This window comes from Myotis yumanensis, unplaced genomic scaffold (genome assembly GCF_028538775.1).
Source record: "Myotis yumanensis isolate MYYU_CA2020_CCGP unplaced genomic scaffold, mMyoYum1.0.hap1 SCAF_3, whole genome shotgun sequence".
NCBI lineage: Eukaryota > Metazoa > Chordata > Mammalia > Chiroptera > Vespertilionidae > Myotis > Myotis yumanensis.
Genome location: NW_027223754.1, coordinates 186880243 through 187364967, shown reverse-complemented (window position 1 = coordinate 187364967; position 484725 = coordinate 186880243). Strand labels below are relative to the sequence as shown.

Here is a 484725-nt window from a genome sequence, read left to right as displayed (position 1 = left end):
AAACCCAGGGAAGCAAAGAGGTTCCCCCTACCCAGCCCCTCACCCCATGACCCACACTCACCTTGTTCCCTCCCAGCCCAGGAATATCTGGCAATGCCAGACCATGTGGGCTACAAAAGGACTAAGCTTTAATATGAAGCAGAAACTCTAGACACTAGCCTTTGTCTTGGCCTTTCTGAAAACATGGTTAGACTTTTTCTATGGAGGGATGGAGGAAGATGGGAAATTGAAAACCCAGGAGGGAAACTTTGATTTGTATCACAAATAAATCATCTTGCCTCACCATAATCTCTCTTGCATGAGTCTATGAAATGTTTTCCTTGCCACACTGTGGAAGAACCTAATTTCCACCGACAACAGTTATAGCCCATTTCTTAACCAGAACATGATGCTCTGCTTGGAATGCAGAAGAAGAAATATTAATTTGACTCTTCATACATTTTTGAATTCTTCATGTTGTTTGGGATATGGTACTGTGGACAAAAAAACGAGGTGCGGTAATAAATCTAGTTGAAAGTAACCTCACAGGATGATCTGATCATAAATTTCTAACTGGGCAGGTCATGGTGGGTAATCATGCCCCAGGCATATAATTCTTTAGTAAAAGATTTATCTTTGCCTTAAACAAGCTCTGTTCATTGTGTCTGTGCATCTAGGTTAACACATCTCTGAAATTCCTCTTTTTCAGATCCCTTGGAAGCAGTAACCACCCTCAAGAGAGCACATAATCTTATTATCTCCACTATAATCCAATCCCCACCTTGCTTTCTCCCACCTTCATGTAATCTTCCTTATGTTGCCTCCTTAACATCCAATGCATAAAAAAATTGCAAACTGTAATTCTGGGAAGCATTTTTCTCAGTCTGTTGAGACCTTGCTTCCAGGCCTGTCTTCTCTTTGGTTCAAATAAACTCTTGTAAAAACATTCTACAGTTTGGATATTCTTATATCAACAATACATGTTATATACACTCTTTAATTTATTTATATGTGCAATCATGCCAGACAAACATTTTAAAGACCATTTCTTTTAAATATATTTGAACAGTAAAAAATGTCAGTATACAATATGCTTATTCTACTTTTGCATAGAAATGGATGTCTCAGCTTAAATGTCAATTTTTCCAAAACCAAATAAAAGAGCCATTCATTATAGTTTAGTGTTTAGATATAAGAGTTGATTCTGGTTGTTTTCCTGAGCAGGATACAAGGGTGATTTCTTTCCCAGGTCCTTGTCCAGATGAGTTCGAAGAATGAAGCCACGGACAAAAGGTGGTAGATGAAAAGGGTGGAAATTTATTTGAAACAAATACAGACTCCCACGTAGCAAGGGAGTCCCAAGGTGGTAACCCACTGAGCTAAGGCTTATAAAGGCTGTAGTTCTTTGTTTCTTCATACTGCCTTCTAATTGGTCACTCTTTTGCAGAATATCAGCTTCAAAGCCCAAACCCCATGTGGTGCCCCTCTCATTCTCTTCCCCTTCAGTGGTAGAATTCTCTGTCTCTTGTGAAAATCTGTTTTCCTCTTTCTCCCATTTGTTGGCATTTCTCTATCCTCTGTGAAATTTTGTTTCCTTTTTCTCCCCATACTCTGTGGCTTTTCCCTATCTTCTGTGAATGGATGTCTTCCTCTCCCCTTATCCTGTGGCACCTTTCTATTCTCTGAATGTATGCCTTCTGGCAGCACCAAGCCCTCACCTATGCAGTCCTCCCTCATGGACCCTGTTTATTCCTAAAACTCCCTAAAACTGCCAATTTTATCCCTAAAACTCCTTTCAGAGTGAAAATGAATTTTAGCTGCTTTACTAATGTTTTTTTTGTTTGGTTGATTTATTATTTGGTTGTTTTTATTTTAATTTCATTTTTGTCTTTTTGTTTAATTTCTTCTTGTCCTACAAAACTTTAAAACTGAAATGTGCTCCCAGAAGCCTTCTGTTGGTTAGACTTTTTTTATTGATCAAATAAAATAAAAGCAATCTACACTAATAAAAGAGAAACATGGTAATTGGCGTACGACCGCTACCCTTCCCATTGGCTAATCAGCGTATCCTTATGCAAATTAACTGTCAGCCAAGATGGCGGCTGGCAGCCATGCACTGAAGTGAGCAGGGAGGCTTGCTTCCTCCAGGGACTGCAGACTCCAACGTTCCCCACCTCACTTGCTGGCCTCTCAACTGCAACTCTAAGCAACTATTACTATGTTGCAAATAAGAAGCTAAACAAAACTGGCTTTCAGTCAGCCCCGGACCACAACATTGTATCCATGTTTTCAGCAGCGAGGCCTCAGAGCTAAAGCTGGCCCAGAATAAAAAAAAAAAAAGAAGAAAACAAGGAGCGGTTGGGAGCTTTTAGTCAACTGCCAACGGGAAAACAGCCCTCAGCCCCGCGGCCAGCCTGGCCAGGCACCCCAGTGGGGACCCCCACCCTGATCCAGGACACCCTTCAGGGCAAACCAGCCAGCCCCTACCCGTGCAGCAGGCCTCTATCCTATATAGTAAAAGGGTAATATGCCTCCCAGCACCAGGATCAGCAGAGCAGCGAGGCTCCCAGCACCGGGATCAGTGTGACAGGGTGCAGCGCACCAACCCCCTGATCGGCCCTGCTCTGTGTGTGACAGGGTGCGGTGCCCCAACCCCCCGCACCCACGGGCCCTGCTCTGTGTGTGACAGGGTAGAACCATAACCTCTCCATCGGCCCTGCCCTGAGTGTGACAGTGGCGGTGCCCCAACCCCCTGATTGGCCCTGCGCTGTGGGTAATAGAGGGTGGCGCCCCAACCCCCCTACACGGGCCTTGCTCTGTGTGTGACAGGGTAGAGCCATAATGTCCCCATTGGCCCTGCCCTGAGTGTGACAGGGTGCAGCGCCCCAACCCCTTGATCTGCCCTGCTCTGTGTGTGACAGGGGGCAGTGCCCCAACTCCCCTATCGGCCCTACTCTGTGAGTGACAGCGGGGAGCTCCTCAACCCCCTGATTGGCCCTGCTCTGTGAGTGACAGGGGGCAGCGCCCCAACCCCCTGATCGGCCCTGCTCTGTGCGTGACAGGGGGTGGCGCCGCAACCTCCCCATCGACCCTGCCTTGAGTGTGACAGGGGGCGGTGCCCCAACCCCCCAATCGCCCCTACCCTGAGCGTGACTGAGGGTGGCATTGCAACCTCCCGATCCGCCCTGCTCTGTGCATGAAGGGGCGGCGCCCCAACTCCCCAATCGGCCCTGCTCTGAGCCTGACCAGGGGCTGCACTTAGGGATTGGGCCTGCCCTCTGCCACCCGGGAGCAGGCCTAAGCCAGCAGGTCGTTATTTCCTGAGGGGTCCCAGACTGTGAGAGGGCACAGGCTGGGCTGAGGGACCCCCCCACCCCCGAGTGCACAAATTTTTGTGCACCGGGCCTCTAGTCCTATATAATAAAAGCCTAGGTGGCATTATGCGATGCCCTTGCACGACATCATCACAAGATGGCTACCACAAGATGACTGCCCTCACGTCATCACAAGATGGCCACCACAATATGGCTGCCCTCACATTGTCACAAAGATGGCTGCTACAAGATGGCCATCACAAGATGGCTGCCACAAGATGGTCACCACAAGATGGCTGGCAGGGGAGGGCAGTTGTGGGCGATCAGGTCAGCAGGGGAGGTCAGTTGGGTGCGACCAGGCTGGCAGGAGAAGGCAGTTGGGGGCGAGATCAGGCCAGCAGGGGAGGGCAGTTGGGGGCAATCAGGCAGAAGCAGTTAGGGGCAATCAGGCAGGCAGGCAAGCAGTTAGGAGCCAGCAGTCCCGGATTGTGAGAGGGATATCCAACTGCCGGTTTAGGCCCGATCCCACACCAGCAGTCGGACATCCCCCAAGGGGTCCCAGATTGGAGAGGGTACAGGCCGGGCTGAGGGACACCCCCTCCTGTACACGAATTTTGTGCACCAGGCCTCTAGTTTACATATATTAAAAGATCGTTTCATTATATTTGGGTTCACCCTATATACCAACATTGACTAATGTAGTTATGTTTGTCAAGGAATAATATAAAAGTTTGCAAAAGCAAACTTCAAGGTAGAGAAGGATCTAGATGGCAACTCCCCCTTTTACTCTTTAGAGTGATGTGATGCTATTTTTTTTCATCTCTGTCTTCATTAGCTATTCTAGGAACTTAAATGGGCCCCTCTATTTTATGTGTCTCCCTTCCTAAATTTTCTCCAAAACTTAAACACTATGTCGGTACAGATGATGCCTACATCTACATAACACTATAAGAACTCTGAAGTTGCCAGGCCCCAGAGGGTGAGAACAACACAATACTTTGCAAGGAGCTCCACACCCTAGCTAGAAGGCTAAACCACCTGGGGCAGTCAAGCTGGGGGGCTGTGAAACCAGCACTACCAGCATTTGCCCATCACCTGCCTTCCATAAAGGAAGGCAGCGGATCTATGGAAGCTTCCAGCAGCCAATAGTATGGGTTACAGGTTTCTTTGGAGGAAATTGTCAGTGTGTGATAGATTATTCCCTTGTTTTCCACTCAGCTATTAGGGTCGGGGACACTTCCCTGTCATTTTAAACCATTTGAGCCACGGTCTGTAAGAACCATTTAGTGTTTAGCTAAACAACTTCAGAAAAACACAAGGGCTAGTATTATACTCTCTTGAAGGACACATAAAGAGCTCTAGAGACTGCGAGAAGAAAAGGTTGTGGTAGGGTGAGTTGTTTTGCAGGAATCATAAGACCAACTGCATTTAGAGACCACATGGAGAAAAGACTGCGGGCTCCTCTGCATAACAGGAGAAGGCTCCTTAAATGTCATGGCAAGATGACCGTGAGAGCAGATAGCTTGTGAAGTCCACATCTGACACCTAGAAAACATACATCAGAGTAAAGAGGTATGCTTTCCAGGTGTCAAATGTAGACTTCATGAGCTGTCTTAAAACAGGTCCTTCTCAGGAGGACTTCCTGCTGTGACTGAGGTGACCTCTTTAGGAAATGGCTCAGAGTACACCAGCTGTTCACTTCCGCCTACCCAGAGAGCACCGATGATACATTTCAATCATACCAATTATATTTCCTTTGTTTCCAAGCCCTTTAGAATCCGTCAGAGACACAGAACAATCATAAGTTACTGGGAGAGTTGAGGGCAGTCCCCACTCAACAGAGGCTCAGAGTCCAAATATGGGACAGATGGGGGAGAGCAGAGATATCAAATTGGATGACTAGAACCTTAATAGTTTGAAAACTATAGATAATTTTTATGTTGCCTGATACTGATCTGAAAAAAAAAAACCATGAGACTTCCCCATTCAGGAGGAGGAAAAGACCAATTCAACAGAAAGCAGTTAAACGACACAGGCTGAGGAAAGTATAAAGCTGCTTTCTACTGTTATCCAAGTGAATGCAGATCTTCCCAAATAATGGTTACTGTTTTATGATGTACTGGAGATAAAGATGCCTGAACTCTAGAATTCAGTATCTAGCTGGACACATGACATCTACATTCGATGTGTTGTAGGCATCTCCATCTGAGCAGGTCTAAGCCTTGACTACAGCACCTCAGCACTGATCAGATTCTTCCTCCAGCCTTTCTCACCTCTTTACAAGGTATCATCATCCAATCCCTCTCCCAAGCCAGACAACCAAGAGGGATCCCTCCCTTCCACCATGCCCATCTAATACTTCAGCAAGTCCTGCTGATTCTATCTGCAAAATACACAACAAATCCATTCTCATATCCCCATAACTATTTTTATAACTCTTGTTCAGGACACAATCATCTTTCACCCAGACTATATGGAAATAATGCCTTAACTTGCCCCTCCACATCCATGGTGGCCCTTTCTCAGCTGTTCATCATAGCAGCCACAGCAATTAATTATGTAACCATTTTATGAAGGTGTCTCAACTCCTATTGTCTAAATATAGAGCAGGTCTTTCTTTAGTTGCTGAGCCACTCTTTCCTGTTAGGTAGCATCTTCCTGGGCAATATCTCAGCCTGATTCCCCGCTTTCAGTCCCTTTATATCACTTTATCTCATTTCAGCTTCTAAGACTGAGTCCTGTTCATTTGAATACTCTCATCCCATCCCCAGTGCAGCTCTTCTCCCCACCTCATCAACCCACGTGGCAGGTTTGGTTCACGTGGCGCTGAGTGGAGAGCCTCTTGACTTCCTCCACTCTTTCCTCTCTGGATCTGAGGTAAAGCGAAGAGACAAGGGGGACAGAGTGCTTACTTCTCTGACTACCTCTGCAGCCACAGACCTCTCCTTGTTTGCTTGGTAACCGATGTCCTATTGTCTGTGAGCTGCAGGGGCCAGGTGGCAGCTCTCTCCTGGGCACTGGCAGTCCCTGTCACATTCAGCCATGTCTGCCAGCTGTCACCTGCTGCAGCAGCCCCACATAGTACTCGTCTGGCACACACGCCTCTTGTGCCACACCCAAGCCCTGACAAGCCTACAATCCCATCCTTTCTCCAAACCTCTAGTGCCTCTACAGGGAGCTATGAGATCCAAGTTCCTCCCATCTCAGAAACTGAAACCTATGGGGGTGTGTGGAGGCTCTCATGTGCTCTTCCCTCTAATTCATCATACCCTTATTTCCCAGCACAGGGCAAACACTGGCGAAGCTCCCATTTAACCATGTCCGCATTGCCAGGCTCTCCTTGCACCTGCTTCCCAGCCCCTAATACATTCTGATGCTTGTACAGGAAGGATGAAGACAAGAATATGGAGGTTATACAATACCCACCTTGCCAGGTGCCAAGGGTTTTTGAAATCAGTTCTGACCCCAGTCTTCCTAGGAGTTACTAGACTAGTATGCAAACTAATGCCTTTTCGACAGAAGCCAGTTTATTTAAGTTTCTATCACTTAGAAACCAGAAAATAGTGTCCCTACTACATTTAATGTGCAGGGATCTAAATAAATGCAAACGGAGAGCCCAGGGCCAAGTATAAGAGCAAACTTAGCAGGGGCGCTTTCTATTCTCATAGGTGGCTTTGTGGGTGCCCCACTTATTATATTTGGCTTGTTTTAGTGAGTGTTTGACTAGCACAGTGCTACTAAGAGCATGGTCAATGAGAGAATAAGTACAGACACTGATAGTAAGCATTTAGAATTGAGAGCAATTTGACATGTAATCAGTGAATTCTTCTTGCTTAAAAAGAAAGAGGCTTGCTTTGTGTTTTCTTTATATTTATTCATTTTTATTGTTTTCTCAAAAGTAGGCAGTGGTGAGGGAAAGAGAGAAGGGAGGACATGGCGGGGGGGACAGACAGGGAGGGGAAGGTGGAAGCAGGGAGAGGGGAAGAGGAGAGGAAGAGTGTAAGAATTATATATATTATGTATTCTCTTTAAACTGCCTGAAATTTATTATATGAACTGGTGGAGGATAAAATAAGCACATAAACCCTCAGCTCCACCACTTTGATTCTCTTAGCTGGTGATTTGCTCTCCCGCCCACTGATGTTCTCTTTCCCGTGCCATCCAGCTCTATGCACCTACTCTTTCCCCACCTACCTGGCCAATTTCCTCATCACCGTTCTGCCAACCACTACTGCTTTCAATTGTGTTGCTTGAAATACTATTTAAACTAAAATGAACATATATTATGGTTCCTAAATGACAACGCTCTCATGTCCCAGAATGAATCATGATCTTCCATACCATTTTCATGCACTATTGACCTGTGCCTACATTTCTTTATAGTTGATAATAAAATTGCATTCCCACTTTTTCATGTCGAACACTTCACAGGTTATATAAGACCCCTTTCCTTTAAAAATTGTTCAAAAAAGATTAGTGAATTAGCTTGCATTACAAAAAAGCAATCACTAAGAGCAACAAGGAAAAAATGTTCATAGAATGGTGTTACACATTTTTCTGAGCGCAATCTGTTAGGAATTCTCTTTCTCATTCAAAAATAAAGATAAGTAAATTGAAATCAGTCGGGTTTATCTCAGTGTGAATGGAGTGGTCTAATACTTACTGACAAGGAAATGCTTTATTAAGGATAAACTAAAGGATTGCCTTTCAACCACATTTGACTTTTAGTCAGTGTTAGTTTGGAGTTTGTTTTCCCTTCCCCATGGAGGAAGTATATTAATTTATCTGTCAACAAGATAATAAAACAAGACTCAGAAACATTTGGGTCCTTATATTTGTATTTCTTGTCCACTTTGTTAAAGATTTGATTGAAATCAAAGTATAGAAAATAGAGAATGTATTTGGAATTTTACAAATTAAGAATTTATTTTTATTCTCTTACTAGAGGCCCGGTGCACAAAATTCGTGCAGGGGAGGGGGGTGTCCCTCAGCCCAGCCTGCACCCTCTCACAATCCAGGACTGCTGGCTCCCAACTGCTCGCCTGCCTGCCTGCCTTATTGCCCCTAACCGCTTCTGCCTGCCAGCCTGATCACCCCCTAACCACTCCCCTGCCAGCCCGATTGCCCCTAACTGCCCTCCCCTGCAGGCCATCTTGTGTCCACATGGGGGCGACCATCTTGTGTGTAGGAGTGATGGCCAATTTGCATATTACCTCTTTATTAGATAGGATTCAGTTTAGTGTACAGAGATATAGCACAGTAAAACTATGAATACTTAATATAGTTGAAAGATTCTAGAAATCAGGGAAGATAGAGACAGCAGTGCAAAAGGGAGGATATGAGCAAAGAGAGATTGTGTGTGTGTGTGTGTGTGTGTGTGTGTAGTAGAAGACAGAGGAGGAGAGAGAGAAGTGAGAGGAGGAAGAGGAAGTCTACAGAGAGAGACAGCTCACAATTTTCCCCAAAAGATTTAGAGATGTTGAAACATTCTTTATTTCCTCATCCTCTAATTTCACATTTTTCATTTTCTCCTCTTCCTCCTTGCCCGCCACTGGACACAAAAACTCCCTGTGACTTTCCATTCCCTCCCTTGTGCTCACATTCTATCTCCTGGGAATCCTTCCTTTTCTTATCCCATGCCTCACAACCTCAAGGAAAAAAAAGAATAAGAATAGGAAGAAGAAGAAAAAAATAAGGAGGAGGAGGAGGAAGAGGAGGAGGAGGAGGAGGAGAAAAAAACTTAAAAATAAGCTATAGTAAAGGTTACTGTGAGGGGATTAACAAAATCACAACAGGCTTTGAGTCAAATATTATTTCTTAGAGAGCCCAGAACTGGCCTATAGGGTATTCCTTTCACCTCAAAATCTTACCAAACATTTCTAGAACGTCTAATATATTGGACTCATGCCATGTTCTTCCTCTCTCTACCTTGTGCCATTTGATCCTGCCCTGCTTACAAGTTAGTAGTTTGTAATTGAACCAGTGGAAACCGTATAAGGCCAGTCAATTTTGTGCTTTATAAAAGCCTAGGCTCGCCCTTACCGGTTTGGCTCAGTGGATAGAGCATTGGCCTGCGGACTGAAGGGTCCCAGGTTCAATTCCAGTCAAGGGCATGTACCTTGGTTGTGGGCACATCCCCAGGGGGTGTGCAGGAGGCACCTGATTGGTGTTTCTCTCTCATTGATGTTTCTAACACTCTATCCCTCTCCTTTCCTCTCTGTAAAAAAATCAATAAAATATATTTTTAAAAATAAATACAATAAAAGCCTAGGCTCATTAAAGATATTGTTATGTGCTTTCAGAATGTGGAGCGAAGGAGAAGTTTCTTTGCAAGAAGAAAGCAAGGGGGGTGAGAGCAAACCCAGAGTCTCCCCAAGGTGGAAAGAGGATAGAGCACAGCAAGCAAAAGGAACTGGGGACCCATTGCTTTTGGTGTGTCTTAGGCCCTGGAGCTTTGCACCTAATTAGACCCCATGCTGCACCCTGTAAAGGAGCACCAGGGCTCTGGACTTCCAGCAATGGGCAGCTGAACAGCAACCAGTGCGGATCTCATACTGGAAGTGCCTTCTTAAATATTTGCTGTGTATGAAGCCCAGGACCTTTGCACACCCTGAAGGACTGTTCAGGGTTTAATGAGAGAGATTGGTGGCATGGGAGCTTAGAGCAGATTTAAATTAATTTCAGGAAAAGAGGAAACGTGACACTGCCTACACATGGAACTCATACACACTCTAGCAGTACTGTGACTAGAAAGAGCTACATATAACAGGGAAGTACATATTTACACAATGTATGTATATACTTATGTATGGAATATGGAATCAATATAAACGTTCCATCTGTGGATTGCACATGGACATTAGGAACCCTTTCAAGCACATGCGTCTCCCTTTAAGTGTCATGAATATCACTCCTGGGACAGGAATTCTTCCTGAAATTGCATGCTGGACTTCTGATACCCACTCTCCTAGCTCTCCAACTACTTAGAAGCTGAGGAGAGCTTTTTGATGTCAGCTCTCTGATCCCATTCAGAGTGCAAGTCCCTTGAAATGTTTCTGCCTTGGTGCTCTGGGTAGACTACAAGTCTGTGTGACATTGTGAGCTCCACCTCACATCTCAGCACCTGGGGACCTCTAGGTTCATAGCCGGCCCTTAGCATGTATTGCTCTCCAATTCTTTACTCTCCTTATTTAGGTGTGTGTGTGTGTGTGTGTGTGTGTGTGTGTGTGTGTGTGTCTATTAGGAAATAATTCCATTCATTTTTCCATAGCATTATTGTTTATCATTTTTAAACATTTTCCTTGTGTTACTGACCCCATTGTTCCAGGAGACTATTGCTTCCTCTCCATGTGCTGGAGGACAGCAACACATAAACTTAGCCAGCAATTCCACTTGGCGGCTTGATAAACTCTCATAAATGCCTTGTTTGCAGCACACGAACATAAATGCATATTTACACGCCATATGCATCTCTGGAAAATATCCCTTCCATATCGGAGGGCCATTAATTTGGACTTAACTAGTTTCCTGTAAAAATAAATTGCATGGGGCCAAGGAAGAATATTATGTGTTTGAATAACTTCCTCTGCCGGCTATAAACATTAAATTAAATTTATATGCTAGTTATGACAATAATGGGCCTTTGGATGATCCTACACCACAAACATCAACTGAAATGAGGTCCCCAGTTGTCACTGAGAAAATCAAAAGGATCTTAGTTTGAGGAGTAAATATGTGATTATGGTGATTATGTGTGAATGGTGATTATATTCTTCAATAAAGAAAACATGCTGGGATTTACAGCTCTCCTCTGAGAATCAATCAGTGAATTAACACATATTGAACACCCACAGGGTTCCTGGAGCTGAACAAACAAACAACTTCAACAACCTGAAAAACATCAGCTAGTGGACTGAGATGTACGGCGAATCCAGCTGAGTGTGGCCCCAAGCAGAACTATTAAGCAGGCGGAATGTATTCTCACCGTGGATAGCACCTGCATTGTGCCTTCTAAGAGAGTTTGGACCAGAGGTCGGATTCTGTTTTCAGCTCTGTCACCTTCTAGCTGCATAATAATATCCAAGACACTTCACCTTCCTGAGGTTTAATTCTATAATTATGAAGTGGAAAATACAGAGTTTCAAAGGAAAAAAAAGAAGTGAGAAATTGCTTTGAAGATTATTAAACACTCTACACATAGAATATTCTCTGCTTCATTTTTTTTCTCAAGACTTCCCCAAGGCATTGTTTTCTTCCAAGTCCTCTCTCAATGACGTCCATGCTGCTAGATCAAAACCATGGCCAGCCCTCAGGATGCAAAACCAACCAGCAGCACTACTCCATCTTCCTTGAAACACTTTCTTCATTTGGCTTCCAGAACACACATTGTTATTTCTCTCCCTAAATCTCGGGCCATATTTTCTCTGGTGGGTCTTCTCCGTCTCCCTAATTTTTATCCTTAGAGCAACCATGGCTTGAGTTCTTAGACCTTTTCTCTTCTCTACATCTGTTTTCTTCTTCCTACACTCGTCTAGTGTCCTGACTTGTAGTGTTATCTCCATTCTGATTATTCCCACAGCAGTCCAGACCTCCCTTGCAGACGCTAGACTTTTATATTCTACTTAGAGCTCCACTGGGATATCTTATAAAGCTAAAAAAATAATATGTTCAACACCTAATTGCTCATCTTTTTCCTTACACCTTCTCCACCCACAAACTTCCCTATCTCAGTTAATTGCAACTCCATCTTTCCATTTGCACTAGATGAAATTCTAGTCATGCTTGACTTCTCTCCTTAGGCCCTATTGCCAATTCGTCTGTCCCATATCCCACAGCAAGTCCTGTTGGCACTGCCTTCAAAACCTATCTACTGACAACCACATCAATCATCATCACTCTGGTATAAACCACCATCCTCTCTCTCCTTAAATTATTTTCCTAGCCTTCTAGCCATTCCTTCTGACCCTGCACAGCTTATCTCAATAAAGCACTCAGAACAATCCCTTAAAAGGTACTGCAGATCATGTCACTCCTTTGTCAAAACTCTCCAATGTCTTTTCATCTAAATAGGGTAAAATCCAAAGCCCTTACAGTAAACTTTAAGATTTTGCAGGATCTATTACACACACACACACACCCCCTTGGGATACAGCAATACCAAAACATACAAGCATGTATTTCTTCAAAGCACAAACATTCTAATGCGTCGATAACTGCTTTTAAAAAAGTAATTACCAAACATATTAAATGACAGGTTATATTTAAAAAACCAAACATATTAAGTGACAGGTCATATTTTTTAAAAAAACATGGAAGAAGAAATTGGGAGTAAGGCAGTTTGCAATTTACAAAGAGTTAGGGAATGTCTCACTGAGAAAGTGAAATTTGAGTAAGTACTTGAAATAGCTGAAGAAGTGAGTCATGTCTATATTGGGAAATAGTACCCAGAGCAGTGAGAACAATGCGTGGCAGAAAATAGACAGTAATGCATTTTTAAATAGATTTTAAATGAATGAATGAATAAATGAGTTTTGTTATTACTGAACCTGTCTATAAAATTAGCCCTAATCATTTTCCATTTTAGAGAAGAAAAAGCATGTTAAGAGAAATGATTCCTACTGTAGATGACTACACTGACTGGAAAGTAGACTTTGATTACTGGTGCCTAGACTTACTTATTAAACTGAATTCAGCTAGCATGTCAGTTTGGAGGACTTGGACAAAGGGAAAATTCATACATATTTGTGAGCTCTTTTCCATGGCCCTCTGTTGGGAGATCATGAGGAAGATTTGAGGGCAGAGAGGAAATTGGAGCAAACTCCGCTTCGTAGTGATCGAGCAGTCATTGAGCAGGTGCCTGGTTGGTTGCTGCTGGAATCAAGCACAAAGCATCACCCACGACTCTGGGGTCCTCTGTCTCATGAAGCAAATCTAAGCCTCTGGGCTGGTAGAAAACCCTTTCATTCCTGGCATGGGAAGAGATCCTTGCATTCTTAAGCCATTGCTTTAATATTGCAAGGTTTACATAATGCAAAGGCTCTATTTCTAGGAATCTTCAATGCCAATTTTTTTCATGCATGTTACTTTGCTCTTTGGAGCTCTATGGATAATTTTTTTAAATTTTGGTGTTAAATTTTCCTCTTAAAGTAGCAAGAAATCAGATAAAAATTTGTCAGGGAACCACCAGAGGAGGAGAGAGTCACAGCCATCAGATGAGACAATCAATTTCTCTTCAAGCCACCCAGTTTTCAAAACTTTGTTACAACAGCTCTGCCAAACAAATATCCCTTCCATATCTGAGGGCCATTATTGTGGTCAATAAACCTAGGAAACGGTGATCAAACCAGTAGTTAGCAAAATTAAAATAATAATGATCTATTTCTACACACCAGCTACATCGGCAATAGTACAATACCACCAGTTATGATGAGAATGCAGAGCAATAGAAGTTATCATCAATATTGCTGACAACCACTTTCAAACAGTTTGGAACAAGTTGATATCATCCCATTAAGGTTCACTCCTTAATCCAGCGATTTCTCTCTTAGGTATATAATAACACAGGAGTTAATCAGTGCACGTAATGATGTCTAGGCACCAGGATACATACAGAAGAATCTATACTAATAAAAGAGTAATATGCTAATTAGACTAGATGTCTTCCGGATGACCATTCACATGTCCTAACTGACAAAGCTGGGCCCGGGCGAAGCCACCTGCCGGCGGTCCTGGGCACCAGTGCCTGCAGCTGGCTGTGACCAGGGAGACAGAGAAGCCACTGGCCCCATGGTTCCGGGCCACAGCCAGCCAGAGAAACTGCCTGCACAGCGGTCCCGTGCCAGCACCTGTGGCCTGGGCGAAGCCGGCCTGGGTCCCGGGTGCCTGTGGTCAGCCAGAGAGAGGGAAGCCTAGGTCCTGGCTGCCTGCGGCCGGCTGGAGGAGGGAATTCTGGGTCCTGGGTGAGGGGCCGAGGCAGAGGTGGTTAGGGGTGATCAGGCCAGCAGGGGAGCAGTTAGGGGCAATCAGGCAGGCAGTCAGGTAAGCAGTTAGGAGCCAGTGATCCTGGATTGCAAGAGGGATCAGGCCTAAACCAGCAGTCGGACATCCCCTGAGGGGTCCCATATTGGGGAGGGTGCAGGCCGGGCTGAGGGACACGCCCCCCATGCACAAATTTCTTGCACCAGGCCACTAGTGTGTAATAAGAAGCAAAATGAGAAACAAAGTAGATGTACATAAAGTAAATAGAACAATCGGGGTATATTCATACAATGGAACACCCTGCAACAATAAAAAGAAATAAACTAAAGCCACATAAAAGAACATGGGGGACTATTCCAAACATCATTCTAAAAATCTCATAGCCATGGTCCTCCAGGTGCTTGATTCCTAATTACTTATTAAACTGAGTGTAAAAATTATGTGTTTTATTCTACTTAGTTACATTTCGCAATAAAACATCTTTTTTTTTTTCATTTGGGGGAAGTTTCACTCCATGGCTTCATTCTTTAGTCAGAAATGAGTCACTTGCCCACCCCAAACTGAGTCTGAGAGCGTAAAAATACAATGACTATGAGATTCAGTTTAAGGAGAAAGAAGAAAGCAGGTAAGGAGTTTGCAGTGTCTGGTGCACATGTGCTGGTCATCATTTGAAATGCTGGAGCGTGATTATAGTTTGAAAGGTATGTGTACAAATGAAAGCCAAGTATTTCATCTGGTGGTCAACGAAAAAAAAAGGTCTGTCTCAAAACCTGAAGTAGACATTTACTATGTTGAGCTTCCTGAGAATTATTATGTCAATGATTAACTTGATTCTGAAAGATTTTCAGAAGAAAATGTGCCTACTTTAAAACGAATCCCTGGAAGACAGATGGAGACTATCCCGCTTTGTGGACTTAGTTTATTCCCCAACTTGGCCTAGTGCCCTGGGGGACAGCAGCCCTGAAGCATTTTCAGCCTCTGCTGAAATCCTGATACAATGGGCGTGTCTGCTGCCAGATTTGTCATTAAATTTTCATCCCTTGCCCACCCTTTCTCTAAATCCCAGAGGTTTTTGGTGATTCAACTTCAGTGGGTTGTCAAGGCCAACACTTACCCACAATACCCTGCTCCCTAATATCATCTGAGGGTGGCTTCGGGGAAGTGGAGAGAGACAAAGGGGAAGTTGGCTACCTGGGGCTGCTTGGAGAACTTTGCCTTCTTGGATATTTTCTTTGGAGTGTGGTAGAGAAGTAGAGATGCTGGAAGCTGTATCTTTTCATTGTGAAGCAGCAAGCATGAGGACCAAAGCAAGCAAACCACAGATTGTGGAGCAGAAACTTAGACCAAACCCCGATCCCTATCAACACTGCAGCATTAGCTCGGGACTGCCTACCTCTGGGCTCCTGGCATCACAAACCACCAATTGTATTAGAACTCCAAAATCATTTTTCACTCTGTCTATAGGGAGATAAACAGAAACCATTGTTGTAGGGCACCGTCTAGATTCTAGAACCTATGTCTTATAAATCACTGACCAACAGTCATTTGAAATTTGACTTAAAATCAGTAACATACCTGGATGAAAGATGATAACTTCAAAAGTAACTGAAATAAACTCTTAGTGGACAATGAGGGCATTGACTGATTCTAATCTCTGACAGTGTCTGATACTTTGGGTTCAGAAAAAATTCTCTGATACTTTTGGTCATGTGGGCAAGTAGACAACATGAAGATAAAAGCAGAAGTGAAGTGAAAGAGAAATTTGTGTGACTGTCACGATATTCCATAACCAACTGCTAAGACTTGATGTTTGGCACAATTTTGATCAAAGGCTCAAACCTGCATATCTTGACTCTAGTGTCAAATGTCAGGAACTTGATTTGAGACAAAGGTACTTTACTTACTTCAGGATAAGAGGAAGTTCCAGCCTTACCTGGTTTGCCTCAGTGGATAGTGTCGGCCTGCAGACTGAAGAGTCCCGAGTTCGATTCTGGTCAAGGGCACGTACTGGTTACAGGCCCCTCCCCAGCCTGGGCCCTGGTGGGGGTGCATGCAGTAGGCAACCAGTCAATCTGTTTCTCTCACATTGATGTTTCTCTCTGTCTTTTCCTCTCTCTTCCACTCTTTCTAAAAAATCAATGGAAAAATATCCTCGGGTGAGGTTTCTAAAAAAAAAAAAAAAAAAAAAGGAGGAAGTTCCAGGTTGGTGTTAATGAAATTATTACAAAGTAGGAGTGAGTGAGAGGCATAAATTCTGAAAGAGAAAAGAGATGTAACACCAGCCCAAGGAAGAAGTTCTGAATTCCATCAGCACACCTTGTGCCTCATATGTGATAGGAGATATCACATAATAATTACAGAAAAGGGCCAAAACCGGTTTGGCTCAGTGGATAGAGCATTGGCCTGCGGACTGAAAGGTCCCGGGTTCGATTCCGGTCAAGGGCATGTACCTGGGTTGCGGGCACATCCCCCGTGGGAGATGTGCAGGAGGCAGCTGGTCGATATTTCTCTCCCATCGATGTTTCTAGCTATCTATCTCTCTCCCTTCCTCTCTGTAAAAAAAAAAAAAAAAAATCAATAAAATATATTTAAAAAAAAAATAATTTCAGAAAAGGATTGTAAGCCCAAGGACTTGGAAATACCCTTTGAATGTAAGGGATCCATTACTTTGGGGGGAAGGCACTGGATTGCAACCATATAAATTTAAATAACAATAGTTAATTTCAGAGAAGATGACAAAATTTTAGAAAGTTTGTACTCACATGAGGGCACTGTCTAGATTCTAGAACCTATGTCTTATAAATCACTGACCAACAGTCATTTGAAATTTGACTGGTTTCTGTTTATCTCCCTGTAGACAGTCAAAAATGTGATCATGCAAAAGAGCCCACAGCAACATCGCTGGCTCAGCCAAATTAACAGGGAGTCACAATGCCCCGTGTGTGTGGTCTGGGTCTCAAGCTATTTGAAATGCTTAGAAGAATTTGCGCTACTATATTAGTAAGTCTGTTTTATTTTATTTATAAGTTCAGTGCTTAGTAAGATGATGTTAGATCTATATTTGGGTATTTCTAATAAAATCTGTACGCTTAGGCAATTAAACATTTGAGATAATTCAGTGTATTAAAATTGTCGTTGTAGCATGTCCAAAGCATTTTGATTAAATATTTAATGATGTTAGATGTTTGAAAAAGAATTTGATCTAAAAGCACTTTTTCCCAAATTCCTACATATTAAAAGTAAACTAAGATCTACAAGATAAATAAAGTCTTAAGAAAATTTAATTTTCAAATGCTAAGTTTAATAAAAGAAATACTGACTAAAACCCAAGTATTAGACTTTCTGTTCTTGCACAAAGTCCCCACCTCCATTACGCCAGTATTTTTCTTCCTCTAGCTCAGGCTAACTTGGGCCAAGTCCCACAGAACAAAGGAATCCTGTTCTAAGTAGATAGGCACAAATCTTTGAAACAATGTCTATGCCAATGCCTGCATTTGTAGTGCCACCTAGTGTTAAAGAAGGATAACAACATTTTCATAAGTCAAGCAAGGGTGGGGACACGAAACCCATTTTAATGACACTATTATCAATCTTTAAGTGCTTTAGGCGTGAAACTTATGGAAATAATGGTGATGAAAGTCTTTTTATCCCCTGAAGTTTTATGTTTCCTTTTTTTCAATATTCCCAGAGCACATTCATTCATATTACTGAATGTCTTATCTTTGGGGAGTTAGGAAAATTTCTGTCTTCAAAAAGCTTGTGTTCTAGTGGCATGCTTATTTCTGTCATTGTATTTATCATGGTTGGTTCATATTGGAATCATATATATATATGTCCACTTCTCCTACTGCCTGTGAGCTTTGACTCCTCCAAAGTGTATCATTACTAAAAGGCTTTGCAGAGTCAGTGTTCAAAATGCATAGGAAATGAGATGTGAAAAAAAAAGGTTAAGTATAATTTATGAATCAATTAATGTTATAGTTTTAATGAGCTGCTTTTCTCTTTGGGTTTTTGATCAACAATTACTGTTTGTCTAGTCTACGCTGGAAATCACCCTGTTGTATACTTTCTGCCTAGATTAAGATAAAGACATTTTTCTACTTTTGTATGAGAATGAACTATCATTCTGTGCTTATAAAAGAGAATTTTTAAGTCTTTAATTTTAAAAACTAATTTGTTGTTAATTCAACTTTTCTACTGCATTGTCTTCCTTAATTGATCAAATGTAATGCACCAGGTGAGAAAAAAAGCATTCAGGTGCTATGTTTATCAAACCTCATGTCCTACTTTTCAGAAATGTGATTGAAGGATCTCAGGTAAAACTAATCAAAAGAAAGTATAGTGTTTTGGGTTTTTTTTAAGGATAATTAACACTGTGTGGCCTGGGGTAGAAATAAAGAGACAGATTTTTTTACTCAATTTTTTTTAGCTCAAGAGTCCTGATATCATACCTTCTATTTTAAAGAATCTCACTTGCCAGTCTTAAAAGTATGAAAAATCTCAACTAGATCCACAGTAAAGAAGCTGGTCTGTGTAATTTTTGTGTATTTGCAGCTCATGCAAGTATAATGCAAAAAACACTTTATGCTGTTTTGACTCCCCAAATAATGCCTGCATCCTAACCCCTGGAATCTGTGGATATGTTATATTACATGGCAAAGGGGAAATAAGATTGTTTCTCAATTGATCTTATTTACCCGGGTGGGCCCAATGCAATCATAAGTGTCCTTAATAGAGGAAGAGAGAATTGGAAGAGAGAACCAGAGAAGTGGCAGCCTGAGAAAGACTCAGCGTGCATTTGCTGGCTTTGGAAATGGAGGAAGAGGGCTGGGAGAGAGGGTAGCCTCTAAACACTAGAAAACACAGGAAAACAGATTTCCCCAAGAGCCTTAAGAAAGGAATGCAGCCCTGCTAACACCTTGTTGTTAGCCAGTGAGACTCTGTCGGACTTGTAATGAAAACTGCAAGATAATAAATCTGTACTACCACTAGGTCTGTGGTAATTTGTTATAGCAGCAGTACAAAACTAGTACATACCTGGACCCTCCCACCATAGAATGATGTACACTTTGTTATAAGTATATTCTTTTGGATGGTAATATTTCTGTGCTGGTGTTTTAGACTGCAGTAGTCAAATAAGGAATCCGGATACTGCTATCAAATACAGACATTTGATAGCAATATCTGGAGGAGCCCTTAATGTGGGATTTGGTAGCATAAAAATAGGCATGTATTGAGAATGAGAAAGATCAAACATATACACATACTAGTATAACTTAAGTCTCTTAGTGCTGTAAGCTTCATTTCCTTTAAAGTGCTTCATTAATAAAAGGCTTTGCATAGAGTATTTTAAAAAATGCATGTACAATCAAATAGGTGTGTAAAAAAATGTTGAGCATAATCTAGTGAGGTTTTGAAATAAATTGTTCACCCCTGATATCAGAAATGAGTAAAAATATAATGTACCAGAGAGAAGATCTCCGTTAGTTGTTTACCAATCTGTGTTTGTTTTTTGTTTAGTTTTGTTTTTTGCCTTTGCATTCTAGCGGTACTGAATTTTCTCCAGGTTTCCTGTGGTTCTCATCTGGTCTGTGTTGCAATACCATTTTCTTGTGCCAGACCCTTTGTCACAATTTGTAAAAGATTCTCAGTATGTAAAATTTTAATTGCTTCAGACTTTATCATCAACAGTTTTATAGACTTTGCTCTGGAAAATGCGAACCTCTTGCTTTGCCTGTTACCTCAGAAAGGCTTTGCCTTCATCTCTCTCGGTGCTTTAGCTCTGTTCTGACTTCTGATCTTTGTGCTTGAGTTCTGTGTCCATGTGCGCTCGTGATGAAGTTGGGAGAAACAAGTTGAATCCTTCAATGTAATGTCAGGTCATGAGCATAAGCTTGACTTCTGTTTTCTCATGCCTGGGAACTTTCTGAAGTCCCCCCAAGTGTGCAGGGTCTTAAACTATCCCTTTATATGCAAAGCCTCTTCCTGTAATTCACCATTTGAAATATTTCCCTAGGTTATAGTTAATAAATAAGATATTATACTCATTAGTATTAATATGGGTGCTGTGGATGGAGAAGGAAAGGTTTTCAGACTTGTCAATGGTCCTATGCATTGAAAGAAGTTGGATATTAAGTTCTTCCATGCTGCTCACCAGCTCTTGAGTAGGAAAAGGTATGGAGATTTCGCTCTCTAGTAGGAGCTGTGACTTCTCTGGCAGGAGGAAGAAAGATGATAATGACAACAGTCTATGACCCTCTAAAATAGTCCCATGTGTTTGCCTTCACTGAGCTTAACATAGATTAACTGTCTCTCCTCTGCCTCTATCATATTTTATGTAATCAGTTTCTTTACTCCAGAAAAGTGACTCTAAATTAATAATTTTGAGTGGAACATTGGATTCAAGATGGCAGTGGATGCTGTCTCCTGAAGCAGTGCTTTCCAAACTTTTATGCACATACAGATGACAAAATGCATAGTCTGCTTCACTAGGCCATGGGTGGGTCTTAAGAGTCTGCCTTCATCTGGAGATAAATGGTCAGCAACCTTCAGCCTGCAGGCCAATGGCAGCCCAGGTTTCCTATGGTTGTCATTTGGCCTGTGTTGCAATACCATTTTGACCTATGGCTGCTATCAAGCTATAACGGCACAGAGGAGTAGCTGGGCCAAACCCATATGGCCTGCAAAGCCCTAAATATTTACTGTCTGGCCTTTAATAGAAAAAGATGTCCAATCCCTATCCTGGAGCATGGGCTGTCAACCTTATCTGCATGTTACAATCACCAGAGGAGTTTTTAAAAATCCGAATACCTGACCCACACTCCAGGTCAGTTCAGAATTTCAGGGGTAGGACCAGGCATCATTTTAGAAAAATTATATTTGAAAAAAATCTCAAGAAAGTTGAGAAATACTGTTCTAGCACAAGGGTTTTCAAATATCGGTGAGCACAAGAATCACCTGACCTGACTTAAAAATGCAGAGTCCAGGGCCACATTCCCAGAGAGTAGGGTCCAACAGGTCTGCCCTGGGGCCTGGGGATCCACATAGACACACCAGTGCTCCTGACACAGGGACCCCAGGACCTCACTTCAGAAGTGACAAAGTATATCTTTCCAATGTCATAGACTCTCTTTCTTGAAAGCTCTGCGCCAACTCAGGTGTTTACGGAATTATGAGTCATGAGAGTGAGTCATTATAATGAAGTACAACCAGTCCCAACTTGACTTCCTACCAAGAGCACAAGATAGGTTTCCCTGGCAACCTGATTGTGCCTAACCTCTGAGCGTCATTACTGCTATAAACTGCCAAAGAAAATGTCCACAAGTTTCCCCAGAACAGCTCCCAATCTCCGTGATTGCGTTTAAGAGTTGGCTTTTATAAGTGTGGGAAAGAGACGTGAATAGCCGGTACTGAATAATTCGAATCCCCTTTTGATCCCTCTAATCAGGTTTTGGGTTGTTTGAAAGATTAGCTGGATAAACAGCTCATTTTCACTCAAGCATAATACTTAAAAGGTATTAACAACCCAATTTCTAGAATATCAGCAAAGCGGACCAAATCTCTAATCAAATGATAGCAAATGGACACGAGACCCACTGGATTTCCAGGGAACCTGGTGACCATGCACTGCTCACTAGCAGGGATCAAATCAATGGTCCCTGCGCTCCCTCCATGTTCTACATTTGCAGGGGGTGGCAGTGGCTTTTCAAAGCCGCAGGGAGGTTCCCGTAAACCCGGCTCTCACATCCGCTGAGACCCAAGAGATCCAAGAGCGTTGTTTTATAGAGTTTTCTGCAGTCTTGCTGAAGAATCACCATCTAAGCACTCCTTTATCTTTCGTTTACCTCATGTCTGCTGTAGATTTGTTAGGATCTTGGGTGGTGTTTGTGTTTAGAAATGTTTCAGTTGAAAGTGCAACCAGACAAAAGGAAGGAAAACACATTTGAGAAATTGATTGTTTCCTTTTGTTTCCTGAGATTCAAAGAAAACAAAATACATCACATGCATCTGGGTCGGGGAATGCTACTGTACACCTTCGGGCAAGTACACGGAGTAAGGATCTAGTCTTCCACAGATCAAATATATTTTTGGAAAAGTAAAGTATTTTTTACTTTTTTCAAAATAGTTGCTGAGCCTCAAAGGAAGAAAATAGGCTATTATACTCTGTGTTATGGTAAAGAATGATTAGAAAGCAGGCAATTTACTAGTATGTCAACTTGCTGTTCCCTGCTTTAGAATTTAGGAAATTAACAGATGTCATGTCTCGGTTGGCCACAAGATGGCAGGATTTCAGCACGTTTCCGCAGGAGGATGGCATCCTCTCCCTATCAGAGTTAATGGGTGGTAGCGATTTCTGCCTGATTCTCTCAAGAGCTTTCACACTCTCATCCATGAACTACAAATATGGTTCATGAACTTATATGTTATAGTTTTAAAATATCAAGAGTCAGCCATGCACATAAAATAGTTGGCATCCACAAATACAAAGGGCCCTAGTTTCATTGTCTCTCTCAACTCTCTCATTGGATGAGGTCTGGGGAACCACCTGGATGCTGTGTCCCTTGCTAAGGCTTCCTCAGAATGAGCAAGCAATGCTGCCGCTGTGGACACAACTTTTGCGGCTTCACAGGACAAGTGGGGAGAAGGGAAGGGAGGCAAACTTTGACAGTAACAATGAAGGAAAAGGTGGGAGAGGGGACAGTGCTTGCACTTAGGGTGCATGAAGGGTGGACAAAGAAGTGGGCCCATTCTCCCACCTTTATTCACTCACTTATCCTTCTACTTATTCCCAACTTTGATTTTCCAGACAGTGTGATATTCCCTACAACAAGGCCTGGCTCTACCCTTAAAGAGTTAGTCCATTAGACTATCTCTAGTAATGCAGAGAGAAAGAAAATCTCCATTTGACAACTGGATTAAAACAAGACAAAACGAACTACAGAACAAATGGGAAAGAAACTGGCCGCATGGCAAGCAGGAATAGAGGGGGCAGCAGGCAGGGATTAACAAGGAAGAAAAGGGAACTAAAATGAAGGATTGGGAAATGGAGTCACCCTGGGGAGCTGGGAGTTTAGCATTTGTAATCCAATTGGGAGCCAGTGTGAGAACACTGACACTGGACTAAACAAAAACAAAATAAAAAACAATCACCACCACAACAAAGCACTTGGGTTTTGATGGTTACTCCAGGATTGACTAGCTGTGTAACCTTGAGCAATCAGTCAAATCTTTAAAACCCCAATGTTCTCATCTGTACAATGGAACCTGCAATGACTAACTCAGGAAGTAAGACTGTTAACACTCCGGTGTGGGGTGAATTTCCCGCCAAAATATAAGATGGCGCGGGCAATTATTTAGGTTTCCCGCGCAAAATCAGGGATTTTTATGATACCTATTACCCCAATGGGTATGAAACGGTTCGCATACGCAGGTAGGTATCTTTGTGAACGGCAAACAAACAAATATTTGGTAATACGCAGTTACAATCGGCCCGAGTTTACACGTTTCCCACACTCCACCGCAAATCTATATGAACCGAGTTAAGACGGCTCCCGCGGAGTACGCGCAATTCACGCGAGCCGACTTAACTCGTTTCCCCCACTCCAAGTGTTAAAAGTGTGCCCGGCCGGTGTGTCTCAGGGGCTGAGTGTTGACCTATGAACCAGGAGGTCACGGTTTAATTCCTGGTTAGGGCACATGCCCGGGTGGCAGGCTTGATCCCCAGTAGGGGGCATGCAGGAGGGAGCTGATCAATGATTCTCTCTCATCGTTGATACTTCTATCTCTCTCTCCCTTCCTCTCTGAAATCAATAAAAATATATATTAGAAAAGAATATGAAAGGTGAAGCATCAAGGAGTGTGCCTGGCATTCAGCTGTTTCTTGCAGAGCATCAGGTGCTTTACTTCTGTCAAATGCTTTATAAATATCAGCAGGAAATAAGGAGGGCAAGGGACCCCCATGCTGGGCACACACAACAGACACTTTTTTCCTCAGGCCCTAGCTCTTCCTCAGGACTATAGTGAGAGTAACAGGGACATCCCGGGCTCAGCGATCCTAAGAAAGACAGAAACATTCCATGGAAATAGGCTGTTTGCTTGTTTTACCAACATAACATAAATGCATTCTGCTTGTGATAAGCAGAGAGTTTAATCCACAGTCTCATCCCTTTTTCCAACAGTAATCACATGATACTCTTAGGTGTGTTCTTTCCCACTTTTGGGCCGTGTGTGTGTGTGTGTGTGTGTGTATCCCCATATATCTGTGAATATAACTCAGATACTGACTGTCTCCAAGTTAAGACCCCTTCTCTTCACCTTTCCAACCTGGGAGCTAAATGCAACCTTTTTCAATACTCTACACAATAATTCAACATTATGATCAGAATTCATCGGCTAAGATATTAGAGGCCTTCAGCTGCTAAGAATAGAGGTACTAGTCAATAATGAAAACTATATTACTTATATAGCTAATAATAAAATTTGCTAATATTTGATCAGCATTCTTCTATATACTCAGAACTATTTCTAGCCATTTGTATGCATATTAGCAACAACTACTATGAAGTAGGCTATTCCCATTTTATAGATCATCATTCGGAGGCATGGGAAAGGAAGTAAATTGCTCAAGGTGACACAGCCAATGTGTTGTTGCCAAAATACAATGAGTCTGGCTCCAGAGTCAGTGCTGTTAGTCACTAAACTATGTAACATGTGTCCGACAGGAAGTACTCTGTGCTGGCTTGGTTGTCAGGAACCCAACTCAGCTGTCATTGACCCCAGGAGCCACATGTTCTCACTCCCAGCAGAGCTCCGGCTGATCCCGGCGGGCACGGAGCTCCTGTGCTGCTCCTATTAGGCAGCTGGGCCAAAAGGGGATACGGCGCATCCATTAAGAGCAAAGTGAGGCTAAGTGAAATATGTCAGGCAGAGAAAGACAAACACCACATGATTTCACTTACATGTGGCATCTAAAAAACAAAATAAATGAACAAACAAAACAAAACAAAAACAACAAATAGATACATAAAACAAACTGATGATCACCAGATGCAAGGGGGGTTGGTGGGATGGGTGAAAAGGTGAAGGGATTAAGAAGTACAAATTGCCAGTTATATAGTCATGGGAATAAAAAGCACAGCATAGGGACTATAGTCAATAATATTGTAGTAACTATGTATGGTGCCAAGTGGGTACTAGACCTATAGGCGGGGGTGGGGGGGGCTCTCTTTATAAGTTATATGAATGTCTAATCACTATATTGTACATCTGAAACTAATATAATGTTGTATGACAACTGTAATTTAAAAAAATGTTTAAGTGAAAATAAAGAACAAAGCGAAGCAGTCTACTGAGCAAGGCATGGCATGGAGGGAAAACTGGGAGGAAAAAGAAGCTAAAAGGAGGAGAATGAATGAGTGCAGAGGATTATTGCCAGGAACCTGGCCCAGCTGAGAGCCTCTGAGGTGAGCATGCCAAACCTTGCAGCTCTGAGCTTAGCGCCCAGAATAGCTGCAAGGAGGCACGCTGCCAGCGAGTCACTTATTACAGCCAGAGCTTGGAGCACTTCATCAGATGCATCCGGTTTGCGCTCATGAGCTATGAGGTGGAAATAGGCGGTCAATTGCAATGAATTGGCATGCCCTGAAGTGGGCCAGCCATTGCCGGAAGCCTGATCTCTTGAAAGTTGAAACCTAATCTTTCTTTCCTCGAAGGGGCTGTCACACATCTAATTGGTTCTGCACATTTTATCCCTATATAACAGACTCTCAAACGAAGAGGATCTATTTCTTTCTTGGGATGACTCAACTGAAGTTCAGAGTATAAGCTAGCAGGACCACATCTAGAGAGCACTCAGGCTGGGTGCCCATCGGACAAGCCAGTGCCCTACTTATGGCATGTTACAACATGCCTGGTCATCCGATGCCAGCACACCAGGGAGGCTGGCACAGGAAACATGGCACCAGTATGGGGAGGGTCAAGGTGACCCTGAGAATTCAGGAGCTTCCTTTTGTAATGATGTGTTGTCATGTTACCAGTTGGCTTCAAGATCTATCTGGACTGCAATTTATCAATTGGTTATGTCAATGAACTCTGGGCATTTATTGTTGCCTTGAGTACTTTTTTCTCCTAAGATTGACTGGCAGAGGCTCCCAGTGTCCCCTGCAGATTCCTCTTACCAGGCCTGGGAGCCTAACACCCAATTCCTGTGACTGTTGACTTCTTCTCCAGAAGACAGCCACCTCACCAGGAGAGACCTGGGATGTTACCATGTTCCCCAAGTGACCTATGACAGACTGGGGTGGGGTTGTAACATCTCAGTCTCCTTGCCTCTGGGCAAGACAACTCTTATGTTGTATCTACACACCAATATTCCCTGTGGGATCAGCCTGAAGTTAAGATTCTCCAAAACCATGGTTTTGCCTAGCTTCTCCTCCCACCCTATCCTGTTCCTCTTTCTCTCCTATAGGTTTTTCCTGAAAGCATCCATCAGTAAGTCACCTGTACAAAAACCCCTGCCTCAGGATCTGTGTCTTGGAACTCAGCCTAAAACATCATGTAAGATCTTTGTCAACAAAGACTACAAGTTATACACATGACACTGTAATATTTCTCAAAGCTCAGCTATTCACATACCACCTGTATTATTTTGCCATATTTGCATATTACTCATGCAACTCTTTACCTAACAGTTGTTTTTAAGTAGTTTTCAAACTAACTCTTTAAAAAAAAAACACTGACCTTGTCCTCTAAAAATATTTCTGAAGCTATGAGATTAAAGTGCTAATGAAGCCCTAACCAGTTTGGCTCACTGGATAGAGCGTCGGCCTGTGGACTGAAGGGTCCCAGGTTCGATTCCGGTCAAAGGCATGTACCTTGGTTGCGGGCACATCCCCAGTGGGGGGTGTGCAGGAGGCAGCTGATCGATGTTTCTCTCTCATCGATGTTTCTAACTCTCTGTCCCTCTCCCTTCCTCTCTGTAAAAAAAAAATATATATATATATATATATATATATATATATATATATATATTTTAAAGTGCGAATGAAAATGTTAATACACAGGCAAGTATATGTAGTCATCTAAATATCATCCCTTCAACCACCATGTGTGACATGCACGTAGACCACATCTTTAACAACATGATAACATGAAACGTGTGCTCCTCTCTGATTTGAAAACCCTGTGTTTATTGCTTTATAGTACCACTGCAGAGCTGTGTCCATGTTGGATGTGGAATAAATTCCTGTTGATTTTTAAAATTCAATAAACATCTTTTATTTCCTCCTAGCCTCTGATCTTGCCAATAGTCCTATGGGAGATTTTCATGACATGAAGTAAAAAGAGGAAAGGAATATCAATTTTTTAAAAGCAGAAAGAATTTTAAAATCCTTTGATGCTTCCATTCTACCTTTCATGTTTGGGTTTTCCTGGATCCCTCTGACAACATGCTCTTGTCGCATAGGAACATCTAGCATCATAGGATTAAAGTTTAGTGCAGGGAAAGGAGAGCTGCCAGAAACTCCTACTGCTAGGATGATTGTCTGACATCATGAAGTGCAGATGCTTTTCTCGGAGGAGGAGGAGGACGCATCGGTGACCATCTGCTCAAGTGACTGAGCAGCGCAATGCAGACTCTTGAGATGGTCACCCTTTTCCTCTGAGCTGTGGCCATGCAGTCAGAGTGTGTGCTTGCATCCCAATCCTCACAGGTGGAGGCTGATGTTAAGACAGTCATGTACCCTGGGCCACTTTATCACAGGTGTGGGGGCCAAAGTCATACAGACAACACAGGGCCTGCCAGGGTGGCTCTTCCTCCTGACTTCTCCCATCGTGACTGAATTGACTTAGTTTTTTTTGTGTTTTTTTTTTGAGATAAACAAAGTATTCCAATGTGGAAGGTGATAAGCCAATTCTCAACAAAATACTTCAGGGTCGGAATTTTGCATCTTATCTCCAGCATAATGGTCTTTCTATACCATTCATCCTTCACACATTCCTTCTGAAACAATCTAGTACTGAGGAGATGGAAGCCCGAGGTCCATTATATCTTGAAAAGCAAGCTTTGTACAATAGCAAATATTGCCAAAATCATACATGTTAAACCTAATGGAGTAAGTTTAAAATTAGAGACTGAGAAAAAGTAGCACCTGTTGGCTAAGAGAAAGAGTGCAGGCTGGGTAAACAAGTTGTCACTTAACTGGATCTTCAAATTCTTCCAAAAATAAAAAATACAACTATTTTAGTATACTACTTGATGTTTTTCTCCATCAGTGTATGTATCATTGAATGATAAAGTCTGCTCACAGCCAAACATGAGTTCCATCAATATATCAGTTAATCTTTGGTTGTGGGTTTTCCTAGTGCAAGAAAGTATATCATTTTGGTTATATCCTGACTTTTCATCTGGAAGTGGCAAGGAGTGTTCTTTTATAAGGGATTTGTTTTTATTTCCCAGTAGTTTCATAAGTTTAAACAGTTCAGTATGATCACAGTATCTGTTCATTTCCAGAAATGTCCTCAGTATTAAAGGTTCAGTCCAAGGTAGATTTCTTTTTTTTTTTTCTTGCAGGCTCCTAATTGTATTAGTGACTTGAATGGTTCCTCTTTGCTTCCATCACTCAATAGCTATGACCTTGGGAATCCAATTTTCTCCTTTCTTGTATCCAGGTAAGCACCACAGCCTAAAGCCAACCCAGTCCTCTCTGGGTTGTAGGATAAAATACAAAAAAAATTAATTGTATATTTAAAATTTTATGCTTTTATGCTAGATTAGATCTTTGTTATTGAATTTATTGGGGTGGCATTGGTTAATAAAATTGTACAGGTTTCAGGGGTACAATTCTATAATACCTCATCTGTATATTGTATTGTGTGTTCACCACCCCAAATCAATACTTCCATCACCATTTATCCCTCCTCTACATTTTTCTACTTTCCCTCATGCCTCCTTCCCTCTGGCAATCACCACTGTCTATAACCAGGAGATTGTCTTTGCTTAATCCCTTTACCCTTCTCACCAGCACCCAACCCCTTTGCTAACTAGTCCTATATGGGTAGATACAGGTGTCCTAATTAGCTCTGTGAGTAAGACAGGCCTGTGTCACACGTGGTCACTGAGGCATTCTGGGGGAAGGGTGTGAGTTCTAAGTGCAGAGGAGATGACAGTGACGGTGTCATGGCAGAGACTGCATGCCATCCATAAAAAAGAACTTGGCCTAAACATAACACCAATAATTCATAGGCAAACATCAAAAACTGGCAGACAGTTCTGTTCCTAGTTAGAGCTCTTTATTAAATGCATCAAGGGGTAGAAACAATGAGGATTTAATCAGATATGGCACAAAGGAAGCTAAAATCATTCAAAATTATCCAGGCTATTTGAATCTCATGTTAGGTATGTTTTCTGCCTTGAAATGTTAGCTAATGATAATGTGAAACCATCACAATTAGTATGACATTTGGAATTTAAGCATCCAGAAAAAATGCAGGCAAACCTTTACAATTTTTTCCACTGATGTTTTGAGCCCCAGGAAACGTAGTTCACTGATCTTTTCAGTGATAACAAGTGACTCTCGATAATATGCTATCCATAACACATGTTTCCCAAAATACACAGACTTAATCAGTTCCTTCAAGGTAAAGGTGAGATTTTAACAAAGAGTGAGCACCTACCTGCTTTTAGAAAGAACTTGTCATGCAGAGCACATTTTGGGAACTGCTATTGGCTAATGTTTGTATCATTATGCAATTTTGTTGCTGAAAATGATGTGTGTCATCTATAAAAACTCTCATACCTGCACACTTAAAAATTTGACCACAGACTTATTTAAGCTCTTCCGAACATTTCCAAATAAATAGTTTTGATGGGTTTTGAATCACTTTTTAAAATAAAAAATGCAAAATATCGCCCTAACTGGTTTGGCTCAGTGGATAGAGCGTCGGCCTGCAGACTCAAGGGTCCCAGGTTCGATTCCAGTCAAGGGCATGTACCTTGGCTGCGGGCACATCCCCAGTAGGGGGCGTGCAGGAGGCAGCTGATCGATGTTTCTCTCATCGATGTTTCTAACTCTCTATCCCTCTCCCTTCCTCTCTGAAAAAAATCAATAACATATTAGAAAAAAATATATAAAATGCAAAATATTTCCACTTATTGTCAGGAACAATGGTTGGCATCTGGGAAGATAGATGTACGCTAGTTACATTTCAAAAAAAAGACTTGTGTAGTTGGTGGATGAAGTAGAAAAATCAGTATCATAATATAATAAACATGGACAACTATGCACTTCACTTACTTAGATCTATATATATTTGAAGGTATCTTTTTCAAGAAGTGACAGCCATTCAAATCTGTTTTCAAAGTCAAATGAATTTAGGGTCTTTCACTTCTGCCAAAGATTAAGTAATAGTAACCACATTTACCCTCCAGCCTGAAATTATCTTTTAAAAAATAGGTACAATAAATCAAACAATGGTTTTCAGAGCACTGGAATTCAGGCGTAAAGAGCAGTGATTCATGACAAATGGGAAATGAGAAAAGCCCGTAACTGTTCCAGCAGGCTGCCTTCAGTTTCCTGTCAGCAGCTCAAGGAGGAAGGCCAGGTGGAGCCCAGAGAACTCCTGAGTTGAGGGCAGAAGCTGAGCTGAGAGCGTGGGAAGTTGGAAGTTGCTAGCATTTGCAGGACTGAGCACCAGAAGAAAGGAGCTCTGCAAAACAAGAGAACCCCGGGTATCTGCAGAGGATAGGTCCTCAAGTGGTCAGCAGAACATTACAGTGCATTCATGTGAGGAAAATACCCAACCAGTGGAAAAAACACCTGAAAAGACTAGAAAGAACAATAGTTAATGCTCACACGAGTGGGAGGTGGCCAGCAAGGCTCCCCAAAGCCCTTGTAAATTCCTAAGTGATAAGAGCACTAGGACCATTTTTTGTTCTCTGGAAGTGGAGATGGCGGGGTGGGGGGGGAGGACTTGCCTGTCTGGCTGGTGCAGAAGATAGATTCTGGGATAATGACTGTGAATTACTGCAAACTTAATCAGGAGGTGATGCTAATCACAACTGTGCTTAGAACATCGTATCTTTATTAGAGAAACTGAGCACAGCTTTTGGCTCCTAGTATGCAGCTATTCTGAATGTGGAAATATCTTTTCTGTCTGTAGGGCTTTTACCCAATAACCATTTGTAAACTTAAAAAAAAAAATGCTATTAAATGCTCTGATATCCTATCCAACCAGGATACCTTTATGGACTGGAAAACGCAGCAATAGACTCTTCCTACAGTTCAGGGGTGTTTCATGTATCCCATCACCCAGAAAAACCAAGCAGTAGGATTGTCTGATGAGTACTCATATGGCACCAGCTGGCATACTGCTCCTTAGATGTTGGCATGCTGTCTAGTGGAATATGGTATATGTCTTCAACCAAGCAATACATAATATATGGAACTATTTACACAAATCTATCAGGAATGGAGGTTATGCAGAGTCCCAACAAGTTAGCTGGCCCTTCACCAGGAGCAGCTGCTGGCCCTGCCCCACCACAGAGCGCCCGACTTGCCAACCACGTGACGTCAAAGCTGAATCCCTCAATGGCACCATCATCCATGCTCTGGCCATGCTACCTGGTGTCAGGTTGATTACACTGGAACCCTCCCTGTCAGGGCCAGCCTGACAGGTTGAACCGGGCTGAGGTAGGGAGGTGGGAATTGAGAAAAGAAAGACAGGAGAGCGGGATCGGAAGGACTACAGGTCAATCGAGGAACTGCAGCAAGTTTATTAACCACGCACTGCCTTTTATACACAAAACACTGAATAGGAGGTCTGTCAAGAGGAATGTATTCTTTGTTCCTCTTAATCTCTAAGGGAGGGACAGAGCAGAAGGACAAATTCTCGGTACAGCAAATCTCAGTAAATAGTTACAGACTTCTTGGTAAGCCATGAAAGGCTGTTCTCATTCTACAAAGGTTGCTCTCATTCTACTGATAACCGCCATCCAAACAAATCTGGGAAAACTGTGTGGGTAAGGGTCCCAGCCTTGCTAGCCCCTTCAGGTGCAAGGACCATGTCAGCTTACACCCGGTCTCCAACACCTCCAAACCTGGGGGTCAGGGTCAGTACTTTGTCTTCTGGGAGTGGTTGCCTTTTCTCCAATCCAAATGTTCTCCATCATTATTTTCTCTTTATATCATTTCCAGCTTATTCTTTATTCTCTGCAGGACGTGCGTTTTCTGTCATGCTGAGGTGAAGCAGGAAGGAATGTGCTTGACTCCCTATGGTGGAAAGGGTTGCCTGCTCATTGGAGATCAAGCTGAAAATTGATCCACTTCAGTTGTATCCTGTGTATTCTGTGTGTCATGTCGTGTGTATTCTCATTATCTAGCTCCTAGCAATGGTATTCAAACAAATAGGCATCAATATTGTAAATAAAAATTACAGTAAAGATATGACAGATTAAAGTGTAGGTTATTTTTTTCTGGAATTTTATATTTTATGGCAGTTAACTTCAAATTTTGTAATTTGCTGTGATTTCTTTTTCTCATTCTAAATATATATTTACTTTCATACATAATTTTATACTTTCAAATATATATTTACTTTCACACATAATTTTGTATTTTCTATTTTAAATTCTTTTTTGTTAAAAAAAGGTCCCCCAAATCTTATAAGCTTTGGGGCCTTGGATCTACCTCTGGGCTCTGAGCTTGCTTAGTGTCAGTAGACAGGGTCATTTCTTCGTCATCAACACACACTGCCAGGCCATCACCATATAAAGGGCCCAGGATGGTCAGTCAGTTCTTTTGTTAAGATGACTTGGGAATTTGATTTAGTTGCTTCTAGAGCAGTGGTTCCCAACCTTTTTTGGGCCATGACCCACCTAAGCATCTCTAAAATCCTGATGCACCCTCCCCCGCCCCCCCCCCCCCCCCCCGTGACATATAATTCTTATTATTCAAAAGATGAACTCCTGTTCACATGGAGGAAGCCTAACAGGCCATTAACTTAATCTAAACAAGCTTCCAAAGAACATGTCATTCATGAAAGAGAAAAATAAAAGAACATAAGGACAGCTGAAGTACTAAGGAAGAAATCACTAAGAAATTGTTAAAAAAAAATAATATGAAGTGATATGAAAAAAATAGCAAATAAATTTTCAAAACATATAATAGAGAAGTGAAATGCATAAATGTGTCACAACATATATTTATACTAGAGGCCCAGTGCACAAAAATTTGTGCACTCGGGGGTAGGGGGTCCCTCAGCCTGGCCTGTGCCCTCTCGAAGTCTGGGACGCCTCGCTGGCTTAGGCCTGCTCCCCAGGGGATTGGGCCTAATATGGCAATCAGACATCCCTCTGGCAGCCTGGCAGCCCTTGGGGGATGCCCACTTGCCATCAGGGAGCAGATCTAAGCTGCAAACATCCATAGTGCTGCTGAGGAGGCAGGAGAGGCTCCCACCACCACCACTGTACTGGCAGCCATCAGCCTGGCTTGTGGCTGAGCAGAACTCCCCATGTGGGAGCGCCCTGACCACCAGCGGGCAACTCCTGCATTGAGTGTCTGACCCCTGGTGCTCAGTGTGTGTCATAGTGACCAGTCATTCCCAGTCATTCTGCTGTTAGGGTCAGTTTGCATATTACCCTTTTACTATATAGGATAGAGGCCTGGTGCACGTGTGGGGGCCGGCTGGTTTGCCCTGAAAGGTGTCCCGGATCAGGGTGGGGGTCCCACTTGGGTGCCTGGCCAGCCTGGATGAGGGGCTGATGGCTGTTTGCAGCTAGTCGCACCTCTTTAGGGTGGGGGTCCCCACTGGGGTGCCTGGCCAGTCTGGGTGAGGGGCTGAGGGCCGTTTTCAGGCTGGCGGGTGACTGAAGCTCCCAACCTCTCCTTTTTTTCTTTTATTCTTTTATTCTGGGATTTATTTACCTTCTATGGCTGTCACTGGAGCTGAGAGCCGGCTTTAGCTCTGAGGCCTGCTCCAGCTTGAGGCCTCAGCTGCTGAAAGCAGGAATCTAGGGTTTGTTTGGGTTCTATAATTGCAAAATTGTTTTGATCCTGCTCGCTCCAGCTCTGATGGCTGAAAGCAGGTATCTGGGTTTTGTTTAGCTTCTATAATTGCAACATTGTTTCTTAGAGTGCAGCTCAGAGGCCAGCAGCAGCAGGCAGGAAACCTTGGCTTCCTCCATCACTGGAGCAAGCAAGCCTCCTGTTCACTTCAGCTGCCTGGCTGCCAGCTGCCATCTTGGTTGGCAGTTCATTTGCATATCGCCCTGATTAGCCAATGGGAAGCATGTCGGAGGTACGGTTAATTACCATGTTTGTCTATTATTAGATAGGATACTGTATATGAGGCCCCTAGAACCATAAGCAATGCAAAAAATGCACTGTTAATAACTCATTATTGAATTGCCCCCATTAAAAATCGAATTGCCCCCCTGTGGGACGTGTGCCCCATGCTGGAAACCACTGTTCTAAGGGATCAGAAATAAAATTGCTCAGATCCGAACTTCCAGGACTTGCAACGTCCCCAAGCGCTGAGGTATGATTCATCACCCACAAATAAAATTGAGTCTATTTCAATATCCTGACTAGAACAACACAGAAGGATTTTTAAATATTTATTTATTTTTGAAGAAAACTTGGCTGCCTTACACTTGTTTCTCAACTGCAAACATGCTTTTAGTTCTCAGCACCAATTTTCTGAAATCTTTTGTTAATTATTTGGTAACATTTCACATAAAATAAGGAGACACCAAAGCACTTGCAATTCTCTCCAATATGATTTGAGGGTAGATATAAATGAATAACTTTCTCTTTGTGTGGGAATAAATTATCGTGCTCTGAGATTTAAAATATCAGAAAGGATGAGTACCAAAAAAATGCCCTAGAGTAAAAATGTGTGCTTGCTTGAATAAGAAATAATATAAAAGGTGTTTTATTCTGTATGTCTTGGAGTCAAATCGTGTATAGATTGTGTGTGTGTGTGTGTGTGTGTGTGTGTGTAAAAGAAAATGACCAAGAAACGTTTCTTGTTTTCCTACCATCACCATTTCTGTTAACCATGAGAGGTTTAATGGAGACATCTTCTTGGATCCATTATTCTGATACAGATGTCATTAACTTCTCTCAGACATATTTTTAATTGCTGTTAGTTTTTACTGAAATTCATAATCCTGAGGGAAAGTTAAACTCACTGAAGGATCTTTTTGGCTTTATTGCAGAATACTAAGCAGCATAAATGGCTGATACTGACATAATTAATAATACTGCATGCAAAGAAATATATTCCAAGGGACTGGCAAAGAATTAAATTATTACATATTATGCAGAATAACATATATTTTCTAAGTTATTGCCACTCCAGTGCCATATTCTGCAGCAATAGTTTTTTTTTTCAAAACGTGGACAGAGAATAGCTTATTTAGAATTCAAAAATTCAGTCACCATTATACTTGTATTTTGTCATAACTGCTGAAGTACAATTAACCAACTAAGATCATGGCATTTTCTTAGTACTGTGGAGCTAGTCTGAGGAATTTTTTCTTTTTTTAAAAAAAATATGTTTTCACTGATTTCAGAAAGGAAGGAAGAGAGACAGATAGAAACATCAATGATAAGAGAGAATCATTGATTGGCTGCTTCTTGCATGCCCCCTACTGGGGATCAAGCCCACAACCCAGGCATGTGTCCTTGACCATGGGACCCTTCAATATGCAGGCTGATGCTCTATCCACTGAGTCAAACTGGCTAGGCCTGAGGAACATTTTTCTACAAATGTTTATTCTGATAAAATATATATGACTAAGCTTTTAAAATCTCTTTCAAATGCATTAATTCTGTTTCCACTTATATCCCCAATATTTCCATGTGGTTAGTAATTCATCCATTCATTTGAAAATTAATCTATAATCTTACCAATATTTTATAATTGGTGGCCTTTCTGCATATTACTATTTAGTGTGAAATTTTTATATACTATAAAGCGAATGGGTTCATTAAACATATTCTCAATATAAATTCTTTTCCAGCATTGTGAAAGTATGAAAGAATAAATGTGAAAACTTCCTTCTTTATCCATTCTGTGAATTATAATGCTTTCCATATGGGTTGCTTTTGTGGGGGTCAAAAAATAATTTTCCTCCTGTCTTTCTAAATTATTTTTCCTAAGCTGAAAATCAAATTAAACTGAGGCAGATTAACAGAACAAAGTGTCCAAAATTAATGATGGATGTACATGTGGGGGATATATATATATATATATATATATATATATAACCAGAACAACCAGAGACCAGAACACCAGGCCCCTCGCCCAGGCTGGCCCGCCCCCCAGGGAGCCGTTAGGGGTCCCCCTAGGCCAGTGGTGGGCAAACTGCGGCTCAGCAAACCGAGCTCACGAGCCACATGCGGCTCTTTGGCCCCTTGAGTGTGGCTCTTCCACAAAATACCGACTTCTGTGCATGGGCCACGAAGTTTCAATCACACTGTACGTGCGCGCCCGCACGTGGTATTTTGTGGAAGAGCCACACTCAAGGGGCCAAAGAGCCGCATGTGGCTTGCCAGCCGCAGTTTGCCAAGCCGCAGTTTGAGGACCACTGCCTAGGCAATGCGATAGGGTGCGAGTTTGATGGGGAAAGTGGAAGAAATAGAGAGGAAGGACTTAAGGGTCTGCGGGGTTGGGGTGGTCGGCTGGAGGAGGTCTGGAGTGCGCTGGGGAAGGAAGAGGAAGATCCGATTGGAAAACAGCTCAGCACAGTACCTTTCTCATTGCGAACCAGGACGGAGCCAGCCGGGAATGAATGGGCGGTTGTCTCATGAGTGCGCTTGGGACCGACATGTTCATGGCAGCAGCAGTTCTCCCGAAACTTCACTGATTCCAAATAGGAAACAGCTATCAACCTCAAAGAGCAGAAAAATCCTCTCCAACTAGAGGTCCTGGACTCCCAATGCGACTGAAGGAAACACCACTGAAGGAGGAGCTAGAGAAACGGGAAGTATGCGACCAGAGGATTGTGGGATTGAGGAGGATGCCTGGGAGCCTAGAGGATTGTGGGATTGAGGAGGACACCTGGGCGACCAGAGGATTGTGGGATGGAGGAGGACGCCTGGGCGACCAGAGGATTGTGGGATTGAGGAGGAAGCCTGGGTGCCTAGAGGATTGTGGGATTGTGGAGGATGCCTGGGCGCCTACTGCTAGAATGTGAGCCTGTTATTGCGCATGTACATAGTCAGCCCTATAGTCCTCAGTCTCACAGTATTTGGATCTGACTCCTGGCGGGAAATTATTTCTATTGAGGTTTGCTATTCCCTTGCAGCCAGGAAGATCAGAATTAAAGGTTTGGTTTGAAGCGGAGGGCAAGAGCCCCCAGTAGGACCAGCTCTAGGAGGAGCACACACGCACCTCCCAGGAACTGCTGAAAAAGCGCACCACAATCAAAGCCTTCAATGAAACCATCAAGATCTTCAAAGAGCAGGGTCAGACTCAAGAGAAGTGCAGAAAGGAGTATCGGGAGCACTTTCAGGGTGAGAGCAATGAGAAGAGATGCAGAGGATCCTGCTGAGCTCAGAACGGCTCAAGTCTCACATCGCCAAGATCCAAGAGAGCCGCACGAAGCTGGAACAGGAGCTGCGGACACAGGCCTTGGACAACCGGGAGACCCATAAGCGCATGAACAGCCTGAAGCCAGACTTCATGCATCTGCGCAAGATCCGAGACCAGTACCTGGTATGGCTCACCCAGAAAGGTGCCCTGCAGAAGAAAATCAAGTGGTTGGGAATCAAAAATGAGACTGAAGACCAGTACACACTGATGGAGGATGAGGATGACCTCACCCAATGCTTCCTCATCCGTGAGAGCAGCCAGCGGGGCTGCTATGCCTGCTCTGTGGTAGTGGACGGCGGTACCCAGCACTGTGTCATCTACTGCCCAGCCACTGGTTTGGGTTTTGCGGAGCCCTACAAACTGAACGGGTCTCTGAAGGAGCTGGTGCTGCATTACCAGCACACCTCCCTCGTGCAACACAACGATGCACTTACCATCACACTGGCACATCCCGTGCGAGCCCCCCGCCGACCCCCTCCTACAGCCGGCTGACTCATACAGAGCAGGACTCCATATTCTGTCTGTCTGTCTCTCTTCTTTGTGAATCTTTCTCTGTCTCAATCTCTCTCTTGCTTTCTCTGAGTCTCTCTCTTCCTCTCACTCTTTCTATCCCCATCTCTGTCCTCTCTGTCTCTCTTAGTCTCTGTACCTCTAAGTCTCTGTTAGAGGAACATACCTCTTCCACCCCATGCCCCCTGTCCCCATGGGCACTGCCCTCCCCTGGCTCTGGCTGCCCCCACCAGTTCCTACAGTTCCCTCAAGATCCCCCTGCCTGGACCTGCCATGTTTTCAAAGGCCCCTGGGGTGCTCAGCCCCAGCCTGGTGCCTTGATTTTTAAGCCATAGACCTCGGGTCAGGGCAGGAAGAAGGCAGGAAGGAACTTTGCTGGGCCACTTTCAAGAACCTCAGCTGTGACATTTGGGCCTGGGCCCGGGTGGGTCTTGCCCCACAGACCCAACTTCCCCTCCAAACCCTGAAGTGAAACCCGCACTGGTTACCTCCACATGGAGCTGCTGCCCAGAGCCCTCCTCCCCCAAAAGCAAAATTATTAAAAATAACCTCAAGAGCTGGGTCCTCTCTGACCCAGGCTTCCCAGGAACCGAGGCTGCTGCAGGTACTGCTGGGCCAGCCCAGAGGCACCGCTGCCCACAGCACCTCCACTCGATGCAGTTTCTAGGCTTCTCCTTGATCATGTTCTGATTTTGTTTCCTTGACTGTAAACCCATTTTCTCCTCTTTTGGGACAAGAACCGCGGTTTTCTGTGCTGCCATGGGGCCCCTTCCTGCCTGCTCAGCTAGGCTGGCAGGTGGGTTTTGTATGGTACATTGATACTGATGTGGATATAAAACATTGAACTCAAAAAAAGGAAAATGGGATAGTGATGAATAAGAAACTTTGGAGACAGTGAAGGGCAGTTTGTCCAGACTGTTGAGAACTAAGAATTAGAGTTTAATTGGGATATAAATCCTGCTAATAGCACCTGATGCCTGAAGTCTGAGCACTCTACTTTTAGGTTTTCAAGTTCAAGTTTTTGGAGACAGCCTATTAAAACATTCCTGGTTGGAAAGTGTTTGTATAGAAGCCCACAAGAATTAAGTATTTGCTGTGTTTACCATGCTTAGCTCTCTGTAAGGAATATGGAATAATGTTAAACGCCTCATGTTCTCAAGAAGCTTGACGTTTAAAATAAAAAATAAAGAAGAAATATAATTATTAAAAATAAAGAAAATAAGCTTGAGTTTTAGGGGTGAAATCAGGTAACCAGGCGAGCGGTTAGCAGCCAGTGGGCCCAGATTTCAAGAGGGATATCCGACTGCCGGTTTAGGCCTGATCCCAGCAGTCAGACATCCCCTGAAAGGTCCTGGATTGTGAGAGGGTGCAGGCAGAGTGGAGGGACCACCCCCCCCTGCATGAATTTCATGCATCGGGCCTCTAGTAAGAATATAAGACCCAAGGGTGCACATTGGGTGGTTGAGCTTTATATGTCATTCTGAACTAAGAAGGGGTTGTGGTTTGGGATTTCAAAAGGCAGGAAGGCGATTCATATGCAAATGAAAAAGCAAATATTTGGTAAATAAAAGCTTGTTGGGTCATCTTTAACAATGGGACATAGTGAGGACTTTGAACATATAGACCTTGCTAGGTTCCACTCTGTCAAATGCTAGTTTATAATAAACTGTAGTTGTCTGATGAATCTTCCTGGCACAGGTCCTCCATTTAAATTCCTTTTAGGCGGGTAAAGGGGGAGAGTCAACGGTTCTTTCTGAGTTTTTAAAAATAACCAGGTTAACCTGACCAGCAGGCTCAGTGGTTGAGCATAGACCTATGAACCAGGAGGTCACAGTTCGATTTCAGCCAGAGCACATGCCTGGGTTGTGGGCTCAATCCCCAGTAGGGGGTGTGCAGAAGGCAGCTGATCAATTATTCTCTCTCATCATTGATGTTTCTATCTCTCTCTCCCTCTCCCTTTGTCTCTGAAATCAATAAAAATATATTTAAAAAACAAAACAAAACAGGTTAAAATAGTCAATATCCCAAAGAGGCATATTTTCCATGTCAAACTCTGCTCTCCTTCTCCCTCTGTAATCCTATATAATCTACACTAATAAACGAGAAACATGGTAATTAGCGTATGACCGCTACCCTTCCCATTGGCTAATCAGCATATCCTTATGCAAATTAACTGTCAGCCAAGATGGCGGCCGGCAGCCATGCACTGAAGCAAACAGGGAGGCTTGCTTGCTCCAGTGACTGCGGACTCCAACGTTCCCCACCTAACTTGCCGGCCTCTCAGCTGGAACTCTAAGCAACTATGTTGCAAATATAGAAGCTAAACAAAACCCCAGAAACCGGCTTTTAGTCAGCTGGGCTTCAGCCAGCCGGACCGCAACATTGTATCAATATTTTCAGCAGTGAGGCCTCAGAGCTAAAGCTGGCCCAGAATAAAAAAAAAAAAGAAAAGAAAAAAAGGAGCGGTTGGGAGCTTCAGTCACCTGCCAGCCTGAAAATGGCCCTCAGCCCCTCAGCCAGCCTGGCCAGGCACCCCAGTGGGGACCCCCACCCTGATCCAGGACACCCTTCAGGGCAAACCAGCCGGCCCCCACCCGTGCACCAGGCCTCTATTCTATATAGTAAAAGGGTAATATGCCTCCCGGCACCGGGATCAGCGGAGCTGCGAGGCCTCCTGGCACCGGGATCAGCGTGACAGGGGGCAGCGCCCAAACCCCCTGATCGCCCTGCGGCTCTGTGTGTGACAGGGTAGAGCCATAACCTCTCCATTGGCCCTGCCCTGAGTGTGACAGTGGAGGCGTCCCAACCCCCTGATCGGCCCTGCTCTGTGGGTGATAGAGGGTGGCGCCCCAACCCCCCTCCACGGGCCTTGCTCTATGTGTGACTGGGGAGAGCCATACCCTCCCCATTGGCTCTGCCCTGAGTGTGACAGGGTGCAGCGCCCCAACCCCCTGATCCGCCCTGCTCTGTGTGCGACAGGGAGCGATGCCCCAACTCCCCTATCGACCCTGCTCTGTGCGTGACAGGGGGGAGCTCCCCAACCCCCTGATCGACCTGCTCTGTGTGTGACAGGGGGCAGCGCCCCAATCCCCTGATCGACCTGCTCTGTGCGTGACAGGGGGGAGCTCCTCAACCCCCTGATTGGCCCTGCTCTGTGCATGACAGGGGGGAGCTCCCCAACCCCCTGATCGACCTGCTCTGTGTGTGACAGGGGGCAGCGCCCCAATCCCCTGATCGACCTGCTCTGTGTGTGATAGGGGGTGGCGCTGCAACCTCTCCATCGACCCTGCCTTGAGTGTGACAGGGGGCGGTGCCCCAACCCCCCAATCGGCCCTACCCTGAGTGTGACTGAGGGTGGCATTGCAACCTCCCGATCCGCCCTGCTCTGTGCATGACGGAGTGGCGCCCCAACTCCTCAATCGGTCCTGCTCTGAGCCTGACCAGGGGCTGCACCTAGGGATTGGGCGTGCCCTCTGCCACCCGGGAGCAGGCCTAAGCCAGCAGGTCGTTATCTCCCAATGGGTCCCAGACTGCGAGAGGGCACAGGCCGGGCTGGGGGACCCCCCCCTGAGTTCACAAATTTTTGTGCACTGGGCCTCTAGTCCTGTATAATAAAAGCCTAATATGCAAATTGACTGAATGGCTGGTCGCTATGACACGCACTGACCACCAGGGGGCAGATGCTCAATGCAGGAGCTGCCCCCAGACTGCAGGCTCCAGGCCAGCCAAGGCGGGTGCCAGCAGGGGCCCCCTGATTGACCCACTGGCCACCCCAGAGATTGGCCCTGATCGCCGGCCAGGTCTAAAGACCCTACCCATGCACGAATTTCGTGCACCGGGCCGCTAGTCTATTATAAGCAACACTGCTGAAACCATTTCTTTCTATCTACCTTGTGGAGGGTCTTTAGGATAGATACATAGATGTAAATTAGCTGAGGCCAAGAGCATGAATAGTTCATATTTTGACTAATTCCTTGAAATGAGCCCCTACATTTATTCTACACCCAGTATTTTGTGGGGTTTTTTTACATCCTTAGAAACACTAGATGATATAATTTAAATTAATGAAATGTATAATATATATCCAATACATACATTATAATTGGCATTTTCCTGATTACTGAAGAGGTTGACCATATTATCATTTTTTGTTTATTTTGTTTTTGTGGGTTATAGCTTAGTATTTATCAAATTAGAAATTTAAACAGGTTGAATTATAAAATACTCACTTGTTAATTCATTTAAAAACATTAAATCTAATACATGTTAATGTAAATAACATGTTTAGAAAAAATAATGGTTTTAAAACAAAAAATAGTGAAAATGTGGCATTGTTTCATATTTTTGCATAACATTTTTATGTTTGATTTAATATAAATTGCCTGAATTAGTATTACTATTTCTTCATTTTATCTGTTGAAACATTTTTTTGGTTAAAATATATGAAGAAAATTCAGCCCCATACAGTTATGTTCTTAGATAAGGGAGGAATCATTAATACCCTTTTTACTTACTTTTATTTTTTCCATCATCATTTATCCCCTCTATGCCCGCTTCACCTCCCCACTCCCCACTCCAATCACCACACTGTTGTCTATGCCCATGAGTTTCCTCTCTCTTGTTTTTTCTTTTTTGCTCAATCTCTCCACCCCTCCAGTACCTTCTCCCCTCACCCCCAACCTCACTGAGCTGTCTGCCTGCTCTCTATCTATAGTATGAGTCGGTCTCTATTTTTCTTGGTTCAGTTTGTTCATTAAAATCCACATATGAGTAAAATCATATGTTAATTCTTTCTCTGACTGGCTTATTTCGCTTAATATAATGTTCTCTAGGTCCACGCATGCTTTCGCAAAGGGTAAATTCTTCCTTTACCCTTTTTTATCCACTCATCTGCTGATGGACACTTGGGTTGCTTCCAAATAATCGTAAATTTTTCTTTGCTAATATACCAAAACTTGACAAGCTATAGTATTTTAAAGGTTAGTGATAATGTGGAAGCTGAAACTGTATAAATGTACTTTCATACTCTATGGCATTAACTGTATGGACCCATCCTGTATTTTTTATTAATTCTTACTCTTGCATGCTTTTGTAATATTTTCCATTGGTTATTTAGAACATATTGGTTCTTGTGGATCTTCCAAATATGAAATATATCTTTATATAACAGAAAAAGTTAACATCTTTTAATATTATCACTAATATCACCAGAGATCTTTAAATATTAAAAAGCTGTCCAGCTCATAGAGGCAAAATTCCATTATTTTGGGTAGTGGTGGAACTTGAAAAGCTTATTCCAGTTTTCCCTTATTTATACTTTTAATGGCAATAGGATCTATAGTGATATTCCTATTTTATTACTAATATTGGTTAATTTTCTTCTCTTCCAGGTATCTGTGTTTATGTAAACCTGATTCTTGGCTCTCTGTTCTGTTCCACTAGTCCAGTGGTTCTCAACCTTCTGGCCCTTTAAATACAGTTCCTCATGTTGTGACCCAGCCATAAAATTATTTTCGTTGCTACTTCATAACTGTAATGTTGCTACTGTTATGAATCGTAATGTAAATATCTGATATGCAGGATGGCCTTAGATGACCCCTGTGAAAGGGTCATTTGACCGCCAAAGGGGTCTCGACCCACAGGTTGAGAACCGCTGCACTAGTCTATTTGTTTATATCTGTTCCAATCACATACTTTCTTAACTCTTGTAGCCTTGCAAGTATTTTATAATATCTGCTAAGAATTGTCCTCTACTTTTTCTTCCTTCCACTTTCTCTTTTTTCTCTTTCTTTTTTCTTTTTATTATTCCCCCTTTCTCCTCTTTTCTTCTTCTTACAGTAGTTTGCCAATAGTTGGTTATATGATTCTTTTATTTTATTTTATTGATTTTTTACAGAGAGGATGGGAAAGGGATAGAGAGTTAGAAACATCAATGAGCGAGAAACATCAATCAGCTGCTTTCTGCATACCCCCCACTGGGGATGTGCCCGCAACCAAGGTACATGCCCTTGACTGGAATCGAACCTAGGACCCTTCAGTCCACAGGCTGACGCTCTATCCACTGAGCCAAACCGGTCAGAACTGGTTATATGATTCTCCATAAAAATTTAGATATGATTTTCAAGTTACACACACACACTCCAAAAGAAGACAATAGCAGAAGAGATGACCAAGAGAAATGAATACATATGTCCACAGGGATTTGTACAATAATATTCAAAAGCATCTTTCTTCATAGACAGCCAAACACTGAAAATAACCCAAATGTCCATCAACAACAGAATAAATATATATGTCAAGGTAGATTCATAAAATGAAATTTACTAGTACTACTAAGTACTACAAAAGAACAAACTACTGTTATACACAGCAATATAGGTGAAACTTAAAAACATTATTTGGAAAAAAGTAGTCACTTATAGGATGAGAGAAATCAAAACAGTGGTTGCCACTAAGGAGGCAGGTGAGGTATTTAAATGCAAAAGCACAAAGGGGAAATGACTAGGGTGTTGGAGATTTTTCCATATATTGACTAGAATGGTGGTTACCTGAGTGTTAAAACCCACAAAATTGTATCCTCAAGATCTGAGCAATTTGTTCATTGTAAATTGCTCATTAATCAAAAGTGCAATCCACTTCTATATAAATTCATGGGTTCAGAAATCATAATGAAAACTACAAATTATTTTGAACTTGGTAATATCACAACTTGTGAGACAGCTGAATTAGAGGAAAACTTATAATGTAGAAAAATACTAGAAAATTAAATATTGCATTTGTTTTCAAATAAGTTAGTTCTTTATTTTTTCCAACAAAATGTGGGATTCATGAACTATAGTTTATTTTTAATTTTCAATGTCTTTGTCTTTATTCATTTTATCTTATTTTATTTTACAAAGGTATGCTCTTTTATTAGTCACTTCAAAAAACCACCTGGCATCCTAAGTTACGCTATTATTATATGACTTTTATATATAACTAGAGGCCCAGTGCACAAAATTCGTGCACTCATGGGGGTAGTCCCTCATTCCGGCCTGCGTCTTCTCACAGTCCAGGAGCCTCCTGATTGATTGCCCTGCCGGCCGGTGACCTGCACCTCCCTCTGCGGGGCAACCATGGGGTGATGGCGGGGCCCCCAATCAATTGCATCGCACCTGCCTTGGCTGGCCTGGGCCAGTGGGTGTCATAGCATGGTTGTCCAGATGGTCGTTCCACTGTTCACTGTTCAGTCAATTTGCATATTATGCTTTTATTATATAGATTTTAGGAGCTTTTTGTTTTATGTTTGCTTCTCTGTTGCTGTCTTCTTTCAACTTTCCTTGGTTTTGTTTTATTTTATGTTTGATAAACTTTGAAGTTACTCATTTATTTTTAAGTGTGTGCAACACCTGAATACAGACCAGTAAATTTCAGGGCATTTATTATCTTCCACACTTGAGAGGGTAGATGTAACTTTCATGAACAATTCATGGAAAGTTTGATGTGTAGTTATTGATCTCTCAGCATTCCTAAGTATGTCTTTCTCACCAAGTGCAAGTAATGACATTTAAAAATGCTTGTTTCTGGGCTTCAAGCGTGGATCTGCAGTCTCTGAGGCAGAAATTTTCTATATTAATAATTTCTAAACTCCATTGCCAGAAGCATGAGGCTTCTAACTACTTCTTATCAGCTTCGGGGCTTTCTCAGCGCCTGGCATATGCTTGAGGTTTTCTGTGAGTAGGCAAATGTTCCTCATGTTGATTTGGATCTTTACTTTTACTCTCTGCTCCAGTTCCATTTTGTGACTCAGTAAACAGGAGGTAATTTCACGCTTTATGAAAACTTGGAGTGATTGTGGATATTTTGCTTTTAAGAAATGGAAATGCAGATTGTTTAGTAGCTGCTGTTATTGATATTATGCCACACTGTAATTTAGTCAACCTTGGCATTTTAAAGTGCCAAGGCTAAAGGGAAGATTAAGAAGGGCCATGCATTACCAAAGCAAATGAGTCACTTTCACTGAGTCTTTGTCAATACAGCCACCTAATTTGTGAGGCCCAGGGAGTCTAGGAATTGTCTGGAAATAAATTTTCTGAAGCTCCTTTTAAACATTTTTATTATTTTGAGAGAGAGAGAAAGAGGAGAGAGAGAGAGAGAGAGAGAGACTGATCATTTTACTGTTCCTCTTATGTACCCATTCATTGGTTGATTCTTGTTGATTCTTGTTTTTTGTTTTGTTTTGTTTTTTAATACAATGGGATATTTTCCCATTGGATTTAGAGAGAGTGGAAGAGAGAGGGAAAGACAGGGAGAAACATTAATGTGAGAGAAACAAATAGATTGGTTGCCTCCTGCACAAGCTCCGACCAGGGCCTGGGCCTGGTGGGTAGCCTGCAACCGAGGTACATGCCCTTGACCAGAATCAAATTTGGGGCCTTTTGGTCTGCAGGCCGAGGCTCTATCCACTGAATCAAACTGGCTGGGGCTGTTGATTCTTGTATGTGCCCTGATCGGGGACTGAACCCACAACTTTGGCATATTGGGACAAGGCTCTAACCAACTGAGCTACCTGGCCAGGGCTGAAGCTCTTTTTTAAATGTTTACCTCACCTTGCAGTTATCATCTGAAAAATGACAATAAGTAACACTGAGGGTTTATATTTAAGTAAATGAAAATGACAAGGACTCTTAATATCCAGGATAGGCCAGTGTATCTAGTTTAGGATTGAAAGCCCAGTAGTAGTTGATATAAATCATGAAGATCTACAAGAATTAGTAGCTCCAAGAGTAAAGCAGTGAGATTCCCAGGACATCTTTCAGATTGTCAAGGTCATTGCCAAAGGACCCCATGACTCAAATATTTAATTGACTTCTTCTTTTTTTTTTTTTTTTGATGGTCTAATTGTTCTATCCGTTATTTATTTATTTATTTTTTTTGTTTTCTTTTTTTTTAAATTAAATCTTTATTGTTCAGATTATTACATTTGTTCCTCTTTTTTCCCCCCATAACTCCCCTCCTTCCAGCTCCCACCCCACCCTCCACCCTCACTCCCCACCCACTGTGTTCATCCATAGGTGCATGATTTTTGTCTAGTCACTTCCCGCATCTCCCACACCCCTTTTCCCCCCAAGAATAGTCAGTCTATTCCCTTTCTATGTCCCTGATTCTATTATAATCACCAGTTCATTCTGTACATCAGGTTATTTATTCACTTGATTCTTAGATTCATTTGTTGATAGATGCATGTTTGTTGTTCATAATTTGTATCTTTACCTTTTTCTTCTTCTTCCTCTTCTTAAAGGATACCTTTCAGCATTTCATATAATACTGGTTTGGCGGTGATGAACTCCTTTAGTTTTTCCTTATCTGTGAAGCTCTTTATCTGACCTTCAATTCTGAATGATAGCTTTGCTGGATAAAGTAATCTTGGTTGTAGGTTCTTGGTATTCAGCACTTTGAATATTTCTTGCCATTCCCTTCTGGCCTGCAAAGTTTCTGTTGAGAAATCAGCTGACAGTCGTATGGGTATTCCCTTGTAGGTAATTGAGCCTCTTTCTCTTGCTGCTTTTAAGATTTTCTCTTTGTCTTTTGCTCTTGGCATTTTAATGATGATGTGTCTTGGTGTGGTCCTCTTTGGATTCCTTTTGTTTGGGGTTCTCTGCGCTTCTTGGACCTGTAAGTCCATTTCTTTCTCCAGGTGGGGGAAGTTTTCTGCCATTATTTCTTGAAATAGGTTTTCAATATCTTGCTGTCTCTCATCTTCTGGCACTCCAATAATTCTGATATTAGACCGCTTAAAGCTGTCCCAGAGGCTCCTTACACTATCTTCACACTTTCGGATTCTTTTTTCATTTTGCTTTTCCAATTGGGTGTTTTTTGTCGAATCTTTTGTTTGATTATTGTGCTCCTCTGGTCTGCTATTGGGTATAATATTCTTTATTTCAGTCCGTGTATGCTTACTTTCTAATTTCTTTATCGTAGCATCGAGGGTCTCATTAGTTTTCATGAGGTTCTGCACAAATTTATGGCAAGCCCTCAAAATTGCGATTCTTAGCTCCATATCCTCCATTTCTGTCATGTTTTTTTGTCTCCGCATCTTTTATGCTTTCTTGGTGCACCCCCTTGTGGTCTCTGTGCGCAGTCTTGTTCTAGCCAAGCCTTAATTGTTGTAGTTAACACTAGAGGGGTTTGACCACCAGGCCGACTGGCTATAGGAATCAGCTGTATGGAAAACGTCTGCCTTCTGGGGAGGCGCTAATCCAGCCTTTGCCTGAGGCAATCGGCAAATGGCTGTGCGCAGGGTTTGGGCAGGGCGGGCTCAACAGGGCGGGCGGAGGGAGCAGTTATGGCCACGCTCAGTCCCGTTCCCAGAGGCTCTGCTTCTCAGAACCCCGGCAGCCACTGCAAACTTCGGAGAGAAAGCTGCCCTCAGGTTCCAACTGATGCCGGATAATCCCGCTTCTCCCGTTTGAGTCTGGGTCCCTAGAGACTCGCCCGGATCTGGAGCCCAGAGTCTGAGACTCACTCCCGACAGAAAACGACAACCGCGCCCTCAGCCACCAGCCCGCTTTGCGCGCGCACCTCGGTACCTTTGTATTTTCCACACTGCGCCGCCTCTGAGCCTCGATTTGCTGTTCTCTTTCCTTCTAGTTGTAGAGTCTCTCTTCAGCCAGCCTTCCTGTGGTTCTGGGTGATGTCCGTTCAGTCTTTTAGTTGTATTTTTGAAATGGTTGTTTGCGGCAGCGGTCTCCGGTGTTTACCTACGCCGCCATCTTGGTCTCCTCTCTCTAATTGACTTCTTTTTTAAAATAAATCTTTATTGTTGGAAGTATTACATATGTCCCCCTTCCCATTTCCCTCTCCCACTCCTCTCCCCTCTAAGCCTTCATCACCCTATTGTCTGTGACTATGGATTATGCATATATGCGTATGAGTTCATTGGTTGATCTCTTCCCCCTTCCACCAGCCCCTGCCTTCCCTCTGAGGTTTGACAGTTTGTTCGATGTTGCTATGTATCTGGGTCTATTTTTGTTCATCAATTTATGTTGTTCATTAGATTCCACATATGAGTGAGATCATGTGGTACTTATCTTTCTCTGACTTAATTGACTTCTTAAACTCAAAGTAGCTTATTTGACTTTATAAAATCTTCACATGTACTAATAGTGAAAAAGTTTAAAATCACTTTTTCTAACCAAGTTTCTGAACATTAAATTTTGCTAACATTGAATTGGTTAAAAAACAGAGTAGAGGCATGTATATTTGATTTTTGCATATCTATTTCCAACTCTCTAAAAATAATTTTAACACTTGCTTTCTGCTAAAAAGTCCAAATAAGAGTTTTTTAAAAAAGAATACAGAATATAAAAATAATAAAACTAACAATAGCCAGAGGACCCAGCCAGAAATACTTGATATGTAGTAGACACTTAATACTTTCTGAATAAAATAACAAATGAATGAGTGAGAGATTTTTGTCTAATTAAGGATTAGGTAAATATAAAATAAATATTAAGTCAAATGAGACTGAAAACACTATTGATAAAATGTTGAATAAAGCATACATACAAATAAGAAGTTTCATTTTGATATTTATCTATATGTACATATTCAGATTGCTCCATTAAGTCAGATTATGACATTTACTTTGTAAACTGATTATACTATCATATAGCTATTAAAGAGAAGCTCTCCACAGATTTATGTACAAGCAGACAATTTGTCTTCATCCTGATAGAGGGGAAGAAGGAGGATTTTCTCTTTATCTGTTTCTAGAGAGCCTATTGCTGTTTTCTGTGAAGCCAGAAGATGAAAATCAGAGTAATTCTCAGTCCTTAGATATTTTTATCTTTTGTATCTACACTCTCCATTGGTGAGCTAAGACAGTTTCAATTTTAAATACCATTTTATGCACTGAAGATACCTAAATGTATTACTCCAATCCTTAGTGGAATAACCTTATTTCCAGAATGATTTGTTTAATTTCTATTCAATAGCTCTACTTAAGTGTATAGTAAAAATTCAAAATTAACATGTCTAAAATTGAGCACTGATTCACCCCTCAAAACCTGCACCACCTTTAGTCTTTCTTTTTTTCCAAATAATGGCAAGATCATTCTTCCTGTCTAGGCCAAAAATCTGTGTGTCATCTTGATTCCTCTGTTACTCATTTGTCAAATTCATATCTAATTCATGAGCAAATCTTGTTTTCCTTCCTAAAAAAACCTACCTAGACTCTCAGATTTCTCAGCACCTCCGTTGCACATTTTTTCTTGCCTGTTTTATCCAGTATTCTTCCGATGGTCTTTTGTACAATGGTCTTCTAACCTTACTTCCAAGAGTAACATTGCCTCCTCTGCTCAAGACTCTACACTGGTTCCCTATCTCTCAAATTAAAAGCCAAAGTCTTTACAATGATCTCCATTATCCTACATAGTCTTCTTCCAATACCCCCATCTCGTACTGCCCATACTACCAATGTCCCCTACATGTTCCATTCCAAACACATTGTTCTTCTTGCTGTTACTTAAATATCAGGGTCATCACTGCTTCCTAGGTTTTGTTCCCTTTGCTTAAACCCATGTCTGGATTCTAAGCACTAGAACATAATCTGACACAAAAGAAGTGTACAATAGATATCTGTCAAATAATTTAATGAGTTATAATTCAAGATTCATGTTAATTGAATTTGTTTTATCAAAAGGACAGATTTTTAAATTGTTCAAATAGTACCAGAAAAAGTAAGAACATGCTCAAAGATTAATGAGGTCCTTTAAAAAATGACTCAGAAGCAACACTAAAGAGTCTTATATACTAGTACTCTAAATGGCAGCAATTAAACACTAATAACACCAAATGCTGGCAAAGATGTGGAGTAACAGGAACACTTATTCATTGCAGGAGGAATGCAGAGTGGTATAACCACTTGGAAGACAGTTTCTCATAAAGGTAAAATACTTTTACCCTATGATTCAGCAATTGGGTTGATAGTTATGTTCACACAAGGACCCTCACATGAATGTTTAGAGCAGCTTTATTTCTCTCACTGTGACTATTAGACAAGTGCTAGGCTGGGCTTGGGAGCCGAGAGATGAGGGTAATCTACCGTTGAACGTCATGGAGTTCAGGGAGACCACGTATGTAGAAGTGAAGCAAACCAAGCGGATAAACAAAATGAGTGACAGTGTTGGTGCCAGCATGCGACTGGAGTACTGTCTAGGGTGGCTCTTGGGTGATAGCAAGTAGTTAAGGACTCAAACTCTGAGCATGTTCAGATCTTCACAGATCTTGATGTTCTCCTGCATTCATTTGCTTTCTTTCTCAATCCAGCTATCATTTCAATTCTGCTTTTACTAGAACCTTTAATCCCTTGATCTTTTCGTTTTTATATTCCACTTTACTAAAGAATGTACTCAGACCAGTTTTTCTAAAGGATTCAGTTCTGATCGTATCACTCCACTGTTTCAAACAGTTTAGTAGCCCCTGTTCCCTTACCTTGGCCTTTGATGACAATCTCCTGGTCTAAATATACTTTTCAATTTTAAGATCATGGCCTAAAGAGGATTGCAAATGTGCAGGAATCAAGGCTCCTTCCATCTTATGGTTCTTCACTTCTCTAGCTCCTTAGAGTTCTCTCTATTCAGGATGAGAAAAAGAGAGTGAGGATTATATATCAAGGTTTTTATGGACCAGGCCTGGAAGTACCCATCACTTTTATCACAATTCCTGGGCCATGACTCAGACTTATCTCAACACTTAACTGCAAGAGAAACGGAAATGGAGTATACCTGTGTGCTGCCAGGAAGAAGAGACAGATGTGGCTATTAATGAGCAAAGGACTTTGTGCATGTCAATCTTATTACTCCAACTTCTCTAACTGTACTCTTATTTTAGAGCATACCCTGGGCTTTCCAGCTTCCAGGATTTTTACATAAGTAAGTTCTCTGTCCTTCCCTGATTGCTTTTAGCATTTGTTTCTATCTTTGTTTCTACTTACTATATTTTATCTTGTTTGTAGTTCTTTTAGTATACCATCTTTTCAACTAGGTTGCAAGCTCCAGGAGGTCAACATCTGTATCTTATCTTAGCTGTGCCCAGCATGGCAAGAATGGAAAAATATGTGGCTGGTGAGTGACTCAATGAACAATCCATGTAAATATCTCAGCTAAAAGGAGACAAAAGGGGAGTTAAGCAATTTCATGAGCTTAATTCTGAGATTTTGTCACAAGATAATATGGGAGAGGCAATCACATAATCAGAAAGCTGAAATTTGTCTTAAAATACTGTTACTGTTAAGCACCTTTAAACACTCTTAAAATGCTGAAACTCATGTATATAAACATAAAGCAATATTGTCTTTTAAAAAACCAAGTTTTTAAAAGATTGGGTGTTTTTTGTCCATACTTAATTCTTACCTGGAATTATTATTTTAATTTTTTAAATTGAAAAACAGTAAAATTTGTCCTTTATATGGTAAAATTTGATGAGTTTGGGCAAATGTATATGTCACATAATGAACAAACAAGTCAAGATTTAGTACATTTCCATCACTCTGAAAGTCCCTTTATGGCCAATGCTTCCATCTTTCCAGTCCTTGACAACTGTTAATCTACTTTTCTCCCCTATAGTTGTGTCATTTCTGAAATGACACATAAATAGCATCTTACAGTGGGTTGCTTTTTGAATCTGACTTCTCTTCACTTAGCATAATGTATTTGAGATTCATTCATGTTGTTGCATGTATCAGATCACTTATTTTCTTTCCTGAATAATATTCTATTGGTTTTATATACCATGGTTTGTTCTTCCATTCAAAAGTTGAAGGGTTACTTAATTTTGAGTAAAATTATCATCCTAATAAAAATAATTTTCTCTTTCGTGTTTCTCTTCTGATCATTCACCAATCTTAGAGGCTGCACAAGGTTTCCCAGGATAATTCTTGTGCAGATATGGGTAACTTTTTGCCCATTAAAGAAAGTAGGAGTGTACTTGGAATAGAGTTTGATTTCCCATCTTGAAAAAATAAAACCAAAACATTAATATAAATATTTCATATTTTGATATTTGATAGTATAATTATCATTGAAAATTATACTACACTACTTATTTAACCAATGCTTTCTGAGGACCTACTTTATTCCTGGAAATGACTTAAGTGCTCTGGATAAAATGGCAATCAAGTACTCGACATAATTCCTATGCTCGTAGAATTAACAATCTAATGAATGAGATACTAAGCAAATAGTGATAAAAATAACATATCAATATTAAAAATACTAGATGGGCTTTGAAACCTTAAACTATGGGGTTAGAATGAGAAAGTAAAATTTGAGCAGAAATCAGATGAAAGAGAGGAGAGGAGCATTTCAGGCAGAGAGGACAACATGTATCTCAGTGTTAGGAGGAAACATGTTATGCATGAGTTTTAGAAATTCAGAGAGCAAAGGAGATGGAGGTGTGGCAAGAGACTTGAAAAGCAGATAAGGGATAGTTGACCTTGTGGGCCATGCTGAGGATTTTATCACCATCCTAGAAATGTTTGGAAGCCATTGGTTGTATTTATGTAAAAGAGTCAGAGTGATCAGATTTGAGTTTCAATAACTGGTTCCAACAGGCTGCAAATGGAAATACTTCCCTATCATGCTTCAGGGAGAAGTAGAAGAGGCCATAAAGGCTACGGGTAGACTCCTGCAATTAGGAAGGTTACAAACAGTTCAACAAAAAGTCATGGTAATTTTGAACTAGGATGAAGGTGGTTGGGATAGAGAGAAGTGAATTGATATAAGAAATATTTTTGAGGTAAAATGAAGGAATTTGAATCAAATTTGAAATGGTGCCATTGGGGGTGGGGAGAAGGAGACTGCAAGTATGCCTCAGTTTGGCGTTGGTACATTTATGGAGATAGGGAATTATGGGGGAATTTTTATGAGATCAGTTGTAGACCTTTAAAGTTCAACCTGTTTTAAACGTTGAAGAGGAGAGTCAACTGTGCCGTTAGTTTTATGGGTCTGCATGGGTCAAAGAGTAATATCTACACTATACAATGTACCTAGAAACATACAGCTTCCCAATTGTGCATTTTCTTCATGTCCCTTCATAAAGTGGATGTTCTTCTCTAGGACACTGAAATCTCTCCCAAAAACATTCGTGTTTTCTTAAACAATTTTACTCTAGATTGTTCTGCTAAGACAGTTAACACCAATCTATCATTGGTATCCTCTTGCCCTCTTCAGACTATACACTTCCTCACTCCCTCTCTCATAGAGTAGAGAATATTATTAACTTTGTAATTTTTAGCATGAAAATTGATTTAGTGTGATTGATTTGAAGTGAAATTGTCACTGCAAAGTTATTATGCCTACTCAAAGAATCCTTAGCTGTTAAGGCCATGCAGTACGGTTTCTCCAGTACCTGAAATCACCATGACGTGAAATCACCATGAAAATTTTTCCATAATTATGCATTTGCAACCATTTTTTGTTTTGTTAATCCTCACCTGAGGATATTTTTTCCATTGATTTTTAGAGAGAGTAGAAGGGAGGGAAGGGAAGAAAGAGATAGAGAGAAACATCGATAGGAGAGAGACACATTGATTGTTTGCATTCCACATGTACCCTGATGGGGGCTGGGGATCTACTGGGGCAGGGAATCCATCGGGGCCAAGGATCAAACCTGCAGCCCATGTGTGTGTCCCTGATCAAGGGAACTGAATCCGCAACTCATTGGTGCACAGGCCTATGCCCTAATCACTGAGAAACACCGGACAGGTCAGCGGCCACTTTTTAAGTGACGCATATGTAGCCTCTGTTTGTCACACATGATAGATAGTAAGTGTTGCATTACATCTTTAATTTGAAGGGAAGTAAAGAAGAAAAGGGAGGATCAGCAGGCACCATTTTCACTGAGCAAACAATCTTTCTTGCTTTATTGACATATTATATACAAGTTCTAGTCATGCTTTTTTTTTTCCAGGCTAAAGTGAACCCTCTCATGCAGGATGTGGATGCTTTAAATTACAATTAGTCAAGAAACCTAGTTATGAAGAACAGCTAGGTGAGTAGATGATAACAATGTCTATAATGGTTCAGAAAAAAATATTATAAAAGTCCATTAGCCAATGCATCACATATAAACAAGCTTTGAAATAAAACTGCATGATGTAGGGGTGTTTAATATATTTTTCAAAAATTAGGAAAAGCAAAGGACATGTGAACAATACACAGTAATCCTAGTATACAACTGACTGCTAGAGGGAATAGTAACTAAAAATGCCACGCTGCCTCCCTATTTTAGGATCGTTCATTCATTCCATAGCCTGCAGTTTGTGCCCACTGATAAGTATCTGCTCAGGCTTGCCTATTCTTTTAAGCAGATGATTTTCGTCATAAAACTATGCCCTGTGTTACAGTATTTTTATTTGATTTTCCTTAAGACTATGTAAGAGTCAAGTTAAAAAAAGTTAGATCCCTCAATAGGCATTATTTAGGACGAAATAAAAGAGGCAATGGGAAAAGAGTATCCATGTAAAAGCAAATATGACCTTCTGTAGGAAATGTCACTGTTTCTCAAGTGTGACAAGAATAATATATCTTGGCAGTTGAAACATGCTATTCACCTGAGGCCTGTCAATCATCCTGATTTTGAAAGACAGGATTTATGAATTGTCAACACGTCTTTTAGGCGAGAACCCAGTGTTCATCAAGAGCAAAACTAAAGCAAATGTTCAAATAAATGGAAAGTCGAAACACTGCCTGGTCATTCAATTATAAGAACATATTACACATAATCTAGAGTTCATATGTGATCATAATTGTAGCATGTGAGGTATGGGTGACAAACTACATGGCTATTACTGTGCTTTTCAAGTGGAACATGGTGTGGAGATCGATGGCTTGTGTTTTCCCTGTGATCCATATAAAGCAAAGCATTTGTCATTGGGCAACCCCCATAAATGCAACTCTCTAATACTGCAAGCGCTGACAGCCTTGTAGGCGATTTCAGCAGGGAAGCCAGGACTAAACATACTGAACTACATTAGAGTTGGTCCCTGGAGGACAGAATTCAGCCTCATTGGCAAGGGCACTGGAAGAATTCCATTTGACTCCTCATTAAACCTCTCCTAGGGATTGAAGCTCCCGCTCCGTGGCTGCTACTGCTCCTCTTTCTACAGGAGAGCTAGCGTGAACTACACAGGCATATTCATTTTCAGATATTTAGGCAAAGGTTGCATTTGCCTAACAAAAATAAAGCCTCCTACAGATTTAAAAAAAGGATCTTCCAGCCTCTTGATCATTAAAAACCTTATTATTATTTCCAGAGGAAATAGCTTTATTTCAGCTTGTGAGGATTCATGTTAAATGCCTGTCTTAGGACATACACAATAAAAGGTTCTGCTTTTCTGCATTTATCTGTTCTCTGAGAAACAGCATTCGGAGGAAAGTACACTGAGTGGCCAGATTATTATGACCACCCCATTAGTACTTCATTGACACTTCCAAAAATACTGAATATTGAAAACTTCCTAAGCAAATACTCTCAAGGTTTTATTATTATTATTATTATTTGCATAACTAATTCACTTCATTGTACTGTTGGGGTGGTCATAATGATCTGGCCACTCAGTATAGTTGGTGATAACCTCAGCCTTCTTTACCTACCAGAATTGTTGGGATAATGAAATCAGAACAAACATTTTGAAGCAGTTGGTGAAGCACACATTACTACATGCACTATCTGCTGCCAATGCCCGTTCTTATTGATTTGGAATCTTTAAAATAGCATAGCACGGTTTAGCATACTCTGGAAGTACTGCATTGGAAATGCTGATGATACAGCATTCGCATTCCTCTGGGAGTCCCTCCTAGGAAGATTCACAAGACTGTTTCTGTTTTAAGTGCAATAAAAACAAACGAAACTATTTTGTCTAGCAAGAGCTGTGTAAAATACCTTACGTTGGAGAGAAAAATTTCTGTGGTTATGAAATAATACCTACAGTCTTTGGCCATCTAATCACAGTGGTACTTAATGGAGTATTAATAATGCAAATTAATGAAGAATGCTTTACTGTTTACTGTTAATGTTTCCCCAAAGTGGTCCATATGTACATGTGTACAAAGGCATAAGAAGCTAAGCAAATTCTGAAAGAAGTGATGAAGAAAAAATAGAAAGACAACATAGCAAAATATAATCATATACAAATATGCATCACGGTGTAAGTTCTTTTTGCATTTACAAGATAAATGGTATCCAAGGGTGGCCCTTGAAATTTACAAGAACTCCTGATTCCAAATGGAAAATGTGTATAATTGTGTATCCTCCTTGGTGAGTGTGGGATGGAGAGTAGGAGAGTGTTGAAATGGGATAGGGAGAATGGAAGAGAGAAGGGTTGTATTCTCTCTCTCTCTCTTTCTCTCTCTCTCTCTCTCTCACACACACACACACACACACACCATGCACTCACTCCATAGCTAGTCACAACCACCACTCCCTTTCAGGAGTTACTACTGGTCCTTTATAACCACGACTGAGAGCAGATGTGGGGAGGTTGAGAGGGGCCTGGGATCTGGTCACGAGTTGGTCCAGAGAAGTCAGGAAACCGCACACAACTCCCACGTCTCAGACTGTGGAAGGGGTTGGGGCGGAGCCTGGCGAGGGGCTGTCCAGCGATAAGAGGCAGCGGGCGGACCCTGGTGGGAGGGCTGGGAGGCTGCTGTCACTTTACGAATCCGCAGCCCAGAGAATATTGCTGCTGCCAGAGAGCCTGGCGAGCCGGGACAGGGTCCCCGCCTCTCGCTCGCCACGCGGACCCGCGCCTCCTCTGGCAGCGGCGGCGGCGGTGGCGGCAGAGCCTCACCCACTCCCATCCCCACCCTCTCCATCCTTCGCTGCTAAAGAACAGCCCCGCCTGGCACGTTCCTGGAGGACCCCAGGTGCAATACGGGAAAGAGAGCCGCCGCGGGGAGACCGGAAAGGCAGCATGCGCCCTCCGGGAGCTGCCTCGGCGCCCAAGGTCTGAGGCTGCAGCCCCAGTTCGCCATTGTGAGTCGCCACCGGGGCTCCCGCCGGAACCACCGACCCTCTGGGTCCCCGTCCGCGCCGCGATGGGGCACCTGCCCGCGAGCACCCGCGGCGGCCGCCGCCTCCTGCCTCTGCTCGGGCTCTTTGTGCTGCTCAAGGTAGGGAGCCCCGCACCCCGCCCGCGGTCCAGCCGGCGCCCGAGCTCGGCTCCCGGCTCTGCCACCACGGACCTGGGCGCCCCGGGACGCGAGGGCCGCGCGGCTGGGAGCGCGGGCTGTGCAGCGGGGCGCACGCTTTGTTGTCCTGGCGGGTGCGCGTGCCCCACGCTCTTAGGGGACGTGGAGGCAGAAGGGGGAAGTTTGCTCCCTCCAGCTTTCAACCTCTGTGCTCTTTTACCCGCCTCAGAGGTGGGCTTGTTGGTAATGCTTCCTCCGGCAACATGAGGCCACTTTCCCTTCCTCTGGCCGCTACGTGCTGCGCCCCGATGCTGCCTAACCTTCCCGCCTCCCCCAGCGGAGTGCGAGCCTGCTTTGTCTTAATTTACCTTTTGCCGGGATTACACCGGGGGCGGGCGCTGAGCTCCCCGGCTGCCCGAGGGCTGCTGGGGGTGGGTCGGGAGAATGGTTTTCTTTGGAAAAGGAGTGCCAGCTTGAGCCTGGAGAGGACTCCTCGCTCCCGGAGAAAACCCTCTACAAAGTCTCCAGACTTTACCCACTGTATGTACAGAGGATGATACCTCTACATTCCAACGGCAGAAAAATCGGTATAATTTACTTTCTCGTGTCTTCTTTGGAATATCCTACTCCAGGGTTATACTTTGAGGAAAAGAAGAGGGCTGCTTAAAAAAAATAAAATAAAAAATTCGAGTTTGACAACTATACTGAACATAAAAATTTAGACATTTTAGCTAGATGTTTTCTTGGAAAGCGGTGTGAAGTTATGAGGTAATTGTCTACCACTTGTGTCTTCGGTAGGGCTACTTCAGTGTTGTCCTGAGTCGTTCCTGTCCATTCTCCCCAAAGCAAACTCTGTCTGCTGGCCACCGGGAGCTATTCTTTCAGCACCACAGGCTATCTTCCTCAGAAATGGATGAGACATTGATGGATGCAAATGTTTTCTTATCAAAGCGTTACTTCTTGCTGACATGCGCCATTGATTATGAATGCTTGACAAGGAGACTGCGGAGCAGGACCAATGGGTTGAAAACAGTGTCACTTCTAAATATTCCATATTTTCATTTATCTTAATGGAAAAATAGTTTCAGGGAGAAACAGCAACAGAGTGCATAGAGAAGATTCTAAATTATACTTACTACGTTTTTACATTGTTCTTAAGTTTAAATAATAATTTTACTTAGAGTCTGGTTAATAATAAGCTCACTAATATGTTTTCACTCCAGGGGAAACTCTATGAGCACACACCACACTGTATTAGAGTTAAGTTTCCTATTAATTTTTCTGTCAAATTCTGTCATGCCTCTTCGTATATGCAACACTTGTCAGGCATCCAACGTGAGAAATGGAGTCACCACACATTTTACTAGACACACACAACACCTGGTCCAAATCCAACCTTTGGCACAGCTGCAGGTTTTTATTTGAATTCTTTGCAATGGGGGAGAACTCCAGAAATGGGAGAGGGCATAGGGTGCTGCAATTAAAATGTAAAATATGTTCTAATAAAAACTTGATATATTGGAGTGAGGAAATGGTCAATGACACATAATGGCACTCTCAGTGACCGGGATAGAGGTTCGCCTTGTGCCACACAGTAGCTGTACTTCTGCACGTTTGCAGATTGATGGCAGTTATGGTAAATGTCATCACATAGTAAATACACTGATAGAGCTTGTCATTTAAGCAAATGTTGTAATGGGACAAACAATTTTGTAAAGCTCTGCCCTTTATTTTATGTAAATGCAGTGCTTTATGTCACCTGAATACAAAGTACACCAGAGGAAGGATACCTCTGTGCCAGTCAGTCTGACATACACTGAATGCACACTCTGTGCCATTCAGCCTGATATATACTGAATATACACTATGTGCCAGACGGTCTTCCAGGCATTTCACATTTGCTATTTCATTTAATCCTATTTTGTTACATTTGACAAGAGATGTTCAAAGTGGCAAGTTTGGCACCTAGGGTTATGCATTTACATTTGGGGAATAGTATATTACATGGTAAATATGGTACATAGTATAATTTCTTTACAATTTGGAGAAACTTTTGCATTTAAGGTCCTGAATGCATGTCAGTAAAATAAGTTTAATATGCCAGTGGTGACAGGAACATGAAGAAAAATGCGATTATTAAAAACCATGTTGTCAATTGAATCTCAATGATAAGATCTAAAAAGGTCTATGTGTGGTAAGAAACAAACCATCCCCCCACCCCACCCCCAAATCTCTGTAGATCTCATATGTCAATAAGTCTTTCACTACTCCATTTGAAGTATCCTCATATAAAAATGAAAATCTCTAAAAACCACAGAGAAACTCAAGTATGAGGCTTGTGATAGTTTTATCTGTTTCGCAAATTAAGTGGTAGGAAAGTCTGAACATTTGAATCGGCTATAACCAGTTTCATTGAGGTAGTCCAAGCATGCCTGGCCATCATGTCTTTGTCCATCATTCCTTATCCATGGCTTAGTGATGCACACATTTAGTCAGGCATCTCATATCATCTAAACCAGTGGTTCTCAATCTTCCTAATGCCACGACCCTTTAATACAGTTCCTCATGTTGTGGTGACTCCCAATTTCATTGTTACAAATTGAACATAATTAAAGCATAGTGATTAATCACAAAAACAATATGTAATTTATATGTGTTTTCCGATGGTCTTAGGCAACCCCTGTGAAAGGGTTGCAACCCACAGGTTGAGAGCCGCTGAACCAACCACTGTATATTATAACATGAATATCTGCATAATCGGTGTTGCATAAGCACAATGTTGTTTATAAAAATATTAAATTTATGTCAATATTGATGGTATATATAAAAATAAAAAGCAAAAGACTTTGCTTATCAAATATACTGGGAGCCTACCAATCTTAAAATCTTCTACCCACATACAAATGCAAATGGAGTATTTATCTGCTGAGTCTTCCTCTTATGCATCTTCCCATAATTCCCCTTGAAGACAATGTAACTTCTGTCATCTATCATATCTTTACTAAACCTCTCTCTGACAATTGTTTCCTATATCAGTTCACTCTATATTGGGATTTTGTCAAGTAAGATGCAAATGGTAGACTATGACATCATAGGAATGTAAATTCTGCCTTCCCTGAAATGATGCTCATTAGTAGTCAACTGGAAAGTTTCCCTAAACTCATGGGCTTGGCATGAATCCTTCTTTCTTTCTTAACCTCCTCTCTATATTTCTTTCCATTTCTGTTCTTACCTGACTTATAGCCAAAGAACATCAAATTTGAAAAGAAGACCTTAATTATATTCTCTGAAAGAGGTTTATGTTTAGCATTATGATGCTGGCCATAGTACTCCTATTCAGGAGAAATATCCACCTCCCAAGGTCTGTCTGCCTTTCTTCACTTCCATATGACCTCCTCTCTCCTTTTCTTTTTCTCCCTTACACCACAACTCTCTCTCTCTCTCTTTCTCTCTCTCTCTCTCTCTTTCACACACACACACACACACACACACACACACACACACACTTTCACATTCCTCATCGAAGGTTCATCTGCAATACTAGAGGCCTGGTGCACAAAATTCGTGCACTGGAGGGAGGGTCCCTCAGCCTGGACTGTGCCCTCTCGCAGTCCAATATCCCTTGGGAGATGTCCGGGACCCCTCTCTCCTCACCACCCTCATGCTCACTGCTTCTTACCGCTGGGCTCGCTGTTCCTTAGCGCTGCCATGGAGGCAGGAGAGGCTCCTGCTACCGCTGCTGTGTTTGCCAGCTGTGAGCCCAGCTTCTGGTTGAGCAGCGCTCCCTCTGTGGGATCACACTGACCACTAGGGGGCAACTCCCGTGTTGAGTGTCTGCCCCCTGGTGGTCAGTACGTGTCATAGTGACCGGTCGTTTTGCTGAAATGGTCACTTAGGCTTTTATTATATAGACTAGAGGCCCAGTGCACAAAATTTGTACACTGGGGGGGTGTCCCTCAGCCCAGCCTGCACCTCTCCAATATGGGACCCCTCAGGGGATGTCTGACTGCCGGTGTGGGATTGGGCCTAAACCGGCAGTTGGACATCACTCTCACAATCCAGGACTGCTGGCTCCCAACCGCTCACCTGCCTGCCTGCCTGATCAGCCCCTAACTGCTTCTGCCTGCCAGCCTGATCACCCCCTAACAACTCCCCTGCCAGCCTGATTGATGCCTAACTCCTCCCCTGTGAGCCCAATTGCCCCCAACTGCCCTTCTCTGCCAGCCTGGTCACCCCCAATTGCCCTCTCCTACAGGCCTGGTCTCCCCCAACTACCCTCCCCTATCAGCCTGGTCACCCCTAACTGCCCTCCCCTGCAAGTTTGGTCCCCCCCCAACTGCCCTCTCCTGCCGGCCTGATCACCCACAACTGCTCTCCCCTGCCAGCCATCTTGTGGCAGCCATCTTGTGACCACATGGGGGCGGCCATCTTGTGTGAGGGTGTGATGGTCAATTTGCATATTACTTGTTTATTGTATAGGATTGGTAGATGAACCACAATCTTTTCATCTTTCCAGAGCAGCCTAGACCATCCTCATAGGAACAAACTTTGCCCCTCTGACACTGATTCCTTTGATAAATGTTGCTTCCAACGTTTTAGAGAAACCCTCTACATGTGACATCCCCAATAAGTTGGAGAAGATTCATTGGGCTGGGCTTCCATAAGAGATTGGTGGTAATAGTTTTCACTGTGCACATCCACTTGCTTTTGTTCTTTGTTGTGTGAAAGATTATTATTTTATGGAAGAATAGAACATTCACTCTATACCTCAGCCTCATTTTGGTCAATAAAAATATACATCTATATACATAGGTAATTAAAAGCAACATATGAATTACACCTATTTTAAATGTAGCACTATATCTAGCATCTAAATATACAACTAAAGTTATTTAAACTTATAAGCACATTGACTCTTGAGTATTATAAGTATAATTTGAACTTGAGTCTTGAGGGTGTGCAAAGGATCTTTGGTGTTAAATACAGTTGTTGTGTCTAAACCATTGTGATTGATAGCTGTGTGCCAAAATAGAAGGCTTAGCAGCAACTTAACAGCAATGACCATGTACCAGTATATACTGGTTTTCATTTTCTTTCTAAGTTAATACCTTTAGGTACATACTTCCAGTGGTGTTGCATTTTCAGAAGCATAGCCCCAATGCAATGATGAGCTTTACTGGAAAGCACTTAATGTATTCACTTAATTACTCCAAATATGTTGTGAATATTTTTGAAATAAAGAAATTTCCTTTGTAAGTTTTTATCTTCTACTGTACTTAATATGTGATATTAGGCAATAACAGAGGCTTAATGAAGAGGATTCGAATTTTGACAGTCAGTTTCTGACCTGCAACTTCAGGCAATACTCATATATGCAGGTAATATTCTTGCTTCCTCTTCTATTTTATCCCTCTTTTATGACTACTACCAACCAACTGGCAAAGATTTCTGCATTACTTTAGTAGAGATCCCTTTAATTTTTTTGCCTGAACTTTACCCTTAAGAGATCAGGCCTGTTTTACACCCTGGTCTTAGTTATCTGTATGGGTGGTGTTTAATCCAAGGGCATAGCCTTAAAGAATTCATCTATGGTGGCCTTAGAGACCCACTGTACCACCTCTTTCAGCTTAAATAAATGTGAGAGACTTCTTTGCACACTTGGGTCATTGATTTGAGGTTACTGCAGCAAAAGTAGAAATTAGTAAGAGGGTGAATGTGGGGGGATGAGGTGGGACGCAGAACACAAAGCTCTTGTCCTCTTCTTTCCTGGTGCTTTTGGCTCTAGCAGGTTCCATATTATTCCAGCAGAGGGAAAAGGGGGAAATGGCAGTGAGCTAGGATGGGGGCTTGAGGAGCACCAACATTTAACAAGAAATCTATAAAGATGAAGAAGAAACAGCCTGAGAGGTACAGAGGGAAGGCAGAATCAAGGAAACCCAGAATTCAAGTGGGAGCAACCTCAGACACAACAGAAGGGTCCTATAAACTAAGGTCTGGAAAGTATTGTTGGGTTGGGAACTAGGTAGACTGTTGGGCTCTGTGAAGCTTGGGAGCAGTAGCATGCTCCTGGGAGTGGAAGAGTAAGCTGGTTGCTTATTTGTTAAGAGCATAAGCAGCAGGTTGGAGAGACCCGATTTCATCTCAGCTCCCGGCTGTGCCACTTACCAGCAGCAGGATGTGGGTAAGAGTTATTTCAACTCTCAGGGGCCCCTTTGACAATCTGTTACATATTTATCTCAGAGGATTATTGTCAGGAATACATGATATAATAACCATAAAGTACTTTAAACAGTGTCTAGAATACAGTAAGCACTCAGTAAGTGTTACATACAAAAATAAAAAGAGGAAAAAGAAATAGGACAGTAAAAATTGCCAATGCAAAATCAATAAATAGAACAATAAAAATGTGTATAGAGCATCATCTTCCAAAGTGTGCAATGTCAGCAGGTGTTATTGAAAACAAACACTTCTGTAATGGCATGAATCAGGGCAATAATCTGTTTAACTCTGTTTAAACTAGTATTATTTTATTATTATTCTCATACCAGGATTTCTCAGAATGTTTAGTATGTTAATATGCATTTTGTCTTCCAAAAGAGATCTATGATGTATGTATAGCATTTCCCAAGTTTGACTGTAGCATCATTTTTCTAAAAGTGATTCATGGATATAGTGAATATACTCTAAGAAGCAGTGCCTATACTTATACACCAAGTATATTTTTTATTTATCTCTCTCTTTTTAAAAATGAGAAATATAACCTGATGGTAAGGAAAACATAGCAGCAAGATGAATTATAATTTAAATTTCAGAATCAGAAGAAGTTGCATGGAGGAGAGCAACTATTCCCAACTTTCTTATCAAAGACTAATATTCAGGAAACTCCCTTAGAAGAAAAAATGCACATATCCTCCTTATTTTATGGATTGTGCTACTTGTTTTGATCATTTTACATACTAGTACAGAACATTTCTTTGGATTTGACTATTAAAGAGATGAAAAATTCATTTTAACACTATTTTCCAATATTGTCCTATCTAATAAAGAGGGAATATGCAAATTGACCCTCATATCATCACAAAGATGGCAGTGCCTGTCACCACAAGATGGTGGCGCCCAGTCCCTTCAATCCTGCCGGAGCCCCCCAGTCTTTTCAGCCATGCTGGGGGTGGGGGAGGGCAGCAGGCACATGGTGTGGCCAGCCCCGCCCTCAGTCCCCCAGCCAACCAGGGCTGCTGGAGGCTCAGGTAACCAGGACCTGCCGAGGCTTGCACTGCTGGCAGTGGCAGCAGCAGAGGTGTGATAGGGGCGTCGCCTTCCCCTGATCACCGGGTTGCCTCCCGCCCCTGAGGGCTCCCAGACTGTGAGGGGGGCAGGCCAGGCTGAGGGACCCCTCTCCAGTGCATGAATTTTCATGCACTGGGCCTCTAGTCTTAATATATAACAAGAGAACAATATATTTTGTTCAGTATAATTATTTCATTGAATCATAAAACTGTACTTTTAAAAAATCATCTAGTTCAAAACTTAAGCTGGTAGTTAGACCTTGTCTGTAATATTACTGCCAATTGGTCTTACATGGTGAAATTACTAACAGTTGAGAGGTGGCTGCTCCATTTGTGGACAACTGTTCTGCTATTCGATTTGGTCTTGACACAAACCATCTGGTTGTAGCTTTCACACTTTACTTGTATCTCCATTTCATGTTAGGAGATACTATGCTGTGACAGTTCCTGCTTTCTTAAATGTTAAGAATAACTGCTTTGCCAACAGGCCAGACAGGTTATAAAGATCAAATGTGAATAGGTTGTCATCTCACTGTCCTGTCTTCAAATTTCCAGCACAACACTTTTGGCTGTTTGCACCAGCCCACATTTTCTGCCCATTACCCTTTCTTCTCTTTCTTGGCTATAATAGCTACTTGAGGATAAGACAGTCCCATTCTACCCAAGGTATTACATTATTTTATGCTAATCTATAGCCATAGTCTGCTACTGTACTGGTAAAATGAGGGAGTTTGGTTTAGTTGTCATTTTTTTCTGTGACTTTAATTTTGTGTTTATTGATAAATCCACATGTGCTTTACAACCAAAAATAGGGGGGAAATTGTGATCAGATTATTTATAAACTCATATACATGGCTAAAATGAAGTCCCTTCCTCCATGAATTTATGATAAGGAGAAGTGCATCTGGATAATATAAAAATAACATTAATAATTTATGATTAATAAATTATTTTTCTTAAGTGTAATAATCTTTTAAAATATCAATCAAAATTTCCAGAAATCTTTAAATTTAAAAATCTATAAATTTCTCTTTCTGTCTCTGAGTTGATGCATCAGAGTTAAGCTCGTTGTCATACATCATCCTTTCTCTCAGATAAACTAGGAATTTCCTTTTTAAGTCAAGTTGGTGATCCATAAACTAGACATTCTAGTAATATTACCTTGATAGTGTGCTGAAAACTAAAGTATAATCATAAACATGGGAGTGTTCTTGCCAAATGCCACAAAGTGTAAGCATATATTGTATATGTACAGTGCCAACACTATTAGCATAAGAAATACCTCATTATTGGATGTACTTAAAATTCTTAGATTTTATCTAGAAAGAAAAATTGGCTTCTAAAATTTTTGAATGTTAAGTTGATTAAGGTGAATAATAAAATGCCAAGGGAATTATATATTGTCTGTAATGTATTATTCAACAGTAAGCCATTTGGTCCGCCCTTAATGGGTTAGTATGAAGTGCACCAATGCAATATAGTTATTCATATATATATATATATATATATATATATATATATATGATTTAGCTGAGTTTATTTTGCATCATCATAGGGAATTTCTTTTACAATATTCCCTAAGTTATACTTTTTAATTAGTCTCTCAGAAATGACTATAGGCCTCACTGAAACTAGTTAGATATTTTGGATTTGTAATATGGAAATTCTGGTATTGTCAAAACTGCTAAAATGATGGCAAGGACTTAGATTTAAATACCATGCACTTTATTCTAAAAGTTTAGGTAATAAGTTGTTTCTTTTTAATTAGCTAAAACTGTTGAATCTGCTAAAAATCAGCCACTCTTTATAAGTGTTCCAGGCTGCTTTCTTTAATTCACTTTTTTGTATTCAGTTGATCTTAGAACAACATGGGGGTTGGGGCACTGACCCCCTGTACTGTCAAAAATCCATGTATAACTTTGACTACCCAATAACTTTATTAATTTCCCTCCATCTGTTGATTGGAAGACTTGTTGATACATAAATATTTAATTAACACATATTTTTATATTATATGTTTTATATACTGGGTTCTTGTAATAAAGAAGATAAGCAAAAGAAAATGTTAAGAATTGTAAGGAAGAGAAACTTGAATTTATTTTTAAAATTTGCTTATAAGTGGACCCACTCAGTTCAAACCCATGTTCACAGGCCAACTGTATTTGCAACTGTAAAGAAAAGATAGCTGTCTTTAAAGTCCATTTTCATCTGATTGCTGCAACATCTTTTTATTTTATTTTTTGAAGATTAATTGAGAACCTAATGAGATCTTTTTATTGAAATTCCTGTTGCTATGCTGAGGCTTTCAATTAGTGTTTTTACTATGTGGTTTCTTGTGGTAGTGAAGTAGGGAGTTCTTAAACTGACATCCTTGTATCAATCAGACATGCATCATCATACAGAGGAGTTTAATGAAAATTTATTGAGAATTAGAAAACCAATACATATTCACTGTGGAACATGTATAAAATACAGCAGGCAGAAGAAGAAGAAAGTATAAATGCCTATACATTTCATTCCAAAATAGCTACCATCTGGGGATTTATCATTACAATTTTTCCTATGTCTGTGTATCAGAGTGTATATGTAAAAAGCGGGAGGGGGGGGGGGGGAACCAGTAGCAAACTGCCTTACTATTTTAACTTGCTCTTTTCACTTAAATATATTATGATAATTTTTTCAAGACATGGACATTTTTAGTCTTCTGCAATTTAGGACATTAAGCCATAGGTCTGTGGGTAAAATGAATCCAATTCCTAATTGTATTTGCCTCAGTTAAGACATGGATGATCATATATATTGATAATAATTATGAAGTATTGGGGATTATAACCTATATGTGTGCCTTTCATTAGTGTGATGGTTAATTACAGAGAAAATCTTCAGATGCTTTATTGACAGGCATTTGTTTCCTATTTATCCGCAGCTAAATTCTATGTAAAAAGAAACTTAAGAATAAAGGATTTCAAGGCAGGAAGATAGAGGATTGAATTCTGGCTATGCTCCTTGCTAGCTGCGTGGCATTAGGCACTGTACTGATCTTTTCAAAGAAGGCACAAATGACAGTGGCTGCCCAGGTCACCATTTCTCCAATGGTAAAGTCTACCATCTTCTCCACTGCCTGCTATCCTTTGAGGAAATATCCTCTTTTTGATTCATATAGTTTGTAAAAGGGATACCATCCTCCTACTTGACCTCAATGCCCTGGACAGAGTGGTTAGTCAAAGGATGAACTGTGACCCAAGCTAAGCCCATTTGGGTCCTGCATCTCACTGATCACTGTCTTTGAGATTGGCATGTGATCTAAGCCAATTTTTCCTTAAGGAATTTAAGATCTTTAGGAATTTATCCTTGTAATTGTTTTCAAATTGGCAATGGTGGGGCAGTCCTCTCTTCCAGTGGCACTAAGACATGAGTTTGGAAGCTGTCCCCAGTCATAAATATGATTCACAAGAAAAAAACCTTTTTTCTACCAGAAAAAGAGGAGGTAGGAACAATAGAGACTTACATTGCAAGAAGGCTGTCGCATTTCTCAGACCCCAGAGGGTCACTTCACAGGTACTTGGACTACAAAACAGCCATCTACCAAAATTCAATTCAATTCATCATAGCTGAGAAGGCATATTAGCAATCCTTGGAATCTTTAAGTAATCTGAATCAGAGTGATTATATAATTTATCAAACCAGCCAGGGCACTTCCAAGAGTGAGAGATCATTATGCCAGCCAACAAACAACAATCGATCTATTCTGAAAAAAACAGGGCAGATGGTTACTCTTTCTTGAATATACTAACACACATGTTTGATGCAGTATGCTGTCACTAGCTCTTCATCCATCTCACCCATCTCTGAGAACCTCTGCCTCAAACAAGATGAATTAGCCATATAGAATGAATTGTAATTATCTTCATCAAAACTAAAGCCTGTGCAGGAATGTTCATATCAGCTTTGTTTGTACCAGCCAAACACTGAAAATAACCAAAATGCCCTTCAATAAGTGAATGGGTAAACAAACTGACACTTTCATACCATGTAATACTACTCAGCAATGAAAATGAATGAACTATTGACATCCACAGCAACTTGAGTGAACTTCAGGAAAATTATGCTGAGTGAAAAAAGCCAATCTCAAGAGATTGATTACTGTATGGTTTCATTTAAGAAACATCCTTGAAACAACAAATTAATGGAGATGGAGAACAAATTCATGGTTGCTAAGGATTAGAAATTGGGTGGGGGAGATGAGGAGGTATGCATGGTGATAAAGGGTAGCATGAAGTAGCTTTGTGACAATGGAACAGTTGTGTATCTTGATCATGGGGGTAGTTACATGAAGTTATATATGTGATAGAGGTATATAGAACTACACACAAAGGAGCACATAGATAACTAGTGAAATCTGAGTAAGTTCTATGGATTGTACCCATGTCAATTTTGTAGCTAGGATATCTCCTGGTTTGGGGTATTTTCTTCTTTTGATATGCAATATGTCACCATTGGGGAGGCAGGGTGAAGGGTGCATGGAACTTCCTATAAATGTGTAATTACCTCAAAAATGTTTAAAAACTTCTTTTGAGTGCCTGACCCTCTGCTAAGTATTCTGACTGATTGACAGATATAGCTTCTTTCTTGAGGACTGTCTAAAAGGCAATAATTACTCCTGCAGGGAAAGTAAAGCTATCTAACAAATGTGGAAAATACACAAGAACCTCAATAAAACACCATTAGCTGCAAACTCAAATGCATTATGAGGAAGGTTACATATTGAACTATAGTCTTAATGAGATTTATCTACTGAGTTCTGGAAATGACTAAATATTAAGGCATTGCCATTTATATTTCCCATAACACCAATGTTAAAGACAACATTTTAATGACTTTTCAGAGAATCAGTTAAAAATGAAGTCATGGAAATTACCATTGTGGGAGGTAAGGACAAAATACTATATTGATTGATGAAATAATGTCATTTTTCCATTCCTTTAGCAATTATTAAGTAACATCTGGGAATAATATAAATAAATTAGAATGAAATATAAAGTTTAAGACAAGCTCAATGACTTGAGTAAAACAGGAGATATAAGTGGAAGATATATGAAGGTGAATAGATGTTTAAATATTCCAACCAGTCAATCATCGAACATGTATTAAACTGGACATGTAAGGAAGGCACTGCATTCATCATTTTTAAGAGAATAAGACAAAGTATGCCATCAGAAAGTCTGTAGTATAGGGGAAAATATAAGCATGAGGCAAGTTAAAGGACAATATATGATCCTACATAATAAAGAGGGAATATGCTAATTTGTCCATTACAGTGTCCAAGTAACGACCAATTTGCATATTGACAGACCAGCAAGTGAGTGAGCAGCAGGGGGACTTGCGTGAGGCTCGCCGGAGTCCTCTTTTTCTCCTGGGTGCATGCGCCCCATGGGAGAGCACTCTGCCTGGGGACACCACCAACCCCCCACTGAAGGGGTGACACCCGCACAGCAGAAGGCCGGTTCTCGGGGCGTGGTTGGCAGAAGGGGCCGGGCATGACAACAGAGAGTGCACAGGCACACCACAGGAAAGCCACCATGGCTTCCTCCAGCCGTCCATTCATTCATCTTCCCAGTCCGACCCAGATGGGAGCTCACATCCTGGGCGGAATGCCCCTGAGGACAAGCCGGGCCCAACTGTGCCTGCGAATTCTGGAAGGGAGCAGATGGAGAGCCGCTCGAGGCATGGGAGTGGGCATGCCGGCACTCAACGCTCAACAGGAGAAAAGCCTGGCATGTGCATGAAAGCACACGTGCGCCCGCACATGATGCAGCAGTCCCCGGTCCCCAGTCCCCACGATGGACGCAGGCCCTGGCGGGCTGGACCCTCCCCCAACTCAGAGTGGGGAGGCACGGGCAACAGTAGGCAAGACACAGCTGCGTGGTTGCTCAGCCCCTCAAAGCCAGTGGGAGAGGGGCCCGAGTGCCCAGACAGAGGCAGCCACAGGTCCCAGAGAGGAAAGCAGTCAGTAGTAAGGAGGAAAAGCATAGAATTTTTAATTAGCCTGTAAAAAGAGTAAAAGAGTGAGGGAGGAGGGGGGAAGATGAGGAAGAAGGGAAGGAGGGAGGGAAGAACTTTATAAAGGAGTCAGTAGAGAGCAGAGTTAAAGAAGGAAAGAGGATGTATGAGTGAACTGTGGGAGCTATAATGAAAATCAAGTATAGTTGTGTACTGGGGACAGATTTTAAAAGTAGGAGTCAGAAAAGAAAAAAGATAAATGATAGTGAATAATTAGGCACATAGATAGATATTAAAACAGTGGAAGAAGTAGAGAAGAGTGTGTGGGAAAGGTAGGATGAGAGAGAAAGAGGGAGGGAAGAAAAGTTTTAAATGGGAGCTGGTAGAGCTTAAAAGGAGAATGGAAAGAAGGAAGAAATGGGAGAGGGAGCAAAGCAGGTCTGAAGGAGGAAGTGAAGACAAAAATTAAGGTGGGAAGGAAGGAAAGGGGAGGGAGGGCAGGAGTAAAGACAAAGGAAAGAAGGAATGTGGGGAGGGAGGGTAGGAGAAAGATGGAAAGAAGGGTGATGAACAGAAGTAGGAAATAAGGAGGAAAGAAAAATTTATAAATGATGAGTCAGTAGGAAAAAGTGTTACATAAAGGAGAGAGAAAAATTGTGTGAGAGGGAGAAGTCAATAAGGAAGTCAAATACAATTGTGTGTGAAGGGGATAAGATTTTTTTAAAAAGTTAATAGGGGTGACCAGGCCAGCAGGGGAGGGCAGTTAGGAGGATCAGGCTGGCAGGCAGAGTAGTTAGGGCAGGCAGGCAGGTGAGCAGTTAGGAGCCAGAGGTCCCAGATTGCGAGAGGGATGTCCAACTGTCAGTTTAGGCACGATCCCGCAGGGGCTCCCGCATTGGAGAGGATACAGGTTGGGCTGAGGCACCCTCCCTCCTGCACAAATTTCATGCACTGTGCCTCTAGTTTAATAATATCAGAGAAGACTGAAGTAGTAATATTTTAATTTGCGAATGAATGAGACAGGCAACTATAGTCAGCTAACTGCTCTTACATCATAAGGGAGAGCACTTATGCTTGAAGAAGCACTGTTTTTATGAAGGAAGACACATTTCTATCTGAATCTTGTCTGGTGGAGTTCAGATGGATGGACTAGGTTAAGAAAAACATTTCAGACTAGAGAAATAGAAGATTAGAAGTAAGAATGTGACAAACTGTAAGTCATGTTTAAGAGGCTTGAGTAAAACTGAGAGGATGGGCTTGGGTCCTGAGGAGGATGCCTGGTTGGAAGTGAGATGGAAAAGGTTGCTTTGCCCAGACATGAGCTTCTATTCATAACCTCCTCTTTAACAGTGCGGCAAAGGCAAGCATTCAAATGAGCTTTAGCTCAGCAGTGGTGTGCAGGAAAAAAAATTATCACACCTCACTTTAGCTTTAATTGCTTTTATAATTCTGAATTTGCTGCTAAATGCAAATGCTTAATTCTAAGTATGTGTGCTCTGTCTTAATTAGATAAAATAATCCTTTGTTGCTTGGGTAGTTTAGTAAATTAGTCCCTAGATTTCAACTCCCCTGGATCATGTTGTTTATGCATGAATCTCTATGCACTCTTAGAGAGAAATGAAAAAATAAATGAATATTTTTCAGAGACAAGTTGTAACTGTCAGTGTTCTTTCAAATTTATATCTGCTGCATGTAACTAAAAAGTTGTCATGTCTATTACAGTAATTATAATTTACATATATATGCCTCATCCTTGTATAATTTCTTCTACAGTTTTACACTTTATTTAAAAATACAAGTAAAAATGACTGTTTTGCTAGCCAAAACTTAAGAGAAGATCTAAACTGGTCTTTATATACATAAATATCCTACCAACTCAGTAATCAAGGTTCTACCAATAGTGCCATATTTTTATATAAGACTAGAGGCCCAGTGCATGAAATTTTTGCATGGGTAGGGTCCCTAGGCCTGGCCGTTAATCAGGGCCAATCTGTGGGGCGATCGGGGGGGCCCCCACTGACACCCACCTTGGCTGACCTGGGGCCTGCGGGCTGGGGAGAGCTCCTGCATTGAGCATCTTCTTCCTGGTGGTCAGTGCACATCATAGCGACCAATCGTTCTGCCAGTCATTCTGCCAGTCTTTCTGCCATTCGGTCAATTTGCATATTAGGCTTTTATTATATAAGATATGTCCCAAAGGAAACAAACCGTACAGTTATCTTAGGCAGAAATGAGAAGAGAATTCTTCCAAACTTTGCTGCCTTACTGGAGATGATGGTGAGGACACTACCATTGACTGTGTGCCTGCTGTTTATCGGGGACTGTCTCAGAGACTTTACACACATGAACTTACTTTGTTCTTATCTACTCCTGTGTATCATCATCATCATTTCAAAACAGAGGAAACTGAGTTTCAGAGGAGCCCTGAAGGAGTTAGGAATGAAACTCTGGTTGTTTGACACAGCATCTATTTCCCCATTCCCTACCTCACAATGTTTGCCTCTTCCTCTTCCTCTGGAAACATCCTGCCCCACAGCAGACTGAATCAGTTTCTAACTCCTTGGTGGGGACTGTCATTTGGACAGAAACACAGTACAGGTTACTCCTGGGGACAGTTAGTTCTTGCTTGTCCAAAATCTTTCTTGCAGTTTCTCTTTTCTGTCAATCTGTCAGTCATACAGTCCCAGATCCAAGCCTCCTGACTGTCACAAGATTCCTATAAATTCACAAGTGTCAGGCTTATACCTTTGGTCCTCACCTTCTTCAGTTTAATGGACCTGGGGCGGTAGCACTTTGTTAGATAAGTGCACAGAGCTGAGTGTAATGTCACGTCCTAACATGGATAAACTGTATGTCAATTTTCATATGTCCAGTGCTTTTATAGTCAATGACATAAGTACCCAGGAAGATTTTGCCCTGGCTTCAGAAGCCTGAATGAGATTCCGTGGCTTGCTGGCTTTAGGGGACTTTTGCATTTCAGACATGCCTTTCCCTCCATGAAAGATACCACCTGGACAGAAAACAATTTTAACACTAATGTCTTCCTTTTGATTGCATTAGATTTGCAAATTTAAACAGATTAATGGTAGTGTTCTGTGTTCCTCTCAGCTCTTCTGTTTAATACTCTTATCTGACAAAGTGTAAATAGAAGACATAATGAATTACTCACGACTTGCATGTCAAGTTGCATAAAAAATTACATCCTCAAGAGGCCCATTATTACATATCTGACTGTTCTGTGAAATTAGTTTTGCAAAGAAAAAGCATACCTGAAGATAACAGTTGTATTTGTTTTCCTTTTTTAATTTAATTTATTGGAGTATTTGCAAAAAGATGCGAAAGAACAACATTAACTGTTAACACAATTTTAAGGAGCTTATATCATTTGCTTGAGGGAATGTTATTTTTCTTTTTTTTTTTTCCTGTTTGTTCATGAGATACTACACTCTGTAGAGATGCTTCTGCAGAAGGAAGGCCTCAGAATGTGACTATTATCTCTTTAAGACATGTCTTGCTGAGAAAGTTATTAACAAAGCACACTATGCCATACCATCTCCCCCATAAACTGTCTCAACCTTGAGCTGGGAAGTGTACTACTATGACTGAAAAAAACAAGGAATGACTGTTCAGCCATTTCTTCTGTCTGATAGTCTAGAGTTGATCTGAATGAAATGAGGTCTCTGCTTTCACCGGAGAGCTCAGCATTTCATATTTAGCTCTCAATCTTTTTCATGGTAATTTTTGAAGAAACAGACAGCTCATGACTAAATGTGCTGTACTATTATTAAAGGTGTGCTGCCTTTGTAGGTTTCTATCACTTTGAAGCAAGCTGACAGCTGGAAAGAATTTTTGAATGAGCATATTTTCTAAGTTTTAAATAGATATTTTATAAAATGTATTATGTGCCTCAGGTTAGAGAAAACCAAGTACCTGATGGAAAAAAAAAATGATGTTAGAGTTATCAATGAAATGAGACAGCCTAGAGGAAAGACTACCTGCCCACAGTGGCTTAGGCACTTCACCTCCCTAGAAAAATGAGAATCATAATCACTTCTGCCTCACGGGAATACTGTGCCGTCTAAACGAGATAATCTGTGAAAGCTCTCTGTAAACTGTAAAGCACAATTTAAATACATGACACGACCTTATTCAAAATGATTACATTCCTTTGTTTCATTTGCTTTGGTATAGAGGTGGTTTCTTTCTCCACATTTACCTGTATCTGTCCCTGTGTGTAGTGTCACAGAGGGCTTTGATTAATACTGAAGTACATACTCTATATTTAAAAACAGTAAAGTCTGACCTATCACAGCTTGCTTATGGGACTAGAATGATTTAATATATAATATTTATAAGATATTGACATCTAATGACAAAATATTTTCAGCTCAGCTCCACCTCTGGCCTACCAATCAGATCATTCCCATAAAAAATAAAGTTCACCCAATTTCATGAATATAATTCTGTCAGGCATTATATTCATACAGTATTTATGTCTATGATCACTTAAGTTATTTCATAAGTTATTTTCAACCATAATTCATTTATTTTTTCAATGAACATTTATGGAACAATTATGTACCACTGTGCTGATCATTCACTGTTTTCTTGAGTTTCACTCATCTGTGGGTACAAATGTGTACATATTTACAGTAATAACTCCAATTATAGAGCAACTGACCCCATCTGTACACTAGGCATCAACCTTATTCCCATAGACCTCCTTCCACAGAAGTATTATAAAACTTAGAGATATGCAAATAAATCAATGAAAATAATAGCAATTTCTTTCTCCCAACTCAATAACTTAAGATTAATAAAACACCTATTAAAAGAGGTGAAAACATGTTCAGTGAAATAAACCAGAGAAAGACAAGTTTCACATGATCTCACTTATATGTAGAATTTAATGAAGAAAATAAACCGTTGAACAAAACAGATCCAGAGACATTGACATAGGAATTGGAGGGAAAAGGGGTGGGATTAACCAAATAACTTATATGCATATATGCATAGCCCATAGACAGACAATAGTGCAGGGAAGGCCTGGGAAGGGGACAGCTGTAATGCTGTCAACAATGAAGATTTTTTTTTAAAAAGAGGTAAAAGCAAATTGGTATATAATATTGAAATGATTCCATATTATAATTAAAACTTTTATATGTAGTCTTTTAGATCATATAAAATGTATATAATATTTCCTTAACAATGTTTCCAAAATACTATATAAAAAATGGGGTTTAAGTTTGTGATTTCATAGTTCTTTTCATATGCTGATCTCAGTTCAGTATCAAGTCTCTCTCTTTCACAAACCATCTGGGAGACTGACAAGTTGCATCTCACCAGATGGCCTCCCATACCAACCTCTCACTTCCATGGCACCATACCTCCATGATAAATCCTGGAATGCTTTGCTACAATGTTTCTATTTAGGAAGAATGCCACTGCTCATTGCATGAAGATTAATCGTTGCCCACTTCATCCCCCAAGATTGAAATCGGATATGGTTGCCATTGGGTGCTAAACTCTTTTGGAGCACAGAGAAATTAAGCAAATTCCAGCTGTGCATACCCACCAGCCTCCTATCATCCCATCTTTCTATAATTTCTCTTCTTACTCTATCCTTCCTCTCCACTCTTGGTCTATAGTTTTATTATTTACACTTTATATAGAGAAAGTCCTTTCTTCCTCTCTTTTTACTAGTACTCACATATAATCATTGGGGAATACACATTAACACATCAGAAAAGAACTACACAGGTTTGAATTCTGTGTGGGAGATAATATCTTCCTGACTCTAATATGCAGCTTGATTATATCTTGTAACAAGAAATGTAATTGCCTGTGTCAATTATTTTCTAGAATAACCACATATTTAAAAGTGATTGCCTGTGAAGAGGCTCTTAAGTCCCTTCTGCCTTCCATCTTTATAAATATTCTGGAGGCACTAGAGAAGTCACAAAGGACAGGGGCATGGAAAGGACTCTTAATTTTTTTTTTTTTTCAGTTTAGAGAGCAAATCTGACCTGAATATCTTCTCCTATTCCTTTTCCCTTCTTCTCCCCTCTGAACCCCTCTCATACATTTTACAAATTATCCCAGCCATTTTTGTATTTAAGAATAAAGTATGCATTCATAAATATGACAGGTCTCATTTCTCCAGGGCCTTGAGCATCTTTCTTTGAACATACTGGATTGTAGCTTCTAGATTTTTGCTTTCTTTTGTCTCTCTTGACTTTCAGGCTTTAGTGCCTCCATATTCTCTGGTAAACATATAAAGCTCCCATATCCTCAAACCCCTATTTTGACTATCAAACCTAGGTACCTGTTATGTTGTTCTTCTCATTCAACAGTAATTTACTGTCATAAATGTGCCACCGCCATAAGAACAAGCCGTAGCACATGGAGCTTTGCCTCCAGAAATTCTATTTCTAATTTCCTTTTTACTTAAGTTTTCAAAATGCTATTTGTGTGCTATTTTATTTCTCCCATTAACTCCCCAACTTGGATAGGATAACAGTGTGCCTGCCTCATTGTTATATGTGGAGGCTTACTTCTCATTCTCTCAGATGCGAAGCCACAGGAAGTTGTCCACCGTTTGGCGGAGGCAGAAGGAGTTTGAGAGCACAACCTCTGCTCAACCCAGTCTGGTGTTGATCACAGACAAGCCTAATGCTTCTAGTGACTTTGTAGACTAGAAGGACATTAGCCAGTCTTTCCCAACAATCCTGCATGTTCTAATTTTTTGTATAAAAAAGAGAAACGTGATGATCAATGAAAGAGTAATCTCTTGATATAGAAAGAACAGATTCGTTCAGGCATAGGGATGGGGAATGGCCAACTAATTAATTTAGTCAAAGGATAAAGGAATGGAGTGAGATAAAACCTGTCATCTCATTTTCCTGTTTAAAACACGTCACTGGCTTTCCTTGGTTCTTTGGATAAAATTCTTCATTGGCTGAAAAGTCTTTCTTGATTTGGTTTTTGACCACTTCTTTAGTATCATTTCTTCCCCATTCTTCACGTTTTGTGCTCTGGTCATTCTGAACTTTCCTTAGTGCCTCAAACTTGACACTCATTCTCACCACCCTCCAGTCCTTTGTATATGCCATTCTCTATGCCTCAAAAATTCCTTACTCCTATACTCTTGCCTAACATAACAAGTGTATAATCATCCTCCAGGTCTCACCTAAGATGATTTTGTATCTACAAATGCATTCCTTACTTTCTCTCCTTCCAAACAGGCAGAAATGCATACATTTTCCCCTTCTTCCTAGAGCTTCTTCCCATTCCATTCCTATACATCCATCTGGAAAAGTCATATTTATTCTTTAAGGCACCTAAAATATGCCAGGACCATAATAGGCAGAATAATGGTCCCCCAAAGATGCCTGCACTCTAACCTAGGAATAAGTTACCTTATATGACAATTGAGACTGTGCAGATGTTATTAAGATTAAAGAATTTACGAGAGCAACAATATCCTGGAATTTCCAGTGGGGTTCAACCTAATCACACGAGTCCTTAAAACTAGGAGAAGAAGGTAGAAGAACAATCAATCAGGACACAGTCAGAGAGACTTTGCCATTGCTGGTTTTGAAGGTGAAGGAATGGGCACAAGCCAAGATACTCAAGCAGACTCTAGAATCCAAGAATAGTCCTCAGCTGACAGCCAGCAAAGACATGCAATCCTCAATCCTATAACTGCAGAGAACTGAACTCTGCCAACAACCTGAATGAGTAAAGAGATTCTCTCCTAAAGTCTCCAGAAAGAAAACCCTGCCAACACCTGGTTTTAGCCCAGTGAGATACACACCAGATTTCTGACCTATAAAATTGCAAGGCAATACATGTGTATTATTTTAAATTTGTTATGGCAGCAATGGAAAACTAATACAGCATTGGAATACACTCTTGGGAGATAACAATAATTAAAACATACTTTAATTACAGTATTCCTTCAAAGCATATTTGAAGGCCACAGAATAGTCTGGTCAGGAGAACAACTTTATGGGCAAATACTGTAATGTCAATGCAGTGCAATTAAATCTATAATATAAATATATATGTTTCATACTTCAAAAAACCATGAAGGAATTAAGGAAAGAATCAAATAACTCTATTTGGAGTGAGATCAGAGAATGTTTCAGAGAAGAGGCAATTTTAAGATGACAAATGCTAGCTTTCCAATTGGGTGGCTGGATAAATGGGCAGTGCACCAGTTGGTAAAATGTTGGGCTAAGAAGTGGTGCTGTTGGAGATGAAGCAAATAGATGAGTAAGTGACACAAGGACTTATTTATTGCACAAAATATTTTTGGGTGAATAATGTGAAAGGGTTTGCAGTTTAGAAAGTTTACTCTAGCCACCATATGTAGCCTAAAGAATAAAGAAGAGGCAGGACTTTATTTGAGGAGACCGCTACAATATTCTTAGTAAGAAAGGAAGAAGTCTCTGCTTCAGAATAGATATCATTGCCTAGAAATGTGTTATGTGTCAGCAACAATACCAATGCTTTACACATCTAATCTAATTTAATTCCTATTAATCATCTCTGTGAAGTAGATGTCCTCTCCATTTCACAGATTTAAAAAACAAAGCTTAGACACATGTGCCCTCCAAAAACATGTGCCCACTCCCCAAGGAGGTAACAAAAATGTGACTGAAACCAGGAGTTAGTGGGATTAAAACCTGCGCTGGAATCCATCTGCATGGGAGGAGGGTAGAATGGAGAAATTCAATAGGTAAAATCAACGGGGCTCAGACTGATTAGATGTGGTAACAAGGAAAAGAGAGAAGCTAAGGCCTATGATCAGTGTTCTGACTTGGATTATTAGATTAAAGCTGTTAGATAATGAGGCCACAGTAGAAATTTTCTGGATCAGGGACAGGGTAAGATAAAAGTTACATTTTAGATAAATTCAAAGTATGAATGGGCTATCCAAGTAGAGATGTCCAGAAGCCAGTGCGTCTGAAGTTCAGAACGAGGCCATGGATTGAAGATGAAAGCTACTCATACGTAACTTTCCTCAACTAGGACATTGTTTATAAAAATCTAGGAGAAATCTCTTATTTCTAGGGCATAGTGTATGAGCTTATTCTTAACTCTGATCTAAAAAATATTCTCATCTGAGGCTAGAAGATGTCCTAGCTTAACATCAGTATGCTGAATTCCAGACTGGGGCTGCTGGTTGAAAGGCAGATGACCTCAGGGTCTCAGACTGGACCCATGTGTCCTGCCTGCTGGGGCCAGAGCCCTGTTCCCATGGAAGACTCTCTGTGCCATGCAGCTCTGATGCATTGGCAGCCAACATGAATTTAAGCACTTTGCTTCAGATAACTTGCCACCCCTTAGTGAACATACCGACTTCCCATCCCAACCCCCAGTTAGCTGCCTATCAGTCAACTAGCAGATTGACAGCTCAGCCAAGGAAACAGTGAAGCCTGGTTTTACAAAGAACTGTCAAACCTGGCTTGAGTTTGCTAGTGGAAAACGAGAGACTTTTAAGGTGAATACTGCTTCTTATCCCTGATCAAAATCTTTTAAATGAAATAGTTGCCATCAAATATTCTGGTATCAAATTTCTTGAAACTGCCCAGTTACTTTATTAGAGGGAGAAGCAGCCACGAACTGCAAAAGACTACCTCTGTTGTACCAGACACACAAGAAGAGATTTTCACCATTGCAGAGCTATTTATACACAGCCAGCTTCTGTCCTCAGTTAACATACACACACAACTCCCATTGATTTCAATGGAAACTCCAGGCATGTGGCTGAGAACAGAACTTGGCCCGCTCAGCCACGAGGCTTGGCACTCTTTTGCTCACTCTGACAACTTCAAACGTGGGTCCATTAGCATATGAGCTTTCAGAGAAGAATTCTTGATTCCTTCCCTTCCCTACCTTCCCCACACACATTTTTTCTTATTATTGTAGCCGTGTCATACAAAATGGAAACCTGAGAATGGGTTCCTTGCATAGAATAAACGTTGGGAGGGACTTGAAGAAACTGAGACTTTCCAAGTTTCGGGATTCAGAAACTTGACAAAATAGTTTCATGAAAGTGCTGTAGTCCCCAGGCTACAGGCTGAGAGTCTGGCTTCACAACCACCCTGGAAATATAAATAAATAAATAAATAAATAAATAAATAAATAAATAAATAATCTTTGAACCCATAAAATTCTCAAGTCCAACATTTAGATTGCAAAAGACACATTTCAGTAAATATTTGAAGCCTGTCATGAATATGTACCTTCAATACTGTCATATAGGAATTGTTCCTTCTCTAGTCCAGGTGACCTGGGGCTGCTCTCACCAACACTCCTGCCTCTGTGATAAGGTTACATCATGTCAGGCCAGGCAATTGAGGTATCCAATCCCTTAGACGCAAAAAAACTGATCCAGAGGTGGGCATAGGAACCAAGGAAAGATAATCAGTGCATGCCATTTCAAAGATTACAGGGGAAACAGAGGCACCTGAGATCAGACAATGAAAAAATACAGAACTTTTCCCTCTTTGGGAACAGTTTTCTACCACTTAGAGAGAACTTGACAACAAATACTGAAGCCAACAGAGAGGAAAGTCAGGATATTAAAGTGAAGACATTGTTTAATGATATCCTGTAAGTCCCTGGATCCCGTCATGCCTTATTGGATTTTCCCAATATGAAAGAAAATCCATCCCTTGTATTCGTAAGCTGGTTTGAATTGAGTCTCTATAACTTAAAACCTATAGAGATTTTACAAAATCTCTTTTTCCATCCCGTGCAAACATTTGTATTCTACCAGTTCTATACATTCTGAAACTTTTCTAAAAAATACTGGTAACCTCAGGGGGAACATGTCACCTACACGTTACTGTGCATGAGCCGCACACTGAGAGAGAAGGAAAGCATGCCGTTGTCTCCACCTCTTTGTTCCATAGGGAAAAGGAAGCCAGGAGGTCGCTCTCCATGGATATGCTTTGAGGAACCATCTCATTGTCTTGGCTCTTGGCTCCTGCCCAGTGAGCACCCTGATGGGGTGTGAGCGCAGCAGGTAGCCCTGGTAATGGATCTGGCACCATGGAGAGTGTATTACAGGGCTCACTCTGCTAGACCAGCTACCATCATCACATCAGTTCGCCCCAAATTATTTGAGTGCCATTGTTAGAGAGAGTTAGGAACTGTTCATTTGTAGCTACTATTTTCAGAGAAGGGAACACAATGGGTGGAAGGTCGGGGGTGGGATTTTCAGAAATGTCAAAACCCAGAGGGACGCTGTGCTGCTCAGACCAACCTAACGATAGAGGAAATGTGATTCAGCCTTCATACACAAGAGCGGGAAGAAGCACTTACAAAAACAGGTTTAGTTACCTTCATTCAGCAAACAATAGATACACGTTAATAGTTTCTCTGGGAGGTAGATTCCATCAGTCACCCAGAAAATACATTGTTAGGAATAAATTTCTATTATCTACTTCCTGAGAAATGTGATGGTTGAAGAAATTGTTTGCTTTCAGCATGGCCTGACTTCCGTCATCATTATCAACATGCTTTTTCTAACATGTAATAACTAATTTTCCAGATATTCACCTTAATGTGTTACACACCATTGACTGACTCCCAGCAACTGTATGAGTGAATGATGTCCACATGTCCTTCCTCAGCAGCCCTGCTCAGCTCCTGTAGACTCATGCCTGTGGCTTATTCTACACAGCCTCCCTCTTTTTCTGCTGCCTTCTATTTTTTCCAGCATTATTGTCTTTTCCAAAGAAACCTGCCTTTTCATGATGTGCCTAAAATAGGACAGCTTCAGTTTAGCACTTCTATTTATATGCAGATTACAGTATCTATTAGACCTAGAACACTCTCTCACTACACACACACACACACACCATAAAGCTAAAAACTGTTAAAGTTTAACTAGTTTTACTCATCTAAGAGAATTGCAAGCATTGAGTTATTATAGTAGTAAAAAGAAAGCTCATTTTCTTCCATTTTAAAGTGTGATTTATTTATTACTACTATTAACAATAAGGGGGCCAGTTAAAGAGGACTTGCTATAAGCACCTTACATACATAGTCTTACGGAATACTCACAATATCCCTATGAGACAAGTAAATTGACCTCCATTTTGCAAACGGGAAAAACAAGCTTCAGAGATATGAAGTGCCCAAGAAAAGAGGATGAACCCCAAAGCCCGTTCTCATGACCACTGAGTAAATTTCAGTACATTCTTGTATATATTTTTTAAATATACTTTTATTGATTCCAGAGAGGAAAGGAGAGGGTGAGAGATGGAAACATCAATGATGATAGAGAATCATTGATCAGCTGCCTCCTGCATGTCCCACACTGGGGATTGAGCCTGCAACCTGGGCATGTGCCCTGACCCCGAATGGAACCGTGACCTCCTGGTTCATAGGTTAACACTCAACCACCAAGCCACACCAGCCAGGCAATTGTTGTATATTTTAATGGAAATTTATTAAAGGATATCTAAAGACCAAAATTCTCTAAGCATGGCCATTTCTCTGCTCTATACATTTCCCCCCAATGCACTTTCCTTTAGTCTAAGTTGATCGTCTCAATTTTAATATTTTTTTTAAAATTCTCAGTAGTAAAGAAATTTAGGAGAAGGAGGATGAAGGGAGAGAGATAGGAAGAGAGAAGCACACAGATGAATATGGATTTAGAAATGAAGCAACTCTGAATCATGTTGGAGGCATTTCTCTCTGCCTCCTTCCAGCGCTGTCATTGGAGAGGGGCCTCTCTTAGGTTTGGTTGAGTATCTGTCCCACAGTTCTCACTGCTTTACTCCCAACTCCCTTTTCCTACTATGAACTGAAGACAGTGACCAAAAAGCATCTTTCTCATTATTAGTCACAGGTCCCTTTGGGTTTGAAGTAATAAATTATAACTATCCTCTCCCTCTTCCCCTGATTTCCATGTTTACCTCACGGTCTTAGGCAAATAACTCAGCTGCCAATCTCCCTTCTCTGCCCAGGAAGAGCCCAGTTCTTGCCAGGCAATTTTAGTTCCCACAAGAAAACACTTTCAGGGGAGGGGGCTGGAGGGCTGAGTAAAAAAAGTGCAGAAATTAAGAAATAGAAACTGACCTCAGCTGGTATGGCTCCTTTGGTTGGGCGTTGTCCATTGCCACAAGAGTTAGCTGGTTTAATCCCCAGTCACAGCACATGCCCGGGTTGCAGGCTCGATCCCCAGTAGGTGGCATGCAGGAGGCAGCCGATGGAGGTTCTGCTCTCACATCGATGTTCCTTTCTGTCTCCCTCTCCCTTCCTCTTTCTCTCTCTCTAAAAAAGTACATATTAGGAGTTACAGAATAGTCATGGGGATGTAAAGGACAGCATAAGGAATATAGTCAAATCCTATATAATAAAGAGCTAATATGCTAATTAGACCAAACAGCAGAACAGCCATCTAGACGACCTTCCGGACAACCGTCCAGATGACCTTCTGGATGAAGCCGGGGCTGCGAGGACCGGCCAAGGCTGTGAGGGGTTGTGAAGGCCTGCGAGGGATTGCACGGGCTGGCTGAGGCTGCAAGGGGCTGTGAGGGCTGAGCCCCTTGCACAGATTTTGTGCATCGGGCCTCTAGTACTGTAATAACTATGTATGGTGTCAGATGGGTACAAGATTCATTGGGGTGATCACTTCCTAAGTATATGAATGTCTAATATGGGTTGTGCACCTGAAACAAATATAATATTGTGCCTCAACTGTTAATTTAAAAAAAATTAAAAATCAATTTAAAAAAGAAGATCAAAGGAAAGAAAACAAAACTCTTCCCATGTGGACATATATAGCCAGATGGGCAGGGCTCTTCCTGAGAAGCAAACTGCCCTCACATACAGGACTAGGATATAGGAACATATGTTATCTCTAATTTATTGCAAAGATAAAACTAAATCATAGTCTCATCTTTCTCCTCATCTGAAATTAAAAAAAAAAAATGCTTGAAGCATGGCTCAGTGATTGAGCATCGACCTATGAACCAGAAGGCCATGGTTCGATTTCCGGTCGGGGCACTTGCCTGGGTTGAGGGCTCGATCCCCTGGTTGGGGGTGTGCAGGAGGCAGATGATCAATGATTCTCTCTCATCATTGATGTTTCTATCTCTTCCACTCTCTTCCTCTCTGAAATCAATAAAAAATATATATATTTTTAAAAATGCTTGAAATCTTGACCCACGGGTGAAATTTTTGGTCAGACCTTTTTCAACTGATAATCATATACCTTGATTAAAATTACCAGATGAGCCCTAGCCAGTTTAGCTTAGTGGATAGAGCATCGGCCTGTGAACTAGAGGGTGCCGGGATAGATTCCAGTCAAGGGCACATGCCTGGGTTTCAGGCTCGATCCCCAGTAGGGGATGTGCAGGAGGGAGCCCATCAATGATTCTCTCTCATCATTGATGTTTCTATCTCTCTCTCTCTCCCCCTCACCCTTCCTCTCTGAAATCAATAAAAATATATTTTAAAAATAAATAAATAAATAAATAAAATAAAATTACCAGGTGATTTAATATTTTTTTAGGCTGAAGTGTTAGGATTAAAACTCTTTATAAGTATAAACTGAAATTTTTCATGGCTATTTATAATATACAAAAGAAAAATAACCAAAAAAGGACTTTGATTCATTTGAGGAGGTAGCTGGTATTTGCTAGCAGAGGAGAAATGCCATATAATTAACTGTGTCAAAATGTTTTCTTTGTTCACAGTTAATCTAACTGCAGCTGCTAGGAGGCAGGAGGCATAAATATGACTGTGTACTTTTAATTACAGAAAATGACAGGCGTAAGTTGTGACTGGAGCCTTGCCTGATATTGTTACAGGCGAAAATGTGGCTCAGAGGCTCTTTGAATTAATAAATAGCCTTTTGTTTTCTTGGTCTCAACATTTTATTGACGTTAATAGCTAAAATAAAAGTAAAATTCATAATTTTCAACAGCCAAATAAAATTTAAATATACTCAGTGTAACACTTATAGAGAAATTGTGGCACACAATAACCCTCTAGTATTGAACTTTACATGAAATAATATTTCATTCATGTGTCTTTGTCTTGGAGAAAGAAATGCTGCACATATGTAAGTTTTCTAGACACACCTTTAAGAATTAAATACTTTCCCCCCATTTTCGTCTCCATTCTATGCAAAGAGATCGCTCCCAATTTAAATTGTTATCCTAAGTGCTCTATGAATACTGAAGAAAAAATATTGCCTATCTGCTGACTTTTCTGTTTTTAGTGCTGTGTAGATATGCTCACAAGTAGAAAGAGGGGTGCCCCTGGCCTGGACTTTGTTCCCCTCTAAGTGCCATGAAGGTAAGACTCACTAGAAATGAAGCAGCAGCTCCTTCATGGGACATGGTTCTCTTCTTCCCCTTGCTCTCCTACCTTTAACAGCTGAATGTTGTCGCAGAATGTTCCCTAGGCTTTACATCAAACAAAAGGTTTAATCTTCTTTGTAACCTGAGCAAGGTGCTTAAAACCTCTCTGAAAATCAGTTCTGCCTTCTGTAAGGATGGACTAGGACAATCCATGTTTAAATCCTGAATGTACTGGTTGCTCCAAAATGATATATTTTGTATGTCTTTCCTCTATGATTGTTTTTTAATCATCTCTTTTCTTTTATTCGTATAGATCTCTTCTGTGCAGTGTTAGACAGGTAGGGGGTATGGTTTTGGTTACAGAGGTTCCAGGAGCCATGGTCAAGGCTGGGGCTAAGAGCTGCTTCCAGCTTCCTTGTTGCTTTCATTCCACTGTTGGTACCTCTACGCAGTCAGTGTGGGGGCGCCGTCACCTTGGTGACAGCAGCTCTGCACAGCGCATGTGGTGTGAACACTGGCCTACTGCAGAGTATAAACAGGTCCTGCTGGCTCAGTAATTCACTGTAAGCAGACAGGCTACTGTCTTTGTTCTCTTGGCAGCTCTGCTGCTGAAATACATCAAGGATAGAACACGTTAGTGGAAATTGTGCCTCTCCATATCTAATTACTGTGTGCCAATGTATTCTGTTAGTCAACAGCTGATGGCTCTGGGTGATTGTTTCAGATTGTGCTCAAGGGAGTCGTACTCATCCTGCCTTCCCCCCTCGGAATGGTGTGCGCAGTAACTTCACTGATTCACTTCAATACGCTGAAAGGTTTAAACAGAATGGAAATGAGCATTAAGAAAATATTATCAAATCAGCAGATGTTCATTGTGGATTGACTCTGTATAAGGGGAAATGGACCTAAACAAGACCCACACATTAAATTAAATTGGCTAGTAGATATTGGGCATTTTATATGTTCCAAGGACTATGCTCAGAATATCACATGTATTTTTTCATTTAGAACTCATAACACTAAACATTGGGTCTCATTTACAGTTGAAAAACTGAGATTCAGATTCCTTAAGGGTCATAGGCCAAATCATAGAGCTAGCAAATGTCTGAGCTAGTGTTTGAGTCCAGATGTCTGATTATAAAGTTCATGCCATAGGCACTCTACCTGTTGTTCATTGTTTTTACTGTTGTTCTTTTTAAATCTACTGCAGCATTCTAAACTATGCTTTTAAGGATAATAAAATTTTAAAAATAAACCATGCTTTTAAAGGTTATAAAAAAGGGGGAAAAGGAACTGACATCAAAATTTTATTTAAGGCGATCTATCCATTCTTGAGTCTAACTTACTTGATCTTGGTGAAGACAATTATTCAATCATCCCTGCTCTTACCTACTCCCCCAAGTCTCCAAACATTCCAGACAGGACTTCAACCATGACCTGGCTTCCTTCCTGCTAGACACAGTCAACTCTGCTCAGTCAGGTTGGAGTCTTAGAGAATCTCTAATCCAGTTTGCAAGTTGCATACATGAAAGAAACTCAACATTAAACAAAGTATTTAGGTTCCCGCGGTGATTAAAGCAAAGACAGAATAAGCAGGTTTCCCATCTGTTGTCCTAACATGCTTTCTGCCTCACTTTATGGCCTGTATCTTTAACCTGTTAGTTTAGAATGTGGATAGAAGTGATTGGTGGCAGGTAGAAATCCTAGGCCAACATGGAAAGTTTGTCCTTGCCAGAACTTCTGCTCAGTTTTAATTACATCTGCTAAAGATTGTATGCCTCTCCCAAAAGGCCCCTGGAATTTTTACATCACTTTCATTCATTTACTCCTTCCTGATATATTTTGTGTAGTGAGACCAAAATGATCATGTACAGTTTACATATTTGTGCACTCAAAGTTGAATGTTAGGTGCACCCAGAATTTGTTCTAATTCTGCAATATAAAACCTCAGTTGAAACTGGGCTATACTCCAAAGTAAGTTTGATACAAGTAAGATGCAAAAACATCATGTATTTCCCAGAATATCCAACCTGCTAGTTCTAAAAGAAAGAGATCACTGGAGATCATTATCTTAGAGACCACTAGAAGTAAATTGTATTTTAATGGATAGATTCGGGTAGGAGAGGCATAATTAACTTGTATGTATATATAAAAGCCTAATATGCAAATTGTCCCCTTGGAAGTTCGACCAGGAGTTCGATCACCCATTATGATGTGTGCTGACCACCAGGGGGCGGTGTGGAATGAAGGAAGGCCCTGGCTGGCAGCCGGCAGCTGGGGAAGGGAGGCCCTGGCTGGCAGCCAGGCCTAGGGACCATACCCGTGAACTAATTTTGTGCACCGGGCCTCTAGTTTATAATTATATGGATTCTCATTCACATATAAACATAGATCTTTTCACTTATATCCAGGCATTCTTTCCGGCCCTTCATTATTTTTTGATCAATTTTCAATGCCTTTGTTGGATTTATTCTCAGATATCAAAAAATGTGCTTGTTGTTGTGAATGATTTCCTAACTTGTTTTTGTTGACTTACTGAAATAGAGGTGATTTTTTAAAATGTTGATCCTGTGTCCAGCATCACTGCAGAACGCTCTTCTTAGCTCAAAGAGTTTGACTTTCTACCTCCTAACCTCATCTTGTTTAGCCGATCCCCCAGCTTTGCTTCAACACACTGACCTTAAATAGTTCTTAGAATTCTCCAAGCATTTTCCTTACTCAGAGTCTTGGTTCTTCCTGCTTCATGTGCTTCAAATGTTCTTCAGCTCAGCTCTGTGACCTTGACCTTTTAAGATTCCATTTAAAAATCAACATATTCAACCCTACTAGGTTTGGCTCAGTGGATAGAGTGCCAGACTGCAAACTGAAGGGTCCCGGGTTCCATTCCAGTTCATGCCCAGGTTGTGGGCTCAATCCCCAGTAGGAGCCTTGCAGGAGGCAGCCAATCAATGATTCTCTCTCATCATTGATGTTTTTATCTCTCTCTCCCTCTCTCCCTTCCTCTCTGAAATCAATAGGAATATATTTTTTTTAAAATCAACATTTCAAAGAGGTTGTTCCTGACCAGACAGTCAAAAGTGGGCCTTCCATTTCTTTTGCTTTTCTAAAATCACCAGCATCAGGTTTATATCCTTCATAGAATGTATCACAAGCTGGAATTATTTTATTTACTTATGCATTTTCACTAAAACATGAGTTTCCTCTGGGAAGGAACTTCTCAGTGTGGCTCACTATTGTCTCCTCTGTGCCTGAGCTAGTGTCTGACAAATCGTAGGTGTTCAGAAAATGATGACAGGAAGAGTGGTCTGAGGCTAAAGATCTCTGGTTATAGCATAGAAGATACACTTTCAAAGCATAGATTGATTCATTTTGTATCCATTGTCCAAGAACACAGATATTATGTAATCAAAATGAATCTCCATAACAAAGAAAAATTGCAAAATTTTCTGTTCCTAGTACTGTCTCAAGGTACTATGCAGAAACAATCCAAAATCAACATGTTATTAACCTCCAAAATATAAAGTTTATCAGTTAATTATTCATATACATATACTTTAACCTACAACATATAGTTACATGTTAAAAACATATGCCAGCACAAGAGAATATATTATAAATATTCAGTAAACAGATTAGGAATCACTTGCTTCAGAAACTCAAAACAGGAAAAGAAACGGGTCTGTTTGGTCAAGTCAAGGTGTATTTACAAAGTGTTCTGTCAGTGAACCTTGTATTTGCAGTAGAAAAAGAAGTTATTCTGATTTGTCAAATAGATGAATCAAATATCCAGCAGGGTATCTGGTTTTGTTAAAAAGCACAAGTGACTGAATGAATGAGTTTTAAATTTGTTTTGTGGATGTTTAAAAGAATCCTTTGAATTTTGTCACCAGGTAGGTGTTAGGCTGTGTTATAATATACTGTAGAGCCACTAGTTTTCAAGATGAAATCAAACTCCTGTCTAGAGAATAACTCCCCCTTCATTATCCCTATATTCATGCCAAGGTCTTCTGGACCAGAATAACCCATAAGCACAAACTATTCCATGGACCCCATTCATGGTCATTTCTATGTTTGTCATGTTTGTTACTATTACTGGAACAAACTGCTATTGTATCCCATTCTCCACGTGTCTGAAGCATCCTTGATTATCACTGAGGACTCCAGATTCACCAGAAACTGTGAAAGCCACCAGCAACGACTGAGGAAACAATGCAAAGTGAAATAACCCTGATTGGACAGTAAATAAGGACTTGAGTTTTGAGTCCATATGCATTATTCTTGGCCATATGCATCAGAGCTAGATGCCAGGGTTTGTACAATAGTGCCATACTTATTTTATTTTATAAATGCAATATAATTTCGATATTAAAAGTTAATCTACTCTTAAATGCTTCTAAATATATTTTCCAAATATGTTCTTACATTTATCCTGAACAGGTTAGGCCTTTAGAGAGAAAAGAGCAAATAGGAAAGACTTGTTTCTTACAGAGCATTTTCTCAAGTTAATGTATCATATTATCACATGCCCTTTCTTCTATGATATAGAAGTTTATGATATATAGTTTATGAAGTCTTGGAGTTCACTAGGAATTAAACTGGAGACTAGAAACTATGAACAAAATAGGAACCAATACACCAAAAGGAATGACCCCTACTGTAAAAGTGACTTAAACTATAATATAAATTCTAGTTCCAAAAAGTGAATTATGACATATATGTTCAACAAGTATTAATAAATTATATGAAACTTTTAAAAATGTCAATCTGAGTTAAGTATTCTGATTATTATAGACTAAAAACACAGAGCTTTCTAATTCCAAATTGCAAAAATGAAACCTATATACCAAAATGTTTTCAGTTGAAACATTTTAAAACATTATATATTTTTATTATTACTTGAACTTTTTTAAAAGTTAATTATTCAACCTAAGCTTGAAATACCTTGCAAAATGTCATGGGAATGAAACATATAAGAAGGAATAGGCTACAAATTCAAGATGGCAGAAATTTAATTTCTGTGCTGACTTCGAGTCTGTCGAGGGAGGAAATTTGGCAATCTCTTAGCAAAATAAACTAGGACTTAGTTTCTGTATGGAATGAAGTTTGAAATTAATATGGAATGAAAGTAAATATTTAGAAGATTAATTCCTTGAGCTCCTTCAATATCTTACTTTTGCAAGACTTTGCAAGTATCTTCTCCAGGGACAAAAGAAAGTAATTACCTCTCCCACACATGGTGTTTAATCATGCTCTATTTTTCGAAGAACAGCTGTGCAACACTGGCTGGGCAACAAATTAAACACACCTCCTTCAACTTTCCTAGATTTAAAGAGATAATGACTATGTTGGGTGATAGGATCTGAATTCAAAAAGATTTTAATTGGTCAGAGCTATAGGCTGAAAAGGGGATGAAAGTGATCATGGATAAATGTAAAAGCTTAGACTTGGGTCCAAGAAACCGAATCTTGGACCGAGGGTGGAAAAGATTTGACTTAACAGCAACAGAATATGAGAGTGAATTGAAGCCCACAAAATTTAGAAGCTTTATTTGACAAGCAGTTAAATATGAGTCAGTGATCTGATCTGACTGACAAAAAACACCAGTGTGACTCATACTACACAAGCAAAAGCAATCATATCCAAGACCTAACTTAGGCCGACACACAAAAAATAATTGCAAAGGACTTAAGGCTCTTTGCAAACAAATGCCATCCCTGTTAAAGTTCATTTAAAAAGCGATCAGAGACTCTGACTTACATAATGTTCACTTTGCTAAAACTCCAAGAATTCCTCTTATGACTGAAATTGTAAACTAGTAGACACGTGGTGCATCAGAAGATTATGCATATTAAAATATTAGCATATACATCATACATAAATCAGTAAAACAAGGTTGGGATAAAATGAGCTTACATTGGAGAACTATCTGCTTAGCTTATGCCACCCTTGTTAAATCCACATTACGTTCATAATTCTGGCAAACACTGACAAGCAGATCATCATACAATACAGAGGGGAAATTTAATCTACATAAGAATCACAAGAGGATCCAGGATATGACCTATAGGACACTTTTGAGGTTTTACTCCAGAACATAAGATTGCAATAGGACACATGTGCCAGGAAATAGGATACACCTCAAAGCATATGTGCCTTTATGAATATTCGTTATTATAGAATTGGTACATTTCCCAGGTGGAAAAAGTGTTTTCTTGGCTTCCCTTTCTACAAATAAATCACTGTAGTAAAAACTCTCAAAGGAGTGACAGGTGGGTTTTCTGGAAATATTTACCATAATTGATTCCTGTGGGTTCCTAAATGCTTTCGTCCAAAACCTCATTCATCATCTTACTGTCTATTTCATTGTAATTACAGGGTTTTCTATTACTATATCATGACAGGTCAAAGCAGTGCTGTCTCAAAGGAGCCCTTGTGTTAGAAGGAGAAAAACACATCCACGCACCACCCAGCAATGCAGGTTCATGACTGTAATTAAATTTACAGGGGAGTCCTCCTTGTTTGACAAGGAAGGAAGTGGGATGGTTTTCAGGACTTATTAAGTCTTAGCAACAATGCTGGATACCTGCCCCAAAACTTTCTCTGAATTTTTGTAGTGTTTATAGACATTTGGCTGAATAATGAAAAGACTGAATGATTTTGTTCAATGGATTTGCTGAGCCATACACTTGAACCCTTGGATCACTGGTCCCATTCATTGAAAAATATGAACATGCTCTTTGAAGAAACAGATATACCAAAATTTGCTATTCTAATATGAAGTCATTGCAGTTAGAGACTTCCGGCCTGGGATCCAAAAATAATGCCATTTTTAATGGGTTGATTGCTAAATCTCTTGACTTTTGCATTTCGACTTATTCTTTTTCCTTTCTCCTTCTGAATTGGACTCATTTCCTTTTCACAGTTAAGCTTTGTCCCTGCTCTGCATCAATTCTCCAACTTTGACCATTTGTTTCTATCTTTGCCAAGAATTCTGAATCTTTGTCTTCTCCTTCGTCCATCGCCATACCCTCCAGCCAAATCTGGCCAACCCACATGATCATACAACTTATGTGGGTTTCAAACAAAAGTATAGAAAAAATTGTCTTCAAAAGTAAGAACAAGTCTGTCTTTCGAATCTTATCATTTGAAATATGTTTAGGTCTTTGGAATTCAAAAATGTTCTTATTGCCACATGGTTTTTCTTTTGCTTAAGGGGGATATGGTTTTAAAATAAGTGGAAAAGCAATACTTTACCTTAGGTGAACGGAAATGCATAGAAGTTGTGTTTTATCTAAATAATAGATTTTCATTAAAGGAAAAGGCAGTTTAAGGAAAATTTATTAAACTAAACTAGACACTACCAAAAAAGCTTCAAGTAGCTGAGCAAATACCTAAATGGTGAGATTCACTTCACCCTCACTTTCATCTGATGAGCCGAGTTCCAGTAGCAGGAGGCCCCCACGCCAGCTCCCCTTGCTGCCTAGGACTCCCCATTCTCTCAAGTTTCTGTGGCTCCCACAGAAAGTGGGAAGCCCTCCTATGGAAAATGGCAAGCTCTGAGCTTGCTACCAAATCCTGCTTTTGGCTATTGGCTATGTCATGCTGGGACCGCTGATGTTTGTCCTTTTGGCAAAGGAAAGATGCGGTAGACCAATTCCAGCATGCCATAATTTCAAGAGTTTCATCAAAAGGTTGATGAGACTTGGGGACTCAACAGGGTTGAGTCACAGATGTAGTCACCTGTTGGGAATGGCTAAAGGCATTTCCCCAAACCTGAATAGTAAACTGATTGTGGCTGCCAGACAGCTAAAAGGCATCTTAATCTACATGTTATTGCCTCCTACTGGCCAAACACCTGAACAGCCGTAGGCTATTCCCCAAACTGACAATGCTTCTGTACCTTTTGAAACCTTACCCTCTGAAGTGTATTATCTTCACCTTGCCTTAGGACAAATTGTGTTAATAAAAGCAAGGTTCCTAGACAAGGAGGGAGTCTTCAGTTCCTTTAGCTGAAGGTCCTCTGACCCCCAATGCCTTTCAAAATTATATCTCGTCTCCGGACTCTTTATTAGTCTCTGGATTCCTATGTCATCTATGCACAGCCCCTTTTCCAGATTCCTGAACCCTTCTTGATGCTGGGACATGAGCACTGGCATAGAAAGGGAGAGATTTCAGTACAGAGCCTGAGTTTGAGACAAAGTTCAGAGAAGGGCAAGGAAGCAGGGTTCCCAGAGTAAGATTTAAGAGGAATTAGACTTCTGCTTTTAAATTTGTTGCTAATAAATGTCTTTTAAGGGAGTTGGACTTTGCAAAATGTCTCATAAAAGACATTTTGTTCACCAAATTCTCCTCAAAAATCCTTCTGTGTGTCAAGTATGTGTGGTAGGCTATATATATTGTTAGGTGGCCCAGGAAAGCGGCGGCGAGGAAAAGAAAGAGAATCGAGTGAATCAGAAAGAAAAAGGAGAAGTTTATTTGCGTTCTCGGGCGAGACCCACCGGCCCAAAAGGTGGGGCCAGTGAATTTCTCGACTTCAGGGAGGGAGGGACATCTCTTTATTCAGGTGTTTGGTGAGGGCGGGGGCCTGAACTGAGGAAGTGCCCGCAGCAGGGATCATCACACATTCAACTGAGGGAGTCTCGGCCGCAGGGGGTGGGCGGCACATTCAGGAATGGGTCAGTATCTGTGTGGGGATCTCTGTGAACTTCAAGGAGAAGCAGGTATCTGTGTCTGGCACGTTGACCTGTGAGAGATTCCAGATCTGTGAGAAATTCCAGAGGAAGTCCATTGTCTCATCCCATGTCCGCATGTATCCGATCCCGGGCTCCCTCCGACCTAACATATATATTGATATTGATATTGATATTGATATATATTCCTAATGAATCACCCATTCAGATGTGCTGAGGATGTTTTCTGCCTTTTTAGCATTTCGGGATGCAATTGAGAACTTGAGATGCTTGATTGATATAAATCTTGGAGCCTAAGGAGAATAAGCTAGGAAGCTCTTCACCCTTTGCTGTCTATAGCAGAGGCCATTGGTACAGAAGTATAACTTTCTAGTTCCAAAATGCCATTAATCAGAATCAATGTCAATTATGGAACTAATGAAGAGATTCTTACTGATTATGAAACCCAGCCCCTTTGGTTTGACCACAGTGGCTATCTGGTCATACAATTTGATAGTTTCTTGATGGTCTTAAGAGAGGAAGTAAAGAGTAACTTCTCTAGAGAGAGAAAGCTAAAGTCCATTTAGGTTAGATACCTTGCCCAAGATGACAGAGGTATAAAGTGGCAGGATATGATTAGCAAGAAAGAAGCAGGCGATGGGGGGAAAAATAACAACAACAAAACTTCTCTGATTAAAACCACAATGAATTGGTGGGATTTTATTTTTCTTTAAGGGGAAGAACAGTGCAATTACACAAATTAGAATGTAGCCAAAAGAGTAAAGCCAAGTACTTGAAAGTGAACAACTATGCAAGAACTTGGCTTGTGTTCATTAGTAAACTGCTGGCATGTGGGATGGGCATGAGAAGGATCCATAGGACTCTCCCTACTGGCTTGTGAATTGAACCTGCCATGAAAGGTAAGCCTGATATTGATGTTAAAATATGATGAGAATACTCAGTTTTCCTTTATCATTTAGCCTGAGAAATAAACTGATTGCCTTACCAGTACCAAGAGTTTTCACAGGAAGCATTGCAGAGAATGTTGTGTTGGATTCAGACTAAAACTGGTGCAAACGGACCATCTATATTTGTCAGTCGATTAATTAGAGTTGGTGCTGAGTCAGTTAATGACATGACGGTAACAAGGGCAGATTACAGTGTGAGTTCATAGGATAGGTAGTAATTAGTGTCTCCAGATGTTTTCACATGGAATCTTGTTAAAATACATGGAAAATTTAAAGTAGAATTAATTACGGTGCCTATGAGAAGCTGTTACCATATTGGGATCCATAGCTAAAATGCTAAGTGAAGTGGGCAAAGGGGTTTGGTAGAAACAAACGTAATTATGGAATCACACAGTTGAACACAGGCTTTGCTGCCTTGGACTGTTAATGCTACCATAGGGATGGCAAACAGTCCTGTGAGAGACACACAATAGAAGAGGAGGAGAAAGTAATTTGGGTGCTAAGACTGGCATCACAACTGAGGCCCCTGAGAATGAATCTTCATCATTGGTTTTATATTATTTTATATGAAAGATATTTTGGAGAAAAATATCTTAGGAATGATGGAAATTGAGAGGTTTCTAAAGCTCCCCAGTGTCATTTTAAATCTATTCTCAATTTCAGCTTTACTTTTCATCTTTCCCCCCCCACCACTCTGCTGCTTCTTGAGTGTAACGTATTATCAAACTCTTCTAGCTTTTTATTCGGGACAATGTTGATCTGTCAAAAGTTGAGGAAACAGGAATGCTGAAATGATATAGGTAAAGTAGTATTTATTTAAATATAATTATCATTTGTGCTCACTTCAGCAGCACATATACTAAAATATAATTATTAAACACCTATTATGCGAAATCATTTTCTATAACATAGTGACTGACATTTAATCAGCACTCAAGTAAATGTTGATTTTATTCTTCTTGTTTACTACCAAAGATAAATCTGCTCAGAGGAAAAGATGCTAGAAAACAGAAGAACAATGATTACAAACAAATTTAGTATAAAGTTCTAAGAGAGAAATTCTTAATGTGCATTCCAGAGTAATCTTAGAGACTAACTATGTAATTTTGTACTGAAATGTATATATTGGGGGTGAGAGCCCATACTATACATCATATTTTTTCAAAGATTCTACCACTCCCAAAATGCAAAGAACAATTGATTGAAGAAAAGGCATGAGTATTCCGAATAAGTCTGATTATTGGTACAAACATTTGTTATCACCTCCAAAATTAATTTGATCTTTAGCCTTCTCCAGTAAAAAAATGTTACTACCTCTAGGAAAAAGTCCAAACTCCTTAAGATGTTGTTGAAAACAGTGGGGGAGAGCACTAACCTTACCCCACAGAATTCCTAATTTCCCACACATGCACACTTGTTCCAGACCCCCACGCCTTTTCTCATGCTCTTCTTGTGTCTACAGGCTGTTCTCACCCACCTGGTGACACCTCCTCCTCCTCTTCAAATGCCTCGGCATCCTCAGCATAGTTCAATGCTTGTTCCTAAATGCTCCCTAATACTTCATTCATGTCTATGCCAGCCTCTCCCATGTGACCATAAATTCACTTTGGGCAGGGGTCATGGGATCTGAGTATGCCAGGATCTAGAACATAACCGGGTACTATACATCTCTGCTGAATGAATGAATGAATGAATGAACTAACAAACAAACGAATAAAAGGTCAATAATGCAAATTATTTAAATAAGGGAAATAGGGCTGGAATACTAATGTTTTACTGAGTGAAAAACCAGAAAAATCTTAAGCAGTGATTTCCAAATTCAAATTGTATCTACCTGGTGATGCAATCTCAGAAGAACAGTTTCTGTATTACTGTTGTTATGCCAGAATTCAAGGTTTTTTTCTGATTCTTCCAGAGCCTACAGCTGTTCATCTACAGGGCTGATAATTCCCTTGCCCTCACAGTTTGACTTATGTGAATTATGACACTGTAAGGAAAGCAAAAGAGATCCACTTAGCTGCAAACAGTGCTCATTACAGAACAACCTCTAGCCAGGCCAGTGGAGAAGGCCTTGGGGAGTGCTAGATGAGAGAGGGAATTTTTTCCTTGCAAGCACAGATTATTTTTCAAATAATAAAAAATAACCTTTTCACAGCACATAGCTGTGAAAAGCTATGTGCAGGTTTGTCCTCTTAGTGGAAGTATGATCAGTTTCCATCATGTGAGAAACAACATGTGGATTACCCAAGAAAGTTTCAATGTTTAAATCAAATTCAAGGAAAAATTACATGAATTTAAGAATAAACATTACACATACATTTTGTACAGTTCTTTTGGATAATACAGAAGATATATCCATCCAACAATCCCCATTTATATTGTAAAATTCTGTATTTTAATTAAGATATTGAGACTTTTTTCTCCCCATACTTTAAACTGCTAAGAAATTATAAGATTTGAAAGACCTTTGGGGACAACCAGAGTCCTGTCATTAGCAAATGCCAAAATAATAATAATAATAATACACCTAAAATGATAAAGTACTAGTGTCTGGGCTGAATAACTTTTTAATTGGAAATAGTTCATGTTTAGTATTCAAAATTAAGTGGTGACTAATAGCTACATCATGTGCTTTCTTACATAGGATAGATAACAACATGTCTAATTTTAATGTAATTCAGTGAAAATTTTACCATTACTCTAAAATGCTATCTGATTACTTTCAGAGGAGTTAAAAAAAATTTTAGTAGTGAGCATATCATCAAGTGTTAACAGTAAAGGTCCTTAAATAATTTTTTTCTCTGAAATTGTTGCTATAAATGGCTAGAAGGTCTTCATATTTAATAAGCATGTATTATATCCTTTTAAAAGCAATTCAAAAGAGGAATTTGTTCTTTTCTTCTCCCTAGAAAAACTTCTACTCTTGTTTGACCTCCTTTCTGGCTCTCACTGACTGATCATAGAAAAAGGCCTATTTTTTTCTGACTTCTTAAAGAAAGATCTATTTTGACAGTTATTTTTTTCCCTCCAGGGAATCTTTAAATAGCAAGGTAACAAGAATCTCAGAGTGAATGGTACAGTGAATGTGGAAATGAAGAATGACATTCAGAACAACTTTTTCTCTAGTTTCACATTCAGGGAGCTCAGTTTATTAATGAAGAGATTTAGTCTAACCATGTTCCCCGAATATTGCTGTCACATTTAGTAAATTGCTGTTAGAGTGTCGATTTAATATGATAAGTTCATGCTCTCACACAGCTTTGGCTATCATTCAATTCCATCCTTTCACCTTAAATCCAGGCTTGCAATGCCCAATGCTTTCTAGATGAATTCCATATTCAATTTCACAATTTGAGATTAAGCTGTTAATTTCTCCAGTCCAACAAGTAGTTCTCCTCACAACATTGCCCATTTTCCATTGACACAGCCAGTTGGTTATCCAGGCTCAAGAAATTGATAATAGGACTCAGCTTCCCCTTCACTTCATGTTTCTAAAGAGCCTCCAAATAAAGGTTTCCTCCTAAAACTTTTTCAAGTTGTATTTTAATCTTGGTCTCTGGCACCCATTTTTCATGCTGTATCATAAAACTGAGATAACTTAGTGTGAAAAACCATGGAAATACGTATCAGATAATGTGTAAACCCTAGGATGATGACAATGTTAGTAGTGGCTCTAGAGGCCGAGAAAGCAAATCCATATGCAGAGAAGGTGTCCATTCATAAAAGATGAATTTCTGCGCCCTCTAGGGAGATTGAGTCTGATAAAATCAACCAACCACCAAGTGGCTGACTGGCCTCCTCGAAGGATGGTGTCATAATGTGAACTCAGTGTTGTTCTCTGTTCCTGACTAGATGGCAGTAGCTAGATAAACTTTAGAGAAAGGGAGCCCTGTGATTGAGCCCACATAACTATACCCCTGCCACTGTGGTCATTGTTCATTGAGGTTGCTAAAGAAAGAGGCTAGCTGATATCCATAGGACAAGTCTTCCTATCTACTTGGTTATTGAGTTGCTTCTTCTCAGGGAAATGTTCCCTGACGGATATTAACATGAAACACAAACAAATACACACACATTGTGTCCACTTCCATAGATCCAATCGCGTGCATCTTCCTAAGATTTTATTGTCGCTTATCTTATAATTGTCTTTCTTCTGAGTCCTGAACAACTAGCTAAACCATTCGTTCTGTCCAGAAACCCAAGACTCAGACCACTTATCCTTATGGAAAGTGAACTTCCAAATGTTATCGTTGAAGATTTACTACCATCATCATGTCTTTTAGAGCCATCCCTAAGTGAGCCTAGAGTGTGCCAATTATTCAGTAAAGTTAACATGAACAAATGACACCAACTTATCTATGACTCAGGCCTCAGTTGTTGTCTCCTTTGTCATTTAGCTATAGGGAACCCCATGATGCTAAAGCTATGAGTTGTGGAAGCAGGATTGGTACCACACAGCTGATTTAGGCATTACGAAACTATGTAATTTACTTGTGTCATCTGAAACTTCTCAGGCCCAGTCCTGAATGATACATTTACAATAAATCACTTACTTCTCTTTTGGCCCACACTTGTGACTCAGTGGATTAGATAATATACAGCTTTATTCCAATAGTAAATTGGTGTTCCAAGATTGGGCATTAGCCCTCTACTAGGTTCCAGTATCACACAGGAATTACGTTTTCCAAATGTTGCTTACAGAAGGCATGGCTTTGCTCTATCTAGTACCATACGGGGTTTTGCTGTGAGTCTCCTATTGAGGTTTTACCTTTATTAGGCTGCCTAGAATGCTGGCCACTTCCTGCTAATCATGTCAAATTACCATTTATTTCACCAGTATTAGGAACCAACATGATGTGTTGCAGAACATAAAAAACAATCGAAGTCTCTGCAGACTATATAGTGACAGAGAGCAGGAGATTTAACGTAGCTCTGAGGCAAGACAATGAATGTATATTGCTGTCTTTCCCATGTAAAACTGATCTTGTTTTGATTTCTTTTACCCAGGGGGACTGAGGAGAACACTTTCACCAAAGCAATAGTATCCACTTATCAAGCACAAAAGGCTGAGTTAATCTGCTCCCCAAAACATACCAGCTCCAACATGTGGTAATTAGGCTTAGAATTTGATTAAATTTTGATAGTTCACTGTCATATGCCACGATCCATCTGGCTTATTCAAGGCCCAGAAAAATCAATTAATTAGCATTATAAGGGGAATATCCTTATTGTTTTTTTAATATTTAATATTTTTTTATTGGTTTCAGAGAAGAAGGGAGAGGGAGAGAGAGATAGAAACATCAATGATGAGAGAGAATCATTGACTGGTCACTTCCTGCACACTCCACACTGGGGATCGAGCCTGCAACCCATGCAAGTACCCTGACTGGGAATTGAACTGTGACCTCCTGGTCATAGGTTGATGCTTAACCACTGAGCCATGCTAGGCAGGCTGCAACTCTAAAGTTTTAAATGATGGTGCTAATGTCTGAAATTCATTTTGACATGAAGTTCAATGTCTGATTGCTATCTTTGCTGGAGGTGATGAGGGGTATGCAGTTTCAAGGGGTTTTACATGGCCTTTCTTACCACACTTGCTGGTGCTCCCTAATGAGGTAGCCAATGTGAGGGTTCTTCCAACCACAGAGTGTCACCACCCTAATTATACATTCAGGAGCCTGTGGAAATAATGACAGCATTTGACCAGGTCCACTTGAGATGGACTTGAACCCCAAGTCTACTTATCACCTGCAGAAGATACCACAGGAGTGGAAGAAATCACACATAACAGAACAGATAAGGACTATGATAACACTTAATATTTAAGAGGGACACAGAGGGAAAACATGCAGTAAAAGAGACATGGAAACAGAGATGAAAATGGAGAATAAAGTGAGAGTAAGAGCCAACAAACTAGGGAAGAAAATATTTTAAAGAGAGAGGTCATCAGTGCAAAATACTGCCCAGTATAACAGTGAAATTAAGAATGAAATAAGGCCAATAGATATAAAAAACAGGAAGACTATATCCCTTTGCTTAAGCAATTGAAGCAGACAAGGAGGTGGCTGTTATTTAGGATTGGGACAGGTCTGAAAGAACTTTAGTCAGATGACAGAGAAAAATTAAAAGATATAAAAGGGTGATAGAAGATTCTTCTTTCCCTAAAAACCTTTGTTCTTCCAATTCTAATGTAAATAATAAAAAATCTTTCCATAGTCCCTTTGGAATTGAATCTTTAGTCTCTTATATTGGCTAGTTTTATGACCAACATCTTAATTTTATTTTCTTATTGCTTGTAGCTTAGTGCAGTAAGATTTGCAAGACTAGTAAATGTTAGACTGCAGCATGAGAGAAGGAAGGCATATTTCCACAATTATCTTGCCTAAATTGAAGCTGTCCAAATTTGAATTACTAGTGCTTTTTAAGAGATAACAACCCATTTCCCTTTATTGTCTCTTAATATATGACAGCATTACAGAATTAAAGATCACACACTGATGATGAAAGCCATTGTATTGGAAAATGGGATATTCTGGTGCGCCTGAAAAGATTGATTAAGCAATGAACCAAGACAAGTGTATGGTTCTTTCAAAGTAATCAGGCCTTTGGGACTACTTAAGGTTATAAACAAAAGCAGGTGTCTAATTCCTCATGAGTCCTTTTACCATTGAGAACACAGACACCAATGTGTGTATGTGTGTGTGTATGTGTGTAGTATACCATTTCCAGAAGGTCCTGTATTCTACAGAAGTTATTTTCTTTTATTTCTCTTTATGAGTAGGGTGCCACGTTGGATGTGTTCTTATAGAAATGTATTAAATATGTGATGTGAGGTATACAAATGTGTGTGCCAATATACACAAAAATATACAGGTTCATATATTTAAAAGTATACATTTTGGTGTATACCTTTGTATGTTTGCAAGTGCAAATTAAGGTTTAAACATAGGTGCTGGACTTTTGGAATCACACTTGACTCTTCAATTGTGATTTTAAAAATCCCTTAAAAATGTGAGAAAATAATTCAATTAGGCATGTATAATTAATTTTGAGAAAAACAAAGATATCCTTAGCAATAGTATAGCCTTAAATGTTACTGAATAACTCTATTTTTAATTGGAGTTATTGCAAAGAAATTGCTTTGAGTCAGCACTCTTTATATAGCTAAAATCTAACTGTAAAAAATTGGATTCAAAATATGATTCTTAACATGATGTGATGATAACGTGTGATTAGGAAAAAATCAAAAGGAAACTTTATTGAACAAAGAATATGAAAATAGAAATTCATAGTGCCAGAGCTGATATCTACGTGCTCATTTCCTGTTACGTTTTTCATATGAGATAGGCTCACTCTTTGACATTGTATGGACCTTTATGATTCTGTAGAGGAAGAAAATAAAATGGAAGTCAAGGAAGCCTTTTTTTAAAAAAAATATATTTCATTGATTTTTTTTCAGAGAGGAAGGGAGAAGGATAGAGAGTTAGAAACATCGATGAGAGAGAAACACCGATCAGCTGCCTCCTGCACACTCCCTACTGGGTATGTGCCCGCAACCAAGGTACATGCCCCTGGCCAGAACCAAACCCGGGACCCTTGAGTCCGCAGGCCGACGCTCCATCCACTGAGCCAAACCAGCCAGGGCAAGGAAGCCTTTTTATTAGATCATTTACTCCTCTTGCCATAGCCCTTTCCTTTGAGCATTTACCATAAAACAGACCTAATCTTTTGCCTACCCATAAGAAGTCTAACAAAAGAAAATGGAATTGCAGGAGGACCACACACAACGTAGATAGAGTGTTTTTAGAAACTACTCTGCCAGGAAGTGGCTGAGCTCTATGAATGATGTAATTAAGGTGATCTTGGAGAATTTCACTATTTTTGGATATCCATATCCAGGAGTTTGGCAAAACATGAGTTAGTTATTGGATATATATTTTTTTATTTATAAAATATCACTAAGACCATATCGCATTTGTCCTCAATAAGAAGGTACTGAAATAATATAATACTTTAGTCATTGGTTTACCATCAAAATTTCTAACTCAAAAAATACATTTCTTCTTAATTAGATTTGCTACCCTTAGCCACCAAGATTGAAGCAACTGATAATATTTATATGTCTAACAACTGTGTTTCGTTTGTACAAAAGAAGAACAGAAATAGGCTTTCATTAAGCAACAACTATGTGCCAATCTCTGTGAAATATGCTTCCACATGTGTTGTTTACTCCTTGCAACAACACTAAGAGATTAGTATCATTATCCCCATAGTATAGACAGTACAATGAAAAAGTTAGGTTCTAAGTCCGATCTTTATGATTTAAAAGCCCACCTTGGGCTCGCAGAGAGAATGAAGACTTACTTCAGTGAGATTGTTTTGAATTGGCCTCAGTTATCCAGCCAGTGTTCTTCAAAACAGCCACACGTCATTGAACTTGGATTTCCCAAACTCACTTCACCTGTGAGAACATGAATATGCGTAACCTTCAGTGCAGTCCATTGAGAAGACCAAATGGGCCACAGGGGATAGGGTTTGTGGCTTTGGTCTCAGTTTATTAATCCATTAACCAACATTTACCGAGCAAATAGGTGCAATCTACTATTTTAGGAACTAGGAACAAAACAGAAAAGGTTCTAGCCCTCAAGGATATTATATTCTATTGGTTTCTGTGGGGGGAAGTGGGGGAAAGATACAGATAATATACAAGAAATATCTGAATACTAATTGACCAATATAAGCAAACACATACCTACTTGAAAACTAAAATCCTTTTGAAGGAAGTTGGAAATATGCATTGTTTTGGCAATGCACTACCTCCCCTGACCCTAAACCCTGCTTTTAGTTACCCTGAAGAATTAAGTAAAAGGAATAAACCCCAAATCAAAACAAATAGCCACAAAACAGGCAGCATGGGAGCAAGGCAAGAATTAACTGATGCTCCCAATGCAGTTCTGCTCCCATCTTTAATGTGAAGATAAATATAAGAGAGTAAGGAGAAATTTTAAGTGATCACAATGGTACCGGTGTAAGTGGGATGGTGAGCCCTTTAAATACTAACAATATCATTAGCAGCGCATTAAATACAGTGCTTATTGTACTGGCGAAATTGGTTGGTCATAGAAGCATAGCATTGTTCAAGTGCTCAGAAATAGTCGCTTAATAACCCCCTTTTTCGCACACTGTTTTTAGATAATGGTTCTTGGGCACCCTGAAACCAAGGCTTCTCCCATATGCAGTTTTACTTTCTTTTTTGTTCTTTGATCCTCTGGGTACAGTGGAAAAAACTGACAGAGATATGCTCCAATTCCAGGTCTTCTATTTATATGCTAGCTATAGCTATATTTCTTCAGAAAAATGACTCTCTGAATCTTGGTTTCTTAGAAACTTCATCTTTGTTCTAAGAACAATAGAGGGTGGTGAGAATTACATTTAATTTAAATTGCCTGTCATATAGTTAGGCATTTAGTAAATTTAGTTAAAACCTTGGAATATCTGTTGTTTCAACACTATTAACTAATCTACACTAATAAAAGAGAAAGATGCAAATTGGCCATTCCTTCGTGATGCCCACCAGCTAATCAGGAGTGAGTATGCAAATTAACCCAACAAAGAGGGCGACTCAATTTGCATATGCAGGCACCGAGTGGCCGGGGGCGGGACACTTGCGTCATCGCCATGGTGACGATGCAGGTGTTCTGCACTGCCCCGGCCGCTCCGGGCCTCCTGGCAGCATGGGAAGGTGGAAAAGCGGCTCCGGGCCTGAACAAAGGCAGAAAGGCAGCTCTGGGCTGGAGCAAAGGTGGTGCAGGCAACCAGGGGAAGGAAGACCCATTCTTGCACGAATCTTCGTGCATCGGGCCTCTAGTCCTTTATAATCACTTTATTTTACTAGTAACTACGTTTCTGATTGAAAGTGAGTCCTTAATAAATACCTGTGGATTGGATGTTCATATTTTATATTTCAAATATTTTCAATATAGTGCACTTAAGGAAAGAACTATGTACAACTTAGTAATCACCATGTTTAGGCATATCAAATGATCTCACCACTAGTGTGTTAATTCAGGAAGGAAACCTAGTCTTCTCAAGGTTTTCTTTTTTTCTTTAGCATTTGGCTCAAACCCAGAAAAGCTTTCTAACCATTAGAGATGCCCCACAACGGAATAGATTGGCTGGCTCAGAGGTAAGCTCCAAATTTCTACAAATGCTAACACAGAGGCATCCATCAGGAACATGGTAGAGATTTCTAAATTAGTTGAAAATTGCTCAAGATGATTCCCCAGGTCTCTTCTCACTCAATGATCTCATAATTCTAAACAGCATATAGTGCTTTATTTAGAAGCAAGTAAGAAAAAGGAGCCTTTGATTTCCCATTGCAAGTTTCACAGGCATACTTCAAACATTAAATAAAGTATATATATTTCCTTATAGGTAATAATAATACCTAACAATCCATATATATTTAAAAGGCTAACTGACCAATTATATGTCCATCCAACCATCCGACTGACTTACCGGCTGGTACATATGACACGCACTGGCAATTTAAAAATAAAGGTTGACTCGCGCACGTGCGATATATGTAAAGCTTCCACTGGCGCCAATCGCACCCATGTGTTTTGATCTGTCATTGTCGATTGTGAATGTGGTTGTTTCTGTTGACATTCTGAAGCTGAAAGAAAGTGGCATCATTGACAGAATATGTCTGAAGACCAACTATTGGCACAATGTACTGTTTGTATTCCTATTTTACACATGAGGAAACTAAGTCACAGTCATTTCTCCTTCTTGGCAGAGACATTCCCATGTCAGTGGCTCTGCACATGCCAGCACGTTTGTGTGGGACATGCTCCCCTTTCCCACTCTACCACCCCTTATCTAGCTAATTCCTGCTTCTCAAAGTCACTGTCTCTACTCCCCTTAGGTGAACTGGGCACCTTGTATCACTACAGTCTACGATCACACTCTCTACATTTCCAATATGGAAAGTATCAATACTTTAATTAGCTCATTCAATTTCTTCTTCAGTTATTCAACAGGTATTTATAGATCAGCATCAACTCTGCACTGAATAGTTTTTGCTCTAAGATACAGCCATAAAAAAAATGTACAATGATATCTGCCTTCCTGCAATTTCCATTTTAGCGGTGGAGGGCTAAGAGCCTTCAAGAAAATATAAGCACTGTGTGTGCAGTGACTATTTCTGTCTTGTTCATAGAGGCATCCCCTGAACATAGCACAATGTGCCAGATATACTAGTAGTTTGTATCAGTTTGAATAGCCTGGGTAACGATGGAAACAAATGACCCTAAAATTTTAGTGGCTCAAAGCAATACAGGTTTATTTTTGGATCATTCGATATGACTGAATCTCTTCCCATCTTCCAATCACAATCATTCAGGGACATAGCTCAGTAGAACAGCCATCCTCTCAAATATTGCCAGTTATTATGCCAGAGAGAAAGGGAGAGAAAACTCTCCAGAGTATTAACCAGGAGTTAAATATTCCAACCCAGAAGTACATGAAACACTTTCACTTACAATTTACTGGCCAAAATTAATCACCTGGCTATATATACCATAAGGAGCCAAAAGGAACCATAATTATTTGGCAGATGTCACTACTGACAATGACAGTGAGAATTTAATATTTAAGGAAATGATGACTGAATCACAATGAAGAGCAACTGTGACATGAATAAAAGCCATGTCTCTTAGTCTACGTGAATTTGTCTGTGGAATATACAGGGTGGAGCAAAAGTAGGTTTATAGTTGTGAGTACATAAAACACAGAGTTTATTCGTGTATTATTACTTATTGTATTATTTTCTATAGAACAATTATAAACCTACTTTGCTCCCCCCTGTATGTGTTTGTATGACATGAAAAGTATATATAGATTAAGCTAATGAAAAAATGAGTTTGCATTGCTTCAGCGTACATCATCTTCTCATAGTTTAATTTATCAACCAGGGATGACAAAATTGGTATGCACAAAATATAAAGTAGATATCTACAGGCAAATAACTGAGAATTCACTAAGCATTCAAAATTATTTCTTTAAATGAACTATAAAACGTTTCATAGGTCAGATTTCACTAGACTGGTTCAATGGCTGTTCTTTTTGCATTGCTTTGCAAATCAGACTTAGACATATTCTGCAGGGTTGACTGAAAAGCAAAATCTATTGCATGTTTGCTCTCCTTGCCAACAATAATTATGTATTTTTTCTGAATATTCAATTTCCTATATTTAATTAAAAATTAATTAAAATGTGTTAGGGTATAAATTATATCTTATTATTTCATTGAATCCTAATTATGGGTCATGCTTCTTAAACACAGAAATGGCCTCACATTTTCTTTCAATGTGAAGTGGAAGAATTGTCAAGATTATGTTGATGCCCAGATGGGGGTTTTGTATTTGTTTGACTGAATTCTGTCTTTAATTTGGGGCATGAAAGGAGCTTTGGGAACTTAAATTAAAAGGTTTAGCCACAACAATGAGAAAACGCAATAGGAATTCCTCATTGGGGTATAAGATTCTTGTGAAATTTGCCTCTACTTATTGGGATTTTCAGCTACAGAATTCTGAGCCCCTCTCTGAAGAAACTGCCCACAAGACTATGCCTGAGAGCAGTGCTTCCCATCTAAAGCCTTTGGACATACTCTTGGGGGAATGAGAGTTTTCTATGTAAATCGCTGAATTTACAAAGACATTTAAATATCATGTTCCCATTTGATAACAATTCAAATGCATATAAATAAATATATACAGATATATAAAAATATTCTAGACCAGTGGTTCTCAACCTTCCTAATGCCGCGACCCTTTAATACAGTTCCTCATGTTGTGGTGACCCCAACCATAAAATTATTTTCATTGCTACTTCATAACTAATTTGCTACTGTTATGAATCGTAATGTAAATATCTGATATGCAGAATGTATTTTCAGGGGTCGCGACCCACAGGTTGAGAACCGCTGTTAGACAATCAAGATGCTAAATATTGACATTTCCTCTATGTCTGATTTTTAAAAAATGTTATTGTAGTAAGAACACAAGATGAGATCTATCTTCTTACAATATGTTACTGTTGACTATAGGTGCAAGGTTCCATAGCAGACCTCTAGAGCTTATTCATTTCATGTAACTGAAACTTGATGCCTGTTGGTTAAAATGCCCCATTTACCCTCCTTATAGGGCCTGGTAACTACCATTTCAGTGTTTCATTTTCTGAATCTATTTTAGATGTATCATATAAGTGGAATCATGTAGTACTTGCCTTTCCATGTCTGGCTTATTTCACTTAGCATATTGTGCTCAAAATGTTTTTGCATATTTCAGAATTTCCTTTTTTATGGCTAAATAGTATTCCATAGCATGTATATGACACATTTTCTTGTTTTATTCATTTGTTGATGGACATGTCCTATCTTGGCTATTGTGAATAGTGTTGCAGTGAATATGGGAGTGCTAACCTTTCTTAGAGATCCGGATGTCTGTTATTTCATTATCACCAACCAAATAGTTATTCTAACTATTGATATATAGGATGAAAGAAAGTAGTTATAATAGTGGATTCAAACCAAGGGAAACATAAATGGTAAGCTAAGTGAAGAATAGTTTCAAAAATCACTAAAATAATAAGATTGATGTTAATATATGTAACTAAAAAGAGCCTACACTGGCATACTCAGTACTAAGTACATGCATCAAATGCAATGTAGTGTCTGCAAAGATTATCTACCACATAAAATTAATATTGAAAATTTATATTTTATCAGTTTTATAGTTTTATTTATATTTTGATTGCTAAATGTTATATTACATTCTATAGGTAGAAAAAATGTCTAATAATTTAGAATCCATGAGGAGAGAAGAAAATCAACAGTACTCTTTTTGGTGAAAAAAAATTGGTAAACCATTATCCAAGATGATCTTTATTCTCATTTAACTAAACTGCACTTTAAAAAAAAAGGATTGCCTTGGCTAGTGTGGCTCAGTTGGTTGGAGTGTCGTCCTATTCCCTTATGTCGAAGGGTACCAGGTTTGATTCCCAGTCGGGGCACATAAGCAGGTTGCAGGTTCCATACCTGGTTGGGGTGCATGCGAGAGGCAAAAGATCATAGATGCTTCTCTCTCTCTCTCTCATCAGTAGATATATCCTCAGGTGATGATAAAGAAAAAAAAATAAAGGATTCTAAAGTGACTGTTTCTCATTTTTAATTTATTGAAAGTCAATTAATTATCACTATTTTAAATCATATATCCTGAACCAACCACAAGCTTTTTCTTTCATACTAGAAGATAAGTTAATAATGAACTGCTCCATTTCATCAAGATTGATGGAACTGTATATATAGTTTTACCAGTAGAGCAGAACCGAAGGAGCAAGACATGAGGTACAGTGAAAAAGTGCAAGAGATATGAATATGATACTGACAATTGTAGGATCAAGTGCAAATTCCACATATTTCTTGCTGGGACTGATCAGCAGACCCTGAGCAATGGATGAATGGATTGGATGAATGGATTACTCTGTTTCTATGAAAGAGGGGCTAAGGGACTGCTTGGCAGGAGGCACCAAAACAGCCCTGTTCACCTGCCTCCTTAGGCTTTTATTGTAACAACAGCTTGACCTAAAATTAACTTCTAGATACAATCAGCAGGGTAAGTATCCTTGAGAAAGCACATGCTTCTACAAGGTCAGGTTTAAAGACTAAACATAGAGATTCCAGCAAATCACCCAGGGGCTCGGACTTGTTTGGAAAAGTCAAGGCAGGGGCTGCCACCTTCGCCAAGGAACCCCTAAGAGAATCCTCCTTACAGACTTTCCAGCCAAGTCCCGTGCTTCCCTACAATTTCTGTATAGTTGCTAAAGGAAACGTCATTTGATATTAATATATTTAATTTTTATTGTATAATTTAATTATTTTATTTTAATCTCTAGCACAGTTGGGTTGTCTTTTGCTTACCATACCATAAACAATTTGTGACAGTGTTGGGACCAGAATTCAGGGGTCCCCTGATCCTTTGTAGTACTCTTGTAAACATAACTCACTGTTTATAACTCAGAGGATGGTTTGATTTATAATTATCAGAATTATGTACACAATCAATCTTCTGGCCACCGGGTATGCAGTCATTACACATGGATGTTGTGAAAATAAATTGCACAACACATGTTAAGGATACTTCAGGGAAATGGCTTCTGTAAGCCCGGAAGAGCCATGAAACTTCAAATAAAATTTTGTGTTTCTGGAACAACCAAGTCAATCTCGAACACAGAAACTTTAGTACAAGAGCATGCTTTGATCATCATCAATTTTTCTTGTAGTTTTACATCCAATATTCACCTTGAAATACTGTCATTTTAAAAAGTGATTTAGATGCTGATTTTTAATCTTCTTTTGGCATTATACCCTCTTTGCTCACTTTCTGATTAGGCTATTTTATATGCTTTTTTCTTTAGTGAACCTCCTTGGTTAAACAAAGATAATAATGACATAGTCTTAGGTTAAGTTTACTTATGACTTTCTCCTCAAGGCTTTGAAATCAGGTCACAGAAAAAAATAAATGTTATCAATTCAAAGTGTCCTGATGTAATTGTGCTCATAGAGAGTGTACAGAAGGCCACATAAATGATGAGTCTGAGAAAGGATCATTAGAATATTCTGTTCACTTTCTGACTCTCTGCTTACAGGATAAGAACTTTAAAAATCACAGTATGAGAACAATTTTGCATCAACATAAAGTGATATAGTACAATATTTCACTTTCCTTATTTGTTTTCCTAGTCACCAAAGTGGTATAGATTTAGAGATTACATGATATTATCCTGATGAAAATAGAAGCTAAAACAAAGATGTGGAAAAACTCAGCAGCTTGGATACGTAACGTAGTTTACAGCCACTGTTATTTATGCTTTTAATTCAGTCACAGTCTGAGTGATTTTCAGGAGCTTTGGGAGCATAGGAATAAGAATGCCACTGTTTCTCTACATTTACCTTAAGATAAGCTTCATCTCTCAGTTAATGTAAAGTTATATTCTAACCTCCAATCTAGTGCTATTTTTGGACTCAGCATTATTTAGAAAAATCTAAGGACAAATGTTAGTCTAGACCAGTGATGGCGAACCTATGACATGCGTGTCAGAGGTGACACTGAACTCATTTTTTTGGTTGATTTTTCTTTGTTAAATGGCATTTAAATATATAAAATAAATATCAAAATTATAAGTCTTTGTTTTACTATGGTTGCAAATATCAAAAAATTTCTATATGTGACACGGCACCAGAGTTAAGTTAGGGTTTTTCAAAATGCTGACACGCCGAGCTCAAAATGTTCACCATCACTGGTCTAGACCCTAGGATACTCTCTATTCATAATCCAATGTATTTACAGTCTCATGGAAACTCACTTTGTACATAAACGCAAAGTTACTAGTTTCTTTTCCCAATTCGGTTGATCACCCAATCTGATTGATTGAATCCCTAAAAGTTAGTATAGTATCTAATCCAGAAGCACTCCAAAATATTAGTCTTTGGGCAATACTGGACCCCGGGAGAGGCACCAAAAAAGCAGACGATGCATTCTTTTCCCTTCCTTTCAATAAGAATGAAGGGAAAATACAAACTAAAAGGGAAAACACGTAGGTGACCCTTTCTTCAAATTTTTCTTTGATCTTTGTGTTTGAGGCTTGAAACAATCTATTTATTTATCAGCCTCATCCACTGTGCCCTCCTAGCAATTTCAAAGTTGAGTGCTTCTACAAGATAAGAACATTAAATGATGAGAGAGAGTAGGCACTGATGGGATGGGATGAGGCATTTGATAAAAAGGATGAATTTAATCTTTTTAAAATCTAGGACTCTAGCTCAAGATTATTTTCTTAAGTATTCTCTTTTATCATTCTTTAATTTTACTCTCTAAGATTGAGACATTATTATCTCCAAGAAAGAATACTTATTTTATATGAACCATATATATTTCCCTCCTTTGGATATGCCTGGATGCTTCTCTCTGGTGGGGTGGGGGGCGGGATTTTTACTGATGTTAGTGATTACAGGTCTCTGCTAGAATCATTGCTATTCTCCTTTCATTATCCCAGATTAGAAAAGGAGAGATAAATGTGGTCATTTTTACTTTTATACTCTATGGAAGTCTGCATTGTCAAGTAACCCCCCTCAAATAAGATCAATGACGTGATGTGTTTGATAAAATGGCCAAGTATTGGAGAGTGGATAAGTCATGGGAGGTTCCACCCTTTCTTTATGTTATCTTGAGAAAGTGCTTTAACCTTGATGGAAGTCAAATTTGCTATGTAGATTGTTTCTTCACAAACATGATCTCTGAGGTGTGAAAATAAAAGAGAATGCACCTTATTTTCCATTTTATAAGTGATAAAGCACACTGTAATTTCTCTTAGCCCCAGGTTTTTGTTGTTGTTGTTATTACCTGCAAAATGGCAATATTAATATCAATCTCCTTGGGTGGTTAAGAGCATTAGATACTTATAAAGAACTAAGTTTCCAATAAATGGTACTTGCTATTATTATGAATATCTTGCCTCCTTTTGCTTCAAGGTTAAATGTAAGTCCTGGTTCCCTTTAGAAAATCTTTTCTGAAAACTCAACCCTTTGTGATGTTTACCCATTCTAAATGAATGCTTACCACTTCTCGCTATTTGTCATATGTCTTTTGACCTGTGCTACTTTGTATTTATATTTTTCTTTTTATATGTTTGTCTACTCTCCCCAGCTAGATTCTAAAACTCAATAGATAAATAACTCCACCTTGTCTTTCTAGGACTTACCTACCTAACAGAGTGCCCTGTGACTAGAAGATTCTCAATAAAGTTGAGGATAATACAATTACATTTACATTTCCTGACTTTTTTTTTTGAATAAATGGGATTTATGTATTAAGCTCCTGAAATTATTATTTAAAAAATAATACTTAATAATAATAAGTTAGGTGAATCTAAGTCAAACTCTCATAGAATCCATCGAAGAAAAAAAAGAACCTGGTCGAAGTCAGCCAGTCAGTATCACAACTGTGTCAAAACACTTAGCTGATTGCAAAGTCTGGCCTGGTCTTTCTCTGCCAATTTACTTTCCCTAAGATGTTCCAGTTTTGAGAGGCCTGACAACAAAGGGCTCAGAGGTATTGTCAGTTGACATAGATTCATGCTGTGCTATGGGTTTATGCCGGAGGTTTCCCTGGCACTTAGAATTAAGAAACAGCACAAGCCAAGAGAGTATTTGCTTTCATTTGTCAATGCAACATCAATACTTCTTATAAATAGTAGACAAGAGTGTAAAAGTAATGATTATTATAGTGACAACCACGGGAATCAAATAGCTTATGAAAGGTTGTTCCTCTCCCTCTCACTCTCAGATTAGGGACCACCAGATTCAGCAAGTTTAGGAAAATATAGAAGAGAGAGCCTCATGGTAATGCCTGTGTGGTTAAGGTACACCAGAGTGACCAGTTAAAGGATAATGAAAAAAGAGAGATGACAGATAGAAAGAAGGGGAAAGAAGATGTACCCCATAAGAATATAATATGTTTGCATAAAAATGGCACAATTTGACACAAGAAGTATCAAATCAATAAACACATGTAATGAGCATACATAAGAAAAACAGTTCCCTAAATATGAGATCATTGGCCTTTATTTGATATAGAGGCCCAGTGCACAAAATTTGTGCATGGGTAGGGTCCCTAGTGGCTGCCGGCTGTCAGCCAGGGCTTTCCTTCGTTCTGTGCCACCCCCTGGTGGTTAGCGCATGTTATAGCAAGCAATCAAACTCCTGATCGGTCAAACTCCCAAGGGGACACTTTGCATATTATGCTTTTATGTATATAGATGAGAGCAAGTGTTAATCAGAATTGTCACAAAATGGTTAAACTCCCTAACCATTTTTTTTCACAGATGTATAATTATATCAATAGACTTTTTATTGAACACATTACCATTGTAAATCAGTGTGTCTGGAGGAAAGAAAAAAGTGTGCAAAGATAGATAGTCCTGAATTTGAATCAAGTTTCTCTCACTCATTTTCTTAATGTGTAGCCATGGCAAATTATTCTGAGTCTCAGTACCCTAATGTAATAATCAAGATTTTTTTTCTTACTGATGGCTGAGAGCATTTTTAAATAAATGTGCAGTGTTTGACATTCCATATGGTGGCTCCTGTTGCATTGTATTTGTATAGAAGTTTTGGACTTAAAGAATGATAATCAAATTTAGCTTTTTGATAATTATGTGAGGGGCAGCAAAGACTATCTGCTGGGATTGTGAGCTGGGCTAGTGCTTCGAGGGAAAACTAGAGAGCTGGAAGAACTATAAAGGAGATCTGCTCTGGGGGGTTGTGGGGAGGGTGGATCCAGAAAGGAGAAGGAAGGAAGAAGGCCCAGCTATTGGATACAATGAATGCAAAGGCCTTGCTGATGGGATATGGCTGGGCGACAAGAGGTTGTTGGTTTCAGAAGTGGGCTGTGGCCTGGGTGAGTGGTACCTGGGAGATGATTGGGGCGGGGCCTTGGGGCCAAAGGGGCGGGACTGTGGGACGTTGTGATTAAGCCAAGTTTCTCAGTCTCCAAGAGCATCCTCTTTAGGAGGACATTTTGCACCAAGCAAAGACAGGACTGTGAACTTGCCTTTTTATCACAGCCTCTGAAGTGTAAGGACCACCTTCCTTGAGGATGAAGCCTGGAGGGGTGGAGTATCCCTGAGCCCAGGTCACCCCCCTCCATATACCCTCCAGTTTGAGGTATGTTTGATGGCCCCTAAGAACAAAGGTGCATGGATTCTGAGCGGCATAGGTTGGGGGAAAGCTTTTAATTATACATCTAAAATTTGGAAAAATAGCAATGGTCTGCATTGGAAACAATATATATAGTACCTGAAGACTGTCTTTGAAGAAGGAACTAAGTAGCTAGGTTACATCTTGGGAGGAGGGGTAAGGATAATGCTAATGGTTTTGAAATTGTTAACAAGGTTTATAAATAACATTGCATTATGAGAGATTCTCTAAGGTAATTATTCTTGCTTAGTTTGATTTTAATGTAAACAGCAGGTATCAGTATCTATTCATTAATTAAACTGGGATAATAATAATATCAACATAATAATATGCATTATTTATTATGTATCATTTGCTTTCCATAAATATTCAAGGTATTTTCATGACCCAAACATACAAAAGTGATTCTGTGTAAATCACTCCTTTGTAACTTGTAAAGACACGTTTTTTTTTTTTTATTCTTTCTATAAAGAGAAAAAAACTGAGAATGGAAGAAGCAAAACCATGCTAGAAAAACCAAGTAGAAGTTCAGTATGATCTTATATATTCTATGTAATTTAAGTTGCATATACTTCTGGTAAAAAATGGATTTCTTTAATATTTTCCAGATATAAATGCAAAGATAAATTATCCTATGTAAATAGTGGTAGTCTGTAAATGAGGTTCAACCTGCCTATCATCATCATTAAAGGAAAGTCCTGCAAATTATAAAAATATTATTGCATCTGGATAGAAATGTAAGCATGTGACAGAGAATATTGTAGTCGGGGGTTGGAATATAGGATCATTCAAGGTGAGGAAGCCACAGGTTCCTTATTGAAATAGTGGTTTATTATTGACTTCCACATCTCATAAGCTCTTCATATTTGATGATAGAATTGGAAAGATAGCAGTTTAAAGCCAGGCACACAGAAGTTATGTGTCCCTGACAGCTGAGTTTCTAAGCTGACATCAGGATGCTATGCAATTGACTTCCTAAAGGAATTGCATGGACACTTATGCAATATTTTTGGTAATGAGAAAATGTTAGCTCACTAAATTAAAGTCTGAGGAAGTAAACTTCTATGAGAAATGTGAAGTTGATTATTATTTAAAATGATATTTGATCTGTATCTTAAAGATAATTAATGCCCTTTAGGTCATTCAGTTATTAAGAAATTAGTTTAAAAAGGAAAGACGATGTTGGTCATTCAGAATAAATCTTTACTTCCAGAGTCAAAGCAATTATTCAGGTTTTTAATCCCACCTCCTTTTAATTGGCATATTCAGATAAGTATACATGATCCAAGTTAACTATTTGCCTACTTTTTTGGATATTTGCTTCCATTGTCTATGCATAAAGCATAAAGCTATGTTTCATGTAAAAATGAAATAGAGTTACTTGCAGTTTTTTTTTCCCTAGTGACCGAATCAAGTTTGCTTCAGAGAAAGCAGTCCTATTTTTTCATCTTTCCTTGCTCCTCCTGGGCATATATATGTCTTACCCTTGGAAAGGTAACAGAAAAAGTGTGAATGTCTTTGAGGAAGCTGAAAGCAAAGTATCGAGGCTCTAGGACCTCAATGTAATCAACAGTGACTATATCGATACTCAATGTTTTAATACAACCCATACCATTCCCACGTCTGAACATGAGACTTCAGCATAGTCAACCCTGACCTAAGAGCTTGGTGGGTACATTTAGAATTGAAGAGTTTAAGATGGAGAGTCTGAAGGACAATACTGATTACTACTATGATGTTTAAATTAGCCAGTCAGAGTACAACCTACTTGGAAAATGATTTCATATTATGACATTTTAAAAAAACATCTTAATCTTCACATAGTCTATGATTTACCACAAAGACTCAGAACGTTATTTTGGGTCATTTTATTTAATTTAACCTAGCCCTACCACAATTTGTGGGGAAATAAGTTAGATTGGCCAAGCAGTTTGCTTCAATAAAACTAAAAACAATTTAAATAGTTATCACGGAATGAGAAAAGAGAGGGCCATCGAGCCTCTGAGAGGGGCAGTTGGATGCTTTGCCAAGACCATTGACTACCATCTTTATTGTTTTCCCTCCCAGAACCCTAGTCAGATCCGCCTGTCAGCAAAATTGCTATGTTTTTAGGGCCAGTCACATATGGTGAAAACCATGAATCTTTAATCTGGAAATACCAGATTTTCTAATGAAAATAGCATTTGAAAAATGCTTTACAATATTTTAAAGCACTGAGTGTTATTATTTCTTGCCCTAAGGGATACTGTTCCTTTTGAAAAGCCAATCTTTAGAAATCGGACTTTTTTTTTCAGTGTTTTAGAGGTCCTTAAACCAATGTACAATGTCAGCTACAACATTTTACACATATTTCAAGACAAATAAGACTTTTTTATAAACAGTTCTATAACCTGGCTGTTTAAGTGCTATAAAATGAAATGTTTCGCTGTCAGAAAGGGTATCATGGGGTCATTGGATAAGTCACCAAGAATGTTTTTTTCTGTTCGTTAAAGCATTAGTTTAGCTGCTGATCGTTGCGGGATAAAGAAAACCTTTAATTATCATGCCTGTCACTTTTTTTTTCATCCTATTTATAACTGGTTGAGTCATTATAAGAAAATGACAATAAGCAACCCAAAGTAATTGTTTTGGATAATGTTTTATTCTGTATCTTCTTGTAAATGAACATTTGATGGTCTTTACATTCTCCTGAAAGATTTAAGCTTTCAAGTGCTAGCCATTAATTACTGGAAATAGTATTACATTTTATAAAACACCTCTAGTACTTATAGAAATAACAGGCCTATAGACAAATGTCCTTGATGCAATTAATCAACTAATGATTGCGTGTGATTTTTATAGTGGATGACTATCTGCTTTGGATAAGAATATACTAATAGATTCTTAAATCCCAGTCTTTTTGAGACTTAAAAATTGTTTCATTTTAAATGATTATTTTAGGTGGCAAAAATATTTCATTTGAGTAAAGGGTCCAACAGCTAAATTAATAAAATTAAAACAACTGACAGGGTCAAGTAACATGTTAAAAAATAAAGTTTAAGCATCAACATGCTAAATATTTTCATTTATCTAATAAGTATGAAATGTAAATTGCAAAATAATTAGAAGGGGGACAATTGACCTTCACCCCATCTGCCTTTGTACAGATATTTATTTAGTTCACTATTTATGATCAGGCTCGTCTGATCATAAGGATCTCCTTGGTCCCTTGATAAAATACTGGTACCCAGAAGTAACTGAACACTTTGTGACATACATTTGGGGAATGTTGATGTTCTGTTTGCATTATAGGTGTACCCCCCCAACTTAAATTCCATATGAAGAGATTTAGAAATCTTGTTAAAATGCAGATGTAGATTCATTTATCACAATGACACCGAGGCTGCTGTTTTGCAGGCCTCAGAGTAGCAAAGCACTGGGAGTCTGCACAGGGTCCCATCCGGCAGGCCTTCAGTCAGGGCTCACTCTCAATCAGAAAAGCTAGGTCCCGGTGCAGAAAACAGCTCCTTTCTTTCCCCCTTTATTCTCCTTCGCCCTAACTCAGTCCTACACAGAGATTTTATTTTACCCTGATAAACTGAGCACGTGTGTTTGTTCTGTTGGAGGTGTGCCATTTCGGTTGAGTATCCTGAGTCCTAATGGTCTGATTCATCCTTTTGGCAGTATTTACTTTAGATTTTAATTTATTTAGCTGCTTCAGTCACACTTGTAAATTACCTTTCAGGCTTCTCTTCCTCACAATCGCTTTGGCCAGAGACTCACATTTTATTTAAAAAAAAAAAAAGCACAAAAGAAAGGAGGAAATGGATGTTATTTTTTTTTCCCCCCTTGGAAAGGAAATTTAGTCTTCTAATGCAGTCATTTAGAAAATGACTGAATGTGTACTTGTTTTTGTATGCTAAATTAGCCTAAATCTACCTAATTATTTTTTAAGCCTATAATGTTACCATGGAGAGTATGAGGCCAATACTGCCCATTAATTTCTTCAAGAATAAGCTCAAAAGCTAATTCCACCAAGATGGTGTGAAAACTAGCAAGCATTTTGGGTGAGACGTCTTAACAAGAAAAATGGCGAAGAGCTGGTGGAGCTAAGATGGAAAGGCTAAGACAGAGACAGCTGCTCTGTACACTTCACAAAAAAACACTCTGATTTTCTCCGATTTTTGGAAAATCCCTAAATTGTTTTCTTTGCCAACACATCTAACTGCCCCAAGACAAAATGCCCTCTATGTCCTCTTTGCATTCTCCCAGGTAACCAATAGCTTTCTCAAGAAAAAGTAAGCAACATTTGCTTTCACATCATCCCCAGCTTTTCCTTCTCTCTCTACTTGCTCTTATATAAATCAGGGTTTTAATTGGGTGAAATGAATTTATTATACACTCTATTGATTATATAAGTCATGTAATATGTTATGAATTAACTATATATGTCTATTATTTTTTGAAAAAAAGGAATAGGTGTTTAGTTCGAAGACTATCTAAATATAATTATGGTAGCCAGCCTCTAATATTAAAAGGCTATTGTGAAGGTGAGAGCAAATGTCTCCTTTTTTACTACAGAAAATCACAATTATATCAACAGGTAACAATCCCAAGGAAAAAAATCTCTACCATGCTAAAGAGTTTTTTGTATAATCAGAATTTCAACAAAAGTCTCCTATTTAAATTCATGGCTTGTATAAGTCAGATATGGGACAGGTAATACTTCTCATATATTTTAATTTTTTTTTTAAATCCTCACTCGAGGATCATTTTCCTTTGATTTTTAGAGAGAGTGGAAGAGAGAAGGAAAGACTGAGAGAAATATCGATGTGAGAGAAACACATCGATTGGTTGCCTCCTGCATGTGCCCTGACCAGGGTCCAGGCCAGGAAGGAGCCTCCAACCTAGTTACGTGTCCTTAACCAGAATAGAACCCAGGACCCTTTGCTCCTCAGGCTGATGCTCTATCGACCGAGCCAACCTGGCTAGGGCACTTCTCATATATTTTAATCTCCTACTTTATTTGTCTGTCAGTCCCATAGCAGTGGACCACTTGAGGCCAGGGACTGTTTCTTATTCATATTTGTATCTCCTGCACATACACAGTGCTAGCTCATATTCAGTGAACAAATTTGATTGAGTGGTACTAGAAGGCACAGACTTATGACTCTGAAACCTTTCCCAGTGCCATGTCCTTGTCACGATGTTGAACGAATGAATGAATCATGAGTCTCAAGCTTACTTAACATTTCTCACATGCCATGATTTATGATCAAGCTAAGTCATGGCTCCTCTCTGTTAATCCAATTTCCCAGGATTTTTATTGCTAGCCCTCTACTAGGAGATGAGTAGTTTATATACTGGGAATGCTTTACACTTCCTTTTTTTTTTTTTTGCAGCTAATGTGTTCTTATCCATGACTCATTTGAGTTTTGCAGATTTTTCTCTAAGTTTATAAACAATAACACTTGAGCTCCCTGGCTTTCTCTTCATTACCTTTGTGAATTTGCCCTTGTGTCACTGGTTGGTCAGAGCCAAATAGTAATATAAAATCAATATTGTGTATGAGGAGATGTGGAGAAGTGGCTGGAAGTATAAATTTTACATTAAGTTCCTGTCTATACACGCTTATACTGATTGGGCATAATTATAAGATTCTCTGATTCTTATTCACCTCAGCCCTATGTGTGCCTTCCTGAGAGCCACAGGACTCCCCTGCTTTGAGGAACTATCAGGACAACTTTCTGGGAAAGGCCAGGGCTTCAGTCCTACACAGTCAACCAAATGCAAACCTATCCAGCACCAGTAAAAGGAATGAATAATGCCTGTGTAGGTATAAGATATCAAGAAAGAAGGGAGTGGCCTGGCCGACGTGGCTCAGTGATTGAGCATCTGCCTATGAACGAGGAGGTCATGGTTCGATTCCTAGTCAGGGCACATGCCCAGGTCGCAGGCTCGATCCCCAGTGTGGGACGTGCAGGAGGCAGCCGATCAATGATTCTTTCTCATCATGGATGTTTCTTTCTCTCTCTCCCTCCCCCTTCCTCTCTGAAATCAATTATATATGTGTGAATTATCTGCATTTATTTACACATTTTTAATAATCCTGAATAGAATCATCTTGAATACAACCATTAGATAAAGAATCTTTAATTCATATCTTCATGAAAACAGCCAAGGAGCATACTGAGAATGACTGAACCCAATCAGCTGTAATGATGTATGCAATGAACTGTAAACAACACAAACACTAAGCCTCCCTATTCAGTGTGGCTCCTGTCCAGCAGCATTGGAATTGCCTGGAAGCTTGTTAAAAATGTACAAACTAGGGCTTGCCCTAGACTTACTAAATCAGGGTTGCATTCTTAACAAGGCCCCCAGGAGATGTGTAGGCATATTATACTTGAGAAACTACTCTAACAAGTACATAGTACGTATTGATCACACTCGAGTTCCTTTTCACAAAGAAACAGATAGAGTCTTAACCAGTGTGATTAAAGGGATGTAATTGGAGGACAGGAACACTGGTCTGCCCCACATTCCCTTTTGTGTCTGTGCTGCTCCCAAAGTCTACTCTAAATGGGGATTCTTCGGCCTTTCACACTAAGGTTTAGACTTTCCTTAAGTATGCACTCAAATTACAGCCTTTGTGAATTGAGTCTACGGCTGGTAGCTCTCAACCAGGTAGGACTATAGTGCAGAGCAATGTAATGCAAAATGAGATGAGAAGCTTGGCTGCCCATCTGCAAATTGTTTCCTACTAGTCTGCAGCATAAGGACCTTGGTATCATGTGCATGGGGGGGCATAAGGAGCTTGTGCCAGAATGACTTGCATCACGAAGCACACTCTTAATTTTAACTGCTTAATAAGACTCTCAATGATAGCAGCAGTGTGTTGGTTTTCATTCAGGTACGAGCCCACAGACATCCTCATGGACAAGAACTTTAAGTAGCTCAGGCAAAGAGATTAAATGCGGACGGCCTCTCTACTTGTAACGTGAACGTACTGAGTCATTCCAAGCTCTTCATGTTATAACATCCATTGTATTTACTGCCAGATTCCTAGAATCTAGCACAGAGATGGGCTTCATTATGTGTCTGTTGAGTGTACCAAGTGCCTAGATCAACTCCTGCTGTCCTTTTCTTTTTTCTGGCTTGGATCATGAGCTTCCTGAAGTCAACGTGTGGTTGGTCATGCTGACAGGGTCTTCAGCAGAAGCGATTGTAGGGACCAATCACAAAAGTATCAAATATTGCTATAACAATGTAGAAATATTGTGATACCTCGGAAAGCTTCAAGAGTAAAATCTTGCATGTCAGATAACGCATTTTCTACAATGTAAAATTTAGAACGTTACTGATGCATATTAAATCAGTTAGATTTTCAAGCTAGAGTAAATGGATCAAAATAGATGCAATCTTGAAAGGACAAAGGTGAATTTGAATCATAGAACAAATAGGCACAGATTAGCTGTAATTTTTAGCAGGTATTCATGTGCTTCTTGAGAAAAACCTCCTTTCCATTTATGCATGCCAACAAGTTCATTTATCATCTTAAGATGCTTCAGTAGTGATAAGAAAGGGACTAAGTGATGTGATCTAATTTTTCAGACTCAGGAGTTTTAGAGAACGGTCAATGTAGTACTGGAGTGGTCCATTAAAAATAGCATCTCTAAACTGTCAGAAAAGAGTACATACCAGAGGATGAAGCAATTCAGTAGCTTACCCCCTTTTTCAAGATCCCCTGGAATAAATATTGTCATTACACATGAGCAATGTAGCCAAATATTTAACCAAAGCTAAAGAAAATAATTTTTCTAACAGTTCAGGTGAATTTCATCCCATCCATGTCACAGGATAAAAAGTGGTGACCTCAAAGTTTGACCTATGGGAATATTTTCTTATAATTAATAAACTATGGTATAAAGTTACTTGGTGCATCACATTGATATAATGCCCTTTGAGAGCATATCATTTAAGTAGCACTGTGTTCATGAGAGAGAAAGGGTGCAGGAAAAAGAGAAAGATAATGTGGTTTGTTTCGTTTGTGTCTTCAGAGAAAAGAGAAATAATCCAATATTGAGCAGAATTTATTCAGATTAATAAATGTGCATTCCAGCATCCATTCAATAAACCAAGTCAGTTACTCATTGAACATTGCCCTCTCGGAGTCACACTCTTCAGGGCTCCTTAGCTGATTTTTAAAAATTTAAGTCTGATATTGTCACTTTCCTCCTTATAACCTGGCTCTTTCATAATTTTTAGAACAGTTTTTTTTATCAACATTTGGAACAAGCTCCAATTGTCTACCATGCCCTGAGAACCACCAGATCCCAGGTACGCCTGATTATCTAACCTTCCTCAACTCTTGTACCAGCCAACTCACACCTCCTCCTCCTCATCTGCAACAAACGTCTGAATCAACCAGGTGCACCTGCTTAGGATTCTCCCACTCTGCCTGGAATGGGAACACATCCTTTTCATTCTGGAAGATAGCCTTTCCTTTATAAAAACTTGGCTCAGGCATCATTTCCTTCTTTCCCATTTTAGCTCATTTCAGGACCAATCCACACCACCAAGGAAAGGATCCTAACACTTAAATCCTCATATTTTTTACAGGGATTAATTGAATACTGTATGTAAAGTATTTAGCACAGGGTCTAAAAATAGTAAATGACTGTCATTATACAATATGCTATAATGATTACCCTTTGCTGAGAGACAATATAACACAGTGGTTAAACAACTAAATTGTAGGGTCAGACCCCCCCTACTTACCGAAACACTTTGTCAGTTTTCTTGAATGTAAAGTGGGTACAATAATAGTTCCTACCTCACAAGGTAGTTGTGAAAATTGAATGAGTTTGTACAGTAAAAATACTTAGTATCTGCCACATGGTAAGCATTCAATAAATGTTAACAATAACATAACATTATAGAAACAATAACATAATGTATTGATTACCCAGTTTTAGCAGTTACCAAATGTTGTTATTATTGTCTCACTTAGCTATCCCTCTTTCATCTAGATATTGTTACTAGAGTATTATAAAGCAAATTCCAGACATCACATCAGTTTACCTTTAAACACTTTCTCTAAAAATGATGAGTTCTGCAATAGAACCACAATACCGGTTCCACCCCTATCTTGCATCATTGTACTAGTATCTCTGGTATTTTATTGAACTTATTCATATCCCTGCATCTCCTAGGCTCTGAAAGCTGTGGCTCTGTTTGATTCATCCTAGCTGCTAGCTCGCTGGCTAGAACATTATCGCTCCCTATACTAAAAGTATTTTTTAAAAAGAGAGAGAAGAAAGAAAAGAGGCTCACCTAATGAAGTTATACAGTGGACATTAAAAGATACAATATGATACAATTCGTGCCTGAATGGCACTAAGGTCTCAAATACTGTGGTCCTAGAGCAGTGATGGCGAACCTATGACACTCATTTTTTTGGTTGATTTTTCTTTGTCAAATGGCATTTAAACATATAAAATAAATATCAAAATATAAGTCTTTGTTTTACTATGGTGGCAAATATCAAAAAATTTCTATATGTGACACAGCACCAGAGTTAAGTTAGGGTTTTTCAAAATGCTGACACGCCGAGCTCAAAAGGTTCGCCATCACTGCCCTAGAGAGATGACTGAGAGACCTAGAAATGGCAAGGCTTAATTTGCCAACAGGTTGTTATTTCATTGCCTGGGCCAGGTAGGGAAGAAAGAAGCAAAAATAAAAGAGTGTGTCATTCTGTATCACAGGGGTGTCAGAGTGTTTACTTTAGAGTCTGTATCTACCAATAATTTATTATATTATTTATGATATTATTTACTGGAGGACTGCAATGTTTAAAGCCTTGTAATATCGTAATATCTAGTATGAAGTTCAAACATCACATTGCTTAGGGTCAAAATCTAGCTTGGGGGGAACCAAGAGGGCAGCGTAGGCAAATGCCTGTACTCGGCGCCTCCCACAACCACATCAAAATTACAACTAAAATACAGAACAACCATCATCCAGAACCACTGGAAAGCTGGCTGAATGGAAGTGCTACAACTAGAGAAGTAAAGAGGAAAGCACACTGAGACTGGCAGCAGGTGTGGAGGTGCAGAAAGGGCTGGTCTGACACCACGTGTGCCGCTTTTTAATTGGGAGGGAGATTGCCTCTGTGGAAGCCGCCTGAAGGAGCAAGGGGTCCCAGCCCCACACCAGACGCCCAGCCCAGCGTCTCAGAGCTGGGAAAAGAAGTCCCTACAGGCAGTAAGAACTATGGGCTGTAAACACCAGTGCAGACTGGGGCTGAGTGACACACAGGCTGCTGGAGACCCAGCTTCTCCTCTTAAAAGGATGGCACCATGAACTGAACTTACAAGCTCCCACTTCCTCTGAGCTCCAGTGCCAGGTGAGGCTCTGGGGGACCCAGGCACATACGAGGAGGAACTGGAATGTCTGGCATCAGGGCAGGAACTTACAGGCAGCTTTCTTCCAGATGGAGGTGCTCGCAGTGGTCATTGTTCCCATTCTGGGATCTCCCCAGTTGCAGGGCTGACTGGCAGCCAATTCTATTTGCTCCACCCTAGTGATTCTCTGAGACCCCGCCCCACCCAATTTACAATCTGATCTAAGCTGTGTGCGGCAGCTTTTGCATATGAATGGCCTGTCCTTTCTCAGGCTAAAACCTGTCAAACAAGCTGCAACTGGGTCAGGGAGCCTCAACCCTATCAATAAAAGGCCTGAGACCCTGCACCAGCACCTGCCTTGCTTCACAGCTGGGCACTTCCAAACCCCATACAAAGAGGAGGAATCTATAGATCTCTCTGTAGCTCCTGCTGTATCACCCGAGGCAGTGGCTGACTTTGCACCTCCCTGGTGACCCAAGAGCCAGTGTACCCAGTGGTCAGTGTCAGACCAAAACAGATTGCAACTCTTCGCATCCATAAGTGACACACTCAAGGGGCAGACTCAGTGAGCACCAAAGCCCCACTGAAGCAAGTCCTGCTCCATAAGGGTGTCTCCTGCACAGCATCTTTCCCACTATAATCACAGCTGGTCCCCATAGTCAATTGGCCTTGTTACTCAAGTATCTTCTAGAAATCTCCAAGAGACTTTCAGGGATCTTAGTGAGAATGCAAAAAAAAAAAAAAAGGAAAAAGACCAGTCAGAAATTAAGCATACACTGACTGAAATAAAGAATAATATACAGGGATTCAACAGTAGATTAGAGGATCCTGAGTATCAAATCAATGACTTTAAATATGAGGAAGCAAAAAAACATCCAACCAGAAGAGCAAAAAGAAAAAAGAATCAAAAAATATGAAGACAGTGTAAAAAGCCTCTGGGACAAGTTCAAGTATACCAACATTCAAATTATGGGGGTGCTAGAAGAAGAGAGAGAGCAAGATATTGAAAACCTATTTGAAGAAATGACCTTATAACTGTGCCTTTGAACTCTATGTCTAGTAGTTTGCTTTCTTCCATTTCTTTCATTTGTAACATGTTTCTTTGTCTCTGCATTTTGGCTGCTTCCCTGTGTTTGTTTCTATGTATTGGGTAGCTGCTAAGTCTCCTTGAGTGGCCTTGTGTAGTAGGTGCCCTAAAGGGCCCAGTGGCTCAGTCTCCCCAATCACCTGAGGTGAACACTCTAGGTGCACCCTTTTGTGGGCTGTGTACACAGTCTTGTGGTTTCTGCTTCTGCATTGAGCATCTGCCCCCTGGTGGCCAGTGTGTGTAACAGCTACCGGGCAGTTGGATGGTTGGTCGTTGCTTAGGCTTTTATAGATATAGATATTTCTTATTGATTTCAGAGAGGAGGGAGGGAGAGAGAGAGAGAGAGAGAGAGAGAAACCTCAATGATGAGAGAGAGTCATTGATCAGTTGCCTCCTGCACACCCCACACTGGGGGGTCAAGCCCACAACCCAGGCATGTGCCCTGTCCGGAAATTGAACTGTGACCTCTTGGTTCATAAGCAGATGCTCAACCACTGAGCCATGCTGGCCAGTCAGACTATTGGTTATCTTTTAAATGTATGCTTTGCAAAGTGTTAATATGAAGGAAGTAAAATGAAAAAACATGAATTAGCTTGTAACCTGAAATCTTTTTCATTTTTAATTATCTTTTTTTTCTTTTAGAAATGTAAACTGAGGTCGGTTATATTTAAACCAATATTAGACAAGCCTATGGGGAAAAAATAGCTAGAAATTACTGAGCACTTTTAAATACTTTTGGAAAATTAGATATTAATCAACATTCTATCTATAAACCTGATTTTAGTACTTGCTTAAGATGAATGCAAACGTTTTGATTCATTCAGACCTATCATATAATTTGGGGGACTTAAAGGGTTCTTTTGGTTTGTTTTCCAGGTGTGCATGACATCTCTGGGTTATTTAGTTTTAGAGTTGCTTCTTTGCTTTTAGCATCACCCTGGAAAAGGCGAGTACAAGACAGTCCTTGGGTTACGTCGGACTCGACGTATGTCATTTCGTGGTTACATTGCCATCTCCCATTTATTTATAAAAAAAAAAGTTCCATCTTTTCGATGTATGTACATATGTGCTTTATGTTTTTTATTATTTATTTACTGCAAGTAAAGGTCAGGAATAGTTATCTTTCTCTTAAATTTTTTATTGTTTCACTTCATTACTGCTGTGTATGTGCTCCATGTGAGTGACATAAGCTGCTTATGTAGGTGGGTTCCGACTTACGGCGAAAATCGCATTACGTCGTGCTGTAGGAACGGATCTCTGACGTAACCCGAGGACCTACTGTAACAGGATAATCATAAGTTCTCTCACATTTATTGCTTCTGCCTATCAATATTCTAATTACTTCTCGAACATTCTTAGATGACTCAAAGTCAATGCCATGAATACTGATGATAGGAGATGAGGCCAGGGAGAGAACTTATTGTAGTTCCATCTGTCTTTCTGCTTTTACTTTTCTTCCAGCTAAGAATTTAAGGGCATAAGTTAAGAGAAAAGTCTGGTCATAATGGGGAATTCATTAACCTTTTAAGATATGACAGGCTAATGAGCCATGCAGTCTACAAGGGCACGCACCTGTGACCTGCAGGACAGCGTTTCCAATTATCAGCATTTTCTTGACACTTTAAGTTGTAACTAAATATTCTCAAATAAGTATTGCAAGAATATGAAATGTAGCATATTTATTATCTTTTCAGGGAAATATCTTATTTATATAGAGCACTTTCTACTTTACATCTTGCATTTATAGAACATCAAAATTCACACACTTGAAAAGGTAGTTTCTTTCTTGAGGCTTTCCCACTAGAGTATGAAGATGGAAATTTTTAAAAAATGACATTGATTGATGGTGAAAATGTCTCATTTTAAAAAAATATTTAACATTCCATGTTATAGTACTATGTCTTAAGTAGGAATATATCTGTTAAGAACAGTGGAATCAATTTGTAAGTATTCATGAAAAATAATAAGGATGCACTTTATTTTTTTTTATATATATTTTATTGATTTCTTACAGAGAAGAAGGGAGAGATATAGAGAGTCAGAAACACTGATGAGAGAGAAACATTGACCAGCTGCCTCCTGCACACTCCCTACTGGGGATGTGCCCGCAACCAAGGTACACAACCAAGGTACATGCCCTTGACCGGAATCAAACCTGGGACCCTTCAGTCCACAGGCCGTCGCTCTGTCCACTGAGCCAAACCAGTCAGGGCAGGATGCACTTTAAATGAATATTTATTCATCATTTACAAAGATTTAGTAACTACTGTGTGTTGTTCCAAGAAGAAATAAACTCTGGGAAATAAAACACCTTTGATCCTTAAGGAGCATGCAGTTTCTGGGGAGACATGTATACCGAATAAAACAAGTCTGAAGATGGTGATCAACCCATCTATAATAATAAAAGCGTAATATGCTAATTAGACCAGATAGCCGAATGACCATCCGGACGACCTTCCAGACAAAGCCAGGGCCCAGGCAGCTGCCATGGCTGCGAGGGCTGAGCCCCTTGCACGAATTTCGTGCATCAGGCCTCTAGTAGTTGTTATATAAGGAAAAAATAATGGGTGCATGAGAGGGAACTTGATTTCTTCTGAGAAGCTAAGGAAAATATCCCAGAAGAGAAAACATCTGAGCTGAGGATTGAAAGATACCAGTACAGAGAATATTCCCAGATGAAGAAACAGGAGAGCATTGTGGCCAGAAGAAACATCGACAGATGTTAAGAAGGTGTGTCTTTAGGAAATAGCTGTGGAGTATTTAAGGAGTGCTTGCCAGACCAAGACTGCTCAAGTGTAACGGTGAAGTGAGCTGCACGCCCCCCGCCCCCCCGATTCTGGCCATTTGATGCAGATGTGTGCCACCTCACAGACCACCCGTCTCACCTGGAAGGCTACCTAGGTCTCTCTTCTTTAGGCACCAGGTAGTCTTTTCCTGAAGCTGTAATCATTTCACTGCTGTGTGTTTCCCAATGACCAGAGGCTACGGTAAGATTGTATTAGCCACTATTTCTTTCACTGAGTTGAATTAATAACTTTATTTTAAAATAGATTTTCATATATACATGGGTGTCTTTATAAATCCTTGGTTCCATTTCAGTGTTTAACTTGTTCCTTCTTTCACAAATACCACATTGTTCTAACGACTGTACCTTTATAGCACTGATGCTGATAAATGACAGTGTCATCTTTTTTCAAAATATTTGTCACTTTTATGCATTTACTCCTCCCAAGAAATATATAGAGTCAGCTTCTTAAGTTCTATAAAGTTTATTTTTTTAAAATATTTTCTTTCTATTGACTTTTTTACAGAGAGGAAGGGAGAGGGATAGAGAGTTAGAAACATCAATGAGAGAGAAACATTGATCAGCTGCCTCCTGCACACCCCACACCTGGGATGTGCCCACAACCAAGGTATATGCCCTTGATCGAAATCGAACCTGGGACCCTTTAGTCCACGGGCTAACACTCTATCCACTGAGCCAAACCAGTTAGGGCTATGAAGTTTCTTTTGAGGAAGCTGCATTTTGACTGTCCATGCAATGAACTTATAAATTAATTTGATGAAAACTGATGACATGAAAATGATTATCTCTTCCATACTAGAATATAGTGTGTTTTTCCTTTACCAAAGTCTTTATAATATTTCACTCCATTTTTAATTTTCTTTTTAAATGACATGCACAATATATGCTTATTCCTAAATTTTTTCATTGCTTTTTAACCTTTAATGAGATCTCAAATTCCATTAAATTTTCTAATTGGATCCTGCTGATACACAGAAAAACTATTAGTGTTTGCACGTCTTATTTATAATTGCTGTATTAAACTCTCGTATTAGTTTTGTAGATTTAAAATTAGTTATCTTGGAATTTTTTTATAGACAATCATACCAAGAAAATTGTTAGCTTTATCTCTTTCTTTGCAATATTTATACTTTTTAATTACAGTGTCTCATTTTATATGCATGTATGTATAATGCAAACTAATGGTGATAATAGTCTTAATTTTCTAATTCCTGGTTTTAATTGAAATGCTTCCAATGTTTCATCATTTAGAATTGTCTAAAACAGAAGTTTGATTTTTATTGTAGAGTAATTTATTTCACCCACAAATTTATATGACACTTGGGCTAGTACTGAACTTTAGGTCTCCAATCCTTTGTCTGAACTCTCTAGCATCTTTCCAAACACAGCCTCCCATGTTTCAGAAGAGAAGTCTAATGCCAATCTGAGTCATTCCATTGTGGTAGGTTGATAGGGTTCTCCACTCTTTTCCTTGTTAATTTCTAGAGTTGTCTTTATCCTTGGAGTTCAAATATTTTATCTAAATGTATATGGATTTGGAGTTAAGGTTGTTGTTAGACAATACATCAAACTCCCAGTTAAATTTAAATTCAGATAAACAATGAATATAAAACTGTCTTAAATGTATGTATTTTTATTTGCAAATCCGACGGTCTTTATTGGGTATTTATAGTTGTTGTTGTTGTTAGTACTATTACTACTGTTTGGCACTTTGTGGGCTGTTTTGAACTAAAGTCCTTTTTCAGCTTAGTGAAAATTTTTTTAGTATTTCTTTGACACTTTGTACTGGGTCAGAAAACTGATCTTAAAATTTTTGTGTCTCTTGAACATAGTGCTAACTTTATCCCACAGAAAAGGTATTCTTAATTTGGTTGTGTGCCTTAGGTTTTAAAATGCTTATGTGGTAGAATAGTACAAAAACTGTGGGTTTCATTCTCCTTTATTCTCTAACCTTGCTTTCTGGAAAAACAGATATTGGAAATTCTGAATCTGGTCTGTATTTCTCATAAATTTTCTATTAAATTTATATGATTTCTGGGCCTGCTGGCCTTCCTTTGTTATGCAAGTGGGAGGAGGCAGAAAAACTGAACCCCTTACTGCAAATGATTATTACTACAGGTGGTTCTATTGCACGGGTGCTTGAGAATTATAATACAATGGTCCTTAGCACTTTCACTCTGTTCAGCATTGTCTGCAAAAGTCAGGGAAAGGCAAATGGATCATGCATGGTTTTACTTTCCATCTTTGGGAATAGAATGTCTTCTTATTTTGTATTCAACTTAGAAAAGAATTAGTGATCAAGTTGAAAATATAGAACCTTACTTATATAATTCAGTTTCTTACAAAAGGATTATATATGAAAACTAGAGGCCCAGTGCATGAAATTTGTACATGGGGTGGGGGTGGGGTGGTAGTGGGGTATCCCACTCAGCCCAGCCTGCATCCTCTCCAATCCAGGACCCCTCGGGGGATGTCCAACTGCCAGTTTAGGCCCGATCCTGGGTATTGGGTCTTAACTGGCAGTCAGACATCCCTCTCACAATCCGGGACTGCTGGCTCCTAACTGCTCACCTGCCTGCCTGCCTGATTGCCCCTAACTGCCCTCCCTGCCAGCCTGATCACCCCTAACTGCCCCCCCTGCCAACCTTGTCATCCCCAACTGTCCCCACCACCAGCCTGGTCGCCCCCAACTGTCCCCCCTGCTGGTCTTGTCACCCCACGCAGCCTGCTGTTCGGTTGTCCGTCCAATTGTTTTGGTCATGACGGCCCCTGGCTTTTTATATATTAGGATAGACCCAATGTACTAATGAGAGTGTACATGAACTTTCAAATAGCCTTCCATCAAGATGTTGGATTATCCCAACTTTTTAAACTAGATGGTACAATTTACCTGCTCTGAAGATTAATATATATAACATATATAATATAAATATATTATATATATGTTTTAACTTAAATTTTATTTATTTAATGCAATTCCTTACCTTTCTCATTTTTGTCTCTTTTTTCAAAGCACAATTTTCAAATCTGAAATACATTCTGAGTATTTCTTTCAAGCTAAAATGCTTTGTGGTATCAAAAACAAGAAAGCCTTCATCTTCCTACTTGCTATCATTAGGGTATGATCCATTTGTTGATGGTTCAAGAGGAAACTTCAGCCATCACTCTATATTCTAAACAGCTAAGTAGAGGAAGGGGATAGGGAAATACAATGGCTACACGCTGCTTTTCTTTTAAGGAAACTTCTCAATGTCTAAACACAGTATACCCTCTGGGGGGCTGGTGTAACTCAGTCAGTTGGTCATCGTCCCATGCACCAGTAGGTTATCAGGGCACATGCCTGGGGTGTGAGCTAGATCCCCAGTAGGAGGCATGCAGGAAACAGCTGATCAATGTTTCACTCTCACATCGATTTTTTAAAAATATTAATAAATAGACCCTGGCTAGGTATATCAGATGGTTAGAGCATCATCCCTATATGCCAAGGTTGCAGGTTCCATCCTCGGTCAGGACACTTACAAGAATCAATCAATGAATGCATAAATAAGTGGAACAAAAAAATCAGTGTTTCTCTCTCCTGCTCGCTCTAAAAGATCAATAACATATCTGCTTATATAGCATGGAATGGAATTTAGTCACATGCCACGCCTTGCTGCAAAGAAAGGTGGGAAATGTAGTCCTTATTCCAAGTTATGAATAGGGATAAACTATTCCAAAGAAGGACTAGAGTGGAAAGATCACTTAGAGAAAAAAGTGGTCCTTGACTAAAAAAGACATGGATATTTCCCTCAGGGACACTGCCTGGACTGTAAGACACAGCCATCACAATGTTAGACTCTAAAAATTGAAACTGGGGTCCAATAACACTTTGCCTTTTGTCTCCAAAAGAATGGAGCTGGGTTTGAAAGAGGAGCTCAGTAGCTGTCACCCTCATCATCCGACTTAGTTATTTCTCTGACATTGAAAGATTTTGCCTTCAAAAATTTTACCTTTTGGAAAGCCATACCACTCAATTATTTCTCTCCATTCAAAATATCATGAAGTACTTCATTTTTCTCTCACTTCAATTTTTCAAAGATTTTAAGAAGCTACATCAAATTACCTGCTTTTATAATTAAAATAGTTAAGTGATGAATAACGTAATTGCCAAGCTAAGAGATACCTATAGTTATTTTAAGAGGCAATTATAATGTTAATGGTTCTAATAATTGTTATAGTTCAATGAAATAGGTTTTCTATGGATGTGACTATAAAAGCAAATGAAAACAAGAGATTCATGGTTTTTCAAAGGGTGATTTCTCATATATTTGGCTTCTTATTTTAGAAAAATATTAAGATTAAAAAAAATTTTGTGCAGCGTTTTGAAATCTTAACCAAAAGGACAAGATAGTATTTCAGTAACTGTTTGCTACTCTTGCTTAATCATTTCTTTGAAACCTGCTTTCTCAGCTTAGAGGAGCATTCTAGTCTCTCTCCATATTCCCGCTGCAGATTACCACACAGTAATCTCAGCTAATCTTCTGTGGTCACTCGAGCATCATTAGTTCATTTATATTAGTATTCATTGTGGTCTTGAGCTCAGCAACTTCTTTTCACTTTTCAAGACCAAATGCTGTCCTGTATGTTACATTTCAAAATCCTGCAATCCTCTCCTCCCTTCGCTAAATATGTACTTGGTCTCTGAATCCCAGGGCAGCCACTGAATTCCGTGTGTGCCCGTATCCCAGGTCCTTCTTTTTACCCAGCATGCAAAATGATTGCTTATTTGAAAGCGAATAGTCCAGCAAAATGTCCTTCACAGAATTATCTCTATCACTTCTTTCACAAATCCTACCAAATATTAGAACAACTGCTAGACCACTTTCAACAACTTAAAAATTATTGCTTTACAATGTAAAATTCAGTGGAGACCCAGATGAGAAACCTTATGTTCAAATGCATTAAATTCTCATTTCACATCACATTTCAAAATAAATGTAGGTCTTTATTCAGCATTTTGGTTTTGATTCACAAACAAAAAGGTAACACTAAAAATAAATTAATTTTGGTGGCATGCAACATATAAATAAAGATAAAGAAACTGGGCAAGTAAGTGCTTTATTTTCTCTCAGGGTGAATAGTAAAGTAGAAAAGGAGAAAACTTAATGCTTTTGTCTGGGGTCTGAAAATACATTTGAGCATCAAGCATTTTCTACAGACGTATAGAAAATATCACACATCTATACATGGGAATTTTTTCCAGTTTTTGTAGGTGCTATTATGATGAGTAAAACATTTAATTTATAGTAGTCTTTTGACAAGCTGACGAAACTGAGTTGATTTCTCTTAACAATTTTTAAAATTTCAACCAAGTAGATGTCAAAAAATATTTTGAAATTTAAAAGAGCTATTGAATGTGTGCAAACATAAAGCTAAAGGGATGTCCAGGGTTATCACTAATTATCATGGTGAAAATGTGAAACAGCCTAAGTAAATAAAAATAAGAATTTGATTAAATAAATTACCACATATCTATAATTATGTCCTTTTACATGTTAAGAACCACAGCCAGTCAATTTCAAAAGAACAGGAATTCTGCAAAGAAGCATTAGCAGCTGTGTTGTAGGACACAAGCCTAGCTCTCATCCTCTCTTCTTAAGGGTCTCTTTCTATAAAGTTCCCAAAGATGCCAAAGTCACTAGTTTCTCTCTAACTTTACTTCCATAAGCCGAGACACTCTGTTCAGCCTTTCAGTCACTGTTATAAATGGAGCATCTCCCATAACCATAACAGTAGACAGGGAGCTCCTATGGGGTACTAGGCCTTCCCAACTATCAAAGGATAAGAGTAATTGTAATGATCAAACATATGACAGATTTTTCAAAAGTATGTGAAAAATGCCATTCAAATAATGACTCGTAATAGAAAGTCAGATGAATCATGGCTTTATATAATTTGGGATAGTTTTACAAAATGCAATTTTCATCTATACTGAAAATTAAAGCGATGAAAACCTATAAGAATCTTTGCATAACTGAACTGACATGACATATGGGTCATGCAGCCTCACTTGATTAGTATTCTGTCATCCTTTCAAAAAGAACGTATTTATTAAGTCAATCTCAATGCAGCTTTGCACCGCATGGGATATAAATCTGTTGATCTTTTGGAATTTTGGCTAAGGTTGACTGTAGTTCCTTAGTAAGTGAATTAGCAAGCATCTATTTTTCTTCTTGGCAACCTCTCTGTAAAATGCCTCTGTAACTCTATCAAATTTTCTTTTCCCAATAGTTCCCACTTCTCCATCACCACTTTGTCTTCTCTCTCCTGACCCAGAGTTTTTGAGAAAGATTGGTCTGTAGTAACCAGGTATCCACGGTTAGAAGAAATAGCCATGCCCTCCATGGAGAGCACAGCATGTGTCCCCAATATTCCCCCAACTTTTAGTTGCCGTATCACTGAAAGCATTCCTGTCAGCTGGCCATTGGCTCAGGCTGTGATTTCTGGGCCCAGATGTTCTAGTCATATTATATAGATTTCTTTTTCTTTTTAAACTATCTGTGCTAAAGGAACAACTCCCAATCTATGTGCACCAATACTTTCATCAAAAACAAATGTATAACTGTATACATTTATTTTTGCATACATTTATTTTTTATGAAAATATTGGTCCACAGGCAGGAACTGGGTAGAGGAGCGTAATGGGAAGAAAAAGGGAGGACATCTGTAATACTCTCAACAATAAAGATTTTAAAAAGAAACAAAGAGCCATTAAAAAAGCCTTTTGAAATGAAAAAAGAATAAATGTATGAAAAATTAAATTAAGTTAGAGCAGACATATAAAATACAGGTCCCAATTTGTTTATGATAATCACATGACAGCAGACACAGCCTACTATGACAAATTGTTATAAACAATTTCAATGCTTACCTTTAATTGGTGTGCTTACTTTGTCACAGATGATTAATAAACAGTTTCAGACTGGCATTGTTCCACGGACTACTCTCTGAGTGATAATGACTGAGGAGCATGGGACTGCTTATCTCATTGTGGGCTCTGTAAGAGGCAAACACTCTGAAGTTTCAAGTATACAAAAGTGGAATACTGTAGAGTCATTTTAAATGAATATTAGCAGAGAATATTTAAGCATGTGCAGAGATCTTTCTTTCCCATAGACTAATTCAGAAAAACAGAGACATGTCAAAGTTAGACAGAAGTATGACCCCATTTTTATTAATGAACAATAACATAGTGAGTCAGGAAGTGTAAAAACAGTTACTTCCAGATGACGAATTTATGATGGATATTTTTTCCTTTGTTGTTAATATTTTCTTATCTATATATCCTTATTTTTGTACCATGATCATGTATTTCTTTTATTAAAATATTAGAGCTCATAAAATGGGTTATTATTTTTAAATTGATCATTTATCAATATTTTCATATTTTAATTCAAGGTGTATCACTGTACCTCTATATGCTTTGATAACTGACTACATTAGAACCTCCATAAATGAAGTACAGAGCCTTAGAACATGACAAAATGTAGGTACCTAACAAGCATTTATTGTCTAGAAATGGAAGGGTTATTTGGTTTTTATTTTCAAAGTATTTAGTTTAAAGACGAATTTTCTTAAATATCAGCAATTTCATCTGGCTTACCCTAACATTGAATGGAGTTATATCTAAGTAATGTGCCATTTTTTCCTTTTATAACTAATAATCCTATGCCCATAAATTCTTTAATTAATTAATTAATTAATCCTTGTCTCCCTAGGGCAGGCCTTTGGCATGTCTAGGAAAAAAACTCAGCCAAATGTCAAAATAGGGAGGACAGAAACAGCTCAACTGAAATGTATCAACCAAATCCAATTTAGATGAATTTATTTCTTCGAGGACAGAGAGCACTTATGAAATTGATATTTGTAAAGTAGAAAGTGTAGGATATTAATAAAAAGTACTAAATGCATCGGTTTTTTAAATGGCAAAGTACTTAGCGCTCTAGTACCTTTTTAATATGGTATTAATCTGTTTAGAACAAGGCAAAATAGCCATGCACTTCCTCAGTAGATTACCCTAGTGTTCTTTCATTTGAAAAGGGATTAATAATCCCAAGCCTTTCCTTTAAAGTTTTGGATTTGTATTTAAGATTATATGTTTTCTGTTGAGGTTAAAATTTCACTAATACACCTCACCTCTCTAATTAAAATCTCCAGGTCAGGGTGAAGGGAATTATTAGTAGAAACAGAATTTAAAAAATACACCTTTCAAAACCAATTAGTCCTTTGTCCCACCCACCAAAGAGATGGGGATGGGAGGAGAGATACTCAAGCAGGAGCTGCCAGCAGTCCTTCCTTCCTCTCCCTTTTCCTGGGGTCCAAAGCCAAAGTAGGAAAAGACCCATCTCACTGCACCAGTGGTGAGTGTTTAAGGAAAGCACTCTCCTATGTAAGCAAGCTCGGAGCGAGCAGTCCAAGTTGCTTTTCCCCCTTTCTTTTTCTTATCATCAGAGACAAAACCCAGAAAGTAATCCCTACATTACTCAAGGACCCTACTCATGCTTGGGATAATTACCACACCTCATTTGCTACCCCCTTCCCTGCATGTTGGCACACAATGAGGGGCCCAACCTCCAGTGACTCCTTTCATATTTGCTTCTTGCAACCTACATGCAGCAAGTGAGTCATCAGGCCCCCAGCAGAGGAAAGAATAAGGTTTTAGGGATCCAGCCCAATGGATCGAAAGTTACACCACACACAAAAATAAACTCAAAATGGATTAAAGATGAGCTAAAAGACAGGAAATTATAAAAATCTTAGAAGAATCCACAGGCAGCAAAATATCAGACATATGCCTTAGCAATATCTTTACCATGCCTCATTTGCAACCTCTAATGTAAACTAAGGAGAAAATAAAAAATGGGACTACATAAAAATAAAAAGCTCCTGCACAGCAAAAGAAACCATAAACAAAACAAGAAAACCCACTCCATGGGAGAACATATTTGCCAATGTTATATCCGATAAGGGTCTAATCTCCAAAATTTACAGGGGACTCATACATCTTAACAAAAGGGAGATAAACAATCCAATTAAAAAATGGGCAAAGGACCTAAATAGACACTTTTCGAAAGTGGACATAAAAAAGGTCAAGACACATACGAAAACATGCTGAAAGTCACTAATCATCTGAGAGATACAAATAAAAATGACAATGAGGTACCATCTCATACCTGTCAGAATGGCTATCATCAACAAATCAACAAATGACAAGTGCTGGCGAGGATGTGGAGAAAAAGGAACCCTCATGCACTGCTGGTGGGAATGCAGACTGGTGCAGCCACTGTGGAGTTTCCTCAAAAAATTAAAAATGGAACTCCCATTTGACCCAGTGATCCCACTTCTAGGAATATATCCCAAGAAACCAGAAACACCAATCAGAAAGGATATATGCATCCCTATGTTCATAGCAGCACAATTTATAATAGTCAAGATTTGTAAACAGTCTAAGTGCCCTTCAGCAGATGAGTGGATTAAAAAGTTGGGGTACATCTACACAATGGAATACTATACTGCTGTAAAAAAGAAGGAACTCTTACCATTTGCAATAGCATGGATGGAACTGGAGAACATTATGCTAAGTGAAATAAGTCAGTCAGAGAAAGATAGATATCACGTGATCTCACTCATTTGTGGAATATAATGAACAACATAAAGTGATGAACAAAAATAGATCCAGAGACATAGAAGCATCGGACAGACCATCAAACTTCAGAGGGAAGGCTGGGTGGGGGCGGAGGGGGAAGTGACAAGAGATCAACCAAAGGACTTGTATGCATGCATATAAGCATAACCCCTGGACACAGACAGTAGCGGGGTGAGGGCATGTGCTGTGGGGTGGGAACTTCTGGGAAGAGGTCAATGGGGGAAAAAGGAGACTCATGTAGTACTCTAAACAATAAAGAAAAATTTTTAAAGTTGGTTCTTACCACACAAATGAAATAGGATAACAATAAATGTCCATCCTCTTCTCTTTGTGAATGGGTTGCAAGAAAAAAAGGCTGTAAAGAGTATAAACGTCATAAAATAATGAGTATTAATTTCCAAAATTGTGGTTAAATTAAACAAACAAAATCACAGCAGGAATTTATTGCTCAATCCCAGCCCATTTGCAGAGAATAAAAAGGCAATGCAATGTGAATGAAGCTCGGGGGGAATTTGTCACCTTAGCTTTGAATGCTCCTGCATTGATGATGAACTATTTTACCACCAGCCTTCACTGATCTGACTTGGTCTCCACCGAGAAAGATGGAGGTTTGGGTAAGCAAGGCAGCACTGACACAAAATTAGCTCTAGGAATAAGTAGACCCAATGAAGGAAGTATTAAACTTAAAGACAACTAACCAGTTCTTAGTGAAATTCCTGATGGATGCATTTAAAAGTTGATTCTGGACTTTGTCACAAAACTATGCCTTGTAATTATTATTTTACACACACACACACACACACACACAAAAGCTCTTGAAAGCAAAGTTTTTGAGAGCTAAATTTGCCACCTACGTAAGTGGGTTGCATCTTATTGTCTTCAAACAAAAGGGACAGTTTTAGATACATTGGACTGATGGTTCTTTTGAAACTAATGGTTCACTATCTTACATCAGGTTCATTTCAAAAGGATTTCCATTTATGAGGGAGAAATTGTGGATTTTGTGTCAGGCTTCTCAGGGAATATTTATTTTATTTCAAAGTACAATTCCAATTGAGCTGCCTCCCAGAGTCAAGTGAATATTGTTTCTGTTGTCATTGAGACAAAGAAATATTCCGTTTTCAAAAATTCCAAATTGTGTTTAGTTGTGGTGACTATAACAGAGTCACAAACCTGCAGCAGTATTATAGCAACGTAGAACTACTCTGAAACATATGATCTGTATCTCATTTGTTTAGCCTGTGAGATATTGAAATGCCAAACATTACGTACATATGCCCTTCCCAGCTCAGCACATCCTAACGTAACTTGTTTACAGCATATGTTAAAAAGGATGGTTGTTGTTTTTTAATACTAGGAGTTTTCTTTATGAGATCTTATTTAAAAGAATCCATCTGGGGCTATGGTTTTGCCTATTCTATCCTACCTTGCCTAGCAGAAAGCACTGATGTTGAAGGAAGGCTAGTTAGGATGGAGAATTGGCCTTGTTTGCCTGCCCTTGTATACAGACTCACACAGTAGGTTCTCACCCAACCCCTGTTGAATGGTTTCCTATTAGCAATTTTCAAATTCTTAGCCTGGTATTCAAGACTCTTCTTCATTTCCTCTAATCTAGCCTTTTGCGTTGTCTCTCATTGCTTCTTCTCACGTGCCATGTGATATCACTGAATAAAACCTGAACTTACCCGAATGGGTCCTATACTTAATACTGTCTGCCTCTAGTGAGCTTGCCTCACTATTTTCACCAGCCCAGAGGATCAAACTAAATTACTTCCAGGATCCTTTCTAATTTTAAATTTAATGTCTACAATTCAAGAAAATACCACTTCCTATATGAAACATTCTTTGATTCCTCCAGCTGAATATAATTTCTCTTGTTTAGTTCCCTTCTCTTATTGTTCATGTCATGGTACATATTTGTGTCCATGTCTTATGTTCCCTGCTATATTTGCAACTTCTCTGAGCAATGTTGCATCTTTTTTTTACCTTGTGTCTCCTACAACCCCATGACAGTCCCTGCATTCAGAACACTCCCTCTGATTATTGCATTGCAGTGAATTACTAAGCAACACCCTAGACCAGGGGTGGGGAACCTTTTTACTGTCAAGGGCCATTTGGGTATTTATATATATTCATGGACCATACAAAATTATCAACTTAAAAATTAGCCTGCTAGATTTGGTCAAACAATTAACTCACCCCTAATGCCTAGACCCGTGGTCGGCAAACCGCGGCTCGCGAGCCACATGCAGCTCTTTGGCCCCTTGAGTGTGGCTCTTCCACAAAATACCACATGAGGGTGCGCACGTACAGTGCGATTGAAACTTCATGGCCCATGCGCAGAAGTCGGTATTTTGTGGAAGAGCCACACTCAAGGGGCCAAAGAGCCGCATGTGGCTCGCGAACCGCGGTTTGCCGACCACGGGCCTAGACCAAATGATTTCGTAGGCTGGCAGGCAGGACAATCCCCACCCCTGCCCTAGACAATGTAGAACTTTTATGCAGTAGCTTATTTACCAGACTTTCCTCTCTATGGTGTTGGAAACCCTCAGACAGAAGTAGCTCAGAGAAACAACTCTTTCCTTGTCCTAATTCAGATCCCACCCTGCTTTGCCACCTCAGCCCTTTTCCTGTGTTGATGGTAAGGATGTGACTGGTGCTCAGAAACCTCGCTGTTACACAAATTTTAAGGCTTCCTGTCAATAATTGTTCTCTGAAGTTTTTAAAGTGCAAGCTTTCTGCCTCTGCTACACGGAGTTTATTAACTACTGCTGCTCTTTCTAGATCTAAATATGATTCACACAGCACACAACCCCAGAAATGGACAGGCGCAACCCTCTTTTCTGACTCCTTAATACACCGTTTCCATGTGAAAACAGTCACCTTGAACTGCTTGATGTGGAAGTGGCTTCATGAATTATCCAAGCCTGGGGGGAGAAAAATGATATTTAGATCCAAGGTTTGAAAGAGTCACACACATAACTTTCAAACACACATTCCTCTAATTCTTTTGAACACCTATGTAACAATTTCCATGCATATTATTTTATCACTATCTCTGAATAATTCTAAACATAAATTTTAAAAAATTGAAGCATAAAATTAAGTAAAACTAAGGCTAAACGTGGTGAGTGGTTAACCAGGTCATAAAGGCAGGCACCGAACTCAAAGTCTAGTGGCCGTAGGGTGACACCAGGGTGTCAAGATTTGTCACCTGCGGTGGCGCAAGACTAATGCTTCTCTGAGTCTCATCGATGTGCTTCTCCCATGGGGACGCCATCCTCTGCTGACGCTGGCTTCCCAGGGGCTTATCAGAACCTTATCGTGTTCTCTCGGCCACCTGTTTTCACTCTGCAACTCCTCCCAGTTAAAGGAACTGACTTGCTCAGGCCCAGCTTAGCTTTCATGTCTCAGGGCCTTGCAGTCTTCATTCCTGCACCTGTGAGTGAAAACTGCAAAGGAAGGCCTTGCTCCTCAGAGTGAGTTCTGTGGCCCAGGGTGTTAGCCTCCACCAGGGGCTATTAGAAATGCAGAACCTCAGGCCGCAGCCCAGACCTCCTGAATTCATATGCCTTTTAAGTTTAAAAAGCCCAAATCTAAAGCACTGTAAGAATTTAAGGTACTCCTCTTACAATATAGTAAACTGTATTATATATATTTGTGACTAAATGCAGTAAAATTAAAACACACACACACACCTCTTCATCTCTTGCTTTTAATTTCTTCATTTGTTATAAAAAAAAAAATGTCAGTATGAAGGCAGTTTTCATTGCCTCTTGAAAAGTAACTGACCCTTCATCTAAGTGCCTCTGCAGCGTGCACAGAAAGCCCACCTAAGTGAGTCCTATTTCTTACGACAGAAGGGAAATCATTGATTTGGCAAGTTTGGGAAGGCAAACCATTGTAATGAAAATATCACTGGAGTGGGTTCAAGAAGACCTGCATAAAACAAGTCTTTCTCTGACCAGCCAGACACCCCTAGGCAGGCCTTTTCCACCTCTGGGACTTGGGTTTCCTTATCTGTGTTAAGAAGTTTGGATAGCAATTTCCAAGGCTCCTTCCCACTGTGATCACTGTTGGGATCTACTGATACTTACTTAATGCTCTCTCATTGTCTTCCTCATCTCTTTCACCCCTGGGAAATCCTGAACTCTTGCCTCCATTATTGCTAGGCCTCCTAATTGATTATCTGCTTCGTTTTGCCCTCCCCAAATCAGGGCTCCATCCTACCACTAGTTCTTTTGTTCTCAAAAGAAAGTATAATCATGGCCATCATGCTTAGAACACTGTAGCTGCACCAAGGTAGCACTCAAACACCTGGACGTGACCTTCAAGGTCCTCCCTGGTCCTCGAAGGAGCTGTGCTGCCCCCTGCCCCTGAACCCACTCCTGCTCCCCATGACACTTGCCTGAAATGTCCCCCACACACAGCCTCTTCCCCAGCTGAGTCCGGTTAATCTTTTAAGCATCAACTTCACCATCTCCAGGTAAAGGTGTTCTTACCACTGGAGTGCTCTGTGCTTCTTGTCATATTTGATGCTTCTCCATGTTAGTGCTCATTTAGAATCAACCTCCCTGAGAGCTGAAACAGGCTCCCTGCTCACAATCATGCTCTGGTACCTGACACCAAGTAAGCGTTACAAATTTTAGTGGAATACTTTGTAAGTTTTGATTGTCTAACCACTATGCTACCTAAAACTAATACACAATAATATTGAGTGTAAAGAGTAATTGAAAAACACTTTAAAATAAAGACCAAATTGTTGTTTGAATGACTCCTATTTAAATTCCTACTCTACAGGCTCCTAGTTATTGCTAAAATGATAATAATAAGCTCTAAATATTGTTTTCAGGCTTAGGCATAAGTAATCTAAAATGCCTAGAACAAACCCTGGGATATATTAGGCATATAATATATGCTAGCTATCACTATTGATATCATTCTTTTCTCTAATTATAGCAGTTTGTATGGGCTTAATTATAATTACCTGAGAAATGAAAATCGCTTTCCCACTCTGAATGCTGAAGGGAATTCACAAAGGAGCAGACACATTAATCAGCTAAACAAATGTATCAGGTTAATGGTGTTTCTTATTCCAATGAAACAGAGAATCATATTGTTATGTACTAAATGTATATAATTAATCATATTTGCTATAAATTATGTAGCAATAGATTTGGAAAATACTGTATTGAATTATCATAAAGTATTATTGAATTCTTCCAGTAAATGTCCCACCATCTGCTTCCTCGAAGCTTAAGCTAATGGAAAAGGCTTGGGAGAAATTGTCTTTTTGAAGAAAACAGATCCTAGATACTTATGACCTAAAAGGAAATCTGGCACACACCTCTTAATATTCTTAGAAATTACTCATAGGTGCAGCATTTATTAAGTTACAGTTCTTTAAAGTTATGAATTGAAAGGGGTCCAGAAGTTCAGTCTTGAATCTCCACAGCACCCTCTTAGCCAAGTGGGTGAAAGGCCTCTACATGAGCAGTTAGATGATCAAACCTCTATTAGTTCCCATAGTAACATATGATTTATTAATGGTTTATCTATGAGTCTTTAAGAATGTATCCTCAGCAAGTCAGAAACAAATTACAACATTGTCATAAGAGAAAAAAAGGCAGGTGGACTGTGGATAAGAAAACAATTGAGATATTATTAAAAATTTAACCTGACATTTTCCTCCATCCGGTATTAAATAATAGGTAGAGCGATGAACAACAAAGATACAAAATGTCAGTCTTATTCTGTCATGTTTTATCCTTCACTGTAACTCTTATTCCCAATTTATGACTTTTCTCCCACTCATTCTTTCTTTACATTCCTTTAGTCTTTCTTCTTCATTGAATTCCTTCTCTCTACCTAGTTACCTCCTTGCCTTTCCCTAATCTCTCTCTTTGTTTGGCCAAGTGTTCTTTTATTTTTGTTTTTATTTTTTTATTTTTTATTTTTTTATTTTTATAAATCTTTATTGTTCAGATTATTACATTTGTTCCTCTTTTTTTCCCCCCATAACTCCCCTCCTTCCAGCTCCCACCCCACCCTCCACCTCACTCCCCACCCACTGAGTTCATCCATAGGTGCATGATTTTTGTCCAGTCATTTCCTGCATCTCCCACACCCCTTTTCCCCCAAGAATAGTCAGTCCATTCCCTTTATATGTCCCTGATTCATTATAGTCACCAGTTCATTCTGTACATCAGGTTATTTATTCACTTGATTCTTAGATTCATTTGTTGATAGATGCATATTTGTTGTTCATAATTTGTATCTTTACCTTTTTCTTCTTCTTCCTCTTCTTAAAGGATACCTTTCAGCATTTCATATAATACTGGTTTGGCAGTGATGAACTCCTTTAGTTTTTCCTTATCTGTGAAGCTCTTTATCTGACCTTCAATTCTGAATGATAGCTTTGCTGGATAAAGTAATCTTGGTTGTAGGTTCTTGGTATTCAGCACTTTGAATATTTCTTGCCATTCCCTTCTGGCCTGCAAAGTTTCTGTTGAGAAATCAGCTGACAGTCGTATGGGTATTCCCTTGTAGGTAATTGAGCCTCTTTCTCTTGCTGCTTTTAAGATTTTCTCTTTGTCTTTTGCTCTTGGCATTTTAATGATGATGTGTCTTGGTGTGGTCCTCTTTGGATTCCTTTTGTTTGGGGTTCTCTGCGCTTCTTGGACCTGTAAGTCCATTTCTTTCTCCAGGTGGGGGAAGTTTTCTGCCATTATTTCTTGAAATAGGTTTTCAATATCTTGCTGTCTCTCATCTTCTGGCACTCCAATGACTCTGATATTAGACCGCTTAAAGCTGTCCCAGAGGCTCCTTACACTATCTTCACACTTTCGGATTCTTTTTTCATTTTGCTTTTCCAATTGGGTGTTTTTTGTCGAATCTTTGGTTTGATTCTTGTGCTCCTCTGGTCTGCTATTGGGTATAATATTCTTTATTTCAGTCCGTGTATGCTTACTTTCTAATTTCTTTATCGTAGCATCGAGGGTCTCATTAGTTTTCGTGAGGCTCTGCACAAATTTATGGCAAGCCCTCAAAATTGCGATTCTTAGCTCCATATCCTCCATTTCTGTCATGTTTTTTTGTCTCCGCATCTTTTATGCTTTCTTGGTGCACCCCCTTGTGGTCTCTGTGCGCAGTCTTGTTCTAGCCAAGCCTTAATTGTTGTAGTTAACACTAGAGGGATTTGACCACCAGGCCGACTGGCTGTGGAAATCAGCTGTGGGAAAACTTCAGTCCTCAGGGGAGGCGCTAGTCCAGCCCTTGCCTGAGGCGATCGGCAAATGGCTGTGCGCAGGGTTTGGGCGGGGCGGGCTCAACAGGGTGGGGGGAGGGAGCAGCTATGGCCGCTCTCAGTCCGTCCCCAGGGGCTCTGCCTCTCTGTCCCCACAACCGTTGCAAACCTCGGAGGGGCCGTAGCCAGACAGTCCCGCTTCTCCCGTTTGAGTCTGGGTCCCTAGAGACTCGCCCGGATCTGTAGCCCAGAGTCTGAGACTCGCTCCTGATTGAAAACGACAATCGCGCCCTCAGCCGCCAGCCCGCTTTGCGCGCGCACCCTCACCACCGCACCGCCGTACCTTTAAATTTTCCACACTGCGCCTCCGCTGAGCGTCGGAATGCTGTTGTTTTTGCTTCTAGTTGAAGAGACTCTCCTCAGCCAGCCTTCCCGTGGTTCTGGTTGATGTTCGCTCCGACTTTTAGTTGTATTTTTGAAGTGGTTGTCCACGGCAGCAGTCTCCGGTGTTTACCTATGCCGCCATCTTCGATTCCTCCCTTTTATTTTTATAATACAGTGATATGACTTTGCCCTAATAATCCAGGAACTGAGCTATCATAATATATACTCTGACACATAAGAATAGGCTGGACGCTGCCTAGCCAGTGTGACTAAGTGATTGAGCATCAACCCATGAACCAGGAGGTCACAGTTCAATTCCTGGTCAGGGCACATGCTCAGGTTGTGGGCTCAATCCCCAGTAGGGGGCTTGCAGGAGGCAGCTAATAAATGATACCCTCTCATCACTGAAGTTTCTATCTCTCTCTCCCTCCCCTTTCTTTCTGAAATATATATATATATATATAGAATAGGCTTGATGCACACAGTCAGAATATGTAGTGAAAGGCTAAATAAATGTAAAGTAGGTGGATGGATTTACGTTTACAAATATTTATTATATTCCCAATAGAAAGTATCGTGTTAGAGCTTATGATAGACAATAAATGAGATCTGGTTCTTTGTCCTTAGGGGGTTAAGATCTACCAGGAAATCTACATACAAAACTAACTAAACAAAGCACAAAGGAGACTATGAGAAGCAATACAATGAGACAGGGGGAAAGAGGTATAGAAGAAGGGAGAAGGGGAGTCCTATTCAGGGAGGAGGAAATGGAAATAGAGTAGATAGCAAGTTGATAATTAATGTTGATTATAAGTATTGTATTTCAGGGTAGTCAAGATAGGAAAAGCATGTTTCAGAACTTAAAGCACATTGACATTGATTTTAAAGTCATAAGAATCCCACACTCCGTTACTGGCAAAGCACTGCATGCTAATTAATTAAGTCTTTATTATGACTTGAATAAAAGCTTTATAAATAAAGATCATTCAATGCCAACAGTGTCGATTATTGCAAATCGTCATAAAGTACCTGTTTCAGGCCAGCAAGAACAGCTGCTGCCTTTAAGAACAGAAACTTTAAAATAACAGGCAAAGGTGTGAAAAGAGATTTAAACATTTATGTAAAGAATCCTATGGAAAATTTTCACCACTACCGTTAGAGTCTATACCATCAAGATTTTCTAATGGTAAGAACCACTTCTTAAATTTATTTCAATGATGCAAACATTTCTATTGTTTCACCTTTTAAAATATATCTTGCACAGGGCAATTGGCAAATGTTTAATGATGAAATGCCAATGAACAGTAAGTGCAGTATGTCAAGTAAAAGTAGTGATACTTCCTCACCGAATGCCACAGCCTGATTTCTATAAATGCCACCCTTTCCCAAAGAATGGCATCCTTTCACTCGGTGCAGTAAATTGCATTCTGTCCTTTTACAGCTGTTCCCAAAGACAGAGATATTTTTGAGCTTCATTTATAAAACATAAATATCAGATTGTTGTTCCAGCCTTCTTGTAATTCAAAATGGCATCAGTGCTGGCTGAACACATTACTCAAGCTGTGGAAAGTAAGCAGTGGTGACAACTTAAAGTTAACACTGAGAAATGGAGATGCATATGCAAAATGTTAACTTCCAACGGTGTAAGTCGATGTTATAAATACTTAATGTGAGGCAAGCAGGAGCTTCGTAAGAGTGAAGAGCTATTTAAAATTATTTCCACCTCTTAGTTTAAGAGCAATGTGCCTGTTGCTAGATTTGTATGATCCCACGTGCAGTGATGTGTCCTGGGAGAGATTTAGACAGAGGGCTGTGGGGCTACAGGAAACTGGTTCTTTCTGTGGTCATACAGGCTTCTCAGAGGAGGTGGCATTTGATAGAGATGCAGTGACAGGCAGAATTGGATATCTGAAATGGGGGAGGAGATATTTCAGGCAGAAGGAATACTTGAATAGAAGCACAGAGCAGGGAAGCACTGGGGCATATGGGGTGGGCAGTTTGGTTTGTGGGGTTCATGGAGTTCCTGACAGAGAAGTAGTGGCAGATAAGTGGGGATGGTTATTGGGGACAGAGTGAGGAGGGGTTTGAGTGTCAAGCTAAAGAATCTGTTTTTTATTTGGCATAAATAAAATAACCTCAGGGACTTCCTCTCCCCGACCCAGTACATTCACATGATCAGAACTGTGTTTTCATTGGGCACTTAGAATGCACCCAGCTGTGCTAGGTAGTTTACAAAAAATATCCAATATAGTTGGAAATGTATTAACCTCATTTTACAGATGAGAAAACTATCTCAGAGATGCTAATAACTTGCCTATGTGTGTTCTATAATCTAATAAGCAAAAAAATGTACCCTAAATTTTATGCTCCTTACTCTTTATAATCCCATTTTCATAATTTTATTGCTTTACCAAGATCCTGTAACCTCATAATTATGTTACTCTTCATAATTCATTATTTCAAAGCAGGGAGAAATAGAAGAGTTAGACTAGTTTAGAAATCATTTTAATAAGACAATGAAAAATAATATTTCTAATTCAGTTACATTTCTAATAGTTCAGGTAACAGTAAATCAGATCTACCACTATTCCTGAAGGCTGCACATTAAAATATTGCATGATTATTATTTTAGAGATTTGTTATGATGTTGAGAGTTCATACACAAATGAAATCAAATTTATTTTATTGTCTATTAGGTTTCCTATGATATTCAGAAAGCTTTGCAATTGCAGCTAAACAAGAGCTTCCTTAGCCAAATTGTTAAATGCAATTTCCACTTTTTTAAAACCATCAAAATTAAGCGTAATATGTGCAAGGCATAACATAAGTCATGTATCTTAATTTCATTTTTTTCATTTGTCTCATAACACCCTTGTGAGGTAGGCATTCTTTTTGATTTTATAGATGAGGAAGCTAAGGTCCAGAGAGGGCTCTAAGTGGTAGTCTGTATGGGATGGAATTCTATTTGCTGTAAGTCACTGTTCTTTCCATTATACCAGAATGTCCTGTAACTCCTCATGTGATAAAGATGAGTGATCTTAAAGTGACCTTCATGCCTCGTGGTTGCAAAAGAATAAATACTCTGAAGCCCAGTTCATGGTAGTTTTAGAGCAGAGTAGCATCAGTGTGAATGCACAAACTTTGGAATCTGAGAATTATGGATTTAACTCACTAGAGTTAAAATTAAAAGCTACTTAAAAGCTATGTGACCTTAGGTGTGTGACTTAATCTTTCTGAGACTCAATTACTAAAATGAAAATGCAAGCAATAATAATAATATCTATTTTAGAGGGTTTTTAATAAGATTGATTGAAGCAATGACAAAAAGTTTTTAACACGAAATAGATGTTTAATACAAGTAAATGATATTGATAATAGCAATTGTATTACCACACTATGGTATCTCCTCATTTCCCAGGGCGCCAGCTAACCATCTCTGAGTCAGTCTCTTTCAAATACTAGGTCCAGACCTCCCTTCTGAATTCTGGATGCATATATCTCATCACCTTACTTAGCTTCTACACTTGGATATCTCACAAGCATCTCATACTCATTACATATCAAACTGAACAAACTAATTACACACATCACCCCTATTCCTATCCTGTTAATATCTGCTCACCTGCCACCTTTTCTATATATGATCAAGAGGATGATGAGGAGGTGGAGGAGGAGAATGGTAAGAGTGTATGTACAAAATCAACACCACAACCAATCAAATCTCAATTCACTGAGTTCTGAGGATTATCCCCTGTAAATTTCTCCTGATACCTGGTCCTAGCCACCATCATTTCTCTCTTAGCATACTTCAATCACACCTACTTCTGCCTCTCATAACCAAATAGCATCTTGATTTTCCTGCTCCCTTGAGACCTAAATAAAATTGGCTTTAAATCCCTTTCCATCTCTAATGGAAGTTCAAATACCCTTGGGGTTTTTGTCAACTTGGAGAGGTTTTCACGCTCACAATTTCCTCTTCCCTCAGGCTCCAAATCTCACAAATATAGCTCCTGTGCCTTAACACATGGATATGAATCTCAGCAGCTTCAGCAAAGTTCACACGTGATCCACTCACATAGAGCATTTGTGAGTGTAGCAAACACTAGTGCAGACTGGGATTTAAGGAGGTGGAGGAGTGTTTGCTATTCAAAATGCACTTCCAATGGAACATTAGGCATTTCCAGTTTTAAATGCTCTTTGACCTCCTCACCATCTGGATATTTCCATTAGCTGACTGTTCCTTCTCTATCCCGACATCACACCATTTTGCTGGCTCTTCTCTCCATGTTTTTTCTAGCCTCTTCCCTCTTCTCTCTCCCCCCTACTTTCTGGAATAAAGCCATTTTTCTCTGTAACATGAATACTAATTTGTAACTAATTTGGTTGTGTGTGTTTTTGTTTGCCTTGATCCCTCTGCTCACACCGTCAGTGCTCATTTCTATTCTAAGTGGTTCGTTATCATGCATTTTTTCATCAAAAGTTCTCCCCCCGTAGGAATTTGGGAGCCAACAGTTAACATAATAATTATTTCTTCTATTAAAGAATGCAAATCTGATCATTTTACTCCCCTGCTTAATAGCCTGTAAGTGACTTCCCATCGCCATTAACAATAAGCCTCAACTTTTTTAGAAGGCTCTACAAAGCATCCCATGATCTCATCTCCACTATTGGCCATTCTGAGGTTATTCTGGTTTCTCAAATGCATTATGCTTTCTCCAGCCCCCAGGTCTTCATATACATTGTTCCTCAGAGATCCTATTCTTTCTCCAACTCATCACCAGGCCAGCTCTTACTGTCGCCAATAGGCTACCTGTGTAGTCTCTTTCTTCCTCTAGGTTAGATCCTCCTGCTAGACCTGCTTTTATCATCATTCACTTCTTAACAATGCCTTTTTTCACTCATTATTATTTAATCATTTATCATGGTGGATTTCCTCTCTGTTCTTGTAGACTACCCACATTACTGGGACAGGGACCAAATTTCTTTTCTTAACCATTATATCCTTAGCATCAGGCACACAGTAGGCACTCAATTTTTGAGAACTTCTTGAAGGTCAACATTGAGCAAAGCCTGTACGTAAAATATTGCACTTCATCTCCCTTAACATCTGGGCTTTCATTTATCTGGCGTGGAGGGATGAGCCTCCTAGAAAAACCATCAAATTCCAGTGATGGTGAAGGATACAAGAAGCTGTTTGCTTTAGAGTTCTGACAGTGTTGTTGTTGACGATGTTAACAGCTCAACGAGGGGAGTGAAAGCTCAGTGCTTACAAAAGGTCACAAGGGACACACCTCAATGTGCTGTGAACTGCGTGGTTGGTAAGAGACTGCACTCTCTGTCAGCTCTCATCAGGATTTTTAATTAACTGGTGTCACAGTCAGAGAGACACTTCGTGCCTGTGGGGAAATTTGACTGAACTCATCCATTCTCAAATAAATGATTAGCACCATCATCTTCCACAGTATCTTTCAAGAAGTGGGACAGCTACATTTTTACAAGCATCTTTCCGAAGTAAAACTATAAATACTGCAAAACTATAAATACTACAAAGGATAGAAAAGAGGGACGGAGAATTTTTTTTTTAAATCAGGCAAAATTATGTTTGTCAGTGCTTCATTTTATGAAAATAGCACTTGTTCCACAGGCAGAATTAACCTGTCGGGAACCCCTATTTTTCATAACACATTAAGCCAGAAAAATGTTGCATGTTTTTGGAATTTGCCAGACCATTGAACTGTGGAGAACAAATGTATTTTGTGCCTTCCTGGAGGGTGGGTCCTCCTCCTCCCAAGTCAATCATCAGCCAGGCACAGCTTCACAGGTCCCTGAACTTCTCAGCACAGTAGGTCCCAGAAGTTGTTCCCATGGTAACCTTTAGTCAAACAGGTTAGCTCAGGCATACCGCACAGGCATGACATATACAGGCATAACAGCAAAAGAAATGCCTGCTGCTCTTGTTCAGAATGCCACAAAAAGGGCGGGTAATACTGATTACTGAATAAACTAATGGTTATTGAATGATATATGAATCATGGCATTCGTGACCTAAAAAGATACAATTTCTAGTATTTATATGTCCCCCCAAAAATAAATGAAAAACCATAGGTCATAAATTTGCTAACAACAGTTAGCTATTCTTTTTGGAGGATCTACTAGATACCACATATTGCTCTAGGAAATATACACAGATAATCTTGTTTGTTCCCCCACAAAAACCTCACCATAATAGGTTTTAGTATTTCCATAATTTATCTCAAGTAAGTGAGGCTCAGGGAATTAAAATCAGAGACTATCTGGGGAATTTGAACCCAGGTTCGACTATCTCCAAAATGTCTTTCTAGCTCCAAATTTATATTTTTCCTGATATCTCATTTTCTGAGCATCTATCAACCATATGCTAGAGAAATCAGTCATGGTTTGTGCTGAGGGAGCTCACCATCAATTAAGTACAGATATGAAAGGTATCATGTGGGAAATCAGTTTGGCTCCAGGATCTTACAGTCTGGGGACTGCAGAGTAATAGAGTCATAACATGTATAGTTGAAGAATTGCCTTGAGTGCCAGCTCCCCCATGTTATAATAGAGAAGCCTTGAGAAACCCATTTAATTTCTTTGTACCTTGGTGTTTTCATCTGTGAAGTGAGATAATAACTTAATAGGATGTTTTGAGGATCAAATGAGAAAAATGTATTTGAACGTGCTTTATGAAATATAAAATGTTACATACAGTTAATATTATCATCCCATATGTCACAATATCTTGGCACATTTTTTCCTCACAACAGTTTCTTTTCAATTAAAAATGCCAGGTTAAAGTCTTTCCTCAAGCATATTTTGTTTAATCTTCAGAATTAAGAGTTCTGCAGAGCTTCCACCCCAAATCCATATTGGAAATCTAACATAATTACTGAATTAATACAAATGCATATATATATATATATATATATATATATATAGTAACTAGAAGCCCAATAAACGAAATGCATGCAAGAATAGGCCTTCCTTTCCCCGATTGCCAGTACCAGCTTCCCTCTGGCACCCAAGACCTGGGCTTCCCGCGCAGCCCTGGCTTTGTCCGGAAGGTCATCTGGTCTAATTAGCATATTATGCTTTTATTCTTATAAACTAGAGGCCCAGTGCATGAAAATTCATGCACTCAGGGCGGCGGGGGGGGGGGGGGGGGGGGGGTGTCTCAGCCCAGCCTGCAGGGCTCTCACAATCTGGGACCCCTCAGGTAGGGTCCAGTTCCATCGTACTATGGCTCTGGTTCCCCGGAGCCTGCAGGCGGGGGAGGGACCAAGATTCCCAGATCACAGCATGGCTCTGGTTCCCCAGAGCCTGTGGGCAGGGGAAGAAACCAAAAGGCCAGTTCGATGGCAGCATGGCTCTGGTTCCCTGGAGCCTGCAGGCCAGGGGTAGGGATCAAGAAGCCAGTCCAGTGGCAGCATGGCTCCATTCCCACAGCTCCCTGCCACCACCGCACCGCAGGCGGCCAGGGCCCACAGCTCCCTCCCGCAACTGCACCATGACCCAGGACAGACTCCCACGGCGGGCCATCAGGACCCAGGATTGACTCCCACCATGGGCAGCCAGGACCCGGGACTGACTCCCATCATGCCAGTGGGACCCAGGACTGACTTCTGCCGCGCCGGCCAGGACACTAGCTTGGTGTTCGGTTGTCCATCAGACATTTAGGTCATGATGGACCCTAGCTCTTTATATATTAGGATATGTATCTTCACACACATATAGCAACTTGATAAGGAAACATACTTTGTATTTACTCTAAATTAATGCTGCATGAATAACAGAATTTAGTTATCATTCTGCACTCTGGCTGGACAGAACAAAAGAGTAGGAGCTGAAAGTCTTAAAATGAGCTATTTGATCAAGGAAATGACAATGCAAAAAATTCAAAGGTTATAATGTAACAGCCTATGGGCTGAGGCTTGCCCGTAAATGTGTTTTTTCTTTTGCCAATATAGCTTTATTTTGTTGTAACTAAGCTTTTTAATGAGGCTTTTAGCCTATGCAGCTACCTCCCATTTGCTAACTATTCCATCATTCAATCCTCTCAAACTTGACTGCTTCTCACATTTACATCACCTGCCAGACATGTGAGTTTGGACCCTTTACCAAACGAGAGGCATAAGAGATGAAGGCTCTGCATTATGAAACTGTTGAGACAGAAATGAATGTATCTGAGCACATCAAACATGAAAGGCAGAGCTGGCGTGAACGTGGACTCAGGCAAAGGGAGAGAACTGACACACTCTCCCTGAAAACATACACTTAGGACACGTATGAAGGAGTCTGGCATTACACTGCAGATTGTAAACATGTTTATTTAGCAAGCATTTATCAACGGCCTGGTGTATGAGGTACCCAGCAGTTCCTGGCAGCACATAATAACACCACATAAGTTAATGGTCTTTATTATATCGTCACCCTTATCATCATCCTTATTATTATTGATCAGATACAATTCTAGAAAGGACAAAAGCGCATTAGACATGTCTTTCTCTTTACTTCCAAACAGAATTGCATCCCCAGTGTCCTGCAAAGTTCCTGATACACAGCTGTTGCTCAAAACATATCTGAAGAACAATTGCATATAAAACGGAAGATTCAGGGAGCCATTTTTAGCCTTCGAGATCCGCATCCAAATTCTGCTCTGACAATCTTTGAAAGAGGCTGCGAATAATTCTAAGGAAGTGCCAGGAGGAGCCAGGAGGAGAAAAACGAATATCTTGCTGCAAAAGGTTTCCTGGGAGAGAGACAGGAGGTTAAGTGGGTGAATTACATAACATCTGCAGAGGATCATGGCTATCTGTAGTGCTATGTAAGCACCGGACATCGTTAATATTACCATTTTAAAAAATTGAGCATCCCATTACATCTTATGTGGTAACCTTAGCACAACAGAATTTTCTAAGTGTTCTTTCTGAAATGCCCTCTAATAAGTCTAATCATTGATTGGGTTGCCAGCTGGAGCACTGGTAAGGTTCTAGAGCAGTGGTTCTCTACCTTCCTAATGCCGCAACCCTTTAATACAGTTCCTCATGTTGTGGTGACCCCCAACCATAAAATTATTTTCGTTGCTACTTCATAACTGTAATTTTGCTACTGTTATGAATCAAAATGTAAATATCTGATATGCAGGATGTATTTAGGTGACCTCTGTGAAAGGGTCTTTCAACCCCCAAAGGGGTCGCGACCCACAGGTTGAGAACCGCTGTTCTAGAGGCACATCATGCGGGCAGGTTTGGTGCACCCAGCACTTGCTCAGGCAGTCATCATATCTCACCTGAACTGTTCCAAGGCCTCCTTACTGTCTCCTGGCCTTCGATGGGCCCAGCCCGCCAATTCCTAGCTCTACTGGTCCATACTCCTAATTATATTGTTCTTTCTAAACTGTGATCTAGCTAATTATGTCACTTTCCTGCTTTGAAACAATTCATGATTTCTTTTGGCCTAAACAATATCCAAATTCCTTAATTAGGCACATCATGGAGGGGGCTATCAACCCTTTCCTCTGAGCATCCCACCACTATCCAACCACTCCAGCGGACTGTGGGATCTCTTCCCCCTTCTCCAGATTACTTTCCTGATCTTTGTTCCCCTGGGAAACTCCTGAGTATTTTTCAAGCATTACTTCCACTCAGAAGCCTTCCCTCAGACCCATCTGCAGAAGCAGAATTAATTGCTTCCTTCACTTTATGTCTACAGCACTGAAAAATTCTCTTGTACTGACCAGCATCTTTGGCTGTGAGTTTGAAAGTTCAGCCTCAAAAACTTAAACCATAAACCAAGATTTATTCACTCATGTCCCCACACTGCACAGTGGTTGGGCCTTAGGATGATGGAGACCAGGACCTCTCCCTCCAGCAGCTGATCTTCATGGGACAGAAATAATAGATACTGGTGTCTCCAGCTTGGCATCCATATATACTTGAAACTAGAGGAGAAAGCTCCTTCCCACTAATTAGCACTTAGCTAATGTTGGTTCCTTGTTGAATTAACGAATGGATAGCTCTCCAATGTTGTGTGAATAAAATATCCAGTGGACATAATTAAGAATTTTGTAGTGTTTTGAAGTTAGAACAATAAAAGTGTATACAACCTCTATAATTAAAGTGAGTGATTTGAGACTTAACTAAAACAATCACCTTTGAAATACAACTAATACGTATTGAGTTCATACTGTTACCATTTTTATAAAAGCCATTTAATCTTTATAAAAATCCCATGAGTTATAGGAATTACCACTCTTTCATGAATTAAGATGAAGTTAGAAGGTCCTTGGGCTTCCCCAAGCACTCACAGGTAATAAGTAATTGCAGAAAAGAAATAGACACTCAGGCTCTCTGATACCAAGTTTACTGCTGTGCTCTTAAGCCCATTGTTTAACCTCTCTGAATAAAACGGGGAGAGTAACATTTATGTCTGAAGACTATTATAAGGAATAAAATTAAAAAACACACATAAAATTTCCAGTGCAAAGCCTGGTCCAGATTGGGTTATCGATATATATTTAAAAAGCCTAATATGCAAAGTGTCCCCTCGGGAGTTCAACCAACGGGAAGTTCAATCACTCCCTATGATGTGCTCTGACCACCAGGGGTGGCGCGGAACGAAGAAAGGACCCAGCCAGCAGCCAGCAGCTGGCAGCTGGAGAAGGCCCTGGCTGGCAGCCGGCAGCTGCTAGGGACCCTACCTGTGCATGAATTTCATGCACTGGTCCTCTAGTCATTACATTTGTCAGGGATGTTGGAGGACTTCCTGGGATTTCTGACTGGTATGTATCTGTGGCCTGTCCTCTTCCTTGTCCCAAACCCTAAGGACTCATCCTACATTTTTCTCCTCTTAAGTGCTGCCCACTCTGTCTCAGTAGGTTCTGTAGCCTCCAGGCTATGGAACAGGTAGCAAGTTCCTGGCTCCTCCTCCTTCACTGCAGCCAAGCACCCAGGCCCTTCTCACTGCCTCAAACAGTTCAGGAAAGAGTCATACGAATGACATGTGGATCCCAGACCTTGTCCTGACATTAATTTGCACCACTGTCCTCTCAAGTGTGAAATGAGGGTGTTGGACCGGAGAAATTTCTATATTAAAGTTTGTTATGCAAAGGAAATTTTAGTGGAACTATTTTCACTGTAGAGTCCAAGCAATAACACTATTACCCAGTCTCAGGGGAAAAAAAGTTTTAAATATTTTTTTAGTTCAACAAATAAATCAGTGTTGGCCTTGCCTAATTTTGTCAGATCCATTTCTGTTACTTTTAACTCTTCCTTCTTGCTTTACATCTCGTCAGGGATTACATGCCTGCAGCATATATTCAGAATTTTCTCCTAAATAAAGATTCTAGAAAAAGCTGGAGCAAAGGGGCCAGAGAAGAATAGCATGATGACATTTCTTTTAGGCCCACTGCCTAGATCGCACTTGGCCTGCTGCCTTCTTCTCATTAGTGCCGCTGGCTGAATCTGATTAGCCCACCTGATTTATTTTTAGCAACCTGGGAGCCAGGGGCCAATGCTGATTTTCACGGCTGATAACAATCATCTCCAAGCTCTCCTTTGATTTGGGAAGATTGGCTCCTTTCCATGGAAGATTCACTATCTACAAAGCATCAGGACACGTTAGGCATATATTTCTTAAACACTTTACAAAATGGAATCTATTCTTTCTATCACCATAAAACTTTCAGATCTTGGCTGTTAAAATATGGAGTGAAAAGTTCTTAATAAATATGAATACGATGCTTGTAAACTTATTGTTTTCTGAGCTAATCAACTCCTATAATAAATGATGAATAAAGGCCAGACTTCAGTGTTCTTGTATATTCAGTGCTTGGTTTAGCCTCTCAGTCCACCAGGCCACTGGCCATCTAACCACCCATCACTTAACGACCAGAAGAAATAATTGTCATTAGGCAATTTTGTTGCTAGCCAAATATCAGAGTGCCCTCCTACGGTTTTCAATGGTCTAGCCTATTGCACTCCTAGCCTATGTGGTATAACCTATTGCTCCTGGGCTACACGCCTGTACAGCATGTTACTGTACAAAACAATACCAGAGTAAATCAGGCACAGTGTATGAGGCTGCTGTGTTACACAGCATACTGTTCTATAGCAAACGTTTTTATAAGTAGAAAGAGTACACCCTACCCCAGCCGGAATGGCTCAGTGGTTGAGCATCAACCTATGAACCAGGAGGTCACGGTTTGATTCCCAGTCAGGGCACATGCCCAGGTTTCGAGCCTGATCCCCAGTGTGGCATGTGTAGGAGGCAGCCGATCAGTGATTCTCTCTCATCATTGATGTTTCCATCTCTCTCCTCCTCTCCCTTCCTCTCTAAAATCAATTTTAAAAAAGTTAAAATAAAGGAAGAGTACACCCTAAAATAATGATAAAATGTAGACTATAGTATATACATAAATCAGCAACATAGTTGTTAATTATCATGATTAAGTATTATGTACTGTACATAATTGTGTGTGCTGTACTTTTATGCAGTAGTAGGTGTGTTTATACCACTACTGCATAAAAGTAATATGTTGAGTCCTTACAATGTTACAAAGGCTACCACGACACAACTACAACCTACACTAGACAATAGTTTTTCAACTCCATTATAATCTTACTAGAGGCCCGATGCACAAAATTCGTGCAAGAGTAGGTCTTCCTTCCCCCAGCTGCCATCACCAGCTTCCCTCTGGCACCCGGGACCTGGGCTTCCCTCACAGCCCGGCTTTGTCCAGAAGGTCATCCGGAAGGATGTCAGGAAGGATGTCCTGTCTAATTAGCATATTACTTTTTTATTATTATAGATGGGACCACCATCAGATACTTGGTCTGTTGTTGACCAAAACATCATCGTGCAGTGCATGACTGTATAGAACGGGCTACATTTATATTTGGCCCCAAAATATTCTTGGCTTGCAAACTGGTCAGGAACCTCCCAGGTGTGATGGGAAACCAGCCCTATTCAGGGAGGGCAGGGAGAGATGGAAGAAAGGCAGACTACCTAGGTTGGTGAGTGACAGGTTTCAAAAGCAAGGGTCTTATCTTTAAGAAGCTTGTCTTAGGCCGCACAAGATGAGTAGATCTTCGCACAGCCCGCCAAATCCTAAAGATTTACATGGAGTCCTTAAAGGGGTTCGGTCATACTGAACACAAGAGGCCTTCAGTGGGGTCAATCATATATACTATTAAGATGGTCTCAACACCACACTTCTGTCTCAATGCTGTAAGCATGGGGCAGCTTCTGGGAACCGAAAGATAAGCTGAATGCACATTCCAAGGAAAGGGGAGGGGATGGAGAGGGGTCTCGCTCTCGGGTCAACCAGAGGTCACATCCTCTCCATGACCTCCCCCAACAAGTACAGAACTCAATATTAAAAACCTACCCATATGTCTGAGGATGAGACCATGTGTGGATAAAGGGACATTTAAAAATGTTAAGGATTACCCAGGTCACAAAGCACCTAGCACGTGCCAGGGGATGACTGCAAGTCTGGCTCGCTGGTTGGCTGCGCATGCATGTGGGAGTGCACGTTGTCAGCAGTGGGGGCAATCCCAGTGGGTCCTGGAGCTGGATATGCAGCTAGAAATAAGATACAGTCCCTGCCCTTAGAGGACTTAGGGTCTAGGGTGCTTAGACTATCATGAACACAATTAAGTCTATTAAATGTTGACATAGAATCAAACTGTTCATAGCAAGATACTCATTAAAGTACTAGGATGTGTAAGAACTAGATTTCTAGGTAGCGGAGGGTTGGGGTAAGGAGGAGAGATCAACCAAAGGACTTGTATGCATGCATATAAGCCTAACCAATGGACACAGACAACAGGGGGGTGAGGGCATAAGTGGGGGGTTGGGGAGGACAATGGGGCAATAAGGACACATATGTAATACCTTAATCAATAAAGAAAAAAAAGAACTAGATTTCTAAAAAATAGTGAAAAAGGAGAAAAATAGTCATACATTGTTTAGGTCTATATAGTCTCTTTTAGGGTACTGCTAGGTACTATACACTTGATGTGTCTTCTGACAATATATGTGGTACCAAAATTAATAAGTAGATGAATTCTAAGAGGCAAATGCCCACCTATAGTGAATGCAATTAGCAATTTTCCCCATTCATTTAACTAACATTTATCAGTGTAAACTGTGTGTCAAACTCAATGTGTCAAAAGGGGAAGGCAAACATGTATGTGGAACAATAACGGAACTCAATTTTGATTCATGTAAATCAGTGGTTAAGAGCTCAAACAAGAAGTGTGACCTTGGTCAAGTGACTTAATCTTTCTGAGCCTCAGTTTCCTCCACTATGAGCTAAGAATGAAAATAATAATGGCATCTTATGAGACTATTGGAATACTTAATGAGATGACCGTGTTTATGGACTACCTGGCTTAGTTAGCATCTGGTCCGTGTGAGTCCTTAACAAGTTTCAGCAATTTTTCTGTCCCACGTTCATAGAAGTCTAAGAGGTTCAGAGCTCAGGCTACTGCATACCCAGAAGATAAATTCAAAACAAAGCAGCAAGTGGTACAAAGTATATGAGTCTTGCTTGAGACCATAGAGCAGAAGGACTAGTCCTGCCTGTGGATTGTAGGGGAAAAATCTGAAAGAAATAATTAAACCAACTACACAAATGCTTTTCCAAACGCTGTCCATAAATATTTACCTGGAGACTTGAAGCGAAGCTTTCACTCCTCTACCTGCTGACATTCCCATATATGCTGTGGATCCTCAGTCTGGTCTCTTCTTCAAAGAGCATATTAGCTTCTATTTTTAAGGCCTGGCTAACCTTTAATGAGGAGGATTACCACAGGTGTCTTACTACTGGCTTTTATTATTTAGAGCTGACAGGTGAGAAGGGAGGGAGGAGTTTGCTGCCTTGAGACATTCTTCTAGAATGTTCCTAGGACTACCACAGCATTTCTCCCTCCAAAGGAAAATAGATCTTCTCCAGCAGAGCCGAGAACAAGGGCCTCCCTGGAATTTGAATGCCACGATGATTTTATTCATTCATTATTTACTCATTTCCATGATATGTATCTTGTGTTTATTACATAACACAACCCATGAACTGGAAGCAGCTTTTCAATGAAAAAGAATCCTCAAAGTAAAACCCTGAGAAATCATGAGACAGAAGAGAGCTAATCTCTCTTTCTGCCTTTCCCTGTATATGGTGTAACTCTATTTTACAAAGTACTGCTGACCACATTAGTTTTGGAAAAATTATCTCAGTATAATTTTATTGCTGATCTGAATTTGACCTCCATTTCCGTGTTTTCTCTTTCCTTAAACAGAATGCTACAACACTCCATGTAACTGTTCAAGATGATAATAGCATCATCGTCTCTTTAGAAGCTTCAGATGTCACGAATCCATCATCTGTGTATGTTGTGAAGATAACTGGTGAATCAAAAAATTACTTCTTCGAATTTGAGCAGTTCAACAGCACTTTGCCTCCTCCTGTTATCTTTAAGGCCAATTATCATGGCCTTTATTATATAATCACTCTGGTAGTGGTAAATGGACATGTGGTTACCAAGCCATCCAGATCAATCACTGTGTTAACAAGTAAGCATCATGTGTAATATTGTCCTTTGAGTTTCTTCTTTGTCTGTATTCTCACAGGGTTCTAATTAAAAGAGAAATCAGCGCAGAATGGCAAGCTCAAGGGAAGGCAAGTCACAAAAATTCAAAGTTCTGCTTTATATTAAGAATACAGTTTCTTGCTGAAGCTTGATAAAGTTTCACTATTATATCTTGATTAAAAAATGTTTAAAACTAAAAGAAAGTAAGCCTTAATGAGGTATTTTAAGACTGAATGACAATTTTAGATTCATAATTGGACCATGTAATTTTCTACTATGTAACTTAAAAGAGTATGATCATAATTAAGCTATTTGTCTTCCATAACATTTATTCTCATATTAAGCAATTTGGTTTTTGAGACATTAATTTATACTCATAGTTAGCCTGCTCAAATTCTATTTTACATTTCTAGCTGACAGAGAGAAGAAGATATCATTATTTATCAGTCACTATTCCCCACCTCATCTTCATAATAGCCTGGGCATCCAGTGCCCAAGAAAAATGCCAGGGGAAAAAATCACTGGCATTTTAACCTTCAGTGGCCCATGCCTTAAAAAGTTAGTGCTGATATTAGGAAATTTTTAGGATTGGTTTTAACTATATGTGATGTTCACTTTACTCTCACTTTAATACCTAATCTCAAATTATGATGCAATTCTACTGTATATGTCGAGGTGTGGAAAAAAGCTGTTATTTATTATATGGTACAGTTTATCACTAGAGTAATTTAATGGCTCAAAAAAATTCTTTTCGCTCATTGTTCTTCACCACAAATATTTTGGTGGCTGCAATTTTTAAAGTACCAAATACATGTGATAATTCTGTCAATAGTTAAGGAAAAAGACATAGTGATATTTTCGTTTGGGATAAAGTAGAGAAACACCAAGAAGCAAGAACTCAGAATCAAGCTAGAGGACATATTTTTAACATGTCTATAAAAAACATTTTTAAAGTTTTACTTGGCAGAGTCCCAAGATCTATATTGAGTCCTAAAAATTAGGAATGGCACAGACCCAAGACCTTCAAGGTTTACAGATATAATGAACTAATCTAGGACCTAGTTGAATCAAAAGTAGCATTTGCCTGGTAAAATGCTGTCTTAAACAAGTTCCAGAAAAGGTGAATTGGTAGTTAATAGGTCCAGGCATCAGATCTAGATATATAATACCTATAATACAACGCCTTGAAATCAGCAGCTTTGTCTTACTCATGTTCATCCTATATAATAAAAGGCTAATATGCAAATTGTTTCCTTGGGAGTTCAACCAACCAGGAGTTCGACCGCCTGCTATGACGTGTGCTGACCACCAGGGGAGGTGCGGAACAAAGGAAGTCCCCAGCCGGTGGCTGGCAGCCTGGGGAAGAAAGGCCCTGATTGACCTTGATCCCTAGCCAGGCCTAGGAACCCTACCTGTGCACAAATTTCATGCACCAGGCCTCTAGTAATTTCATAAGCATCTAGCATGAACCTTATGCTTAATAAGTGATTAGTAAATACTAAATTCAATTTAGTTAAGCAAACAGTAAGAGGAAGAACCAGGAAGAAAAAAAAAAAGATTAAAACACAAAGCAAAATAAAACGATAGGGACTTGCTGACTCAACATTCATTAGCATGCCCTTAGCCACTTCTGATTAGACACAGCTGGAGGAGTCACCCTTCAGCTAATGGCTCATAAAGAAACTTGTTAAGTAAGTATGTGATTAGAATATTTCTAGAATATCTCATTGAAATTTTAGCACCTGTAGTGAGCTCTGTTCAAAATATTTTCTATTTTCCTTTGTGATTTCATCTTTGGCATGTGGGCTTAGAAGTGTGCTGTTGAATGACCAAAAATTTAGCAATTTTGCAGAGATCTTTTTAGTGATTCTTAAGTAAATGCTGTGTGATCAATTACTTGTGTGATTTCAATTACTTGACGTTTATTGAGATTTGTTTTATGGTCCCAAATATGGTCGATATTGGTGTACATGCTGTGAGCACTTCGGTCAATTTAACTATTCAAATCTTCTATATCCTTCTTGATTTTCTGACTACTTGGACTAACAATGCTTGATAGAGGAGTGGGAAAGTCTCCTTCTACCTCTGTGGGTTTGTCTATTTCTCCTCCCATTTCTCTTAGTTTATGCATTACATATTTTGATGCTCTGTTGTTATGTTGTAGGTGCAAACACTTTTAGGATTACTATGTCTCCTTGTTGAGCTGAGCATTTCATGGTTTGCAGTGTCCCTCTTTATCCCAAGTAATGTGCTGTGTTGTTGAAGTCTATTTTGTCTGATACTAATAGTCTTTTCAGTTTTCTTTTACTAAGTATTGTCATGGTATACCTGTTTCATTTTTACTATCAATCTACTTATGAATTTATATGTTAGCAGGTTTCTTGTGGACTGCATAGAATTGGATCTTGCTTTATTCCAATCTGGAAAGTCTCTGCCTTTTAATTAAAGTGGTTAGACCAGCACTGTCCAATAAAAATAGGATGTTAATCACACAGCCATAAATTTTCAGGTACAAAAATGTAAACACTTTTTGAAAAGGTGAACTTAATTCTAATAACATAATATAATCCATTGTATTAATAATATTATTTTAACATAATCAATATAAAAACAAAATAACACTTTTTCCATTTTAAACAAAAATTAATTAAAATGAAATAAAATTAAAAATGTGTTTTCTCGCCAAAACCGGTTTGGCTCAGTGGATAGAGCGTCGGCCTGCGGACTGAAGGGTCCCAGGTTCGATTCCGGTCAAGGGCATGTACCTGGGTTGCGGGCACATCCCCCGTGGGAGATGTGCAGGAGGCAGCTGATCGATGTTTCTCTCCCATCGATGTTTCTAACTATCTATCTCTCTCCCTTCCTCTCTGTAAAAAATCAATAAAATATATTTAAAAAAAAAAAAAAAAAAAAAAAAAAAAAAAAAAATGTGTTTTCTCAGTTACACTAACTTCATTTTGAGTGCTCAATAGCCTTATGTAGGTAACAGCTACCAATTTTGATAATACAAGTTTAGAGCATTTACACTTAATGTAATTATTTACAATGTTAAGTTTAACCCTACCAAAATGCCAAGCTGTTAGTGTGGGGGTGAGTCAATTCAGTTGAAGTGGGTTTAAGGCATTAGTCACCATTAGCTCACTAATTTCAAAGTCCTCCAGAGGGAGTGCCAGTAGTGGTCCTGGGGATTTCTCAGTCTCCAGTTATAGACTTGGGGTTCAGCAAGCCCCACCCACCTGCACCACAGAAGGGCTCCATGATTTTGCCCCTCCCCTAACAATGGATAGCTGTGGCTTCTTACTAGTGCTAAGATTTTGGTGGGAGCAGGGGAGGATTTGGTTCTCTTGGTCCAGCCTCAGCCTTAAGCAGACCCTGTGACCCTACAATAAGGCATTCTTAGCATCCCTACCCCTTGCCTCCAAAGTCTACCTTAAAGCTGGGGAAGGTCTTGAGTTAGAGACGGTCCTTCCTCTCCCTGGTAGCAGAACTCTACTCTGTATCAGTGCAGGAACAGTGAGTCCAAGAGAGTTTCTGCCCCTCTCCTGGGAAATATCTTTTAAATTGGGGTATCTTTGCTTGAAAACTAGGAGGGAAAGCTCTTTCTGCCCCTCCCTAATACCTCAAGGCTTCTGTTTTGTATTCAAGAAAGGTCCTGGGAATTAAGAAAGGGTTTCTCCCAGATCTTTAAGTAGCCCAATCATCATCTACATGCCTGTGCCCCAGAGGGTGGCTTTCTTGCCCTCAGTATTTCTCATGAGCACCTGATAAAGGCCCATAAGAAGAGCTGGAGAGAGACCATGGACTCAACTTGTGTCTGGGACTCCCGGTCATTCTAATCCAGCGCTGTCCTAGAACTTTGGGGAGATGGGAATGTTTTATATCTGCATTATCCAGTACAGTAGCCACTAATTTTTAATTTTATTTCATTTTGAATGATTCTTTCAAAAGAAATTTAAATAGCCGTAAGTGGTTAGTAACTAACTTCCTGGACAGAGCAGTTCTAAACTGTCATTGAGAACATATGCATCCTTATTAATTCATTGAAATCTTAGTTGCTTTCTTCTTTTCTGCTTGAACTCTTCCTGCCGTGCTCCACAAGGTAAAACCTTGTGTTCTTTCTGTCCTTAGAGGGCTTGTCACGCTGCAATTTACTTGGTTTGGTTGCCTTGCAATCTCACCTCTCTGAGAGATGCCAGGAAAGTTATGATCTCATGAGTTATTTTGCTTTTTCTTCTTGTTGTTGGGTGTCAGGAAATGAGATTGACTTGCAGCTTTCTACATCATAAAGCGGAAAAGGAAACTGGCATTGATTTCTAAAAAGTGAAACTAAATATGGTTTCAGTCTCTCCTCTTCTGTCCCATTTTTAAAGGCTCAATTACATCATCTCAGATTTCGAATGGGATCATAGGTTGGGAATATAAAAACTGTGTATTGATGCAAAAATATTTCTATGACATTAGGCATGAGGTAACATTTGGGGTACAGCTTTCTCCTCAAAAAAAAAAGAGGGAATTCAAATACATGTTGACTAAGATTACTTTTGAACTCTAAGATGATCATTATTTGTTAGTTGGTGGTGTAATTTTGCCATCTTTATTTTTTCTAATGAGAAGCTTTCCTTAAAAGTTGAGGAAACATTTGTAGTATCTACTCACAGAATTGACACATTGCTCTTGAGAATAAAATGGGACCTTTGTTGCAGTCATTTCCTGTCTTGATGAAATAAGCAATGACAAAGCATTGGCCCTTGGGCAGTCCTTTGATATTTCTCTGTAGTTGTTCTGAGTCTGGGCGCTCTCTGAGAAAGCTGAGAAACATGGCAAAGAATAAATTTAGCACAAACACATTGTTAGGCCAGTTCAAAAGAGTTTCACAACCCTTAGGCTCTGACATCTGATTAATATTTAACTGATTGAGAACTTTCGGTATGTTGTGCCCACTTTAGAGAGAAGAATTCATTTCTCAATAGGTCAAGTGGTACATAAGAACAATTGTCCAGCAATTGGGGAAATATCTCCTCAGCTAGTAGTCCTGAAGATAGTGGCTGCAAATACTGCAGAACACACACACAAACACTCTACAAATAGGAAATTCTACACCAATCTAACTACTATAAATAAAAATAATTCATGTTTTTACCTTATTTACTGCTTACATTCTCAATGCCATGTCCTAGGTGCCAGAGAAATAAAAATCAATAAAAATACCCACACTCAAAGGTGGTATACTAAAGTGGAAAACAAGCCATTACAAGATATGATAAATGCTATCCATGTATGATGTAAGAGAGAGTGCCTAGCCTTCTTAAAGAACATTGGAGAGATATCACAGAAACATACAATCATTGAAAAATTAATGAAAATTTGTCAAATGAATAGAGAATGTAAAGTGTTACAGAGGGAAAGGGAATTATGTGCAGAGTGGAAGCATGAATAGCATGGCACACCTGTGAACTGCAAGGAGTTAAGATCACAAGCTGAGTAACAGGAAGGGTGGCTAGGAAAATTGGAAACAACCTAGAACACTTTGCCGAAGAGGTTAGACCTCAATCTATGAACAAATAAATGTTAAAAATAATTTACATTGGCTAATAACTCAATTTCTCTGTCCAGTCCAGCCTGGATTCTAAGACAAGAAATGAGAGTGTGTCTACAGAGAAAGGAATAAAGAATTAAATCAAGATTTAACCTTGTCATCACTGAAAAACACACAGTAATAGCAGCTCTAGTTTATGGCTCTTTATAATAACAATAACCGTTACTTTATAATAATAATAATAAGATAGTAAAATATTTTTAAAGAATGCATTTGAGTTCCATTGAAAGCAATAATTCTTGGATTGAATATGGGTCAGTAATGCCTGGGCTCGGGCTTCAGAATAGACAACTGACCTGAGTCACTTGTGCTGAAGCTGAGAGAAATATAAGAAGCAAACATGGCCGAAACCGGTTTGGCTCAGTGGATAGAGCGTTGGCCTGCGGACTGAAAGGTCCCGGGTTCGATTCAGGTCAAGGGCATGTACGTTGGTTGCGGGCACACCCCCAGTGGGAGATGTGCAGGAGGCAGCTGGTTCATCGATGTTTCTGACTCTCTCTATCCCTCTCCCTTCCTCTCTGTAAAAAATCAATAAAATATATTTTTTTTTAAAAAAAGAAGCAAACATGTATGTGGGCATTTACAAAATTCTCTTAGTTTAAGATTCAAGTGGCTTGCGGCCAAACAAATCACAAAATAAAATATCTGTGCTCTAATCCTCATGTGCACCTTGAATTTCAAAGTTTGCATGTACTTTGATGTGCAGACTTCATATCTCAGGTCAGGAAAGACGGCGTGGACCCCATCTCTCTGCTCAGTGGTCAGAACCCGGTGAGGATGTGACACGGGACTGCAGCAATGGAAGAGTTACGGCTCTGTGGCGGCTTTCTGCTGATAGCTTTCATTTTGTTTCTCTCAGATCCAGAGCCAATAGCTGGGCTTGGTAGATTCCCCGGGTTAGTAATTAAACTGGGTTGAAAGAAACACCTTCAGATGGCTCCAGACTTCTTTGGGATTAATGAACGGGAAACAGTCTTCAGGAAGGAGGGTGTTTTTGTTTGTTTACATGACACAGAAGTGAGTTCGTTCTGTAACTGCTACCGTTAGTGGGGAGACCAGGGTTGGGGGCAAAGATAAAATAGAAACATTTTAACAGAGAATATAGCTCACAGTCTACATTGAAATGAGCACAATACACGCTGCAATCTAAAGGCCTCTTCATGTGTTTATAGATGTTGGCTTGTTTCTTTTTAAGAAAATGCCAGGGAAAATCATAGCTTTAACATGTGATTTCAGTCCTTCCTGGGTATCTTCAATCAAAAGCAAAGCAAAAGCAGGTTAAGATCCCGAGGAACAAAAGGGAAGTCATTTAGCTACATACTGAGACAAAGTAGGAACTCGATAAATTATTTGTCGAATGAACTAAGTCTTATTTGGTTTCCTATGTTAATTAAACTGAAATTTTAAAACTGTAAAATTTAAAATAAGGATATTGCTTTCCTTTAGTTTATAGGTTATGTCTAAAATTCCTCTCTATTTTTTAAACTTTGAACCAAAGTGTGTGTGTTTTCTCTATAATGCAATAATTGACTACAAACCAAGTTATTTTTTAATTTTTCTTGAATAAATTTTATTCAAGTAGAAATTACCCAATAGTTCCTTTACTGCATGGGGGAACTCTCATTTTACAAGGCTTTTGCTGAAGGGTGGGATGCAGAGGAAATACAGACATACACCAACCATAGTTTTTTAAAAAATAAGTATTTAAAAAGTTTTGTGATGAATTAACAACTTGAACAAAATAGGAATAAACATACTTAAAACTTCCATAGAAAGAGTAGTTTGATAAACACCATAAACTCTAATTATCACAACATAGGATGGTTTGCAATCTTATACTCAACATAGAAAGATAAGTGCTAAGTTTACACAAGAAATAAATGCTCATGTAAGCATTTACCCTTGGTCAGAGTCAAATGTATTTTCTGTTACTGCTCTGTTATTAATATCAAATTTTATTGGCTTAGGAGTAGAGAAAAATGAACTAGGAATCCAGAGATACAGCTTCTGCCACACATTTGTTAAATTTTCTTTGACGAGTAAATTGAAGGTTCTGAGTTATTATTTTTACGTTTTGTTTGTTCTTCTTAGATTCAGGCAAATAGAAAAATAAATATCAAAGTTATCTGAAAGGCAGGAAACACTATAAAATGTACTTTACTAATTACTGCTAAGGAGAACACTCAGCTCATGTGTACTGAGGAATTTCGTGCTCGCAGGTGATAAATCGGTGTGTAAAGTCTTGATAGGCACACTCCTTGTTACTCCCAAGTATGGATAATGGCCTTTCTCCCTTTTGCCCCATTTTCCCTTTCTTCATTTACTCTTTTTCTGCAGAACCTCTACCTGTAACTAGTGTTTCAATATATGACTATAAACCTTCACCTGAAACAGGAGTCCTCTTTGAAATTCATTATCCAGAAAAATATAATGTCTTCACAAGAGTAAACATAAGCTATTGGGAAGGTAAAGACTTCCGGACAATGTTATATAAAGGTAAGAGGCAAAAGAAAGAATGAATAAATGATGATTGATTATTACTTTTTACATGATTTTTGCCAAATGGTCTTCACCTTGCTCTAAATAAATCTTATAGTTCACTATTTGACCATAAATAAATCATTAAAATAGTTATTTATTCATGACAATCTTGTGATGAGGAGTCTTAGAATATTTGGTTCATTAAAGTCATGTTTCATGCATAAGCATAAGAAATACTCAAATTATTGTCACTTACATGTTACTCTTGCCAAAGGTAACATGTTGTTCTTGCCAAAGGTAACATGAATTTATTTCCTGTGGGGAGAAGAGAGAAAGAAGAGAGCCAAGGGGAATTAATAATTTCAAAAGAACCAAGCCAAATTCTCAGTGACTTTGGTGGGCTAGGAGGTGGGCTAGGATGGAGGAGAGAGAGAGAGAGAGAGAGAGAGAGAGAGAGAGAGAGAGAGAAGGAGAGAGGGCATTCAGCTTCACTGGAGGTGAATCAAAGTGGAGGAACTTAAATACTCAGGACATGCCCTAGCCGGTTTAGCTCAGTGAATACTCAGCCTGCACACTAAACAGTCCTGGGTTCGATTCCAATCAAGGGCATGTACCTTGGTTGCAGGCTCCTCCCTGGCCCAGACCCTGGTCTGGGCATGTGCAGGAGGCAACCAATCAATGTGTTTCTCTCACATCGATATTTCTCTCTGTCTTTCCCTTTCCCACTCTCTCTCTAAAAAAAAAAAAAAAAAAAAAAAAAAAAAAAAAAAAAATCATTGGAAAAATATCCTCAGGTAAGGAATATATATATATATTCAAAACACTAGACTATAACAATTCTCTGCCAGGGCTTAAATGATGGTGTCAAAGTTGACTGGCTGTCACTGGAAACATGTATTGGTGAGGTGGGAATGCATATTGAAGCACACAGGTCATGATGTCCATGGTGTCCACAAAGATATCATTTTAACTTGCTGCTTTTACAAATTCCTTTCTTCCATAGACGTATTCTTTTTTAAATGAAGCACTGTTTAGAAAATACACAGTGCATTTTTTCAGTTTTTTAAAACTTTAAAATATTTAAATAAGCATAAACATAGATTCTGCAAGTTATTGCATTCTTTATTTTCAATGAAAACATTATCTGCAAATTAATAAGTGGGGCCTTATTTGTTTATTATTACAACGCAAGTACAAGATCATGAGTGGTTTAAAAGCAGTCACTGGAACTTTTGCGGAGTTAAAAGCCATGAGTTTTTAAATAAGTGAATATGGTCTCTTTTTTCAATTAACTTTAAAATTATTTTTGGCTTTTAATTTCATTAGTGGTATTTTTAATTTCCTTCTCTCATTTCTTTCTAACTTAGACTGGATTTCTAAATTTGTTATTTTCTTTAATGTTTTCTAAATTATATCCAAATTAATTCCAAACTCTTATTTTTTTTCCTTTTTGAGCAGGTTCTGTTTGCAACTGTCAGATAAAACCATTCTACTTTTTAAATACACTAGTTTTTACAAGTGAGCCTAGAGAAAACATTTCTTGCAAAATTACTTTTTCTAAGTCATAAAGTGGCAAAATACCTTTAGTTTTCATCTTAAAGTAAATAGCTAATATAAACCTAACCTCCACACCTTCTGTACATGTTCTCTACTTAATACACCAAGTGTTCCTGGGATTAAAATTCAATTTCAGTTATATCCAATTCTTGCACAAAAATCTTTTCAGGACTGACTTTAAAAATTCAGATTTTCATCTCTAACCTTATGCCAAATTTTTATTACTTTCATGCTAGAAGTTGAAAGAAATACTATTTATTGATATTTAATCATTTTGATTAGAACTTCCTAAAAGTGTGTGTCATTTAGAAGCTCAATATTTTAATATAATTGATTTTTTTCTCTTCCCAGATTTCTTTAAGGGAAAAACAGTATTTAATCATTGGCTGCCAGGAATATGTTATAGTAATATTACCTTTCAGCTGGTATCTGAGGCAACATTTAATAAAAGTACTCTTGTGGAGTACAGTGGTGTCAGTCATGAACCCAAACAGCATAGAACTGGTAAGTTCTGAAAATTGATTTTTACTGAAAAAAAAGTAATAAATTATACATTGTATGTGAACTTTTTATCATTCTAAGAAAAATTCTATTCCAGAGCTAAGGAAGAAAATAAATATATATTTTTAATAATCTAAAACATCCCTCGCCAATTTGGCTTAGTGGATAGAACATCAGCCTCCAGACAAAAGGGTCTCAGGTTCAATTCCGGTCAAGGGCACATACCAGGGTTGTGGCCTCAGTCCCCAGTAGAGGGTGTGCAGGAGGCAGCCAATCAATAATTCACTCTCATCATTAATGTTTCTATCTCTCTCCCTTCCATTCTCTGAAATCAATAAAAATGTATTTTAAAAATAAATACTTTTTTAAAAGTATTTAAATAATCTAAAACAAATTTTCTATCAGTGTAAAAAGAAACTAGCTAAATATTCAATAAGGAAACTCTAAAATATGTCAGTGTAATCATAGATGTATAATATTTAAATTAAAAAGTACATGATCCAACCAAAAGTTAGAATTAAATAACTTAACTGGATCAAATAGCCATCACTTATTCTATAGGCCCATAACGCAGAAAAATAGATGGAAGATGTTTGAGTACAGACATTTAGATTATTAAAGGAGAATATTGGGATTCAGATGTATCTAAAACTTGTAGTGTTTAATTTTAGTAGTGTAACTAATATACAACACTATTATGGGATGGATGCTTTGATGATGGATAGATGGGTGGATGGATGAAGGAACGGATGGATGGGTGAAAGACTAGATGGTTAAAACAAATATATACCTACTAAATATCCATTACCAATACCAACATAAGTGTCTAATATAATTAGACAATGTAATTGTCTGTGCCTGACATGCCTAAGTACTCACTCAGTAGGAATGCTGGAGAGTCCATTCATATGAACATTGGGAATGGCTTATATGAGATCACCCCTGAGGCCCTTTCAATCTAAAATCGTAAGTTGTCATGATTCTCATTAATTAGGCCAAGACAAGGAAACTATGTAATTTAACTCACGTCAACATCTAAGATTCTATTGTATTTTTAATTATTCAATTCAAGTTAAGAAACATTAATTGAGATCCTTTTACCTGGGAGTTGTTCTAAGTACTGAGAGGAAGACAGAGAAAGGTTCCCTGTCCTCAAAAATGGGTGACCCAGTGATCCCACTTCTAGAAATATATCCCAAGAAACCAGAAACACCAATCAGAAAGGACATATGCACCCCTATGTTCATAGCAGCACAATTCACCATAGCTAAGATTTGGAAACAGCCTAAGTGCCCATCAGCAGAGGAGTGGATTAAGAAACTTTGGCACATCTATGCACTGGAATACTATGCCACAGTAAAAAGGAAGGAACTCCTACCATTTGCAACAGCCTGGATGGAGCTGGAGAGCATTATGCTAAGTGAAATAAGCCAGTCAGAGAAAGATAAATATCACATGATCTCACTCATTTGTGGACTATACTGCACAACATAAACCGATGAACAAAAACAGATTTAGAGACAGAGAAGCATCGATCAGATGCTCAAACCTCAGAAGAAATGTAGGGGAGGGGAGGGGTAAGGGAGAGAGATCAACCAAAGGACTTGTATGCATGCATATAAGCATAAGCAATGGACGCAGACAACAGGGGGTGAAGGTGAGGGCAAGACTGGGGGCGATGAGGGGACAATGGAGGGATAAAGACACATTTGTAATACCTTAATCAATAAAAAGTTTAAAAAATGGTAGATGTTCTGTAGATGTTCTATAAGGCAGCATGCAAAGAATGTTATAAAAAGAGGTATAAAGTTATATAAGAACCAAAAGGAGGGAGAGATTAACTTTCATTAGACATTCATGGAAGAGGTGATATTTCAGTTGCTATTTGAAGGATAGGTGGAAATTATTGCAGGTAAAGACCATGCAATGTGCCTTCATAATTGTCTACTTCTAGAAAAGTATGCTCCCATAATTCATAAACACATTTTGTGCTCATATTTTTTATTGTAGAGAGGTGAGGAGTAAAGCCATAAATTACCACTTGGACAAGCATAGTATATCACAAGTTAAAGTAACTGGTGGTACACTAGTTTGTGACTAGTGGTATACAAATGTCAACCCATCACTCACAAAATCTTAGATGTATGTGTACTGGAAACCACAATTGTTCTTGATATAAATGAGAACATAGAAATATAGAAGTTAAACTAAACTCTATTTTGTAAATCTGCCTGCGTATCTGACTAGTGAATAGATTATGCATTCACTATAATAGAGTTTAAAAATTACTTGAAAATTTAAAGAAAATGTATCTTTCTCTTACAGCCCCTTATCCACCTCGAAACATCTCGGTTCATATTATAAACTTGAACAAAAACAATTGGGAAGAACAGAGTGGCAGTTTCCCAGAGGAATCCTTCATGAGACCACAGGATACCATGGGAAGAGACAAACTCTTCCATTTTACAGATGAAACTCCTGAAATTCCCTCTGGCAACATTTCTTCTGGTTGGCCTGATGTTAATAGCAGTGACTATGAAACTACACCCCAGCCATATTGGTGGGACAGTGCAACTGCAACTCCGGAAAGCGGAGATGGCTTTGCCAGGGTGCTTCCCCTGGGATATGAAAATAACGACACACTCAGCGAGACCGAGAAGCCAACGTCAGGCTCCTTCTCCTCTTTCCCTGTGCAAATGATACTCAGTTGGTTGCCACCAAAGCCACCCACTGCCTTTGATGGGTTCCATATCCACATAGAAAGAGAAGGTAAAGCACTAGGAAATCAGAGGAAGTAAGAAGTGATACAATCCAAGGGAAGGAAATGGAAACATTCTCAAATTTCAGTTTAGGAAGAAAGGCTGATGGGAGACAGTTAATAGTGAAAGAGAATGATAAAGAGAGGCAGGAATGTAATGAAGCATCCAGTTGTGAACTGAGACTAGGAAACAAAACGAACGCATCGGATGAGAATCTGCAGGTTTGGTCAGTTTCTAAGTTGCAAGAACTGGCCACTGTCCACGTTTCACTGACCACCATTTCCCAGGCCCAGGTTACGGAAGGAAACCTTATATTGGGAAGACTTTGAACTAAAGGTCTAACCATCGTCACAAGTGATAAAACAGTCTGGAGACATTTTCTGTTTTCATTAGTTTTTGAAGCATGCAGCAAAAGAATCTTTCTGACAAAATGGCTACTTTCCCAAGAGTTTCAAGCCTATGTCGGCTCCTCTAGCTATTATTTCCCTTGCGTGTGCTGCCCTGGTGGCAACACCACTCATATCTTTCCAAAGAGAAGCTGGTAGTAAAACAGAAAATGCACAGCAATTTGTATTTTCACTATAGCTAACATATAATCGATTGTATTCACTTATCCAGCATCCTAGAGTCATTCTTTATATTTTAGCCCACTAATTTATAAAAAGCAACGCCATGGCATTCAGTACATTTGAGTCACGAATAATATTTAAACTGTAGTTTGGTAGCTTATTATAGTTATTCATTGTTCGTCTTGTTTGTACAGTAACATACTTCATTGTATGCCTTCCAGTCTCATAGTAGGGGTTGCAAAGGTTGCCAAGTTGTCAAAATTTGAAGTAACAATGACAACTTTATTTGCAGATTAGGGCATTAAGATCATGTCATTTTGTATATGACATATTGTTCACCCCTATTTCGTTTAGTAGAATGAGATACAAAATCTGTGGATTCCTCTAGACTAGATGATAGAGCAGTAAACCATACCCAGGTACTGTATAGGACTGAAATCCTTAGTCATTTCCAATTATCTGAGTCAAAAGTTGTAACAGTCACCTGGAATCACTTGTATTTTTTTTTAAGTTTCCTTATTCTAGCTTTTATTTGTCTGTTCCTCAATATATCCTATGGAAAATAGGGTCTTGTGACTCAGAATTCTTTTTTAATACCTATTTCTGTAAAGGTTCAAATGTGCTGTTATCTCACCGCACTGTGTTCTGTGGAAGGCTATTAAAATCACCAACTGATGATAACTTCAAAGGAAGTAATACACAGCAGGGACGGACTTTGATTCAATATAAAAATTATTTTTTATTTTTAAAAGTTCTAGAAGCAAACAGATAAAAGAAAAATATGACAAGTGTCAGAAAATATATCCACAGGAGTTATTTCTAACTAGAAATAATTTTTAAATCATTATTTCTAGTTAGAAATGATTAAATATTATAAGGCATTTCTGGATATTTAATGGTACCACAAGGAACATACAGGATATTTGTTGCTGGTTACTTTTTAGCCCTTATATCTGGGTGACAAAGTTAATTATTGCTATTTTCTAACATTCTATTTCTATTTTGTGAATGTAGTTTTGTTGGAAAACCATACTTAAAAATACACTGTATATACTCACCCTCGTTTTATTGATTTGGACATCATATTGTAGTTTGGTTATTTAAAACTATTGTGAAAATCAATTCAAACCCTTTGTCATCTTTTAATTATTGTACCTTTAGCTTAGAAGTACAATTGAATTTGACAAAAGGAAGGAGACAATATAAAAAATACATTTTTAATGAATTAACTTGTCTGTAGTCAAGGCCTTTCCAGTTATCCATTTATATATCTTCTCTTTTTATGTATGATTTAGAAAACTTTACTGAACATTTGACAGTCGCTGAAGAAGCACACGAATTTGTTACAGAACTGAAGGAGCCTGGGAAATATAAGTTATCTGTGACAACCTTTAGTTCCTCAGGATCTTGTGAAACTCGAAAAAGTCAGTCAGCAAAATCACTCAGTTTTTATATCAGTAAGTACCAAAGAAACGGTTTTACACTTACAGGGGAGCTAGAACAATGGAACTGGTGAGATTAATGATGCTCAGGCATCAATTATTCATCAAACCTTGGCGACCCTGAGAATTCTTCAAGGTCAAGAGAGTCTCAAATCCAGGAAATGTTGAGAGCAGAGGAAATATATATATGTTTAGTAGTCGCAAACCTACAGATTTAACTTAAGGACTTTTTTATTATTGCAGTCATTGCACATTTATTTTTTTAATATATTTTTATTGATTTCAGAGAGAGGAAGGGAGAGGGAGGGAGAGACAGAAACATCAATGATGAGAGAGAATCATTGATTGGCTGCCTCCTGAACACCCCCTACTGGGGATTGAGCTGGCAACTGGGGCATGTGCCCTTGACTGGAATAGAACCTAGGACCCTTCAGTCTACAGGCTGATGCTCTATCCACTGAGCCAGACCAGCTAGGGCTAATTGTACATTTATTAAGCTGATCTTTCACACTAGGCACAACAAACTCTCAAAGGACATGAACAAAAGTTTGGGAAATATGACTTTTGTTTAAGGTTGTAATGACAATTGATATTGTTGGACTGCATGAAAAGTCTCATTAGAATGTTGAGCTTATAGAGCACAAAAGACAGACAAAGGTTGACGTTTAGTAAGACCTATGTGGTCACCATAAAGTTGGCACAAGAAGACAAAGCTAGAGCATCCTAAAAGGCCCAATGTCAAGTCTCAGGATGGCTTCTACTGATTCCATAAAAAGTAATAGCAAAGCGCGGGCCCATTTTTTCTCAGTGGTTAGAGCATTGGCCCATGAATCAAAGGGTCTCGGGTTCAGTTCCTGGTCAAGGGCACATACCTGGGTTGCAGGCTCAATCCCCAGCTCCGGGAGGTAACCAATCAAAGTGTCTCTCTCACCTCTTTCTCTCTCTCTTTTTGTTTCTCTCTCTCTCTTTCCTTCCTTCCCCATTTTCCCTTCCACTCTCTAAAAATCAATGGGGAAAAATATCCTCAGATGAGGATTACCAAAAAAAAGTAATATCAGAGCAATAAGTAGCCTCTAGAACTGTGGTTCTCAACCTCTGGGTCGCGACCCCTTTGGGAGTTGAACGACCCTTTCACAGGGGTCGCCTAAGACCATCGGAAGACACATCTATAATTACATATTGTTTTGTGATTAATCACTATGCTTTAATTATGTTCAATTTGTAATAATGAAATTGGGGGTCACCACAACATGAGGAACTATATTAAAGGGTCGCGGCATTAGGAAGGTTGAGAACCACTGCTCTAGAAGTTGCACAAAGCCCTAGCTAGTTTGGCTCAGTGGGTAGAGTGTCGGCCTGCAGACTGAAGGGTCCTAGGTTCTATTCTGATCAAGGGCACATGCCCTGTTTGCGGGCTCGGTTCCCAGTAGGGGGTGTGCAGGAGGCAGCCAATCAATGATTCTCTCTCATTATTGATGTTTCTATCTCTCTCCCTCTCCCTTCCTCTCTGAAATCAATAAAAATCTATTTTAAAAAATAAATAAATGAAATAAAAGTTGAACAAATGGTGCATGCTTGTAACATTTTTTATGTAATCTGACTCTGTTTACCAGAAACTTAGAGGCTAAAAATCAATTTGTAGCTCATCGGGATGTTAATGTGCCTCTTATCAGCAGAAAGAAGAAACAGAAGGAAATGGGCAAACATTGCTCTCCAAAGAAAATGACCACCATATACTTTATCAACATCTGCAAAAGCAAAATACCACCTTCATCAAATATCCTCAAAAGGGAGGGGGGAGGGGGGCAAGGGAAACAGGAGGAGGGCAGAGGGGAGAAATCAGTTTATTTAGTAGCTTAAACATGTTGACAATGTCCCGTATAAACGTTTACTTAAGAAACCAAAAATGTTACCCCTGGTAGAGGCCTGAAAGATCCATAAGGCCTGCAGAAAGAAGAGTCACAGTTGCCTTCCCCAGCTTCCAATGATGGGAGATCTTTGACGTGACATCCCTTGAGAATGCGAACAAGGTTTACTATTCTGTTCTTCCCATGAGGCTAACAATGTTCCATTAACCCAAACATTTCCTTATCTGCTCATAGGGTCCCCTGCAAGTGTAAACGGCTTCCAGAAAACTCCCTCAACTATTCTGGCCGTGCTGGCTCTTCCCTTCCCTGAGTTTCTACTGTTTCATAGCACACAACACGAGTGTGGTATTTTTCTAGATTTATTTTATTTGTGTATACATCTTGCTTCTGGTACCAAACTATTAAATCCTAGCCTGGGATTATGCTATTTGCCTATTTATTAATTCTGTTGTACATTCAACAAATATTTATTGCGCCACTGGGTGGGTTTTAGAACCAGGCTTTCTGTGTGTGAATGCCAGCTCATTTACCCTCCCTTTGCCTTAGCTACCTTGTCTGAAACTGAGATTAATACTCATACTTGCTGAAACCAGTTTGGCTCAGTGGATAGAGCATCGGCCTGCGGACTGAGGGGTCCCGGGTTCAATTCCGGTCAAGGGCATGTACCTTGGTTGCAGGCACATCCACAGTAGGAGATATGCAGGAGGCAGCTGATCGATGTTTCTCTCTCATCGATGTTTCTAGCTCTCTGTCTCTCTCCCTTCCTCTCTGTAAAAGGTCAATAAAATATATTCTTTTAAAAAATACTCGTACTTGTCTAACAGGTTTGTTATGGAAATTAAGGGATTAAATTTATAAACACATATACTAGTAGACTCAAATAGAGCCTAGTAGGTAATGCATGCCATATCTCTTTGCCATGATAATTATTGTTTTTCCCCTACCCCAGTTATGGTGAACCTGAGACTAGCATCCCTTTCCTAACCTGGGTGCCAGCCTAGGAAGACAGCTTTCTATTAAGGAATGGAGAAATAGTTCCTAAGCAAATTAAAGGAAGTTCCACATTGGAATTGCAATAGGGAATCTCTGTAGGCAATGATCACCTAAATAATTCTGGAGCCCTTCCTATGAGTCAGGCACAGTGCTAATCACCCCAGGTTTTAGCCAGCTTCTATAATTGAGCCAGCCTGTTGCCCATTTCTTCTCTAATATAGTCACACCCTGCCTCTCCCATCCTACTGTTACCAAATTTGGATTTTTTTTACACAACTATAGGAGAAGCTAGTTTGAATCTCAAAGTAATTATTTCTAGAGACCAAAGATCCTAGCAACAAAGAAATTATAAACACTGATGACATGTCACATTGCTACATCTACTCTTTGTTAAAAGAGAAGTAAATTCGCTCCAGGGAAGTATTTTCCAGAATTAACTCGGATGCACATAATGGAAATGAAGCTTCTATCGCTCACTAGGGTATTTTTGCTGCTGTGGCTGCTGTTTAGGTCAATGATGAGGGATACAGTGCCGGGCTGTAGCTGGGCAGACAATATCAAGACCAGTTAGGCTGCCAATCTTTTTTTTAAATATGTGTTTTAAAAGTATATTTTTATTGATTATATAGACTAGAGGAAGGAAGAGGGTGAGCGAGATAGAAACATCAATGACAAGAGAGAATCATTGATTGGCTGCTTCCTGCACGCCCCACACTGGGATCAAGCCCACAGCCCTGACCGGGAATCGAACTATAACCTGATTCATAGGTCAGCGCTCAACCAATGAGCCACGCCGGCAGGGCCAGGCGCCAATCTTACTTGGAATATCCTTTTTAGGGCGAAGGGGAAACAACATGATTTTTAAAACCAGCCTTTTGTCTCAACCACCTCAGGGTGACACGTGCCTTGTGCTCTCCTTTGAAACCTTCAGGTCCTTCGGGAGAGTGGATGGAGGAGCTCAGTGAGAAGCCCCAACATGTGAGTGTCCACGTTTTAAGCTCAACCACCGCCGTGATGTCCTGGACGTCCTCCCAAGAGAACTACAACGGCACCATTGTGTCTGTGGTGTCCCTCACCTGCCAGAAACAAAAGGAGAGCCAGAGGCTAGAAAAACAGTACTGCACGCAGGTAAAGGAAGGGATTGGCTGTGGGCTCACTCACCTGATGCAACGCAGCCTCGCAGGCAGAGCGGGGAGGCCACGGGGGAAGCCGGGCTCAGGTCTCTGGTGCTCCGTGAGCCCGGACAGGAACGGGGAGTGAGTGTGCATGGCTCTTGGGTCGCAGCCATCTTCCTTTTCCCTCTGAGGGTGGCTGTCTCCTTTCTCTTTCATTCCTCATGCAGGAGAATTTACTGAGCGCCTATGATGTACCAGGTACTAGGATAGATGTTGGGGATCTAGATATTTTTATACGTCCTGCTCTTGCAGAGCTTATAATCTAGTGAGAACAATGGATAACTGAACATAGAATTACTGCACAGTATAAAACAAGGCCTAGGCTGACAATGACCAGGAAGCCGTTCGCAGAAAGCGGTGAGTTCACAGAAAGGAGCGGGGCCTGAGTAAATACAGATTGAGGTGAGAGGATTTGGAAACTGGTGAAAAAATTTTCCACCAGGGGAGTGGACAACCAGAGAGGGAGTTTGGGGCAGATTTTGTTTCTTTTACTTTTTCTCTCTCTTTTTTTCCTTGTTATTTTAAGTATAAAAGTAATGCATGCTCACTGAAAAAAAATAATTCAAAAATTAAAAGGATATAAAGTAAAAAAACTCAATAATCACAACTGAGAAGAGTTTTGTAGGATGTTAGGAGTTAGCTGAGCACAGGAAAGGGCAGGTGGAGACAGTGAGCAGATCAGCAGTTCCGGGAGCGGCTCCCAGCTGTGTGCACACACCTGTCAGCAGTCCTGAATGAAGCCAAGCAGAGCGGCCGAGAGCAGGCCTTGCTCTCCCATGTCCTGAATATCCACCAGGAGCTGAAGCCCAATAACATTTTCCTAAAACCTGGTTTTAGTACTACATTTTATTACTTATTCCATTTTATTATTTCATTAGATCAAATTTACTGTTTCTTGCTATCTTACAAAACACAGTATTTACCTCCCTAAAGGCAAAAAAAATAAAGTATCAATTCATGTGGAGTACACTGGAAATATAATACTCAAAAAAGATGCCTGCTATGTGAAAGCTATTTGGGATGCTTCCATTTATGCCACAAAAGTCAGGCATTAGTGAAACTCAAAGGGAGAAATTTTTAATTGATAAGATGAATTCAGGAACTGTAGTCTTTGGAGCACTAGAAAGCCTTAGAGTGCTGAGATAAGCCCACACTTAAAGCTGAGGCCACCTCTTGACTGGAATTAAATTAAGGAGTAAATATGCTGAAACAATTAGTCATCATTGCTCACTGAGCAGCTTATAAGCTTCTTTCCCTGAGCACACCGAAGATGATTGACTCTGGGCATTGATAGAAAATGTTTTTCTCTTACAGAACATGACCTAGAACTTGACTGCTCCAAGGTACATTCTTCCTTGCCCCAACTAATATGCAAATTATGTATTTTTTACATGGAAACAGAAGGTTAGAAGTATAGATGGATAGTATACATTATAAATGTTCCAGAAAGGGCTGGTCTAAGTGCACTTTGATAGCACCTTTGTGAAGTGCAAACATAAAACTATTAAAGATTATAGGCAAGGAGACCAATATTTAAAATAGAGAGTGGGAACTAAACCATTGTGCTAGGTGTTATTTCAATTACTACAAGAATGTTTTGAGGATTTTGTTATTGTCACACCCCCATCATCCATTATCCCACCACACACACACACACACACACACACACAAACATTTTCAGATAAGTAAACATCAGTTCAAAAAGTCTCAAAAACCAACCTACAATCATGTGACCATTGACCAAAGGAATCCAGAAGGCGTTCTCACCAGAATCCATCTGGCTTGGGCTTGGTTCTAAAGCAACCAGTATCCATAAAGAAAATAATAGTATTTCTTTAGTTTTATATTCAGTGGTTCTGTGACTACATTAAATAGAAAATTCAAAATACAGCTCGAAAATAAGTGTGGTTCTAAAGATAAACACATATTCACAATTAACGTAACATTTCACTATTTTGCAGTTCCATTCTCCCTATTTTGCCTCTACCATCAACTGTACCATAGGATCATTGCTTTATATCTCAGCTAGATCATCCATGAGATTCTCTGCTCATATCCCTATTTCTCCTACAACTCCACTGATTTTTGTGGTAGGTGGATCCTGGGTGAGATGTTAGGAATAAAACAAATTTGACTTGAACCTTAAGTTCGCAAAGTTCAGCATCTGGTCTTCCATGTAGATACATTGTTTTAATTTAATTTAAATTTGTCTTCATTTCATATATGTTCTTCATATCGGGGTTTTTTTGTTCCATGTATGTGTTTCTATGTGACTGTTCATAGGAAAAGGAGTTTTGTGATATATCTCTCCTAACATCCATTTTAGGCTATTCATTAATAAATGAATATATGTTGAACATAAAGTCAGTGCTCAGTCGGTGTTTTTTGTTTTTTTGTTTTTTTTGTTTTTTTTTAAATATATTTTATTGATTTTTTACAGAGAGGAAGGGAGAGAGATAGAGAGTTAGAAACATCGATGAGTGAGAAACATCGATCAGCTGCCTCCTGCACATCTCCCACTGGGGATGTGCCCGCAACCCAGGTACATGCCCTTGACCGGAATCGAACCTGGGACCCCTCAGTCCACAGGCCGACGCTCTATCCACTGAGCCAAACCGGTTTCGGCCTCAGTCGGTGTTATATAAAGGGCCCAGTCAATTCTCTGAAGTCAAATGTGATTTTGGCATTTTCTCCAAAGAGTCACACACAATGATAAATTTCAGACTTAGGAAGCATCATACAATATATGTATGTATATATATTTTATATGTGTAGTGCCTTGGTCCATAAGTGTTTTTTGACAATTTATAGGAATGTATAACTACATGACAAAGTCAGAAGACAGAAAAATCAGTCTATTGGCTTTATAAATGAAGAAATGGTAGAGCTACGAGGCCAACTATTTAAGGGACTTGCCTAAAGTTACACACTGATTAGTGTTAAAGCTGAGACCAGGACTTAAGTGATCTGACCTCCAGGCCAATGCTGTTTTAGTTGGATTGCATGTGCTACACTAGGGAGGGGGTCACCCTCACTGCTCATCTTGACAAGGTCAAAAGTAGTGATTAAAAGCTTCGAATCCAGTATCAGACCTGATTTTAAGTTACCATCTATGAGTCCCTAGGCAACTTTCTTCATCTCTATGTCTTTGTGTCTTAATCCGTAATATAAGGAGAAGCATATCCTACCTCACAGAGTTGTACTAAAGATCAAAGCTTGTATGCTTAATGCAGTTCTTGAAATAGAAGTGTGCAAGGAATTGTTAGCTTTTATTATTACACAAACCTAACTGGACTTTTTTAATCAAGGGAGGGAGATGGAGCAATTCTATGGTTTCTCCACAGAAAAACCTGAGTAATTGTAACAAATATATAGAAAAGAACTAGTGGAATAAGGATTACATAATGTAGAAATAAGATCATTTCAAACTCAAAGGACCCCTCACCACCATCTACTTCAACCTAGTTATTTGAGTTTATTGAGTATTCCTTATACTGTCTAGTCCATCTTTTCTCCCATTTCTTTAGCTGAGAAAGTGACTAGTTAGAGAAACATTAGGCTGAATATAATTCTCTGCAGTGAGGACTAAGCTAGTCAGGAGTGGGAGAGAGGAAATATTAGAATGCTAAGATGGGGTGGAAATTGGGGGAGGGGGTATGAAATGATCCTCTAGAGAATAAAAAACATTATTTAATAAGAAGCATTTCCTCTTCCTACCTCCAACCCACCCCCAAGAAGATAAGAAGGTCTAGGATAAATAAGAAGGCATGGAGGGACAGAAGTGTAGATATAGGGTGGTAGCAAATATTCAAAAATTGGGTATGGGATTGGTGTTTATGATTTGTTAAGGTCATTTGCAATATCATTACTCTCCTTTATTTTTTTAGTATTATGATATATATTTTCTCACATTGGTTCTGAGGGCACCAGTGGGCTGGGAGAATCTTTCCAAAGGACTATCATCCAATCCAAAAGCATAAGCCTTTATATGGGTATTTAAAAGTGCCCAGTGATAGCCATTCATTTTAATTAAAAATTGATAAATTACAAGTAATCTTCAAAAGTATAATTTTCTTAGGACAAATTCATTATTATGACATTTAAGTGACTGTGATTCTAGGTACTCATTTGAATAGTCAGAATCAACTACTGCCTAAAATATTATCAAAACAAAGGAACTTTAACAGCACCCTGAAACAGTGTACACCCTTTATGTCCTGTGTTATTCTGATGTGCTTAACGAGTGAGAAATGAACTAGGTCAGCATTCACAGGTATGGTAGTATGTCTAGAATGTGAAATTTAAAAGAAAAGTTTGGAGCCATGTTGATAATATGACACCTATACGGTTCAATAACATATTATTTATGGATGTATGTACCAAGGAAGGTCTGGAAGATTGCCCACCAAGATGTTGGAAATGGTGGAAGGAGGACAGTAAGACTTCCAATTTATTTACTTTCCTACAATGTGAATAATTTTTACAGTGAGCAAATAGTATTAGTTTTACTGTTTAAAATGAATTTTACAGAAATAAAAAAGTATAGCTTAGTTGTGTATAATATACACATTCTTATCCATACCTTCTCTCTTCAGGAAATGCTCTATCAAATGAGGATATCTAGTTGACTGGCCTTGTCTAGATGGCTTCCAGCAGAAATGAATTCTAAAACTTGGGCAAGAAACCCTGATATACTAGTAAATAATGAGTAAATAGAAAAGGAAAGGTGGAAATGCTAACATTAATTCAGTTTAATCTTATTTTGATCAAATTAATTGAAAATAAATTTTGGCATGCTGTGGGGCACCTATGTGTAGAGCAAGTTGTGCCAATACAAATTGTACAATTTCTGCTGGGTAGAATCAGTTTCTGGTATTGGGAAGGTTTTACTTTACATTGCATCACTAAATGAATGTTTATTCTTAAAATTGTGATGAGACTTTGGCAAATTATGGCATAGGTAAGCCATCAACAATATTGTTTTCCATTTATTTAAGCACCTTTGTGGCAATTTTACAATTTTATGTACCCTAGATGCCAAAAAGCTGATGAGTAATAAGAGTCAACTTTTTTAATATTCTGTCTTAAACATCCTTAGGACTCTATGAGATATATAATAGTAATGTTTATACTTTGTCAATGAGGAAAACAAGGTAAAAATTATTTTAAAATTATAAATTATCAATTAATTCCCATGTTTATGAGGGATCAAGTCAAGATTTTATCTCAGGCAGTCTGAATAGAATATCTGTGTTCTCTCCATTAAGCAAGACTGTCAACATCAGAAGCACTAAACCATACTTCTTAATCATCAATCATTATGCACACCAACATTGAATTTAAATGGGGACATATTATCTATCTGTTTTCACTATTTTTCTCTATATGTTTTTTGTTACATAATCAAGAGCTTTTTAAAAATCATTTAAGAGGAACTCATCTAATGAGAAATGTTCTTGACAACATTATTTCATGGAGTCACAATAGCCTTGTAAAGAACTTCACTCATTTGTGGAATATAATGAACAACATCTATAATAATAAAAGCCTAATATGCAAATCGACCAAACAACAGAATGACCTTTGGATGACATTTCGGATGATCACGCTATGACACGCACTGGCGCCAGGCCAGACAAGGCGGATGCGATGTGATTGGTCGGGGGCCCCACCATCGCCCCACGATTGCCAGGCAGAGGAAGGCCCAGGCCACCCTCTGTGGGGCGATCAGTGGGGGGGACTCCACAATCGATTGCCCCAAAGAGGGAGGCCCAGGCCGCTGGCCGGCAGAGCGATCGATGAGGGGTGGGGGCTCTGTGATCACCCCAAAGAGGGAGGCCCAGGCCACCCTCTGCACAATGATCAATCGTGGAGCCCCGGCTGGGTGGGCAGGGCCTCTCTCTGCTGGGCAATTGATCACAGAGCCCAGAGTCCCACAATTGATCACCCCACAGAGGGAGCCCAGGCCACTGGCCAGCGATGCTGTGACGGGTGTGTGGGGCTGGCCAGTGATCACCCCACAGAGAGAGGCCCAGGCCAGCCAAGCTATCGCACCCCACTCCTGTCCCCTGCAGAGGGAGGTGATCGGTGGCGGGGAGTGGGAACAATGCAGCACAGATGGCAAGCAGTGGCAGCAGTGGGGGCGGGGCTAGCTTCCGACAGACGGGGGGGGGGGGGGGGGGGGGGGCGGGGGGGGGAGCCCGGATAGGCCCTGATCACCAACCAGGCCTAGGGACCCTACTCGAGGGGTCATAGATTGTGAGAGGGCACAGGCTGGGCTAAGGGATACCACCCTCCACCCCATGCATGCATTTCATGCACTGGGCCTCTAGTAAACTAATGAACAAAATGAACAAAATAGATAGAAAGACATAGAAGCATTGAACAGACCAACAAACCTAAAAGGGAAGGCAGGGGAGTGTGTGTGGGGAAGGTGGCAGGTTGGGGTGAGAGATCAACCAAAGGACTTGTATGCATGTACTAGTATAAAGCATAACCAATGGACACAGACAGTAGGGGGGTGAGGGCATGTGCTGGGCTGTAGGAGCAGGCAGGGAGAGGTCAATGGGAGGAAAAGGAAACATATGTAACACTTTCAACAATAAAGAATTTAAACAAAATAAAAAAAGAACTTCTGTTATATCTCTATGCTCAGCCATGACTCGCCTGTAGTGTGGATTAGAGGTCACACACTAGGCTTCTAGTCCCAGCACTGAATCTAAATATATGACCTTGGGCATTCTCTTGCTTTACTTTCTTAATCTATTAAGAGATTTGGACTAGCTAATTTCTGAAGTCATTTCCATCTCTATAATTAGCTATTATATGCTTCTCAGTGACAAGGGACTAAAGGCATTCCTGTACTGATCTTCGTATGCCATCGGGTGACACTACAATTTAGAATGTCAGACTCTCCTTATGGTATTGCTGATTTGATTATGGTTAGAGGTTTATGTGTCTCTTGTGTACATAGTTACAATTAACACTGATGGGTATAAAGCATTTCACGGGGCTTATTAAATCCAGGCATAGAATCTGAATGTTCTGGGCCTCCTTCAGCGTTCACATAAACTATAAATCATCCTAATTTTGAAATCTGACCTTCCTGGGCATGAATAAAGGATTCTGGATTTCAAAGGCATCTGTGGTTCCACAAAGAGTCTCTGAATACAATTTTAGCCTCTGTGTCACATTCTAAAAGCTCAGCTCTAAAGAAATCTTATTGGCTGTTTGGTTTAAAGGTGAACTCAAGCAAACCTATTATTGAAAATCTGGTTCCTGGTGCCCAATACCAGGTTGTGATGTACCTAAGAAAAGGCCCTTTGATTGGACCACCTTCAGATCCTGTGACATTTGCCATTGGTAAGTCACCAGGTACAAGGATAATAACATTATCAAAGTATTGTTTGCAATGTCCAAGCTCAACTCATTACCATCATATATAGGAGGCCCATTCTTGTTCACCCAATATCCTACCTTCAGAGCCATAAACTATTGCAATTGTATAGCTGGAGGGCATCCTTAGCATTTACTCTTTGGAGGGGGGGTTGGGAATCAGAGGCAAATATGTTTAGTTTTCAATGATTGTATCAGAAGAGCAAAAACCTTAGTTATAAAGTAGACATTTGAAGCCATTGCTATGATATTAAACATTCCTTCTTGGCTTTCTTTTTTCACTCCCCCCTCCTCCTTCCTCTTAGTTCCAACTGGAATAAAGGATTTAATGCTCTACCCCTTGGGCCCCACAGCATTGGTTTTGAGCTGGACCAGACCATACTTAGGAGTGTTCAGAAAGTATGTGGTTGAAATGTTTTATTTCAACCCCACAACAATGACATCAGAGTGGACAACCTACTATGAAATAGCAGCGACCACCTCCTTAACTGCATCTGTGGTAATCTTTCCTGAGCCATCTGTCACCTCCCTGTGTAAATAGATGTGCCGATATGTACCTAATGTTGGGAAAAGGTATCTGTAAATTAGACCATTTTGTAAATATACACAGCTTGCTACTCTCAAGGGATTTTTTGGTTGTTTTTAGGATTGTTTTTAGTTGTTTTGAGAGAGAAAGAATTGTGTACAACTGGCTTTCACCCCTAGTTTATTTGTTAATCCATATTTTAGTAGAGCTACCAAGTGCTTATTGTTTCTTCCTGCTCCTGGGGAGAAAAACACAGGAGATTACCTTTCATCATTTAATAATTAGTCAACACTGCTTAACTGTCATGATGATGATTCTTAACATCTACAAAACAGTTAAGTACTTATAGTGTCAGGCCATTAGAGAGCTGGTAAAGACTGCTCTCTCTAAACCTTAAATAATTTTAGATGTGCAGTTTCCCTACAGTTCACACATGAAGTACACAATTGCCCTCTACCCAGTTGATGATTCATAATTGTCACCCATCAAGGGCACATGCCTATGGTCCAACCTGAGAAAATACAGAGTTATGAAAGGTCATTTGGCTTGAAATAGGGAGACATGTATCTACAGTCACTTGCAAATAAGTACTATTTCACTTGTGTAATATAACTTAGGAAACTGCAAAATGAAACCAATATTGGAAGCATCTGACTCTATACCTTTGAATCACTTTTTAAATTACATTATATTTTTGTATAGCATTTTATTTACACCTCACCTCATTACAAAAAGAGGTTGTTGTATGTGCTTTTAGTGGAAAATTTTGTGAATACAACAAGGCACAGAATATAAAATAAAAATTATTTATTAGTTCTTTTCATGGCCAAATAGAAATAATTCTACTCAAAAAAAATATGATTTTGCCCCTTAGTCTTTTGTCTCCTTGCTTTTTTTAGCGAATAGCTAATCTGTTGCCAGCGTGGTACTACAACTTCCGAGTGACCATGGTGACCTGGGGAGACCCAGAATTGAGCTGTTGTGACAGTTCCACCATCAGCTTCATAACAGGTGAGTGGTGTGCAGGGAACAGTTTCCTGAGGAGAGAACACTATCTGCAGAAGGTTCTGAAGAGACACATCTCCAGAAAGTGCCGGTCACTCACTCAGGAGTGACTGAGCCCCAGTGTCATGGAAGATCATATGCTTGAGTCTGGAAAATTATTATATGTTTAAATAATGGCCTTTAAAAATTAAAATATTCTTTTTATCCTGAGTTATTGCCCTTGATTCATTTTTAGTCTGAGTCACTGCCCTTGAGTGGTATGCCCCTGTTTGAAATTGATCAGAAAAGAGATGTGCTTCACCCTGCACTCAATTGCCTTTGCCCGTTTGATGGCTGTATTTTCTAGAGGGCCTCCATGTCCTGATTAATTATGCCCTTTTTAAAGCCCAGGCTGACTGCAGGGTTGTCCACTGCAGGAGTTAAAAGCCTGTGGAGACAGGTAGACCTGGGTTTGAATCACACCTCTGTTGGATGCCATATACGACCTTGAGCAATTAAGTTTTCTAAGCCTTGGTGGTTTTTTAATGTGAAAAATGGGGATGATACTAGTATCTATTCTCTGTTATTATCTACTAGAGGCCTGGTGCATGAATTTGTGCACAGGCGGGGTCCCTCAGCCTGGCCGGCGATCGGGGCAGATGTGGGGGGAAAAGGGGGGACCAGCCGGCTGGGGGGAGGGATTGCAAGAGGTTGGCCAGCCAGGGGAGGTTGGCTGTGGAGTGCACTGACCACCAGGGGCAACTCCTACGTTGAGCATCTGCCCCTCTGGTGGTCAGTGCGCATCATAGCAACCAGTTGGCTGATCATTCGGTTGCTTAGGCTCTTATGTATAGAGATTATTGTTTCTCAATTAAATAAGCTGCGTAGCAAAATACATGGCAAAAAGTTTAAGTAACTTTAAAAAATTGTTCATGTTAGATCTCAGAGCCTTAAATTGTGTAATTTATCATCATATAGCAGAGATGGTAAAAGTGATCAGAGGTGACAATGAAAAGGGGAAATTCATAAAAGAGACATTAACCCTGGTTGTTTGAATTAAGATTTTTCAGGAACTTTTGGGTGGATTCTAATACTGTAATTAGAGTTGTACCGAAAAAAGAGAAAAAATATTTTTAGATGAAGAATAATTTTGGCAAAATGTTTTCCTCACTGGACATCTAGCTTTGTTCCACTGAAATTTATAAATTCAAAAACAAAAGAAATAAATGTATCCTATGTGAATTCTTACACAATTTACTTATATAGTTCATCACTTTTCCTTACTAGCCAATGTCTAGCACTCCCCATTGGCTCAAAAAAGGAGAAAATACCAATTATTTAAGAAGCTTTGTGTTGTGCTGTTGACTTTATCAATAATTACATGTTTAATTATAATTAAACTTCATTTTATTAATAACTTATACAGTTTAACTTTTTTGGGATTAACACCCTGAGAATATTCTTCTCTTCTCAGACAGCCATGTCTGGACTGGAAAAAGCCCAGACTTCCCATCTGAACACTTGATTGAACAGACCTGGCTCTGCTAATTTCTGGATTTAGAATTATCTCAGTGATCCTAGACTTCTATTTTCTCATTGGTAACACTCGGAATATCACCTCACACCTGACTAAGAGAGCCAAGCTCAGGGCATTAGACCTCACACAGGGAGGTGGAACCCACCTTGCAGTCATTGCAGCATCTCAAAGGGCACATGGGACATGAAACATTCATAGGATTCATAGTTCTGGACCCAAGTGGTTGGTGTGCCTTTCAAAACTGGAAACCGACTGGGATTGGTCAAAGGTCATGATGTAACAATTAGGTTGACAAAGCAAGTCTGGATAGGTAAACTGTGATTAATCAGCAACTACTTGCCTAAGTGGGCAGTCTATTATCTTCGAGAAATTGATCTTTGGTAATTTCCTATCTTTTCCTGGGACAAACTATTAAGTTGTGCTCACATTGACGGTCCATAGCCTTATCTGATACAGGTCTCAATTCTCAACATCTATAATGTGGACATAACAACACCCCACAGGATAGTGTGAGAATTAAATTACCTAATATAAATCACTATTCAAACATAATGGTGGCTAACTTATTTTTATTCTCATTTTTTCTTCTCTCATTTCATTTTAAAGCAAATAAGGATCACAAACTTCACTTGCCTATGCTTTTTCATTGTGACCCAAACTGCTAAATTGTGCAGTATAAAAAGAAACAGGAAAAAATATTTTAATAAGGTGTGATTTATCAGGACCTCAAGTCTACTCTCTGTTAGGCAACTTATTTCCTCTGCAAGTCAAGTTCATAATTATGCTGGTGTACCAAACAATGCTTACTAAACAGATAGTGACATCTTGTGGTCCTTCAGCACTATGCTGGATTTTAAAGTAACAGCATGAAGCACAAAAATCTGAAGACCTTGTACCTGTGAGAGGGATATGTGCTTCTGGGTTTGAAATTTTAAATGTGTTTTTGTCCTCATGATAATTAGAACATGAGAAAATATTCTTTGAAGAAACATAAGTATAGGTCGTTGCATATAATGAAGTATCGGGAATATATTAAGAGGCCACAAAGAAGCCAGGGTCCATATCCTTTATTAGGATATTCTGAAATATGATGTGGGTTTGTGTTATTTGCTAAGATACATTGTTGATATTTCAAGATTTTATTGTCAAATATATAGAAATGCTACTGCTATTTCACATGACACAGAAATGTGTTTTTTACTCTCTATACTACAAATCTTGACAGCGGATTATTTCAAAGCATCATTAGTGCTGAATGTTTGTGTTGAGTATCAGTGGCAAATTAAAGAAGATAATTCTTTATGGTTTGTAGAAATTCTCCTCCAAATATTTTAGTGGGTTTTTGCTGCATCATGGAACAGAAAACTTGCCTGTCTTTAAACCACCATTGACGTGGAATTTAAATTCAGCTGTTTATTTGTTTTTTCAGATCTTCAGAATTATCAGTTACTTTAAAAATAATGGAAATATGCTTTCACAGGTCATATATTATAAAGCTTATGATGAGCTCATCTTCCCAATTGGAAATTTTCTTAAAGTTTAAATGTATCAAAATATAAACTACATTAATAAACTTAGTGTTAGACTTTAACTTTGCATTATGATAAAAAATCCTTCCACAGGCATTTATTAAAAGGTTACTTTCTGCAAAGCACTGGACTAAAACACTGTCAATGATGTTGCCTTGTGTTTTATGGAAACAGTATTTCTTTTCTGTCCCACTACTCCCACTGTCCTTTACTCCCATAAGCACCTTGGTTGTGCCACAACAAAAAAAAGAGGTATCTTTATAGAACCCCAGAGCTTCCAGTACTTCTTTGAAAATAAGTTCACCAGCGCTGAATGACTAATTAATTGATGCAACAAGCGTACCCAAACAAGTGAACATTTTAGGAATTTTGTAACTGACATTTACATAAAAGACCTATATACCCTCAGGTTCAGATGGAGCTCTCTTGTGTCTGAGCTGTAAGGTGAGGTTCCAGGAAACAAATGCCCACCTTGTAGTATATACCTGTGGTACTGGGAGTCCCAGGTCTATCCAGGACCAGCGTACGGTGTGAATTTTAGTTCTTTAACTTTACATGGGATTTCATGCTGTATGAATAAGCATTTTAATTGTTAGTAATCTCTTACACTAAAGTGTTCTTCTTTTCTACCTTATAGCCCCAGTTGCTCCAGAAATCACTTCTGTGGAATATTTCAACAGTCTGTTATATATCAGTTGGACATATGGGGATGACACCACTGACCTCTCCCATTCTAGAATGCTGCATTGGATGGTTGTTGCAGAAGGAAAGAAGAAAATTAAAAAGAGCGTATGTTTCTTTGAATCCCAGTATGGGCATCTGAACATTCATTTGCATAAACTATGGACAACCATTAAGCAAAATGTATTGAGACATTAAACCAATGTTTGTATGCCCGTTGGCATTGTTTTATGCTCTGGAGATAGGACCGTGAACAAAAATTAAATTCCTTTTTTTTATAGAGCTTACTTTTTAATCTTTAATAGTTAGCTGAAATAGTTGCAACTATTAATTTCACTTATGAGTGTTATTATTTGCGTGTTTTCTTCAGGATGTCAAACATTTTCAAGAAAACCATAGTTAAGAAATTTCAATATTTTGTCCTTATATCCCCCAACACCTAAATATTTGGGTATGTTAGTAATGCTGATTTCTTTTCTCCTGGTATAATAAGCTTTTTGACATTGTATTAGTTAGGGTAAAGAGTGAATTAAATTTAATTAAAAAATATATAGTGGCGCAAAGAAAAGCAAAGTTTATGTGTCTCTCATGCTAGCCCAGGACTAACAGGGCTCCTCTTCTGTACCATAAAGGAGCATCCAGGGTCCAGATTCTCTCTCTCTGTTGCTCCAGCTGCGACTCTATGTCATCCTCATCTGTACAAGTGACCCTTCATTATCATTAGAATCACCTGTGCAGGGATGACAGGACATGAAAGCCCGGTACCTACACAGTGTGAATGAAACTATAAGTTGTCCACATGACTTTTATTTACAATCCATTGGTCAGAATTGGGTCACATGCTTTCCTCTAGCTACAGGGAGGTTCTGGGAAATACAGTCTTCAGTTAAGAAGCCAAGTATCCAGCATGGGCTAGGTTTCTTCAGAGTGTTCCAGGGCTGAGAAATATTCCGATCAGGAACAGCCCAGCAGTTACCTTTTATAAAATTTGCTGTGAATATGAGGGGAAATACCAGAGTGATACCTGTTCCAAACAAGGGAATCAATTGCAAAAATGCTCTGATATGTACTATGTGTATTTAGAGCTACTTTGCATTTGGCTCAGATCAGGAATTTATATCATTTTTAGAGGAAATAACTTATTAATAAGGTTGTAATCACTTGTAGATTGCAGCACAGAGCAGAGAGGCCATATCTGTGATAGTCCTGTAATTGTTTAGAATGGTATTATAGTTCAAGTTGATCAGAAGGTTAAACCCTCAATTTTGATGATCTTGCAGGTAACACGCAATGTCATGACTGCAATTCTCAGCCTGCCTCCAGGAGATATCTACAATCTCTCCGTAACTGCTTGCACTGAAAGAGGAAGTAATACCTCCATGCTCCGCCTTGTCAAGCTAGGTGAGATGAGTGCACAGGTGTGAGTGTGAAAGTGATTATGCTGGGGAAACTAGCATTTGCATTTCTTGGTTTAGCATGGTCTTTTCAACTCAGTGAAATCACAAAAAAACAGTTTACTCTCTTTTAGAAGTGAAAAATAGTCATTTATACTACCAAAAGAGTATGTTCATCTTAGTATAAGTTTCTGTGAGTGCAGTGCTTACTGTATTGGGAGATAGGAGTGTCCATCAGTCATAGTAAGCTTAGAGAATCTAAGGAGTCTCAGGACTTAAAGATGGAAGGATCTTTGAGATTATCTAGTGCAGTGTACTCCACCCATCAGAAGCCATTTCCTTTTCATATCACTATTATGTAATGCTCTCTTTAATATCTACAATTAAATGCATAAGAAAAATAACCCAGGTATTGATATTTTAAAATTTGATATAACGTCTTAACTTTAATATAAAATCAAGATAAAATCAAATAATCCTATACAATAAAAGCCTAATATGCTGTGTCCAGTCATCCGGTTGGCCGTTCAATCAATCAAAGCATAATATGCTAATGATATGCTAAGGACACTCAACTGCTCGCTATGATGTGCACTGACCACCAGGGAGCAGACACTCTGACCAGTAGGTTAGCTTGCTGCTAGAATTCAGCCGATTGGGACTGAGTGAGATGGGCTGGACACGTCTGGAGCCTTCCCACGGCCCCTTCCCAGCTGGCCAACTTCCTATGTCCCTCCCCGGCCTTGATCATGCACCTGTGGGGTCCCGAGGCCTGGCCTGTGCCCTCTCACAATCTGGGACCCCTTGGGGGATGTCAGAGAGCTGGTTTCGGCCCAATCCTGCAAGCCCCGCCAAGGGACCCCACTGGTATACAAATTCGTGCACACACCGGGCCTCTACTTTATAATAAATGGATATGGATTCCGTATGTATATGTTCAGATACAGCTCTTCAAAAAAAATCATAATGAAATCACTTGATATCTATACATTATTAATATGAATAAGTTGGAATTTACAAGAAGTAAAAGGATCAGTAGTTCTTCCATATAAGAAGTATACAAATAAATGAAGAAGTGAACAAGTTTATATTGATTAGTTATAAATAACTGAGCAAGCATAAGTACAGATAGAATAAAACCTAAAATTAAGAGAAGTAATAAGAGACTAGATATATTTTCATCTGATGAAAGAAAGAGGGAAATAACCTTAATTAAAGTGGAAATAACATGCCAAGAAAAATAATAGGCTGTGGATGAGGGGAAATGAGGAAAGTATGATATTCTTGAAAATGAGCTAAAACTTATTGTGTAGTGTAGTATCAAAATAATTTTCCGTATTATGAAACACAACTAAGATATTACCCTGTGCAACATAAACACATCTTCTATATTCAACGATGTACCATGCATTGATATATTCATTTAGTTTCTAATAGTTAAAGGGACCTCAGAGATGATCATCCTATAACCAGCAGCAGGCAAAAGAGGATGGATTAGCAAAAAGTTGTATGGTAAACCTCAAAGGACAGTATCAGTTTAAGAGTACTGACCTCCAAAATAAATGCATTCCAATTCAATATGTACTTTTCACAGCAGAGATCTTATTTTGTTTTTTAAAAATTAAAATATATAAAATAGCAAAACATTTTAAAACACTTAACATAACTCACTGATATCACTGTTTCAGATGTCTGCTAATTTTAAGCTGTGTCTGAGTGTATTCATGAGTCTCAAATAACCACAGTTATTGCACATGTCTATATGTGCAGCTATAAGTTAATATGGATCCAGGGTATTTTTGTTAGCAGCTTAAATACCATGAGTAGCATGGCTGACATTTAGAAGACTCCTAGAATATTCCCAAGAAAACAAAGCGTAATCTTTCCTTAGTTTACCCAATAGTTGCATTCTCTGTAATTCATTGCACTAAGTCTTAAATTTTTTGTCTTATATTTGCCAACCCAAAACTAAATTCTTGCACTGAAACCCTTTAAACTTAAATAGGTAGTTGGAAATACATAACATATTGAATAAACACTATAGGCAGAAAAAGTCAATTGTTACATAATTTTGAGATCACTTCTTAATTCCACTTGTATATCCTTCTTGCTGACAGCCTTCTTCTAAGTTATTTTAACTCCTTGAAAAAAAATCCAATATTACATGGTAAAGTACTTGCAATTATATTTATAATGGATTTATTCTGGTGTGACTTTAGAAAGTCACATGATATGTTGGATATGGACAAGTTTTCTGTTTGGAGTTTTCTTCATCATTGCAGGACATCTAGCATTTCTGTGTCCTGCTCACAAAAGTCCAGTTAACTTCTGTTGTAACTATTAAAAACATTTCTGCAAATTTCAAAAGTACCCTCAGGGGGGCGGTACTTTGCCAATTGAGACTCTGGTAGAGTTCAATTTTGGGCACTACAGGCAATCTGCTCTTCTTCCCTAGCAGTCTACACTTGAATTCTAAAAATGCAGCTATCACCAGCTACCAACATTTCATGATCTTCCTATTAAGAAAAAAATAGCCTCTCTGTCAATTCCAACCATTTCCTGAAAATTTGCCCATGTATACATGTCAGTTTAAAATTCATTTCTGGAAAAGTATAACTATTTAAAGATTATGCTCATGTTCCCCATGCCTTTCTTTCCCCAAGCTGTATCATTACCAGTAGCTGTGATTCTCAGGGCCTAGCTGCTGTACCCAACTCATTTGATTTATTAGTCTATCTTAAAGTGCAAATTCAGAGGTGCTCTTACCAAAATAGCATTCAGTGGACCTGTTGCATGCTTCACTGTCACTTTTATATGACATTATGGACTAGAGGTCCAGTGCACTTCACTGGGGGCGGGGAGGACCCTCAGCCCGGATTGCGAGAGGGCGCAGGCCAGGCCTAAGGACCCCATCAATGCATGATCTGGGCCAGGGAGGGACATAGGAGGTTGGCCAGCTGGGGAGAGACCACAGGAGGACTCCAGGGTGTGTCTGGCCTCTTGCTCAGTCCCCATCGGCTGAACCCCAGCAGCAAGCTAACCTACTGGTCAGTGTGTCTGCCCCCTGGTGGTCAGTGCATGTCATAACAACTGATCGACCAGTTAACTGTCTACCCCCTGGTGGTCAGTGCACGTCATAGTGAGCGGTTGAGAGGCCTTAGCATATCATTAGCATATTATGCTTTTATTGTTGAACGGCCAACCAGATGACTGGACACTTAGCATATTAGGCTTTTATTATTTAGGATGATCTATGAAGCGAGTATGTGTTAAAGTCATAAACCGGGACAATTATACTCACACTACATTGGAGTCTAAGTAAAAACCATGATAGTTTCCCAAACTTATCATGAGGTTTTGGGCCTCCATAGATCCCTGTTAACAGACAGGGCTATTTAAACTAGTTTAGAAAGTTCTTTAAATTTTTCAAGAATGAAAGGCAAGTTCCCATAGAAATTATTTCTAGTGAGTCAGAATCCTTAGAACCAATAAGCTTTTCCTTGTTGATATTTTAATATCACACAGTATATTGCCTCTATTTTTTCTTTCTGAAAACCAAATTGTCTGTATATAATGTACCTATTCTCAGCCTTCCCTTCCTCCACCCTAAAAACTAAATAACCTTACTTTTTATTCATTTGTCTATTTTTTATACTACTCATCACATTACTGTATTTTATAAACTCTTTCAATTTCCTGTAACACAATGCCTTTCCTACTGTAGATGCTCAGTAGATACTGAATGAATTGAATTGAAATGGCCAACCTCAAAATTGAAAATAGTATTCCAATTAATATTTAATCAAAATAAGTTTCACCTTTCAGAGAAATGAAAACATTTTGCTTTTGTCATAATTAAATTGAAATTATGTTTCCTTTTACAAAACTTTGATGCTTGTCATTTTATGTTTCTTTAAAGCATTTACTTGGTATACATGAAAGTCAAATTAATTTTACTTTACAGAAAAATACAATTTCAGCACCCAGATTTTCAGGGCTTGTGTGAATCAGAATGCTGTTGCTGAACCTAGACCAAAATTGGTTGGGTTAACAATCCTAATTCAATTTCTCTGTGACAGAGGCCTGTTTGGAGTCATTCTACTTGCTATTATGGAGTACAAGATTAGATATATAAAGAAATCAAACTATTAATGAACTCAGTACAATATAAATTAATTCAACGTGGCATGTGTAAGGATAAAGAACCTTCAAAACAATTGCCAAGAATTTTCAATTATTATGTCATCAACGAGAGGCCCGGTGCATGAAATTCATGCACTGGGAAGGAGGGATCCCTCAGCCCAGCCTGCGCCTTCTTGCTGCCCAGGAGCCCTTGAGGGTTGTCCAACTGACAGTTTAGGCCCGCTAGCCATCAGTCAAACATCCTTAGCACTGCGGCAGAGGCGGGAGAGGCTCCCACCACCGCCACTGCACTTGCCAGCGTGAGCCCGCCTTCTGGCTGAATGGCTCTCCCCCTGTGGGAGCACATTGACCACCAGGGGGCAGCTCCTGCATTGAGCATCTACCCACTGGTGGTCAGTGCGTGTCATAGCAACCGGTTGTTCTGCCGTTTGGTCTATTTGCATATTAGCCTTTTATTATATAGGACTAGAGGCCCGGTGCACAAAAATTTGTGCACTCGGGGGGAGGGGGGTCCCCCAGCCCAGCCTGTGCCCTCTCACAGTCTGGGACCCCTCGGGAGATAATGACCTGCTGGCTTAGGCCTGCTCCCGGGTGGCAAAGGGCAGGCCCAATCCCTAGGTGCAGCCCCTGGTCAGGCTCAGAGCAGGGCCGATTGGGGAGTTGGGGCGCCGCCCCGTCATGCACAGAGCAGGGCGGATCGGGAGGTTGCGATGCCACCCTCAGTCACGCTCAGGGTAGACTGATTGGGGGGTTGGGGCACCGCCCCCTGTTACACTCAAAGCAGGGTCAATGGGGAGGTTGCGGCGCCACCCCCTGTCACGCACGGAGCAGGGCCAATCAGGGGGTTGGGGCGCTGCCCCCTGTCACTAACAGAGCAGGGTCCATCAGGGGGTTGAGGAGCTCCCCGCTGTCACTCACAGAGTAGGGCCGAAAGGGGGGTTGGGGCACCGCCCCCTGTTACACTCAAGGCAGGGTCAATGGGGAGGTTGCAGCGCCACCCCCTGTCATGCATAGAGCAGGGCCAATCAGGGGGTTGGGGCGCTGCTCCCTGTCACTCACCGAGCAGGGCCGATCAGGGGGTTGGGGCGCTGCCCCATCACTCACAGAGCAGGGCCGATCAGGGGGTTGAGGAGCTCCCCCCTGTCACTCACAGAGTAGGGCCGATAGGGGAGTTGGGGCACCGCCCCCTGTCACACACAGAGCAGGGCGGATCAGGGGGTTGGGGCGCTGCACCCTGTCACACTCAGGGCAGGGCCAATGGGGAGGTTATGGCTCTACCCTGTCACACACAGAGCAAGGCCCGTGGAGGGGGATTGGGGCGCCACCCTCTATTACCCACAGAACAGGGCCGATCAGGGGGTTGGGGCGCCGCCACTGTCACACTCGGGGCAGGGCCGATGGAGTGGTTATGGCTCTACCCTGTCACACACAGAGCAGGGCCCGTGGAGGCAGGGGGTTGGGGCGCCGCACTCTGTCACACACAGAGCAGGGCCCGTGGGGGCTGGGGGTTGGGGCACCTCACCCTGTCACACACAGAGCCGCAGGGCAATCGGGGGATTCGGGAGCTCCCCGCTATCAGGCACAGAGCAGGGCTGATCAGGAGGTTTGGGCGCTGCCCCCTGTCACGCTGATCCCAGTGCCAGGAGCCTCACTGCTCCGCTGATCCCGGTGCTGGGAGGCATATTACCCTTTTACTATATAGGATAGAGGCCTGGTGCACAGGTAGGGGCCGGCTGGTTTGCCCTGAAGTGTGTCCTGGATCAGGGTGGGGGTCCCCACTGGGGTGCCTGGCCAGTCTGGGTGAGGGGCTGAGGGCTGTTTTCCCGCTGGCAGTTGACTAAAAGCTCCCAACTGCTCCTTGTATTTTGTTTTTTTTTTATTCTGGGCCAGCTTTAGCTCTGAGGCCTCGCTGCTGAAAACATGGATACAATGTTGCGGTCCGGGGCTGACTGAAAGCCGCTTTTGTTTAGCTTCTTATTTGCAACATAGTAATAGTTGCTTAGAGTTGCAGTTGAGAGGCCGGAAAGTGAGGCGGGGAACGTTGGAGTCTGCAGTCCCTGGAGGAAGCAAACCTCCCTGCTCGCTTCAGTGCATGGCTGCCGGCTGCCATCTTGGCTGACAGTTAATTTGCATAAGGATACGCTGATTAGCCAATGGGAAGGGTAGCGGTCGTACACCAATTACCATGTTTCTCTTTTATTAGTGTAGACTAGTGGCCTGGTGCATGAAATTCGTGCACGGGGGCTGATGTCTCTCAGCCTGGCCTGCACCCTCTCCACTCGGGAACCCCTCGGAGGATGTCCAACTGCCTAAACCAGCAGTCGGACATTCCTCTCACAATCGGGCCTAAACCAGCAGTCAGACATCCCTCTTACAATCCAGGACTGCCGGTTCCTAACCGCTCACCTGTCTGCCTGCCTGATTGCCCCTAACCACTCTGCCTGCCAGCATGATAGCCCCCAACTGCCCTCCTGCCAGCCTGCTCATCCTCAACCGCCCCCCCACTGCTGGCCTGCTCACCCCCAACTGCCCCACCACCAGCCGGATTGCCCCCAACTGCCCCCCATGCCAGCCTTCTCGCCCCCTACTGCCCCCCCATGCGGGCCTGATTGCCCCTAACTACCTCTGCCTCAGCCCCACCACCATGGCTTTGTCCAGAATGATGTCTGGAAGGTCTTCTGGAAGGTCTACCAGTCTAATTAGCATATTACCCTTTTATTAGTATAGATAAGCATCAGAAGGCATGTACCAATAGTAGTGCTGTTCGCAGGGCTTTGAGCCAGTCATCCCATTAAGAATTTTACGTTGCCAGAAGCTTCATGGTTCCTCTAATGGTATGTGATAATAGCTCCCTTTGGTGCTCAATAAATGTGTCAATCAAATCTTCACTAGGACTTGTTAATTCACAAGAACTCACTGGTCTGCATTGCAACTGTGGCTTCAACCAGCAACCAGTCACACTTCTAGTCTTTATAAATCTATCTGAAACTCCAGATAGACAAGACAAGAAGAGAAACAGGAATGAGAAGTGTTGGACATACCACAAAATAGGTCTCTGGTAATAGAATAGCCATTCATTCATTCACTTAACAAATATGTACTGAAAATCTTCTCAGCAATGTTCAGATGCCAGAGTACTTGTAGTAATGAACCTGAAGGACTTTTTCACTTGCTATTCACAACATGCTTATGATCCAATAAAGGGAGAGATAACAATAAGTACTTTATAGAGCATTACAATGAGATAGTGTGGTACAGAGCAATTATGTAATTAAAGAAAACACAACTTTCTTTGAGGAAGCAATGAGCACATATCTGAACAACAAGAAAGTATCTGCCATGAGAAGGTTGGGACAGAGCAAGCTAGGTAGAGGGAATAAGCAGAGGACTTGTAAGGCATACAGCTAAGATTTTATTTTGAGTGCAATATGAAGCTATTTAGAGAATTTAAAAATAATAATCTGACATATTTAAAATAATCCCTCTGGTTGTTCAAGGGAGAAAGGTTGGATCAATAATGAAGGTGGGGAGACCAATCAAGGGACTATTTGTCCTTATCTTTAAAGACAGCATTCTAGCCTGGATGGTGTTGCTCAGTGGTTGAGCATCAACTTATGAACCAAGAGGTCACAGATTTGATTCCTGGTCAGGGCACATACCTACTTTGCGGGCTCAATCCCTAGTCTGCAAAGCAGGAGGCAACAGATTGGTGTTTTCTCTCATTGATGTCTCTGTCCCTTTCTCTTCCTCTCTCACTAATATCAATAAAAAACATATTTAAAAACAAAATAAAAGAAACAGCATTCTAAATCAAACAAGTGCCATGGGAAATGATGGTAACTTTGACCAAAGTGGTAGTAATAGAGATGAGAAAAGTGGACAACATTCAGGTGCTATTTTTGGAGGTTTTGTTCACAGGACTTTCTGAAGGAGTGAAAATAAGAAATGAGAGACAGGGAAATTAAGAATGAATACTGGGCTTTGCTCTTGAGCATCTAGGGTGGATGGTGTTGCAATTCGCTGCGATTGAAAAGACTGGAAAATCTAGAGAAGTAAACTTGGGGTTAAGATGAGAATCAAGGCTTCTTCCTTGGAAATAAAAATATTGAGAAAACATCCAAGTGCTATTGTCAGGTAAGGAGATTATTGATACAAGGAGATCAGGAGAGACTTCTAGGCTGGATATAGAAATTTGGGGGTGTCTGGATAAGATCACCAAGTAGTAGGCAGAAACAGAGAAGAGAAGCCCTGGGTCTAGCATAGAAGATGCACCCCAGCACTTAGAAACTGAGCAGAGGAGGAGAAGCCAGCAAGAGAGACAGAAGAAACAGCCCACGGGGCCAGAGGAAGCCAAAAGACAAGACTGTCTACACCACTATTGCCAAACTTCTGCCTTACGCTGATCATAGCTGTGCTCAGGCAGGTTCAAGATAAAGAAGTAACTTTAGTGCTGGAAGAGATTTGTAATTTAGTGCAATGTCCTCATTTGAGCAAGCTTGAACCTTGAGAAATTTGACCCACCACGTACTGTTGAGCCTGCGTCTAGAAACAGTGATCCAGTACTTTATATCCATCTGTTGCTTATGATTTCCTGCATTTGGGTGGTGGTTGTTTTTTTTTTTTTTTAAATAAATACTTCCATTTTCTATTAACACATTTAGCAGAACAGAGAGGAGCCACACACCCATCTGTGTGGCTTCCTGTTTTAGAACTTGGGTATTAATGACATTGGCTTGATTTTTTTTTAACCTCAGTCATGAAAGATTTTATATAAATTAAGAATCTGTAAAACATAATTGGACTATAGGCCAAAAAATTCAAAGACTTTCAGATGTTAGGAATTTGGGGTATATTAGAATCTGTTACTTTCTCTCATAATATTTCAGATTATAAATAATTACATACATTTGGATGAAATGTCATTTCTAACTGTATAAAAGCCCAGTCATCACACGTACTAACCTTTATGGTCTCACTCCCAGTTGAGAAAATTTATTTATTATTATGTTGAAGTCATTGAGTTTATAATTTTGGGTATAGTTGCTTGGAAATACACAGTTCTCATATTTGGTAAGAAGTGAGTAAAGTGCTGTGAGTCACAGTATACTGGAGTTAAAGTTCCTCTCCCTATCCACCCATGCTTTTCTTAAATTCTCTCCTGCTAAGTGACTAACTTGTTATCTTCGTTAACCCCACAAAAAAAGAAAGAAAATATATTTAATAAAATAAGAATGAGAATAAATTGTGTCAATGGGACACAGAGAGAAGGAAGGGACGAAGGAAGAATATATACTATAGGCTGCCAGTCAGTTAAAAGAAGCTAATAAAATATTTAAGGTACTATACTGTTTAAAAAATGAATTCATTCTGTCAGTCAACAAATACTTATTAAGAATTTAGCCCTAACCGGTTTGGCTCAGGGCATAGAGCGTCAGCCCATCTGAAAGGTCCCAGGTTCAATTCCGGTCAAGGGCATGTACCTTGGTTGTGGGCACATCCCCAGTAGGAGGTGTGCAGGATGCGGCTGATCAATGTTTCTCTCTCACTGATGTTTCTACCTCTCTATCCCTCTCCCTTCCTCTCTGTAAAAAATCAATGAAATATATTTTTTAAAAAAGAATTTAGCCCTAACCGGTTTGGCTCAGTAGATAGAGCGTCGGCCTGTGGACTGAAGGGTCCCAGGTTCGATTCCGGTCAAGGGCATGTACCTTGGTTGCGGGCACATCCCCAGTAGGGTGTGTGCAGGAGGCAGCGGATCGATGTTTCTCTCTTATCGATGTTTCTAACTCTCTATCCCTCTCCCTTCCTCTCTGTAAAAAAATCAATAAAATATATTTTTTAAAAAAAGAATTTACTATGTGCTATGCACTAATCTATGTGCAGAGGACACAGATATAAATGAAAAAAAAACAACTTCTACCCTTATCTAGTGAAGAAAAAGGGATGATAAATATAAGATATCCAAAGGTGATAAGTTGATTACAAATAAAGCCAAAAAGGAGGAAGTGTTATGGGGACTAGGGGGTACAATTTTTGTAAGAGGGGAGAAATAGGGCAAGTTGCACTGTAAAGGTGATATTTCAGTGGAAACCTGGAGGAAGGAGTGAGCCTTGTGGATAACGGGAGGAGATTCTGTTGGGGCAGAAGGAACCACAGTGCAAAGCTGCAGAAGGACCGGAGTGCTTGGCAAATTCAAAGACATGTCAGGAAGGCAGTGTGGCTGAAGTGAAGTAAACAGAAGAGTAGCAAATCAAAGAGCCAAGAGGTAACAAAGGAGCAGATAATGAAGGGTCGTGGAAAAGACATTCTACTCCGAGTAAGATGGCACTCCTTTGGATGGTTTCAGCAGAGAAGTCACATGACCTGGTAAGTTTTACAGGATCTCTTTGGGGAGGGGAGGCTGTTCAGGGCTAAGGGTAAAGGCAGCTAGACAAGATGACCGTACATCCCCATTGACCTCTTTAGCAATCCTTTTTCTTCCCCAAACTATTTTAATATGGACACTTTTAAAAATATTTTTATTGATTTTAGAGAGGAAGGGAGAGGAAGAGAGAGAGAGAAACATCAATGATGAGAGAGAATTGTTGCTTGGTTGACTCCTGCACACCCGCTACTGGGGATCGAGCCCACAACTCAGGCATGTGCCCTGACTGAATCAAACCTGGGACCCTTCAGTCCGCAGGCTGGCATTTTATCCACTGAGCCAAAGAGGCCAGGGCTAATTTGGACACTTTTGATAAATTACATGATCACCTTAAAATTAGGAGGCTATTTCATGTATCCAGATATGATATTATACTTGCTTGGATCAGGGTGGTAGTCATACAGGTGATAGAAATTTTATTTTGGAAGGACAGAGGTACTACTTATTGAGTTGGTAAACCTTACGGCAGAGGCAGGTTTGAGGGAAAAATCAGAAGTTCAGGTTTTGGGTGTGTCATCATTTGAAGGTGTCAATTAAACATGAAAGAGCAGACACTGAGTAGGCACTGGAGCTTGGAGTCTTTAGGATTGGAAATACAAATTTCAGGAAACCAAATGGATGAGGTTATTGAGGAATGAATAAAGAAAAAAGAATGCTGTCCAAGGACTAAGTCCAGGGGCACTCTATCCTGAAGAAGTGGAAGTAGTGAACAGGAACCAGCAAAAAAAATCTGAGGAGTGGCCAATGAAATAAGGGCCAGAAAAATGTGATGTGCTAAGCGCCAAGCAGAGAAAGTGCTTCAGTGAGTACAGTGGTCAACTTGTCAAGCCTGCTGATAAGTCAAGATAAGAAATGACCTTTGATCTTCACAACCTAGAAGTCACTGGTGATTTGAGGAGGAGGCATCTGGATAGAGTGGTGAGAAAAAAAATAATTAAAAGGATTTCAAGAGAGTATGAAAGGGGAAAAACTAAAGATAGCTGGAATAACAACACTTGTGAGGAGTGTTATTGTATAAAGGAGAGAAAATGAGCGGGAGCTGAACGTACCCAAGAGTATCAATTTGTTTGGTTGGGTTTTGCTTTGTTTGTGTTTCTTATTTCCTTAAGTAGCTGGAAACAGCTTGTCCATGCGCTAACTAGAGTGATTCAACAGAACAGGAAGAATTGATGATACAGAATAGTTGGGGTGAAACTTGTTAGAGCAGTGGTTCTCAACCTTCTGGCCCTTTAAATATAGTTCCTCATGTTGTGACCCAAACATAAAATTATTTTCGTTGCTACTTCATAACTGTAATGTTGCTACTGTTATGAATCGTAATGTAAATATCTGATATGCAGGATGGTCTTAGGCGACCCCTTTGAAAGGGTTGTTTGACCGCCAAAGGGGTCTCGACCCACAGGTTGAGAACTGCTGTGTTAGAGTGATGTCCTTGCCTGGGCCAGAAGAGATGGTCCAAGGTACCAGTGGAGGAGGTGGCCATAACCTAGATGAATCTGTAGTAAGATCATGAATGATAGTGTAAATGGGCATTAATGGGGCAGGTGAGTAGGGTGATGGTGATGATGGGAGTTTGTGGAAGGTTTTCCTATTGACTTCTTTGCAGAGGATCACGGCTGTGCTACTCCTCTTGTACAGACCCGCAGGGCCCGCAGCCCCATGCAAGCATTGTTTTCTGCGTTAGGCTGTCAGGCATGTGACCGTTCCATGGCTCCATTCCTGCACCTGAGGCTGACTGATGCCTCTTCTTCATTTATCTCTCCCATTTTCCACTGCAGTCTTTGGGGTTTCACTGCAATTTGCCAGCTGCCCACAGCTAAGCCACACAACTTACGTACTTCCATAAAAGTGTTTCTCCTGCCCACCAAAAAATGACTTGCATGTTTTACAAGTTTCTTCTGAATAGGTTAGAGGAATCTAGATGGTGGACTCATAGGGCAGTGACTAATGTTTTGCACTGATTTATGTACATAATAAGCAAGTGCCCAGTCTGGATAAGTTGGTCTTCTGGGCAAGGGAACTTTTCAGGAGGCTTCATTATCCCCAGTTACATGGAAATGAATGGGAAACACCCATGTTTGGGGGGAGGAGGTTAGATGTATGAAGGGCCCTTAACTAGGGGTACAGAGGTTTGGATTCCAGTTGTGGCTCTCAGGGATAAACTGTGTTACCTTAGAAAAGTAGCTCAGGCCCTCTGGAGTTCAGCTGCCTCATCTACAAAATGAGGGTCTGGACTAGCTGGTCTTTAATGTCCCTTCAAGTTTTAGAATTTAATTCATGCATGAGTTCAGAGTTAAGGCAACAAGGTTAATGATACATAAGAGCAATGATTTTGTCCTAAGAACTGTGCAATATGTAACTCCTAACTAAATAAAAAGGCTAAGTATAAACACATATCTCTGGAACCAAAAATGAGGAAGTCAGAAATTTTGTTTCGAAACTAAGTAAAGTTAAATGAGAGCTTTTTCTGAGCAAATCTAGCAATCTTAATTTACATAAGCTGGTAAAACCATAAACACACCCAGTGATTCACAGAAGGGAATATTACACTTGCTATTATTAAGCCATAAAGAATTTATTTAAAATGTAATGGAAATGACAGGTATTTCTAATTCCTGAGCAAATAAAAATTTTGTTTTGTTTATGAATAGGGCCTAATTATAGTTTAATGCTAAATATTTGCCTGAATTTTTTAAAAAAATTTTCCAATGTTGTTTTTAAATGGTCTAATTACTTATTAAATGTACCTAGGAAGAGAATTACCCAAAGTCAACAAGAGAATTGGCCTAATAAACTTCAGTTTAACAAAGGTTTCTTGCTCTTTAGTATGATTTTTCTTCTTCTTGATTTTATTGCATGTCGATCTTAATTCACTCTCAATAATTTACCTATCTCTTTTTTCTTCTTTCAAATTAGTGCTTTCTTTTTTAAATGTTTTGACTAAGTTGAACATAATTTATGCAGTTTACATCTTAAGTCACAGATGCTTTTTTTGGCCAACTTTATAAGCTTATTCTGCTTAAGGTAGAACTGCCTGAGTTGAAGAAAATAAAAATAGATTTTAAAGACATATGGTAAAGATGTTAAAGACTATTGTTTGTATACTAGGATACTAGCAAATTGCTATCAGTGAGGCTGAGGGTTAAAAATAGATTTTTTTTAAAATATATTTTATTGATTTTTTACAGAGAGGAAGGGAGAGAGATAGAGAGTTAGAAACATCGATGAGAGAGAAACATCGATCAGCTGCCTCCTGCACACCCCCCACTGGGGATGTGCCCGCAACCCAGGTACATGCCCTTGACCGGAATCGAACCTGGGACCCTTCAGTCCGCAGGCCGACGCTCTATCCACTGAGCCAAACCGGTTTTGGCTAGATTTTGCCACAACTGATCATTTTTTAGAATGTTTTTCTATTGAATTTCCTTTATCACCAATGTTCTGCATTTGTAAAATGACTCATCAAGTCTAGAGGTATGAAATGTAAGCAGAATGAATCTAGTGGCCCTTATGGATATAATCTTGACCTCCTTAACATCACCCTATCAGCAGCTAAACTAATGGGTCACATTAAAATAAGAAACAATGTAATAACTGTCAGGGAAAGATGGATTTTAGACAATAAATGCATTCTACTCTGCTCCAAGGCTAAATATTACACCTGGCTCCCTTTGGAATTCTCTAGGAAATAAGAGATTTGCTGCCAGAGCCGAGATTAAGAATTAGACACTAGCTTGTACTTCACTCAAGGTCACCTTCACTCTCCAGAGAGCCTGCGCAACAGCTTGAGCCCCTCCTAATCCAATCTAAATTAAATGGTAGAGGTAGCTTTTCAGCTTTCCATTCTGCCTGTGGTCTGTGCACTGTACTTGATCCCTTTATAAAATTAGTTTGGATTCCCAACTCATATAGGAGAGGCATTGACGAAGAGGGAAGAGAAGGAAAGCGAGAGGGCCAAATAGTTCACTGCAACAGCAGCAATGGTAGAAAGCTTTCAGAGAGTACTGAAAAGCAAACAACCCTGCATCTATACCGTATTTTGTAAAAATAGTCTATATTACCCACATCCATAGATTCTCACATCAAATATCATAGACTCTGGTGGAGGGGGCTTGCCGGGGTGGGAATGACTGGGTGGGGTTGGGGGAGTCAATTAGAGAAAAAGGAAACATCGGTAAAACTTTAGACAATAAAGTAAAAAAATATATCATAGACTCTGAAATTATTTTAACCAAAAGGGAAGCTGGTGTTATGGACCAGTGCAATTTTGAATAAGTTAATATTTAAAATGAGATTTAAAGAGATAGAAAATGGTAATCAGATGTTCTATAACTAATATCTACATGACTCTTTATATTATGTAAAGTGTTGTTGTATACATTATCTTAAAGCTCATTTACTCTTGATAACATGAACAATGTATGCCTATTCCTCTCCTTTATGAGCAAGGCTATATTTGATATTTTGAACAATAAGAGACTGTATTAGTTTGTTTGCTAAGGCTGCCATAACACTTGGCCTATTTGGATTTGTCACAATAGATATTGATCACAATTGATCATGGCACAGGTAGGATTTAACATGAGCAAAGTGGTGTTTTGAAATGATTTAAGCCGTCATTGACAAATGAAAAAGCCAACTAGAGGCGGGTAAAAGGAGTAAAGGATACTGTAATGACTGATATGTGTGATGACAAAGCCTGCAACATAATGAAAAGAATAGATAGAGAGAATAAATGACAACAATTATTAAAAGATATGCTGTCTGGCACAGCAGCAAGAGAGCCTCAATATAGTTATTTTAGATGATTGAATGAATGGTGGTACTCCTGAGAGAATCAGGAGTAGTTTGAAATTAGAATTGATTTGTGAGAAGGCGAGGACTTCAGGTTCCATTTTGATGATATGGAGTTTGAGGTAATAATGAGATATTTATTAAGACAGACTGGAAATACGTGTGTCAAAAAGGCAGATCTGGAGATTAGTAAGGATTCGGGCAATATTCATATTGGATAACTAAACTAATGTTATCTACCTATGAGAAAAATGTATAAAGAGGTGTCCTAGGGATTCTAATCATTGTCCAATAGACACACTCTGAGAAGCAGTTCAGTGGTGTATAATTTTTCAAGAGAAATAGCCCAGGCTCAGCCTAACAAATAATTCATATCTACCCCCAGACAACCTTACACTTGCTTTCAAAGGTCCAAGTTCTACCCAAGTCAGAATCACTGGAGAATTTATTCTCTGACTCATAACCCTATTAGCAGTGTGGGAACTGGAAGTTGGTCTCTGTTTATCAACAATCTTCATCAGAAGGAAAGTGAGACAATACAGTGTCTGGAAGAGTAGGCAATTCATTGCAAGTGAGAAAGGGCTCCTGACATCTATTGTAAATTATTCTTTTCCAAGACTAACTCATCTCTTTCCTCCTTCAACCCTTCTTCCTACCCTTGTCAAGCTGATTCTGGATAGGACAAAGACTTCTTTTTAGTTGGACACAAATTTAGGTTACCTGCAATAGATTATGTCAAGAATGATTCTGAAATACTTCTTGGGTTCCGGACAGGACCATGATGATGATATTCTACAAAGAAAGCCTAAACCTTCCCACACAAAGACATACACTTGTCAAAGGAGTGAAAAGGCTTCCAGGGATTTTTCAAGCTCTTCTAAAACCTAAGAACTGGAGACCGACTTAGGAGAGTGGGGCTGATCATAAAAAGAAATCCAAGCAAACAGTGGGAGCAGTTGTCTGTCAGGGACACCCAGGTGGGCAGAGTATGCTATTACATAAACCCAACAGCAAGATATAGTATGTCCAAGCAAGCAAGGTCAAGGCAGTCTGACAGCAGGTCACAGGGACCCTGGTTTAAGAACTTGGGTTCAGACATAGCCCTTTGTATGCAGAATCTCATCAAAGGAAAGGCAATGCCCAAGGACAGCGGCGCAGGGAGGGGGGTCAGCAGAGATTCAGGAATTGGGAAACAAGACAGCAGACCACTTCCTAGAACTGGGAACAGGCAGGGGTTGGTCCCAAGCCAACAAGTTCAGTGATTCCATTACTGAAAATGAGCATGAAGGGGCCTGGACAGCACAGCTTACATGACTAATGAATTAATTTATTGATCATGATTAAAAGAATAAGATAAATCAGTTCACTAACAGCTTATTAACTACCTAGTCCCTTTCCATTGGTACTTTTCTTTTTCAATTTTTTTTCAATTACAGTTTACATTTAATATTATTTTGTATTAGCTTCAGGTGTGCAGCATAGTGGTTAAACAATCATATACTTGAAAATGTGTTCCCACTGTTATTTCCAGTTCCCATCTTGCACCACACATAGTTATTACAATATTATTGATTATATTTCCTACACTGTACTTTGCATTCCCATGACGCTTTGTGACTATCAATCTGTATTTCTTAATCCCTTCACCTTTTTCACCCAATCCCCTAGCCCTCCTTCCCCTCTGGCGATCATCAGTCTGTTCTCTGTAGCTGTGGGTCTGTTTCTGTTTCATCAATCTTTTTCTTTAACCAAGAAATCTTATCATCTAGTTAGCTTTACCCTTTTTACTGTTGACTATCACTTCAAGAAATCATTCCTAACTAAATTATTTTAAATAGTCTCAAGAGAAAGGAAGGCAAGTTGTTGACTAACCACCAGACTGAATCTTTTCCTTAGTAGGGAACACACACATCTCTTTCATTTTCTCAGCCTTATAAGTATAGGTGCTTGTTTCTTACCCATAAAGCTCTGGATGATCAGGGCCATGCTGATGCCAGTGTAGATGACATAAAAACTATTAATAGATGATGTCTGTAATAAACCTGAAGTAGGAAGCAGAACTGTTCCAAAAAGAGAAGTATAAAATAGAAGAGGAAAAAAAGGCAGTTAAGATGACTGTCTTGGTGAAAGGAGATATTTCAAAAGAAATATAAAATCTTCATGGAGCTCTTAACTACCTATATTTGGATTTTTGTGTGTGGCTATTTTATCTTGCTGATCAGTGAAAGAAGAAAGAATACGTTACATTTTATTAAACATTTTTAAACTTTTTCTTTGCTCAGAACCAGCTCCTCCAAAATCACTCTTTGCTGTGAATAAAACCCAGACTTCGGTGACTCTACTGTGGGTGGAAGAGGGGGTAGCTGATTTCTTTGAAGTCTTCTGTCAACAAGTTGGCTCTGGTCAGGAAACAAAACTGCAGGTACCGTACACGCTCGTCTTCCTTCTCTGAGTTACCTTTGATTAAGGCTAATTAGCTGAGCAAAATGAAAACTTTTGCTTTCTTAGACCGATAGAAAATGAAAACACTGCATTTATGCTTTGGTGTTTCAGTGAAATTAACAATATGCTCAGAACAAGCCCAAAGTAGGCTGTAGAACCAAGTTGCCAAATTGCGAAGTTTATTTTCAACTTTGAACTTCTCTTTTGTCCCTAAACCTTAGCCCCTCTGGTTCAGACTGAAGGATTAAGGGGGTTCACTTTTCCTTTTGGACATTAAATCCATTGAGAGGATGAAGACACTGCCATGGAAAACATAATTTAATAAACATGAACTGATTCCAATTTTGTGAAGGTCACTGTATGGAACACAAATGGCAGAATTAATACCTGCCTTCAAAAAAATTTTTCATACAGTTGTGGATAGTTCATTATTCTAGAAATAATGAAATTAAAACAAGTGCCACAAGAGAGTTGCATATTACTAAGAAAAATGAAAAGAAGGGTCTATCTCTAGTTAGTAAGGAAGGAAGGTAATTTTGTTTGGGAAAATGTAGGATGGGTGAGGTGATTGTTAAAGCTTTAGAATCACAGACAGCAAATATGATGAGCACTGAGTTGTCTGAAAGCTCAAAAATATTTTACAGTCAGACATGGAAGGAAAATGGAAAGTGTGAGGAATATCATGAAATACAGTGAATAATTGATGCTTTTAAAATAATGAAATTCTTGAGATTGAAAAAAAAGATTTCTGGGAGTATAAATCTTTTTAATACTCAACTGAGTGTTAAGATAATTTGCTTTATTCCTTTTCCCTTTTGATATTGACTTCTACTAACTTATCTCTTTTTTATCTCTACTGGACGGAAGAATCTTTTTTTTCCATTCTAAGAATCCTTTTTGAAAACCACTGCTCTGCCAGTAGTGGGTTTTTTTTTCTCTAGAACTGCAGTGATATTTTCTTTAAGAAAACAAGGGTAGGCTGCTACTTCCTACAACTGAGTCTTGTTAGCAAGTCTTTTCTTAGAAGCATTCTTTTATAGGATAGTGAGAGATGGGAGTGGGAAATAGTGCTGATGCCTTTCATCTCTTTAGGCAGTAGTTTTCAGGTCCTTGTTTTACTGGCTCGTCTTTTTATTTTGTGCAGTAATACTTGTCACTAGCCTGACTATTGGCTCACCAAATTAACAACTTATTCTGCATAGAATAGGTTAATATTAAATATTTTTGAGAATGCAAAGTCGCTATGCCTTTGGTGGATGCTACTTAAGAGCCGAGAATGCAGACAAAGGGAAGGGGGAGGGTGTCCTTAACATACAAAGAACTACCACAAATAAAAAAGATAAAGACCAACAACTCAAAACAAAGATTTCACAGAAAATAAACACAAAAGTCTCTTAAACATATGAAAAGATGGTCAACCTTCTCTCATGGAGAAAGAAATGCAAAATGAAATTACAGTGAGGTATAGTTTTCACTAATGAGATTGGAAAAGCTCAAAGTTTGCCAGTATGCTATGTTAGAAGTAGTTAGGGAAACAGGCATTGTCAGACATTGATAGTAGGTAGATAACGTGGAAATGTCTATGGAGGACACTTTCAAAATTAAAAATACACAACTTTTGACCCAGCAATCTAATTGCTATGAATATGAAAATATATATACATACACACATGTGTATTTGCGAACATATACTTATGTTCCCATAATTGTGAAGTTATGTTCCCTGTAGCATTGTTTATAACTTATTTTTCACTGCTATCCTTTTTCGTCTTTTAAATTTTTTACTCTGTCCCTCCATTACCAACTCAACTATGAAAAATTTAAAAGTCAAAATAAATGAAGGTTACATAACATTTATTTAATTTTCTGCATCTCCAGGAACCGATTTCTGTTTCTTCTCATGTTGTGACCATCTCCAGCCTTCTTCCTGCCACTGCCTACAACTGTAGTGTCACCAGCTTTAGCCACGACAGCCCCAGTGTCCCCACATTTATAGCCGTCTCAACAATGGGTAACTACATGCAATAGGGGGATCTGGTGTCTTTAAAAGTTATATCTTTCCAAAATTTTTGTATGTTGTGTATATATATATATATATATATATATATATATATATATATATCCTTTTCATGGAATCCATGCTTGTTCTATTGAAAAATTCCAAGTTTTGAGATCAGGGAGTGCTTAATTTCGATCCCTATGTGATTTAGGGGAAGATATTTCCTATATCTGAACCTTTGTTTATTCATCCATCAAGCTAGAATAATAATATGTACCTTGTTGAGCTGTTTTGAGGCTTAGAAATAAAGGACATAAAATCCTGGCACATGCTGTCTAAATGCTAGTTGGTATCAATGTCACCATCCTCTTCAGTGGTAGCCACAGTACCCTAACCAACTCCGGTTCATCTAGTTCAGCTTTGGCCATTAGCTGTCAAATCATGGCAAGACTCAATTTTTGGGTCAGAGCAGAAAAGTTTCCAATCAAGCAGAAACTATGAGTGGGGAAATTTAAAAATAATGAAAGGTCTAGAATAATGCTGTTTCCTTATTCTTTTTCTGAGTTATACATTTTATTCCCCTCTTTGTTGGAGTCTGATTCTACAATCTCAGATCTCCCATGAAACTGCCTGTAATAAAACCACTCTTCCTATCACATTACCCTTTACTGGATCCATTTTCATTTCTGTGACATTTATCATATATTTAGCCACTGTATCCAATGATGAATAGTGTAGGCTTTTTTGTTTTTTTTTGCTTTGGATTTTTAAATTTTTGTTTTTTTAGAAGAGAGGACAAAAATAGACCTAATAAGTATATCATATCAATAGTATCTCACTTTTACATCCTTTTACACTCTTCTAAATGTAACTTATTGTTCATTACTCCTTGTCATCTCTACAACAAGCCAGAAGCAGTTGATATTATTAAACTTATTTGTTAGTGAGGATAATGAGGCCCAGAGAGACAGATAAAACAGCCTCCCCAAATGGCAATTAATAGTCAAGTGAACTTGAACCAGCTCTTCTGACCATGAGTCTACTGTTCTTTCTGCTCAAGTACTCTGTCCATGAACTGAAGCCACATTGTCTCAAATGGGAAGTGGCAACACCCAGAGACTTAGGGATTGCATATGTCAGCCAGTTTGGTGATGTTATGATCAGTACAGAGGATGGTATCATTCTTGTCTTCTCCTCTGGCCCACTGTTAATAGTTTTATAGAACATTTGGTATAAATTCCCACCTTTAATACCTTGCTCTTCCATGAAGTGTGATGAGCTAGGCAATGTGTAGTGCCATTATAGACCGATCATCATATAAATTATATGAAAGGGACACAACCTCTGGTCTCAGGGGCCCCACAACTTATGAAAAGGTTTAATCTCTTGAGTTGTACAGATGGAAAACCTCTCAACATATGGTTACAGATCATCAGAATGCCTGCTTCTAGCGATGTGTTAAGTGCTGTAGCAGATGGCAGCTCGCTAATGCCTTTTTCATATACATTATTAGTTATGAGTGAAATAGACAGTGGTGCTTTCTGACTTTAAAGTCGTGGGTGTAAAATAAGAGTTTGCAAGCTTCTGAAAAAGTTAAAGAATGAAAATACATGATAATGACTTCCAACGAATTTAAACTATATCACAGGAATTACAGTTTATCATTTCCCTTTATAGAACATCCAGAATGTAGGCCTTAAATACTTTTGATCAATCCACTAACTTGTAGTTGACCAGGAAGAGGTTATTGTCAGCTTGGAGAAACATCATTGTTGCTGTTGTTGTTGTCACAAGTCCATTGCTCTCAAAATCAGATGGAAAACCATGAGTGGGTTCGGTTAGTCTCCATGTAATGGAAGCTGTAACTAAAATGTATGGTGTATCTGTTTAGTTACAGTGATGAATCCCAATGTGGTAGTCATCTCAGTGCTGGCCATTCTTAGCACCCTGCTAATTGGATTGCTGCTGGTCACCCTGATCATTCTCAGGAGAAAGCATCTGCAGATGGCTAGGTAAGTTAAGTTTGGTGAATCTTTTACCCATAGCCTTTACAATATTTTATTTATCATACATGTATGCTTTTATAGCAGTAAGTTGTCTACTTCTATTTCATGTTTTCTTCTTTAAATTTATCTTTATTTTTGAAATTATTACCGATGTCCTCCTTTTTCCCCATATTGACTCCCTTCACTGCTGTCCCCTCCCCAGCCTTTATCATACTATTATCATGATTTCTAAGAAGACTTTTAATATTATTTTAGAAAACATTACCATTGGAAAGGTAAAGCCAAAAATTGTTGGTTTACACAAAATCAGACCTCTTATCTATGGATCTTGTCATTTTAAGTGGCCCATACATTACATTTGGATAATTTCAAAGTTGTTTTGGAGTAAAAGAAAAATCTATAACTACTCAGAATGATTGATAAAATAAGTTAATATATGTGGAGACCACAAGAAAGAAAAAATCCCCTTCCTCATTAGTTCTGTTGAAGCTGTCTTATGATAAATTATTTGTAGAGTTTGTGATTAGGTTCATTAAAAGTCCCCCATCATTTTTGTTCATATTATTCAGAGTTGCAGGCAGTTTCATTTCTCTTGCAGTTAGAAAAGCCTTTTGATTTATGATTTTGATGATTCCCTATTCCTTTGACCACTGATGCATTTCTTATCAGAGCACATTGTCAAGAACAATGTGGTCTGTACATTATCAAAACAATTATAAGTTCTCTTAAAATACACACACACACACACAACCAGTTACCTAGTTAAGTACTAGCAGGTTTGGGGGTTTGGGAAATTATATTCAAATTTATATTTGCCCAATGTTAGTTGGCTGACTTGTCATCAATCAACATCCTTCTTTCTCAGAGTTCTATCATTCACCTATTCTTAAATAAATGTATGGCATAGTCAAAAAAAATCAGATATCCAAGCATCCAAGCTTTCCACGAGGAACTTAGAGCCTAGCTGGAGACTTTTAGATAAATAAATACATTTAAAGGTATGCACTAACTTGTATTAGGAAGGATATAAAAATGGAATAACATTTCCGAAACTGGTTTGGCTCAGTGGATAGAGCGTTGGCCTGCGGACTGAAAGGTCCCAGGTTCGATTCCAGTCAAGGGCATGTATCTGGGTTGCGGGCACATCCCCAGTAGGAGATGTGCAGGAAGCAGCTGATCGATGTTTCTCTCTCATCGATGTTTCTAACTCTCTATCTCTCTCCCTTCCTCTCTGTAAAAAATCAATAAAATATATTTTAAAAAAAATGGAATAACATGAAAGTAAAGAAAAGAGATTAGTCAAGAATATAAAAATCAAGCTTCTAAATGTTGGCATTAGAACAAATCTTAGAAGGATAGTGAGGGTAGTGGCACAGCACTGTGGCTAGAACATGAAGTTCTGAAGTCATACTCCTTAGGGTCAAATCTTGATTTACAACCTATGTGTCCCTGGGGAGCCCACGGAAACTTTATCCATTCATTTAACAAGTGTCATTGGACACCTGTTCTGTGTCCGACTCCTCCGGGTGCTTGGAATATGACAGTATACAAAACAGACAGCTTGTCTTCTAGTGAAAAAGATAGACAATAAATACTAAAGGTAAAAGTTAAAAGATTAGGTTATATGTTAGCAGACAGTAACAGAAAAATAACAAAGCAGAGTAAGAGAGCTTGGCAGTACCTGTCTGGGAAATATGGGGACAGGAGCTCTGGGAGGGAGGTAGATCTCACTGAAAGGGTGACATGTAAGGAAAAGACTTGAACATGAGAGAGTTAATCATGTGGTATCTGGGGGAAGTGTGCACCCAAGAGAAGAGGCAGGAGCATGACTAGCAGGTTCAAACACTAGCTGGATGTCAAGAGCAGCTAAAGCAGCGGAAATGCATGGAGGAGCAGCAGGAGGTGATGTCAGATCATATAGGGTTTCATAAGCAGTTGTAAGGACTTCGGCCTTTACTCTGAGTAAATGGGCAGCCATTCCAGAGTTTAAGTGGAGATTAACAATACCTGACTTACATTTTAACATTTTCATTTTGACTATTATGTAGAACAGGCTGTAATAAGGCAAAGACAAAAGCAGGCCTGAGAACTGAGGCAGCCATGACCATAATCCAGGCAAGAGCGAGACGGTAGTAGTTCAACCCATAGGAGTAGCAATGGTGGGTAGGGGAAAATGATCAGATTCCAGATATATTTTGAAAAGAGAGGCAATAGGATTTTCTAACAAATTGCATGTTGGATGAATATGAAAGGAGTCAAGCATAACTCCAAGGTTTTTGGCCCTACCAACCAGAAAGATGGAATTGTCATAAACTGAGATAAGATTCCACATGAAAGGGTTTTGGAGGGGGAACATCAAGACTTTAGCTTGGGAAACGTTACACTGGAGATACTGCAAGTGCAGGTGTGGAGTAGGAGCATAAAAGTCTGGTGTTCAAAAGAGAAGTCTGGATTGAAGATATAAATTTGGGAGTTGTTAGTATATACTTGGTGTTAAATCTGTAGAGGGGATGAAATCCAGGAAGTGGAAATCAGAAAAGAAATCTCTGGATTAAGCACCAGAATAATCTAGTATTAAGATTTTCATGGAGAAAAAAAAGGGTAGCAGCAAGAGTGACTGACACAAGACATCCAGTGGAATGAAAGGAAAACTAAAAGTGAGGAGGCCAAGGCATGTCAAGAAGAGGATATCTGCCTGGCTGGTGTTGCTCAGTGGTTGAGCATTGACCTATAAACCAGGAGGTCACAGGCTTGATCCCCAGTAGGGGGTGTGCAGGCGGCCTCTGATCAATGATTCTCTCTTGTCATTGATGTTTCTATCTCTCTCTCCCTTCCCCTTCCTCTCTGAAATAAATAAAATTGCATTTTTAAATAAAGAACGGGACAAGAACCCCTACATTAGTGGATAGTGAGGAGCAATAATGCAGTAATAGCACAGCATAATACTCAACTCATAGGGAGTGTGCAACAAATGCTAGCTCGTAATAGCAATAGTGGAGGGGCCAGTAATGTGGTAATGGGGGTAGTGGTATGAATGAGGGTGTTATTGCAGGAGCATCCTCAATGCTGCATACAGCAAAAAAATGTAGGACAAGTGGTTCTACTTCCGCCAGCTGGTTATTAGGACAGAGGTTCTTAACATGTTCTGTGCCATGATCTGCTGGCAGTTTGAGGATGCTGTGGCTCTCTTCCAAGAATAATGCTTTCTGTTTAAGTGCATAAAATAAAATACATAGGATTGAAAAAGAAACTAATTATGTTAAAATATGGTCATCAAAGTATGTAAAAGAACAAATGTGTTGCATGCTTCTTTATTAATGCATTAGGTAACAATACTTAGTAAGTGTACAGTAATTCTCATACTTCACCACAGTGATAAAGACAGTATTTCAATACCTGCAGAAAAGCCATTGTAGAAAAATATCTGCAATTTCTGTTATTAGCAAATCTCACAAGTACTGATGATATTATTGTGACTTGTTACTTACTTTAATAATTGAAGTAACTGCTAAATATATCTTCATAGAGCCCTAGATTCCATCCTTAGACCCCAGTTTAAGAACCCTTGAATTGGAGGGTAAAAAAAATTTCTTCTAAGTTAAATGTAAATAAACTCCTATATATTATAGGAAATGGACAAAGGAAAGTCAATTGATGTGTAATTTAAAATACAATATGATATAATATAGTCATGTATTTTTCAAAAGAAGAAAACTATTCTTAGAACATCTGATAAGAACAGGAAAATAGCTGAATTAGCATATTGTACCGGTATTGTCAAAATCTCTGCTTCAATTCTGAACAAGTCCATCAATTTCATGGAGAGGGAAAATGAGATGCATGAGCCCCAGTGAGCTACGTTATTGATGCATGATATTAAGCAAAAGATAGAGAAAGCATGAGAATATGTTTACCCTTTTACTCCAATTCTAGAAAAAAGGTTAACAATATTTTCTGCTGACAGACTAATGAGCAACATTCTGGATAAGAGACTCTGCACAGGCCAATCTGTTTTAATATGTATCCTTCTTTTACTCTCATCTCAAGTGATGAATACAATGGGGATCACAGCATGAAGGGGAAATTTTGGTGGAAAAAAACAATACATCTTGATCCACCATCATTATAGAGAGGAAATCAATATGCTATTAAAAACAAAACCCCATGAAGAATATTTGCTAAAAACAAAAACAAACCAAAACAACAACAACAACAAAGAAACCTTCATTTTATCTAGAACAGTTGCTATAACTTACTTTGTAAAAAATATTAAATCCCAAATAGTTCAAAGATTTATTTAGGATCCTGAGTGCCCTTTGGAAAGGATTGTGAACTTAAACCTTTTGGCCTCAGCTTGCTGTGGGGATGTGTGACCTTGTGAAAAATTGTTTTGTTTGCTTTATCTTTATATTTCACATTTCATGCAAAGAGAAACCCATAGAACTCATTATAGCTTTATAAAATGTAACATTATGATGATGAGCCGGTAAAGACTCATATGTCGCGGTAAAAGAGTGCTCCGTCAAGCAGTCACTTTGATCTTGTGATTCCTTTCATACAGGGAGTGTGGAGCGGGAACGTTTGTGAATTTTGCGTCCTTGGAGAGGGATGGAAAGCTTCCATACAACTGGTGCGTATTCTTTCAGAACAAGCCTCCAGACCGCTTAGCTATGCTATTTGTGCTCCAAGCTGTGTTTTACTATCTTCGGGGGATAAATGTTTTTTGTCTGTTTATCCTTTTTCATAATTTCTCTGACAGTGGACTTTTAAAGGTTAGATCTGCACAGAGTATATTGGTATATATTAGTTTAATGTAATTATGAAGTAGCAAACGTGTCATAGTCTGCTCTGTATTTACAATATTAAACAAAGGACTAAATCATCAGTTAGGCAAGTAGCCCATTACTGTGCCCAAGAAGGGCTTACACTGACCAAGCGGGGGCTGGCGGCATGACAAGAAACCCCACTGAAGCAGGTGGCACAGACAGCATCTCTACTTACACTTACCTCTCAGTGCCTGGGGACATGAGCCACCACCTCTGTTCAAACATCAAGGAGAAGTATACAGCCCAGGGCCCTCGACTCCCACTTAAGAGTAAATAAATATCAAAGCCAAGAAGGTTCCATGAGAAAACATGGCATCGTTTTTCTTTATTCTTCAGTATTTAGGACCTGGAGAGAGGACGTATTTTGAGAATTAAGAAAGCACTTTCAGGGGATTCAATTGGTTGACATTGTACTTAACAATGATACATGAGAATTAACGATACATGGCAATCAATACCCAACGAATCGGCTAATTAAGTAACCATTTACTACAGCCAGCACTGCTTACATGAGCTAGTTTGGCTTTTGTGCAAGTAACCATGCAAAGCACATTTAAATACAGACATTTCATATTAATTCTTGGTAAGTGATCTTTGTTCTGCTTTTACTAATCCCCCCAAATGATTAATCTGAAAGAAATCGATATGTGATACTGGAAATTTTACTCTACAGAATCAATGAGGGAGGGAGGATTCTATTTAAAATATAAACTCTACCTCCCTGAGTGAGTACCTATCTACTTGAGGCCCACTCTGGTTGAACGTCTAGTTGGAATAGGATGCTTTTGTGTTATTTTTAAATTTTAGCCTGAATGGAATTTTGCTATTCAAATATGACTAATCCAATGGTGAAGAGAGAGAAATTCATAAACCCTTGATGGTGAAAAGTTGGGAGACATTTTGTTCAAATATATTACCACATTTTGCAAGAAGAAGAGACTAATGCCGTGATAACGGTCCAGTCACAGAGCGGTGGTGAGTGGCTCAAGTAGGAAATGATTCATTTGTACACGTGACCCAGGAGAGCTGTGTATTGACTGCACAACCAGTCACAGCTTATAAAATATGGGAGACCCATTACGGGAGAACTGAGGCAAAAGAGACTTCACTTCAGGACTTTTCTATAAAATCAAGAAAATTCTCAACTCTTGGCAAAGACAGGTTCTCCAGGCCCAGCATTTTCAGGCTGAGAATAGCTATCTCAGTGCAGATTTGTAAAAACGAAAGTGACAAGGCGACAGCATTGCCCCCTAATTCTCAGAATAGCTATCGATGCAACCATACGATATTTTTAAATCTGCATTAATGAATGTTCTATGTTACAACTGGTTGGAATATTTGAAATTGGTTTCAAACCATGCATTTTAGACCAACAGTCTGAATGAGAATTAAAGTGAAACTCAGTAGTTTTGCTCCCACTCTGCTGAGTACTGGAAGCTCACAAACTAGGCTACTGTTCCTGAATGAATGGCACCTGAGTGTCGTGCCCTACCTCCGTGCTAAGCGTTACTTTTTAGAAACGGTGTATAAGTTAAAATAAAATTAACGTAGAAAGTCACAGTAATGCGCTAAAAATGCCGCTTGACAGGAAAGGGTCCCGAAAGCTTTGAGTCTTCACCAGGACCGGTACATGTGAACTCACCATTTATATTCCCTCCCACAGCTTCCAAATGATGTTTTACAGGTTCCTTAAAATAGACGTAGTTATGCACTGCAAGGGTAATACCCAAGAGGAAGACTTGAGATAACTAATGAGGCATTTAAGCGCGTCATTTCACTGAATGCGAAATGTAATCACCTAATAGCAGACTAATTAACACAAAATACATTGGGAAAAAAAATCTGATTACAATAAGAGGCTGTGTGTGAATGAAACTGATTTTGACAATATTATAGCACTTCAGCCCTCAGGTTTAAATTTCACAGAACGGAATAATATTTCACTATAATTAAGGTGCTCATTTTACTTGATTCCAGTGAATAATGTACTGATGTCTGTTCACAATTTATCTTACTAACTCTTGCCACTTCTTCATCTTTACATCTGTTATCTATTAATGCTCACAGGCGTAGGAGTATATTTGCTTTCCTAACCCTGCTACCTTCATGTCTTTGGACTGATTATCTTTTGGCATTTTATATTAATCCTTGGTAAGTGATTTTTATTTTATTTTTACTATTTACCTAACACAGCCTTTAAAAGTTAGCTTTCGTGGAGTAAACAAAACAGAAAAATTCTTTTATGTGTTGGCAGCATCTAAAATGATTCGTCAGTGAAATGAATTAAAACAGTGAATGGTACCGAGATGCTAACAAAAATGTTTCCCGGTTAAATTTTCTTCTTGCGATGTTCTGGCATGCTTTCCTTCCACGCACTACCTGTCATTTGTTTCTTCCCGAGTCAATCCAATGGCCTCTCATCTTTATAAATGATGCTTTCCATTTTCCTTCCCATCTCCATCCATTGCAGAGCTCCATATTCCCAAGAAGGAAGAAATGCATTGAGGTAGAGAAACCCAGAGCACTACCCCCTCATTTGGCGCCTCCATGTGGTTGTTTTGTGTAAGAATGCTAACCTAATGAATATGGGGCAAATGACCATGTTCAAGCCTCTTTGTATAACTGTCTTATTTATTTATTTTTATTATTTTAATATTTCTTTTATTGATTTCAGAGAGGAAGGGACAGGGAGAGAGAGAGTGAAACATCAATGATGAGAGAGAATCATTGATTGGCTGCCTCCTGCATGCCCCCACTGGGGATCGAACCCACAACCCAGGCATGTACCCTTGGCTGGAATTGAACCCAGGACCCTTCAGTCCGCAGGCTGACGCTCTATCCACTGAGCCAAACCAGCTAGGGCTTTCTTATTTCATTGTCATTACTCTGCAGAGGGTATTGTCATCCCATTGTAGAGATATGGAAATATAGGTAGAAGAAGATTAACTAAGCATTTGATGAGCTACTGTTCGTGAATGACTGGTACCTGAGTGTCATGCCATAGCTCCATGTAAACTGTTACTTTTTTAGAAATGGCGTATAAGTTAAGATAAAAAGCCACAGAAAGTCACAGTAGTGCACTAGAATGCGGCTTTATACAAATGTGTTCCTTGCTTAATTCTTTGATTTTTCTCATTTTCCAACGTTCATTTTAAGCTTATATCAGGCGGGCCTATGCTTATTTGCATGTCTTTATATATATATATATATATATATATATATATATATATATATATATATAATTTTTTATTGATTTCAGAGAGAAAGAGACATTGATTTGCTGTTCCACTTATTGATGCATTCATTGGTTGATTCTTGTGTGTGCCCTGACCAGTGATTGAACTCCCAATCTTGGTGTATCTGGACGATGCTCTAACCATCTGAGCTACCCAGCGAAGGCTTGCATGTCTTTTTTAAAAGGTCCCTCTGGTGAACACAAGATCAAATTTCAGCAACCCTTCAAGGTCCACTATTTACAGTACTAATCAAATAACATGAGACCCGAGATAGGGGTAAACGCCCTTCAGTAGTTTGTAGAAAAACAATCCTGAAACAGGAAATGGTTATCTCCAGGCAAGAAGAGAAGGCAAAACATAGAGCCCCATGCTTTCTGTCACTTTCAGTAAACTGCACACACACAGATCAATCAATAACAATATACTGATCATAATCTATGCTTTCAACCTGAGGCTTGTGCCATGCCAAATATTGAAGTAAAATTCATGGTCCCTTCTCCTACCTTAGCTCAGTACTCAGAAAGCTGCCCAAATTTTCATCTAATAACTCACCCACCTCCTAACACACTGCCCAGCTTCTTCTCTAAACTATCCACTTCACGAGAAGATATGATCCTATTGGTTTTCTAAAATCCTCCTGATGTCTCTAGCGGTTCGTGTGGAAATCAATTCTCTTTCTCATAGTGTCGCTGGAATCTTTTCCCAGGATGGTCACAGATTCGGGGCCGAACCCCAGTGCTCAGTTGGCTTAGTTAAGGGTTGTATTCTGCCACGATTTCTGACTTTCATGATCTCAGATCGTCTATCTGGATTCAGTGTTATTACCCTCTTTTTTCTTATTTCCATATTTACCCTCATACTCTTCCCGACTATGCATCTGCCTGTTCTAAGTCCTCCACAGTTGTTGACATTCTAAGCATGAAGTAACATTTACTTTAAAATGCTCAGCTTTGCTCATGGTTATTACATGCTCTACTCAGAGGATGATGTAATTCTAAAGACCTTTTCTTAAGATTTGGGGGTGATTTCCATTTAGCTCAGGAGAAAGTAAGTAGTGCTTATGAAATTGGGAATGTCTAGACTTTGGGGAGGGGTTTGTTTTTAATTATCATGAATCCCGTGCTCTGTCATTGCTTTATATTCTTCTTTGCAATGAATTCCAATCTGGCTAGCTTTCTAAGACTGTCATACCATGAAGGACTTACAAAGAATGCAGCTTAGCTTCTTGAAATCATTGGGGTATTGAACCTTCCCTAACATAAATGACAGGGGAAAATTAAAAGAAGTGTATCATTCTATATGGACATATACCATGTTTTTATATGGGCAAATACCATGGTTTTGTCAGTTATTCATAAAATTTTTTGCAATGAGATGATACCCTAAGCATCACCCAACATGTTCATTGTAACATGCACACACACTAGCTTTTTCCATAATGTGCTTGTTAACATCTCCACTTAACATTGTTAACAAAGCCTTAACTTACATGTTTAAAAATGAATTACCCATGAGGTTAGTCTTAGAATGAACACAGCAATTACAAATGTTGGATAATTGTATCAGTATTTCTGTGGAGTCTCATAATTCAGTCCTTTGGTCATGTCCCACAGCCTTAGGGTATCTATAGAAATTCAGCAAAACCTAGGTGTAACAATGAGAGTTGTACACAATTATGAAAACCTACAATCATGATGATCAGAGTATGACAGTGAGTCATCTTAATGCATGTGGTAGAATTTCACATGGGTTTAAAGTTCATTCAGTCAATGAATGAGATTGAAAGAAACACCAGTGCCTCTCCTCCATGAGTCAGATTTCTGCACAGCTGTGAATAGTAGCAGCTTAATATTTCAGCACTGAATTTATTCAGTGTCACCCTCCCACATACATTTGTTTCTTCCCCGGTTCCCTTACAGTCTGTTTGGTAAGGAAAGGTTTCTTTCTTTTTAAAAAAATTCACTCCCAATCATAAAATATGTTGGCAGCCTCCTAACTTTGCCAGAACCATTAGTTATCTATGTTAACATTCTGCTACATGAAGTAAATGTGCTATTCCTAAAGTTAGCTGAATTACCATTGTAAGCGCTGAGTAGGAAATTATTCCAGGGACATTTCTTTAGGTTTCCAAATGCCTGTATGGTACAGCTCTGCCCAGTATTACAGTGGGGTTTTGAGGGGATAAGGGAGAGGCAAAGTAAAAACTGGAATGTTTATTCCCTTTAAATCCCAAGTATAGAAGACAAAGAGAGGATGAGGACAGGAATTATTGAATGGATTGTCTTCACTCAGAATTGGGAAAGAATAAAACCTACTTGAAACCATAAATACCACTTGCCTTACAGACATTCCCCTACATTTTCTGTCCTGCCTTACTTTCTCTCCAGCCGAAAGTCCCATTTCTCCAATGGGACCTCAGGAGTCCAAGTATCAAATTCTTAATTGAATCATTAAGTAAAATGGTCAGCGTGACATAGCAAAGTTGTTTGTTGAATTAAATCAGCATTTATTTAACACCCACTATGTGTTCCAATAACTGTGCTCAGCTCTGGGGGAAAGAATAGTCAAGCAGCCAGACTAGCAGTCTGATGGACAGACAGTCTGACAATGTGAGAAATGCCCCGCGAGTAAAGCGCTGTGCAAGCAGAGAAAGTAGTGCTTTATTCTGCTGAAGGCCTTCTGGAAATGGAGGTATCCAAGCATGCATAATTCTCATGTAAATAAATATTTTGGCACCAAGTTATTTAGTATAGATTGTTTATTTTCTGAACGTTTGGTTGCTACCATCAATCTTCAAAGATCCTTGAAAATACTTATAAAACGTATTTGTTCACAATCATACCTGGTATTACTTATGTAAGAAATTAAAATATAATAATGAAGTGCTTCATCAGACTATCTTAGCATTAGCTACTAGGTCAGTTTATCTTACTTGCTGATTGAAAACTATTCCCCTAAAGTACCCCCTTGTAATTAACTGAAGCATACCTTGTGTTGAGCTTACAAACTAGTAATGAAGTAAGAACAACCAGGTAATTGGTTCAATTCCTCAAACAGCTTAAAAGCTAGTTTATAATTGAATATAAACAATGCCATAGTAGAATTATATAAGACACAAGCCAACACTGGTAGCACAAATTCACATGCCCAACAAAAATGTTCAGAAAAGCTATTTTAGTTTTAATTAAGAGACCAACATATCCTCCCTCCCACCATTATTTCTCACTGTTATTCCCTGGTTTTTTGCTTCTTACTTATAGAACTGGGAGAATTCAGGCAGTTGGTATTTTTATGTATTTACAAAATGACTTTAGCAACTTAATCACCAGTAGCAAGAAATTATATATTTCCAGATTTCTGTTTCTGGCAAATATTAAATATAAAGTATAGATATGTTCCTGTAGTCTAATAAAGTTTTTTTAAATGACTCTGAAATTATTATCATTATGTTCTCATTTAAGGAAAAGTAATTAAACAAATCTGAGATATGTTTAGTGAAAATTAAATAAAATTGAGGTGCTTGATGTAATTATTTAAAATTCTTCAAGTTTAATCATTATGTTAATCAATTCTTTTGCCCAGATAAATTTGTCTCTTTTTTTTTAATTCTTAGGAGTAAAAATGGTTTAAAGAAGAGAAAACTGACTAAGTAAGTGTTTTCATTATTGATATATAATTGATATTTAACATTGTGCATGTTTAAGGTGTATAATGTATTGACTTGACAGATTTATATATTGCAATATGATTACCACTCTAGCATTAGCTAGCATCTCCATCTGTAACATAATTATCATTTTCTTTTTGTGGTGAGCACACTTAAAGTCTAGTCTCTTAGCAATTTTTAAGTATGTAATACAGTAAGTTTTTCTTACTATTTCATTTTAAAATATTTTCTTTAAAAATGTTCTTCATAATGGTGTTAACATTACAAGTTAAAAAGATTGTTTATTTTCAAATAGAAGGGATGCTTAAGAAAGAAGCAAGGAGCATTTGGGATCTTGTTCCCAGGCATATATATCCTCATTTTTGCTCAAATAAACTCTTACAATGATTTTTTTTTAAAAAAAAGAGGCAATTGTATATTAAAATAGCTAAGATATTATGTGTTGGTGTGTTTACACATATGAATGGAGTGACTACTAAGTAGGTGGGTGTATCACAGAAGCCATATCAGGAATAAAAAATATTATCACCAAGTGAAATCTGAGAAAGAATGGGTTGTTAGGAATTATCAAAGTCTTGCTGAAGGAAATGTTTCTCTAAATCTAGAAAAAAAATTAACTTTTAGCCACATCAAAATTGTACAAAAGCCTTTGTCATTTTGTACTTGGAAGCTCTGTGCTTATTGCAGAGAGGCTTATACTAGATTTGATGTTATAATAAATGCTTTGAGAAGTGCTGCCTCAGGAAAGCTTTGTAATAAATAGAAAAAGACAATTGCTAGCCTGTGGTTTTCCTTAGCTACTGAACTGTTAAGTCATAAGAATTAAGATTCTGATGGGTGAAAATTAACCATCAGTTGATTTCAAAAGCCTAATTAGATGTTCACCTCCAGGCCTTCACTTAAACTGTGCATATAAAGAGTGGAACATCTATAAATAGAGCTCATCCTTGACACTTGCCCAGGATAGAATATTGGTGAATTAATCTGAGGCAATTAGGGGTTCCAGCCAGATCTATGGCATCTATGCCAATGAGGACAAAGTCACAGAGCACAAAATATTTGTATATAATACAAAAAAGTTGATGCAAAAATATTTCTATATAGCCTTGAGTGACATCATATTTTAGCACATGTAAATAACAGAATAATTTTTTCCTAAATCTATTTCAAATCGGTATGCATCCATTGGCATATACCAAGTGATGTAGGAGACACAAGACTGGCCTGAAGAGAGAATAGGTACTGTCACCTGGAAGGAATGACTTGACAGAAACAGGAAGACTTTGTTGCCCAAATTATCGGTTGGGTTGTTACATGAGATAGAGAGGCATAGGCTAGAGCAGTTAAAAGACAGGATCTCAGAACCAAAAAGGGAGACACCATCAGGGTTTGTTCCTCCCAAGGCCCAGGCAGAGAGGAGAATGAGAAGCAGGATGTGGACAGAAGTTTGGGTAGCGGTTAGGGGTGGTGGAAACTGCCCACAAGCCAGAACATTGCATCAAACCAGCTTCCTCATTCCCTCTTCTTGTTTTCCCTCTAAGCCGATCTCCTTCTCCAAAAGCCATGTATTGGGGCGCTTTCTACCCTTCTCCCCAACTTTCTATTTACTTTCTTTTTACTTTTTCTCTTTCACCCCAGATTCCCCCACCCACCATATCCCTTTGGCTCTCCTTTTCCATCTCCACTCATCTTCATCCCATCACTCCTTTCCTGCACCTTCTCCTTCCCCCCTTTCCCTCTAAATCTTTGTCCTGCTCATCTCTGCTCCCTCCCAGCTTCCTTTTTCTCATCCTTCTCCTCATCATCCTCTCCCTGATGTTTCTGGTTCTTTCTCTGTCTCTCTCTTTTTCCTGCTTTTGCTTTTTCTAACCCCTCAATATTTTCTCTGACTTGGTGTTTCTATTGATGTTCCCACGTTTAGCCATTTTGGGGGAAGGATGGCAAGTTTGAAGTACAAAAGCTTTTAACCGGGAATCATTCTCTCTGGGTTCCAGCCAGAGTTGGACAGCTCAGTGGTCATGTGGTCTTGGACTACTCCCTTGATTCTCTTAGCCTTGACTCTCTCATCTGGAGCATGGGGTAATGGTGGCCATGTCTATCTTACCATCAATCAAGCAAGATAACATATGTAAATATTTTAGGTGTATATAACTCATTAGTGTTGTTATTATTATTAAGAAAAACCATTAAAGTTTAAATGTATTATCTGGGAGGTATAATGGCCTTTAAAATCTAGTAAAATAAGTTAACTATCAGATTAGCTAATCAACAACTTTAAACAAATGGCTATTAAGAACTGTGTATTTGCTATGAAGATACAAAGCCACATGTAGATGACATAAGCTGAGTAACTTGCAACAAGACTAAAAGAAAGGGCAACTATGTGGACCCTGACAGAGTAGAAGGCTTGGGGTAGATGGCAGAGGACAGCATGCTGCAGAAGCTTGGGGAGCAGGTCAGTCTAGGTAGAGTATAGGCGCAGTAAGCAGCTATAGAAAACTATTGGAGACGGCATGGATGGACCTGGAAAATATTATGCCAAGTGAAATAAGCCAGTCTGAGAAAGACAAATATCACATAATCTCACTTATTTGTGGAATTTAATGAACAAAATGAATTGACCAACAAAATAAGACCCAAAGCAGGGAGGCATGGAACAGCCTGACATACCTCGATATGGAGTTGGGGGAGACGAGAAGAGATAAACCAAAAAACTTATATACTTATATGCATAGCCCATGGACACGGGCAATAGGGTAGCGAAGCCCTGGGGTGCTGGATAGAGGCTGAGAAGAGGGGGGGAAAGAGGGAAATGGGAGATGTCTATAATACTATCAACAATAAAAATATATTTAAAAAGAAAAAAAGGAAAACTACAGGAAATAAGCCATAATTCTTATTTAAAAAACAACAACAACAACAAAACAAAAAAAACAAGAGAAGAGGTGAGAACTTTTGCTACAGACGTAGAAACATATGCTTGGATGTCTTATTAGATGGTACCTCTGAACCTGCATGTCATTTGATAGATATGCAAACCTCTAAGCATCGCTTTCAAAGTGATGCCCTGGCAGCTCTCTGGATCTATTGCTCCACCCACAATCCTGCCTCTGTCCTGGGGAGACAGTGTAGTCAGCACCCAATTCCTTATACTTGTAAAGCTTGTTTAAACTGGCAAGGTTCTTTAACATACGGTGAGGTGGTATGATAATAGTATTCCATATCTGAGAATGCTGAATCTCAGAAGAGTTAGGTAAACTCTCCAAGAACACACAGAAAGTAAAGTAAAACCATAACTCCTACAAGTCTGCAGGGTCTAATTCGTATTTTTTTTCCCATAAACCAGAATTTTCTAGAAACCACACATATGAGTATATGTGTGAGTTTTCAGGTATATACTATTTTACTGCTGGAGTAAATTGAAAATCTAAAGATAGCTCCTATCTCAAGGATGCTTCATATAGATGGCTCTCTTTTTAATTACAATATAGTAGGGACTGGTGACTTTAATCAAAAAACCAAACAACAGAAAACAGAGTGCTAACCTTTAAGAAGCAAAACTATTTTCTCTGAGAAAAGTGTTCATGTTTGAGAAGTACAGTGTTAAACAATACCTGTCCATAGGGTTTTTAAAACATACTTTTCTTTGTGTTTGACAAAGCCCAGTTCAACTGGACGACTTTGACGCCTACATCAGGGATATGGCCAAAGACTCTGACTATAAATTTTCTCTTCAATTCGAGGTGAGTGAATAAAGAAGACCCTGCCTTCTGGTAGATGGGGCAAGGGGACTGGTAGGTTTGGGTTGGTGTCCTGTCCCTGCTCACTGGGCAGCGCCTGGAATGAGGTTACATTATAAACAGGATGGGCTCAGGAGTGTCTGATCTGCAGGTTCAGAAATAGGATGTCAGCTCTTAGTTACTAGGTCAGGACTGGGGGCACAGATGAAGGAAAGGGGATGCAGGCACTGAGGTGAACAAACGTGGTTATGGGAGAAGTTACCATTGAAAATCAAGGTGCTTGAGACTACAGGGGAAAGCAAGCTGACGATTGAGATTGGCAACAGAATTTCACTTTCAGGGGGCTTTTAGTGTGTCTCTCATGCCACTTGGGCCACCGTATGGTGGATGAAATGGACCTGTTTGTCTTATGGGCATTTAAGAGTCTATGGTGGGGCTCTTCTGCCTATAGGACTCTTGGCATTCTACTTAATATTTCCTTGTGAAGTTTTCTTTCCTTTTCTTGGAGAAATTGGGGAGAATTAAACATAGTTTGTGTGGAAGAAAAGAGTTGGCACCACCTCCTATTTCTGAGGCACACATATTTGTTTGAGTCCAAGACCATGTGTCAGAGCGCATGGGAATGAGTAAGCCTGGATCTCAGCAGTGTGAGGACTATCACTGGTCCTCACATTCTCTTCCCATGGATTTCACAGCACATAGCACAGTCTGGATGGGCACATCCTCAGCTTTCTACGGGGGGTCCATGATTCAGGGGAGTCAGAGAAAATGGAAAAACAAAGTGACTTTTCTAAATACTGTGGATTTTTTTAAAGCCTTAAAGGTGCTCTTTCCTGTGAAATAGTAGGTTGTAGAATGTAGTTCCTTCCTCCTCATTATTCATATTAATTTCTTCTTTCCACCCATCAGCCAAGGACAGCTTTGGTCTGCAAGAAATGGGAAATCCTGGTGTGGAAATTCTAACAGGGACGTTAAGGATGAGAACCTCAGATGTTATCAGATACAAAGCCCCTAACTACCACCTGTGTCATGAGAAATTCCACATAGAGCCTGGTTTAGTTAGCCATTGCGTGCAGGTGCATAAGAAATTATAGATGTTGCACCAAATGCTGTATCTCAAAGAGCAGAAATTCCGTTTGAATTGGAGAGCTATGGTGAGGATGTCACTTCAGAAAGTATATCAATGAAAGGAGGAGAGTTTTATAAGAAAACATAAGCCCAAACTTAGAAAATATAAATAGCTAGATAGTTCTAATGATGAAGATTATGATGTAGGTACACTTTCAACCTCATTGAAGCCACAACCTCTTAATTTCTACAAGATTATACGATCTTAGTGACACAGCTACATCCCTGCCTTTGCTGGGAGGATGAGTACCTCCCGTCAAACTTTAGTATAACTATTACTGTGCTTCTGAAATGCATTATTATTTTAGAAATTCAATTAGTCTTTTATTTTTTGTAAAAAGAAAAGATTATTTTAGTTGTCCATGACAGGAACATAATCCAAACTAGTTTAGACCAAAGAAAAATGGAATTCATTCCAAGGATGCTAAGTTATGTCATGTGATCAAAGGGAAGAATGAGTAGCTGAACCAGGAGGGCAGGAAAGCAGCCCTGTCAAAAGTATGATTGGAACCAGAGGCCCCACCCCTGCAGAGACCTCTTCTTATTCCTTACTTCTGCTTCTCTCTCTGTCTTGGCTTCACTTTCTTTCACTGTAAGCCAACCTCTGTCTCTATGGCAAACATGACCACCAAAAACCTTTGTGTCTTATCGTATAGTTTCCATTGTTTCCAACGGGAACTCTTGACTCTCTTGTGCATATTTTGAAAATTAACAGGGGATGATTCTGATTGGCTGGCCTAGGCCATGATGTCCACTCAAACCAACCACAGCCAAGGAAGGCAGAATCACCTAAGAATAGAGCAGCTCTTACTGGAAGCACTAAGCTAAATCGAAGGAGACCGTTATTTTCAAAGCAAGGACACTGTGATAACCAAACAGTGAGGGATTAGATCCCAGCTGCAGATGCTTCAAAAATGTGAGAAGTAGAATTGTAAATTTTATGTGCTAAATGCTCACTTTTTAATATGTTGAGGGCTTTTGATGTTAAACACATCTAGACTTATCTCACAGAATTTATAAAGGATATAGGAATGTACTAAACTGAGAATTCAAAAACCTGGATCCTCCCTACCATTTTGCCACTAATTAATATTGAAAAAATCAAATTTGTCATTGCCTGAGTTTCTTCATCTATAAAATGGTAGGCTTCACTGAATCCGTGATTCTCAATGGGGCCAGTACCAGGCAGTTCCCTAGGCAGGGTTTGCGGATGTGTAGGAGTGTTCTTTTTGTTGTTGTTGGTGGTGGTGGTGGTGTTTTTGTTTTTTGGTTGTCATATGGCTTGGGAGTAACCTACTAGTGGTATTTAGTGGGGAGAGAAACAGGGATGCTAAATGTTCTTTAATAAGTGGGACAGTCCCACACAGCAAAGAATTGTCCCAAGATAATAGTAGTCCCCTGAGAACACTGGACTAAATGTGAGGTATGGATACATCCAAGCTTTAATACTCACGTGTGATGGTCAGGAATTCTGAAGAGAAATGGAATAGATGATAGATAGATAGATAGATAGATAGATAGATAAAGTAGATAGATAGATGATATAATAGGATTTAGAGAAAGCAAGATGGAGAGATTTATTTTAAGAAATTGGCTCACATGACTGCCAGAGCTAGCAAGTGTGAAATCTGCAGGGCAGGTTGGGGACCTGGGGAAGAGGTGATGTTGCCGCTCAAGTCCGAAGTCTGGAAGCAGAATTCCTTCCTCCTCCGGGGACTTCCATCTTTCCTCTTAAGGCCTTCGATTTACTGGATAAAATCCACCCACATTTTGGAGGCTAATCTGCTTTCTCAAAGTCTACTCCTGATTGACATGTTAATCACATCTAAAAAAATACTTACACAGGACATCTGGACTTGATGTCTGACCAAGCAACTTGGTGCTATAACCTTGACAAGCTGACACATCAAATTAACCATCACACCATGATTTGAAGGAGTGTTTAGTATTTTTATTTATTATGAAGTTTTTTTCCCATATATCTTTGTTCTTAGAATATTATTGGTCATATATGTAATTCATTTGGTGTCAAGTCCTGATATATATATATATATATATATATATACACATATATAGTTTATTTGGTGTCCTTGGCATGGTGAGAAAATACAAATTACTCTCCAGAAGTCTGATTTATTTAAATCATAAGCTCAGAGTGTTTGTTTTGGACTAACATTTGCTCAAGCAGTGACCCACTAGTCTGGCTCACTTCCTTTTTCATTTGACAGCCTCCCAGATATTGCCAGTTCCCAACCCTACCCACCCTACATCCTCATGGTCTCTTCCTCTACTTTCAAAGACACATTGTGCTCCCACACCTGACTTCAGGTTGCATGTTGGACCTTCCACATGGCAGCCCTCAAATTTTCCTGAAGTTGATAATTAATAGAGGCTTAAGGGACAAAAATGTTTCCTCTGTAATGGAAACCCGATAGGATGTTAAGATGGCTCTGTCAGCTGGTCTAGCTAAATCCATTGGCTGGACAATTATTTGTTCTGTTTATATTAATACTTAATAGTTGTATTCATTTTGATTCTAACATTGAAAGAGCACCCATATAGAGAAATTTCATCACTTGTAAGCATTATGCAAAATGAAACTAATGTCTAGATTTATATATACAACCAATACATCTATATGTCATACATGAAACTATACAAGTTGCTAATTTGAATTCACTGAATAAATTACTCTTCACTATGCATCTGATTTTTGCATCTACTAGAAAGACTGATTATCCTTCTAACAAAAATATACATCTTATCTTAGGGAGGTTTGGGAACCAGGGATTAGATTCAATTCCTCATTTCTTATGTCTCAGATGGAGAAGGTTTTGAAGAGCCAGACTTTAGAGCTTGAAATATGAGAGCCCACGAAACATACCTCCTGCTGCTCATTCTGCCATTATTTTCTGTGTTTTGTGTTTGATTGGAATGTGCGTCTACAAAGATAAAAGCAAAACTACTTTACTTCTCATATAGTCCACAAGGGATGGCCTCTGATTTCTGGGAGTAGCTTTCATTTGCACTGTTCTTACCTGTGTTTCAGTCCAGTTCACTAGACACCTACCTGCAGTTCTTGTTGAAAAATGTTGCCTTGAACCCTCTCCAATACCAGGGATCATACATTGCTCCAGACCTGAGTTTTCTTTCCTCTCATTTCTAATTTCCTCTGTTCCCAAGTGCCTGTAACAGTAATGTGTCCAGTGATTGGAGTGTTGTCCTTAAGTCCCATCCTTGAGCCCAAAGCCCTGGTAGCGATTGCTAGACATTCCTGAGGTTGACTTTCTTCCTAGCCATCTTCCATCACCTGCCCAAGACTCCCATCACTGCTGCACCCCATTCTTCCTTATTTGGAAATAGGGTCATTTGTGGATATAATTAGTTAAGATAAGGTCTTACTACAGTAGGGTGGAAGTCCTTATGAAAAGACAGCTATGCGACAATTCAGAAACAAGGAGACTGCCGTGTGATGACAACGCAGAGATTGGAGAGATACAACCAGCACCGTGCACATATACTGCTTTGCTTTTCAAGACTTGCAGGCTTCAAACACAGCCACAGAGAATGGACTTCCATTGGGCCTTGGTGACTGTATTGGTTTCCTAGGGTTGCCATAACAAATTACCATAATCTTGGTGGCTGTAAGCAACAGAAATTTATTCTCTCACAATTCTAGAGGCCAGAAGTCCAAAATCAAAGTGTTAGCAGGGCCATGCTTCCTCTGAAGGCTGCAAAGGAGAACCTTCCATTTCTGGTGGCTCCAGGCATTCCTTGGCTTGCAGCTGCCTAACTCACATCTGTGCCTCCACCTTTAAATGGCCTTCTCCTCTCCACCCTTTCATAACAACACTTGTCATTAGAGTTAGGGCCCACCTGGTTAATGCAAAAAGGACTTGTCTCATGATCCTTAACTTAATTACATCTATGAACACCCTCCTTCCAAGTAAGGCCACATTCACAGGTTCTGGGGGTTACGATGTGGACATATCTTTTGGGGGGACCACCATTCATATGGTGACTCTGTGGCCTAGAAAAAAACAAACAAATTCATGATGATAGATTATATTAGAATCAAAACTAGCAAGAGAAAATTCAAAAATTTATGCTGGTTTCAGGCCATCCCCTCATACTTAGACTTTTTGGAGCTTTAAGCCTCTGGAGATTCCATATGGTTAGAAAGAAAATAACTGCAAAGCTACTGAGCTGGAAACTGTGTGTTCCATTTTCCACTTAGTGACAGGCTGAATTTCAAAAGATTGCGAGCATGTTGTGTGTACATGCGGTTCCTGCTTTGCTGCAATTCAGCTCTGGCAATTTACATTCACAGTGTTCAGCCAATTAAACCTCTCTTATCAACTTAGGGCATTTACCGCAGGGAGGCAACTCACAATTAAAGTTCTATCAGCTACTCAGCTTCCATATGTGCCCCAGCTCTCTGCCGCAATCTGTTTCCACCATTTCTTTCGTATCTGATGCCCTTTCCTGTGGCTTATCAGTCTGTCCTCAAAGCAGGGGACTTGGGGGAAGAGTTGCTGGTCTGTTAGTGCAAATGGCAAAGGGTGGAGAATTGTGGGGCCAGGCAAACAGACACATTTCACAACCATTATCCATAGTTCTGCATTAATATGATGGGTTTAATCATTCCATTTGGTGGTCACTACACCAGTGAGGTGTGGAGAAATTATTAGCCTTATCTTACAAATAATTACACTGATGTGAACGAGAATTGAACTACTTTTCCAAGGCCCTACAGTTTAAGTGGTACCCCAAAATGAGCCAGATGTTTTGACAAGCTATCTATAAAGGCGCTATTTTAAAAAAGATGTTTTTATTGATTTTTAGAGAGAAAGGAAGGGAGATAGAGAGAGAGAGAGAGAAACATTGATGAGAGAGAAACATCAATCAGCTGCCTCCTGCACTATCCCTGCAACCCAGGCTTGTGCCCTGACTGGGAATGGAACCAGTGACCTCCTGGTGCATCGGTCAACTGCTGAGACACACCGGCCAGGTTATAAAGGCACTCTTTAAAGGAGGTAGATTTCCAAAATAAAAATGAAAGCATCATTTAAATGAGCATATAGCTGCCAAAAGGACCTAACCTAACACTGATTTAGTTGAAGTTGCTAAAACCAGGTTTCATTTCTTACAAGAATGATTTGAAAAACCCTCGAAAATGGAAAAACCAGTAATAACGGTGACATTTAAAGGCATTTGGCAAGCAAGGGTTTTGATTAAGATAGAAAACCTTCTAATTTTGTGAATTGAGGATCAAAGTTAGTATACCAATAGTTTGTCTTTACAATGCTTCAATTTAGGTCAAAAAGCTTGAGATTTTGTGAGCTAGAAAAGTCATAGTACGATGGGAGCAGAGGAACCGAGAAATCTGGACAATTTTGGTTGGTTCATCCTTGTGGGCCACAGGCTTGCCTCCCAACGCCATTAAGCACACACACTGAACTTCTTATGTGGAAGCCCCGGGAACTTCAAGAACTAGATTCAGAAGCATATGATTTGCAAAGAGCACTGGAATCAAGACAAAAAAATCATGAAGGAGAGATCATTGTTCAGTCTCTCAAAATGTCATCAAATGTGTCCAACTCCCTTTGAAAGTCTTTCAAAGACTCTCAAAACTCTTTTCTCTAAGAAGTATTCCTCCAGCTTATGATTGAAAGAATAATTGGGAATAATTATGACAAGTAAAACTTGTTTGCAATATTAACATCCTACATGAGTAAATAAAATGTTCAAGTGGTTTCTCTATTGCTCAGTTAATAGTCTTATAGAAAAGTGCATTACTATATAGATAATCCCACTTATAGATGGTTACACATGCTGTTTACTAATATTTCCCGCAAATTTGTTGAGGGGTATAAGTAGGTATGCTGCATTGGTCTTGCCTATACAATTTCAGGAAGCACCATTCACACAGACCACAGCGTGAACGATGCCCCCAGGGAAATCTAAGTGGTTTGACAACAACTCTTGTTTCCTACCAAACACAGGATAAAGCAGCTTAGAAATCATCTGTCCAGCAGCATAACTTTTTGAGGTGTGATGGTTGTCAGTTTATAGAAAAATCGCTCTATCAATTCACCTTCTGATATAGAATTTATGGGAATACTAATACACACAGGCAGATATTTAGATGTTCTTATTTTCACTGCAGGTTCCACTTACCCACTACTGATTAATCCTTATTTTTTTAGCATTTGAGGTTTCTTTACCATCAATATATATAAAAGGCTAAGCAACCAGCCAATCGGTCGGCCGGCTGACTGGCCCATAGGTATGATGCACAATGACCACCAGGGGGCAGACCCTCAACACAGGAGCTACCAAGTGACAGCAACTTTGCAGAGTACCCTCTCACATTCCAGGGCCCCTCAGGGGATGTAGGGCTGCCGATTTTAGGTTTCAGCCCCATCCCCGCAGGCCAGCCTGAGGGACCCCACCTGCCTGAGGGACCCCGCTCACTCCACAGACACCCTATGAACCCTGGAGCCACCCCAGGCGTGGCCAGCTGGGGAGGGTCCGTGGGAGGTTGGCTCCAGGGCCTGTTAAGCCCATCTTGCCCAGTCCCGCCCTGCCAGCCACCTTCTAATTAATTTCCTTTCAATGTGCACAAATCCATGCACTGGGCCTCTAGTCTACATATATAAAAGCCTAAGTGACTGAATGACTGAAAGACCAGCCGACCACTTGCTATGATGTGCACTGACCACCAGGGGGCAGACACTCAATGCAGGAGCTGCCCCCTGATGGTCAGTGTGCTCCCACAGCCAACCTCCCACGTTCCCTTCCTCCGGCCAGCCAGTCCCAATTGGCCCCTATTGCCAGCCAGGCCAAGGGACACCCTTGCACAAATTTGTGCACCGGGCCTCTAGTATATTTATAAGTACCTGTCCAACATCTTATTACATGGAAAATACTCCTTCATTGTTCCTCATTCTTCCTTTTACCACTTTCTCTAAGGCTCATTGCCTAAAAGAGAAATACTGACATTTCCTCAGAGAATAGGAAATATTTGTGCAAATTGCATACATTTTAGTTACTCTATACGTCCTAAAATCTGAAATGGATTTCTTTTCAAACTTGTTTTCAGATTTTCCACACCCAGAGAATTATGCATATAATCCTTACCTTCTCCAAATGATCACCAGGTTATCCAAGATATGTATGTATTATATTAGTCAGCTGTTTCTGCAATAATGCTATTAAATACAAAACAACATCAAAATCTCAGTGACCTACAGCAACAATTAATTTTCTCACTGCAGGTCTGTGGAATAGCAGGCACAGTTCTGCTTCCGGCCATGGGTCAGTGTCAGGACTGTTTCACATGTCTCCTCATTTAGGGACTTGCAGCTTCCCTACTCATGTTCTTTTCATGGCAGATGGCAGAAATACAAGAGGGTAAACCAAACCAAACAAGCACATTTAAAGCTTCTTGTTGAACATGATTCCTACCCAAGTTCATTGGCCAAAGCAAGTAGACAAGAGTGGGGTGGAGAAGTATGTTCTATTTCAAAAGGGAGCTCTGCAGCTTCATATGGCAAAGGGGGTGTGATGATTCTGTTAGAGGCTGGAGTGAAGAATGGTCTAAAGTGAACATCCAATCCACACCATGTATGTATGGAAATCTCAAATCTATTCTCTGTCACTTACAGGAGTTGAAATTGATTGGACTGGATATTCCACACTTTGCTGCAGACCTTCCACTGAACCGATGTAAAAATCGTTATACAAACATCCTACCATGTAAGATTGTCAATAGTGCCGGTCTGACTCATATCTTTCAAAGGTCGAAGGATGATTAAATGCAAATTAATCAGTTTCACCAATCTCTGGACAGACCCAGTTGTGGTCTGGATCTTCAAGGCCATCTCTGATCGAATCCGTGCTCTGATGTCATTTGATCCTATCGTGTGTAGGAAGATGTGATTATTAAGCTTTTAAATGACTTGCATCTGAACAGGAAAGACTGACCATTTTGCCCTTTAGTGATCAAATGCTATAGCCAAGTTAGGGATAAAATAACCTGTGCTCTCATAAAATGAATTCTGTCAATTCATTGGTAATGGAAGGCTGCAAAGGGAAAGGGAGCTCAGTGTGTTAAAATGCCTCCTCTTTCTAACTTCTGGCAAGTTCTGTTGTTGCTTAGCATTTTTTAATACAAGCAACATTCAAAGAAAAAGTAATATGAAGAACTAATAGGACAATTAAAATATATTCCAATATAGATTTAACTTTCCTCTCTGCTATACTCCAGGGGGAGACAAGACAGGATAGAAAAGTAGAAAAAAGAGGGTGAAAAAGCTCTAGAAAAATAATTTTTTCCTTAATAAGATTTCTTGATAATCTTAGGCAGCATTATCATTATAACACCTTCCATCTGTACACATTTCAGAATTTACTTTTCTCATTTGAATTCCATTCACAAAAAGCCCATGCAACTCCCTTTTCTCTTCTAGGTTTCCCAAAGGTAATGCATTCTTGGATGTCACTATGTGAAATGGCAATCACATAGTTAGGATACATGCTATATGTAGCCTTCCATACAATCTACCAAATTTTTTAGTTTCTGTAAATATTCTGCACAATCTCCCCCAAAAGATTGATCTAATTCTTCGAAAGACAGGAGAGCTGGTGGGAGAAAATAGTGATGGAGAGAAATTTATATATTTGTTTAAATGAGAAACTAAAATTGAGGTATGGCTAACATATCAAGCTAAGACCAGCTTTATCTCCCTACTCTGTCACTGATAATTTTTATTTGATATTGGGAAGACGGGATCTAGACAATTCTTCTTTCCACTCTAATTTTTAACATTTTCTTTCTTCTGATTCTATACAGATGACTTTAGCCGAGTGCGATTAATCTCCATGAATGAAGAGGAAGGAGCAGACTACATCAATGCCAACTACATTCCTGTAAGTAAAAGAAATAAAAAATAAAAAGTCAACCAGGCATCCAAATTCCAGCGCAGGCTGAGGAAAACCCATCAGGGATACAGGGATGCGTCGAGCGGTTTAAAAGAAAGCTATTCTACTAGAGAACAGTTTCCATTATTCCATCTCAGAATAAACAATAGGAAACAAAGAATCTCAGAGATTAATTATGTTCATATTTCCTTATAAAGGACGAGTGAAAACAGTAGGTCATTACATTAAAAATCAATTTTCTAGTGTTTAAATATTTTTGGCAGCCAAACTCAAAGGGCTCCCCCTGAACACCTGTGTTTTAAAATATCTATAAAGATAGTAGTTATCATTTTAGAAAGTGAGGGTGTGATTTTATAGGCTTCCCAAGGATCATGCTTAAAATCACACTGACCTATACAGTCAGTTACTCTGATGGCCTCTTCCATGGGAACAGGGGAACACGGTACAGATGTGAGATCTGTTGCCAGGTTTATCGCCAGTACATTTTCAGTGTTTTTCTAATTTATGCAGAACGGCCTTGGTTCCTTAGGTGACAACTCTGTCACTTACCTTCCAGGGATACAACTCATCCCAGGAGTATATCGCCACACAGGGGCCACTGCCTGAAACCAGAAATGACTTCTGGAAGATGGTCCTACAGCAGAAGTCTCAGATTATTGTCATGCTCACTCAGTGCAATGAGAAAAGGAGGGTAAGTGCCTACAGGACTGTCCCCACTCAGCGGGAAGACCCGCACCAGCCACTGCCGGGAATGGAGTGCTTACCCACACAGAACCTGCTCTTGCCTCCTATTTCACCTCACAGTGTCACGTACACTTCTTCAGACACACGTGCTTTCGTTTTCCCTAAAAGAGCACAGACGTCATGCCTCCCCCAGCTTGTTTGTTTGAACATGTTGTGTGGTTTCCACCTCAGGTGAAATGTGACCATTACTGGCCGTTCACGGAAGAGCCCATCACTTACGGAGACATCACCGTGGAGATGATCTCGGAGGAAGAGCAGGATGACTGGGCCTGCAGACACTTCCGGATCATCTATGTAAGTCACGAAGCACAAGGTCAGATGCTGTCCCCAGGCTGAGGGAACCTTCCCCTCCCCCGGCCCCCAGGTGTCAGGAGACCAACCCACCATCAAACAAGATCATGAGCACTTCAGGCTTTGCAACATTGCTTCCTTCAAGAGGAAAAGCCCACTTTCAATATCCTTGTTCCCCATGTTATGGAACCTGGTGGGATGAAATGCTGGCCTGCAGGGCCTGAGGGAATGGGGAGAGACTGCCCTGCCTATGGCAGGTTAGCCCAGGGCAATAGAAGACATGTGGGCCTTGCTTCCAGGCCTGACTGAGGAGGTACATGCTCTCATGACTTATACTAACCTTATGTGAGTATAATTAGCATATGCAAGGCACACTTACATTTTAAATTAAACACTTAACCCATGATTTAGTAGTTTGGTTTTTGTTTTGTTTTGTTTTGTTTTCCCCTTACTTTATTCTAGTTTGGTTTTTATTATTTCAAAGGTACTTCAGGGCATTTTTATTTTATTGATTTCAGAGAGGAAGGGAGAGGGAGAGTGAGATAGAAATATCAATGAGGAGAGAGAATCATTGATTGGCTGCCTCCTGCACACTCCCTAGTGGGGATGGAGCCTGCAACTCAGGCATGTGACCTTGAGCAGAATTGAACCTGGGGCCCTTCAGTCTGCAGGCCGATACTCTATCCACTGAGCCAAACTGGCGAGGGCGCTTCAGGACATTATTAATCATGGTTCCACATCTCTTTTGAAATGCCATTGATTTCTGATTGCTAGGATGTCAGCACAGTCTGTTCCTCCCGCCACCTCTCTAAGGACAGGCTTGGAGCACGTGCAGTAGGTTCATGTGCAGGTGAGGTGCAGACATCATCTGCAGAATACATCCCTGCTGTATTCAAACTTGGCATGAACTGAGTAAGAATTGGAGAAAAAAATAACAGCACTAACCCCTTCGCTCCCTTGATGTGTGCCTTGCTGTTCAGCTGGCAGGGGTCACCCTGATACCAAGTCCCCTGCCTTGCTGCTAGAGACTGATTTAAGTGCTTCCTATTTTTGAAGGATCTTGACTATTTTACTAGGGTAGCTGCATACATTTTCAGATCAACTGTAATATGTAACACTGTTCAAATCGTTTTGCTAAGCCTGCCATCCGCATTTGAAAAGAATGAGCATTTTCATGAACTTTTCTGGGCAACTAAAAGTATCTAGTGATTGAGTATCTTTAAACCCTCATGGTGTTGAATAATCATGCACATTTTATTATGCTTGGGTTACTTTCTTGCCATACTTATTGTAGACAGCAGCGATGGCAGCCAGCATTTTGCAGACTTCCGGCTCCGTGTGTCTAGGACAGAGCCGCAGTGAGGGAGGCTCTGCATACAGCTGGGGGTGTATGCAGCCTTAGGTGCTGAGGGGACAGAGGGTCTAGTAAGTGCTGACTTCGTTATATTTACACACATCTTATTACATATTTGTTTATCTACTTCATTTATGCATTTATTTCTACTTTATGCAAATTTTACCCCACCCAAGACCACTGACTCTTTAGAATTCATTTCTCTTTAATACCTGAACCTAAACTTTAGCTCCAAACTCACAGTCAGGCCAAACTCGTCCAAATGATGATAGAGTATTTCATCCGCTCAGTGGGTGCTGGGCTCTGACCAAGTTTGAGGGAAGGGGGATGAATTAGTCCCTTGTGAGGCCTGGGTTTGGAATATTGATAGCAAGAGCAAAATAAATCTTTATGCTGATAAGTTAGTGGGGACTAAAAAGAGTGACATTTGAAGGCTCCACATCCCAATTGACATTTGCTCAGTTCAGAGGGAACAATACTGGGGTGAGCAAAAGTAGGTTTACAGTTGTTCCTATGGAAAAAGGCGTGCAGGTTATGATTATTGCAATAGCTCTATTAACTCAAAAGAATGTCACAGTGACACCGTAAACCTACTTTTGTCCACACCTGTAGAGTTGACCTATGGGTTCATCTGAACAGGACAAATATACAAAACGTACCCACATACTAGGATTCCCAGAACCAACCGTCTAACTGCCCTGGGCTGCTGCAGTGATGGCAGGAATGATGTAGAAGTGGTGACGATAATGGTAGCCCACAGGTACCGTCCTTCACAAACATGAGCACACTGCATCCCCACAACAGCCCTGTTACAGGTGAGGTTATCCTGCAACATCTGAAAAGGCCCTTTTTAGATATGAGAACACTGGTGTCGGGGAGTTTGCCTTGGGTCAAGCCTGCTAGTATCAGAGACCAAGACAGGGGTTGTTAAATAGGTGATTTAGGGAACAAGGAACGCAGGATAGGACAGAAGAAGGAAGAAGTCTCACACAGCTAGGAGTTCAGCTGAAGTCTAGCGTCAGCCAGGTCCCAGGGAGGGTGTTGGGGAATGAATGGCACCGCAGACTTAGTTGTCCCACCTGCCATAATGGGGATGGCTTTTTGTACCCCGTTATCAGCCACTGGTTAGCTGCAGAATGCATAGAGCAGGAGAACACAAGGTCTTGGGCATTTTCCAGAAAGGCAGCTCCCCTGGATGGGGGACAACTCTGAGAAGGGTGCAGCTTTATGCTGCTGGCAGCGGCTGGGAAGGGGGACCCAAGGAGCACCAAGAGCACCTTCCACAGTGTTTAACTCATTGGCCTAAATTGCTAGGATGCAAACCCTAATCTGCTTAAACTCTTATCTCTACACAGGCCTGGATTAGCCATTTATCCTACTATTTGAAGCTTTATACATGAGTATGTTTTTCCCAGGTCCTGCTTTGTGCCAGACACAATGCTCAGATCTGGAAAGGGAAGTGTTCAGACCAGGAGGGGAATGTGGCTTTACCTTCCTATGCCATTCACGTGTGAGCTGCAGTGGCCGCCTGGGCCCTCCTGCCACGGGGCTGAGAGATTAATGCTTGCTTTGCCTTTTCTCCTAAAGGCTGACGAGATGCAGGATGTGACGCATTTTAACTACACTGCGTGGCCTGATCACGGTGTGCCCACAGCCAATGCTGCAGAAAGCATCCTGCAGTTTGTACACGTGGTCCGACAGCAAGCTACCAAGAGCAGAGGCCCCATGATCGTGCACTGCAGGTAATGTCATCAAATGCAGTTTCTGTTAAGCACCACGAGCTTGGTTTTGTTTAAGGGAAATAAGCCAGCCAGAGAAAGATAAGTATCACATGATCTCGATCATCTGTGGAATCTAATGAACAAAATAAACTGACAAACAAAATAGGTCCAGAGATATAAAAGCATGAAACAGACTGACGAATCTCAGAGGGAAACCGGGGGGGGGGGGAGGGGGGGGGGGTGGAAGGGGGGCAAAAGGGAGGAGAAGATTAACCAAATAATTTATATACGTTTATGCATTACCTATGGACACAGACAATAGGGTGGTGAAGGCTGGGGGTGGGGGTGGGGACACTAGAAGGGGTCATGAGAGAAAAAAGAGGACATCTGTAATACTTTCAACAATAAAAATTTTTTAAAAGAAAAATAAATAAATAATAGAATGCTTAACAAAACTAAAATTAAAAAAAGAAAGAAAAAGTCTACCCATCCATTAACTCCTGATCAGATTGAATTAATAAAATGATTTATGATTTTTAAAAAAATTTTATGATTAACTCAGGTCTTCCTAGACACGTTATTTACTTATAACATAGCCATTTATATCCTCTAAGATAGATGTTATTATTCTCCTTTTAGAATGAAAAAAGCTGAGGAGTAGAGAGGTTAAGGGGTTCACACAAGTTCATGCAACTCAAACCTGGAGGAGTTAGGGTTCAGGCATTCTCCACGGCCATGAATTTAAGCACTGAATGGTCTTACCTTATCCTATCAAGGACTCTGATGGTTTATAACATGGCCAAATGCAATGTCAAGTTAAAAATAGCTAACCACAGCCCAGAATAATAGAAACAGACATTAAAGCCAGGTGAGGGAAAGGAGAAATGAGAATGTTCAGCTTATTGAAATAAACAGAGTTGCTATGATTGCTTTTCAAGATTGCCTTTAAATTTCCAGATAGTTCAAATGAAAGAGGTCCTTATGACCTACTGTATTAGCAAAAATTGAGGACTCTACTAATTCCTTATCAGAAGAATTATCTTTGAATTTAAGCTTTATTCCTACCAAGTGAGCAACGCTTCACCAAAATCCATTGGTGTGACATATTGTTGTAAAATTTTTATGCAATCTCCGAAGAGCAGGGGCTATAAATATGCTCATACTGTATATCAGAGATAGAAGTAAGATAAAGATGTTAGAGGAAGCACCGGCAGCCACGTCAACCTAAGCAAATAGATCTATAATCCTGGACCGACCTAGCACCTGGGCCTCTGTGAACTAGAATGAGTAGGGTGTGTGTGTGTGTGTGTGAGAGAGAGAGAGAGAGAGAGAGAGAGAGAGAGAGAGAGAGAGAGGAGTATGTGTCTCCCTGGACAGAAAAATGCTTCTAAGGCTTTTTTCTTAATGCAACAGGGATCAAGTTTCTGACCAGGGAGAGGACCCTTGCTATCGGTCCTCCATAGGCATTCACAGGTTAAAAACTTTGCTTCACCAAATGAAAGTGATCTAGTCTCACAATGGTTCCTTCCAAGAGCCGAAAATGAAGCTGCTCAACCATGTGGTCAAACTCAGGGTTCCTTTCACAGCAGGTAGCAGGGACAGCTCTGGATGTGACTTTACAGGGGTTCACCCAGGGGCAGAACGTAAGATAAGTCCTGGGTGAGCAGGGTTGTCCAGTACAAAAAGCAAACTAGGGCTCTGAGCTACAGGCTTTTACTGTTGGATTTCTCTCCCAGCCAGTTCTGCATAGAAATCAGTTTTGGCTTCCTCTTTTCTCACATACGATAATTCAGACTTTGGAAACACTTGGCCCTACAGTCTGCATGACTGGAAAAAAGAAAGGGCTGACTTAACATGTACAACTGTGCTGGGCAATTGGTCAGCACAAATCACTCCACTTCCCTCTGCTCTCTCAGGGCACTAGGATTCGGGGGCTGTAATGAATGGGGCCCAAATATTAAATTTGATTTGGAGGCAACTACCTAAAAGATTACTGGGGGATGGAAGCAGGCTAGAGCTCACTGGAAGGGAGATATGCTATAAGGAAGGTCTGGAATGGTGAACTTAACCCAGGGTTGAAGGCACACAGATTGGTCTGGCCCCAGAGCTGGAGCTGAGGAGTGGGCATCTCAGCTAGACTTCTGAGCTGGGTGTGAGGCTTAACTCTGCAGCTTCTCAGAAGACTGAAATTGTTTATGTGTTGAGTTCCCCGAGGGAAGGAACCCGCTCTCTCGCTAGGCCCATGGGCACTTCTTACCTTTCTCAGGAAGCAGAGACTCCAGGTGGAGGAGAGCGGTGAGGCCCAGACTAGTGCAGACCCATACCTCTTTTTTTCTTAATCCTCACCTGAGGACATTCTTAAGGAGAGAGGAAAGGAGAGAGAGAGAGAGAGAGAGAGAGAGAGAGAGAGAGAGAGAGAGAGGAGAAACATTGAGTGGTTGCTTTCCATACGTGCCCCAACCAGGGATCGAACCCGAAACCCAGGTATATGCCCTGACGAAGAACTGAACCGGCAACCTTTCGGTGCACAGGATGATACTCAACCAACTGAGCCACTCTGGCCGGACCAGACCCATATCTCTTTAAGAGCAGCAGCAGTGATAGTCAAATATGATATTAGAAGACACACCAACCACAATTGCATGTTAAAATGAAGTGGAAAACATTCTCAGGAGTTTAGTCTTCTTTTTTTTCTCAATGGTGCTACCTGTTTTGTTTTTTGATCGCCAATTTGTCCCCCACCCCACCCCACCCCCACCCCCCGTGTGGAAGCACTGTGTGAGTAACCTGCTGTCTGCACACTCTTGCAGCGCTGGCGTCGGCCGGACGGGAACGTTCATCGCCCTGGACAGGCTCTTGCAGCACATTCGGGAGCACGAGTTTGTGGACATCTTAGGGCTGGTGTCAGAAATGAGGTCATACCGGATGTCCATGGTACAGACAGAGGTAGGGATGTAATCAACAGGGATCTATAAATTTGACCTTGACTGAAAAAAACTTCCTACTATTTCACCTCCTGTTTCAATCTTGCATCTGCTATTTCCAGTGTCTTATTGTGCACATTCTAACGGCTTCACGGTCCAGGAGAAAGAGCTATTCGTTTCTAAAATCCGTTCAGTGTGCAGTGCCTGCACTTCTATTGGTGCCATGTGCCCTTTATATCTCAGAGCACACAGATCTATCCGTAATAGATGAAGGCCTCTTTGAACAGAGTGAGAGTTCAGGGCAGCCAATCTGGGGACATGCCACCGAGTGGACCCTGTGGGACTGATGTGATTTCACCTGTATTTGAAATGCTAGATTTGATTCAAAAGTTTGTCACTAGTTTGTCCACCATGTGAGTCTCTGTCCCAATTCACTTTAGATAATGATCAGGGGTTGGACTCACACTTTCTGTCCCCCTTATGATTTTAAGGATCCCCAAACTACCAACACTTCCATTTCCCTTGACCTAAATGAATGGCTTTAGCATTGTAACAACATGACAGCATGCCTAGAAACATCCATCCCTCTTCCCCCTCCCCAACCACCACCCTCAGGTCCCCTCCTCCCGGAAGTCTGGGAATGCCCAAGGGCTGGAGTGGCAGCCTGGGGTCAGCAGACAGACACGCACCACCTCACAGCCACAGTGGGTGTGCACCTGCGTGGGCCTCAAAAAGCAAGCACCATCGCTTGTTCACAGTCCTAGTCACCCAGCCATACCCGAAGCTTCTCAGCTTCAGGTGTAGAGTCATCTCTTTTTTTGAAGGCTTTTGTGTGGGTGGAACAGAGTAGAACACATCCTGGCCAGACTTCTTACTCAAGTTCCAAGAGATTGAATGCAGCCTTGGTCTTCCTGGTGCTTTTCATGTGAATCACCACTAGATGTCAGTATAACCCAAAAGCCTGCAGTAAAGGCTTAGGTCTCAAGGCTTGGGTGGGTTTCTCCTTCACCATCCCTTTGACTTCTCTCCTGCATCCCCACTCCCATCTGAGCAAGGCTTGGCACAATCGTTCCCGTGTGTTTCTTTCTGAGCCAAAGCAGGATCATGACACTGTGGAAAAGCAACCCATTCACATTCAGCTCTCACGCTTGATGAGCAAGTCCTCATGTATGTGTCCTCACTTCCTTAGCCCACTCCTGCTCCAACCCTGCTGCCTTGAATTCTACTGCTGTGGGGACATGAACGTGGCCTTTTTTCAAGTGCCCTAGTTTCCCAGAGAAGCCTGCTACCTAATGAGTAAACAGTGCTTCATGGATCGGTCCATAGTTTTGACTTTCACGTCCATAAATTTATATATCCTAATATGTGATTACAACTCCCCATGTGTGTATTAATCCCCAGCTTCAAAGGGCGGCTCCTTATTTTAAGTATTTTGGATTTGATCAATTGTCTGCCACAGTGACCTAATTTATAGCTTTTAGGACTTTATAGACTTTGATTATAACCTGTTTGCTTTTGATTTTCCCAGTACAGGACCTTAATCCCTTTTTAAATACTACCTTCCCCCGGCAGACCCTCCATCTGATTCCACGCCAGGATCTTTCTCCAGGTGTGGTAATCACGCAACACTAGGTCGGCCATGTGCCTCTCTGCAAGGCTGAGAAAATGTTGTTTCCCCCCTAACTTTCTTGCCCCAAACTTTGGATGTTTGGCTTCTTTGTTTACAGCAGCATTTTAAGTTGCCATCTCTAGGGAAACAGTCTTTTTTAAGGACGATATCCCTTCCCTGAACTCTGGTGGGAAAATGCAAAGTCAGCAAAAGAGGCGAGGTCACCGCGGGTTACTGATTTTCCCCAACTGTTCCAGCTTCATTCTGGAGTTCCCTCGGGATTTTGCAGCAGGTCTTCTCTAGTTCAGTTATTTATTTATGTTGCAACATCTTGTCCACTCCCCTTTGTTTTTCCTCGTTGTGGCCCTCTTTGCGATGAGACCTGTATTTTGAATGTTAGGATTTTCCGAACATCCTCCTTGAGCCCATTCACACCCCAGTCGTGCTCCCTTCTACTTTGCTGCTGTAAGTAAAGAGCAGAGTGGAACATGACTCTCTTCAGCTTTCTCATCCTAGGGCCCCCTGTGCCACTAACCATTTTCAAGAGGCCGGAATGATCCCCAGCTGATTTCTGGCTCTGTGTACGTCTATCGACCACCTGCATATATTGTGTACCAAGCTTCTTCCTGTGGCCCGTTACTTCCTATCACCTGGATTCTATCACCCAACCCCCTTCTAAAAATAGCTGAAATAAAGTTAGGTACAGTGGGGCCTTGACTTACGAGTGTCCCGACTAACGAGTTTTTCGAGATAGGAGCCGTCTCTCGGCCGATTTTTTGCTTTCAGTTGCGAGCTAAAATTCGGGTTATGAGCCAGCTTCAGATACTCCCCCGCTAGTTGGCACAGCGAATGTCACAGTGAACGCAACATCAGCCCAGCATCACGTGTCTCACTCGTTCACTTTTGATTTGACATACGAGTAATTTGAGTTACGAGCTCCTTCATGGAACGAATTAAACTCGTAAGTCAAGGCCCCACTGTACTTTCAGCCCCCCAAAAAGCAGAAGGTGCATAGCCCCAGTCAGGCTGGGGTGAGATGCCATCCTCTCCCCTAAAAACAAATAAATACAAAGAGTAGACGTAACTGATTATGTGGGTCACGTCCTCAGATGCACACAACCTGTGAGTGGGCTATTGTTAACATGCCCTCTTCCCCTTTCTCACCTGACCAACCTCCCCCCACCCACCACCCCCTCCCATGGCCGCTCCACAGAGCAACAAAGGGTAAAGAGAGTAGGGTTGTCAGGCCAGCCCCCTGGAGAAGGCCTGGGTCCCGCATGGCCACTGCACAACTCGCTTTGCCTCTCAAGCTCCATTCCTCGTCTGTAAACTGTGAATGACAACGTTCACGAATTGCCGTTGCCCTGAAGCACACATTCTGTGATATGGCAAATCTAGGCACTGCTTCCAACTGTGAAGTGGGCCGTGTGGAGAACATGCGCCTCCCTGGGGCTCTCTTCTATTTTTATCAAATGCTTTGTTTGATTTTCCTCTAATGGGCTTCCGCTGGAGGTCAGGTAGGGCTTTGCTTTTGTAGCCTGTCCTGATCTGAGCTTAGATTTCTCAGGGACCTCAGGGACCTGCCCATAAATAGTCTTTATTTACTTTTCCTGTGGTCTGGCTCCTTTTTTTTAGGCAAAGTTTGGCCACTGGTCAGTTCTGGGTTGAGAAACCAGGTGACCAGGTCTCTGCCTTATTATGCCCAGTGCTGACACAGCCCTGGAAGCCACGGAGTGATGTACAATAAGGAGAGGCGGGTAGCTCAGTTATTGATGAGATACTACCACTAAATAAGGGCCTATATTTTCTCCCAATCTCATTGAAAAACACAGGTGAGGCTGAAGAATCAACCCAGTGAGGTTCGAAGTCTTAACCTCACCCTTTGTTTAAAGTTGTCATACAAAATGCTCAAGATCCTAGGGACATCTTGCCTGGTTCTGATGGAAAGGTTATTTCTAATGCTATTCCTTACGGAGAAAGTCTGGGCAATAAAGAAAAAGGAGAAAGATCATGATGTTATCTTGATTTTATGTTACAAAGACAGCAACTCTCAATATTTCAGCACATTTCATCCCGCCTTCCTTCAAGTATAACTTTCACACAATTATGCCCACAGGCTATGTGTCCATATGCTAATTTTAAATTCTGCTTTTTCACTTAATATTTTCCTATGTGTATTATTCCAAATTGCCCAAAATTATATAAATTTCATTTTAAAGACTGGATGTTTTTTTATACACATACCATTGGTTATTTAAACCATTCTTCTTTGTATGGGATATAAAATTGGATTATTTTTCACTTTATTACTATTAGTAGAGGCCCAGTGCATGACATTCGTGCACTGAGGGGGGGGAGGGGGTGGTCCCTCAGCCTGGCCTGCACCCTCTCACAGGTTGGGCACCCTCGGGGGTCCTTAGCACTGCTGTGGAGGCAGGAGAGGCTCCCGCCACTGCCTCTGTGCTCACCAGTCATGAGCCTGGCTTCTGGCTGAGTGGCACTCCCCCTGTGGGAGCACACTGACTACCAGGGGGCGGCTCCTGCATTGAGCGTCTGCCCCCTGGTGGTCAGTGCATGTCATAGCAACTGCCGTTCGGTTGATTTGCATATTAGCCTTTTATTATATAGGATCTGTGTTCACAATGAAATGACATTTTTAGCACTTTATGAATTATACCTACACTAACAATACCTAAAAATGACTGTTTCAACAAACTTGTCATCATTATTACTTTTTTCTTTAGCTTTGCTCACTTTATAGGTGAAAGACAATTGTTTTAATTTACATTTTTATTGGAAATTTTTTGCATATGTTTTAATATTTCATCAGTTTCCTTCAAAAACATTTAATAGGCATTAGAAGTGAAAAATACATAGTCCATGCCTTCCAAGAATATTTGGTTTGGTGGTCAATGTATTTTATTTACATATTTGTCCATTTAAGTGTGTGTTACTGCTTTGGATGAATTTCAAACAAAAATAAAGGTATAAACAGTGTAATAATTCTAGAAAATATTCTCCTTCCAGTTTTAGTTTTCCCTTTATATTATTCTTTTCACTTTAAAAAAGCATACAGTAGGTTGAAAGTTTTATTTCTAATTTATTCCATGGCTTTGAAGTTTAGAAAGCCCTTTCCTAAAGTAATCAGAGAGGAATTAACCTATATTTTCCTTTATATTTTTATAAGTTTAATTTATTAAACTTCTTGGAACTTATTTTGATATATTAAGAGGTGATAGACTTTTTTTTTTTCAAAATAGCCCATCATATACACATTGAATGTTTATTGCCTTTAGCTCTATTATTATTCAAAATATTTTTTCAGTTGATTCCCTTGGATTTTCTAGTTATAAAGTTGTCTCCTACTTAATAAAAATTTGTTCCTTTGACATCAGATCATAATATTTAACACTGTCATAGTATCAACATACTATCTTTGCACATACTTGTACAACAGCATCTTGCTCTGACACATGTCCTGTCTTCTGCTGCAGGAGCAGTACATTTTCATCCATCAGTGTGTGCAGCTGATATGGACGAAGAAGAAGCAGCAGTTCTGCATCAGTGACGTCATCTATGAGAATGTCAGCAAGTCCTAGTCAGAATCCGGAACAGTAAGTAGGGAAGTGCCCTCCGTGGGAGGGACATGATGGGCTACAGCAAAAGGCAGCAGCAGCCACTTGTCTGACTCTGACCCCACAGAGGTGGTCAGGGAAGGTGGGCGCAGGGAGAGGCAGGCACAGTAGAAGATCTTAGCGCTTCAGTGGGCCTTGGTTGGTGGGCGTGACATGAAGGCACTTCAGCAGCTCATAATGCTTTGACCTCCATCCCTTCCACCCTGAACCTTAAATTACTCTGATTTTGGCTCTGTGCCTGTAACATCAGGATATAATCATCCACCCTATTTATGTAGACATTTTGTGCAAGTAGCTTATTGATTACAAAAGGGTCATAAAAGGACTACAAAGAAGACATGAGCTGGAGTGAACACCCCAAAGAAGAAAATATTGACAGTAGTTCAGGATAGCAGAGTCCAGAAACACCTTGATCTTACCCATTATAAGCACTTACTTGAGAACTTCCTGAATACATTAGTAACATATTCAATGTCATGTGCTCAAATTTTGACTAGAAGGTCAGATTTTAGTTGTGTAAGTAATTGGCTCAAGTAACAAGTAATCTGCCCATTCAGCTCAGTAAGCAGAGTGTGAACTGTGTCTGAATGTACTAAGGGGGCAGGACCATGGACTGGGTGGGAGAGGACAGGGTGCATTGTGGGAGAAATGTGGAAGAAGTAGTATATGGACCACTGGGTAGCAGGAAAGGACTAGTATCGTGCCTTTATATCCACCAAGAAAGAGACAGAAAGCACAAAGAGGCAGGAAGGATAAAGAATAAGGAAACAGAGCCTGGCCATTTTAGCTCAATGGTTGAGCATCAACCTATGAACCAGGAGGTCACGGTTAGATTCCTGGTCAGGGCACATGCCTGGGTTGCAGGCTTGATCCCCAGTGGGGGGCATGCAGGAGGCAGCCGATCAATGATTCTCTCTCATCATTGATGTTCCTATCCCTCTCTCCCACTTTCTTCCTCTGTGAAATCAATAAAAATGTATTTTTAAAAGAAGAATAAGGAGAGAGAGAGAGAGAGAGAGAGAGAGAGAAGTTTGCAGGTAGAGGGAAAGAGGTTCAGATCCACAGAAAGTAGGAATTACACAGAGAAAGCTGCACAGATAACCCCTGTCTGCCCGGGCTGTGGGGTGAATGTAATGAGAGCCAGCGGTAGAGTGGGAGGAAGGGGCTGTACTTCCGGCCACAGGGCTGTTGATGGGCAGCTTTGCCCTCCCAGCCTGCTTACTGTTTCTCTCTCTCATCCACAGGACAGGACACGGTGTGCGCCCATCCTCCCTTGCTTCCAGAGTTTCGGGGGCCCCTGCTAGCCATTTTGCTAAGAGAAGCCCCTGCTTTGTAATATGTGGCCCAGGAGATCCTGTATCTCGTAGAAGCACCGGGAAGACTTAGCCTTAAAGAGCCTACAGTGTCTTTTGGACTCTTTCACTTCTGGACATTTAATAACAAACCAAATTCGACGGAACACCCGGAGGTCCAGACGCTCTGCCCAGGGCAGGAAGCACAGCCCCTTCCCAAGAGTTTTGCTGGCCCCTCTCTGGTCGGGCTGAGCTTTTTGTTGCTGTTTCCAAGTGCAATGATTTTCGTCTGTGTATGATTTTATCAGAACGTTGAATTGTTTCCTGCTCACACAATTGATCAAGCCCATAGCCCACGAAGGAAAAGCATTGTTAGTCTAAAATTATACCTCATTGTGAGAAAGAGGCATGGCCACATATAAAGAAATGGTGATTCTACTTCAAGAAAATTGAACCAGCGATACCTGCAGCCCAACGTTGAGCTATGGGATCAGGAGCAGGGAGGGTGGACCTGGGAAGAGAGAGCAGTTCTACCCAGAGATCAGCCACCTATCTTTTCCAAATACGAAAAGCTGGAATTCAGCTTCAAAGTAGAGTAGAAAAAAATATTTAATTCTTAATTGTTCTAGTTCTTGATGGTTTTCTTCCGTATTAACAGTTGAGTGTTTCTTCCTTGGCTCCCTTGGACTAATGTCGCCAGCCAGGTTCTTTTGCCACAAACCAGATCTGATTCGAAGAGTCGGAAGTCTGACTCTTCAGGCTCCGTAGCGGTCTGAGCAAGCTTGGTGCCTAGTCTCTGCAATTTTTTTGGTTTTTTGTTCATACGTGGGGAGCAACTTCTGTGAGAACTACATAGGATGTGAAAACCGCACTTTCTTTCCCCCAGACAGCCGGGGATTTCTGAAAACATGGCAATGAACTGCAGCGCGCTGGGACAATTATTTGGCTGCCACTTTTTTTTTTTTTTTAATTGTCAAGTGTCACTGTGAATATCAACAGAGATTTCTTTTTGTTTTCTGGGGTTTTTTGTTGTTGTTGTTGTCAGTTTCGTTTTAATCAGTGTAACCGGTAACATTTTATCCCACTCTTTAGATTTTGTAGAATTCCATGATTGTGTATTGTGACATGAACGCTGTCAGAATGGACACAGATGGCACCGTGGCGCCTGTTCCGTTGTGTCCCCGAGGACTAAGGGCTGAGGGTGTGCAAAGGAAAACCTTCTGAGGGAGAGGAAACACACGCCGGCTGCTTCCTCGTGGTGGTGTGGCCGGAGCGAGCCTGTCCGCGTGGCTGGGCCAGGCTTTGCCCCTCTCTGCCTATGGGATCAGTGCCCCTCGCCCTGGCCTCCCTCCATTCCTGATCATCTTCATGGAGCCGTGAGCATAGGATCAGCTTAATATTTTATCCGTGACCTTGGTGATGGTGAAGGGTGCCAAGTGAACAGCTCTGCACCCCACCGTCTTGTCACCGAGAGGACCTGGCCACAGCAGAGCTTGGCGCAGTTCTCAGCGAGTCCTGGCCAGCGAGGTTCAGGTTAACCGCAGGGGTGCCCACGCCCTGCAGGTTAGCAGCTCGGGCTCCCGGGCTTGTCAGTTACACTCGCCTCCCTTCCTCTCCTCCTTGCCTTGCTGCGCCACCGCCTCTTCTCACCTCGCCCCTCTCTTTCCTTCTTGGACACGTGAATAAGGCATCGCTCCATGCTCAGGTGCACACACCGCTGAAGAAAGGCGGCACAGGTCGGTGTGACAGCTGTCGATTTTTCACACACAGACAGGCCCGGAGGGAAGTGTGCCACCTTGGCTGAGCCGATAAGACGCGTGGGTGTGCCGGAATCCATTTCCAATTTCCGTAAGCGGGAACATTCCTGCCCCTGAAACTTAAGGCACGTCATCAATATTTCATGTTTTTCTCCAGCACCCCTTCGGGGAGGGATCAAATAGTACCAGATCGGCTTTCCCAAAAGAGAAGATGAGGTATCCAGACTTAGACTGAGGACTCGGAGTTTAGATGATGACAGGAGGGTCACACGCAAGCATGTTCCCGGGGTCTTGTTCCTCGGGCTCTCCGTCCGTCACTGTCCCCGCACGGGCACACTGCATACCCCAATTTGTGAGTGGGTGGTGAGGAAGCAGAGGTCTGCCAGAAGCCTTGGGTTTTAATCTTGACTTTGGAATTCCTCTCTCCTGAGTCTCAGTCAATAAACTTTTGAAAAACCTAAAAACAGCTCCGTATTTTGAGGGTGTAAAGAGTATCAAATGTAATAACCCCCCAAAGGCGCTTTGTAGCTTGTCCTTCCGTGGTTCCTAAGGCCACTCTCAGCAGCTTAATTTCCACCCCAGGACTCAATGATAAGCATTCAGGGGGGAGGCTGCAGGGCCTCTGTATTAGGGGTTAGTTTCTTAAAATCATCTCCGTACTGCTACTGAACACGGAGGCACTGGCCCACGCGGCTCCTAACAGTCTACGCGGTGCAGAGCCAATTTCTGAAGTTAGCAGAGAAACTACCATGAGAATCGATTTACAAATTGAATAGTTAACACCAACGGAGCCAGCACTGCACGTTATACGATTTTACTCAACTTGAAAGGGAAAGAAAGTGGTAGAGGACTGCAATTTTTTTTTTTTTTGGACAGAATGCTAATTCAGGCTTTACAATTTTCCCCTACGAAGCCGGCATTGCCCCTACTGCCCTAAATTTAAAATGACAAAAGTCAGTAAGATTTCAAAAAATCTCTTATCAAAATCTATCTAACCTCTTATAAAACGTTTAATCAGATTTTAGAGTGTCTCTCTTTTTCTAAAAGCTGTCCCTGCCCCCCCAGAGGCTTGCGTTTCTGAAAGAAGGCCGCGGTGACAACAGGGAGAGTGGGGGCCGGGGGCCCTGGATCTGGATTTTTTGCAGACCATATGATAGCTGCTTGCTAGAGGCTTGGGCCTTCGCCAACGAGTTCAGGTTACTGAATCCAATCTCTAAGAGCCAAAATCCTCCCTGCTTTCTAGCAAGGAGGCCTTCCTCTCCGCCTCAGGAAACGTGATGTCATGCGCTTCAAATGAGCTGGCTCGTTTCCTAGCTCACAGATCGCCCGTCTGCTACTTGGCACGAGCTCAGAGTCCAGAGGCCATACCTAGGACGCAACACAACACCCACGTTGGCCAAAGGGGCGACAAAGAAACAAAAACACAACACGTGCAAAAACGGCAAACTTCTGCCCCTGGTTTCCTAACAGCCCCGTGCGGATGCATGTGAAGGAAACTTAAGCCAGGACATCGCTGGTGCCTGGCCTGCCAGAACAGCAGGACTTTGTGTTCCGTTTCAACTGATGCTCACCACGAGGCCTGATCCGGGTGTCACTCCCTTAAATGCTTAGCTCTGGAGGGACCTGAACAAACTGAAGGTGGTCCAGGACAGGTCACTAGAACCATTAGGGATGTTGAAAACGACAAGTCGTAGTGATAGCATGTGGGAAAAGTGAGGGTGTTAATGAGGAAATCATCCATTCAGCAGGTCAGTCACTGTACAAATGTGTGTTTACCTAATCATGGTGAATGAGTGAATCCATCCACCAATGAAAGCGCTCTTCACCACTTGCAATATACTAGGCACTAGAAGCACAAATGGTGCTGTGTACTGATTATTTAAAATGTGTGATGGAATCAGAGTTTCGTTGCTGTTTTTGGAAGGACAAAAAAAAAAAAAGTCTTTTCCAAGACTCAGTGCCTCTTCCTTGATGAGAAATTCCAAGCTAGCCTACCCTCCTACTCAAAACACTCCCCTGGCAGATGGCTCATTCTTTCCTACTGAGCACGTCCAGGGTGTGGAACTGCCACCTCACAGGGCAGCCCATCCCCTCATTTGTCAGAGAGCCTTTCCTCCTGTCTACGCAGCCAAGGACCTAACATTGAGGCTGTGTGTCCCTGCTTCTCATGGGCTATACTAGCAGTGGTTCTCAACCTTCTGGCCCTTTAAATACAGTTCCTCATGTTGTGACCCAACCATAAATTATTTTCATTGCTACTTCATAACTGTAATGTTGCTACTGTTATGAATCATAATGTAAATATCTGATATGCAGGATGGTCTTAGGCGACCCCTGTGAAAGGGTTGTTCGACCGCCAAAGGGGTCGCGACCCACAGGTTGAGAACCGCTGGGCTATAGGCTGAAGCCCAAATCTACTTCCCATTTTGGTAAAAGGGCAGGTGCTGTGAGCATGCCACTGCCCAGGGCATGAAATTTAATAATCAAATTAAAGCTGCCCAGAGCTTTAAACAGAGGCCTGGTTTTCTTTTAAGCATTTACACCTGACTCCCCGGGGAGAAATGGTGGGTGTGTATTTTTCTCCAAATTCAGAATGCTCTTTATATGCATATTCTCTTAATTTCTTAAGAGTAGCCACTTAGCAGGAGAAGAAATGGAGAGGCAGTTAGGTTAAGTAAATTATAACAACCACGGGGGGTACCCACCTAGCTCTGTCTAGCCAAAATATCCCTTTTCCCCACTTCATGCTGCTTCTCATTCATAGTTCCCATTGATGAACTAAAATAGAATAGAATAGCTTCATTTTAGGTAAAGTGTTTAATAGAGAGGGTCATTTTCAATGCTAGAAATATTACATTTCTAACCCTCTAAGAAAGTGATTTTACTTAAACATCCTATGCCAGGGACTGTAGGAGGGGCCGGGGTATGAAGATGGGTGAGACCGGGTCCTAGCTTTAAGGAATTGGCATGCTCATAGGGAAATCAGAAGTGAAACCACGGGCAACAAAGTGTTGCAGATGCCGCGACAGAAACACACAAAGCATCCCATGGAGGCCCGAGAGAAGGACGGCGAGTTTCTTCTGGAAGGTCCAGGAAAGGCCATCCTGCCACAGTCAAGTGTGAAAGACTACGGAGCCGCATTAGACACCAGTGAGGCACTCATTCCTGCCGTCAGCACACACTCACAGAACACCCACCTCCCAGGCACCGGGCCCCGCGGATGACCAAACCGTCAGCCCTGCCTGATGGGGCTTTTCTTCCGCGCTGACACCAGAGTGACAACTTCTTTCTGGCCTCCCCAGATGCTCATGTGTTACTCTGCAGACCCCCCTGGGTTTACTGTGACTGCAAACGTAACAGCGCACATTGGGGCCACCTCTCCCAGCCACTGGCAGTTACTTCTGGCAAGTGGAAGGTAAGCTAGAGTAAGACTTCACACCCTGGCCCCTCGCCCCTGCAATTCACTCTGTCCCCTCCGCTCCCACCCCCCCACCCCCCACAGAGATGGTGGTGCCAAAAAGATGGAAGGAGCTGGGTCCCTGAGTCACCTGCAGGAGGAAGAGCTGCCTGCTGAGCCATGACGTGATCAAGCAACACATTCCTATTGTGTTGGCACTGAGATGCTGGTCTTGCCAGCTCCGGCTGTCAGTCTGCCCCTAACTAATCTGGCAGCTAAAGGACACCTTTACAACTAGGTTCGGTCTCGGGGACGGTGGGAGTTCTTCGGGGCAGTGGTGTGTGACTATCCAATAAAATTCCCAGAGAACAGGTGAGCGCTGAAACAGATCAGAGCCAGGGTAACCCACAATGCGAACAAGGACTCGGGAAAAGCCACAGAACAATGATGGTTCTTTGAATAAATAAACTTTTCTATTAAAATAAATGCAGGCTTCTCCAGAAGTGGATTTCCTCCAAGTTGGATCTCTCCTTCTCTCTCTCTTCTTTCTCTCTCTCTCTCTCTTTTTTTTTCACATCTCTTTCCAAACCCCATAATAAGACCATTACTTAAGAAACTCACTAGGATGTCTTAGTCTTGTGCAAGGCTATTGGCTCTGAAGCAGAGTCCCGGATTCCTATGAACAATAGGCCCCACAGTGGTTTCCCATCAATAAAAGCCCAAACGGCCAGGAGGCCAGGAGGCTTGGCATGTGGATGCTGCTGAGCTAGCCAGGTCTTTGGCTTGTGTGTGTCACGGTGAATTCCAGGGCAGTGGATAGGAGCTCAGAGCAGCTGACTCAAGCAGGTCTAAGAACACCACAAATCCAAGGGCTGCTTCAACTAGGAACAGTTAGCTGCCACCACTACAAATACTAAACAGAATGGTCTTGGAAGGGTTCCTTCATGTTCAAAACCGAACTAGGTCACGTCCTCCCTTAACCAATGAATGTGGGCAGCAGTACAGCGCAGGGCCCAGCAGCGGTGCAGAGCAGAGCGGTTTAGAAGACTCTGCCCCTGATTGAGACTCAGTCATCTCATCTGTGAAATGGGCTTAGTGATGGCAGGTTTCTCATAGGGCTTTAAGAAGATAAAACAGATAATGTGTCAGGGGCTGAAAACAACACATGGAGTAACGTATTATATTACATGACTCCCTGGTACAAGCAAACCTCCCACAGTCTCCAAGGGCCACCTTGGGATTTTTGAAGAAATTTCATAAGAGCATCTGAAGTTGGTCCCTGAGCAGGACTGGCTCAGTTTCTTCATGGTGACGCCTGAAACTCCATCCCCCCTGGTCCCCCGAGTCTCAGACCTCAGAATAGAAGGCAGGTGCAGCCTGTGACCCAGCGTGGACTCTGTGTCTCAGGCAAGTGGTGTCAAAGCAGACCCTCTAGAGGAGCAGACCCTCTAACCCAGAGACCTGGGCTGCCCCGGCCTGGCTTTCTGCTTCGACTCTGTGTGAGTTTCGTGTCTCGTGCTCATGAGCCGTGCTAGACGGTTTCCCAGCAAAGCAGTGCCAGGGCCTGAGACACATGCAGTGAGCACCATTGAATCCCTCTGCGCACCGGTGTCCTTGTTCGAAGGGGGGAATAAGAAGCGATTCCTCCACAGGGTTGCACTGGGGTGATGTGTAAAGCCCTTGGCGTGGTGCTTGGTGGTTTGCGGGTACAGGGTGACATCACAGAAAAGCACAGACTTTTGAGTCACAGCAGCCTGTGCTTTGACACTGAGGTGTGTTTCCTTGAGAAGTCACCTACCATCTCCCACAAAAAGAAAAGAAAAGGCATATCTGCCTCGTGGAGTTGTGGTAAGACGCAGAACTGGCTGTGTGAGGCACTCGCGGAGGGCAGGCAGCGTCGGCATGGAATACATAAATGATGCAGGGTTCTCTGAGTCTCTCTCGGTACGATTAGACCACCACTCCTCCCCACTCATTCCAGCACCAAGACATCCCCAGAGTGAGCATGCCCGTTTCACACAGGATCCCCCCTGGGCACACTTACGAGCATGGAGCACGCCGTCTAGGAGGCCTGCTCCCCAGTATAGTGGTAACCACCTTCCCTGCTAAGAGCTGCCAAACCTGGAGTCAGCAACGCGGTCTGAGCAGCCTCCCCTGCACCCGTCTGATGGAGTGAGTTACGGGCAACTCCTCAGTCTAACAAATGCTGAAAGAAGTGGGAAGCATCCAAGTGATGCCAGATCGCTATTTTAATTTGCATTTTGTAAATCCATTGCGCTGTCACAAAGGCATAAAATGAGAAGTCATTTCCCCATTTTTTTTTCCTATTACTGCAAGACAAATGAAATGAATTACCCAAATGTCTAAATGCTGCCCTGTGAGATTGGTTGTAGAGAAGAGGCAATAAACTTAACTTCTCTGTGCTGGTTTCCTAATGTAAAATGTGTTTTCCCTTACGGCTGCGGGATGCTGGGTTGCTACAGTTGTTACTACTCTAGACCTCCTCACCTTGCACGGGGCTGCATTTTGTAAGCTGGACTGCAGGCCATGGCCACTGCCTTAGCCTGTAGTCCCACAGCTCTGCCGCTCGCATTCATCACTAACGCCAAGTCTTCTAGGAGCTGGAGACCCCGCCATTGTCATGTTTACTGAAAAAGCCACAAGCAGATTAACACACAGCAAATGCGTGTCTGTTCCTGGTTCCGGCCTGGATATCACGGGGAAGATTGGCACCAGGATCAGCTAATTTTTGGCCCTGATTTATTAGTATTTTATATGATTTTTACTTCAAAGCATAAATGTGGAACTCCGAGAAGACGTCCAAAGGTAATTTTCTTGTCTACACCAGGTGGTGCTTTGAAGCGGTGGTCAGCCTCTGAAATCCCCCACAGCTGTCAGTGGCTGTTGAGACCGAGAACTGCATTTCCGGGTCTGACGTTGCCATGGATGGTCAGCTCCCCATCTACCTTCATGGGCCTGGAGGGCCTTCGCGGGAGGCCACCTGGGGAGCCGGACCAGTGATTTCCCATGAGGCTCTGCCCCTTCAATGACAGAAACTCTGATTTTACCTAACTTATACAGTGGAACACTATATACAAATTTCATCTTTAAAAAATGTGTTCTGCTTAAAATTTTTTAACACACTAACCTCTGATATCTGAGAGAAAAGATTGGTAGGCTATATAGAAGTTCCAGAGAATTGAATCTAAATTGAGTTGTCCCACTTACTCCGTGACTTTGTATAAGCTCCTTATATCTGAGCTTCAATTCCTTCGTCTGTAAAAGTGGGGAATACCTGTGATACTTCTCAGCACACGAGTTCAGTTCTTGTTCCCCTTCCTTTGAGAATAGATGGGAGGGCAGAAGGCCTTATGTCAGCAGTTCTCAACCTGTGGGTCGAGACCCCTTTGGGGGTCGAACAACCCTTTCCCAGGGGTCGCCTAAGACCATCAGAAAACACATCTATAATTACACATTGTTTTTGTGATTAATCTCTATGCTTTAATTATGTTCAATTTGTAACAATGAAAATACATCCTGCATATCAGATATTTACATTACGATTCATAACAGTAGCAAATTAGTTATGAAGTAACAACGAAAATAATTTTATGGTTGGGGGTCACCACAACATGAGGAACTGTATTAAAGGGTCACAGCATTAGGAAGGTTGAGAACCACTGCCTAATGTATTACCAGCCAAGAGGAAGAAATGTTAAAATGAGATAGCTGTGAAAGACCTACAGGTACTAATTTATCATCATGTGTGCGTATGTGTGTGATTCCTTACTTTTCCATGACCTGAGACTGTGTGTTCATTTGTAGGGACAGGAATGACTGAAGTCAGGGAAACTGTTCCTCTCACAGCCAGGTTTGAGGGACAGGACTGCTGCCAAGGGCGACCGAGGGCAGCCCCAAAAAGCAGCAGGAATTGGGCCACGTGCCTGGGACTAAAGTCAGGAAGGACAGAGCCCTGGGACTAGCCCAGACCAGGACCATCTGGGCCTGGCAGGAGCCCTGGTTCACTTCCCACCTCAGCCCAGCACCAGGTAAAGGCGATGTGCCTCAGGCTCTTCAGGCAGCAGCTCAGCGATTCAAATATCCCCATTGACACAGAAATTCAGATTCAGTAGGTACCTCAGCTGCCTCAGAGCACCTGATAGCCGTATCTTACACCAATTCAGAGTCTAACAGTGTAGTTTTTAGTATTTCCTTTTATCTTACTGGAATTTTGCTAGCTTTTCATTTTATAACCTTCCTTTTACATTGTGATGAGATAAACCTGAACATTTGGGTAAAGTTTGCCCCTGGCTGGTAGCTCAGTTGGTTAGAGAATCGTCTAAGTTGTAAGTTCAATCCCTGGTCAGGGCACATACAAGAATCAACCAATGAATGCACAAATAAGTGGAACAATGGATTGACATTTCTCTCTAAAAAAAAAAAAAAATTCAATAAATTTAAAAGATAGGGTTTGGGGTTTTTTTTTCTTTCTGGTAACTGTAACCCCCTCCACCCAAAAAAAACCTGAGTTTAAGGCAACTGGCTTCTTCAGCTTCTTTCTTGTCCTCAACTCTGAAGATAAAAAGGGACAAAGGACCCTGGCTAGTTGGCTCAGTGGACAGAGCATTAGCCCACAGACTGAAGGGTCCTGGTTTCAATTCCTGTCAAGGGCATGCACCTTGGTTGCAGGCTCGATCCTCGACCCTGCTTGGGGCACATGCAGGAAGCAACCAACCGATGTGTATCTCGCACATCAATGTTTCTGTCTCTCCTCCTCCCTTCCACTCTCTCTAAAAATCAATAGAAAAATATCCTTGGGTGAGGATTAACAAAAAAAAAAAAGGAACGAAGAGTCCAGGAAGGAGGCTGTGGGGTGATGTGGGAGCAGGTCTCAGAGAAGGGATTAAGAAACCAAGATGAGGGAAAGAACATGGGTAGGAGAAAAAGATGAGTACAGACTGAAATTCCTGTCTCGAACCAGAACTGTTAAAGGTATGCCCTTTGGGAAAAACTAAATGTAACAAGTATAAAGTCACAGCTTCCAGGCAATCAGCAGTGCTGGTTTGGGGGTGTAATTTTGCTTCAGGAAATCAGTAAGACTAGCACCAGGGGGAAATAAAGCAAGCTGCACAGTTCCTTTGATTGTACAGTCCAAGGGCAGAGGATACAGTTAGGATTCTCTTTAATGTCCAGTTCTTAAAGTAGACACTTACTAAATGTTTATTGAATGAAAGTTGTCTGCTCCTACTCAGAAGCCACCAGTCTTTATATAAACCCCTTAACTGAGCACACAACTTGGTAATAATATTCCTCACGCAAGCCTCCTTATGCAAGCATTGAGAAAGTGAGAAGACCCAACCTTGATGAGATCTCCACCCACTCAACCCCCAATGCAGCCTCCACAAATTTAATCCTAGGAAACAAGTGAATCTCAAATTTTCCTAGAGAAAAAGTATAAAAGGAAAAGTTTTAAGTGATTAGAGTGTCTCTCACATTAGCTTCCCATGGCTCAGTGCCTCCTAAGGGGTGGAGGGTGGGGGAAATGAAATCCACTGCTCACCTTTTATAAACAACACAAGACTATCATCCTTGGGATAAGGAAACTCAACAGCTCTTTGCTTGGGGACAGTTCTCTAACTGCAGTGCAGCAACGGGATCCCAGCAGAGCAGCTGAGCCCCACTGAACGGAGTCCACACCAGAGTCTGGGGCACTGGAAGCGTTTGGGATTTCCAAAGAAGGGCACCAGAGTGGAGGCAGATGTGCAGGGAGAAGCCGCAGAAATCTCTAAGTGAATCCAACCATGTAGAGCAACATTACCCAAAGCTTATACCAGGGAGTGGCTGCTAAAGGTGGAGAGTAGATTAGGACTACCAGAGGTGGCCGTGCTGGGGGACATCAAAGATTCAGCTCAGCAAAAGTGAAGAGACCTGCTTCAACACCTTAGGCATCCAGCTGAGATACAAACTACTCTGGGAATTCATCCCAAAAAAGGGTATTCCTTAGACGTAAAACTCCACAGTATGAACTATTTTTGACAGGTGCAGACAAAGCCTAAAATCCAGCCTGACCAGATATGCAGAAGAGTTTGTAGACAGAGTCCCATCAAGGTGACAAGACCTTTTCAAACACATTGCGCTTACCAATGTCCATCCTAACAAAGCACAAAAGCAAAGATGTGCAAGTTCAAAGCGATCAGCCATGTAGAACTCCTTGCTAGAACAAGAATAAATACGTTTCAAAGGAAGATAACATAATCTAGAGCATCTAAAACATCTATAACGTCAAATACGTAATACAAATGATTACACGTGCAAAGAAAGGGGAAACTGAGACCCATCGTGAGGGAGGAAAAACATAATCGATAAACACTGAGCCCGAGATTGCCCCAATGCCGGATAAAGATGATAAAGTAGCCTTAATGGTTCTCCATTCTATAAGCAGCAGTTGGCTTCATGCCGGTTCCAGTTACCGGTTGGTTTGGTTTTCCCCACGTTCCCAGAAGCAGCCTTGTTATGCCCTCAGAAATTCAAGGACCAGCTGGCTGGCTTGCTCTCCCCGGAGGTCTGAGTCCCATCTTTATGGATCTGCTGAGCTATTCTCTCAGCTGAAATCTTTTCTGAATTCCTGACATAACAGCACCAGTTAGGTTGTGCCCCCTTCTCAGAGGTTTATTTACCAGCTGTGGGTGGGCCCTTCCTCCAAACCTCACAGGCACCGGTGACCAAAACCCTCAGATGTCTGGATCCAATCTCTGTAAGGCCTCTCTCTCAAGATTCTAAATCCCATCCATCCCAACTCTTTTCTTTGTCCCCACAGCCCTGAGGGAGGAAACTGCTTCCTGTGATAGTTTCCTTTGGGATTTTATAGTATAAAGCAGTAATGGCGAACCTTTTGAGCTTGGCGTGTCAGCATTTTGAAAAACCCTAACTTAACTCTGGTGCCATGTCACATATAGAAATTTTTTGATATTTGCAATCATCCTATCTAATAAAAGAGAAACATGGTCATTAGCTGTACCTCCGCTACCCTTCCCATTGTCTAATCAGGGCGATATGCAAATTAACTGCCAGCCAAGATGGCGGTTAACCGCCAACAAAGATGGCAGCTAATTTGCATACTGCAGGCAGGATGGGTCGGCGCTATTCTGCCTGCCCCGCTGCCATCCGGGCCTGCTATCTGTGACCCTGATGGCGGGCAACCCCTGTGTGACCCGACCCAGGGCTGGCAGTCGTGACCCCAGTGATCCGCCACTGGCCAGGCCCCCAACCTGCTCTGCCTCAGGAGATCCGGCACTGGCGGGGCAACTGCTGCCCATCAGCCAGCAGCCACGCCCCCAACCGGCCCTCCTGCCAGGGATGAGCAACCGGAGATCCCACAGCAGGAAAGGGGGGCCTGCAGCCAGCCTCCGTGTGCGCCTGCCTGTGGGATCACCACAGCGATCACAGAGCAGGAAAGGGGGGCCTGCAGCCAGCCCCTGTGTGCACCTGCCTGCCCATGAGATTGCTCATGCGATCCCACAGCAGGATAGGGCGCCCCACCCTGGCCACAGCTCAAGGGAGAGTACAACATGCAGTGGAGGCCAGGAGCCTGAGAGATCAACAGAGAGGGGTGCCTGCTCCAAGCCTCCAGGGTATGGCTGGGGGCAGGCCCCCAGCAGACACACACACACACACACACACACACACACACACACACACAGCGCCTACTCTGAGCTTCCAATGTGGCTGGGAGCAGACCACCAGTGGACACACACACACACACACACACACACACACACACACACGGCAACTGCTCGAAGCCTATGTGGCGGGGCTGCGGGCAGGCCCCAGTAGACACACACACACACACACACACACACACACACACACACACGGGGATGCCTGCACCGAGCCTCTGCTGCCAGACTGTGGTCATCAGTAGGACATCCACTGAGGGCTCCCGGACTGAGGGGCAGGCTTGGCTGAGGGAACCTCATCCCCCAGTGCACGAATTTCGTGCACCGGGCCTCTAGTAGTAAAACAAAGACTTATATTTTTGATATTTATTTTATATATTTAAATGCCATTTAACAAAGAAACATCAACCAAAAAAATGAGTTTGCGTATCACTTCTGACACGCATGTCATAGGTTCGCCATCACTGGTATAAAGACATAGTTATAGCCCTGGGCAGCGTGGCTCAGCGGCTGAGCATTGACCTCTGAACCAGGAGGTCACGGTTCGATTCCCGTCAATGTATATGCCCAGGTTGTAGGCTCAATCCCCAGTGTCCGGCGTGCTGATCAATGATTCTCTCTCATCATTGATGTTTCTATCTCTTGCCCTCTCCCTTCCTCTCTGAAATCAATAAAAATATATTTAAAAAATATGTAGTTATAAATTATACCAGTTCTTTTAATATCAGATATGCTACATTACACTGTTTTAATTTTTCTTTTGTCTCATGCTTACATCTTCAGATATTTTTAGTAAGGGCTTAGTGATAAATGTGTATCAATGCTTATGAAATAAAAAAGACCCACAATAATTCTCTATCATCCTTACATTTGTTTCACTTTATCTTATGAAGATATTGAGAAATGGAAAACTCCCATATCCCTCATGATTTGGGGAGAATTTCCTTGCCTATAAAATACAATTCACAGAGTTATAACAGATATCTAACAAAGCGTTTTTGTGAAGCACTTAGTAATCATAAGTGCTATGTAAATTTGTTTTTACTACTGTGACCAACTGTGACTAGACAGTAGAAGGAAGAGCTAATGAAATAAGAGAGGTGAAAAGAAGAGAAACAATTGAAGAAAGTATTCTAGAGTGGTTTCTACGGACTCAAAAATCCACTTAAAATCAGTTTTAAAAATATAAAAGTGAGCCTCTGTTTTTCTCATTCCATTCAACCTTGATCCCCAGTCTACACACCAAAGAATCATTTTGCCAATGATGCAGAAACCATTTATTAATATACAGCAAATACTGTTTATTGCAGACTTTCCAGCTGACGCATGTGAAAAAGGCACTATGAAAATTAATGAATCTAGATAATCTCTCTAAATGGATTTATGTTAAAATATACAACATTCTTACATAACATCTGTTTTATATATGTGAAATAATATAACATTTAATGACAAAAATCGTGTTTCCAAAAATAACATTTGTTGAAGGTTAAGTATCTTTCTTTTCTATATCTAGAATCTTTCACAGGATTAACATACGTGTAGATTAAGTGTTTCTTATTACCAGAAAAACTTGACACAGATAAACACATAAAATGGCCCCAATTTCCTTTTAACAACTAACATGAATATTCAGAACTGAGACCTTCATTAAGCAAAATACTGTAACTCACACCAATGCAGGCTACTTCCTGGGACATAGTTTGAATATATATGACCTCTTTTCCACTTGTGCTTTCTCATATATAAGAACAAAGAACAGATAATAAGCAGGATAGAAGCTAAATCAATATCCAAGCTATACAAGGAATTGTAAGCAACAGAGCCATGACAAAGAGAATGTCTCGGGAATGCTCCATAGGTTTATATTTGCACGTTCAAGGCCTTGTTGTATTTTTACAGTTCATTAAATGTTTTGATCTTTTAAAAAGTGTTGGCATTGAGAACTTTAAATAAATCAAAATATTCTATCACTGAGTATGTCAAACAAGAGACCCAAGTACGCAGAAGCTAGCCTAAAGTAACTCACAGGCAAATCTGGAATTGTTAGATTTCGAATCATGGGCAGTGTCTTCGTTTTGCTGTGATACATAAATTCACCACCATCAAAAATGCCTGCCTCTACACTGAGATGAGGATGAAGTAATTAATCCAATTAAAAAAAACCCTCATCTTGGTTAAGAAAATATTTCCCAAGGGCAAAAAATTCAATGAGAATTTTTCAGTTTTAATAAAAATAATGGGCCCAGAAGCAAGTCCTCTACTTACTTATGTTTGCATTGTTATTTTTATGGCGATAAATAAAGTGTACCAGGAGATAAAACTGACATTCCCTTCATGGCTTCTTAAAACAAAGCACATTGGAATAATGCCAAAAATGTAAATGGAGTTTAAAAACAAACGAAGAAATTAGTGACTGCTTCCTTCATCAAAAGATTCCACTCCTGAATCACTGGCTGCAGCACTGATTTTTTCCTGTCGTCTTCGCATGATTTCTTGCAATTCAGAGCTGCCGCTGCTATCCTGAAAAGTAAACATGGTTCAGACAAGATGGTTACTGCTTTGTGCAGGCTGAAGGGCACAGCATCAAACAGCTCAGGGTAAAAGCCCTTTGTGTTTTACTTCTAGTATCTGTTAGAGCAAAAACTCAAGGCTGCCCTGCATGTAAGTGATGCTTCTGGGTGTCACTATCACATTAATATATTTTTTTATTTATATAGTGTCTTAGGGCATTCGCTCGCTCATCATGACTTTCATTTGAACATGATGAGGACATATCAATAATACATGTGGACAGTCCTGGCTGGTGTAGTTCAGTGGTTAAAGCATCGGCCTGATGGATCTCAGGTTTTATTCCTGGTCAAGGGCATGTACCTGGATTGCAGGTTTGATCACCAGCCCTGGCCAGGGTGAGTGTAGGAGGCTACCAATCTATGTGTCTCTCTCACTTCAATGTTTCTTTCTCTCTCTCTCTCTCTCTCTCTCTCTCTCTCTGTCTCTCTCTCTCTGCCTTCCCACTCCCTCCCTTCCACTCTCTCTGAAAATCAATGGAGAAAAATATCCTCGGTGAGGATTAAAAAAATAAATAAAAAAAAATAATAATACATGTCGACAGCTCTAGATCCCCTGGGAGGAAGAAGATACGTGTACAATAAGCATAATAGGATGGAAAATTCTCAAAGAACCCTTGCTAGCTCTAAGAAGATAACTCATACCCCTTTAGGGAATTCTAAATCAGGCCCAAAGACTGTCTCAGAACACACCGAGTTTCCCTCCACACGGTGCTGACCTTCTGACATCAGCTCGGCTATTCTCCTTTCCAAGCCCTCCCTGCAACCCCTGTGCATCCTCCTTATCCTATTCTTATCAATCAAAGTTTCTGGAAACATAGGTAAGTGATCTAATAAATGAACTAGATGCAAGAGAGGGGCGTGGTGGGAAGGCGGCTGAGGAGGATGAAGAACCTCAGGTAGTCAGTCTCTGCCTCAATTCTCAGCCAGAGGAACAGGAGCGAGGGACCAGGAGGACATGGGCAGTCAGGGCAAATGACAATGATAGGGAGTCTGGACAAAAGGAATCCAGCAACGCTAGGAATATGGCACTTTTATCATACCCTCAGGAAGTATGTATATACTCTCAATAAAATTAGAATGTATTATAATGCTAACAAAACTGCCTCGGAAAAGATATACTTCCTTATTCATATTCCATATGCAGGGAGCCTGATACGTACAGATCAATGTAGGAAAATTTCCAAGGGAAGTAGAATTTTCCTGAATGAGAATAGTTACAGGGTTGTATGCATGAAGCTATTTTACTCTGTGTTGAGTACTGAATTTACATAATATATCTGCTGGAGATAATCATGTATCAATTTCACGCCAAAGCCTATCTCCTTTCATTTGAGTCCAAGTAGAACAAAAAAATGAAGGCTATTAAGTGCTGTGAGACGTAAAGTTGGAAACTACCCCTACAAGGCCCATTTTTAAGTGGAGTAGGATAGTGGAAGCTTAAATACGTACAATCTAGAAATTATCTACTCTGCTTCTCCACAGACAACCAGGACTAAATAACTACCCTGAGGGCTCCCTATGTTCATATGTTCATGATGCCTCGCTGGTATTTTCCCTCTGACTGTTTAGATGTATAACAAGGCCTGAGACACACAGCCATGGTTTTAAGAACTTATAACCTCTAACCTACTGGAGTCTCCAAACTAAACATTAAGAACAGGCAAAAGAGTTCTGGCCTCTTAAGGCATTTACTCACTCAGAAGTAAATGTCCATTACTGTGTCAAAATGGAAATTCCTACAGAAATAGCTAATGCATATAAAATGAGAACACTATGTTTTCATTAAATGTCCAAAAGTATGTGCCCTAGCTTCCTGTTACATGAGCATTTCTAACAAATTAATCTCCCTGCAAATGGTCACTGATGGTCCCTGGTGACAAATTACAAATGCTGAGTCAAACTTAATACAGCTCTGTTTGGAAGGGAAACTGACCAACATGGACATAAACAGATGAGTCCAGAGCTTTCAATTAGGGTCTACACTCCTGACGAATGCACACCACCACCTCAGGTTGACAAGTCCTACCTCTAATGCGGCTTTCTGGACGGTGATTTGGTTAAAGACTCTGGCCCCTTCCGGGCAGACTGTCTTCAGTTCATCTTTATTGAGAGAGAAAAGTTGTGCACCATTTAATACTCCAAGGCTATTGACAGTCCTAAAAAAAAAAGGACAAAGAAATAGAGGATTAGAAATATTGTCTATTAAAAAGAAAAGAAAACATTTCTGGTCCTGCTATAACCTCTTTTCTAAGTGTTCCATACACTGGAACTCATCAAATGGTACTACACTGCTAAGTCCAGATAAGGACAGGGACATGCGTGATATGACCCGGAGGCTATATCACAGGGGTGGGGAACCTTTTTCCTGCCAAGGGCCATTTGGATATTTATAACATCACTAGAGGCCCAATGCATGAAATTTGTGTACAGAGTGTGTACAGAGACTCAAAATCAAGTGAGGAGAGTTTAAAAAACAAACAAACACATAAGCTGTTAACAAAAATAATAAGTACGTTAGAAACCTTAACATGGGTTCACTAAAGGAAAAGACCGATTAGATTATGGTTCACAACAGGCAATGTTACCTGTTTTTTATTTGCCTGGCACTATATCCCGCAGCAGGAGAGAGGCTCTCTGCCCTGCATGGTCCGGAGTCTGCCTAAGACAGTCCCTGCCGAGTGGTCTGAGAAGGGAGACGGGAAGCTGCAGTCTCAACGCTGCAGACAGTTCACTGAAGGGACCAGGGATGCGACACCACCACTCAGAAAACAGGGTGCCCTCAAAGGAGAGTTATTTCTGCTTCTTCCAAGTCTTTTTTAGCTATAAACAGCTACAGCCATTTCCTGAGATTAACAAAGGCAGTTTGGGCTCTTACATTTCTAGAGTCATTGGTGACGAAAGTGAAAATAATGCATGCTTACACACAAAACTGTGGGGAACTCCCAGAGACTTACACAGGGTTGAAGCCCTTTGACTGTAGCCACGTCTTCACGTCCTCTGGTGTGGATTCATAAGTGATGTTGACAACTGGCACATTCTGCCGTGGCACATGGAACTTCTTCTGGGCCGCACTCCGGCCAATGGTCAGCCTGTGGATGAGCTCGTCCTGCACCTCCTCCATCTGTGATTTCCTTCCTAGACACCGACACCGAGTAGGTTATTTCTGAAAACTCCTAACACATCTCACTCTCCAGAACCCCAATGCCAATAATCCTCCCACCCCATAGAACGTATATTACCCAGTGTTCCAACCATCTTTCCTCACTTTCATCCTCACTCAGCACAAATTCCGTGATCAATTATTAAAACCTCTCCCTAGCTTTTCTTTTCTCTTTTCATTGTACTCACTTGGCAGAACCCCAACGCTTGTTAAACCTAACTTTCTGCTTATTCTGTGCCTGCACCTGCCCACTGAGTATAACACAACAATGCTGAATGGTCTCATGTTAAATTCATGAACGTGAACCTCAACTGGGTTGTTAACGCCCTCTGACAATCACACCATTTCCTTAGGCCAGTGGTCTCCATTGCTGGAAAGTTTGACCCCAGGAGACATCTGACAATGGCCGGAGCCACTTTTAGATGCCACAGTTGGGGTGATGGGTAGAGGCCTGGGATGCGCAGAACAATCTCCTAAAGCAGAATTATCCAGCCCAAAATGTCAACAGGGCTCCAGTTGAGAAATGCTGTGCTAGACATATAATTGCCCACTTTTCCAAAGTATTTACTATCTTCTTTCTCTGTAAACCTCCAGCACCTTACTGCCCAATCCTAACCCTAAACTGACAATCTCATTTTCCTAATTTCTGAAAAAATATTTTAAAAGTTAGAAGAGAATCTCCCTAAGTTCCCCTACAGCTCTCCTCACCACCCAGCACGTTCCCCGCACTTGTTGCCTTCCTCCTTCCTTCCTATTACACGATGCTCCTCGGGCCACCCCTCTACACACACAGGCCCCCTGTCCTTCATTTAAATATTGGACGGTAATGTCTCCTCTACTTATCTTGGGTCACCAATTTCCCTCTTGCACTAAATCATTTCATCAGCACACTAACATGCTATGATTTTCTTATTATTTCTCTCCTTTAAATAAGCCCGTTCTTGACCCCATGCTCCCTCCCATTCCTGCCCATTTCTCTGCTCTCCTTTCAGCAAAACTCTCTGAAAAGCTGTCTATACGAGCGCACTTCCACTTCCATTCTCCAATGTTTTCTTACATTCACTGTCATTAGGCTCCTGGCCCTCCCTCCATGACACTTTGCTAAACTCCAGTGGTAGATTCCCAGTTCTTGTCTCACTTAACCTATCAGCAACACTGAGGGAGGCAATTCCCAGAAACACTTCTTGTGGCCTTCAGGCATCTGTTTTAATGAAAGGATATAGGTAGGTAGGTAGGTGGCCTTCAGGACACCACACTCCTGCTATGTCTCCCTGGGCCTCTCCTTCTCAGTATACTTTGCTGAATATTCTCATCTCCCCAGGTAAGTAACATGGAAATAGCCCAGGGCACCCTGGGACCTCCTCTCTGCCTGCACTCACGCCATCAGTGACCACTGGGACTAGGCTCAGGGTTTTAAATGCCACTGAAATATAACAAAAATCCAACCACTCCACTCCATTTTTTTTCCATTACCAGCTTGGTCTAAGCCACCAGCCTATTCACAGCTCGCCCTGCTTCTCCTCTCCACCACCCACCTCTTTGCTCTTCATTCTTTTCTCAATACAACAAACAGCTGAAATGATCTTTTTAAAAGTGTAAGTCAGATATTGCAACTCTTCTCCTCCCAATTACTCCCAGGAAAAGGCCCTCCATGACCTCCAACCCCTCCACTCTCGTTCCCAGTGGCTTCCTTGGTGCCCTTCACAGTTAAGAGCCTCTGCCTGGAATGCTTTCTCCACACACAGCCCTATGGTTCCCCTTCCCTCCCTTAGATTTCCCCCGTTTAAAATTGCAACCTCCTCCCCATCACAGGCTTTATCATTCTTGGCCACTTAGCACCTTCTAATGTTCACTATCAATTTATCCACCTACTCGTATCTATCTATCTACCTACCTACCTACCTACCTACCTACCTATATCCTTTCATTAAAACAGATGCCTGAGGCGAAAAACAAGTTTGGCTGTTTTGTTTGCTTTATCTGGAACAGTGTAGGAATTCAATAAATAACCTCTGACTTAAATGAATGAATGAGGCATTCTGCTGCCGTTTTCACTGAGACTTTGAAAAACATTATTAGCAAAGCCCTAAAATAACTAGATAACAAAATGAATGCCAAAAGAGGAGAAATGATGTGTCAGAACCACATTGTTAATTAGTAGCATAATTTAGCAAGAACTGGTTTCTGACTTAGACTCAGCGAGTTTATGGCCATAGTCATTGAAACTACCTTTGTTTGACTTGCCTACTATGACTCTCCCCTACTTATTTTATGCTTAAGGAAAGGATGCATACATGAACACCTCTTTATGAGAAAAATGGGGAAGAAATAAATGCATGGGCAGGGGACTAATATGTTTGTGTATTTAAAAAATACAGATATATTATTTGTATATCACCTTCAAGGATTAAGTACAAAGACCTGATATGTAGTAATCCACTTAACTAATGACCAGGTCACAAAGAGAGCTTTTTGTGACCATTATACTATGATCTCCCTTCCCCATCCTCCCCCAAGGAGAGTGTTTTAGAAAGTGTTTCGTGTCCCTGAGAAATAAGTGAAAGTGTGACAAAACTCATATAGTGTTATTTCAGTCTACTTTGTTTTAAATGCTTCAATTCAAGTATTCAGGAAACATTTTGAAGAAGTCATCAAAACTAAATAGGAGAAAGGAAGAGAGCGGGGGAGAGATGGACATGGACAAAGGGAGGGAGAGGTGGAAAAAAGGGAGGGAGGGAGGGAGGGAGGGAAGAAAGGAGGGAGGAAGGGAGACAGGGAGGGAGGGAGGATGAGAGGGCTAGAAGGAGTGACAGGAACTATTATGGATGGTCACATTTAAGTAACTCATTGCATGCATTTCATTTATTAACTCTTTCAAATCACATCATACTTTCTCTAAGGAATAAAAAAGAAAAATGATCACTACACTAAGAGATTTATTTTCTTGTCTGTTTACTCGGCCACTGCATGATCACCTGTGGTCTGTCCACACCATGGTCATTTCCCAGGGAGTACAAACACCTCTTGTAATGTGCCCTGGCTTTGGTTTCCATTGGCGATGTTCTGGTACACAACAACAAACCAGGCTAACTTTACAACTCTTTCTAAAATGACACTTCTGATTACAAATGATTAAACCCAAATAATAAGGGCTAACATTTCAAAGGCATGAAAGAAATGCAAAACAACTAAAGCACTGATATCTTCAAATTGAGGAGAGAAAAGCCTTTTTGAACCCTCCGGTAAATCTATTTGAAAAGTTTATATGACACGGGGCTCCAAGCAGATAGCGTGAATAGGCAAAAGGAGTCTGGTTCTTGCTACTTGCCACATTTTACAAACTGCGGTGCTGACCTTTCCCCTTATTCATGGCTATTTGGTAACATTTTTATGCGGGAGTACTGGCTTTGCGGTTCCTTCCATTTTCTTTTTATCACAAGCCCAGGCAGTAAGCAGAGAATATTGCAGGCAGCATAGTCGCGTACTTTGACAGAACTCAGGCAATCAGTGAATACACACGTCTACCTGGTTCTAAACGACTGCTGAGACCCTCCAACAGCCATTCAGAAAATAAACTGTTCTCCAAAAGTGCAAAAGTGCTCGAGAAGCTATCCAAAAATACTTATTTTATAAAATGAAATATATTTATTTAATGTCAAACCATATTATTGAGATATCTTTAAAAGGAATTTTATGTGAGTAAATATAAATTTTTTATTATTTTAAGGAAACAAGCACATGCGTTAATTTTGGGAGAGAGGTTGTGTTTTATAGAGCAAAGTCCCTCTTTTACTTATGAAAAACAGACTTGAAAATGATGAGTCACAATTACCAAGAGAGTTCTCTATCTTTAAAGTATTCCAACTATCCTCTTTCCCATTAGGTTATTCTTAGTTTCTAAGGCTAGGACAAAGAACAAACTGTCCCAAACCACAGACCATCGAAATGGGGGCTGGATGCCTATGAACTCTGATCCTAGGCCTGGAAGGACTGCCACGGTATCAAAGATTACTGTGCTGACGTATCCAATGAGGGAAATGTCATAAACTTGTGGTAGAATGAAGAAAGAACAGAACTTTCTAACAGGAAATGTCTTTCCCATAGAGAAATCAATAAAAACATTTATAGAACTTTCTCATCACAAAACTATGTCTTTAGTGTCTTTGAAAAAATATAAACATCTTTTAAAAATACACAAATATTTTTTTTAATTTAGTAGCATATACTCACACACACCTACACACATTCTCACACACACATTGGTTTTAGCTGCACAGAGTTCATTGTTTTTCCAAAACTTCGTTTTTCCGTTAGTTTTTTTGGTGAGATCAAGATGTAGATAAGAAGGTGATTTTAAATTGGCTCACCCCTCGGGAGAGAGAGTAATGTATAAAATAGGCTCACGCTTCACCCACTTAACCAGAATTTCTAGAACAATTAGTAGTAATAGTTTTACTTGTTCTTTTTCTTTCTTTTTTAATGTATCAAAATTGGCCACAACTGAATAGAAGTGGCTGGGATTTACTGAGGTGAGAAAAACAGTAGGATAAAATAGGAGTGAAAGATTCAGTAATTTGGTTTTGAATTTGAATCTTAAGCATTAAATCACAACTATAAAGTTAACTAGAGGCCTTGTGCATGAAATTCGTGCACTTGGGGAGGGGGCGTCCCTCAGCCTGGCCTGCGCCCTCTCGAAGGGAGTGGGCCTAACCTGTCAGTCAGACATCCTTAGCGCTGCTGCAGAGGCAGGAGAGACTCCCGCCACTGATGCTGCTCTTGCTAGCCGTGAGCCCAGCTTCTGGCTGAGCAGCACTCCCCCTGTGGGAGCGCGCTGACCACCAGGGGGCAGCTCCTGCGCTGAGGATCTAACCCCCTGGTGGTCAGTGCACATCATAGTGACCGGTCGTTCCACTGTTGGGCTGAAACTGGCTCTCCGACATGCCCTGAGGGGCTCCGGATTGCGAGAGGGCGCAGACCAGGCCAAGGGACCCCTGCACGATCGGGGCCAGGGAGGGACGCGGGAGGATTCCAGGGTGTGTCCAGCCTATTTTGCTCAGTCCTGATGGACCGGACCTCAGCAGCAAGCTAACCTACCAGTCAGAGCGTCTGCACCCTGGTGGTCAGTGCAAGTGGTTGAGCACCCTTAACATATCATTAGCATATTATGCTTTGATTGGTTGAATGACCGACTGGCTGACCGGACACTTAGCATATTAGGCTTTTATTACATAGGATAGTTTTAATACATGTATCAGGATGTCAGATGAGAGTTGATATGAAGATGAATTTGGGATTAATTCTTTTTCCACCAGCACAGAGGGTATGGAAAGGAAGGGAAATAGATTGATCATCTACAGTAAAAGTATGTTAATGGAGAAAAGAACCCAGAATGAAGCCCCAAGAGAGGCCATATTGAGAGAATGAAAAATATCCTTCACACACACCCTTTATATACTAAACTAGAGGCCCAGTGCACGAATTTGTGCATGGGCGGGGTCCCTCAGCCTGGCTGGCGATTGAGGCCTATTGGGTGGGGGGCCGGCCGGTAGAGAGGAGGGGCTGCGGGAGGTTGGCCAGCTGGCCCCCCCATTGGCCATCAGGGGGGCTGGCCAGCTGGGGGGAGGGGCCATGGGAGGTTGGCGGCCACCACCCCTCCAATTGGGGCCAATCAGAGGAAGGGTATGGCCAGGGGGAAGGGTCCACAGGAGGTTGGCTGTGGGAGTGCACTGACCATCAGGGGGCAGCTCCTGAATTGAGCATCTGCCCCCTGGTGGTCAGTGCGTGTCATAGCAACTGGTCGACTGGTCATTCCAGTCATTCAGTCGTAATGGTCACTTAGGCTTTTATATATATAGCTATCCTTCACACACACACACACACACCCTTTATACACTAAATATCCTTCACACACACACCCTTTATATACTAAACTAGAGGCCCGGTGCACAGATTCGTGTGCCGGTGGGGTCCCTTGGCCTGGCCTGTGGGGATCTGGCTGAAACCGGCTCTCCAACATCCCCTGAGGGGTCCCTGATTGAAAGAGGATGGTTCTCGGGTGACACACCCTGGAATCAGGCTCCCTCCTTTCTGGTTCCAGGCATGTCACCTGAGAACAGCAGCTGCTAAATCACCGCAGCTCAGCAGCTTCTGTGTTGAGCATCTTTCCCCTTGTGATCAGTGCATGTCATAGCTATCGGTCAGAGTGTCTGCCCCTTGGTGGTCATTGTGCATCATAGCTACTGTCGGCCGGTCGAACAATCAGACGGTCAGTTAGGCTTTTATATATATAGATATCCTTCACACACACATACACACACACACACAGACCCTTTATATACTAAGTACCCTTTATATACACACACCCTTTATATATTACATATCCTTTACACACACACACCAGAGTGAAGAAATGCATTCCTGGTTCCAGTTTTCCAAGAATTTTTATCTATCAAATATAGATCATGCAAAATAATTTTATAATGCTTATAAAACATAATTTAAAGAGTAAATGGACCAGATATATACAATAAGGTATAGCAGAATAAAAATTATCTTAGAATTATCTTTAGTTTTCAAATTATCTACATTGCTATTCCCAGTACTAAAAAGGATAATCCAGAGTTGGTCACAGTGTTTTTTCTTTTTGTTTATTTAAATCTGGTTTTCAGCCCTAACCAGTTTGGCTCAGTGGATAGAGCGTCGGCCTGCGGACTGAAAGGTCCCAGGTTCGATTCCGGTCAAGGGCATGTACCTTGGTTGCAGGTACATCCCCAGTAAGGGGCGTGCAGGAGGCAGCTGATCGATGTTTCTCTCTCATCGATGTTTCAAACTCTCTATCCCTCTACCTTCCTCTCTGTAAAAAATCAATAAAATATATCTTTTTTAAAAAAGAAAAATAAAAAATAAATCTGGTTTTCACAGAAACTGTTCAAATTTAAATTTATGAAAGACTAAAGTTAAAATATAAATTACATGAAATCTGAATCCAGAGACCAAATTTGAAACTGCTATTGGCAAAATGATCATATTAAGTTAGTATTCCTGTGCATATATATATGCAAGAATAGCAAATATAAGGAAAAGGAGCAGGAAAACTATGGTGATGATAGAGATGTGATATCAGCAAATATTTACTGACTGCTTATAATGTGGCATATTGGTCAAAATCAACCAGGGCTTTTCTACCTCAACACCACTGACATTTTGGGCCAGATAATTCTGTTGGGGGTTGGGGAGAAGGGGGTCCTGTTCATTTTAAGACACTGCTAAACCTCCCTGGATCTAACTATTAGATGCCAGTAGCATCTACACAACTGTGATCAAAGTACATCTTCAGACAATACCACATGTCCCTGGGGGAGGGGGGTAAAATCACCCCTGACCAAGAACAACTGATCTAAGTGCTCCCTATGCATTATCTCATTGAATCTTCACAATCACTCGTAGAAGTAGAAACCATTATTTCTCCCCATTTTTCAGATATCAAAGTACAGAAGATTGTTAAATTGTTGAAGGACACACAGTCAGTAAGTGATGTGTCAGTGTGCACACTCAAGTATGTGTGGCTCCAGAGTCTTCAACCCACCACCATGACAGTGTTGGAATATGTGTAGAAATACACACACTGGAGGACAGAGCTTCCTGTTTTTCAAAATTACTTGGAGGATAAAAAAAAAACGAGGTGAAAATCTTTGCAATCTACCAAGCATGATGCACGTATAAAGGACTATTATTTATATTTAATATTTAGTGCCAGTAAAACCAATAAGAAACAATATTTTACCTAGCAGTGCTTTTAACTTGCAGAACGCACTATGCAGTTTTTGTGCGCTCCTCCCCCCCACCCCCATCCCGGGGAACTTACGGTCCACAGGCAGCTGTTTGTGCCTCTGGCTATCTCGCATAAAACTGCCACCACTGTCACTGGAACTGCTGTTCTGACGGGTGACGTTTGCAGGGGCCTTTGACACAGGAACAGGTGCTGGAGTGGTCGGTGGGAGGGGGACAGGAACAGGAGCTGGCGTTGGAGGAGGCGATGGAGCAGAGGGAGGGTCAGTGGGCTTTGGACCATACTCCATCCTTTGCTTCTGTAAAAAGACAAACAATTAATTTGAAGTTGTAAAAACATAAACCTAGTCTAGGAAAACAAAGTATACTTTGACAGGACATTTTTGGTAATTTACTTGTAAACTTAATTGCAAATTTATATATGTATGTGTATACATACAAATAGCAAAAATTTATATATGTATGTGTATACACACAGACATATACACACACATCCCAGTCCTGGATAGTATAATAATCATTAAAAAATGAATACTCTATGTACTTGTTCAAATTAAAATGTAAATTAAGGAGTCAAAAGAATATACCAATAGGAAATAGAAGTATTAATAATAAAACGAAATTTGAACTTGGAATCATACAGCACCAGGGTAGGTCAAAGGATTTCTGATTATTTCATAATTTCCATTAATAAAAACTTCTCATTGCACTGGAAGTCTAAATATCAATAACATAGAGCACTACCTATTCCTTACTTTAAATGTATGTTATATTAAAAATGTTTAATTTTGTTTCTAAGTAATTTGTTAAGAAGAGGGCAGTATTTCGGTAGCTAAAAGAACTTTGCTGTAAAGTAAGCAAGCAATTTTTAAATGTTAATTTATTCAAGTCATAACTCTGTGCCAGCATCTTAATGCTAATTTCTTACAATTAGATATTTTCAGTGTTAAAATGGGAATGTTGTGGATGGATAGTGCTGAGGGTAATAGTACGTCTAATTATATGGTGATGACTGAAACTCAAAAACATATATTAGAACAAAAGCCATGTGGGGATTTGTATTTAAAAAGGTGGATGTGATAGAATACACAATTAACTTTCAATAACTTGCAAATCATTATAGGCTATGATAAAACAGTATTCATGTATATTCCCTCTTAAACCACACACAATAGCTAAAACTTTAAATAAAATAATTTTAACTAATAGAAAACTGCATTAAAACCAGTTCCAAATTCACAAAAGGCACTTATTTTGTTGTAGAGTCAAATATACAGAGCAATGGACGTGTAATTTGCATAAAGTTTAGATACTGCACTCAAACAATTTTAGTTATTCTAAATCCAGGATTAGCAGATAACGTGCAAAATGCAGGCCTTTTGGTAATCTGGTCCTTTGGTTAGAAAAGTACTATTTACTTTTAATTTCTAAATTGGCCCAAATATAAGGTAATGGTGATTTTTAGAGGCCTCCCCAATTTCCACAGAGATCAAAAACATAAAAATACACACCACACACAAATATCACTTTTAATTAAATCATTATTCAAAAAACAACACACCAACCACCATCATAGTCCGCTTCACAGCAAATGAGTAACACCTGTGGAAACCAGCGTGGGCAGGGCCTTGGCTCTTTCCTGCTGTCTCTTTAAAAGCTAAGACTCACCAGCCAGTGGGTGGAGAAGGTGGGAAGGGTACAGAGCAAGGATGAAAGCAGAATGGAGAGGTGTTTATAATGCTGCGAGGTACTGGAAGGGGGAAGGAGCGGAAGGAGCGAGGCTGCGATTCATGGAGCACGCCATGGAGTTAGATGGGAGAGAAGCAGAAATTGCTGACCCTTTCAGCATTCAAGGCCTAGAAACATTTCTAATATATTAAATAAAAGAGTTGATTTTATTATGATGATTATTCCCCACAAAACAATGTTCCTATATTTGGGCCAATAAAATATTTAAAGCAAACCAAATACAGCAAACGTCACCAAAATGTAATACTTAGCACACACCAAAGTCATCTGATTAAAATATATGCAATGTTCCCTTGACGGGAATGTCCTTTGCACATAATAACATGAAGGGTTAATGAATTCTCACAATAGAATTTCAAAAATGTCAGAGTTAAAATCGCTGTTTTTAAGGCTTAAACAAACAAACAAAAAAAAAGTTCTATCAGCTCTGCATTCCATAATATGATTCATATTTTTGGCTTTCATAAAAACAAGAACAGCTAGTGTTCTGCCATCAAAATAATAGTGTGGAAAACTGAATACTCTGTGTGTTACTGTCACAATCGAGCCTGGAGACAGGCTCCCAGCTCTCTGTGCCTCACTTTGTTCTCCTGTCACTGCTACATAATGCAGCTTCCTCAGTATAACCCAACAGAACCAGAGGCTTCCACAGTACACATATATGTATATTCAATTAACCATATATGTATATTCAAAGAAACCATATGAAAACTTTTCATAAATTATGCCATACATTTTTACTTGCATATTTTCCCCTTTTCTTTTTTTTTTTTAAATGTTTTTACTGATTTCAGAGAAGAAAGGAGAGAGAAAAATCAATGATGAGAGAGAATCATCAATTGGCTGCCTCCCTCCTGCACACCCCACAAGGGGGATCGAGCCCACAACCTGGGCATGTGCCCTGACAGGGAATCGAACCGGTGACCTCCTGGTTCATAGGTCAATGCTCAACCACGAAGCCACACCAGCCGGGCTATTTCCCCCTTTTCTTGAATCTTCCTGCCTCAAGCTTCCAACCCCTGAAATGAAAAGGGGGAAACGTGCCTTCCTCAAATCATGACACCCTCTTCTGAAATGGCAACCACGTCAGCTTTTCTTTGGAAACTGACTTGTTCTTGGTGTGGAGGAAATAGAATCACTATGGACCCTTCAGACTCACTTTTCTATGGTCCTTCCTATCTTCTCCACTCTGCTTTACCTATCATCCAATGCACTGATCTTCCATTATTTCTGTCTCTTGGCTATTTTTGGTCGGAGGTAGAGAACTTATGACTCCAATATACCCTCAGCTTATGGAACGTTTTGGAGAGCAGAACTGCACCCTGTGCTTTCTCCTCCTGAACCAAGGGTGCTGGAACTTCAAAACCAAAAAAGAAATCTTGGCTGCTTCCTCCCAGTTTGCCCAGGAATTTCTCAGTACTAGCACTGAAAGCCCACGTCCCTACAAATCCTTCAGTTCTCAGCAAACAGGGATGATTGGTCACCTTGGTGTTGACCTATTTTTACACCATATCTGTTGCTTCCCGACTCTTGGCTTTTATCTCCCACACACATATTTAAAGTTCTGTTTAAAACAAAATTTGTATTTTTTTCTTTCTCTGAAATAAGTCAGAATTACTAGACTCCATGGAAAATTTACTTTCCTATTGATAATTAAGTCAGTATGAGTCACTTTTCTTCAGCCACTAAAGCTCAGTAGGAATTCTCCAGGATTAAAGAAAGGTATTTGGAGATAAGCTCCTGATTCATGCAAGACACTGCTTCCCAGGGGAAACTATGCAAGCAAGCCCAACAAAGCCATTAAAACTGAACTGTTCTTAAAAACTTAACCTACACATTTTTCTTCTAAATTTGGTCTCTTTGGAACTCTGTGGTGAAAACTAGGCACAGCTGGAACATTTGGAGGGTGTTAAGTCCAGAGATGGAATCCAAAAATTATATTAAAAAGAAGTGCCACGAGGGAACAAATGCGGGTTACCTCTGACAGCTCCCCAAGTAATTGCTATTAGAAAAGTAGAGCAAATCACATCACAGGAGAAAGTTAACATGGGAGATAGAACTAAAATAATATCAGTTACACTTCACATCAAATATCAGAAAGTGTTAGCAAATTAGTTTGTGACAGTAAAATTACCTGCCCACAAATCAACCAGTGAAGGAGCTTGTAAAAATATAATTAACTTCCACCACTCTGATCCAGCCATGGAAAACTAATTATATAGACTCACACGACAGTGCAAACAGTATAGAGCATTTCAGTAACTATTTGTGTATTAGAGTATTATGTTTCTAAATTTTAAGATATAGGTTCATCTTATTCTTGCACTTATAAAGAATACACACAGAATACATTAAATATAAGACTAATTCTTCTGTAAAGATGATTTTACAAAAGGAAATATATATCTATTTTTAGTGAGCTTGAGTTTTGAACTTGTAAGCAGTCTAAACAGGAAATTTTATAATTCTGTAAATGTGCATGTTGGGCAGTAATTTGTAAACATATCTATACAGAGGGGTGGGCAAAGGTAGGTTTACAGTTGTACTACAAATAAATAATACAATAATTAATAAATAATAATACAAGAATAAACTGTATTTCATGTACTCACAACTGTAAACCTACTTTTGCCAACCCCTGTATAGATAGAATTTATTTGTGAAAATGTCAACACATGAGGCAAAATACAAAGTAACCATCCTTGACTAAAAGCCATGCCTCTAATTAACAGATGACTGGAGTGCTCTGAGTTTCCTAGTAATTTAAAATGTTTTTAAATAACTGAATATTATCAGTTGGTCTGCTGGAATGAATATGAAGGCATTTTACTAAAATGGTCACTCTGCCCCGCTGTATCTGAATGTCTGGACTGAGCGTGAAAAAGAGCATTCAAAACGTTCATAACATGAAATTAGAAGGGCTAGCGGTTCAGTAGTTACCAGTAGAAAATATTTCAACTTTCACTTGAGGGCTATTTTTACATGGAGATAGAAAATAAACTTTTCTATCTAGACTGGATTGTGGAGATCATGAAACTTGACCTCTTCCATTTCACAGCTGAGCAAATTGGAGCACAGAAAATGAAATGCCTTCTTTAAGGTCACACAGCTAGTTAGGGGCAGAACCGGGACTAGAATCTCATCTACCAAAATCTAGATTGGGGCTTTCCCACAGGATCATAGTATCTCTTACTAAGAAACAGGAAGACAAGACAATTTCTATTAAATTCACAGATGGTAATGACCAGACATTCATAATTATGTGTATCTTGATAAAGTCAGAATACCTATAATAATAATCATATAGAGCACATAGACTTAATAATTAGTAGTAAATGCAAGACCTCTTTAATGACACCTTTGAGTATATCAGAAATAATAGAGGGTAGATTGGTTTCTCCTCTTGGCATACAGCTTGAGAATCTGTATGGGCAAAAGGGTAATTCTAGCAGATGAACAGCCACAGAGTTAGAGATCTGGGAATCGAGTCAAAAGAAATATGGGAAACATTATGTAGCAAGCAGATTCCAGGTGGGGACAAAGCACCCTGGGTGTCCGTCCACCTGTTGCACAGCTAAAATATTGCAAAGCCCTGCAATGCCCTACAACACAATTTCTATCAAAAGATATGTCATTTATCTTCATTTCTCCATCATCCCTCATAAGTACTTACTTCCTTTTCCCTGTGGTTTCACTCAATCTGTTTTTATGGTATATATCTTTCATAAATTCTTTTTACCTCCCTCCCTTTTATTTTCAAAACTTTACTCAGGCCATGGGGGAAACACATTAGGTGGGAACGGCTGTCTTTACAGAGCTGTTAAAAATCACTCCAAAGGTGAGGATATTAAATAGGCTGATTCTCAGGGACATTAGGTGGCAATTCAACACCTATTCACGACTGGTGCCAGGTACCAACATCCCTGCCATCAGAAGACAGTCTCAAACCCAGCGTGTGAACAACAGGCCAGGGCTGCTCTTGTGCCCTTCCCCCAGGAGCTGCCTTTATTTATATGCACTTCTTCACAGGAAGCAACATAGGGTAAGAAAATAAGAGTCAAGACTGTGCGTACTTCCCACATTGGGTCACTTGTAGATTCTCTATGGAAATAGTTTACATCTAATTCCCTTATTCCCACTGTTTACAAGATGTCTACATTCTAAGTGAATTATACAATTTGGATTATTTTTGTAAATTACAAAATAATTAAAGAATTGTAATCCAAAAAATGATGCATAAGGCAAAAATCCAATCCCAAGGTCGGGAAATGATCAGATTAACTTTTATCACAGTATAATTCACGGTGAAGCTATTCTAAGAAAACACCCCTGTAAGCACTCAAACAGAGAAAAACTCTATGTCTATACAAAGTGAGATGTCAATCTTTTCTAAGCACTATTCCCACACTAGCTGAGTACATCAGAGCCTGGGCTGTTGGAGTAATCCATGGTCCTGGGTCCCAATCCTGGCTTCACACAGCTATGTAGCTGTGGACAAGTTACTTCTCTGCGCCTCAGTTTCCTCAGATATTAAATGTGACTATTTCTTAAGGTTGTGGTGGGGATTAGAAATTAGAATTGTGAATGTTTAAACCATGCCAGGCACACAGCAGGTGCACCATCTCTGGCATCGTCCCTTGGAGCATAATGCCATTGCTCTCTGAGAGCGTGAAGGACGCATAAGCAATGAATCTTAAAGTATCTTTGTGCAGTACAGTGAGGGATACAAAAAGTTTTTTGTAAGAAGTTTCTTTAAACTTCAACATTTGGATATCACTGGAAGGAAGAGATGGGGGAAAGCGTGTGGGCCATGTCTGAGGAGAGTGAGGGTCACTGCTCCTAACACACAAGCACAAAGGGGGACAGCAGGGCTCTAGGGAGGACCTGCTCAATGCCAGGCTCTGTCTTCCTCCTCATCAAGTGCAAGACATTGGCATTCAGTAAATGTTTGTGGCGTGAATGAATGAGAAGATGAATAGGACATAGAATTGCTTTTGATATGTTTGTAATCCAGGGGAGTACTATGGGGTTAGGGTGTTAGAGTCACTGGAATCTACATCAATCTCTATTGTCAATCTGAAGTGAACTGCAAGGTTTCTTGTTGGTTTATATAAAAGGTATCTGGCAGCACAGTTGTAGAGATATAAAATGATGGACATATATTTCCAAGGATGCTTTTTCTTTTCTATCTCACTCTAATCATTGTGTGTGTGTGTGTGTGTGTGTGTGTGTGTGTGTGTGTGTTGCATCCAGGCTTTCAGAATAGAAATCCTTTTAGAGTAGTATTTATGTCAGAAAGCAGAGGGCATATTGTCAAGCTTGCTTATTAAAATTTACAAGATTCTGGTGGTTTTGTTGGGCTCAGCACCAACTTTTTAGCAGGTGATAAAAAAATAGATTGTTTTTAATACCAGGGTGCGCGTGCACGCGCGCGCACACACACACACACACACACATAAACACATACACAGAACTTTTTTACACAAGTCCACATACTTCACCACATTCGGAGTTGTATCCAGAAATTTTCAGAAGACAGTCAGATAGTGTTAAAAAGTTTAAAAGGGAGAGGCCCAAACAGGCAATCCCCACAGCTTCTATTTACATAAAGTAGCAAAACAAACTCCTGAAACCTGTGAGCACTTAAAAAACTTCTTGGTTGTGCCAAAGTTGACAAAAATATAAGATGAGGCTCTGTTCAAAACAGGAGGGACAGATTTTATGTTCTCACAAAGTACTCTCTCTACCTAAAATATGTATTTATAGTTTTGGTTCAATTTTAGACAGAAGCAACCTTGAAACAGAAAAGCCAACTATGGCTCAAGTCAGGAATCAAAACTGAAGAAAAAGAGAGGCCTAAACAGTAAACAGGAAAAGGTAAGAGAAGTTAAACTCCTTAGGAAATCTTGGGGCAGGGGGAATACTTAGAATTTACATTATCTGCAACTTTTTGATATTTATCAAAGTTTGCCCATATTTAGCAACCATGCACACAAATAGAAATAAACTTGGATAATTATTTTTAATACCTAAAATATAAACTCTCAGATTCTGCTCACATACAGCTACAAGAGATATCCTTGTGAATAGTGACTTTAACAGTCCATCATGGGTTAAACATTAAAAACAGTCCCTAGAACTCAAAGGGGGTAGACTCTATCCCTGTTTTTTGGCATACATTTCAAGCATACACTCTTTAACACTGTTTAAGGAATTCAATCAAAACCTCTATAGGAAAGAACATGAATAATTCACATTTATAAACCAGACAGAAGCCTCTATTATGTCAAGTAACCACACCTCAAAATCAGAAAAGAAAGAACTTAGGAAAGAAAAAGGTAATAAAACCAAGTCAGAAAATTCACTTCAAAAACCCACAGGAAATGGAAAAGACCATACCTTGAATAACTCAAATTCCTTCTTTGGCATCAACAGCTAATGACAAATAATGAACATAAAATAAGTATGTAATATAGATGTACATCAGGCCAGCCAAATCGCAAGCACAGCACACAGAATTTCTATTGCCATCCCTTTAGGTTATCAAGATATATACATTGTACACTAATTTTTTCTTTTTAAACTTTGTTTGATTCTTGCATTCCCATAAGACAGGAGTGGATCTGGACACGTGCAGGAACCCACGAGGCTCAAATGCTACGAGGAGCCAGAGTGCTTGAATGAATAGTCATGGCAGCACATGAGCACAATCTCAGTTTGGACTTTCTGTATTTTACTAAGTCTAGGCATGAAAATTAACTATTTCACGGCATATTCTATGTAGCTTCTACTCAAATTTATGACATTTTTACATGGTCAGATATGATCTTTTGCTCACAATTCTGAAAATTAAAAGAATTCTTCCTGGGACATGGGAAGCCACCTCAGGCTCAGAAGCTACACATGGGACAATCCATCCATTCTGGCTCTATTGGCAGATCTGACTCTAGAGATCCTGTCAGACCAAACATCCCAATACTTGAGTAGCAAGTGAATCCAGCTGTGAAGGTGAATGCCTTAAGCAGCATCACTTCAATTCTGGAAATGGATTGTTCAATGATCAAGAAGAGAAAGCCTGACCCATGCAACCTATAGCATAAGTACACTGTAATCTTAAAATCAAGAGAGGAAAATGAATAAATACTCAGGTGGAGATAAGTGCAAGTTCAAGGTTGGCCAGTGGCAGAACATTGAAGAGAAGGAGGGCAAAGGCTGGTGCAGATGAACTGCTGGATCCTCCAGCCACTGTCTCAGCGCCATCGCCTAACAAGAGGAAGCCACTAAATAGAAGGTAAGAGTGAGCAGGCAGAAATACTGCTTCTTCAAATGTCAAAAACATTGTAGAATGAAAAAGTAGCATTCAGAGAAGCAGTCATTTACTGGAAAACATTTTGCGCAATATCCTAAATATTTGAACCATAAAACATATGTATAATTCTTCCTTATGTCTCTCACCATTGCCCCTGAAATACCCTAGAAAAAAATTATACAACCAATTAAACCTCAAAATGATTAAAACACACAAAAATTTAAATCCTTCTTAAGAGTAATAAATTTTAAAATTTGTTAAAGTTAAGTTTTGCTCAAAAATCATAATTACCTGTATGGTATGTGTGTATGGTGGATCAGCACGCCCCAATCCAGATTCTGTAGGTCTCACAATATCCAAAATGTTATTTGGCACAAATCCAGATTCTCCGTTTGCATTTCGAACTTTCCACCACTGCTTCCTATCATCCAGGATCTGTCATTATGCAAGAAAATAAAGACGTCATTTCTGTACCAAAACCAATCTATGAAGGAAATTCAATTTTCACTTCTAGACCAAGAAACTTTTTTAACTTCTAGTAAATTGACTTAGCATAAACATGTTGTTCTAACATGAATGATTTCTAGGAATTACACTAAGTTACAATTATTAGTATACATCAGGTATGGGATCACTATCGTGAATCTAGCCAATGCCTATATTACCTCTCAAAAATGTGTATTTGCAATATATCTGAAGTACTTATAGGTAACTCAGACAACTCGGTTAGAAAGGTCTGCATGTTGTCTCCATCCTTGGAATAAAAAGGAAAACTATGCAAACCTTGAGTGTTTTTTTAAAAAAAAAACTTCTGTGTTTGTCCCACATTATAATTTTAAAAGATGGACACTCAGTTATAAAGTAAGAAAAGAGACTTGGGAGTCATGGTAGATTATTCCCACAACCCTTACTTCACTCAGTGCTGGGTATATTTGTGCCAGGGTACTAGGACAGGAAGAGGGACAATGTTTTCTCTTATTAAAATATAGGGTACATATACATGTGACCTGATAAGTAGCCTTGATTCTAAAATGAATAAAGCCCAGGAAGAGGAAGAGGGCAAAGTAAGCCCAGAAACTCACCCCCACCTGATCCCCCAAAAGAAACCAACTGACCAATAACAGATAAAGTACTTGCCCTCCTAAAAAGACACATGTGCCTAATCTGCTCTACCCTTGGTAAAATAAAATGATACTGAAGAATAATTGCCTGACCTCAACATTTCTTTGAGAAAGGTTTAGGTAAATACCCAAAGAGGAGTAGAATAAATCCACTTTACTAAGAGTATGTAAAGGTAAAATGCTACTACCTCTAAAATACTATCCTTTTGAACTGACAGCTCACTGTTGTTCCTTGCCGAAAAGTCATACTTGGATTTGGCATATTTCTTGGGTTGTGTTACTTGTGGATCATAATTTCTATAAAAAGAAAGAAAAAAGATTATTCTGCTAGCTCTTCCTACAGGGTGAAAACAGAAGTAAAACACTAAGGCAAGTCAATTCCACCAGGAAACATTCTGACATTATTTTGACCATAGTTTAGTTTTATGATATTTGATAGAATATAAAAATTAAAAGAAACTTTGGACTTTTCATTATTAAAATGAACAAACTATGGCTAGGGCAAAAATATGTAATGCGAACTGACAAGGCTAGTTGACACTAAGCCAAATCTAGACTGCAAGTCTGAATTACTTAACCACTAAATATACATTGTGGATATTGCTTTGTTAATTATCTTCCACCATGAAAGAATTAGGATAAAGATCAATGTTAAATTTTTAGATTTTAAAGAAAAATCAATAAAAACATTTTTTTAAGTTGGAAAAAAAAAAGATCAATGTTAGCATTTTACATAAAATTAAAGGAGACTGAAAATCGTTTCCATAGTGGTAACTTCAATTACATGTTGATTTCACTATTCAAGTAACATTTTCAATTTATTAAGCAAATATATATTTAAGAATTATGACTGTCCAATTTTAGGAAAGCTTTATCCAGTTATCTAAATTGTAAGGGAAGGTATGGATTAAGTACAAACCAATAACACTTCCAAATTAATTAATTAATTTACTATAAACTTAGATAGGAAGAACATAAGAATTCTATATTTAAAAAAATAAAACTTTCTTAATAAACCAAATACTTCTTTTAATCATTAACTTACCATTAATATATTTAACAACATACTTAAAATACGTTTGTATATAATACAATAAAACATAATATTATTTTCTTCATTTTAATAATAAAACAACTTTAACGGTTATGAATTAATTTTACTCCCTAATCTTCTCCTCCATTTACATCCCCACATTTCCTCACACATCTCTACAAGATGAAAAGCAACAGGGACTAAAATGGCCCGTCATCCTTCTCCTCTTAACGTGGCCATTCTCTTTGCTGCCAACCAAGGTCCTCTGGAATGATGAGTCACAGCAGGAACTGCAAGATAGCTATGGACACAATATGTTCTGTCCCCATAGGTAAATGGTTCTTCTTAGATTGTGACTCCAGAACAAGAGGTTCAGGGACAAAGAAAAAAGATGAGCTGTAAGATATGCTATTGGCTATTCTTGGTATACTTAAAAAATGAGAAAAAGTCAAATCATTATTATATATTATTAATAATGAGAATTCTAAATTGTGTTCCATGGATTTCCCATCCTTATCTCTAGTTATATGATCCTAACTATTTAGATTTCGTTGGGAGTGGGGGGAAGAGGATAAGATAAGATTCAATCACTCCCAAACTTACAAAAACAGTTTCTATCTTTCCTCCCTCATGTTCTTCTCTCCTACGATCTGGAAAATAAGCACAACTGACAAAGCAGAGCTGAGTTCCGTCACACAGGTAAAGTAACTCTCTGCCACTGTGCACTGAGTCTGCAGGTTGAAGAGGTTTTGGCTGCATTTCTCCTTTAAGTTTTTGCTATCTTGGGTGTCTCAGAAGCAATTGCCCAGCATGCACTTACAAAGTACTTCAGAATTTACAAATCTTCAGTTTCTCGCTTTCTCTAGATTAAACCTGGGTATATACTGACCATAGCTATCAATTTGAAAAATCACACCTTGTAATTTTTCAGATGTACCAAAGTTTCCTTAAAGACCTGGAATGGCCGAAACCGGTTTGGCTCAGTGGATAGAGCGTCGGCCTGCGGACTGAAAGGTCCCAGGTTCGATTCCGGTCAAGGGCATGTACCTGGGTTTCGGGCACATCCCCAGTAGGAGATGTGCAGGAGGCAGCTGATCGATGTTTCTCTCCCATCGATGTTTCTAACTCTCTATCTCTCTCCCTTCCTCTCTGTAAAAAATCAATAAAATATATTAAAAAAAAGGACCTGGAATGTATAAAAATGATATGGTCTCTGTTTCTGATTTGGAGTAACAGATATACATTTAATATAGAGTAGACATGGAGAAAGCAATGACCCAAGACTTCTCTAAAACACTACTTGCTTTTGAATGGCAGTAAACTATAATCCTTCAAAGGTGAGGGCTGTAAATTCAACAGGTGATTTCCCTAATGACAGTAATTTCACTGAACAGTGAATATACTTCAAATGGTATTTACTGTATTCTTGGCATATAACAGAGTTTAAGATGAATAATAATTATTATTAAAAAAATTCCAACCCTCTGTGTATTTCATATCAGATGAGAACTTTCAGTTTTTACAAAAGTAATGACAAATTTTCTTAGCAACACAGATAATTAATGACCCAGGTGTCTATCAACTATGCAGCCCCTATTATAACAGCCCAGCTGAGAGGTTGGGCTCCATAAAGACAATTGAGTTATATGGTCTACCCACTACCCACCGTGTTTTTCAAACATTCTTTCTGTGTCTAAATTATGGTAACTCTAAGGTCTATTGAATATCCCTTCATGAAATTGTCATCACTAAATTCCATTTTAATTTATTATTCAGAAAGGTTACTAAAATAAACCTTATGAAATTCACCACAGTATTCTCTAAATGAGGTAAAATATGTTATAACTTTTAAAAGAATGTCTCTTACATCATCTGTGATATATAAAATTCCATGAGAAAACTGACGCTGTTTTCTAGTTACCTAACAGTGAAAAACCATCCCAATTTACTGGAATTATGAAACAAAAGGAAAAGGTAAGAATCACTAATCTAAAATAACTTCTTGATTATTGACAACTAAGGTAGAAACAAAGGAAGAAGAAAATATGAGGATGAGTAATGATTAGTCAAGAAGAATTTCAATGAAATAATTTTTAAACTTCAAAAGCGATTTTCATGTATATCTACTAAAATTGCACCTAAAATTAAAAAGTATTTCATGTTGACATTTTCAAAATGTGTTATTCATTCCTGACTCTTCTTTGCACTCAATTAGAATAATACCTGTATAATTTTCACACCTTTTAGTTAAATATTATCTATGTCATCATTCCCAACAGAATATCACCTTCTTTAGATTCTATTAAGAAAAGAGCATACTGGAAAAATAATAAATAAATAGGACACTCATGGTGAGTGAGGCTTTGAGATAGGAGAGCACAGAACAAGCTCTCTACCCCACTTCATAGGAGTGATCATTTTCCCATATCCTTGCTACCAACATTTCACCTTTCCTTTGTCTTATATGGGTTGGCCTCTGTGTCAACCTCACTTGTCGAGGCTGGAAAACAAGATTGAAAAAGTGAACCTATTCCAATTCCTTTATTTCTTACCCATCTCAATTTCCCATCTCTGCCTACATTAAATTTTTTAAGAGAGAAATTTGGGAAAATTAATAAAATGTAAAACTGGAAAGTGAGAATACAGTAAGACAAAATGGTAAAATGGTAAATAAGGCATTGACTCCATTAAAATATTTAGTTTATCTTTAGTTTAAATATTTCTATATAAAGATCTGTTTGTTTCTGGAGAGAAAATATGAAAATTATTTCCTCTAAAAGATACAGAGCTGGTAGAGACCATCTGGTGCAAACAGTTGAGAATGTTAAAGCCATTCTTCTTAATTCACATATTTTGTCAGAAACATCATCTTAAGAAGAGAAAGTCATCCAAAGGCAGTTATGCTACGTTAGAATTGTGGACTGGAGGTTTTGTTCATCAAAGCCAGCTCTATGATGGAACAGCTGAAACTTTACAAACAACTGACAGATGGACAGTTTAAAGCTGTAGTGAACAATGCAGACACTGGCATCTCTATTTGCACTAAATCAGAGATAGTCATCCACAGCTCTCCCAATGATGCCCATGGAATATTACCTATCTACATGGCGATTAGGCGTTGGCTTAAAAGCAGCAGCAGTGTCCCCTTGGTCCAGATGGGGCCCTCTTGTGTAAATGCTATTGAATGCATACCCCTCAGGTGGAGGTGGAAAGTACTCTGATACACTGGATTGCTGAAAAACAGGGAAGGAGAGATTAAAGAATCACCAACATTAATTAACTGAATGAGCACTGACGTCAATCAATACGAACACTCCACTATACTGTGATCAGTTTCATTTTCAAGTGATTGCCCATTAAGTTAGTAACCATTAAGTGAATAAATTATGAAACAAGGTAGATACATTTTGTCCAAGACCTACTTATAATAAGAAAAGTAATTAGAGCAAAGGCTAAATCTTAATTCTGGAAATGTCCAGGTATAAAAACAATACAAGCATAACTCGAAGATACTGCGGGTTTGGTTCCAGACCACTGCAATAAAGCCAGTACCCAATAAAGCAACTAGTAATATTTTTGCTGCTGAATGGTCTGGCCTTCAATTTGTAAAAAACAAACAAACAAAACAAAAAAACACAACATCTGTGAAGAGCAATAAAGCGAGGCACAATAAAATGAGGTATGCCTATACATTCTTTCCTCAGGAATTTCAGTACTAGGTGATTTTAGGATTAGGCAGACTTTAAGAGCTTATATAAAATAAAAGTGGCTTAAAAATAACAACAAAACCCTTAACCCGTGATTTCTATGTTTAAGAAGCAGTCCTTTACCACTAGCAAGGTAAATATTGTCACATGAAAATCATCTGAACTCTGTGCATTGAAATTATACCACCTTCTCATTTTTCTTATTATTTAAAATGTACACAGAAACTATTTTGTATTATTTTTTAAATGGCAGCACTATTATCAGATTTACTGTTGAGGAGAACATAAAAAGGCAGAAACACATCGATCTTAATAGTCAATAGTCCAGAAGGAGACAATGCCAGAGTCACTTCCTTTTGCAGTTAACACAATTCAGACATGGGCTTACTGGACTAACCAAGGGAGACTGAGGACTATGGTTTCACTGAACAGCATGCTTCTAAAATTATGGGGAAAAATGAAGAAACAAACAAAAAAACACACACACATTCATCTAAAGATTTTGTACTGCTACCTTTTGTAAAGTGAGGTATGGGAGATACATGACAGACTCTGAAGCACTAGGATTCCTTGGCTATTTCAATTGTTTATGTAATCCCTGGGGTAAAATATTTAAAACCGGGAATGGTTTAAAAAATTACTGGGCACATGTTTAATATAGTTATTTCTAATGACAAAGTTGGCAGGAGTAGGGCTGAGTTTATCACAGACTGAGCAGATGAGGTGTCTCCACAGTCCAGTGTTGATATTTAAATACCCATATCATATTATTCCTAGGAACTATATGAGGATGCTGCACTTAACACACATATACAATTAAACAATTTCCACCATTTGATTACCTTAGCAAACCATCAACAAAGTGAAAAGGCAACCTATGAAGTGGGAGAAAATATTTGCAAATCCTATATCTGATGGGGGTTAATATCCAAAATACATAAAGAACTCATACAACTCAGTAGCCAAAAAACAAAATCCAATTAAAAATGGGCAGAGGAACTGTACAGACATTTTCTCAAATAAGTCGTACAAATAGTCAACAGGTACATGAAAAGGCACTTAGCATCGCTAATCATCAGGGAAATCTAAATCAAAACCACATAAGATACCACCTTACACCTGTTAGGATGGCTATTATAAAAAAGACATACAATAACAAAATGTTGACAAAGGTGTAGAGACAAGGAAACTCTTGTGCTGTTGTTGGGAATGTAAATTGCTATAGTCATTATGGAAAATAGTATGGAGGTTCCTCAAAAATCAAAAATAAAACTACTATATGACTCAGCTGTCCCATTACTGGGTATATTACTGAAGAAAACAAAATTAGGGTCTTGAAGAGATATCTGCACTCTGATGTACATTTCAGCATTATTCATAATAGCTAAGATATGAAAACAGCCTAGGCATCCATCAACAGATGAGTAGATAAGGAAGATATAGTATGTATATGTATACGTATAAGATTAAGATATATATATATATATATATATATATATATATATATATATATATTACAATGGGATATTACTTAGCCATGAGATATAAGGAAATTCTACCATTTGCAACAACATAGATGGATGTACCTTGAGGGCATTATGCTAAGTAAAATGAAAGTCAAACTCATAGAAATAGTATAAAAATGGTTGCCAGGGGCTGGGGGATGTAAGAAGAAGTTGGTGAAAGGGTATAAACTTTCGGCTATGAAAGGCTTGAGGATCTAATGTAAAACATGGTGACTACAATTTATAACATTGTACTATATAATTCAAATTTGCTAAAAGAGTCGAACTTAAATGTTCTCAACAACAAAGATAAATAAGTATGTGAGGTCATGGATGTGTTGATGTTAATTAACTAGATGGTAGTGATGCTTTACGTAAAGATACTTTAAATATCTTACATTTTTTGTCAATTATACCTCAATAAAGCTGAAAAATTAAATAGAAAACAAATAGCTTAATTCAGCTTATCATTTCCCAAGGACAGAGTAGAGGAATTAGATGATTAGTCAATTTTTTATTCAAGGCTGTTAAAAATATAGGGAGGAATTCAAGAAACTGTTAGAGTCACCCACAGAGTGAAGCAACCAGTATGAGATCACTGGGCCCTGAGAGTGATGGGAATGTCAGGAGGAGGAGGAAATGATGCCAAGTGACTCTGATGACCACACAACCTCGTGTGCACCTGCTGCTGGCTCAGCGGAAGTAAAGGTGAGCACTGCCACCGTATCTGTCACTCCACTTCACCTATGCCTTCGATTCTAAACAAAACCTGAGTCAGCCAAGGCTTGCCCTGAACGTATTCATAAAAGTAGCAATAAAGTGTAATAAAATCTCTCTTCTGGGAATGACTACATTTCTTATGCATTTTAAGTCATCAGTACTTGGCTTTTCAACAAAATCTTAGGGTAGTAAATTTCCTAGAAATGCTAGCAGGTGCCTTTCTTTTAAAAAAAAAAAAATCTCTGAAAAATCATTTATAACCAGAAAATGAGATAATGCATTATAAGGAAGGATTGTCAATAATTCTTCTTTTAAAATTACTTACTAAATGAGAGGAGGTAACTTTTACACTTGAAGTCCCAATTACATTACCCTCTCTTTAAATACATGCACAAACTGAAAAAGAACTCACAGAAGAGAACTCACAAAAGTGAATTTCTGAGGCATAATTATAAAGTAGATATATTTTCTTATTTAATATATGAAGACTGTAAGCTGGAAATTTCTATAATTTGAAAATAGTCAGCTATAACTATAGCAACAGCAAGAGTAACATAATTTCATGTTTGATTACATTTATTCCTCTAAAAACTCTGCTCTCTATGAGGAAAAAAACTCATAGTGATGAGGTCTAAACTATGAAATTACAGACAGGGTTGTATGCCTGCCAACCACTGCCCAGAATTCTGAGGTCATCTTCTTAATCACTCAGTTGGAGGGAAGGGCAGTTACGGACTCCACCTAAACCCTTATATGCAGCCAGAGGAAAAAGTCACATTAGAAAAAATTATTTTCGGGGGGGGGAGGAGGTTGGGGGTTAATGGGGGGATGAGGACACATTTGTAATACCTTAACCAATAAAGAAATTTTTTAAAAAAAGAAAAAAATTATTTTCAAAGCAGTATGCTTGCTTTATTTTTTTTAATATATAAATATTTTTTATTGATTTCAGAGAGGAAGGGAGAGGAAGAGAGAGATAGAAACATCAATGATGAGAGAGAATAATTGATTGGCTGCCTTTTGCACGCCCCACACTGGGGATTGGGCCTGCAACCCGGGCATGTGACCTTGACTGGAATCGAACCTGGGACCCTTCAGTCCAGAGGCCAAGGCTCTATCCACTGAGCCAAACCGGCCAGGGCAGTTTGCTTTATTTTTAAAGTTTCAGAATTTAACCAACTTTCTATTATATGGTTATTATCTAAGGGAATAATTTTAAGAAATTAAACTTACATAAATTTTTCTCTTTAAAAGTAAGGGTTTACTCTGGTTTGTTAATTCATTCATTGATATCATATCTACCACATTATAAATAGCACAGTAGTCCAAGAACATTAATCTAAGAAATTAAATAAAGAAAATGAGTAGGACTTCAAGGAGGACCTTTTCCAAACTAGACTTCATTCCTCTAATTACTTCTAATCATCCTATTCAGTTTGATTCGGCATTAAGCAATGTTCAACTTTATTTTCTGATAGAACAAGAAGAGTCATAGCAAAATCATTTTTAAGGAATATAAAGCGGTAACATACCCAATTTCAATCTTTTAATTTGCTCCCCAAATAGGTGTACTCTGTAGCTTACTAAATATATAAAAGATACAATAGATTTTATTACCTCCTGAAAGTATAAGTAATAGTGTTATAAATGATCATTTGAAGCTGGGACTTCCTCCTAGCCAGGCTGATAGGACCCCAGAGGTTTGAAACTAGGCAAAAAGAAAAAGAAAACGAAAAAAAAGAATGGAAGGAAGGAGGGAGAGGAAGGGAGGAAGAAATGAGGGAGAAGAAAGGGAAGAATTAAGGCTTTCAGGAAAGACCTGTTTGGGACGAGCTTAGAGAACCTGGGTTCTGGGGAATGTCTTGAGGGTCTAATGATGGGAGAGGAAAATAGGAAGAATAAGGCAGTGGTAGGAGGGCAATTCCCAGATAAGGAGAAAGAGAACACACTTCAAAAAGATGGGATCACTGGAGTTCAGGGAGCACTGGCAGGATGAGGGGGCACTGGCAAGATGGGGGCACCGGCAGGATGGAAGCCACCGGCAGGATGGGGGGCACCGGCAGGATGGGGGGCACTGGCAGGATAGGAGCCACCAGCAGGATGAGGGGCACCAGCAGGACAGGAGCCACCAGCAGGATGAGGGGCACCAGCAGGATGGGGGGCACTGGCAGGACAGGAGCCACCAGCAGGATGAAGGGCACCAGCAGGATGGGGGGCACCAGCAGGATGGGGGGCACTGGCAGGACAGGAGCCACCAGCAGGATGAAGGGCACCAGCAGGATGGGGGCACCAGCAGGATGAGGGGCACCAGCAGGATGGGGGGCACCAGCAGGATGGGGGCACTGGCAGGATAGGAGCCACCAACAGGATGGGGGGCACCAGCAGGACAGGAGCCACCAGCAGGATGAGGGGCACCAGCAGGACAGGAGCCACCAGCAGGATGAGGGGCACCAGCAGGATGGGGGGCACCAGCAGGATGGGGGGCACTGGCAGGATAGGAGCCACCAACAGGATGGGGGGCACCAGCAGGATGGGGGGCACTGGCAGGATGGGCAGGGGGGCAGCTGGCAGGCTGGAAGGGATGATATGGACTCATGTTGGGCTTCACAGGGTAACAGAAACTGTCACAACAAAGAGGAGAGAGAGAGAGAGAGAGAGAGAGAGAGAGAGAGAGAGGTAACTAAGGGCAGAACATTTCATCACTGATTCTAGAATATCTTCAGATAAAAAGAGAACTCAGTGGAATGTTAAGAAAATGCACAGATCATGGTATTTTCTGCAAAACGTATGTTTAAAAACCTTCACCTCTGTGGAATATCTTTTTGCTTCATGTCTATGTTGATGTTCTGCTACATTTGCCACAGTGCCAGCCAACTGATAAAGGTCTTGTTCCAGTGGAGCTCCCATGAAGTTCAGCATGGGCGGCTCCCAGCCACTGCGGAACCGTGGGACATATGGTGCAATAAACTGTTCTTTTGGCCACTCTGTTCTGTAGGACATTAAGGTGTACAAAAAATAAAATTAAGAAATGTATTCATGCTCAAGATTATCTTTAGTAAGGCTAGCTATAAAACACAAACACAAATGCACAAAACAACAAAAACAGTGCATACCTAATCTGCTGTCCCTTCACCAAAAAGGTAAACATCTCATATTTAATACATATAAAATGAAAGGAAGACTGAATTCTGCTTCATTACCTGTTTTTACACCATGCCTCAAATCCCCATTCATTCAACTTTTAAACATGGGTATATGTTTTCGAAAATTTGGGAAAGGACCAACGTGAAACTAGAAGTGTGCTAAGTATTTAGAACATAAACTTCTCTAGTATCTAAAGTAGTTTCCGATTGTCATCTTTCCCTTCATTCTCTCCCATTATTCTGAAACCTCCTGATATTGGATATATTTTTCAAAAGAGAAACAGCAGAGAATGTTCTTAAGGTTTACGATTTTTTAAGTTATGAAGTCCCCAAAAATAAAACATTGCTGATTTTGTAAATTAAATGTATCAGCAACATTTTAATAAGTAAAATCAAGTTAGGACTAGTCTATAATCACCATTATTATCCATTCATTTTTTAATGACTTTGAGTGACACTTATTTCTACAAGCCCCTAATCACTCATGAACCATAAAAATAACTAGGACAGAAATTATAGCTTCATTTCTGCTAAAATCTGTTTATCTTTCACACTTGATTTAATTCTTCAGATTATATTTCTACTTTAATGAAATTAGCCATTGCATTTAGATTATTATGTACCTTCATGATTATTTTTATCTTTATGAGTTTTTAAGTCAGTGTATTCATTTCCTAATACTCTTAGAATTAAAATAGCTTTTTCAGGCTTATCATAAAGTCATAATATGCATAAATCTAGTAGGTTTAAGAAATCTATTTAATGAGTTTTTACATGATATAATATATACATAGTATGATATAGGGTTATACTAATAATAGAGGCCTGGTGTGTGCACGGATTCGTGCACCAGTGGGGTCCCTCAGCCTGGCCTGCGGGGATCGGGCCTAAACCAGCAGTCAGACATTCCCCAAGGGCTCCCAGATTGTGAGAGGGTGCAGGACAGGCTGAGGGACCAGCCCCTCCGCCCCCATTCACGAATCTGTGCACCTGGCCTCTAGTATTTTCAATATAAAAACAACTGCGTGCTTTTAAAGAGCTTTCTGCTTGGTAAAACATTCAACATGTAAACCATATCCTAACACAAGCAGTTGCCAAAGTCCAAATGGTTTGGATTTGGGGAAGGTTTATATGTTTCAATAGAAAAAGGAAAACAAAATAGTGAACTGGGCCATTACTTTTAGGCTAGCCCTTTCAAAAGCATTAGGAAGACAAGCTTGTAAGTCACCATAGTGAGTGATTCCCTCCTTAAGTATTGACAGAAATAAAAAGACTTGGAAAGCCCTAGCTGGTTTGGCTCAGTGGATAAAGCGTCAGCCTGCAGACTGAAGCATGCTGGGTTCAATTCCGGTCAAAGGCATATGCCTGGTTTCGAGCTCAATCCCCAGTGGAGATCGTACAGGAGGCAGCCAATCAATGACTCTCTCTCATCATTGATGTTTCTATCTCTCTCTCCCTCTCCCTTCCTCTTTGAATCAATAAAAATATTTTTTTAAAAAAAGACTTGGAAAAATAAGGAAAGCAAAACTTATTTATTCATGTATAATGAAAAGAGAAACATTTTTATTACTTGCTTTGCTTAGCAAACTTGAACACTGCAATTGTTAATTATTTGTTTTCCACAATCACTTTATTGACAAGATACAATTCTTAAAATTTCTCCCTCCTCCTTTCCATTTCCACACCACAATTCTAGTCCCAGATCTGACTTTGTGGTAAACACACAATGCAATATACAGATGATGTATTATAGAATTGTACAACTGAAACCTATATAATTTTATTAACCAATATCACCCCAATACATTTAATAGAAAATTTTAAAAAATAATGAACTACAGCATTATCATCCAAAAGAGCCTCTTCGCCTCTAGTTACTTCTGTCCTTGTTTTTATTAAACTCAACTACAAGAATGATCTTTCTAAAAACACATATGTGTTTATGTCATACTCTACTTCACAAAGTTATTGGTTCTCCACAGCCTATAGAGCCTTGCTCCAACTCCACAGCATGACATTGAGAGCCTTCATAACCCAGCCCTGCTCATTTCTGTTTGCCTCATTTAACACCATTCCTCCTCCCAATTCTCCACAATCCCCCACTACCCAAAGTCTATATTCTAAGTGAACACATATTCATACTTCAATCTACTGCTTCATGCCTTCCCTTGAGCTTCTCTCTCTGCTGGGAAGGCCCTTTCTCTGCTATGTATTTGTGGAAATCCTATCCATCCTGCTGACAGGCAGCTTAGAGAAATAATTATGAACATTGACTACAGGGCCAGATTACCTAGGTTCAAATCCCCACTCTGCCACATATGAGTTGTTTGGCTTTGGGCAAATTAGTTTACCTCTCTATGCCTCAATATCCTAATCTGTAAAATGGGAATAGTAACATAGCTCTATAAAGTGAATGAAAGAGTGACTAGCAAACTCTTCTGTATGTGTATGTCTATATAGAAACATGCATCTCTCTACTTAATGGTTTTAGCTATTGATTTTAAATGCCAGCTCTTCTTTGAACACTAACTACCCTCCTCTCTAAATCCTCTTCCTGACTGTTCCACCTTGCCAACCAATAGCAGTTTGCTTATGTCACTTTGGCATTTATCATGCCTTATATTCCATATACCTCTATGTTCTCCCCAAGACTTTTAGCCTTTCATGGGTTTTCATCTATAACACCTAGTCTTCATACTTAGAAGGTTAAATAAATGTCTTGTTAGATCCATACAATAAACAAAGAACAATACTTAAAGTATTATAGGTATTAGATGCTAAACTCATGTTTACCTGGCTTTCATCCAAGTTTCTCCCAATGACATCCACAGCTGTCTTTCATCTGTATTGACAGTATAATTTAAGAAATCAATTGTATCTTTAGTCAATAGGGGGCTGAGTACTGAACTGGCTAGTTCAGGACCTCCTGTTGCCTGCACCACCTAAAAACACAATACATCATTTTTTAGCAAGACGATGACGATTATTTGTATATTTTCAAAAGCCATGCCAAAACAAGCACTGGTTTTATAAACTCAAATTAACTTTTAACGTTGTGCAATGCACTACTGAATGAAAAACAGCTTGCCAGATGATCTGTCCAGATTGGTGGTGACTAATAATCTAAAATGAAAAGTTAATAATTTAACAGCTTTCATGGGCTCTGTCTATTGGCTGCATATCACTGTACTTTACTTGGAAAATACTAATATCTTTACAGAGAATTCTAAGTCAGATGGTTTAACCAATTCTGATTTTTCGTTTGTTTAAAAAAAAAAAAAGATCTTCACTGGAAATCTATTATGCCAAACTTGAAAAATATGGTTATAGAAAGGAAGACTATGCTCAAGCTAACAGTCTGTGGCTGTGCCTACAAAGATGTACAAAAATAAAAGGGCCTAAAGAGAAAAGTGAAATAAAGAGAACTGGGACTCTGAATCTATGTATTTTTCCCTAGAATTTAATCCAAGGAAATTGTCCTGACTTGAAATGGATAATTTAATGACTAGCACAAACAAATAAACAGGTGTAACTCCATGATAAACAAAGTGATGATAAGAGAATTTCTGAAAACTGTTCCATATTTACTTCTCAGGGGCTATTTCCTGGCTAAAGAATGGCAGTCATTATCTCCTAGAGCAGAAACCAGAGCCCTTTTATAGAAATCTCACCTTCCCAGAGATGTGGCACAAGAAGAAAGAAATGTGTTTTTGAATGGTGCCCGACTAACAGTCACCTTCTCCCCAGTCGTCCTGGTGTTCTGAGCCTGCTGTGCTGTGCAGACCTCTATGTATTTGACATGCTGCTTCCCAGCCTCCCAGAAGGCCCTCCTCCATCATCAGGTACCACCTCTTCTGGAAAGCCCTTTTAACTCCACAATGTAACTCTGATGCACCTCTATGTCCCCAAAATCATTTGTGCATATTAGTAACAAATTGCATTATAGCTTATGGTTATTTTTTAGTTTCTGCTCCCTTGAGGACTTGGACCAAGACTTATCTGATTTTGAACTGCAATAGACACAGTGTTACGGGAATGAATGAGAACAAACAAAAGAAAAAATGAAGGATAAGGGAGGTGGGCTCTTACTGAGAACAAAATCTACCTTGACAACCAGCACACTCATTATTTACTTGCAAGCCTTACAAGTACTTCCAGTAAATACATAAGGAAAAAGTAAAGAGTAAAGGAGTAGAGGAATATTAAAGAGTTTATTTTCACAGAGGGAAGAGGGAATAAAACTAAAGCAGGTAAATAAAAGGCTATGGGCCAAAGTTCCCTCTCAAGAATCTGAGTAGACATGTGTGCATGCACGTGTGCTGTGGATATGCTTGCGTTCAGATGCTGAGGGTACAGGTTTAAACTCACAAGGTTTAAAGCCACTAAACTTTGTCTGGCTGAGAGTCAGGCCCTAATAAATATTCCTTCCCATTTCCACATAAAATGTCTGGGCTCTATAGGCAGAACATGAAATGGAGTAATAGGAATATTATGTTTGGGAAGACCATTAACAAGCAGTCACTTTTGAGGAAAAAAATATAAAATATATCAATGTTTTCAGATACCCAGCCTAATTAGAAAGACTACATTTTGTATGTTATGGAAACTAGTCACTTTATTTTATATTCCTACTTTGTGTAATGACTCAATAGCTACTTATAATCTGTGAAAGTGTGAAATAAATGAGAGGAGGTGGCAAAACTGCATCATGAACAATACTTCCTAATACTCAAACTGAGATAGTATCAAATGTGTAAAAGAATAAAGAATACAAATTTTGTTAGTGAGCTAGAATCAGTTTCTTTGCATATGAATGGCCTTCTAATTTTAAAAATGCTTATACAGCAAGAATTATTCAACTATAAATAGACAAGTGGAAACCTGATGCTCTATATATAGCAGCAACATATGGAAGCATTCATAAATTACTGACGTAGCCTTGGACTTTCGTCTTCTAATCTCTTATTGCCCAATTCTGACTTCATGCTGATAATGTCACTTACTATCCTGTCTGTAAAGCAATGTCCATTTCATATTCTACTTCAGGTCTTGTCTAGTTACCCTTGGTGAAAGAAGAACGAGATTTATTCCTTTTTATTACTTAGATTCTCTTTTTCCCCCATTTCTTCCCTAATATTCAAGTAAAAGCTATGAGAAATGCTGAATTTGCTCCATTTTTTATAAAGATTAAAGAAGTTAATGACCGTAGTCTTCATATGCTCTAAATAAAAAATAGTGAAATGTATCTGCTTCATATAATTACCATTCTTACTCTTCAAAAAAATCACAGGAGCAGTACACAAAGCAACACTAACGGTTCTTATTGCTACTGTCATTCTACAAAGTAACCATTTGCTCTTGGACAGGGTGAATCACTCACAGACACTCCAAACATTCCTGCCTTAGCCCCCAAAATAGGAAACTCTGTCCTCCTCAAAGTTTTTAAAAGAGGTTCTGCCTTCTTCCCACTTCTCTCTCATTTGTCTTCCCCACAAAAAGGGGAATGGTCTATATCAAATTTGTGGAATTATAGGAAAGGGGATTTGTAGCCCAGTTTCCTTAAGATCTGTCTACGCATGAGGCCAATTGCTCCATCTGCTTGCTATTGCCATGCTTTTCTGAAACTTCAGCACTTTCCTCTGTGCACCCTTAAATATTATTCCAGCTCATTCTGCCAGCTCTCCTGCAGAACAAAGGGGCTGTACATAAAGCCAGCTTAGAAAACCCGCTGCTATATTATTTGTAAACATGAGAAATATAAAATGGGAAGGGAAGTGCATTACTGTGCCCACTTCATTAAACGTATAAGGAAAGAGCACACCTGTGTATTAAAAATCTAGAAAATGAAGATGTGTATCTTGGATTCTGGCCTCTGACACAAGTGGTATAACCTTTTGTTGGCTAACATTCCAGCTGCTTCATAAAGGGAATTATTCCCAATACACCATTTTGTTAGCTTCAAAATTATACCTCATTCAAAATATACATGTGGAGAAGGAAGTTTTCTGGGGGGGGAAATTGTGTTATGTGCACATCACCACACCACAAACACAGTGTGCAGGCCAAAGACTGCCAACTGTCCCCTAGTGTCCCTTCTCCTCTTCCTCCTAGAAGCTTCTGCATTTCAGATGGACACAGAGACACTCAATGGAAACTCTATTGCTTTAGTGTTAGGTGTTGGCCCCATGAGGAAGTTTAGGCCAACTGGATAATAGCAGAAATTATCTGTCTAAGCTCAAAGTTCCTCTTTAAAGACAACGCTCTTTGCCTTTGTACGGCTATTACAAGGATATGGAGGTAAATGAGCTTCCACTCTAGATATCTATAATAATAAAAGCATAATTTGCTAATTAGACCAGACGTCCTTCCAGACGATTTTCCGGACGAAGCCAGGGCCGCAAGGGAAGCCCAGGTCCCAGGTGCCAGAGGGAAGCCGGTGCCGGCAGCCAGGGGAAGGAAAGCCTACTCTTGCACGAATTTCGTGCATCGGGCCTCTAGTCTAACATAAATGCTCAATTCTTCCTCTTGGAAACATTTTCTTCCTTTGGCTTCTAGAATTCCACAATATTCTTGTGTTCCTCTTCCTGACTTACTACTTCTTCTCAATCTTCTTTGCTAGTCTTTCCCATTTTTTGACCCTGAAACTGCCTTTGCTTCATCAGTCCTTGTCCGTCTTCTTTATTTATAATCACTCCCTTGGTGGCATCATTCAATTTCCTGGCTTCAGATGCCTTCTCTATGTAGATGGCTCTCAAATTTATATCTCTAGGCCTGATTTCTCCACTGAACTCCAAATTCAAATATTCAACTACAAGTTCAAGTTTTTCCATCTGGATATAACTCAATTTTCACATGACTAAAACTAAATTCCTTATCTTCTTCCAAAACCCCATTTCACCCATTCTTCACCAACTCAGTTAATAATCAGTCATCTTTCCAGTCAGGCTAAAAATTATTGGGTCTTGCACAGCACATCTAATCTACCAGCAGATCTTGTTGCTTCTATGGTTTATAACCCAAATCTGACTTCTCATCACCTTTGATGTTACCTGGTCCAAACACCATAATCTCTTGTCTGCATTATTTTAACAGTCATCTCAGTCCCTTCTTCCCCCAAATTTCTAATCATTCAGAAAGAGCAATCCTTTCCTTTTCTGCTGAGAACTCTCCAAAAATGTTAAAGGTTTTACAATCACCTAAAAGGTCCAACGACACATGTCTGCCTGTTAATTTGCTGACCTCCTCCCTTACTCTGTTACAATTACAAAACCAATATATTCCAAGAACATGATTTGCATATTATCACCTAAGAGCATTTATATTAGCTATTCTCTGCCTGCAATTTTCTTTCTGCAGAAATCCATGTGACTCATTCCTCACTTTGTTGGCTCAAATGACACCTTTTCAGTGAGTTGTACCCTTAACCAACCCTATTCAAAAATTGTAGCATGCATGCACACACATACACACATGCACCTGAAACACTCCCGGTTCATCTTCCCTGCTGTATTTTTTCACATAGCACTTACTTTTAGTGAACTGTATTAGTTATGAATTTATTTAGGTTATGGTTTATTCCTCCATATGAAAATATAAGTTCTGAGAGGATAAGAATGTATGTCTGTTTTGTGCCTTATGAGCTACTAATAATGCCAAGCACATACAGCAGGCTATCAATTAGTATTTGTTAAATAAATAAATAAACAAACAAAAACAACACCCAAATGACTGACTCAGAGACAGCTGAGGTGATGGAGGAAGACCTCAATGAAAAGAATCTGAGTCTCTGAGTAACATCATGGAGAAAAGCCATCCACACAGCCCCAGACTCGTCATGCCGAGCCTATTGTGTGACAATGAGAAAAATGTCTATATTGCTCAAGTGATTGATATTACACTAGTATCTACTGAAACACTAGTATCCAATAAACCTTTAGTTCTTTTCATTCCCCTAGATCTGTCAGAGACGACAGTTTCCACAGCTCTAAAGTAAGTGAAATATATGATTTCTAAGGTTCCTTTAAACTCTTAAATTTCACATTCTCAGTGTTTACACAGATGATGAGGTAATAAAGAAAAACTGTCTATATAATCTAACAGACACTTGGGGTTCAAAAACATACTAAGAATGATTATGTTCTTAAATTTATAAAATCTTACCATATTTAATGGAGTAAATAAAAAGTGAACCAAATCTGCAGCACTGGGGTTCTGAATATGGGACTTCAATTTGGCCTGTAACATTAAGAGAACAGACAAACATATTACTCTGATGTAACTGACCAAAAGACAGACATCTGACAATGACCCAGACGAAGAGTTCTTTATTACTAGATTCATTTTTAGTATATTAATTAGCATGGGTGAGTCAGATTAGGAAATTTACCTTTAAAAAAAGAGTCATTTTTTTATCAAGTCTCTTAGATGATCATATCTTATAATCTGTTGTTCTAATTAAAGGCAAATAAAAAACCCATATAAAAATCTACAAGAATAATTTTATCTCTTAATTTAATTAGGAACATCCTGGCTAGACTTTGATCTCTTTTATTTATTTCTTTTAACTATACATAAATAAATTGCACTTACTAGAAGGTTAAATCCATGTTTAAACTTTTGAAAACAGTCAATAAATTCATCGGGAGGTGGAGGCTTTGCCCGCAGAGTTAAAACACCCTCTAAAGAAATAAGTAGGAGGAGGAGTAGATGAGAGCACATTGTCAAAAAAATAAATAAATAACAACCAAAACATAAAGTGAAAACAAATTTAGAAGTCCACATTTATGTCTGTAAAGTTTGATGATTATACCAGGTATCATGCTACCTAGTTACCTACCACATCTCATAGTCTGACTATAACAAATTAAGATGACCCAACATTTGAAATGGATTCCTCTACCTTTAGGCACCACCAAATCCTCATTTGATTCCACAAATGTTTACTATAGCCTTTCTAAATGGGAGTCATTATGCTTGTCATTGTGAAGACTATAAAAATGTATAACTTATAAGCCCTGTTCTTAAGGGCCTTAAAATGTAATAGAAGATATGATTGAGATAAATAACAAAGATGTACCAAGTGAGTGCTATTAGAAAGACACTGCAGCTGGTTAGGAGGCAGAGAAATGTATACCTAAGAGATGTTTCATGGGGAAAGCAGCTTTGAAGATGGGATTTGAAAGTTTTGTTCCAGACAGCATGAGCAAAAACATGGAAAAAAGGAAATTGAATGTACATGAAATAACAAACAATAAAGCAAAGAAACATGAGCATGGAAAAGTAGATCAGGTTAGATTGTGGATAACCTTTGACTGCCAGGGTGAGGGAGGGGTGAACTTAAGCAACAGAACATGGAATTAACATGCTTTTTAGCAGAGAATGAAGTGACTACCCTAGTACTTTAAGACAACTATCCTCATAGAGTAAGACTAGAGATTTGAAAACTGCTTAGAAAGCTGGGTAAAAACTGATGCCAGCTTGAAGCACATTCTGTTTATGAAAATGAAAAGGGAAAAAACTGGATAAAAGAAACACTGAAAAAATTAAGTTGATGTTGGTTATCAACTATAGAATGGAGTCAAAGAAGAATCTGTGGTGTTGAATCTCAGTGATCAAGAGAATAGTATACCCTTCAAAGGATACAGGAGCACTAAGTGATTTGTGACATCAGGAAATAATAATACTGAATTTCAGAATATACAGGGTGGGACAAAAGTAGGTTTATAGTTGTCAGTATGGGAAACAGAGATTATTCTTGTATTATTATTTATTAATCACTGTCTTATTTTTCATACAAATAACTGTAAACCTACTTTTGTCCCACCCTGTTTAGAGGTGAGGTACATTCAGATATACACATCTGGAAGACAAGTCTACAGTTCATATGCTTATGATGTAGACATAAGCTAGAGAAAGATCTGGAAGTCACAGGAAATGAAAGGGATATTTATTTGCTATTCTTTTATATATTTCCGTCTATAGCACTTTGTTCCATAATTATAATTTTATATATTTTGGCACCATTTTAAATAGCTGAACTACAGCATACTAAAAAACTATTTGTATGTTATTTGTATGTGACCTGAATATACTATTTGGAGTTTTGTGATAAGAAAAAGTTCAAACCCATTGACATTTGTATCTGTTTTAATGAGAAAAGTCAATCCTTTTATTTAACAAAATAATGAGGTTCTATATTTACAATAAAATAAATCCAAATATGGAAGAACAGAGCTATGAGTTTGCTTAACAAGTATTAATTTTATAATCACTACAAACACATAGCCACTACCTGAATTTCAGTCTGTGATTTAAGTAAAGTATCCTAGAGTCTTTATTGTACCAACTTGGAACCAGATTGGACTCTTCCCTGGCTCGTCTTCGTCTCTGCCTAAAGCCTGGTGCTCTCTCAGAACTAGAAAAGGCGCCTGGGTTCACTGTCAGTATATGTTGCTGAGCTCTTCACAAGGGCAGAAACAGCCCACCACTGGAATTCTGATTGGACTTCAGAAGATAAAGAATATCTGGCTTACCTCCTGGTCCTTTCCTTTTACCTTTCTTCGTTTTCTTCCTTTTAGAAAGCTCCGAAAATGCTTCAGCTGCTTTTTGGAGTTTTGTGATAAAAAATTCAATGTCATCCAAAATATGGTTTAAGATTTGCTGAAATTAGAAATTATAGAATTAAATATAAAACAAACCTATTTTTGCCTTAGCTATACATAGTCAATAAAGAAAAATTGGGAAGTTATAAAAAAGAAACACTTCCTACATGCAAATTTCAAGTTTGTCACTAATTCTAAGGATTGAACTAATATGCCTGTGGCCAAAGTGTGACATTTATATTTTTCTTTAGCTTAATTCTGCTCTATTTTTAATACCATCAAGAAAGCATTCACAATATCTATTCAGAACATTAATTATTTTTCAATTACTCTAATTTTCTCATAGTGTTCTCCCACATAAAGTTAGGGGAAAATAATTCTAAGAAATATTGTTATACACGCACTGAGCATTTTTGTTTTTCTAATAAGTGTCTCAATAAAGCACCAACAATATTATTTCATGGAATTAAAGGTAAATAAAATGTGATAAACTAATAAAGACATAGAAAATCTACAATTATAGGCATTAAAAAGAGTTTCTACATGGTGAAATAAAATTCATGATGAACTATGCTTTCGGGGCTCATCAGATCAATTTTGATTATCTCATATAGTCTAAACGTTAGCTGACTTTCTCTAGTTTGTGTGAAACTTGACATTCTTCTAATTCAGTGGTTCTCAACCTGTGGCTCGCGACCCCTTTGGGGGTTGAACAACCCTTTCACAGGGGTTGCCTAAGACCATCAGAAAACACATATATAATTACATATTGTTTTTGCAATTAATCACTATGTTTTAATTATGTTCAATTTGTAACAATGAAAATACATCCTGCATATCAGATATTTACGTTATGATTCATAACAGTAGCAAAATTACAGATATGAAGTAGCAACGAAAATAATTTTATGGTTGGGGGTCACCACAACATGAGGAACTGTATTAAAAGGTCGTGGCATTAGGAAGGTTGAGAACCACTGTTCTAATTCAAGACTAGAAACTGGAATTAAATGAACTTTTTAGTACAATAAGTAATAGTGCGATATAAAAATTAAATTCCAAACATCAAATTCCTCTGTTTGTTTACAAATTGAACATGAGTGCAGTATAAAAAGTAATTATATTGGCATCGTATTTTATGATTATACCACAGGGCATTGTCATTCTGCAAGTAAATTATTATGGAAAAATAAAAATAGCCTTATCCTTTATAAGAAATTAAGATTGACATATCTACTCTTAAAATGTCATCTTATCTTTCAGGCATTATAAAATATTTTCAATAAAGGACAGTAAGACATATTAAAAATACTTCAATTATGAATTACAAACTATGAAAAAACAAACACACCTCAAATCTGATCATTCCATTTAAATTACCTTGTAAGCTAGTTAATATGTTAATTCTTCGTTCACTAATTAATGATTTGCATAAAGTCTTCTAGTTAAATATTGCCAAAAGGAAAAAAAAAGTTAAGAAAAAAATAATCCAAAGGGCATAACTACCAATAGAAAGAGAAAATATAGTTTCCACAAAACATCTTTATTGAATCAACTTCCTCTATTAAAATAAAGGCAGTGGTCTAAAGATGAATGCTGTCCTTACCACATCTCGGTCAATTCGGGCCGCTGTCATCTCGGGTGTTTCTTCATGCCCATGATACTGCCTGAGCTTCTCAACTAGAGAAAGGAGAATCATAACTCTTTCAGCCTGTTGCTTAAGTAATACTAATATAGGCAATTAAACATTGGCTAGAAAATTGGCTAGATACAAAATCAAAACTCTGCTTGTCATCTATGACAGGCATCCTTGCCACCACTAACAGGAGCATTTGGGCAGAGCTGAAGTACTTGCTTTCTACCTTTATGTTGATTTATCTTGTAATTTCCCCGCTAGTTTCCCTCTTCCCTGTGTCAGCTGCCTATGAATCCAACCCTAACTCAGCATCCTATAATTCCCACCCAAGAAATATAAACCCACAGTTATACACCTACATCGTAAATAGTGGGCAATTAATTCTAATGCCACAGAGCTTATAATTTTCATATATTCCAACATTGTGATTTCAATAAGCTTTGGGGGTTCTGAGAGTAAAGTGTTTCTTAAAATTATTATTTTCACTAAACTTAAAACCCACAATGTTGGGCTCATTAATTTTAAGCTATGTGATTTAAAAGTATAAATACCTATAGAAAATTTCAAATTAAAGAGTAAATTTCTTAAGAGCATTCAAGCTGTTCAGTTAGCTCATTTGGCTAAAGTATGATGTTAATCATAAGATCTTTATCATGAACTCATTCCTGATACGAGTAGGTTAAAACTACCACTGACACAGATACTTGTACAAATATTTCACAGTATTCGAAATGAAAAAAAAAAAAGTATGGATGAAACAGGAAAAATGTATCATCACCAATGGAAATACAACTCTTGATATATCATTGTGACTCATGATGTTTGATATAGAGAGCTACAAAAAAATATTGAAAATTCTATATTGCTACGTCTCTTTTAGGCCTAACTTTTACTATAAATGGAATACTCATCAAAAAAAAAAGAAAGAAAGAAGAAATCACTTAGTCTTATGAAACATAATTAGTGGCTATTAAGTAGTTTAAGATAATGAGAACTTATATATATAAAATCTTGCCAGTGAACTGCTATTTTACCTGTGGGTAGCTACTATCTTCCTATGGTATATACTACAGAAAGCAGCACATTGTACTTGAAATAAAGCTATGAGGAACTCCAGATAGGTGAGATGGGAGGCTGAGGTGAGGGGGAGATGTGGTATTTCTCAGACTTTTTAAGGGTCTGTGCAACCCCACTGCCACTAACTCTATTCTACAGAGATTACTTCTGGTAGTCAGGGGTAGAGCTACCTCAACGATTCAAAGGAATTTTTCAAACGGAGTCAACCAGAGCCTTCATTGGGAACAGTAAGATACTCCTTTGGGGGGGTCTTTCCAACTAAAAACTGGCTGGCATTCCTCAGTGGTTAACGTCGACCTATAAACCAGGAGGTCGAGGTTCAATTCCTAGTCAGGGCGCATGACTGGGTTATGGCTCGATCCCCAGTAGGGGGCATGCAGGAGGCAGCCAATCAATGATTCTCTCTCATCATTGATGCTTCTATGTCTCCCTTTCCTTTCCTCTCTGAAATCAATAAACATATTTAAAAAACAAAAAACTGGCCTGGATCCAAACAGAAACTCACATAAGTATTGTGTTCTGTTTAGCCTAGTAGTAAATTAGTTCTGTAAACCTGATCTTATATAGATGAGGTTGCATGGAGTAACTTAGACAAAATGAACCTTTTGAGCTCGGCGTGTCAGCATTTTGAAAAACCGTAACTTAACTCTGGTGCCGTGTCACATATAGAAATTTTTCGATATTTGCAACCATAGTAAAACAAAGATTTATATTTTTGATATTTATTTTATATATTTAAATGCCATTTAACAAAGAAAAATCAACCAAAAAAATGAGTTCGCGTGTCACCTCTGACACACGTGTCATAGGTTCGCCATCACTGGCCTAGGAACTCCTGCAGCTCAATTTTCTTTTTGTTGTAAATTAGGTTTTACAGATGTTTTTGCAGGTTTATTCTTCCACGAAAACAATAGCAACAACCAAAATACCATAAATAAATAAAAAGTAGAGAACACTATAAACTCCTAACTAGTTTTTTTTTTAATATATATATATTTTTTATTGATTTCCAAGAGGAAGGGAGAGGGAGGGGGGGGAGAGAGGGAAGAAGGGGAGGGAGGGAGGGAGGAGGAGAGAGAGAGAGAGACACTGGGGATTGAGCCTGCAGCAGGGGCATGTGCCCTGACCGGGAATAGAACCGTGACCTCCTGGTTCATATATTGATGCTCTAGGTTGACACTCATCTGCAGAGCCACGCCGGCTGGGCATCCTAACTAGTTTCTTATGCACAAAATTTTACAGACAAAAATGAATTAATAGAAGTTTATGTAATTCCTAAAAACAGAAACTGTTATAAAGTTAAAATAAGCAATAATTCTGTTACTTTATTTTTGAAAAAATGGATGCTTCGAAGATTTCTTTCTTTCATCTACTTGGTAGATGGGCTTATGTGTAAACCTCTGAAAATGACTTTAAGGATAAGAGAAATCTAAATAAAGTGGAAAGCATTTCAGAAAATAAAATGATCTCAACTTGGTAAAAGAGAACCACCACAAATTCTGCTTACTATACTGAATGAGATACTGTTATTGACATTATTTGCTATCAGACTCACAGCAACCCATGAATTATTATTATCCCCACTAGAGACCCGGTGCACGAATTCGTGCACAGATGGGGTCCCTCGGCCTAGCTGGCAATGGGGGCCTATCGGGACCGGCCAGCTGGGGGGTGGGGGGGACTGCAGGAGGTTGGCTGTGGGAGTGCACTGACCACCAGGGGGCAGCTCCTGCATTGAGCGTCTGCCCCATGATGGTCAGTGTGCATCATAGCAACCGGTCAACCGGTCATTTGGTCACTTAGGCTTTTAGATAGATAGATAGATGATTGATAGATAGATAGATAGATAGATTAGATTAGATTATCCATAAGTGAGGTTGAAGCACAAGCAGATAAACTGTCCAAGGTCACACAGGTAGATCCCAGTCTTGCTCCCACATTTGACTCCCCAGACTCAAGGTACAGTATAATGTCACTCATTTTGGCAATCAAGTTCTACTGTTTGGATAAACTCTACAAATAATGCTTCATTCAATAGAAGATAAGTGACTTAAGAAGTTGCATTGAACTAGGAGGCAAAAGAGTGAGGCTCTAGTCCTCACCAAATTCAAACTCACTAGATCACAATTTATTCACCCTTAAAATAAAGAGATTGGACCAAGCACGTTTTAAGGAATTTTCTAGTCATAACAATTTCAGATTTGGTAAAACATTCTCACATATAAAAAGTTACACTAAGTTCTATGCTTATGATTATTTGTCTTTACAAAAAGACTGTCGAGTTGAAATGGTCCTTTTGACATACAAAAGGTCCATTTGACAAGGTTAGGCAGATGGCAGGTGCCTTTTACCTCTTTTCCACTGTCCTACCCCTGTCCTGACATCCTTTCCATGTAACCACAACTAATTTGTCCAAAAGAAAACAGTGGTAAGATAATAATAATGGAAATAATTTGAAGTATAACCTTAAATTTAAAAAAAAAAACACCTCACAGCCCAGCCAGTGTCTCTCAGTGGTTGAGTGTCCACCCATGAACCAAGGAGGTCAGGGTTTAATTCCTGGTGAGGCACATGCCCGGGTTTCAGGCTCAATCCCCAGTAGGGGGCTTGCAAGAAGCAGCTGATCAATGATTCTCTCTCATCATTGATGTTCCTATCTCTCCCTCTCTCTAAATTCAATAAAAACCAATTTAAAAATAAAATAAAAAACCTCAGAGTCTCTTGTCTGGCATATATTCTATTACCATCCTTTTAAATGTTAGTAGAGTCAAACCTTCCACCTTTGATTGCATTAAAAAAATACTCTAATCCTAACACCTTATTTATTAAATGACTGGTCTGAAGTCCTCATATACAATAATCTTAATAGTGTTCAAGCTTAACATTCCTTTATCTAAGATTTAAATTTTGAAAACTAATCTCAAGCTTCACCTCATAAATTAACATCAGATTTTGAAAGCAAGAATTACATCACAACCCCATATAAATGTTCATTAAGTATCAATTCCTAGAAATACTCACAGTCCCCCTGGTCAGCTGCCCACGCAGACCAGGCTGCCACCCGACTTCTAACATCCACTTGGGTAACAGTCCCAGGGGGCACAGGGGCCGGAGCTCTGGGTGGAGGCGGTATACCAGGGTCTGCCTTGGAAATCATCCTAAAAATGATGAAAACAAATTGAATCTTTACCATCTCTATTTCTATGACATCAATTCTCTCAGTGGATGGTCTTAGTTCTCTAACCTCAAGAAGACTACGTCAAGCAGCAGAACAGTAAGGATTTCCTAACTCTTCCTTATTACATATATTTGTAAATGTATGAAAAATAAAAAAATTAAATTCAGCTGAAAACTAGGTTCAACTTTTTAAAATTCAGCTGAAAACTAGGTTTAACCTTTTTCTGGTCTTCTGTGATTTGGAAAGGCTGTGGACTAACTGTAGTCCTCATGTCCATTTGGACTCCCTTGAGCCACCTTCCCCGAAATGCCACTCATCTTTCGTGGCTCTAGGACAGCACAAGTGGCAGAAGCCACATCAGAGACAGACCGGGAACATAGACAGAAACTGCTCACACTCCGATAAACCTGGGAGGCAAAGGGGTTGAGATTACAGGTTGTAATCTGTAAACTATACCGTCATTGAAAGTAATTCTTATGAATCTTTCGAGCAGCAGTTCTCAACCTGTGGGTCACGACCCCTTTGGGGGTTGAACGACCCTTTCACAGGGGTCGCCTAAGACCGTCGGAAAACACATATATAATTACATATTGTTTTTGTGATTAATCACTATGCTTTAATTATGTTCAATTTGTAACAATGAAACTGGGGGTCACCAGAACATGAGGAACTGTATTAAAGGGTCGTGGCATTAGGAAGGTTGAGAACCACTGCTATAGAGGAAAAAAGACTTAAAAACAAATCAATTCTACCCCTTAATTCCTGTTCCTGTTTTTACCTCAGGGCATCAGGCCGCCTTTTCTGCTTCCCTCCTTTGCTGTCGCTGATTGCACTTTCAATATCTTCAGTAATTAGGTTTGCCTGCGATGAAAGACAAGTTACCTCAGAGGTTATAGATGTTCTTGTCTCGATATGCAGGTTAAAACAGAAAAGGAGGTTATGTTCTCTGTCTGAATCAATGAGTACCTTGATGCAAAATAGAACTGGGTGTGTTTTTTTAAATCTGCTTTCAAAGCACACTCTTCCTTTTGATGGTGAACTTTACAATGACAAGATTTAAAAACTGAAGGAATTTTTAAATAGTGTTTAAATTTTTAAAATATTGATTCCTTTAGTTTAAAAACAGCTATCCTTGCATAAAGGCAAATAGAAAAAGAATTTGCAAATAGAAAAAATTAACATAAGTATAATCATATGCTAAAAATGTAACTAGGTAGCCCTAGCTGCTTTGGCTCAGTGGACAGAGAAGCGGCCTGCGGACTGAAGGGTCCTCGGTTCGATTCCGGTCAACAGCATATACCTCGGTTGCAGGCTCCATCCTCAGTCCTGGTCTGGACCTCATGCAGGAGGCAACCAATCGATGTATCTCACATCAATGTTTCTCTTTTCTCTCTCTTTCTCCCTCTCTTCTACTCTTTCTAAAAATCAATGGAAAAATGTCCTTGGGTAAGGACTAACAAAAAACAACAAAAAGGAAAGTATAACTAAGTAAATATCTTCCCAAGAAGAAATGAAGATGTTAGAAGCACACGTATGTATGGTGGAGTTCCTTCCCTTCTCATCCTCAGTATCCACTAGGCACCCATCCGCCCACAGACAGAGTGATCTATTCCAACAGAACTGCTCCCAGTGCAGGACAAAGCCACTATAATCACAGATGACCCCAATCACAGATGTCCCAACAGAACTGCTCCCAGTGCAGGACAAAGCCACTATAATCACAGATGACCCCAATCACAGATGACCCCACTATAATCACAGATGTACCCTTTTTGATAACCACTTTATTTCAGGTAAAAATTAACATCCTCCAAACAATTAACTTCTCCAACAAGAACATTTGATTCTCTTTTCTTGGGAATTGATGTGAGATTAGCAGCAAAGAAGTTTATTTTGTTTGATTGTGAAGTTTATATATAACCCATGATTATTACTGTGTATTAGACTCTTGTTGGCATGTATCCATCTCCTATTTTTGTTCCTGCTTGTTCTCTATAATTATGTATGTTTTTCTGAAATATGTATACATGAGGTATTCTTTTGCCATAAGCACAGGTAATCATAAAATTAGAGAGCTGAGGACACTTAAAGATTATCTAATCTATTCTCCTTGCTTTATAATTTAGGAAACTAAGAAATACTTCTTTGATGGTGTGGTCAAGGTCACATTGCTAGTTAAATAAGAGTGCTAAAGCAGCCCAGTCCAGTGTTATTTCCATAAGAACATCCTACTCTCAGGAAGACACTACAAACACCATGCCAAAGGCTTTCTGTTATGTGGGAGATTAAAACTGAAGATGCCTAGAAACCCTGAACTTCCCATATGGGGTGATTTCTAAGAATAATTTTACTACAAATGTGGGCAGGAACATTGTAAAAGTTCCATAACAAAGAAAGTTTAAAGTTCAAAAGTGACATTGCAAGGTGATCCATATAAAAGAAACCACAACATATTTCATTGTATTAATATTTTTAAGGGTGCCAGGGGGGAAAAGTCTCATATGTGGAATATGGCACCAGTGAGTAAATGCATTCAGCTACAGAGTGGTACTTGAGCTTTTAATTAGGACACACAGTGTTCAGTACATAGTTTCAAACCCATCAATATCATATCCCTATCAAATAAAGCAAGCCCTTTATTCTCAAAAGTGAAATCCAGAAACTTTAGTCAGCACAATCACTTGGTTTCCAGAGGGGCTTCTGGAATAATGAGGCAAACACCAGATGTAACATGTCTTTTAGGTTAGTCCTCTGTTTTTAAAATATTTAGATTTTCAGAGCTAAACAGTCACATTAAAACTTACTGATTTAAATCCACCCTTGCAGAATTTTTAATATACTTTATGACTTTCCAAAGGCACTATACAAAAACCGGATAAAACATTTCATATAGAAATTACCTAAATGCCACAGTTCTTTTAAGGTAAGATTTTTAGAAAGTCATCCATGACATCAATTGAAATAAGAGTAAAATTATAAAATACACTATTTACAGTCAATCTAATCAATGTCATTATATTTTAATGTCAAAGAAATACAGAAAAGATCAAGTAACACTTTATGCTAATCTCTCAGCATTTCTTTATAAGATAAAAATTACCTTATATTTTATAATATACAGTGATACATCACTGCTTTAGAAAAGTACCAATAAATTCAACCCAAAATGATTTCCCTTTTAGAGAAATCAACTCATGAAATAAAGATATTTAAGGCTCAGGGTAGCTTCTAATGTCCAATAGATCATCACAAATTATAATCGTTTGAAAACTACTGTGCACTCTGAAATACAAATCTTCAGGATATAGTTTTTTATTACTGAAAACTATGCTCAACTATTTTCGCATTACCACTAGGGATTACAAATCTTGAGCAATTATTCCAATCACACAATTAAATGAGAAACTTTAAATCAATATCCTGGAAAACATCTTATTGTAATAATCCATGCTTTGTGATTGGTGTTTAATAAAACAATACTGTGTGATTATTTATTGCCCATGAAGCATGATTTCTGTAGAATCAATGTTTAATTATAAGTCCAAGTCATTCAATGAAGGATTTAATATATTATTTACACTTTTTTAATAAATAGAATGCATCTGATTTTTTTTAATACCATTCTATCTCCTATTTATTTACCTGGAAACCTTAAAGAAGACACTAAGTTATTTGTTTACCTTACAAAATTATAAGAAACTAAACATCTAGTACCCACAAGCCATTTGATTGAAGTAAATAATTTAAAAGCTGCCAGAACATCTGTGTAAAGGGAAAGAAAGTTCAAGGTTCTTTTACCTTAATCTCATCACACTGGAAAAGATGAAGATCTGGCTTGTTCTGAGTTGGCTCTTTGCACACCAGAGCAAGAATTGAGTCATAGTTACAGGAGTGCATCACAGCTTGGCAGTGCTGGATTGTGTTTAAAGGAAAATTCTCCAATTCATTCTATAAAGCAAAATAGAATTTGCCTTACTTTTTATTGTATATATAAAATCTATTGTATATATAAAATCTAGGCATTTAAAGATATTTTGAAGTGCACAAATCATATTGACACTGAATATTAGTAAACACTTGTAGATATGGAGGATGAGTAGGTATAGGCTGGGCTGGATAATGGGTGGGAGAAAAAGCAACAAAAATGGAGATATTTAGTAGAGAAATGCAGTTATTCTCTTAATAAACAAAATACTGAATTTAGCATTCCTGATCTCCTCAGATTATAAGGTAGAGATGGTACCTTTAACAGCAAAAAAAGTAAAATGAGGGCTCTTTCCAAAATAATTCACCATCTCACATGGTATTCTTTTCCCTCTGGCTATGTAATGTCAGAATATTTTTTAATTTGAACACTGTATAGTCAGACGTACAAATATGCATACATACATACATACATATATATATATACACATATATATACATATAAATGTTAGGCTAAGAATAATATATCATTTGTACATTTTCAGTGAATATCTCAAATGCAAAAATTCACTATATAGATAAAACCCAGCCAAAAATGTAAAACAGGATCAGAAGGATCTCTACAAGAAATACATTCTGCAAAATGATTAAGGTTTTTGGTGTATAAGAGTGAATACTCTGTAACCTTTAAAGAATCATCCAAATAAAATACCAACACATTAAATAATTTCAGTACTTCTTAAAATAAATGAACTTTCTGCTCACAATTAGAATCCTACACTAACGCAGCAGTTCTCAACCTGTGGGTCGCGACCCCTTTGGGGGTCGAACTACCCTTTCACAGGGGTCGCCTAAGACCATCGGAAAACACATATATCATTACATATTGTTTTTGTGATTAATCACTATGCTTTAATTATGTTCAATTTGTAACAATGAAAATACATCCTGCATATCAGATATTTACATTATGATTCATAACAGTAGCAAAATTACAGTTATGAAGTAGCAACAAAAATAATTTTATGGTTGGGGGTCACCACAACATGAGGAACTGTATTAAAGGGTCGCAGCATTAGGAAGGTTGAGAACCACTGAGTTAATGAGATATTTAAGGTGATTATCCTGACACTAATGGCTTTACACAAATTGTGAGTGGTGTCAGGATGTAACTGATGGTAGAAATCGTGTGGTTTTTTTACAATAAAATACAATATCCCTGATAACTAGAATATAAAAAACAAACTTATTTTATGGATGCCCATAGATATACATCACACCATAAATTTATGTTAAATCCTAATCCCTGAGATCCAGCAAATGTGAAACAAGAAATGCAGGTTCCTTTACAATAGAATGTAATGTCTAAGCCATACCAGAAAGATAACACATGTTCTCTCTTTCCTGAAGGAAACTAAATAATATTCTTTCTCTATAATTACTTGAAACCACGAGGATCGGAGAAGCCCTCAGTTGCTCTTCTCCTACAGTATACAATGGGTGAGATGAAAGGGCAAATTTTACCCCCACTCCTATCAGAATATTCTAATGTGATCACAATAGTTATTTTCCTTATCTTAGGAGCTCGAATGTCATTAGGTGACAGGGCTCAGAAAAGTCCTCTTTTAAGAGCTCCAGCTTCTTACCTGCCCGTGCTTGTGTGAAAAAGGTGCCTCCTGTGGATCTGATGAAAAGTTAATACACATGCAACCTTTTCATCCCAATTCACTCATTTACCGGCATGTAGTTCAGCCTAACATGTAATTAATCTATGCCATAAAGTGTTATGCCCCACTGGGGCCTTATTTTAGACTGTGTATTTTTTCCTCCCTTCTTCCATCTTATCATTTGTGATTTTAAAAAAAAGAATATGCCTCTAACTCTAGTTTAAAAACTGATTTTGCATAAATAATGTACATATGGTATTTTTTAAAAATCATTAACAAGCATATTTTATTTGGTCAAACTTTCACAAAAATTTGCAAACAATCTGACCTAATTGTAAGCATACATATTTGTAGAATTTTCTCAAAAATAAAACAGTATAAACATTACAAACTTGCCTTTGATTCTAAATCAATCAAGCTCACAGCTCTGTCATCCACTTGAAGAATCATATCTTGAGTCCACACTTTGCCCTTGGCATCAAGCAATTTCAGCTTCCTAATTCCATCATCAATAGTTATCATAGCATCTTTCCGATCCAGAACGAAGGTAGTCAAGTGCTTATGATAGGCAAAAAGAAAAAGTATGTGTAACACACACACAGTCTCTTAGTACACATTTTCCAAAAGACAGCAAAGTTAACCTAATTGAAGTCAACTACCAAAGAGGTGAATGACAAACCAATTACTCAAGAACTTCACGGTTACTTTACTGAGATAATAAAGTCAAGCATGTTTGGAAGAAGAGAGGAAATGATGCCTTGAATCATAAAACAGCTAAATCTGTTTAATATTGAGCTATATGAAACTACACAAACATGTCACAGAAACAAATTCTAAACAGCTTAAATAACATTATCTTAAAATCACCCTGCCCATTTTATTCCATGTTGTTATCTGAATGCTGGACAGCGGGCAAGCTGAATGGCAGCTTGAAAACTATACACGCATAACTGAGCAGCAACAGCAATGCTAGTCTGTAACCACGGACAAACTTTCATTCTACTAAAACCACTTACTTAAACAAGGTTGAAATAGGCAGAAAATTAAAAATAAGAGCAATTTAAACATCACTTTCCCCCTCATACACTGTCAGTGGGATTATAAATTGGTGTGGCCACCATGTAAAACAGTAGGAAGGTTCCTCAAAATTAAGAATGGAATTACATATGATCTAGATCTTCTACTTCTGGGTATTTACCTGAAGCTATGAAATCACTAATTCAAAAAGATATATATATATATATACCCCTGTTTACTACAGCCAAAATTTACAATAGCCAAAATATGGAAATAACCAGTGACCATAGACAGATGAATGGATAAAGGAGATGTGAAATATACTTATACATATAGATATACATATACATAACACACACATACACACACGATCCAATACTACAGCACCATAAAAGAAGTTGAAAGACTGCCACTGTGACATTATGGATGGACCTTGAGGGTATTGTGCTCACTGAAATAAATCAGCCAGAAAAGGACAAAATGGTACGACTTCACTCACATGTAGAATATAAAACAAGAAAGGAACTAACAAAACAAAACAAGAACAAACTCATAGATACGGACAACAAATTGGTGGTTACCAGAGGCCAGGGAGTGGGAAGAGGGTGAAATGTATGGTGCCAAAGGGAAGCTAGACTTTTGGTGGTGAGTCTGATGTAGTGTGTACAGATGTCAGATTATAATGTTGTACACCTGAAACTTATATCATTAACCAATGTTACCTCAACTTAAAAAAATAAAAATTACTTTCCTATTTAAATATTTTCTATTATAAGCAAAGGACACCTAGATTCTAATTAAGAGCAAATATCTTCCAAGATAACAGAGGAAAAAATAAAGACTAAAAACACTGTTTAAGTAGATCTAGTAATGACTAGATAAAAATAAAATTAAAATAAAGCTATCAAAGGCTTAATTCTAAGAAAATTCTCTAATATAAAATAGAAGTCTTTGTCCTGTCTTTACCAGAAATTGGGCTGACAATGATAAGTGAGTAGCAATTTTAATTTATTCTATATGAAAATAGACACCAGACTAACAAAATACTTTTACACTTAACATCTATTTTCCAAAAATCTAAAAAATAAAAAAAATTAACACGATATAGAATACATCACAGGAATGAAATAAAACACAATTTTTATTGGTAGTAAAATGAACCCTTAAAGGTTCATTCTAAATTTTAGCAAACGTGAAAGCATCTTACTTCAACACGGTATTGGGATATATCTGATACACTGCTGATACTGTCACGTGCATAATTCTTCCTTTGTTCTGAAAGAGAAGTTTAAAAGATGTTATTTACCCACAAAGGCCAAAGTTCATATGTCAGTGTCTTGTAGCCATCTCTAAAACCAGTCTATCACACATATAAATACAGTAGTTGACAAGTCACCATTGGGTCTTATCTCTGAAAACACTCATACTTCACAATAATTGAAAAAGCTACCAGAAAGTTTAAATGAAATGCATGAACAATTTGACCCTACATAAATTTTCACGATCCCAAAGGTTAACAAGATTATTAAGATTGTAAAAACACAAGGTATTTTACCTAAAGGTTTTATTGATCTGGGACCTACTATTTGGGAAAAGGTTGAAAAATGGTTTGTAAATTTCATCTGTTAGTACACTGAGAACAAAAGAGAACTATAAATACTGTCATAGATACTGTATTATATGAGTTAGACTATTAAAATAATATGCACTGCAAGAAACATCTCCTTTCACAATATCCAAACTATGGAGAATGTTAGAGGAGATTCAAAACATAACCAATCATACTGATTGCCATAAACTTTAACAATTTTCACACATCTACAGGCACAAAGTGATACTCAGACTTGTAGATATAAGCTGTTAGAGAAAATAAGAAGTCAGGTAGAAAGTTACTGCGCCAACTATTTTAAAAACAAAAATAAACCTTTAATTTTCTTTTGTAAAATGCTGCAAAACCAAAATAAAATATAAAATATGTGGAGGCAATATTTTGCATTTGTTACTTTCTAATCAAGGACGTTTCTTATTTGTAAATTCAAAGTTGCCTATTTCTTCTAAAGCAGAATGCTATGATTTAAAAAACAATAACAAAAACAACTCTAAATGGGAAGCAGATTTGTGATTCTAGTGACTAAGTAAGGGACTAAACTCGGGCAAGACACTTAACTCTGGGCCTCAGCACCCTTATTTTAAAATAAAAGGGTTAAACAAGATCAAACCACAAGACTCCTCCAGTATTAAACTTAACACACACACACATGCACATACACACACACACACTCCTTAGCTTTCCTAATAACCAAATTTGGGGGAATATAAAAATGTTTATTTCAGTTACTATAGAAATCTTTAGCTCTTCCTACAATAGGAGTTGAAAGTTCTGCTAAACATAAAAGTAAATCAAGTACAAAAATATAAAGCACATATACAAACTCAGAATGGTAACTTGTGGAATTAAGAACTTCAATAAATTCTTGTTTCCTAATGCATATAAAACTAATTATCTTTTCATTTATATTTGCCTTAAAATCGAAATGAAAATATTCATATGTCTTATATTACATCACTGATATTATTCCAATATATTCTATTTTTGCTTTTGCAGCATTAAAGTTACTTAATAAAAACACACACACACTACAAAATTCAGTATCTGCTACCTTTCTTTTTTTGTTTGGATGATGACCTGAAGAAGTATGATCCATCTGGTCCTACCGAAGTAATGTGATCAAAAAGAAAGATCTGGTTTCACCTTAAATTTTCTATTTCGATATGACAAAACATAAACCTTCACTTACATGACTATATTCTACATATTTTTAAAAGTGAACAAATATGATTTTTCTGATTGTTAGCTAAGGATTAATCAATGTGAGATATTAACAAATGGATAATTGTTGGGGAAAACATTATAACTTTTGAAATACAATATGTAACTCAAGGACATATCTAAGAAAAGAACTTCTAGAAATAATCACTATTTCAGAATCACTGGCTCATCATCTTCAAAGACAACTCTGTATGGCAGACTCAGAACATGAAGGCAGTTCTGTTTCCTTTGGTGTGACCGAAGCACAGCAAAAGCAATGGCAATGGTTGCCATGGTATCCAGTTATGATATGGTAGCCGTAGGATGCTCATTACATGATAGGCATATAGTTTAAGGTAAAAAATACTGTATTTTTTGTAATTAAGTATTCTCATTATGAAGTAGTAAAATTTGTTTCCCCAAATTTCCTAACACAAAGTTTCTCAATCTCACAGAAACATACTTTACAGAAATAGAAAACATTGACTCCCTGGCAGCATTTGTAAATAGTATGATGTTAACTGAACATTCTAATTGTCTAGAAGAGATGGTGCCATTTCCAATATTCCACATTAAGAATCCACTTTAGGAATTCAAAAGCTGCCTTCTCTCTGATATCATACAATAAATAAGATGTATGTGTTATGAGAAAAATACCCCAAAAATGTAGAAATGCCATAAAATAGATTTATAAATAAATAAGTAGTTTCAATGATTTAAGTCAATGAATAAATGAAGGTTACTATTAACATTTTAATGGGAAATTTTGAAAGAAGACTTTGAAAGGCAATTACATTTCTTTTTTATGAGAATCGTCTGTACTCTGAAGTACAATTGTAAACAGTAATTATGCTCCTAAGCTGAATATCTCACCAAAAGCCTTAAAAGTGTGAAAATCCGAAATTAAGTCTCAATGATAACTCAAGATAAAGAATCCAATGACGTCCATCGCTTTCTCTAACAAAGATTCTCAACCCTGGTTCACATTAAAATAAACTTTAAAAAATACTGCTGAGGTCCCACCGTCTAGTGTTTCCAACGAAATTGGTCTGGGGTGCAGTCTGGGCAATGGGATTTATAGAAGCCCCCAGGCAATTTCTATGTGCAGTCAAGGCTGAAAACCACTGCTTCAGAATCTGTGCAAATGCCGATTCATCTACTATATCTTACCTCTTTAAATTGAAAGATTGTCTTTCCAAATTAATAGTGTAAATCATAGTCAAGTAGTGTGTTAAATAATAACAATGAATCTGGCAGCAGAGTTTTGGGTTTCTACTGTTACCAGCTGCTCAACTCCCAATCTAAGAGCAAGTCTCGGTTTCTTTCCTCTCTGAATCAATTAGTACCAGGAATAAACTTTACTTGATCGTCATACCCCTGGTTGTGCTTCACTAGTTTTCCCAATAGCTTTTATCCAATGGACCAGAATATACAAACCCAAAGACACGAAATTGGGTGAACTCAGTAACCAAGGATGAAAATTCTTTACATACCATTTTAACATTACTGAATTGATATGCTGCAATAAAAACCGATATTCAACTTCCAGATCAGGAACATTGAATTAGCTTTCAATGGACTTTGGGTGATTAAGACATATGTCAATGAAGGCTCATCAACTATAACAAATGTACTACTCTGGTGGGGGACGTTGAAAATGGAGGAGGTTATTTATATGCAAGGGCGTATATGGAAAATCTCTGTACCTTTCCCTCAATTTTGCAGTGAAACCTAAAACTGCTCTAAAAAACAATCATACTAAAAAATCAGGTTTCATTGAGCTTCTCAATTAGTACAATGATAACAATATGCAGTGCTCAGTACTCCGACCTGATTACTTTAGGCTGTATTGTTAGGGTGGGGCAAAGTAGGTTTACAGTTGTGACTATGTGAAACACAAAGTTTATTCTTGTAATATTATTCATTAATTATTGTATTATTCTATTATTTCCCATATGAACAACTGTAAACCTCCTTTTGCCCTGCATTTTTCTCTGAAAAAACAAAGAATTGCTTACAAAGTAAGGATCTGGAAATTAAAAAGGAAAAAATTTAACATAAAAGCAGCTGCTGTGTATTTTTCTCTTTAAATCAGACAAGGAACTACAGCCCATATTACATTACATTAAAAGACTCTCAACCACCAGTGAAGGAGAATTCCTTTGCCGCTATCGTAGTGTATCATTTCCATCAGGAGAGGTGCTGAATGGGGGTCAGTGAGGAGTGCGAGCAGCAAGGACAAGCTCTCACTATCCCGGCAACTATCTTCACTGACTGACAAATCAGTATCTGAACCAAGACACTGCTGTGAGAAACAAACAGGATCAATTTACAGAGTTACATTATTTAAGAATTTTACTTGCCTGCTCAGCAAACTGCTAAAAGAGCTTATCCCCTGAGGAGAAAAGAAGCTTCAAAATGTCCAGATACGTGGGGGAAATTGCCAACTATCCTTGTGAGTCACATGCACTGGCACGATCTGCGAGCTGAGTGTTGACTCTACCATCGCCCAACTTCCTGGGAATAAAGAAACCTGGGCCATTTTCCTCTTAAGAATTTCAAAAAAAAACAACTTTGCTTAAAAATATATTTAAATGTTTCCTCCATGTAAATAATTAAAATGTATAGTTGTAAACAATGAGGATAGAGAAAAGAGAAATGGGTTTTAACTCTTCAGTGCCACTTAAATGTGTAAGAGGTCATCTGGGCTTCAGTTCTGACAATGAAATAGACTGTCTCTAAACCAGTGGTTCTCAACCTTCCTAATGCCGCGACCCTTTAATACAGTTCCTCATGTTGTGGTGGCCCCCAATTTCATTGTTAAAAATTGAACATAATTAAAGCATAGTGATTAATTACAAAAACAATATGTAAATATATATGTGTTTTCCGACGGTCTTAGGCAACCCCTGTGAAAGAGTCGTTCGACCCCCAAAGGGGTCACAACCCACAGGTTGAGAACCGCTTCAACCAAGCTCAGGAGAATGAGAGGGACAAAAAGTGAAAGACAGGCTAAAAGAAAAACATGTGGGGGTAGATAGCTGTTAGTTAAAGTGACATATTCAGAAATTTTACTGAGAAAGGTGAGGCAAACATTGTGTAAAAATACACTGAAGTTTGTAGTCAAGTCAATTATACAAAAACTGTGCAATTCATAGGTTACTTCTACTCAATTCTTATTGTAATTATAAGAATTGAGTATAAGTAGGAAAAACACAAGCATATTTTCCTTCTTGCTAATATAACAAAAAAGTTTAAGTTTGAGGTGAAATGAAGTGAGACTTAGGAGAATGCCTGTCCCTCATATTTATCCATTATTGCCTGGCCTCCCAACAATATAAATTTCAAAATTACTCTAAGAGTTGGTAATGACCACAGAGTGTTATTCATTGGTAATTCTGTGAGACTTGAGTTTTCTGGAGATAGGATGAGTGTGACTTTAAACAGCAGATTATTTATGGTAAATGGTCATTCTCCAAATTCAGCAATTTTAATTTAAAGGGAAGTTACTTTTCTAGGAAGTTCAGCTATTGAGAACATTAAATAATTCCTCTGAATATCATACATGTCACAATGTCTATACATTAAACGTTTCAAGTTCTAATGTATAGCTTTAACGAGCAAGACTCAATTCCTCACTCAGAATCTATTTACTAATAGGAGTTTCTATCTAGTTCCTCACCCAATGCATAACAGAAGCAATGCTAGCAGCAGGCAAGTTAACAACAGGGGAAAGTGACAGATTGAGGGCCCAGCCACATGGAAGAAGTGGCCCAAATACTCAAAAGTGAAAAGACTCTGTATTTGGTGGAAAGGTACGGATGTGGCCTTTAAACACATCACAGTACATGAGTCAGTGGGCACATCTATGACCCTGAGTCACTGACCAGTCACAGGATCCACACCCTGAAGGGAAGGAATGTTTAATACATTTTACAAGTATTTCCATAAAGACAATTTTTAAGTTTTAGTGCTTAAAGACTTTCACAAACAGGGTAGCCAGAAAAAAATATATAACAATTTTCATTCCTGGATAACAGTAGCCAAATGATATGTTACTAACAGAAGTGGAGAAGGAAAAAATTAATTTTATCTTCCTAAGCAAAAAAGTCCTTATGTTGTCAGGGACGTCAGTGATGCAGAGACTCTCACATACTGGTTTTGACATTTCTTGTATAATAGTGAAGAAATGACAAATTAGGGTTGTTAAAACTGCAGCATATTTTAACTGTTTTTCTAAATAAGTTAAATTAATACACAACTAAAGGAAGTAATTTCATTGTCATAATTGTGTTACTCAATATAGTTATAGGTTTATAAAATAATTTGAGGAACAGAAGCTTTAAAATATACCACAAAGAGTGCCTCTTTTTAAAAATTTTCTCAATATGTTTTTTATTGATTTCAGAGAAAGGAAGGGAGAGGGAGAGAGAGATAGAAACATCAATGAGAAACACTGATTGCTGCCTCCTGCATGCCCCCTACTGGGAATTGAGCCCACAACCCAGGCACGTGCCCTGACCTGGAATAGAGACCTTCTGGTGCATGGGAGGATGCTCAACAACTGAGCCACACTGGCCAGACATGAAAATCACCTCTTGATCCTATCAGAGTATCATTGTGACTAGATGCATAGCATCATTTAAATGTATTAAAATATTAAATTTGAGGGCCTTGATTCATCTGAAGACTCAGGACTAAAAGTGACTCTCCTATACCCATCCCCACTACTTTATGATAGGCTCATTCTATTTTCTCATATAAACTTATCACAATATTATTATTATTATTATTATTATTATTATACTTTATAGATGAGGAAACCGAGACCATAGGTTAAATCATTTGCTCAAAATGGCAGCCCTATGGTAACTTGGCATCAAAAACCCATCCTTCCTCTCTGATCATGTCACTGACATTATGGTGTCAGGTTTGAAAACTGTCTTCATGAAAAAGGCAAGCTACATGAAACTCTTGATACAGCATCTAGCCCAGTGGGATGGTGAACCTTTTGAGCCTGGCGTGTCAGCATTTTGAAAAACGCTAACTTAACTCTGGTGCCATGTCACATATAGAAATTTTTTGATATTTGCAACCATAGTAAAAACAAAGATTTATATTTTTGATATTTATTTTATATATTTAAATGCCATTTAACAAAGAAAAATCAACCAAAAAAATGAGTTCGCGTGTCACCTCTGACACGCGTGTCATAGGTTCACCATCACTGATCTAGCCTGTGGTCTGTGTGTAAAAAACAGCAGCCCTTCGTGTAAAACCCATGTCCCAGTACATTAATTGGTTCCTCATATCCCAAAGTAGTTAACAGATCATCCATGAAGCCAATTAATTCTTGAAAGATTTACTCAACTAGTTTAATAATTGTGAAAGGAGAAATTTTAAGAAATTGTATACATTTTGACAAAATAAACTATTTTACAAATCTCTCCTTCACAAACTTTCTAGTTACAAAAAGAAAGTTAAAACTATGCAGATTAGGAAGTCAAACACTCCCAATGTTAACTAAATGTAGTTAACATTTCAACTAGAATTTGTTTATTGCAAAGGTTTGTTCAAACATGCATACATTTCACTACTGCCATCATCAATCTACCCATTCACTCCATAGGCATTTATTGAGAGAAGGCATGTGTCTGTGTTCGTGTACAGTGTGTTGGGAAGGAGTGGTAGGTATTTGATACAAAGAGAAGGAAACATTATCTGCAACTTCCAGGAACTTAAAACCCTCTTTTTTGTAAGCCCAATACATTGCTAAGTTTTCTTTCTTCCTTACAAATGCTTCTTTATTTTGCTTCTTTCTATCCCTCTCTTTATATCCTCTATTTTCCTTATGACTCTTCATTTTCATGACATGACATAAAAACTGTCATTTCTTACATTCAAGACTTTTTAAATTAGGTGACTTTGAGAAATCACTTCACCTTAATAAGGGGCTTCATGTTGCTTTATATGTAAAAAGGGGGGGAAAATTTACTGCTTAAAAGCTAAAGATTTTCAATCCTTGAATCTATGGTTTTATAAAGTTGCTGCTAATACAACATAAATATTAAAATTTACAGATGAGTCCTAACTTTTTATCCCTTATTCCTTTTTTAGCTCTCTGAAAACAGACTTTTGTTGTGAGAAGATTAATCCTCTTTTGCTTAACAAAAGTCTTAGGGCTATTAATGTCTGATTCACCTGTTTCTATCCATATGCACCAAATCTACCCTCAATACTGTTACTAGGTAAGGAGACCCAAGATGAATGTGACCTATTACCCCCCTGATTAAAACACTTCAATGGCTGAGGATTCCCTGTAATCAATATCCAATTCATTAGTATAATTCTTCCTAATATGGACCATGTTTGTTTTTCCAATCTTATTTACAAATGTACCACCTTGTACTCTATAGTTAACAGCAAATTATTTGCAGTTTGCTAATTCATTATATTCATGCTATAGGCATTTACTGAGCATAAACTGTACATTAGCCACAGTGCTAAGCTTTAGGGAATCCTAAAGTAAACATGGTAGATATGGCCTACCTTCATAGAATATACACCTAAGTTTTAAAAGAGTTTATACTGATGTTTACAGACTTCACCTGCCTCCCAAATGCCTGGCGAACGCTACTTAATTTTTAGAGGTTACTTTAAGGTTCAACTCTTCCACAAAATCCCACCTGACTACGTGACCACCCGCAGTGCACATTATATACACTGTCCAGCTTATTTAGCTCTTTATTATAACAGTTTATTTACCAGACTACCTCCTCACCAAAATGATGTACAAACATTACCAGCTCTTACTCATCTTTGAAATGAATGAAAGAACACAGAAATAGAGACTATGATGACCAAGGCCTAGCACACAGAAACACTTAAAATAAATACCTGTCTAGAAATGAGAAACTGAAGAAATTACTTTATTCTTACAAAAAAAAATGTTTTTCTTTTCCAGTTTCATGTCATTCTCTAGATGTGCCTTAAAGTCAAGGACCATATATCACTAAGTATTTGTTGAATATATTCTCTAGATCTACAATTCACAACTACTAGACCACAGGAAGGATGTCACAATACAGCACTTGAGAAAACAGAAACCAACACAAATTAGATTGTCAAGGCCAGAAGAAAATGTATCAATGTATGGTATAAAATCCATTTTCTCAATGTATAATTTGAGTCCTAAAGTGTAGTCATTGAATATATAAGCAGAAAAAGAATCAAAAAATCTTAGAATTGTTCATTTTCATAGCCAAGACATTGTAGATCTAGATAATGTTAAAAAAAAATCAAAATTTAGAAAATGCTGTTGGTTCCCAGATAATAATAATGATAATGTCAATAATAATAAGAGCAACTATATAATGTTTTCTACTAGTGAGGCATCGTTAACTCATTTAATTCTCATATCAACCCTTTGAGATAGCCCCCATTATATCAATAAGCAAAAATGAGGTACAGACAGGCAAAGTAATTTGCCCAAGATCATTCAGCTAATAAATGGTAGAAATGGATTTCAACCCAAGAAGTCTGATTCCAGAGTCTTTGCTATTAACCACAATCATATTCTGATTCTTTATTATTGTATAATATTAAAAGGCCATAAAGACTCTGTAAAAACAAATGCCTTCCTAAACATATGTAGTCCTTAACTTCTTTTCAGTAATACCATTTATAATTGAAGTTTTAAACACATTATTTATAATGTGAGTCTATGTAAAAAGAACAATGGAAGTTACAGAAGGATCGGGGGGAAAGCCTGCTTGTTTTGCAGTGCACACTGAAATATATAAATGCTACTGGTCATAGTGTAACACTACCCAAAAAGTTCAAGAACTATAAGGAAGGAGTTCTGTCAACTGCTATCTCTCAATCAACTGGATCAGGCATGAAGATCAACAAGCATATCATAAGTAATTAGGTGGGAAACTCCACCTAAAGCATTGGTGCCATGCAAAAGGTTCCTTAGAAAGCACTGAAATGTTCTAAATTGTATGCCAGCCAGCAGAGGTCACAGCTTTGGTAGTATCTGTAAAAACTCTTTAAAATAATTCTTATCTATCACTACTTCATTCCAAAGAATACAGAACAAAGCATGGGTTCAAACTATGTCTCTGAAATGTTCATTTGTAGAAAAATAAGGAGTTAGAAATAGAATTATAACCCATTATCAAATAACTAAACATACCATAAAGAGCCTTTGCACTTGGTTTTGAACTTTGTTCTCTGTCCATCTGGGAAAAGGTGGGTGGTGATCCGTAGCCACTGTAATAAAAAAAATGGTCATTGTGCTGGGTTAAAGTCCAAAGTCAGTCATAAAAATTCAAAAATGTCCATAAAAATTCCAATGCACCATCAACACCATGTGCTTTAAACAAACATACGGAACTTATGCTAACTAGATTTGCCAAAATGAGGCGGATCCTGTTCTGGTAAGTGGTCAGGAAACAGAAACTGGTGCAAATCACTCCTCCTCTCAAATGCCAAGGTGGAACTGTAGCCAAGAAGATTCACCAAGATCGAAAGTTCTTCGAAGAGTTTAAGTTTTCCACACTGAGCAGTAATCCAGTTATAAAAAGCTCTCTCAATGATTCCAGATGTAATGGACTATTCCCTATTTTCAAAAATACTTAAATGCAATTAACCAAAATAACACTTTATCATTAAATTTGATCAGCTTTATCTTAAAACTAGCTTCCTCCTCCTCCTAATACATTATATGAAGCAAACATAATATATTATTTAAATTGTTTATTTTTTTCTATTTATTCAATAAACATTTATTAAGTCCTAAACTAGAAGAATAAGTGGTATAAGGGTTAGGGGAACTGGGTACTGTTAGTGAAACAAGTAAAATAGTTACAATAGAATGTAATATCTGGGTAAAACTAATAGCTAACACATGTCGGATCACAGAAAGGCTAACATTTTTATGAGGATGCCCAAGAATTTACAGCCAAGTTGACATTAAAGCAGAGTCTAAAGAATGGGAAGAAGGTCTTCACACAAAAGAGAACTGAGTGAGGAAAAGGTGCCTGGACCTGGCTCAAGAACAAGCATGGTATCTGAGGGAAAATGCATCTCATGTGCCTCATCAGACGACTGGCTCAAGGAGTAGAGAAGGCAAGTAGAGGGCTTAATAATTAAAATTTTATTTCTAGGTATAGTAAATATGTATACACAAGGAAGTGACATGATGCCATTTTTTTAAGACAATTCAGAAACTAATGGCAAGGATAGAAAGATGCTGTGAAAATTCAGGTAGGAGATAATGGCCATAAATAGGGATAAAATAGAAAGTATAGAAAGAAGAAAGGGATAGAAACAAGGGTCCTTTAATAGAAGAAATTATTATAAATTCATGATTAAGTGGATATTCATTGTAAGAAAACAGAAAAAAAAAAATCAAGGGTATGGCCAAACTTTCCCTGATATACAAGAAAAGATGGTACCTGACATACCCCTCCGGCACCGTACGGGGTGTTTCTTACTGGTCAAAAGTAAAGAGATTTGCAATAATCTTTCTAGAAAGAAAGGGGGAAGCATAACTCTTTACAATGTGAATAATCTGGTTTTGAAAAATGATGAGCAAACTATATACCACAATGGCCAATATAAAATAACAATATTAACCACAATATGTAAGGCAACAGCCACTTAAGTCAGGGTGGTGATCTCAAGTTGTACCTGGAGCCACAGGGATTGTTTTGTGTGTCTGATCTAATTTTTTGTTTTACACAATGGTTAGTATCTTTGTAGACTGGACTAGATGACATTTAAACCTCCTCAAATGCCAATATCTTATGAAGAACATTAATAAATTTCTCCAGAGAAACTGAAAGCTCTGAAATAGAGTATATACTCAACCATAGGAAGCAATAAAATTTAAACTATCAGAACAAAACATCTTATATTAAATCACTACCCCTGGAGTTGATATTACTTAAGCACCTTTTCAAATGATCAAAAACACCAAACATATCATGATAACATACGTTAGTGTCATAAAGACATTATATATTAAGGAGGAATGAACTACATAAAGAAATAAAACTAATATTTTCATTAAAAAGATAAAACAAACCAAATCATAGTTTAAAAAACAACAAATTAAATATAAACCTTCCAACTTACTTCATTTGAGGTGCATACATTCCAAATCCACCGGGATGATTAGAAATATGACCATTCATCGTGACTTTCAATCATGTGTTCTACAAAATGAAAGGTACAAAGGCTGAAGGCAATAAAAGGATCATGACACCTCAGTTTCAAAGTTATCCATTTAACAAATATCTGCCATTGCCAAGGTGATGCTGGAAATATAAACACAAATATCTCCACCCTCAAGGAGCTCAGGTACAAGAAGTCCGAATGGACATATAAACAAAGATCCAATTAACATTAATATACTAAAATTGTTAGCAAATTTAGGCAAGTAAAAAAATCAAACTCATAGTCAATTGTCAGCTTCATGAAATTGTACCATTTATTGTTTTATTATAACTAGTATAGGTTAATTCAATTTAAAAATTTGAGAAATATAGAAAAGAATAAAATACATAAAAGTGCAAAGGGGAGCCCTGACTGGTTTGGCTCAGTGGATAGAGTGTCAGCCTGTGGACTGAAGGGTCCCAGGTTCGATTCCAGTCAAGAGCATGTACCTTGGTTGCGGGCACATCCCCAGTAGGGGGTGTGCAGGAGGCAGCTGATCGATGTTTCTCTCTCATTGATATTTCTAACTCTCTATCCCTCTCCCTTCCTCTCTGTAAAAAATCAATAAAATATATATATTTTTTAAAGTGCAAAGGGGAAAAATATCACCCTGAGTCCTATCATGTAAGGATAATCATTTCACAATCCCATCAATTTCCTTCCACTCTTTTTCCCTGCATCTAATTTTCTTTTCTTCATCCCTCCCTTCTCTTCCTTCCTCCGTACCACATTGGACAATATCTTACACATACACACTTGAATACATCTTTTTTACAAGATGTGTTCATTTAAACATCCCTTTTACTTTTCACAAAAATTTTTTTTAATTAATACCAGATTTAACTTCAGAAATAATTTTTTAATCTGCTTCACAAATTGAACAAATTTTCTTCAAACAAGATGAATAAGTGAAACTTCCTTACTGCCAAATCCAATGGCCTCTTCTTTTCTTCTCCGAGACAATCCTGCTACACTTGATTTATTTCGATTCATTCCTGGATACTGGTATTCCCTGGGTTCTGTGGCACTAAACCATTTTGGACATTGTCTTATTTTCATGACTTTCATATACAAGGTAGAACAAAAGTAGGTTTACAGCGTGAGTACACAAAACACAAAGCTTATTCTTGTATTATTATTTAGTAATCATTGTATTATTTTCCATATGAATAACTGTAAACCTACTTTTGCCACATCCTTCTTGCCACATCCTATTACTATGTCTTCTCGATAAAGGAGAGGTAGGTAGGTAGGACATATCCAAGCTTTCTTATAAGACACCGGCAAAGGGAGTAAGAGCATTAACAACTACCTGGTGACTACTATGTGTCAGGTACTAGGAAGGTAAACAGAACAGACATAGTCCCAGCTTTGGGTCAATGGTCTCATGAAAAAACAGACAGTGAATAAATATAAAATTTAAAATGCTGTTACCTTTAAAAGGGAAAATTCAGAATGATATACAGGCCATATAATTAGGGAACTTGATTCAGATTGGGAAGGCATAAAAAGTCTATGGGTGAGGAGAGATTAACAGGGGAATTTATATGCATACTAGAGGCCCATAGGCCTTCCTTCCCCTGGCTGCCGGCACTGGCTTCCCTCTGGCACCCGGGACCTTGGCTTCCCTTGCAGCCTGGCTTCGTCCTAAAGGTCATCCAGAAGGACATCCAGTCTAATTAGCATATCATGCTTTTATTATTATAGATATGCATAACCCATGGACAATAGTGGGGTGAGGGTGGGTGGGGATAGAAGGGGTCAATGGGGGGGGGAGAAAGGGGGGATATCTTTCAACAAAGTAAAGATAAACTTTTTAAATATTAGTATAAATTTTGAACAATATTTGTATCCATATTTGAAAAAAAAAACCTAGTAACTTCAAATTAATTCTTTCTCACTCTTCAAATGCCAGTTCAATCAGTGTCCTCAGGAAAGCTTTTACTGACCTCTATGAATAGATGAAAACCCACCATCAGTCACTCTCTACACCAGCAGTTCTCAACCTGTGGGTCGTGACCCTTTCACAGGGGTCATCTAAGACCATCCTGCACATCAGATATTTACATTATGATTCATAACAGTAGCAACATTACAGTTATGAAGTAGCAACGAAAATAATTTTATGGTTGGGTCACAACATGAGGAACTGTATTTAAAGGGCCAGAATGTTGAGAACCACTGCTCTACACTATAAACAAGTTTGCCAAGTACTTACCATAATGATATTTTTCATTTGTTTAAATTAATTCCTGACTCTCCACTAGATTATATGATCCATAAAGGCATAGACTTTTGTTTGATAACTGGTATTTCCTAAGCAGTAAGGATAGCGGCAGGCATAAAATAGGTGTTCATTAAATAGTTATTCAAAGAAAGAAAGAAGGAAGGAAAATCCATGTCTCGCTCTTCATTGTTTATAGTGTTCTTAAGGAGATACATTAATCCATATGAAACATATAATAAGTAAGTCTCCATGTATGTGGCTCTATTTGAAACCCACTAGAGGTTCAGAAGAAGGAAAAGTCATACCAATTGCATAATTTTTTCGAGGGCTGGAACTTGACCTAGATCTTAAAAACTGGTTAGGATTTATAAACACTCAAGTTTAGTTCAAGCCCTTTTGACAGTCTTGCCCATATTTATTTGCAGCGTAGACGCAAATTTCTAAATTAAGGAACAAAGAAATACTGACCTCTATCCTAGGTAAGTACTGCATTTATAAAATTATATTTATATTAAATTGATCTATTCTGTTTTTCTTGTTTCCTTCAATTTATACTTCGATACAGTGATATACAGGTAAGCCATTTCTCAGGGGGAAAAATGAAACCCTGATTTGTAGTGCTTGCTAATTTCTATGGTATTAATATTCACACTGTGGCCCATTTCAAGCTATTAATGGTTTAACAGCAGTTTACAAAACTCCTAAATGTTTTACAATTGGAACTCATAAGCCTAGAGAGTCCAGGTAGAGCACATCATTCCAGAAGTCTGGCCAGGACAGAGGTCGGGAATAACACTATGAATTTAGAAAGAGCAAACATATCCTCCATAGCACAGTTGAAAGGCTAAAACTCTGACACTATCTCTGGCACAGACTAGCCTACCCAAGTCAATTAAACCTCTGTACCAATTTTCTCATCAGTAAAATAGAGATAATTCCCGGTCTTCCTAGCTCACAGAACTAGTGAAACATCAAATGAGACAGATATATATGCAAGTTTAACTTCTAAAGTTAAAAATAAGAAGTACTCTTTCAAAATAAGCTGGTTCATTCAGAATTAAACCCCCAGGGTTTGTACTGATTTTGATCTGGTCTGCATTTTAAAACCACAGCGGCTGGCTTTAATGAAAAGTGATAGCCACAGTATCTCATCTTTTTCATGTTTAATTCTTCATGACAGTCAAATAATACATGGTTTGTGTTTTGTTTTGTTTTTTAAATAGTGATATGTCAGAATAAGAGAGCATTAGAAAAGAGAACAGAAAATGTTGATTTGCTAAACTGAATTTTAAATAGAAACTTTCGTCATTTAGCAATCATAGTTTCACCTGTCACAATGTTCACATAGCAATATAGAGGTTTTCAAATATTTAAATATAGCAATTACAACACACACCTTGCAAAGAAAACAATTACAAATGTTTGTTTTCCTTTAGGCCTTAAGAAGACATCCAATTTATACCTATACAAATCATATATAGGAGAACCATCAACTCTTACTGAAAAGTAAGGTGTTTTATTTTTTTATTTTTATTTTTTTAAAGTAAGGTGTTTTAATTTTTATTAGCTGTTAAAACAACTTAAAAGCCAAGGAGACAAAGTTTTTCTTTATCACAACAAGTTTAAGGACTCTACTCAATTACCTCTACTAAACTATCTACTTAATTCTGCTAAAAGTGTACATTAAAACTGTCATAATAGCTTCTAAAAGATTTGAAATAGAGCATCAATTTCCTTATGAAAACACCTTTTATAAGTCATAGTTACTATAATTTTCCTCTTCTACAGAAAATAATATTATTTGGCACTTACAAGGATAAAAATAAAACAATTTAATATCTAAGTTAAAGCACAAAAAAATGTTAAACACTGAAATTTTAAAAGGAAAGTAAACAGAATGTATAAAAATCACTGAAGAAGAAATAAACAAGGCTATAGTAAGCTAAAACAGCAAGTTAAATCTGTACTAGAAAGTTTTAAGACCCAGATAGATAGGTAGGTAGGTAGATAGATGATAGATAATAGATAGATAGATAGATGAAAGATAGATGATAGATAGATAAATAGATAGATAGATAGATAGATAGATAGAATTTAGACTCCCCTTTCTTTACTCCTGCTTGCATCTGATATCAATTTTCAAACTGATGAGTATGTAGTCGTGACTCAATGTTAGAACACCACCTGCCCAATCTGGCTAACACACAACTAGTAGCTCTTTGTATATTAAGCTGTCCTTAAAAATAATTTGTTCCCTGAGAAAATGTCACAGACATTTTTGTTTATTTAAGGTTTTATTTACTTGTTTGTTTGGCTTTGACAAAGTATCTTGAAGTATATATGTTTCAATTTCAATTTAATGTATGTTTCTTGATCTAAGTTAAAACAAGATGGGGGTGATTATCATTATTTGAGACTTTAACTAAAAGACCATTGAGATTCATTTTTTAAGCAATACATTGTGATATTGTCTACTAATGATTGTGCTTAAAACATAAAAACACAAACAATTTGCTTTAAACCTTCTGAATCATTACACAGTGTCTCCTACGGGGGTCTTCTAGAATGACTACTTTTCAATAACTATTACCAATATTGTCGGTAGAGATGTCACCACCTACTTCCCTCTGTCATTTGGCCTAATACTTAAAAATAAAGAACTTTTATATATGAATAGACTTGGAAAACTAATATAATAGTAATAATAATAGTAATAATATAATTATTACTGCTATAATAGTAATAATAATAATAAAAATGATAATAGTGGCTAACACTTTGAAGGTATTGCAATAAGTTCTAGGCTATATAGAAACAATATTTTCTCAAGGCCAATATAAATGTATGGAGAATAATTTCATGTCTTTAAATCAATACACTGTAATCACTTAAAAACAATTATCTAGGTTCCTCTTTTTTATAATTATGAGAAAATTCTTAGGTTGTTTGTAAGTTGGAACATAATTTGGCGGAGAATCTATGTTCAAACCAGAATGTTGGTTTAACAACTAGCTGAAGAAGAATACTCATTATTAAAATTCAATAACCAACTAAAAAGAAAGACTTTCGCACTAATTATATATTCAATATTGTGACAGAGTTTATTCAAAGGCCTAACACAGAGAAAAGCCAAATATACCCTATTACTGCTGCTTCAGTATTTCCTTCTAATTCTTGTTGCTATGATGACATCATCAGCACACATACACTGCTTAGATGTTATAGATAGAAAATGACTACTATCTCAGTTCAAAACATTAATGCCATGCTGATTTGAGAAAATATGCTAATTTTGAAAAGAACAGCTGCTGCTTATTGACCATTTACCCTGTACCAAGTTATTGTGGTAAATGTTTTCTATCCATTATCTTAATCTTCACATTAATTTTTGAAGTACTCTTCTCATTTTATAAATGAAGAAAGTGAGCTAAACAGCCTAGGTGCCATTCGTGTGTTACTTTGAAACTCTTAAAAATCATCTAGTGCCATGAATGATTGAACAGCAATGTCCTATCTGTTTCTTGTATCAGATATAATCACAGGCAAAGGACAAAAAGGGGAAAAGCAAACAACATTCAATGAGCCCCCACTTCAGATGATATTCTGTAAACCTCACCTCATTCCATCCTGAGAACAACATTTTGAGGTGGTAATTAGCTTTACCTCATAGAGCTAGAAGACAGCCTCAAATAAGTTCCGTCATTTGCCTAAGTGGTAACACAAGAAGCTAGAATTAGAGCCAGGATTTAAACCCTGACCTGGCTGACTTATATCCAATTTTCTTTCCAGTAAGTGACACTGCTAGTTTGACCATTGTGTACTCTCCAGCAGTTTTCAGCTCTTTTCATGCTGGGTTCCTCAATGATACTCTTTATTTTAGTCAAGTTTTCTTAATAGAAGGTACTAAAAATGCTAGTGTGAAAGTGGAAAGGGAGAGGATTTACTTTAGTGAAAGGGATAGTACGAAAACAATAGTGTCACTATTTTGTGAAATGGCTTTATTGCTTAACATTATGTTCACTGAAGAATGTGGAAAAAAATGTCATCAGGTCATAAATATCACATATTAAAAACTACTTTTAATCAGAATGTTGTAAATGTATTATAAGTTAAGCTGAATCTGGCTTTGAATAATAATTACTTTCCACTGGTTAAATATCTAAGTATTTATTTGTATTACTTTAGTGGGTTAATTTTTTATCATAGTTGAGACAATTTCCTAAATATGAAAGTGGAACTGTTGAGTGTTTTATCCCTATGTAAATAGCACATGATATCAATAAATTTACCTGGGTCATTTGCATTTCTTCAATTATAATTAAATACATATTAAAGGTGAAAAGGAAGTAAGACTCCAATTTAGCTGGAATCTTCCAACAGCAATAAAAATATGGCAGGAAAGGGAATGATTCAGACTCTAAATTTTAGAGAGAAGAAATTATCTCAACCTCTCTATTATCAAGCTCTGTATCCTGCTGGGGTTGGGTGTGGGGGGATATGGTGGTTGGATCATACCTTGAGCTACTTCTCAGCAAGGTTTCCATTCAATTTTACACGTGACCTGAGAAATTTTCATTAAAATCTCCATATATTTATTTATGTATGAATTTTCCTTCTTACATATACCTTGCCTATATAGACTTAAATGTATGTCTCTCTGATTGTATTATTTCCATGATTAACAGTAGACCTACAGATAGCCTCATATAGTGACTGCTATATATATTGACTTTTAACATGGCATATTCTTTATCAGTGGAAGTTTCTGACTCAAAAGCACCCTGTGATGTAATTGATCAGCTAAAGTAGGTTCAGGTGCCTCCTCACCACTGCTACCACCTTAAAGGGACTGTCATTCACTCCCTTGCATGCAGTTGAGATCTAATCAAAACTGCAGCTAAATTCTGGGCCTTTAAAACGTTTTTGCAATGAACGTTTTTATTTTGAATCATTGTAGATATACAGAAAAGTAATGGTAGTCTAGAAAATATTACTGCACACCCCATTTCCGTATTGTGAACATCTTACATGAGTATGATATAGTTGTCACAATTAATGAATCGATATCTATCCTATCTAATAAAAGAGAAACATGGTAATTAGCCGTACATCCGCTACCCTTCCCATTGGATAATTAAGGCGATATGCAAATTAACTGCCAGCCAAGATGGCGGCCGGCAGCCATGCACTGAAGCAAACAGGGAGGCTTGCTTGCTCCAGTGACGGCGGACTCCAACGTTCCCCGCCTGACTTGCTGGCCTCTCAGCTGCAACTCTAAGCAACTATGTTGCAAATATAGAAGCTAAACAAAACCCCAGAAACCGGTGTTACTCAGCCAGGCTTCAGCCAGCCGGACCGCAACATTGTATCAAATACAGAAGGTAAACAAAGGCCAGAAACCTGCTTTCAGCAGCTGAGGCCTCAGGGATAAAGCTGGCCCAGAATAGGAAAAAAAAAGAAAAAAAGGAGCGGTTGGGAGCTTCAGTCACCCGCCAGCCTGAAAACGGCCCTCAGCCCCTCAGCCAGACTGGCCAGGCACCCCAGTGGGGACCCCCACCCTGATCCAGGACACCCTTCAGGGCAAACCAGCCGGCCCCCATCCTGTGCACCAGGCCTCTATTCTATATAGTAAAAGGGTAATATGCCTCCCAGCACCGGGATCAGTGGAGCCGTGAGGTCTCCCGGCACTGGGATCAGCGTGACAGGGGGCAGCACCCAAACCCCCTGATCACCCTGCGGCTCTGTGTGTGACAGAGGGTGGGGCCACAACCTCGCTATCCGCCCTGCTCTGTTTGTGACAGGGGAAGGTGCCCCAACCCCCTGATCAGCCCTGCTCTGTGCCTAATAGGGGGGAGCTCCCCAACCCCCTGATCGCCCTGTGGCTCGGCTCTGTGACAATGGCGGCGCCCCAACCCCTTGATCGGCTCTGCTCTGTGTGTGACAGGGTGCGGCGCCCCAACTCCCCCCCCCCCGCCCCCACGGGCCCTGCTCTGTGTGTGACGGGGTAGAGCCATAACCTTCCCATAGGCCCTGCCCTGAGTGTGACAGTGGCAGCGCCCCAACCCCCTGATCCGCCCTGCTCTGTGTGTGACAGGGGGCGGTGCCCCAACTCCCCTATCGGCCCTACTCTGTGAGTGACAGGGGGGAGCTCCTCAACCCCCTGATGGGCCCAGCTCTGTGTTTGACAGGGGGTGCTCCCCAACCCCCTGATGGGCCCTGCTCTGTGCGTGACAGGGGGGAGCTCCTCAACCCCCTGCTCGGCCCTGCTCTGTGAGTGACAAGGGGGGAGCTCCTCAACCCCCTGATCGGCCCTGCTCTGTACGTGACAGGGTATGGAGCCCCAACCCCCCTGATGGGCCCTGCTCTGTGTGTGACAGGGGGCAGCGCCCCAACCCCGTGATCCGCCCTGCTCTGTGTGTGACAGGGGGCAGTGCCCCAACTCCCCTATTGGACCTGCTCTGTGAGTGACAGGGGGGAGCTCCTCAACTCCCTGATTGGCCCTGCTCTGTGTGTGACAGGGTACGGAGCCCCAACCCCCCTGATGGGCCCTGCTCTGTGCATGACAGGTGGCAGCGCCCCAACCCCCTGATCGGCCCTGCTCTGTGCGTGACGGGGTGGTGCTGCAACTTCCCTATCGACCCTGCCTTGAGTGTGACAGGGGCGGTGCCCCAACCCCCAATCGGCTGTACCCTGAGCGTGACTAGGGGTGGCATCACAACCTCCTGATCCGCCCTGCTCTGTGCATGACAGGGGGCAGCGCCCCAACTCCCCAATCGGCCCTGCTCTGAGCCCAAGCAGGGGCTGCACCTAGGGATTGGGCCTGCCCTCTGCCACCTGGGAGCAGACCTAAGCCAGCAGGTCATTATCTCCTGAGGGGTCCCAGACTGCGAGAGGGCACAGGATGGGCTGAGGGACCACCTCTTCAACCCCCCCCCCCCCCCAGTGCACAAATTTTTGTGCACCAGGCCTCTAGTATTTTATAATTAACTAAAGTGAATACTAATGACACTGCTGTAATTAACCTAGTTATTGTAAGGACCCCACTCCCAGCACTCCGTGGGGACAGGGATATCCCACTCCCACTATAACACTTTATCCCAAGTTGCTTGTTTTTGTGTGTTTGTTTTACCTAATATATGCTTCTTTCCTAGGATCCTAGCCACAATACATTACATTTAGTCCTCATGTCTCATCAGGCTCCTCCAGACTGCGACCATTTCTTGACTTTGCTTCCTTTTGATGACTACATTGGTTTCCTAGGGCTGCTGTCACAAACTATCACTAACTGGGTAGATTAAAACAACAGACACTTATTCTCTCATAGTCCTGAGGCTAGAAATCCAAAATCAAGGTGTTGACAGAGCTATGCTCTCACTGACGGCTGTGTGAGAGGAATCCTTTCTTGCCTCCTCTCGCTTCTAATGGTTGCTGGTAATCTTGGCTTTCCTTGTAGATGAATCACTCCAGTCATGGCCTCTGTCTTCAAGTGGCCTCCTCTGTGTGTCTACCTGTTTCCAAATTCCCTTCTTCTTATAAGGACACCAGTCAGTGGATCAGAGTCCACCCCAGTCCAGTCTGACCTCATTTTAACTTGATTTCATCTACAAAGAACCCTATCTAAATGAGGTCACATTCACAGGTATAGGGGGTAGGACTTCACATATCTTCTTGGGGACACAATTCATCCTGCAACAATGACCTTCCCAGTTTTTGGAGAAGTACTGTATTTTGATGTTTCATAAGGATTTGTCTGATATCTTCTCTTGATTAGACTGGAGTTACAGGTTTGGGAGAGGAAGACCACAAAATATGTGCCATTCTCATCACATATTCTCGAGTACCTGTGATTAGCAGGACTGACCATTGTTTATGCTAAACTTGGTCACTGACTGAGGCGGCATTTGCCAGGTTTTTCCACTATAAAGTGACTTCCCTCATCACCACTATCAGGCCTCTTAATGACAGAAAGGACGTCATTATATGCAGCCCACACCTGAGGAATAAAGAATTGTGCTACACTTCCTTAAGGAAAGAGTATCTACATAAATTGTTCTGGAGTCTTCTGTATGGGAGATTTATATATTCTCCACCATTTATTTATTGTTTTTTAAACTGAACTGAACAGATGGGAAAACAAAAAGTAAAGGTTCAGATTCATCAAATAGAAACTCCTGATTATTCACCTCTGGAAGAGTCTTATTTTGGGTAGTTCAGACAAGAGCTGAGTTACGCTTTGGTTATATGCTGGGTATAGGAGGGAGGGAAGGAGAGAGAGAGAGAGAGAGAGAGAGAGAGAGAGAGAGAGAGAGAGAGAGAGAGAAAGAAGAGGAATTAGGACATGAAAGAGATCCCAGACCTTAACAAAAACCTTGGCTACCACCACCAAAAAATTATCAGCATTTTAAAAAGTAAACATTACCTAAGAAGTTCAAATCCTCACAGAAACAAAAAGTTGTTGAGTATGAATTCTCAGAAGGGGTAGAAGAATATTCACTGTTACCACTTTCTCCCAGGATAAGAATAAAAGTTTAACTTTTTCTGCCAATTCAGTTCTCAACTGAACACATTTCAGAGAACAACATTTTGGAACAAGAAGGGGAGAAAACCACCCCACATACCCCAAGCCACTCCCACTCCCCATTAATTATTTTTTTAATGTCTACTTTTTATAAATCAGCCTTGAGAATTATTATTCACTGATATTCTATTAACTAGTACAAACAAAAATTACTGAGGAAATTAGCATCTCACATATCTTTTTTATTGCTAGATATCTTTTTTCCATATGTGTGCCAAATGCTAAATTAATACAGTTCAACATACTCACAAAGGCAAACGGATAAAGCTTTCTAGGAGTGATGTAATCCAGCTGGATGTAAAGACAGGAAAATAGGTTCTAAAATTATCTTTAATAAAATAAAAACTCTTGAAGTCAAATTTCATTATGACATTAAATGGCCTCTAAAAATAGTAAATCATAAAACCTTGCAGATACAATGAGCAGAGTTGTAACCCACAGATGAGCTATAACATTTTAATATTTAACTACCCTGCTGCCACGTAACTACCTTCCTCTGTATTATCTTGAGCAGAGGACTCGAAGCAGTAAACAAAATACTGCAGATGGTTCACTCTGCATTTCCAGTACAGCTCCTTAAGAGGACCAATGGTTTCCAATCTGTACAACATAATTTTTATAAATGGTTACAACCTACAAAGTGGGAACGCCACCTTTAACCAACTGTTGTACTAAACTCATCCCACTTTTCTAAATCACAAATACATCTCCCTGAGGTTATTACAAGTAAAAATGATTAATTGTTAAAATATACAGAATTTTTTTAGGCCATGCGATTTTGTTTAAAGTTAAGTAAAGCTTTCTACTGTATTATAGCACACATGCTGATATCACCCTTCCCAGATATTTTATAAAAACACTAGAGGCCCGCTGCACGAAATTCGTACAAGGGGCTCGGCCCTCGCAGCTGCAGCAGCTTGCCTCGGCCTTCACAGCCCTGGCCCTCGCAGCCCCAGGCCTCGCAGCCCCGGCTTCATCCAGAAGGACGTCCGGAAGGTTGTTTGGCTGTCTGGTCTAATTAGCATATTACGCTTTTATTATTATAGATACTACTCATCTCAACCCTTCTTGTCTCATCTCTTCCTGTCTGCCATACTACTCAAACACTGGTCATGTAATCAGAGGACAAGAAATGTCGTATCAAGGATTATTCATTGTTGCCATTTGTCTGTTCTACTTTAGCAATATATGGTCTTACAGATCTAGCCGAATGGTTACAGGGGGCAGGTGTTTTGTGCGAATGGACTATTTTATGTACTGCTTTAGGTACCAGAGTATATCAAGGTCAAAATGTATAAGCCCAAGGAAAGTTCATGATTGGGCACGTAAGGTCAAACTCTCAACTCATTCTTAGCTGCTCCTTATTCCTATTATTCTAAACCACTTAACAGTTTGTTGACAGAGTAAAAATGCAGTCCTTTCACAGTACCACCCTTCATTTATCTTCACAAACAGAGGCAATCCTAATATGTTGTTAGAAAGTAATGCAACAAATAATACACAAAAACAACAACCAAAAAGAAAACCATTCCAGCAACCATCTACATTTGGCTGACTACAAAAATAACTGATTGTCAGTAGATACTTGTACAAAAATCACACAAGATCTAGGACTAACAAAACCTTCCTTGAAAACCTTCCCATCTTCCCATTCTCTTAGAAAAAAAGAAAAGACATATTTAGGAAAAGAGCACATTACAGGCAATATAAGAACAGCATAGTATAAAGTTCAAGAGAAGCTAGATGCGGGGTGGGTCTAGAGAACAAAATCTCCCTCACGGGACTGAACCAGAGAAGGCCGATAAAAATCTTTAGAAATGTATAGTATAGTGGGAGGGAGGGGGGGCAACAAAGGGAACAACGTTGCAAGTAGAAAGACCAAATGCAAGGTGGGCACCTCACGCTGGGAGGGCACCCCGTTCATAAAATCCCTCAGGCTTCAGGCTGCAAGGTGTGAGCTGAATAAAACAGAAGAGAGAAGAGCCAAGACATGAGGCAGCTGGGTAACATTTAGGAAACCACCAACAGTTCAGCTACTGAAGAATAACTTAAAGGTAGAAAGAGATTAGGGAGGAAGCTGGAGAGAAAACCAGAATACATAAAGTGACATTTATATCAAATTTTGTTAGACTGAAATTCAGTGTTACTTATTGTTTCTGTGTAACTGCTATTCACATATACTAAGATTACATTTGCTTTTTTGTTTAATCTTTTGTATTCTTTAGAGTTAAAAATTAGCTTACTCTAAACCAGTGGTTCTCAACCTTCCTAATGCCATGACCCTTTAATACAGTTCCTCATGTTGTGGTGACCCCAACCATAAAATTATTTTCGTTGCTACTTCATAACTGTAATTTTGCTACTGTTATGAATCGTAATGTAAATATCTGATATGCAGGATGTATTTTCAGGGGTTGCGACCCACAGGTTGAGAACTGCTGCCGGCTAAACCCTTAGATTTCCTATGTACTTTTATTAATTTCATCCCTTTAGTCTCCACCACAGTGAAGTCTCCCTTCAATATTTTAAACACCATCATTTTTATCTTTCAAGAGTCTTCTCTCCCGGACCCCTGTACTATATTCCTGTTGGAATCTAAACTGACTACTCTCTAGGCCTCCTAAACAGTTTTCATCATGGTATCCAAATTCCACATTATCCTCCTCATTCCTGTCATCTTTCTCCTGTCTTAGATCCTTGTTTCCTGGATCCCAAGACTCCCTCTTCCTTACTATTACGTTTTATCTTACAAGAGCACATATTTCAGGAAGCATCTTCCAATCCCACACCTGGAGATAGATACCTGACTGCCAAAATCTTGGTGATAAGTAGAAGTGGGCTAGGCTGTCCCACTGCTCAGTAACTATTTCACTTAATCTTCTACCTGCCTGTGCCTTGTATGCCCTACTCAAGAGTTCTGCAGTTCACATTCTCCACAAAAGAAACATCCATCCTCGCCGAGTATGGGAGGCATCTGGGATGCAAGGCCACTTCACACACACTACCTCCTAGTCCTCCTGTTCTTAGCCTCACCCTCATGGTTGAGCCTTTCTGAGGTTCTGAAGTGAAAATCAGGTTGCTTCTCAGGGTCTCTCACTAACAGCTTGGGTCTCAGTTTCTCAGGACTCTAGGTGAGTTACAATGATCCCTGTGCTGTCCTTTTTTAAATCCCTTTACTGACATTTTATTTGGAGGGAGTAAAAATAACGGTGCTTAATCTGCCCTTTTCTATAATGATTTTCATTTTCTAAACATTGGCAAATATTAATGAAAAACTCAGGAGAGCCTTGGCTGGTGTTGCTAAGTGGTTAGAGCCTCAGCCCACGCACTGAAGGGTCATGCATTCAATTCCCAGTCAAAGAAAGGCACACACGTGGGTTACAGATTGAATGCCAGGCCCTGGTAGGGGTGGGTGCAGGAGGCAACCAATTGATGTGTCTCCCTCTCCCCCTCCATAACTCTTTTCCACTCTCTCTCTAAAAAAAAACACACACACCAAAAATCAATAGGAAAAATATCCTCAAGTGAGAGTTAACAAACGAGAGAGAGAGAGAGAGAGAGAGAGAGAGAGAGAGAGAGAGAGAAAGAGAGAGAGAGAGAGAGAGACAGGAGAAAAAAAGTCACCTTTAATATGAACTTGAGAGGTCAAGTTGAACTAGGAGATATGAGTACAAGTTTATACTAAAAATAAAAGTACCATAACAGCCAGAGTGATAATAACACAAAAAAATGAAGGAAATTTACCTTACATAAAGTCAGCTGATATTTTGGTGGTAAATGTTTAATTACCTGTTGTTATTGTAACAACAAATGCTGTTTTCAAATCCAAAAAAAGAAAAAACATTATCGTGTATAAAAGTGAGGCATATCTCCAGCAATGCCAGCATTATAATTAATGAAAAATGCTTTAATGCTTTTTCTGGAAATTAAATCATAGCTTTAAATGCACAACTGAGTTAGGTACTTAATTTGGAGGCAATATCCCCAGTTAAATTAGGTATTATTGTTAATAAGAAATGTCTTAATTGTTTTTCTGGAAATTAAATCATAGCTTTAAATGCACAATAGTTATGTGCCTAAATGAAACTCGTCCTTGCGTAAATATTCATTTTAATTATTCAGCATTTTTTCCAAAGAGAAGCCCATTTAAATGAATAGAGTTGGGAACAAATTCTTTTTGAGCTACCCCAAAACAAAAGTCAGAGATATTTGTGCATTTGTCTTACAAGTCAAGCTGCCTATAAAAAATTGTGAAACTTTCTTTTCCTAAGATGATAGATATTTACATAGTCATAAAAGTTAAAAGAAAAGAAAAATTAAGTCCAATCTTTTTAATTATGGCAATTAAATTTCATATTTAAAAGATAGTAAGTATAATAAGCTTTAATTGTGGGTAGTACTGTCTTTAAAAAATGTCTGCCAAATTATAACAATGGATGTTCTCAAAAATAGCAGTAAAGTTCTTTCTAATCCTGAAATCATCTATGAACTGGGGTAAATTTAGACATATCTGTGTTCATTATTGTAAAAAAATAATGCTCATTTGTTAAGCATGTCAGTGTATCAGTCTCTATGCCAGCGCTTTATGTGCATGACTTTGCTCAATTCTTACCACCTTATGAGTTGTAAGAGCTTATTTATCCTCATTTTAATGAGGAGTCTTGGAATTATAAAAGTTATAAGTGAGGGTAACTTGGCTATGATACTTATATATCATAGCTAAGATTTGACCACAAGTTGTGCTTTTATCTACTACTAGAGGCCCGGAGCATGGGTTCATGCACCATGGGGTCCCTCGGCCTGGCCTGTGGGGATCGGGCCAAAACTGGCTCTCCGACATCCCCCAAGGGGTCCCGGATTGGGAAAGGGCAGTTCTCAGGTGATGCACCCTGGAATCGGGCTCCCTCCTCTCTGGTTCCATGTGTATCACCCAAGAACCCCAGCTGCCAAGTCACTGCAGCTCAGCAGCTCCTGCATTGAGCATCTGCCCCCTGGTGGTCAGTGCACGTCATAGCTACCAGTCAGATGGTTGAATGGTCGACCAGTCAGCTGGTCGTTTAGGCTTTTATATATATAGATAGTAGCGATTTTTAACCTTTTTCATCTCATGGCACACACAAACTAATGACTGAAATTCTGCAGCAAACCAAGAAATGTTATATTTTTTACAAATTTGACCCAAAAGAATAGATATAATTTTAATTCATTTACACTGGACAGTTATTATTGTCATGACAATCTAAGGGACAAAAGGTCAGTGTCCCTGACTGGTCAGTTATTGCATGTTTTAAAAATTCTTGCGGTACTCTAGGTAAAAATCACTGCACTATTGTATACTTTCCTTTAACTAAAGATAAATCCAATATTTTGCAATTGGATGGGAATATGTCAACACTGATTAATTAAAAGCCAAAATGATCTTTGTAGATGATTATTCAAACAAGATTCATTCAATATTACTTGGCCCAAGACAATAACTGTACTGGTTCACTTATTCACTCATTGGACAAGTACTCACTATGTAACCATTATGTGAACATCACCTAGAGCACTGTCAAAAGTAACTTCCTTCCATGATGAAAGCTTACTGTATCATCACTGTTTAATACAGGTGTTGGACACCTAAAGTGCAGCTAGTGCCACTGAGAAACCGAAATTTTAATTTTGTGAGATTTATGTTAGTTTATATTTAAGTGTAAATAGCTACATGCGGCTAATGGCTAGAATACTAAACAAGATAGCTCTAGATACAGAGTACAGTTAACAAAATAGACACGGTTCTTAGCTTCATGGAGCTTACAATCTAGTGGAAGAACCAACATGAAATAATTAAAATCTACTTATATAAAAACCCTGGGTGTAACATCATGGCCAGAACCGCAACCAACCGGAAAGAAGTCAGTCCTGCAGGAGTCATCTTAGAAATGGCTGTGCCCTCCCCCAGCTGTTTCCTGGAGGATGAGGTTTCAGGCAGGAACCCGCTCTCAGGGCGAGGTTTCAGGCAGGAACCCGCCCTCGGAGCGGAGGGTGGAAGTGAAATGATTTGTAATGGATCTATTACTGAAGCTACCTTTGGAAATACTATATCTATAGATAATATTAAAAATATATCTAAATGTGCAATTCTTTGTCCAAAAAATGAGCATGTTCAACAATTAAATGAAGAAATTTTGGATATACTTGATGGAGATTTTCACATATATTTGAGTGATGATTCCATTGATTCCACAGATGATGCTGAAAAGGAAAATTTTTCCATCGAATTTCTTAATAGTATTACTCCCTCGGGAATGCCATGTCATAAATTAAAATTGAAAGTGGGTGCAAATCATCATACTATTGAGAAATCTCAATAGTAAATGGGGTCTTTGTAATGGTATCGGATTTATTATCAAAAGATTATGACCTAACATTATTGAAGCTGAAGTATTAACAGGATCTGCAGAGGGAGAGGTTGTTCTGATTCCTAGAATTAATTTGTCCCCATCTGACACTGGCCTCCCATTTAAATTGATTCAACAACGGCTTCCCATGATGCCAGCATTTGTGATGACTATTAATAAATCACAAGGACAAACTCTAGACCAGTGGTTCTCAACCTTCTGGCCCTTTAAATACAGTTCCTCATGTTGTGATCCCCAACCATAAAATTATTTTCGTTGCTACTTCATACTGTAATGTTGCTACTGTTATGAATCGTAATGTAAATATCTGATATGCAGGATGGTCTTAGGCGACCCCTGTGAAAGGGTCGTTCGACCGCCAAAGGGGTTGCAACCCACAGGTTGAAAACCGCTGCTCTAGACAGAGTAGGCATATTCCTACCTGAACCCGTTTTCGCACATGGTCAGTTATATGTTGCTTTCTCTCGAGTTTGAAGAGCATGTGATGTTACAGTTAAAGTTCTAAATACTTCATCACAAGGGAAATTAGTCAAGCACTCTGAAAGTGTTTTCACTCTTAATGTGGTGTACAGGGAGATATTAGAATAAGTTTAATCACTTTATGAGTCATTGTTTGCATCACTGTTGTTTTTATATCATGTTTTTGTTTTCATATCATGTTTTTGTTGTTTTCATATCATGTTTTTGTCATTTTTATATCATGCCTCTGTTGTTATATCCTTTTGTTACTGTTTATTTATTAATAAGTTTATATATTATTTTCATACACATTTTACTAATTTCTTTTCATCTCTCACACTTCTATTATAGAGAAAGGTCAAATAGCAATATTAAAATATCTCCACTAATTAATTCCTTTTTTAAAAAAATATATTTTATTGAATTTTTACAGAGAGGAAGGGAGAGGGATAGAGAGTTAGAAACATCGATGAGAGAGAAACATCGATCAGCTGCCTCCTGCACACTCCCCATTGGGGATGTGCCCACAACCAAGGTACATGCCCTTGACTGGAATCGAACCCAGGACCCTTGAGTCCGCAGGCTGATGCTCTATCCACTGAGCCAAACCAGTTAGGGCAATTAATTCCCTTTTAATGCACATGAATTTCATGCACTGGGCTACTAGCAATAAATATAATATTACAACTTCTGTTACTTGCTTAAAAGAAAAGATAGTTTTTGTAAGGACCTAACATCAGACTGAGGCAAATCTAGCATCTAAAAAGTATGACATTGAGCAATTCATTCTGAAAATGTTATTTCAGGATTTCCTCATTTAAAATCTAAGATAATTAGTAAAGCACCAAAACAGAGAATTTTTTTCAAAGTGCTTTCTATGTTTTAAGACTAATGCACAAAGACTGCTCTGTTGAAAAGATGCCTATGCAAAAATAAGTGAATAAGAATGTTGTTCTTGTTTTCCTATTTCAGGTAATGCTCTGAATTTAAGTGAAATAAAATGAAAGAGAATAAAAAAGAATTACAAAAAAAAGCAGTAAAATCTATAAAATGTTAACTTTAGACACTTCAAGTTTAAGAACCTGGATTTGATGAGAAATGGGAAAGTGAGAGAAGAACAACCGAACTACTATTCCACTTGGGCAGCAATGGGATTTTTTTTATAGTAGCATGCCCACTTTCGGGCCAGTGTCAATTTATACACCAAAAAAGAAAATTTATTTTGCCAATAATTATATTCCCGGACTTGAGCACCTGGAATTGAAAAAGGACAAACAACTCTCTACAGTGAATTAATAAGTGTGTGTGTGTGGGGGGGGGTGGGGGGGGGGTGGTGTTTGGATCAATCAGGGAATGGGAGAATCACCAGAAACCTTCATGTTCCTGAATCATATTGGGTGGATTTTTGTTGGGAAGCTAAGATGAATTTGTTTGGGTAAGTACGATATTTGAGGTCAGAAGGAAGAGGAAATTTGAAGAGGGAATTATCACGAAGGCTGGGAAGGCCACATTTGCATTTCTTTCTTCCCATTCCCATAGTCCCATCTCTATGCACCTGGGGAGATGGCCTATAATAAACTGAGGTAGGGAAAACTGGGGGCAGAAGCATGATCTGATTTAATAAAAAATGAATTGCTCATAAGAATAAGTTTATTTTGCCCTAACTGGTTTGGCTCAGTGGATAGAGCGTCGGTCTGCGGACTGAAGGGTCCCGGGTTCGATTCTGGTCAAGGGCCTGTACCTTGGTTGCGGGCACATCCCCCGTAGGGGGTGTGCAAGAGGCAGCTGATTGATGTTTCTCTCTCATTAGTGTTTCTAACTCTTTATCTCTCTCCCTTCCTCTCTGTAAAAAAATCAATAAAATATATTAAAAAAGAATAAGTTTATTTTAATATTTCTACATAGCCCCCAAATTTAATTACAGCTCTTTATTAAATAAACTGGGTATAATTCAGCTAGCTTAACCGCTGTCCCCATTTTAAGGCATCTGATTTTATAAAGTCAATGCACTAAGAAAACTAACCTACTACCTGGATTGCTAATACTAGTGATAGGAGGAAAGATAAATAGTGATAGAAAGCAAGCAGTAGCAGCTCACATTTCAATAACACTATGTGCCGGGCGCTATTCTAAGTGCTTTACATTTATTTATTTTCTTTTAATTGTCACAACAACCTTATGACATAGGAACCATTATCCTCACTTACAGATGAGTTAAGCTAGGTACAGAGTTTAATAACATGCCCAATGTCAAAGAGCTAATAAATAGTAGATATGGGATGAAATCCAACCACTTTGCCACAGAGGAAAATAATAGTTATAAAGTTGGTTTTTTACCCCAACTCACAAGATCACATAGCATCTAAAGGATTTCTTTCTTTTGTTATAAATGTATTATACATGAAAGTACATACATTTGTATAGAAGAGAACTAACAGTCTAGCTTTTACTTATAGACAAGAAAGGAAAGACATGGGATTTTGGAAGTTTATGAAGTAAAGGCAGGCAATAACCAGATTATTAGAAATAATATCAAGATAAAGGCAAAGGTAGTACCAGAATCAAGACAATGGACCCTAGCGCTTCAAAAGGATCTCGAAATTCTAAAAGGGAGTGGCATCGCCTTGATTTTTGTTCAGCCGAGTCCACGTCTATTACAGAATACTTACCTATGGGAACATTTTTCCAATTGTGTAATGGCAATCAAGAAAACCAGAGCTGACTCTTACACCCAACTGTGAAGCAACATGCTTTTAAACACAAGGGGACATATGAATTATTATGAAAGAAATATATCAAAAAGTAAAAAACAGACTGAAACTGTAGAGATTTTCCACTTTACCTCTATGAAACAGAATAATACATAGTAGACACTTTTCCTCCAACTTCTGTGGGAAATAGATTCTCTCAAAAACTTGAACAAATCAACTTAAAAACATGCATTGCTTTTTCTAACAAAACATTGTTTAGTTTTACTGAGTGTGAGGGGAAAAGATTTCAGTTTTCCTCAAGCTACTAAGCTGTCAGCATAGCTTAAACTCAACAACCTCTTTTAATAGCTTCACTATATTACATGTCAAGAGAGAAACATGGTTGTTCCGTATAATACATATTTTCTTATATTTGGTCTCACACCTTAAAGTAGTTTTTAAAGTCCATATATTTTGTGTTATGTAAGCAGTAAAAATCTATGAATGAAGAGTATCAGGATGTTAAGTGATCTTTTGGCCTTCTGATGAGCTAAAATCAAATCATTTCAGAAGTTTTTATACATAAAATTTGAATCAATCTAATACTACTCCCTTCTAAAACTTAATTTTTTTATTATTCTTTTATCTAAATCCTATCAAAGTAACCCACTGCCCTCAAGATCACATCAAATTCCATTGCACAGCATGGTGCTCCTGTGATCTGGCCCTTTGTACCCTGACAGCTGCTTCTTTCACCATTTCTTCCTTCTTGCCACTTCCCCTGCTCCCTCCAGACCCACCACCCACATCCCTCCCAAGCTCACTATGCATGAGCCATACTGAAGTACTTTTCAGACTCTTGCCTTAAAGAGACATCATCTGTCTGGAATATCCTTCCACCCACAAACCTCTGCCACCTTCACCTGGCCAGCTCCTAATCCAACTTTGGATCTCAGAGCTGGGAGGCCTGATTGCTCTACAGCAGGACAGATGCCTCTCTCACATGTTCCCATTAACACTTGAGTCTAACATTAAGATGCACGTGTCATGCTGCAGGAACTTCCTATTTCCTTGTTTACACACAGGATTTTACATTTCTTGAGAGCAGGGCTAAATAATTTTAGTGAATACCAAGTGCTAAGCATAGCTCCTAACATGAAGTAAGTTCTCAATAAATACTTATTTAACGGATAAAAAAGTATGCCCTTAATTATTTTTTACTTGAGCAAATTAAGATGTTTATTTCAAATCTTCTTATTAAGAAAAGACAGAATGAAACAATGTTCTAAAAGCAAGAAAACTTAGTATGAAATATGTTAACTAGTTAAAGAGTTAAAAACTGAAAATACTTAGCATCACTAACTTCTCACAAGAGCCACTTAGGGAAAAGAGAGTGTCAACCCTAGCCCCCAAAAGTCTCTCCAAGTCACTCCCATTCACACTGTAAAACAGAAGTCTCCTTTCTCCTGCCTTCCATCTTGACTTCTCTTATTACCAGCTATCTTCCATATTTTACCCAAATGGAGTGGGAAATGAAATCCTCTTCTAATCCTATCTTCTCACCTCTCCAGTTGTGCCCTGACACTCTCTGATGGTGAGCAGCAGTCCTACCAGCACCCACCCACTTTCCGTGAGTGTTGAGAAAACATCATTCCTGGGACGGCCTAGATGTCAACTTGACTTAGGTTTGTTGTGAATTTAGAAAGAACACCCCATGCTGAAGTCAATACTATTCCTCGATTTGCCAGCACTATTTCTAACTCTGTGCCTTGGACATGTCACTTAAACTAGTAGGTCCCCCATTGGTACTGGTTAGGCTGGAAACCAGGGGCTCTCCAAGAGGTCTTTGCAGCTCTGAAGTCCTGGTGCATTCGCTCACTGACATCAGTGACAAAGGCCAGCATATGAGCTCAGTGACCTGCTTCCTGTCAGATACATTTACCCATACAGGCCACCTGACGGAACAGAACACAGGAGAAAAGTACCCTATCTTGTCATTTGTGGGGAGGGAGAGTTACTGAAGTCCCTTTGATGACTGGAAGTTACTCTCATAAACTCCAAACCTGCCTACAAATAAAGCATGTGATGACATGAGGACGTTCATACTTTTCTTTTTTTTACAGTTTAGCTGCTAAGAATCCCTGGGACTAGCACGTGGCAGCACACAGTAGTTCACTCCAGGTAGTTAGCTGGGAAGAAAAGATCGATTTCCCTGCTCTCCCAGGATCTGAAGTGATTTCATTCTGAGATGCTAAAGCAAAAATTTTTCCAGGAAACAAGTGTTTGAATTTTATGTGACATGAGACTCAGTGTTTACAGGAGTGGCACTTGATCTCAACTGCCACTGTTGTCACTTCAAAGAAGGCCAATTTCGCCAGGAGCCACATGGCTGCTTCCCTGCTGTGAGGGAAATAGGATGAAACAAAGTGGCATACTCTTGTAATGGCTGTAGGTGCCAAGGCAAAAAACCAGACTCCAACCAAAGCTCAATCCTTAAGATTAAAAAAAAAAAGAAAAAGAAAAATGACCAGCTATCAGTCTACTAATATAAGTGGGCAAAGGATTCACAGCACGGGTCACCACTACCCACAAATTATCCCCAAACATATCTACTGACCTTGAGAACCTTACAGAGGCTCAATGACAATAATGTGCTCTTACAAAAAAGACAGTCCTACTTGCTGCTCCCTAAGAGCAGGGGTGAGCAAACTTGCCCATAAGGCAATTTCCTAACACCCAAAGACAACTTCCTGAGCCCTAAAAAAGTCAATATTTCTGCCAAGAAGGAAAATACTTTGTGGGTGTTTTTTGTTTTTTTCAGAGCTACTGGAAACAATAAAAACTTACTGAGTATATCCCAATGCTTTCATTGTGTAACTGTTTCATAGTAAAAGGAACATGTTGTGAAGATAGGCAGCCTTGAACGTAAGTCCTGACTCTACCATCTCCCTGTGACTTTAGACAGATCATATCCTCTCTAAGGCCCTATTTACTCATCTGTAAAAATGAGAAGATTGTTAGCTGGATTATATGCAAAATCACACACAGATCAGTTAAGATATATTGCCTACACCCCTATCTATCAGTTCCTTTTTGACTGACCTGCAGGCCTCTTCTCTTACCCTAAACATCCTTCGTACTAGCAGTTTTATACGTTACATCTATCAATTCCTCAATTTCCACTCTGTTTTTAAAGTCCTCCCTGACCAACTCAACATTAACAACTTCTAGTCCTTTGGCAATTATTTATCATGTTTCGTGTTTTTTAGTGTGGCTATGAAGAACCACTCTGATTTAGTCCTTTGTATCTCTAACACAGCTCGAGGACTTGGCAAACTAGCACAGTGTTTTGCAAAATAAATCCGGTACTAAAGTTGTGCTATAGTTTTATATGTGTGTGCTAAAGAAAGTCCATAGAATTTTAGTGACCAAAGTGGAACATTATTATCAATATAAATGTCCTCTAAAATGGACACAAATGACCCCACCTGACACAAATGACTCTTATCTGAAGCAAAACTTGCGAAATAGAAACTAATTCAGAAGTACAAAATTGAATTAAATATTTTAAAAATTAACTTAGCAGAATTTCTACAGTTCCAATTAGATAAAACCCCCTCAGTAGTAATTGAGGTGAAGTACCAATTTAAGTATTGCTGTTGGTGTGGTCATGTATCAGTTATGATTTTAACATCTGATCTGAAAAGCAGAACTTTGGTGAAAGTACGCCTATTTATATCAAGGAGGCTCAGAACTGACTCAGAGGAAAACGTATTATCCTCTGACTCACTAGGACCACTTCCTGAAACACCCAGTGTTTTTCTTGGAAGGAAGTCTAACAAGTGGCATTTCTTTCAAACACTGATTAGACAAAATTGAAGTCTAAAACAAAATGGACAAAAGATACAAATTTCCCTAAGCCGACCAGGTTCCAAAGTGGAGACCATCCCATAGACATATATTATCTGGCCACAAAAGGGAAAACTTTAAATACACTAAAAAAATAGATAATCCAAGGTATATTATAATGAATAAACCACTGAAGATTTACACATATCCCTTTTTATACCATAATCTCTTAATAATAAAGAAACAACTTTATGATTTTAATCTGCACAATTAACTAATATTTTAGGCTTTTGAAACAGTCACTTTTTTTCAAGGTAATTCTTTTTTCCTCTCTGTGTGGCCAATATTTCATAATAATTTACAAAAACAGTAAATAACACTCAGTGCTTATATGAGCCAAACATTGTTATACATTCTTGGCCCCCATTAATTCAAATGATAATCACTATTCCTCCAAACGGCAGATTCTATTATTATTTATATTTTACAGATGAGGAAACTGTGGCGCAGAACCATCCTTCCCCACTATCACACGTGGTAAAGCCTCAAACCCAAACAGACCAACGGAAGAGCCCAGACTCTGTTTCCACAGTATGTCTGTGATTCCCCACCCCCACACTGGGATGCCTGCTAAAATTTAAACATACTTATGCACAGAGACACATGCACATGTATAATTACATATGTATGTATGTATAAACATTTCACATTTAACAAAATCTGTGCCAAAATTTATGTATGTCCTTTTCATATATTAGTTTATTAATTCTACTGTGACTATTATATCACTAGGATTTGGGTACGAATAAAACCAAACCTTTAATCTAGAAGAATAACAATTACTTAGATAAGCTTTGAAACATTCCACTGTCCAGATACATTTATGTCAATTTCACTTGTTTTTTAGTTCTAAAATATTGGAAACATCTCAAAGAATTTTAAAAAACACCAAAATGATTCTGCCCTGGACACAGGCCTTAGGGGAGAAAAATAACACATAACATTTCCTTCTTCAAAATAACAAGCAATTATACTGAATCTTGCTGTTTGTTTCCTCTTGAGTAATCTAGACTGGAGGGATTTCAAACACCTGACTCTGGAAGTATTTTGCTTTCAGTAGAAAGACCATCCTATCATGTGCCAAGTCAGCTAATAAGTGTTCAATCATATCTATAACTGATTCATAGAAACTAGTTTAAATATTAAATGACTGCATATTTCTAGTTCTTAATATTTGAAAAAGAAATTCCAGGTTAGCTAATGATGCAGACTATGCACTTTGAAATCAGCCACAGTCACTCTGACCTTCCTATTACTAAGGAGCATTTTAACAGAAGGGCAAAGTTATCCCAGAAAGGTGAAACCCATAAAGCAGCAGCCCAAGGAAATGCAGTATTTCCTAGTGGTAGCACCACTCTGGGGGTGCTGAAGATTCAGAGGAACTCTTGAAAGCCTGCCAGTGTGATTTTAGGCCAAAACAGAGTCATCCTGCTTCCTAAAAGTATATAATTTACCCAATCAACACAGTGGATAAAATTCTACCCCTGGAAATTAATTCATTCGCATGAGTCAAACGGAGTAGGGCCCTCTTTTTGACTATGTTCCACCCTCACACACCATTCTCACAGTATATGGAGGGAATAAAATAAGACAATATATATCAAAAATTACTTTAAAAATATAAAATGATTTGGAATAGGTATGTTCCTTTACAAAAAGATCATAATGAAAGAGCTTATGAAAAGGCTCAAATAATTTTTGTAAATTCCTCTGCATTTTTCACTTCTTAATTGAGCAGCTAAGCAGGCTGGGCTGAAAGACCCTCTCCCACCCCCCCGCCCCAAGTGCACGAATTTCATGCACTGGGCCTCTAGCATATTCAATAAGATGGCTTCTAAGGTCAAACTTTTAAAGTCATAAGAGAAGAAAAGACTTAGATCTTGCTTTTATAATTAATTAATCCATTATTAAAGTTTCCAGCAAATATCTATAGGAATTACAACAGAGTGTTAACAAAAGTTGAGACTTTTAAAAATTTAGAAGGCATAAGAATCATGTCTGTAATTTTCATTTAAAAAGTTATTAACTTGATGTCTTCTGAAAAATCAATTGTTAACTGCAATAGTTAAAATATCCTCTGTTCCTGGTAATGAGCCAAGTGACATTGATAATATCTAACTCAGTAATTTTAACCTAAAAAAGAAACCTTTAAAATAAATAAGACTTTTTCTACATGCACCTCCCAACACACCCTCAGAAAACCTTAAATATCTGCTGGGGCAGGGGCTCTTTCTTCTCCCTCACTGATGAAAACAAAACAATTCTTAAACACTTAACCTCATATGCTAGCCTTGACTGTATGACTCTTTTTGTAATGGAACAGACTTATGACATCCAGTGAAAAATTTCTCAAATTTCACATTAAACTCCTAACAATCTGATAGCATTAAACTAAAGTTTACTACAGTTCAAGCTTAAGTAAAGCATACACAAGTGTCATTATTAAAGTCTTGTATAATCAGCAGTACAGGTATTGTTTTTACTACTTATTGGCTATTACTTTTTAACTCAAAGGTTAACATTCAAGAATAATCCTGAAAGGTTTTCTTTCCTTCTGTCTCCAATTTCCATTTGCCTTCCTACTCTAAAGTTATCTTCTCTCTTTCCTTAATTGTTGTAAACCCCTATTTCATCTCCAATTTATGGTAAATATCTTGTGAAATAGTCCTTCCACGTCTAGTACAACTTTATTTCATACTAGAGGCCCAGTGGATTCCTGCACTGGTGGGGTCCCTTGGCCTGGCCTGTGCCCTCTTGCAATCAGAGACCCCTCGGGAGATATCGGGGTGTCGGTTTCAGCCCAATTCCTGCAAGCCAGGCCAAGGGACCCCACAGGTGCACGAATCCATGCACCGGGCCTCTAGTATGCACATAAGATCTTCGGTTAATCTCTTCCCTCCATTCCCTCTCCCCCCTTCTCTCAGAGACTCATCGATCTGTTCCATGGTCCCAATCCTGTGCTTTGAGCATCAGCCCCCTGGTAGTCAGTGCGTGTCATAGCGAACAGTCCAACGGTCGCTTACGCTTTTATACACACACACACACACACACACACACACACACACACACACACGGCAAATATGCAACCCTTTCCCCATTCTCTTTCTATGTTATAAATTCCTCAATGCAACCAAACTTATAAATGAAAGTATCTTAATTTAGAAGTCAACTTTAAATATGAAGAAATAAGCCCCACAAATAGGAAGTATTTGAGGTTTTAACTTAATTAAACCGCTAAGCCTGATTATCATGTTACTTGGTCACCCAGAGAACCTGGGATCACATGTTTTAGTACCAAACACACTCACCCCAACTGGTCATTTTTAGAAAAGTGGCTATATTCATTCTTTGTCAGATTTATTCCTGACGTTGCAATAATGGAAATTCACTTTTCCTTCTCAGAATCATATCCAGGTAAAATGCTCTCCATTCTTTTTTCCTGACTTTTCTGTGCAGATTGTCTGCAGGTCAAGCTCCATTCTGATCCCTTGACAACTGTTAAGCGGCCTATGGTAACAAGGGATTATGACCAATCTGAGTAGTTTAATATAATTAGGTAGTCTTCAGAAAGGAGAATAGTAGCTTTCATCCAGGCAATCCCTGTACTCATAATTATATCAGGAATTGTCAAGCAAAATGTCCATTCATTTTCTATGAATTCAGTAAATCTTGCTGAGGGCTTTACAGTGATGCACAAAACAGATGTAATCCTGTCCTCAGAGCTGTTAGGAGATACAATGACCTTTTTTGACATTCCCTTGAATTTGCCAAGCTCTTTCCATCCTGGAGGCCTATCACACTCTGTCTGGCATAGTTATCCTCTTTGTCTTTGCTGCCTAACTCCTGCATCTCAGCTTAAACGACCCCTCAGGGGAAGTCTTGCCCTGGCCCACCAATCTATATTAGATCCCTCATTACATGTTTTCATAGCACCCTGAAATCTTCTTCATAAAACTTTGCAATTAAACACATGGGCCAATATTTGCTTAATATCTGCTTTTCAAAAATCCACTGCTGCCTGGCACATCTTCTATTGAGGCAGACTCACTTTTCTATTTTGTACGTTATAGTGAAAACATTTTAAATCTCAGATTTCTTTAAATTTTTCTTTACATTTTCTTTATAACTCTAAATACAGTGTAGTCAAAGATCTTGCTTCCTTCATATGTAAACGTTATAATAAAATTACAGTTCTCCAACTCATCCTATTTTTTACTTGTAAAATTTAACTGATTTGTGTATATCTTATATCTTATAATAACTAGCTAAAGTTATTACAAATGTTTACATCTGATATCTATTTAGATAATTTCAAGCCAGAATTGTGAATAGACATACCCAATTTTTACAAACAAATTTTCTCCACCATTTTCTTATCTGGGAGACTCAGGCAAACATGAGTCCCATTATTAAATGTGAAACTTTAGTCTAACTTAGCCTCTATGAGCCTAGTTCCATCCTTTGTTTTGTTTTAATAATTCCTTACTGTTGAAAGTATTACATATGTCTCCTTTCCCCCCCATGACCCCTTCCAGCCCGCCCCCACCCTAGCACCGATAGTTCCATCCTTTGTAGAGTAGTTACACTCTTTCAAGGTTACAAAGTACACAAAACCCCTAGCAAAATATCATAGTAAATAAGTATCAATTCCTTCCTACATGTGTGCGTGGGGGGGAGGTACATGTCTGAAAATGTAGCCCTCTATTTAATATAATACCAGTTTCCATTACCTAAAAAATATGGAATATAAATTTTTTTGCTCATGAGCTATACTTCAGGTCAGGGGCTGACAAACTTTCTGTAAAGGGTCAGTTTGGGGGTTTGAGGGCCACATATGGTCCCTGTTGTTATTCTTTGTTTTCATTTTTGTTTTTAATAACCTACTAAAAATGTAAAAACCATTCATGGCCCCTAGAAAACAGTGTGCTGACCCCCTGCTTTAGGTTAAAAAACACTCATTAATTCTTAACATTCACCATTACTTATTGTATTACCTGTATAATATTTGGCTCTTAATCAACACTCAATTGAAGAACTATTCTCTCTACTGTTTATGAAACCTCCAGTTTAACAAACACTGATTAAACATGTGTTTACATGTGAGGTAACTGACTACCTAAAGAAATAGCAATCCTATCTAATAAAAGAGAAACATGGTAATTAGCGGTACATCCGCTACCCTTCCCATTGGATAATCAGGGAGATATGCAAATTAACTGCCAACCAAGATCGCGGCCGGCAGCCAGGAAGCTGATGCAAACAGGGAGGCTTGATTGCTTCAGTGATGGAGGAAGCCAAGGTTCCCCGCCTGCCTTACCAGCCTCTCAGCTGCTCTCTAAGAAACATTGTAACAAATATAGAAGCTAAACAAAACCCTGGGCTTCAGCCAGCAGGACCGAAACATTGTTTCAAATACAGAAGGTAAACAAAGGCCAGAAACCTGCTTTCAGCAGCCGGCTGGAGCTGAGCCTCAGAGCTAAAGCTGGCCCAGAATAAAAAGAAAAAGAAAAAAAGGACAGGTTGGGAGCCTCAGTCACCCGCCAGCCTGAAAACGGCCCTCAGTCCCTCACCCAGACTGGCCAGGCACCCCAGTGGGGACCCGCACCCTGAACCAGGACACCCTTCAGGGCAAACCAGCCGGCCCCCACCAGTGCACCAGGCCTCTATCCTATATAGTAAAAGGGTAATATGCCTCCCAGCACCAGGATCAACGGAGCCGCAAGGCCTCCCGGCACCGGGATCAGCGTGACAGGGGGCAGCGCCCAAACCCCCTGATCGCCCTGCGGCTCTGTGTGTGACAGGGGCCGGGGCCACAACCTCCCTATCCGCCCTGCTCTGTTTGTGACAGGGGAAGGTGCCCCAACCCCCTGATCAGCCCTGCTCTGTGCCTAATAGGGGGGAGCTCCCCAACCCCCTGATCGCCCTGCGGCTCTGTGTGTGACGGGGTGGAGCCACAACCTCCCCATCAGCTCTGCCCTGAGTGTGACAGAGGGGAGTGCCCCAACCCCCTGATCAGCCCTGCTCTGTGTGTGACAGGGTGCGGCGCGCCCCCGCCCCCGCCACCGGCCCTGCTCTGTGTGTGATGGGGTAGAGCCATAACCTCCCCATTGGCCCTGCCCTGAGTGTGAGAGTGGCGGCGCCCCAACCCCCTAATCCGCCCTGCTCTGTGTGTGACAGGGGGTGGTGCCCCAACTCCCCTATCGGCCCTACTCTGTGCGTGATGGGGGGAGCTCCTCAACCCCCTGATCGGCCCTGCTCTGTGCATGACAGGGGAGCTCCTCAAACCCCTGATCGGCCCTGCTCTGTGTGTGACAGGGTACGGACCCCAACCCCCCTGATGGGCCCTGCTCTGTGCATGACAGGTGGCAGCGCCCCAACCCCCTGATGGGACCTGCTCTGTGTGTGACAGGGGGTGGCGCCGCAACCTCCCTATCGACCTTGCCTTGAGTGTGACGGGGACGGCGCCCCAACCCCCAATCGGCTGTACCCTGAGCGTGACTAGGGGTGGCATCGCAACCTCCCGATCCGCCCTGCTCTGTGCATGACAGGGGGCAGTGCCCCAACTCCCCAATCAGCCCTGCTCTGAGTCCGATCAGGGGCTGCACCTAGGGATTGGGCCTGCCCTCTGCCACCCGGGAGCAGGCCTAAGCCAGCAGGTCGTTATCTCCCGAGGGGTCCCAGACTGCGAGAGGGCACAGGATGGGCTGAGGGACCCTCTCCCCCGACCCCAGTGCACAAATTTTTGTGCACCGGGCCTCTAGTATATATGTACTATAAAAGAACAAATAAAGCCTTTTGAAGTCTTTCCTCTCTTTTTCCTGTGTGTGTTTTTTTTTCCCTGAGCCTACTACAAATCGGAATTTACCACATAATCAATTTATTATGCTCATGACCTCAAATTTATCTTATGATATTTCTGTGTATAAATTGGTGCTAGCTTGAGTTTCTTTATAGAATCTGATTAGGCTTCATGTGCCATAGATTTTGAGTCCCCTCCTGCTTATTCTCCAGTAAGCTCCCTACTTCCAACTGTAGCATATTCTGATAAGTTCACCTTTTTGTCCCCAACTTCCAACGCAATCATTTCTTCTCTTCTTCCTTAGTTCAGCTCACCCCCTTATTGCTAACTATCCAATTTTTCTCCCTTTTTATGTATAATCCCAATGGGATAAAACTGTGTTGTTAGTTTCTGTTATAGCTCTACCTCTGACCATCTGGGTATTTCTTAGGCTGCGTACCTTTCTTTCTTTCTTCATCTATAATAGGGGTTAAAATAGTGATGCCAACCAGACACAGTTAAGTGCAGAGGAAATACACATGTGGAAGTTATTTATTTACAATCTACAAAATACCCTGAGAGACCATGAAGGTCTATAGATGTTACACTTGATTTAAGAACAGGCTCTGCCATTTATGAGTTATCCACCTTGGGCAAGTTAACCCCTGTAAGCCATTTATTCCTCATCTGTAAAATACAGTAATAACACCTACTTTATAGTGTTTATAAAAATTACGTGGCATAATCCATGTCCAGAACTTATCATAGTACCTACTACATAGCAAAGGCTTCAAAAATGTTAAACGTAATTATTATTACTTAAGGGTAAGATGTATTTTTACTCCAGGGGCCACAGGCCTTTTATTGTTAACTTCTCCGTCTCTACTTGCATTTGAGCCTATCTATGTTTCCACTGGTAAAGATATGCCTCCCTTTTTTTTATAATACTCATCAAACAAGTTCTTTGACATTTTGCTCTGTGGTACTGGGTTCCTCCTTACAGGGACTATTTAGTGTCTTTCAGCAATAAAAGAGAGGGGAGAGGGAAAGTTGAAATGAAGAAGAAAAAGAGAGTGAGAGAGAGAGAGAAAAAAAAACTATCAGCTCATACTTTGTATGTTACCAATTAGTACAGTCAGTTCTGTTATAATGCAACATACGCATTCCAGAAAACCACAATGCTATGCAAATCATATCATTAAAACCTCAGGGCTTATGGGGGAAATGGTGTGACACATAAAATAAGAAAGGAACCTAATAAAGACCATAGAACAGTTTTACATATGTTAAATCAGTGGTTCTCAACCTTCTGGCCCTTTAAATACAGTTCCTCATGTTGTGACCCAACCATAAAATTAGTTTCGTTGCAACTTCATAACTGTAATGTTGCTACTGTTATGAATCGTAATGTAAATATCTGATATGCAGGATGGTGTTAGGCGACCCCTGTGGAAGGGTCGTTCGACCGCCAAAGGGGTCGTGACCCACAGGTTGAGAACCGCTGTGTTAAATGGTTAAAAGAAAATAAAAAACTGCAATATGGCACCTTACCTTGAAAAAGACATGAACTTTGCTTCTAGAATTGGCTGTCCAAAGGGCTGCAGCTGGTGAGTTATTGTGAAATGATGGGAGAAGAGTTACCTGAAATGGAAGGGAAAGTTATAAAATGAGATATGATGGCTATAGCTTACAGTATGCAGTGAAGTAAGGTAGCTAGAAGATATCTCAGATGTGTGCTTGTGTATCCTACGTGGCTTGGTGAAGTTTCCTATGTTCACCTACAATCGCTCAGATAAAATCACGCATAACAAATGTAAGATTTATATTATACTCAAATTGTTCCCTAATATCAACAATATCTCATTTTCAAAGCAAGCATGATAGCAGAACTGACAGTACTATTCCAAAACTATGAACTTTTGAAAAACGTTCTGACTCAAAACTGTAGTCACTGTTACAAAGCAAATGTTATTCTCCAATTACCTATTCCGCCCAAAGCTTTTACCTAGAAAAAGTCATTCTTTCCTTGTCAGTCTTAAGCCACTAAACATCATCTAAGACCACTCTTTGTTTCTTCAGCTTTCACTGCGGGCAGCAGCTCTGATTCAGAGAACCACACCATACTTGTTTAGATCTCTAGTTGATTCTCTGTTCCTAAATGTCCATTTCAACAGAGCAGTGAAAAGTCTTACGGTCAATAACTCACTATCATGTCAGTCATTCTATTTATTCAGTCACCCAGTATTTACAATGAGCATCTACTGAATACAAGGCGGCATGGGAGATACAAGATGAACCCACATCCAATAAGAGATAGAGACTTAACTCAGTGGATCATTTAAAGTCAGAAAGTTACATAGGAGGTGTAAAACATTGTAACACATGTAAAAATAACATTAACACAAGACAGAACAGGAAGTACCTGAAGAAAATGCAGAAAATACATAATAGATTACTTTTAATGTTGGAAGAGAGGGCCAGAAGAAATTTAATGGGGGTGATTGGTAGACCTGAAGGATGATGTAAATTTTGGATATGAGGCAGAAACTCCAATTGTGGTATAGGTAAAGAGAAAGATGGGAAGTGGGAGGTGTAAAGCATAAAAATCAAGAAGCTTAAGCCATAAAATGAGCTACGTGGCTACAAATGATAAGTTACATCTCAGACTTTGAGTTTTAAATGATGAGAAATGGGAACGCCAGTGACAATTTTTATCCAGAAGAGTGCGACATCAGTTATGAATGGGCAGAAAGGAGACCAACTGGCTTTCACAAACCCAGGCTTTGAATAAATTGAGAGACTACATTCAAGTCTTTGGAAGGAGAGGGAAGAGCAGCAGGAGGGCTTTTTCCAACTACAATCCCAGGCTTTGTGTCCAAGATTGATATGCATGGGCTCTACTTAATGGATACTAACTGTGTTGCATGGTCCGGTAAATTGTATAAAACAGTGGAGTAAAGAAAAATTACATGCAAATGAGGGAAAAGTATTTTTTTTTAGAAACAATGAAGAAAAACAAAGAATGCAATACTAATAGTAATAAATAATATTGTCAGATTTTTAAATATGACTGTTAGAATTGCATAATTAGTAGAGCTAAATAATATGACCCTGAATTACATAAATATCTCCCATAATGCATTCTTAATATTCAAGAAACTATAGAAATGTTCCTAAAAGCAAAGCCTTCTTGGACAAACGTTCGTGTGAGATCGATGGCAAGTTTAAGAAACACACATAGCAGTTCAGCTCAGATTTTACATTAGCAAGTACAGAGAGAAAATACTTCACAGATTGCCTTAAATTTTAAAAAATATATTAAGAATTAAAACTATCACAAGTTTCTTCTAATCAAATTCCAAAATCTAGTTAATATATTCTATACACAAGATTCTGTATACAAATGCCACAACTTTGAACTAAAATAAAAAAGCGTAATTTCTTCACATAGCTGAAAAGTCTGTTTTTAAGTGCTTTCATATCAAATTAAACAATTAAAAATACATACACAGCCTGCTAGTGTGGTTCAATGGTTGAGCGTCGACCTATGAACCAGGAGGTCACTGTTCAATTCCCAGTGAGGACACATGCCCAGGTTGTGGGCTCAAACCCCAGTAGGGGGCATGCAGGAGGCAGCCAATCAATGATTCTCTCTCATCATTGATACTTCTATCTCTCCCTCTCCCTTCCTCTCTGAAATCAGTAGAAATTTTTTTTTTAAAAAAACACATTCACAAACTTAACTCTAAAATTTTAAAAAATAGTTGTTTAATTAAATTAGAACTATCCTGTAAGGTAAATAATCAAAAACACATGATCACCTATTTTATCATTATCACCTACATAAAATTTTTATACAATTCAACTAAATTATTACTTACAAGACTAAAATATAATGAGCTGATTTATGTTCCCCTTAAAACTCCAAGGAAATTCCCCTAAGGAAAGCTCATACCTACCTTGATGAATTAATGACACAATTTCATTGAAAAATAAACTAAAAAGGAGATTTCTCTACATAACTTATTTCAGAATTATGTACATAAAAAATGAGTCTAAATGTCTTATCCTCTCTATAGTCATTTCCTCTTATGTGCAATTTACTTAAACTGAAGAACTGTTTCCAAAGGTAGCTGTTGAAAAACAGAAACTTTTAAAGCACTCCAGGTACAATAGCCTCCTTTAGGTGAGAATAGGGTGGGCAAAGAACAAATATTTTATATACCATTCCCAGGGCACATAGGAAATTCATACTCAGCTAACATCTGCCTTAAAATTTGGCCTGTAAAGCTAACCAAAGCTTTGTCACAGGGTAAAACGAAATCAGGCCATAAACATCTCAAGCCACCTCACCTACTGATGCTACCAAAGTTGCATTAAGTGCCATTAAAAATTTGTGTACATTGATAATTCTCCTATAATGTAGGAAGTCTTATTAATAAAAAGACACTTCAAAGGAAAATCAACATTTTCAAGACTGTATTTCAAAAAGGATCAATACAGCCATAACCACGGCACTTGAACGCAAGAATGTATTACATTTCCCAGCACCAAAACATGGATGTAACCAGTTATTTACTTTTGTTCTCTATCTAGCGATATAATATTTATTTCTAAATACTAAAACTTAGCCTTGCACCCAATTCCTAGTAACTGAGCAATAACCAAAAGGCTCTTTCTGACTTAAATTAAATTAACAAATTGATAAGAACTACAAAAATATATTAAGAATTACATATATTTGTCACTGAGGTCAAATTTTATATTTAAAACATCAAAACTACAAAATTGGATTTTTTTAAAGTTGTTCTTTTAAAACTTCCATTAATTGACTATTTAAATGTTTACAAGTTCCATTAATATACAGGGTTTTTAAAAAAAAAAAAACTTTAAATACACATATTCACTACATTTCAGGCCCAAGAAAATGTTTACACAGAAATTTGGCAGTGTTAAGTCTGTGGAATCAAAGCCAATAACAACGTAAGAAGCTGAACTCAGTTAATAAGCAAATTTTCATAGTACAACTAACATTGTGTAAACAACCCAAAGCAGTTAATATTTATGGGATAATCACAGTCTTTTGCATATCATATTAATTTAAAAATAACTTTCTGAAAGTCTGATATGTCTGTACTTTCCCAACTGTTAACAGTGAACAGGTATCTTCTTAGCTAAGCTGGGGAAGAACTTATTCTCTTAAACACCCTGACCTAAGGGGAGAAAATCCTTTAAATCTCCATCTCCATAAGCAAGAAGCCAGGAGGCAGGACCCGATTTCACCAAATTCAGAATCCACTTGGAATTCCAAATGGGAATTTAAAAGATTATTAAAGAGCTTATAGAGACTGAAAGCTCTACAAATATCCTCAATAATAATTATGCCTTTGAGAGCCCTCCTTAGCAAAGAAAATATTTCACAAACTCCAACTTACCTACCCACACAGTCCAGGCAAAACTCCGCTACGAAGTCCTCCAGGCAATACTGAGAGGGCATTTCTCTCACTTCACTCTTGGTGCCAAATGACCTTTGGCTTATCAACAGAGAGGGTGGAGCTGGATGCTTCAGTCTCAGCAATGTACCATGCTGAACAAAGTTTCTCCTTTGGTTTCTCTAGGGAGTTAACTAAGACTTCCTCTTCTTGTTAAGTAAGTAAACACAGCCACTACTGCATTTCTAACTCTTCCCTAAGGTGGCAGATTAAAGCTTTAAATGATGCAAATAATGATGATTAACACTGACAGAGAACTTACTACGTGCTCTAAACTAACACTATACAGACAGACACTATTATTACTCCCATTTTAAAGAGGTGGAATCTGAGTACTAGAGATTAATCAGTAAGTTGTAGGAATTTCGGATATAGCAATTGGGCCAACTAAGCTAGTGAAGAAGACTTTCCTATAAACAGAAAGGATGAAAAGGAGTGTAACAAATTTTAAAAATTAAATACATAGGGTACTTGCTATAAAGAAAATTATAGAACATGGACAAAGTGGTAAGCACAAAAGCAAATACTGTCAACTGTGGCTGCCAGGAATGGTCACTGGGGTCTCTTTAGCGCTTACTGCTACTTGAAATTGGTAAGGAAATGCCTCTCTCAAGAAGAAATCAGAATAAAGTGCTCTCTCAAGAGAGCTAGATTTCTGGCTTTGCTTTTCTGAAGAAAAACCCGAACAACTGTAGGTAGCAGCCTGATGCTAAGCAGGGGACAGAAGAGGTCTTGGGCAGGTATAAAGTTGGTACCGAGGTCTTCCATAAAACCAGAGCCATCTTCAAAGGGCTGTAATCGCAGTTAAAAATGTTGAGTGGAGCAGAAAAAACCCACCCTTGTCTTAGAAAGACTTCAAGGGACCTTGTCCCTGAGAGTCTGGATGAGAGGGCAGGGGAAATGCTACATCCAGAAATTACAAGCCTACACCTGTGACACAACAGTTTTGAGGTTTGAATCTTATTTGTACGAGAATCTCCAAGCTAAGAAATTAAATAAACTGGGTCCTGGGCTAGTGATATCCTTGGACTATTTGGAATAAACAAAACAGAAAACCATTATAAATAACACTCCATAAACAAGGCCACATGGGATTTTTACAAGCTAGAAAAGTAACCCAAACAAAACAAAAACAAAAAAACAATCCCCTTGAAGATGAGTTTATAATTTAGGAATTACAAAATATGTAAGGAAATGATTTACTGTGATTGAGCATTAATAGATATATCAAACAAAACTTAGCACTCAACTATTTTTTAATATGAAGATGCAAAAATAAAAGCACATTAAAGAGATGGAGGAAGGAAAAAAGCCTATAAAGAATAGAAAACTGGACAAGAAGAGAGAAACCAAGAACTTATATACTTATATGCACAGCCCATGGACACGGGCAATAGGGTGGTAAAGACCTGGGGGGTGGGGCAGGTAGGGACTGGGAGAAGGGGAGTAAAGGGGGGGAAATGGAAGACATCCGTAATACTATCAACAATAAAATCTATCTATATAAAAGGCTAATATACTAAGTGTCCTTTCCACCTTCCTAAAGATCGCTATGATGCGCACTGACCACCAGGGGACAGACGCTCAATGCAGGAGCTGCTGTGATGAGCACAGAGAAATGGCAACATGGACCTGGCACCCAGAAAGCAACACACAGCTTCCCCCAAGTGGGACACGGGCCCCACCACGACCCTGGAGCGACAACCCACCAAATCCCAGCAGAGACTGCAGAGACCCCATGGCGCAAAATGCAGCCCATAGCCCAGCCCAGCCAGGAAATGGTCGCTGTGGGTGCTGGGTAATGACCTCACGTAGCAATGCCTGGCTTCCTCTCCCTAGCGACTAGCTAGCTTACTTGGAGTTAATAGGAACACAGGTGGAAACATTTTACACTTTAACCAAACGTCTATGAAGCGTTTTCTGTGCCTTATCTCATTTGATCCTCACAGAAGTCCTGGAATAGGTAGATAGGAGACTTGGTGGAATCCTATTTTCTTTTCATTAGCCAGAAAATGGACATTTAGAAAGCTTAGAAACTTGACTCATCTGAAAAGAAGTAAGAAATGGTGGACCTTGAAAATGACTTCAGGTTTTGTCACTGCACAGAATATAGTCAAACACTGCTGCAGTTAAATATTTTACCCTTTGTTCTCCCTGTGTGATCTATAATAATAATCTGCTTCGTGTTGATATTTACTGCTGGGTTTCTGACAATTACCTGAAAGAGAAGTTGGGATGCTTCACTGGGCTGGAAAAAGTTTAGCTAAATCAGAAAGCAGGTCTAATTAAGCAAGTTTATTCTATATCTATAAAAGGCTAAGTGGACTTGCACATGCATGATACATATAAAGCTCTCGCTGGCGCTAATCGCACACATGTGTTTCCATCTGTCGTCGATAGTGAATTTGGTTGACACTTTTATTATAGAGAAAGGGCAAATAGTGATATTAAAATATTTCTTCTAATTAATTTCCTTTCAATGTACATGAATTCGTGCACCGGGCCACGTGTGTGTGTGTGTGTGTGTGTGTGTGTGTGTGTGTGTGTGTGTGTATAGAGAGAGAGAGAGAGAGAGAGAATAGAAAACTGAATAAATAGGTAGGTTTTAAAAAACCAAACAGGATTTATATAATTACAGATATGCACACTGCTCTGAAATGACCACCCAGAGTTTTCATCAGGTTTCTGTAACTTAAAAAGGAAACAGTGTCACTATAGATAGAAATTTAAAATCTTTTTAGAAAAATAATAATCAATGCCAGAACTCAGTTATCTGTCAGAACCTACTCCACACCAACTTTTCTCTACCATCTTTCAAGCTCCTGACCAGTATATCCTCCAACTCCCCATTCCAGGAAATTCTGACCCATCCCCCAGGCCATTCTGAACCATTTCCAGCACTCTTGCAAAGAAGTGAAGTGGAAACAGTGTTGTACCATAAGATACCATTTTCAGCACTGAAAGGTTTATTCACCAGTTGCTACAGTGCTACCAGCATACAGCCCTCAGCCATCAGCTTTCTTGAGAATGTCCTTGGCTAAAGAGTCTGCTCACAAAAGCTCATGCGCCCTTCCCAAGGCAGCCCATATCCAAAGATGGGTTTGATACCGTTGTAATTAACCTAGTTATTAATAACAAGAAAGGAGCAAAGGAAAGGCCAGATATTATAGGCATGTCATTTGGGCAGCTTCACCAGGAACTACAGCTTTACACTTCCCAGGAAGCCACAGTCTATTCTCCGCAAATCGCTGAGGGAAGGGACTGGACAGGGAGAATAGACACATGCCCACTAAAGTTGGGGTGAGGTTGGGAAGGTGCTTGCTGTCAGTCACACCTGGGAACAGGTCATTGGCCAGAATTGGCATGCCACTGCAAGAGGGCAAAATTTGGGGTACTTAATTCCCTGAACAAAGAAATTCACTCTCTTGTGCTCTTGTGCTTTGGGGACCCTTGGGACTGTGGTTGCTTGGGGCGTGCTTCCCTGCATTCACCCACATGGCCCAAGGCCATATGGACCCTCACACACAATGGACTAATGAACTGTAACTGGCCTGATGCTGAACTGGACCCAGCTGCTACATGGAAAAGAAACTCTGGACAGTGGCTTTTTTTTAGCTTTACTGAAACCCCAGCTGCACTTCTATGACTGGATGGGACTTTGGAAACCCAGGGATGTAATTCCATGCAAATAAAAATCACTCATCCTCCCATGCTAGTCTCAGAAAATTATTTTTCTCGAGATATCATAAGGACCCCACCCCCAGCACTTGAAAGAGGATACCCCAATTTTGACAATAACAGACTGACATGGGGAATGTAAAGACTTGGACCCTCTCCTCAGCTAGAGACAATGGTGAAGAGCCAGTCCCGTTTCAGAGCTCCCCAAGGGGTCATATCCCCACTTAGACTGCATGGCAGCCTAACTTCCTCTCTGCCCATTCTGGTTTCTTCCTTCCCTTCTTTCCACAGGGGTTGATCCTAAGAGAACCTTCCAACATACTTCCTGCACACTAATTTCCACCTCAGAGTCTCTATCCCAGGGAACCCAGACTGCCTGCAACAGAAGGACATCAGGAAAAAAGGGCAGGATGTGGGGCAGCATTATCAAGGAAGTGAGAAGAGAAAAATAATAAAGTTTTGGAACCAATGTAGAGAACAATATAAAGTACTAATACAAGGGAAAGCCTTTTTAAAAATGCAAAATATAATCACAAAATTCCAACCCAACATTTCAATGTATCATTGAACTGAAAGGACTATTAAAGTGTATCCCAACTCCAACCCCTGTCATTTTAAAGATATTATCTCTTAGGACAATGGGTCTGCTAACTGTCAGAAATGTTACTGTTTAGAAATAGACCCATTTATTCTTCTAAGACGTCATTTTCCTAATAAGTTAACAAGTATATTTAATATCCTACTGTTAAAATAACAGAATTCTGATACACTTTCTGGCTCCGAATCAATGGTAAAGATGTCAATGATGCTATATAATAAAAGCCCAGTGACGGAATGGCGGAATGACCAGAACGACCAGGCGACCAGTTGCTATGATGAGCACTGATCACCAGGGGGCAGACACTCAACACAGGAGCTGCCCCCTGGTGGTCAGTGCGCTCCCACGGTGGGAGCACCACTCAGCTGACAGGGATAAGCAGCACTCCCACAGCGGGAGCTGCTCAGAGGGCAGACCCATGGCCGCTCAGCTGACTGGGATGAGCGGTGCTCCCACAACTAGGCCATCCCTACAGGCCATGCCCCCCCCCCACACACACACCAGTGCACAAATCCCGTGCACCAGACCTCTAGTCTATATATATAAAAGCCTAATATGCAAACTGTCCTCGTGGGAGTTCGACTGGGAGACCAGGAGTTTGATCGCTCGCTATTACGTGTGCTGACCACGAGGGGGCGGCGGGGAATGAAGGAAGGCCCCAGCCGGCAGCTGGCAACCAGGGAAGGGAGGCCCTGGCTGGCAGCCGGAAGGCCCTGATCGGCCAAGTCTAGGGACCCTACCCAGGCCTCTAGTAGTTTCATAAAAGGCTAATCTGGTACATGCTGATATATGACTAATCATTATGCAGAATACTCACAAAAAGCTGCAATGACTAACACCTTAATTATTCATATGCATACTCAGGACACCAGTGACATGGCTCAATCTAAGCAATGCTCATGGGGTATTTATTCCCTCACCCTTCTAAGACAGGGCAATTAACAGAACTAACCATAAACGTTGTATGTTTGGAACATTATAGATTTGATTACCACACATTTTTCCATTAATCACTGAAGGAAGTTAGAAACAGCACACATGCACACACACACATCTCTATGAGTAACCTTGCTCTACATTCCACACATTGTAACCACAAATATGCTGGCAGATAGGACAGGCTATAGCTAAACCTATCAACTAAGATCACTGGATCCAAAATGACATGAAGTCATTCACATAAATCATTAGGACAGCCAAGAATAATGGATCAGCAATGTCACAATCCATTCATCTTGGAAATATAGCAGAACTTGACTCTCAGTTCCTGTACACTTCAAACTCAGTTCCTCATTTATGTATCGTTCCTTCCTCTCCTAAGATTCACTATCTGCTTTCTCTTCTCTAAACCAACCCTTCTTATCTTTCTAACTTTAAAACCTTTTTTTTAAATAGGAATAAGAAATTAATGAGCTACTAACAAGACAAAATCCAAACGAGGTTTCTAGAAGAAACTCTGAACTACATATGACCAAATCTCAATTACATATAAGCTAAACTAGCTAAATTTGTTTGGGTAGAATGACCAACCAAATGTTTTAACAACTTATCTGGAGAAGGAATAGGAGATGCAATATTAATTCCTATTTTGGGAGAATCATGTCTAACTACTAATATATTATAGGCATACAAAAGGGCAAACATGCATGGTATGTGAATGAGAGGGAGAACTAATTGGTTAATATAAAAAAAGATTAAGTGAGTCACTTTGGGTTTGAGCTATTGTTTGGTCATAGAAACTGGATTAAAGACAGAAAACAAAAAATATACAAATGGGCACTGCTTGGGGTGAATAAATAAAAACATCAGGGCCAACATTATTCATTCTTCCCACAGAGTGGGAGAGTGAGATCATAATTAAATCTTCAGGTCCACAACTGGCTTGAGTCTTTTATAAGTTAGGGAAATACTAATTTCACAAAGATGAACTGCAAAATGGTGTAACAGGGTATAAAAATGAACAAAATGGTAATGTAATTTTGCCTTAAATTGACAACGTTTAGGCCTATACTAACAGAAAAACCAAACAAATACATTTGATTATGGATTTTAAATATCATTTTCAACCTAGGAATCACTGTATCGTTACAATATATCACAATCTTATTTGGCAATGTCAATCAAAAAGTCAAAAAATTTGAAGAAAATGGTAGAAGAAAGAGAAAAGAGTGATTTCTGATTTCTATTCATGTAAAGCGTAAAGACCTCAGCACTAGGAAACCAAGGCTTGTTTTCACGCACCAAGTCTGCCACTTAATAGCTCTGTAACCTTGAGCAAGTAACCTAACCTCCCTCAGCCTCCATTTCCTCACCTGTAAAATGAGATCAATAAGACAAATTTATAAGATCTCATTCAAATTCAAATTTAAAAAGAGAAAAACTACTTAATTAGATTTTGGCTAAAACATAGTAAATGTCAGTTTTACTCTTTTCAACATACAATGATAAATTTCCAGAAAAGTTAAATTACCAAATAGACAACCTAATGATAAATGAGGAGAAATTATTAGTTGCTAGGACATCTGTAAATTCACCTCACAAATTATCAAACAACCCTTTGACAGAACCTCCAATTTCTGCTGAAATTTTCCTATTTAAATACAGACTCTGCTGAAACACAATAGATACAAAGAATTTCTTAGAGACATTGAAAATGGAAGCTTTTGGCATATACTACCAACATTTCCCATCATTAAGATTTCACCTTTCACCTAACTCAAGATAGTGCTAGCACACGGCATAACTGGTTTGCTGAATGCATATCAAAAGAGCTGACAAGATGTTCTTTATAAAACAGCATTTTTTGAACATAACATCATACCCAAAAGCTGTGTTATCCATAGAAAGGTTAAGCTCCTTAAAAAAAAAAAAAAAAAAAAAAAAAAAAAGGACTGGACTATTTTCGCTTATTAAAAGCATGGGAACTTCTAGGCTCTTAGTGCCATTTGGAAAGAAAACGGCATTTCATATAAGAGTACCAAAGCTTCCCAGAGCATTTTTACCTTAACTCTGTAATACAGTCAGGAAATATCACATTAGACAGTTAATGAGACTTAACCTCCCTAAATATAATCATGCGCTGTGGCACTAGGAAGAAAGGGAGGAAGGAAGAAAGGGAGGGGAACAATCAGCAATAGAGAAAATGAATTGTGAATGTTGATAAGGTACTATCTTACCAAAAAATCAGCAGAAATGCCCAAGTTTAATTTCAAAGCCTGACTCTACTAGAAGACTCATTATATATTACCTTAACAAGCTAATTAATACTGAGCAAGCAGCTCTGAACAATTAAATCAGAATGAAAGGCCTGTTTTCAGAGTAGCAGTCTAGAAAAAACTGTGTAAATAATTGTTAGAATGATACAGCTTATGTCATCACTTAAAATAAAACCTGCAATTAAATTTGCACATCAAATGATCCTTGAAGCTTGCATGTTACCAATAAATATGTATGGTGAGGTGGCTAAGCCAGACAAGCTGTGTCAATGAAATTGAGAACTATGGTCACATAACTAAAGCCATTATGGCAACACTTCGACATGATCTGAGCTGAACGCCACAGAGATGCACTGACATTAACTGCCAGAGGATGTATCCATTTTAAAAGTGACTTACCATCTTTGAATCTCACTGAACTAGCGCCTGCCCAGGCAGCAGAATTTAGATATGGCCTTTGGCTGAAAAGTGTTAATATAATGAAGGTTTGCCCTGGCTTAGGCAAAATATTAAATAACATCTTTCAAGTGTATTTTCAGTCAATAAAATGTTAATTCTCCAAACCAATTCTTAACCTTTCAGTTTGCAGTTTCAAGACCTTTTAATGATAATCCTAACAATAGTATCTAATTTTTCAGTATTCCTGACATGGAGCTTTGGGAAATAGATTCAATAACCCTATGTCAAGAGGTGGCAAGTTGTGGTCAAAAAAGCCATGGATTTGAAACCGAAAACCTTAATTATTTTCCCTTGGCTCTACAATTTAGAATTACATGACCTTAAACAAATCATTCATGTAGGCCATAAAACATAGTTATAAAGAACTCAAGTGCAATGCAAGACAGGTTCAAATACTAGAGCTATTACTGACAGATATATGACTCTGGCCAAGTTACTTCACTAAGTGTTTTGCTTATCTGTGAAATGAAAATATAGTATCTTCCTCAGAGACTGAATAAAATAATGCATGTAAAGAGCATAGCACCTTATTAATGTTAAGTAATAAATGTTAAAAAACATCACTACTCCTCTGAGTTTTCTGTACCTTTTAAGAAATCTGTCTCAGAAAACAAGATGCTGTACCTTAGAATAAGTTTCTGTGCTTCACATAGTACTTTCAGGTCTTTGATAACTTAAGGAAACTGAGTCTTCTCAATATTAAAAGAGCTAAGTTCTGTTCACAACTATATAGCCTTTGAAAATCTTTTTCATTTAGGTTAAGTAATTAAGCCTTGTTTCATAATGATCTGTGATTCTATTTAGTCACGTGTCCAAACCTTTTTATATTTTTGGAAAATTTTCTAACATCAAATTCCAAATAAAATCTGTTTCACCTCAAACTAATTTTGAGGTTTCCCAGAGGGACCCTGGAAAATCTCTTTCACCTTATAAATTAAAGCTGTTAAAATAATTAGATGTATTTGGTATGTTAAATTATATGTGAAGCACTTTCAAATAAATAGTGATGATAACTCTTATAGATTGTATGTGTATGGCTATATCATATTAATTTAGGTATTCTAGCCCTAGCTTGTTTGGCTGAGTGGATAGAGCATTGGCCTGCGGACTGAAGGGTCCCAGGTTCAATTCTGGCCAAGGGCACATGCCTGGGTTGTGGGCTTGATCCCCAGAAGGGGGCATGCAAGAGGCAGCCAATCAATGATTCTCTCTCATCATTGATGTTTCTCTCTCTCTCTCTCTCCCTCTCCCTTTCTCTCTAAAATCAATAAAATATATATTTTTTAAATTTAAGTATTCTAGGATATATGAAGTTCATAGATATCTGTCAATACCCTTGTTGTCCAATTATTATCTTAAATTGTTGTATGCCACAGAAATAACTAAACCCCCTTATCAAATGAACTCTCATCAGAACTTTAACCATGACTACTTTTAAGTCATTTGTCATCACAGTTATTGACTTACTGATTCTTCCTTGAAAGTATTGACAATCAGTCACTGTGAGAAAGCTCCATGATGGCATCACCTCTATAACTTTGAGACCATGCCACTGGACTAAGAATTCCAGAACTAATAAAGAAGTGGATGGACTCATAAAACTGCTAATCAAAAATTGAGCAGCATAAGAATAATTACATAGAACTGATGTGGATAATTATAATTTTTATGACTTTTGTTTGAAGCATTACTGGTTCTTTAATGTTTTGTTTTCCAAATTTGAGAAAATCTTTTTCTTTTCTCTTAAGCCACCTATAACTTATAGCAATTTGATAAATTATCTATAATAATAAAAGGGTAATATGCTAATTAGACCGGACGTCTTCCAGATGTCATTTCGGACGTCCTTCCTGATGAAGCTGGGGCCGGAGGGAAGCCGGTCCGGGTCCTGGGTCCTGCGGGTGGCCCGAGGAAAGCCAGCCCAGGTCTCAGGTGCCTGTGGGTGGTCCAAGGGAAGCCAGCCCGGGTCCCGGGTCCTGGATGCCAGAGGGAAGCTGGTGCCAGCAGCCGGAGGAAGGAAGGCCTACTCTTGCACGAATTTTCGTGCATCGGGCCTCTAATACCTTTATAAACAGAACTGAAGCATTTATCTTTTTTTTCCTAGCTGATCCCTTCAAAATTTGTAAACTCTTAGTGAGTATTCTTATTTTCATGGCAATAGAATTATCTGAGTAAGTTCAATAAGAATCTGTTCTTTTAATAGAACACAATTATAAACATTAGTTATATTATCAAGGCTTTGACTAGACTGTCATATTTGAGAATGACATGCACAGAATCAGACATGACCATACATTTTTAAGAAACTAAGGGTGACTTTAAGGAGCTAATGCATATAAAGCCCCCATTAGGATAACACCAGCCCATGAATCCATGCCCATAAATCAGAATAAGCCAGCATATTTTATACCTACCTCCTAGATCTCTAAACCTGTTTCTACTCATTTATGGGGACTGTCAGGAATGATAACAGCAACATACTTTATCTCATAGCACTAAATGTGCCAGAGAGTATATGTGCATGCACACACTGTATAGTTTACACAACAGCTCCACTTGCTGTGCTTCTTTGTTCTCATACTTTTGTTACCCTGTCAAAAATTAGACAATAGGTCACACCAATGACTCTTAGTCATGTGGTGACTCACCCACTACTCAGTACCAACCTTGGATATCAGACTGGACATCAGACTTGTAGACACCTCATTCATTACAACAGTCTGACCTTGGACATTAGACTTGTAGAATCTCATTACAGCAGCCAAGCCCAACCTTGATTCGTCATTAAAGAACAGAGCGATGAATGTAGAAAAAAATATATGAATAAAGAAAAAATATGAATGTTTTAAATCCATGAGCTCTGGCCCCGGCCGGGTGTCTCAGTTGGTTGGAGCGTCCCCAGTACACCAAGAAGTTCTGGTTTTATTCCAGAGCACGCAGGGAGGCAACTGATTGATGGCTCCCTTTCACAGTGGTGTTTCTCTCTCTCTCTCCCTCTTCTCTAAAATCAATAAAAACATATCCTTGGGTAAGGATAAAAAAATTCATAAACTCTGTCAATAAACAAGTATTATTATAAATTTATTGTGTCTTAAGCATTTGTTGAAATTTGTCTCATTTAGCATACATGAGTGTGCTAATCGGTTCATATATAAAACACAGAAATTGCCCCTAAAGTTAATCTGGATTACAGATATACAGGGTGTCCTCAAAAATGTATACACACTTTGAATAATTATTAATTCCAATAGGTTAAATCTGAAAAGAAAGAAACATCAATTGGGCCATCAGCTAAATACTGTGTATGCATATTTTGGGTATTCCCTATAGATACACAGACCATAAGGTGGTGAAGGCCTGGAATGGGGCAGGAACTGGGTGGAGGAGCAATCAGGGGGGAGCGGGGAGGACCACAGTAATACTCTCAACAATAAAGATTTAAAATACAAGAATACAATGAATAAATAAAAATATAAAACAAAGCAACCTGTTGCTAAGACAAAAAAAAAAGATCACAAGCAAAAAAACAGCAAGCAACAGAAGGGATGATTATTATCAAGGACCACAGAGTGATGGAATTTGGAAAGGGGGCTGAGAATTTAGTAATCATCTGTGGATTAAAAAATCCAGTCTCTGATTGGCAAGGAAGGAAGGAAGGAAGGGAGGAAGGCAGGGATGGAGGGAGGAAAGGAAGAGAGGGAGGGAGGGAGGGACGGAGGGAGGGAGGGACAAAGGAAGGAAGGAAGGAAGGAAGGAAGGAAGGAAGGAAGGAAGGAAGGAAGGAAGGAAGGAAGGAAGGAAGGAAGAGAGGAAGGAATCAACTGGAGAAGGCAGCACTGGCTCAGCAGAATTTAAATACTGCATGTGCCAAAGTCCAAGTAAAAGAACTAGAACAAAAGTTCTACAGTGATACATGCCAGGCTGGTTTGTGAAAAACAGTCAAGAGAGTAGTGCCAGGTTTGTCCAAAGCCTGGATGGCTACAGAGTGACAGCAAAGAGTAAACAGATATACGTACATACATATACACACACATCCCTACATATACACGCAATGCTTTCTTCCTAGAGACATGGGTGATACAGTGGGCATTCCTCAAAATAGTGAGATGGCAATAAAGTTTTGAAGTGTCATTCTGTAGCTTTATCTTTTTTTTATTTAATGTATGTTATCCTGAGCTCCCTTTGCCTCCTGAAAGAATAACATAAAGATTACTGAGTGCCTACAATGTAGTATGTACTTACTAGGTATAAATGAAATCACAGTCATCCTAGAAGCAGAAATAACTATTACAATTGTATTAATAATGCAGAAGTAAAAAAGAAAGAAAAATCTCTTTAATTTAGACTAATTAAATGGAAAACCATCTTGATTATGAGTTGTGAGTTAGAAAAGACACTAAACTAATTTAAACTAATATGACTCCTTAGTTTTAAATTATTAAATAGATAACAAGGACTGTAACTCAGTAAGTGGTATTTTTTCAGGGTTTGAAATTCACTAGCTCTCTCAATTCATCATTCCACTTGCGAAATATTATTATTTTGTTTGGTGAAAATGGAGTTATACACTAGTAACCACTGTTCTAAATTGCTCAAGCGGCCTGTAGCATCTGGGGCTCTATTTTCCTACCTGATTTAATTTCTAAACATCTAGGAAGGACTTTATACAGCTGGGTTTGCAAGAGGAGCACTAACCCCCAAATAGGAAACTGTCATTCTATCCAGTTTGACCACTTGGCATATAGTACATATCTCCAAATCAACAACTCATTTTATTACCCCAGATTCATTGTCTTGCTTGTGTTCATCCCTCCTCATTCTTCAGTTATATTTTAAACCTAACTGAAACACCTTAACATTTCTTTTAATGTTTTCTATACCTAGAGGTTTAACTTTTAAGACAGCTGACACACTGCCACAGCTTATGTAAATATAGTAAGGCAAAGTACTTGAAACGTTGACTTATTAAAATCAAGAATGGATAAGTCTAATTTCCCTTATTAAGGTGCTTTTGTTCATTGTCTTCTGCCTCTCCCATATTGCTCAACAAATGATGAAAAACTTACAGCTGCAGTATAGGATAATAATCCCCCACCAGTTCTGATTGCAACGGGAAGTTTTAAAGCTGTGTGAAATGAGTAAGCTCATGCTAGTTAGCATTGAAAGGAAATAATCAACAGATTAAAAGCATGGATACAGCTAATTCTACTAAATCACTAGCTTGCATTCTAACTACTTGCTTTTTAGTGAAATTTAACTGGATGGAAAAATTAACCCAAAGTGTAAGCAATGGGTAATAAGAAAACACAGGTGACCTAACCCGGAAGAATCATGCCAACCATAAAACTAAGCAGACTATTCATCACCATGGTAATAACTCTAAAAACGGACACAGAAGCCAATTCATAGATTCCATTTTCAAACCAAGGAGTGATTTGGGGGGTTGTGTATGTATGTAATTTATACAGTGTCCTGTGCCAAACTAAGAACAGTCCAAGAGATGAAACTAAGGCCCTTTTGATAATATTGATCCCTAATGTGATGGAAAGGTAACCTGTTCCTCAGGATGTTACAAAAACAAAGCAACAATAATCAGGAACATCTTCTGGGTGCTGAGTCATTAATTCAAATTGAAAGGTCAGGCATTACTCCTAACACAACTACATCTACTTGGGAAGGTCACATACCTTTTGCATGAAAATACAAGTCCAATATTTATGCTTGTGATTACTTTGAATATAAAAGAACAATACATCTACAAGGTTAAAAACAAGTTTAAATTAAATGATCATTTCAGAGATACTATTTCCAGAAATATTTGAAGCACAATATATTTTGATATCAAGCTTTGGTAGCAAAATATTTGAGCCAATAAAAATGTGCTAAACAACACTTTTAAGGAATACAAGGACAAGCCACAGACTGGAATATTTACAAGTCATATTTCTTTTAACATTTCTTTCAAGGCAAGTGTACAGGTGACAAATTCCCAGTTGTGGTGTTTTATCTGAGAAAGTATTTCTCCTTTAGTTTTGAAGGATAATTATGCTGGATACAGAATTTTATAGGTTGGTGGTTTTGGTTTTGAGTTTATCAGACTTTAAATATTTCACTCTGAAATCTTTTCTTGTTCATATGGTTTCTGAAGAGAAAAATAACATAATTCTTCTATAGGTAAGGTGTGTCAGGCGCTGTTAACCACTCACTATCCTATCTAATAAAAGAGTAATATGCAAATTAACCGTCACTCTGCAACAAAGATGGCGGCACCCATAGAGGCTGGGCAGGACGCTGGCGGCATTACCCTGGGACCGTGAGCCCAGCAGGCAAGCGGGGCCGTAGGCAGCACCCAGCAGGGCCTGCTGGGCAGTCGCCGCGGAGACTGGGGAGCAGGCAAGTGGAGCCCGCAGGCAGCACCCAGCGGGGCCTGCTGGGCGGTCGCCGCGGAGACTGGGGAACAGGCAAGCAGGGCCGCAGACAGCTCCCAGCAGGGCCTGCTGAGCGGTGGCGACCCACAGGCAGGCAAGCGGGGCCCACAGGCAGCACCCAGCAGGGCCTGCTTGCCTATCCTGGTGGTTGGAGCAGGCAGGCCCCACAGAGAGCAGAGAACCATGGGGAGTGGGCCCAAGCTGTCAGTAGCACATCCCCTGAGGGCTCCCGAATTGGAGACGGTCGGGCTGAGAGACCACACCCCCTCCGCCCTCCACACCCCCCCCCCACCCGTCCATGCATGAATTTCGTGCACTGGGCCCCTAGTAAGAAGAATAAAAGCCCAGTCTTTCCCTTAAGCACTTGACTCCATACTGCCAACTTAATTTAATCAATATATATTCTAACGCAGTGAGCTAAATACTCTAAGACGATTTGAAAAATATCGAATAAGATACATTGGAAGCAGATTGCTTGTGTCTGTAGGGAGCTTACACACTAATGGGTTTTACAATAGATAATTCTAATTATAAAATCAAACCATGAACTTTTTGAGGATAGGAATCTTATCTTTACTTTGACCTACGAATACTCAATTTTCTCTACATTTGCTTCTGAGTTACTAAGGAGAATTACAAAATTGACAATTAGGCACACTATAAATTTATATCCATATTATTTGGTTCCTGATTAATGCTCATCAACACTCCATTTTTAGTGGTTCTATAACATACTCCCCACAATAACCATGTTCTCAAGTTATAATACAAACTCCTTTTCTTTACCCTTCCTCAAAATATAATTGTATCTCCCATATACTAACTTAAAAAAAGAAATGAACTGCATGACCTCCCTTATCGACATGTGAATAAAAAAATCTTCAATAGCACAAAAGATATATTAGATGTTAAATATTGCTTTATAGATGGATTCACAAATGACAAGCTTCCATATGACATTTAAAATATTACATTTACTGCCCCATCTGGGTGGCTCAGTTGGTTGGATTGTCATTCCACACACACACACACACACACACACACAAAAAGGTTTCAGGTTCAATTCCTGATAAGGTACACATCTAAGTAGTGGGTTTGATCCCTGGTCAGATGTTTATGGGAGGCAACTGATCAATGTTTGTCTCTCACATCAATGTTTCTTTCTCTCCCCACGCCCCCCCTTCTTCTCTTTCTAAAATCAATAAATATATCATAGCTGAGGATTTAAAAATAATAATAAAATATTACATTTACTCATTTCAGAAATGCATCTCAGGCAAAAAGTTGAGTCATATGTATATCTCACAATATATTTATATGACCTGGAAATAAATCCTTTTTGGGTAGAATAATCAAAATATTCTGAGCAACTGTTATCTATGGTTTTTACTGATTTAATCAAATCCCCTAAACAGAATCCTGTATTCTTGGAAATGTTTATTCTCTGTTCTGAAGAGTTAAATTCAGATTATAAAATGTTTAAATGTTGTTCGTTGTTTCAAATATTTCACTCACTCGGGACGTTTTCACCTCATGTGAACTTCGTGATAAAGATTCAAGGAGCTGGAGTAGTTTCTGAATAGAAACATTTTTTTTAGTATCCTTGCATAAAAAGATTTCATTCAGTTTTACGTAATCATAAGTAGTTTCGATCATCCCCAAAGTGACAGCAAGAAGCCACCTCATGTGCTGTCATCCAACCCCTACAGCTCCATAATGAAAGACAGTAAAGTGTGTCTGTGTGTAGGCAAAGGAAGCTGGATGATGAATCACTATATCTTTCTGTTCTTTAAAATCTGATTTCATAGGAGAATTTTTTCATCATATCCATAAAATAAAAACATACTGAAAAAAATTTTTTTAAGTGGTTAATATTTTTTATGTTGTTTTTTTGCAGAGATAATAACTGCCTACTTCTGAGAGCAATTAAGTCTGAAGTTAAACTGTGTATTTCATAAACCTCTAACAATATTCCCAGAAATAAATAGCTTGTTAGTAACCAATTACTATAACCTACTTCCATAAATCTGTGTAATCTCGGTTAGAGATTACCTATCTCTAAGCCTGGATTTTCTCATCTTAAAGAAGAGGGATGGTGTCTCAAAGAACCTATAAACTACACACAATTTCTTAAGGTGGTCCGTTTACATGAACCCCAAGGGACCTTATCAATACTGCATTCTTTTTGAGCTCACCTGTACAAGCTCCCTTTGGGCTTTACCACATAATTGTAACAATGATGACAATAAAGTGAAGGAGAAGAACTCAACAATAAGAATAGTTACCTAAGCACATATAGTAAGTCCACACTTAACATTGTTGATAGGTTCTTTGACTTTCAGTCAGTGGTTCTCAACCTTCCTAATGCCGCGACCCTTTAATACAGTTCCTCATGTTGTGGTGACCCCCAATTTCATTGTTAAAAATTGAACATAATTAAAGCATAGTGATTAGTCACAAAAACAATATGTAATTGTATATGTGTTTTCCGATGGTCTTAGGCGACCCCTGTGAAAGGGTCGTTCAACCCCCAAAGGAATCGCGACCCACAGGTTGAGAACCGCTTCTTTAAATAAAACAACATAAAACAAAACCAATTTTACCATAGGCTAACTGGTAAGTTCCTAAGGTATCTTGTCAACATTATAATGAAACAAGAGGCCCGGTGCACAAAAATTTGTGCACTCACGGGGGGGGGGGGGGGGGGGGTGTCCCTCAGCCCGGCCTGTGCCCTCTCGCAATCTGGGACCCCTCAGGAGATAACGACCTGCTGGCTTAGGCCTGCTCCCGGGTGGCAGAGGGCAGGCCCAATCCCTAGGTGCAGCCCCTGGTCGGGCTCAGAGCAGGGCTGATTGGGGAGTTGGGGCGCTGCCCCCTGTCATGCACAGAGCAGGGCGGATTAGGAGGTTGCAATGCCACCCTCAGTCACGCTCAGGGTAGGGCCGATTTGGGGGTTGGGGCACCGCCCCCTGTCACACTCAAGGCAGGGTCGATGGGGAGGTTGTGGCGCCACCCCCTGTCACGCACAGAGTAGGGCCCATCAGGGGGTTGGGACGCCGCACCCTGTCATACACAGAGCCGCAGGGCGATCAGGGGTTTTGGGCGCTGCCCCCTGTCACGCTGATCCGGTGCCAGGAGGCCTCGTGGCTCCGCTGATCCCGGTGCTGGGAGGCATATTACCCTTTTACTATATAGGATAGAGGCCTGGGGGCCGACTGGTTTGCCCTGAAGGGTGTCCTGGATCAGGGTAGGGGTCCACACTGGGGTGCCTGGCCAGCCTGGATGAGGGGATGATGGCTGTTTGCAGCTGGTCACACACCCTTCAGGATGGGGGTCCCCACTGGGGTGCCTGGCCAGTCTGGGTGAGGGGCTGAAGGCTGCTTTCAGGCTGGTGGTTGTTGACTGAAGCTCCCAACTGCTCCTTTTTTTTCTCTTTTTTTTATTTTATTCTGGGCCAGCTTTAGCTCTGGCTCTAGCTCTGAGGCTTCTGCTGCTGAAAGCAGGTATCTGGTTTGTTTGCGTTCTATAATCGAAACAATGTATAACTCCAGCTCTGAGATCCCAGCCGGCTGATAGCTGGTTTCTGGGGTTTTGTTTAGCTTCTATATTTGTTAGAATATTTCAAACTGCCAGCTCAGAGGCTGGCAAGTCAGGCGGGGAATGTTGGAGTTTGCAGTCACTGGAGCAAGCAAGCCTCATGTTCACTTCCAGCTGCCTGGCTGCTGGCCGCCATCTTGGCTGACAATTAATTTGCATAAGGATATGCTGATTAGCCAATGGGAAGGGTAGCGGTCATACGCCAATTACCATGTTTCTCTTTTATTAGTGTAGATAAAGTTATTCAAGGACTTGCTATATTTATACCCCATACTATACTAGGCCTTCCTATATGCTCTCATTTGATTCTAATATAGGTAATACTACAGCCATTTTATAACTATGAGGTCTAAAGCACAGAGAGGATAATTTTACAAGAATTAGATAGTGAAGACTATGAACCCAGGTCTTTCTGCTACATCCTACATTCAATATCTTAAAAAAGAAAAAATAATGGCAAATGCCCCCTATAGCTATTCTTTGGCCTGACTGGTCAATCCCTTTTTAGAAAATCAAAGAAATTATTTATAGGGGAAATTAAATAAGCCGATTGTTTACAAAGTAAAAAGCAACATTTCTTAAAGACACAAAAGAATATAATTTGCAATTCTATAAAGAGAACACAAAAGTAGTTTCCAGATGAGTCAGCCAAGCAATAAATGAGAGGTTAAAGTGGCTGCCAGAGAATTAAAACTGTTGAGCTAGCTCTAAAGATTAAAGGACAGGTCACTAATCATTGTGAAAGGCCATGAACACAGCCCCCTCAGTCACTTAGCCAGGAACTGAATAATGAATAAGTAAATTGTGCGAGGAAAATATAACGCGTTCCACTAGACTAAGACACAAAGACAGTCAGCAGCTGCAACATTAGATAAAAGATGGCCAAATCATCTAATTACAGATAACGACCACCACACTAGAAGCAGATAACACCTAAAACAACAGTATGTACACAAAAATAGTAAGTTTACTATCATCTAACCATTATTTCTCTTTCAAGATATAGGAAAATCTTCTCAAAACGTAGATACTAGAAAGAAGTACAGTAACCACATTTGCTCAATACTATCCTGGCACTTATAAAAAGCCGAGGCATACATTTTGGGAGACCAAGAATAAAAGGCTATGCAAAAAATCTCAGCCCAAACAGAGATAAGACAATGACATGCACTTGGTGGGTTGAAGAGCAAGAGAGTTAAAACGAAAACCAACCAACCTGATGGAGTTAGAAGAAACACTTTCAGTTTTCCTAAGCCTCACAGCACACACACCAAGGCATCCAGATGAGTGGCTAAAATTCTAGAGAAGGGAAAAATCAGAACTAGATTTTCTTTTCCACAGCAAGAATATAAAACTTGGGGTATAAAAACACTAAAAATAATGTAAACACCTTTTAATAGAAACTACATTCTAAGTAATCCATAGATTAATAATTCTTTTAAAATATTTCCAAGAAAAAAAAATCTGTAGTGCCAGAAACTCCAATGCTTTCAAGACCATCTAATTGGTTTTATTTTCTTTCCTTCACCACTTCTTCTTTCTCTTTTCTTGTGCTTCTACTTCTTTTCTGCTTGCCAGTTTTTTCAGAAACAATATATAAGATAGCCATGTCTTACTACTGTTCCAGGGGTATTAAGCTATAATCACATTCAAATTTTTCATACTTAAAAAGATTTTCTACATGTAACTGTTAATTTCCATTTAGTAACCTTTAACAGTTCACAATATTAATACTCTACCTTACTTTTTTAAAAATAAGACACTCATATCTATGACCTCAATTTATTTTCACAACAGTAATCTGGAAGGGAAGCAGAGCCAACAGCCACATCATTTTCATTTTTAAAAATAAACAAACTGACACAAAGAAGTCAAAGTAATTGGGGCCTCAAAGTCATAACACCAAGGGCACCTGCAGCAGAGTCAAGTGTTGGGGGGCGGGAGGGAAGCTCTCAGCCTGGGGGTTCATCACCCCTCCACACTAATGCCTATTATGGGTAACTGTAATTTCTCTGAGTATATGCAAATGACAAAATTCCCTAAGAAACAGGAAATAGCTCTAAGTACACTAAATTTTTCTACAAATGAAGTCACTTCAAAAATGAAAATATACTCTAATTCTTATGTTTCTACTTCAATCCAATGAAAGCCATGTTAAAGATAACCTCTGCAAAAAAAATAAATGAATAAAAGTAAAATATCCTTCATTGTGAAGCACAATATGAAAGCAATAGTTGCTTTTGCTTAATAAATTCATCTTGTTCTTTTTTACTTAAATTTTTGTCTTCTTTGTATCTAAATTCAAAATTATATAGGTGGAAAAAATAACGAGAAAGGAGATCGTAAAGAATCAAATATTGCGATAGGCATGTTAACACAGTATCTGATTTAATCCTTGCAATACTGGGCAGTTGTGAACAAACTAAGATTCTAAGACAAACTAGAAGTGAATTCATGTCTAACCCTAAGTCCCTCAAAGGTACTTTATTTTACATTTTAAACTGTTTTTCTATCATTTTACAATCTGTAAATAAAAGAGGCACATTCAATCATTTCCTATACGTAAACGAACTCGTATACTCAGCTCATAGCACATAAAAAAAAAAACCATAGTAACCAAGATATTAAATGTGGACCCATTAAAAGCACATATTAAATGACCTGTTACTCTATAACTTACAATGCTACAAAATACATTTTGAATATATACCTCTCTGTTAGATGTTTAAAGAATTCAAATTCAATTTATAATGCCAATAATAAGACAAGGACAAAGAATTTGTGTTTGAAATTAAAAGACTATCACTAATACCACATAATTTGTATAAAGTGTAATAATTAACAGTACTGATTTCTTCGTCACACGAGTCGAGCAGCAATGGAAATGGACTCTGGAGTAATAAGAATTCGGACTCAGAATCCCAACTCTATACGTTCAATCAAGTATGGAAAGACTGGAGCTCAGCATTTCATTCTTCTGTTCAGATCCAAATATAATAAGATCTCACTTGCCTAAAGGCTACGCATCAACCTCAGCAATGTGATAAAGTGATTTAAAAAGGTATAGAGCTAGTTAAATAGATGCCACATGGTCTATGTGCTAAACTGCTGCTTTTTACTCTTGAGAAGACGCCCTCAAGCTTGGTTTAGATCTTGTTTAATCTTAGTTTTTAAAAAGTTCTAATGAAGTCAGTAATCAAATAATTTTCTAACAGGTTAGAAGCACTGGTCAGACGCATTAAATTAAACCATCCTGAGAATATATGATATAGCACCAAATAACCATGCCTCCAAGAATATACTGCACTACAACCCAAAAAAATAGTATGCATAATGATGAATTATATTCTGTTTAAGAAGGATGGAAAGTACTTGGTGCTTGTAAGAAATATTACCATCATAATAATTTAAAAATAAATTTTAAAAATACTAAATTCAAAGGATTGATTATACTTTAACTCAAGTAATATATAGCTAGGAAACTCACTTGTTTGTGAATTTGAAAAGCACATTACTAGGCAAACCTAATAAATTAGATGTTAGTATAGTTAACAAAGCAAATCTTAGAGGCTTAAGTCTCATAACTAATACCAGCACTGCATTAGATATAACAGTATAAAGTAAGTCCCTCCCTTATAAAAGCTCACAGTTCAATGAAAACACCACCACATATCTAAATAAATTTTTAATCCTATTTAGCTGCATACTAGTAGTAAAAGCAAGAAACACATAATGTTTGATTGTTTCTACTTTTATGATGCTATCACTATTGATTGATGTGCAATGTTTGACACTTTTATTTAGTAGGGCTTACAAATGTGACTTTAAGAGGTCCAGAGGATATAAAATGAATGAGAAAAAAAACCTATCAAAAGACTGTGACTTGGATAAAATAAGTATCGGAAGCTCCCTCCCTCCTTCTTTCTGCTGTAAGAGAAAGAAAAATAATGACCAGAGCCAACAATGAACATTTATTGAGAGCTTACACTTAGGCTCTACTCTAAGTGTCTATGTATAAACTCATTCAATCCTCAACAACAAACCTTTGAGGGAGACTCTATTAATACCCAGTTTTAAAAGATGAGAAAATTGAGGCACAGACACATTGAATAAGTTGCCAAAGTTATACTGGTCAGTGAAGAGCCAAAATTCTAATAGAGGAAGTCTGGCTCCAGAGCCCATGCTCTTCATCACTGAATGCCTAGTGACTAACTGAATGTCTTATAGAAGGTCTGTTGCTCAAAGCATTGCATGTTTGTTTTTTTAAAGCTACTATCATTAAAACTGCTTCATAGTCCTTCAAGACCAATTATTTTCCATCTTTTGCTAGTCTATCAATACATGTTTAGGATTTGGTTCTGTAACTATTCTATATTCTCTAGGTGCTTTTTGTAAATACATCAAAATTTCCCCAATTACTTTTACCATTAAAAATTCAAAAACTGAGAAAAAATCAAGCATTTATCCAAATTTTAATACAAACTGTACAATTAGCTAAACAAATAGTAGATGAGAAGTTTCTCTTTGTAGAAATAGTCTACATAATAAATTGAGATGCAATGATAATTAAAATATTATACTTTGCAACTCATAATGAATCAAAGTATCTAGGTGTAACAGCTGCTAGCAGCAAAGAAAGAAAGATAAGCATGTATTATATGTCTCCTGAAGAAAGAAGATATACCATTCATATAATAGGAAGTGAGGAGGATACAGAGGGTATAAGAAGGAAATGAAAAAGGAAAGGAGAAAAGAAGGGGAGGAGGGAGAAAGGAAGGCACGTGTGAAGAAAGAGGAAAAGGATCTCAATTTGATTAAGCCTCTAGATCAGCGGTTCTCAACCTGTGGGTCGAGACCCCTTTGGGGGTCGAACGACCCTTTCACAGGGGTCGCCTAAGACCATCGGAAAACACATATATAATTACATATTGTTTTTGTGATTAATCACTATGCTTTAATTATGTTCAATTTGTAACAATGAAAATACATCCTGCATATCAGATATTTACATTACAACTCATAACAGTAGCAAAATTACAGTTATGAAGTAGCAACGAAAATAATTTTATGGTTGGGGGTCACCACAACATAAGGAACTGTATTAAATGGTCGCGGCATTAGGAAGGTTGAGAACCACTGCTCTAGATCCTTCTACCATTTTATAAAAAAAATACACAGCACAGAGGAACATGTTAAACACCACCATAGAATAATCAGCAATATCTAGCTGTGGGAAATTCTGCAGGGCAAATAACCCAGTTTCTTCAACAAATAAATAAATTACAAGAAGAAAAAAAGATGGGAGAGAATCTATAATAATAAAAGCATAATATGCTAATTAGACTGGACATTCTTCCGGACAACCTTCCGGTGGAAGCCGGGGCTGTAGCCGCAGGATCCAGGCAGCCACTGCAGCTGTGAAGGCCTACTCTTGCATGAATTTCATGCATCAGGCATATAGTATCTATATGTTAAAAGAGGTGATAAAATACATAGTAGCTAAATGTTAAGGGCAATATCTGGACCCTGATTCACACAAAATGTAAAAATATGACTTTTATAAAACCACTGGCCAATGGAACATTAACTGAATTATTTAATAATATTAAAGAATTATTAGCTTTTAGTTTCAGGTATAAGTTATGGTATGTCTTTTAAAATGTGTTTCTATCTTTTAGAATTACATATTGAAATATTTACAAATGAAATGGTATGTCTAAGATCTGCTTTGCTTCACAGAGAGAGAAGAAAATGGGGATATGGATGAAACAAGATTAGCCAAGAGTTAGTAACTGCTGAAGCTAGATAATGGATATGTGAAGGTTCATTATACTATACTGTCTACTTTGTATATTTCAAAATTTCCACAACACTAATTTTTCACCTGAAAAATAGAACATCAAAAATGGTACTTCAAGTGCTATAACAGAAGTACTTTTAAGAACAACTTAAGCCCGAACCAGTTTGGCTCAGTGGATACAGCATCAGCCTGTGGACTAAAGGGTCTCAGGTTCGATTCCGGTCAAGGGCATGTACCCTGGTTTCGGGCACATTCCCAGTAGGGAGTGTGCAGGAGGCAGCTGATCGATGTTTCTTTCTCATCGATGTTTCTAACTCCCTCTCTCCTCCTCTCTGTAAAAAATCAATAAATATATTTTTAAAAAAACAACTTAAATTTTAACTGCATGTTACCATAGGGAAAAATTTTTTGAGTAATTAATAATACTAATATCTCAACTAGTAGATATTTCTCTCAACTGCTTACCTAAAATGTCACATCTTATTTGTAAGTAATGGTTGAGCTCTTTAGTAAGTACTGCTAGTGCACTGAAAACAGCAATTTATTTGAAAACAGAAAAGTAATGACTATTTACAAATATAAGCAAACTAACAGACTTTAGCTACTTTTACTTCCAAACTTTTTTATTCACTTCAACTAGCACTAGGGAGGCTCATGATGAGCTAGAATGGTAGCATAGATTTTGGCTCAAACTATTCAAGTTTGGATAATGCTTTTGTAATTTAAGTTATTGTACTATGGATTTTGTTAAGTGAGAAAGAGTCCTATTCAACATAAAAATGTGAAAAGAACAAAGGCTCTAAAATTTAATTTTCGTTCTATCACACAGTTTTATATTATTTCAAGCAAGTTCTAGTTCCTTCATCTGTAAAATGAGGAAAATAATTTATCCCATACAATGTTGTGATTCAATCTGAATTATTATATACACAATATATTCAATATATTTTAATCTTTTATATATGCTATAGAAGTGTATATCTTTCCTTAGCATTGTTCCTATTAGATAACATTTAATACAATGTAGCTAATATTCTTAATTGTCAATGTCTAGTCATTATTCTGCTCATTAACATTGTTATACTAGCTTTTAACAGACTCACTCCTCCTCAAATGCCTACAATATTTCCCATGAGTGTAAATGTTCATTTGTAATACACATCCACTCTGTTGGGCTAAGAAACCTTTTATACATTAAAACTATGAGTTTCATTATGTAATTGGCAGGACAAAAATTTGCCTGTAACTCCTATTTACCCAAGTTGTAAATATATTGGATAAATAAAATTATTAGAAAAGTTTACAGATAGGATGTTTTCAGTTAAATAGCCAAAGTTAAGTTACATTTTAAATATGTTTGGTAAGGGATCAATTACATTTAAAACTATCAAAATAATTCATTAAATTCTAAAGAATATATGCACCCTTATGTTCATTGAAGCATTATTTACAAGAGCAAAGCTATGGAAAGCAACCCAAGTGCCCATCAGTAAACAAGTGGATAAAAAGCTGTGGTACATATATACCATGAAATATTATGCAGCCATAAAAGAAGAACAAAATCTTACCATTTGCAAGGATGGTAACAGCAAGGATGGATCTAGAGAATATTACGCTAAGTAAAATAAGTCAGTCAGAGAAAGACTAATACCGTATGATTTCACTTATATGAGGAATCTAAGGAACAATATAAACAAACAGAAACAGACTCATAGATACAGAGAACAGTATGAATTGGTAGTTACAAAACAATCATGGGGATATAAAATACAGCATAGGAAATATGGTCAATAATATTTTAATAACTATTCAGGTGCCAGCTGGGTACTAAAAATATCATGGGGAACACTTTGTACAGTACTAGTATATGATTGTTTAACCACTATGTTGTACACCTAAAACCAATACAAAATAACATTGAATATAAACTGTAATTGAAAAAAAATAAATAATTGGTTAAACTTACTGATAATGCTTTTACTGTAAGAAAATTCTTACTCTTGAAGAAAAAGTATCAACATAGACAAGCTTCTACCCAACTCATCTGATGCCCTAGAACGGGGGTGGGGAACCTTTGTTCTACCAAGGACCATTTGGATATTTATAACATCATTTGAGGGCCATATGAAATTATCAACTTAAAAATTAGCCTGCTATATTTGGTCAAACATTTAATTAACTCACCCCTAAAGCCTTGGCAAGGCCAGACCAAATGATTTCACAGGCCTTATATGGCCCTAGGGCTGGACATTCCTACCCCTGCCCTAGAGCATTTTGCATGAAACTTAAAGCACATCATGTTTTACCAGTCATTTGTTTACCTATTTGTCCACAGTTGGAAATGTGAGCTCCAAAAAGAGTCAGAGGCACACATTTTCTTTCTGTATCACCAGCATCTGCATAGTGCCTCGCAGTTGCAGGTGCTTGGTAAATATTGAATTAACTATGAGTATGTACACCTTCGCTCCAAGGACTACTGGATCAAATCAAGTATCCCATAGTTAAACACTTGTGATGAAGCTGAGTCGACCAAACCTGGGACTAGGAGCTCAAGAAACTTCCACTGTGGTCTTATCAGGATCCCTTTAGTCTATAGAGGGCGCATTACTGCAGATCACTCTAATTCAGCACAGACTATATCCCTGGTTTACTCTTCCAAACCTAGCTTTCAATGCATAATGCTAGCTAGCATTTACTGAGAGCACTCCATGTGCCAAGTACTACATTAAACACAGCACATACCTGAGTTCATGTGATCTTAAAGTAATCTGGAAGTATTAATATTAATATTAAAGGTGAAGATGTTAAGCCTTAAAGAGGTTAAGACACATGTCCAAAGTCCCCAGGTCACAGAGCAGAGACAGGATTTGAGGCAGGTCTGCCTGACTGCAGTCTATGCTCTTAGTCAGTGAGTCCCTGAACAGAGAAGGCTACTAGTAAACAAGGCTTTTCGAAAAAGACTCTAAAAGTCCCTTGAGGTCACTAGATGTTTTTTAATGAGCTTATATAAAAGGTGACGTTAGTTTCCCTTTGAGAGTCCTTCCTTATTTTTTCCTCTTATGTTCTCTCACACACAGGGACCCATCAATGCAGAGAACAATAACCAACAGAAGCTACTCAGAGATGACAGCAGACAGACTTGAGGCTGGAAATCATGCTCAAGGAAGGAAATGTGAGCTGTATAGAAGTCTTGTGAACAGAAGACTTGGGAAAAATACCAAACTGGTAGATACACAACCTTATTGCATAGAGGACTAGATCCCTATTAATAACTAAAAATTTTATAGAGTTTAAAACCCACAGCGCACTTAAAAATACACATACTAATTCACTAAATGGGAAGTTCCTGAGGCACCAGAAAGCTGATACTTATGTGTCATGTAGATTAGACACTAAAATTTTCATTAGAGCCGGTGGAAACAGTACAGGCTAACGAGTAAGACAGTCTTTCCCAGGTTTAAATCTCAGCTTTGCTAATTCCTGCGTGGTTTTAGGAAAGGTACTTATCAACCACTCTGAGCCTCCGTTTCCAGGTATGTAAAATAAAAATAATACCTACTGGTAGCAAACTTTGAGAAAATAGTTAAAGCATCATGTTGTCCAAAACCATTAAGTACAGCACATCTATAATGATTGATAATAATAAGGGAAAAGAAACAGTCTTTGAAATTCTTAATAACAGAATATTTGAATTTGTGCTTCATACATGAAGTCTAATAGGACTATGAATATGGCTCAGGGCCTTGGTCCATGCGCAGTCCCATGTCCATCGCCTCCCCACCAGGGCCAGAAGTGGGCTGCAGTCACTGGATTGCAGGGAGGGGCTGGAGAGGCCTTGGCCATCCCCATGCTGAGCTGGCAACACCACAGTCCACCCGGTGGGTGACTCAGCAGGGCCCTCTTGCTCACCTCCAATTCAGGTACCAAGCAAATCCAGGCACTTGCAGGTCAACCATCTGCAGTTTGGGGTGGCAGCCCATGGGAAAAGAAAATTTACTCTCCCACCCAAGCTGGACCTCCCCCTCCACCTTTTCATTTTGTTCCAGGCCCTGCAAATTATCTGGCCTGCCTTGTCCTTCACTTTATGATGGCAACAAAAATACTATCAACAAGAGAGCTATTTGGTTAGCACATTTTTTAAGCCACTGGGAAATTATTACCCACTCCCAACTCAGACTAGACCAAACTGTTTTCTTTACGACACCATATTGGGATCAGTAACATTAAATCTCAGCAACTAAGGAAAATTTTCACCTACAGTACAGCTCAGCAAGAACAGAAATAAATAGCACTTGTAAAATAAAAGAGCTGGCCTCTTCTTGTTTTATCCTATGAGACCCAGCGAGACCTTCCTTTGCCGCCTTCCTTATTCAATTAGTCTTAAAAATTATTAAGTGCAGACACTTATCTAGGTCCAGGGTATACAAGGGTGAACCATGAACAGGAGAGTGAGTGAAGCAGATCAGCAATAACAGCAATAATACCTGAGTGCTTGCTACGTGCCAGGCTCTTTCACAAGTGCTTGCCATATTTAATAATTTCACTCTCACAACAGGCCCAAGAGGTAAGTAGAAACACATACTGTCCTGTTTTAGAGATGAGAAAACTGAAACATGAAGAATTTTAATAACTTGCAAATTCAAGCAGCTACTAATCAGTTAACTTTGGATTGAAACCTACGCAGATGATGACAACATAATGTGATAAAGGCTAGAACACAGGTTTTGGGAACATCTAGGACCAAGAATTTAAGTAAACTGGTTAATAATGAATAAAATTAATAAATACAGAGTGAGGCAAAAGTTGGTTTACAGTTGTAAGCATGCAAAACACAGAGTTTATTCTTGCATTATTATTTATTAACTAGAGGCCTGATGCAGGAGATTCATACAAGGGTAGGCCCTCGCAGCCCTGGCTAACTCGGCCCTCACGCCCCCCCCCCTCCCCCCGGCTGCCTAGTGGCCCTGTGGCCCACCCCCTCGCCCACTAGTGGTTCCGGAAGGTCATTCTAGAAGGTGAAGGTCATTCCAGAAGGTCGTTCTGCCCTCTAGTCTAATTAGCATATTAGCTCTTTATTATATAGGATTATTGTATTATTTTCAAACATACAACTGTAAACCTACTTTTGCCCCACCCTCTATGTTTAAAAGTCATAGAAACCCTTAGAAATCCACAAAGAGGAGGTGAACAAATTCACCCATACACATAAGTTTAAAAACCACAACTGACGAGTGACTAGGGCAAATATATTGCCCAAATGAAACTAGTTAACATTATAAAACTGAATTACAATCACATGTTATCACATCATAACTTATCACAAAGCCACTCTGCAATGGCGGGAGGGTAGCATCACTTTCTGTAACACACAGATTTTACAGAACTTTAATTGTAGAAAAAGAAGCATCATACAATCACACAGTAAAGGACTTTTTGAGGTGAGTGTGCCCATACCAGTTAATTAACCAGATGTTTCATTCAGTGACACATGTAATAGATAAGGTATATTTTTCTTGAAGCAACAGCATTAGGGACACTTTTCCAGAATTAAACTGCCCTCAGTTGCACTGTGGTCATATTACATGCTGTCCTACTAGTCAAGCCTCATTATTTGCAAAGTATAATTTAACATCTATAATATCAGCCCTTTATCCTTGTCTGCCTATTATAACATTTCTCCTTGATGTCCTTATTTATTCAAAACTGAACTTGATCTTCACGAAACAAGTTTACTTGCCAAATGAACTCATTTATTTTAATGGCACTTCCTTCCTCCTTATCATCTAGCTTGAAACTCCAGTCATGATTGATTCCTCCATCTTTTTCACTCTGTATCACCTCATGCCTGAATTATCTAAATAAGTTTAAGTGGTTTTCCTATTTCAAATAACTTCCCATTCTAATCCTTTTCCTAACACTGACAATTTACTCTTAAAAAGCACTGCTTTTTATTCACAAAGATATATGCACCCCTAGGTTCATTGGAGCATTATTCACAGTGGCCAAGACATGTAAACAAGCAAAATGTTCCTCAACAGATGATTGGATAAAGAAGATGTGGTACATAAGTACCACAGAATGATGCTCAATCATAAGAAAAAATGAAATACTGCCATTTGCAACAAGGATGGATCTTGAGAATATCATGTTACGCGAAATAAGTCAGACAGAAAAAGTCAAAAACCATATGATTTCACTCTTATGTAGGATATAAAACTGAAAGCAACAAATGAACAAACAAGACAAACAAACAAAAACTCATAGACACAGACAACAGTATAAGGGTTGCCAGAAGGAAGGGAAGGGGTAGTAAAGGGTAAAGGGGATCAAATATATGGTGACAGAAGGAGATTTGACTTTGGGTGGTAAAGACACAATGTAATATATAGATGATGTATCATGGAATGTCACCACAATAAATTTAATATTTTTTAAAAGCTCTGCTTTTACTTTGCTGTCCTCAGTCCCAGTACCAACAATGGAAACATCCTTTATAATAAAAGGCTAATATGCAAATAGACTGAGCTGCGGAACAACCAAACCGGTTGCTGTGATGTGCGCTGACCACCGGGGGCATGCATGGAACATGGCAGCAGCAGGCAGCAGAGCATGGAACATGGCGGGCATTAGCTGCAGCGGGATGGTGGAGCAGGTGAGTGGGGCTGCAGATCAAGGAGGGGCACCGGTGGCTGTCATCGGGGCGAGCCTCTGGTGGTTACTAAAAATTCTTTGCTCCTGTGCACCACGGTCCTGCCCGGCACTCACAGCTGCTGCTGGTGCTGGCCCCACTCACACCCGCTGCCGGTGCCAAAGCTGCCGCTTGCACCCACTGCCAGTGCCGGCCCCAATCACTCCATGCCGTCAGCGGGTAAGAGTGGGCCAGCGCCATCAGTGCATGGGAGTGGCAGTGGAGGGAGAGGGCTGCTAGCAGACAGGGGACCAGAGCCATGGTGGGAGGGGCTGGACAGGAGCGTGGAGGATGGGCCAAGACCTGCCCCTGTGCCCACCGCAGCCTCACAGCCCACAGTTCCTTTCAAGGTGCACGAATTCGTGCACTGGGCCCCTAGTAAGAGATAATAAAACAGAAGCAATGGCAACATAATAATCAAGAAACTGGGGTTGCAGCCCCAATTATTCCTCCACTAACTAATTTGAGTAACTCAATTTGGTTTCCTTACCTGGAAGACACGAGTCCTGGGCTGGAAGAGCTCTACAAGCCTTTACTCTAAGAACAACAAATCCCTTTTCTGGGAATTCATGGTCCACATATTCTAGCCAAGCAAACTCACATGTAACTATCCCCAGTGCACATGCTCCTGCTCCCAGCTCCGCTCTGCTTGCTCCTGAATTTGCTAAGTCATTCTAGTGCCGCACTAATTCCTTCTTCTAAATGACTTCACCCTTCTTCTCTCACCCCAAAAAACGTTCTCAAACAGAAGGTTACAAGGAATTATTTTCTTTTTTTGTCCTTTTCTGACATTTGCCAATTCTCTACAGTCACTATGTAGGTACGAGTAAATGTTCAGAAAAAAATAATAATAAATTTCCTAAACCGAAGTACAAGGTAAAATTACCTCGCCATATGAAGTCTAACCTAGTAATGCTCACTAATATATCGTTTTCTCCCTAGATATTTTATGTAAACATTTGTTCCCATTAACTTCAAAAATTAATCTATGTAAACTGTGGCTCCAACGTAATGACTCAATAATTAATGAACTGATTTTATGTTGGTTCTCTTAAATGCACAGTCTAATTTATCAGTGCTCAAGTAAAGGGGGTACTGTATTTAGCTAATGTGGCTATGTGAAAATACTTGACTAGTACGTGAGAAAACATGCTATGCTTTCTGTTTCCTAAGAACTCTACCTATTTTTAAATATCAAACCATATTATTTTAAGCAGCAAGTTAATTCCAATATCTATTTGATCATTTTATAAGTACAATTATTTTTTGAACTGATCTGAGAACACCCAATTGTCTTTTACAACACTTCATTAGTAAGAGAGTGGCACCCAAAGAAATAATAACTTGGGGGAGCCCCAAATACATTTCCTTCCCTCATTGGTCACTCAGCTTGCAGAAAGGAGAAATCATGGCCCAGATATGATCCAGTTCTCCAGAATCAGCACTGATCTAATTTAGACTTAAAACAGAACAAAAACTCCTTTAAGAAAATAATGAGGGCCTCACACATACTAAAAAGATCAAAGAATTTGCTTTCAAAAGGCCTGCGCCAAATCCCACTAAATGTCTCACAGCTACAAGTCAAGTCTCATAACCTCTCATCCTCAGATTCCTCATCAGCAAAGTAAGATAATCATTGCACCAGCCTTGCCTACTATGTAAGACCACTGAGGCTCAAGTGATATCATTTCAGTGTTTTGATAACTGACAAGTGCTTCACAAACACAAATTAATATATTACGTAAGTAAGATTCGTAAATCAAATGCTCACTAATTTTAAGTATTTGTTTATTGTCAAATAAATTCACTTAGCAGGAAAACTAAATAACTAAGATTAGAAAGAGAAGAATCATCCTTAATAATATTATTTTCTAAGTCTGGGTTTTTATACATCTTGGTTTTTTGAAGTAGGACACACAAAACTCTACAAACACAATTTCAGGCAGTTAAGTGTCTGAACACCTTTTCTTAAGGCTCTCTAGGGACAGAAATTTCACAGCTCTCTTGGCATTTTTCACTTGGAACAGAACGACTCAAATGAGGCATGAACAAGTAGGTTCTCATTTCTTTCATCTGATACAAAGAAAATAAAATGTACCAAGTTGGTTTAAAATTCTATTCTGCAACAAATTTTATGGCAGGTAAGGACAGAATATCCAAGGTATAATGGACCTAAGCTCTTTCATTCAGATTCCCTCCTTGCAGACATGGAGACAATTGCCTAGGCAAAAGAAACAGAAATTCAGGTCAGATTTCCCAGATTTCATAATGGAATACTAACCTTGACAGCTGCCAATCTAGAATATAAAACATATGATCTTCCCTTCAATCCACACTATGGACCATCAGCATTTCATGCACTTATCAAATGTTAACATTAGACTCTTGACAAAAGCTTATCTTAAAGCAATTAATACTACAGAGAAATTAAGCAAATTTCATTTAACCAACTTTCACAAGATCCAGTCTTTCTTCTGGAAGATCAGAATGTTGTGCACCTGAACTGTATTATTTTCATTGTCACCAGAATATACTTATTCCTTAACTATTTTAAGTTGTGTCTTCTCACTGAAGGCCAGCATAGAAAATAAGAATTAAAACAATGTTTTTATTCTGGTTTCCAACACTATCCCATATGTTATTCAATATATATTTTAATATAATATCTTCCTATAGCACTTGTTATCTGTGGCACTTCATTGACAATTCACATATTATAATTTACTGAAATTCTTATTTGCTTGTCTATCACCTCCCCTGACATATATTGAGCCCTGAATAGAAAATTATCACCTTATCTCACATCTTCCATTTATTTATCTTCTACACTCTTCCTGGAACTTGCTTTGCTCAGAGGAAGGAATTAATAAATATTTTATTATTATAATGATGATGATAATGAAAACAATAACAATGACAGTAGAAGTGGTAGGATTATCCTAATCAAAACAACATATAGCATATTACTCATCCTCAAAATCAAATACAAAATATTAAGTGATTATCTTAGTATGTTGAGATTATGGATGGTTACTTTCCTCTTTATTTTCTAAATTTTCCAATATTGGTTAGGAAATATTAGTTGTGCATAAATTATTTAGTAAGCCTAAAACGAATGAGTTCCTAATACAAACAAAATCTAGTCTGACTCCAGTAATTCATCAAAGAAAAATGAATCTCCTACTGTATGATATGTACGTTTCAGAAACTTCAATCTGCATAATGCCAGATGATTAACTTCCCTCTGTTTCCTCCTGCTGAGGACGACTGCCTGAGAACTGGCCTCCATCTTCTGAACCGTTGGGTGCTTGGATGAAGAGAAAGAGAAAGCCGGGAGTCCAGAGTGACAATGATCTCCCACCCTGTAGAGGACACACCTGCCACTCTGGTGCTCAGCGTGCGACTGCCATGGCCCTGCCCTAATTCCAACTCCAGGGTTAGTTCATAGCTGGCAGAAGCAATTGTCCTTGATTAGCAAGCCTGGCTTTACATTATCCTCTGGCAGACACTCATGCACGCCCCGCCCCCACCCCCCAAAAAAATCTCCTATTTATACTGAAACTATGTGTATCACAATCGAGAGGTGATTTGATCCCATAAGCAGTCCAAGCACTCAATGAAGATAAAACCTCAAGAAGAAATTCCTCCAAGTGCATCTATCAAGATAAGTTCTCCTCAATTTGATCAATTGGTTTCTACTCTGGATAGGTTTCACTTCCCTGAGTACTCATGTTTGAAAAGCATACATCCTTATGGCCTAAAATGGTCCAAGCCAGAGTCAGAGATAAAGGTAGATGAAGAGATGAATCTGACACCTAGAAACACTCACTCTGGGGCCCAAATTTGAAGAGTCTTCGTGAATGATTCCTTAACACTACACAATGCCCAAGAAGACCAGCAAGAATGAAAACAGTGGCCGAAACCGGTTTGGCTCAGTGGATAGAGCGTCGGCCTGCGGACTGAAGGGTCCCAGGTTCGATTCCGGTCAGGGGCATGTAACTTGGTTGCTGGCACATCCCTAGTGGGAGGTGTGCAGGAGGCAGCTGGTCGATGTTTCTCTCTCATCGATGTTTCGAACTCTCTATCCCTCTCCCTTCCTCTCTGTAAAAAATCAATAAAATATATTTTTTTAAAAAAAGAATGAAAACAGTGGTTGCCTTTCATCACTTTTCTGAGTACATATTATTCATATGATATAAAATAGAAATATGCTTCTGGTATAGATTAATATAAACATGTTGACACTCCATACAGGCAAAATTTTAAAAGCATGTCTTAGAAGCATACCTACCTATTTAGATTCTGGACTTAAATTAACTCATAAAGGAACATCTTACCAAAAAAATAATAATGGCTTCTTTTCCTTAGTATCAGAAAAATTTTCCTTCTGAATCCTTAACTCAAATAAGAGAACAACACTCTTATTACATTAAACAGTAAAAGTAAACAATAAGATCCAGAACTCTGCTTCTATGTCACAATAAGATTCAAATCCCTAACTTAGTATTCAAGATTCTGTATTATCAATTTTAACATTCTGGCCTCAACTCCACTAATCCCATTACTTATTCATTCATTCAGCAAAAATATATGGAGCTATAGCAATAAACAAGGCTACCATGATCCTAGTCCTTCAAACATCACAATCAAGTATCCTCCAAGCAAGCCAGGCAATTTGGTGTGTTCCCCAAACACTCATTCAACAAATATTTACTGGATAGGTTAAATACTGGGCACATTTTCAGACACTAGAGGAAACAAAGGGACAAGATTTCCTTCCTTTACAAAATTCACAACCTTGTGAATGAAGAAAACATGTGCCTGTCCCTTTGTACTTTTGTTATGTTTGTGTCAGTTTCCCCTCCCTCTCTTTACCTTTCAATGCCTTCTCTTTTCCAAATTCCACTTATACCATAGTTCAGATAACATGTTAGATCAGGGGTCCTCAAACTACGGACCGCGGGCCACATGCAAATACAAATATTGTATTTGTTCCCGTTTTGTTTTTTTACTTCAAAATAAGATATGTGCAGTGTGCATAGGAATTTGTTCATAGTTTTTTTCTAAACTATAGTCCGGCCCTCCAACGGTCTGTGGGACAGTGAACTGGCCCCCTGTTTAAAAAGTTTGAGGACCCCTGTAGATGGTAACTAAATTGCTGGTGAAGAAACTGGGATTCAAGCAAGACTTAAATCTGGAGTGTGGAGTGATGGGAAGTCCTGAGAGAGAAGGAGGATCAGCTACATTTAGAAAATCAAAGAGAATTAAGGGGTTCTGGACAGGAAATCAGTGATGAGGCTTGGAGTGCAGTTGAGGGTTTTATCAAACAAGCAAGACGGAAACCCAGTTACTAGACTGAGGCTCAAAGTTACTACAGAACCAGCAGCAATGGTGCTTGATATCAAGTAAGAAGCTAATGAATCAGGGCTCTCGAAATTCTTCAAAGAGAAGAGCTGGCCCCTCTGGACTGTTCTGAGCCTTTAATCTTAGATCAACTTTCTCAACAATGGAATTAAAATAAATTTATCTTTCCAAATGATATATTTGATAATGTGGTTAATATAAAAAATAAATAAGAGATACATACCATTCAATAGCAAAAATAACTAACCAGGTTATAAAAATTAGCAGAGGAGTTAAATAGACATTTTTCCAAAGGAGACATACAAATAGCCAACAAATACATGAAAAGATATTCAGCATCACTAATCATCAGGGAAATGCAAATCAAAACTGCTATGAGATATCACTTTACACCTGTTAGAATGGCCATTACCAATAAATAAATAAATAATTAATTAATTAAATAATTAAAAAAAAAAAAAACAAGAAATAACAAGTGTTGGCTAGGAGGTAGAGAAAAGAGAACCCTTATTCAAAGAGAACCCTTATTCACTGTTGGTGGAAATGTAAATTGGTACAGCCATTAGGGAAAACAGTATGGAAGTTCCTCAAAAATTTTAAAAATGAAACTACCGTAGAATCCAGCAATGTCACTTCTGGATATATACCCAAAGGAAATAAAATTAGTGTCTCATAGAGACACACTCTCATTTTCCTTGCAGCATTATTCACAATAGCCAAGATATGGAAAGAACTTAAGTGTCCATCAATGGATGAGTGGATAAAGAAAATGTGATAGACACACACACACACACACACACACACACACACACACGTAACTATGTGAGGGGATGAATGTGCTAAATAACTTGATTGTGGTAATTATTTCACAATGTATATGTATATCAAATCATCACATTGTACATATTAAATATATACCATTTTTATTTTTTAATTACACCTAAATGACATTTGGGGCAGGGGAGAGAAGTTTAGGTGCCCAGAGTCAGGAATATTATATTGAGGCATCAGATTCTCCAAGAAAAACAAAATTTTTAAAGTCTCTAATTAACAAATTCCAAATACTAATTTACATGATTTCTCTTCCCTTTCCTAGTAAGTTCGTCAGGAAGTAGAGAAGATGGGTCAAAGAAATTATATACTCCAATAGCAAAGAAGTAACAATGGTGATGTTGGTAGTGGATAAAAGTAATCAGATAAAAGTTAACTGTAATAACAGTAATCATCATGATGTCTCTTTATTGATCACCTAACATCTTTAAAAAATACTTTTCAATCTACTATATCATTTCATTGATACAGTAGAGGAAGACAAGGCAATCATTACTTTTCTGATGACATCAACAATATTAGTTGTATCATTCCAATTATATTATGGTGCAAAAGGCATGTGTAGGATAACTATCATTTATTTACGGCATTATGTCTTATGGAAATGTGACTCAGGCTGTAACTGGATCCTTAAGAAATCAGGGTATTTCCTCAAGCTGCAAATCCAGTGGTGAACAAGAGACCCCAGTCTGGGACAGCAGGAAAAAGTGTTCACCCCCACGACTTACCAGAATCATTTAGGTTTAAGAAACATGTATATGTCTCAGAAACATCATCAATAAAGTTCTTGGACTTTTCTGTTTTTTTTAAAGATTTTTTTAAAACAAGCAAAAATTAAATAAAATGCAATTGTAAGAATGCCACTAGGAAAGTAACATAATCATAGAAAGCAAAGCTAGTGTTAAAATGAAGGATCTGTATAGATGAAGCTCTATAAAATGACCAGGTGTTTGTGGGAGGGTTTTGTGGTTTTTGTTTTTGTTTTGTGTGGGGTTTTTTGGTTTGTTTGCTTATTTTTGTTTTTTGTTGGTTTTTTTTTCAGAATTCCTTCTCTACTTCTTCATATGCCTCCAACTACATCTGAGACTTGAAAACAAATCATAACAGCTGTAAATTCTATACCCATTATTCCGATAAGGCACACTTAATACTATAGTATAATCCAGGCACAAAAGTGTAAGTACTATCAGATGCAGTGGATATGTTTCTATTTGAGGAAGACCTTGGATGTTCATTTCTGCCTTACAGATGTCAGAATGTGGCTAAAAGATAAAAGGTACTGCAACTAATTAATGCAAGCCTCATTAGAAGTACTTCTAGTGATCAAAATAACTCTATATATAGTACATGAACTGCATTAGTTCAGTCTAGTTCAAATCTTCCACTTCCTCTCCCATGCTCACTCCAGAAGATCTTTTAATACTAAAACAGTCTCGTGTTAAATGGATTCTATTCTTGAGTTTTATCAAGCATGCGAAGCTTTCATACACCAATAAAACCATATTGGTAGTACTATACTAACAAGTTTAAACAAAATTACATAAATATCAAACAACAGTGAGGGCATTTACTGTTTCCACAGGGTAAATCCTGCAAGGGAAGGGACAGCTGGGTATTTTATCCTCAACCTGAGGGGGTTGGGGAAAGGCCAAAGGCAACGGCTCACCCACCTGGTCGCCATCTGGCTTGGGACCAAGCAGAACAACAGAGCTGGGCAAAGGAGTCACTGTGCTGTGCCTCCACCTGGGCATTAGCTTTATCCCAATGGACACTGTGGGTACACAGTTTCATGCCATTCTTCTACTGTATGAATTCTCTCCCTGTGCCAGGAGGATGAGGGGGAGATTCTGTCACAGTAGGTGTTGGCCTGACCTCATTTAAGATACTGGTCCCATTTGTTTAAAAAATAAATAAATAAAAGAGTTTAAATGAATTCTGTTCTGTAAATTCCCAAAGAGTCCAGAACCCAAACCAAAATTGCAGGCAGAAGGAAAAGATGCAGTTGGCAAGGGTCATGGGCTTGGCAGGAAAGGGAAAAGCCTGAATGGAAATCCTGAATCTCTTCACTCCACACCATAGAAATCGGAAATACAGGGGAAACCACTCAAGAAGGAGGAGTCACATAATAACACATCCCTGTCTTACTTAGTAGCTGATCTGAGGATATAGTAGTTGGCATGGCTTGGTAGCAAATGGGAAATAAATGAATAGGTGTTCTTCTTTAGATCCTGGGCAAACAGAGCAACAGTCATGTATGCTAACACAGTCAAAGCAATCCAAATAATTCTCAGGCCCTTTTCCCATAACTGGAAATTATCACTTCTTTCCCTGACCATCCAACCCATGCATTTTAAGCAAACTGTCTACACAATTTAGCAAAAAAATGTGAATGAAATATGTGAAAGAACCTCCCAAAAAATCTCTATGAGCAACAATCCTGGTTTTATTTTCCCAGAAGTATTAGAGACAGGGATGTAGGCTGGTTAAGCAACATGTGATATGATGTGACGCGAAGCCAGGCCAATCATTGAGCTCCACGGGCCTTTCTACTACTCAGTCACTTCCTACTCCACCTCTCCAAGGTATGAAGGGAGGGAGTGCTGCTCCCTCTCTAAGGCCTAAGCCTTTGGGACTGCAGTTCGTCTCCTTGAATAACCTTTCCACCAAAATACCACACTAGCCTGAAGTGCACATACTCAGAGAGCTGTCCAGAGGTCAAGTCTGCTTGATCCTGCCAGTTAAAGATGCCTGGAGAGCAACTGCATAGAGAGGACATCTATCAAAGGTATATGTAGATGCCATCACTCACATGAAACCCTTTCTCAGCCTTTCAATCTTTCAGCCAATGCTCTCTGTCTCAAGATTTTGGAAAACAAGTCCTTCCTCCTTCACTCTTAGACGTATTCATCTTGAAACCACCCGAAGCAGTGGCGTCTCGTTCTCAACAAGCTTACTCTCCCCTCTCCTCCTTCCTGTCTGGCAGCATTCAAGCTTCCCCTCATAGTCCCTCCTTGCCCCTCCACTGACTCTGTACTCAGTTCTGCTCCATTTCTTAAATAGCCCCATATTCTTTCACATTTATCTCACACTCCCAGAGTTCAACACATAGGCCTTCTTACTACCACATGCCTCAAACGTTTACACTTTCCAGAACTCATTTATACTTTGATTGCTCCTTCCCCAGCTAGACAGCATTACTCGTGCATTTTCGTATGATTCTGAAGCAGCTGTGATCACCCCCGTCTCTCCCCCCCGCCCCCGGTATAAAGATACAACACCATGCTACTTAGCAAGAGTTGTACTCTGATTTACTGTTCTAAATTGTTGATTGATCCCTTCACTTTCATAGGGAATTTTTCCTGCAACCAAGTTACACGGAAGAAAATGTCCTTGATGACATTAACAACCTAGTCTAACCAACAGAGTTTCACCAGAAAGAGACAACAATGAAATAGCCTAAGTAGACCTGTAATTATAAGTTAAGAGCATTAAAGCAATAAATAGCAGAAACCAATCCTGACTGAAGGGCTTACAGAAAGTGTTTTTACTCTGAGAAAATCCCAACATAGACTTTGCAATGAGAGTTTGCTGAAAAAGTTGTTATACTAAAGAAATTTAAATGTCTGATGGCTATAGCTCTCCTTCCAGGAATACCTGTCAAAATACCCATTATTCAGTTTTAAGCTATCTGGAAATCTGTTTTCCCAAAAGAATTTCCCAAAGTAAAAACATTTCAAGTGCAAAAAGATGGAATCATCTTTTCCCAGAGACTAAAAGCTAGCTATTTTTTCATTGTTATTTTACAAATAAAATTTTCTATGCAGTTTAAGGTCATTTAAAGAAATTTTAATTACTGCCTTAAAAATAGGATCACAGTATTATTCCATTAGAGCTGAGAACGAACCTAACTTAAAATCAAGGACTTATATAATATTAGAATTGGAAGGAGCCTTTGAGATATCTATTTTTTTAAAGACTGTTTTGGATTATACAATTATTTATTATATAATCCTGGGAAAGTGAAGATAATTGGTTTTATGAATTTTAAAAGCAAAGGTAAAACAAAAGTTTCCCACCAGGTTACACAAAGTTGACGGGTAGTATTTAATTAATATTTATCAAATATTAATTAAAGAACACTACTTTAAGAGTTGGGTTCTTGATACTTTAAGTCTCAGAATTATCAGAAGCCAGTTTTTTAAAGGGGGAGAAAAATAGGTTTTCAATATTAATATCAAGCAAATGGATTTAATCTCCTTCCATCACAGTAATGATTTGGCTATCTACATACATCCATACAGAAAATAACTTTTTTCCTAACCCTTATAGGTGGGTGGCTGACATTAAACAATAATGACAGTTGTCTCATGAAGTTATCTTACAGATGACAGCAGAGAAAATATAATGCAAATGAGGAAGATAGAAGAAGAAGGCTTGGCACTCTCTGCAGATTTTCTAGGTTTACACATTTTTTGATTCAGTAGAAAATAAAGGAAACACTGCAGGAATCAAAAACACATTTATTAGACACATACTATTTTAACCCAACTATACTTATAACACTTCTAGATGAAATTAAAATCACTTGGGCATGTAAATTAGGCACAACTATGGTTGTTCATAATTGCAGTGGCAAACAGTTCTCCGTGAGATGTTTAAATTCCTTGTGAAGAAATATCCCCTATCTTTTTCCCTATGCCCCGCCCAAGGTAAACCAAACTCTTGTCACCCCATAAGATCTCACTTTATCTTCCGTTAACCAAATCTGCATGAACTAACTTCAAAGAAAAGGACAGGAGTTCTCTTTCCATAGAAAAATGTTGGCAAAATAAATTGATTGTGCTTATCAAAAAGAACACAAAATAAAAGATACAATTAGGAAAATGTTACAAGTCATTCTTACATCACTAATACAAAATAGAAATTCTACTTCTGTGAATTTATTGACAGATTTTCTTATTAAAATAATTGCCACAACTGATGTATACATAAAACAAGGAAGAAATAAATGAAAAATGAATTTTCATGGAAATGTGTAAGAAAATTGTTCAGAATTCTAAGTAAAATAAGAAAACTAGCATCATGGTTATCAATTAACATTCAAATGTTTTAACAAATATGGCATAAGATACTGTTGTTGGCAAAAATTACAATAAAACAATTCCAAAGCAAATTTTAAGTATCATATCTAGAAAGCAAAACACACTTTAAGATATTAACATACAAAACACACATGATTTAAAATAGTTTCTATAAAATGATGAAAATATTCAAGATTCTGTTGAATTTCTCTCAAACAATGAACATCTCTAAATAGTAACCATACTTTCAACCCTTTGTCTAATGCTAGCATACAACAGAATCTTAGTACAGAGCAAAGTAAATTGCACACAGTACAAAAACATCCTGAGTATTCTGCCCAAAGCCATGTTTCATTATTTTTCAGATTGTTTTGCAGTTATTCTTATTTTATTCTCAACAGCTGAAAACCCAAAATAATTCCAGTATCATAATTTGTAATTTTCATGTTTTAATTGGATTTTATTCTTTATAAAAACCTGAATAATCACTTAAAAAATAATACCCTAACAGGCAACACTGAATCAAATTTTTACCCTCAAAAAAAGTGTAAAATAAATTAGAAAAAAAGCCTGGAAAAGAATGGATAGCATTATTCACACCTTTTAAAATATTCATAACTACCATAGAACTCTCTAAAAACGATGTACTGCAGCAAGCCTTTTGAGACCTTTTCATGAGGATTTGGTTAAAGTATCAGAAAAATCTCATTGTCTTACTCATAGGTTGGTGTTCTGCACAAATCTTGAAAATTGTATTCTGATGACAGGAATGGATGGAAAAGAAAAGTGTGAAATCAAAATGCTCTCACCTTTACTCGCCTTTTATTTCAAGAGTTCAGTTTCTTCATGGAGTAAGCTATAAAACACTTTAAAACAATGGCTCACTTATTAAACCTGTGCGAAGTTTAAAGGGAATAATCATAGTCCACATTTAAAAGACTAAGAAGAACTTGAAAAACAGGCACGTTTGCCAGAGGTTTTATCCTAAATAACAGAGTACATTCCAATTGTCTCTCTCATTAAACTTTTCCAGAGTATTTCAATTTAGGCTCAGTAAAAACTGTGGGCAGTATTATAATTTTCCTTTTCTCAATTCAGATTGAGAATTGAGGTGTCATTGGTACAAAGCTCATGATGGAATATACAAGATAGAGACTCATTTACTTCATCATTTAACAAACATATATTAAGTTTCTAATGCACATAAAATCACACTCTAGGCCTTGTGGCCTGTCCATAAGGAAAAATCAGATATGGAACCTACCTTGGAGAAGTGTAATACCTGGTGGCAGGTATAAAATTGTACATAGTAGAAAGAAGTACCAAAAGATCCTGAGAAAACATTTTCGGAGAGGGAGGTAAAGATAATTCCATGATGGCATAAAATAAATTTGCCAAATGATAGATTAGATTTGTATATGCAGATAGGGTTGAAAGACTTTCCAAGTAAAGTAAGCGAGGAAGGAGAGAAATTAAAGGCAGAGAAATTGGAAAGACTGAAATATTCTGGGGGAAATGTATAGTACTTCACTTTGGCTAATCGACCATTTACAGAAAGAGAGTAGTGAGGCTAAAGTTAAAGTGGAAAGAAATAATCAGGTTATGGAGGCCTAAACTGAATCTTCTGTGGCAGTTTTTTAAGTAACAGACTGACATGATCTGAGCTCGGCTTTAACAAAACGGAACTGGAAGTAGTAATTAAAATAAATTGAAGTAAGAGCAAGGCAACTGTAGAGACCATTTAGGAAGTAATTGTCTAAGAAAATAGTTATGTGGCCTGAAAATAGTGAACATGGGGCAGATAGAACAAAGGCAAGGATTAACTTTAATGTAAAACGCAGGATTTGGCAACAAATTGGATATGGCAGTTAAAGGAGAAGGGTCAAAGATGTGTTCTTCTAAGGGTCTAGAAATTTTCCCTAGAATTGAATTATTTCTGAAGCTAACTCACTGTAAAGATTATTTGTACTATTACTGCGAGCTAATTTCAAAATACAAACGGAAAGAACCCTATTTTGTATGATTTAATCATGAACTCAAATGAGATGTCATAAAGAAGTTATCCCAAAGTCCCTTCACTCTTCCTTACTTGTTCTTTAAACCTTTGGGTATGAATTAGGTAGACATACCTGTCACATACAAGTCATTCAAGTGACAAAGAAAACACAAAACTCAAGTGTCATCGATCATAACTTTCTTTTTGAACTCCAGGCAATAAGCCACTGAATATAAGAAGAGTAAGCTTTGCCCAAACATCAAGTGAGGGTTGGAACAAGTACAGGGTTAGCACTCTGGAACGGGAAAGCTTTGCTCTCTAGAGAGTTGTGGATCCAATCCACTCCATACCAAGACAAGGGAACTTGATTTTTGGACACAAATCAACATGCAAGTCCTAGCCCAAGCAATCCACAGTAAACCTCTGTCACCAGAAAGAGCAAAACTATCCCATGAACCATGGCTGAGTGAACTTTTGTCCTTCATGCTTTCTGCTTTCTTGTTTTAATTTCAGAATATTTTACCACCAGTCCCTAAGTTTAATTTCAGTCATATCACTTTAGTAGAGGATATGAAAAAGTAATCAATATATCAGCATGTTAAGACTTTGAAGAATAGTTTAAGATGATAAAAATAATACTGACGCAACACAAACTGAAGTGGTAGAAACACAATTTAATAACAAGCTAGCTGAAATGACATAAACCAACTTAATCACTTTATCAGAGAGAAAAGCATATCTTCTTTTGGCAAGAGGAGTTGTTCTTTTACCCCTGAATCAGCAACAGAAGAGAGATGAAAACCCCTCTCACGGGGAAAACAAAGACTGTTTCAGCACATGGAAAAGGCTAGAGAGAATATTATTCAAGAGTTTTTGGCAACAATAAGAGTGGGATATGTTTCTCAGGTTCCCAGGTGGATTGGATGATTTTTGCTCCTATTATGAAAATAGAAAACTTTAGTCACTATAATTCAGCTCTATTGAGGGTTAAAAACATTTTTGAAAACTCACCTGAGAATATAACATTTTTTACAATGTTTGGAAAAATAATTTTAAGCGTAAGACTTTTCTTCAACTCAGTCAACACTGTTACAGTGTCTCTACAAGCTAGACCTAAACTTTGGCATTGAACAAAAATGTATTTTTAAAGTTACTACTCTTCAAAATTTTATATGTACTAGTATACATCTAGTGAGATATAAAAATGAATTAAAAATAGCTTCTTAGTATCAGAAATGATATATTAGATCACTCTTCAATCCATTTGTTATAGCCCGCAGCTTTTGCACATAAATGACTTTTCCACATAACAGAGTACCTCTTAAAAGAAAAAGGTTTTAATTATTTTGATTACTTTTATTTCCATTTTAATACAAATTTAAAATATACTATTGTAATGACATATATTTGTATAATATTTTATAAGATATTTCTTACTTAATCACTTAAACAATCTTATTAATGTCTTTATTTGCCAACCTTCCTACATAATGTTGAATATAACATAACCATTTCTCTTTTTATCCAGGTTTACTGAGATATAATATACAACATTATGTTAGTTTAAGGTGTACAATGTGATAATTGAATACATATATATATATATTGTGAAATGGTTACCACAATAACTTTAGTTAACAACTTCATGACCTCACATAATTACTTTTTTGTTTATATGGTCACAACATTTACTCTCTTAGCAAATTTTAATTATACAGGGGTGGGCAAAAGTAGGTTTACAGTTGTAAAATAAATAAATATGATAATTAATAAATAATAATACAACTGTATTTTCACATATTCACAACTATAAACCTACTTCCCACGTATAAGACATATTGTTAACTATAGTCACAATGCTGTACATTAGATCCCTACAATTTATTCATCTTATAACTGGAAGTTTGTACCACTTGACCAATATCTCCCATTTTCTCTACCCCCTCCCATCCCCAGACAACCACCATTCTATAAATGCATATATATCACATTTTCTTTACCCATTCATCTGTCAAGGAATACTTAACTATTGTGAATAATGCTATAGTGAACATGGGGATGCAAATATCTCTTTGAGAACCTAAATTTATATTAATTCTAGTATATTGAGTAGTGTGATTGCTGGATTGTATATTAGTTCTAGTTTTATTTTTTTGAGGAACCTCCATATTTTCCACAATGGCTATACCAATCAATACTCCCATCGACGGTATACAAGGATTGGCTCCCTTTTCTCCACATCCTCACCAACACTTATCTCTTGTCTTTTTTTATGATAGCCATTCTAACAAATGTTCTGTTCCACTGGTCTATGTGTTTGTTTTCATGCTTTTTGATTACTGTAGCTTTGTAATAGTTTGAAATCAGGAAATATGATGCCTCTCGCTTATTCTTTTTGAAGATTGCTTTGGCTTTTCTGGTCTTTGTGGTTCTATATGAATTTTACAATTGTTCTTACTATTTCTGTGAAAAATGCTGTTGGAATTTTAATAGAAATTGCACTGAATCTATAAATTGCTTTGGGTAGTAAGGGCATTTTAATAATATTAATTCTTCCAATCCATGAACACAGGATTCTTTCCACTTACCTAGTCTTCTTCAGTTTCCTTCATCAATGTCTTACAGTTCTCAGTGCACAGGTCTTCCTAAGTATCATATATTTGGGACAAATAAAGTCTAAGAAATCCATGCAATATTCAGGTACAGTCAGAAATAAAGGGTTAAAGCTCAGGAGAACAACCGCATCAACTGGAAATAAAGAATTCCTGAAATAATGTGAGTGCTCGAAGTCACCTTGGAAGATAATGAAACATAAAATGATTCGAAGGCTGAGAAAAGAATTGTGGAAAATTCAGAAACATCTCAACTTATGAGTGTTCAGATTATGAACAGAACCATGAATTGAGGCCAAAAAAAGTACTGTCTCTCCCTGCTACCAACAGCTGGTGCTAGAACTTACTTGAGAAGAACACTTTGGACACTTTTTAGATACCTGTCAACTCCAACGAGCAGCGTTTCTGAATTAACATCAAGTGCAGGTGGATGTAAACCAGAGAAGGATAGCACCATGGAAGCCAAAGGAAGAGAACATTGTTTAAAAAAAAAAAAAAGGTCATTACAAACATGTAGCCATTCAGCAAATAGACAATCTACAAAGCACTAGAAACTCTAGGCAATAAAAATTTAACAGTGAACAAAACAACACAGTCCATGTCCTCTAAGAGCTGACAGGTGATAAAAATTATCAAGAGATAAAAATTATCTTCCTTTTGGTTTGGCTTTCGGAAGGTTACAGATGAGACATGAGCTCAGGCACTAGACTACAGTGGGTTGAATAATGTAGGACAGTTGAGGGAGAAGAAACAGGCCTAAGATTCTTGCCAAGAGTCTTAGTTTGGCTAACAAGACAGAAATAAGCAGCAGCAAGAGGACATTAAGAGAACAGTTTCCAGATATGTGTAATACCACACCAAGAGACACAGGAACCCCAAGACTTACTTACTATATAAACACTTTGACATAGACTGGTACATGTAAGAAGGGGAATTACATTTTAGACTCCAAAATACATTTTATGAGACAAAAAACCTAAATTATTAAAATTACATTCCAATGTTATTGATTTTTTAATTATTAATGATTCTCTGAGTTCAATTTGGTTTAAGTCAAGTTGAAAATTAGAAGGGAATCATCAGGCCAAAGAACTTTGATCATCCTCAGAGAAAGAAGGAAAATGAATGAGATACCTTGATACAGTTTAGAGTTAAAGATATGCATGTGCCCTGGCTGGTGTGGCTCAATTAGTTGCACATCGTCCCAAGCACCAAAAGGTCGCTGGTTCGATTTCAGTCAAGGCACATGCCCAGGAGCATGCAAGAAGCAGCCAATAGCCCTACGTGGTTTGGCTCAGTGGATGGAGTGTCGGCCTGCGGTCAAGGGCATGTGCCTTGGTTGCGGGCACATCCCCGGTGGGGAGTGTGCAGAAGGCAGCTGATCGATGTGTCTCTCTCATCGATGTTTCTAACTCTCTGTCCCTCTCCCTTCCTCTCTGTAAAAAATCAATAAAATATATTTTTTTAAAAAAAAGAAGCAGCCAATAGATGTTCTGCTCTCACATCGATGTTTCTCTCTCTCTCTCTCCCTTCCATCCTCTCTAAATATCAGTTAAACATATATTTTTTAAAAGATATACTTGAGACTAATTACCTCCTAAAGGGAGATACCTAAAATATTTTAGAACTGGGTTTATGAGTCCCTTCAAGAAATGCTAGAGAGGTAAGTGTTGGGGGTAAGGAGAGATATAATATGGTAGAGGTAAATAAATACCCTACCTAAGTACAAGTCCTAATTAGAAAAAAGAGTATGGTTTAAGTCTAGCAGCTAATAATCTCAGTACAACATATTTCAACATATGAGTTACATATAAGAGAAGAAGTTCCTATCCATGTCTAGCTAGCATATATAGAGGTAAAATGGCAATTAGACATTAATGTATGACCAAACAAAACTAAGTGATTCATACTGGTATCTAAAATTCTCATTTTTGCAGTAACAACTTATAACATGTATAACAAAGGCTGAAATCTTATGTGACTTTAATAAATATAATCAACTACATGTATTCATAAATATTCATTTAATGAGAGAAAAACAGTCTCAGCATATTTGGATAGTAGACATGCACAAGCTAATTTACTGCACAAGAGGTGGTAGAAACGATTCCACCACTTCTTACCAATACATTCACATACTACCTTTTTTTAAAAAAAGAAAAGAAAAAGTCTTCAAAAATAACTTTCGGTATGCCATCATTTTTTAAAATCAGATCCTCATAATGATTTATTTGAGACACATGTAAGAAGGTATAGCCAAAATGAGAAAAACTAAATTAAGTTTTCTTTTAGAACAAAAGTGCTTCTATGTTATGGATTTGGCAAAACTGCAGAAATGGATTTATATATCTACCCCTCCCTCCTCTCCCCAACTCCTCAACTTGTATACAAGCCCTGTGCTGTTTAAGCTAATAGCATATAGCTATAACTCTCTGGTTAAGTAGACAGAGCTTGGAAAATTAGGTCACAAGGTTGTCACTGGGACTCCAAATCATCTGTCTGGCAAGTTTGCATGGCTCCCTCCTCCCTGTGATCCTATTATACACTGTCCAATAGGCAAGATAAGGGAGAGGTTCCAAGGGCTTTCTATAATAGCTACAAAAATATTTGGTCCAAATCACTAAGAATGTGGGACAACTCAGGAACTGTATCCTTCTATAGTCAACATAGTTATCAATGATTTGATAAATATTAATTCAGAACCTTCTTTGTGCAGAGAAATAATTGTTTTTTTAGTTCAGTGCCAATCATGGTCCAAATCCATACAGGCTTATGATTTAAAAGCAATTCTTGGTTTTGTTTCCAAACAATTAAGCTCTTTGCAATGTAAATAAAGAAGTTTTTTGAAATAGATAGTTATGAATCTTTCATTCATAGTAGCTCACTACAAACACATGAGCCAAATACATTGTGGGGATCATTTCAACGGTGTGTAATCTGAGAGGTGTGTTAGAAAGTACTTGGTCCACTAAGGGAGGAGTCATTCACATTTTTCTGTCTTGTAAGTAAAGTACAGTGCAGTGTTGCTTCATATGGCAGTCTTAAAGTTATCCACATTCCAAATTCAAGATAAGAGATAGTTCCCCATCTGTACAGATTAACATTTTACGACCAGTCTGAGATCTCCAGTATGACCCTATGTTATGAATAATGGTTCTTCATTCCTAAGTTTCCAGTCTGACCTGATCATAAATTGACCTTAATAGTTGAAAATCTTTCAAAAGGAGTCCTGGTAAACTAGAATATTTCCTGAAGCTGTTCCTAAATAACAAATATTCCTTTGTGGAATTTTTGTAAAATTATAGTTAATTTGGAAACGGGGCTATAAAAATCTACATCAGTACATGTAAAAAATTATAATACAAAATGTTAATATCTTCACTCTCTTAGAAGTTAAAGAGAAGGCAGGAGGGAGGAAATAAAGGAGAGGCCAGAAAGGTTATTCTTTATTTTACACATTTTTAATTGTTTACCTAGAATTTGATGCTTCTTTTACGTTTTTATGCTTCTTTTAATTTACGTTTCTGGCATGGTACACTCAATAAGGATAGGAATCTTGTCTTTGTTAATTATAGTACTTCATTATTTAGTAATATGTCTAGCAGTTAATCGGCACTTATTTAATATTTCTTTATTAAGAGATCAATTTCACTAACTGAAAAAAATTATTTTCTATTAAATAAAGCTGTATATGTCCAGGACTGTTAGGTCAAGAAATCAGATCGGGCTGAATAAAGCCGATGGGCCTGCTTTGGTTTAGCCCAATCTCTAATCTCACACAACTATCTCAGGTCACAAGAAGGATCACTGGAGAAGCTAAAATGGATCTATCACCACCATAACAAACAAAACACGCCTTCATATACAAAGGACAGTTCAATATATATTTTATTGTATTCATACACATTTGTGTACCTCTTCTACAGTTTTCTTTTAAAGAAACTTTATCCATTCCAGCCATTGCTATGGTTGACAACAGTAGCAAAAATTTAGTAAGAGTATTAGAAAGGGGGGAATAGGAAGCTGAAATGATCACAGCTAGAAGCTTTAAAAGGTTATTTTTGAGAAAAAGCACACTGCTGGCTGAATTAGTTTCTTTGGTCTTAAAAATGAAGCCATGTTCTCAAATCAACCCCTTGCAAAGTTCTACAGACTCCTGTCTTCCTTTGGAAGAGGAAAACTCAGCAGGCTCAGATCAGCTGCCTAATCTAAAATGCTTCCCCCAAATGCACATCTGCTCTCTCAAACGCTTAGCTAGACCAGCCTCCAATAAGAGCATTTGTTTTGCTTAATGTCTAAAATTCAACTAATGTCCACATTACCCTAATGAAATCAATGTTAGTTAGAAAGATCTGGCTGTTAAATCTTACAATGAGACTGTCCATATTTGGAACCCAAACCTTTTATTTTGTATCTAATTACTGACTAAATATTTAATATATACTCTATCGAATAATACATTACTCTTTTCAGTACTTATAATCAAAGTTCCTCATATGTAGCTCATGAATGGCACAGCAGTGATTAAAATGGCTTCTAGATTTCCTGAGAAGTATTTGAGTTTCTCCTTTGGTTACCACCAAACTATTTCCATTATCTACCATTCACTACCACAACTTGTTTCCCCATCATTTTACCACTTCATCCATTAGTTTGGGATCTTTTAGTTTGATTATAAAAATGCCTTTGAAAACAATAAATAGAACACAAAATATAATTGGTAGCCACTGAGTTAAATGCAGTATTCTCACATCTTCTATTCTGTTGCACAGGGATAGCTCATGACTTCACACTTCAAATATTCTATTAACTACTGAGCAGAGAGAGAAAATGGAAATAACTATATGTAACAGATATAAGTGGAGGGGAGGAGGCCTTGGAGGTAAGATGAGACTTTTGTTCCTATTCAATGACCCCTTAGAAGGTCATGAAGTCCTCCACATACAATCATTTTTTTGTATCATATGACTTCATATGAGATATGTATAATTCAAATTCTAAAATTCCCTACATTGTTAAGGGGCTCCTACAACACAAAAGGTTAACAAAAAGTCAGTAGCATAAATTCTAATATAGAAATAAAACCATGGTGGATCTTTCCTAATTAGCACAAAAACTGAATGGTGTTAAGATATTCCAGTTAATCACTGCTAATGTATTTACTCCGGACAAATCAAGATTTTATTATCTTCATAATGAGACTTTACTACTTCCAAAATAATTTACTTACTACCCAAATAAAATGAAGGTGATGAGAGCTTCAATCATTCCTTTGTTTCACACCCTCTAGCAGCCTAAACTTAACCTCCACTGTCACAATCACCATGAATGTCTCTTTTATTCCGATTTCACTCCCCATGACTGAGGTCTCACAGGCAGTGAGAAAGAGAACAGTAAATGGAAAGATAGCAAAGTTATGAAAGATACATTTTCAACTCAAGTTGTCTGAGGACTGAAAAAAGCTGTCAGACACTGGGGCTAGAGGATGGGATAAGCAGGCAGGAGAAGCAGGTGGGAGAAGGAGTGTCAAGGGAAAATCCACATGATCATGTATTTGCTTCAAGATTTTTGTCAGTCTATTTTCTATATGAGACCATGGAAGAAGCAAGTCTTAGGATAGTGTGGGGAAATGAGAAATACAGCCAAGTACATGAATGTTGTAGTAAAAATGGTGATTAAACCTTTTGTTTCAATAATTTGGATAAAAAATATAGAAAAGTAAAATAATATGAAAAGAAAAGATGATATATCTTTTCTACAAAGATAGCAAATATATTATTATACATAAAACATAGAACTGATAATTCTTTATATCATTCTTTTTTTCATATATTGTTATTGATTTCAGAGAGGAAGGGAGACGGAGAGATAAAAACATCAATGATGAGAGAGAATCATTGATTGGTTTCCTCCAGCATGCCCCCTACTGGGGATCGAGCCTGCAACCCAGGCATGTGGCCTTGACCAGAATCGAACCTGGGACCTTTCAGTCTGCAGACTGGCACTCTATCCACTGAGCCAAACCATCTAGGGCTATATCATTCTTTATATATTATTTTTCAGGTTTGACTATCACGGATTGTTCATTTTAAAATAGAAGATGAGCCAGGCTGGTGTGGCTCAGGGGATGAGCTTTCACCTATGAACCAGGAAGCCAAGGTTCGATTCCCATTCAGGGAACATGACCAGGTTGTGGGCTAGATCCCCAGTAGAGGCAACCAACCGATGTGTCTCTCTCACACTGATCTCTCTCTCTTTCTCTCTCTCTCTCCCCCCAACTCCCTGCCCTCTCTCTCCCTCACTCTACTTCTCTCTCCCCTCTCCCTTCAACTTTCTCTGAAAAAGCAACGGAAAAAATATCCTCAGGCGAGGATTAACCAAAACTAACAATAATAATCCTATATAATAAAAGCCTAATATGCTAAGTGTCCAACTGTTTGTTCGACCATTTGACCAGTTGCTATGATGCACACTGACCATCAGGGGGCAGACACTCCGATGGGTAGGTTAGCTTGCTGCTGGGGTGCGGCCGATTGGGACTAGGCAAGTGGGCCAGACATGCCCTCCCACAGTCCCTCCCCAACCCCAATAATGCACTGGTGGGGTCCTTTGGCTTGGCCTGTGCCCTCTCGCAATCCAGAACCTCTCGGGGGATGTCAGAGAACCAGTTGGTTTTGGCCCTATCCCTGCAGACCAGACTGAGGGACCCCACCGGTGCATGAATCCATGCACCAGTCCTCTAGTCCTATATAATAAAAGCGTAATATACAAATGTCCCCTCAACCAGGAGGGGCGGGGCCACCGGGGGGAGGGAGGGAGGCCCTGGCCGGCGGCCAGCAGCCACTAGGGACCCTACCAGTGCATGAATTTCATGCACTGGGCCTCTAGTAATAAATAAAACAGAAGATGAAACTTTAATCAAATCTGCAAATTAATGACCATTAAAATCTTTATAAGGTATTTTCCTCAATAATTAAAAACATCATCTTTAACATACATTCTTCAGGCATATATATTAACTCTAAACCTTTACATGCATGAGTATCATGTGAATAATGCTACAAGATTTGGCCCAATGACTAGATTTTTATCACAGAACGAATTCCACAGCTTTTAAATTATTCAGAATCTAACAAGGCCCCACAAAAGAGTTAAATAAAAGAACTAACAAAAAAATTAATGTTGTCCGTAGAGTAAAAAGATCCTGAGGTGTAAAAAACCTTTTAACACTAGTTGTAGTACACAGTACTAAAAATAAACACACTATACATCAGAAGTTCTGATAATGTAGGTAAACACACTAAAATCATAAGGCAAGTCAACCTTGAGATAGGGTTTCTAAATCAATATTTCTAAATTAAAGAGTAATATTTTAAAATCCCTTTATGCACTTAGTCATAAAACAGTTAAAGTTTTGAAAACACACTGGAAAGAGAAATTGGAAATTACAAACAAACTGAGCAAGCTATTATGGGGCAGGGTGGGGGATATCTACATGTAATAGTGTTCCATTTTTCTTCCATTTATGAAAGTTAAATGTATCTTCCCTCTCTATAACAAGTGTATCTTTCTTCACATTTAATACTACCTTATTGTCTCTTCATGTCTAAAATTAAAACCATCTTATTGTCTACTAAAAACCATCTTCTTTCTCTTCGAGTCTAAAATTACTATTCAACTTCAAATGTAAAACTGTTATAGAATATTAAATAAATTGTATTCAATGCATTCAATGTCTTTTCAAATGTGACAAATTTCACACACACTTTTCTTTATAGAATTATTTTGCCACCTATACTTTATTTTAAACATATTATTTTCTAGAGAAAAACAAACAATATCAGAAAACATTAGAATTATTAGAATCAACAGAAACAAGTTAGTGTTTAATGATGACAAATATTTCAATAGAAAAAATCTATTGTTGCATTAAACCAATAAATACATCAGTAATGCATATGTATTTCTAGAATAAGAAATAATATTCGTACAGAGAGGTAATATTCTAATGTTGCTAATAAAATCTTCTAAATAAAATGAAATTTGTATATTAATAGCCTCCAATAAAGGACTTTAAAAATATTTCCCTCTTTTTAAGTTTAATTTTTTTCCTTCTATTGATCTTCATCTTTTTTTCTTCTCTTCTTATATTAAAAACAATTTTTCAACTATAGAACACTGACCTGTTATCAAGCTCATTATTCATTCACTAACACATTATTTTAGCAATTCGTGACTATTAAGTTTCAGGTTGTGGTCTAAAACTGTTCATGATTCTTAGAATTCTTAGATGGTTAGAATAGGACTAGATGATGCCTTTGTGGGATGTTACATTCTAATGTTGTATGCTACTAAATATAACAATGGTTTGGGACAGGACCTCTGATTTCACCCAAAAGCACACAAGTCCTCTTCATGAATAAAATCACATGACTATCACAGGACTAAAAAAGAACACAATAATTTATCTACTACATAAGGACTATAGTCAAACAATCATAATATTCAGAGACTCATGCAGCTCTTAAAACAGGTTTGGTATCTTTATTCTCTCCTACTACAATGTAGTGAATACTCTATTGTATTGTTACTTATAAAAGTGAAAAATAACTGGTTATTCTGTTCTTTCTAATAACCCTGTAGACTCTGTATGTGAGAAAGTACAGAATTTCCCACCACTCCCATCATGTCCCTCCCTGCATTGTGCACACATCAAACATATTCATCTCTCTGCCTGGAATGCCCCAGAGTCCCAACTCCTACTCTCATTCTGGGCCTCAAAAATTCATCCTATAAAACTCAAATGTCACCTCCCACAGTAAAGACTTTTCTGATTGCCTCAGCCACAGGAAACCTCTTTTCATTAATGTGCTGCGATATACTTTTTTTCTTTCTTTTTTTCATTTAACCTACCCCTCAACAACTGTGTCAAAGTAGGTAGTATTATAATTTCCACTTCTTAGATATGAAAACTAAGGCAGATAAGATCTCTCTGATTTCAAAATCCATTACTTGTTTGTTTAATATATACTCTCTTTAGTTCTATACTCTACTGAAATGCCTGCTTCCCTCCATTTTCTGGGTTCCCTGATGACAGAATGAAGAAACCCTGTCTTATTCATCTTTATAGTCTCAGTCAGTGTCTGGCACAGAACAGATGCTCACCAAATGTGGAAGGAAAGAAGGAAGGCAGGAAGACAGGAAGGAAGGAAGGGAGGGAGGGAGGGAGGGAGGGAGGGAGGGAAGGAGGGAGGGAGGGAGGGAGGGAGGGAGGGAGGGAGGGAAATATAGTAAGTTCAACCTCCTCTGTGAGGAAAAACTCATCCCCTTCTAACCATTCTAAACATATATGTGTTAAAAGTGATAGTAAATGCTAATTTCATTCAACAAACATTTTGTGAATATGTCTCATGTGATGTGCTATGCTTAAAGAAAACTGAGACTTAGTTCCTGCCCTTAAGAAACTTACAATTCAGTGGGGCAAAGGGAAAAACAACTACCCAATACTACCATTATTTGTTTTATTTCTCTTAATCCCCCACAATTTCCTCATTTCCTCTCTTTCAAGAAAATTTACTTTTTTGTTTGTTTTCTAACCTGAATCTCCATCAACAGGGATTAAAATGAGATGTGTGTTTGAGGACTGGAATAAAAGTAGGTCCAAAACTATTTGAAGGAGAAAAATAAAAAGGTTTTATGCCCCATTTGAGGGGCAAGTGATTAAAGGTACTGGGATATCTAAATAGATATCTAGCAAGGCAGATAATTTAGAACTGTTCACCCTCCGCTTTCTAGGGGTGATGCTGATGTTCTATACCTTTCATTGTGGTTGTCTTTTTATTGAATTTACTAGAGGCCTGGTGCACGGATTCGTGCACATTAAAAGGAAATTAAATAGAAGGTGGCTGGTGGGGCGAGACTGGGCAAGACAGGCCGGACACGCTCTGGAGCCAACCTCCCGGGGTCCCTCCCTGGCCTGCTGCACCTAGGGTGGCGCCAGGGCTCCAAGGGCATCTGCAGAGTGAGTGGGGGTCCCTCTCGCAGGTGGGGTCCCTTGGCCTGGCCTGCAGGGATCAGGCCAAAACTGGCAGTCCGACATCCCCCAAGGGGTTCCAGAGTGTGAGAGAGCACTCTGCAAAGTTGCTGTCGCTCAGCAGCTCCTACGTTGAGCGTCTGGCCCCTGGTCAGTGCACATCATACCTACTGGCTGGTCAGCCGGTCGCTTAGCCCTTTATATATATAGATTGGGTGACACTAGTTAACAAAATTATACAGATTTTAGGTGCACAATTCCACAACACATCATCTGTACACTGCACTGTGTATTCCCCACCCCAAGTCAAGTCTCCATCCATCACCACTTATCCCCTTTATACCCTCTTCCTTCCCCTTATACCCTCTTCTGCCCCCTCCCCCTAGCAATCATCACACTATTGTCTGTGTCCATAATTTTTTTCTCTCTTATTTTTAAAAATCAAGGACATCCTGATACTATCCTGGTACTTTTATTCTATGAGACATAGCACAGCCAAGTAAAGAGAGCATGGGTTTTGGAGTCAGAAAGATCAGGGTTCCCATCTAGATTATGAGCCTACTTATTACCTGCAATATGGAAATAAGGAGACTTGCCTTAAAACGCTCTTGTAAGAATTAAAAAAGATCAATATGATTTAACAGTTATAAAACTAGGTGCTAGTTTTAGTATGTCAGATCTCGCTAGTTCAGGGGTTCTCAACCTGTGGGTCACGACCCCTTTGGCGGTCGAACGACCCTTTCACAGGGGGCGCCTAAGACCATCCTGCATATCAGATATTTACATTACGATTCATAACAGTAGCAACATTACAGTTATGAAGTAGCAACGAAAATAGTTTTATGGTTGGGTCACAACATGAGGAACTGTATTTAAAGGGCCAGAAGGTTGAGAACCACTGCTCTAGATGCTTCTTGAAGGCTGATTCTAACTATAGTATTATAATATAAATACTTCTTGTCCCAATACCAATAACACAAAGAGTTTATTAAAAGAAAGGTACTTGAAAAAAAGCCGTTTGTTGCAAGAGTTGTGGCATAGGTAACATTAAAGACGATATTGCTAAGTATCAAGTTTCTAGATAATACATACATTATCTGTTTCTTCTCAGCATACACCCTGCAAATCCATTATTTCAGATCCTCTTCATAAAAAAAAACAACTTCATTATTTCCTATGGTTAGGTCTAAAAGAACTGACAGATATTATTCATATTAACAATTCCATTTTCCACAAAGAAGAATCGCTGGGTTAGTGTGGAAGAAGAAAATAAATTACAGTTTGTCCTCAATATTCACAGGTTCTGCATACATTGATTCAACCAACAGATAATCAAAAATACTCAGGGGGGGGAAAAGATTAAGGTTGTTGCTGACGTGTACTATGTAGTTAGACCTAGGATGGTTGCATCTATACTGAACAAGCCAGATTGAAAAAAGATACTTACAAAACACATATCTGACAGAGTGCTTGTATCAAAAAATTTATAAAGAATTCTTAAAACTCAACAATAAAAAAACAGACAACCCTATAAAAAACAAGCAAAAGTTCAGAACAAACATTTCACCAAAAAAAAATATACATATGGAAAATCGAGTATGAAAAGATGCTTAACATCAAATATCATTAAGGAATGGCAAATTAAAGCAGTAATAAAGTATTACTACATACCTATTAGAATGTGTAATATAAAAAAAAACTGAAAATACCAAATGCTAACAAGGATGAAGAAGCAACAGGAACTCTATCAAACTGCAATAAGATATATAAATAAATCTTAATGCATATCACTAAGTGAAAGAAACCAGTCTGGTAATTCCAATTATATGACATCTGGAAAGGCAAGACAATATAGACAGTAAAAAAAAAAAATTACTGCTTGCCAAGGATAAGGAAGTGATAGGTAAAGCACAGGAGATGTTTACTATGTTGAAATTATTCTGTATGATACTTTGATATTGTAATGATGGACACATGAAATTATGCATTTGTCAAAATCCATAAAACTTTACAGAACAAAGAATGAAACTTAATGTTTTCAAATTAAAAAATAATAATTTGGAAGGTCAGAAGATCCCAGGATGGAATGCAGATTATGACAAAAGGATAGAACTGTATTATACTAGTACATTTCTGTAGCAACCTCACTAAAGGAGATAGGAGGAGAAGGAGCCTATAAGACTAAAAGCAAAAGGAACTGCACTCTAATTGATAAAGTGTTTCTACTCTCTGTAAAGGGAGTACAGGCTAACAATTTCAATACTGCTGTACATATATAATGGAATTGAACAATTAAGTAAATGGATGGCAAATGGTGGGAGCCAGCTTTCTTCTCACTGTTGGAGTGAGTTTACAGATAAGCAAGGGGAGAAGGCCAGAGTGATATAGGTGGTAATGGATTAGGTAGAGAAGGGACATCCATATGAACTCATTATTAGCTTAATATGATACACAGAGAACTATGTATAGATAAGTGTATGTACATGGGTTTGTATACACACATGTATTTCCTGCTGTGTCAAATGAGAGGGCCTAGAAGAAATGACACACCAGTAGCCACAAGAACACCGAGCATCCACACCTTAGTTTCTAATATCATTTCCCAAGAAAATGAACCAGATTCTTTCTGGCTGAGTCTAGTACTGGGGCAGGAAATAGAAATATACACTATAAGCCTGGATCATCTTTTAATGTAGAAAGTAAGTGATTTTTAAAAAATGATGGAGCCCTGACCGGTTTGGCTCAGTGGATAGAGCGTCGGCCTGCGGACTGAAGGGTCCCGGGTTCGATTCCGGTCAAGGGCATGTACCTTGGTTGCAGGCACATCCCCAGTAGGGGGTGTGCAGGAGGCAGCTAATCGATGTTTCTCTCTCATCGATGTTTCTAACTCTCTATCCCTCTCCCTTCCTCTCTGTAAAAAATCAATAAAATATATTTTTAAAAAAAAAAAAAATGATGGAGACAACTGAAAGAGCTCCCAATGGTCAAAGCTGAAACAATTTGAGCAAGAAAATAAAGTAGTAATAGATTATAACCCAAAGTGTAATTGTGATATATATGTTATATACATACATATATACATATATATATACATGTGCGTGTATATATATTTACATATACATATATATATATATTAGTTGGCTCCATCATAGATATATCTATACTAATAATCTATACTAATAATAGAGGAATATGCAAATTGTCCAGGACACCATCACAGTAACAACCGAACAGCAGGCTGCGTGGGGCGACCAAGCCGGCAGGGGGGTTAGTGAGGGACAACCAAACAACTGAACAGCAGGCTGCGTGGAGTGACCAGGCTGACAGGGGGGCAGGGGGGGGAGGGCAGTTGGGGGCGACCAGGCTGGTGAGGGGTGGGAGTGGCAGTTGGGGGCGATCAGGCTGGTGGGGGGGACAGTTGAGGGCAACCAGGCCGGCAGGGAGGGGCAGTTAGGGGAAATCAGGCAGGCAGACAGGTGAGCAGTTAGGAGCCAGCGGTCCCAGATTGTGAGAGGGATGTCCAACTGCTGGTCCAGGGGATCTGGCCTAAACTGGCAGTTGGACATCCCCCAAGGGGTCCCGGATTGGAGAAGGTGTAGGGTGGGCTGAGGGGGACGACCCCCCCCCCCCCCCGTGCACGAATTTCGTGCACCGGGCTATATATATATATATATATATATATATCCATTAAGTCCAGATAAATATAAGTAAATAACTGAGTATATACATAAATGGGAGAAAGACACGCAGAAGAATTCCAAGTAATTTATACAGATACTCCACCCTTGAGGAAGAGATACGTAACTCTCCACTCCTTAAGTATGGGCTGTGCACAGTGATTTCCTTTTAAGAGTACTGCCTGAAAGAAACAACTTTTCAGTGCAGAAACCTAACAAACACTATCTCGGTCATATGATCAAGATCAATATCAATAGTGATAAATCATGTTGATAGTATGTACTCTTTGTATAATGTAATCAAAAGAGCACTTTACATCTGTGATCTTCCTCCACAAAACCCAAAACCTCAGTCTGATCATCAGAGAAACATTAGGCTAATTCCAATGGGGAGCGGTGGGCATTCTAAAAAATACCTGACCAATACTCCTCACAACTATGAAGGTCATCAAAAACAAGGAAAGACTAACAAACTGTCACAACCAAGAGGAGCTTAAGGAGACTTAACTATTAAGTGTAATAGCCTATGATAGGATCCTAGAACAGAAAAAGGAGATTAGATAAAAACTAAGGAAATCTAAATAAAGTATAAACTTTAGTTAATAATAATGTAGCAATATTGATTCATTAACTGTAATAAATACCAATGTGAGATGTTAATAAGAGGGGAAACTGGGTAGAGAGATACATGAGAAATCACTAACTTTATAATTTTTTCTGTAAATATAAAACTGATCTAAAAAATAAAATATATTTTTAAAATTTAAGAATGCATCTAGAAAATATTGAAGATGTTGTAGTGAAACACTGAAGAACTTCACAACTTCCCTGCATATATTAAATTTAAAATGTTTACAACTATTCTGTTACAGGACTTTCTTTTTAAGAAAATATTTTTCAATCACTAACAGCTGCAAACAATTTCATGCAGTAATTCCCAGAAGGGGTGTATTATAGCTGAAGTACTTTAACAAAAATTCCACTTTTTCCCTTTACAGACCATTGCAGATGTCTGAAAATTTGTAACCTATCAATCATCCACTTGTGTTGTTTTCTGATGATCTAAAATAACTACCAAATATGCTGGAGCCATACAACCCAGAAAAGCTAACCTAAATTTTATATAAATCAAATCAGTGCTAAAATATTCATCCAACAAAACTTCAAGCATCTAAAGAGAGACTTGAGAAAAACTATCATCTTTTATTCTGAATACTATATTTTCTTATATAAACCATGGTTCAAGTGAGCTAGCGCAAAATTATTAGAGGTAAGTGTAGAAAACAATAGAGGAAAAAGAAAAAGTAGACAAAACTAGGACTTAAAATGTATCAAATAAAAATACTGAAAGCAAAGAACAGAAAACCTATGTCATAGCATAGAAAGACTACTATCCAAAAAGTATCAGCATAGATAAAAACTTTAAAGCAAGAAAAGCTAAAGATTAAAGCAAAAGGAAATGTTGCTTTTATTTAGACATTAGATTCCTGATAGGGAACAAGAATAAGCCATTGGGGGGGGGGGGGGGGGGGGGCGGGATCACCCTAAATACAATTTAATTTAAAGTATTCCCAGACTACAAAGCTGAAAATCACTATATAATCATATTGAATGACATTGGAGATGGAAGAAAAAAAAGATTTCAAAGAGTATGTATCAAATATTATAAAAAGTGGTATCTCTCAGATTAGTGGAATTAAAAAGCAAGTTTTCTTTTTTTTCTGCTGTGAAATGAATGGCTTGTGGAATTTTAAAAAGTCTTACTCTATGAATTCTGCACTAAAGGCATTCTATAAAACGTCACTACATTTGTGATATATCCTAACCTACCCTTTACATGGCATATTTATAAAGTGCATTATTTTTTCAAATTGTAAGTAAAAGTGTGAACCCATGACCCAAAATTTTCCAGACCAGCAACTTAAAAACTGTAGCAATATGTCCAGAAAACGACAACTCAAATTGAAAATCTATACTAAGGTGAGAGAGGATGACACTGACTTTAATTTCAAAGACCACATGATCTAAATTACTAGCGCACACTTTGCAAAAACCCAAGTCGCTGTAGAAAGAAGAATGGTATCCTTTCCACTGAAATAAATTGCAAGCAATACACAACACAGTTGCTCTGTTGTTGATACATATATAAAGCAGTCTTCTGGAAATCCTTTCTCCTATCTCCCCGGAATAACAAAGCCAAAATCAAGCTATTCACATACCTCGAGAACCAAGTTTTATCTGAACTCTTAAGATATTCCTCTTATCATCTCAGGCAAGAACTGAAACCTTTCAAAAACAAAAAAAAAGCCATAATGCATGTCACTGAAATATATTTTATAAAGGAGGATTCCGATTCCTAATGCTCTACCGCTCTCAACATCTATGCATTTCAAATCCTAATACCGCAGCGTCCTGCCCCTAGAGATTCCAGCAGTACTATGGGAAAAGAAGAATTTGAGAAACAATGCAAAGGAAGAGGACAATTGGTGCAAAGATTCTGCATACAGGTAGTCCTGGAAAGGAAAGGAAAGACAGTGAGCATCTGAGGAGCCAGCAGGGTCTGCAGAGGTGGGGAAATCCACTCGCAAGGCATTAACTGACAGGCACCAGAAAGGCTATCTTCCCAAAAGTAAAATGATGAGTAAAGCGGAGCAAGCTTTAAAAAGGGGGGGGGGGGGGGGGGGGGGGGAGGCAGCCAACAGGAATTAGAAGATTATAAGTGACAACTCTTCGAATATAATGAGCTATATTCATTTGAGGAGACAGGCGCTGGCGAGACCTTGTCCCAGAATGTCAATCTGAAAAGACCCCCTCCCCGTTTGGAGATGGGGAGAGTAGCTCTGCAAACCCCAAGTCTACGATGAACCCCGAGAACAGTCGTTCTGTAGTCGCCCCGCCGCCCAGAGAAGCGCAGGTGGATCTGCGGAAGCTCAGGTTACCAGGAAATATTGCAGGGACACCGTGAATCTTCCCCGCTCACCTTCCCGGAGCCCGGGCGCGGCGGGCGGCGCGGGGCAGGCGGCCGGGGTGGGCACGGGCTCCCGGGCGCACCGGGACCGGCGCGCGGGCGCGCACACCTGGCTCCCGACACCAGTTGAAAGCTGTGAAAGTGAATGAAGGCGGACGCGGCGCCGGGCACCGCTCCCTCCAAGCACACAAAGGCGGGTTTTTAACATCCAGGATGAGTTCCCACCGTCGGACCCCGGCGGGCGCCTCTCACCGAGGGGTTCTTACCTCGGATCCGCCTTCGGGGCCGCGGCTTTCCCCGGAGGCGCCTCCAGCCCAGACGAGGCAGGAGGTGGCCAAGAGGAAGCCTCCGACCTGGACGGCGCCCTCCCCGTCCTCCGCGAGCCGCCCAGCCGCTGTCTGCGCCCAGTTGCAGAGAAGCGATCTCCGGGACGAGCCCCGCGCGGACCTGGCGCCCGCCGACACCGCCCCGCCAGCCGCTGCCAGCGAAGTCTGGATGTGCCCGCCCGCTCACCACTCGCCGCCGAGCCAGCCGCGCGCCGCGCATGCCCAGTATCCTCGTGGGGGAGCGCGCGCGCGCGAGCACGCGCGCCGCCCGGAGCGAGATCCGCTCTCCGGGTCTTGCCTGCAGCCGAGCCGCGGACTATCTGGTCGACCCCCAGCGCTAAAGGCAAATAGGCGGGTGGGACCCAGTGGGCGGGAGAGGGGCCGCAGGGAAGTTATCAAGGCTACGATCGAAGCCGGACCGAGATTGCCGGCCACAGACAGGTTTGCAGAAGTGACCTAGCTGGACTGACTAGCAGCTGGGAGACTCGGTAGAGGTTCGCCCCCCGGCAAGGTTCTGGTTCACAACTCTAGTAGTCCACGACTTGCCAGCCTTCCTCTTCCCTCTGGAACCCTCCAACCTATTTTCCCCCCTCCTGTCGCTTTCCTCTTTTTTGTCTCCTCAACCTTTGCTGTAAACTGATGGCATCTAAGGGCCTCCATTCGGTCCCTGGGACTTTCTACACTGCCTGCCCTTAGTTCCAGCCAGCAAGTCCAGACCCGCTTTTCACGCCTGACCTGGATCACATTTTTCGCTTCCCTCTTGCCAGGAGTTTGATGTGGTGTGCAGTGGAGGCTTCTTTCAGTTAGTGCCTCTAGTAGCATAATCAATCCTGAAACCTTCGCCTGCTCCCCGAGTAGCAAGTGGAGACACTAAAGGAGAAGACCCTTGCCTGTGAACACTGTATTTTCTTACTCTCTGACCTCTTTTGTCATAGCTACGCCCACAGCCTGTTCTGACTTCTTTCAAGCTGACTTCCAGAAGTCAACCAGAGAGTATCAACTTGATGGCAATAGATTGCACCGGATTGCTTTGTGCAGCAAGGGAAAAGCAGTCTGGGGAAAGATTTCAGACCAAGGTGGAAATTAAAGGCATTGTGCTAAAAGTCGGAATAGATCTTAAATTAAGTCCCCTGTCTTAAGTAGAAATCCTCTCTCCAATATTCCCACCACAGCCCCATACACCTGAATTTTTCCAGTGTTAGAAATCTCTATTATCCATTTATGTGTAATCATGATTATTTATTAAATACTAACCTATGCCAGGAACTAAGCACATTTATATATTATGTCTAATCCTTAAAATGAGACAGGCCTTATTATACCTATTTAGCACATTAGGAAAATGAAGCGTAAAAGTCATTCCTTTTACCAAAGCCAATGCTGATGACAGAATTAAAATCCAGGTCTGCTTAACTCTAAAGCCTATGTCATATGATTTGTGATCATCAAATCAACTTCCCTCACCTTACACAACTGGCACTGGTTCTGCCCTAGGAACTGCACAAAATTAATACCATTCTTTACAGACATTGCAAGCCTTGAACTATTGGAAGCAAACTATTAAGTAACTACTAGAAGATCTTCTAATACTTTCCTCTTCTTCAAAATCTCTGGTACTTTACACTATTCCTCAAATGGCCTGGTGAGCCCTCAAAACTGCACTCTTTTCCCTCTTTTAAATATACTTTGACTTTTTATTTTCCTTCTAAAATCGTGCACTCAGAAAAAAACACAATTTTCAAACACAGTGTGCCAAGAACTGAGTCATAGATTGATCATAGTCCCTTTGATTAAGTATACTCTGCATGTAAGGCACCCCAAACCTATATTAGGTTTTTCTTTTAACAAACATATTACCTAGAGTAAAAAAATCCAAACCTATTATACACAGACTACAATTAAACCTTACATAGTCTATCTATATAAAAGGCTAATATGCTAAGTGTCTGTCCAGGTAATGATGTGACGTAGCAACACCTGGCTTCCTCTCCCTAGCGACTAGCCTCCTTGCAGTTTCTTCAGCCCAGGAACATGACTTGCTTTATAGCCAGGTGGAAACATTTTACACTTTAACCAAATGTCTGTGAAGCATTTTCCCATGCCTCATCTCATTTGATCCTCACAGAAGTCCTGAAGTAGGTAAATAGGAGACTCAGTGGAATCCTATTTTCTTTTCATTAGCTAGAAAATGGAGATTTAGAAAGCTTAAGAACTTGACCCAACTGAAAAGAAGTAAGAAATGGTGGACCTTGAAAATGACTTCAGGTTTTCTCACTGCACAGAATATAATCAAACACTGCTGCATTTAAATATTCACCCTTTGTTCTCCCTGTGTGATCTACAATAATAATCTGCTTCATGTTGACATTTACTGCTGTGTTGCTGACAATTACCCGAAAGAGAAATTGCAGTCCTTCACTGGGCTGGAAAAAGTTTAGCTAAATCAGAAAGCAGGTCTAATTAAGCAAGTTTATTCTATATTTATAAAAGGCTAAATTGACTCACCCATGCGCGATACATATAAAGCTCTTGCTGGCACCAATCACCCACATGTGTTTCCATCTGTCACTGTCGATTGTGCTTTTGGTTGACACTTCTATTATAGAGAAAGGGCGAATAGTGATATTAAAATATTTCTTCTAATTAAGTTCCTTTCAATGTGCATGAATTCGTGCACTGGGCAACTAGTACTTCTATAATTCTATATGTTTAAACTTAATTTTTTTCTTTTATTCTTATTAAATTTTATCTTGTTTGTTTTAGGACATAATTTCAGATAAATAAATGTTATATAAGTAATCACATTTAATTTATAACATCTGTAAATTTAAGGAACATGCCTTTTTTGTTTCTACCTGTCTAATAAACATTTTAAAAAACTGACATAAAATAGAATTAGATAAGATCCTTGCAGCCCACCACCAGAAATGATCTCCAAGAAAATAATCATTTATTAACCAACACTTTTTTAAGATCAAGCACTTTAGTTCATGTAATCATATCATTTGCTTTCTTCTTTACTTCTCTAGTTGTAGGACTTCCATTCAGCCAGATTTTAGTGGTTCTGAATGATGGTTCTGTATTTTAGTTGTAATTTTAATGTGGTTGTGGGAGGTGGCAAGTACCAGACTTTACTAATACTGCTATCTTGGTTCTCCTGAAGCTACTTTCTGAGGAACGTTTTCTTTTTTTTTTTTAATATATATTTTATTGATTTTTTTACAGAGAGGAAGGGAGAGGGATAGAGAGTTAGAAACATCGATGAGAGAGAAACATCGATCAGCTGCCTCCTGCATACTCCCTACTGGGGATGTGCCTGCAACCAAGGTACATGCCCTTGACCAGAATTGAACCTGGGACCCTTGAGTCCACAGGCCAACGCTCTATCCATTGAGCCAAACTGGTTAGGGCAACATTTTCTTAATAGCCAGAAAATTAGAATCTTCCTATCTAATAAAGATGGGATATGCAAATTGACCATCACACTGTCACAAAGATGGCAGTACCCATAGCCACAAGATGGCAGTGCCCAGTCCCCTCAGCCCCACCGGAGTCCCACAGTCCTTTCAGCCCAGCTGGGGAAGCACAGCAGGGGCACGGTGCGGCCGAACCCGCCCTCAGCCCCCCGATGGCCAGCCCAAGGTGCAGGCAAGCCTCAGATGGCGGCTGCCCAGCCGATGCCCAAGGCACAGGAAAGCCTCAGATGTCAGCTCCCAGCCTCCTAGGGCTGGCCCGAGGCACAGGCAAGCCTCGGATGGTGGCTGCCCAGCCACCCAAGGCCACCTGAGGCTCAGGTAACTAGGGCCTGCTGAGGCTTGCGCTGCCGGCAGTGGCAGCAGCAGAGGTGTGATGGGGGTGTCGACTTCCCCTGATGGCTGGGTCGCCTCCTGCCCCTGAGGGCTCCCAGACTGTGAGAGGGGGCAGGCTGGGCTGAGGGACCACCCTCCCCGCCCCCCATCCAGTGCATGAATTTTCATGCACCGGGCGTCTAGTATTGAAATAATTGGTGGTGGGTATGTGTATGTTTATTGTAGTTTCTGTAGGCTTGAAAGTGATCATAATTAAAAATCTTTTTTTAATATATTTTTATTTATTTCAGAAAGGAAGGGAGAGGGAAAGAGAGATAGAAACATCAATGATGAGAGAGAATCATTGATCAGCTACCTCATGCACATCCCCTACTGGGGATCGAGCCCACAACCTGGGTATGTGCCCTTGACTGGAATCAAACCCAGGACTCTTTAGTCTGCAGGCCAACACTCTATCCATTGAGCCAAACCGGCTAGGGCAAAAGTCTTTTTTTAAAAGTAATAGAAAAAAGTGTGTTGTTGGTGAAAGAATAGATCAGAAGAATGGAATCAAGGGCCCAGAAATAGACCCACATAAATATAGTAAACTCATTTTTAACAAAGGAGAAAAGGCAATACAATGGAGGGGGAAAAAGTCTCTTCAACAAATGGTGCTGGAATATCTGGACATCAAAATGTGAAAAAAAATGAATCTAAACACATACCTTACACTCTCTATAAAATGAACTCAAAATGGATCACAGACTTAAATATAAAATGCAATACTATAAAACTCCTAGAAGAGGAGGAGCCGGACAGCCAGGCCCTCGTCAGAACCATTTTTTGCAACCAGTATGACAATGATGTCATTGAATATGTAATGGAAGCTGTCAAACAAGGTTCTGCCACAGTTGGTCTGAAATCAAATAGTAAAGAAAATAACCCAATTTAAAAATGGGCCAAAGACCCTACCAGGCTCTTCACCAAAGAAGATATGCAGGTGCCAAATAAGTATATGAAAAGATGTTCCACATTTTAGGTCATCAGTGAAATGCAAATTAAAGCAAGAATGAAAAACCACTGCACATCTATTAAAATGGCCAAAATTTGGATCACTGACAACATTAAATGCTGGTGAGGATGCAGAGCAACAGGAATTCTCATATACTTCTAATGGGAAAGCAAAATGCTACAGCCAGTTTGGTAGACAGTTTGGCAGTTTCTTATAAAACGAAACATACTTTTCTCATACAAGTCAGCAATTGTGCTCCTAAAGGATCTGAATACTAGGTTCACACTAAAACCTGTACATAGATGTTTATAAAAACTTTATTCATAATGGCCAACCCAAGATGCCTTTCAGTATATGAATGGATAAATGACTGTAGTACATATAGATAGTGGAATATTATTCAGGGCTAAAAAGAAATGAGCTAAAGACTCATGAAAAGACATGGAGGAATTTTACATGCATGTTACTAAGTGAAGGAAGCCAATCTGAAAGGCTATATACTGTATGATTCCAACTTGATAACATTGTAAAGCAGGCAAAACTATGAAGACAGTAAAAAGATCAGAGGTTCCTCAAAAGTCTGTGCCATCATCTTCCAGCCCCTTCTGGATAGAAGGTGGGGCTGACCCTAGGGCTGGGAGAGGGGAGGGCACAGCAGAGCAGATGGGCTCCTGGACCCCAAGGGGGCTGCCTGGGCTGGGTTGCTAGTCTCTGAACAGGGAGGCTGGGTATTTTCCAATATGGGGGAGCCTTTGTCTGAAAGCACACACACCCTCATCGTTTCTCTTCTCTCCGCCATTCTCCTGTCATTGGCATTAATCTGGGCACCAGCTAGTTCCAGGTATAGTGAGCAGTAATCTTTTAAATAAATCTTAAACCAGCCATGAGATGACGAAGCTGATCTTAAACTCCTACATGTTAGCCAATCATCCTGGAAGGAAATCAGAGTAGTCTTAGGTCCTTAGTCCTCTATTTCTTAAAAGAAGTATGTGCAAATTCTCCCTGGACACAAATAACATCAAGTTAGTATCCCAGTATTCCAAAAATTAACACAACCAAATACGAATTCATAATGAAATACCATAAGATATGTAAGAATATTAATCAATATGAGTCAGAATTAGTAAACATAAAAAAGAAAAAATAGTACATATTTAGATTTCTGAGGCAAAAAAAAACCTATAATCTAGCTGTATAAAGAAATAAAAAATAAAATCATAGAAAAAGACTACCTAAAATGATTAGGCAGACATGAAAAAGAATCCACTAGAACTTTTGGAAAGGAAATATATATTTGTTGAAATTTGAAACTCAGTGGGTTAGACACAGTTGAAGAGAAAAACATGAACTGGAAAAGAAAATATCTAGAATGCAGAACAGAGAGAAAAATGGTAAAGATGAGAGAGAAGGAAAATAGAATGTGGAGGTTTAACATATATTTAATTAGAATTCTAGAAGAAGAGTCTAGAAAAAAATAGAGTAGAGGCAAAGAAATGAAGAGAAAATATTGTATTTTATATGATAGCTAATAATGTTTCAAGATTAATATAACACATGGATCCACAAAAATGAAGCAGTGATATATACATGTACCAAGGAGAATGAAAAGAAAATCAAACCAAGATACCTTATAATGAAACTGCAAAACATCAGAGGAAAAGGACATCTTAAAATCATGACGAGACAAGAGAAATTTATCCTCAAAGGAAAAAACAAGTAGACCAAAGAATTTTCAACAGCAATAATGGCAGTCAGAAGACAGTGGAATATCTTCTAAATGCTGAAAGAAAGTAGCTGTCAACTTACAATTTTGTGTCTAGAGCAATTATTTTCCAGAACAAAAATGGAATTAAGACATCTTTCAATAAATAAAAACTTTCCTTTTTACCACCTTCACCAGATGAACATCTAAAGCATATTTTTGGATAAAAGAAGTAACCCAATAAGAAACCTGAGATTAAAAGAATAAATGGTAAGCAAATAAATTGATAAACATTGTGGTTAATCTAAAGAAACTTGGTCTGTATAAAATAATAATAATAATGCCAAATTTGGGATGATAAAAGCACAATTAAAATATTGGACAATTCGCCCTAACTGGTTTGGCTCAGTGGGTAGAGCATCGGCCTGAGGACTCAAGGGTCCCAGGTTCGATTCCGGTCAAGGGCATGTACCTTGGTTGTGGACACAACCCCGGTGGGGAGTGTGCAGGGGGTAGCTGATCGATGTTTCTCTCTCATCGATGTTTCTAACTCTCTATCCCTCTCCCTTCCTCTCTGTAAAAAATCAATAAAATATATTTTTTAAAATTATATTGGACAATTATATATAAATCAGGAGAGGGATGATCAATTAAACTATTGTGAGGTTCTTGTTTTGAGGAGGTTAAGATATTAATGTTAAATGTCCTTAAGAAATGTATTAATGATAAGATTTTAAGAGAAACTACCCATATATTTGCAATGTCTAAATGCCTCACATGTATTAAGTCATTTAAAATCTCATAATAATCTTCTAACAATCATTTTATGAGAAAAACAAACACAAAAACATGAGCCATAAGTAATCTAACTAATATGTGATGAAATTGGGATTTAAACACAAACAACCTGGCTCCAGAGAACATGGCTTTGATGCTGTGTTCTACAGTATCTTCAAGATTCTGAAAGAGACACTGAACATAGACATTCCAAACCAGTAGAGGGAAAGGATGGCAATAAGAAATAAATAAACGTAAGTCAATTTTCTCTACCCCAGGCAAAAAATAATATAAGAAGAAAGTATAGAAAAGGGGGATCAAGTAGAAGACAGAAAGTAAAGACTGAAGGGAAAAACATTCAAATATGTAAGTAATCATAACATAATGGACTAAACTCTCCAGTTAAAAGACAGAGTCAAGCCCGGCTGGTATGGCTCAGTGGTTGAGCATTGGCCTATGAACCTGGAGGTCATGGTTCAATTCCGGGTTGAGGGCTTGATTGCCAGTGTGGGGTGTGCAGGAGGTAGCCCATTAATGACTCTCTCTCATCATTGATGTTTCTATCTCTCTCTCCGTTCCTGTCTGAAATCAATAAAAATATATATATTTTTAAAAGACAAAGTAGTTTTCAAAAATATAAGCTATTCTATTTACAAGTGTAAATACATGGGAAACATAAGATATGTAGGTATATAATAATACAAAGAAGATTGGTGTAATTATATTGATATCACACACCAGACTTTAAGATAAAAAAGCATTATTGGGATAGAGAGGGGCATCGCATAATGATAAAACCCACAAGGAGATATTGATAAGTCCACCATCATAGTGGGGATATTTCAACATCTTCTCACCTCTTAAAGTTATTGATAAGTCCAGGTATATAGATATAAAACATTTAGAAGTTAACAACATTGGCATACAACAATTAGAGCATACACATTCTCATCAAACCCATAAGAAATATTTACATAAATTACCCTGAATACCTTAATATACTTCAAAGAATTTGTATTACCTAGACTAGGGGTTGAAAACTTTTTTTCTGTAAAGATCCAGATGGTCAACACATTAGATTTATAAGACAATAGTCTCTGTTGCAACTACTGGACTTTGCCACTATTCTGTGAAAGCTGCCATGGATGATACGCTAATGCAATTTAACAATCTTTTCCTCCTGCAGGAGCTAAGATAGTAATTACACAAAAAGCTGAGGCCATATTCCAAAACAACTTTATTTAGGCTCACTGAATTTGAATATTATACAATTTTCCCATGCCTCAAAATATTATTCATCTTTTGTGTTTTTTAACCACTGACAATATGCCAACCATTTTTAGTTCACCATCCATTGAAACACATGTGGCAGGTTGGTTTTGCTGACCCCTGATAAAAATCACAATCTCCCTGCCTACAAAGTCATGTATTTAAAAACCAATAGCAGACTTTTTGTTTGTTTGTTTATTAAATTAAATCTTTATTGTTCAGATTATTACAGTTGTTCCTCTTTTTTTCCCCCATAGCTCCCCTCCACCCGATTCCCACCCCACCCTCTGCACTTACCGCCCCCCCGCCACTGTCCTCATCCATAGGTGTACGATTTTTGTCCAGTCTCTTCCCGCACCCCCCACACTCCTTTCCCCCCTGAGAATAGTCAGTCCATTCCCTTTCTATGCCCCTGATTCTATTATATTCACCAATTTATTCTGTTCATCAGATTATTTATTCACTTGATTTTTAGATTCACTTATTGATAGATGTGTATTTGTTGTTCATAATTTGTATCTTTACCTTTTTCTTCTTCTTCTTCTTCTTCTTAAAGGATACCTTTCAGCATTTCATATAATACTGGTTTGGTGGTGATAAACTCCTTTAGCTTTTTCTTATCTGTGAAGCTCTTTTTCTGACCTTCAAATCTGAATGATAGCTTTGCTGGGTAAAGTAATCTTGGTTGTAGGTTCTTGCTATTCATCACTTTGAACATTTCTTGCCACTCCCTTCTGGCCTGCATAGTTTCTGTTGAGAAATCAGCTGACAGTCCTATGGGTACTCCCTTGTAGGTAACTGACTTTTTTTCTCTTGCTGCTTTTAAGATTCTCTCTTTGTCTTTTGCTCTTGGCATTTTAATTATGATGTGTCTTGGTGTGATCCTCTTTGGATTCCTTTTGTTTGGGGTTCTCTGCGCTTCCTGGACTTGTAAGTCTATTTCTTTCACCAGGTAGGAGAAGCTTTCTGTCATTATTTCTTCAAATACGTTTTCAATATCTTGCTCTCTCTCTTCTTCTGGCACCCCTATAATTCAGATGTTGGTACACTTGAAGTTGTCCCAGAGGCTCCTTACACTATCTTGATATTTTTGGATTCTTTTTTCTTTTTGTTTTTTCGGTTGGGTGTTTTTTGCTTCTTCGTATTTCAAATCTTTGACTTGATTCTTGCGATCCTCTAGTCTGCTGTTGGAACTCTTTTAATATTCTTTATTTCAGTCAGTGTATGCTTAATTTCTAGTTGGTCCTTTTTCATAACCTCGAGGGTCTCACTAGATTTCTTGAGGGTCTCACTCAATTTATTGGCGGTTTCTAGAAAATTCTTGAAAAACTTTATAAGTGTGGTTTTGAACTCTATATCCTGTAGTTTGCTTCCCTCCATTTCTGTCATTTGTGACCTGTTTTTTGTCTCCGCATTTTTTATGCTTCCCTGTGTTGATGAGTGACTTTGTTTGCTAGGTGTCCTATAGGGACAGTGGCTCAGCCTCCCCAATTACCTGAGGTGGACACTCTTGGTGCACCCCTTTGTGGGCTTTGTGCACAGTCTTGTTGTAGTTAAGCCTTGATTGTTGTAGGTATCACTGGGAGGAATTGACCTCCAGGCCAATTTGCTGTGAGACTCAGCTGTGTCTACAGTGGGAGAACTTCTGTGCTGGAGACACCCTTCTGGGGCAAGACTTGCTTCAGTGGGGCTTTGGTGCTCACTGAGTCTGCCCCCTGAGTGTGTCCCTTATGGATCTGAGGAGTTGTAATCTGGATGGTCCCACTCTGACCACTGGGTACACTGGCACTTGGATCTCTAAAGAGGTGCTAATTTAGCCTCTGCCTAAGGCTACCCAGCAGGAGCTATGGAGAGATCTGCAGATTCCTCTTCTTTGTTTGGAGTTTGGAGGTGCCTAAATGAGGCCTAGCTGTGAAGCAATGCAAGCTGCTGTGGGGCCTTGGGCCTTCTTTTGGAAGTTCTGGGTGTCTCTGACCCAGCTGCAGTTTGTTAGGTAATTTTCAGATTGCAAAAGGCTAGGCCTTTCATATGCAAAAGCCTCTATGCACAGCTTGGGTGGGGCGGGGTCTCAGGGAATCAACAGGGCGAAGCAAACAGCTATGGCTGATCCTCAGTCCTACCCTAAGATGCCCCACGTCTCAGTGTCCGGTAATCGCTGCAAGCACCTCTGAGAGAAAGCCGCCTGCGAGTTCTGACCGATGCCAGACAGTTCAGTTTCTCCCTGTATGAGTCTGGGTCCCCAGAGATTTGCCCGGAACTGGAGTTCAGAGCAGTCGGGAGCTTGAGACTCCCTCCCAATTGAAAAAGACAACAGTGTCCTCAGTTGCCAGCCCTTTCCACATGCACCTCCGTACCTCTGCACTTTACTTCCGCACCTCCTCTGAGTCTCAGTGTGCTTTTCTCTTTCCTTCTAGTTGTAGAATTTCCACTCAGCCAGCCTTCCTGTGGTTCTGGATGATGTCTGTTTTGTCTTTTAGTTGTATTTTTAAAGTGGTTGTGCGAGGCAGCAATTTCCAGTGTTTACCTATGCCGCCATCTTGGTTTCTCTCCCGCAGACTAACATTTAAAGATTTAAATTTAACTTGAATTTTAAATAACATCACATTTTAATTTCTAAAAAATTAACTTAAATAAGTGGGATTTTAAAATAGACTACGAATTGCTTTGGCCAGTGTTTCTAAGTGGTTAGAGACTCAGCCCTCACACAGAAGGATTGCGGGTTCAATTCGCAGTCAAAGGCACATACCTGGGTTACAGGTTCAATCCCCGGACCTGGTTGGGGCTTATTCAGGAGGCAACCAATCAATGTGTCTCACATCAATGTTTCTCTCCTTGTCTCGCTCTCCCTCCTTCCCTCCTTTCCATTCTTTCTGAAAAGCAATGGAAAAAATATACTCAGGTAAAAGTTAGCAACAACAAAAAAAATATAGACTACCAAATAACTCATGGATCAAAGAAGAATTCATAATGAAAAATTTAAAATACTACTTAGAACTGAAAGATAAATACATTTTTGTATGCTCAGATAATAAAATATTTTGTAGCCATGGAACATGAGGAAAAAACAGCTTCGTAAATTACTCCTAGAAACTTCAAGTTGAATCAAGATCCCAGAAGATTATGTACAATAAGTCACCCTTTTTACAAAGCTCAGAAACAAGCAAAACTAAATAATATGTTATTTAGGAATACATATTTGCTAAAATCTAGAGTGTAAGCAAAGCAATGTTTATCATAAAACTCAGGATAGTGATTACCTCTGAGGAGTAGGAAACAAATGGAATGGGAGGCTATCAAACAGATTGCAATGGTATTTCTTGTAGGGTGGGTCATGGGTGTTCATCTTAGCTACTATTCTTGCACTTGCAGGAGCAAAAGAATGTTGAATTGCAGTCATCATGGAGTTAGCCATAGATAAGGAAAGGCTGAAAGAGATAAGACAGAATAGCAATCATTGCTTTAATTTTTGGTAAAGGTGATCCCGTCATATTCTTGTGTTTACCTGAACACAGGTGATTGGAATGCCAAATTGCCTACCATCGCTGAGCTTGTAGCTCTGTAGATAAAACATTCTTCTTTTGTTTATTTTCTCCTTAGTTTCCTAGGAGATGTATTCATAAACATATTGCTATGAGAGATGTCTTAGATTATGCTGCCAATGGTTTCTTCTATGGTTTTCTGAGTTACATTTAAGTCCTTTAACTATTTTGAGTTTATTCTTGTGTATGGTATAAGCTGGTAGTCTGGTTTCATTCTTTTGCATGTATCTGTCCAATTTTCCCAACACCATTTATTGAAGAGACTGTCTTGACTCCACTGTATGCTCTTGCCTCCCTTGTCAAATATTAATTGAGCATAATGGCTTGGGTCAATTTCTGGGTCCTCTTTCTGTTCCATTGATCTATATGGCTGTTCTTGTGCCAATACCAGGCTGTTTTGTGTACAGCAGCTTTGTAGTATAACTTGATATCTGGTATTGTAATTTCTCCAACTTTGTTCTTTGTCAAGATTTGCTGTAGCTATTTGGGATCATTTTTTTATTCCATATAAATTTTTGGAATATTTGGTCTAGGTCTGTGAAATATGTCATTGATATTTTAATTTTAAAAAAATTAAAAATGGAACTCCCATTTGACCCAGTGATCTCACTTTTAGGAACATATCCTAAGAAATCAGAAACATTCATCAGAAAGAATATATGCACCCCTATGTTCATAGCAGCACAATTTACAATAGCTAAAATTTGGAAACAGCCTAAGTGGATCAGCAGATGAGTGCATTAAAAATTGTGGTTTATCTATACAATGGAATACTATGCAGCTGTAAAAAAAAAAAAGAAAGAAAGAACTATTACCACTTGCAACAGCATGGATGGACCTGAAGAGCATTATACTAAGTGAAATAAGCCAGTCAGAGAAAGATAAGTATCACATGATCTCACTCATATGTGGAATCTAATGAACAACATAAACTGATGAACAAAAATAGACCCAGAGACATAGAAGCATCAAACAGACCATCCAACCTCAGAGGGAAGGTAGGAGAGGTTGGGGATGGGCGGGGGGGGGGGGGGGGGGGGGGGGGATGAGGGGGCGGGGCGGTCGGGCAGGAAGAGATCAACAAATGAACTTATATGCATATGCATAACCCATGGACACAGACAATAGGGTGGTGAAGGCCTAGGGTGGGAGGTGTTGGTGGGATGGGAGAGGTCAATGGGAGTAAAAGGGGGCATATGTAATCCTTTCAACAATAAAGATTAAGAGGGAAAAAAAAAAAACAGGTCCCTCTGAGCAGGACCACAGATACTCTGTTCCTACTTTTATGTGTGAAAGTTTATTTTTACAAGGTTTATTTTCCCCAGAAAATCTAATGCTTTTGTATAATTGAGAGAAAGTTGATTTTCAAATCGGAGTTATTGATTCATTTACTAGTAACACCTGAATATTCTTTAAAATACAAAAGAGACATTTATATGTTTTATCTTTTTGAGATAACTATACTGCTCATTCCACAGAACTGAAAATTTGGCATTTAAAAACAGCGCTTGTCTCACTATTTGCAGATTTTTCGAATCAAATCTAGGCTTTTTATTTTTCTACTTGTGTCTAAGCAAGAAAGCAGATGAGACTTAAAAGAGAAAAAGAAAATAACCATGGGAAAAAGTAAACCTCCAAAAAATTGTCAATTTTAAATTTTAGTATAGCTGTAAAATGAAATTCTATCTCATTGAAAAGAATGAGGTGATGATATTAACCACTGATTTGAATGGACATCACAAAAGCTGTACATGGAGAGGAAAAGGTGAGTTGCAAATGATGTAGTATGACGTACTTATGTAATAACAGCTAAACAAGTATAAGCTAAATTTTTAACAGTATTTTTAAGAGGAGGGGCAATTATTTTCACTATTCAGTTATTATAGTTCTATATTCTTGGAATTTTTAACTGTGGATCTGTATTATTTTGTAGCAGAGGAAATTAAATAGTAATATTTTATTATCACTGTGAAATTTGTGTGTTTCTAAATTCTTTACTCCTGCTAGAACTCAGCTAGATTTTAAAAAATGTTCATCTTTATGTCTACGGTTGCTTTTTTTGTGTCTTTAGATTTACTGAACTAGAATAACCCTCCGCCTATTTAACAATTCTCTTGGGGGACACTCATTGGCATTGCAAACACAGACTTTGTTTCCTTAAGTTGGCATCCAAATTTTTTTATTCACTGACAGCAGAATCCTCAGAGGAAACAAAATAAAGCAAAACAAAAAACTTCTATTACAAAATTGGCAGGCTTTAAAAAACAAATTCACATATCTGAATAATTTCCTCACTCAAATATCCCTAGTGCTCAAGAAAACTCCAACAATCTTAAAGATAATTTCCCTGATAACAATGCATAATTCTAAGTCATGGCAAGACAAAAGCAAAAATATGCCCTAGATTTCAAGTCTAATTTCATCCTAAAGTACAAACACACACATGTGCACACACACTCACACAGAAAATCTCTAAAGTATACCATAAATGCTTGTTCACTTTCTAAATAACACTACAACTCTCCTTTCCTTTAATGAGCACTTTTTAAAAATGCAAAGCTTGCAAAGCATTTCCCACACTTTCTTATCTTATTAAGCATAGCATTTCTTAGCAACTCTGATTATTGCTAGGTGCATTCATGACTGTACTACACAGGTGCACAACCTTTATCCCAAACCCATGCAACCAGATGTTAGGGTTTTGTGAAGAAATGTGGTGCTTGTACCATATATTCATAACACCCTCAGCACAATCTTTAATTAACACATCATTTCTGCACTAAAACATATTTACACAAATTAGACTGCAGTTCGTAAGTAGCCTTGTATCAGTTCAGATTTGCTGTGATACAAGACAAAATCAGGTCAGGCTTTGTTACCGGATGCAATTTGAAAAGCAACAACTTTTTTGAAAACTCTGAGTTCTTTCACATGGCATTGCAGATAAAGCTTTATGCACCTGTATGGTAGTGCCGAGGGGTAACTGCCTTGTTTGCTCTGGCTTTAGGCCCCTACATGGCTCCCATTTTGAATACTCCCCGTCTGCTTTCATCTGCTTCTGCAAGCCTTTCTGCCTCCTCCATGCAGCCAGGCTCCTTCCACCCATTGTGTTACTGTGACTTCCTCCACCACCTTCCTGCCCTTATAATGTATTACTTTTACTCTGCTGGGACTTAAAAAAGTAAATAACCAAATTATTGTAATCATGTATGAAATTAGAGTAAGCAGGTTTTACATAAGGGACCTAAAAGCTATTTTATGACGAGATATGTAAATTTTGCTCACATCCTTTATAGCATCTATTGCAACAAGTAGAGTCCTTTTTAGTTCGGGAATGACTATCACCTGTGTTCACAATTTGGCAATTGTTATCCTTTAAAAGGGGAATTTCAGAGCAAGGGTAGGGATAGGGGTAGGTGTGGGTGGGGAGAGATTAACCGATTAACCGGGGAATTTATATACATGTATGCATAGCCCATGGACACAGACATAATGTGGTGAAGGCTTGGGAGGGGCGGGTGCAGGGTGGATGGGGTCAATGGGAATAAACACACCAAAGGGGACATCTGTAATGCTTTCAACAATACAGACACATTAAAAAACACACACACAACTTCAACTTCTTGCTCTAAAAAGAAAACAAAAGAAAGAGTATTTCATTTTATAGATGTCACCTATTTTCAGAACTTGCATTTTGTGAAACCATGTTATCCTATATAATAAAAGTCTAATATGCAAATTGTCCCCTCGACCAGGAGTTCAACCGGGATTTCAACCAGGGGATGGGGCCAGCTGGCCAAATGCCTGCGGCCCCTCCCCCTACTCCCCACCCCCCATTTGCCCCCCCACCCCGATCGGGGCAGGCCGGTCAGACCCCACCCGTGCACAAATTCATGTACTGGGCCTCTAGTTCTAATATAAGCATATATGACTGTTTTGGTCATATGAAAATAAGCTAATGTCTAAACTTTCATTACTCTTGCACAAAAAATAGGTTATGACAATAAATGTTAAAGTATTGATAAAATCTTAAAGTACAATCTCAGGATGACATTACTAAACAATCACAGTCAGTTGTTGCTATTTTTTTCCTCTGCTCAATTTGCATGTCCTCTCATATTCTGCCCCCACCGTATGCATTTATTTTCATTTATTAGTGCTCCTGGTGGGAGCCTTCCCGCAGCTCCAATATGTAGAGCCTGTTGGTGGCATTGCCCACACAGGCCTTACTTACCTCTGCAACACGTAGGAAATCCAGGGAAGAGTGGAGGGTCACAGTTGGAAATCAGCACAGAAATGCTGTGAATCAAGGTTCCAGGCGGGAAGTGGCCAAAGCTGGTAAAGGAGTAATAACAGGTGCTAAGAGAGAAAGGTGATGAAAGGAGATTATTGACAGTGGTGGGAGCCCAGACACCCAATCTGGTGACTCAAGCATAAGAAAGCATCTCTGACTCATCCATTCAGCTGAGGTCCAAGTACCTGCCATGCCCAGGGATACGCCCTGGGGTTACAAGAAGGAGTACAAAATGGTCCCCATCCTTGAGGACTTGCAGTGTTAGTAATTAGGCAGAAAGACATAGTGACAACCATATGGCGTGTTGTGACAGCACAAGGGGTCCTCAAACTTTTTAAACAGGGGGCCAGTTCACTGTCCCTCAGACCGTTGGAGGGCCAGACTATAGTTTAAAAATAAAACTATGAACAAATTCCTATGCACACTGCACATATCTTATTTTGAAGTAAAAAAACAAAACGGAAACAAATACAATATTTGTATTTGCATGTGGCCCGCGGGCTGTAGTTTGAGGACCCCTGCCACAAGGTAATACCAGGCACTATCTGAGCACAGGGAAATGAATGCCCAACTCTGCTGTGCAAAAGCAGGCTGGCATCATGGAGATGTGCCCTATTGCCTTTCACTGACTGCCTTCCACCTTCCTTGCTGTTCCTGGAGCACGCTGACACGCTTCCAGCACAGCGCCTTAGCACTTGCTGTTCCCTTCCCCTGGAATGCTCTGCTTCCAGATACTACATGGCTCACTCTCCCACTTCATTCAGGTCTCAGCTCAAATGTTACATCAGAAAATAATTCTCTGACGGGTCCCTGTGGTCCCTGTTTAAAACTGCACTCCCCTCCCCCAACACACAAAAAAACTCCTCTCTCTCTCTCTTTCTCTCCCCCCCCCCTTTTTCCTTTTTTTTCACAGCACTAATCGCACAATATGAAATCATCTTGTTCAGTTATTTGGTGTCTGTTTCCCTCATTTAAATTTTGTGAGAGCGGAATTTGTCAGTCGTATTCATTGCTATATCCCCAGGGCTAGACAGAGTGAAATGTATGAATGAAGAGAAATTTGAGCTGAGTTATGAAGACCATATAGCAGTTAGTTAGTCAAGGGAATAAGGAGGGGGGTGGGGCAGACACAGGCACAAAAATAATACCTTTGAAAAAATGTATAGGAAAATACAATGCTTGGCACACAGTGGGTTTTCATGAAATGTTATTAAGTAAATAAGTGAGCGAGTATGTGAGTGAGTGTTAGTGAATGCATGATTGAATTGATAGCCAGGTTTGTGTTTTAGAAAATGTGTGAGTGTAGATTGGTGGAACAGAAGATAGGAAGTGAATACAGCTTAGAAGTCTAGTCTTCTACAAATAGAAAAATAACGAAGACCTGAACTAAGCAAGTGGGAATAAAGAGAGGCCACATTTGAGAAACAAGTAGAATTGTCATATGATTGAATGTGGAAGAAGATTCTGCTATGGGTAGATGGATGGCTGGTTATGCCACTGACCATACGGTAAAACCAAGTCTAGTGAGTGGAGAGCATTGGGGGGATAATTCTTTTGCATTAGACATCTTAGGATTGAAGGATTTTGTAACAGGTGGAGACAACTAATGTGTAGTTGAAAGTGTAGACCTTGAAAGTCAAGACATAAGACAGGTTTGAAATAGCATGGATGCCTTTATCTTCAGGAAAATATATTCAAATAAGAACAAAATTTAATAATAATGCAAGAAGTCAAGATGCAGGGAGAGAGAAAAGGATACCCCATAGAAAACTGAAAAGCATCTAATAGAGGAATAAGAGGAAAACTAGGAGTATGAGTCCCGTGAGAACAAGCATGTGCTAGCTTGCTCACCAGTACAGCCCCAGTGTCCTGGCAGAGTAGAGACTCGAATACTTGTAAATTGATATCGGGAAACAGAGAAATAAGGAGCTGTGGAAGGAAACATGGAAGGAGAAAATTGGTTAACAATACTGCAAAGGCATCAAGAAAGATAATGATCGATGTGGGGTTGGGGGGATGAGAAGAGATAGACCAAAGAACTTATATACTTACTAGTGGCCCAGTGCACCAATTTGTGCACATTGAAAGGAAATTAGTTAGAAGAACCACAGCTCAGCAGTAAACCAGATTCAGGACCGACAGTGCCCCAGCAACAACATAACCCATTCCCAGTGGAATCGCATGGCCCCGTGAGGAATCAGGCTCACTCCTCTCTGGTTCCAGGGTACATCACCCGAGAACTGCTGCTGCCAAGTCAATGCAGCTAAGCAGCTCCTATGTTGAGCGTCTGCCCCCCTGGTGGTCAGTGCGCATCATATGTACTGCCAGTCGGATGGTCAGACAGTCGGACGGTCACTTAGCCTTTTATATATAGACTAGAAGCCCGATGCATGAAAATTCATGCACTGGAGGGGAGGTCCCTCAGCCCGGCCTGTCCCCTCTCACAGTCTGGGAGCCCTCAGGGGCAGGAGGCGACCTGGCGATCAGGGGAAGTCGATGCCTCCATCACACCTCTGCTGCTGCCACTGCCGGCAGCGCAAGCCTCGACTGTCCCAGGTTACATGAGCCTCGAGTGGCCCTGGGTGGCTGAGCAGCCGCCATCCGAGGCTTGCCTGTGCCTCGGGCCAGCCCTGGGTGGCTTGGGGGCTGAGGGGACTAGGGGACTCCAGAGGCAAGCATGTATAGCAGCCAGGCCTGCCTGGGGGCGGGCCCGGCCTTGCCTCATGCCTGCTGCCCCAGTGGGGCCACCATCTTGTGGCTGTGGGCACCGCCATCTTTGAGGGCATGGTGGTCAATTAGCATATTCCCTCCTTATTGGCTATTGGCGCTGCCATCTTTGAGGGTGTGGCAGTCAATAGAATATTCCCTCTTTACTGGTTGTGGTCATCACCATCTTTGAGGGCGTGGCAGTCAATTAACATATTCCCTCCTTATTGGCTGTGGACGCTGCCATCTTTGTGATGGTATGAGGGTCAGTTAACATATTCCCTCTTTATTAGATAGGATATGCATAGCCCATGGACACAGGCAATGGGGTAGTGAAGACCTGGAGGGTGGGTAGGGGGTGGCGGGGGAGAGGGGAATGGGAAATATCTGTAATACTATCAACAATAAAAATATATTTTACAAAATAATAATTTAAAAAAAGAAATATAATGATAGCTAAGAACTCAACTTTATATTATTAAAGGATTATAATATGCCAGAGACCATTTTAAGCAGTTACATGGCTTAACTCATTCAGTTTTCACAACAACCTTGTGAAGTAGGCATTATTATTATTATTTCTACCTTATGGATGAGGAAATGAGGCACACTTGCCCAGGATCAGACAGGAAGTAAGTGACAAAGGCAAGATTTGAAGTCCAGACATCCTACTGGGAAGCCCACATTTACACAGAGTGTGCTTTGTGGGGGAACTTGGCCCAGGGAGGTGAAAAGAGGGCGAGGAGGTGGAGAGAGCAAATGCAGAGGGCTGTTGTTGGAGCTTAGGTAGGAAGACAAAGGGAGAGACTAGTCTCTGGAAGGAAACCCAAGAGCAACAGAAGCTGTTTTGTGTTTTTAATGAGCAAGTCTGGAGCGTGTGGAGTCGGTAGATTCTGTTTACATTACACTCTAGAATTGCTAAAAGAAAAAGGAGGTGGGTGGGTGAAAAGACAGGTTACTTCCAGCTCTGATTCTGGAATTCCACAACTTTGAATTCTTTCTCAGTGCAGCCAGATTGAAGATGTCACCAATAAAAATAGTTGGAAAAACAATTTAACTCACTTGTTAAAGAGGCATTTAAATAGAAGCCTAAGGGCTTGTCTATTCTAGTTTCCTTATAATTCATGAGCTTTTAATTTTGCCCATCCTGGCATCCTGGTCTGTGACATTCCTCATCCTTATGAGAGACTTAGAGTTGTTGCTATCTGTTTAGACTTGACCTAATTTTTCTTTTCTTTTCTTTTTTTAAAAAGATGTAATTGATTGATTGATTTGGATAAAAAATTAATTGATTTCAGAGAGGAAGGGAGAGGGAGAGAGAGAGATAGAAACATCAATGATGAGAGAGGATCATTGATTAGCTGCCTCCTGCATACCCCCTACTGGGGATCCAGCCTGCAACCTGGGCATATGCCCTTGACCATAACCAAACCTGGGACCCTTCAGTCCTCAGGCCAATGCTCTATCCACCGAGCCAAACCAGCTAGGGCTTATTTTTTTTCTCTTTTCTTTCTCTTCTTTTTTCTTTTCTTTTCTTTTCTCTTCTTTTCTTTTCTTTTCTTTTCTTTTCTTTTCTTTTCTTTTCTTTTCTTTTCTTTCTTCCTTTTCTAGGGTTAGGAAAGAAGGAATCAAGGTTATCTGGGTTCATGTTGCCTTAAAACACCATAATGTTTCTTTCACAAGATGTCCTAAACTAATGTAATTACTAGTGTTGTTTCCTGCAATTCTCTCTCTACTAAATATCCCATAAAGCTTGTCAGTTTTTCTCCCAAACTTCCACATTTCTCTTATGCTAAACTTATTTCCTCCTCTCCCTCTGGTCACTCCAGTGAACACAAATCAACCTCAGAAATTACACTAGAACTTTATTTTACCTCCATACTCACTGCTCAAAGCCCCTTCTCAGCACACACCCTTCAATTACACATATTCTTATTTTTTCCATGCCTTTGAAGAACTTTCCTATCTCAGTTGCTTTTCCTAGCCAAACAATGTCAGTTTTCAACTATCCACTAGTTTGACTGTAAGGCTCGGAGAGAGATTGGCTGCAGAAAATAGAGAACTCATTTCTTTTCTGCCTTTGGGATAGGTTTCACACTTAACCAAAATTGGTATATACCCAATTTTTATATATCACAGCACTTCAAAGTAAAGCTATCCTTGGAAAACATGTCTCAAAAGGAATTAGAAAGTTACCTACTTAATAAATCTTTGCTCCTTGCTCATTTCTTTTCTGGGCACCCTCCATGCAATAGATGAATATTGTGATCTCTTAGACAAATGCAAACAATCTTCACAGAGAGATTTTTATTTTCCTCTCTAGAACATAGTGTCTTTCTAGCTCACAATTCCAAGGAGCAAAGTGATAATTAAGTGTTTCAGGCTCAAAGGCGTTCGCTCTAAAATTTCTAATGAGCTAGCTTCTGGTAGGAATGAGTGTAAACAGAGGAGATTTACATCATAAGTGAATCAGGTTATGTTAATAAGAAGTTGAAAGTAAGACATCTGCTTGGTGTCAATAATCTACTCTATTCTCATTTTTCCTGACACATGTGAATCCAAATCCCATTGTTCATAATAGTTATTATTTTGATTGGCATGTGCACCAAGCAAAGATGAACAAAAGACAAAAAAATCTGTCAGTGTTGTAGCCTCTACCATGATAGCACCTCATTATAAAGAGACCTAAAACATTTTGTGGCATCCACAATCCTTCTCTAGAAATAACAGAAATTTCCCTACTTCTGCATCCAATCAATGATTTGCATCCTTTATCTTTACAGGCTATGCTTTTAACACTATAAACATAGAACTCTCAGCAGTGATCTGGGGCAGTCCAAGTTCTTCTCTATATAGTTGAGCAACATTTTCAAATATCGACAACCCCGACGGTTCCAAACCATTTGAAGCAGCTTAATCAAGCAAATTTTTCATTTTACTGTTGGTAAAAATTATTTTTGAACTATTTGATACAACAAAAAAGTAATTCCTTTTCCCATTTTTCTCTATTTCTGTTTTTTCTTTGTTAAACACCTAATTTTAAACCAGGAATATGCTCCATTCTCTAAGGATTAATTGTTTTCAGCCTGAAACAATTAATTTGCAAATGACCAATGCAAATGCTTTCTGTCTATTAACATTTTATACCTATTTTTACAAAAGCTAAAAACAACGAGGATATGATTTATGCCTTCCAATAATGAGAATTCATCTGTATTCATCTGTATTCATCTGAGAGTCATCTGCAAAAGAAAATTTTTTCCCTAAATGAGCTTGTTGTTTGTTTTTTGCTGGGGACAGTGAAATACAGAAGAGTCTAGGATAGAAGAAACAACAAAAGAGACGAGATGGGGCTGCTTTGGCTCTGTAGAAACATTATGGGTAAGTGAGCCAAGGCAGGGCTGCTGTCAACTCACTGGAGAATGAGAGAAAAGGGGCCTTGGGGACAGGTTCAAGGAATTCTCCTGGGAATAGCTGCCACTGCCCATTGCTCCCCTGGTGTAAGCCTTGTGGGGTCCCTTAGAGTTTAGGAGATGCAGGCCTGGTGGGGAAGAAGATGGCGAAGGGAAAGGCGGGAGTACGCTCCCAGGAGGGAGAGCTAGCATACCTCTAAATGAGTGTTTGAATGGACCCATGTCCTGTATTCCTGGGGCACAATAGTTTCTGGCTTTTTGATAAAACCCATCTGCTAGTACTTCAGGTGGTGAACACACAATACAATATACAGATGATATGTTATAGAAGTGCACATCTGAAACCTATATAATTTTATTGACCAATGTCACCCCAATAAATTCAATAAAAATTTCTTTAAATGAATATTTTTTTAAAAAAAATTATTTGCTAGCGCTTCTGATACAATATTTCTTTTTTTTCTGCCTCATTACACCTACTGACTTCACTCTGTGCTATTTTTCCTAACCTTGTTTGGATTTAAATCTTTCTTCATTTCTTTTATGTGTTCTAGTTAATTTCCCCCCTTTCTCCTAATGGTCAGTGGGCAGAAGCTTTCTTTGCCTTTTTCTGGGAAGAAAGGCCAGAACAATGCTCAGGCCACTGTTCTCTCTAGTGACCTTCTGTCCTCCCCCCACTCTTAACTCCCAGGGGCCTTGCCAAAGATTACCAGTTGGTTTTACCCCAACTCCAACTTCTTAACGGAGGCCTTGGAGAGGCAACACAGATTTTTATAACGTCCTTCTCTTGTTTTATAAAACATGAGATAAAAAGATTATTGTAAAATAATGACTTTCAAACACCTAAATGGCCTTGGCCATGCTTTCATTGGCAGAGTCTAGGCGTGCACTCTGGTCCCAAGACCCTTTAAGAGGTGGAATCTTATTTCTGAAATGGATTTGGACCATATGCAAGACATATAAAAAAAGATGTGTTTTCCTGCCACAGAGGAAAACATCTGTTTTGCAAATGGGTTTGACTCCACTTGCAGAATAACTTTACAGATGTTTTGAAAGCTCTAAACAACTGCAGCCTTTCTGGTCTGCTCTGGTTCAAAAATTGATTTGCTAAGAAAACATGTAAGTCTGTGACATAAATGAAAACAAAAGTTTTCCTCTTAACCAATCCATAATACCAGGATATTTTAGACACGGCCTTGAATTGGTGGTATTTTATAGATTCTTTTTCTTTCTAAGACATGCATACACAAAGTGTCTTAGAAAGGATTCAAATGTGAATAGAAAATTATTCCCGCTCTCTTAATAGAACTAATTGTTAAATGAGACTGTTCATGTTCCTTTGTCATTTTCCCAGCTTTTTTATTGGTTTTCAGTAAATGATAACCTGGTGATATATAAGCATGTCCAGCATATATTTGATCTGTCTTTCTTTAAGGACAGCTAAAAAACATGAAAAGTGTTTTTGCATTATCTCTTGTTCATCCTCTTTAGCTTCTAACCTGGCTATTCCTTCCTAGTTAGCCTCCAGGTACTGTGTTGTTGTTATTGGCTGTTTGTTGTTCATTTGTTCAATGTTTGTATAACTTAAAAGACACTATTTTTGTTTTGTTCTACTTGCAGAATAACTTTCCAGAGGTTTTGAAAGCGCTAAACCACTGCAGCCTTTCTGATGTGTTCTGGTTCAAAAATTGATTTGCTAAAAAACCATGATCAACTGCCAAACAATACAATATTTCTTTTTTTTTCTGCCTCATTACACCTACTGACTTCACTCTGTGCTATTTTTCCTAACCCTGTTTGGATTTAAATCTTTCTTCATTTCTTTTATGTGTTCTAGTTAATTTCCCCCCTTCCTCCTTTTAAGAAATCCTCATGTCCACTTTTTAAAAGTAAATTCTAAATAAAACAGAACAAACCTATTATGTATTAAAATTTAGTATGTATTTTCCCTTATAAATATATGCCAATTTTTGATATGTTTATATCATATTAAACATAAGTTCTCAAACATTAGGAACCAACATATTGAGTATTCTTTTATGCTAAAGTTGGTCATTTCCAATAACCAATTTTTTTTCATCTATCCCCTAGAATTAGGCTTCATCTTGTTCACCTTTGTCTTACCAGTGCCTAAAGAAGAGCTGCTGGTAGGCACTTATTCACTGTTTCTCGAATAAATCTAACATTTGCTTGGGGTTAGGGGGAGGTTTGTGTGTATGATGTCCCAGGGCACTATATTAAGTAATTTTACACACACATACACACACATATATATATTTCATGTAATCTTCTCAAAAACTCTGGAAAGTATTATTATTATCCCCATTTTCGAATTTAGAAAGCAGAAACTCAGGAAAAGAGGAAAGTAATTTATCCAAATTTACACAGGGAGAAAGTTGCAAATTATTTAGCTCCAAAACAGCCTCTTTGAATAGCCTGAAAGATAAACATGACCCATACAAATGCCTTTCTTTCCCAGTTCCCTCTCTGTGGCTTTTCCTAAGGAAAGCTTTAAAAATAGAATTGATTAGCTCTTTTCTTTCCCCTCATGACCTAACTTTTGGTGCCAAAACCCCTTGACTTATCCATCCCAACCAACCCCAAAAACTTCTGCTGTGAACACTCCTTCTTTCAGCCAGGACAAATGTGCCTTGGTCTATATCTCCAGCTATCCTCAGCCAAGTAAGTCTGGTTTCCCTTTATCAAATCTTGCATCTCATTGCTTCATAATACTTAAGATTTTGATATTGAAAAATTGCTTATCAGGTAACTATTCTTTCCCAATATTAAAAAGCTAGGAGAGTCTAGAATTACCTGGTCATGGTTTTATGGCTAAAATGTCTCTGAAATTACTGCAATTACTGTAACTAAAAGCAATGAATTTAGCTCATGTGGTTCAGTTGGTTGAATGTTGTCCTGTGTCCTGAAAGGCTACTGGTTCAGTTCCTGGTCAGGGAAAATACCCAGGTTGTGGGTTCAATCCCCAGTCAGGTTGCGTGTGGGAGACAACCAATCAATGTTTCTCTCACATCAATGTTTCTCTCTCTCTCTCTCTCTCTCTCTCTCTCTCAATCTCAATCTCCCTTCCTCTCTCTTTAAAATTAATAAAAAAATATTTAAAATAAATAAATAAACATAAATAAATAAATAAATAAACCAGCAAGTTTAAATTGGTCTAAATAGACATCAGAGTATGGTGGTTACCTACCAAAGGGAAAGGAGGTTGGGGAGCGATTGAAGAGGAAAAAGAAGGTCTAATATATGACAACAGAAGGAGACCAGACTTAGATAGTGAGCACATAATGCAATATATAGAGGATGCATTAGAGAATAGTACACTTGAAACCTATGTAATGTTATAACTAATGTCACCAATTAAATTGAATTAAAAAGAGCAATGTCATAATCTGATCTGCTGTTCTGTTCTTTACTGGAAACTATCCCTCATCTTCTTGGATAAGAATTTGTACTTGGGTTGCATTATTATAACTGTATCATAATCATCATTGTGGAAACTTGTTGACAACCCACAAAAGAATTGCCAATAAATATATAAATAAATAAACTGGTCTGACAAAAAGTTTAGATTTCGGCAGGAATCTGGTTGTTGATCTCCAATGAAACTAGGCTGACTTCTACTCTCTGTTCTAAGAGGAATCTTAGTTGATATCACAAATGACTTTAACATTTTTTATGTAACTTCCATCTTGAAGTCAAAGTTAGAATTATAGTATTCAATAGTGGGGTCCAAAAGTGAAAACAGAAATAAAACTACCAGAAAATATGGTAATTATTATGTCATTCTGTTACATTGCGCGCACACACACACACACACACACACACTCATACTTTCCAAGCCCTCCTTGGAAAGTATGAGTTAAATGGAACTTCGCAGACAACTTTGATGATAAACAATTATTATATACTTAAAAATAGTGCTAATTCTATATAAGGCACAAGGCACCCTGAGGTAGTTTCCAATGAATTTTTTATTTTCATGAGGATGAAGTGGTTGGATTTTATAAAAATTTAAAAATTTCATGACACAGTAAATGATAAATCTTGTGATTTTTTTTTTCTATTTGTCATTTTGCTGCTGTAGAGAAGGATGCCATTTTATGCATTTGATTTGTGAGAAAACGATGCTCTCTAGTTTTTCAGGCATCATTAATTGTTTGCCACTTATTGTTCAAAACAATGTGCAAGGGTAGGCATGAGCAGTCAAAGCAATAAAGTGAGACAGTAATAAAAATGAGTAAGTATTTGTAGTGGTAGCATCTTTTCTTCCAAGGATAAGCTGTTCGGAGTTTCTAGTATTACCAGAGGACCACTTTTTCCTTGAAAATTTTCATGGTACTACTTTGTTTCTCCCCTGGGCTTTCTTGTACCTATTCAATGCCTTCTTCACAGTCTTCAACAGTCCTTTGTTCTCTTTCTACCTGGAGCGTGTCACTGTCTGCAGTGCTTCTCCTGGGCCTCTTATATTATAATTCTACATTTCCTGATCACATCGCCTAATATTTTTCCTCTAGCCCAAGCTGCCTATGAGTTCCATACCTGTAAAGCTATCATTTCTCTCTGCTCAACCTAAGGAATTTCAAACTCATCAGTCCCAAATTAGAACCATCCTCCTATGTCTTTATGACCAACATAATTTGACCATTGAAAGTATATAGGATCTTATTTTTAATCATAGGCTGTGGAGCCTAGACCTTTAAATTACATTAATCAGATTATTACCCTGCTTTAAGATCTTAAGTACCTCTCTACTATCTTCAAACAGAAGCTCAACTTCCTTAGCATGACACAAACAAGGTAGTTGATGAACAGCCCTATTGCTAATGTGTCTTCTGCCACCACACTCAGGCCCTCAAGTTCAAATAAACTTTATTATGAGCATTTTTCTAAATATACTGTTCTCTCTTTTGCTTCTGGACACATGATACCATCTTTGTATATAATTTACTTCTCTAAACTCTTTACCTGCTTCTGTTTTTGAAACTCATTCTTGGGTCTCAGCTCAAGAGTTGTCTTTTCTAAGAAGCCTTTCCTGATTAGAATTCATCTCAGGTACCCTTCTCTAGTCCCTCACTCATTTTATGGAATATAATGAACAACATAAACTGATGAACAAAAACAGATCCAGAGACAGAGAAGCATCGATCAGACGGATCAGACCGTCAAACCTCAGAGGGAAGGTAGGGGAGGGTGGGGGTAAGGGGAAGAGATCAGCCAAAGGACTTATATGCAAGCATATAGGCCTAACCAATGGACACAGACAACAGGGGGGTGAGGGCATGAGTGGGGGTGATGGGGGTTAACGTGGGGATAAGGACACATATGTAATAACTTAATCAATAAAAAAAATTTTTTTAAAGTCAATGGAAACTTATACTTTACACTTTATCACTCTGTATTGTTATGACGTTTACTTATCTGCTTTCTTTTTTATACCATGAAGCTCCTAGAATACCTGGCCTATGGTAAGATGCAACAATATTTATTGAGTGAATAAATGGCCAGGAATCTTCTCATCATGCATAGCCACTGCTCTAATACTAGGGTATTTGCATGTGCTCTTTCTTTTGTGAAAGTCCTGTAGTCTGGAAGGGGTGGGGAGTGTTCTTCCTTTCATTTGCAAATATATTTGACCAAAATGGAAATTAGTGAAGAAGGCAGGAAAAGACTTAAGAAAATTTGACAATATTTTGTTTTCTTCCTTAGTTATATTCACTAAATATAACTAAATATATTCATTAAAGTTATTACTGATTTTCATGTACTATACGAATTTAAAATATGATACTTAAAACATATCCAAAGGCTTAAAATATAGATGTTATTTATTTTTTTCCAAAATGACTGCTAAAGGAGGCATATCTATATTTTTAGGTGCTCCCTAAGTGGATTTTCTCATAACGAACACTTTTCTAATGCTCCTGTCTTATTTAAAAAAGAAAAACTAGCCGAAACCGGTTTGGCTCAGTGGATAGAGCGTTGGCCTGTGGACTGAAAGGTCCCGGGTTCGATTCCGGTCAAGGGCATGTACCTAGGTTGCAGGCACATCCCCGGTGGGAGATGTGCAGAAGGCAGCTGATCGATGTCATCGATGTTTCTAACTCTCTCTATCTCTCTCCCTTCCTCTCTGTAAAAAATCAATAAAATATATTTTTTTTAAAAAAGAAAAACTATACACTTTCTCTTTAAATAATATATGATATTTGAAATGAGAGTAGCTCAGGAAACTAAGATTTGATTCATTCGCCCAACTCACACCAACTATGACTTCCCAGTTCTTTGTCAATAAGTCTTTCACCATCATGTTATTTTCTGGCACTGTTATTCTACCCAGGAAGTAAAAGAATGTACTTATCTGATTCTTGACCTAACAATCAAACTTCATCAAACTTTTAAATGAATTTGAATTACAATAGTCTATAATAGATAAGCAAATTTGCTGTTTGACTTAATATTTCCTAAATTAACTTAATATTTACTAAGCAGACTATTTTTGCTAGAAGTTTCTGTCCCAGATTTTATCTCTTTATTTTAAATTATCAAGGGAAAGCACCAGCTAGCCTTTCTGTTTCACTGTGTTCCAATTCTATTATTTTGCTAGTATTTCATTGCATAAAAATAGATATGGGTAATGACTCATCAGTGATGCTGACACCCTTACATATCTCTTCCTTCTAATTGTGAAATGGAGGTTTTATACTTTTATGTAATTATATTAACAATCTACTAACAGCTTTTCTCTCTACCACGATTGAATATTGCTCTTGCTTCATGTCCTGTGCAGTTTTGCCCCAAATATTTGTCTGAAAAAAATATTTAAAATATTATTCTTTTCCAATAGATACCCAATTCAATGTTAACAGATTCTATATGCCATCAGTCTCTATATCAACATTTAATTTGCATAATGTGGTACCACGTCACATTCAATAGAATAACTATACAGTCAAACCTCGGTTCTTGAACGTCTCAAACAATTTGGTTCCCTACCAAGTTTTCACAGAAAAAAATGCCCAACAAAACTTCATTTTTAGACTTGACAACCCTTTCATGTTGATACCTCAGCATGACAAAAAGTGTCTCTCAGGCTACAAAGGAGAGAATGCATCAGTATGAGTAAGTTTAGCGCTAAACCTTGTGTTGTTAACATCTTAGGAAATTGTATTGTGATTTTTTTTGTGGTGTTTTTTTTAGTGTGGGGGGGGGGTTGTTTTTTGTTTTTTTGCTTTTGTTCCTGGAGAAATAATTAGCATAATTTTAAAACATAAAGAAGCCATAAAAAATGCCTATGTTGCTACTGGTGTGAAAAAAACAATGATCATAGGCAATTGAAGAGGTAGAAAAACTGCTGTTGATTTGGATAAACAAATGGTGAAGATATGGTGACAGCATTCTAGAGACAGTGATATGTGACAAAGGGAAGATGCTGCATACTGACCTCCTGAAAGAGATCCCTGTGACTAGTGCTGAAAGTGATTAGTTTAAGGCTAGTAAGGGGGGTGGTGATCAATAAACTTAAGAAAAGAAGTGTTTGTTTATAGATTAAAGAGTACATTAGACATGTATATATGAAAGGTTACATACAATAGGAAACCATTTGGGGGTCTAGAATGAATTAATTCAATTTACATTATTTCTAATGGGGAAAATGACTCTGTTTTTTAATAAATCACTTCTCCAACAGCCTTCTGGAATGAATTAAGTTTGAGAACCGAGGTTCCACTGTAATAAAAAAGACAATAATGGGCCGAAACCGGTTTGGCTCAGTGGATAGAGCGTCGGCCTGCGGACTGAAAGGTCCCGGGTTCGATTCCGGTCAAGGGCATGTACCTGGGTTGCAGGCACATCCCCAGTGGGGGATGTGCAAGAGGCAGCCGATCGATGTTTCTCTCTCATCGATGTTTCTAACTCTCTATCTCTCTCCCTTCCTCTCTGTAAAAAATCAATAAAAATATATTTAAAAAAAAAAAAAAAGACAATAATGGGCTGGTGAAGATGTGAAGAAATGAGAATCGTCACACATTACTCATGCAAATGTGAAATGATGCAGCTGCTTTGGACAATAGTTTGGCAGGTCCTCAAAGGGTTACACATAGAGTTAGCATATGACCTGCCTATTCCACTCCTAGGTAATATGAACATATGTCCACATAAGAACTGTATACAAATGTACATGCCAGCATTATTCATAATGGCCCAAAAGTGTAAAGCAATCCAAATGTCCATCAACTGATGAATGAGAAAGCAAATGTGACATACCCAATCAATGGAATATATTTGGCCATAAAAAGAAATGAAGTGCTACAACAAGGATGAACCTTGAAAACATTAAGTGAAAGAAGGTAATCACAAAAGAACACATATTATATAATTCAATTTTTATGAAACATCCAGAAGAGGCAAATCTATAGAGACAGAAAGTAGATTAGTATTTGCCTAGGACTGCAGAGGTTTGGAAGGAAATGGGGAGTGACTGCTAATGGTACATGGTTTGTTTTTGGAGTGATGAAAATGTTCTAAAATTGATTATGATGGTAGTTGCACATGGCCATATACGCACCCTGTGAATATACTAAAAACCATTGAATTGTACAATTTTAATTGGTGAAAAGTATGGTATGTGAATTGTATGTCAGTAAAACTACTAAAAAATATATGGAACGAAAAAAACCTACATATTGCACTGAGGATGTATAGTAGACACCCATTAACATAACTTCAACATTTAAATATATATTGCTGTGCCATTTGTGTACCAATATTTTTAGAAAACAAAAGACTACAAGTTGGAATCCCTGCTCTTCACATTTTCCACTTTGCCTTAGAAATAACCACTATTGTAAAGTTAATGCACATTGTTCCCATGTATATTTTTTATCCATTTACTATTTATGTGTATATTCATAAAAAAATAAATGTTTTGAATTTTTTTACTTTTTATAGAAATAGTATAAAAAATAGTTTTTACACCTTGCTTTTTACACTGAGTATGGTGTATAAAATATATAAATGTGTCCACATAAACATATGTAAACATTGTACATTAAATTCTGTATAGTATTCCACTGTGTTAAATAGAGCAACTAATTTATCCATTACTCTAGTAATGAAAATTCAAATTGTTTCCAAACTTTCACTACCACAAAAAATACTAGAAAAAATGTCCTTGATTACGTTTCTATGTCCTTGATTACGTTCAAATGTTTGTCCAGACTCTGAGGTATATACCTGAAGTTGAAAGTTTCTGGGTTAGTGGTCATGATCAGTTTAAACAAAGTATAAGCTAATTTCCTGAACATCTGTACCAATTTACATCCTTGCCAATCAACAGTGGTTGATAATGCTATTTCCACTTACACCATCCATTAGTTGGTATTATCATCATTTCAAATTTTTGCCAATGTGATGGTGGTGAAATAATATATCATGGTATTTTCATTATTTTTTTTTTTTTTAGATTCAGGTGAGATTGAGCATTTTTTGCTTGTTTATTGCCTTTTGGAAGTTATTTCTATACCATTTTCCCCTATCCATTGCTTGTTTTCCTATTGACTTATCTTATTTTACTGACTTCAGAAACTCTTCAAGTATTCTGGATTGTAGTCTTCTATTAGTTACATGTATTTAAAAAATATTTCCCAATTTTGATTTGTTTTTAAATAACAACTTTGTCAGACATAGATTTTACATTTTTATATCATTAAATTTAACTATTTTCTTATGGCCATTGCTTAGAGTGACATGAACATATTCTGCTACATTTTTCTCAACATTTGGAGGGTTCCCTTGTCATCTACAGATCTTCATCCACCTGAAATTTATTTTTTGGCTCTTGTGACATAGAGAAATACTTTTCTCCTTTTCCTTAAATGACCCAGAACCCTTCTCCTACTGATTATACATCATAACTATTATACATCAAGTTCTCTGTATAGATTTTGTCTGTTTATGGTTATTGATCTTTCCCCTTGGTTTATTTGTCTTTTATTGCTACTACAATACTCTTTTAATTACTATATCATATAAGTTTTGCTATCTTGCTAGTTTTTCTTGTACGCTATCAGCATTGCTTTGACTGATCACAAAATAAACTTGTGAAGCAATATACTAGGCGGAATAAATTTGGCATTGGTTCTGGAATGTTATTTGGAATAACACACATTGGTGCCTGTTAGTGATATGTGCGATTATATGAAAATGTTTTGAATCATGGCCAATTGCTATGATTTTGTATGTGCTACATAAAATCCTTCTATGTAGCACATACTATATTCAAAGTACTGAGGCAATTTCTTCATACAAAAGCAATTGCTTCGGTACTTTGAATATTGTATGTGCTACATAGAAGGATTTTCATCTGAAGTTGCATAGAACTCCATTGGAACACTGATGCTAATACTTTAGAGCTGTGTTTTCAGTTTTTAATATGTAACATAAAACTGTGTGTGAATGGGAAAATTATTTTAAAGGTAAAATAACTAAATTCTAGAATAATGAAATATATTAATCATAATGTGAGTTTCTTTAGTGCATAGCAAACACCCCTCTGTACTTTATCTTTAAGTGTCACTGCAGAAATTATTGAATATACTGAAATATACTAATAGAAAAATTAAGAACACAAAAAAGATCTTACCATAGTAGTTGGCACTAGTCAAATAGCAACTTTCCTAACACTGAGTTCTCAAAAATTGTCTGTTGGGAAATTTCATCTGAATATAACACATTAATTAAAACTCAACATTTCTCAAGATGATTCACTCATATATCAGTTTTCCTTCTTGGCTTCCTTATTTCTGTCATTGTGTCATTGTCTTTACAGTTTCCCAAGTTCAAAATCTTGAAGTTATCCTTCACTTATTTTACCTTAGTATAATCTATCCATGGTAGGCAGAATAATGACACCTCCTTCCTCCAACCCCCACAGACAGCCATGTTCTAATCCAAGAAACTGTGATTATATTATGTTACATGGCAAAGAGAAATTAGAGCTGCAAATGGAATTAAGGATGCTAATCAACGGACTTTAAAACAACAAAATTATAGTTTATATTGGGGGCCCAATGTAATCACAAGGATACTTTAAGGATTGAAGAGGAAAATAGAGGAGTCAGTGTTAGAGTGATAACTTCAGATAGAGTCGATAGGTCATTTCTGTCTTGGAAGATGGAAAGGAGCCACAAGCCAAGAAAAGTGGGCAACCTCTAGAACCTGGAAAATTCAAGGAAACAGATCTTCCCCTAGATCCTCCAGAAGGAATTCAGCCCTGCCAACACCATGATTTTAGGCCAGGGGAAGCCACTGCAGACTTCTGAATTTCCAAAATAGTAAGATAGTAAGTCTGTGTTGTTCTAAATTATCAAGTCGGTGGTAATTTGTTAGAGCAGCAATAGGAACTGAACATACTATCCAATCACCAATCATGTCTTCATTGGCTCTTACTTTACACTTCCTCTCAAGTGTCTTTCATCTCAATTTCAAATGGCAGTATCTAGTTCAGGCCTTCATTTGTTAGCTCTGGACATTGCAATAGATTCCTAGCAGGGATATAGGGGAAATAGTCCCAAACTGTGAGTGAGGATGCCTGAGTTTTAGACTGCCTCTACTATTGATTAGCTTGTGACCTGAAGAAACCTCTGTGCAAAATGTCCTCACTTTCTACCCCAACACACACACACACACACACACACACACTTATATGATCAGAAATGGAGTTAGCCGAATAAGATGATTATGTAATTAATTTCTAGCTCTTGTTGGTGCTACTGGGTAGTCTGACTACCTCTTACTTCCTCACATTGTCAATCCGTCCTATATACAACAACCCAGAATTATTCATAAAAACTGCTTGGTATAACTGACACACTTATGTAGAAACTTACATTGACTTTTCATTGCTTACAGGTTAAATAAGTCTCTGTATATGATCGTTTACATTTTGCCCACTGCCCTATATCTCTCTAACATTTTTTTTTTCTTTCCCAATGTCTTCTTTTCCTACTAACTTCAGCAAAACAAGGTTATTCATTCATTCCCAAAACATGGCTGACTCACGCTCTTCCTTCTTCCTGTGATTCCCATCCCACATATATCTAGTTATCTGAGTCCTCTTTCTACAAGCCCGAAAACTACCATCCCCCACACTTACTACCACAATTGTCCCGCCCCCACAATTACTGCCTACACTGTACTTCTCAAATTAAATTATGATGAAAATTTACAAACGATCTAAATTTTCCAACTCAACACTAAGAATTGAGGATGGTAAAGGGATGATAAAAGAGGGTAAAGGAAAGGAGAATCTAGTTCAAGTCTCTAGGAGAATGTAGGGAAACAAATGTGTTCAGAACTAATCTGGTACTCTCTTGCCTTAGTATTTCTCCCGTCATGGGTGTGTCTTGTCTCCCAAGGTATAAACCCTTAATTACAGGGTCATTTCTGATATTTATTTATCCATGTTCTTTAGATAAAGTTTTATGTCTTACCAACAAAGGTTACTTACTTGTTTGCTCAGTCTTATAATACATAAATGGTAATGACATTAACATACAAATCCAGTTTTAGCTTCCACAATTCATGAGAATTTGATGGATGAGTTCATCAATCAAGTATTTATTAAAAGCCTACTTGAGCTCAGTATATCTTAGCCAAATAGTCTCCAAAGCTGGAATATGTCAATTCTCACTTAATCTCCTTCATTTCTTGGCCTCCAAAGCCCACCTTCCTAAAGCACTTTTTGGTATGTGCCAAGCATGACTCATAGTTTTCTAATCCCTCTTGAATTTCTCTAGGTTCTGGGAGGGACTTCCTCCTGCTAGCGGTCTAAAGCCTACCAACTACAGGCTGTACACTCACAGCCATGTCCCCAGAGGAGTCAGCTTCAGCCGGTGGGTAAGGCAGCAACTTGAATGAATTCTGTAGGTGGCTAATTTGCCAAGAAGAAAAGCAATTTCTTAAGAAACTGGGCATTTGTGGAAGGTAGTAAAAAAAAATTAATTCTCTTCATGCAACTTTATGAAACATTTTTAGATTCCCTTAACTTATGTTAACTCATAAAAAGCACTTAGTCAGGTTCCCTGCTTGAAACTCTGTGTCAAAACCATCTTTTGAGCCAATATTTGTAATTCTGACTATAGCATCATCTCTGTGAGGCCTCCATAACTTGGGCATTTTATTATAGAACCAGTAGAATGTCTGCCTGATCAACTTACACTCTTCTATACTTTATGATGCTCATAGCTGTGTTGCCATGATGAAGGTAAATTCTTGGCTCAAATCTGGAATAATGATTTTAACCCAAAGTGAATATGAGTACTTGGCCTAAAATTCCAGACGCCACATCAGCACAGATCCAATATGTAAGAATCATTACATATGGCTAAACATTTAATTTTTTCTATTGGTTGTTCTTTCTATATAGTCTGTTCTCTTTCAGTTTTCTCTTTACTTTTCTTCCCCTCACATTTAAATTGTACTAACTGTTAGTAGCATACAAATACCTCTTTCTTTAGCTTGTCAGTGACATAAATTTTCTCTAATGTATCCTGACAAGGGCATTGTATTCAAAATGTCATTTCCTTCTCTCATTTAGTCACAGATTTTAAGTCTCTTTCAAAATTTTTGTTTCTTTCTCATACAGATTCCTTTGGCTATTCAACATTGTCTCTTTCCTACACAGAATATATATTTCTGTATGACAATGAAACTGGTAAGGAACTGACCAATTCAGCTTTCTAAAGCCATGAAAATATCTTGGACCTAATATGCCATGAGTGAATTATTTCAGTCATAGATATGTGTATATGCATAGATGTACTTACAAAACATAACCTCCTCTAAACATGAGTCATGTGTAGACTCATGCATGCATATACAAAGTCACATCAAAAATTAACTGTTGCTGATTGAAACATACAATACAGACCTACCCACACAGCTGCAGCCTCTTATACTTTCTCCCTCTCTTCTCCTTCTTGACTATGTTCATCACTACCAGGGCCATAGTGTACTGATGAGTAACCTGGCTATTGTGCCCAATGCTATCTGGAATAGCATTCAGATGAAGTGCTTTTAAGAGGACTTCAGAGGATAGTGCAAAATATTTATTTTTATGTCATATCATCAAACCTTTCTCTTTCTAATACTGCTCCACTCAAAGCAAAATTCCAATGCTCAACCATGCTATAAAGAACCAGAGCTAAGCATAGAAGAAATAAAGGGATAAAGAAAACAGACAACCCTCTTCAACCATAAATGTATAACAGCTAGCTGGATATAGTAGACACAGGCCCAGAGTCTTGAGGCCCAAGTCAGGGTGATCCAGGCTAAATAATGGCTTGAGCAGAACTGACTGACTTGAACCTTCAGGCATGAGAGATGCCCTGAATGGGTAGTGAAGCTTTGAGGAATTTGCCTGACAATGTCTCGAGGGACTCAGTCCAGCCTTTAGGACAGAAGTGTGGCTTCTAGGATATAGACAAAATGTGACTTACAAAGAAGATATAAATAGCAATGGAAGATAAAGCATCAATGCACATAAAAACTAAAAATGGGGAAGAGACCAGTATAAACTTTAAGATAATGTTGACAGTAGTTCAGAAGGAGTAAAACAACTTAAGATGAAATCCCTTAAACCAAAAAGAATCCTAATATAAGAATGTAAACTCTGTAGGGATAAAGATCTGAAGCTTAGGCAATCTGCTAATGGGCCCTAAGATTCCCTGCACAGTCTTGCTAGGTATGCTAAGATTATAAGGCCCTCACTGGTCTTTACCTGGGCCCTTTTTCAGGGTTATGTTTGTAGCAAACAACTATGGAGGGAAGAGGTAATATCCTCCCCCAGACAAAATAGCACAGTGTTGCCGAAACCGGTTTGGCTCAGTGGATAGAGAGTCGGCCTGCGGACTGAAAGGTCCCAGGTTCGATTCCAGTCAAGGACATGTAGCTGGGTTGCGGGCACATCTCCCAGTAGGAAATGTGCAGGAGGCAGCTGATCGATGTTTCTCTGTCATCGATGTTTCTAACTCTCTATCTCTCTCCCTTCCTCTCTGTAAAAAATCAATAAAAAAATATATTAAAAAAAATAGCACAGTGTTCCTCTCCTGCAACACAATTCTTGTGTAGGCTTCCATGCAGGCCCCACTGTGGCATCCTGTGGAATTTGGGGGTCATGAGAAATTGACACGAGCAAACATGAAGCTCAGGCTGCCTCCTGTGCCATGAGTAATAAAGTCCTTTATCTCTGACTCAACAATTTCATGTCTTTTGTCAGCATCCATGATGCAGTAATGGGCTAGTTTGTTAGCTTGAAAGTAGAATAAAATTCCATAGACTTCACAATTCCTCACAGAGCTATCCTCAACACCTAGAATAATATCCAGCAAAGATAGGTCATTCAATTGATTAAATGAGTCCCTCACTTAATAAATATTTGAATTTGATTTACCTTGCTATTAACCTCATTTAGAAGCATTAAATTAGTCAATGTGTACTTGTGAAAACATATAGTATATTATTTATACCAGATTAAAAGTTCATGCTAGGTATTCACTACTCAAATTATTTTAAAAATGAAGTTAATGGGACTTTCATTAAGAAATGCTTCCAGTAATTTCTGAATATTTGTCAAATCATATGTTGATCAGTATCATGGAGGATTTGCGAAAAAAACATCAAAATCTCAAATTATATTTAAATCCACATGTGTGATATAAATGAACATTTAATAAAGAGTAAATAACAGTTAATAAAGGAATTTTTAAAAAGACATTTTTTATGCTTTTTTTTATTATTTTAATTAAATTTTTATTGTTCAGATTACATTTGTTCCCCCCCCCCCCCATAACTCCCCTCCTTCCAGTTCCCGCCCCACCCTCTGCCCTCACTCCCCACCCACTGTCCTCATCCATAGGTGCACGATTTTTGTCCAGTCTCTTCCCGAATCTCCCATTCCCCTTTCCCCCCCCAGAATAGTCAGTCCATTCCCTTTCTATGTCCCTGATTCATTATAATCACCAGTTCATTCTGTACATCAGATTATTTATTCACTTGATTCTTAGATTCACTTGTTGATAGATGCATGTTTGTTGTTCACAATTTGTATCTTTACCTTTTTCTTCTTCCTCTTCTTAAAGGATACCTTTCAGTATTTCGTATAATACTGGTTTAGTGGTGATGAACTCCTTTAGCTTTTCCTTATCTGTGAAGCTCTTTATCTGACCTTCAATTCTGAATGATAGCTTTGCTGGATAAAGTAATCTTGGTTGTAGGTTCTTGGTATTCAGCACTTTGAATATTTCTTGCCATTTCCTTCTGGCCTGCAAAGTTTCTGTTGAGAAATCAGCTGACAGTCATATGGGTATTCCCTTGTAGGTAATTGAGTCTCTTTCTCTTGCTGCTTTTAAGATTCTCTCTTTGTCTTTTGCTCTTGGCATTTTAATGATGATGTGTCTTGGTGTGGTCCTCTTTGGATTCCTTTTGTTTGGGGTTCTCTGCGCTTCTTGGACCTGTAAGTCCATTTCTTTCACCAGGTGGGGGAAGTTTTCTGCCATTATTTCTTGAAATAGGTTTTCAATATCTTGCTGTCTCTCATCTTCTGGCACTCCTATAATTCTGATATTAGTCCGCTTGAAGCTGTCCCAGAGGCTCCTTACACTATCTTCACACTTTTGGATTCTTTTTTCATTTTGCTTTTCTAGTTGGGTGTTTTTTGCTTCTTCGAAATTCAAATCTTTGGTTTGATTCTTGTGCTCCTCTGGTCTGCTATTGGGTATAATATTCTTTATTTCAGTCCGTGTATGCTTACTTTCTAATTTCTTTATCGTAGCATCAAGGGTCTCATTAGTTTTCGTGAGGCTCTGCTCAAGTTTATTGCAAGCCCTCAAAATTGCGATTTTTAGCTCCATATCCTCCATTTCTGTCATGTTTTTTTGTCTCCACATCTTTTATGCTTTCTTGGTGCACCCCCTTGTGGTCTTTGTGCACAGTCTTGTTCTAGTTAAGCCTTAATTGTTGTAGTTAATACTAGAGGGATTTGACCACCAGGCCCTCTGGCTGTGGGAATCAGCTGTGTGGGAAACTTCAGTCCTCTGGGGAGGTGCTAATCTAGCCTTTGCCTGAGGTGATCCGGCAAATGGCTCTGCGCAGGGCTTGGGCGGGTCTGGATCAACAGGGCGGGTGGAGGGAGCAGCTATGGCTGCTCTCAGTCCGTCCCCAGGGGCTCTGCCTCTCTGTCCCAGCAACCGCTGCAAACCTTGGAGGGACCTTAGCCAGACAGTCCCGCTTCTCCTGTTTGAGTCTGGGTCCCTAGAGACTCGCCCGGATCTGTAGCCCAGAGTCTGAGACTCCCTCCTGATTGAAAACGACAACCGCGCCCTCAGCCACCAGCCTGCTTTGCGTGCGCACCACCGCACCACCGTACCTTTAAATTTTCCACACTGCGCCTCCTCTGAGCCTCGTAATGCTGTTGTTTTTCCTTCTAGTTGAAGAGTCTCTCCTCAGCCAGCCTTCCTGATGTTCTGGTTTATGTCCGTTCCGTCTTTTAGTTGTATTTTTGAAGTGGTTGTTTGCAGCCGCAGTCTCCGGTGTTTACCTATGCCGCCATCTTCAATTCTCTCCCAAAAAGACTTATCATTAATTTTTCAATGTACCAGACCAGAATCCAGATGAGGAAGCTGTGAAGTAAACAACTTAATTTTCTCCTTTACCCTAACGAAAGCATTGGTCTCAGATCCTCTGAGGTTGTTTCCATTAAGACTGCAGGGATAGTCTCTCACTTGTGTTTATAATTGATATGTCAATAGAATAACCATTGATTAATAATATCTTTCAGCAGAATCTTTATCAATTTATATTCTAAAGAGTAAAACAGTCGAGCTAACATTTGCAGGTTATGCACAGACTGAGCTTTGTACTTTCATAAGTGATGCATAATCTCTTAGCAACGCATGGCTAGTGTTACTTCTCTACAACTGGTTCAATGTATTTTTCTCAATATGTTGTGAAATTTTTGCATGTGGACTCCACATTTTTCTAAATACTTAGTAATTGGGAAAGGTAACTTTCTTTTCCTGGTGAGATGTGGTAGAGCATGGTTTTCCTTCTCATTTTAAATAATGTGAAACTGTAAGCTGCTAGCGGTAGTTTACAAATAACAAAGTAACACTGGAACAAAATTTCAGTAAACAAAATGGATCATCAATATTTAATTCAGATCTTTAAAAATAGTGATTACCTTGAAATGGTCTCAGTGAATGATCTTCTCTAGATGTCTAAAACTATATTGGAAAAAAATAAGAAAAACAATAAAACTATATTGAAGATGAAAAGTATGTTATTATACAGAAAGAATAAAATGGGACCCTATAGATATGACCTCATTATACTTTTCTCCAAGCAATTCACTCACATTGAATTCTGGAGCCAGAGGATTTGGACTAATATGACCACTAAAAGCCAATCTTTAAAAATGAATGTCAAACCATTTAGATTATTCACGTAATCACATTTGGCTGAAAAATAATACTTGTTTGAAGGAACAATAGATATGTCTCAAAGAAACATACAGATATGTCAATTTACCGAGTAAGTATACCTAATAACAAAGCAAGATTTACTAAAATGTATATGTATCTTCTATGTCATCACCGAACCAATGTGACAAACATCATGTACATTACCTCACTTCTGCTCTAAAACAAAATATTCAAAGATGACCAATGTTCTCATTATAGGCAAATAAAATTGTGTTTCTTTTGACTTCATTTTTTAACCATTTTAGACCATTGCCTGTCACATCCACTTTCTTAAATATACTTTTTTCTCCACTTAATATATATTGCAATCATCTTCTTAACTAGTCTGGCATAACCACAACAGGACTAAAGATCTTTGATGGTAGATACTATTTTTTACTCCTTTAAGTATACTTATATAATTTTTTGTAGCCAAGTGCTTGGAGCATTTTAAATAATTCATAAATGTTGGTTGAATAAATAAATATCTATCTCCTATATTCAATCCTTAACTTAGACCTCTTTTATCTCTATACATACTACTTTGGTTTTCATCATAGGTGGAAATCATCCAAATATATCTGTTCATCCATTTACTCCTTCTGGACCTTGAGTCTTTCAAATCCAACTGATTGCCAGATATTTCCTTCTGGATGCCCTCCAAGTCTGTAATCGCAACATGTGTAAAATTGAATTCTTGATAGTTTCCACAAGTTCAACTCATCTTCAAAACTACAATTTAAAAGATATCCCTGTGGCCCTGGCCAGTTTTGCTCAGTGGATAGATCACTGGTCTATGAACTGAAGGGTCCGGGTTTGATCCCGTCAAGGGCATGTAACTCAGTTGCAGGCTCCTCCCTGGCCTAGGCCCTGGTCAGGTTTGGTGCAGGAGGCAACAAATCAATGTGCTTCTCTCACATCAATATTTCTCTCTGTCTTTCCCTCTCTCTTCCACTCTTTCTAAAAATTAATGGGGAAAAAATTCTCTGGTGAGGATTAAAAAATAAAATAAAATAAAATATATCCTTTTGTAAAAAAGCACTATGATAGACAACACAAGTGAAATGAAGAAGAATAGAACACAATGCCTAGTAAGGGAGGTGAGCACTTTCAAAGCACAGCCTGATAAGTACTCTGTGGGAAACAAGAAAGCTTTATCTAGAGGTAGACATGAACTTCAAAAAAAATTCTTCAATGTACTAGACTCCATGTTTACCCCCTGGATCATCCATCAATCCTTTACATTAGCCTCAATGCCCTAATTGTATTCAAAATTTTGGCTACAATTCTTGGATCTGACCTGCTTTCCCACTTGCTTTACGTTCTTAGCTTTAACATCATGGAGGTGGTCTACATATCTCTCCAACCTCTAGACCCCTACTTGCTGGCCAGGAACTTTGGTGTCCTGGCTCATGTATTTGGCCTTTAATGTTTCATCATGCCCCAGATTGCTTCTAAATATGTAAGATGTATACTGTGAAGAAGTAAAAAATCCTATTTCAGGAAATACTCTAAGCATTAGAATTTGACTTACATATCAAAAGATGGGTTTGACTTTAATATAACAATAAAATTGGAAAATTAATTAAGATAGAGGGATGATGAATATGAACAAAGACACCAGAGAAAACCCAATGGCATATTTCAAAAAGAGTCAATAGAGTATTTTGGTGTGCTTGGCCTATTTGGTTCCTGATATTAGAAAAAAAGGAATAATATCATGCTGGAAAGAAAAAGGAGTATAAAGATGGAGATACAAGTAAATATTAGTAAAATACAGCAAGAAAGAGCTTGAGGGGGTAGCAGAGTTACACAAAGGCAATTTGGGCATGTTGGTGATGATGATGTATGCCATGATTCCCCATTCATTAGTTGGAGGCAGAAAATCAAGGAGTTATGAGTAACAGAATAATATAGTAATAGGCACTTTATTAGTAACAGAATAATATAATAGTAGGCACTCATCCATACTATCATCCATATAATAGTATGGATGAATACCCACAGGTGAACATTGTCCTCCTAGCTGCCCTGAATTTCTTTCCCTTCCCAGGCAGTATCAGTGGGATCAAGAACTCTCCGAGTTGGCCCACGGGCACCACTAATGGCAGTAGTCTCTGCTGGAAGCCTAAGGACTAAAGCAATGCTGTTCCTTATGATAAATGCTTCATCTCCTCATCTCCATGGTATTGTCCTGATGCTGCTGCTGCCACCAAGTTTGCCTCTTCTCCCAAGCTCTCTTCCTACTGGGGCTGCTGCTGCTATTCCTACTACACCCAAGCTAACCTGCTTAAAGCTATGTGGCCTTGTACTAGAGCCTGGACCCTGGGCTGTATCAACCCAACTGTGGGTTATGGAAATGAACATAGGATGGAGGAATATGCTACCATAGAAGAGAGAAAAATGAAATGATTCTTAAATAAGTATAATTTGACGTGAGCTTGGAAAATGAGGGAGAGAGATTTGAAAAGGCAGAGAAGACAAAGGAGAGCTTTCTGAGTTAGAATAAAAATGTTGACTATGGAATTACAAAGTATGTTTGCAAGTCATGCCCAGAATTCTTAGCAGGTGAGGAGGATTTATGTAAGGAACTGATGGCACTATTTGTCTTGGAGCTAAATATTTTATTTTATTTCATGACAGAAAGGGAGAATGAACATAAATAATACTCTTTTATGAAGCTGAAATATTTTTCTTCTCTACTGAAGAGAGCTGAGAATTGTCTTAAACATGAACTGAGAACTTGCAGCTTTTCCACATGGTCTTCACACAGAGAAAGGAGGCACAATGTTCACTAGGACAGACAGAGTGAAAACATCTATGACAGTGGATCAGGATTCCCCAGACACAATTAATACATTTGTTTTGGGGGCTAATAGGGTGGTATTGAGTAGGGCCGGTGCCAGGTCATACAGAGCTTTTGTGTGAATGATAAAAAGATACCCCATCATCCAAGGAGATATATTCGCATGTAGGCACATAGATTGGCAAGCCAAGTGAGAGCTGAAGTTAACCCCGCTTGTCCCCATAGCCAGTTAGCCTTGGGTAGTGCACAGCCTGCTCGAAAAAGCCAGGCAACCCTCAGGCTGTAGCTACACTTAAAGTGAATGTGGGAGGCCCCATCCCTCTCTTCCATCTGACTTGAAAATAGATAGAGGTTTCAAAGGACAATTAGTCTATTTTCTGGCCCAGTGAGACATATAAGCCTGGATTCCTCACCCTCCACACCAATTTTTTTATCCTGTGTTTTCTTGAGATTGCATTACTTGTAGCCTTGAATGTTTAAAAGGGAAAATCAAATCCATTTATT

At 39.2% G+C, this 484725-nt stretch overlaps 2 protein-coding genes and 1 pseudogene across 5 annotated transcripts; 2 read left to right on the top strand and 1 right to left on the bottom strand.

Moving 5' to 3' along the window:
- Positions 1–37209: 37209 nt before the first annotated feature.
- LOC139006484 (phosphatidylinositol 3-kinase regulatory subunit beta pseudogene) lies at positions 37210–38357 on the top strand (annotated as a pseudogene).
- A 19978-nt stretch (positions 38358–58335) lies between these two features.
- PTPRO (protein tyrosine phosphatase receptor type O) lies at positions 58336–258747 on the top strand. The gene is made up of 27 exons (XM_070410642.1): positions 58336–58528; positions 163528–163801; positions 171752–171910; positions 173804–173956; positions 176279–176722; positions 178577–178738; positions 182516–182712; positions 190001–190121; positions 190460–190653; positions 191580–191691; positions 195368–195519; positions 196692–196812; positions 214449–214588; positions 216487–216619; positions 218499–218619; positions 223175–223243; positions 225507–225590; positions 230289–230324; positions 234004–234085; positions 242881–242971; positions 244068–244144; positions 244713–244847; positions 245072–245194; positions 248133–248287; positions 251077–251212; positions 256294–256413; positions 257679–258747. The coding sequence occupies exons 1-26, from the start codon at positions 58454–58456 to the stop codon at positions 256396–256398; spliced, it is 3651 nt and encodes a 1216-aa protein (XP_070266743.1). The 5' UTR covers positions 58336–58453; the 3' UTR covers positions 256399–256413; positions 257679–258747.
- Positions 258748–271832: 13085 nt separating this feature from the next.
- Positions 271833–440504, bottom strand: EPS8 (EGFR pathway substrate 8, signaling adaptor). Of its 4 annotated transcripts, none has more exons than XM_070410637.1 (22): positions 440326–440493; positions 373094–373183; positions 340417–340496; positions 338471–338547; positions 328672–328739; positions 326844–327005; positions 324655–324804; positions 321635–321717; positions 320700–320836; positions 316572–316645; positions 314897–315023; positions 312954–313042; positions 312525–312599; positions 307158–307306; positions 304027–304210; positions 298386–298522; positions 294445–294553; positions 293427–293570; positions 284154–284376; positions 276084–276264; positions 275156–275285; positions 271833–273079 (listed from the first exon to the last, which is right to left on the bottom strand). In XM_070410637.1, the coding sequence occupies exons 3-22, from the start codon at positions 340473–340475 to the stop codon at positions 272966–272968; spliced, it is 2472 nt and encodes an 823-aa protein (XP_070266738.1). In that variant the 5' UTR covers positions 340476–340496; positions 373094–373183; positions 440326–440493; the 3' UTR covers positions 271833–272965. The 4 variants fall into 4 exon arrangements, with proteins under 4 accessions (XP_070266738.1, XP_070266740.1, XP_070266739.1 ...); XM_070410639.1 differs by lacking the exon at positions 440326–440493 and adding an exon at positions 376982–377040; XM_070410638.1 differs by lacking the exon at positions 440326–440493 and adding an exon at positions 376978–377029.
- Positions 440505–484725: the final 44221 nt, after the last annotated feature.

Bases quoted from the DNA above. Each gene is read 5' to 3' on its own strand.
- PTPRO (XM_070410642.1), top strand. From the start codon at position 58,454: ATGGGGCACCTGCCCGCGAGCACCCGCGGCGGCCGCCGCCTCCTGCCT. The intron at 230,325-234,003 runs GTAAGTGTTTTC...TGTTTGACAAAG, and splicing joins AAGAAGAGAAAACTGACTAA to CCCAGTTCAACTGGACGACT. The intron at 244,848-245,071 runs GTAAGTGCCTAC...TTTCCACCTCAG, and splicing joins AGTGCAATGAGAAAAGGAGG to GTGAAATGTGACCATTACTG.
- EPS8 (XM_070410637.1), bottom strand. From the start codon at position 340,475: ATGAATGGTCATATTTCTAATCATCCCGGTGGATTTGGAATGTATGCA. The intron at 328,740-338,470 runs GTATGTTTAGTT...CTTCTCTTTCAG, and splicing joins AAGTGCAAAGGCTCTTTATG to AACAAAGGAAGAATTATGCA. The intron at 284,377-293,426 runs GTAATTATGATT...GTCTTTTTACAG, and splicing joins CATACACACATACCATACAG to AAGCAAAGGATGGAGTATGG.